General features: G+C 47.7%; 6 protein-coding genes, 2 long non-coding RNA genes, 2 other non-coding genes and 1 pseudogene across 65 annotated transcripts; 5 read left to right on the plus strand and 6 right to left on the minus strand.

The window, feature by feature from the left end:
- The first annotated feature begins 14,611 nt into the window (after positions 1 to 14,611).
- CXXC1 (CXXC finger protein 1) lies at positions 14,612 to 19,885 on the plus strand. 2 transcript variants are annotated; one of them, XM_025429619.3, is made up of 15 exons: positions 14,612 to 14,746; positions 15,321 to 15,439; positions 15,539 to 15,639; positions 15,900 to 16,135; positions 16,227 to 16,427; positions 16,853 to 16,879; positions 16,957 to 17,202; positions 17,370 to 17,477; positions 17,656 to 17,840; positions 18,112 to 18,319; positions 18,399 to 18,509; positions 18,637 to 18,686; positions 18,830 to 18,926; positions 19,206 to 19,358; positions 19,443 to 19,885. In XM_025429619.3, the coding sequence occupies exons 1-15, from the start codon at positions 14,744 to 14,746 to the stop codon at positions 19,587 to 19,589; spliced, it is 1,992 nt and encodes a 663-aa protein (XP_025285404.2). In that variant the 5' UTR covers positions 14,612 to 14,743; the 3' UTR covers positions 19,590 to 19,885. The 2 variants fall into 2 exon arrangements, with proteins under 2 accessions (XP_025285404.2, XP_035575142.1); XM_035719249.2 differs by lacking the exon at positions 16,853 to 16,879.
- Positions 19,886 to 20,930: 1,045 nt separating this feature from the next.
- On the plus strand, positions 20,931 to 37,672 carry MBD1 (methyl-CpG binding domain protein 1). 50 transcript variants are annotated; one of them, XR_003128765.3, is made up of 18 exons: positions 20,957 to 21,109; positions 22,455 to 22,589; positions 25,228 to 25,342; positions 25,433 to 25,599; positions 25,687 to 25,769; positions 25,934 to 25,974; positions 26,353 to 26,499; positions 26,596 to 26,724; positions 26,908 to 26,982; positions 27,112 to 27,228; positions 27,310 to 27,378; positions 27,937 to 28,104; positions 28,445 to 28,744; positions 28,838 to 28,975; positions 29,329 to 29,463; positions 29,550 to 29,611; positions 32,483 to 32,777; positions 34,261 to 34,387. XR_003128765.3 is itself a non-coding variant. In XM_025429609.3 (18 exons), exons 2-17 carry the CDS (start codon positions 22,471 to 22,473, stop codon positions 30,799 to 30,801), a joined length of 1,905 nt encoding a protein of 634 aa, XP_025285394.1. In that variant the 5' UTR covers positions 20,957 to 21,109; positions 22,455 to 22,470; the 3' UTR covers positions 30,802 to 30,833; positions 34,261 to 34,387. The 50 variants fall into 50 exon arrangements, 49 of the variants coding, with proteins under 49 accessions (XP_048967891.1, XP_048967884.1, XP_048967888.1 ...); XM_025429609.3 differs by lacking the exon at positions 32,483 to 32,777 and adding an exon at positions 30,762 to 30,833; XM_025429611.3 differs by lacking the exon at positions 34,261 to 34,387 and adding an exon at positions 30,762 to 30,833 and having other exon boundaries at positions 32,490 to 32,619.
- Positions 35,499 to 71,848, plus strand: CFAP53 (cilia and flagella associated protein 53). Its single transcript, XM_025429623.3, has 8 exons — positions 35,499 to 35,720; positions 39,490 to 39,719; positions 40,193 to 40,366; positions 53,374 to 53,677; positions 58,405 to 58,623; positions 65,250 to 65,466; positions 68,484 to 68,586; positions 71,387 to 71,848. Exons 1-8 carry the CDS (start codon positions 35,499 to 35,501, stop codon positions 71,613 to 71,615), a joined length of 1,698 nt encoding a protein of 565 aa, XP_025285408.1. The 3' UTR covers positions 71,616 to 71,848.
- Positions 71,849 to 89,911: 18,063 nt separating this feature from the next.
- LOC112648121 (uncharacterized) lies at positions 89,912 to 94,904 on the minus strand. Its single transcript, XR_003128784.3, has 3 exons — positions 94,697 to 94,904; positions 92,409 to 92,619; positions 89,912 to 90,167 (listed from the first exon to the last, which is right to left on the minus strand). It is a non-coding gene; the product is annotated as an uncharacterized LOC112648121 (long non-coding RNA).
- On the plus strand, positions 93,255 to 427,915 carry MYO5B (myosin VB). Of its 2 annotated transcripts, none has more exons than XM_025429624.3 (39): positions 93,255 to 93,672; positions 243,832 to 243,942; positions 255,864 to 256,035; positions 259,820 to 259,964; positions 293,317 to 293,473; positions 299,107 to 299,250; positions 300,527 to 300,608; positions 305,717 to 305,824; positions 309,667 to 309,776; positions 315,799 to 316,064; positions 325,581 to 325,662; positions 326,181 to 326,321; positions 334,151 to 334,273; positions 335,202 to 335,285; positions 343,283 to 343,438; positions 344,316 to 344,413; positions 349,927 to 350,013; positions 361,405 to 361,516; positions 364,425 to 364,636; positions 366,307 to 366,463; positions 368,113 to 368,352; positions 375,005 to 375,235; positions 385,931 to 386,015; positions 387,206 to 387,354; positions 388,402 to 388,521; positions 390,583 to 390,723; positions 393,998 to 394,063; positions 398,046 to 398,285; positions 399,280 to 399,380; positions 409,075 to 409,273; positions 409,492 to 409,585; positions 411,643 to 411,786; positions 413,582 to 413,733; positions 415,275 to 415,364; positions 417,312 to 417,462; positions 418,786 to 419,071; positions 419,906 to 420,080; positions 421,676 to 421,756; positions 427,559 to 427,915. In XM_025429624.3, the coding sequence occupies exons 1-39, from the start codon at positions 93,646 to 93,648 to the stop codon at positions 427,709 to 427,711; spliced, it is 5,472 nt and encodes a 1,823-aa protein (XP_025285409.1). In that variant the 5' UTR covers positions 93,255 to 93,645; the 3' UTR covers positions 427,712 to 427,915. The 2 variants fall into 2 exon arrangements, with proteins under 2 accessions (XP_025285409.1, XP_048967893.1); XM_049111936.1 differs by lacking the exon at positions 93,255 to 93,672 and adding an exon at positions 209,159 to 209,529.
- A 12,920-nt stretch (positions 427,916 to 440,835) lies between these two features.
- LOC118355293 (uncharacterized) lies at positions 440,836 to 445,145 on the minus strand. Of its 2 annotated transcripts, none has more exons than XR_004817494.2 (2): positions 444,938 to 445,145; positions 440,836 to 442,552 (listed from the first exon to the last, which is right to left on the minus strand). It is a non-coding gene; the product is annotated as an uncharacterized LOC118355293 (long non-coding RNA). The 2 variants fall into 2 exon arrangements; XR_004817495.2 differs by lacking the exon at positions 444,938 to 445,145 and adding an exon at positions 443,400 to 444,511.
- LOC112648979 (small Cajal body-specific RNA 18) lies at positions 444,782 to 444,864 on the minus strand. The gene has a single exon (XR_003129414.1). It is a non-coding gene; the product is annotated as a small Cajal body-specific RNA 18 (non-coding RNA).
- LOC112648988 (small Cajal body-specific RNA 17) lies at positions 444,914 to 445,050 on the minus strand. Its single transcript, XR_003129423.1, has one exon. It is a non-coding gene; the product is annotated as a small Cajal body-specific RNA 17 (non-coding RNA).
- A 138-nt stretch (positions 445,146 to 445,283) lies between the features above and the next one.
- On the plus strand, positions 445,284 to 484,520 carry ACAA2 (acetyl-CoA acyltransferase 2). 4 transcript variants are annotated; one of them, XM_049112961.1, is made up of 10 exons: positions 445,284 to 445,436; positions 449,573 to 449,743; positions 462,381 to 462,509; positions 470,286 to 470,402; positions 471,942 to 472,089; positions 474,246 to 474,421; positions 475,503 to 475,632; positions 480,504 to 480,574; positions 482,767 to 482,921; positions 484,122 to 484,520. In XM_049112961.1, the coding sequence occupies exons 2-10, from the start codon at positions 449,729 to 449,731 to the stop codon at positions 484,204 to 484,206; spliced, it is 1,026 nt and encodes a 341-aa protein (XP_048968918.1). In that variant the 5' UTR covers positions 445,284 to 445,436; positions 449,573 to 449,728; the 3' UTR covers positions 484,207 to 484,520. The 4 variants fall into 4 exon arrangements, with proteins under 4 accessions (XP_048968918.1, XP_035575145.1, XP_025285410.1 ...); XM_035719252.2 differs by having other exon boundaries at positions 449,573 to 449,739; XM_025429625.3 differs by lacking the exon at positions 445,284 to 445,436 and adding an exon at positions 445,474 to 445,640 and having other exon boundaries at positions 449,573 to 449,739.
- On the minus strand, positions 450,803 to 453,118 carry LOC112648668 (AP-2 complex subunit beta-like; annotated as a pseudogene).
- On the minus strand, positions 477,454 to 479,444 carry LOC112648123 (60S ribosomal protein L27a-like). The gene has a single exon (XM_035719253.2). The coding sequence runs from the start codon at positions 477,989 to 477,991 to the stop codon at positions 477,494 to 477,496; it is 498 nt and encodes a 165-aa protein (XP_035575146.2). The 5' UTR covers positions 477,992 to 479,444; the 3' UTR covers positions 477,454 to 477,493.
- Positions 484,521 to 547,394: the final 62,874 nt, after the last annotated feature.

A 547,394-nucleotide genomic window follows, 5' to 3' on the forward strand; every position in this document is an offset into this window, starting at 1 on the left:
TGGGGACAGTGCCCTGGAGGCAGGCAGGACGGGGGCGTACTCTGCATGGGGCCCAAGTACAGCAGCAGGGAGCCTGCCGGAGTTCTCCTCTTTACTTGTAGAGGCCCTGGAGCCACACAGTCCAGTAATAGCCCCAAGGACGCACCCAGGGACCCGGAGAGAGCAGCGGGGAATAACGTCTTCCAGGTGATGGCCCTACTGTGCTCCTGGGAGGGAGCCAGCAGGGCAGCCACTGCTGTGAGCCACCCTGCACAATCCCAGGCACCCAGAGGCATGTCAGCACAACGTGCGGGCTCTGGCTCGGGTTATCGGCCGGAAGGCGCTTTGGGGTGGTCTCTAGCCACTGATCCTGGGGATTCCCTCCAGTGGCCTGGAGGCTGATGATGCTTGGGAAACCCAGAAGCCGCTAAGGATGCTTGCTTCCAGCTGTCGACCCGGTCCACCAGCAGGGAGACCCCGAGGCCACCTTCCACAGCTCCTGAAACGCATCTGACCCCGACGGAGTCCTCTGCAGCTTCAGAGCTGAGCCATGAGCAGCTGACTGTCCCAAGGATGGACCAAGAGCCGGCCCCCAGGAGGAACAGAAGGACGGCTACGTGTGTGACATTAACTACGTGGAGATGGCCCCCTAGATGGCCCGAGGGACCTACAGCGGCCCTACAGCCAGGAGCAAAAGCTGCCGAGTGGTGGCTAGCAACCAGAGGACATTTGTGAAGATGAAAATGATGAGAACGGAGAGAACGGCTGGCACAAGGAGTGCCCGGAGGAGGTGAGCGGCACCGAAAATGAGGATTCCAGAGGCTCTGATGAGGACAGAGGCAGCGGCAGAGTAGAGGTGTGGAGCAGATCCCCTCCGGGACAGCCCCCTGGCCTGGCCTGGCCTCTGCCCTGCGATCCTCTGCTTCCGCGAGGTCTTGTCACAATCCTTGAGGGCGCTGTGACTGCAGTGCCAGCTGCCCTGGTAACATGTTCTTGGGCTTCCTCGCTGAACACATGGGAGGAAAATGCGTGTGCGCTCTCACCATCCTACGAGTGAAAACTCTTCTGAAGAAGTATGTCCTTGCCCAAACAGTGGGGTTCCTCTGCCTCGATCAAAAGTGATTCTAGAGTTCATAATTTAAAGAAGAAAAAAAAAAAAAAAACCCGAGAAGATGAAGCCCATTGGCCCAGGCATCTTCCCATTCTCCCCCTGCGCTGAGGCCAGGAAGTGGAGGAGAAGCTCCTGTGCACTAACATGTCCCATCTTGGAGGTGCCTGCGTGGTCCAGCTGGTTAAGTGTCTGCCTTGGGGGCAGGTCATGACCTCGGGGCTCCTGCTCCAGTAAGAGCCCATGTCTTCTATCAGAGGCAACCTAGAAGGGCTATGGCGGGTCCCTGAGGGCAGCGCAGCCTGGATGGTAACAGCCCCCTGGAGAGGAAATAGGATCCTCGAGCTCAGGGATCTCAATCCACAGCTGTCTGAACCTCTCTGCTTCCCGACTTCGGTAGCGGCTGTAGATACTGCTGTCTTCTGTGGACGGTGGTGCCGAGATACAGGGAATGCGTGAATGTGATATACTCTGTGTTTAGTAAAAGCGAACTTTAAATATGAATAAGAAATGCCAGAGCACTAGGAGAAAAATCAGTGACTTCCTACTTTTCCCAGTTTTATTTAAAGGAAAAAAAATATTCAAGTGCAAAAAAATAGGCTTCATATTTATCACACTTCTCTGTAGTAGTTTTTGTAAAGATTTGTTTATTCATTTATTTATTTGACAGAGGGAGAGAGAGCACAAGCAGGGGGAGCGACCCGAAGAGGGAGGGGGAGACGCAGGCTCCCACGGAGCAGGGCCCCAGGACCCTGGGATCATGACCTGAGCCAAAGGCAGACATTCCACTGACTGAGCCACCCCGGTGCCCCCGCCACGCTTCTCTGTAGTATTATAAAGATTTCTCAACATCTTTTATATAATGAGCAAGTAGAAGCAAATATATTGTGAATTCAGACAGGATCACATCCAACAGTAGGTTTAAGAACAAACAACACATTTTATAGCTATGTTTGTGTTTTGAAATGCAGACGAAAACACCGTCCGTATTAGGATAAAGCACTGAGAACTATTCCAAAGTATTTCAAAGAAATCACACAAGAATGGAATTCTGTTGTTGTTGTTCTTCATTTTCTTTTCACAGAATCCCCTGCTGTGCTTGGGATCAAAAGAATATCAGGACAATTACAACTTTTAAACCAGCACCAAAGGGAGAACAGCGCGGCAGCTCACCATTAACATACGGACAACTGCGAACATCTGTTTTATGTTCCTCTGTTAGCATGTGTCCTGCCAAAGTGGGCGCTGGATTTATGTTCCTAAGTCATCAAGGGAAGAAAGAGTAAGTGGGGACACGCGGCAGGGGGACAGAGTCATGTCAGGGTGCTGGGAAAACAAACAAGTGGGCAAGGGGTGATGATTGCAGCCGGGGGGGGGGGGGGGGGGGGGTGCGAGGTGTGGGCGGGAGACGCAGGTGCACACAGCCTTGGCCGCCTCCCTCCTGTAGGGGGATGGCCCCAGAGGGAACAGCGGCAAGTTCCCTGCCCCAAAGGGCCAGGTGACACTGATCCATGGCGGGCTGCAGAAGCCAGCCTAGGATGGGACAGGCGTTTTCAGCCATTTGCTCCCCGCTACCTCATGATCCCCTGAGGCCCGCAATCCGCCTCCTGGTTTCCGAGGAGTCAGCCCTGTTCCCAGCCAGAGGTCTCCTTGTGCCTCCTGTCCCCGACCTGAGCTGGCCGGGCCGGGTCTCTGTGGTCTTCACACCACACTGGGGCAGATGGCTGAGTCCTTGAGGGGGTGAAAAGTGGCTTGGCCATGGTTCCCATCCTCTGCGGCTATCCTGTGACTTTGCTCGGTTAGCACTTGATAAGCGGGACACAGGATGCTGGGGGTGAGCCCTATGCTCCCGCGACAACCCCATTTCAACAGCAGACCTCAAGAGAAATTGAAGTGGAGAACTTTGTTACTCACAGGTCCTGAGGGGAGGAGCCCGCATTCCTCCAGGGGCGGGGAGATGGAGGCAGAGGACAGACAGGGGGTCAGGACATGGGGCACATGCCTTTAGTGAGGCTCCCTGGGCGGAAGGCTTTGGGGTTCCCAGGCTGAATTGAGCAATTCAAACCGAAGACTGGGATTCTGGAAGTTCCACAAGGTCTTAGCTTAGTACGTAAGGCGTCTAGGCTTGGGGAGGCAGAGGAGATTGCTGCTCACAGGGCTGTTGGGGAAGTCGTATCAGGAAGCTACGTTTGCCTGTGACTCTGTGGCCACTGTGCGGGGTGTGCACTTGCACACAAAGGGGCTAGTGTCAATGTGAGGCCCTCGTAAGCCACTTGGCCAAAGAATGGATGTGGGGACGGCAACACCGTGGAGTAGCTTTGGTAAACCTCCATGGGTCACCTGGGGGGCTCAGTTGGTGAACCGTCTGCCATCAACTCAGGTCGTGATCCCAGGGTCCTGGGATCAAGCCCGTGTGGGGCTCCCTGCTCAGCAGGGAGCCTGCTTCATCCTCTCCCTCTGCCTGCAGCTCCCCCTGCTTCTTGTGCTTTCTCTCTAACAAATAAAATCTTAAAAAATAAAAAGCCTCTCCACATATTGACATCATTTTCGCGGGGAGGGTGAAAGCCCATAGGTAGCCTGCTGCAGACAGGGCCTGGGAAGGTGTGCGCTTCCTGTAGGAGTCTCCCTGTGGCAGTGCCAGCCTCGGGGGCAGCCTGGGTTTCCTGTTGCTGAACTGAGGCCTCTCCTGCTTGGGTGCACCTGACTGGCTGGAGATGTGAGATTTTTAATGTGGAAACCAAACCCCACAGAAGCAAGTTCAGAGGTTGGACAGACCCCACACAGGACTCAAATTCTGGTGGGCTCCTTTGTGGGATGCCTGGCTTTTGGAGTGCCTAGCTAGGGACTCGGGCCAGGCCCCCTCCTGCTGATGCCACGTGGAAGCTGGAGGTAGAGGGAATCAGCCAAGGGCAGGGTAGTAGAGGGAGCAGTGTGTATGCATGGAGGCCACCACTGTCACCTCCACTCCCTCTGCCTGCCCCCATAGGGCACTCTTGCTGGTTCACCCCCCTTTTCAGCCAGTATCGTAAGTAGCAAGATAACAAAACTCTTCCCAAGCTGCTAAAAAAGCCTGAATTGTGGGAACCAGATGGGAGCTAACCACACCTTCATACCTATTCTAAGATACAGTTTGCTGTGTAAATCAGAGTTGTATTTAGACCTTCAGCCTCTCCAAAGGAAAGATGTCTTAGGATTAGTTTGCCTTCCAGGCAGAAGCATATACCACTCAGTGAGGCCCGCCTGATGGAGGAGCCAATCGCAGGGACTCAGCTTCTCAGAGCAAAGAAGAGATAGCCAGTGTGGAGTGTGGCCCCCGTTGGCAGGAGCAAGCACACCCCAGCCACCCTCCTTAGGGAGTGGGTTGCCCTGGGCAACCCAAAAGCCACACATTAAAGCAGATCTTACTGGTTACCATGATTTGTGGGACCCTCCCTACACCAGGCAGCTGCCGGTTTTAGAGGCTTTGAAAACCTAAAGACAACTGTCTGGTTTTGTAGGGCAGGATGAGGTTGAAAGGCCTCACACTCCTTGCTTGATCGTGGTGGTAACGTTGGCAACTGAGGGGTTGGAGTGGAGGGGACCTGGAGACGGTAGGAGGAAGGGAAGAAAGGGTGTAAATGACTTGTAGGAGACCCCAGGTACCCCCAGTCCCCAGGCCCGGCCTAGCCCAACTGGACCTGCAGTCAGGGCTAGTGTTAAGAGGAGAAGGTGGCAGCTCACATTGGTGCACTGGAAGGCTTAATATTGCTCCCACGGCAGTATAAGCCCCAAAGGATCCATGGATTCAAACAACCCAGATCAAAATCCCAGCCAACTTCTTTGAAAAATTAGACAAGCTGATCATAAAATTTTAGGAAAATATAAGAAACTCAGAACAGCTAAAACAATATTTTAAGAGACGCTTCCTGAATTTAAAACTTACTATGGAGCCACAGTAATCAAGACATATAGATATACATGGTTCTGGCATAAGATATAGATAGATAGATAGATAGATAGATAGATAGATAGATAGATAGATAATAGAATAGAACTGAGAGTCCAGAAATGACTCCTCTTATTTATTGTCAATTGATTTTTGACAAGGATGCCATAACTATTCATTGAGGAAAGAACAGTCCACAAATAGTGCTGGGACAACTGTATACCCACATGCATAAGAATGAAGTTGGACTCCTACTTCACACCATATAGAAGACTCAAATCTTTTTTTTTTTTTAATTTTTATTTATTTATGATAGTCACAGAGAGAGAGAGAGAGAGAGGCAGAGACACAGGCAGAGGGAGAAGCAGGCTCCATGCCCCGGGAGCCCGACGTGGGATTCGATCCCGGGTCTCCAGGATCGCGCCCTGGGCCAAAGGCAGGCGCCAAACCGCTGCGCCACCCAGGGATCCCAAATCTTTTAACTCAGGACTCACTCACCACTAAAACCTAATGTAAGAGCTTAAACTATAAAACTTTTTGAAGACAATAAGGTGTAAATCTCTGTAACCTTGGATCAGGCAATAGTTTCTTAGATATGATACCAAAAACACAAGTGACAAAAGAAAAGTATATAAACTGGACATCATCAATATTAAAGACTATTTTTTTCCTTTCCCATCCCTCCACCCACTTTCCCTCTGGTGAGCATCTGTTCTCTACAATTAAGAGTTTGGTTTATAGTTTGTCTCTTTTTTCTTTTCCTTTGCTCCTTTGTTTTCTCTCTCTCTCTCTCTTCTATTTTATTGATTGATTGATTGATTGATTTTTAAAGATTTTATTTATTTATTCGTGAGAGACGCAGAGAGAGAGAGAGGCAGAGACACAGGCAGAGGGAGAAGCAGGCTCCATGCAGGGAGCCCGATGTGGGACTTGATCCTGGGTCTCCAGGATCACGCCCTGGGCCAAAGGCAGACGCTCAACCGCTGAGCCACCCAGGCATCCCTCTATCTCTTTTTTAAAGATTTTATTTATTTATTCATGAGAGACACAGAGACAGGCAGAGGCACAGGCAGAGGGAGAAGCCGGCTCCCTGCAGGGAGTCCGATGTGGGACTAGATTCCGGGACTCCAGTTTCATGCCCTGAGCCGAAGGCATATGCTCAAAACCAACCACTGAGTCACCCAGGAATCCCAGATTTTAGCCATTCTGACAGGTGTGAGGTGCTATCCATCCTATTGTGGCTTTTATTGTATTTTTCTGATGATGAGTGATGTTGAGCATCTTTTCATGTGTCTGTTGGCCACATGTATGTCTTATTTGGAGAAATGTCTGTTCATGCCTTCTGCCCTTTTAAAAATTGGATTATTTGTTATTTTGGTGTTCAGTTGTACAACTTTATATATTTTGTATATGAACCCTTTATAGAATATATGAACCCTTTATAGAATATACCATTTATAAATATCTTCTCCTATTCAGTAGGTTGTCCTTTAGTTTTGTTGGTTGAAAATTAAAAACTTCTGTTCTTCAAAAAACACCATGAAGAAAGTGGAGAGACAATTGACAGAATGGAAGTAAATGTTTGCAAATCCCATATCTAGCAAGGAATATATCTAGAATATTCATAAATATGGTAACAACACAATGAAAAATAGGCAAAGGATCTGATTAGATATTTCTCCAAAGAAAATATAAAAATGGCCAGTAAGCACATGAAAATATCCTCAACATCATTAGCCATTAGGGAATGCAAATCAAATCCACAGTGTGACACCACTTCACACCTACTAGCATGGCTATCATCGAAAAGACAGATAACAAATGTTACTGAGGAGTTGGAGAAATTAGAACCTGCTGGTGGGAATAGAAAATGGCGAAGCTACTTTGGAAAACAGTCCAGCAATTTCTTCAAATACTCAAGCGTAGAATTACTGTATGACCAGTGATCCTATTCCTAGGTATACACTCACTAAACCTGCATGTTTATCCTTAGCAGGGTGATGGTGTACAAACACCCATCTTGTGCAGCAGGTTAAAGCTCCTATTTCTGGTGGGATATAGTAGTGGAGTGAGCCAGGTGCTGTATGATGCACAACAAAGGAGGGCTCACTGAATGGGAAATGAAGATATTCACACCCAATGTGATAAAATCTCCACTGGTTGTGGGAAACCAGTGCCTGCCAGTGAAGCTGATCTCATCTGTCCCTTCTCCATGTGAGAAAAGCATAATTTTAACCAGTGCGTCTGTTAGTCGTGTCTTTCTTGGTGATCCTGACACCAACAGACCATGAAGCGTGCTGCCATCCAGAGACGGCTGCTCTTCATTCCATGTTGTTTGTTTCCTGACTGAGCTCCTGATCCCTGGAGTCTGGTTACCTGGACTACTGATCCATTTCCTGACGTAGGTCCACTGTGATCCTCACCTTTCAGAACCTGCTTCATTCTGTGGCTACCCCCTCACCTTTTCATTTAGCTGCTCCCATGCCTGGGTTCCCTCAGTCCATGCCCTGATTCCAGCCCAGTGAGCAGTACTCAAAGCATGAAAATTGTTACTAATAATATCAGATTTGTCATTGCTGGCTGTGTGGCTTGGCAAGAGACTTGTGCTCCCTAAGTCTCAATTGCTTTCACTGTTAAGTGGGGATAACAATCCTAACTTTCAGGGATTTAAAAAACATTTTGAAATTAAGAATTATTTTAAAAAATAATTACACATATGGGAAAGTATTCCTCAAAAAATGTTATATCAAAAGATTAAAACATTGGCTTAGAAATACCCATATAACCCCAAATCTGTTTTTTTTTAATGTTTACATTCCTATGTGTACATATGTAACTATGTTAGCAAGTTAACAACACTTCTCTTCAATGGTAGGATTCTTGGTGGGTTTTGTTACACATATTTCTAGATTTTCTAGTTTTTCTGCAGGGTGTTAGTATTAGAAGGAAGGTAAAGGAAAAATACCACAAATCATACTTTCTTTTCCTTACAAGTTTTAGGACTTTACTAAATTACAATGTTTTGCTATAATAAATATCTACATTAGAAAGACCTTGGAGTGGGGCCTGGGTGGCTCAGTTTGTTGAGCATCTGCCTTCAGCTCAGGTCATGATCTCGGGGTCCTGGTATCGAGTCCCGCATCGGGCTCCCAGCTTAGTGGGGAGTCTGCTTCTCCCTCCGTGTGCTTGCTCTCTCTCTCTCTTTCTCTCTGTCTTTCTTAAATAAATAAATAAAGTCTAAAAAAAGAAAAAAGAAAGACTTCGGAAAGTTACTCTGCCTCTTTGGTCAGGATTTCACTGGTGTATTTCTTTTATCTCCCACCCCACCAACTGGTGTATTTCAAACAATGTCTCTTCCACTTCAAAACTTTTTTTATTATCTAGCAACTTTCCATGTTCTCTTCTTGAGTCATTTACAGAAAGACAGGTAACTGCTGATTATTTTTAAGATCTTAATAAGCATGATTATGTATCAACTAACCGATATTTATCTATGAGGCACCAGGTTGATAGTGCACAGCCTACTAAAAAAGTAAAAAGCCTGTGTCCCTGACTTCAAAGAGGTTCCAGTTTAGTTAGTGCAATGAGAGTAATCCATGTCAGTCAATCAACAACACTCAATAGTATTTGATTAATACTAATCTTTATGGTATAGAAAATTGGTTCTCAAAGTGTTGTCTATGGACCTCTGGGGATTCCTGAGGTGATTTCAGGTAGTGCAAGATCAAATCTTTTCACAATATTAAGGCTTTTCCCCTCCTCCCTCACTGCATTAATAGTTGCACCAATGGGGTAAAAGCAATGATTGGTAAAACTGGAGACACTTTAGCACAAATCTAGGTAATTTCTCTAAACTTTACAGCTGACACTTGAACAACACATTTTTAAACTTATATGCAAACTTTTTGATAAATATAGTACAGTACTGAAAACGTTTTTATCTCCTTAGGATTTCCTTAATAACATTTTCTCTTCTCCAGCTTTGTAGGAATACACTGTATGATACATATACAACATGTGTTAATAGGCTGTGTTGTTGGCAAGGCTTCTAGTCAACAGTAGGTTATTAGTAGTTAGGTTTTGGGACAGTCAAGAGTTACATCAATTTGCAACTGGACAGGGCTTGGTGCCCCTAACCCCCACGTTGTTCAAAGGTCAACTGTAGTTAGTATATTTAAGATTGGAGTCTTTAACCTTTTGGTCTCAGGACTCTGTTATACTCTGAAAGTGGTAGACCAAGCAGTGCAAGAATCAGTAAATACAAACGAACAAAAAACAGGTCCATGCAGGGGGGTATTGGCTGGGGCCATGAAATGGCTTCTTCCCACACAGCACAGCGATCACACATGCTTTTGATCTGTAGCTGACAGTGAGGTTTCACGGGAGGTACTAGAGGAACTTCTACCTTTCGTGCACAACAGGACGGCCCCAGGGCCAGGTCAACTGCCCCCAGCAAGACCTGCCCAGCATGGCACATTCTGTCTGGGGAAGAAAGGACATCTTTTTCTTGACTGCCAGAGTGATTCTGCAGCATGAGCACATAAACCCCCAAAACCTAGCAAATAGGTCCCTAAACTCGGGAAGTGGCTTATCAGTCAGTCCTGTGGGCAGAGTGTGATAATAATGCTTTAGGTCATGGACACCGAGGCTTGGACTTATCATTCACTAAAAGGTTGGACAATGTGGGACCCTCACTCCCCCATCACCTGCCACCTAGGCAAGAGCACTTGCTACTGGATCCCAGGGAGTTTTAATGTTTCCTGCCTCAAACTGTCATGTGGGCAAGCAGTCCCTAAGCGGTAGTGTGGTAGCTAACAGATGATATGTGTCACCGCTACAGCTGTTCAGCACGGCTTGCCATGCTTCCACAGACTCCGCTGGTTAGGGGACAACAAGCTCAAATGCATCCAGTTTGTTAGGTTTAGCAAGATCATCATGGTATTAGTTTCCTGCATTCCTAGTTCCATAAAAATAACACTAAACTAGAGAAGCCATCTGGGGTGATCACTTTTCTGCTGAATAATCAACTCTAAACTTCAGTCAAGTGCTTCTATAACCAGCGGCCACTTCCAAAGGAGGTGTAGGGTGGTAAGTCTCAGGCTCAACCACAGCCAGGGAGATGGACGAGACATAGCCTTTTGGCTATTGCTCATAAGGCTGCTTCTCTTCCTTGATTTGGAAAGGTGGAAATCCAGGGCATTTTACCAAGACTCCCAGACTGCATTAAGTTTTGCCTACTTGGCCTGTATGGAGATGTATGAGGTAAACCGAGTGCCAACGTGTAACTAATCCCTGCAATATTTCAAACACCAAACCAATCTTGTATTTTGAGGATCATTCCTGGCATAAATAGACTTCTTCATGGTGTTATCATTTTTTACAAATTGCTAGATGCAATTTGCTTATATTTTGTTAATGACTTTGCATCTGTGTAGTAAACAATTTAATGTTGCCCAGAGAGGTCTGGCTCTTGCTCGCCTTGACTTCTAAGACGTAATCTCTAAGCCCTTTAATGTCATTCCTGACAGAATTGTCTTCGCCTAGGGGTCTTTAGTCACTGGATAGTCCAACAACGTGACTTGAGGTGATGACTTAAGAGTCATATTCTATCAGCGCTACCTCTTGATCAGACACATGGGCAGTCAACAGTACTGAGGTAATGGAACTCCAGTAAAGACTCTGGACACCAAGTCTCAAGTGAGCTTCCCTCGTTGACAATTCTCCATGCCTGTTGTCACATATTGTTCCTAAAAGCAACTAGCTCTATGATTCCTGAGGGACAGGGTAACAAGCAGCTCTGTATTTGGAACCTTTCCAGACTCTATCCTATAACAGATTTTAATTCTCTCCCTGTGATAACTGTGAGTACAACTTTCAGGGAGTTCTGTGAGTTCTTCTAGCCAATTAGTTGGGGACCTCCAAACCTGCAATTAGTGCCAGAAGTAAGCATGGTCTTGAGGAACCTTAAATTCTACAGTGATACCAAAGGGAAAAGCAGGGGGCACCTGGCTGGCTCAGTTGGTAGAGCAGGTGACTCTTGGTCTCAAGGTGATGAGTTTAAGGCCCATGTTGGGAGTAGAGGTTACTTATAAATAAATAAATACATACATACATACATACATAAATAGGAAAAGCAGTCTTTTGGGGACCATTCCTCATAATTTGTAGCATTTGTGCTCATGGGATATGTTGGCCTGTCATTTTCTTTTCTTGTAATATCTTTGTCTAGTTTAGTATCAGGTAAATGATTATGAAAATGAACTGGAAAGTATTTCTTCCTCATCTATATTACCTCAAACACTTTGTACAGGACTCATCTTTTTCTTCCTTAATATTTGAATTTACCAGTGAAGCTATTTGGGCTTGGAGTTTTCTTTGTGGGAAAGCTTTTAATTAGAAATTCAAGTAATTTTATCACTGCTTGGCTACTCAAAATCTCTATTTCTTCATGTGTTACTTTTTGGTAAGTTGTCTTTTTCAATGAATTTGTCCATTTTATCTAAGTAGTCAAATATATTGGGCAGCCCCTGTGGCGCAGCGGTTTGGCGCCGCCTGCAGCCTGGGGTGTGATCCTGGAGACCCGGGATTGAGTCCCACATTGGGCTCCCTGCATGGAGCCTGCTTCTCCCTCTGCCTGTGTCTCTGCCTCTCTCTCTGTGTCTATGAATAAATAAATAAAATCTTTAAAAATATATATATATTGCATTAGTTGGTATAAATGTGTGAATAATCCATTTTTAGTATCTATAAGATTCATACTGATGGCTCTTTTTGCATTTGCATTCATGAGGTAATTTGTGTCTTCTTACTGTTTTTTCTTAATTGAATAAATATTTGATAAATCATATTTTAAAATTACAGTAATTGAATATATGCTTAATTCAGTTTAGTTACATAACATTAGAAAGTAATGAATTGAGGTGTCTGGGTGCCTCAATGGTTGAGTGTCCTGCCTTCTGCTCAGGGCATTATCCTGGAGTTCCAGGATTGAGTCCCACATTCGGCTCCCCGTGAGGAGCCTGCTTCTCCCTCTGCCTATATCTCTGCCTCTCTCTGTGTCTCTCATGAATAAATACATCTTTTTTTTTTTAGGATTTTTTTATTTATTCAAGACAGAGAGAGAGAGAGAGAGAGAGAGGCAGAGACACAGGCAGAGGGAGAAGCAGGCTCCATGCAGGGAGCCTGATGTGGGACTTGATCCCCAGTCTCCAGGATCATACCCCAGGCTGAAGGCAGTGCCATACCCCAGGCTGGGCCATCCGGCTGCCCTAAATAAATAAATCTTAAAAAAAAAAATTAATGAATTAGATGAATTTAAATTAATATTTAAATATGTTAATTCAAATGGGATTAATCAAATCATATTAAAGTATAACAAAGTAAACAATATTAAATTGAAATTAAATGATACACAATACTGAACTGAATAAATTGAATTGAATGAATTGAATCAATATTTTATTTTTTATTTTTATTTTTAAAAAATATTTATTTAGTTATTTATTTATGATAGAGAGAGAGAGAGAGAGAGAGGCAGAGACACAGGAAGAGGGAGAAGCAGGCTCCACGCTGGGAACCCGACGTGGGACTCGATCCTGGGACTCCAGGATCGTGCCCTGGGCCAAAGGCAGGCGCTAAACTGCTGAGCCACCCAGGGATCCCCCTGAATTAATATTTTAAATAAAATTAAATTTAGTAAGTCAAGTCAGTGATGTTAAATTAAATGAGTAATTAATTTAAGTTAAACTTGAACTATATTCTCTTAAATTTACTTTCATACATCAAATTGTAATTAAATTAAAATTGAATTATTTGAAATTTATTGGTTAAATTTATCTGAGTATCTTACCAACACATGCATATTCATTTATACTAACTAAAGTTAATTTAATACATTAAATGAACTAAATTCGAAGAATTATGTTAATTAAAATAAGTTACAATCAAATTAAGATTAATTCAGTATTAACTAGAAAAAGGAGGCAAGTCTGGATCTGAAGGTCCACTTTGTGGATTAAAGACGGGCTTTAGGGGATCCCTGGGTGGCGCAGCGGTTTGGCACCTGCCTTTGGCCCAGGGCGCGATCCTGGAGACCCGGGATCGCATCCCACGTCGGGCTCCCTGCATGGATCCTGCTTCTCCCTCTGCCTGTGTCTCTGCCTCTCTCTCTCTCTCTCTCTCTCTCTCTCTCTCTCTCTCTCACTCTGTGTCTATCATAAATAAATAAATAATTCTAAAAAAAAAAAAAAGAAGAAGAAGAAGACGCGTTTTAAGGAGAGAGGGTCACACAGTCCATGATGCAGCTCCTGTGACTTCGGTTGTCTGTGACGGTGTGGAGGGGCCACGAGTAAAAATGTCTAGGAAAGGTGAAAACAAAAACAAAAATCAGACCCGACACCGCCCTCAGGAGAATCATCAGGAGCAAGTACGTTACTATGATGTCCAGAGCCAAGAAATCCAGAACGACTGTCAGCACCCGGTGACAAGTTTCATTTTCCCCAGGCTCCCCGCCCCCCCAACCTGAATAGAGTCGTGACCCTGAACGCGGACATTCCCTGTGACCGGGGCTCGCGCATCTGCTGGGGGTTGGGGCGGGGGCGCTGACCCGTTAAAACCCGCCCGACCGCTCAGGTTGCCTGAGTTACAGCCTGGCCTTAAGGACGTGTCCAGAGCTCCGACCTGTCCGGTTTTTTTTTTTTTTTTTAAATGTACGGAGTCTAATTAAAAAATTGTAAGAACTAACTTCATAGGAGAGAATTGAGTATGTCTGATGGAAGAGAGCCAGAGTGGACGTCACGGGGATCCCGGCGAATCCACATCCCGGCGGTGGCGGGGTCAGGGGAAGACGCGGTGTAGCCGGTGTCTCGGGTTCCGGGGTCTGCTGTGGCTCGGCCCCTTGTCACCAGGGTCGGGCCCTTCACCTGCATCCTTCCGTTCGGAGGGTGACCGCGCTCCCGCAAGGGCCGAGGCTGCAGGGCGCCGGGCTGGGCTGAGGACCTTCGAGGAGGACCCGGGGCGCGAAAGGGTGGTGAGGATGACGTCAGACACAGAACGGGGGAACATGGGCACAGTCCGCTGGCGCCCCATTAACACACGTGGGAGGGAAACGTGAGTGAATGGAAGACGGAGTGTAACTCGAGGCACGTGGTGTTTCGGGAGCAGCCGCTTTTCCTTTGAACTTCTCTGCAGGGCAAGCCGCCATCGTACGGAGTCGATGCCAAAATGGCGGCGCCCTCCTGGAGACCGCGGGTAGGACGCTGCCATGCATTGCCCGTGAACGTACGGACTCGGCCATCTTACGGAATCAGTTTCCAAGATGACGGCATCTGCGTGGAAGCCGCACACAGGCGCCGCCATATTTCCTGTAACGTTGAGTCCGTACGAGCGGCCACCGTACGGAGTCGGCCGACAAGGTGGCGGTGCCCTCGCGAAAGCGGCCACATAGGTGCGGCCATGTTTCCTACTAGTTTACGGCCCTGACCGCCGTACGGTCTTGGTCGTCAAGATGGTGGCGCCTGAGAGACCGTGGCGGCTCTAGGCGGCGGATCGACTTGTTTGGTGCGGAGCCGACGCATTAGTCCTGCGCAATAAGAGTACGGTGCCCGGGAGGCGCGACCAAAGCGGAAGTAGTTGTGGGCGCCTTTACAACGGCCGCGGACGCCGCCGAGAGGTCTGTGCGGGTTCGCGGGTCGCTGGCGGGGGTCGCAGAGGGGTGCGCCGAGAGCGGAGAGATGGTAAGTACGGGGCCGGGGAGGGTCGGCGGTAGGGGTCGGCGGGTCGGCGGCGGGGGGTCCGTGGGCAGACTCGGGGGGTCTGTGGTGAACCGTCAGGGGCGTCCGCGGGCGCTCGGGCGGGGGCCTGTGGGGAGCCTCAGAGGGGGCTGCGGGTGGAATGTCGGGGTCCGGGGTTCCGAGTTTGTTCCGACGTGTGAGCCACCTGGGAGTTTTGTGACGGGCCCCTGCGCGGCTCCGTGATGGAAGTTAGTGGGGACGCCTTTCGGCAGCTCGTCGGGGGCCCGCTCGGGGACTGCGGGGCGGCGGGACCCGGCGTCTGGGCTGAGCCTGCCCGGCGGCCCGTAGCGAGCGGGGCAGTCGGCGTCGGGCCGGCGGGGAGGCGCGAGGGGGCGGGGCTGCCCGGGCGCTAGTGACCGTGACCGCGACCGTGACCGTGAGCGGGGCGGGGCGGGAGGTCGGGGTGCCGGCGTGGGCCGGGCCGGGAGGGTCGCGAGGAGCCGCGGTGGGAAGCGTGGGCAGACGGTCGCGGTCTGTGGAGGCCGTGGTGGGGCTGCTCTAAGGCACCGTCCCGCAGGAGGGGGACGGCTCCGACCCAGAGCCTCCAGACGCTGGGGAGGACAGCAAGTCGGAGAACGGCGAGAACGCGCCCATCTACTGCATCTGCCGCAAACCAGACATCAACTGCTTCATGATGTGAGCCGGGGAGAGGCGGGCGGGCTGACGCCGGCGAGGTTGGGTGAGGCTGATGGGTGCGGCCCCTCACATCTGCACCACTCACCCCATCCTCTGCAGCGGGTGTGACAACTGCAATGAGTGGTTCCATGGGGACTGCATCCGGATCACTGAGAAGATGGCCAAGGCCATCCGGGAGTGGTACTGTCGGGAGTGCCGAGGTGAGGGGGCGGCCTGGACGGGGGGCACACCCACCTGCCTCCAGGGAGAAGCCTTCAAGGAGGGTGGGTCCCGGGCCGAGGGACTCGGTTTGTGGTGAGCTGCAGCGGAGACTCCAACGGGCGCTTGGCTAGAGCGTCCCCCAGCGGGGTAGCCCTGCCCCGGAGGAGTGACGGGGAGAAGGTGGGGGGGACCAAGATGAAGAGGAATCCTCCGAATCCCTCAGGGTCCACCCACCCTGGCCCCACTGTCTTCCCCACAGAGAAAGACCCCAAGCTGGAAATCCGTTATCGGCACAAGAAGTCACGGGAGCGGGACAGCAATGAGCGAGACGGCAGTGAGCCCCGGGATGAGGGTGGAGGGCGCAAGAGGCCTGCCCCGGATCCAGACCTGCAGCGTCGGGCGGGGTCAGGGACAGGGGTTGGGGCGATGCTTGCTCGGGGCTCTGCTTCGCCCCACAAATCCTCTCCACAGCCCTTGGTGGCCACACCCAGCCAGGTGAGTGGCTGCTGGGGCTGGGATAGGTAAGCTGAGCCTCCCGCAGGCCCCGTACACGTTCCTGATTTTTGTCCTGGGCCTCTCCCCTCAGCATCACCAGCAGCAGCAGCAGCAGCAGCAGCAGCAGCAGCAGCAGATCAAACGGTCAGCCCGCATGTGTGGCGAGTGTGAGGCCTGCCGGCGCACCGAAGACTGTGGCCACTGTGACTTTTGTCGGGACATGAAGAAGTTTGGGGGCCCCAACAAGATCCGGCAGAAGTGCCGGCTGCGTCAGTGCCAGCTGCGGGCCCGGGTGAGCATGGGTAGAGCTGGGCAGGGCTGGGGGTGTCAGTGTGTCCAGGAAAGGCTCGTGGAGGCCAGGAGGGGGCAGGCTGGGCGGGTGAGCTGGGGCCTTGCTACACACAGACAGGTGGGAAGGAGCCTGGCCTGTGTAGGTGAACAGGGCGTGACCAGGTGTGTGGGGCTAGCAGGGGCATCCCCGACCCCAGGTGGGCAGGGCAGACCCCCCCCCCCCCCCCCGGCCATTTTCAGCGGTCAGGCACGTCAGGGCAGGTGGAGCAGGGTTGAGCATGTCCTGGTGATGTGAAGCGGGGGTACTAGGTGTGTCTGGGAGGCAACACAGGGCAGTTGGTGGGCTAGGCTCTTGTGGGTGGGGCTAGGGCAGGGCCACCCTCCATCCACCTGGGGCTGACCTGGGCCTTCCTCCTGCCGGCACAGGAATCGTACAAGTACTTCCCTTCCTCGGTGAGTCCAGCCCCCCAGGGCGGGGCGGGGCATGCGGGCAGGGCGGTCAGGGCCAGTCCTGAGATTCTGCCCTGCAGCTCTCGCCAGTGACGCCCTCAGAGTCCCTGCCACGGCCTCGCAGGCCACTGCCCACCCAGCAGCAGCCACAGCCATCACAGAAGCTGGGGCGCATCCGTGAGGACGAGGGGGCAGTGGCATCATCAGCAGTCAAGGAGCCACCTGAGGCTACGGCTACACCTGAGCCACTCTCAGATGAGGACCTACCACTGGATCCTGACCTGTACCAGGACTTCTGTGCAGGGGCCTTTGATGACCATGGCCTGGTGAGCAGCCAGAGCGTTCCATGGTGGAAGGGTGGAGGTCACAGAAGCAGAGTTTCCGTGGTGAGGAGAGCTGGAAGATAAGGCGGAGTATGGAAGGCTGATCTGGGAACTGAGTGGGTGGGGTGGTCATGGGCGGGCAGGTGGGTCAGCATGTGCCTCACTTGCAGCCCTGGATGAGCGACACAGAGGAGTCTCCATTCCTGGACCCTGCCCTACGGAAGAGAGCAGTGAAAGTGAAGCACGTAAAGCGTCGGGAGAAGAAATCCGAGAAGAAGGTGATGGAGAGGGTGAAATGGGTGTGAGAAGGCAGAGGGCAGGGAAGGTAGGGAGAGGCAAAGATCAGGAGCTGGGTGGGGCAAGAGCCAGAAGTGGCGGGGGGGGGGCAGCGGGACACAGGGAACTGGGGCTGACTTTAACTCCACCCTAACCTGACCTGACTGCTTCGTCCCTTAGAAGGAAGAGAGATATAAGCGGCATCGGCAGAAACAGAAGCACAAGGACAAATGGAAACACCCAGAGCGCGCCGACGCTAAGGATCCTGCATCACTACCGCAGTGCCTGGGACCTGGCTGTGTGCGCCCTGCCCAGCCCGGCTCCAAGTATTGCTCAGATGACTGTGGCATGAAGCTGGCAGCCAAGTGAGTCATTCCTGGAGAGCGCAAGGGAGTCAGGGAGTACAGGGCAGGGCATGGCTAGAGCCTTCTGTGTGTCTTCTCATCAGCTACCTGCCTGCTGCTCAGTCCGTGGTGCACCCGTCTATCTGTCCCTCATCTGCTTGTCTACCATCCAGTCACTTACTTATTCTTTGGCCGTTTGGTCACCCATCTCTTCTGCCGTTCTTGGATCACCCCACTTGTCTTGTTCCTTGCCACTTTCCCTGCCTGCACCTAACCCCCTGCCTCCCTGCAGCCGCATCTACGAGATCCTCCCCCAGCGCATCCAGCAGTGGCAGCAGAGTCCCTGCATTGCTGAGGAGCACGGGAAGAAGCTGCTCGAACGTATTCGCCGTGAGCAGCAGAGTGCCCGTACCCGCCTTCAGGAGATGGAGCGCCGATTCCATGAACTTGAGGCCATCATTCTTCGTGCCAAGCAGCAGGCTGTCCGTGAGGATGAGGAGGTGAGTGAGCACAGGCCCAGCGGCCCTGGACCCAGTACCCGGTCCTGCCTGGCTTCATTGTTCCTTCCACTCCACACAGAGCAATGAGGGTGACAGTGATGACACGGACCTGCAGATCTTCTGCGTCTCCTGCGGGCACCCTATCAACCCACGTGTTGCCTTGCGCCACATGGAGCGCTGCTATGCCAAGGTCAGGGTGTCACCCTGAGGGGGACTGTCATTGGGTCGTGGGGGAACAGATGGGTTGTCTGGGGGTTGTCTCGGGAGGGCATGCAGCACACATCCACAGTGCCCTCCGTTTGTGCTCATCCCTCTAGTATGAGAGCCAGACGTCCTTTGGGTCCATGTACCCCACACGCATTGAGGGGTGAGTGTGGGCGCTACGTGGAGTTAGAGCAGGGAGGTTAAGGCTGGGGTCAGAAGTGGCATGTTGGGGCAGAATGGGCCTGGGCAAGAACAGATGGGTCCCCCGCCTTTCTCCCCACTACCTTCTATCTTCTAAACCTCCAGAGCTACACGACTCTTCTGTGATGTCTACAACCCTCAGAGCAAGACATACTGTAAACGGCTCCAGGTGCTGTGCCCCGAGCACTCCCGGGACCCCAAAGTAAGGTTTGCTCTCAGTTCCTCCCATTCTGTCCTTTCTTCCTCCTCCCTGCCTCCCTTCCTCCTCCCTTGTGTCCTCCCCTCTCCTCCTTCCTTCCTTTTCCCTACTTGACCCCTTCCGTAACTCTCACTTTGCTTGCCTTATCACTGCTCGTTCCTCTCCTTTTTCCTCTCATCATCTCGTTTCTCCTTTTCCATTCCTCTGTACTCCCTGAACTCTCTTCGTTCCTTCCTACCTTCCTCCACCCCCATTCATCCCTGACCCCCGATTTCCTTGCAGGTGCCAGCTGATGAGGTATGTGGGTGCCCTCTTGTACGTGATGTCTTTGAGCTCACGGGTGACTTCTGCCGCCTGCCCAAACGCCAGTGTAACCGCCATTACTGCTGGGAGAAGTTGCGGCGTGCTGAAGTGGACCTGGAGCGTGTGCGCGTGGTAGGTGTCCATGCTGAATGAGGCTGGAGTTCAGGTGGAGCTTCCGGAGCTCCTTCTCATGGCTCTTTTCTACTCCCCTCTCAGTGGTACAAGCTGGATGAGCTGTTTGAGCAGGAACGCAACGTTCGCACAGCCATGACTAACCGGGCAGGATTACTGGCCCTGATGCTGCACCAAACGATCCAGCATGACCCGCTCACTACCGACCTGCGCTCCAGTGCTGACCGCTGAGCCTCACTGGCCCAGAAGTCCTCACGCCCTGCATTCCAGGCCCGGGAGCTGCCCCGAATTCCCTGTTTGTCTGTTCTGCCATTCATCTGTTTCTCCAATGGTCCCTGAGTTTCTCCCTGTGCCCATCCACCATTTGACTACCCAGATGCCGTTATCAGAGGGTCTCAGGATTTTCTTCTGTCCTTGTCTGTCCCTCTGTCTCTCCATTCTCTGTGCCTGGGTGGGACTGTGGAGTTTGCTCACTGTTGCCTCACCTCTCCCTGGTTTTGTTAATAAAATTTTGAAGAACCAACAGAGATTACTACTGGTTTCCACTTTATCCAGCTGCATCTGCACTCCCAAACCCCCTGGGTGAAAGGGCTGAGGCACACCTGTATTCAGGAGGAGTTGCAGTATAGAGCTTCGAGTATGCAGTTGGCAACCACCCTCTGCTCTGCAGGAGCTCCCTTGGGCAGCGGACTATGACTTATTAAGGGAGAGCCCAATGACGTACATCCTCAGCATTTCATCTTGAAACAACGGGTATACAGTTGGCGCTATTTCATTATGTGGCTGATTTCCCCCGTGACACCCCCGTGTCAGCATCGACATCCTCCAGATTAGACACGTATTCGCTGACGGCCACAAGGTCTCTCGTTGCCCCACAAACCCCTTTCCGGGCACGTGTGTAACAGAAGTCCGAGAGCCCCCTCCGCCCGGTCGCGGGGCCCAGCGGGGCCCACAGCGCAGCCTCTCTAGGGCGCGCACGCCCTTCTCGGTGGCACGGCCCTTCTGTTTACCTGCAGCGCGGCACCGCCCCCTTCGCCCGTTCTCGCGGAGGGAGGGAGCTGGGGTCGGCTTGCGGTGCGCTCCTCCCCGCGCGCTCCTGCAACTGCTCGCGGGGCGGAGAGGACGGGACACACGAGTCCTGGGGGAGATGTTTCAGGGGCCCGCACAGCACAGCGAGATGGGAGCGAGATGGGGGCGAGAGATGAGAGGAGACCTCCGGCGCCCCCCCTCCAACTACCCCGGGTGGAGACGGCCAAAGAGCGTAGCGCCCCCTCCTCCTCCACGCCCCCTTCGGTTGGGAGAGCGCAGGCGCAAGCCAAGTGGGCGGAGTGGGGAGAAAGTGCCGGTTGGCGGAGCGAGGCGCCGGGGGCTGAACGACTCCGGGTGGGGAGGGGAGAAGAGGGGGCGGTGCAGCTGAGGCCGGCTGTCAGGGCGCAGGCGCAGTAGGGCCCGGGCCAGAGGCGCGCGCCGCCGTGAGACTAAGCGCGCAGGCGTGGGGCCCTCCCCACTAAGGGCAAGCGCGGGAGGGGCATTAGCGCGCAGGCGTCGTCTGGGGGGCGGGGCCCTAGAGGCGGGCAGCGGGTTTCCGGTTCCGGGAGCAACGAACGGCCGCGGCAGCGACAGCTACCGCTTCAGAGGAAGCGTCTGCGGAGGAGGAAGACGAGCAGGGCAAGGCGGGAGTCACAGGCGGGACCCTCGGCATGGGTCAAAGGACCTAGAGCGGCGGAAGCTACCGGCCCGGTGCCAAGCTGGTGAGACAGTTGTGGGGGTGGAAGTGGAGAGCGCTCAGGCGTCGGGGAGGGAAGCATTGAGGCTCCGAACGCTGACGGAGAGGAATGAAGGGCCCTCAGGCCGATGAGTGGGAGGAATGGCGGCGTGGGAATACTGACGGGGAGGAACGGGGAGGTTTTGGCTGAGGACGAGGAGGAATGGGGCTCAGTGTGCCGGTAGGTGGACGTGTCGGGAGTCTGGACGAGGACGGAGAGGAGCGGAGAAGGATCCGAACGCCGAGGGGCGATCTCGGTGCCTTCGGGGTTAAGGAGTGAGAAGTGGGGGTTTAGAACGCTGAGAGGGAGACAGAGGGGCCCTCAGGTTGGTGACGGGAAAAAACAGGGGCACTCGGATGCCGAAGAGGAGCGACGGGGGCTCAGATGGAGGAGGAGAAGGAATAGGGGTTCTGAAGGCCGAGGTGGGGATGGCACGATCCTGGGACACGAACAGGGAGGATTGGGGGGTGGCTTCAGAGGGCTGGGGGGGGGAATCAGGGTCTCTGAGAGTGTCAGCGGACGGGAGAGCAAGGGACACCGACGGGGAGGAGTGAAGAAACTGCTGAAGACGAGATGAATAAGGTCTGGGGATGGAGGTCGGTGAAGACTTGTGGCTCAAGACGCTTACAGGCAAAAGGAGGAGGCGGCGTTCAGGCTGAGGAACAGGAGGAATGGGCCTGTCCTCTCGGGCAGAGGACACAGGAACCTGAGGCAGTGGCATGACAAGAGGACATCAGAAAGGGAAGGAGGGAAGGAATGGGAGAGCTACAGGACTGAGAGGAGTTGGGCACTCCTGGGCCAACCAGGGGAGTGAATGCGAGGTTAGGGCACCGAGGGACAGTCCTGGGACCTTGGCTGAGGATGAGCGGGATGGGGCCTCTCGGACTGATAATGGGGAGTATGGATGGTTCAGGGTGAACCCTCAGGGGAGGTGTCAACACCAGTAGGTCAAAGACCATGTCTCTTGAGACGAATGACAGGTTCCTAGGTTGGCAGAGGGGAGAAGGGATGGGGTCTCAGGCTGAAGATGAGGAAGAGGTGGGGATCAGGACATGGAGTAAGGAATGAGGAGCTTTGGGTTGAGGATACGGCCTGTTAAGTTAAAAGTGGGGCTGCCAGGTCCGGAAGGGGAGGAACGACTAGCCTCTGGGCCCAGCACACGGAAGAATGAGGTGGGACGGGGGATTTTCTCTACTGTATTGACGGGTTGCCTGTGGTAGGGACCCGGCGTGGGATGGGCATTAGTAAATAGCAGCTGTTGGTGTGGCTAGAGCACAGCATGTTCTCTCCTAGAGCCTCAGTTTTCTCCACCGTGCCCTCCCTGTTGCAGGCCGCTGCTCCTTCCCATGGCCCCCATGGCTGAGGACTGGCTGGATTGCCCAGCCTTGGGCCCTGGCTGGAAGCGCCGTGAGGTCTTTCGAAAATCAGGTGCCACCTGTGGACGCTCAGACACCTATTACCAGAGGTACTGGGTGGGTTGTGGACGGTCATAGGTAGGGCTGAACCCGCTTAGGCAGGGTGAAATAGGGTGAAATTAGGTGTGGTTAATTTTGTGGGTGGGTTAAAATTACACATGTATAGTCAATTCTTATTTGTAGATTCCATGTTTGCAAATTTGCCTACTCACTAAAATTTGTGCCCTTAAAGCCCATATTTCCTGTACTTCACAGTCTTTCACAGACCTGCACAGAACAGCAAAAAATCTAAGTAGCCTAAAACACGCATTCGCAGCTGAGGTGCTGCAGTGCTGTCTAGTGTTCTTAGTGCAAGAAGTCTGTGATGGACTTTAAGGAGAAAAATGTGATGTGCTACGAGGAGAAAGTACACATTAAATAAATTTCAGGCGTGAATTGTAGTACTATTAGGTGTGACTACAATGTTAATGAATCAAAGATGTGGTACATCTAGAAAAAGAAAGGGAAATTTTCTAATTTGTCCGATTTCCAGTTTCTGGAAAGTGCTAAAGTAACTTGTATAATACATAATGGAGCTAAGGAAAAGGTGGGCTAAACTTGAAGATCCATAAGGCAATGACCAGTAACAGTGTAGTGGACAGTGTGAGAGGCTTAAGGCCAATGACGTTGACGATTGTGTTACCCCTGGTTAGGAAAATGTTAAATTTATCTCAGCTAGTGCTGACTGGCTCACACATTTCAACAGGTGAGATTGTGAAAAAACTTTAAATTGGCTTACAAGGTAGGTTCTGGAGATTGAGAATTTGCAGACGAATTTTAAAAATAATAAGTGTTATATGGGAAAAGTGTCACATAGAAGAATAGGTTTTCAATAACTGATGAGACTGTACCTTATTTTACAAGTACCTTGGTAAAAGTACCTATATAACAGTACTCCAAAGCTGGCTTTAAATCATTCGAAGGCCATACATAAGACAAGGTTACACAGAATCAGTTGACAGAAAATCAGTTGAAAGAAATGTCACCTGAGGCTCTCAGGAATCTAAACTGTAGTTTCACTAGGAGCCAAGATTCTATATTCACTAATTCACGTGTGCAACGTGACTTTATAAAACATTTCATGAATGAGAATCGGCTATAAATATGTGAACATACGTATTTATAAGAGATTTATATATAAGGATCTAAGTGTTTTGGGATCCCTGGGTGGCGCAGTGGTTTGGTGCCTGCCTTTGGCCCAGGGCGCGATCCTGGAGACCCGGGATCGAATCCCACGTCGGGCTCCTGGTGCATGGAGCCTGCTTCTCCCTCTGCCTGTGTCTCTGCCTCTCTCTCTCTCTCTGTGTGACTATCATTAAAAAAAAAAAAAAAAAAAAAGGATCTAAGTGTTTTACGAAATGCTAATGATACAGTTACTGAATTTTTTGTACTCTTCCTGAACTTTTTTTGTATCTGAGGTGCTGTTTTCCTGGAGAAATATAGTAAAATCATAAATATAATTGTTTGTTCATACTTAATTGTGTGTTTATTCACATATTCACAACTTGTATGAAACTGTCAAAATTTGGGATGCCTGGGTGGCTCATGGTTGAGCATCGGTCTTCGGCTCAGAGCATCATCTCGGGGTCCCAAGGTCCTGCATTGGCCTCCCCACAGGGAGCCTGCTTCTCCCTCGGCCCGTGTCCCTGCCTCTCTCTCTGTGTTTCTCATGAATAAATAAATAAAATCTTAAAATAAAAAAGAAACTTGTCAAAAATTTATACAGGCATCAAAACCCATAAAAGATTGGAGGTTTTATCCTAATTAGGGCAAGATAACAAGTATGTCACAGTTTTGTGGATGCTGGTAGGATATATGAGACTCTTGGGTCAGAGATGAAAGATAGTCTATTACTCACAGGACAGCAGTACCCAGAATGTCATTTTTTTGTGTCAGTTTCCCAAACTCCAGTTCCCATAGCGTGATGTGAAGAGGGCTAAGTAGCATCTGCCCATGCATTGGACTGTAGGACAGGAACCCTGAGTTTAAGGAAATCAGTCTTTTAGAATGTTGGGATAGTAAAGATGCCTTCCCTTTGCTCTGGAAGGAGAACGTATCTTTTATCTTCCAAGGCTGTTTGCTGTACAAACATCCTTGAGAAGATAGTTCATAACAAAGGACTATTAGTGTTTCTCTTGCAAGATATGCAAAAATGCTAGAGACCTGTGGAGTATTCTCTCTCAATACTGGTTGTCCCTACTTTGTTTTTATGTAGTTGGCATTTGTTGCTCAAGCATGTATTTGTTTGTATATTTACATGCTCATTTATTTGTGTATATACTTTTAAACAGTGGTTTCTTTTTTGCTTTTATAACACTAACACTTTTATACATAACTTAGCAGGTTGGTATTTTTATCTGTAGTTACTCTTGTTCGTGTAGAATATAATTAGCATACTTTATAAGCATCTGTTGGCGTTTGCATTGTTTATTTATGTTTGCATACGTGCTGCTATTTATACACATTTTATATTTCTGCTGTGCAGGTGTAGTGGGGGTAAGACCTGGTCAGGGCTTACAGGCTAATCCCAAGCTGCCTCCTGTATCCCTTGCCAGCCTTGCAGGCCTTTTACCAGCCCAGTGGGAGGGTTGTGTGGGTGGAGTGGCCATGGCTCCACCTGGGTACCAATCCATCCTGGCCCATCCCCAGCCCCACAGGAGACAGGATCCGAAGCAAAGTTGAGCTGACCCGATACCTGGGCCCTGCGTGTGACCTCACCCTCTTCGACTTCAAACAAGGCATTCTGTGCTATCCAGCCCCTAAGGTACTACACAATGTGGGGTACCCAGATAGAGGTGACTGAGCACCCAACACCCACCCACTGATGTCTTCCTTCTTTCCGTCTCATCTGCAGGCCCCGTCCTTAGATGTCCCTGGCAGGAAGCGGAAGAAGCCTTCACGGCCAGCCAAGACTCAGAAACGTCAGGTTGGACCCCAGAAGGGTGAAGTCAGGAAGGAGGCCCCAGGAGATGAGACCAAGGCTGTTGCTGACACAGCTCTAGCTTCACTCCCTGCACCTGGGTGAGTGTTGGCCCAAAGTGAGCCAAGAGGGTGAGGATTGTGTTTGGGGGTGCACTTAGAGCCCCACACCCATGTTTCCCATTCCAGGTGCTGTGAAAACTGTGGAATCAGCTTCTCAGGAGATGGTACCCGAAGACAGCGGCTCAAGACGTTATGCAAGGACTGCCGAGGTGAGTGGCCCCCTGGGCCCTGGGAGACAGGAGTGGAGCAGGCCTGATGTCAGGCTAGGACACCACGGTCAGGCTGGAGGTTGAATGGTGGGTGTCAGAGCAGCAGCACTTGGGGAAGTTAGATATCTGATACTCCTTGTCTACTTTTCTTCTTTCCTTTCCAGCGCAGAGAATTGCTTTCAATAGGGAGCAAAGGATGTTTAAGGTAAGCACAACCTGCCTCCTCTTCACAAGTGTGTGTTGGAGCAGGATGTGACGAGGGCTTGTGGAGGATCTGAAGGAATGGCTATGAGGCCTCAGGGTGTCAGAGTCATTTTGTAGGAAGCTAGTTATGGTCAGCAGATAGTAGTGGTTAGTGAAGTGTCAGTAGATTCAGTGATGAAGTTAATAGGGCACAGGTAGACATTGGAGTTGGCCTCTGATGGCAGCTAATCAGTTGCCAGATACAGTGGTGAGGCAAGCGTTGGACTACTAGATGTGGCAGTGGGAGTTAATAACAGACATGTAAGGGACAGGACACCTAGAGCTACTCTGTCTGGGCCTGTGACCTCGCCCCCCCCCCCCCCCCCCCCATTCCTGGCAGCGTGTGGGCTGCGGGGAGTGTGCGGCCTGCCAGGTAACCGAGGACTGTGGGGCCTGCTCCACCTGCCTTCTGCAGCTGCCCCATGAGGTGGCCTCGGGGCTGTTCTGCAAATGTGAGCGGAGACGGTGCCTCAGGATTGTGGAAAGGGTGAGTTGGGCAGGTGGGGTGAGCCCGAGGCTCAGCCTGTCCCCTGGGTCTCATGGCTCTGGCCCCACACATCATGCCTCTGCCACCCACCAACAGAGCCGAGGGTGTGGAGTGTGCCGGGGCTGTCAGACACGAGAGGACTGTGGCCATTGTCGAGTCTGCCTTCGCCCTCCCCGCCCTGGTCTCAGGCGCCAGTGGAGGTGCGTCCAGCGGCGCTGCTTACGGGTGAGTTAGGCTGGAGGGGCCAGTGCTGGTACGGCAGGGCTGAGGCAGGACTCATTTTGCTATTAAAGTTGCTGCTGCTGCTGCTGCTGCTGCTTCCTCCCAACCTTGCCCACCTCATGTCTTCTTTTTTCCCCCACCCCATGCTCACTTTCCTGGCCCCACCTACCTGCCCCTGTCTGCCAGCACCTTGCCCACCGTCTCCGTCGCCACCATCAGCGATGTCAACGACGTCCTCCCCTAGCCGTGGCTCCCCCTGCTGTGAGTGCTGCACCCCACATTCTGCCTTCCTGTCCCATGCATGCTTTCTGCACTCCTCTTAGGGGTGGTGGTGGGGTTTTGTGTCTGCTGATACCACCAAGCCTAAACTATGTTCTTACTTTCTCCCAGGGTAAACGTAGCCGCCGTAGAGGAGGCTGTGACTCCAAGATGGCTGCCCGGCGGCGCTCCCGAACCCAGCCACTGCCTCCAGTTCACCCATCACAGCCTCCAGAGTCCCCAGAGCTGGTGAGGCCCTGGTGGGCAGGGGGAAGGCACAACCTTATCCTTACCAAGTACTTGCCCTGACCCCCCCATTTGCCTCTGCAGCACCCCAGAGCCCTGGCCCCCTCGCCACCTGCCGAGTTCATCTATTACTGTGTAGACGAGGACGAGCTAGTGAGTGGCCCCACCCTACCTGGACAAGCCTAGACTCTCCCAGGGCACTTGGTTAAGCCCAAAGAAGCAGCTGCTGCAATGGGCCTAATAGGGGAACAGCAAGGCACAGTAACGGGTACTAGTATGGGGTGAGCAGACAGTGGGGGAGGGACTAACATGGGATCGACAGGTGCAGCAACAGTACTTAGTGGTCAGATAAATCAACTCTGGTGGGGCTGATAGCATAGTGAATGGATTTCACATAGGCTGAGCAAGTACAGCAGGCACAATGGAAGCAGCTACAGAGGGTCAGCAAAATTCTGCTGGAAATGGGGGTCAGAGACATTGTCTTAATAGCCACTGGTCTAGCAGATGACGTGACAGATACGGTGTTGGAGCAGCCACCATCCTGACAGTACTGGGCACTATCCAGTATAGTGATAGTGCCTGGTGTTGGACTCACAGATGCTGAGGTGTGACTAAGACCAACGCACAGCCTGTTTCCTCCGATGGGGCTAGTGAAGGAGCAACAGGAACAGCACTGTCAGTAATAGCACCCTCCTTTTGCCTGTCCCCCAGCAGCCTTACACGAACCGCCGGCAGAACCGCAAGTGTGGGGCCTGTGCCGCCTGCCTACGCCGGATGGACTGTGGTCACTGCGACTTCTGCTGTGACAAGCCCAAATTTGGGGGCAACAACCAGAAGCGCCAGAAGTGTCGTTGGCGCCAATGCCTACAGTTTGCCATGGTGGGTGGGGCAGGATAGGTTGGTGGGTGGGCCAAGTTGATCCAGGGCCTCCAGTGCCTGGGAGTGGTGGGTAGGTCCAGCAGCTGAGTGGGGCAGTCCAGTTGGGTTCTGTGTCTTCAGAGGAGTAGGCGGGGCAATAGGTTCAGCCAAAGATTGGCAAATGAAGGATCTGGGTGTCAGTGGCATTGCTAACAGGAGACCAGCAGGCTCGATGATGAGGGCCTCATGGGTAAGCAGATTCTGTGCCAGCACTAATGAGCACCTGCAGGCACATTTGTCAGGACAGGGTGGTATAGTTGGTCATCGCACCAGGTGGCCATAACATCCTGTCTTTCTTCAGAAGCGGCTGCTGCCTAGCGTCTGGGCAGGATCTGAGGATGGGGCAGGGCCACCACCATCTTACTCTCGTCGAAAGAGACCTGGTTCTACTCGACGGCCTCGTCTGGGCCAGATACTGAAGACCTCCTTGACTACACCCACAGCCCTATCAGGCTGTGCCCAGACTCCAGTGAAACAGGAAACGGACAGTGGCTTTGTGCTCCCCCCACCTGGCACCGACCTTGTGTTCTTACGGGAAGGTGCAGGCAGTCCTGTGCAGGTGCCTGGCCCTGCTGCAACTTCCACAGAAGCCCTGTTGCAGGTGAGGGTCTCATCTTATCCTGCCCTTCCCAGCCCTACCCAGCCTTGTGCCAGAAAGCTGGGACCAAGTCTGCTGCAATCCTCCTTCACACAGGAGGCCCAGTGCCCTGGCCTGAGTTGGGTTGTGGCCTTACCCCAGGTGAAGCAAGAGAAGGCGGATGCCCAGGAAGACTGGACACCGGGCACAGCCATCCTGACTTCTCCTGTATTGCTGTCTGGCTGCCCCAGCAAGGTGGGGGTCAGTGATGGGTGGTCTGTGAGCCGAGTGATGGTGAGCCGTGATGCTGGTTCTTGGAGCAGAGCAGTAGATGTGCTGATTGCAGCCTCACCATAAAATTACCCCACCTGTCTGACAGATGTCCCACCCTCCCCAGGCAACTAACTTTGCCTGCTTTGCTGTCCAGCTAACAGAAAAATGGAATTCTCTGAGGAATGGGAAAGGTTTATAGGCTGAGAGATGGATTTTCTGGTCTGAAGTGTGACAGAGTGGGATTTGTCAGTACACTGACAGGTTGGCTGATGAGAGACTCTTTCCTTAGGCCCACCCTGCCCTTCTGATTCCTGCCTGTTTCCCACCTCCCCCAGGCAGTAGACCCAGGCCTGCCACCTGTGAAGCAAGAGCCACTGGACCCTGAGGAGGACAAGGAGGAAGAGAACAAGGATGATTCCGCCTCCGACTCGGCCCCAGAGGAGGAGGCAGGAGGAGCTGGCACACCCGTGGTCAGTGCTGGGGGACACTTCACCCTGCCCTGACCCTGCTTTAGCCTCATTGGCCATGATGACCCATGATGTTAATTCTTTCCCAGATCACGGAGATTTTCAGCCTGGGTGGAACCCGCCTCCGGGACACAGCAGTCTGGTTGCCAAGGTGTGCCCCGCACAATGAGGGGTGGTATGTGGTTGGTGCTGGTCACACATGGGCCCTGAGTTTTAAAAGTAGAATCAGTAATTTGGTGTGATGCTCATATCACTGTGATGATCATGAGCAGTGAGGGGTTGTGTGCAGAACCCTAGAGATTTTTCCTGAGGTTCATGTCAGGGCTTTCCTTGGGTATGTGGGGAGGTAGGGGTGGGGGTGGCAGGGGAACAGGGGTCAGTGGAGGGTGAGGACTTGATGCCCTGCGATGAGATTTGAAAGAAAGAGATAAAAGCCTGGTCCACAGCTTCCTAAGAAAATCCAGAAGGGGTCAGTTTTAATATGTAAATTTTTATTCAGAAAATCATCATTTGGGGTCTTGAAGGTCTCTGGAGTCTCCAAGAGATGACAGATGGGCTGGACAGTGGTGGATAGGCAGTAGATCTGGGTCCTGTGGCTGCCTCTGATCTGGGTCCACATGCAACTGTGAAATCTCAGGCTAGTCCTCCACCTTCTAGAACAGCCTTTGTGGACAGGATTGGGCTATGTTTTGTGAGCCTTTCCTGAGCCTACTGAGGTTATTAACAGTTTTAGGTGCTGCATAGAACTGTCGCTGCAGACCTGGCAATAGGATGAAGGATAGCTGCCCCTAAGGGCAGGGCTGGTGGGAGGAGGACAGGGGAATGCTACTTCTTGCAGATTGATCACAGGCTGTGCACATAGGCTGAGACACAGGCAACATAAGCTGTTGGCCTAGGCACTTGGATTCCTTTGTTCCCACAAACTAGTCATGCAGGCCAGAAACTCCATCTGCCTTGGGCAATACCAGAGGTATTAATGGAGTACCTGCTAGGTACACTGCAGTGTGAGAGATACAGTGGTGAATACAGTGACCCTTCAGGAGACATGGATCCCTGCTTTCAGGGAGCTTATTATCTAAGGAAATAATTTCCCTATGTGTGAAATTGTTACACGTTAATGGAGAAGATAACGATGTCTTAGGTTGTTTATAGTGTAATATTTTGGAAGCGAGAAGATAGATGAAGGATAATTATGGGGAAATCAGTGGTGGGCACAGAATACTAAGGAAATGGTTTTGTGATGCTCCATTTTGCAAAGAGCAAACTTCATTCAACATATGGACCTGCTCCCTCTTCTCTAGGTCCAAGGACCTTAAAAAACCTGGAGCTAGAAAGCAGTAGACTGGAGGCTTCTGCAGACTTTAGGATTCAAGGTGATATTTATAGACTGGCTTTATGAGAGAACACTGATCTACTCAGGCTGGACCGTAGACCAAGGGGTCTTATGTAGGATTCAATAGGAACTTGAAAAACCTACACCAAACCAGAGAAGCTGGCCTATTCAGTACTACGAGCTAATAGAGGAAAGTAAGCAGGAAAGGAAGAGAAAGAATAGAAAGTTGTTGCATCTGCTCCAACTGGTGCAAATCCCAGGAGCTTGACTGTGATAAGTGTGGATATTACAGGTGGGGGATCTGTGGAGTGAAGAGGGGATGTAAAAGTCACCAGAAAAGAGCCTGTACAAGCCACCTTCGTAAATAATTTTTCAGTGGCTTCTGAATGAGACCTGGCAGTGTTTTTGAACATTTCCATTTCCTCAGAGAGACAGCACTGGAAAATGTAATGTGAATAAATCGAAAGGAACTGCTATTTGGTTAGTTCCTTCTACTGATCTAATTTATTTAAAACTCAAATCCTTTTAGTAAGACCATGATTTTTGCCCATTTTTGCATATGGGAAAACACTCAAAGAAATTAAATAATTTATCCAGTGTCAGACAGCTAGTATCAGTAAGCCTAGACAATAAAACCCAAGTTTTACAACTTTGTTCTTTAAGCCACCAAACTAAGCTGTAATCCAAATACGATAATGTGTAATATTATAGTCACAGAAGTTTCCAGTGACCTTGAATGCAAGGTGGGTCACTAAACAGAACAAATCTCTTACATTGCTGCCTTTAGCATGGTTTTAGGGTATGCCAAGGCTGTGTGGTTGGGGTCACTTTGTCACAGCACCCATGCATTCAAGAGACTGGTGGGTTCTTGTGAGGCCTTGGATGTTGCATAAGAGTTCTCAAAACACTAAAGGATGTCCTTCCCCAGGGTTCACTGTCCATTTTGCTTGTTGCCCTCATTCTCAGCCAAAGCAGTCTTCGGAAGTAAAGCTGCCAGCCTGGCTCATCTTTGCTGACAACTTGCCTTCCCTACCCCTTGATGACTTTTGCATTTGGTTTCTGCCCTCAGTCCCTCTTCTACTAGGAGTCCTGCATAAGGGCATCTTGACTCAGCCCTGCCTCACTTCCCAGTTCTTTATAAAGTGCCAAAAAGTCTAGACCTGGGGTTCATTATATAGTCAGCTTTACAGGACTATGACTGAGTGCATGCTGCTTAGATTTTGTAGCCTTTGTATCTCCCCTGCCCTACTCTAGTCCCAGCCTTGTAGCTTTAGAGAATTCAGATGTAGACTAGACATTTCCTCACCGTTAACCCTTTTTGCTACCCTCTTCTGCCCCTTCCTTTGTCTTACGTTTTTGAGCCAGAGTCGAGACTGGGTAATTTTCTGATCATTGTTTTTGCTCTCCTCAGAACCCAGCCATCCAACACTAGTATTCTATGATGTCCTAAATGAAATTTATTTGATTGGCATTCAGACTCCTCTAAGAGCCTGGTTACAGTGTGTATCACAGTACAATCGGGAAAAACAGCACCACTGATATAAAGATTATATATATATGTATATATGTATATGTATATATATGTATATTTTAAGGGAATTACAGGGATTTGAGCTTATGCAGTAGTGGGAGCTGATTAAACAGTCTCTGTAAGGCTGTTGTCTTTGCATCTAATGCTGGAGCTTGAAGTCTGCAGGGCAGGCAATCAGGAAGGGAAGATGGATATAAAGTGTGGGAGACGGAGGACACTTTGGCGTGCACGAGAACGAGCTGGAACCAGCGAGGATGGCCTAGAACCCATGTCAGTGTCTCACCACCTCCAACTTCGATGATGTGGGTGTCCTGCAGAAGAAGCTGGTGCCCTTCATCACAGAGTTAAATACTCATCTGGTCCAGGAATTAGAGAAGCTGGAGGAAGATCCCAGGGAAAGTGGAGCAGCTGCAGGCCTGGCTGCAGGCCTCACTGCTGCCCACACCCAACGAGGTGAGCCAGCAGATAAGTGACAACATGTGTGAACTGCAACAGTGCCTGGTGCGCCTGCACCAACCTTCCGAGTGTAAAAACAGTATGCTGCTGCTTCACTTCTGTCCTCCAATTACCATGCAAAATGTCTCTTGTGGCCCATCCTAACCGGAAGCATACTGGGAAGGGAGTTCTGGGAAATGTAGCCTAGTCAAGGTGACACATTACAAAGCCACCCTGCCATGAATCAGCTCCCAAGGGTCTCACTGCTCACCTGAGGATAACTTGATAAAGCTACGTTGCTGAAAATGCAAAGCTGAAGACCATGGATTTCATGGTGACCCCAGCAAGTACAGAGATACTGTCAAGCCCACCCAGAAAAAACTGGCTGGTCTCGGCTATTTTTGTGTCATTCATTCAAGTATTGAGAACCTGGCCTATGGTAGGCACTGTACTTGATACTGGGATACAGGAATGAAAAAGAATAGTCCATGCAATTTTATTAAATACATCAGTATGTATTACAAGTGGTGAATGGATATCCAACTTTATCATGGAATTTAATGGTGAAACTATAGAATTCAGGAAACTGTTGGAGGACAGCCCTTGCGTGAACCTTGTTGGGGCACAATAGGAATTGGAAATAATATAAATAGTTTCTATCTCTGAGCTGTTCTATTTTAAAATTATTTTAAAATAATTTTTACTGTCCCGTTTACTGTTTCATATATTTAGTGTTTTTGGGGGGAGTGTCTTGATGGTGGTAACCATGTTGACGCTGAGAAAGCGGGATGGTGGGTGGCCAGTCAAGGTCAGGTTCTGTCCAAGGACTTTGGGCCAATCCCTGGTCTAGGCCTTGGGGCTTGGCTGAGGGCGGAGGTTCACGGTGCTGGCCCTTGGTCCCGGCTCCGCCCCTCCACCCTCCGAGTAGGCCCGCCAGGGGGCGCCGGGGCCACCGTCATCCCACCCCGGCTCGGGAGTCGCGCAGCCCCTCAACCCTGGCCAGGGCGGCCCCGGGGCGTGGCCTCCACCCGACCGAGACACCAATCTTTGGCGGGGCTGGGAGGAAAGCCGACTCTTCTCCACGTAGAGGTAAAACAGGCAAAACCGAACCGGAGTTAAATTATGGGGCGCGCCAGGGGTGAGGGTGCGACAGGACGAGCTCAGGACCGACGCTGGGACGTTCAAGTCAGCAAAGTGTCGCCAAGGGTCAGCTTCCCCTGTTGCAGGAATCCTTTCAACGGTATCCTCCGGGCTGTACGACCTCTGGGGTGCCCGACGGGCTTTTCTGTATCTCTGCTGCTTTTCCCATACCCCGCGCCTGACCGAGGGCCTTTGCATTGTCTCCCTTCCTTCCCAAGGGTGTGGTGTGAGGGGTAGTTCCACCCAGACCACCTGGTGGGCCAGTCGCCCCGTGGGACTCGAAGATCAAGGAACTGACCCTCAGGACTCTGTCCAGGGAACCAAGACGACCTCTAATTTCTTTCTTTTTTGTTTGTTTCAGGCTACGTAAACTCTTAGCAGTAAATGAAAATGAGTATTTTACCGAACTGCAATTGAAAGAAGAAGCATTATAGGAGAAAAAAAAGACAAAATGAGAATTATTAAAAGAGATTATTAAAAAGAAAAAAGAGACATTATTTTGTGGCTGAAAAGCTGAACCAGCAATTCAGGAAACGGAATCCAAATGTAGAAGCGTACCGCATACAAAATCCGAAGTGGGTGGATTACAAATGATTGAGGAATGCTAATTTACAGTAAATTACGGCCCTGCGACGGTATACACAGTAGATGTACTTCGGTTATTGTTAGATGTCAGTGACTGACTAGGTTCCGAATTTTTTCTATGCGCTAGTGTGTGCTCGCCCCCACTTTAGAAGGAGAGTACCAAAGCGTCATTCTTTATTGGTTTTTAGTTACTGGTCTTGGTCTTGACCTTGGTCTTGGTCTTGACCAGAAAGTACCGCTGTGGACTCCACCTGTGCCAAGGGCCCCTTCTAGGTTCCCTGAGCTGTGTTGCCTGGTCCTTTCCTCGGATACGGATTCTCAGGGCCTCATTACCTGCGCTTCTCATCCGTGTCCTGACCCTGGTTTACTGTGAACGGTAACTCAGACTCTTGATCTTTATTTTGCCCAGCCAGGTCATGTCATTGCCCTCTTAGCCCATCTGACTTGTCCCCCATTCTAGGGTATCTGGAGTCAGCTCTGGTTTCTGCCCAATGCAGTAGGAAGATTTTATTTGTAATAGATTTATCATTACTGATTTGGGTGGGCTGATAAGACAGGCTCTCCAGGCCTTGTTTTAGCTGGAAAATGAGGATAATAATGCCTGCTGCATCAACCAACCCTCTAAGATATTTGTGAGGTCCAAAGGTTTTATGTGTGGAAATACCTTGCAAGTTACTGTAAAGAACACAAGTATAAGGTGGTTTGTCCTGTGATGATTATTACCATCATCAAGATTCACCTAGAAATGGCCGCAAAATGTAACCTTCCCGCAGAAGATCCACTAACTTTTCTCATACTTTTAGGCCGATTTCAGGATATAATAGCAGTCAGTTGGAATGTAATTAGATCTTCGCCTTCACTTCGGGTTAAGGAGGCTTATTTCTGCTATTCTGATGAACTCTAGAGGAAGGGAGCAAGGTCGCCGGAGGCCTGGCCAAGGGCGGGGTGAGGACCGCGCAGACTCAGCTCCTCCGCTCTGGGAGGAAGTTACGAGCACCAGCGTCTGTGGTCACCATGGTGACGGGACCGACTTCGGCCCCTCCCACCTGCCCCTCACCCTGCAGGGTGCACCATGGCAACCAGACGTCTGCATTGCGGAAGCTGGCCCCCGCAGGTCTCCACGGTTGGGAAACTGGCGGACGCCGCCCCCATCCCGAGGGACTCAAAATGTACAGCCAGCGATTTGGCATCGTACAGCGGGAGGTTAAGGGCCCCACTCCCAAAGTGGTGATCGTGGTAAGCGCGGGCTGTGTGTGCGGGACCCTACCGCTTTCTGCCTCTCCCTGCACTCCAGGCCCAGCCCAGCCCAAACTGGCCCCAGCGCGGGGCGCTCTCTAGGGGAGCGGGTGCCTGATGCCCGGGGTTTAATTTTGAAAGGGAAAGCTAAGACCACTCATCTGGCTCCTGTACTTTGTTCCTCAACCCCCTAACCTCTACTCTCCCACCCCCACCTTGCATCAGTTATATTTAGATGCTGCATTTGTAGAATCACCACTTGGGATACTGAGACTTTTCAGTCTCCAAGATACCCGAAGGAGGTCTCTCCCCTTGTGATGTGGTGTGGCTGTCACAGAAAGGGCGCTTGGCTGGGGTGGCGCAGGAAATCAGGTCTGGGCTGGTGGTGATTCAGCTGTATGATCTTGCGCTGGTCCTGCATTCCCAGGGAAATCATAGGAGGAAGGGGAATTGGACTGTGAGGGGTTGTGAGCAGTTGTAGTGTCCTTCCTGTGCCAACTCAGCTGTAACAGAGGTATCCCTGCAGGCCTGCAAGAGGACAACTGGTTACCTCTAATGCTGGGGTGGGTGGTAGGAGGCCAGGAGAATGCTTTGTGCTTCACAATCTGATGGGTCTTGCTCAGAACCCCAGACACTTGGCCTATGCACCTAGATTCCTTTGCTCCTGCAAACTAGTTTCTACAGGCTAGAAAATCTTCACGTGTAACGAGGCAATTATAGAGGTATTGCTTGAGCCCCTGCTGTGTCCTCAGCACTGTGGGAGATACAGGGGTAAATACACTGACCCTGGGAAGTTTATTTTTCATTAAAAGTCTGATCCCTGCCTTACTGTTCTTATTATCTTATCGCAGAAACAGTTTGTTCATGCGTAAAAACATTAAAGGCTAACGTGGTAGATAATAATGTGCTATACTGTCTGTGATGGTACTTTGTGGAAGAAATACTAGGAATAATGAAGGATCCAGTTTTATTACGTACCACAGTGCAAATAGCAATTCTCAGTCTACTTAGAGACCTGCTCCCTCTTCTCTGGGTCCAAGGACTGTAGGTTCTGGTTCTGGAAACGAGTAGATTATTGGAGGCTTCTGCAGACTGTAGGGTTCAAGGTGGTAATTATAGATAGATTTCCTAAGGGACAGAAACTGATCTACTTTGGGTTCTGTATCCCAACACAGAATCCAGGGGCTGGGCTATTTATTGTTCGAGTGCCATTACTCATTTTGGGAACCAGTAAGGAACAGGGGGAAAAATTACCACCAAGCCAGAGAGAGAAGCAGGCTAATTGAATACTTTGAGCTTACAGAAGAATAAAGAGGAAAAGGGAAAAGTCAGGGTTGCGCATCTCTGATGTCAGAGTGTGGTAAGAAGCATGGATGTTAGTGATTGCAGGGTTGTGGTGGGGAAAGAATTAAAGCCACCAGAGATGAGACTTGATGCTGAACAATTCCTATGGGAGAAAGCAATAAATGATGTAATGTCTGAAGTAACAGAGAAGTAAAGAAGCAGTTATGTGGTGAGTGCTGCTTAGGGACCCAATTATTTAATTCTCAAAATAGTTTTTTAGGAGCACATTTATTTTACTCATTTTGACAGGTGAGAAAACAGATTCAAAGAGATCAAGTACCCTGTTCAAAATCACACAGATGTAATGGATAGAGGCCAGAATCAAACCTAGACTGTAAAACATTGTTCTTTAAGATAAACTATAAACTCTCTTTAGAAACTGTAATTTAACATGTTACAGTGACAGAGCCTTCAGTGACCTTGTAAACACAAGGTAATGATTAAATTCTATGTTCTCCTGCCTTTAGCATGGTTTAGAGTTGCAGTGTCCAATATGGTAGCCACTAGCCATACATGGCTTTTGAGCACTTGAAATGTGCCTAGAGTCACATGTTGAAATGACAATATTTTGAATATATTGGTTAAATAAAATATATTATTAAAATTAACTTCCTGTTTCTTTTTGCTTTCTAAAATGCAGCTACTAGAAAATGTTAAACTATAGATCTGTTTTACATTTTATTTCTGTTAAGCTGTGGATTTTGAGTAATGCTAAGACTATCTATGCATGGATTGGTATCACCTTGTTGTTAGGGAACTCTAGATCCTATCTTACTCCTCCAGACACTGGGCCCTTCCTGACCACAGAGTCCTATACAGGATACCCCAAGCCTTGAAGGGCTTCCTGATCCCTGACTACTGCTCAGGGTTTCTCACCATCCTTCACCTCCATTCATTCATCTTTTCAGTCAAAATGTACCTCAGAACCAGGTTTCTGCTCTGACAGCTCAATACAATTGATTCTTGATGACCTTGGTGCTTGGTTCTCAGCCCATATGTCTACTGGAAGCCTGAATCCTGAACAAGGTGTAGTTGTGACCTTTTTCTACTTTATTATTACTGAATCTGCATTCATAAAATGCCATACCTATTAGAGAAGAATAGTTTGTTAATTGAGTGGCTCTAGGCTCTAAATAATTCTGATAATGGATCAACTCCCAACCATAATATAATCCCCGACATCATCTCTCTCCAACCCAGCTCAGCCATGTGTTATTTTGTTCAACTAAATCTAGGTACCTGTATGTGTGTACCTTGAACCCTGAATCTTTTCATCAAGTTATCTGCAAATGTTTGTTTTCTTTTCCCAGAAGACTCCTTTACCAAGACTTTAACACTAGTATTTTGGTAATCCTGACAGTAGTGTTCTGTGACTATTGACTTTCTGCCATATGAGTTAAGAATTTTGTTACTTGCAATTCAGCATCCTGGAGTCTCACTATTCACCTGAGGTTGACTTGATAAAACTGGCTGAAAATACAAAGCTCAAGACATTGGATTTCATGATGGCGCCAGGAGGAGCAGAAATTGCATCAAGCCTGCCCCAAAATGTTTCCTCCTTTCCTCCCTCCCTCCCATCTTTTCTCCTATTCTTTACATTGAGAAGCAACAGTGGTGAGGCATTATGCTCAATGCTAGGAATACAGAAATGAGAAAGAGATTGTCTACATGACTTTATGAAATGTATCAATATGTATTTAAAATAGTGTGTTTCCAACTTTTTAGTGGAATTTTGTGTAAAGAGAAATGTAGAAATTCAAGTTACCCCAAAATGTCAGGAGCACTATTCTTGCATTAAACTGAGCACAAGAGAAATAAGAAAGCTTTACTATCAGTTTTTCCCCCATTTTCCTTTTCCTTTTTTCCCCTTCCCTCCCTCCCTTCCTTCTTAGTAGAAGGTCTTTTTATTGTCACAACTCATTATATGAGTTGTGATATATATCCTACATAGTTAGAGATAGTAGCCTCCTCTAGTTGAAAAGTATTTTGACGCTATGTTGTCTATCCCTGAGAAACAATGTGGGATAGTGGGGGGGGGGGGGGGCGAGATGAAGGTCAGGAATTAGAAGACCTCTAATTCTTGCTCTATCCAGGTTCACCCTATTTGAAGCACCTTGGACAAATCACTTCATGTTTGAGTTTGTCTAGATAATCTAGAGCCCTGTTCAAAATTTTAACTTTATAACTCCGTGAACTTTTATTCAAATGGCACTTAAGAAATATTTGAGATTGATTTGATGACATCTTATGTATAGGCTCAAAGACTCAAACATGTTAAACCTTAGTCACTTAAGCTCTTTGCAGTTGTAGCAGAATGTATTACTTTCATACATCCAATTTGATTTAGTGTTGGTGGAGGTAATGATTAATTGAAAGTATGCTATCGATTTTGGATCAATTTTAAGTGATAAGTATTTGTTTTCAGAGAGCCAAGCCTCCCAAAGTTCAAGGGGCTGAGCAACATCTGGGAAGAATCCAACACAGCCATCAGAAACATCATGCTATTTTGGCTTCCATTAAGTCAAAGGAGCGAGATCGCTTGAAAGTTGACTGGGACCAGCACAATGATCGCAAGTTTGTGGACAGTCTTGTGAAAGCAAGAATCAAGGATGCCATGCAAGGTTTTATTATCAACACTGAAGAAAGACGAAATAAGTAAGATTCACAAACCTAGTGCTTTGGACTATAAAACATTCCCAAAACCCAAATGGGAGATTGACCAAAAATCAAGTGAATTTTTATAGTAATTTTATAGATCATGGCTGAGATATTCATAGCTTTACCAAATTAATAGCTACTGCTTGTTGGATTTTCACTTGTGATAACCCACATTTGATAGGAAGCAAAAGAATGTATTTAGTACTGTTACTTTAATGAAAATTTGTTTGTGTTCTTTTGTTGAAGATGTATGTTATAGATCTAATTTGTACAAGATCAAATAAAATATGGCACATGTCATTCTCTATTGCTTTAAATGAGGACTAGTCTTGTTTTATAGAAGACTGCAATGAGATTTTCCTTACAAAATTTATGATTAAGCATGTGCTTTGGTAATCAAATAAATAAAAACCAATTAGAAAAATGGTCTAGGTGGCATGACAGTTTTAATTTTTTTGTAATTCTTTCAGGCTACGTGAACTTTTAGCATCAGAAGAAAGTGGGTATTTTACTGAGATGCAGTTGAAAGAAGAAACAATTGAAGAGAAAAAAGATAAAATGAGAGATAAAACAAGATTATTGAAAGAGAAGAAAGAAAAGGAGAGACAGGATCTTGTGGCTGAAAAACTAGACCAGCAATTCAGGTAATTATATCAGAAAAACACAGAAACTGAAGTTGGTGCAAAAAAAAAAAATGATTTAGGAATTCTAATTTATGGAAAAGTATGGCCTTAAAGTGGTATTCATGGTAGTTGTGCCTCTGAGTCTTGTAATTATACACATCATTGGATAATGCAGGCACTGAGGGTTTGCTGTTGTAGTATAGTGAGAATGCTTAGGACTTACTGTATTAGCACATTTTAAATATGTAATAGTCTTATTGTCTATAGTCACCATACTGTACATTAGATTCCCAGAACTTACTTATTTGTCTTATAACTGAAAGTTTGTGTCCTTTAGCCAACATCTCATTTTTCCCATCCCCAGTCCCTGGGAACCACCATTCTACTCTGTTTCTACACATTTAACTTTTTTTTCTTTAAATTAAATGAGAATACAGTATTTGTCTTTTGTCTGTCTGGCTTAACCCACTTAGTATAGTGTCCTCCAGGTTTATCCATGTTGTCTTAAGTGGCGGGATTTCTTTCATTTTTATATCGAGTAATATTCCATTTCACACACCAACACGTGCACACACACATATGTGTATATATTCACTTACACATGCATGTATGTGTATATAGATGCATATGTACATACATATATTGTGTATATATATATCATATATATATCACATGTTTTTTTTTATCCTATCACATATCACTAGATGTTTAGAATGTTTCTGTATCTTGACTATTTTGAATAATGCTGCAATGAATATTATATTGCAGATATCGAGATACTGATTTCATTTCCTTTGAATGTATGCCCAGAAGTGGGATTGTAGGATCATATGGTAGTTCTATTTTTGTTTTTTTAGGAATCTTCATACTGTTTTTCATAATAGTTATACCAACTTACAATCTCATGAACAGTGTACAAAGGTTTCCTTTTCTCTACATCTTTCCTAATGATTGTCATCTCCTGTCATTTTGATAATAGCTATCCTAGCAAGTATGAGGTAGTACCTCATTGTGATACTGATTTGCATTTCCCTGATGATTAGTGACCAAGTATGTTTTCATGTACTTGTTGGCCATTTGTCTCTCTTCTCTGGAAAAATGTCTATTCAGGTACTTTGCTCATTTTAAAATCAGATTTTTGGGGGCAACTGGGCTGTATGAGTTACTTAAATATTTTAGGTATTAACTGCTTAACAGATACATAGTTTGAAAATATCCCATTATTACCTTTTCACTTTGTTGTTTTCTTTACTGTGCAGAACTTTTTGTGTGTGTGCAGAACTTTTATTTTTATTTTTATTTTTTAAAGATTTAGAAGCCTGCCAAGGGATCACTTATCTCTTTTTAAATTTTTTTTAAATTTTTATTTATTATGATAGTCACACACAGAGAGAGAGAGAGGCAGAGACATAGGCAGAGGGAGAAGCAGGCTCCATGCACCGGGAGCCCAACGGGTCTCCAGGATCGTGCCCTGGGCCAAAGGCAGGTGCTAAACCGCTGTGCCACCCAGGGATCCCTGTGCAGAACTTTTTAGTTTGATGTAGTCCTACTTGTTTATTTTGGTATCATATCCAAAAAATCATGTCAAAACCAATGTCAGAGATTTTTACCTGTTTTTGCTTATGTGTTTTATATTTTCTGGTTTTATGTTTAAGTCTTTAATCCATTTTGAATTAGCTTTTATGAATAGTATATATAATAGTCCAATTTCATTTTTTTTCATGGGGATTATGTTTTCCCAAGATTACTTATTGAAGAGACTATTTTTCTTCACTTCGTGTTCTTTGCCTTACTGTAAAAGATTAGTTGATTACATAAGTATGAATTTATTTCTGGGCCCTCTATTCTGTTTCTTTGATCTATGTATCTATTTTTATGCCAGTACTATACTGTTTTAATTAACTTTGTAATGTAGTTTGAAATCAAGTGTGTGATGCTTCACGCTTTGTTGTTGTTGTTGTTGTTGTTTTTAAGATTTTATCTATTTATTCATGAGAGACACACACACAGACAGACAGAGAGAGAGAGAGAGAGAGAGAGAGAGGCAGAGGCACAGGCAAAGGGAGAAGCAGGCTCCATGCAGGGAGCCTGACGTGGGTCTTGATCCCGGGTCTCCAGGATCACGTCCTGGGCTGAAGGCGCTGCTAAACCGCTGAGCCACCCTGGCTGCCCACTTTGTTGTTTTTTTTAATCAAGATTGCTTTGGCTCTTTTGTGGTTCCATCTGAGTTTTAGGATTTTTTTTTTCTATTTCTGTGAAAAATTCCATTGGAACTTTGGTGGAGATTGCATTGACTGTGTAGATCACTGCGTGGTATGGACATTTTAACAATATTGATTCTTTCAATCCAAAGACAAATGCTATCTTTCCATTTATTGATTCTGTCTTCAGTTTCATTCATCAGTGTCCTGTAGTTTTCAGTGTATTAATCTTTAACCTCCTTGGTTAAATTTTTTCCTAAATATTTCATTGTTCCTAATGCTTTTTACAAATGGGGTTGCTATCTTAATTTCTCTTTCAGATAGTTCATTTTTAGTGTATAGAAATGCAACTGATTTCTATATGTTGCTTTCATATCCTGCAATTTTACTGAACTTATTGATTAGTTCTAACAGTTTTTTTGGTGGAGTTTTTAGGGTTTTCTATATACAAGATCATGTCATGTGCAGATAGTTTTACTTCTTTTCCATTTTGGCTGCTTTCTATCTCTTTTTCTTGCTTAATTGCTCTAGCTGAGACCTCCAGTACTATGTTGAATAAAAGTGACAAGAATGGGCATCCTTATCTTGTTCCTGATTTCAGAGGAAGAGCCTTCAACTTCCTACCTTTGAGCATATGTGTCTTTATTGTGTTGAGCTACATTCCTTCTGTACCTAGTTTGTTGAGAGTTTTTATCATGAAAGTATGTTGAATTTTGTGAGATTCTTTTTTTCTGTATCTATTGCCATGATCCTATAATTTTATTCTTCATTTAGTTAATGTGGTGCATCACGTTTATTGATTTGTGTATATTGAACCATCTCTGCCTCCCAGGGATAAATTCCACTTGATCATGGTATATGATCCTTTTAAAATGCTGTTAAATTTGGTTTACTAGTATTTTGTTAAGAATTTTTACAGGTATATTCATCAGGGATATTGGCCTGTTATTTCCTTTTCTCATAGCGTCCTTGCCTGGCTCTGGTGGGAGGATAATGTTGGCCTCATAAAATGCATTTGGAAGTATTTTCTCATCTTCAATTTTTTGGAAGCTTTTGAGAGGGATTAGTATTAATTATTCCTTAAATGTTTGGTAGAATTCACCAATGAAGCCATCTAGTCCTGGGATTTTCTTTATTGGGAAATTTTTTTATTAGTGATTCAATCTCCTGATTCATTATTAGTCTTTTCAGATTTTGTATTTCTTCATAATTCAGTCTTGATAGGTTAATATGTGTCTAGGAATCTATCCATTTCTCCCAGGCTAATTTGTTGGCTTATAATTGTTCATAGTAGCCCTTTATGATCCTTTGTGGTTTTGAAGTATCAGTTGTAATGTCTCCTCTTTCATTTCTGATTTTATTTATTTGAGTCATCTCTCCTCTTTCTTAGTCCAGCTACAGGTTTGTCAATTTTGTTAATTTTTTCAAAAAACCAGTTAGTTTCGTTGATCTTTCCTCTCATATTACTAGTCTCTATTTTATTTATTTCTGCTTTGATCTTTGTTCTTTCCTTCTGCTAACTTTAGGCATAGTTTGTTCTTTTTCTAGTTCCTTGAACTGAAGTTAGGTCATTTTTTCGAGTTTTTTCTTTTTTCTTAATATAGGTGTTTATTGCTATAAAAATCCCTCTTTAAAAAAAAAAGATTTTTTTTTATTTATTCATGAGAGACACAGAGAGAGAGGGGCAAAGACACAGGCAGAGGGAGAAGCAGGCTCCATGCAGGGAGCCCGATGCGGGACTCAGTCCCGGGACTCCAGGATTACGCCATGGGCCGAAGGCAGGCGCTAAACCACTGAGCCACCCAGGGATCCCCCTGTAAAAGTCCCTCTTAAAACTGCTTTTGCCACATCCCATAAGTCTGGTATGTTCTGTTTCCATTTTCATTTGTTTCAAGATATTTTCAATTTCCCTTTTGATTTCTTCTTTGACCCATTGGTAGTTCAGAAGTATGTTTTTTAGTTTCCACATTATTTGTTAGTTTTCCAGCTTTTTTCCTGCTATTAATTTCCAGTTCTATACCATTGTGGTCAGAAAAGATAATAAGATTTCAATCTTTTTAAATTTGTTAAGACATTTTTTGTGACCTAGCATATGATATATCCTGGAGAATGCTTTTCTCTGCTCATCTACTCTGGATACTTTCAAATTTCATATTTTTGAGTTCTTAGATTTTTTTATTCTACTTGATCAAATCTGGTGTTGATGTCCTCTCTGCATTTTTCATTTCACATATTGTGTTTTTTCTTTATTCATGAGATACACAGAGAGAGAGAGGCAGAGACATAGGCAGAGAGAGAGGGAGAAGCAGGCTCCCTATGGGGAGCCTGATGCTGGACTCAATCCCAGGACCCCAGGATCACAACCTGAGCCAAAGGCAGATGCTCAACGACTGAGCCACCCAGGCATCCCCCAACATGATCTTTAGCTCCAGAATTTCTGTTTGGTTATTTTTTTATGATTTCTATCTCTCTGTTGAAACTCTCATTTTGTTCATGAATTTTCCTGATTTTGTTGAATTGTCTGTCTCTGTTCTCTTGAAACTCACTGAGCTTCTTTAGAACAATTATTTTGAATTCTTTGTCTTTAGGATTGATAACTAGAAAATTATTGACTTGCTTCGATGACATCATGTTTTCTTGATTTTGTGTTCCTTGAAGTCTTATGTTGCTCTCTTCACATTTGAAGGAGTTACTGCCTCCAGTCTTTATTGGATTGCTTCTGGAGATAAATACCTTCATCAGGCAGCTCAGCTAGGGATTCTGAGGCTTTCTCAGACCTTTTAACATATGTGCCTGTGCTTCACTTCTTGTTTGTTTGTTTGCTTGTTTGGTTTTTTCAGGGAGAGGATTCTTAAGATTGAATACCTTCTCTCAATCCTGAAAAGCCAGGCCAGATACTAAGAGACTCTCATTTGTTTTCCCTAGTATGTTACCCTGAAATGCTCAAATTTGTGTACCTTCTCCCAGTCTCACAGAGTTGGGCTGGCTTTCTATGTATGCTAGCTACCCATCTGCAAAGGCTCACACTCACTATCCAGTGGAGCACATGAAAGGACCTGGCCACAGAGGGTGAGCCATGGAGTAATGGGGTGTTCGTGGGTCTGTAGGCAAGATGTCTGTAGTGTTCGTGGGTCTGTAGGCAAGTAGTTCATGGGTGGGCTTTCTGGCGGAGTCCATGTGGCAGTTAGGAGGCTCCACATCTCTTGATGCTTTCTGGGCCCTGGTTGCTGTGCTCCCCACCTCTTCTAACCCCTCAGCCATGCACCTCAGTATTTTGGGGCAAGAAAGAAGAGGGCTACTTGGGGGAAGTCTAAATGCTTACTTACATGCTTTCACTTTCTCTAGTGAGAGAAATCATGGCCTGAGGGGCATCTCTCTTGGTACTGAGTTCTGCCACCTTGGCAGAGGGATGACATGGATAAAATGAAGCTGTTTTTACTCTCTTTGATGTGTCTATTATTGAACTTTTGGCTCTAGTAGTGTGCCGTAACTTCTCTACTGGACTTCTGGACTCCCACAAAGGTACTCTCATCCATGGCCAATCATCAAAATTGGTGGTCTATAGGGGAGAAATGGTAGGAAACTTCTAGTCCACCACATTGCTCATGTCCACTCATGCAGGTACTGAGTTTGTGTAAGTACCATACTCTAATGGTCTGTGCTTGTCTCCCAGTTAGGATAGAAGTACCAAGTGAGATTCTGTTATTGAATTTTAGACATTAACCTCAGACTTGCTATTGGCAGGAAGTTCCTGTCCCAGGACATCTTTGGTAGAGTTGAGTTTTCCGCCTAGTGCTGTCATCTCTACCTGTGCAGAATGTGTGCTTGGTTCCTCGTTATTTGTTGTTTCCCCGCCTGGTCTCTTGGTCCTTGGAGTCTGATCACCTTAACTTTTGATCTACTTCCTGACCCAGACCTACAGTGACTCTCAGTTTTCAGATCCTCAGTCTTTACTACCCTCAGTCCAATTCTGTGGTTGTCTCCATCAGCCCTTTTTGTCTTGCCTTTTCCATCTTGGGATACTCTGAGCCTATACCCTCAGTTAAGTCCAATACCCTGTCCTTACAGAGGGAAGATTTGCATGGAAGTACCTAAGGGTGATCTGACATGATTTATTTTATATCATGAAGAGCTTGGCAAAGGCTTTTAATTTCATAAACTGTGAGTGATTTCTTACCTCTAAAGCAAAGGTATACTTAAAAAGTCTCAGTTTATTATATTCCTTCTTAGAGCAAGGCTACATTTCCATATTTATGATTTCATTATATATGTAATTCCTCAGTTATATTTTCATTGCCTCTAATAATGCCTTCTAAGAGTGTGTGAGCGTCCAGAATTACTATTATAGATTTCAGGTTTGCGTGTTCATTTTGCTCCCTCTTTTCATTCATGTCTCTTAATGTAGTGATGATCACATGATATGACCCATCAAATGCTCCAGATTATCCATTTTATCAGTCTCTTAATTTTAGAGTAACTGATTAAGATTTTTATCTTCAGAAGGGATTTTTAGAGTTTAAGTGTTACTTGGAAATGCTCAAATCATAGCCATTATCATTCAATAGTTAAATAAATATTTCTGAGCTCCTACTTTGTGCCAGATTCTATGATTAAATAATAGATTGATTGGCTTAACAGAAAAAAATGAATGTCACTTAGGCTATCAGGTCACCAAATGTGAGCACAGCAGGTTGTGTATCATGTTACTCTGGATTCTGGAAGAAAGTGGTATAACAAAGTAACAAAGTAAATATAAACCCCAAGTTAAAGTCTAGCACAATTCAGAAAGAATGCAGGAGTTCATTTTTTACAGCATGCAAAATCTGAGTAGATAAGAAATACAAAGGTGAATAGATGTGAGAAAGCAGCAAAACCAGGCATGCAGAGGGTCAAAATATGGTTTCAGAGGCAAAAGTTTTGCCACCTCCTCTCTCTGTACCAGGAAGTTGCTATTAATCATATAGACTGCCTTAAATCCTCCTAGTAGAGGCCCAGAGGACAAGAATCTATTTCAGTGAATAGTGCATACAAATTGCAGATACAGCTGAGCTAACAAAGTAAATTAAACTGCTTACACTGGAGGGAATGGCAAGTCCCAGAACTTGGGGAACTGCTGAAGGAGGGCGGTGAAGCAAACCATAGTAGTAATGCATATGGCCAGAAGGGACTCGTCAGTGTCCTCATCTAGCAAATGGGTAACTTGAGTTCCACAGATAATAATTTTCCCGAGCCTTAAAGTTTGTAGTAATGAAGACAGAAATAGACTTAGATTTTCTAGCTTATGTAAAATAGAGCCTCACCCCTGACCTTGGTAGGACTTGGACACTTCCTACTGGCTACTGGAGGAGAAGATGCAGGGAAGGACAAAGGGGACACCAGCAAGTGAATTTCAATGATCATTCACATATTTTCCACTCCCTGGTAAATGTTGCTCAACACAGTAAGAAAAATGAGGTTTAAAAGTGGTTTGTATTCTTTAAATACCTATTAATTTGGTAACATTTTCCAGATTTTATAGACAAATCTTGTATAACTGAGTATACAGCTTTATAGAGAAGTTGTATAACTTGCTAGTTAGGTAACTTGTTAGCCTTTTATAAAAACAGTTATATCCTACAGCATTATAATTCATCTGAAAACAAATTGTTTTTAGTGTTTTTAATGTAATACTGCCAACTCTTCAATACAGAGCATCATACATAGTTTTAATTCTTTATGAGAATGAAGGGTAAGGGTTAAATTTTGATCAAAGATGCTAAATCAGGCCCCACAGGGGAATCTGGGTGGCTCAGTCGGTCAAGTGTCCAACTCTTGGTTTCAGTTTAGGTTATGATCTCAGGGTCCTGGGATTGAGTCCTGTGTTGGGCTCTGTGCTCAGCACAGAGTCTGCTTGAGGATTCTCCCTCTCTCTCCCTTTGCCACTCCCCCCACTTGCAGGCTCTCTCTCTCAAATAAACAAACAAACAAACAAATAAATAAATAATCTTTTAAAAAATGGTACTAGTTTAGCATTAAATAAAGAAATAATCAGGGGATCCCTGGGTGGCTCAGCGGTTTAGCGCCTGCCTTCGGCCCAGGGCGTGGTCCTTGAGTCCCGGGATTGAGTCCCACATCGGGCTTCTGCATGGAGCCTGCTTCTCCCTCTGCCTGTGTCTCTGCCTCTTTCTCTGTGTGTCTCTCATGCATACATAAATAAAATCTTTAAAAATGAATGAATGAATGAATGAGTGAATGAATGAATGAATAAATAATCAGGTCCCATTATAAAAAATATAACTGGAGTTTTAATATATAGAGCAAGACGAAATCACTGCTCCTTCTTCTCTTCTACTGTCTCCTCCTCCTTTTTGTATTCCGCTCTATGAATATGCTACAGTTTATTCATTTCCCAGATGATAAGCATTTCACTTATTTCTGGTTTGAGACTCTTATGAATATAGCTGCTATGAACATGCTTGTACATATCCTTTGGTGGACATGTGCATTCATTTCTGTTAGGTGCCTAAAATATTTGATGTCTGGAATGGGTCATTTCTAGTGTTCCTATTCCTCTAAACAAGAAAATTATTTTCATTAGTAACTAAATGAAATGAATAATAATGACAAGATAGCCAATGATTTCTCTCTTTTTTTGTAATTTTAAAGTAATCATATATTCACAGAAATTGTCAAGATAGTACAGAGGTGCTATATACCCTTATCTCAGTATCACGCCATGGTTATATCTAACAGTACAATATGAAGAAAATGGACAGTGGTACAATGTGTGTGCACAGTTCTGCCATTTTATCATATATGTAGATCCATGTAACTTACCACCACAATTTCATTGCCACAAAGATCTCCCTCATGCCATCCCTTTATAGTCACACCCACCCCTCTCATGCCCATCACTCCCAACCTCTGGCAACCATTACTCTCTTCCCCATCATTTTGCCATTTTCAAGAATATTACATACATGGAATCACACAATATGTGAGCTTTTGAGATTAGCCTTTTTCACTCAACATTGTGTTTTTGAGGTCCATCCAAATTGCTGCGTGTATCAATAGTTTGTCCTTTGTATGAATGTACTTAGGTTTTTGTGCAAATTATTCACTATTGAAGGACATTTTGGTTGTTTCTAGTTTTTAGCTATTATAAATAAATCTAATATGAACATTTGTATATAGCTTATGTGGCCATAAATTTTCATTTCTCTAGGATTATTGTCCTATGCTATTGCTGGGTCTTTCTATGTATGTTTAATTTTTAAAGAAACTGCCAAAGTGTTTTCCAGTGTGGCTGTACCATTTTACAGTTGTACCAGCAATGTATAGAAGACTGAATTTTTCCATATTCTTGCCAGATTTTTATATTGTCACTGTTAGAACAGAGGTATGTAGTGGTATCTCATTATGGTCTTAACTGGCATTTCCCTAAAGGCTGGTGATGTTGAATAACGTTTTATGTGCTTATTTGCTATCTGCGTATCCTCTTTGGTGAAATGTCTCTTACTTTTCCCTATTTTCTAATTGGATTAGCTATTGTTTTTAGAGTTCTTTATATATTTTAGATGTGAGTTCTTTGTGTAGGATATGTGGTTTGAAAATATTTTTTCTTTTTAGTCTGTAGTTTTGTTTTGTTTTGTTTTTTGTTTTAAATCCTATTAACGGTCTTTCACAGAGAAAGTTTTTAGGTTTGAGGAAATTCAGTTTATCAATATTTCTTTTATGGATCATACTTTTGATACATCATGGAATTTGTTTTTAAGTGTCCTATATTTATATACAGTTAGTGATTAGATTCCAGATTAATGTAGGCATTTTTTGGCATTGTTTTGTTTTGGGGTGTTTTTATTAAATGAATATCCTAGGATGTGTTGTCAGAACACTTGAGGGTTGTCTTGCCTCTGTTAATTACTAAAAGGTGATATAATGAAGTACCAAAGAACCCAAATTCCAGGGCCGGACTGCCAGGTCTTCAGTCCCAGCTCTAGCACATAGGAAATGTATGAACTTACCCAAGATGCTTAACTGCTCTGTGATTCTGTTTTATCTGTAAACTGGGGATAATAATAATAAGAATGAATTTGCTGTGATGTTGAAACATTGGTTGTTATGAAGATTACAAGAGTTCATGCCTGTCAAGTGCTTGGAATAGTGCCTGGCAAATAATAAGCATTCAGTAACTGTTGCTAATAATATTACAGCTACTGGCTGTGTGGTTTGGGAAGATGCTAAGGTTCCCTGGGTTTCAATTGCTATAACTCTAAAATGGGGTTAATGCTGCTCTAGTTATAAGACGCACATGTGAGGATAAAATAAGATTTTACTGTGAAAGTATTTTGTAAAATATTCACAAACAAAAAGCTTTCCTCTTATCAATGATTATTATCATCAAAATAGATAAATACACTATCTATCTGTAGATGAAAGTGAACTCCCTGAATCAGGTGTTCTCAAGGTTAAGTGAATAGGTGAATCATTACGATGCAGGGAGGTAATACTTGATATTTTTTATTTAAATCTCACCTGTCTTTGGTTTTTATTTTTGCATATATTTAATAAGTTATGTGACATAGTAATATAGTAATAATTACATACAATTTATAAATAATAATCCTACTTGTTTGTGAGTGCTTAGAGTTTTTTTACTGAAAAGGATACATAAAGAAGTTTGAAGATCTACTGATCTAAAGAAATGCTTGATATGGGTACCTTCATATAATGTTAATTCAGGCTTTCTCGGCAACAGCCATCATCAAGTGCCTTACAGCAGTTTTGTACACATTTTATATTAAAGAAGGGAATTAAATTACCTTGAGGAAATCATCAGAGATAAGCAGAAGGAGCTACATTTAGATGTATTCATTGCAACGTTATAGTAAAAATCAGAAGTAACCTATATGTTCATCAAATAAGGAAATATTTCAATAAATTGGTATATTTATAGGTTCCAGCCTCTATTCCATAGCTTACTAAATTATAGCAAAGTTTTGAGGTTATTTTAAGAAGACTCCATGAAGAAACATTCCCCAAATAGTGTAAGGTGGAAAAATTAAGATATAAGGAGATACCAGTATAGGTATATAGATATACAGAAAGACCCCAATTCTAGTAAAAATGCACATACACAAGACTGGAAAGAAATACACTAACATGCTACAAGCTGTTATGTCTGGGTAGAGGGATTAAGCATATCTTTAGTGTCCTCATACTTTTCTATATTTTCCAGTTTTTCTGCATGTATTAGTTTTGTAATTAGAATGGTTTTTTTTTTTAAAGCAAAAATATCATAAGACATACTTGTTATTCTTAGGCTTCAGAGTTTCATTAATTGAGTAACTTTTCTGGAGTATAAGTCATAGGATTGGGAAGGACTTTAATTAGTTGTCATGGCCAATTCTCTGATAGACTGTCACTGATGAATTTTATATAGATGAATTCATTTTTCAATGTTAAAGTGTTTTGTTTTTTTGATAACATAGCAATTTCAGCTTCTGTAATCTTTTTGAGCTTTCCACAGAATCTAGATAACTGCCAGTTATCATTATTTTGCTAATAAGCATGATTATGTATCAATTTAACCAACAATTATTTAACGGACATTGGGTAGGTACTGTGGGGAATATATTTATTGAAATATGTTCCTGAGTCCCAGCCCTCACAGAGAGTCCCCTTTTAGTTAGGAAAACAAGACTAGTCCTCATCAAACATTGAACAATACTCAACAGTATTTGATAAATGTCAATTTCTGTGGTTTTGACCACTCTTGCAATTTTAGACATCAACCTTTTTATTAAGCCTTAGAAGCTAAAATTCTTTGAAGTTCTTTACTAAGACCATTCTCAAATTTCAGCTTCTTGGTGCCGAATTTGATGAAACCAAGAAGACTTAATGTTGCTTTGAATCCGAGGTTCTCAAACTTCTGGCTCTTTATCTAAAAGAGCCAGAAGTTTCTGAGGCACTCCAAAAAAAAAAAAAAAAAAAAAAAAAATACAGATGCCTGGATCCTGCCTCCAGATATTCTGATTGAACAAGTTTGGTCTGGGAGTAGTGGAGGGAAGAAGTGAGGAGTAGGATTATAAAGATACCCCTAAGTAATTCTAAAGTATAAACAGTATTGAATATCACAGCCCTTAAATTAAAAACAAGGAAGAACATTTGAGGAAATTTGAATCACTAAGACTGAAAAAAAGGATGAGGTCTAAAGACTTACTGAAAGAGCATCTCTTCTGGAATGGTGGCATAAGCCTAGGTGTGAAAAGGCAGCATTTGAGCTATTTTCTCAGCTCTGGCAGGGATTCCACCAGAAATCCAGGGGCATTGGGGCAGCTTCACCATGATATGCTGACCCTTAGCTTTTTCCTTGGCATGTGGGGCCTTTTCCTACCAAAGCCTCAATTTACTTGTCTGTTACAGGGACCCATGCCTCTTCTAGTTCCTCTACAGTATTAATAATAGTTACCATTTATTTAGCTTCTATTATTTACCAGATATTTTCATCCATTTTCTCTGATCCTTACCAGAACCTTGAAGGAGAGACTTGTTTTGCAGATAAAGAAACTGGCTCAGATAGGTCGAGCTTTTGATCTCAGGGTCACACAGAAATGTCAGATCTCAGTTTCAAAGCCTTTTGGGCCTGACTTCCAGTGCCTGTGTTTTGTCTGTGATGTCATGATGCCTGCCTTCCCGCTGGCCCTCACATGTTCTCTCAGCTCTGGTGTCCTACATCCAGTCCTTTTACTTCTCTGCCTTCAGTGTCTGACTGTGCAGGTGTGTGCCTAGAAGAGAGCAATGTCTCACAAAAGGCTGGATTTTGCCTTTTAAAAATTCTCCTTTCAGGGAACGCTGTGAGGAGCTCCGAACCAAATTGTTTTGTATCCATCAGAAGAAGGTGTGCGAGGAGCGGAAAGCACAGATAGCTTTTAATGAAGAGCTGAAAAGGCAGAAACTGGTGGAAGAGGAGATGTTCTCAAAGCTCTGGGAGGAAGACCGATTAGCCAAGGAAAAGCGAGAAGTGGAAGAAGCGAGGAGGCAGAAAGAGCTAGTGGAGAATACACGCCTGGGGCTGAATGCCCAGATCACCAACATTAGAGCACAAAGGCAGGCCGAACAGCAGCTGAAGGAGGAGGAGGCGCGCTTTGTGGTGGGTCTTTTATAATGCTTGTCACGGGATGATCCACTTATTGGTTATAGTACACAGTTTGCAGGCCTGCTAGCATGCGCTTTGCCTCATGGCCTGGCTCGTTCACAGGGCAACAGACCTTGGTCAGAGTCTTAGATTCCAAGGCCAAGTCCAGCCAACAGTGCCATCCTATTGCAGGGGGCAAATTACTTCACTACTGTGACCTGGTGTCTTTATCTAAAAAATAAGGCAAACGCCACTTGTCTTTGTTGTGAGTATGAAATGTGATAATCATAGGCAGTACCATGGAGAGCTAGTGGTAATTTGGCAACATCCCCTCATTCTCTGATATGGATTAAATCCTATGTCAAGTGCTTTACACCAGCTAGAGTTGGCCCTTCCACTGCAGCCACCAAAATGAAGCATTTTGTTCCAGCAAGGTTGTTGCCCCTACTATAGAGAAATTAGAACTGTCACTGAAAATGTATGAAAGCACTAAAAAAAAGTAGCAATTTTAATATAAAGCTTCCAGCAACTGATAACGTTAATACCACCAAATTTAGGAAAAATGTATATTTCCCTGGGAAATCCCAAGTATTGAAATTTAGAACCATAAGAAGTGCTAAAGGTAAGATATTTCAGAACCCTAAAAACCTTCCTGGGTTTGAGACTGTTCTCTTTTGGAGAGTTTAAGTGGAACATGTCTTAAATATTTTAGTTTCTCTAAGAAAATTGAAATGGTGGCCCCAGATTCCTTCTGTTGTAAGATACGTAGTGAGCCGTTTTTACCCACAGCACATCTGACACCAAATGTGTGGTGTTTTTTTGTTTTTTTTTTTCTCACACCAACCAATTCTCTAATTCTCCATGGACACCAACAAGGTGACCTACAATTTGAATTCTGACGCTCAGTATCAGTGCTAGCATTAAACTCCAGAGGTTTAAAGGCTCCATCCCACAAGACTGCCTATACTCCAGAGGCCCCTCACAAGTGGTGGGTCCTCAGGTTACCCACAGTTCTGTCCAAATTGGTTCCCACACTTCATTGGCTACAAAGTCAATAAAAGTTATGAGAAGTTCATAACTCCTCCTAAGTTTGATAATTCACTAAAATAACGCATACAACTCAAGAAAGTGCTTTACTTACTATAACCTGTTTATTGTAAAAGAGGCAAAGAGAAGAGATGCATAGGGCAAGGTATGGGGGGGCATTACAGTAAACACAGCTTGCACATCCTCTCTGGGCATACCATGTGCCCAATACCTCCATGTGTTTATTTTATTTTTTAAAGATTTTGTTTATTTATTCATGAGAGACACACAGAGAGACAGAGACACAGGCAGAGGGAGAAGCAGGCTCCCTGAGGGGAGCCCAATGTGGGACTCGATCCCAGGATCCCGGGAGCCGAAGGCAGACGCTCAACCACCGAGCCACCCTGCTGCCTCCATTTGGCATTTTAATGGAGGTTTTATTATATAAGCATGATTAATTAAATCATTGCCCATTGGTGATTCAACTCAATTTCTGGCCCCTCTCTCTTCTCTGGAGGTAGAGGGATCCCTCCGGAACTGAAAGTTTCAACCCTCTAATCATATGGTCCAGTCTTTCTGGTCACCAGCCCTGCCCTGAAGTTATGTAGAGCCTACAGCCATCAGTCATCACATGAGGATACAAGATAGTCTTACCACTTGAGAGAGCTCAAGGGTTTTTAGAAGCTGTGTACCAGGACACAGGGATAAAGACCAAGTGTTTACTTTTCATTATACCATGCCTGGCTCTCTTTCTACCTTCCTTTCAAAACATTTTTTGAAAATTTTTTGGAAACAAGTTTAGACTCACAAGTTGCAAAAATAGTAGAGTTCCTGTATACCCTTATGTAACCAAATATATCTATACATATATATAACATATACATACATATAACAAATATGTATATATATACACACATATATAATACATATAACAAATATGTATATATACACACACATATATATGTAACATTTTGTATTTATTATATTTATAGATTTATAAACTATAAATACCAAGAAATTAACAAAAATTGTATGATTATCTCAATAGATGCAGAAAAACATTTGAAAAAATTCAGAAGCCAATCATGTTAAAAATTATCAATAAATTCGGTATAGAAGGAGGTATCTCAACATAGTTACAACACATGAATGACAAACCCATAGCTAACATCATGCTCAGTGGGAAAGGTTTTAAGCTTTTTGTCTAAAATCAGGAAAAGGGACACCTGGGTGGCTCAGCAGTTAAGCACATCTGCCTTCAACTCAGGGCATGGTCCTGGAGTACCAGGATCGAGTCCCACATCAGGCTTCCCGCATGGAGCCTGTTTCTCCCTCTGCCTATGTCTCTGCCTCTCTCTTTCTGTGTCTCTCATGAATAAATAAATAAAATCTTAAAAAAATAATAAAATCAGGAAAAAAACAAGGGTACTCACTGTCACCACTCTGGAAGTCCTAACCAGAGCACTTAGGTAAGAGACAGAATAAAAGTCATCTGAATTAGAAAGGAATAAGTAAAATTTTATTTGCAGATGATAAGATTTTATACAGAAAAAATTCTACAGACCGCACTCCAAAACTGTTCAATCTAATTAACACATTCAGGAAAATTGCAGAATACAAAATAAACATGCAAAAATAAGTTCATTTGAAAACAAAACAAAACAAACTAGGAAATTAACATTGGTATAATACCTTCAATTAAAGTTATTCTTTATTTAAATATAGTAAAATCTTTGGATGTCACCAGTTTTTACATGTGGTCCTTGGGGGAAGATGTACAGTTCTGTGAAATTTTATCACATGTATAGATTTTATTTATTTATTTATTTTTAAATTTTTATTTATTTATGATAGTTACAGAGAGAGAGAGAGGCAGAGACACAGGCAGAGGGAGAAGCAGGCTCCATGCACCGGGAGCCCGATGTGGGATTCGACCCCGGGTCTCCAGGATCGCGCCCTGGGCCAAAGGCAGGCGCCAAACCGCTGCGCCACCCAGGGATCCCTACATGTATAGATTTTAATAACCACTACCAAAATCAGGATGCAGAACTGTTCCATTATCCAAAGAAACTCCTTTGAAGCTTCTCCTTTGTAATTAATAACTTCCCTCTACCCTAACTCCTGGCAGCCACTGATATATTCTTTATCGTTATTATTTTGTGATTTTGACGTCATATAAATGCCAGCCTTTTTAATGTTTTATTATGAACATTTTCAAATGCACAGAGTTGAGAGTACAACAAACCCATCTACCCACCCCCCCCACCTCCTGACATGATTAAGGATATTTTCTTACACATGCCAATGTCAGACCTAAAAAAATTAACTGTGATTCCGTTTCATCATCTAAAATCAGCATCATATTTCTATCATTATCTGAATTATTTGATATTTATATCAGAATCCAAACATGGTTCTTATAGTCTCTTTAGAAAGGGTGACTGTTTCTTATTCAAATCAGGGCACAACTGAGGTGGAAAGGGATACGTTAGGTTCATTATATCAGCACAGCAGGTGCACAGTCAGAACTAACCTGGAGAAACCAAGATGCGGCAAACTGCTCCTAGGTCTGTTAATCTTGAACACTTCTCCCTTGTCCCATTCCATCTCTCCCATGTCTCATAGTCAGGGGATTTAGCTGGTTGCTTCCTCCTAGTGTAGTCAGCCTTACTTTTTTTTTTTTTTTTTTTTTTTAAGATTCTATTCATTTATTCATGAGAGGCAGAGACACAGGCTGAGGGAGAAGCAGTCTCCATGCAAGGAGCTGGACATGGGACTTGATCCTGGGACTCCAGGATCACGCCCTGGGCCAAAGGCAGGCACCAAACCACTGAACCACCCAGGGATCCTAGTCAGCCTTACTTTTAAAAAAATGTGCTCTTCCACTGGCTTTCATTTTTGATAGCCATTGTTTTTCCTTAGAGATGGCAGAGGAATTTCACATTTTCATTTAACTCTCACAATTCAGGATTTACTGTTCGTGGCATTAATAGGAAAGTCTAGCCTATAACTGTCCTTTCACAAACCAGTGATCATGGTGATCGTGGCTATTGTGAGTCTTGGATAAATCACATTGGGAATTGTATACCATCCTCACTATTGCCACATCCTTTCTTGTCCCACCTGGACAAGTACTTATCCCTCCAGGACTGACTGTTCAGCTGCCTCTGGCAGAAGGATTAATGCTTTAGTTTATACCATACCCAGATTTTCTAACCAACTCACAATGCCCGACAGCATTGGTGCCCCAGTGAAAGCTGCCTGTTGGCCAGGCAATTAAGTCAGCGCAGAGGGTCAAAAAGATAAAAAAAAAAAAAAAAAATGAGAGGAATGAGGGAGTACTTTTAAAGAAAAAAAATGTGTATGATTTCATTTAGTATATGTAGCTAATGGCACATTTCCAGTTTGGGGCTTCTCTTGCTGCTTAGTAATGGGTGGTAGTGGGTGATGGGTACTAGGATTGAAAGTCATTTCTCTCTATACTTTTCTGCATTTTCAACTCCACAACCGTTTATTTCAGAATCATACACAGAGCAAAGGGTTGTTGCTAACTCAGCAATGAAAAGGCAAGTTTTCTATCTCATAGTCCCTCTAAATTCAGATGCGTATATCTCCAAGAAACCCTCAATTCTCAATCTCTTAAGTGAAATGCATTAACTTATTTGTTTTGTCCAACTGTACTGATACATCATCTTCATTATTGTGTTTTACCTTAGGAAAATGACAAAGCACAGGTGAAACTTGAGAATGAACAGGCTAAGCTAAAGAAACAGAAGACAAAACAGGAAATTAGGGCTGCTTTGCAAAAAGCCCTCCTGGAGAAGATAGAGTATATTCAGCAGGAATACAGAGAAGAGCAGGACTTGAACATGAAGCTTGTGCAAAAGGCCCTTCAAGACTTACAGGAAGAGGCTGATAAAAAGAAGCAAAAAAGAGTAAGATGTTTATTCAGTACCTACCATGTGCTGGATGAGATAGACTGCTCATCTTTCAGTGTTAACAGGAGCTAGCCACATGTAGAACCTACTGTGCTGCTCTCAAGCGTCGTCCGCAGACCATCAGCATCATCTGAGAGGATGTTAGAAATAGAAATTTATCACCTCTGGAATCAGTCTCCAAATCAAATCTTGGCAGGGGCAAGAAATCTGTTTTAACAAGCTCCCCCAGGGGATCCTGACACCCTCTGAATTTGGAGAACTCTCATATATCGTGAGGTTGGCCCTGTGATGGCAGTGAGTGAGTGACTAAGTGTGCTGGGAACCTGGGGAAGACATCATTTCAGAAAGTAGTATTTGACTTGGAGCTTGAAAGATATGTAAAGTTTTGCCAAGCAGAGAGTAGAGAAAAACATTCCAGTTTGTATTCGACAGGCTGTTTCCTTGAAATTTGTATTGAACTCTTCAGGGTGTTGTGCTTTTCCTATACAGGTTCTATTTTTTGGCTTCTTTTTAAAAGTAAACTTTATTTTTTAGAGCAGTTTTAAGTTTGGAGCAAAACTGAGCAGAAGATACAGAGATTTCCCGTGTGCTCCCTGCCCCCTACATGTGACTGAGCCTCCCCCACTACCAACATCCTCCAACCAGAGGGGGACGTTTGTTACCCTTTTGTTTGTTACCATTGATGAACCTACATCAACACGTCATTATCACCCAAAGTCCATTAAGGTTTCCTCTTGATGATGTACATTCTGCAGGTTTGAACAAATGTCAAATGACATGTAGCCACCATGAAAATATCATACAGAGTAATTTCACTAGCCTAAAAATCCTCTGTGCTGCCTTTACTCATTTCTCTTCCTTGACTCCAAACCCTTAGAAACCACTCACCTTCTTACTGTGACCAGTTTTACCGTTTCCAGGACATCATAAATTTGGAATCATGTAGTATGATGTCTTTTTAGAGTCGCTTGTTTACCAAGTGCTGTGAATTTAAATATTCTCCATTTCTTTTCATGGCTCTACAGCTCATTTCTTTTTAGCTCTGAATAACATTCCATTGTATGGATGGAGCATGGTCTGTCCAGTCACCTACTGAAGGATATCCTGGGTTGCTTCCAGTTCTAGTGGTTATGACTAAAGCTGCGTTCACATCTGTGTGCAGGCTTTTGGGTGGCTGTACATTTTCAACTCATTTGGGTAAATACCAAGGGGTATAGTTGCTGAATCATATGGTAAGAATATGTTTAGTTTTCTAAGAAACTGCCAAATTGTCTTCCAAAGTGGCTGTACCAGTTTTGCATTTCTGTGTTGTTCAGGTCAACTGTAGATACTAGAGACCTGGCTCAGAGCAGAACTACAAGGATGGACTCCACTGCTAGTTGAGCAGATCTCAGTGAGCTCCACTGGGTTGGCAGAGGTGCACCTTGCAAAGGAATGCATGATATCCACGCCTGAGTTTAGAATCACTGCGACTTGGGCTCCTGTGTCTAATAGAGCCAAGAATGTCTGGTTATCTGACTTTGTCCCTGTGGGCCACTGGAGTTGAGATGGCCAATTGTGTAGGCGTGACAAGCTTAAAGGAACTGCCAGGTCCTTGGGGTAATTCCCTGGGAGACTGCCAAGCCTATAGGTCAGGGAAGTTGTTTGGGAAAGACAGAGTCTTGGGACTCCTTAAAGGTGTCTGGAACATTAGGTTTGGGCTCGATAGTGAGGTAATCACTTGTTTTAATGAGAGGAGCTTACTTCAGGGTTGTCCCATTATAAAATCGTTGGGCACCCCCACTGGTGGAGCTGCCAGTGCAAGACCCCCTGCTATTTGAAATGTCCTAGACATTGCTTTCCTGACAGATTTGGCATGGGAGCTCCAGAACCAGGAGGTGGGAAAGTCGCTCTGCAAGGTGGTTACAGGGCTTGGCACCTGAAGGCTGGCCTTGGTTGGTGTTGTGAGCCGCCTTGGTACTATAAAATCTGGGGGTCTGGTTACATGTCTCTTTTGCGGGGTAACATCAAGTTTACTCCTGCCAGGGCTTCCTGAATAGTATGGGAGGTCCCCACAAAGTGGAAGAGTATGCCCTGTTAATTTAGGAGAGGGTCTTCCAGTAAGAAGAATCATCTGGATTTAGGGACAGTTGGGGCCTTTTCAAGATTGGAAATGAAATCTAGGTCCTCTGGGTTGCTATGCTCGGAGAAGTATTAGGCCCATTGGACCATACCAGTCTTAGAGAGAAAGAGTCAGGCAGGCCTCATCTAGTGTGTTCCGCTGGCTTTGAGCCTTTGTGGTAATAACTGCAATAGAAGTATGAGGTCAGCTCCCAGCGATAAAAATCCATGCAAGCAAAGGAAGGAATTCCACCTCTGGAGAGCCTGGTGCTTTTGGATCTGGACGCTCCTCTTATCATTGGAATCCTTGATTATGGTGTTTCCCTTCCCCCACATGGTAGGGTGCAGGGGTCCTGGAGTTGAGTATTGCCCTTCTCCCAGGTTAGGCTTAGATAAAACTCCAGCAGGTTAGGCTTTGATTAAATGGTTTCTCCTGAGAGCAAACCTAAGAATAGGATGCTCTGGTGTATTTCAAAATGATTCCTTTTCTTCTCCTGCTGCAGGAAACATTAAAGATTTTTTTCTCTGATACTCACTAAGAGAACCTGGTGGAGCTTCAAGAGGTCAAACTCACAAAAGTGTGGTCTCCCCCACCCTTCAATGACTGAGTCCCCTAAGAGTTTTTAACTCTTGGTGTCTACACTAAGCCTCTAGTGTAGACAATTACAGGTTTTCATACCCCAGCACTGGTTCCCATAGAAGTTTCTGCTCATAGGTTTCTGTTATGGTAAGCTGTGACTCTGTATTTACCTGTCAGTCTCTCCAATTTGAGGGCAGGGGTTTGCCCACTTCTCTAAGATGGTTGATTTCTTTTTAAGATTTATTTCTGAGAGAAAGAATGCATGTGCTGAATAGTGAGCCTAATCGAGGCTTGATCTCAAGACCCTGACATTACGATTTGAACCGAAACCAAGAGTTGGAATCTGAACTGACTGTGCCACCCAGGCACCCTTAAGATTGTTGATTTATTAAGTTTGTTAGCTTTTTGCTTGTTGTTAGAATGCCAGTGGCAACTTCTAAGCTCTTTCTGTGCCAGATTGGAAACCAGAGGCTGTTACTGTTTTTTAAATTAAGCTTTTTAGTTGGGGATAATTGTAGATTCACATGCAGTTCAGTTTCTCTCTATGATGTCTTACAAGACTATAGTATAGTATCACAGCCAGGATATTGACATTGAACTGTCAAGATACAGAACATTCCCGTCACCAAGATTCATGTTTCCCTCTTAATGGTCACATCCACTTCCCTCTTGTCCTCATCCCCTTCTTAACCCTTGGCAACTACTTATCTGTTTTCCATTTCCATTATTTTGTCATTTCAATAGTGTTATATAAATGAAATCCTATAGCATGTAACCTTTTGGGATTGACATTTTCGTTCAGCATCACTCTGGAGATTTATCCAGGTTGTTGCATGTATCAGTAGTGTATTTTTCTTGTGAGTGGTTGAGTGGTATTCATGGTATGAGTACACCACAGTCTGTTTTTACCATTTACTTGTTAAAGGTCACCTGGATGATTCTAATTTATGGCTATTATCAGTAAAGCTGCTATAATCATTCATGTACAGGTTTTTCTGTGAACACAGATTTTTGTTTCTCTGGGAAAAATGCCCTGAAGGGCAATTATAATTGCATGTTTAGTTTTTTAAGAAACTGCCAACCTGTTTTTTCAGAGTAGTTTTACCATGCCACCAAAAATGAACATTCCCACCAACAATGAATGAATGATTCAGCGTTTCCTTATCCTCACCAACATTTGGTGATGGTACTGTTCTTTACTTTAGCTCTACTAATAGATGTGTAGTGCTATCTCATTGTTTTATTATTTTATATTTCCATAATATCTAATGATGTTGATCAACTTTTCATGTGCTTATTGCCATCTGTGTATCTTCCTTCAGTGAAATGTTTTCTCGTACTTCTGGCCCATTTTCTAATTGGATTATTTGATTTCTTTTCTTTTCTTTTCTTTTCTTTTCTTTTCTTTTCTTTTCTTTTCTTTCTTTCTTTTTTTTTTTTCTTGGCATTGAGTTTTTTGTTCTCCATTAGATCATTTTATTTTTTTAACAGCTTCATTAAGGTATAATTCTTATAACTTACCACTTACCCATTTCAAATACACATTTCAGTGGTTTTTGGTATATTCACAGAACTGCACAACCATCACCACAGTAAATTTTAGAACTTTTTTATTCTCTCTCTATTCCCTCTTCCCCATCCCTTACCCCCATTCCTAAGCAACTGCTAATATATTTTCTGTTTCTACAGATTTACTAGTCTGGACTTTATTATGAATAGAATTATATACTATGTAACCTTTTGACTGGATCTTTTACTTAGCATAATGTTTCAAGGTTTATCCATGTTGTAACATGTATGAGTACTTCTTCTATATGGCTGAATAATACTCCATTGGATGGACGTACCACATTTCATTTATCCATTTGTCAGTCTAGGGACATTTGATTTGTTTGCATTTTTGGCTATTATGAGTAATACTACTGTGAATATTCTTGTGTAGATTTTTGTTTGGACATAGGTTTTTGTTTCTCTTGGGCAGATACCTAGGAGTAGAATTAATGAGTCCTAGGGTGACTTTAAGCTTTTAAGTACTTGCCAAATTGTTTGACAAAGTGGCTTCCCCATTTTAGATTCCCACTAGCAGTATATGAGGGTTTTGACTTCACATGCTTGTTAACACTTGTTGTCTGTCTTTTTTTTTTTTTTTTTTTAACCATCCTAGTGTTTCTGAAATGATCTGTTGTTGTGGTTTTGATTTACATTCCCTAGTAACTAATGATTTGAGCTTCTTTTACTGTGCTTATTGACCATTTATATATTTTCCTCAGAGAAATCTATTTGAAATTTCAATAAATATATTCTAGTTGTTTTCCCAGTTTTTAATCGGGTTATATTACTTTTTTTTATTAAATTGTAATAATTCTTTATATGTTCTAGGTACAAGTCCCTTACACATAAATTGCGTGTAAATATTCCTTTTCAACCTGTGGATTGTCTTTCTACTTTCCTAATGGTGTCCTTTGAAGTACCAAAGTCTTAATTTTGATGAAGTCCAATTTATCTATGTTTTGTTGCTTGTGCTTTTAGTATTATATCTAAAAATCTGTTCCTACCCCAAGGTCACGAAGGTCCTGTTTTCTTCTTAGAGTTTTATAGGTTTAGTTCCCCGATTTAGGCCTTTGATCCATTTTGAGTTAGATTTCGTGTATGGTGTGAGGTAGAGATCCAACTTCATTCTTTTGCATGTAGTTATCCAGTTGTCCAAGCACCATTTATTAAAGAGACTGTCCTTACCCTATATAATTGTCTTGGTACTCTTGTCAAAATCAATTGATGGTGAATGTGAGGGTTTATCTCTGGACTCTGGGTTCTGTTCCATTAGTCTATGTGTTCACCCTTATGCCAGTAGCACATATCTATATATCTTTGCAGTAAATTTGAAATCAGGAAATGTGAATCCTCCAACTCTGTTCTCTTTCAAATTGTTTTGGCTTTACTGGCCCTTTTTTATTTCCATATGAGTTTAGAATCAGCTTGTTGATTTCTGCATAGAAACCATTTGGGATTTTGATAGGGATTGTTTTGAGTCTGTAGACCAAATGTAGACAATTGCCATTTTAACAATACTGGCTTCTGATCCATGAATGTAGGATGTCTTTCCATTTGTTATTTCAGTTTCTTAGTTTTCAGAGTATAAGTTTTACACTCCTTTTGTTAAATTTATTCCCAAGTATGAGACTATAAATGCAAGACCTTCTAAGTGTACAATTCAGACCTTGCCGGTCCTCCCCCACATTTATGATATTTTCTGAAGATGTTAGAGATTGGATGGAACAGCACAGGTATAATGCCATGAACAACAGAGAAGCCAACTGAAAATGCCAGCATTACAAAGTCCAGTTCACAGCCTTAGCTGCACATTAAAATCACTTGGGAACTTAAAAGTTATTCATTTGCTCAGAGTCTCTTGGTGAGATTCAGCCCTTGGTATTTTTTAAAGCTCCTGGATGATTCCAAAATATAGCTAAGACTGAGAATGTTTATAGTAGCAAGTGACCATCTTCTAGTCAGAAACAGGGCTATTATAGTAGTACTGATTTATCAGTACTGATTTTTATCAGGTTACAATTTCATAACCTTCTTAAATGAAAATAAAGCTGTTATAATTGAAAATTATCTGGGAACTGCTTTAAAAACACTTTGGGAAAGTGTTTGAAATAACTTATTCAAGCGTCTATTATAAAGCACACATACAAAGAATAACACAACAAACCCCCATATGTCCTTCCCTTAGCTTCAACAACCAACTAATGGCCATTCTGCCACCACTCTTGAATATTTTGAGCTAAACCTTAGGTGGAATATTTCATTTATAAATGCGTCAGTATGTAGTTCTAAAAAATTAGAATTGGAGCTTTAAAAGATTGCTTTAAAACTTGTCCTCCATACTGTTATCACACCTACAAGTTTAACAACGTGAAGTAATTCTTCTGTTGTGTAGGAAGAGATGGCAAGAGAACAGGAGATATATCGTCAGTATGTGGTGCAGTGGCGTGAAGAGGAGCGAGCTCAGGAGAAAGAACGGGACAGAATATTAGAGACAGAGAAGGAAAAGAAGTTGGCTGAGAAGGACAAGGAGCTGAGACTTGAAAAGGAGGCAAGGAGACAACTTGTGAATGAGGTCATGTGCACAAGAAAACTTCAAATTCAGGAAAAATGTAAGAAAATGAATTATAATAATAATATAGTTGGGCCTGAATTCAACTTAAGTAGCAACCAAAATAAGTAGGTATTATATGTAAAATGATATGAAGGATGTAAAAAGGCTTAAGGCAAGACCCCTGCCTTGCAGAACTTATCTAATTTAATACTTGGAGGATAAACGTGTGAAGGGTTTTATATCCTCGCAGATTCTGAGCAATCACGTGGGAGATGTTCTCAAGGTTCAAGGAATGGTATGTCCGTTGAGTGGTCTGTGCCCCTAGGTGACTATAAAGGAGAGTGAGAAAGTAGGGCACAGCACACACACCCCTCCTCCCTTTTATCTGTCTCTCTTTGCTTTCCATAGGTGTCTCCATACCTGCATACCTTCACTTGGGCAGTTTTCTCTGCTTACGATGCTTTTGATCTTGAGCAATCCTGGTGATTCTTCAGGGCCAGCTCACATATCTCATTCCTCAAATATGTCCCCGTATTCATAATAAATCCTCTTTCTGGGGCTCTCACTGTGGTTTGCTCACATCCCTGTCTGTTTTTTTTTTTTTTTTAAGATTTTATTTATTTATTCATGAGAAACAGAAAGAGAGGCAGAGACACAGGCAGAGGGAGAAACAGGCTCCCTGTGGGGAGCCTAACGCAGGACTCGATCCTGGGACTCTAGGATCACACCCTAGGCTGAATGTGGCGCTAAACCACCGAGCCACCCAGGCTGCTCCGCTCACATCCCTGTCTTAGCACACCTTTGTATGCCCTCAGTTCCAAAAAGTGCTTGGTCACAAAAAGAAATATTTGTTGAGAGGGGTGAACTGTCACCTTCAGATTTCCACCACTCCACGTCCAACTCAGTGAACTGAAGAGTAAATGGATACATTTACCATTCGTGCACCATTAGATTTCATGCTAGTTGTCTCTGCAAAAGAGAGCTCATCTTGGTTCCGCTCGTTGATTTTTCACTCCAGGAATGATAATAGCTGTTGAAAATTGGTAAGCCTGTATTAGGTGGAGTTGTAAGAAAATGAGCAGAAAAGCTTTTATAAGCTTAAAAAATTTCTATTTACCCATGATGCATGTTTTAGAATATATTGAGACAATGTGGAAAATTTAGGTATTTGGGGTCATTTTTAAAAATATTTTATTTATTTATTCATGAGAGACAGAGAGAGATAGAGAGAGAGGCAGAGACACAGGCAGAGGGAGAAGCAGGCTCCACGCAGGGAGCCCGACGTGGGACTCGATCCCGGGACTCGATCCTGGCACTCGATCCTGGCACTCGATCCTGGCACTCCAGGATCACGCCCTAGGCCAAAGGCAGGTGCCCAGCCGCTGAGCCACCCAGGGATCCCCTGGGGCCATTTTTAAGCAAAGAAACAAAATCATCCATAATTCTACCACCCAGGAATAGCTACTATTGACAACATCCTGTATTTTTGCTATGTATATAGGAAATTAGGATTTATGTTGAATATATTGTTTTACAGTCTGCCTTTTCCACTTACCATAAACATTTTTCAAGGTCATTTTTCTCCAATTATAAAATTTGTAATGCTGCCTAGATATCCATTATAAAAATGGACCATGATTTATTTTACCTAAGTACAACTAATGGACCTTAAGATTGTCTTGAATCTTTTTGCTACAATTTTAGCATCGCAGGTTACTATCTCTGTACATAGTTCTTTTTGGCTCATACATGATTATTTAAGATAAGTTCCTATAAATGAATTTGGGGACCAAAGATATGTACATTTCAGATGTATATTTCCCAATTGTATTTATTCTTTTGTGAACTCTGTTTTCTTTGTCATGCCCCCGCCTTACTGGATGCTTATGTTTTTAAAATTTAATTTACAGGGATCCCTGGGTGGCTCAGCAGTTTGGCGCCTGCCTTTGGCCCAGGGCGCGATCCTGGAGTCCCGGGATCAAGTCCCACGTCGGGCTCCCGGCATGGAGCCTGCTTCTCCCTCCTCCTGTGTCTCTGCCTCTCTCTCTCTCTCTCTCTCTATGTCTATCATAAATAAATAAATCTTTAAAAAATTAATTTACAGAAATCTTATATGTTATTAGCTAAGGTCTTTTTTTTTTTTTAAAGGTTTTATTTATTTATTCATAGAGATGCGGAGAGAGAGAGAGAGGCAGAGACACAGTTAGAGGGAGAAGCAGGGTCCATGCAGAGAGCCTGACGTGGGACTCGATCCAGGGTCTCCAGATCACGCCCTGGGCTGCAGGCAGCGCTAAACTGCTGCGTCACCGGGGCTGCCCTTCCAATATTTATTTTGTCATAAATAAATTCTCTTGTTAGCATAAATGACAACACAACTTTTTGTCCTCAAGAAGAGAAAGGTGAGAAATGTTCTAATGGTGGTAACCTGGTTTGAAAAAGGCTGATCAAAAGGGAGACAGAACATGACAGACTCCTAACTCTGAGAAACGAACAAGGGGTGGTAGAAAAGGAGGTGGGTGGGGGTGGGGCTGACTGGATGACGGGCACTGAGGGGGGCACTTGATGGGATGAGCACTGGGTGTTATGCTATATGTTGGCAAATTGAACACCAATAAAAAATAAATTTAAAAAAAAGAAAGAAAAAGTCTGATCACAGGTTTTCAATGAAAAATGGTTAAGAAAAAAAATCTGTGTAGGGACGCCTGGGTGGCTCGGTGGTTGGGCACCTGCCTTCGGCCTGGGGCGTGGTCCTGGAGTCCCAGGATCGAGTCCCGCATTGGGCTCCCTGCATGGAGCCTGCTTCTCTCTCTCTGCCTGTGTTTCTGCCTCTCTCTCTTTCTGTGTCTCTCATGAATAAATAAATAATCTTAAAAAAAAATCTGTGTAGATCATACATGTTTGGACCTAAAACCCTTTTCTTGCCTTGATGAAGATGACTACTTCCACCTTATTGACCTAAGATACAGTCCAGTTATTGTAGGTTCTGCCTACAGGATGGCATTGATGTCCAGATGGATACCAGCATGTCTTATTTGAAGAAAATCATTTACCAAAAATTACTTTTGTCTTTCTTAGTGCAACGAAAGGCAAAAGAACAGGAGGAGCGTGCTATGGAACAGGAACGCATAAATGAAGGTTTTAAAGAGCTTAATTGTGTAGAGAAGGAGAATTTTGCAAGGTATGATTTTGTTTTCTTTACCTAAAAAAGGGGGGGGGCAATTTTTGACGTAGAGAGAGGACAATGTGCCATCACTCATGTATTATTGACATTTTTTTACATCAGTATTACCTTTGTCTTAAAAGCTCAAGTCAGTGTACAAAATTTCATATAAAAATAAGCATCAACTATCTTGGTAAAATTATATTTTGTTGCTATTGTGTACGTTGTGATGATAGACATTAAACAAATGTCTTTAAAGATAAAATAAATTAAAAACAATTAAAAAAATAGTCCTTCACATTAAATCTTAGTTAAATACCAAGAAGACTATTTTTCCCCATGAAATAGACTGAAACAAAGCAGCATAAATGGCTTATGAGGATAGGAGTCTGTGCAAAATGTCTTCAGGAGAATTTTTGTAGCTTCACTGAGGTGGAAAAACTGAAATGTTCTAGGCGCTTTGGAAATAGCCCTGCCCTCCTCTAACAGGGGTCCCTCTGATCACCAGAGTCAGGCTCTGGGGAGGAAATGGGCAGATGCAACATTTCTTGGACCATAGCACTCCTTTCCGCCAATGACTAAGATACCCAATTCAGATGACCAGTGTGGTAGAGGAAGACTGGGCTCCTCTGGTCACCCTTCCCGTTTATACCTACGTGGTACATAGAAATAAGCCCTTTTCATTCTAGAAAGAGTATGGTTTATATAACTGAGCCTATTGTTAGTTTGGGGGCACTAACAATAATTTCTGGACCACCCTACTGACTTTCTGCTACTGTCTCTGCTCTGGAGGTCTTTCTCATTTTTAAAAAGTTTATTGTTGGAGATGTGGTGGAGGTGGGGGGATGATTTGATGAATAGCAACATGCTTCCCTGCCCAACTTCTGAATCAACTGAGAGAGAAGAAAAACAAGTACATGTGGAAGGTATCATAGCTACTTAAAGGTGCATAACAGAATAGCTTAAAAGTTGTGCCTTAAAGTGAGTTATGGGGTCCCTCGTGTGGTTCAAGTCTGATGTTGACCAGGGCTACATTCTTCTGACTGCTCAACTGCCCTCAACACCTAAGATAACTACTTAGCTGGCAGTATGTGCAGACCATAGCCAGGGAACTCACGTGGTGTTCTCACCCAGAACACCTTCCTAGAGCCTCTCCATGTGCTGGGGCTTCTCACAGTCTGGTGGCTGGTTCTGACAGGGAGAGTTCCAATAGACAGGAAGCCAGGCCAGGTAAGGGCCACCCCTAGGACAGGATAGCATCACTTTTGTCATATTCTATTGGTCATAAAAATAGTCATTGGGCCTATCCAGATTCAAGGAGATGGAGACAGAAGGGGAATAGAGGGTCACATGGCAGAAGAACATATGGGAAGGGAGACCTTACTGACCATCTTTACAAAATGGAATCTGCCGCAGAGGCATAGGCATGCTTTTTTTTTTTTCTGATGAGAGCTGATAATAGAAAATGTGGCTTCTAGATTGTAAAATGACCACTATGGAACAGTATGAAGTTTCCTCAAAATGTTAAAAATAGGGCAGCCCCGGTGGCGCAGCGGTTTGGCGCCTCCTGCAGCCTGGGGTATGATCTGGAGACCCGTGATCGAGTTCCACATCGGGCTTCCTGCATGGAGCCTGCTTCTCTCTCTGCCTGTGTCTCTGCCTTTCTCTCTCTCTCTCTCTGAGTAAATAAATAAATCTTTAAAACAACAACAACAACAAAAACCCACTAGCTTTTTAAAAAAAAATGTTAAAAATATAACTACCATGTGATCTAGCAATCCAATATCTGGGTATATATATACAAAATAATTGAAAGCTGGACCTTAAAGAAGATATTTGCATAGTAGCCATGTTTATAGCAGCATTATTCACAATGGCCAGGAGATGGAAATAACCCAAATGTCCATTAACACATGAATGGATAAACCAAGTGTGATATATACATGCAGCAGGATATTATTCAGCCGTAAAAGGAAGGAAGTCCTGTCAGATGCCACCTCATGCATGAACCTTGAGGACGTAGTGTGAGGTGAAATAAACCAGTCACAAAAAGACAAGGGCTATGTGATTTAGCTTATATGAGATCCCTAAAGTAGTCAAATTTATAACACAGCAAATTGAATGGTGGAAAAGGAGGCTGCTGTTTAATGGGTATAATGTTTCAGATTTGCAAGAGGACAATCCCGGAGATCTGATTCACGACAATGTGAATGTCCTGAACGCTACTGAACTATGCACTTACAGATCCTTAAGTTGTCAGTTTTACATTATGTGTCTTTTACCACAGTAAAAAAAAAAAAATAAAAAATAAAAAAAAATCACGCTATAAAATTTAAAATGTGGTTTCTATGTTTAAAATATGGCTTCTGTAGGGAGGAAATTGTGTAGTTCATACTGAACAGAATGAGGCACACTCACCCACCCAGTCCCCACAGCGCCCACCTGCTCCAGTTCTCTCCCACTGTGGCCCTTTGATAAACAGACTAGCCAGTTCCTGGTTTTACCAGCAGGAAAGTCACTTCTTCCTTGGAGAAGAGTGGGAGAGGAGATGGAGAGAAGCCAAGGACTCATTCCAGACAGCAGGAAGTATTCTGAGTGGGCCAGAAGCACCCTCCCTAAAATCAATATTTGTTCTCTTTATCTTAATTACATTGTATAATAAATACATTATTGAGTTTTCCATCTATTTTTCCCCCTTACCCTGATTTTAATGGGAATTTTAATTTGGCTTCAAAAGTTACATTGTAATTGTAATGCCCTACTTGAATACAAACGCTTGTTTTGACAATTTTGCACTTGGACATTTCTAATACCACAGGCGCTCCAGTTTGGCCCAGGAGTATAGGAAGCAACTTCAGATGCAAATGTCCTACCAGCAGCAGGCCCGGGAGGCACAGAAGGAAGAGGAACGCAGAGAGTTTGAAGCAGGGGTAGCAGCAAACAAGATTTGCCAGGACAAGATCCGGGAGATCCTGTCCTTCCATCATGTGCTGCCCCGAAACATTCATCCCATGCGGAGGGCATGCCCCGAAAAGCTTCCACCGTAGTTTCATCAATGTTAATGTATTTTTTCTCAGTCTTTTAATGTTTTTAACTACAGTATGCTGGTCTGTCCCTCCCTTCCTTCCTTCCTTCCTTCCTTCCTTCCTTCCTTCCTTCCTTCCTTCCTTCCTTCCTTCTCCTTTCAACTCATGGATCAACCTCCTTTATTTCTGAGTTTGTATAATTCTATGTAATGTTATTCCTTCAAATTAAACTTCGTGCCTTTTTTTAGACTTGATAGACTTACAAATCTGAATGATTTATTTCATGTCACACAGTTATTTTCCTGACTTACCCCACATGGCCCTTTCTTGTTCATCTATTAATAGTTTCTTCCCTCCCACCTGCCCCCCATCCATTCAGATGTCCATTGTGGCTTGCCTTTCTCTCATGTACATAATTCACCATATCAACAGGGCAGAGCTGGGCCTAACAGCCATTTTCATTAGCCCACTTATTTAGACATTAACAAATATTTACCTTGCATGTAACTTGAGCAAGAACAGAACGAACGCCCTGCTTTTGTGGGGCTTATGTACTGGTAGAGGAAACAAGGTGATTTGTCGAGTGCTGCTATAAAGCAGGAGATGGTGGGAGTGCTCCGAGATCAGTTTGAGCAGCTGATACTTGAATGAACCAGCCATATGGTTCTCTGGGCGGAAACATCCTGGATGGAGGTAAGAGCCTGTGCAAGGGCCCTGGGACAGGAATCTGATTAGTGCCCCTGAGGCATGGCATTCGTCCTGGGGCCGAGTGAGTGAGGAGAGGTGCTGGAAAACTCATCAGAAAGGCAGTGAGTGTCAGATGAGCCATGGGGAACACTGGCTTTTACTCGGCCATGAAAACCTGTTACAGGGTTTTGAGCAGAAGAGCGACATAAGATGCAAGAGGGTTGCTGGCTGCTGTGTTGAGAACAGACTCAGTTAAGGAGTGATCATAGTGACCTGGATGAGAGGTGAGGACAGGGTAGTAGCCAGCCCCCAAGATGGCACTTGGGACCCTCTGCCCTGTATCTCCGTCCTGACTAGTGGGGACTTGCTCCCCTTGCAGATAGCCAAGTGTTAGAGGGTCTCCTAGAGAGCCTCCTTAAAGGGAGGGGAGGCAGCTTATAGGATGGCTCTGGAAACCCTCTCCCTAAAGGGCAACGATGCAATGGGAAACACTGTGGAAACAGCCATCTCAGCGCTGGAAATTGACCAAAGGCATGCAACAGATTGAAATGCATTTATTCAAGAAAACCTACTAAGTCTTGGTGAAAATGGTAGAATCCATGGCATACTGGCCTGGAGCAGCTGCCATAGCCCCCTGAGCTCCAGGGAGCAATAGCTCCAGCAGTGCAAGGCAGATAGGTGGTGAGGACCTGCAACCTCACTGCCAGAGGAGCAGAACTTGGAAAAATCCATGCGTGGGGTATTGTCAAAAAACAGTGATCTCTGTGGCTTCAGGGAAGGCCAACATCACAGCTTGGCTGAGGTGGGGATTCTGATCAGGACAAGCAACAGAACAGCCAGAGATTTACAGGAAGATCTGGGGAGCATGGCAGCCATAATGGGCTTGGGTATTTGAATGGACTTCCACATTATTTTTGGTAGTCTGGAGGGCTGTGTAGATGTAAAGCGACATGCTTGCTCATGAAAGCCTTGGGCGGGTTCCTAGCAGTCTACCTACCCCTGGTTGAACATGAGGCCTTCCTTTTGCACATGCAGAAGGGAAACACTGGGGCAGCTTTGGCCTAAACTTTGAGTTCCCCAACTTTCACACAGATCCATCAGCAAAAGGATGAAGCCTTACTAGTTTAGTCATTCAGCGAGCACAGAGCCATAGGGACCAAGGGCCATGCCTAGGAGGCCAGCTGGCCTTAAAAATACAACAGGAATTTTAAAAATGAGCAGATATCAGTATTATCTAGCCAGGTTGTACAAAGGTTCAAAGGAAGTCTAGGATATGGACATGGTTGGATTAACCACAGAATGTTACCCAGTGTGTGGATGTTAGTATCTGGGCCGTCCTCCCAGTGCAGGGCGGCTCGGTATCTCTAATTTGTGGCCACCTGTGTTCTCTTTGGATTCTTCCATTAATATATCAGACTGAGGTCTACCTCCCTGAGGTGTTTGCAGAACATATATCCAACAAAGGACTCACTTCCAGAATATATAAACAGCTGCTACAATAAACAAGAAAAAGGTAACTCAGTAGAAAAATGGACAAAAGACTTATCCTGACACTTCACAAAAGAGAATAAGAAAATGGGCAATAAACAGAATGATGCTCAGTATTACTCTCCACAGAAGTGAAATTAAAACGACCACGAGTAGCTCTGCACACTTAGTGAAATAGGTACAATGAGGAAGACAGGCAAACAAGGATTGGTAAGAATATGAGCACCTGGAACTTCTATACACTGATGCTAAGAATAGAAATTTTAGGTGCACCTGGGGGGCTCAGTCAGTGAAGCAGCTGCCTTGGGCTGAGGTCATGATCCTGGGGTCCTGGGGTCGAGCCCCACGACAGGCTCCCTGCTCAGCGGGGAGCCTGCTTGTCCCTCTGCCTGCTGCTCTCCCTGCCTGTGCCCTTTCGTTTTTTTCTCTCTCACTTTCTGTCTTTCTCTGTGTCAAATAAATAATAAAACCTCAAAAAAGGAATATAAATTTCAAAAATCACTTTGTGATACCACTAGGCAGTATCGCAGAGAGGGGTGGGAGGTTTCTGGGTATTAACGCGGCGTTTCTTGGTTTGGGTGGTGCTTAGCATGTCACCTGGAGACAATTCTTCAAGCTGGACTTCTAAAAGGTGAGTAGTTTCCTCTGTGTGTGCTGGGCTTCCACTAAGGGCTAAGAAATCAGCCTTCCTGGGCAGCCCTGGTGGCTCAGCAGTTTAGCGCCACCTTTGGCCCAGGTCATGGTCCTGGAGACCCAGATGGAGTCCCATGACGGGCTCCCTGCATGGAGCCTGCTTCTCCCTCTGCCTGTGTCTCTACCTCTTTCTGTGTCTCTCATGAATAAATAAATGAAATTAAAAAAAAAGAAAAAGAAATCAACCTTCCTGAAATAGCTACCACTGGTCAGGGGGCTGCTGTCTGGATCTTTACAAACTGAATGTAATATTTGGGGGCTTTTATCATGTGTCTTGCTGCCCATTCTCCAGGTAAACATGTTTTGGGGTCCGGACCTGCAGACCTTTTATCATCAGCTTGCCCTCTAGCGGTCACTGGTCATTTTTCCACATTCCTATGAAATCAGGTTGCTCAGAACTCCATAAAAGCAGCCCAGAAGAGGTCTGTAGAGCCCAACACAGTGGGACCATCACCTCCTTTAATCGGTGCATATTTCATTTAATGCAGTCCACAGTTGAGCGCCCACTGTCCAATCATGGTTGAAAAACTGTAGGCACAACTGTCTTGTCCTCAGTCGGCCCTACGTGCTTGTTATAAACATTAAGAAGCTGGAAAGGGCAGAGGCCAGTGAGTGAACTGTGTGTAAACCCGTGCGTAGCAAGGTTGGGTGTTTGGGGAGCTCTGGCTGGTGAACGCAGGGAGGGTGGGGAGGGTGGCACACCCAGAGGGGGCACGGATGCCTTCCCTCCCAGATACTCTGCTTGGCTTTCCGGAGTCACATCCCTTATAATGAGGCAGGAAATGGGGATATGGAGTGTTCCTGACTTCTGCGAGCTGTTCCAGTTCGATGGAGCCTGGGGACAGGGGATCAGGGGACTGTCCAGTTTATGGCCCATAGTCAGAAGTGCAGGTGGCCCAGCACTTGTGACTGACCTCAAAATGGGCCAGGTGTGGGGGTCTGAGCTGGTAACCTGTGGGGTCTGCAATAACTGCACATAGTGTCAGAGTGGAACTGAGTGTTTGGACACTCAGTGAGTTTGGACACTGAGTGAGCCTCAGTGTTTGGAGAACCACAGACGTGGGTGTGGGCGCCCGAAACACCCGGTTGGGCAGTGGTGCTGGCCTTTGGGCCCTGACTGGACACTCAGTCTGTGCTTTCGGTTTCTTTGCTTTGCTGCCTCCCCCACAGCAAGTGCTACAGTAAAAAATCAATGAACCACAGATTTTAGCATCTGAAAATCCATCACAAACACTGTAGTTAGTTTCATTTTGGAAATGATAAAACAGACCCCCCCCCCCCGCCCCCCCGCCCCAGAAATCTGTCTCTTGGTTCAGCACTGTCTTCATGACATCATGATTTGTTACCAGGATCTACTCCGTCAGTGCTCTCTGAATCAACCCGCACGCCCTGTAAACTGCTGTCCGGCTGAGAAAGAGCACCAGGCCCTTTCCACTGGTCAGTGGCCTACCTCCACGCGCGTGTGTGCTCACAGCATCTTGGTGCGAATCTGCCAAGTGCACGCATGCATGCACACTCCATGAATTACACGCAAGCACATGCATTTTCCTTTTTCTATAAAGTATCCTTCTGATATTTTGATGATCTTTTATTAATTGGGCAAACAGCCCCTCAGAATAGAGATGAGAACTTCATTACATAAGGAGCATAGCTTCCTAAGTTGGGAGGGCCCTGAGGTAGCAGGAAACCCGCCCTGTAAGGAGCCCTGGTTGCCCCCCCCCCCCAGGAGCCTTGGGCTCTCCGGAGCCCTGCGCCCGGCTATGGGCCTCTCCTGTCAAGGTCTAACACGGGTACTGCGGACCGAGGCTGCGCGTTTGCGGCGCTTCCACGCGCTGCGATGTGAAATTCCTTTTTAAAAAATTTATTTATTTATTTATTTATTTATTTATGATAGTCACACACAGAGAGAGAGAGGCAGAGCCACAGGCAGAGGGAGAAGCAGGCTCCATGCACCGGGAGCCCAACGTGGGATTCGATCGCGGGTCTCCAGGATCGCGCCCTGGGCCAAAGGCAGGCGCCAAACCCCTGCGCCACCCAGGGATCCCTGAAATTCCTTTTTAGAGAAGGTTCTGGCAAAGTGGCCTAAGGAGTCCGGGTGCCGGCGGCCTGCCCCGGGCGCCGCTAGCGGCTGTGCGGCTCCTGGGGGCGGCCTGCGAGGCCCGGTCCGAAGCCTCCGCTCGCAGGTCTCGGGCTCAGCGCGCTCGGCGCGGCGCGGGCGTCGGGGGCGGGCCCGGAAGGAGCGGGGGCCGCGCAGACGGGGAGGCGGGCCCGGGTGCTGGGTCTCTCTCCAGCCGGGCCTCGGAGCCACCGCGTGGGAAGCCCCGCGGGCGGGCCCTGCAGGGTGGGGGCGAGCGTCCGCGCGGGGCCCGGGGGCTGAGGGGAGGCCCTGGGCGCAAGGCCGGCCTGGGGGGCGTGTGCCCCGGGGGCGGGGTTCCTGGGGGCGGCTCGCAGCCCAGGCGGAGGAGCTGGGCCGTGCCCCGGGCACAGGGCGGGACGCGCCCTCTGCCGGGTCCGCAGTGCCGTGCACGCGCCGGTGCCCCCGCGCCCCGCGCCCCGCGCCCTCCCTGGCCGGGGGCCACCCCTAGACCACGAGCTCCTAGCAGCTGGGCTGTGCACCTCCAGCCCACCCGCTGAGCCCCCCCCACCCCGCTCCTACGTGTTGAGGAGGAGGTTAGCGGGGCCTCATCAGGCAGGCCGTTGGGGTGCGAGAGGGGGAGGTGGCGCAGGGAAGCAGGCAGCGGGGTGCGCGGAGAGGGGCCGTCCTCAAGCGGTGCTGAAACCAGCAGCCTGGGGCACCTGATCCGTGACCGTGATCTCGGGACCTCCAGTTCCAGGTCCGGAAGAACATGAATGTGGGGGTTCAAGCCCTAGAGCCCGAGCCTCTTCCTCCAGCCTCGCAGCCTGCCCGGGGCGTCTCACTCCCCTGGGCTCTCCGGGCTCCGCCTGCTGCCCGCACCTCGGGCCCCCACCTCTGTCTGCTGAAGGTAGTTGTGATGCCTGAGAATGAGTGATGCATGGGTGGGGGGGGGCGCGGGGGTAAGGAGAGGAGAGGGCTGGGGCTCCGGGACTGGTCTGGACTCTGGCACCCCAGTCCCAGCCCCACGAACGTGGCGGGAGGTGGAGCAACCCCCCCCCCCCCAAGCCCATCTTCAGAGGGCACCCTCGGAAAAGCTTGGAAACCAGGAAGTCTGATGCCAACCCTCGTTTAGCAGCAGACCTGACTCAAACAAGGGTGACACCCCCTAAGCTGCTCTCACTAGGTCTTCCCACGGAAGTCCTCATGTTTTGGTCACTGGACAAGGCCCGGCTATCACTGAGAGTATCATAAAAATCTGTGGCTCGGGAATGTACGACCTTTCAAAAGTCCAAAAAGCATCAAATTCCAAAACATGTTTGGCCCCAAGGACTCTGGATAGAGGACTGTGGCCCTGTGCTGCCTCTGGGGTTAACACCAGCCCCACAGCTGTCACCCCAGGAAGACCATGGCAAACACTGATTATCCGGTATATAAATAAACTGCAATTGCCATTTGAAGGGGATGAGAAATAATCCTACACTGAGGAGACGTGTGATTGGAATTAAAACATGTTTATTGATAGACATGCTACAGATGAGAAGTTTATTTCCTCGGCCTACAGAATGTGCTGAGTACAGCTTTTAAAGGAGTGATGAGAAAGTACAGTATTACCATGGAAAATGGCAGTGGTGGGATTTAAAGTCCAATTGGCTTGTTATAAATGGCCTTAAACAACTGGAGAAATCAACAAAAAATGCAATTATGAGAGCAGCAACGATTATTCATTATGACTATCAGCATCACTCCTATAAATACCACGCTAAGGTCGGCTTGCTGACGTGCAGAGGCTAGTCTGTATTGAGCACACCAGCCACGGTCTTCAGTGACTGGTACCTTCTTGGCTACACGAAGGCCCCTGCAAGACCCTTTGGAGCAAGCGGTGTAGGGCGGATACAGTTCCTTCTCCTGGAACAAGACCAAGACCTGGGAGGAGAAACGCACACGAACAGTACGAGGCGCCTGCAGTAGTGCCATGCTAAACACAATCAAGTGTGTAGAACAGGGGATGCCTGGGGGGCTCAGCGGTGGAGCCTCTGCCTCGGGCCCAGGATGTGATCCTGAGATCCCAGGATGGAGTCCCGCATCACGCTCCCTGCATGGAGCCTGCTTCTCCCTCTGCCTGTGTCTCTGCCTCTCTCTGTGTCTCTCATGAATAAATAAGTAAAATCTTAAACAAACAAACAAACAAACAAACTGTGGAACAGACTTATTGCTCCTGCTTCTAAAGGCTCCAGAATTTCCCTGTCGCTTGGCAGAAGGGAGGCACCAGGAAGACAGGTGTAGAGAACACGTCTTGGAGGAGCATCGAGTAGCGGCACGCAGGTTTAGTTTAGGCTTTGTGTTTACCTGGGTACTTGCAGGAGGGGCTCTCTGTGATCGGGAGGAAGGTGGGACCATCCAAGTCACATTGAAACCACAGCACTGCTGCCCCGAGTTCCTGGGAAGGGAAGACATCCACACAGGTGAGGCTACCCAGGAAGACCTGGGTGCAAAGCGGGCCCTGGAGCTGGACCTGCAGGTCGTGTGGGCTGTAGGTGGCCTCGTGCAGGAAGATACTGTTTGGAGGTGAGGCATGTGGAGGCAGGTCATAGTCAGAAGCAGACCTAATTCGGTCAGGGAATCTGCCCCATGTTCTGAATAAGAGAAAAGGAGACTCTCCTAACCCGCACCAGGTTTCAACAGAAGTTGTCTGCAGAACTTCAGCGACTGCATAGCCCACGCAGGCTGGACCACGCCACTGCCCTTCTCAGTAAGGGTGCTGTCGTGACTGGATGGCTAACACTACTGGACATGGTCATCTGGGCCACAAACGGGAGGAAGGAGGAGGTGCACCATTGGGTGATGGGCAGCAGGGTGCCCACCAGGCCCCAGCACCTTGGTGACAGGCTGCAGGACGCCCACGGAGCTCCAAGACCTGGGTGATGGGCCGCAGGGTGCCCACGCAGCCCCAGGAGCTTGGGTGATGGGCCCAAGGCCAGGGGAGAGGTAGAGAGCTGAGTGTGTCTACGACAAGCCCACCCCACCCTGATCGTTAGAGAATGAAATGAGATGATACACAGGCTCAGCAATGGACACCTGCCAAGTGCAACAGCTCGATGTCAGAAACCTTGTAGACCATAGTATGTATCATACCCTTGTGGTGACATTCATGTAACATCCCAGAAAGGCTTAGATTGGGGCAGCCCGGGTGGCTCAGTGGTTTAGAGCCGCCTTCCGCCCAGGCCTGATCCTGGAGACCCGGGATCGAGTCCCACGTCGGGCTCCCCGCGGGGAGCCTGCTTCTCCCTCTGCCTGTGTCTCTGCCTCTCTCTCTGTGTCTCTCATGAATAAATAAATAAAATCTTTTAAAAAAAGTCTTAGTTTGTACCCTTCCTCACACTCATGCGGGGCTGGAACAGCAGGGCTCTTTCTCGGGGCTCTAACGTTCCTTCACCTGCAGGATTGCTCACCCCTGACGATTCCTACCCATGGGTGTTTTACAAGCGCGTCTTGGGGGCCTTGCCGGGGCCACGGGCACTCGGCTGGGAACGTTTGCCTGTTTGCGACTGAGCTACAGCATTCGCTCCGCAGGACGCGGGAGGCGCGCGTATTGGATGTGGGACTGTGCGGCCCACTGGGCGGCGACCTCGGGTCCGCGCCGCTCCACGGGAGGGCTGGTGCGGGGTGGCGCGTCAGTGCTGCGGGTGGCCAGGCCCCTGTGGTGTTTCCTCGAGCTCCTTGTGTGTGTTTCAAGCCGCACCTCAAATATCAGAGAGTTTGTCGGCAGGTCCGAAGGATTAAATGCAGGAAGCGGGACGAGTAGGGCGGCCCCAGGGCGCCGCCGCAGCAGCTGGGTGGCCCGGCTGTTCTGGAAAGGCCCCGGCCCCCGACGCTGAGCCCTGGGTGCGGCCGGCACCGGGGCCCCACTCCTTACCCAGACCAAAGCAACGGGCATCCTGCTCGTCAAAGTGCGTCTGCGCTCAGGACGACCGCGGGCCTCCCTCGTCTGCGGAGCTGGGGCCTGTGCCCGTCCGGGGCCTCGGGTGCCGCGGGGGCCAGTGAGAGCCCGAAGAGCTCGGAGCCGTGGGTCGATCCCGACAGGTGCGAACACGAGAGCCCTGGGACCCGAAGCCAGATGCGGGCAGGTGCAGGCACCAGGAACAAGCGCAGAAGTCGGGGTGAAGGCAGGAAAGCTGGGTGCATAGACCGGACCACAGGCGGGGGGCGGGGGAGCTGGCCAGGTCCTTCCCCACACACACCTGGCTGTGACCCGGGGCTTAGGACCCAGAGAAGGGCGGGGGGGGCCGCGTGGGGGTGGGGGCCGCGTAGGGGGAGGGCTGCGTGACGGGGAGGGCCGTGTAGGGGGGAGGGCAGTGTAGGGGGGAGGGCCGTGTGAGGGGGAGGGCCGTGTAGGGGGGAGGGCCGTGTAGGGGGGAGGGCCGTGTAGGGGGAGGGCCGTGTAGGGGGGAGGGCCGCGTAGGGGGAGGGCTGTGTGAGGGGGGAGGGCCGTGTAGGGGGAGGGCCGTGTAGGGGGAGGGCTCAGGCCCCCAGCAGCCTGACCGAGGCGTGGTCATGAGGAGTCCGCAGGGTCCCAGGCCGAGGGAGCCTACCTGTGGGCGGAGCTGCAGGTGCGCGCACATGGAGGGATGAGCCCCGCAGCGGGGAGGGCAAGGGCTGGAGGCAAAAGCCGACTTTACTTGTGAGACCTTACAGCCCCACGTATAGAGTCGCGCGCGTGGAAGAGGAAGCTGAGCTGGACCCTTCAGCTAGAGCGGGGAAGGCAATGCTGAGTGATGTGCCCCCACACCCAACGGCTGCCCAGGCCGGGGCGCAGCTGTTCGGGGCCGCAGTGCTCCTGGAGGCCCCCGAGGGGAGGAGCGCCGCTCTGCCGGCAGCTAGGCGGGTCGTCAGCGGCACCGTCGCCGGTGTTCCAGGGCAGCCTGGGCGCTCCCCGGACAATGGAGGTCAGGGCTGGCCTGTCACGTTGTCTGGTGCCTCGTGGACGCCTGGCTCTGGGGGGCGCGTTGACTCACCGGGTGAAGGTATGAAGGCAGACTTTGTTTTGCATCAACGATGCTCCTGCCCCGGTTTTCCCTCTGATGGGACAGACGTGCCACTGGGCAGTGACATCCTTCGAGGCTGCTGGTGCTGGGCTGCACTGTGTCTCCCCAGAAAGATATGTGGGAGGCCAACCCCCAGGGCTTCAGGTGGGACCTTATCTGGAAATAGGTTCATTGCAAACACAATCAGATGAGACAGGTCATACTGGATGGGCTGACGGGCCCATAATCCAATATGACCTGTGTCCTTATCAAAGGAGGGGAGGACACAGACACAGACGTGCAAGGGGAGTGCTGTGTGACGACAGATGCAGAGATTGGAGTGATGCAACTTTAAGCCAAGGGACCCCACGCACTGCTGGCTACCACTGGAAGCTGGAAGAAGCAGGGAAGCGGTCCCCCTGCAGATCCAGGGAGGACAGCGGCCCATCTGACACCTTGATTTGGGGCTTCCAGTCTCCAGAACCATGACCTATACATTTCTATGGTCTTGAGCCACCCAATTTGTGGTTCTTTACTATGGCAGCCACAGGGAACTAATGTATCACCCAAACCGCCACTTCCTGCTGGAAGGAATAGTGCTGAAGATGAGGACGTCCCTAAGAATCAGGGAACCAACAGCTTCCATTCTCATGAGGGGAATGCACAGCAGGTAAGGAGCAAGTAACAAATAAGTAAGAAAAGATAGAATATGCTAGACCGTGATAATGGAGGAAATAGGGCTGGGAGCCTGGCATGGCAAGAGGACTCTGACTATGTGAGTGTTTTCTGTACTCTGCCCGTAGCTCTAGGGAGACCGGAAAAATATCAGGGACAGCTAGGGGCTGCCTTCAACCCTAGTATTCCATCTGGATGTGACTATGGGTCCTTTCGGCCTTTGGAGCCCCCAGCCCCAGGGTGCAGCTGGTTGATTAACCCAGGAGCAGCCTCACCATGCGCCGGCTCTGGGCATCTATACCCGCACAGGTGCTCCGTGCAGCCCACGCTCACGGAGCGTCTCCTGTGGAGGGACCCTCTCCTGGGATCTGGGAATTCAGTGAACAAGACAGACAAGGACTCTGCTTCTCTGCAGCTTATTGTGGTTGCAGGAAGATCTACAGGGGAAGTAACGGGAATCAGAGTAACTGAACTTCGGAGTTGAGGTGATAGAATGAGGAGAGGAGTGATAGAGTGCCGCGTGGGCGATGAGGGAGGGCTCTCCAAGGGGGGGGGGTTGGAGCTGAGGAAAAGGAAAAGGAGAAGCCACAGGTCTAGGGGGAGGAGAGTGAGGCACTTGGCTTGAGTTTAAAACCTTGGGGGGCACCAAAAACTCAGTAATCAAGATAAACAACATGGGTGAAAATCAAAATTCATGGCCCAAATCCATGAGGAATGAAATACCAGGAATTTAAATAAAGGCAGGATCTGGCAGGTCCTGTGCTGGGTCATATTAGAGCCTGAGGCCAAAGGAAACCATGTGCGTTCCTATTTTAATAGGTTTCTTTAATAATTAACTTTGTCCAGAAAAAGATTTTGAAAATATCATTGACGCCAGTATTTGCTTCATTAAAGCAAATGCGTAAAATGCGGATAGGTTCCATTTGGAGGATTGTAAGGGTTAACTCAGCAGCTCGGTGTTCACACCCTTGGCCTTTGAAAGAAAGAATTGGTTCTGGATTACCCCCGAGAGTTACTGGCCTGTAAGGCTTTGTGATCCTGTCTAGGAGCGTCTTTGTGCAGCGGGGCCACCACACAGAGTTCACACTACCACGGTGATGCACAGTGCTTGACGTTTCCGTTCACCTGGGGCCTGCTGTGCTGTGCACCCGGGCCTGCCATGCTGTGTGTACCTGCTGTGAGCACCCCGGGCCTGCAGTGCTGTGGCAGGTTCAATTTGGGGGTGGTGCGGAGGAAGAGGACTCTGGGAAATTAAGGTTAGTGGGGACTCTGCCTGCATGACTGACCCCTGACCCCCAATAAAGTCCCTGGAGGCTTGGGTGAGCTTCCCTATGGCCAAAGGGATAGGGTCACGAGTCGTCACCCATCATGGCTGTGCTGTGAGCCCCCCGGGAAGGACAACCGGAGGCTCTCTCCTGGACATCACCCAATGCACTTCTTTCCTTCGCTGCTTTCGTTTTATTAATCTATTTATTTAAAATATTTTATTTATTTATTTGACAGAGCATAAGCAGGGGGATGTGCAGAGGGAGAAGCAGGCTCCTCACTGAGCAGAAAGCCCGATGCTGGGGGGGCTCCGTCCCAGAACTCGGGGGGCTCCATCTCAGAACCCCGAGGGCTCCATACCAGACCCTGGGGGCTCCATCCCAGACTCTGGGGCTCCATCCCAGAACTCGGGGGGCTCCATCCCAGAGCCCTCGGGGCTCAGTCCCAGGACCCTGGGATAATGACCCAAGCCAAAAGCAGGTGCTTAACCAACTGAGCCCCCCAGGCACCCCTCCTTTGCTGATTTTAGTTTATATCCTTAGATTGTAAGAAACCCAAACCATGAACATAACAGCTTTGCGGTGTCCTGCGAGTCCTTCTAGGGAATCATTAAACTTGAAGGTTCTCATGTGGAACTCCTAATCCAAACATACATAAAATATTTAAACTTAAAAATAATGTTATGAGTTTTAACGTACTTACTTAATGATTTTTTTCAATCCTTTTCTACTCCTTTAATGTCCTGGGGAAGAAAATACCCTTTAAAAAATATATGAAAGCTCCCGTATAGGGGTGTGCATTTGTGCTTTGGTCTCAAGCTCCTCTATGGGTCAGCGTGGCACTTTGCATCTTGTCTCTATTTAATCTTTCGACGTTTTGTTCCTCACGGACTTTTTTGCATTAATTTTTTTAGAATATTGCATTAAAGCATTGCCAGAATTTCTGAGATATTTGGTACACCCTTAAATTTGGGGCTTGAAGCGAATACCTTACATGTCAGCACGTTCAAGTGCCCTGAGCTGAGAACAGATTCAGTGTTTTGGGAGCAGAAAACAGGTTGGTGGCTGGAAGACCAGAGTAAGAAAGGAGAAGAACAAAAAGGGGCGTAAGGGAGTCAATTATGCGGTGATAAATGGCAACCAGATGCATTGAGGTGATTGGTTTGTAATTTATGCATATTTGGGATGATTACGGCGTACACTGGAAACTAATATGATGTCGTCTGCCAGTGTTATCTCAACAAAAATATAGAGGGAAAAGGTCCAGATAAAGGCCTGAGATGGTCTCCTTTAAATAGGGTGAGTTGATTGCAATATTTATCTCACCTTTCATGAAATAAATTTTACATTTTTTGTCTCAAAAAAAGAAAGGAAGGACGGAAGGAAGGAGGGTGGCAGGAAGAGATGAGGCCAGAGAAGCATATGTGAAAATGAAGGGACCGATCGGGTGGCTTTGGCAGCGTCCAGAAGGAAGTGGCCAGCACCTGGTTGGAGTGGTGTCAGCCAACGAGTGAGGTGGAGGTTTGGGGCATGCTTTGGAGCTTGAGCTGTGAGGTTATGCTGAACAAGCAACAGAAGACACAAACTGAGAGCAGAGGGAAACGGAAGATCTGAGATGACTTCTGGGTTTTGTCTTGATTGTAGATGGTGAAATCCTACATCCATATGGCTAAGATTTGGGGAAGTACATATGATGGCAGGTGAAAATCAAGACGTCTGTTTTAGGTAGATTAACTCAGAAATACGCTGAGATGTGTATGCGAAAAAGTCAAGAAGGGAGCTAGTGTTTGAGCTCAGCCCCCTAAACACATTTTATTTATCTCTGAACATCCAGTCTCTTATAGGGTGCCTGAAACACAATGGGTGTTTCATAAATAATGTTTACACTAATATTTTTCTTTTTTAAAAAAGATATTTATTTATTTATTTATTTATTTATTTATTTATTTATTTATGACACAAGCGAGGAGGAAGATCAGAGGGAGAGGGAGAAGCAGACTTCCCGCTGAGCAGGGAGCCCGATGTGGGGCTGGATCCCACCAGCCTGGGATCATGACCTGAGCCGAAGCTAGACACTTCACCAACGGAGCCCCCCCAGGTGCCCCTATGCTAATATTTTTCAAGAATCAGAAATATATATAAAGATTCAATGTTAGAAAATGATCTAGGTTCATCTGGTTGTTCATTGCCATTGAGTTGTTTTGGGTAGATAAGGGTAGTTGTCCAATCTTGAGGTGGGGGCTGCAGGTTATAAAGATGGCTGTTTCCGTCCAAAACCTGCCATATATATGGACTCACTAAACAAGCCTTCATTGGCAAAGTAGGTAGAGAAGTCACAGAACTGGCTTTGTGAGCTTAATGACATCCCAGGGCTCTGACCACACCTATAGGGGAGGGTCCCTGGAGGTTTCCCTGAATTAATTGCAACATCTCCGAGGCAGGATTTTATGCCTTCTAGTCAGTAACTAGTCACTTCTAGTGAGTAACTTTAATTTCACCAAGGAGAGCCTACTCCTAACATCCATTTTTCTATTTAAGAAGGTCATCAGTTTCGGGACAGCTGGAGCCTGGGATTGAGCCCCACATCGGGCTCCCTGCAGAGAGGCTGCTTCTCCTTCTTCCTATGTCTCTGCCTCTTTCTGTGTCTGTCATGAATAAATAAAATCTTTAAAAAGTCACCAGTTTTGCCACTAAAAACTCATCTGGACTATGCTAACTAGCCAAGCCTTGGTTGTTGATTGGGCTGTGACCAGCAGAAAGACTTGTCGTGAGCTATGTGGAATGTGGCCTTTTCTGATAAGCCAGCTAGCCACCCTGGGAGGTAAATTCCTGCTAGTAAGTTACCTGGCTACCCCTAAAATTAAAGCTCAAACTAGCCGTGTACAGTTAAGTATTTCAAAGTATATGACAGCATCAATCTCGGGTACCAAGTGGAATAGAAACACATGCATGTAGTGCCAGAAGGCTTCCTGGAGAAGGTGGGACCTTGGGGTTGTTCCGGCGCAGAGGTTCTTGATCTTGGCTCCACTCTGGAGTTCCCTGGGGGACTGTTTAAAGACCACACCCCAAAATAAATACCTTGGAGCTTCTGAGCAGAGACGCAGGGCTCAGGCTTCATGAAGCAATTCCCAGGTTATTTGGGTGTGTCATCAACATGAAGATCTCGGCCTTAAAGGGTGGGTAGGATTCAGAAACAGCATTTGCGGGATCCCTGGGTGGCGCAGTGGTTTGGCGCCTGCCTTTGGCCCAGGGGGCGATCCTGGAGACCCGGGATCGAATCCCACGTCAGGCTCCCGGTGCATGGAGCCTGCTTCTCCCTCTGCCTGTGTCTCTGCCTCATTCTCTCTCTCTCTCTGTGACTATCACAAATAAATTAAAAAAAAATTAAAAAAAAAAAACAGCATTTGCTAGGCAGGTTCTCTTCATCTACTAGATTGTGTAATTAACAGAAGCCCCGAGGCCCATCGTCATGCAGCCTCGGGCTCTGATTCCACCTTACTTCACCTCAGGATGTGAGAAAAGTCTCTTCTGGAATCATGTAGAAGCCTGGGTCCCATAGCCAGATGTCTGTTCGATGGTTCAAGTTTGATTTATTCATGGGCGACACGACCTGCAAGGTATGCTTTCTGGGGGTCAAGCAAGTGGGGAGAGGCTGTGAGTTAAACTCTTTCAGGCAGGGCTCTTGAGTTTCACTCCCTAATTCTTCCCAGAAGTGTCCAGTCCGGGAGCCGCTTGGCCACCAACCCGCTGTGTTTCTTGGGGCAGGTCCCAGCTCCTGTCCGAGGGTCAGTTTTCTCACTTGTCAAATGAGAAGGTTGGACACTCGCGTCTTTGAGGCCCTTCCAGTCATGACTCCCAAAGGTCAGGGAATTAGGGAGCCACAGAAAAAGAGAGGAAAAGCAAAAAAAAAAAATAAATAAATAAAAAATAAATAAATAAATAAACCTGGCAGTTGGGAAAAGTGTCCAGAAGAGGGCGCGAGATGCTGGGGAGAAAGCGTCCCGGCCGGCGACCCTGGGTCGGTCCCCGGGAGGGGCGGCGGCGGCCCGTGCAGCCCGGCTCGCAGGCCCCTCCCGGCGCCCCGCCCTTGCTCGGCCGCTCAGGTGCTCGGGGCGCCCTCGACGGGAACGCCGGGGCCCTGGGAACGCCGAACGCCACGCGGCTCTTCCTGTGCCCCGCGAGGAGCATCGGGCCCTCTGGCCGCCGTCGGGTGCTTTCGCCCCGCGTGGGGTGAAAGTCCAGCTTTTTCTTTTTCTTTTTTTTTTTTTTTTTAAGATGTTTATTCATGAGAGACGCAGAGGCAGAGACACAGGCAGAGGGAGAAGCAGGCTCCATGCAGGGAGCCCGGCGCGGGACTCGATCCCAGGACCCCAGGATCACGCCCTGGGTCGAAGGCAGGCGCCAAACCGTGGAGCCACCCAGGGATCCCCGAAAGTCCAGCTTTAAGTGAAACCCCCGCCGACGGGAACAAAGGAGGTCCGGCCTCGTGGGGGCGACAGCAAAGCGCCGGTGCCGAACCTCGAACCTCGAACCTCGCGGCGAGCAGCCCTGAGACGGCCTCCCGCGGGGCCGCACACCCGAACCCGGTGTCGGGACGGCGAAGGAGCACCGGCCCGCGGCGCCGCCTCCCAGCCACCGCGGCATCTGCAGAAAGACTTGCCTGGGCTCTAATTGACTTATTCCGGGAACAGCGAACTCCCTCCCTCCCGAGAGGCGAGTTTCTCTTATTAGAATGTTGTACTTAACCTTTGGGGTTGTCCCCTGTCTAACCCCCTCCCTGTGCTCTGAGCCCGGCCTCCACGCAGGCAGGACCAGCCTAATCTCTCTTTCGAGGGACAGATTTTCAAGTATTTGGAAACAGTTACAACGTCCCCATGTCTCCGATGAGGGTTCTCAGCACGCCTCAGTACCCCAGGCCTTTCTCCTCACCTCCCCCTGCCAGCCTCTTCACCCCTTCCCACATGGTAGGGCTCCCCCACCCCTCACCCCTCACGGCTGGCCTCCACCCCACCTGCGAGTGCCGGAATCCAGCTGGGGCTCTGGGTCAGGGTCTCCCGGAGCGGGAGCAGAGGAGCCATTGGTAGACCCTCATGGGCTGAGTGCTGACATAGGACAGGTGAGAAATCAACCTGTGTGGCCCTTAGGAAAACTCCAAGATGACACTAAGGAAACGTCAAGCTGCAAGTGTTCCTTCCACAGCCTCAAGGCCGTTAATGCCCTATTAATCTCGGGACTCCAGGATCACTTCCTGGGCGGAAGGCAGGTGCTAAAACCGCTGAGCCACCCAGGGATCCCAATAACTAAAATTTTAACAAGTTTAGATATTTGTAACAGATGCAATTTTCGGCCTATCGTACACATTGTTGGCTTAAAAGTCATAAACTCTTTTAAATGGATTCAGTGGGTTCTCACTGCCAGAGGATTCGATACCCTCTGTGGTTAATTAAAAAGAACCCACAAACAAGTTCCTTAAACATTCATTTTTTTTATTTCTTGAGCTTGAAATTCCCTTCCTCTTTCTCTACAGAATTTCAGTCCACATTTTTATGCTAAAAACTCTTCTAACAGGGGATCCCTGGGTCGCTCAGTGGTTTGGCGCCTGCCTTCAGCCCAGGGCATGATCCTGGAGTCCTGGGATCGAGTCCTGCATCGGGCTCCCCGCATGGAGCCTGCTTCTCCCTCAGCCTGTGTCTCTGCCTCTCTCTCGTTTTCTCTCTGTGTGTGTCTCTCATGAATAAATAAATAAAATCTTAAAAAAAACCCCGAACTCTTCTAACAACCACCCTATGATACTTACCTATAACAAAAATACATGTATATTTTAAACATTTCCCGTGCTCTAGTATTAACATTATCCTGAACTATCACAAATGGCATTTTTATACAACTTCAAAACTCGATTGTTTTCTGATAGGCAGAGGTGCTATATATTTGTTTACATGTTAATAGATGGGAAAGGATTTTTTAAAAATTTTACTTATTCATGAGAGACAGGCAGAGACACAGAGAAGCAGAGGGAGAAGCAGGTTCCTTGCAGGGAGCCCGATGGGGGATTCGATCCCAGGACCCTAGGGTCATGCCCTGGGCCAAAGGCAGGCCTCCACCGCTGAGTCCCTCAGGTGCCCCTGCACCTTTCTTATGTGAGGAGGGAGATCTGATCATGAGACCCGCTTGTTGGCAAATGAGTATTTAGATTTGCCGGTGCTTATAGAGATTGAGGATCTGGACCTTGACTCCCTCAAAACAGGTCATGGCACAGAACTCCTTGAAGAGTCTTGGCGAACACCAGGGACCACACCCCCATAAGAGGATGGCTGCCTTGCAGGTAGGAACATTTGGGAAAGCAACTTGCCACGTGGGGGAGGAGAGAAAATTGCTGGGACGAAGTTCTTACCAATAAGAGTCATCATAGGACGCTTTCCGTATGTGATTTTATTAGTCATCTGTTGGTGTATCACAAAGCACCCCAAAACTCAGTGGCTTCAAACAACACACACTATTGCACAGTTTCTGCAGATTCAAGACTTTATTGTCTCAGTTTCTTTAATTAGGTCACAGCTTTTCTGAATCCTCTGCTTGAGGTTGTTTCACAAGGCTGCAATCCAAGTGCCAGCTGGGACCATGATCTTCAAGTCCAAGCAAGGAATCCACTTCCACACTCCTTTACCTGCGGGGGAGAGTTCCATGTGAACAAACCTTGCTGCACGAACTGGTACGTATTAAACATGAAGACTCATGGTCCGCACGTAGACCAGCTGAATTAGCTCTGCCTGGGACCCCAGAATCTTGATATACATTAACATTAAAGAACCACTGGCATAAAAGCAAGTGCTTAGGCTTGAGAATGAGAGTGTAGTTGAAGGCCTGCTTGCTGATCTAGAATGTTCCCTCCACCAGCCTCACCTTCCTCATCTGTGAAATAGATTTATGATTCCAACCTTCTCTATAGGGTTCTCTAGGGCTCAGACAAGATCACAGAAGGAAAGCAGTTGGCAAGTTTCCAGGGACAAAGTAAGTTTTAAGAGGTCTTTATTACTATTCAAAGGAGGGAAAGACCATATCTGATTGTGAGATTAGAAATTCACAAAGCCCTGGCCAGGAGTAGGATTCTCCTCAGGGAGGTGATTCAATTCAGTCAGCATGAATTGAGCTTTTAATCTGTGCCAGGGAGGATGGAAGCTAGAAAGTTGGAGGCAGTTGGGGGTGGGGAGGAAGGATGCAAACAAATTAGTTTCAGGTTAATGCTAGGTCCTAATGGGATGGCCAGTGTTGTCATTCTGGCAGGTGGAAAGATGCGTCTGTAGTAAGGTTAGAACTAGATTTGGGGCACCTGGGTGGCTCAGCAGTTGAGCGTCTGCCTTTGGCCCAAGGCATGACCTTGGGGTCCTGGGATCGAGTCCCTCATTGGGCTCCCTGCAAGGAGCCTGCTTCTGTCCTCTGCCTGTATCTCTCATGAATAGAAATAAAAAAATTAGATTTGAGAGTTACCAGTGTGGTGAGAGGTATAATGGGGGGGGGGGAGGGTGGCGTGAAGAGAAGAGATTTGGGAAATTAGCCCAAATTTTGGACCATAGTTTGGAGAACTAGCAAGCAGGGTTAGAAAAGGATGTCATGAAGGTGTGGTTAGAAAGGCTGGGAAAACAAGAGGAGAAAAAATGAGAGATTTTAAGAAGGAGATGGTTTAACCTGAGAGAGTCATGTACTGCCCCATGTTTTTTTTTTTATTACAATGAGACTATTTTAGTAATATTTAATAAATATAATGTATTTTAAAGCAAAATAAACAGAAACCATCCAAGTATAATGTCAAGTGTTGCACAACATTATTTAGAAGGAGCCATCAGACAGATAATAATTACGCTATCCTATGTCTCTTGATATTTCCCTGAGAGCCCACGGTCGTCAGGAACCATGATGCTCAAATCGTACAGTCTCCAGGCTTTTTTTTTTAATTTATTTTTTATTGGTGTTCAATTTACCAACATACAGAATAACATGCCCCATGCTTTAGAGGGAGAAGGCAATCTCAATAGGATAGGAGTGAGTGGAACCATTTAGGAAGGAACTAATGCAGCAATTCTTAACCTTGGCTGTCATTAGAACTACCTGGGAGCTCTTAAAAATCCTTTTACCCAGGCAGGAACCCCAGAAAGTTAAATCAGAATTTCTGGGAGTGGGTGCCAGGCATCATTTGTTTTTGCAAAGGTGTAGAAAGTGTTGAGAACCCGTAATTATGTTGGACTGGGTTTAAGCAGAGCCAGCTGGGACAAGCGCCTACCTTAAGAAATGTAGCAGGAAAGGAGAACAAAGCTGCTAGTAGAGACCAGCCCACTGATGGAGCATGATGGTGAGGCATAAAAGGTCCAGAGCAGAGGTGGGGAAGGAGCTTTATTTAGCAAAGGGGTTTCTTAACCCCAAAGGGGGAGAATCCCTTAGAAAGGTGTGAAAACTGAGTGCTGGCTCCACCCCCAGGCTTTCAGATTCAGTAAGTCTGACCCCTGACAATTTATAGCTCTGACCCAGCTAATGCCAATAGCCTGGGGGGGGGGGGGTGGTGTCACACTTGGAGATCTTCTTGAACACAGGGAAGGAAACTATGCTGACAGATTTCTGAGTGAGAGATAAGTGGTGGAGCCATTTCTTCCCTGCTTCTGTCAGGGATGTGAAGAAATCCAAGGAGGGTTCTCCAAGCTTTGATCACCGCACTTGTCAACCTTGGAAGTACAATCTTCTAGGATTATGGGGGAGCTTGAAAACTCCCTCTGTTCGCCAGACATACGTCCTGAAGGTGGGGTTCTTTGGCGGGATCTGGTAAAGTTCCCTAGGAGAGTCTCCTTGAGGAGGCACAGCTGTGAGGGCCTGACAGGCCAATTAAGCAGGGGTCCTGATTCCAGCTGGAAGGGCTTACCTGGGAAGAGTTTCAGAAGCATGTGGCTCCAGAACAATTTCTGCATCGACCGGATGCGCGCTCCAGCTGAGAAGCACCCGCAGGCTGTTCCTCATTCAGGTACAGACGCCTCCTTCAGACCCACCCAGGGCCGTTCTGCCCCGGCGCTACCTGCGTTTCCTCCGTCAACTCCCGCCGGCTACTTTCGTTTTTGGGTCAGGTTTCTTTTTTGCTGTAGGTAGAAGAGGGACTGAAGCTGCTGCAGGCAGCCAAAGGCCATTGGGAAGGGGACCGAAAGGAGGTAGAAAATGGCAGGGGGATGGAGAGCGTGCACACGAGAGAGAAGGAGACGCGAATGACCATCTTCTGATGGGGGGGGGGGCGGGTAGGAGTCTAGTTGGACGTCGAGGGTCAAACAGGCAAAAATAGGGAGGGAAGCTACGAATCCCACTTGCCCAGTCAGGACGTCCGCCAGGGAGTCGGTGTGGCGGAGACCCCGTGGGCATAGCCAGGTCACCTGTTACAACATCCCGTGACAGCGGAGTGTTAACCCTGAGACTGTTGAGCGCAGCCACGTGAAGTCCAGAGAATAACGTGCGGAGGCTTTCGGCCGGACTTCTATCCCCTACTTCCCCTCCTCCTCCCCTCGCCCTGCTGCTACCTGGGCTCTTTCTCGTCTCCACTGCCCACCTCCGCCCCTCCGGCCCCAGCCCGCGATCGCCCGGCGGAGCCTGCGGAGCGCGGCAGGTGCCTCCCCGGCGCGCACCTGTACCCGGCGGCCAGCAGGGGGCGGTCTGCCCCGGCTCCTCGCCCGGCCCCGCCCCCGGCCCCAAGGACCCCGCTGCAGCGGGGGCGCGGGAGGGCGCGTCCGGCCCGGCCCCGCAGGGCTCAAAGGCGGCGGCCGCAGCGCACCGGCTGCCCGCTCCGCGCGCGGTGCTCGGCCCTCCCTCCCGGCGCCCGCACCTCCTCCCCCACCTCCTCCCCCACCTGAGCGGGGAGCGCCCCCGCCCGCCAGTCCTGCCCGGCCGCCGCCGCGGGAGTAAAGGTCGCGCCGGCCGGGAGCGAGCCGGCGGGGCAGGGCGTGGGGGAGGCGGCCACACGCCGGGAAAGTGTCGGCCGCCCGGGAAGATGGCGCCAGGCGGGCTGGCCGCGGACTGAGCCTGCGGGCGGAGAGGAGTCGGGACCCGCAGCCCGGCAGGGGCGCGAGCGAGGGCCGCACGCAGACTCGCTGCCCGGGCTCGGGCCGGCGCGCGGGGCCATGGCGGTGGGCGAGCTGTACAGCCAGGTGAGTGCGCGCCGCGCGCCAGGTGAGGGCGGGGACCAGGGCGGCGCGCCCCGGCCCCCGGCCCCCCCCGCGGCCCTCGGGGCGCCCCCTCCTGCGGTTCCGGGAGGCGGGGGGCGCGGGGGGCGCCTGGCAGCCTCCCGCTCGCTCCCCCCCGGCGCCCAGAACTTCGGGAGGAGGAGGAAGTTTGGCCGCTCCGGGAGCGTCCTGCGCCGGCCGACCGGCCGCGGCTCCCCGCGGCGCTGCCCCCCGCCTGGCTCTGCTGAGTTCCCCGGTCCCGGACGGGGGTCCCCGGCGGCGCGGAGCCGGGCCGCGGACACAGCCCCACTGCCGCCCCCCGCCCCCCGCCCCCCGCCCCGGACCCTGCTCTGCGGCGGCCGCTCGCGAGGGCGCGCCCCCAGGCTCCCTTTGCTCCCGCGCGCCGGCGGGGGCAGCACGAACTTCGGGGACGCTCGCACACTTGGGGGCGGGGGAGAAGGGGACCGACCGGCTGTTAGGGACTTGGTGGGGCGGGGGGGGGGGGAGATGAGCAACAGGTGAGGTGGGAAGTGCTCCGAGGACCTGCGGAGACCCCGGGGAAGCGCATTCTTAGTTGGCTGGGGGTGGGCGGCTGAAGGCGGCCCCTCGGCGTGGGTGCCAGGAAGGGCAGGGGCGGAGTGCGGACTTCTGGGTGCCAGGGTCAGCCGGGCTCTGCAGGGCTCGGCCCCACGGTCGGGAACAGGTGCGCCTGGCTGGAGACGTCCTGCTTCCGCGGCGGTTGTTTCAAGTTAGGGGCCAGCCGCCGCCTCCCGGAGCGCCCACGGCTGAGCCGCGGGGGGCCGCGCCTTTAAGCACGCGCCCTTCCCCCGTCAGGAAGTTCGGGAGACCTGCCCGCCTGGTCTGTTTCCGGACCGCGCCCCGAGGGACCGTGCCCCGAGCGTCGGTGCGCGTGCGGGGCGGGTGCGGGGCGGGTGCGGGGCGCGGGGTCCTTGCGGTCCTCGCGCGGCCCGCGGGTCTGGGCGGGGGCGGGGCTGGCTCCGCCTCTCACCTGGCGGCTGCGCGCGTGGGGAGCTCCGCAGCGGGGTGGGCCTTCTCCCGGCTCCTGCGGAAGAGCGAGCTGAGCCGGGATGACGCGGAGGCTGTGGCCTGGCTGGGGATGGGGTAGCTACAGCCTCGGCGCCCGCGTCCTGGCCCCGGTTGCGGAGGGGCCGCAGCTTCTGGAAAGGAGGGAGGAGGGAGCCAGGAGCGGGGAAGGGGGCGGGGTGGGCGGGGTTGGCGAGCGGCTCCGGGAGTCGGGCTTTGAAAAGCGCCCCGCCCGCTTCAGCCTGTGGGTCTTGGCAGCGGCCCCCAGGACTCGGGCTCTTCACCGGCGGTAGCAGGTTGTCAGGCCCTCGGACCGGAGCCTGGTTCCGGCGAGGCCGGGGGTGGGGCGGGGGGTGGGGCAGGGGGCTCGGGGGACCTGCCCTGGGCTTGGATGGTAGAGCCTCGCAGTTCTGTTCAACCCCGGGCTGCACCGGGCCCCGGCGACCGTGCCTGCGATGCGGCGAGGCCTTTCATCAGATAACTGCTGTACTACGGGAAGCTGATAGTCAATCGGATAAATCTGCAACTCTTGATGCCTTGATCTTGAAAAACATTGGATTGCTTTTAAAGACCATACTTTCGGGCAGCCCGGGTGGCTTAGCGCCGCCTTCCGCCCGGGGCGTGACCCTGGAGACCCGGGATGAGTCCCACGTCGGGCTCCCTGCATGGGGCCTGCTTCTCCCTCTGCCTGTGTCTCTGGCGTGCGCTCTCGCTCTCCCTTTCTCTCTCTCTCTCTTTCTTATGAATAAAAAAATCTTTAAAGACCACGCTTTCAGGAGAAAACACTTGATGTTCTTGTTGGAAACGAGTATGTTGCCAGTTATAAATGAGCGTATGGTATGTTAACTGTTAGAAATGAATCCTAGTGGGGATCCCTGGGTGGCGCAGCGGCTTGGCGCCTGCCTTTGGCCCAGGGCGCTATCCTGGAGACCCGGGATTGAATCCCACGTCGGGCTCCCGGTGCATGGAGCCTGCTTCTCCCTCTGCCCACCCCCCACCTCTCTCTGTGTGACTATCATAAACAAAAACAAACAAAAAAGGAATCCTACTGGAAGTCTGCGCCCAAGTTCGGGGGTAACTTTCTGGGCTTTTACTAAGGATATAGCTACCCTAAGAAAAATGTTTCAAGGACACATGAGTCACCTAACGTGGTTTCGTGGGTGTGAGGGTTTGACACCACTCAAAGTATTAGAACGTGTTCCTAGGGCTGGGGGACTTCACCTGTCCATGTTGGTGGGTTTCTAGTCCTTAATCACTGTATGTTTATGAATCTGAAATTGAGACTTTTTGTGACCCAGCCAGTAGCTTCCAGATTGAATTTTGAGCAATTGTTCTTGTCAGAGTTAAACATGCTTTGCTATGAGAAGCAGTTGTATTGTTTTCCAACCATTATCACCCTACTTGCTAGGCTGGATTCTCTGTATGCATATGAATAATAAAGTACATAGAGAAATTGTGCCTGCTGCTCAGATTCATTTTCTTAGGGGGATGATTTGTTCATCTTGGCATATTAAAGCAACCAATGTTCCCCCTTTTAACCTGCTAGGCCGGTCTATCATGGTGACTGCTGGACCCAGGCACGCACTGTCATGTATTATGCATGATAGAAATAATTATCCATTATGTCAACAGCATTTATAAGTGGGGTGGAACTATTAAAGCCTTTTAGAACTATACCTGTTGCTTTAGTGATCTAGTAGGGAGGTATGATTGGAAGGAGACCTTCAAGTGCATAAATTAACCTGAAGGTACAGTTTCAGGTAAGAGCTTAGTATATTAGCCTATTCCTATTTATCCAAGACAAGACTCCCTTTCTTTCCCTCCCAGGTTACTGTTTTCTTGTTTGCCTATCTGCACACTCCAACTGGAGGCTCCATGCTATGTGAATTATTATTTTTGGAGTCCTTAGTCCTTGACAAAAGTCACATCCCATTACCTAAGAACACACCTGTGTTCAGAAGACCCAACCCATCACCTTTGAGAAGTGGCTTTCTCTGTAGCGAGTCTTTTCTGGATGGGGGAAAAAAAAAAAAAGTCCATGCCAAGACACTTTGAGGGTGATGTCAAGGTGAGTCAGCTTCAACTCCTAAAGAAAGCTGGAGCTGATGATGGGGGATCATGTCACAAGTGGCATGTATGTAGCAAGTATTCATACTGTCTTTTCCTGTGGGTTGGAAACATGGGCTCATTGGATTTGTCCAGGTCCCAGGCGTGTACAAGCATGGGAAGTACAATTGGATCTTGATATTGCAGGAAATAGTCTATTTTTCATCCAGAATAACCCTTCTATGAACCTTGTTGTTTTGGACCAGTCTTTCAGGATGCTGTCTTGACTTTTAGTCAGGTTGACTGGGAAATCACCAGATAAACCAGTACCTTCCAATAACCCCTTCTCTGGTTGGCCTTTCATAAGTGGTGTCTGAGCAGTTTGAGTGCTGCTAGTTCACTGGTTGATCCAGCCTATGCGTGTAAATGGTGGCTTTGTCTTGGTCTTTCCCTGTGCAGCTGGTAGTGCGGGTTTGTGCCAGGTGTCAGCCTGTAGGCAGCAGGAGCCTCCTGCCTCTACCCACCCTGCTTCACTGGAGGCACTAATGATTCAGACTCCTGTTGGTGCCCCAGTGATATTTCAAAAAAAAGTGACGGTCGAGACCTGAGTGGTAGCAGATGCTGGTAGTGCTCCTCTGCAGGCCCTTGACTCTTCTCCTGAACTCGTGCTGGTGCTTGCTCACTCTGGATGGCACGTGTTTCTCAGGTTCCTGGAGCCTGGGAATGCACCCCCCCTCCCTGCCCCAGGATGGACCTGTAATCCATGGGAGTAGAACAGCTGTAGTTTCCAGACCCTGACCTTGGGAACAGGACTGCCCACAGAGCTGTGCAGGAGGAGCTGAAGTTCCTCTGCTTGAATTTTGCTGAATATCACAACCCAGCTTGCCTCCTTTCACCTCCCCGCCTCCTTTCACCTCCCCACCTCCCCACCTTGGGAGCAATGCCTAATGGAATACCTGGACAGGAATCTTCATCTTTTGGATCTGAGGACCATGGTGGTTTGGCTGGGTGGATGTTGAGAAACTCAAGGGCTCTGGTTTCCTTTGGTTCTCTGAAGCTTTGTGCCAATGCACAGAGGCCATTGGCCTGCTCCTCCCCTCCCCCCTTCCTCCTTGCTGCTTTCTCTGCCTTGCCCACTCTTTCCTGCCTGCTTCCCTTCCTCAGATGGGCCTATAAAGCCAATGGGCTCTTCTTGGCTCTGCTGGTGAGCATTAGAATTCCAGTGTTCAGATGCAAGTTGTACGGGTTCACGGGGCACATTCTCTGCCTATTACCTGTATGCCCTGCCCCAATGCCTTGTTTGTAGAGTTCTTGTCCTGCCTCTTTTTTCCCAGGTAGGTTGAGCCCATCTGGAGAGCGGAGGCCATCACAAACATTTTTTTGGAGCTGCCAGTGTGTTTAGCATGGTGCCTTATACTTAGAGATACTTGAGAGCTTGTCCCCTGGATCTTAAATCCCCCTGTGCCAAGTCCTGCTGGAACTTCCTCATAGCCCATTTCCCCACTGTGAACACCTCACTTAAGCCCAGCCTGGTTGTTGAAACTGGGAAATTCCTACAGCACTAACTTGTCTGTGAACCTCCCTGGAAGTTCCCCAGTTTTTCCACTGATGGCCTTTCTCTGGGCCTGGGTCCCTTCAAGAATTCATGGTTAGCATCCTAGCTCCCTTGATCTCCAATTAGGGACCATTTCTTCTCTTTTACATGTTGGCAGTTTGAATATTGGCCAGTTATCTTGTAGAATGGCCTCGATCTGATGGAGTCTCCTGCTTACGTGGAGTTTACAAATTTTTGTTAAGAAAACTTCGGAAGTGATGGGCATGTACCTCCTGAGGTGCTTCACTGTCAGCGTGTCCCACTTCTGATGGTATCCCTTCCATCCTTTGGTGAAAGTGATATCCATCGGTTTCCTTTTATTGAGGAGTGTTTACATACCAATATTTGGGTGCTGGGTATGCTTCCTGTTTTTTATAGCCACTTAGGGATTATTGAGCCTAGAATTCAACAGATGTTTGATTATGTGGGCAAGAGCAGGAAGAGTCAGTGATGACCTTGAAGTTTCCATCTTGAGGGTGGACAGAAAAGTCAGGATGGGGCAAGGAATCCTGTGATGGTGTGTTGTCTTGTTTTTGGTTTTGTGTGTGTGTATGTGTTTCTTTTGGTACCTGTTTGGAGTGATACTTTCTGCTTAGATGAACTTTGAGGTTCTGTGAACTTAAAGGAGAAATGGGGGTTCTTGCAAATAAGAAGGATGGGTGAGATATTTTCTCTAAAATGCGAGTCTTACAACAGGATCTTCATAAAGTTCAGATCATGACCTTGGTGTGGGCCGTCCTAGCCTCTGGTCATGATTTTGGTATGGACTATTCTGGGTATGAGGTTAAATGCTCAGCTCTGATGCTAGAATAGATGCATTCTGAGCCTTTTTTTTTTTTTTTTTTCTTAATCTGGGATGGGACCTGTGTCATAAGATTCCTGGAGGATCACATGCTCTAACATGTGAAGGTACTGCCTAGTGCAGCTTCTGGCAGGCTGTCCAGGCTTAAATGTTGATCAACTTGTTTACCCTTGAGTCGTAGTGTTGTGTGGTGGCATTTTTGCCTGAGCCTAAAAGGTTCCACTCTCCCCCTGGCCCCTGGGGAAGGAGCAAGAGTAGTTTGAAAGAATTTTTCTTTTTTCTTTTAAGATTTTATTCATGAGAGGCACAGAGAGAGAGAGGCAGAGACCCAGGCAGAGGGAGAAGCAGGCTCCTCGCAGGGAGCCCCGGGACTCCAAGATCACGCTTTGGGCTGAAGGCAGGCACTAAACTGCCGAGCCACCCAGAGATCCTCTTATAAGAAGTTTTCAATGTAAGCTGTGTTTTCTGGTCTTTTATTAGTTTTTAAGGGAAGTTTAAAAAAGCATTTTCACCATACCTTTTTTGTTGGTACAAATGATTATTGAAACAATTCCTACAATGTGGGAAAGGCAAAGGCCCTGTTAATCCCTTTTCCAGAAACTGCTATTGTTGATTACTTATGATTTCCAGACCTGCGTTGTTCAATAGGGTGCTCCTGAGCACTTGAAGTGAGGCTGGCCCAAATGGAGATGAACTGAAAGTGTAAAAACAAAACACACCAGACTTTAAAGACTTAGGGCCACTGGGTGGCTCAGTGGTTGAGCATCTGCCTCTGGCTCAGGGCATGATCCTGGGGTCTTGGGATTGAGTCCTGCATCGGGCCTCCTGCACGGAGCCTGTTTCTCCCTCTGCTGGTGTCTCTGCCTCTCTGTGTGTCATGAATAAAATATTATTTTAAAAGACTTGATACAAAAGATGAATGTAAAATATCTCCTTTATATTACCGTTGATTAAATGTTGAGATACTTTGGATGCATTGGGCTAAAGTATTTGGTTCATCTTTTTTTTTTTTTAATTTTTTTGGTTCACCTATTTTTAACATGGCTACTAGACAATTTCAGATTCCACATGTAGTTTGCTTTGTTTTTATTTGGCATCACTGCTATATTGGGATCATGCCACAGATTGTACTCTAGATCTTAATCTATGCTTTCATCTTCTGTAGCATATAAAGGTAATTTTAGCATTTAATGGCTATTTAATAGCATATTATGGATTTACCATAATGTTAACTGTTCAGTTTTTTTAAAAGATTTTATTTATTTATTCAGAGAGAGAGAGAGAGAAGCAGGCTCCATGCAGGGAGCCCGATGCGGGAGGGACTCCAGGATCACGCCCTGGGCTGCAGGTGGCACTAAACCGCTGAGCCACCGGGGCTGCCCTTAACTGTTCAGTTTTGGTGAACATTGAATTGTTAAAAATTTTTTGAGGGACGTCTAGGTGGGTCACCAGTTGAGCACCTGCCTTCAGCCCATGGCGTGATTCTGGGTCCTGGAATCGAGTCTCACCTGGGGCTTCCTGCATGGAGCCTGCTTCTCCCTCTGCCTTTGTCTCTGCCTCTCTGTCTCTCATGAACAAATAAATCTTACCAAAAATTTTTTTAAATCATGAAACCTGTTGCAGTACATTCTTGGAACCCCTTTTTTTTTTTTTTTTGCTTTTAAATATTAGAATTGCCATATGATCCAGTAATCCCACTACTGGGTATTTACCCAAAGAAAACAAAAATTCAGGGGCAGGATAACTAATACCAATGGAGTCCTTTTTGAGCCAGGTTATTTCTAAGTGCTGTGTATTAATAACTCCTCCCCATCACAAATGGGGGAGCTCAGCCTACGTGATTTGCTGGAAGCAGTACTCCTCTTCCAGAGGGAAGTATGACCCCCGTGCCTGACCCTGACACCCTCCCCCCGCAGCAGGTACCACGCTCAGTGTCTAAGGAGCGGGCATGTTCTGAGACGCCCACAGGGAGCCAGGCTCAGCGCTCGAGGAGGCCCTCCCCTGTTGCTCCTCTATCCGAACCTGCTGGCCAGGCAGGGACCTGGAAGCCGAGCTGCCGTCCTGCCCCAGGCTCTCTGTTCAGCCATCTCGGCCAAGGCCTCTCCTCAAGCGTCTGTGGACCCAAATCGTGTTCCATTGTAGTGGGGGTGCTTACCAGGGGCTTTGACAAAGGGCCTCAGGAGCCACCTGCAAGCAGGGGTGTTTCCGGTAGGCCGCAGGAGGTGAGGCTTCGTGTTGTCCACCCCGGTGGGGAGGGGTGCTGGTAAGACCTTACTAATTTGTAAGTAAGGAACCCTCAAGCTTCTAGATCTGATCTCCAGCTTAATAGCTCATTATGCTCCTCCTAACATTTATTCACTGGGTCACAAACTACCGTCCTAGCACAAAGGATTCTGATGCTGACTGGGCCCTACAGGCTTTCTCTCCCTCACTGAAGTTTGAGGAGGGAACGAAGGGGCCCATCATGCAAAGCTAACGATTTTTTCCAGATATTGCCATTATAAAATTCAAATGTGTTGTGACGTGAAACCCTAAAAGTGAACAAAAGCATCCAGATGCTTTCTACATGGAATCCAAAGACTTCCCTTATAATCTCTGCACCAAATTCAGGTCCCCTGGCTTAGAGACCAGCCTCTGCAAGTAAACCTACTGGAGAGAATTCCAGTTCCATCTGTATTCTGACCCAGGTACTGGTCATTTTTGGAGAAGGTGAAAAGGTAAAATCCCTGAACTGGTGAACTGTACTGTATTCAGCTATTTGTGTGCCCTGGCACCTCACTCGAGACCCGTTTCTCTCTTGGTAACTGGCCACCAGACCCCAGTACGGTCTTGCCGATGATAGGACGCATGCTTAGAATGTATTACCTCAATTTACGTGCTGCTAGTGGCACTGAGTGCTTTAGAGGCGAGTACAACAGAATGCCACCACTTCTGTGAATTGCTGACATTGGCAAAATGCACAGTGGTGGTGCAGAGTGTACACATGATGGAAGGTGAGGGTGGGGGAGCCTGAGTGGCAGAAACCTGGGAGACGGTGGGGAAGTGGGAGTGGGCCGTTTGCAGTCCGTTGGATTGCCTGCTGAGGTCAGAGCTGTTCATTACTATTTCACCACTTGACATGTCCAACTGATTCTGCTGAAAATAGGAGTTATAAAGCCAAATCTTATAAACCTTTGAAGTAGCTGATTCTGGATTCCTTTTCTCCTGCATGTGCGGTTGATGGTTGTATGTGTATTTTCCCTCCCTCAGAATGAATCTTCTGGGGTGCCTGGGGGGCTCCAGAGCATCTGCCTTCAGCTCGGGGCGTAACCCTGGGGTCCTGGGATTGAGTCCCGCTTTGAGCTCCCTGCGGAAAACCTGTTCTCTTTCTGCCTGTGTCTCTGCCTCTCTCTGTCTCATGAAGAAATAAATAAAATCTTAAAAAAAAAAAAATGAATCTTGTGCTCCCATCCCTCCATTCCCATGATCCAGTGTTTGCTTACTGTAGGGACTCGGTGCCGTGCTGTGGAATTGCTTTGAAGCCCACTGGTCCTCTCCTCCTGTTTCTGGCTGTGGCACTTGGAGAAAAGGCCTTTTTTTTTTCCACTAAGGGGCCAGCTTTTTATTTTTTATTTTTTTATTTTTTATTGGTGTTCAATTTACCAACATACAGAATAACCCCCAGTGCCCGTCACCCATTCACTCCCACCCCCCGCCCTCCTCCCCTTCTACCACCCCTAGTTCGTTTCCCAGAGTTAGGAGTCTTTATGTTCTGTCTCCCTTTCTGATATTTCCCACACATTTCTTCTCCCTTCCCTTATATTCCCTTTCACTATTATTTATATTCCCCACATGAATGAGAACATATAATGTTTGTCCTTCTCCGACTGACTTCACTCAGCATAATACCCTCCAGTTCCATCCACGTTGAAGCAAATGGTGGGTATTTGTCATTTCTAATGGCTGAGGAATATTCCATTGTGTACATAGACCACATCTTCTTTATCCATTCATCTTTCGATGGACACCGAGGCTCCTTCCACAGTTTGGCTATTGTGGACATTGCTGCTAGAAACATCGGGGTGCAGGTGTCCTGGCGTTTCATTGCATCTGTATCTTTGGGGTAAATCCCCAACAGTGCATTGCTGGGTCATAGGGCAGGTCTATTTTTAACTCTTTGAGGAACCTCCACACAGTTTTCCAGAGTGGCTGCACCAGTTCACATTCCCACCAACAGTGCAGGAGGGTTCCCATTTCTCCGCATCCTCTCCAACATTTGTGGTTTCCTGCCTTGTTAATTTTCCCCATTCTCACTGGTGTGAGGTGGGATCTCATTGTGGTTTTGATTTGTATTTCCCTGATGGCAAGTGATGCAGAGCATTTTCTCATGTGTGTGTTGGCCATGTCTATGTCTTCCTCTGTGAGATTTCTCTTCATGTCTTTTGCCCATTTCATGATTGGATTGTTTGTTTCTTTGCTGTTGAGTTTAATAAGTTCTTTATAGATCTCGGATACTAGCCCTTTATCTGATCTGTCATTTGCAAATATCTTCTCCCATTCTGTAGGTTGTCTTTTAGTTTTGTTGACTGTATCCTTTGCTGTGCAAAAGCTTCTTATCTTGATGAAGTCCCAATAGTTCATTTTCGCTTTTGTTTCTCTTGCCTTAGTGGATGTATCTTGCAAGAAGTTACTGTGGCCAAGTTCAAAAAGGGCGTTGCCTGTGTTCTCCTCTAGGATTTTGACGGAATCTTGTCTCACATTTAGATCTTTCATCCATTTTGAGTTTCTCTTTGTGTATGGTGCAAGAGAGTGGTCTAGTTTCATTCTTCTGCATGTGGATGTCCAATTTTCCCAGCACCATTTACTGAAGAGACTGTCTTTCTTCCAATGGATAGTCTTTCCTCCTTTATCGAATATTAGTTGACCATAAAGTTCAGGGTCCACTTCTGGGTTCTCTATTCTGTTCCATTGATCTATGTGTCTGTTTTTGTGCCAGTACCACACTGTCTTGATGACCACAGCTTTGTAGTACAACCTGAAATCTGGCTTTGTGATGCCCCCAGCTATGGTTTTCTTTTTTAAAATTCCCCTGGCTATTCGGGGTCTTTTCTGATTCCACACAAATCTTAAAATAATTTGTTCTAACTCTCTGAAGAAAGTCCATGGTATTTTGATAGGGATTGCATTAAGCGTGTATATTGCCCTGGGTAACATTGACATTTTCACAATATTAATTCTGCCAATCCATGAGCGTGGAAGATTTTTCCATCTCTTTGTGTCTTCCTCAATTTCTTTCAGAAGTGTTCTATAGTTTTTAGGGTATAGATCCTTTATCTCTTTGGTTAGGTTTATTCCTAGGTATCTTATGCTTTTGGGTGCAATTGTAAATGGGATTGACTCCTTAATTTCTCTTTCTTCAGTCTCATTGTTAGTGATAGAAATGCCACTGATTTCTGGGCATTGATTTTGTATCCTGCCACGCTACCAAATTGCTGTATGACTTCTAGCAATCTTGGGGTGGAGGCTTTTGGGTTTTCTATGTAGAGTATCATGTCATCGGCGAAGAGGGAGAGTTTGACTTCTTCTTTGCCAATTTGAATGCCTTTAATGTCTTTTTGTTGTCTGATTGCTGAGGCTAGGACTTCCAGTACTATGTTGAACAGCAGTGGTGAGAGTGGACATCCCTGTCTTGTTCCTGATCTTAGGGGAAAGGCTCCCAGTGCTTCCCCATTGAGAATGATATTTGCTGTGGGCTTTTCATAGATGGCTTTTAAGATGTTGAGGAATGTTCCCTCTATCCCTACACTCTGAAGAGTTTTGATCAGAAATGGATGCTGTATTTTGTCAAATGCTTTCTCTGCATCTCATGAGAGGATCATATGGTTCTTGGTTTTTCTCTTGCTGATATGTTGAATCACATTGATTGTTTGACGGGTGTTGAACCAGCCTTGTGTCCCGGGGATAAATCCTACTTGGTCATGGTGAATAATTTTCTTAATGTACTGTTGGATCCTATTGGCCAGTATCTTGTTGAGAATTTTTGCATCCATGTTCATCAGGGATATTGGTCTGTAATTCTCCTTTTTGGTGGGGTCTTTGGTTTCGGAATTAAGGTGATGCCTCATAGAACGAATTTGGAAGTACTCCATCTCTTTCTATCTTTCCAAACAGCTTTAGGAGAATAGGTATGGTTTCTTCTTTAAACGTTTGATAGAATTCCCCAGGGAAGCCATCTGGCCCTGGACTCTTGTGTCTTGGGAGGTTTTTGATGACTGCTTCAATTTCCTCCCTGGTTATTGGCCTGTTCAGGTTTTCTATTTCTTCCTGTTCAGTTTTGGTAGTTTGGCTTTCCAGGAATGCGTCCATTTCTTCTAGATTGCCTAATTTATTGGCGTATAGCTGTTCATAATATGTTTTTATTTTTTTATTTTTTATTTTTTTTTATTTATGATAGTCACACACACAGAGAGAGAGGCAGAGACACAGGCAGAGGGAGAAGCAGGCTCCATGCACTGGGAGCCCGACGTGGGATTCAATCCCGGGTCTCCAGGATCGCGCCCTGGGTCAAAGGCAGGCACCAAACCGCTGCGCCACCCAGGGATCCCCATAATATGTTTTTAAAATCGTTTGTATTTCCTTGGTGTTGGTAGTGATCTCTCCTTTCTCATTCATGATTTTATTAATTTGAGTCTTCTCTCTCTTCTTTTTAATAAGGCTGGCTAATGGTTTATCTATCTTATTAATTCTTTCAAAGAACCAACTCCTGGTTCTGTTGATCTGTTCCACAGTTCTTCTGGTCTCGATTTCGTTGAGTTCTGCTTGAATCTTTATTAACTCTTCTTCTTCTCCTGGGTGTAGGATCTATTTGCTGTTTTTTTTTCTAGCTCCTTTATGTGTAAGGTTAGCTTTTGTATTTGAGTTCTTTCCAGTTTTTGAATGGATGCTTGTATTGCGATGTATTTCCCCCTCAGGACTGCTTTTGCTGCATCCCAAAGATTTTGAACGGTTGTATCTTCATTCTCATTAGTTTCCATGAATCTTTTTAATTCTTCCTTAATTTCCTGGTTGACCCTTTCATCTTTTAGCAGGATGGTCCTTAACCTCCCCGTGTTTGAGGTCCTTCCAAACTTCTTGTTGTGATTTAGTTCTAATTTCAAGGCATTATGAGAATAATCTGAGAATATGCAGGGGACGATCCCAATCTTTTGGTATTGGTTCAGACCCGATTTGTGACCCAGTATTTGGTCTATTCTGGAGAAAGTTCCATGTGCACTTGAGAAGAATGTGTATTCAGTTGAGTTTGGATGTAAAGTTCTGTAGATATCTGTGAAATCCATCTGGTCCAGTGTATCATTTAAAGCTCTCGTTTCTTTGGAGATGTTGTGCTTAGAAGACCTATCGAGTATAGAAAGAGCTAGATTGAAGTCACCAAGTATAAGTGTATTATTATCTAAGTATTTCTTCACTTTGGTTAATAATTGATTTATATATTTGGCAGCTCCCACATTCGGAGCATATATATTGAGGATTGTTAAGTCCTCTTGTTGGACAGATCCTTTAAGTATGATATAGTGTCCCTCTTCATCTGTCACTACAGTCTTCGGGGTAAATTTTAGTTTATCTGATATAAGGATGGCTAACCCTGCTTTCTTTTGAGGACCATTTGAATGATAAATGGTTCTCCAACCTTTTATTTTTAGGTTGTAGGTGTCCTTCTGTCTGAAATGAGTCTCTTGTAGACAGCAAATAGATGGGTCCTGCTTTTTTATCCAGTCTGAAACCCTGTGCCTTTTGATGGGGTCATTAAGCCCGTTCACATTCAGAGTTACTATTGACAGATATGAGTTTAGTGTCATCATAATATCTATTCAGTCCTTGTTTTTGTGGATTGTTCCACTGAACTTCTTCTTAAAGGGGAATTTTAAGAGTCCCCCTTAAAATTTCTTGCAGAGCTGGTTTGGAGGTCACATATTCTTTTAGTTGCTGCCTGTCTTGGAAGCTCTTTATCTCTCCTTCCATTCTGAATGAGAGCCTTGCTGGATAAAGTATTCTTGGTTGCATGTTTTTCTCATTTAGGACCCTGAATATATCCTGCCAGCCCTTTCTGGCCTGCCAGGTCTCTGTGGAGAGGTCTGCTGTTACCCTAATACTCCTCCCCATAAAAGTCGGGGATTTCTTGTCTCTTGCTGCTTTAAGGATCTTCTCTTTATCTTTGGAATTTGCAAGCTTCACTATTAAATGTCGAGGTGTTGAACGGTTTTTATTGATTTTAGGGGGGGAATCTCTCTATTTCCTGGATCTGAATGCCTGTTTCCCTTCCCAGATTAGGAAAGTTTTCAGCTAGAATTTGTTCAAATACATATTCTGGCCCTCTGTCCCTTTCGGCACCCTTGGGAACACCAATTAAACGTAGGTTTTTCTTTCTCAGGCTGTCGTTTATTTCCCTTAATCTATCCTCATGGTCTTTTAATTGTTTGTCTCTTTTTTCCTCAGTTTCCCTCTTTGCCATCAACTTGTCTTCTAGGTCACTCACTCGTTCTTCCACCTCGTTAACCCTCGTCGTTAGGACTTCTAGTTTGGATTGCATCTCATTCAATTGATTTTTAATTTCTGCCTGATTAGCTCTAAATTCTGCAGTCATGAAGTCTCTTGAGTCCTTTATACTTTTTTCTAGAGCCACCAGTAGCTGTATAATAGTGCTTCTGAATTGGCTTTCTGACATTGAATTGTAATCCAGATTTTGTAACTCTGTGGGAGAGAGGACTGTTTCTGATTCTTTCTTTTGAGGTGAGGTTTTCCTTCTAGTCATTTTGCTCAGTGCAGAGGGGCCAAAAGCGAGTTGTATTGGGAAAAGGAGAAAAAGAGAGAAAGAAGGAAAGAAAAGAGAGAAAAAAGAAAAAAGGAAGAAAAAAAGAAGAAAAAGAAAGAAAGGAAAAAAAAGGGTGGGGGAAGGAAACAAATCAAAAAAGCAAAACAAACCGAAACAAAACAAAACAACAACAACAAAAAAAACCACGGGGTATCTTCTGATTCTGTGTACTTTAAGTCCCTTGACTTCCCCGGAACTTGTCCGTCTAGCTGGTCTTCTGGGGGAGGGGCCTGTCGTGCTGATTCTCAGGTGTTAGCACTTGGGGGAGCTGCTCAGCCCCTGCCTGGTGCAGGGCTCAATGGTGCTTGTTTGGAACAATCGCAGTGGCGGGGCCAGCTCTGGAGCCCTGGAGTCAGCCTCCGCAGTAGCTCCAGAGCTCTCGGTCAGCAGGGCCTGGAGGCTCCGGGGCGGGGCCGCTGATCTGCTCAGCTCGGGGCAGGAGCGTCCTCGCTGTCCTGGGCCCTTCTGGCCTTTGCCTGTCCCGGGGGAGGCCGGATCCTGGGCTGTGTCCCGGCGCCCTGTGCTCCGGGGCCTGCGCTGTTGGATTCTCGCTCCCGCCCTGCAGCCCCCTCCGCGGAGCCGCCCCCGAGCCCCCCTCGAGCTGCTCCGGGTCCCGCCGTGCGCGCTGCAGCCCTTAGGGAGCTCGGCGCACTCTCCCGGGGCACAGGTGTCTGTTACTGTCCCGGGGAGCCCGAGGGCATCCCCGCCCTCCTGGGTCCTGCTCCAACCCCCTGCGAGCCCCTTTCTGCCCGGGAAGGTTGGTGCAGCTCCTGCTCCTCCGGGACGGGGCTCTCCTGTCCTGGGGACACTCGCCCCGGCCTCAGCCCGGCTCCTCGCAGGGCCCCTCCCCCTTGGAGGCCTTTGTTTCTTTATTTCTTTTTCCCCGTCTTCCTACCTTGATAGAAGCGCGAACTCTTCTCACTGTAGCATTCCAGCTGTTCTCTCTTTAAATCTCAGGCCGAATTCATAGATTTTCAGGAAAATTTGAAGGTTTTGTAGGTAATTTGGTGGGGACAGGTGATCTGGGGACCCTACTCTTCCACCATCTTGCCCCTCCCCCGGGGCCAGCTTTTTACTATAACCCTTTCTCCTGTCCGTTTTGGCTTTTGGCTTCAGGTACCCAGTGGAAAGGCCCATCTGTTTCCTCTGGCACTAGCTGGAACTCACGAATGTGGAGCCCCTGTCAGGAGATAATTAAAAAAAAATTTTTTTTTTTAAATTACTGTGCCTAAAGGCTTAGCAAAAGGTGTGAATGTGGACTAACAGTGAAGTCACATTTGTGGACATGAAACCTAATCTGACTGCCTTGTTTTTTTTTTTATTTAATTTTATTTAATTTTATTTATTTATTATTTATTTATTTATTTATTTATTTATTTTATTTATTTATTTTTTTGACTGCCTTGTTTTGAGCATCCTAATCTATACACAATTAGGATCACACTTTTTTTTTTTTTTTGCCTTTCCTAAGATTGTCATTTATATTAAAAGCATGATCTCCTTTTATTCCCAATTAACTCCACTTGATTATTAGTCTCAGGCAGATGTCCATGAGTCCTGATGGAGGCTGGGGGCACATACTGATCTTCATCCTTCCTGTGAGCTCAAACAAAGCAAGTGGCTTTCGCGAGAGACATGATGCACCAGGAAAGAAAAATTAGTCTTTGTCTTCCCTCACACAGGTGATCTCCAGTCTTTCTCTGAACATTGATCCTTTAGATTCATCACTAAGCCAGCAAGTGCTCAGGGTACCTGCTACCTGCTGGGATATAGGTCACAGCCCATCCCTGCAAAGGAGTCTTTTGACCTTGCGTTCTTCTAATCGGGGGTTCGTTTGTTGGATGAATAAGCTTGAAGAAGGTATTCGTACCCAAGGAGATAAATTGCTTTATCTCATCAGATTTAATAATTTTCAATTTGCCTATACTCGCTAATGAGGGCTAATGTTTGTTTACAAAATGAGGACAGTGAATGTTTCCTCATTTCTGAGGAAACTAGTTTCTTTGCTGTCAAACTGCTTGATCTTTTGTCACTTTGTGTGTATATATGCGTGTAACTATAACAAGCCGTGCATACCAAGACGATGAGAATGCCCTTAAAACATGATAGGACCTGACATGTTGGTCATAATCTATTTGAATGGGTTCTGCTACAGGGTGGTCTTTGCAGAGGTGCCAGGAAGCGGGAGCTCATCAATACCTCTCCTGAAATTGGCTTCATGTGTTCTTCTTTCCTAGTGGGGTGGTGATCTCCCTACGCCTGGTAGGGAGGCCTTCCTGGAGATATTCAGGAGTTACTCTAAGGAGTAGGCTGGTTGAGTAACATAGGTGTTCACTGACCTGTGTTTCTCTTATAGACTAACTTGAAGGTATTGATGCCAGCTTTTTTGTGGCCGTCTACGAGCTGTCATCCTTAAGAGAGTTGGACTTCGAATGATCTCAGTGGATCAGTGTAGAGCCTCTGTGGCTGTCAGGAAGACACTTGTTAGAATGTGGCCTCTGTTGGATTAAAAATCTTAAGGCTCGGGGGTGCCTGTGTGGCTCAGTCTGTTGAGCATCTGACTCTTGATCTCACAAGTGTGTTTGAGCCTGCGTTGGGCTCCATGCTGGGCATGGAGTCTACTTAAAATTTAAAGGCTCGAAGAATTTTACGGTCTTACTGACTTACAGTCCCTCTTATATGTATGCCAACATAATACATGGACATATAATTGCCTCAATGGTATGATCAGTATAATAGCATTACCTACTGATTGAAAAATCAAGGGGCACCTTGGTGGCTCAGTTGGTTGAGCTCAGGTCATGGCCTCTGGTTCCTGGGATAGAGCCCCACATTGGGCTCCCTCCTCAGCGGGGAGCCTACTTCTCCCTCTGTTTCCCTTGTTTGTGCGAGTTCTTTGTCAAAAAAATCTTAAAATCAAGTGGAAAGCCCATGCCACCTAATTCCCTACAATGCTCTTAGTAGGCAGGATGTTAGCCACTCAGTATAACAAAGGAGGGTGGAAATAGCATTATTCGCAATAGTCCAAAATAAAAGCAAGCCAGTGTCCATCATGGATGAGCAAAATGTGGCATGTCCACATGGTGAAGTAATATTCAGCCTTAAGGAAATTCTGATGCATGTTGGTCATGGATGAACTTTGAGGACATTACCAGTGACAAATACCTTAAGACTCCACCTGCATGAGAGGTACCTACAAGAGTCTGATTTAGAGACAAAGTAGAATGGTGGTTGCAAGGAGGAGAGGATGGTCAAGTGTGGTGGTTTTACTGGTACAGAACTTGAGTTTTGCAAGCTGGGAAGTTCTGGAGCTGCATGGTGGTTGTGGTTAGATGATAATGTGATGGTACTTCATGTTACCAAACTGTACACTTACAGGGTGAAGATGGTAAATCTTTGGTGTATCACTACCACGGTCAGGCTGAGGGCAAGAAGAGGACCAGGGAAAATAGAAGAGCATCACTGTTAGACTGGTTAGAGCTGGATTTGAGCACTGATTCCTCATTTAGCAGCTGTGTGCCTTTAGGGAACGACTCAACCTCTAGGCTGTTACATGTGAAATGGGTAAAAAGCTAGAACAACCCTCAAAGGCTTGCTGATGCGACACGATGGGAATGTGTCTTTTGGGAAGCTATAGTTCAGTGCAGAGCAATGTAAGGGTGATAGCGTGAGGGCTTGCAAGGGTGTTTGGGGTGCTGATTCACTGGTTCTAGTTCCTCTGTGTGAGGCAGCCAGCCTTACATTGGGCTCTAAACTAGCAAAGCACCAGCATTGGAGATGCTCTAGGGCTGTGTTTGTGCCTCTCCTTTTTCAGGTGTGGGGAGGGAACAAAAGGAGTCTGAAGGTCTTAAGCGGAAGGCTACTTATCCTCTCAACCTAAAGCACCAGACCTAACTGTTCTGTAGCTTACAATTGTGGGGCTTGCCCCAGATTGTACTAAGAGCATTCCACCATGACCTCCTCACAGGATGCCTATATCTGTCTTTAGCCCTTCCTGGTACTTAGCATATTTGGCTATTATGGTTGCTAGGGGGCTTCAAGATGTTATGTTGAAAGGATGCTCTCTTAGGAGCTAGGCTTAGCTGAGTATCCCAGCCCAACATGCCAGTGCAGTATCTGGCAGCAAGAGAAAGGATCGTGAGCTTTGAGGCTTTAGGAACCAGGTTATCCTGTCAGCAGTGGCAGCACTGCATTTCCTTCTACACTGATTCCATCAACAGGACTCAGTTACTCTTGGCTTGTTTTTTTTTTTTTTCCCCCCTGTCTTCTCTTGGCCTGGGGTCAAGTACCCCTTGACGAATCTCCAGGACTGGATTAGATTGGCTGTACGATCTGTAGCAGGTTGGCTCTTTGTCCCGGCAATAATAACAAAAGCTCTGAAGCACTCATGGAGAGTGGCTGGCCCCCTGATTGGTTGTTCCCAGGCAGGTTTGGCCTCCTAGGCCCATAGACCTTTCAAAGATGGCGGTTCCTGGGAACACTGTGCTTCCCTCTGAAGAGGCTGCGGGTATTGCAGGTACTAGAGCGATAGTTTTCTCGGTGTGTAACAGAAAGAGCCGGAGAGCTAGTGTAAGTAGAGATGCTGCCTATCACTCCCATAGAATAGCATTTCAGAGATTGGTCCTGTGCTTGGTTTCCTTTCTTGCTAAATCATGGCTACTATGGTACTTGCATCTTTTGAGTTTTTAATTGGGTTTTTTTGACTAGCAATCCCCTGCCTTGGATCCTGATGGCAGCTTCCACATCTACTCTAATCTGAAACCCTGTAAGTAGTGCTGGGGATATATGGGCCTCAACACCTATTATAAATAGTCCCATAATACATGGTGTTCTTGGATTGCCTCCCTCTCCTCTACTAAGTGTTCGAAGGCCCCCCTCCTCCTCCAGCTCTCTCCATTCCTTCCTAGCCTCCCATTCCTTAACCTTAATCCATTCTTAATAAGGGCTCCAGGGATCACCTACCACATGCATCCCTGACGTCTGACTGGCTGCATGAACCAGAACTCCACCCAGCAGGCTGTTGGGTGTTTTTCATGATGCTCAGCCAGGCAGAGCCTCCTCACTGAATGGGGCAGATGCTCGGGGTGTCCCTCTGACCGTACTCAGGTTGCAGTGTGAACCCTCTCAGAAATCAAACTGCCTAAATGCTGGCCAAAGACTAGTGTGTCCATGGTGGTAAATAACACCAGTAGCCCCAGAACTGTAGCCTATATCTAGTGATGTAGCTGAGCGCCAGCCCAGCAGCTAGTTAGGCCATAACTGTTTTCTACTCGATCTCACTCGGTAAGTCAGCTCTTGATGCTAGAGGTTGAAATCTTGCCTTCTGCTTCTTTGCTTTGCCAGGGGTTCAGTGGTAGCAGGTCCTTGCTGAGCTAGGTTTATACTTCTCCGGTTTGTTTCTGTTTAATCACTAGGCAAGGTGGACACCTTAAGTAGTTGTAACTCTTCACCTACGACTAGTTCGCTGTGGCAGACAGTGGTCAGTATTTGGTTCATGGTACCAACCCGGGGAAGCTGACAGCTTTGCATCCTACTCGAGCAGAGCTATGCAGGTGGAAGGTGAAATCGATTCCACTTCGTGCCTGGTTGGGCTGTGAACTCCATGTGTGTGTGGAGCTCGACTGGAATTGCCCAGGCCCTGCGCCTGAGAGGTCTTCCATTCTTACTGGGTCGGGCAGTGTGGTGCAGCAGATGCAAATATTTAAGAGTCTTAGACACAGTGCTGAGCATGCAAGGTGCATAAGAGCTGGCCTCCCTTACTAAGGAACAAACAGTTCGGTGGAGTAAGTGATGTCAGAAGATGGTGGATTAAGAGGGCATCTTACCAAGACCACAGGGGTGGTGGGTGGTGGTTCCCGCTCAGCCAGTGGCAGCTCCTGGTGCTTGCGACTGCACGAGAGCAAGTCTCACCTCTCACTCCTTGTGAGTGCCTCGGTGTGCCTATCTGTCTCCTGCCTCTGAGGGTTGAGGAAGGCTGGTATCCAGTCTAGAGTCAAACTTTCATGGGGAGGGGGGGTGAAGATCAGAATCCCCTCACTTGGGAGTGTTACCCACCAGAGCTGTTTCCTCCTTTGAGCTGTTCAGAAGTGCTCACTAGAAAGGGAGCCTTTTTTTCTTTTTCCTCACCAAAAACTGCTCCAGTCTCGGGCTCCCAGACTGGGGGTGGAATGTAGGGTTGGCAGCTTGAGTGGACAAGGCTGACATGTTGTTTGCATAGTCCTTGAGGACAGACCTCCTCAAATAAGGACCTAAAAATGATTCCTATGAGTTACCATGCCACTTGAGGAGGAAGGCAAAGATGGGAGTATGTAAAAATCTAAATGGTGGCTATAAGAGTTGGCTTATACTGAATTATACTGTATCCTTTTAAGAAGTTCCTCCAGAAAAATAAATTCCTCTGCAGCATAAACACAGTAATGCCCAAAGCATGGAAAAACATTTGCATGAGTCTTTGTGGGGTGCTCTCCATGACAGTGAGCTAGCGGTGCCCCTGATCTTACTGTGTCATCCTTTGTTGGCACTTATTCTTTTCTTTTATTTATTTATTTTTTAAGATTTTATTTATTCAGAGACAGAGAGGTAGAGACACAGGCACAGGGAGAAGCAGGCTCCATGCATGGAGCCCGACGTGGGACTCGATCCTGGGTCTCCAGGATCATGCCCTGGGCTGAAGGTGGCACTAAACCACTGAGCCACTGGGGCTGCTGTGTTGGCGCTTATTCTTATGGACAAAGTTAATTCTGTTCCAACTTTCCTTTTTTGTAAGATGGCCTTATTTCCATAAAACTAGGATTATCTTGATTTATATAATCATTTTAGTTTTACTCTTTCAACTTTGTTTTAAACGGCGGGGGCGAGGGAGGGGGATTAGGTTTTCAAAGCTCAGTGCTTGTAATCTCCTTTAGAGTAACACTTCTTATCCTAAATAAGCATTAACCATGGTTAGTCTGGTGCTGTACTGACCTGGCTTAGAGACTTAGCCACAGCCAGGAACACACAGGCAAGCAACGTGAGCCAGAACTTCCACTTGGGATGATAAATGACAATAAGTATACGATTGTCCAGCAGGTATAAAAATCACTGCAGCTTCTAGAAAAGGATCATGTTACTGAGTTTATGAACTATGGTGAGATTGCTATTGCATCAGCCTCTTTATGACCTCTCTTGGATCAAGCCAACTATTTGCAAAAGTGAGACTTCAAAATGGAAGTCTTGCGAAGTTCCTCAGGTGACTTCTCACCAGTGGCCGGTAACAGGCCATGCTGAAGTGTTGGCCGGGCCTTAGGCATGGCTGTGGGAGGGGGAGGTTGAACTTTGGGGAAGACCTAAAGAAAACAGATGCTCTTAGAAGAGAACGCACAGTGGCTCTGTGCTGCTTGGGTAACTCTAGCTCCTAGATGTTCTTTGAATGCCAGAAGTGCAGCCGGGTGTGCTGTTTAAAGCAAGCGATCTCCAAGGAAGCAACCAACCAAAAACTCCACAAAACATCTTAGTTGTGATAGAGATCACCCTGCCCAGCGAGGATACACTCCATGGTGAGGGTACGACAGAGGGAGTCTGTTTAAGGCAGTTCGGAGCCTCTTGGATTGAGACTGTCTGTCTGATGTGCAGCATAAGGGACTTTCATGGGTAATCCTGGTGCTGCATGACTTCTGCTGTATTGATTTCAGAATTGACCCTTCCCTCCTGCCCCACCCCTACACGGTTCCACTGAACTATATTCTGATATGGATGGCCTGCTTAAGGGGATCTCTGTAAATGGAGCTCATCCAGAGGTAGGGGCTTGAAAACTGTAGCATCTGAGGAACAGCCGGGGGACACAGAGTGGACAAGTTAGAAAAGGAACTACAGTCCCAAAGTACTACTAGAGGGCTGTAGGTCTCCTCGGAGTTCTTCCAAAGGTCAGAATGGTCAGCAGTGGGTACATGTTCAGGGAGAAATATTTAGCTGGTGTACAGGAGCACAGGGCTGGTGAGGACCCTCCCCTCCCTGCCCCCAAGTGGGGGTACAGGCTGCCTTGTGCAGGAATACAGCCTTCCTCTCTGTAGGTGCCAGAACAGGCTGGGCACTATCCAGAAGGGGTGTCCTAGAATGGGAGATTGACCCTTCTGACCTAAACCACTTGCCCACTATAGCCACTCCAATAGTGGCTAGAAAGGACTATTGGAAAGAAGAAAAAGTGAAGAGGAGTAACTGCAAGTGGTAAGAGAAGTAAGGAAATCTTTAAGAGCTTCTACTTATTTATAAAAATATGATCAAAGAAATTGATTTATGGTTTCTCTTGGAGAGCTAGATTTCCACTTCAGTTGAGTTTATTCTAAAAATTTCTAGGATGAAGGCATGTGTAGGTTGCAAGTTTGGATGCAGACTGGAATTGAGGGGAGGAGATGAGGAAGGGCTGTTCAGGTAGAAGAAGAGAGGGGAAAGTGCAGGGGTAGGCAGGCATGATGTGGGTTTTGCTGCCAGGCTGGACACTCTTCCATGGCACAGAATGTTGCTCGGTTCAGCCCTAGAAGAAAGGCTTCTGCAGTGAAGTGGGATCAAGTCCTCTAAATGCTGGTTGGGACCTGGTTTGGTCTTTTTTTTTTTTTTTTTTTGCTAAAAATGTCTGCTCCCCATAACACCCTGGAAGCTGAACTTAGCTCTAGATCAAGCACCTAACTGGTGATAGCTCCAAGATGGGCTGACCTCTTGGTGTAGCTGGCTGCCTTCTGGTTCCCCTGTCACTCTGCTTGTTGCTTGACAGGAGCCCTGGCATGGGCAGTGTTCTTCTAGGGAATAGGGCCTGACGTCTGAGGTCCAATGCCTTCTGAAGTTGTACTGAGCCTACTTGGTGATTCCCTAGTTCCCTGTGTGAGGCGTTTGTGTAACCAAATGAAAGAAAAATAAGACCCTTTCTACCTCACATGTATGCATCGATGTCTAGGGGTGTATTACTGTCCTACCCCAACCCCCTGCTTCTAGCCGTGTAGAAGGGAGAGGTGGCCTTGAAGGAATCCACAGTGTGGCTGGCTTCTGCTTTTCTCCTTCAGAGAACATCAGTTCTTCATTGCTAATAACTATCTTTCCCAAACGTGGTCTCTTTGTAAGTTGTATGCACACCTAGTTGTCTTTTTGTTGCTCACAAGTGTCCTCTGGGGTGGGGAGAAGATAAAGCTGAAACTGAATTGTCAAATGATGGATGCAGAGTGTAAGTGGGCAGGTGCAGGGCTGCAGACAGTGAAGTCGGGGTCCCAGCGCATTGCATTCCGTCTGGGACCTGTGGGCTGGGGAAGTGGGGGGAGCACTGGCTGCTGTGGGAAGAGGTTTGCCTGGATACTCTGTCGCTTGTTTGTATCTGAAGGACTTAAGTTACATGTCACTAGTTCTGTTACTGTTTATTTTTCCAGTTTCCTATCCGTGTAGTTCTGCAATCGCATGTTGACATGCTCTACCTAGAAGTAAGAGAACAAGGGTGGGATAATGGAAAGAGCATGGAGTTCTTTGCTCGGAGACTTCGACTATAATATACAGATCGAGCTTGATATTAACTTAGAGATGCTAACTACTAGGGCTCGGCCCTTGGATCTCTCTGGGCCTCTGTTTCTTCACTAACTGAATGGGGTGTGGCCAGGTCTCTTGAGTCCTTCTTGTTTCTGATTCTGTAAAAGCGTCACTTAATCTGAGTCACAATGTATACATTGAAAAAATAAGAGCAGTGCTTCCTTTTTCACATCTTGTCTCCCTGAGTAGAGTGGAATGGTTCAGTGTGGAAGTGTGTGTATGGCTAGAAGTTGCTACCTCACCGGGAGAGGTTTAGATGAGGCAAAGATGCTCTCCCTATTTCTCCCCACTTTCTCCCCACTCCTCATTTACTAAGGGCAAGAGCTGGGATTTCATCTTTTGTCCTCCACTCAGGGCATCCTCCTCTCCACGCCCAGACAATCTGCAAGGCCTGTTGACTCAACTTCCTATTTGGATCCTCACTTCTTGCCGGGTGCTCTACTCCAACCCATCCAACTAGGTCTCTGGCTGGATAATGGCAGTAGTCTCCTGACTGGCTTTCCTTCTTCCCCGTCTCCTTCCAGCTTCTCACTGTAGCCAGATCAGTGATTTGAAGTGCTCACTGGATTTTTGTCCTTCCTCAGCTGGAAACCATCCAGCTGCTTCTGAAGAAGACCCAAGGCCTATAGGACCCTACATGACCCGGGCCCTGCCTACCCTGATCCATGAGTGGTCCTGTTTTCCTCACTTGCTGGTTCCTTCCATGCTGGTTGCCTCTTTGCTTGTTCAGGGGGCTCTGCAGGCTTCTTGCCCCCTCGGTGTATTTGCCGTAGTCTTTCTGGGTCTTTGCACTGGTGGCTTCTCACCACCCAAGTCTGGGGATCGCCTTCTTGGGCACCTTCTCTGCCACCTATGTAAGCCATTACCTTGTGATTGGTCTCCCCTGCCCCAGCCTCCTTGCATTTATCAATACCTGGCACTTTAGTTGTCTGTCCAGGCTAGGTCCTGGGGTCCATGAGGGCAGCAGTTAGTATAGTCCTTATTCAAATCTCCAGTCCCTAGAGCATGTGTAGCATGTAGATAATGCTTGAGAAGCATTTTTACAAGTGAAATATAAGATTCACCTTAATGTTGCAGTGGGCTGTCTCCCATATCTTAGGATGTGTCTCCCTCATTCTAATACTAAAAATCTGTCACTGAGAGTTTTGCTTGAGCCAGGCTAGAATTGACCATGATAGGAGTCACTGGATTAGGGACCTATTGGGAATTCCAGTTCCCTAGGCTTCAACGTTGGTGTGCTTTCTCTTCTGAGTCCTCCTATGAGAAAAAATGGCCTGTGTCTCCCCGTTCACTCTGACTCACACGTTGTAAGAACAAAGGTCTCTGCTGATTTTACAGATGGTGAGCAGCCCCTCTGGTTAGATCCCCGTCTTTACAGGTGGGGTGAGGGGTAGACACAAGTATTTTTTGGTAGATAAGCGCAAGGAGGAAAACCTAATTGCTGCATTTCCAAAGTTGGTTTTAGAATTGGTTCTGAAAGAGGGGGTGGCTCTACTGGCGCTTTACCTGAAATCTCTCAGGTTTGTTTCCAGGGTGAGCTAGATGGGACGGTGGGACAGTGCTTGGCTCTACTTTCACTAGGTGGTGACCATTTACGGTGGTTGGTTCCCTGTTCCAGACCGTCTGCACCCCACTTCTGACTTCTTGACAAAAATCTCTTCTGTGCAGCCTTCTGTCTGAGGCTGAAACTCTAGAATTCACAAGCATTCTAGGCTGCTTGTTACATGAGCTAGAAGTATCCCTGTTTCTACCAGATTGAAGCCTGTCTTCTCCCCAGAGCATCAGGACTGCTATGTGTGGTATGTTAGCAGTTGGTTACTGCCCCGTGTGACTGCTCCTTCCCCTGCTGATGGGAGGTCTGCTCAACTCCTTTTTGTGCCTTGAGCTTTTCTGCACTGGTGCTGCTTCTAGAATATTCTTCTCTAAGTTCATTCAAGTTAAGTTTTATCTTTCTCCATAAACCCTACGTGATGACCTCAGGAAATCCATTCTCTGTACTCCAAGGCTGTTACTGTCAGTAGTGTTCGCACGTCACTCGATCTTGGCATCTGCTCATATCCTCTTAGGCCTGAGTCTGTCATGGGTCTGTGGTGTTATTAATGTCTTATTTTTATTTTTAAATTTCTTAGATGATTGCTTATCTTCTTACATACTTGCCTTATCAGCTCCTTGAGGACAGAGACCATGCCAGGGCCCAGCATAGTCTTATGTAATAGGTATCTGGTACTTGGTGGTGTGAACAGGGGGATGGACATCCAGGCATTTGAGATTGTGGTAGCTCAGAAGTTCTGAAGGGCTTGGAAAACACTGCAGGGGATGTTAAGTTGCAAGGGGAGTCTCGGGAGGGCAGGATGGGCTTACCACAGGGAGCCATGTTTTACACCCTTCACTTTAGGAACAAAACAAGTGTGATCAAGTAGAGAGATGGAGTCCTGCACGTACTAAGGTTAGCTAAAACACACGCACATTTCTCCCTGTTCACAGCTGTCTGACCTTGTGTCCTAGCCATTTATAATACTCTAATCCTAAAGCAGGGATGTAAAAGTTAAAAATTGAAAATGCTATTTAATGATCTTCCAGGTGGTTTCAGCAAAAGAATGCAGAATTGGGAGCCATGGCTCCAAATTCTTGTCCCATTAATGCAGTTTCTTTGCTGTGAGGACTTGGCCAAGTGGCTTAATGTCTTCAGCTGTTTCCTTACGTGTTAAATAGAAATCCGTGGATTTACCTCACAGTGTGAGAGTGAAAATAATGGTGTGAAGGAAACTGGAAAGAGTAGGGAAGGGAGTACTGGCCCAGAATGAGGGGTTATATTACAAATACAGTATGATTAGGAAAAATTGCCTAAGGAATGAAGGAGCTGTTTATAGAAGTCCCCAAGTTCTTGATTGGCGGGTTGTATTCTAGAAGTTCAATGACAACATCTTCCTCTGTTTGGGCTGCTGTAATGAGGTACCATGGACTAGGTGGCTTATGCACAACAAATTCCTTTCTCCTGGTTCTGGAGGCTGAAGTCCAAGGTCAGGGTCCCAGCATGGTTGTGTTCCAGGTTGGTGAGACCTGCTTCCAGGTCATAGATGGTGGTCTTCTCTTTGTATACAAAACTCTCCAGGGCCTTTTTTCTTTTCCCTTTTCTTTAAGAGTGGGGGGTGGGGTGGGGAGGGTGCATGGCAGTAAGAGCAGAGGGAGAGGGGAGAGAGAATCTTAAGCAGACTCCCTGCTGAGTACAAGGCTTGATCCTACGATCCTATAATCACGACCTGAGCCAAAATTCAGAGTCAGACACTCAACCCACTGAGCCATCCAGGTGTCCCACCAGGGTCCTTTAAGAGCATGGATCCCATCCACGAGGGCTTCACCCTCACGACTTCCTCACTTCCCTAAGGCCCAAATTGCTGATGCCATCACTTTGGGGGTTAGGCTTTCAACCTGGGTTGGGAGGGAGCACAAACCTTGAATCCATATCTTCCAGCATTGAGAATCTTTCTCGGAGAGGCCGTGGCCTAAGCGGTGATCCAGTTGAAAAACATGTGAAAGCATATCTAATGCCTCTGTCCAAAGCAGGTGCTGCTGTGAGACAGATTGTACACAGAGCTGCTTCTCTGGGGAAAGTGCCTCTCAAGACCTCTCCTGTCCCTAGTATTAGCGGCCTACAGAGACCTAGTTCCACCACTGTTCCTCTTCTCCCCCGCAGCATGGCACCCCACTGGGTTTTCAGCAGAGATGGACCTGCTCCTATTTCTGGCTAGACTTTCTTTTTTTAAACTGCCATTGCTTTATAAGACATACTGCTTTTTTGCCACCTTGTCCCTGATGCAAGTCGTAGCTCTTCTATTTTGGTGAGTTTTTCAGCTAGTGGCTAGCAGGAATGTAGTATTCTACTGTAATAAATGATCATTATGATTGCTTTGGTTGCGAGTGACTGGGACTTGATGCCATCAAGGGGTTTCTCGCCCACCATGGAAGGAGGTTGGCAGGGATGGGGGGGGTGCGGCGGGGCGGGCAGTCTGGGATGATGTGATCGTGCTCAGCTTCTATTTTGCTGTCCTGCCATCCTTACCTTGGGACTTCATCCACATGCCAGCACACCTGCGTCCTAGGCACAAAGGAGGTATAAGGGTGAACGGCAAAAGCTGTCTATTTTAAATATGTTGATAGTTTTTGTTTTTGAAGATTGATTTATTCATGAGAGACCCAGACTGAGAGAGGGGCAGAGACACAGGCAGAGGGAGAAGCAAGCTCCTCCCAGGGAGCCTGATGTGGGACTCAATCATGGGTCTTGGGATCACGCCCTGAGCCAAAGGCAGGCACCTAACCACTGAGCACCCAGGTGTCCCTATTTTAAATATTTTGAAACCATTTCAAACTTAAGAGAAAGTTGCCAGAATAATGGAAGGAACTTGTATTTCCTTGAATTGGGTTTTCATGTTTCAGCAGCTGTCTCTGACAGGAAGGGCTCCAGTCCAGGGTCATACCTGCCACCCGCTGGTCCTGGCTCTAGTTTCTTTGTCTGCAGCATTGCCTTGGTCTTTCCTTGAGTTTTCCGATTGGGACTTTTTAAAGATTCCATCATATTCTGGTTAGAACGGCTCTCCATTTGGGTTATGTTTTTGGCCAGATGCTGTGATGATTGTTGCAACCTATGGGATGACTCATGATATGCCTGATTTGTCCTGATACTGGTGCTGGTGTTGTGGGTCCTTTCAAATTCTCTTAACACCCAGAAATTGGTTTTCTCTAAAGTTAGTGGTTACCTTGGAGCATTGCTGCCCCCAGGTCCATCGAGTGGACAGAGTTAGGAAATGATTGTGTATAAACATGTACTCATACACACGAATATATGCTTGTTTTTTTATTTTTATTCTTTATTTTTTAAAAATATTTTATTTATTCATTCATGAAAGAGAGGCAGAGAAACAGGCAGAGGGAGAAGCAGGCTCCATGCAGAGAGTCTGACATGGGACTCGATCCCAGGACTCCAGGTTCACACCCTGGGCCGAAGGCAGGCGCTAAACCACTGAGCCACCCAGGGATCCCGATGCTCGTGTTTTTTTTAATATGGCTGGAGAAACACAAGTTCATGCCAATACCTTCTAATTCAGGCCAGCATCATTCCTCTCCATTTGTACTTGGCTTCCACGGTCTCAATGCTGTATACCCGATCTCCTACCTGAGCTGGTGGACTCCATCCCACTTGTGTTGGGATCTCACTACCTCTTCCTCCAGGCCACCTACTTTAAAGGAAGACCATGCTCTTTGAGAGAATTGTAGATGAACATGCAGTTATGACAAACAATATGGAACAATCTCAGGGGCCCTTTACTCAGTTTTTCCCAGTTGCAATATCTTACCAAACTATAGTAGGATGTCACTGATATGTAAGAGATCCTGCAGATGGAAATGTTCCATACCTTAACCCTCTTCTGTAGTGTACCCATGTCCACCTGTTCTTTAGCCTCTGACATCTGCTAATTGGCTCTCCGTTTTGGAGCTTCAGCAGTGTGTTACACGTGTGTCTCCTACAGTATGTAACCTTGAATTGGTTTTTTTATTCAATATAATTCTTTGGAAACTGGCTTAGGTTGTTGCATGATAATGCATGCCTTATTGCTGAGTATGATTTCATGGCGTGGATATACCACAGTTTGACTGCTTGTCTGCTGAAGGACATGTGGGCTGTTTCCAGTTCATGGCTATTACAAATAAAGATGCTGTAAACACCAGTGTGCAAGTTTTTGTGAGTGTAAGTTTTCATTTCTCAGAGATAAATGCCCAGAAGTGCAGAAGCTGGGTTTTATGGTTCATCTTTAGTTATCAGGAAACTGCCTAAAGTATGAATAATCTAGTTTTTCCACACTCATCAGCATTTTGTTGTCATTATTTTTAAAAATAAACTTCTAAAATTAAAACCGTTTCAGATGTACAGAGAAACTGATGGTACCGAGTTCCCACATCCCTGTTCCTGGTTTCTCCTACTAACGTATTAGCATGCTACATGTGTTTCAGTTAAACCAGTGTTAACACGTTCTTAAGTCCATCCTCTGTTCATGTCTCCTTAGTTTTGTGCCCTGGATGGCACTTCTAGAGGTGAGGAGGGGTGAGGGGGAGCCCCGGGGTTGTCTCGGGTACTGTGGGGGGAGGAGAATTGGGACATGGGCCTTCCAGGACCCAACACAAAGGGATTCAGGCATATTCAAGGAAGAGGCAGCCCATTTTCTAAAATGCCAGTTGTCAGAACTGTCCAGAGGCTTCTGGAACTGCAGGCCTCTGAAAGGACCCTCAATAAATTGCCCTGTCATTAGATTTTCCACGTTACTTTCTTAGCTGTTTAACATGTTTGACTTGTGAGGATAAAGGCCCTGTGGTGTGCTTCGGCAGTTTGAGGGGAGGGAGGCTAAGAGAGATGTCTGCCTCTGATGCAGTGAGAGGAGGTTAGTGAAGCCCAGAGGATTGTCCCTGGGCCCTTGCCTTAGGGGTTAGCATTTTAATTAGCAATCTATCACTGTGGTGCTGAATAATTTAGAATTAACAAAAAGCTAACTGAGGCCCCATGTGGTACTTCATATACGTAGAATGTAAATAGCCTGGAACCTTGCCCTATGTGAGATTTTACAACTTTCTCTAATGGTGTGTTTTATTTCTGAGTAGTTGGGTAACCTAGACTGTAAGCCCCCAGGGCAGCAGTGGCCTTTATGCTGAATACACAGGTTTCTACACAGGATGATAAAGTGGTTTTTTTTGCCTCACACATGAGGCCAGATGGCAGATGGGCTTGGGCTTATTTATTTTGGAGATTTGAACATTCAAGTTACATATAGAGCTTTAAAAAAATGGCAAAAAGAGCCCTAGGCATAGGAGATAATCACTTAACTACGGATCATTGCCTGTCTCAGTTGGGAAGAAGGAAGTGAGGGGGCTTCATGGAGGGTGATGGGCCTTAAACCAGATCTTTGAGCTAATGGGGTGTGGGCCAGAGGACAGCAAGGAGGGACTCTTCATGGGGTAATCCAATTCTGATTACTGCAGTTATTTCTTCCTGTGACTAGCTCTCCCCATTGAGGCTGGGACAGTTGGTAAATCTCGAGACTAAAGGGGGAGGCGGAATGGTGTGGCTCTGGAAGGATGGAAGAAACCAATGCCAGGAGTTCCTTAACCCCATCACCTGTGTAACTTTGGTTTTGTCTTTTTTTTTTTTTTTTTTTTTTTTAATGCACCCAGGCCTGCTGGGAGCGGGGGGTGGGGTGGGGTGGGGAAGCAGGTTTTGTCATTTCAGGGGTCAGTAATCTCCTAGGTTTAAAAACAAAACTGTCTTCAGTACCTGGACACCCGTGGTGATGCCAGCAAAGATATCCACTATGTTGCCTCAAACAGGAGGGTGCTCAGTGAGGTCTTTGAACTTCCAAATCAGGAACACATACAAGGGGGCAAAAGCAGGGGGAACCCTCTGTGATACAGTGAGGATTTTCCTTAGAAACAGTCCTGGCTGGGTTGTGCTTGCCAGGGTTGGTAGTTGATAAAAGTACTCTTGGGGGATTTATTTAACTCGTGCTGATTTTCGCTATCCTTTCCAGGGAATTTTTCCTCTTAAACTTTGTCATCTTTTGGTCACTTGCAGGATTGAAACCATGGATTTAGTAGATGCGTTCATGATTGTCAGCTCTTTCCAAACGAAACAAAGACTGATATCCAAGACTGATGTTCGTGAAAGATGTACTTGCACTTGGTTTTGCTAAAGATGGAAACGCAGTAGGTCATACCTAGGGTAGGGGGTGGGGAACTCTAGGGTTTCTCCCCCCCCCCACCTTCCAGTCATGCTTTGAGGAAGCAAGGGTGATCTGGTTGTGACAGTTGTCACCCCATTGATCTCCAGTGTTGACTGAGCTGATTTGGCCAGCTGGGGGTGGCATGATGTCCCTTTCCTCTTCACTCCAGGTACAGTCCTCTCAGAGCTGTGCACTCGATGGGAGAGGAGCACCATCTCTGATAGAGGACTGTTCTTTGGTCAACGGTGTGTGAGTAGCTGCCCTTCCCTGCTCGAACCTCCAAACAAGCTCTCAAGGTCCATTGATAGTCAAGCTTCTAAGACTTCCCTGCAGACTTGATTTAGAGTCCTGTATTGAGTCTCTATCCATGGCGTCTTCATGGGATACCCTTCCCTCAATTTAGTATCCTGATATGGAATCTTAAGAAATCAAAACTCTGAACCTATTGTGATTTTTTTTTTTTTCTTTCTTGGTAAGTGGGGATGGTAAGTAGGAGTTAGAGGGGACATCTTCTATTTGTGTACAAAGCAGTTCAATTTTTTTTTTTTTATGCAATGAACTTGTAACTCTTAAAGTACTAACAAATTGGAATAAAATGCTTGAAGCACTATAGGACCAGTAATTGAGATGTACCAGGTTGCGGTGGGTTTGTTTTTAACCTGATGTTTAAGCAGTAAGACTTCATGTGCTCATGCTTGTCATTTCTGTGGCTTAACTAAAAAGTAAGCATGACCATCTGAGAAAATAATTTGGGCTTCTTTTACCAGTATTTCTTGTCAGGTGAACTCACCAGGTGGATCACTCAATACCTATGGCAGTAAGTCCTAAGGCTGGTATGCATTCTCAGGAAGACAGGAATGGCAGGCTGGTAATTGGCATAGGGTAATGACTTCTCTAGTAACTGAGGACAGGGACAAGCCCGAGTTTCTCCATTTTAGGAGACAGAGAATGATTGACGATTGACGGAGTCTAGACCTCGGGGTGGAGGAGAGCCATCCACCAGCCTTGTGTCTTGCAGAAACTGTGATGAGGGACCTGGCCCTGGTTTCCAACCAGGCAATTTTATTTACTTTTTAAAAAGATTTTATTTATTTATTCATGAGAGAGACACAGAGAAAGAGGCAGAGCCACAGGCAGAGGGAGAAGCAGGCTCCATGCAGGGAGCCCGACTTGGGACTCGATCCTGGGTCTCTAGGATCACACCCTGGGCCGAAGGTGGTGCTAAACCACTGAACCACCTGGGCTGCCTCAACCAGGCAATTTTAAATGTTAATCAGTGGTATTCTGGTAGATGCCTGTCAGTCTCCTGATTGGGTCACCCATTACCTTTCCAGGTCTGCAGACCTGCAGACAACTGCTGCAAGATGGGATCCTGCCCAGCACACTGGAGACCCTTCAAAGCCCTGCCAAATAACTGGACCAGACCCTGGTGATAGAAGGAAGGTGGGAGGACCCCTATGAAGCAATATTCAGTTCATGATCCATCAATGCCAAGTTGACTCCCACATTTTTTTTTAAAGATCTTAATTTGTTCATGAGAGACACAGGTAGAGGGAGAAGCAGGCTCTATGCAGGGAGCCCAACGTGGGACTCGATCCCAGGACTCCGGGGTCATGTCCTGAGCCGGAGGCAGACACTCAACCACTGAGCCTCCCAGGCACCCCTGACTCCCACTTTTAACACTGCTTTACTCGGTTGTAGCTTCAATAGGAAGGAGTGTATTTCGGGATAGAAACTCCATTAAAAATCTGAATACTTTGAGTTCAATAAAGACTTAATTCTGTAGGAAGCATTAAGTCACAGATTCAGTATATGATTGTGAAAACCTTGTCAAGGAGACCTTTCCCATAAATGAAAGCACCGCCAAATGGGGGGAGGGGGGCCCTTACAGTTGCCTGTGAAGCTGCCTGCTTTCCTCAGACCCTCACTGATAACAGGGGTGAGGTGTTAGCCATGACCAGTGGTGTCCTTGGTTGGGCTGGGATGTTAGGCTGTAGTTGAAGAGTGTACTACCCGTAATGTGTAGACTTAAGGGGCATAGTTGAAGTCCTTTTCGCCCTCATTGGGGGCCTGAGTAATTCTGTAAAGATTACAGAAATGCAAGTGTGTTGTAAAAGATGCCCTGGGTTAGAGGTGATGAGCTCCCTGATGCCCTAAATTGCAAGTTGGGTGTGCGCCAGCTTCTGTGGTCTTGGGGTGCCTCGTCTAAAACTATCACGTGCAATTATCTTGTGGTTTTAGGCAAAAGAGAGACTTTGTTTCCTCGAATTTTTCTTTGCCTGGAATGTTGCACCTTCATGAACTTGAATTATTTTGTGATGCTACTTGTGGTAAACATCAGATTCTGCTCCTGCCTATATGGCTAACAAGAATTTTGGGAAATTCAGACACGGAAGAAGGGATGTTAGAGGTCCTCGAATCCATCTTTTGTGATCTCAGAGGAGAGATTGTCACGATCATGCTACCCACCTCTGTTACATGTGTAAGCAAGTAATTGTCTGGAGTCCGGGCTGGCTTAGAAGCGCCAGCTCCGTGGGTTCCTTGTTCCTTCCACTGCAGCTTGCTGAAACAACCTGGTGCGAGGGCTGCCCGGTCCCTGAGGACGGAAACCACCCTTCTCAGCTTGCTTTTAGGAAATGCTGACTGGACCTGAGGCTGTTTTTTGGGAAGGGTGCTCACAGTTCTACCAGAAACGCGGCGCAGAGCGGTTCCCACAGTGTCAGGCGCCTGTGTTGCTGGTGATGTCTGAAGCTAACAAGATCTGACAGGAGGGTAAACGGAGATTCTGTGTCTCCGGAGAGTTTGCCTTTTCGGCCTTGAGCCGCTGTGGGAGGGAGGGGGTTCCCCTTGTTCCTTAAGTTGACAGGTCAACAAAGTAAAATGGCCTTGCAAACAAAGTGTTGCTGGGCTAGTGTGGTGGTGGTGGGGAAACCCGAGCCCGGACAGGCCTCCTTTACCAGTCTTCTGGGGGAGTGGAGGGCACCCAGAGAACACGCCAGCCCGGAAGGAGCCGGATGGCCTCTGCCCACCGCATGCTTGACCTCAGGAGGGATTTATTCCTCTATGTGACTTCTCCCCCTTGCAGAGGCCTGAGGGTGGTGTGGGGAGAGGAGCGGGTACAGGTGGGCCTGGAGGGGTCTCTTCCCACCAGGTCTAGAATCCTGTTGTCATCTTGGAAAGTACACAGCCTGGGCTGTGATTCGTTTCAGAAGATCTGCTGATTGCACTGTGTTCCATGAAGGCACTTTTTGTTATTCACTACAGTTGCACGAACACCAAACAAAACCCACTGAAATGTAAAACGTGGCGGCTGCTCCCCGTTTGTGAAAGGGTCTGCACCAAGGGCGCTCTGCTTTGCCGTGGATGTTGCGATTAGTGCTGCAAAGTGTGAGCAGGAGAGGCTGCCCCAGCAGGACTAGGATGTAGGGTGGGGTCTGTGGTGAGCTGCTGAAAGCTACATCTTCCGGTAGCAGCGCTCCTCTGACGCTTCGGGACGTGGATGCTGCTGCCCGAGGAGGGCTGGCACGTACAGGACTCGGGGGGTGGGCCCTCCAGAACCTGATCATCTGTCCTTCAATATCATCCTGTGGAGGGAGGTTTGTAAGGCACCATGTGACGTACAGAGCTCAGGGCTTGTCCCAAGTTGGCTTCTGGGATATGCCACAGATTTCCTGGCCATCTAACATTCCAGCGTTCACCTCCTTGTTGGTCCCACAAAGCTGTGTCTGAGCATTGTCAATCATCTAGAAGATAGACTCTTAACAGGCAAGTGCCCTTTATGGAAGGGCTGATGTCACTAGTAGAGCAGCACGGTCGTTCCAGGTTGTTTGACAACATATTAGATGTTCTTCTCGCCTTGTGTTAGAAACGGGGTGCAGGGATTCCTATTTTGAGTGGTAACAACATTTTAACTGTATGCTAGTATTTGGCAGGAACTTGCTTGGGGGGTAGGGAGGAGAGGGGAATGTTCTGAAGGTTATTTTTCTCCTGCCGTTGCTGTTGAAGAATGCTAACATGCAGAAATTTTAGAACTTGATTCAGAGAATTTGGGCCAAACAGAACAGTTTTAGAAATAGCCCCTTTTGGGGGCACCTGAGTGGCTCAGTCGGTGAAGTGTCTGCCTTTGGCTCAGGTCGTGATCCCAGGGTCTTAGGATTGAGCCCCCGAATCTGGCCCTCTCCTCTCCCTCTGCCCCTCCTCCAGTTTGTGCTCTTACTTGCTCTCAAAGTCTTAAAGGCCTTTCCCTTCAAGATCAAAGCCCAGAGGAATTTGAGAATGTAGCAAAGCCTCCTTTGCAAGAAGGGCAACTTGTCTGCCCTTTACTGGGAGATACTACCATTGAAGGAGTGGCCTGTTGGCCACCTGCATAGCATCCAGGTGACCTAGCATGTAATGATTTCCATAAACCAAAAAGCAAACAAAACCAAACCCCTAAACTGGTTTGGACAAAAGCTGGTGGCTCTGCCCTGGGTTAGGTTTCTCAGCCTCCCAGCTTCCGGAATTGGGGCATAATTGAAGTCATGGAAACACAACCCTCTCAAAACCCACCTCATCCTGTTTTTCCTCTAGAGAGTCTCTCCCTTTGCCATTGGCTTAGCAGTGGGTGTGGCTTCTGCATCTGGACCTGGATGTGGGCGCTCAGGACTCTGAGGACACGTGGCCTCAGCACCCTGGTTGACTCACAGGGAAGATGGTTCAGAACTTGGTTGTCTGTAAGGATGCTTTCTGAGGATCACCCAGGTCTCTGCCTCAGGGGCTGAGGGAAGCTGGCACCGGGGCTGTTTGTTCTACAAGCTGTTCTACAAGCTGTTTGGTGGGGGGGAGGGTAGGATATGATGGGAGGGACTCTGATGCTCCTGGAAACCCAGGCCTTCCTAACAGCCCCTCTTTCCAAATGCCTTCACTATCTATGGTCTAGTCCCATAATTCGGTGTTGAGCGGAGAGGGTTTTTTTCTGGGTTTAATCCGCCCTAGATCATGAGCTCCACAAGGGGGCAACCATGACTTTCATTCCCCTGTGCTCAACCCCCAACAGTGAGTCCTCACTGAGTGCTCTAGGAAGGACACAAACCCAGGAATGTCTTGAGGGAGAAAGGACGGGATGGTGAGGGAGGGAGGAAACCAGAGCATGAGAGAAATGGTTCAGAGGCTTTTCCTAGGGAAGTGTTGAGACCCGGCTTGGTGGTATTTGGGGGTGGGTGTTGGATATGGACACCCTCTCCACACAGTTATGGGCTCAGTGTTACTGAATCGAGGGCAGAGCGGGAAGTTAATGGCACTAAGGATTTACTTTGTCCCCGTCCTTAAGCTCGGTTTCCTCTCTCTGAGGTCACAGCTGTGACTGGTGGTGAAAATCTAGGGGAGAGATTCCAGCGTGATCTAAGGACCCAACATTCAGATGCTTGGACTGGGCTGCTGAGCTGCCCCCATAAGCTCCCACGGCTGTGCCTTCCCTGTACCAGCTCCATGCTTGTCCACAGGAATGTATTGAGTGACAGGACTGTCCTTTTCTGAGGTGGTCTTTGAGGGAGATGAAAATGTCTGTTTTTTGGAGAATGCTGGTCATGGACTCTGAGATGAAGTAAATATTAACCAGTCTGTGGATTCTTTAAGAGAAAAACATTGCCTAAGACCTACCTGTAAGGCCCCTATCCATGCTGGGGACCTACAGCTGTGGCCTCTGAACGGGTGACTTCAACAGAGCCTGCTGTGTAGCCTTGCCCTCCGTAGGTAACTGCTAATCATGAAAAACAAAAAAACCAACTTATATTAAGCAGGATTCAGCAGAGCAATTATCCCTGGTTGATCCTAACTTAGGGATGCAGGTAATCCCCCACCCCCACCCCCCGCCATGGATCCCATTGTTGCTTCTACTTCCATGCCTAAGTGGGATATTCTTGCTTGATGTCTCCTTAATTAGGAATTGTTGATCTTAGCATGTCGTGCCTGTCAACACCTGTGCTGTGACTTGCTCCTGTCCACATGGTCTGTGGCTGTGTGAATCTTGTTTCCTTTGTGGTGCTCCAAAATCTGGCTTTGTTTCATTCATTCATTCACTCACCTGCTGGCTTGTCCTAGTATTTACAAGGGTGCGCGAGGCCTGAGCAGAAGCGTTCCTGTTGTCTGAGGCTCAGCCTTGAATTAGGGCAGCAGTGTAAACAGAAGCAGGTGGAATATGAAGTGGAAGGTGAGTGAGGGCTCACCGGAAGCCTGGGCTCTGTGGCTGTCTGCTGGGTAATGGGGTGGGTCACATGGCTCTGAGCTGGAGATTCCTGGGCTTGTGAGTTTGGGCCCAGCCACAGAAGGTGGTTTGATCATCAAATGATGATAAACTAGGACGCCTGTGTGGGTCAGCAGGTGGAGCCTCTGCCTTGGGCTCAGGGTGTGACCCTGGGGTCCCGGGATTGAGTCCCGCATCGGGCTCCCTGCATGGAGCCTGCTTCTCCCTCTGCCTGCATCTCTGTCTCTGTGTCTCTCAGGAATAAATAAAATCTTAATGATAAACCTGGGAGAGCAGCTTGGAAATGCTAGGGGATTGGTACATATGGCAGGTTTTCTGTCGGGGTTGACGTCCTTGAACGTCAGTCAGAAGGTGAAGGAAAGCCTCTCTCCTGACAGCGTGGAGGAGGTGGGAGAGCAGGTATGGCCCAGGCCCGATCCCGGTCTTGGGGAGCCTCTGCCGGCAGTTAGCTGTGGACTTCCTCAGCTGGGGACTGTTGATTCCCCCAAGTGACCGGCAGCTGTGAGTAAATCTGTCCATCTGTGCGACGGCGGCGGCCTTCAGGTGCGAGGGCAGCAGGGGAGCAACGACTGGGCCGTGCAGAAGTGCATAAGGAGCTGAGCCCAGCCGCCAGCGCTTCGGCGGTGCTACATCTGGGGTTCATCTGGTGACTTCACGGCAGCTCCTCGGTGCGGCCGTTCTGAGTCCTCGAATGCCCAGGCCCGGCGGTGCCTAGAGCATCCCAGAGGCACAACGGGTGGGCGGCCCCCCGATGCTCTTGGCAGGGTGTTGCGGCTGGCAGGGTGCAGGGGACCCTAGAGAACCAGGCTCTTGGGCCAGGTGGCGGGGAGGGCCCTGTCCATGCATGGAGGCCCCAGAACCTGCACGGGAACAGCTGGGGCCCACATGAGGAGAATGCAGTTGTGGTCCTAATGGTCAGATGGCTTTGTGAGAAGGTGGAAAGGGAGGTGAGGGGCTATCTGCAAAGGTAGGGAGCAGGGCCTCACCTGCCTGTTGAGGTGCTGGGTATAGAAAAGGACAAATGTGGCTGAAGGTGCTGAGGCGCTCAGTAATGCCTGTGATGCACTAACTGGGTGGCTGGGAGTCTTTCCTCCTCTCCTCCTTGTGTTCTAGGTATTTGAGTATCTGTGCTCTGCTGGGTACGTGGCCCCAAGAAAATATTATATAAAACTAATGCAGCTTGCATATAGATGTCTTTGCCCTCATTACTTGGTGATCCCTATCGCCACCTCACATTCTCAGAGAAAGGGCATTTGGTGCCCCTTTGCACATTAGCTGTCCTCCTCAATCCTGCTCCCACCTAGGGAAATAGCAGCATTGTATTTGTTCAGCCCAGGGTCCTGTAATTCCACTGTTAGTGGAGGGCTTACTCTATACTGGGCACTAGGTATGCGTTTGTAAACAAAACACATGATTTCTGCTATCAGAGCTTCACTCTAGTGGGAGAGACCAACCCTAGATTACTATGCAGGTAAACGTAAGATCAGTTGGAAGGGTGCTACACTGAGATCTAATAGGTGGTACAAAAATTACAGGAGTGCCTATTCTAGATTGGGGTGACCTCTTGGAGAAAGGGAAAGATGAGAAGAAATTAGAGGAAAGGATTTGGTTGGAGTTGGGGAGATAAGTCCATTTCAAGCAGAGGGAGAAGCCAGTGCAAAGGCCCAGAGGCAAGGAAAGAAATCGTAAGGTTAGAAGAACTATAATACAGGTCAGAAGTCTAAATAATAGAGCAGGGTCTTGAGAGGAGGGTAGAGAGGTAGGCCAGAGTCACACAGGGCCTTTTGGTGAGGTGTAAGAATTCTGGATTTCATCCTAAATTTAAGGAACTCAATGGTTGGAATTTTATTTTATTTTATTTTATTTTTTTATTTTTTTTTAATAAATTTTTATTTATTATTTATGATCGTCACAGAGAGAGAGAGGCAGAGACATAGGCAGAGGGAGAAGCAGGCTCCATGCACCGGGAGCCCGACGTGGGATTCGATCCCGGGTCTCCAGGATCATGCCCTGGGCCAAAGGCAGGCGCCAAACCGCTGCGCCACCCAGGGATCCCTCAATGGTTGGAATTTTAAAGAGAGGAGTCACACGCCTGAATTTAGGCCTAATGATTTCAGGTACAACATGGAGAACAAATGGTTTTGGGTGGGGGGACAGGACTTGAGGTGGAGAGATCAGTTAAAAGAGACTGTTGTGGCTTAGTTGGAAGACGACACTGGACCTGGGTACAAGTGCTAGAACTTGGTGATGTGCTGGGGAGATGATGGGAGACGGGTCATGGTGGGCTCCTAGCTTTTGGCTCCATATCAAATTGGGAGCACTGTATACTGAGATACCATGTTGAGATTCTTTCCTAGAATCATATGTAAAGCTAAAGATGGGACTTTGTGCCTGTGGATCTTTGCATCATGAAATAATGAATTTTACTAGTTCTATAGATGACAGGTGTTTAGCAGTGTGGGAGTTTATTTTATTTTTTACAAAGTGCAACATACTCTTGCCATCAGTTGTGCTCCTTGGTATTTATCCAAAGGCAGCGAGAACTTAGCTCACGTAAACCCGCTTGCTAGTGTGGATATCCTCAGCTTTATTTGGAACGGCCCAAACTTGGGAGCAGCCAAGATGTCCTTGAGCGGGTGAATGGATGCATGTGGGAGAATGGTACATTCTCCTATCCCATGGGATGGATAGTCTGTGCTTGGATGGAAACAAGCTACCAATCTACCACCTGGGAGACCTTTGAATGTGTATTTATAAGTGAAAGAAGCTAATCTGAAAAGCCTATGAATTACAGGGTTTCAACTTCATGATAATCTGGAAAAGGCAGAACTACAGAGTAAAAGGATCAGGGGCTGCCAGGGGTTGGAGGGAGGATGTTAAGGCAGTGATTCTGTTCCATATGTGAATACCATAGTGGGTGCCAGTCCTTTCCTACTTGTCAAAATCTGAACAGCAGGACACTGAGAATGAACCCTAACATAAACCACAGACTTGGAGTTCTGTGTCAGGGGAGGGGGATTGTAACAAAGGTACCACTCTTGAGGGGGATGTTAATAGTGGGGAATGCTAGGCCTGGGGTGGGGGCAGGGGTGTATGGGAACTCTGTACTTTGTGTTCAGTTTTTGCTATAAACCTAAAAACTTGAAGTCTACTGAAAGTGGGGCGCGGGGGGTGTGGATAGGAGATTGTTGAGTGAGTACTGATACTGGATGGTTACCTAGGAGTCCATTTTAAACAGGAGTATGTTTTGATACATATTTCTTGAAGGCTACTACCTTGGTTAGTTGGGTTCTGGTTGAGATTTGACTTTTTGAGATTTGAATTTTTAAATTGGAACAATCAGAAGGCTTTTAGAGGCTGTGGTCCTAGAAAAGGCATGGGATCTCACTGGAACCAGAGTAAGTGCCATTTTCTCCTTGTGATCCTAAAACTGGAACAAGAGCTTCTGGCTCCTGTGTTTGACTACTAGCATTTGTAAAGGATGTTAACTTTTAGAAACATTAAACTTATGTTGAAGGCCTCTTTGACACCGTGATCTTCTGTATCTTATAAAGCTTTTTAAAGATTTTGTTTGTTTGGGAGTGAGCTAGTGTACAATAGTGTGTGAGGGGCAAAGGGGAAAAGCAGACTCCCCACTGAGCAGAGAGTTCCACGTGGGGCTCAATCCCAGGACCCTGCAACCATGCCCTGAGCCAGAGTCAAACATGTAACTAAGTTATCCAGTTGTCCCTTTATATAAAGCATTTTTACATTTTAGTTTATAGTGTTTATTGAGCTCTTCAGTGTTCAGAAATTCCTAGTTCTCAAAAGCTAATCAAAGAAAATGACTTTTTTTTGATAAAAAGATGGTTGGCAAGTCTTATGTGAGCACACTTTGCTTTTTCCTCTTTATATCTGTTTTGATGAAAAGTCCTGTGCTATCAGGGGGTACTGGGCAAAGCATCCTAATGACTTCTCTGAAGGACTTGGGAGGTGGGAGTCTCTTTCATTAGCATGTATTTTAACTGCCTGGAGGTAGTAGTTCACAGGGATGGGTGTACCAACGTGAGGATTTGTTTTAACTCAAAATATCAAGGATAAGATGAGATCTTCCATTCAGGGATCAAGATATGTAGCTGGTTGACTATAAGCACTGTAGTTCTTTGAAATCTTGCCCTAATATGGGTCTTATTTTTTTCTTTAAAGATAAGAATACTGGTTAAATTAAGCTTCATTAAAAACTATTTTTAAGACCAAGTATAATGGAAAACATTAGTCATAGTTCACTGTACCTACCTGGAATGAGGTGTGGTCTTACATGCTGTGCCACATGATTGCTTCCTTCCTGGGCTGATGGTAGCTACTGTTTATGGAATGTATTCGGTGCCGGAAACCTTATATATGTGGATCTGGAAGTTTGGAAAACAAGTTTCACTTTTGATTTTGGGGGTGGTCTGAGAGTTAAAACCACTAGAAGAGTTGCAATTGGAATTAAAGTCTGTACTCTACAGTGGACCTTCTCACTCAGTTCTACCTTTTCATCTTGTTACAAGCAAAGTATCTAGAAGGCAGATGTTAGTGCTGCAAGGCCTGTGAGCCTCAGTCTGTGGTGTTACAGCCAATGTCAAGTAGGGGTGCCATAGAACTGCCTTGGACAGGTGAGCATCCTTTGGATTTTAAGGGGATTTAGGAGAAGGAAGCTTTAGCACCCTCCCTTGGCCACTCCAGGGCCTTAACCAGACTCTACCATTGTGGAAAGTCTTCCTTATGACTGATCAATTCTGCTTCTGTTTGGCCTGTCTCAATTATAGGTGCTTGTCGAACATGTCAGTGGGTTATTAATCTGTATTTTTGCTTGCTAATCCTATTGTAAGAAGCTTCCTCATGGTACTTCCAGATAATGGATAAGAAAGGTAAACTCTGGTGGTTGCTGTAAACGGAAACTTCAGGTACTGAGGTGATTGAGAACTCTGCCCAAGCTCTTTGGGCTCCACCTTGACATCACCACTGGAGCCATGCCTGCTCCTCCCCAGCATGCTGGTGGGCTTAGAACTACCTTCACCAATGCCCCCCCCCCCCAAAACAAAACAAAACAAAACCAAACAAAACCAAACAAACCAAACTACCTTCACCAATCAAAGGCAGCATGGTGTAGGGGCATCAAGTGTTGGGATTTTTAAGATTAAAGGAGCCATGCTTCTTTTTTTTTTTTTAATTTTTTATTTATTTATGATAGTCACAGAGAGAGAGAGAGAGAGAGAGAGAGAGAGGGCAGAGACAAAGGCAGAGGGAGAAGCAGGCTCCATGCCCCGGGAGCCCGACGTGGGATTCGATCCCGGGTCTCCAGGATCGCGCCCTGGGCCAAAGGCAGGCGCCAAACCGCTGCGCCACCCAGGGATCCCAGGAGCCATGCTTCTTGTACAAAGAGGAGACTCTTGACCTCTGTATTGTATGGACAGGATTGTCAGGTTTCTTCCAGTTGACTACTCTGGTAAGCTTCAAATTCACAGAATTGATAGGATCATCTTAAAAAAAATGGAAACAATACAGGGATCTCTAGAATAAGTGAAAGTCCCCATTCCCTTATCCCTCCTTTCTCAGTCCCTCTTAATTTCTCATACTGGCTAGCCACTCTTCCTTTTTAGGCACATAGGATCTACATACAAGCATGGATTCTGTTTTTACATAAATGGGGAAGGCCCTTTGTGAGACGGCAGCATGCCTGGAGGGCCCTAGCCTCGGCTGAGAAGGGTTCTTGTGCTCACGGAACGCAGGGGGGCCACGTGCTCTTGTGTGGGTTCTCATGGGGTCCTGGGCCTCACTAACATCTTGCTGTACTCGCTGATCACATGCGATCTGACAATGGGAGATTACAAATGGAGCTGCAGATGTGCTCTGAAGCTCCAGAGGGCAAGGACATTACAGCTTCGGATACTGGTTTTACTCAAGTCCCACTCATGAGCTAACCTCATTTTATTTTTACAAGGAGAATGGAATCTTTCTCCCTGTTCTCAGGCTGCTTTGCTCATAAGTTGCCAGAATATACTCCATCTACTAGGTGTGTCTTAAATCCTGGGTCCTGTGTTACTGTTAGGATGACCTTTGTCATCATTTACAGGATCCCTCCTAGCTTGGGAGTCACTATTTTGAATTGAGTGCTTAAGCACAACATCACGCCTTAAACGAGACCTCCTTTTAGTCTTCTAGACATTGACTGTGACCATAACTCTTACTGAAACTACAGTGTATAAAGTGCAAATGTGCTGTGCTGTCCTGTTGGGTAAGCTGTAATTTAACTTGGGTGATGAGTTTATGTCCTTGGATGTGCATATTCTTGTGAAAGACCTGAGAACACAAATTACTTTATAGCTATGACAATGAGACAACCGCTTTAAACCTGCATGAATATGCCACTGGTAGTGACTGTAGTTTGGTTTCCTACATTTTTCATAAGGAAAATCTTAGCTGCTTGTCCAAGTGTAAAATCCAGAATACACAAAGGCATGAACAATGGGTATGAGTCATTTTTTGGTATAATAGCTTTTTAGAATATGGATTTTTTGATCACTAATAGACAGTGGTCTTGTCCCACCACTGTCTGTAGGTTTTAAGAACCCTAGTGTCACAAATAAGGAAATTATTATTCTAGCATTCCTGACTTTCAGCATCTAAATCCTGAAACATCATAGGTTTCTTCAGTCATTTGGTCCTGTGGGTGGTTTTGTAAACAGACCACCTGCTCAAATTCCACTCCTTTCCTGGAGAAACTTGTGATGTCAATACTTGTGATTGATGTTGTATGTGATCAGGGTAATGGAGTATGTTTAAAGCTCCCTCCTGGCCCCACTGTTTAAGGCTTTAGTAAGTTCTAAAACAAAAATCACCAGGAAGTTGCCCTTGGAGTCATGTTGAGAGCAGTGGTACCTCCCTCACTAACATACACTGGTCCTCTTCCCCTGTCTTACTGTAGGAGTGTGAGGCCTTCAGTTTCTCAACCCAAACTCCTCATCCCTGAATACTCTGCTCAGACTCCACCCAGTGAGTGCCCGGTTGGTGGGTTAAGCCCTTAAACATCCAAGGAAGAAGGCTCTGGAACCCTGAAACGGCTTAGACTGTAGGATTAGTCTGGTGTCTTAAGTGCCTGCCACCTCAGCAGGAAACATGAGGGCTCAGCTGGGACACGGGGTGGGCAGACTGCCTTCCACGCAGGCCTAGAAATCGAACTGCTGTATAATGTATTGGTCTTCAGATGAGAAATTGTGGTCTGGAGAGGATTTCCTCTTTGTGATGACTCGGCACTCTTGTTTACATAATTCTTTGTTCCAATTACTGCTCTTGCTGTGCCCCCAGCTAGTTTAGACCAGCGAGCACCAAGGGAGGCTGGGAGCTGAGTGCGTGTTCCCCTGGGACATGAGAGCTCTGGGTTGCTGACTTTGTGCATCCCTGGAGCTGAAAGGCAGAGTGAGAAAGCTAGACCCCAGGAGGCGGGATACAGGGTGGACCTTTCCCTCAGAGAATCGGGGTAGATCACCGTGCTGCCGAGTGATGAAGTCAGAGGGCTGATCTCTTTTATGTCCCTTAAAAGTGTATATATACTCCAGTGGCTCAAGAGGGTTTCCTGGTACAATCCGATCCTAGCTATGTGCAGACTTCTTAACAAAGGTTTTAGAAGAAGAGAAGCTAGTGTGTATTGGAATTTTCCCAGAACCAAGTGTCTTTCCTGTCTAGTCTTACTTAATTCACATGACAGCGTCTTGGAGTTTGTCCCAGTTTTGCAAATGGTGGAGCCTGTATTCATTTACTTATTTCTGATAGTGAAAGGCGTCCCCTGTGCTTCGCATACAGTTGCAACACTGAAAAATAACTAGATAAGCAAATATGTTGTACAAAAAAAGGAAAACTAATATTCAAGTGACATTCATGTCCTTTTTGCAAAAAGGAAAAGCCACACAGTAAGAAACACTTAGAGTGGACCCATGAGGTATTCAGAATGTGTGATATGCACGTGAAACAACTGAACTGGGGTCCCTCAAGCATGCAGTCTCTATTTAAAACTAGATCTGACCTCCAAGTGCCCAGATTCCAAGAAGCTTGATAATAGAATTTGAAGATCCTATTCTTAAAGTTATGATCCTTAGAGTTTTTGACCCTTCCTGAGGGGGGTGGAGATCGTCAAGGTGTGGTACTTTCTCCTGGAGGTGATGAAGTTGAGGAAGGAACCCAGTGGTGCCCAGCCCACTGTTCCCAGGAAGAATTCATGGTGGGTCACAGCATGAGAGAAGCCTTGTGTTGCTGGGGTGGCAGACTGGCCTGCCACTCTGAACTAGGACACCTTGGCATGTTTATTTTTCAGAGTGGTTTTCATGGTGAGTTAGGGGTATGGTGAGCATCAGCTATCAGTCCTTTGAGGCTACAGGCAACAAGATGGCGACCCCCAATGGGACCCTCTGAAGTGGTGATACTTGAGGCACTGGGAGCTGGGAAGCTGTGCCGGGGGACAGAGGTGGTGAAATGTACTCTTGTCTAAGTTCAGAGGTGCAGAATGATGTGAAGTCTGGCCTCCTGCTTCTGCGTACTCTCCCCAGGAGTAGCTGCAGAGAACATTTTGTCCTACATCCCCCCAGTGGTGTGGGTCTAAACAAGTCCCAACACATATGCGCTTCACTTCCGCCAGAGGCCTTCGGCTTCTCTAACATCTCCTTCATTGACAAGCGTCTGTGATTCAGGTAGAAGAAATCCTGGAGAGATCCCCCGCCCCCCCCAAAATCCAGATGAGTAGTGTTGGGACTGAATTCAGATTTAATGGCTCTTGATGAAACTAGAGTTTTAAAATGACTTTATTCAAAAACCGTAAGGGTTAGGTTATTTGGTGTTGGTGCATCTTACTGAGCATGTGTGGACACAGGGTGGGGAGCATAGCCTGCCTTCCCCCTGGTTCCTTCCCACCTGCTGCTGACATGGTGGTGTCTATGTCCTCACTGAGGCTGCCCCGAACTCCACAAGCAGCAAGGTCCTGGGAGAACAGGCCCCAGATTCACTTGCCTTGAGCCCCAGGTATCGGGCGAGGGGATTCCAGAGTTGTCCTTCCTGGCTGGAGAGGACTGTGCTGTTCATGGGCCGTGTGGCCTCCTATAGGTGACTCCACCTCCTTGGGCTCTGGTTCCCATATGTAAAATGAGGAATCTAGACTGGTCATGTCCAGCATGACTATCTTGGGATACCTGGCCCCATGTGCCTGCTGGGGGGCTAGGTTGGGGAAGGTAGGACACGGATGTCTATTAGAAAGAGACCTCATGCTGTATGACTGGCCCTCAATGGATGGTACTTACACCGAGCTGCCGAGCTGCCGTTGTGGCCACCTTCTCTTCCTCCCAGAGAGGGGATGTGGAAATCTGCATACTGGCAAAGCTGCTCCTTTAACTTACAAAGCAAGAAGTGTAAAAACAAAAACAAAAACAACAAAAAACCTAAAACAACAGAAAGTGCTTTGAAGTGTAGCACGTTTGGTAAACAGTTTCTTCCATCAATGTCACAGGCACCAGGGAAGGCCCCCTAAGTAACAAGCTTGGGAATTGAATTAGAGGTCCTGCGCTAGTTTCCACAACACCTCAGTGGGCAGTGGCACTGTTCCCCTGACGGGCTCTTTCCCTCATTTGTCGGAATCTTCTCTGGGGCTACCAGTGGTCAATTGAATTCTAACCTCGTACGACTTGGGTTAAGCAGCTTGGAAAGTCTTCTCAGAGATTTTGTAGTTAGATGTACGTTTCTTTTTTTTTTTTTTTTCTTAGATGTACGTTTCTATAAATGAAGAAAACTCTTGAGGATGAATGAAATACATTTTTAAAGCCTGTTCCATCAGCATTTTATTTTAATTTAACCTTACTTTTGGGGGTGATCCTGAGGGGATTGTCGCTCTTAAAACTTTAGAGACCCCAGAAGCAGGTCCCTCTGGTCGTTCTACAATCTGCACCCCTGGTGGGAACCTCTACTTCTTCTGAGAAAGACCTGGGAATTCCAGGCAGAAGCTGTGGCCTGACAGGAGTGTTGAGCTGCTGTCCTGCTGGGATTGTGGAGCTCCCTGGTCCAGGGTACCTGGCGGATGGATGGAGGGCTGTGTGTTGAATGGATGTGTCCCTGAGACACGTAGGCTCCCCCCATTCCTGGGGTGCCAGCTCAGTCTGTGCAGGTGCAGTAGGAGGGAGGGTGGTGTCTGAAGCCCGGGGGGAGGGGTAGAGGAACTGTGTGCCTGTGCTCTGTGCTGCCCACGGCTCCCGGCCCTGCAGCCCAGCGGCTCTTCTGCGGAGCCCTGCTGGCGCCCTGGTCCCGTTGGAATGCCGCCGGGGCTCCTGGGAGCGCTGCCTACCACTGACGGGGACCTTTCTCTCTCTCGGGTCCCGTGAGGGCCGTGTCCGGGTTCATTTGCTGCTGTCCCAGCTGCATGTAGTTCATGGAGAGCATCTTCTGGAAGCCATTTCTATTTTCCCCGAGTCTAGTTTCTGGATAAGGGAGTGAAAAACGTGTTTCCCCAGGCCTGAGTTCTCGGGACAGCCACGCCTCTGTCTGCTTCCTCACTGTAAACCCTACCGACTCTGGACAAGAAGGTCCTATCACCCCGCTGGAAGGCTGAGTGCCTACCGTTGTGCTCCGCTCGACGCAAGACCTTTGTGGGAGCAGTGAAAGTGCAGGGTGTACCGTGCAGGCGAGAGGGCTGAAGTTGGCTGCGTGGGAAGCGGGTTCTCCTCCTTGCACACCAAGCTCTGACTTGTGTCCTTCCCTCCCGCAGTGCCTGTCTGACAAGGATCCCCCTGTGTATGCTTGTAGATAGCCTCTAAGACAGCTTCCAGGGGTTTTCTGGATGTGGTGCTAATGTTCTAGAACTTCTAAACTCTTATTCCCAGCCTTCATGTATCCAAGATAAATATTTGTGTAATTAGTCACGTGGAATCTTTGGAGCCATAGAGGTCAACTTGTCAGTACCCCAGGTGTTGGGTACAGATCGACACCTCCCAGTGGCGGAAGGCCATGGCTTTAGCCCGTGGAATACTCACGTTGCTATGGGGTGGTTCTGTCAGTGATGGAGGATTTTCTCACCCACGGACTCTGCCTCTGCCCCCCCAGAGTTAAGGAGAGAAAGCCTCTTGTCTATGTGACAGCCCTTCGGATGTTGCTAACCCATCTTCCAAGGCCTCTGTAAGCTGAATAACTATGTGCCCACCCCCTGGGCTATTGCTCATTTAACAGGCTCTTTACTATCCTCTCCCTCCCCTGAGTACTTGCTAGTTTGACCTGAATGCGTAGGGCTAGATGCTGTTACCTTGACAGATTGGAACAAGCAAGACACAACTCAGTATAAATGTTGCGTGCCTCATTGAAGTTAAAACAGAATGCAAGTACCAAATTCCCGTGAGCTGAACAGAAGTCTGAGGAACTGATGAGGTTTTACTTTAGCTCCTGCTGGACTGAGTTGGTGATTTAGCAGAAGTTTCTGTGGCTCGTTTCTATTCTTGAAAATCCTTCCCCTGTCCTGTTGTACGGCGCTTCTCTTCACTGCTCTCTCCCAGCTAGAATGGTTGCTGTGACTCAATGTGGGCAGTCAGTGTGATTTTGCAGGGGAAGGTGAAGTCATGTGTCCCTCGTCGCTGCCTGTTAAACCCGTGTGACCCCATAAGCTCCTGGCACAGCTCTGGCTGTTGGGTTGGGAGGGTCTTCTGGGGGCGTGGGCTGTGGTGCCCCAGCATTTACTGCCAAGCATGGCAGATACGTGACACCCAAATGCTTGTTCTGTAGCTCTCTCACTCATCCCTTGGTTTCATAGGCCAAGCACAAGCCCCAAATCCCTCATCAGAACCTTTTCATCCCCCCACCTGGCACACAGAGGGACTGCCTCAGTGTTGGGGAGGTGCGTGTGCCAGTGGTCTGACTACTCCCCATGGCTGGGGTCCTCCTCCTCGGCTATCTGGCGGGGTTGTGTTTCCTCACCCTGTTGAACCTGGGTGTGACCCCCAGGTTGGCTTTGGTCAAGGACATATGAGCGGAAGTGATCTGTGACATTTCAGATGGCGCCTACTTGGCCTGGCTGTGGTAGCCGGACTGTGCCAGGCGCCTGGAACTGCTCCATCAGCCTGAACCCAGATGGCCTGAGGCAGAGCAGCATCCCCAGCCAAGGTGCGATGAACTCAGAACCAGGAGCAAGAAGCCAATGCTTCTGGTATGCCAGTGAGAATCTGGGTGGCTTTGGGCCATGGCAGGTTGTAGTCTCTCCTGATTGATGGATGCATTTGATTATCAGGCTTCTGAGGTTAGCTTCCTCACAGGTAGCAGGGGAATTACGTGGTGGAACTGGAGCAAATCAAATGAAGTCCCCTGGGTCTTGGAACATAGATTTCCTATGGAGAAATTATCTTCATGGAAGAAATTATATGTGGGCTTTATCTTTTATTTTCTGTAGGCTTCCAACCCATTTTTCCTGCCTCTTTATCATCTTTAAAGGGGTGTGGTAGAGGAGAATGGGTTGGCTCCAGCTCTAGGAGGCTGACCGACCCTCTTTCTTGGCTCTGTGTTAATGGGTCAGCACATCCTATCTGACTATGCTTGGCATAACTGCTTACTTTCCGTGTGTTTAAAAAAAAAAAAAATTTACACTTGCCCATAAAAAGGTCTAGTCTCCTCACAAGCTAAAAGTGTGATTTAGGGTGGGAGCTGGCCACACCTCAGAGTGTGGCCCTGCTAGAAAGATAATAGCATCCTATGGGGAGGGGGCCATGCCCAGGAGGGCTGGAGATGGGGATCAGCCTGGTAGGCAATTGTCTTGGAAGTTTATTCTCATGCTAGCACAGTCAACACTTCTGACCACAGACAGGTAGGTTGTTTCCCCACAGATACCAGCAAGGCATTGTATGATCAAGTCTGATGCCATCCACCTGGAGTTAGCCTCCCTTGCCACAAGTAAGGGCTCAGCCCCCCCCCACCCCCCAAAGAATGCCCCCGTGTCAGACCCTGATCACAGGCCTCAGGTTGTCCCCTGTACTTCTGACTGGTTATGAGTTGGTTCCCATGAACCCCTCTCTTTGGGTTTGAAAGTTTGCTAGAAGAATTTAGGGAAACAAATGTACTTGTACTGGTTTGTTATAAAGGCTGTAAAGGATCCAGAGAAGCAGCTAGATACATGGAGTGGAATCTGGAGGGGCCCTGAGCCCAGGAGACTCTGTCCTCTTGGTTGGGCTGCATCACCTTTTGCACATGGTTCATTACCCTGGGTGCTCTTCGAACTCTGTGCTTTATGGATGTTTATGGAGGCTTCATGATGTGGTTGTAATTCCATTTCCAGCCCCCTCCCTTCGCTCTCTGGAGAATGGAAAATGGGGCAGAAGTTCCAAGGTTCTAATCATGGCTTTTTTTTTTTCTTTTAAATTTTGCTCATTAGAGCACAAGCAGGGGGAGCAGCAGGCAGAGGGAGAAGCAGGCTTTCCACTGAACAGGGAGTCCCATGCAGGGCTCGATCTCAGGACCCTGGAATCATGACCTGAGCTGGAGGCAGATGCTCAACTACTGAGCCATCCAGGTGTCCCATGGCTTGGTCTTTTTATACACCAGTCTCCATCAAGGATCCTACCGAGAATCCCCTCATTAGTTAAAAAAATTGCTGTCACCCAAGAAATTCAAGAGATTTAGGAACTGTGTCAGACACTGCTGTGGAATCTGAGTTTAGGAGCTTTGTGTCAGGAATCAGGGTCAAAGACCAAGTATCAGGTCCTAGGGGCAGAAACCAATATATATCTTTATTACTTCCCAGAAGTCCATCATATTTAATGAGCCTCAATAAAATCTCTGAAAGCTGAGGCTCGGGTGAACTTCCCTGGGTGACTGTGCTTGGTATGTATCATCACACACTGGTGCCAGGAATATGGTGCCCTCGGTATTGCTCTGACCTCTGCCCGTGGCTCTTCCTTTGGCTGATTCTACTACGTGTCCTTCTCTTCATAAGAAACTAGTGAGGGTGACTGCTTTATGTGAGTGCTGGTGATGAACTGGCCCCGGGGAGCCCTGAGTTGGGGACAGCTGTTGGAAGTCTGGTATGGGTGGTCATGTGGACTGTGTGCCCTCCAGTTGGACAGTTGGCTCTAACTCGTAGCATCACCCCTGCCCCTCCATGACTTCTGAGTTCATTAGATCATCTTCCTACGTCTCAGCTGAATGGAAAGAAATGGTTTCCATTCCTCTGAAAACTGTTTGCCACTTGGATTATACATATAGGACAGGAAGACCTGAAGAACTCTTCTGTGGGCTTGGAGGATTTCCATCCTGTAGAGTGTGAGTGTGTGTGTGTGTGTGTGTGTGTGTGTGTGTGTAGAGGCACACCCACAGCTCCAGGTCTTCTGTGCAACCATCAGCCCCATATGGAAAAATGTAACTCCATGTTGCTCAACAGCCCCAATAGCTGGAAACTTCTATCTCTGGTCAATCAGAAATTCCTGTGCACGGGGGCCTCCCTTCAGTTTTCTCCTCTATTCACCCGCTTAGCCCCTGTTTTAAAAGAGTTGCTATCATTTAGTTTTAAAGAGATCACGTGGTGTTTTTCTTGGGTATCTTGTAATAGCAAGCAAACACTCACTGATTTTTCCCAAAATGGTAACTAACAAAGATAGCCTAGAACAAGTGGCAGAGTCATTTTAAATCTGTTTAGACCCAAACGTGAAATTTTGGGGTCTCTTCCAATTATAGTGAGTTTCAAAGAACGACCTAAATATCACACATAGCAAGTGAAAGAAGTGTGGAGCTATACATCCAATTTATGTTGATGTCTCTTTGTTAATAGTTGTGCTGATTAGTTTTTTAGATTATTTTTCCTCCTGTAGAGTGGTTATACTTAAAAAAAAAAAAAAAGGAAGTTGCTGAATTATGCCTTTCTAGCTGAGAAGCTGAAGAATTCATGCTTTTATCAACTAAGGTGTTTAATAAATTTCTTAGACTTGTTTTAGAGTACATTTATGTAAATGGTTGAGGGAGTTGTGAAGAGAAGGGGTCAGGTCATGGTGGGGGCGAGTGGTGGATGTGAGCAGCACTATGCCCTGAGCTGGGTGCTCTACCTGCCCTGGAGCTGCTGTGGCTGTGTCTTAAGAAACGGAGGAGGACACTTGCAGAGATGGGACTGGCATGGTTCCCTGCTTAACTCCAAGGCCTTTGTTACTGATTCTACCTGTAGAGCAACATACCAGGCAGTGTGGTTTCAGAAAATGCTGGCACCATTCTTCTCAAGGGGGCTGCCTTCACTCACCTTTTGTACTGACAGCCTGTGACTTGGTTATCCCCAGATCAGGACCATGAAGGAAACCAAGGCGAAAGAGGTCAGTAACTTGAGAGCTAGGAGTCTTGCTTAAGGGTTTACTTAGAATCTCTGTCATTAGAACGAAAGTCTAGTTGGAAATCCTGCATTTTGATGTTCACAGATCACTTTGGGGGACGTAGGGAAAGGGTCTGTAATCTGCTAGCACTCAAAACAGATTTTTTTTTTTCTGGCTCCAATGAGCCTCCTTTTCTAGTACAATGGTTTCCCCTTAACGGTACCATGTGAAAGTAGGAAAGAGTCCTAGCTAGAACTGATTCCCCTGCGATATGCTGCGTACCCTGGGAACTAGCACTGTGTCCAAGAAGAGTGATGAGACGACAGGAGCACAGGGATGCTGAGAATGGGTTTCCTAACGGCCCAGGGACCTACAGATTTCCTGTACTGCCCAAAGTGCTGCTAAAAAATTCTTCAAACTAGCTAAACATGTTTACATTATTCTAGATCAGTTGCTTGGGCAGAGTAACTAGGAATTGATTAGCATGCATTAACTAGGCTATTGGTTGAGAACAGGGTACTGGGAAAATGGAAACAGGCGGGACCTGCTGAGAGTGAGAGTTGTGGGTCCAGTGGCCTTTGTCATGGGGATGGTGGCACAAGGCCCCCTGCCCAGGGGACCCTGGGCCTTACTGCTTGGAGTGGACCTTTCAGGCCTATGGATATTCATCTCCAAGGGAGAGTGGCTGGGCTCTGCTACCTAATAAATTCAACACATCAAAACAAATGCAGGGAAATCTTACCGTATTTCCTCGTGGTTCAGAAGAATAGGTTCTTTTTGTAGATAGCTAAGGGTTTAACTATGTAAGCACCAAAGTGATTCATAAATGATATTTGGAGGATCTATCAAATAGAGGCTGCTGAACATAATTCTACCTTATTTTCTTAGACTCTGGAGTTCCCAAAAGACCCATATTTCAATGCAGTCTAGCATGGGATTCCATTATGGTCTGATGATGTGGGCTGGGCCTTGTTTCCCCTCCTCTAAATGGAACCAGAGCATATAGCCCTCTGTTCTTGGACTGTTCAATTTTGCCTTTCTTGAATGCTCACTGCTGTGGGCTGTGTTTCTGCGTGAGGCAGCATGGCTTGTGTTGGGTGCCTCCCCACATCCTTTTTTTTGAACACATTTCACATGTTCCCTTTTCCCTCACAGCTCCTTGCCATAATTACTTTGTCTCCTGGGTGGGAAAGATGGCAGGAGTGCCGAATACTCAGATCTCTTTGCGGGATTTGAAAGGACCATCCTTCAGCTTCATTATGGAAAACCTTGCTTCTAACAGTTACCTGTCACTAAGTTGTGTTTAGGAACATGCATTTGTTTCAGTGTCTCCAGTAGCTGACAAACTAATGGACAGAGCTGGTATAGACCTTGGACAATAATCTATTCAACTTCCTCATTTCCAGCTGAGAATAAGGGGCCTGGATGGAGATTGACATAACAGGACCTTGTCTGTGCTCCTTTCGTGTCCTTACTAATCAAGGTCATTCTGTTATGCCTGGGCTGCTCTCAGGGTGGGTCTAGGTCTGTCGTCCACCTCGGGGTCTGGGGGCCTTGCACAGTACTGGCATATAGGCAGGTGGTGAAATAATGTCAACGATGTTGATTTTCCCTTTTGGTAGGTGGGACTGAGACTCCTCCCAGAGGACCTGGAGGAACCATATCTGTGGTGTTGTATACCTGCAAGAGCTTTTGACTGATGAACTGGCCTAGTGGCCGTTGTGCTTTATACAAGTCACTTGAAACCTGTTTTTCCTGAATTAGCTCATTCAAAAATATCAGAGTCCCTATTTTTTTTAATATTTTATTTATTCATGAGAGACAGGCAGAGACATAGCAGGCTCTCTGCAGGGAGCCAATGCAGGACTCGATCCCAGGACCCTGGATCATGCCCTGAGCCTAAGACAGCTGGTCAACCACTGAACCACCCAGGCGTCCCTATCTGAGCCCCTGTTATGGTCAACAGTACTTGTGAGAGGCTATGAGAGACATAGATAGAGGTAAGAATTAACCTTCCTCCCCAAGGGTTTTATGTCCTTGGGCAAGTAAGCTATTGATACCAATCACTATAATAACACCAGTGCTTCTGATAGAGCCTATGAGTATTTTGGCAATTGAAGATGGAGATGATGATGTGGAGTTGGCTGGTTAGATATTTTGCGGAATGAACAGTAAAATACTAAATACCTACTATGCCCCAGGACACTATACTTGGGCCTTATGTTATATCCCTTGATCTTTGCTATGATTCAAGTTAGGAGGTTGTCTCCTTATTTACATTAGGATTGAAATGAGGATACTCTTCCCAAAGAGCCACTAAGTGCCAAGGTTGGTATTTGAACTGCGCTGCACTCATGCGTACACTCTGGCCTTCTGAAACTCCGTTTTGAGCTTAGCCTTGGAGTATAATTTAGATTTGAACACCTGGAAAATGGGCCAAACCCCTTCTAGGTGGGGATGGGAGGAATGTCAGCACAAAAGCCTAGCTGGTATTTGTGTCTCCCTTGCTAGTAATCTAGTCCCAACCTCATCTGATTCTTTCTCACTGATTTGCATAGATAAAAACACCAGAAATCTAGTTGTCCTTTCAGAATCTGAAGGCAGGTAGACAGTAATGTCCGTACCAGGCTTCCTCAGCCCCTGAATTGGATATTCCAGTCAAAATGGTTATTCTGGCTATAGGGCAAGAGCACAGGAAGGCTTTTCCATGGACGTGCTCTGTGACCTTAGCAACCTCATCTGAGTTAAAATATTGTCCTCTGTGAAGTTTCTGAATTAGTGGGTCTTGTAAGCTCATGGGGCTCTGGGGCTCTATCCCTGAGAGACTGTGTGTGGTGCTGTGGAAAATTCTTAGTGTGGACTCAGAGGACCTACTGCTTGTAAGCTGAGTGACTTTGGACAAGTAACTGCACCCCTGGAATTCTCACCCATCAAATGGGATAACGAGCATTATCTGTCTCAGGGATTTTGTGGGGATGTTAAGACCTGAAAGATGTGTGAATTCTGACCTGTGGTGCTATAAAACTCTGCTCACAGCCTGTGTGTGGATGGTGCACCTAGCACCATGTAGCATTTCCTCCTCGGACAAGGTGTCCAAGTGATTAAGTAGCAGTTTCTATCACTCTAACAGGATCAAGATATTCAGGAGCTTGCTTTGATGGTAGTGAGATTGAGAGCGTGAGGAATCTCTGCTGTCTTTAACATTCCTACTTTGGTTTAAAGAATAGAAAATTCCCCAGTCAGCAATTCAAATACATATATTCTCTACTAGGTGAGGATGGTTGATCCCAATGTCATGGTTAAAACTGTCAAGCACAGGGAGGTGGCTTGGGGGCACCCTGGTATTCCTCTACCTGGTAGTTCCAGGCTGTTTGAAAGGTGTGTGTGTTGTGTAAATGGAGTAAAGTCAGCTTTAAAGTGGATTTTTGACTCTGGCAAAGACAGTTGAGATCAGCTCTTGGTTTATTAGATTATCTGTTCTCCTTTCATCATTACACGACTGATCTTTGAGTTTCTCCTGTACGTAGGTGGGTCCAGAAGACCATGTACAATCAACTAGTGTCCCTTGAAGAATCCTAACAGGCTTCCTTGAAAGAAAAGTGAAAGTGGGAGGAAACGTGGCCATTTTGATCTCCCCATGGAGTAGAAGAATGAGACTTGGCAGGTGGTTTCAGGAATACAAGGCAGGATTTTGCTGGAAACTTGGTTGTGAGGAGTAAAGACTGTTTTCTTTTTGTCCAGCATGGTATGCAGATGGAGAGGAGGGGGAGGGTGCTGTCCTCTTGGAGAAATGTGTATCTTACAATTAGGCGAGCAATTCAAAGCAGCCCTTAGAACGATGACAACAACTTAATTCCCAAGCTCCAGGTCGTACCTTCTGCAAGGAGGTCTGGGAGTGAGCTGCCGTAGGCACGGATGAGTTGACTCAAGCCTTCTAGGGAGACACTAGGGTGGTTGAGGAATATGGTTTTTCTTTTCCTATAGTTTTCAATTTCCTTGCAGGGTTTCCTGTTGAAGTGGGAGACCTAACCTCAAGAAGATGCTTCCCCTTGAGCAGCTGCCAGGGGGCTGTTCCCTTACCAGGTGGTGGGATTGTCTCCACCTTGACTTGTGGAGCCTAGACCGCAGCCCGGGGCATGGGGAGAGGAGGACCACGGGCCAAAGCTGTAATGGAGCTTGTGCACAGGAAGGTCTGAAAACCCTGGAAACTGCTGCATTTAGTTATCCCTAAATCAGTTTAAGTTTTTGTTTAAATTCCAGTTAACATGCAGGGCGCTATTAGTTGCAGATGTACGATACAATGTGAAGTACTGGTCTTACGTACGCTTTTTGTCTCTCCAGCTCACAAGCTTTTTAAAATAACAAAAATTTCAAGGGCGCCTAGGTGGCTCAGTCGGTTAGGTGTCTGCCTTCAGCTCAGGTCAGGATCCCAGGGTCGTGGGATGGAGCCCCAGGTCAGGTGCCTTGTTCAGTGGAGAGTCTGCTTCTCCCTTTGCCTCTGTCCCTCGACCCCACTCATGCGCATGCTCTCTGTCAAATCTTTAAAAACAAAACAAAACAAATTTCTTAGGTAATGAATTGGTTTATCTCAAAATCCAAGAGATTAAAATAATTGTGGTGATGTTTCCTTTCTTCCTTTATCTCCAGGCATTTACTTTCTCTGGAAGCAACTGGTGTTACCCACTTCTTGTGGATTTTGAGAGCTGTCTTGTGCATAAATACATATGCTTCATACAGGTCTATTTTCTATACTAGACATAATCTAGATTATATAGGTTTATGTGTATGTGGATATTTATATGCATACAATTGCACATGTATATCTCCCTTACCCCATCCTTGAAAAAATTTTCCCTTTTTTCCCCCACCCAGTTTTGAGATAAAATTGACATATAACATATACCATGACACAACAGTTGAAGGTATGTAAAATGATTTGATGGACTTAGATGTTGTCAAAGACTACATCACTTCACATAATTTTTTGTGGTGAGGCTATGTAGGAGGTATTCTCTTAGCAGCTTTCAAGCATGTAGTACAGTATTATTGACTATCATCGCCATGTCATATGCTGGGTCCCCAGCACAGATGTATTACTGGAAGCTGGTACACTTTGACCAGCATCTCCGTTTCTTCCAACCACCACTGTTTCTATGAGTTTGGCATTGGTAGGTTCCACATATAAATGATACAGTATGCATCTTCCTGTTTGACTTAAGATTGAGCCACCAAGGTCCATCCATGTGATCGCAAATGACAGAATTTCTTCCTTATGGCTGAATATCATTCCATTGGGTGTCTATACCCTGTGGCCTTGACCAGTCCTTCCTTGAGGGACACTCTGGTTGTGTCCATATCTTGGCCGTAGTGAAGGATGCTGCAGTGAACATGGGGAGTAGAGATAGCTTTTTGAGATCCCAATTTCATATCTTTTGAATATATACTCAGAAGTGGGAATGCTGGATCCTATGGTAGTCCTATTTTTAACTTTTTGAGGAACCTAAATACTATTGGCCCTGATGGCTGTACCTTGTTTACCTTGCCCCTGCCAGTGCTCAGAAAATTCCTTTTCTCCACATCTTTTTGATAATAGCCCTTCATTCTAATGGATCGCTCTGTGGTTTTGATTTGCATTTCCCTGATGGTTAATTTAAGTACTTTTTCACATACCTTTGGTAGAATTTACCAGTCTGTTGGCCATCTGGATGTTGTCTTTGGAAAAATATCTATTCCCTTCTCTGTCCAGTATTAAGTTGGATTATGGGTGGGTTTTTTTTTTCTATTTTTTTCTTTTGAGCTGTATGGATTCCTTCTATTTTGGTTATTGACTCTTTAACTGACAGGTGTTTTACAAATATTTTGTCCCATTTCATAGGTTACCTTTTCATTTTGTTGCTTCTTTGTTAAGCTGTACACTTTTTAGTTCAAGGTAACCGTACTTTCATATTTGCTTTCGTTGCTTGTGTTTTCAGTGTGTCCCATCCAAAAATTGCTGCCAAGACTTCCCTCTTAGGTTCTCTACTAGGTGTTTTATAGTTATAGGTCTTTAAGTCTTTTATTTTTTATTATTATTATTTTTTAGGTCTTTAAGTCTTGACTGAATCCATTGCAAGTTACATTTTGTGAGGGATGGAGTTAGGGGTCCATTTCATTCTTTATTTTATGGTTAGCCAGTTTTCCCATTAGAATCGAACAGCCTGTCCTTTCCCTCCTAAGTATTTGCTCCTTGATCAAGTATCCATTGACTGTACCTGCAAAGGTTTATTTCGGGATGCTCAGTTCTGTTCTGTGGGTTTGTTTTATGCTGGTACTGTAGTGTTTTGATGCCTATAACACTGTGATATGGTTTGAAATCAAGTGTGCGATGCCTCTCGCTTATGTTCTATAAGATTGCTTTGGCATTTCATAGTTTCATCTGAATTTTAGGATTGTTTTCTATCTCTGGAAAAATGCCATTGGGAATTTGACAGGGATTGCATTGAATCTGTAGCTTGCCTTGGGTAGTATGGGAATTTAACAATATTTTTTCCAATTCTAGGACCCAGGATATCTGCATTTATTTTTCCTCCGTTTCTTTCATCAGTCTCATGGTTTTTAGGGTATAGAACTCTTACTGTTTTGGTTAAATCTATTTCTAACTATTTTGCTTTTGGTGCTACTACAATCAGGATTAAAAAGAATTTCTTTCACACTAGAAACACAAGTGATTTCTCTGTGTTGATTTTTGTATCCTGCAACTTTATTGAAACTGTTGACTAGTTCTAATGGCTATCTTGGTGGAGTTCTTAGGATTTTTCTCTATATAAAATCATTTCATCTGAAAACATATTTACTTCTCTGTGACCTGTGTGCCTTTTCTTCTTGCTTCATTATCCTGGCTAGGACTTCCAATGTTACATTGAACAGCGGTGGTGAGGGGGGCACTCTTGTTTCCTGATCTTGGAGGAAGAGCTTCTAGATTCTCACCATGGATTGTTAGTGGTGGGCCTCTGGTATATGGCCTTTATGATGTTGAGGTATGTTGCCTTTGTAGCCAGTTTGAGAGTTTCTATCATGAAAGGTTGTTGTAGAGGCCCCCAGGTGGCTCGGTTGGTTAGGCATCTGCTTTCGGCTCAGGTCATGATCTCAGGGTCCTGGGATTAAGCCTCTGTTGTGCTCCCCACTCAGCAGGGAGTGTGCTTCTCCCTTTGCCCCTCCCCCAGCTCATGCTTTTTGTCTCTTCTCAAATAAAATCTTTTATTTTTTTAATTTTTTAAATTATTTTTTATTTTTTTATTTATTTATGATAGAGAGAGAGAGAGAGAGAGAGAGGCAGAGATATAGGCAGAGGGAGAAGCAGGCTCCATGCACCGGGAGCCCGACGTGGGATTCGATCCTGGGTCTCCAGGATCGCGCCCTGGGCCAAAGGCAGGCGCTAAACCGCTGCGCCAGCCAGGGATCCCCTCAAATAAAATCTTAAAGGTTGTGTTTTGATAAATGCTTTTCTGCATCTGTTGATAATTTGTATCTTTATTAATAAGCTGTATCACACATACTGATTCATGTATGCTAAACCATCCTTGCATCCCAGGGGTACAGTTCACTCAATCATAGTGATCCTTTCAGTGTGCTGTTGAGTTTGGTTTGCTTTTATTTTGAGATACACCTCTATCTTCAGCAGAGACCTATCGGCCTATAGTTCTTTCCTAGTCATCTGGGTGGCACTGGCCTGCCAAAATTTGCCAAAATTGCTTAAAGTTTCCTTCACTTTCACAGAAGAGTTTGAGAGAACTGGCTTTAATTTGTCCTTGAATATTTGGTAGAATTCACCAGTGAAACCATCTGGTCCTGAGATTTGGGGAGGGGAGGGGAGGGGAGGCAGGATTTTGATTATTACATTCATTCTTCTTCATTTTCATTGGTCTGTTTTTTATGATTCAGTCTTGGTAGTTGGTATGTTCTTAGGAATTTAACCACTTTTATTTTTACCTTTTTTTAAAAAAAGATTTTATTCATGAGAGAGAGAGGCAGAGACACAGGCAGAGAGAGAAGCAGGCTCCCTGCCAGGGGAGCCTGATGTGGGATTTGATCCCAGGACCCTGGGATCATGCCTTGAGCCAAAGGCAGATACTCAACCACTGAGCGTCCCAGGTGTCCTTTTTTTTTTTTTTTTAATTAATTTTTTTTAAAATTTATTTATGATAGTCACAGAGAGAGAGAGAGAGAGAGGCAGAGACACAGGCAGAGGGAGAAGCAGGCTCCATGCACCGGGAGCCCGATGTGGGATTCGATCCTGGGTCTCCAGGATCACACCCTAGGCCAAAGGCAGGCGCCAAACCGCTGCGCCACCCAGGGATCCCTTTTTTTTTTAATTAATTTTTTTTTTATTTATTTACCAGGTGTCCTTTTAGTTATTTTTCTTTTTGATTCTCATTTCTGCTCTCACCTTTATCTTTATTCTAACTTTAGCTTCTTTTGTTTTTGTTTTTTCTAGTTCCTTGAGGTGGAAAGTTTGAGATCTTTGTCTTCTAGAGTAGAGGTTTATTGCTATGAATTTCCTTTGTAGAACTGCTTTTGCTGGGGTGCTTTCGTGGCTCAGTCACTTGAGCGCCCAAATCTTGACTTCAGCTCAGGTCGTGACCTGAGCCGTGTGTCGGGCCCCATGCTCAGCAGGGAATCTAAGATTCTCTCCCTCTCCACATCCTTGCTCTTGCATGTGTGCTTGCTCTTACTCTGTTAAAGTTTTTTTTAATGAAAAATTGCTTTTGCTGCATCTCATTCCTTTTGATATGTTCCCATTTTCATTTGAAGACCTTGATTTTTCCTTTTTGTTCTTTGATCAATGATAGTTGAGGAACATGTTAATTGCCACCTTTGTTAATTTTCTGGTTTTCCTCCTCTCTGATTTCTAGTTTCATACTATTGTGTTTGGAAAAGAGATTTGACATGATTGCAGACATCTTACATTTCCTAAGACTTGTTTTATGACCTAATGTATGATCTGTTCTAGAGAATGTTCTGTGTGCAGTTAAGGAGAATGTGTATTCTGTATATGTTAGGCTGCTGGTGTAAAGCATAGTTTCAGTCCAGAATTCTTTTTTTTTTTCCTTCCCTGTGTGAATGATCTCTCCCTTGTTGGAAGTAGGTATTAAAGTTCCCTGATATGGTGTTGCCTTTTTCTCTCTTAAGACCTGTTAGTATTTGCTTAATGTATTTAGGTGCTTAGGTATTCGTTATAATTATATCATCTTAATAAATTGAGCTTTGTCATTATATAATGCCCATCTCGATCTTATTACAGCTTTAGAATTAGTCTGTTTTGTCCGATAGACATGTGGCTGCCCTCGATTTCTTTTGGGTTCCATTTGCATGGAGTATCTTTTTCCACCTCATCACTTTGAGAGTGTGTGTGTCCTTTGAGCTGACGAGACTTTCTCACAGGAACATATTTAAGTCTTGGGCTCTCTTAAAAAAAAAAAAAATTATGCCTTTATGTTAGAGAATTCAACTCACTCAGAGTAATCATTGACAGAGGTAAGTACCTACATTATCTCCCTAGTACTATCTTACTGTTTTGGGGGTGTGTAGTTTTTTTCTCTTCCTGACATTGTTTTGAATTGATGATTTTCCATGGGGGTATGCTTGGATTCCCTTCACCTTATCTTCTGAGTACCTCCTGTAGGATTTTGCTTTATGGTTACCATAAGCCTTACATACATGTTAATTATTTTGTAAAATTAAAATTCAATTAGTTAACATAGTGTATTATTAGTTTCAGAGGTAGAGATCATTGACTCATTAGTTTTATATAATCCCAGTGTTCATTACATCACATGCCCTCCTTAATGTTCATCACCTGCTTACCCCCACCCCCCACCCCACCCGGTGTCCCTCTCCCCCAGCCTCCCTCCCCGGGCCTCCCTCCCTTTTCCCCTCCAGCAACCCTCAGTTTATTTCCTATGATTAAGAGTCTGTTATGATTTGTCTCCCTCTGATTTCGTCTTATTTTTCCCTCTGTTCCCCTATGATCCTCAGTTGTTTATCAAATTTCACGTACCAGTGAGATCATAGGATTGTCTTTCTGGTTAACTTATTTTGCTTCACGTAGTATGCTACAGTTCCATCCATATCATAAAATACGTTATTGATGCAAACACCAGCTTCAATTACATAGAAAAACTCTACATGTTGACTCCTCCCTATTTTGTTGCCAAAATATCTTTTGATATTGTATATTAACTATTATAGCTAGAGGTAACACACAACCTACTGACTGTATTAGAGCATTCTGGATTTGTCTACTTTACCAGAGTGTCCTAGATTTTCATGTTTTAGTGTTACTAATTAGTAACCTTTCCTCTCAGCTTGAATAACTCTTTTCAGCATTTCTTGTAAGGCAGGTCTAGTTGTGATGAACTCTGTGTCTCTTTGTCAGGGAACATCTTTCTTCATTTCTGAAGGATAACTGCAGAATAAAGTATTTTTAGTTGATAATTTTTTTTTTGAGCACTTTGAAATATATCTTTCCTGGCTTGTATGATTTCTACTGAGAAATCCTCTGATAAGATGGGAATTCCCTTGTAAAGGGATGAACTGCTTTTAATATTATTAATAATATTCTTTGTCATTAATTTGACAGCTTTATTACAAGGTGTATTGGAGAAGATCTCTTTGGGTTGAATTTGGGAAACTAAGAGCTTCATGAAGTTGGGTGTCCAGATCACTTTTTGCATTTGGAAATTTTCAATCATTATTTCTTTAAATGAACTTTTTGCCCACTTCATCTTCTCTCTCCTAGGACTTCAGTATTCCAGACTACTTCTGTTGGTCCAGCGATTCACACATAGGCTTTCTTCACTCCTTTTTATTCTTTTTTGTTCTCCTCTGACTGGACAACAATTCTTTTGAATTGATTCTTTTACTTCTGGTCATTTTTTTTCTGCTTAATCTACTCTGTTGTTCATGCTCTCTGTTGCATTTGTCATTTCTTTCATTTTCTTCAGCTCCAGAGTTTTTTTGGTTCTTTATGATTTCTGTCAAACTTTTCATTTTCCTGTATTGATTTCCTGATGTCACTCCCTTGTCTATTTTGGAGCCCTCTGAGCATTCTTGAAACTGTTATTTTGAATTCTTTATCAGCCAAACTATAGATTCATGGCTTTGGGGTTGGTTACTAGAAGATTATTATCTTTTGCTGGTGTCCTGTTCGATTTTGTTTTTTTAACTTGAAGTTTAAGTTGTTGTCTTTGCATTTGAAGTAGCACCACCTCCTCTCTTTACTGACTTCCAGAGACCAGTACCTTATGTCAGCCCTGCCAGGGATTGAGGCTTTTTCAGACCTATGGATACAGATGATTTACATTGTTTTCTCTTCCTGGCAGAATTCTTAAGTTTATGGACCTTCTCTCTGACCTGTAGTGGGGTAGATCGCTTCCTTTTTGCTTTCTCAGGAGTGCTGCTAGTGCTCAAGCTTGTGGTCTGTCTCTGGGTTGTGGTTTCTGGCAGGTTCATGGAGTGTGTTCACTAGCTGTCTGCTGAAGCTTGCTCTTGCTGCTGTTGGGAGTGCACGTGGAACTAGCTGTGGGGGTGGGGATGTTGAATATGGGCTGGGGTAGTGGAGTGCTGAGGGTGCCTATGGGCCGGGTAGGATCCACAGGTGGTGGCCCCAGCAGCTTGTGGTGGGGCTTCTTGGAATCTGTGATATGTTGTGTTCCTTTAATGCACTCTGAGTGATCCTATGTGCAGCTCTCCCAGCCTTTTTTTTTTTTTTTTTTGGCCCGCAGTTATGTAGCTCGTGACACAGAACCCTGGGTGTGGCAGGAGAAAAATGAGTCTCATTGGCATTGTCCTGCACAGCTTGGGGAGCCAGGCATTCCCTCCCAGGCTCTCAATCTCCACTTTGTCCCCACAAAAGAAATCCATGAACTGAGAAGATCTCTTGAGCTGCGCCCCCTTAGGGAAGGGTGATGCTGGTAAAGTCAAACTGGTCCTCTTACCCTCTCCAATGTGTCCAAATTACCTTTTTTTTTCTTTTTCCTTTCTCCAATGGTGTGTTGGAACTTCTCCACTAGACTCCTGGACTCCACAAAAGCACTCATCTGTGGGTATGTCTAACTCTGTTCTCCAGGGACTTCTGGACTGTAGCTATGAGGATCTGGAGGTAGTTCACAGGCTAGGGTCCACAGCCAGGATCAGGGTCTATGGGCCTACTCCTCGATGTGTGGGTGGGGGAGACTGCCCCCAAGGTTCCTTAGCATATGCTGCTGGATCCCACAGCTCCCTAAAAGGCCCTTTTGTCCATGGATGGATGCTACACTGGAGGGGGGGGTATGGTGATATGACACATGACTTATTTGCTTGTCTTAGTGACATCACTCTTTCTTAATCCTCCCTCTCCTGTCTTCTGTGCTTGGCAGCATGCTAAAAACATTCCTGTGTACTTTTGTAGCAACATATCTCAAAGATAATTCCTTTTTGTTGTTTAAAGAATTTGTTTTTATGGCTGTGTGGCAGTGGTTCTTAAAGGCTGTGTGCAGAATCACCTGGAGAACTAGAAGGACAGACTCTGGTTTTTGAAGTCCTGACAGAGCCTGGGCCTTTTGACCATTTTGCCTGGTGATTCTGATAAGGCCCAGAGTGGAGAGCCACTGCTCTGTGGTAGAAAATAAAAGAAGGAAGAAACAATGATTTAAGAAGTATGTGAGGGCAGGGTGGCTTAGCGGTTTAGCGCCACCTTCAGCCTGGGGCGTGATCCTGTAGACCCAGGATCGAGTCCCATGTCCGGCTCCCTGCATGGAGCTTGCTTCTCCCTCTGCCTCTCTCTCTCTCTCTCTCTCTCTCTCTCTCTCTCTCTCTCTGTGTGTGTGTGTGTGTGTGTGTGTGTGTGTGTGTGTCTCATGAATAAATAAAATATTTAAAAAAAAGTATGTGAAACTTGGGAAATGTGCCTAAATGCAGAAGTATCAAGGGACCTAACTGAAGCAGAGCTCTTTGTCTTTTTGAGTGACTTGTGCAGGTTGATGGTTGGGCATGCCTGTGGCAGGTTAGTGTTCCTCACGCCGTCCCTGCAGCTCTGAGAGGCTCCTGGCATTGAGCAGACACTGGAGATACCTCTGTGGGGAGTGTGGGGCAGGCCTGGCAAGGGGTATAAAGGGTACACACACGGTGCTTTCTAGTCATCAGTGGGTTTTAGACTTAACATCTCAGAAGTCCTCTGGGTCTTTGAAGTTTCATTTTTTTTTAATTAAAGGGATCTCTTTTATATCTGATAGGCAATAAGATATTAAAGTGTGCTTATAGACTTGACTTGCCTTTCAGGTTTTGGCCGAGGTACTTAAGGTTCCTGAATTTCATGCCCCCTCCACCCAACTTAAAATATTGGAGCTTGAACTAGTGCCTATTTGCTCTTGCCATTTGCTTGGTGACAACCACCTTAATTGGTTACTAGACAGACTCCAGGCAGGCAGCCTTAGTCCCATAAGCCAAGAGGTGGGGAGAGCTTGGCATAGAGAAGCATCTTACTGGGTACAGTAACATGACCATGAATACTGATTTTTCTGCCCCCAGCTTCTGGCAGACTGCTGTTGACCTGGCTCGTTGGGCTCCCAAAGAGTTCGTTACCTTTACCAACATTGAACCTTTATGCCGTGAATCCTATGGTGGTGCCTGCCCTATCTGTTAATCTCATGTTCTGCCCTTGACTCTATGGGAGAAGGGAGGTTTCTCTCCTACCCAGTGGGAGACTCAGGCCAGAGGTTTAGTAACTTGGAAGCAGCAGAACCCAGACTTGAGCCTCAGGATGTACCACCACCCTTCTCCCACAAACATGTTCTGATGTTCACTGTCCTTAAATTTCTGGAAGATCCTTAAAGGACCACAGCAGACACTGCAGAGAAGGGATGGTGGTTTGGGGGATATAATATTCAGTCCTTGATCTTGTTCTTGAAGTGGAGAGAGGACCTACTGGGGTGCTTGGGAAGGGGAGAAAATAGGAATATGGTGTGTCTTCTCAGCACCCACTGTGGAAGCCCGAGCTCCTTTCTGTAAGGAATTCTGCAAAGTTTGTGTGTGTGTGTGTGTACGCACGCGAGCGCGTGTGCATATGTGGGGGGGTTGGTTAGGGATAATGGTGATGATGGGGAAAATTGCAGGTACAAAAGCTAGGAATGCTCTTTTCACAGACAGTTCACGGATCTGATTGTGGATCGTGGCTGGTTTGGTATTCAGCCTCTGGATGATTAGAGCAATTTATAGTTCACGCAGAGAGTATGTTTGGAAGTCCAGCATTGCTGCAAATAATAGAAGGGAAGGCTTTCCCCTGCTGTCTTGAAACTTGTGAAATGTTGCATTATCACCTCCTGTCATGGTGACAAATAGGCTTTTGCACTGATCTCTGTATCCAGCTAAATGCTTTCAAACTGCCTATCGCTCTGTAGGTTTTCAAGCTACAAATGCTTTTAAGGCACTGCTTGGCCTACCTTGTATCAAAGAATAATAATTATGATGATGATTTAGCTCCAGGGAGTGCAAAGCACTGTGCTAAGTGCCACATCTGTATTTAAATGCTTGCAGCCAGTGTCAGAAAGGCTTGGTTAGTGGGTGTTTGTAGGAGGCAGCAGGTGGGCAAGGGGCTCAGCACCTAATTACTGTTCCATTGACTCTCACCTTAGATGCTGTAAGATCACTTCCTGTAGTGCTTTGGCTGCCTATCCTACAGTCCTACTGACATGTTCAAGGATTCCTGGTACAAATTGTTTGAATAGAGTAAAATAAAGCTAAGGGCTGGAAAGGCTAGGTGGGGAGTTAATCCATGGAGGGTTGGAATGTGAAGAGGCTATTTTTTTTTTTTTTTACACTACCGTATTTTAATTCTGTTTTCCTGTTTTTAATTTAAATTCAGTTTCCCAACATATAACATCCAGTGCCCCTCACATCATGTGCCCTCCTTAATGCCTGTCACCCAGCTGCTCATCCCCATGTCCCTTCTGCAACTTTGTTTCCCAGAGTCAGGAGTGTCTCATGGTTTGTCTACCTCTTTAATTAAAAGACAGATTTTAATTTTTAAAATATTTATTTAAATTTAGTTAACTTGTAGTATATTATTAGTTTCAGGGGTAGAATTTAGTGATCAGTTGCGTTTAACACCCAGTGCTCATCTTTTTTTTTTTTTGCACACTTATTCATGAGAGAGAGAGAGAGAGGGGCAGAGACACAGGCAGAGGGAGAAGCAGGCTCCTTGGGGAGCTCAATGCAGGACTTGAGTCCAGGACCGCAGGGTCATGCCCTGAGCCGAAGGCAGAGGCTCAACCACTGAGCCACTCAGGTGCCCCCAACACCCAGTGCTCGTTATATCACATGCCCTCTTTCATGCCCATAACCTAACTACCCCATCTCCCCACCCACCACCCCCCAGCAGCCCTCAGTTTGTTTCCTAGAGTTCAGTGTCTCTTATGGTTTGCCTCCCTCTGTTTTTCTTACTTCATTTTTCCTTCCCTTCCCCTATGTTCATCTGTTCTGTTTCTTAAATTCCATGTATGAGTGAAATCATATTTGTCTGACTTATTTTGCTTAACATAATAGACCTTTTAGTTCCATCCACACCATTGCAAATGGCAAGATTTCTTTCTTTTTGATGGCTGAGTAGTATTCCTGTGTGTGTGTGTGTGTGTGTGTGTGTATACACACACACACACACACACACACACACACACACACATAGATATCGTATCTGTTCATCTGTTGATGGACATCTGGGCTCTTTCCATGTTTTGGCTACTGTGGACATTGCTGCTATGAACATCAGGATACATGTGCCCCTTCATATCACTGTATCCTTTGGGTAAATTCCCAGCAGTGCAATTGCTGGGTCGGTCATAGGGTAGCTCTATTTTTAACTTCTTGAGGAACCTCCACACTGTTTTCCATAGTGGCTGCACCAACTTGCATTGTCACCAACAGTGCAAGAGGGTTCCCATTTTTCCATTCTTGCCAACATTTGTTTCTTGAATTTCTGATTTTAGCCATTTCAGATCAGGGTGAGGTGGTATCTCCTTGTGGTATTGATTTGTGTTTCCCTGATGATGAGTGATGTTGAGCATCTTTTCATGTGACTGTTGGCCATCTGGATGTCATCTTCAGAGAAATGTCTACTCATGTCTTCTCATTTCTTGACTGGCTCTTTTGGCTTTTTTGGGTTTTTGTAGAAGTATAAATTCTTTATAGATGTTGGATACTAGCCCTTTATCAGATCTGTCATTTGCAAGTATCTCCTCCCATTCTACAGGCTACCTTATAGTTTTGCTGATTGTTCCCTTTGCTGTGTGAAAACTTTTTATCCTGATGAAGTCCCAAATAGTTCAGTTTTGCTTTTGTTTCCCTTGCTTTTGGAGATGTGTCTTGCAAGAAGTTGCTGCAAGAAGTTGTTGCCTGTGTTCTCTAGGATTTCGATGGATTTCTGTCTCACATTTAGATTTTTCATCCATTTTGAATTTATTTTTGTCAATAAGAAAGTAGTCCAGTTTCATTCCTCTTCATGTGGCTGTCCAATTTTCCCAGCACTATTTGTTGAAGAGACCGTCCTTTTCCTAGTGAATAGTCTTTCCTGCTTTGTTGAATATTAGTTGACCGTAGAGTTGAGGGCCCATTTCTGGGTTCTCTATTCTGTTCCATTGATCTATGTGTGTGTTTTGTGCCAGGACCACACTGTCTTGATCACAGCTTTGTAATATAGCTTGAAGTCCAGAATTGTGATGCCCCCAGCTTTGGTTTTCTTCAACATTACTTTGGCTGTTCAAGGTCTTCTCTGGGTCTATACACATTTTAGGACTTATAGTTCTGTGAAAAATGCTGTTGGTATTTTGATACAGATTGCATAAAATGTGTAAATTGATCTGGGCAGCATAGACATTTTTAACAATAGTTCTTCCAATTTATGAGCATAGAATATTTTTCCATTTCTCTGTTCCTCAATTTTTTTCATAAGTGCTGTATAGTTTTCACAATACAGATCTTTTACCTCTTGGGTTTATTCCTAGGTATCTTATGGTGTTTGATGTAATTGCAAATGGAATTGATTCCTTGATTTCTCTTCTGCTTCATTGTTAGCGTATAGAAATGCAGCTGAGTTCTGTGCATTGATTTTTATATCCTGTGACTTTGCTGAGCTCTATTCTAGCAGTTTGTTTTTTGGTGGAGTATTTTAGGTTCTCTTTGTAGAGTATCATATTGGAAAAGATGGATTTTTAACATTAATTGTGATCAGTTAGGAATGGCTCAGATAATTGCTTTCTACTACTAATACAGTGAAACTTATTTTCTGTTGTAGATTCATTGTCATCCCTTTAAGATATTGACGTGCATTTAGCATGCTCTTATGAGACATCATGGGTGGGGTAGTGTTGAAGCAGTAGCTGATATTTGCTCAGTTGCTCACACTCCCTTGTACTCTCGCTCTGGCTCACTCTGCAGTGCCTGCGAGAGCATAGTAGACGTCAGGCTGTGACCCTCACTGGCGTTGACCTGTCTGTGGAGGGAAAGAGTTGGGGCACTGCTGCACAGAAGTTGTGTTCGGTCTTGTCTTTCACTCTGGGATTCAGTAATCAGTTGTAAATAGTCACATGTGGAACTTCTAATTTTAGTCAGTAGAAAATGGTGGGAAGCAGGATATGAGAGTAGAAGGGTGCTGGGGATCTACCTGACCTTGACACCAAGGAGGAAAGTGGGCATATTTTGCCTTCTCCCTTAGGGTCCGCTAGGAAGCTACAGGGTAGGAAGTGTGTAGGGGCTGAAGGAGCAGGGGGAGTCACTGGACGTGCCTGAGCTGAGACTCAGGCCTCTAGAGTGAGTGCTGCAGGACAGGTCTAAGGAGAGAGGGCAGCTTGGAGCTTACAGTTCAGATGGGCAAGGAGATGAACATGGTGGTTAGTGCTAAGTTACTGAGCCAGTGAGTCAAAGTCGACGCTGAAGCACATGGTCGAGTCTCATTACTCCATCAGCAGGCTGGGCTCAGCTCAGGGCAGGGTTGGGACTCGGCTCAGGGCACGGGGTTGATGGTGGATTTGCCTACCATGAAGGGCCTCCTGACAGGGTCTAGTGTTTGCCCTGCTGTGTAGCAGAGGAGTAACTGTTATTTGGGATCCTATTGAAGTTTTCAGAACAGGTAACTTCAGCTCAACTCACTCTTCTTGGCTGGCCAAGAGGAAATAGGAATTCATGGTGAAAACAGGATGGAAAACAGCTAGAAATATGATTTTTTTTTTTGGGGGGGGGTGTGGGCTCACCTGGAGCTATGTATCTATGGTCTTTGTGCCTGATGAGCTTTACCCTAGGAGCCTCTTACAGATGAAGACATGTCTGACAGGGGTTCCCTCAGACTTCTTGAGCTGCAGCAACCCTCATGAGGGCTGACCTGCTACTGATGGTTGGAAGCACTTTCCTCTTAAGGGACTTTGTTTTTAAATATGGAATAATGGTGTTGACTCTGCAACCACGCATGTTAAGAATCTAGAAGGAAAGTGAAAATTTCAAATTATGACTAAGAATTCTGTAATGTTGGAGCGAGAAAGAACTTTAAGAGTTGCCTTACCCAGGCCCCTCCATTATAAATGAGGGCACTGTAGCTGGAGAAGTCAATTGCCCAACATCACAGCTGGTAAGTGTCAGTGCTGAGATGGGAATCCAGGCCGGCCTGTGAACCAGTGCTGTCTCCTTTGGTCCTGCTCCTGTGACTTGGAGTCAGGGAGCAATGAGGTGGAAATCCTCTAGCAGTTCCGGGAGACACTGGAGGGAGGAGGAGGCCATTGGTATATCACAGGCTGGAGGAACAGAGAAACCAGCATGAGTGGAGGTAGGCTGGGGCCAGTGGGAGGCTGGAAGAGGATGAAGCCAGGAGTAATCCTGTGCATTTCAAGTGCTTTTTATTTTTTATCTTTATTATTTTTTGAAGATTTTACTTGAGAGAGAGGGAGCAAGAATAAGAGCACAAGGGGGAGGAGGGACAGGGAGAAGCAGACTCCCTGCTGAGCAGGGAGACCAATGCAGGGCTCGATCCCAGGACCCTGGGATCATGACCTGAGTCGAAGGGAGATGCTTAACCAACTCAGCCACCCAGGTACCCCTCCAGTTGCTTTTTAAAAATAGTGGTCTGGACTATTTTTATTTTTCTATAGCACTCCCCTGCGCAGTGCTATAGAAAGGACACCATTGCCCAGGCTGAGCACCGGATGTCCTTTAGAGAAGGATCTAATCAGTTAATATCAGCATATCAGTTAGTTGACCATATCCTCATGGACTTGGAACTTATTAGGGATCATGGAAGAGTAATACCTTTTAAATTTTAAGGTAGAAAGGCAACATTGCATGCCTTTCCAACTTCTTAGGGTTTGTCACAGGCAGTGTAGAAGACCTGATTTTCATCTCTAGTCCTTGGCACTGAGGAAACTCTTGGCATGCCTGTTACCCAGACAGGCGTGGGGTCACTTTACCTGGAATATTAGGTGTTGCCAATGGTGTTCCAGACACGGACCCAGTCTGCTGGTGAGGGGTGTGAGTCATCACAGAGGGATAGTGCCTGAAACCCCTTTAAAGGTTGGCCCTAGATGGGTTCATCTGACTTTAACACTATGCAAGAAGAAAACTGCATTTTGTTCAGTGAGACAGTCTGTTTCCTGCAGCTGGAGTTGTATTAAATGGCTTTAGCATCAGGACTTCCTTTCAGATCTAAGTTTCAGTGAACTCTATTCTATGATTCAATGCAATTAATGATGAATACTGGCTCACGTAGGGCTTTGATGTTTTTTTTAAAGCACCTTGATGTTCGTCATATACCATTGGATTCTCACAAAGAGCCTTGTGATCAGTGCAGAACGTGATTCTTGGCCAACAGAGCAAAGATTGAGGGTTGTTAGAGGAAGAGGTTTGCCCCACACTGTACAGATGGGACATGATAAGCCTGAGGCCAGAGGCCAGAGCCCAGTGCTTTTTTTTTTTTTTTGTTATTGTTTAAGTAATCTCTACACCTAAATATGGGGCTGGAAGTCACTACTCTGAGAGTGCGAGTTGCGTGCTCTTCCCTCTGAGCCAACCAGGTGCCCCTGAGAGCTCAGAGCTGCTGATGGTTGGACCAGAGCTCTCCTGCTATGGAGCTGCTCTGCATGGGAGAAATGAAGTTGGGAGTTCGAGTGCAGCAGGGAACAAGTGCTGTGGGGCCACCAGAACCAGGTGGATTGGACGGAGGGACATGGGCAGAGGAGCTGCTCAGGGCTTGGAAGCCCTAGGGAAGCTACATTCGACCATCCTACAGATGAACTCATTCAGAATTCCTGGAACATGTTGGTGGCAAAGCACATCACGTAACCTCACCAAGCTGGTGGTTGGCTTTCCCATATGGACAATGTTCAGGGAAGGGATGGTGGCATCCCGTAGAGATGATGATCATCTATACCCCTTTTCTAACTGGCTTAGCATATTTCCACAAGTGGGGAAGGAAGAGTAACACCCTAGGACAGATGAGCCCTCCTAGGTGTTGAGGATCAAAAATAATCCAGAGGGTGCTTATTTCATAATTTCTATACCCATGCCCACCAGTTAGGTGGACACTGCTGGTTTCCATTCCTGTGTCCTTCTAAAGGAGCCTTGGCCAATGGCCAGTAAAACCGTCTGGACTGGGGATGTACTTACCAGGGTAACTTCCTGAGAGGTGGTCATCCCCCTTCAGAAAATGCCAAGGATGTTTTCAGGCATAAGCCATCTGGCTGTAATCCAGTAAATTCTGTAGGGCAGCCAGGGAGTTTTCTCCAATTCCAAAAAGAATTAATTACCAGTCCAAGTGCCTTCTGCTGGCTAATCATTAACCAGCAGAACTTTTTACTTTGTTGAATAAGTCCTTAGAAAAAGTCACAAGAAGGTTGGGTTTTTGTTTGTTTGTTTGTTGTTTTTTCCTTTTGCTTTAGATGGGGGCTGATGTATTTTTAATTGTACTCCCAGTGTTAACTAACACCACTTAATCGGATCACCAGGTAGCTGACAGCTGATGGCAGCTGGCCTGGCCCTCGGCCTTGCTGTGCTTGCATGGGCATATTTTAATTTTTTTTCCCCAAGAGTGCCATGGAGGCTGTGTAGACATGCTGAGTTTTCAGGTGGGCTGGGGAACTCTGCTGCCCATTCCTGGGGGCTGCCCCGGGGAGGGGGGGTGTAAATGGGGGGTGTAATGGGGAAGATCATCAGAAAAACTGGTTTGGGTTTTGTTTCTGCTGAAAGAAGCACATCCTGTTCATTTTAGAAAACTCTGAAGTTAGGAGACAAAACAAAGACACTCTTGGGACCTTTTTTGTAGGGTAGAGTCTCTTATACCGGTAGTGTGTGTGCATGTGTGTGTTTACAACGAGCTCATGGGACTCTGGGGGCCGAGCAGGGCCATGATCTGTACTTAAGCACCATCAAAGGGCACAGATTTAGGAACCAGACTCCTGCCCCAGTTCGGATCTGAGCTCTGTTATTACCAGTGACTGGGGCACCTCCCATCACCTCCCCATGCTTTGGGCTGTGAGGCTGGGGAGGTGACTACATGGGGGGTACCAGAAGTGGGCCTGCACATGCAGTGAGCTCTCTGAGGGTAGCCCTCACTGCCTCCCCAGTAGTAACCTGCTCCCCTTTGTCTGCTTTCCTTTATATCAGACGGAGGATGATGGCTCCAGTTACTGGATGTTTCTGCTTTATTGGAGTTTATTTCTCATCTCTGTTCGTGCTCCAGCATGGGTCACTTCTCGGGCCTGTGTTGCAGTGGGGGGTGCATGTTGGCATTGATGGGAGCTGCCCCCTGCCCATGAGAGTTCCTGGGAAAGGATGGGGTGCCCTGGGCATGCAGTGTGGGAGCCTAGGTGGGGGTCTGTAATCAAGGGGTCCTGAGCACCAGTTGTGCAGGAGTTTCCTGGGTGTGGAGGTCCCGGGTGTCTCTAGAGTCCTGCATCTGCCAGGCCTGCCCCTCCGCTCTCCTCAGCCTGCACCCCCACCCCAGGGCGACACCTGGTGTCAGGCTCGGCTTTGCTAGGTGTTCCCTGCTGCAGCATCATGCCTCAGCTGGCTCCACCTCTCGGGCTCCGTCCTTAGTGTGAAAGGTAAGGGCGATTGGTTTGGTAATGACTCACCACTGCTTCTGGCAGATTATTTTGTTAATGAGACTCTGGGAGTGTTCCGTGCAAGCCATCCTCTGCAACTTTTGTCAGCGAAAAAGCCTGCTATTCCCGTGGACAGCAGCCTGGTGGGGTACGTCCAGGCTTCACAGCAAGACCCTTTCCACTGTGGCCCACCTTGTCACCTGGCTGCTCCTGCTTTGCTTGGACATTTTACCCTCACGGTCCTGCTGAGGTATACATCATGGTCTGCCATTCCATGGATAAGAAAACTGGGGGTTAAGGGACAGACTGGAGAGGTGTTGTGGATCTCAGCCCCTCAGGTGCTGGGACATGGTCTTCTTGGGCTGTTTGCCTTGGCATCAGCAGGGTGCTGAGATGCTCCCCGAGATGTTTGAGTCCTCTGCTGTCACTGAGGTGCTGTGGTAACGTGCCCCCCCTACACTGCTGTCTCCAACACAGACACGGCAGTCTCCTTCCTGGATGAGGAGCTCCAGCCTTTCTGCTCCTATCTATGTAGGATGCCTTTTCCTAAAATTGTGTTATTGGCAGAACAGGCGCTCAGCCTCCATGCACGAAGGGTCACATTCAGAATCCACCAACTGAGAGAAAGAAAGAAAAGCTCATGGGACTATGGAGGCCGAGCCAGGGCCTTGATTTGCTATCTGTAAGCTGGAGACCCAGGAAAGCTCCTGAGGAGTTCAATCACGGTACAAAGTGGAGCCTCAAGAAGCACTGTTTGGGGATCCCTGGGTGGCGCAGCGGTTTAGCGCCTGCCTTTGGCCCAGGGCGCGATCCTGGAGACCCGGGATCGAGTCCCACGTCGGGCTCCCGGTGCATGGAGCCTGCTTCTCCCTCTGCCTGTGTCTCTGCGCCTCTCTCTCTCTCTCTCTCTCTCTGTGACTATCATAAATAAGTAAAAAATAAAAATAAAAAATAAAAAAAAAATACTAAAAAAAAAAATCCTTTAAAAAAAAAAAAAGAAGCACTGTTTGAATTTGAATCCAAGGGCAGGGAAGAATGGATGTGCCAGCCTGAAGAAAGAGAAAACACTCTTATTGAGCCTCTTTCTATTCAGGCCTCAGTTGATTGAACAAGGCCTATCCACAATAGGAGGAGCCACATACCTTCCTCTGTCTGCCATTTAAATGTTGCTCTCCTCCAGAAGCATCCTCAGGACACGGTGCAATGTGTGACCCAACACTTAGGCCCTTGGTAAAGTTGGCCCACAACGTTAACTATCATAGAGAGCCTTAAAGCCCCATTTAAATCACTGGGGACTCAGCCTGGCTGCATTCTTCTTAAATTTGAAGGCTCTGCCATTCTTCTTAATTTGAAAGCTCAGCATTTAGTGGTACTGACCCTCCGTTGTTCGCCAGTTATTTTCGCTAAGTACTTCTTGCTGCCTCTGCCAGGTTTGAAAGGCAAATACCATAATTTCTACCATTTCTCCTTCTGCCATGGAATAGAGAGCTGGATCAAGAAAAGCTTTTTTTTTTTTTTTTTGCTTGCTTTCTCAGTGGATTAAATGAGAGATACTGAATTTGGCTCCTGGGATTATAAATGGGGAGGGGGGATGGGTTTGGAGAAGCTAGGGTCTTGCTTCCTACAGGCTGCCAGAGAGAGGGTGTAGCCAGTGTATAGTAGGTACCAAAGTGATGTTGAGATGCTTGAAGCTTTCACCAAATACATTTGGATTGTGTTAGATTCCATGGCTCGGTGGGGAGAGCAGTGGACTCCTAGCTAGCTAGGCAATCTCAAGCAACTTGTGCTCTTGCTTTGTCACACATCTGTTTAATGGAGATAGTTGGCCCTGCCCTACCTGCCTCTTGGGCCTTGTGAAGGTGGAATTAAGGTGGTAATAGCTAACTATATTTTTGCATATGGCAGATACTGTTCTTAAGACACTTTTTACATGTCAATTCATTTAGTACTAGCCCTTTGAAGTGTATGTTTTCTCATTTGGCAGCTGAGGTTCAGAGAGCCTTAATAACTCAGTTACAAAGCCAGAGAGTAGCAGGGCTGGCTAGGAGTCCAACCCAGGAAGGCAGGCTGGCTCCCAGTGCACACTCTTACCCACCAAGGATGTTGTAAGATCGTGTGGAAGTGTGTTAGAAGCTTGGAGAACTCTGGCTAAGACCCACTGGAGCACGTCCTGGAGATGATCATGTGTGACTACGGTTCACTGGGGCATCTGCCAGGCCTGGACCACATATGAGTTGAGAGCAGGAATGTGTACAGCAGCTCTTGTGGATGCCTTTGCTGACCAGGGTGACATGATACATTCACTGCCGACGTTTCAGACAACTGGGGAATCTGTTTCCCAGACAAGCCCTCCTCCAGCTCCCCTGTGATTTGCTCTCTGAGCTCTGGTGTCTTCACCTTTGTGGACTGTACTTTGGTTGTAACTAAGTAATCATTGTGTTAGAATCCCCTGTGCAGTATAGATCCTGTCAGGGTAGGGGCAGAGGCTGTTCTGATGGTTTTGTCCCTCGTGCCTGGGGTGGCATCTGGCAGGGGAGTCTACAGCTGAAAAATGAGAGGATGGGGTTGGACCTACCTAATAGTTGTGACTGTGGTACAATACACAAAGGACGCTCACCATTTTGACCATATTTAACCATTTTTCATTGTGTACTTCTGTGGCATTAACTGTACTCACATTGTTGTGTGAACATCACCACCATCTATCTACAGGACTTCCTCATCTTCCCAGGGTGAAACTTCCAACCCAGGAAGGCAGGATGGCCACTCTGCCACCCCAGCCACCTGCCTCCCCCTGCTCCCCCCGCCCCCCCGCCCCGGCCCATGGCAGCCACTGTTCTGTTTCCCTCTGGATTTGCCTGTTACCTCCCTCACGTAAATGGAATATCCGTTCGTCCTTTCAAGTCTGGCTGGCTTCTCTTAGCATAATGTCTCCAGGTTTTATCCAGTGTAGAGCCTGTGTCAGCATTTCCTTCGTTTTTTAAGTTAGGATGATTTTCCATTGTATGTATAGAACACTTGCTGTTTACCATTTGTTAATGAACCTTTGGATTGTTTCCACCTTTTGGCTTTTGTGACTGATGTTGTTTGTATTTTGGGTGCAAGTATCTTTGAAATCCTGCTTTTAATTCTCTCGAGTATATACTCGGATGCAGAAGCATCCGAGATTAAGTAGCCTGGTACGTACAAAACTCTTACAGCAGTTTCTGGCACCTCGCAAACACTAGAGGTTTGGTAAATAAAACTCTAGGTGTCTGTGTGCTAATGGCTTCCTTAATTCAGACCATTTCTCTTTAGTTTAATGCTGAAGTGTGTATGGCCTGATACTGCTTGGGAAAGGGGAGCTCTGGAGGTAGTTTTGTGCTCCCTCTGACCCCACCCAACTGGCCGGGCATGTCTGGTCCCTGTTCCTACAGGGAGGAGTTCATAAGGGACACATCTCTGGGAGACACCTTGACCTCAGAGCTGTGGTTGGAGAGCAGCTAACCTGAGGGTGGGGGGCGCGGTTGCAGAAGACTTCTGTCCCAGCTGCTCATATCTGGTCCTTAATTTGAGCCTGGTTTCTAGCGCTGAGGTCTCTTTATTCTTTGGAGTGAAGCCTCTGTCCCCTCTGGGCAAGATAGAGTAGGGCTTTGTATTTGCTTTCTGTGTTGTCTGCACTTTATGGGGCTGGGGATAGTAGAACATTTTTGTGATACTTAACAATTGAAGTTTACCTTAAAAAATGGCAGGTACCACTCAGAATCATCAAGCAGCAGGAGTGATATGCCACGGAGTCAATAATGGGAAGGAGGCTATGGAGGTAAAGGTTGGAAACTGGGGTCATGGGTTTATAAGCATTTCCTAGATTGGAAATTTGTACAAGGGATTTAGTGCAGTTCCTGCATCTATATCTTATTCCGTGTTATTCCTGTTCTGGGAAAGAATTTTTTGTTTAATGTTGACTTGAAAGGTGAGGTGAGGTAGAAAAATTTGCTCTTCCCTGAAAGTTTTTTGTTTTTTGTTTTTTGTTTTTTTTTTTTCCCTTTTCCCTGAAGGTTTTTAATAAAACAGGAGAGTGAGCGTGGTGATGACTTGTGTACGGTAATGCCGCTGCCTGTGACTTGAGGGCATGTGATGGGATCTCAGGGCCTGGGACAAGATAAACCAGTCTCCACTGTGGGAATGTGTCTATTCAACTAAAGGAACCACATCTTGATGAAAATGTTTTTACCAGCATCGGAAAACTCTTAACCCCGTGGCTCTAGGGTGAAGTCTGTGAAGCTTGGATGATTATAATGTAGCTATCCAGGCAGATCGCTAAACTCTAAGGCCAGTTCAAGCAGTGTTACCGGAGGGCGTGTCTGGTGTTTGCACATACAATAGGAGGATGTTGCATGTTCATCATAGGTCAGAGTGTGGCTTTGCTGAGTTTTTTTTTTTTTTAAAGATTTATTTGTTTATTCACAGAGACACACACACACACACACACACACACACACACACACACACACAGGCAGAAACACAGGCAGAGGGAGAAGCAGGCTCCGTGCAGGGATCTGGACGGTGGGACTCGATCCTAGGACCCTGATATCACGCTCTGGACTGAAGGCGGCGCTAAACCGCTGAACCACCAGGGCTGCCCATCTTTGCTGAGTTTTTAGGTGACAGTTCAATCAAATCTAAGTGGAGAAAGAGCACAAGCTCCACACTGTGGCAGAAGCGGATATGTAGGTAGTTCATGGGGCTGCTTGTGATCCACATGACTGTGGTGAGAGAGAAAACCACAACCTGGAATGTGTATGTTTGCACAAATGAACCTGTTTGAGGATACACCTGTCCTTTCGATAAGACACCTGAGGGCAGGGGTCAATGTGAAGTCTGGCACTTGGCACAGAGCAGGTGTCCAGTAGGTATTTGAGAAGTGACAGGACAATGACACATTTGCACCTACTCTTTGAAAATGGCAATCTTAAAATCTCTTGTAGACCATGTTAAAAACAATTTGAGGTGAAAGTTTATATAAGAATTGGCCTTTTTGAAATATGCACCTTAGTTAAGGCAGTCAGTGCATTGACCATGTTGTACGGTTGACGTAGTGAGGAGTACAGGTGAGGTTTGGTGGGGGAAGTCCAGAGCCAACGACCAGGAAAGAATTCTTGAGATGTTTTTTAAGATGTTTGGGGATAGTAGAACATTTTTGAGGAAAGAATTCTTGAGATGTTTTTGGTGCAAAATGATGGTTTCATTAAAGCACAGAGGCAGAATGAGCTGCTGCCCTGGGTTGTGAGGGGTAGCTGATTATACACCTGGGAGCTGGGGGAAGTCAGGAAAAGGGAGGTTTCAAAAGGATTACCATCTGCTAAAGAAGACTCTTAGGATACCAGAAGCCTCGCTGTTGTCAAGGTGGTTTTTCCTTCTAGCAAGGCATTAATGTTAAGACAGTTGGGAGTGGAGGAACATGATGACCCTCTGACCGCTTCAAGTATCTGTCAATGGGCTGCAGGTTATAAGGGCATTTAATTGTATCTACCTTTCCTTCTGGAAGCTAGGTATTGATGAACATGCTGAGGGCAGCCAAGAGTGCCTGAGGAGTGTCACACACATCCCACCTGGGGGTGGGGTCGTTTGCAGGGTATCAGCTTCTGCTTTGCCCTCAGCTGGCCTTCTGTTCCCTTATCACCTTTAGTTCCAGAATGTTCCTACCGCCTATAAAGGAGGCCCTGTACCCATTTCTCCCTCTAGCTAGCCCTGGTAACCACCACACTTTATGGATTGGCCTTTTCTGGATGTTTCACATAAGTAGAATCCTAGAAGATGTGACCTTTCCTGTCTAGCTGCTTTAATAAAGCACAATGTTTTTTTTTTTTTAATTTGTATTTATTTATGATAGTCAGAGAGAGAGAGAGAGAGAGGCAGAGAGAGAGAGAGGCAGAGACACAGGCAGAGGGAGAAGCAGGCTCCATGCACCGGGAGCCCGATGTGGGACTCGATCCTGGGTCTCCAGGATCGCGCCTTGGGCCAAAGGCAGGCGCCAAACCGCTGCGCCACCCAGGGATCCAAAGCAAAATGTTTTATAGGTTCACGTCTGCATTATAGTACATGCCAGAATTTCATTTATTCTTACGGCTGAATACAAGTCCAGTGTATGGATCTACCACACTTTGTGTGTCTGTTCCTCAGCTGAGAGACACTTAGGTGGTTTCCGACTTTTTAGGCACTGTGAATAGTTGCTGCTGTGAACATCTGTGGGAAAGTATTTGGGAACCTGTTCTCAGTTCTTTCTAGCTTATGTCTGGAAGTAGAATTGCTGAATCGTGGTAGTTCTGTGTTCAACTTTGTTAGACCACACCAGACTATTTCCCACAGCGGCGCCTCATTGTATGTACAAATCTGCAACATGCGAGGGGTAGTCATTTCTTCATCTCCTTGCCAACTCTTGTTCTGATTCTAACCATCTGAGTGGGTGCAAAGTGGTATCTTATTGGGGATTTGATTGGTAGTTGAGGGCTACCTTTAAGTAGCACCAAGGACAACATTGTTTTTACTGCTGGCAGACTTCCTGGAAGGAGTGGCTTTAAAGTGAGTTGTGTATAAGCAGGGGACAGGTGGTATGGTGATAAATTGTCATTGAATGAATGCCTCCTTTGTACTAGTTTAGTCCAGAGTTTTCTGTGCATTAGGTTTAGTTCTCAAACCACTCTGCGTTTTATGTGTGAGGAAGCAGAACCTGGAGTGGCTAAACGATGTGTCTATGGTTGCATGGCCGCCAACCAGTAGCCCTGTGGTTCAGTCTGGGGCTGCTCATCTGCCTCTAAAAGCCCCCAAAGAGCTCATGCTCTTTCCATGGGAAGTTTGAATCTTGGCAGGAGGGAAGAAGAATCATGTCCATTTAGAATTTAGTAAAAAGCAAAGACTTCACAGGTTGTGATGGAAAAGGCAGTGTTGACACTTGTCTGAGGTCCTGGGGCGGTGGGGGTTGGTCTTGAGTCTTCTGGTAAATCTGTGAAAGGGGGACCTCAGCGGGTGATGCGCATCCCCAGGCTGGTGGCTCCTGAAGAAAGTGCCTGGTTCCGTTCATGGGATTACACTCGTGGGACTACACCATCTTGGTGGGTGGGACTAACTACTTCTCAATTGCCTTGAATGGTGAGGTTAAGGAAGTGCACAGGATGAGCCCAACTACAGTGGATTTTCAAGGACACCTTCTGTTAGGTGATAGTTGGTTCTTTTTTTTTAATTTTTATTTATTATTTATGATAGTCACACACACAGAGAGAGAGAGAGAGAGAGAGGCAGAGACACAGGCAGAGGGAGAAGCAGGCTCCATGCACCGGGAGCCCGACGTGGGATTCGATCCCAGGTCTCCAGGATCGTGCCCTGGGCCAAAGGCAGGCGCCAAACCGCTGCGCCACCCAGGGATCCCCCCTCTTTTTTTTAAACAGTTTATTTATTCATGAGAGACACACAGAGAGGCAGAGACACAGGCAGAGGGAGAAGCAGGCTCCATGCACCGGGAGCCCGACGTGGGATTCGATCCCGGGTCTCCAGGATCACGCCCTGGGCCAAAGGCAGGCGCCAAACCGCTGCGCCACCCAGGGATCCCCCCCCCCTTTTTTTTAAACAGTTTATTCATGAGAGACACACAGAGAGGCAGAGACATAGGCAGAGAGAGAAGCAGGCTCCATGCTGGGAGCCCGTTGTGGGACTTGATCCCAGTACTCCAGGATCACGCCCTGGGCCAAAGGCAGGTGCTCAACCACTAAGCCACCCAGGCATCCCTGATAGTTGGTTCTTAATAAATATTGGAGGAACTAAATTGAGTGGAAGTTTCTGGGGACAAAAAAGCATCAGACTCAATCCTATTTTAAATGCTTAGTAACCTGATGTTTAAAAGTCCTTTGGTGAATCCTCTTCTGCATAACCCTCTAGATGGATCTTTTTTGGCAAACCTGACTTTCACTTATTAGGTTTGTTTAGTCTGAAATATACCAGCATTGGAAATTTACTTAAAAAAATCATTGCTACTAAGGCTCTTACCATATAGAGACCAGTTCATGTAGTCTCAGCGTGTATTAGGCCGCTTTGGAAATTGACAGGATGATGAAGTAACTGAGGCTCAGGAAACTTATAAATCTGGAAGGAGGGACAGATGGGCAGAGTGTAAAAGACCATGTAGGTATGGTAGGGGGTGCACATGGGGGCTTACAGTGCACCTGGAGGAGTTGAGAGACACCTGCATGAAGCCGCTTGGAGGGAAGGAATACAGGACAAAGACTTGTCGGAGGATGGACCCAAACAAGGCCTGGAGGGATTTGAAAAGCCAGAAGGGAAAATATTTCAGGTATGGGGAATAGTATGGGCAGAGGCCCAGAGGAGAGAAAGTGCAGCTGAATTGCCAGTAAGCTGCTGGAAGTGGCTGGCTTTTTGGCTGGAGGGCAGGTTGGGGTGGACAGGAGGGACCCCTCCCTAGTGAAGTCTGGCCTAGCTCCTGGAATGTGAGGGCTTCCAAGCAGGGTTATGGGTATGTTTTCACCATTTACCAGCCACCCAGGAAGTAACAGTGCTCATCAGCTACTGCTGAAGGTGACGGTAGACCAATGCTGAGGGGTGAACTGGCGGGAGGATTCCCCGCAGAAAGAGGGCAGCCCTGGACCCTGGTGCAAAGCGTCCTCCAGCACCACACCTGGCAGGGTTACCTCCTTGCACATGAAGGAGTGAAGGCTCAAGGACGGAGTGGCCTGCTGGCGGTGAGGCAGCCTCCCTGGAGGAGGGCTATGGCTCGACCCAGGAGTGCCAGCAGATCCCACGCATGGAGGAGCAGTGCTCTGGGCAGCTGGGACTTCCTCGAGTCTTTTCTACCTTTTAGACCCTAAGGGCTTCCTCAAGAAGAAATACACATACCGTGAGCATGGGGAAGCTGACTGGTGTCAGACGGAGTACTCTACCCTAAAAGAAACAACAATAAAAAGTACTGCTATTCTAAAAACTGAAGTGGATTGCCTAAATTCTTGAGATTTAGCAAATACACACACACACACACACACACACACACACACACACACGGTATTTGTGGAGTATGCAATAATGTTTCTTGTTTAATATCCTCAATGCCCCATGAGCTTGGAAGGTGGATATTTCAAGAATTCTGATCTTGGCAAACTCAATGCTCAACTTCACAGTTATGAGAAGGCTGTTATGCTCCCTCCTCCCTGCAAGCCCTCCTCCTCCTTAGGTTCCCATGGGGGCACAGTCTAGTTAATCAGCTCATTTTAAGATATTTGTACTAGAGGGTATACAAAGCAAATGAAAAAAATTGTTCTTGTTGGCAGGATCCCTTCTAGCTAACTGTAGTTTCTTCTACAATTTTCTATGAAACTCTGGAAGGAAGGAGTACTTGAAAAAAGGTCAGGAGTAGAGCTGTGCCCACCTTGAACAACTTGGCTTCGTTTATATTGGGGAGTTTTCTTCGTTGAGTGCATCCTCCCTTGAATGGGGGTGGGGGAGAGACATTATACTTTTTACTGGAGATGAAGAACATGAATTCTTTCTGCTCGCTGACTCTGGGACTTGATGCAAACCACCACGTCTCTGAGTCTTCTCCTTAGAGAGCAGACTGTCCTTTCTGCCTGAGTTTTCTCTCTGGCCCTGCCATGGGAACTGGGCAGATTGCTAAAGCAGGGAACCTGCCTCTGCCCAGCCTGGGAGATTACTCGATCTGCAGCGACAGCAATCTGTGAGTCCACACACAAAAAGTTGGGGGAGATGGAATGCAGCTGTTGGTGTAATGAGTGAGGAGAGAAAATAGAATTTGAGGGTTAAAGAAATATTAAGCTGAAAGATGTGAAGAGCCTATAGCATGATTGCTACTTTGGCTCTGTGTTCACAGTCAATATAAATATTGTCCAAGGACCCCTGTGTGTTGGAGAGCAGTGCTACTCAGAATCGGTGTCCATTGGGAGCTTGCTAGAATCCAGCTTCCTGGGCCCACTGCACACCTGAATCCCGGTAAGGGAAAGAGCCCAAGAATCTGTTCTAACAAGTCTTCCAGGTGATTATTCCCATTGAAATGGAGAGAATCACTGTTCTGGAAACCTAGCATTTGAGGAGGGCTTAGGGACCATGTACAGTTACAGATGAAGAAACAAGTTCAGGGAGCTCAGGGGCTTTCCAGGGGCATCCATAGTTGACTGAAGCCTTCTTGGCGAGTTAGTAGATGAGCAGTAGCTAGGCCCGGACTGTTTCTAGTGTGATCTGTGACCAGCATCAAGGGCACGGGAGCTCATCAGAGATGCAAATACATGTGTGCCAGGCCTATGGGTCAGAATTTTTTGGGGGGCGGGGGTTAGGAGTGGTTAGCCAGCCCTCCAGGGGATTCTCAGATCTGACCACTAGACTAGACTCCCGGCTCTTAGTTGCGTTCTCCTGACACCCAGAGACACTTATTTAAGTTACTAAAGGCCATGACCCTTCTGAGACTGTTTTATTGGGATTCAGGTTGAAAAAGGTGGTGTTACTTACAGATTTTCTCTATAGCAGCAGACTAGGATCTGGTCTAAGGGTAAGCAATGGTCCAGAGTTCCCTAGGACCCTGGTTTCTCTAGACGCGAGGGGCTTTCAGTGTTGAATTAGGAAAGTCTTGGACAAATTCAGACAGTTGGTCCTCCTGACTAGTGCTGTTTTTTTTTTTTTTTTTTTTTTTTTAAGGGTGATTGTATTCTATTGAGTTAGAACCATTTGACAAACATTTTCTTGATTGTATTGAGTGTAGGAGGCTGGGCAGTAATGAAAAGGCCATTTTCATTAAGCACGGGGTAATGTATGGCTGTCATCCACTTGAATCCATTACCCTTTTCTTCTCCATGTAAAACCTGGCAGTGGTAGAGGAGATGGGATGGGCTCTCTATTTTTGTTCCTTTGTACAGTAAGCGGATACAGTACTGGATCGTGAGCCCCTTGGATGCAAGGCATGTTGTGCCATGTGATGAGGATGTTACATAAGCTGGAGACCTGTTCTGTGGGTTCAGGCCCCAGGCAGGGAGGCGGTCTGAAAGAGGAGGGGTGTTTTTAGTAACACAATGGTCTCTGAAGGAGCTGAAGCTGGGAAGCTCTTCCAGGGTTGCCAAGTGTAGCTTTTCCTTCTGCTCTGCTGGGCGGTGCTGGGGCCTGCAGACAGGAAATAATGGCCTTGTTTCTTTATGCACTACTTTTGTCTGGGCTTCTCGGAGCTTTAAGGAGCACTTAGGTGTTCTCATGTGTTCTGGAATATAGGTTTCAGTTCTAGAAAGGAAGAAAACCAGATTCCCAAGGAGAGAGGGGGCACTGTATGGTGTGTTGAATTAATTACATAATGCAAAGTTGTTCTTCAAAGTGGTTAACTGATGTCTTTGGGAGTTGCTTCATGTGCTGTGCTTAGAGCTCATGGAAACCTATTCCTGACTGGGGAGTGGGGCTTGAAGTGCTCTCCCAGGCGTTTGGAGACTGGCTTTATGTGGAAGTGTAGGAGGTTGGTCCTTCCTGGAAGGGGAAAAGTGCAGTTTGATTCTTTTTTTTTTTTTTTTTTATTATTTTATTTTATTATTTTATTTTTTTATTGGTGTTCAATTTACTAACATACAGAATAACACCCAGTGCCCGTCACCCATTCACTCCCACCCCCCGCCCTCCTCCCCTTCTACCACCCCTAGTTCGTTTCCCAGAGTTAGCAGTCTTTACGTTCTGTCTCCCTTTCTGATATTTCCCACACATTTCTTCCCCCTTCCCTTCTTTCCCTTTCACTATTATTTATATTCCCCAAATGAATGAGAACATATAATGTTTGTCCTTCTCCGACTGACTTACTTCACTCAGCATAATACCCTCCAGTTCCATCCACGTTGAAGCAAATGGTGGGTATTTGTCATTTCTAATAGCTGAGTAATATTCCATTGTATACATAAACCACATCTTCTTTATCCATTCATCTTTCGTTGGACACCGAGGCTCCTTCCACAGTTTGGCTATCGTGGCCATTGCTGCTAGAAACATCGGGGTGCAGGTGTCCCGGCGTTTCATTGCATTTGTATCTTTGGGGTAAATCCCCAACAGTGCAATTGCTGGGTCGTAGGGCAGGTATATTTTTAACTGTTTGAGGAACCTCCACACAGTTTTCCAGAGTGGCTGCACCAGTTCACATTCCCACCAACAGTGTAAGAGGGTTCCCTTTTCTCCGCATCCTCTCCAACATTTGTTGTTTCCTGCCTTGTTAATTTTCCCCATTCTCACTGGTGTGAGGTGGTATCTCATTGTAGTTTTGATTTGTATTTCCCTGATGGCAAGTGATGCAGAGCATTTTCTCATATGCATGTTGGCCATGTCTATGTCTTCCTCTGTGAGATTTCTGTTCATGTCTTTTGCCCATTTCATGATTGGATTGTTTGTTTCTTTGGTGTTGAGTTTAATAAGTTCTTTATAGATCTTGGAAACTAGCCCTTTATCTGATCTGTCATTTGCAAATATCTTCTCCCATTCTGTAGGTTGTCTTTGAGTTTTGTTGACTGTATCCTTTGCTGTGCAAAAGCTTCTTATCTTGATGAAGTCCCAATAGTTCATTTTTGCTTTTGTTTCTTTTGCCTTCGTGGATGTATCTTGCAAGAAGTTACTATGGCCGAGTTCAAAAAGGGTGTTGCCTGTGTTCTTCTCTAGGATTTTGATGGAATCTTGTCTCACATTTAGATCTTTCATCCATTTTGAGTTTATCTTTGTGTATGGTGCAAGAGAGTGGTCTAGTTTCATTCTTCTGCATGTGGATGTCCAATTTTCCCAGCACCATTTATTGAAGAGACTGTCTTTCTTCCAATGGATAGTCTTTCCTCCTTTATCGAATATTAGTTGCCCATAAAGTTCAGGGTCCACTTCTGGATTCTCTATTCTGTTCCACTGATCTATGTGTCTGTTTTTGTGCCAGTACCACACTGTCTTGATGACCACAGCTTTGTAATACAACCTGAAATCTGGCATTGTGATGCCCCCAGATATGGTTTTCTTTTTTAAAATTCCCCTGGCTTTTCGGGGTCTTTTCTGATTCCACACAAATCTTAAAATAATTTGTTCTAACTCTCTGAAGAAAGTCCATGGTATTTTGATAGGGATTGCATTAAACGTGTATATTGCCCTGGGTAACATTCACATTTTCACAATATTAATTCTGCCAATCCATGAGCATGGAATATTTTTCCATCTCTTTGTGTCTTCCTCAATTTCTTTCAGAAGTGTTCTATAGTTTTGAGGGTATAGATCCTTTACATCTTTGGTTAGGTTTATTCCTAGGTATCTTATGCTTTTGGGTGCAATTGTAAATGGGATTGACTCCTTAATTTCTCTTTCTTCAGTCTCATTGTTAGTGTATAGAAATGCCACTGACTTCTGGGCATTGATTTTGTATGCAGTTTGATTCTTGAGCAGGCTTGGGGAGCATGAGGTTTTCCCTTGACTTAGTTGTAGAAATTGACTGCTGTCTTTCTAAAATTTTTTTGTTACTTTTTTTTTCTTGACTGCTGTTTTTTTTTACAGGAACTTGTTCAAAGGCATCCTCACTTAAGGGCTTTTTTTTTTTTTTCTTCCCCTCCCAAATTGGGACCAAAGAATATATTCAATTGTGCCTTAACAAAAGGCATTTTAGGGCAGCCCAGGTGGCTCAGCAGTTTAGCATCACCTTCAGCCCAGGGCATGATCCTGGAGCCCTGAGGTCGAGTCCCACGTTGGGCTCCCTGCATGGAGCCTGCTTCTCCCTCTGCCTGTGTCTCTGCCTCTCTCTCTCTGTGACTCTCATGAATAAATAAATAAAATCTTTAAAAAAATAGCATTTTAAAAAAGTTTTAAATTCTAGTTCTTTAAAACCTGCAGTATAATACTAGTTTCAGGTGTACAGTAGTGATTCAATATTTCATACAACCCCATGTTCATCACAAATGCCCTCCTTAATCTCCATCTATTTAACCCATCCCCCCCCACCCCTTTCCTCCTGGTAACCATAAGTTCTCTATAGTTAAGTCTGTTTCTTGGTTCTCTTTCCCCCTTTGTTCATTTCATTCATATATGGAATTGAAGAACAAATCACATGGTATTTTTCTCATATATTTCACTTAGCATAATACTCTTTAGATCCATGTCATTGCAAATGGCCAGATTTTATTCTTCATGGCTGAATAATATTCCTGTGTGTGTATATCCATCTTTATCCATTCATCAGTTGGATGGTCACTTACGCTGTTTCCATAATTTGGCTGTTGTAAATAGTGCTGCTGTAAACCTAGGAATATATGTGTCCCTTTGAGTTACTGTTTTTGTATTCTTTAGGTAAATACCCGGTAATGTGATGCTGGATTATAAATTCTATATCTGACTTTTTGAGGAACCTCCCTACCATTTTCCAGAGTGGCTGAACCAGTTTGCATTCCCACAACAGTGCAGGAGAGTTCCCCTTTGACTACATCCTTGCCAGCATCTGTTGTTGATTGTAACCATTCTGAGAGGTATGAGGTGATACTTCAGTATAGTTTTGATTTATATTTCCCTGATGATTAGTGTTGAGCATCTTTTCATGTGTCTGTTGGCCATCTGTCTCTTCTTTAGAAGAATATCTATGTATTCTGTCCTTTTTTTTAATATTTTTTTAATTTATTTATGACAGTCACACAGAGAGAGGAGAGAGAGGCAGAGACACAGGCAGAGGGAGAAGCAGGCTCCATGCACCGGGAGCCTGACGTGGGATTCGATCCCGGGTCTCCAGGATCGCGGCCTGGGCCAAAGGCAGGCGCCAAACCGCTGCGCCACCCAGGGATCCCTCTGTCCTTTTTTTAATTGAGTTATTCACTTGTTGGGTGTTGAGTTCTGTAAGTCCTTTATATATTTTGGGTATTAATTTATTAATTGATTTTTATTAATAACTATGTCATTCTGTAGGTTGCCCTAGTTTTGTTTGTTCCTTCATTGTGCAGAAGCTTTTTATTTTGACATAGGCCCAATAGTTTTTGTATTTCCCTTGCCTCAGGAGACCTATCTAGAAGTTACTATGGCTGATGTTGGAGAAATTGCCTGTGCTTTCATCAAAGACTTACGATTTCAGATCTCACATTTAGGTCTTTAATCCATTTTGAACTTATTTTTGTACAGGATGAAAGAGTGGTCCAGGTTCATTCTGCATGATGCTGTCCTATTTTCTCAATACAATTTGTTAGAGATTGTCTTTTTTCCTTGGATCTTGCTTTGTTGAAAATTAACTGACCATACAATTGCTGGTTCATTCCTGAGTTTTCTGTTCTGTTGATCTATTTTTGCGTCAGTACCATGCAGTTTTGATGACTACAGCTTTGTAACAAACCTTGAGGTCTGGAATTGTGATGCCCCCAGCAATGCTTTTTTTTTGGGGGTGGTTTCTTTGGCTTTCTGGTGTCTTTTGTGGTTCCATACAGATTTTAGGATTGTTCTAGTTCTGTGAAAAATGCTGGTAGTATTTTGATAGGGATTACATTGAATGTGTAGATTGCTTTGGGTAGAGAAGACATTTTGACGTTTGTTCTTTCAATCCATGAGCTTGGAATGTCTTTACATTTCTTTGTGCCATCTTCAGTTTCTTTCATCAGTGTTTTATAGTTCTCACAGTACATGTCTTTTGGTCTTTGGTCAGGTTTATTCCCGGGCATCTTATGTTTTGGGTGCAATTGTGAATGGGGTTAATTCGTTAATTTTTCTTTCTGCTGCTTTATTATTGGTATATAGAAATGCAACAGATTCCTGTACATTGATTTTTGTATCCTATGACTTTATAGAATTCATGTATTCTAGCAGGTTTCTTGATGGAGTCCTTCAGGTTTTCTTTTTCTTTTCTTTTCTTTCTTTTTTTTAAAGATTTTATTCATGAGACAGACACACACAGGCAGAGACACAGGGAGAAGCAGGCTCCATGCAGGGAACCCGATGTCGATGTCGGGGCTCCAGGATTATGCCCTGGGCTTAAGGCAGTGCTAAACTGCTGAGTCATCTGGGCTGCCCCCTTCAGGTTTTCTCTTTAGTATCATGTCTTGTGCAAATAGTGAAAGTTTGGCTTCTTCCTTGCTGATTTGGATGGCTTTAATTCTTGATTGATTGCTGTGGTTAGGACTTGAATAAGAGTGTTGAGAGGATATCCCTGTGTTGTTCCTGGTCATAGAAGAAAAGCTATTTTTTAGCGTTTAGGATGATGATAGCTGTGGGTTTTTCATATATGGCCTTTATTAGGTTGAGGTATTTTCCCTCTAAACCTACTTTGTTGAGGTATGTTTTTTGTTGTTGTTGTTGTTGTTGTTGTTGGTTGTTTTATCATGAATGGATGTTGTACTCCGTCAAATGTTTTTTTTTTTTTTTTCTGCATCTATTGAAATGATCATATGGTTCTTTTCCTTGTTAATGTGATGTATCATGTTGGTTGATTTGTGAACATTGAACTGCCCTTGCAATCCAGGAACAAATCCCACTTGATTGTGGTGAATGATTCTTTTAATGTATTGTTGGATTTGATTTGCTAGGATTTTGTTGAGGATTCTTGCATCTAGGTTCATCAAATATCAGCCTGTAGGTTTGGAATCAGGATAATGCTGGCCTCATAAAATGAATTTGAAAGTTTTCCGTCCTTTTCTCTTTTTTAGAAAAGTTTGAGAAGAAGAGGTATTCACTCTACTGTAAATGGTATAATTCTCCTGTGAAGCCATCTGGTCTTGGTCTTTTCTTGGGAGTTTTTTTTTTTTAAGAATCTATTTATTTATTCATAGAGACACAGCTAGAGAGAGAGAGGCAGAGACACAGGCAGAGGGAGAAGCAGGCACCATGCAGGGAGCCTGATGTGGGACTCGATTCCGGGTCTCCAGGATCACACCCTGGGCTGCAGGCGGCGCTAAACCGCTGCACCACTGGGGCTGCCCTCTTGGGAGTTTTTTAATGACTGATTCAACTTATTTGCTGTTTAGTGGTCTGTTCAAGTTTTCTATTTCTTCCTATTTCAGTTATATTTCTAGGAATTTATCCATTTCATTTAGGTTGTCCAATTTGTTGGCATATATTTTTCCATAATCTCTTATAATTTGTATTTCTGTGGTAGTGGTACTTTTATTTGTGATTTCATTTATTTGGGTCCTTTCTGCTTTTGATAAATCTGGTTAAATGTTGGTCACTTTTATTTTTTCAAAGAACTAGCTCCTTGTTTTATTTTTTTAGTTTCTGTATCATTTCTACTCCAATCTTTAATTATTTCCTTCTGCTGGCCTTAGGCTTTGTTCTTTTACTAGCTTCTTTAGGTGTGAAGTTAGGTTGATATTTTTCTTCAGATAGGCTTGTATTGCTGTGAATTTCCCTCCTAGAACTCTTTTTGCTGTATCCTAAAGAATTTGGACTGTTTTCATTTTCATTTGTTCCCATATATTTTTTTGTGTCCTGGTCAACCCATTCACTGTTTAATGGCATGTTATTTAACCTCCATATATTTGTGGTCTTTCCAGATTTTCTCTTGTGGTTGACTTAGAGTTTCATTGCATAGTGATCAGGAAAGGTGCACAGTAGGACTTTGACTTTCTTGAATTTGTTGAGGCCTGTTTTGTGGGCTAACATGTGGTTTATTCTGGACAGTGTTCTATGTGCACTTGAAAAGAATGTGTATTCTCCTGTTGTAGGATGAAGAGTTCTGAATATATCTGTTAAATCCATCTGGTCCAGTGTGTCATTAAAGCCGTTGTTTCCTTGTTGATTTTTCTGTTTCGTTCTGTCCATCAATGTAAGGGGAGTGTTAAAATCCCCTACTACTGGTGTATTATCAATTGGTTCACTTTGTTTGATGTATCTGGGTGCTCCCTTGTTGGGTGCATAAATATTTACAACTATTCTATCTTCGTGTTGGATCATTGCCTTTCTTAATATATAGTGCTCTTCTTTGTCTCTTGTTACAGACTAACAAGGGGCATTTTGAAATGAGTTTCCAAATACAGAGATAGCTTGTTATCAGAGGACAGAGAGATTGCTTGTTATCAAAGAGGACAGGACTAACATTAGCTTACCTCCTAGCAAAATGTCAATTGCTGGACAATACTTAATAGCACTAAAGTGCTTATAGCAGTCAGGTGTGTTCCTGGCAGAAAGGTTGGGTTTTGTGTGTGGCTTTTGTATGAAATGTGTTTATATCTAAACAATCACAGATACTGATGCTATCTATCATTGACTTTGTGTGCTCTATTTTTGTACCTGCATTCTCACACTTTGGTATGTCCTAAAATCACCCAGAGAGCTTGTTAAGCAGATTCCTAAGTCCTGCCTCCTGGAACTTCTGATCAGGCTGATTTCAGGATGGGATCTGAGGATGTGCACTTGTCAGAAGCTCCTGAGTGAATAGGCTGCAGATCCAGGGCCCACACTTTGAGAACCACTGTTGTAAGTGGAGTAATTAAGTTCCCTGAGGTCAAAGACTGTCTCATTTGCCTTTGTCTCCCACTGTACTAATCAAGCACTTGACACATTAATGAACTCAATAGATGCTGCAAATCTTTTTTGGGAGTTGGAGCTAAAGCTGCCTCTTGCTACAAAAGTGATCAATTCCAGCATGGGTCAGTGATACCAAGCCTTTGTCCTTTACTGGCAAAGGACTTAGTTCCTTGTCTTAGTTCCTTGTCTGTGTTCTCTTGGATCTGAGAAACCAGCATCTTGTTTCACATTTATTCATTTGGTAGCAGTGAACTTCTGAAGACTCTGTGAGCACTTAGATTGTTCTTGACTAGAAAATTATAAAGGCCACTCTGTGCCTGAAGTTCTCCATCTATGTGATAGGAAGGCGAGCTGTTAAGGGAATAAATCTCTCCACATGTTACTTTGGGGGGATTGAGAGTGAAAGAAAAGCAGCCATATCTTTCACGGAGTGAGGGCGATTGCTTGTATGTCCAATAGCTAAGAACTTTGGTCATCTAGGAACACAGGGATGTATGGCATGATTATTCTTGGGAGTCTATCCTGGACTTTTCAATATTTGTTTAAACCATTTTGAATCTTCCTTTAGGAAAACAGCCACTTATTAGGAAAATCCCTGTATTTTAATTCAGTGTCTAAGTTTTGGAGAGATGGGGAAGCTGGGTAGGGACTTGGTAGATGGAGGAAGAGTAATAATGTCACTTGTTTCTTTGTCTTGCCATCTAGGATTTGTTATAGCTGGAAACATTCTAAGCCTCTTTTTTTTCAAAAGTGACAGGGAAACAGCTATATGCTACCTTTAAAAAGAAGTACCCCCCCCCCAAAAAAAAACCTTACATAGTTATACCTCTCACCATAAAAATACTCACCGCTCCTAAAAGTCCCCTAACATGTTACAAGTACAGATATTTGATAATGGAGCTTTAAAAAATGTGCTAGAATGTTCTGTAAGATTTTGAAGCCATGCTAATAATTAGACTTCTTATACTGAGTGGACTTAATAGGCTTAAGGTAGTAAACCATCAGCTGAGGATAGGGACAATTTTTTGAGGATGCTTTCTAGGGCCTTGGTCATGATAGTTGCCCAATACATGTATATTGGATAAACTGGGAGTGGAAGTTCTCTTCAAATGGAAGAAGTTACATAATTGTAGACTTCTTACATAAGGCCAATTGAGTCTAGCCTTTTTTTTTTTTTTGTGGAAGATAAGCCCAGGGTCTGCTCCTGTCTGAGTACTGTGAGGCGTGGGGCGGGCGGAGAGCATCTTGCAGTGTGAATGAGATGCTGAGGTGCAATGAGAGCAAGCCGTCATCAGGCCATCAGCCCACATTGAGGAGTGGGATCAGCAGTGAGCCATGGCCACCATTCAGGTGGGTATGACTGAGCACAAGACAAAGGTAGAGGTGGGGATGGAGTCAGGTGTAAATGATGGCCAAGGGCAAATAAAGATGGACTTCAGGGGCCAGCAAATCCTGGAGCTGGAACAGGATGGGTATTTTTCAGCTTGTTACCCCTCTGTACTGTGAGGAATCAGACTCAGAGCAGGAATGGGACCAAACTGCCTGTAACCGGTAGAACCCAGAGAAGAACCCAGACTGATCCTCGTGGCTTTCCAGTTCTTCCTCTGCTCTATCTGTGATCACCGTACTGGGGGAGTCCCTGGGAGCTTCCTGTGTGTGAGGAAAGGAGTGAGCCGGTCACTGTCTAGATCTTTTGCAAAGCCCAGTTTTCTGCTTAAATCAGATCTTCGAAAGCCCTGCACGGGCTTCACTGGAGAGGCGACTACCCAAGCACACCCTCTGCTTGTCGAGGTCATGCCAGCATTGGTCTCCCTGGCACCTCCCAACCTTAAGTGACCATTGGGTTTTTGTTCCCAGATGTGGTGGCACCAGCCTCCAAGCAGAAGGACGAGCTCCTTGTTCTGTTCCAGTCCTGCAAGTCTTTGCCAAGTTCCCTCTAGGGCAGTGGGGGTTGAGGCTTCTGAAGGAGTCAGCAGACACTTGAACATGCCTGCCCTGCTCAGATAAACGTCTTAATTGGGAACGGGGTTCTATGATTTTATAACAAACTCGATCCTCCCTGAGGCCTTGGAGTCCCCTTACTTAGAAGCCAGCTGCCCCTCTGGGCTCTGAGGATTATTTGGGTACCGTTCACATGGTGAGCCTTCCGAGTGATAGCTTGGTGACCTAGAGGAACTATGGTGCATCTTTGGAAGTTGTCTGAGAAATAAATTTGCTGTTGCTTTGACGGTCAAGCACGTGATTTTTTTCTTTACTGTATTTTCCAAAGGCTTTGATTTTTGATAGTTTGGAGATTTAGTTTCCTTTACCATGGATAATTGGAGAAGGTCTAAGTCCTCCAAAGCCTTACTGTTTAGTAATAATAGTTAACACAAAAAGCCCATGTTCCATGTTAGGTGTTATGCTAATTGCTTTACACCTTTAGCTACTTAAAATCACCCCATGAGGGCGATACTTGAGTGTCCGAATCCCTGTTGTGCAGATGTGGGATCTGGGATGCAGGTCTGCTACCTCACCCAGAGTCAGGTGGACAGAAAGTAGAGTAGGAGCTGAGCCTCAGGTGTGCAGCCTTCAGACCCTGGCCCGCTTGAACCCTTGTGCTCAGCCTCCAGAGCTGCTGGGAGGAGAGCAGACTGGCGAGCAGGTGTGTTCCTGGTGTTGGGTTGTGGCCACGCACCCTGAGCGGGACTTCATGGGTACAGGAGTATCTGTCTGATGCTCTTTTGTCTTCCTGCTACTTCTCTGCTTTCTGGTCTCCTGCCCATGGGATGTGCTGCAATCAGAAGGCTATTTTTTGGTCTAAATGATAGCAGTTGGCATTTGTTCTCACTGAACCCATTTTTTCTTGGTTACAAGATAATCTCTTGTGCCAAGCACTAAGGCTTTGGGGAAAATAATCCCCTATGGAAATGAATTCTGTAGTTGCAAGTGCCCATCTAGAAAAGAGAGCGGTTGGCACACTCTTCCCTTCCTTCTGGTGCCTAGACGGCTTCCTTGCTGCTGTCAGGATGTGGCACTGCAGGCTCGGCCTGCTGAGGCTGATGGCGGGATGGGCAAAGGCCACCTAAGACTCCCTTAGCTGAAGCCTTGGGCCGTAGTTGACACATGGCTTTCCTTTCTCTTTGGGCAGCTGCGACTGGACTTTTGGACTTTTCTGTGCATTGTCCAAATTTTAACACAAATTCAGTATTAACATAGTATTTTTTAAAAGAAAAACCAAACTCTTGCCCTCTTATCCCTTTCCTGCCTGTGCCTTAGTTTGTTCATCTGTAAAGTGGTGGTAACACCTGCCTCTTGCCCTGCTGTAAGGCTGACATCAAGCCAAATGAAGTAAACCTGGCATGCTGGGTCCTTAAAGAGGAGGCAGGAAGACGGTGAGCTCAAGCTCAGGTGGTAGAGAGATTTTAATGATATAAATGGAGCTGTGAGGTGGAAGTTTAATCTTCTGCGATCTGATCCCATTTGTTCAGTCTCAGGACTTAACTGGGGAAAATCGATAAAATGAGTTAATTGTGTGTTCTCTTTTTCATTGGTGTTAGCAGCTCTTTAAGCTTTGGACAAAAGCTAAACTCTCATGTACTTGAAGCTAAAATAGCATTTGAGATGCCTGGGAGATAAGGACAGCCATTTCAGCTGCTCTTGGGGAGGATAACAATGAAAGCCTGGAAGGGAAGCCGGGGCAGGAGGGCCTTGAGGAAGGTGCTCCCAGATGGAATCAGCCTTGATAAAACCCCTGCACAGACTCGGTCTGCTTGGGCCCTACAGTACCTATCTCTGGGGACTTGATGCTCCTTTGGACACTCTTTAAATCTTAATTTTTTTTTTTTTTTTTGTAATCTCTAACTTCAGCGTGGGGCTCGAACTCATCACCCTGAGATCAAGAGTTGCATGAACCAACCAGGCCCTCTCTCTTTCGGACACTCTTGAATGTACAGAAATAAATTACAATTCCCTGTCTGAGCCTGATAATTCTAATGCCACACTTGATGTCCAGACATAAATGGAAATAGCAGCTCTCTGACTTGAATAATTAAACCATATCAGAGCACCATTCCATAGCCCCGTGATGAGCTTTTTTCTGTTCACTTTTCCCTAATCTTCAGCACAAATGTGAAATGGAGTTATCTGCCTCCAAATCATGGTGAGTCCAAAGTTGGTAAAATTTGTCATTGCAAGGAGGTATCCAGTGGCTCTTGGGAGAGCCAGGCTTCTGGTTTTATGTCAAGTACCTCTTGACATTGCTCTAGGATGGTAAACATTCTGAGGACAGGAGTTTTTGTCTGCCCTGTTCATGGTTCTGTGCCCAGTATTTATAATCAGGCTGGCCAGAGGTGAGGAGCAGATTTTTTTTTTTTTTTTTTTTAGACGGTGGCTAGGAACTTAAGAAAGCTCCTACTTAAATTCAGGGGTGGGGGCAGGGATGAGGAGCACAATTAAAACACTTTGCCCTGTCTTTTTGGGAAGCAACTATTGAATCCTGGTGATGGGAAAAGGCTCCAGTGGTACATTATTCATAAGCAGTCACTGAGCTGCCATATACCTTAATTAAACGAAATAATTTGAAAGTTTAATGTTGGTGATAGGGTTGGGTATTTGAGATTTGACGATCATATTGCATTAATAAGTCTCGTTGAAATAAATGATGCAGTTTTATTTTTATTTTCCTTCCCCCCCCCCCAGTTTGTTTTAATATAACTTTATTGTAGCGAAAGTAGAAAGCTGCTACACCGGGGGGTGTTGGAAATGGGTTCATTTTCATAAGTGTCTTTAGAGTAGGGATTTTATGGTCACTGGTCATTGTTACCTACTACAAGAAGTTATTGAGCTCCTACTTTATGCCAGTTGAGAAACCTTCAGTGTGCAGAGGTGTATGTGTGCAGAGGTGTTAATTGCTACAGTGGAAGTATATACACAGGGTATATTGGGACCGAGAGGGCTGGAGGCTATGTGGGGCAGACAGAAAGGATTTTTCACAAGGGGGAACCATGTCAGGTGCCGCACAGTTGGGTGCTCAAAGGAAGACCTGGCTGGTGGTGGTGGGCTGGTTAAGGCAGCATGGAGTTTCCAAGCCTCAGGGCTCTGGTGCCCCTGCCCACCTGTCTGCCTGCGGAACCCGGTTGGTGGGTGTTGGGTGGATGGCTGGCTTCATAGGAGTCCTGTCTTTACCTCTTGATGCGATGTCTCTGTGTTGATGTTGTGATTTGGGTCAATATTAGCATCATTGTGTACAGAAGACTCAATGTTTATTCTGTAGCAGAGTTTCTCAAACTGAGTCTCTGAACACCAGTGATACAGTTGCTTTGGTGGCTTATTATAAGTGGATTCCTAGACCCATCCGAGTTCCCCCAGAGAGGGGCTTCAGATATCTTTATTTTGCTTTCCCCCACTTAGTATTTACAGACCTTCCTCACTTCTATCGTTTCTCAGTGGTCGCTCCTTGGAGAGGCCTCCTTTGACTATCTCTGGGTTCCCCTGCTTGGATTTCTTCCAAGACCCATACCACACTTTTCTTTGCAGCAGTCATCTGTGTCTGATTCTGTCCCCTTTACCATTTATGAGTCCCATTAGCACAGTGACCTGGACTCTTCCTCCATTTGGACCCCAGTTCCTAGAGCCTCACTTGCATATAGAAGGTGCTGCATACACACATCTCCAGGTGACTCTTAGTGTGCCCTCTAGGGAGGGGGGAAGAGTTGGTAAGAGGCAATCTTTGAGAAGATTAAAGGGATGACCAGGAAGGCTGAGACTTAGACACCACTGTCCTAATACTTAGTCTGTAAACTTCCTTTGGCCTTCGTGAACTGACTTGATGAGCACAGACTGCAGAACCTCAGTAATTACTGGTGGTAGTGGCAAAATAGTGTGCAGATATGAGGTAATAGAAGTAATGTAATAATGGCAACTTTCTAGATCTTAGCACTGACCCCTGAAGGCAGGTCAGGTTCTTAGCAGATCTCTGGTCCTCTGGGGTTCTGTCTTAACTGGGTTCACCCAGAGTTACATGTATTTGAATGAAAGCAGAAATCGGGAGCACACAAAGAGGATGAGACCCAGAAGGGTTTGGTCTTCTGTCTACTAATTTGGACCATGATCTTGAAGTTGGGTGCACACCTGTTTCAGGTCTGTGACTAAAAATTACTGCACGGTGCCTTTGGCAGAACAGGGACTTGGCAGTTCTGTGGATAGGATTTGCTTCTATAAGAGAATTGGTTGAATTTATTTGGCTTCTCTAGTGACAGTGCTAGTGAAGACCCTTAGTGGTAGCCTCACTACATACCCTTGAATTGGTAGCAGTTATACCCAGAGACTGACAATGTCGAGATTAGAAGGCACAGCCTCGGCTTCTACTCTAAAATCTTGGAGCTATTCACATTTGGGTAATATTTCTTTTCTATGCTGTATTTCCCCACCATTTCCTTAGTGATCACCACCAAAGAAGGAAAACATTAACAGAACTTTCCAGAGGGGATATGTGACGTAATCCTGAAAAGAAATCTTGATATCGTAGAAATGTCATTACTGTAACCATTTTAAAGTGTCTCTCCTATCTGCTGTGATTCTGTTTACAGCACACTATGATGTAGGATCTTTTTTTGATATTTGTGTTTAGTAAGACATTTTCTAATCTGAAATAGTGTGTGGTTTTGTTTTTACCATTTGCCCATTAACTGTATTTGTTTATATTTTTGGGTTCATATTCTACATTGATATATCATTTCTTAGTGGTTAATAGTCCTAAAGCAAACTTACTCTTATCAGTCTGTGTTACCGATATCTTCGGAAATTCTTGACTAATGGAGTAAAAGCTTGGTTCCTTCCATCTTCAGTGGGTTCTATTCTTGAGGGTTCTGCGTTTATAGTGTGTGATGGGCTGGCTTGAGTGACACATGTTTAGAGAGAAGAAAAATTTCTCCTGGCAAGTACCGGGAGGAAAAACTGAAGCAGAGAAAAAAATAGGCAATAGGGAAGGGAGTGGTGGTAGTATTTGAGGCTATATGGAGAAGTTCACATCTGGGCAAAGCCTTGAAGCAAGTGAGGGAGCAAGCAACAGGGCTGTTTGGCAGAAGAACAGACCAAGGGAGCAAATGCCCAGGCCTAAGGTGCAATTGGCCTGGCAGTTCTGAGGAACAGCGAGGAAGTCTGTGGCTGGAGTGGAGTTAAGGGAGTAGGATGTCAGAGGGTTGATGGAGGAAGCCAGATTGTGTAGGGCCATGGAGGCTACTGTAGGGCTTTAGCTTTTTACTGTGGTAGAAGGAACCAGTGGAGAATAGTGAGCAGGGCAGTAACACTACCTGTTCAAATTTTTAGGTGGCTTTAAGGTTCTTTTGGGGATTTGTGTGTGCAAGACTCCTGGCATGAAGCAGGTCCTCTAATACAGTTCTCTAGAATATTAGTACTGGGAATAAGAGGACGAGACCCATGCTATTGTCCACTGAGCACTGCCGCCTTTGACAAAGTGTCCCTGTCGGTAGAGAGGTGTGGGTAAGATTGGTGAGCTAGTGATCTGGAGTGCATGTTGTCCAGGACCTCTTAACTCTTGGGACAGTTTTCAAAACTTATTGCTATTTCTCTCCCTATTTGACTGCCCAGCATAGCATTCGTGGTTTTTCTCTCTCATTCCTGTAACAAGTTCTCCTTCTGTGGAAAAGGTATGTGGCCTGTCATTTAAACTCTAGTCTCATTTGTGATTGAGTTGTCAATAACCCTCTCTTAGGGTATTGGTCTTAGAAACTTTCTCAGTGTTCTTTATAGTATAGAAGAAGCTGTGGATTGGGAGGGGGAGGGGTGAGCAAGATTTCTAGGGCCTTACTAGTGCTAGTGACCTCTTAGTCTTGGTTCATGTGGCAAGACTGAGGCTTATCAGCCCATTGACTTTATTCTTCATAGAGCCTTGGTCAGAAAGGACAAAGTCCTAGCATATGGGACCATTCAAAGTCAGGTGAACTGTATTGTGTGAGAGGACAGTGTTTTACCACATAGCTCAACTCTGTATTGGAAGCAACATATGTAGCCTCATGTTAGACTTGAATAATCCGGAGCTAGTTAGGCAAAAGGCATTCACAATTTGTTGATATACTAGTATCATTAGCAGTACTGACTTAGATTTATTAGCAAAGAGTGAGACTTTATTTTTAGGACCTAAGACGATTACTGTACACCCACTAATGAAGCACTGGATTGTTGAAGATTCATGTTAGTAGGAGGCCCATCTGCACAATTCCCTATTTCTGGGTTTTATAGAAACCTCAAGCTGGTGAAGGCAGCTGAGAGAAGTTGTCATGTTTCTGCCTTTGGTGTAGATATTTTCATTAGAATCATAATGATGAAGTCACGAGAACTTGGTTGATTCAATGTTGATGTTAAAACATGGGTGAGATAGCCTTCAATATTTAAAATAGATCAAAACACTGTAGTATATTTATAAAACGAAATAGCACACAACAGCTAAAATGAACAAACTCGACCTACACACAGTAACATGAACATATCTCAATTTATGCACAGGAAAAGTAGCAAGATGCAAAACAGTGCAAACCTCATGAAGTTCAGTTCTAGGCGAAGCTCAGCTTGTTCATTCAGATATTCGTTATGTAAGTGGTCAGATGATAAAGAGAAGGGAATATTTTGAGAAGATGGGATAGTGGCTTACCTCTGCAATTGGTTCTATTAAAAAAAAAAAAAAGTTGGAGAGGGTGACTAGGGTGAGTTATGTGACAATGAGGTCAGTTAATGAGTCAGCTGAGAGCTCTGTTCTCCCAGAATCTCTAAGATGAGCTGACGTGGGAGGCCTGAGATGATGCTCTTTGGAAGTGATTCTGGTGGTTTTGCCCTTAACTGATGTGCCCAACTAGGCTCTATCAGTATGGCCTGTGTGAGGCCTCATGCCTTTTTTGTTATAAAGCAGTGGATTTTTCTTAACCGTTGGTGGGTGGGGAGAGGTTACATATCCCTTTGAAATTGAAGAAGGGTCACTGCAAACACAGTAGCTTGTAAAAATCTTACTTAACCTGGCAGCCTCTTACCAAAACTCCATCACTGGAATTTTGTCTTTTCAAGAATGTTGTAAAAATGGAACCATGCAGTTTAAAACTTGCTGAGGTGGTCTCAGATGTAGGTTTCCCACATTTCATGGATTCTGTAGAACTGGTCCAGAGTGTGTGCACGTTAAGGAGACTCTGGTTCGTGGGCACACTGTTTTGGTGGAAAATAATTGCTCAAGGCACTGTTTTGGTGGAAAATAATTGCTTAAGATTCAAGACTGCAATGACATTCTGGCTTCAACATCTGTCTGATCTTGGCTACTGAGAGTCCCTCCAAATTCTGTCTTCCTGGCTCTGATGTACCCTGGGAGCTGCTGGTCCATGCTAATGCCCAATGGCTGGTGACTGGTCATCGTCTTGTTTGTTCTAACAGTCTCATCCTGGTCTGAATTCTTCACATGATTGCCTTTTTAAAAATCCTTCAGTCTGTAGTGGAACAGTTCTTCTAAATCCCAGAAACCAAGTCTTTACTTCCTGCTACCAGGTATCCTTGAGTCCTGTTTCTTGAGTCCTCCTGATGTGCATAGCAGTGGTCCCCAGAGGGCTCTGTTCTGGCTCTTCAGCTGAGCCCAGCCAGCCCACAGGTATTGCTGCTCTGGCTTTTGTGATTGCTGGGGATTACTGTGCATTCTGGCAGGGCCCTTGTCCATCTGCTTTTGAAGGTTAGCAAGGCTAAATGTTACTTGTAGAGTCCACATCTGTGCATTCTCTGGAGAAGAATTGAACCCAAGGACCCTGCAGAGGCCTGGTATTCTGATGACATGGCAGCCTGTCACCTTATTGACTTGATTGTCAGATCCCACCTCTGACACCAAAAAGCACCATCTCCACGTAAGGCATAGGATTCAAACCACTGGATGTCATGTGGGTTGCCTTCTTGCCTTTTCTTTTTTTTAAGCATACTTGTCCAGAAAAGGCTAGTACCTTCATTCTGTTCCTACTTCTGCAAGTACTAGGTGCTACCTGGTGCTACAATATATACTCCCAAGGGATATGCCATTATTATGGAGAGTTGAGAATGGATTTCACAGATGCAGTCTCTTGGAGGTGCTGCTGCTCATGCTGGTTACTCCAGAATAAAAGCCTGATGTGGGAAATCCTATTGGCTTTCCTGGCGGGAGTGTGGTGACCTGCTACTCTCCACCTATCTTCTTACTCTCAGTTTGCCTGAGTGTGGCCCTCTGAGGAGTATGGAGAGTAAACTGCAGCCTCTACTCAGAAGTTCCAAACTAGTTTTGAATCCCTAACATTTTCTCTGGTCGCATAAGCTGGTTTCCAGGGAAACTAGGAATCAAAGTTCTTAAAGAATTTGTGTGCAAAAGCAAATCTAGCAGATTGAAATCGAGAAGAGATGCAAAGAATGAAGATGAATCTCTCCATGGCTCCTCTGCCTCCCCAGAAGTCCTAGACTGGTGCTTATGATGGTTCCACACACCTGGAGATCTGGGGAGGTCTTATCAGTTGAAGGGTGTCTGTATGTACTCAGATCCACATTCATTTGATAGGATCTTTGGAATATGTGCATGTGATGCCAGGTAAAAATGCCAAAACTCTGTTATACAAATAAGTTGAGTATCAAAGGATGTGAAGTGTTTGTCATTTTCAAACTTAGGGAAAGGCTTTGAAAGACTTATATTGACTTAGCTGTAGCCTACAAGAACGTGGCCTGAAATTCATGGTTGGTAGTACTAATGATATTGGGGAGGAACTGGTTCCATTGTTGTAGGACACCCCAAAATGTCTCTTTACCTGATGCCTACACTACTTGAGCATTGTTCTTAATCCCAAAGAAAACTAAAAATCACCATGAAGATATGAACAACTTAAGTATGTTATCTTTCAAAGTGGTCTAAATGTAGTCAAAGCATTGTTTTCAAAATACTTTTAAGAAGATTGTCATTTATATTTAGTGTAACATGTAGCCAGGCTCTAGTATGATACTTCCTGGTTGTTCTACCATTTGGAACTCCATGCTCTTCATGGCAATTTATTAGGATCCATTAAATCTCAAAAAGATCTGGTTTAATGTTAGAAAAAGTCATTAGGCTTTTGACGGGAATCTTTATAAAGAAAAAAGGATTGTAGTGCCTGGGTGGCTTAGTCAAGTGTCTGCCTTTGGCTCAGGTCATGATCCCAGGGTTCTGGTGTCAAGCCCTGCCTCAGGCTTCCTGCTCAGCTGGGGGTCTGTTTCTCACTCTGCCTCTCCCCCTGCTTGTGCTCACTCTTTCTCTCTCTCTCAAATAAATAAAATCTTAATAAAAGGATTGAGCTTTAACTCACACTAAGGAATTTGAACAGGATAAGATTATAAGATGCTGATATAACTTCGAGGCAGGGTTGGACTGTGGAGGGTCTTTGGCCCTTCCCAGCCTTCATGGTTTGGGTTGATAGAGAATCCATACAAACGAGTTAGAAATCGAAGACCAAGGTATAGTGGCTTAAGGAATGGCCAGGCTGCACACTTCTACCATGAAATTCAGGTCTGTTGGGTAAATTGAGATCATGGCTTTGCCAAGATGCCAAGATGGCTATGTATACAAAGTGGGCTGCAAGGTCTGCAAACCAAAGGAGGCTGGAAGCCCAGGGTAACCCTGCGTCCCTGAGCCCAAGCAGAGCAAGGAGGGGGAGGGGTGGGAGTGGGGGACAGGTAGGAGAGGACAGAAGCTGAGCTGCTTTTGAGTGCACAATAACTCCACCTGCTGATAACAGCCAATCTAGTGGATTAGCTGCTACTCTTTTGGGGGTGGGGGAATGAGTTTCGGGGCACATAAAGACCAAAAACTACCTTTACATTGCTCTCTGGAGAGGACAGAGAAGTCTCTTAGGAGAAGCAGAAAATGGGGAGAGAAAAGAAAGGACTTTGAGAAACTCTGGTTGCCATAGGTTGATGTAATTCCTTTCGCCTGGTGGTTTGGAAGATGCTCAGACCTTAATGTGCATGCAGAACAGCTGGGGACATTTGTATTGGGAGAGTCTCCTACATTGGGGTTGGGTGGCAGACTGCATTTCAAACCAGCTCCTAGATGTTGCTGCTCCTGGTCTTTGGACCCTACTCAGAACAGTTGGGTTCAGAGCCTTTGTTCCGGCCACAGGGTTGGAGCAGCCTCTGCCCCATATCAGGGATATTTATTAATGGAGACTTTTCCTCTGGTTTACTATTCGTAATGTGCCACCACCCTACTTCTCTAGCTTTTGCATGGCTCTGTACAATGCTGGGCCACCGGAGAGGGTTGCTACCTGGCATTTCTCCAGCTGAGCTACATTCTGCTGTGAGTTTTCTCCTTTCTCCAGGGTTAACACTCAACAAGGGTGTTTTTCGTTGCTTTTTTTTTTTTTTTTTTTACACCTTCGTGTATATGACTAGATTGCCTGAGGACTTTAAGGTGGGGATTACATGGTACAGACATGAGAGATAAGGGACTCCAGGGTACCTGACCACTGCCTCACTAAGTCTTTGTCTTCTCTGGGACCTTCTTAAGGGACAATTGCCAGGTAGTAAACAAAATTCCACTAGATCTTGATGGGCCCAAGGGCAGTGCCTTCCAAAGCAGAGTTCTGTGTTTGGAGCAACCATTTCGTGTGGCAGAACTGGCTCCAGCTCACTCCCAGCCATGTCCATATTTAGGAATCTTCCCATTTCTGGCTGTCCTTGCAAAGCACAGGTAGGAGGGAGAGATGAGAGAGGGGCCGATACTGAGGAGCTCTGGGTCAGTTGGCTGATCCCTAGACCTGGAAGATAGAGTGGAGAGCAGGGAAGAGCACTGTGTGTGAGCTTTGGACCCCAGTGACCATGCCTTAGTAAGAGCTGACATCCTGGAGCATAAACAGTCAGTGGTACTTGCTTTGGGGAAAGAATAAGAAATAGGCTGGAGAGGCACCCTTCATACCCTGTAGGCCCTTTTCAACTAGAATGTAATGGAAGGATAGCTCAGTTGCATGGTAACTGAGGTTCTCTTGTTAGTGGATCTGTTTCAACAGAGTAATAGATGCTTCATATGTGCTCAGGGAAGCCGGGATTCCCAGGCCTGAAAAGGTACTCTCTCCAGTCTTCGTCGCTTGAGTAACAGAACCAGCATGATGCACCAGTGTCTTTATTGTGACAACTCAGGGGGAAACAAGATCCTGATTTAGTGGAAGCAGATGTCACAAAATAGTTTGCTTTAACCACGACAGAGTGAAACTGTGAATTAGTCATTTAAGAATTTACTCTAGTGAATATCCAAACAGATGTGCTAAAATAGAAAATAAGCTCTCTACTCTCATTAGACCAGTCCTGCATGTGGTATTTATACTCTTCCTGCAGTTCCCAAAGAGCTCTGCTCAAACACCTGGGCTGTAAATCTTGGCTCTAAGCTTGGAAGATGACCGCCGGGTTATGGGAGGTAAATCCGTGAAGGTGGTTTTAGGACACCTGTGTGGACTAGGGAGGCTTGGCCCTGTGTCTGGTGTTTTTAGCCAGCCTACTAAGCTCATGGCAGGCACATGTGACCCTGTGCAATATTGGTCTGTATTTAGTTAGCTCGTTAGGTAGAGGATAGGTTAATAGGTCTAAGGTTGGGTGTCCATTACTTTCCATGAAGCCAGCTGGATTTGCAGGAGAAAAGTAACTGCAAGATACCCTGTATTCCTCAGCTAAGCATTCTGCAAATGCACCGGGGGACAGTTGCTGAAAAGAGGTACAGCTCCATCCCTATCCCTTAAAAGAGGCCCACAGATCAACTGAAAATGTCTTAACTTTTCCAAAAGTCTCCTGGTCAAGATTGACCAGGCTGATCTTGGTTGAGAAGGTCTCACTTATAATACAGTCGTTGTGTTCCAGCGTGTGAGCCCTTGGAGGGGAGAGTCCCCAGAGCCAGCTACATTTCACTTCACCAAGAGGCAAGGCTGCTGGCTCTGCCCCTATGCCAGGCCTTTTGAAGTGGTGGGAACCATGGCACCATGTCCAGCTTCTGTTCTCTCGGGGCCTCTGCTGTGTGTGCTGCTATTGCTGGATAGACTGTCCTGAGCACAGTGTTCACATGTCCCTGACCTGCTCTGGAACTGCTAATGGCCTCCTGTGTTGAGAAGCCTCCATGTTCTCAGTCCAAATGCATTCCCCACGACTGTTTGTGTACTTTTGGAGGTGGGCTTTTCTCCCCTTCACATTGGAGTTTTTGTTCTGAGCGGTAGGTACAAAAGATAAAGACATAAATGGGTCTTGCACTGGAAACAGGTGGCTTGAGCTCTTATCAGGGAACTCCGAACTGAGATGTGATGGGACGCGGCTCATCTCTGCTGGTTTCAGAGAGAATGGCTTAAGTGGACATGAAATGGCGAACCTGTCATTGAAGTTGAACAGCAGGAGCTGGGGGTCACTCTGCTTTTCAAGTGGTGCTGGGGTTGCATCTGTGGAGGCCCCCACTATACTCTTTCAGAGGAGGATCATGAGCTGGGTGCTGAGGGTGGAAGATAGGGAGCAGATGGCCTTGGCATTTGGGGGGTTTCCTTGAATGGCTGGAGTTGGGCTGGGTCTTAGAGGCACAGTGGTCTGACCTGCTCTCCTTTGGTGAGGGTCTCTTCCCTGAGCCAGTTGTCCATGGGCTTCTGTTGGTACCTGGGTTACCTGTGGCCCAGGAGCCAGGGAGTTGACTCTCACTGCTTTGATTATATGGGAGAGCTGACTGTGTAGTTGTCTACGGTAGTGCCTGCCTGTTTCTAAGCCTTTTGCCTACCTTTTCCTCCTGTCTAAATCCCTGGCAGCCCTCCCCAGCTCATCCTCCCGTGCTCCTTTACTTAAATCTTGGCCGAACAGTTGAATACACAGATGTTTTCAAACTAAGTTGTGGTTTCCAAGCTACTTGAAGTGAGGCTTGTATCTTTATTTCCTCCGTATTCGTGACAGGTAATTTGGTACTTGATGGTTATTTCAGCACTGATTTTTGAGGCCACTCTTTAGGGACATCTAATATAAATATGGTACTTTGGTTGGGATCTGCAGATCTAGCAACTGAATTTGGAGCCTGTAAGTCCAAAGCAATAACTACCGGTGGACACCTTGGTCCTGAAACAATTTGAACGAAGTACCTATGAGATAGTTCACTGCTTAAAGTCAGTTTCTCTCCCTGAATAGGAGTATTAACTCTTAAAACATACTCCTGAGTAAACAAACAAATCATCTTGCTTGATGAGGAATGTTAGATATAAGCAAACTACATTGTGGAGGAAGTGTTAAATATTTTATTGATGGGGAATCATTTACTTTGATCTGGAGAGGCAGTCTCTTCCTCAGGCTTTATGCAAGTCGGTCAATCTGGTCTTTTCCTGGCTCACACCACTAAGCTTTTTGACAAAAATGGCCCGCCATTTCCCTTTTGTCTAAGGTTGAGTATCTATTTCTTGGCTCATGATGTCCCTTTGCTGGTCCCAAGTCCTGATGTTTCCAGTTCCTTGTTGCTGTCCATTTTTGGAACACCGTTGTTGGTTCCATTTTTGTGTACCTTGAATGTTGGTTTCACCAGGGTCCGTGGTCGTCTGCCCTCACTGCTTTGTTGGCATCTGGTCCTTTGACACCTGTACCTGCTTCCTGAGCTGTCTAGGGTTTGCCTTGAGACCTTGCAAAGGTTTGTGACCTGTATTAGAGTTGATTCTCCTTCTATGATCCCTGCTTGTGTCATTTGAGGATACGTTGTTTGGAACCAAAACTTTTTGCCTGTTCCATCTACCATGCATCCATCATGCTTATTGCCTGGGAAATAAGCCCCACATTCTGCTGCTGTATAGTGATGGAGATTTTAGCAAACCTACCAGAACTTACGTGTCTAGATACATTTTATTGTTGAGTGAAGTAATGTTAGGACTATTCTGATCACATTACTATTGCTCAAGTTTTGAAAATTCTTCTGATTGGGTTCCAACCATTTTATAAGCTGCACATGGACCAAACAGGTTTCCTCTGATTCAGTCAGTCTTTTTTGAGCCCTTCTATTGGGCTAGGTAGTGTCCTAGATCTAGGAATCAAAAAATGATTGTTACTTTCATGGGGCCTTCAGCTGGGGTGAGATAAGTGTATTAGCAGCTTTGGGTCCAGCCAGATGTATCAGCATGTCCCAAGAGAGGCAGGATGGGTTTGAGAGGGTCATCTGTGGGGCATGGGTATGGGAGGGAAGTCAGAAGGCTAAGTCAAGAAGGATGGGGAGGATTTCAAGAGGATGAAATAGGGGAGGGATGGGATATTCCAGGAAGTGGGAACCGTATCAGCAGCAGTATTCTGAAACTCCAGGACTTGCTTAAAAAAAAAAAAAAAAAAAAAAAAAAAATAATCAAGTAATTTGATTTGACTGGCCTAACTACTTGGGGAAGTGACACTGCCAGGTCACACTGGCCCCATGGATGGGTGCCAGGTGAGGCCACAGGGTCTACTGGCTCAGTTGGGCCTCCCAGAGGAGCAGAGAGCAGATATGTCTGTGGGTGGTGGTATGTCAGGGGTGCTGAGGCCCCAGCACAGAATCCAGTATTAGGACCTGGGCAGAAACAGGAATGAATGCAGGGCAGGGTGGAGGGGATTGGAGTTTTTGTCTTTCTGTTTTTGTTTTTAAAGGCTATTCAGTGTGCCTGGGCCAGTGACAAAGGATTTAAAAGGTCAGGCTGAGAGAGTTTAGCTGTGGCCAGTGGAGAGTCCAAGCCCAGGGGGCCTGGAACAACAGCTTAGGATGTTTGGTCTCAAAGGGGCTCTGGGAAACACTGATCCTTCCTGAGCCAAGAGTGAGAAGACCAGGTGGGTGTTTGAGGAAGGTGGATCTACCTTCCTGGTAGGACTGGTTGGACTGGTTAGAGAGAGGTTATGTTGAAAGGCAGAGAACAAATGCCTGGGCCAAGAGGATTGCCATTGGAAAGGGGAGAATTTGGTGGAGGAGGCAGATAGGAAAGGATTTGGTGATGGTTTACAGGCTGGGTGGCCACAGGTCGTTTTTGGTTCCAGAAATGCCTAGTTTATGCTTGTTGACCTGGCATAGGTGAATCACAGAAAGCTGCCCCTCTGTAGGTCAAAGTGATCAAGCAGGGCAATTCATATAGTTCAACCTAATGCTTCCCTTCATTCTCAGATGTCCCTGTTTGGACAGTAAAGGACTTGGTCATCCTAATTGTTGAGTGTTGAAGCACAGGAAAAAGTCTTTTCCGAGATTCTGAACTTGGTGACCAGGGGAGTGGCCGGGTGCTAGAAGTAATTAGGATTTGGGTGTGGGTGATACTGATCTGCCTTGTTCACCCGGTGTGGGACCTACTCACCCCTCCACATGATCCCATTCTCTCACTAAAGGTAGAATGTTTTTTACCTCTGAGGGATCGATTTAAGCATAATGCTTCTGAAGGTGGTTTTTGGGCCATCATTTGGGCTTTTGGAAGATTGCTCTGAATGGCACGACTCACTTCGGGGGGGCGTGAGTTCTGGTGGCTCTGTTGATGCGAGGCCCCCTGTACCATGGAACATTCTTCAGAGGTAGTTACAACAAGTGGCTGGATAGCCATAGCCACTGGGTTCATTCTCTTAACTGTATCTCTTAGATGATTGTAGACCCTTTCCAAAAAGGTGGCTTTGGAGCCCTGTGCGCGTGCCTGCTTCATTGTGTGTCCAGTGGAGAAGCAGAAATGCCCCTGTAATGGAGCTGTTCTTACTGTTATACTAGCAAGATCTTGCTCAGTTCCCTGACTTAATGGGTTCAGTGTGGGCCGTAGCATGCTGAGGAGGGAAATGCGGGTAATTCCTTTTGCTTCTGTTTCATGGGCCGAATCGTTGGCTATGCTAAGGCATCAGTCCTCAGAGGATAAATGGCTTTGACAGGCCAACCGTGACGATAGAAGGTAGTTTAGCAAGAGTGCATTTTTATTTTCATTTTTGAAATGGGTAGTGCTCAAGAGGGTCCCACTGTGGGAGATAGTGTAGAAATGTTTAAAACCTATAGGTGTGTGTTGCTGGGTAGGTCCTCCACAGGATGAGAGCCCTGACTTCAGTTTTTGGTGATCTAATAGTTACAGGAAGAGTTAGTATTGCATCAAGTGGCTTTGTGTGTTACATACGAGGTACGTGGATAAAGCAGTCTTTTTTTTTTTTCTTCAAAGATTTTATTTATTTATTCATGGGAATACACAGAGGAGAGAGAGGCAGAGACACAGGCAGAGGGAGAAGCAGGCTCCATGCAGGGAGCCTGACGTGGGGACTCGATCCTGGGTCTCCAGGATCATGCCCTGGGTTGAAGGCGGTGCTAAACTGCTGAGCCACCCACCTGGGCTGCCCCCCCCCTTTTTTTTTAAGATTTTATTTACTCGTGAGAATACACAGAGAGTGGATAAAGCATTCTAAGGACACTGGAGTACTTGGTCTCTCCTCTTCCTCTGCATCCCCTATACCACACGCTTGCTTGCTCACTCTCTCTGTGTCAAATCTTTTAAAAAAAACCTGTCAAATATGTCAGTCCTTTTCCTTTGTGGGTTTTGAATTTTATGTCATATGTAGGCTTTCAGATTCTTGAAAATTATTTTTGGAGCCCAACAGTCCTGACATTTATTCAGTGACTCAGTAAGTCAATTAATACTAGAGTATTGACTTAATGTGTTCTGCTTCTACTGACGACTGTATCCTTTCCACTGCCACCCTCCCCGCTTAATTTCATGTTGAGCTCCAGTACATCACTGGCATTCATTCACGGTGGTAGCTTTTTACAAAATTGAATCTTACCTTGGTGGAAAGTGAAAACTTACAGTCCAGCTAAGCATTTGACCAACCTCTTCCTGGAGCACCTTGGTTTCCATGGCACCCTTATAACCCTTTGAGAGAGCTCTTTGAGCACTCCAGGTGTTGTGGTGGTGGTGGTGGTGGTGGTGGTGGTGGTGGTGGTGAAGGTGAATGTGAACTCTGGGCCAAACCTGTGGGCTTCAGACACCTCTGCTGAACTGAGGCACATGAGAGCAATGACCAGAAGCAGGAACTCTTCTAATCTCCCTTCCCCATTAAATTGCATGAACTGCGGATGTGTCACTTAATTTTTTCCATTTAAGTGACATGCTCTGTTGAGCTTATTTCTCAAATGCAAGCCCCAGTGATGCTTTCTCCTGCCTCACCCATCACAGTGGGTTGGCCATGATTCTTCAGGATTTTGGTTTAGGGCTGTGTCTGCTCCTCTGAGTTTCTTGCCTCCTACCATTTCCTCTGCTAATCTTCTCTTCTTTTGAGCCTCTTATTTGAAATCCCTTTAAGGCAGGCAGTTATTCATTTGGATTCTTCTCTTTGTTTCTGCAGGCCCTTAGATGTGTCTGTCTCATTTCCTGGACTCTGTCTTTGCAGCTGAAATTAGAAACCTGCAGAGGCATCACAGATGCTAGAGTCTCATGAAGTAACTGGCTCAAAATAGCTCACGTCCCTCGGCAGAGGATTTGGCCATCCTTCAGTGAGCAAGTGCCCGAGGTGGGGTGGCCTGACTAGGTCTCTTTGTTTCTCAAGCTTTTGAGAATGGCTTGAGCACATCATCCTCTTGGCCGAACCTTTGCTTTTTCTTGTCTAATTTCCCCCTTTTTTCCTTTTAGCATGTTTGAAGTTTTGGGTGATTTTTAGTACGAAACTATATGTGAGCGGAGTTTGAATTGGCAGAGGCTGCAAGCAGGCACTCAACACTAGGCTGCGGATACTGTACCACCTATCCGGGTGTGGCAGTAAGTCGGGGGCGTGGGGCCTGTGGGTCATTTGAGAAACAAATGGCTGCCTGAGGATCCCAAGAGCCTCCTGCACCAGGAGAGCAGCATCCTGGATCAATGGAAAGAAGGCAGAAAGGGTAGCTAGATTGGGGTTGAGGATGGGGGCTTTCAGTTACTTCGTTGCAGGTACAGCCCTTCAAGTCTCCCTGCCTCGTGGGATGGTTGTGGGCTTTAAGGGATGAGGTGAGTGTATGTTGAACAGTATTACAGCACCAGCTGTGAATAATCGTGATAGCTTGAGTATTCGTGGATGTGGAATTTGAGAATACAGGACAGGTATGTAAATATGTTGGAGTGCATTCGTCAGGGCCCCAGAGACTCTGCAGACCCAGTGCCACAGAACTGCAGCCTGGTGTGGGCGCCTGGGTGGCTGAGCTGGTGAAGCCTCTGACCTTGGCTGAGGTCCTGGGATTCAGCCCCTTGTCAGGCTCCCTGCTCAGCGGGATAAGCAGGATTGCTCTCACTACCCTGTGTGTGTGTGCATGCTCTGTCAAATAAAATATTTAAAAACCATGAACCCGGTGTAGGAGGGGAATGCACATATATATATCACCAAATACTCACTGATTAATCAAAGATGAATCAAAGACACTTAGCAACGCCTTTTTAAATGTCCAGTACATTTGAATGCATCTAAAGGACTCGGTTGAGTTTCCTTTAACCAGTGACAAGTAGCTGAAGTGCATCCATAGGCACAGGTAGACACAGGCCCTGTTTTCAGGTAGGGCCCCCTCTTAAGAGAACTCTAAGCCAGTGGCACAAGGACACCCAGGCTCATTGTCTGCAGAGGGGCGGTTTGACATGCACTTCTTTGTAGAAATAGGTTTACTGTATTTGGCGTATGTAGGTTGTGTGGGCTGTCTTGGGAACACATCTCTTCTAGGATTGTTTCTATGGAAAAAGTGAATTCTGAGTTCCACATTTAGAACTTAGAACACAGCTTGTTTGAATGTTGATAAAGAAAACCCCCACTTAGAGCAGTAGAAGGATGTGGGACCATGTTGTAGAAGCAGTGATACAACACTGAATGGACCCAAGAGGTAGTAAGTCTCCTGTGTTGAATTGTAATGCATGCTAGGTCAGTTGTAGGGAGACTTTGGTACATAGAATGCTAGGACCCTTCTCTGCTTTGATTTTATTTTATTTTTTTAAAGATACATTTTGAAATTGTGGGTTAAAATAGGATTTTAAAAAAGTGCAGCAGGAAACCCACCAGTGGTAGGATGGTGGTGATGGCTCAGTCATTGTAAATGCCAATTGTAGGACTTAACGGATGTTGGTTGGTCCAGACAGATGTGGAAACAAACCCAGTGAGGGATATTAGTTCACATCCTATAGCTATTTCCTGGAATCCCTGTGTTTCTGTCCCTTTGGGCTATAATAGAATACCATGAACCAAGCGGGAGAAATAAATTTATTTCTCCCAAATTCTGGAGGTTAAGTTTAAGATTGAGGTGAGGACTGTCTTCTCACTGTGATCTCATGTGGCAGGAGGGGGTGATTCTGGTCTTTTTAGTCCTGCGTAGGGGCACCTACCCACAAGAGCTTCATGTCATGACCTGATGATCTTCTAAGTGTCCCACCCCTGAACACCAGCACATTGGGGATTAAGCTTCAATGTGATTTTGGAGGGACAAATAAGTTTTCCTCAGAGGAAACGTTGGTTTGCTTTTCATATTTCCAGCTCCTAAAGAGGTGCGTGCGGGTAGGGGGGGTGTCCTACAATGTGAGCTTGAAATGAGCTTGAACATATTATACTTAAAAAGGACACTAACTTGCCTTCTGGAAAGTTACTTTTGTCAGGTGACTGGCCAGGAATAATGGACATATTAGAGACTTTGGGAAAACCCAAAAAGGATGTATAATACACAATCTTCCAAAGTAGTTTATAATGTAGCTGAGAAGATAAGATAGATCTGCAAAACAATGATTGGAAAAGACAGCATGAAATGAATTGCTTTGCTACAAGTCATTTTTGGAAGATGGGGGATATAAATTATCCATGAATGCATACATTTTCAATGACTGCTCAAATGCATTATCCAGGTAATTAGAAAAACTGGGTAATTTCTGAAATGTAGGCTTGAGCTTGAAGGAGGGCAAGACTATGGCTTGTGCAAGAGGATGTGTCAAAATGTAGATTTTTTTTCTTTTTTAAAGATTTATTTATTTATGATAGAGAGAGAGGCAGAGACACAGGAGGAGGGAGAAGCAGGCTCCATGCCGGGAGCCCGACGCGGGACTGGATCCCGGGACTCCAGGATCACGCCCTGGGCCAAAGGCAGGTGCCAAACCGCTGAGCCACCCAGGGATCCCCAAAATGTAAATTTTTTTAAAGGAATTTCATTGCCATCTGTTGTAATCCTAATGAGCTACCCTTGGAGTTAAAAAGAGGAGCAGTGTTTTTCATTAGAAAAATGTTAAGTCCCCTGAAATCCTTTGCCTCTGGTTCCCCCAGTGTTGCCGCCTGTCTCCGAACTGCCTGGGGTGGTGACCAAAGGAATGCATGTCACTTATTTTTCTTATTTATGTGGCAGTTCTTCTCACAGAGTCGTGCCAAGTGAAGGCTGTTTTAAGATTTTATTTGAGAGAGAGAGAGAGAGAGCCTGAGGAGGGGCAGAAGGAGAGGGAGGAGCAGGCTCGCCCCTGAGCCTGAGGTGGGGCTCGATCCCAGGCTCCGGACCACGACCCCAGCAGAAGGCTGCACCCACAAGCCCCAGGCACCTCTGATGCCCAGTTGTGGTCTCACCTCCGTGTGATGCAGAAGTCCTCAGCAGCTGCGTGGAGCGTGACGTCCTCTGTCCTCATGGTGCCCTAACCCTGACCTCCTCGCACCTCTGTACCCTGAACCTGCAACTGGCCCCTGCTCTGGCTGCCATGTGTCCTAGGGGGCGGTCCCTTTCTGGGACACCTGTCTCCTGTGCTCGCGAGTCCCCCAAAGCTGTGCTGTGGCTTTCCCACGTCCATGCAGTCTCCCTGACTGTACAGCTGGGAAAAGCTGGGCAGCCTCTGAGCTCCTGGCACCCACCCTCCCTACTTTATTGGGGCCTTTGTGCCTTTCTCCTTGGCGACTGTGTGGGGTACTACTTTGTCCTCTCCACTGGTTTTCCTGCACCTGACATTGCCTGTGCTTCCCCTACCAGAGGCCTTCCTTGACCTTGCTGGTCAGAACTGGCTGCCTCAGCTGGGTGCCCTGCTTCATTCCCCACTCCTCCAGCCCTCCCCAGGACACGCCTGTTCTCACATGTCCATGGGGTGGTTTTCTGCTGAGTTCTGCATAGCTGGTGGACACATGCAGAGAAGCACGACCTAATTCCATTACTATCCGGCTCTATAACCACCTCCAAAACGTTTGCTCCAAGATCATTTCCCAGAGCAGCTGAGGGTGTAAATGGGCAGTTGTTGGCATATGTCAAAATTCAACCTGGCTGTTGCTTAAGAAAGACACCCTTTGGATGTTGGGAGAAAGGCAAGAATACTGGGCTATATCTCTGGTGACATGCTGTTAAAATGTTAGATGATGATGATGTGTGGTTATATCCACAGCTGTCAGACACATGGACATGCCATTGTTGTGGGTCTCTTGCAGGATTTGCTGGAGAGGGCTGCCATGCCCAGTCAGTCTGCCTTGGGGATGTTATAGAGTGACCTCCTGTTTTGATTATCTGTTGCTGTATACGAACCACTACATCATTTAGTGGTAATTAAAGGTCTGTTCTCATGTTTTGTGTTTCTGTAAATCGACTAGTCACACGTTCCCTTGACCAGCTTGTCTATGCTTGTGGCTTTGGCCTCTACCTGTCAGCATAAGACCTCTAGGCTCATTTCCTAAGTCTTTGTCCATCCCTGAGCTCTACACATAAATCTGTGGCCAGCAAGATTCCTCCAACAGAGGCATTTCCATGAGGGAGCTCTTTATTTCTGGCTTACGTGCAAGAATTACATAATTTCTCCCTAGGCCTTCAGCGCCTACATAGTGTGTGGCATATGTGCTAGATTCTGAGTAATGTTTCAATACCTGTTGAGGCCCACAAGTTGGAGAGTTGGATAAATAATAGTGCACGCACACATGTACAATGGAACACTGAAACAAATGCATCAGATTTATGTGTGTAACAAGATAAATATCAGTGCTGAGTGGACAAAAACGTGGAATATGTAGTCTATGCTATCATTTGCCTCAAGTATACAGGCAAACTACTGATATTTATGGGCACATATTCATGAAGTCATAATACACCAACATGGACAGTGAAGCACTCCACTGTTGAGGTGGTAGTGATCTTTGCATGGAGGGGTAGAGAGTGAGCAACAGAACGAGGAAAGAATCCTCCACTGTAACTCCATGTTTGTTTTAAAAAACCTAATGAAGGCATCTGGGTAGCTCAGTCAGGTTAAATCTGACTCGATCTTGTCTCAGATCATGATCTCAGGGCTGTGAGATTGAACCCCCATCAGGCTCTGCAGTGGATGTGGAGGCTGTTTAAGATTCTCTTCCTCCCTCCCCTCCCCCCTCCTACCCCCTGTTTGCTTACTCTCTCTCTAAAAAATAAAAATAAAATAAAAATATAGTAGGAGTAGGCTATAAACTCCTGTATAGGAGTTTATGTACAGGCTCTAACTCCTGTACATAAAATTTATGGTATTTTATATTTAAATTTTGTAAAAAGAAAAGACTGATACACCAGAGATTAACAGGAATAGACCTAGTGAGGCTCAATGAGAAGTTAATTAAGGATTTATGTGTTACATTTCTGTCCCAGAGATTAGAAACCCCCCCTGCCCCCCCCCCCCCCGCCCGTCACCTGGCTTGCACCTGACCCATTTTTCCATTCCCCTACATCATCCCATTATTACCTAGAACATTTTGTAAAATTTATAACTTTCCAGCCACATTGGTCGTGGCTGCCTATAGCCTGTGTTCATTAGGCTCTGTTTTGGGCACACAACAAATTAATACCTAGGGCCTGGCTTGCTAGGGCAGTGCTCTGACGTTTCTCTAAGGGGAATCTCTCTGTTGGCCTCCCAGTAAGACTGGGGGCTTCTCACAAGATTGTTGAATAGACATCCTAGGTGAGGGTACTACGTGTGACCCCAGAGGGCTGAGGAGACGTGGCCAAGCACTGAGAAGGGCTGGCCCACTGGCCTGGTACCTAGACTGGGGACAGTCTTCATCGTCCATGCATCTGTCCTGGCACCTGCCACATTAATGCTTAAAAATTTATTTGAGCTAATGGATCCAAGAATGTTTTATTAACATGGCATTGTTAATCAGGATGGGGATGAGACTTTATCCCTGTATGCAGAGAGCAAAAAGTGATTTATTAAATTTTAGGAAGTAATAACAAAGGGCCTGGAAAGAAACCTTCCACCTGAAAGGAGTTTCCTGGAAGCAGCTGTGGAGCAGCTGCTGAGCAGCAGCAAAGGTTCCTTTGCAGGAGCCCTTGAAGTTGTGACAACGTGCTGGTGGCAACGCCAGGCTGCTTTCCTTGGCTTCTCGAGGGCAGGTGGCCCATGAGGCCTTGGCCCATGGGGCTCCCCTCTGCACACCTCCACTGTGCTGGGAAGCACTTCAGTGTCCACTCATACTGCAGTGGCCCAAAGACTTGTGGCAACTAAAAAAAGACTTCATGCCCACTGAAAGGGAACAGAAGTGTTTCTGGAGACAGTGCAATAACTTATGGGATGAGGAGGTGAATGGATAAGATAATTGGTCCTCTCCCGACTTGCCATGCCTGCCCTAACTGCTACAGTGCTCAGAGCTGAAATGGGAAGTCCAGCTTCTCAGCAAGGAGCTCAAAGTGAGGCACCTCCTTCTCTGAGTGCTTGCCCTTGCCTGTGGGGCGAAGCTTGGTCATAAGCAGCCTATGCATATTAAATGATCTTTGCCCTTTTGTGGGCGATTACATCACCATGTAACTTAAAGTTTGAGCCAGTTTGGTTATCTCAATTTCACAGTATGTATGATTTTTAAGAAGGAGGTGGTAGGTGAATGGCTGGCTGATGCCTTTTGGAAAAGTAACTGGATAAAATAGTCTTTATGGATCTTGGAAATAGAGTGGTGATAAATGGGGATGGGGTGGTTATTAGCCAATGACGACTCCAGGTGTTACGATTGGAGCTTTATGAAGTTAAAAAAAAAAAAATCGAATGCTCATCCTATTACACTTTGTTTCTAATTAGGCTCTTATGCCACGTTGTTGGTATGTTAGAAGGACGACCTCTGACCACTCATGACAGATGATGTAGACAGAAACAGCAGGAAGGGCTTGGGAGCACTGGGGATGTTCCTTGGAACATGTGAGGGTCACGTAGGCATGTTGTAGCCCTGAACTGGTGGGTGGGGTGGGGTGGAAAGGACTGGAAAGCCCTTGCCTGGAGTAGTTTGAAAATACAGGTTCTAGTCCTGATTCTGTAACTGCACAGGATAAGTAAGCAATGTCCCTTAAACTTGAGAAGTTGTTTCCTTTGCGTCTTTCTTTTGCTAGAGATGACATATTTAGCCTACTGCGCCATGGAGGAATTGTGAGGCTCAAGCCAGGTGAAGAGTTAAGGTCCTCCTAGCAACAAGCCGGCTCTGTTGTCACTTCCATCATAGCAGGCATCAGATCCTTTGGTGGTATAGACTGGGCCACAAGTTACCAGCAGCTCGGCATAGAGAACTCTGGAAGTCTCCAGCAAGGCCAGTGCTGCTGTCAGTGATGTGTTCCCCAGCTCTGAGGTAGGTAAGCCCAAACTGGATAATCCTCTTTCTGCCAGAGGTTGCGAGGAAGGGACTTGGAAACAGAGCTGGCAGTTCTTTTCAGGGTCCTCTCCTAATTGTCAGACGGTGGGTTTAGATTCCCTATGAACACGTTCTTGTATTTACCAATCTGTGGTCCAGAGAGAGCAACAAAAATGATTAAAGTGGGTTAATCACTTTTAATAAAGTGGGTAAAGGGTTCCCAAAAAAACTGAGTATAACCCAGAAAGAGAAAGCTGAGGACCAACGCTCTGCTCTGTTGGAAGTGACATTTAACTCATCTTGGGTAAAAGGCTAAGAGGGAACAAAGATATTCTGATTTTTTCCCTCCTTGCTTTACAAAGGAGGAAATTGAGGCTCAAATGGGTGATCTTGGCCACTGCGTGTTAGCTCGCAGAAGCCAGGCATTGTCCTAAAAGCTCTACGCAATATGTCATGGACTCCTCCCGTCTGTCCCAGTGGAGGCACCTGACGATGAACTTGGGCCCAAGGAGGTTATGGAGCCAGCCTGAGCCACACAGCAGACAGGCAGATGGTCTGGCTCTGGAGCCTTCTAGGACACTTCTGTGACAGGTATTCAGGGAAATGACAAAATCCTACTCAGTCATTCACTTTTTTTTTTTTTAAAGAATTTATTTATTCGAGAGGGTGAGGGGGAGGCAGAGACACATGCAGAGGGAAAAGCAGGCTCCATGCAGGGAGCCTGATGTGGGACTCGATCCCGGGACTCCAGGATCATGCCCTGGACTGAAGGTGGTGTTAAACCACTGAGCCACCCAGGCTGCCCTCAGTTATTAGCTTTTAAAAGGCAAAGTTCCCTTGTAGGGGCTGGAATGTGGTACCTGAGGGTGATGATGAGCAGGACTGGTGATCTGGTGGGTCATGGTGGGGCCCCCCTCCATACCTGCCCCCAGGGGTGTGTGGCCTTAAACTGAGTCCGCACATTTTTCACAACAGTTGGCCAGATATAGGAAAGCCTTCCCCGTTCCTGTGATTTAAAGTGAAGTTAATGTCTCCAAGCAGGGAGTGAATTCTTGGCTTCATCTTTGTACCCCCGGGGCTCTGACCCTCTGCAACCTGCTGGCTAAACTGCCACCTTTCCCCTCAAATCTGACAGCCTTTATTGTATGATGGGAGGAGGTGGCTTTGGGTTCTGGGTTCTGTAGCTAAAGTGGAAAGAGTGTCAGCAAGTGAGTCTGGGCTCCTAGGTGGCAAAGCAGTTGGGGAAGGGGTCTGAGTGAAATGTAGGTTCCATGCCTGCAGTTCCTGGGGCCAGACAGCCCCTCCTGAGGTAGAAGGGACCCGTGCTCTGGAGGAGGTTGTGTGCTGCCGATGAATTTCACGGGTCTGATGGTTGGACAGTGAGCTGAGTAGGGACTGAGACTCTTGATTTGAATTGCCTTGGGATGTCAAGAGTGCACTCTAAAGGTAGATGGCCCCTAATGATATTAACAGCCAGTTGCAAAATTTTTTTGACTCCATATTTGGGATTTTCTGCTAGTATACTTCAGGTCACTGTTTCTTGGCTAGTGTATTTGGTCCACAATACACCTAAGCTAGGGTATTTTCCCACCTGAGGCTGAGTGACGCCTGGGTCTTGGAGTCCAACCACAGGGCAATAGGATGTGTATCATGGGTTAAAGGTGATGTTGATAGCTGGCTTTGCCTGCTTCCTGTTAGCCCTTATCCTCTCCTCAAACCTCCTCCAGCCATTGGTGTCTTTATGGGTCCTGGGGGTGGTCTTGACCATGCTGAAAAGACCTTTTCTCTGAGCAGCTGCCTTTTACCTGTTTGTCCTCCAAATGGCAATAAATGGATTTGTGGTAAGGGTGTGAATCACCCATATACCATGTTCCTCTTAGAGGTGTCTGCATTCTTAGGGAAGGATATTGCTAAAGTAAATGAATCACCTTCTGGTAAAAGTTCAAGCTCTCTAACCAAGAATTTGGGCAACATGAAGTAGATGTCGATGGGGCAAAACAGGCCACTAGACCAGATGTAGGTGCTGCTTCCTTCTGTGGTTGCTTTGGTAGACAACTAAGAATTTCAGGAATCCAGGTTTTATTTTCCGACAGAGCTTAAACAGGAAGGTTGGAGAAGGCTGCGTGCATGTGTCACAGTAATTAGATGTGAATTGCACTGAAAAAATTGCCTGGAAATAAGATACTTTTCCCCCCTATGTAAGTCTTTTTATCTCAGGGTACCTGATTTGTGTCCTTGATCGAAAAACCTCCCAGAACTCCCAAACCAGCCTCTGAGTATGGTAACTTGTTTTGGAGAGAGCTTTTCTATTTTATCACAGTGCAGGATTGTACCCCTTCACAATGAGGACACTTTTCCCATGGTTTTTTTTTTTTGCCCCTTTCCCACCACTTTTCACAGTAACTTGTGGATGAATCACCTGTGTGTAGAGAAGGTGAATAGCCGGCAGGTCCCGGAGCCATCAGTTAGCTTTTGTTGGCTGTTAGCAAGTTATTTAAAAATAGATCTGTTTTCCCGAGAGTTTAGGATCCTCCGGTGTGGGAGAATGGGCTGGGGTAAGTCATCTTCACCCCGCACTGCCAGCCAATCCCCTGGTGACCATAGGTTAGGATAATTTATCCCAAGGGCTGCTGACCTGACCTCATTCGAAGGAGGGAAGCACTAGAGGCTGATGTAAATGCAGGCCTTGTCAGCCTGTTTAAAGGTGGAGGATGGCAAAGGCTCTTTTTTTTTTTTTTTTTTGGCAAAGCCTCTTGAGGACACCAGAGATACTTACTTGAAAGACATGTTTGAGTCTCAGATGACTCATAACTTTCTTCTGAGTCCAGCTTGCCTCGTAGTTGCCTATGAAAATGATTTTCCTCACCCTCATCTCTTGGTCAATTTAGGTTTAATGAACTTCAGTGTTTTAAAGAAACCCCCAACTCAAAATGTAGGCCCTTGGACAGAATAGGGTGGGTAGATGATGGATGAAGTGACCCAGGTACCTGTCATATGACCCTGCCCTGGCTGGGACATACCCCTTCACATGGGTCAGGAGGACTTTGCCCCTGCACCTGTTCAGTCCCCTTAGTGTGGGAATGTGGCTCATCCTCGTACCTTGTGCAGCGCTTTGTATGTGGTGAATGTCCCAGAAGCCATTACTATTTAGCACAACTCCACAATGAGGCTTCTGGTGTATTTTTTTCAACTTTTCTTTCTTCCCATTGTCTAACACCTATTTAGGTTAGGAGGCTTCCTTTGAATGTGGCTGGCCTATACATGGCACATGGAGGTCTGCTGGCTTCTTGTAAACCATGACTCTTAGGGGCAGCTGTGGGGTGGGTTTCCCTGGGTTTTCTCCCATACTTCTCCCATAAAAATGTCTCCTTGGGAGTAACCTGTGGATCCAGGGCACTGAATGGACAGGTGGAGAAATGGGTATAGCATTTAGGAGGAGCTCTGTGTTAGGTTTGCTTGGATGAAGGCGAAGGCCTGGAGGGGGCTGCCATGGAGGTGACACCATGTTCTCCTCTCCCCCCTCCTTCATGTTTTCTCCTTTGCCTAGATGCAGAGCCTTTAACAATATCCTAGACTGGGTGACTTAAACAGCATTTATTCTTTACAGGTCTGGAGACTGGTAAGTCCTAGAATTAAGGGGCTGGGATTTGAGGTCTGGTGAGGGCTTGTTTCTGGTTGGCACTCTTCTTGCTGGAATGTCCCTATGGCAGAAGGGCCAAGGAAGCTCTCTTGGGGTCTTTCATGAGGATGCTCCTTCCATTCATGGGATCTCATGAACTAATCACTTCCCAAAGGCCCCACCTCCAGATACAATCCTATTGGGTATTAGGACTTAACATGAATTTTGGAAGGTCCAAGCCTTGGGTCTATTGTAGGCAGTTCCTTGTGGGTAGTTAACCCAGTCACTAATATCAAACCACTGGTGTCTAGCTACTTCAAGGGCTTGCTGGGACACTGCCTGCTTCTCTCTCCCCAGAATTGTCTGCCCCGACACAGACTGACACAGAATGGAAAGCAGGCAAGCCTTTGGAAAACATCCACCTGGGGCATTTCCCAAGGTGAAAGATCAGGTGCTTGGCTGCACTCTGAGTCTCATACTCCTACAGAGGCTCATGCCCATCCCATGCCTCCTCTAAGTGCCATCTCCCTCGAGGCTGGGCTTCTCTAGAGACCTGGAAGAGAGTAGATGTCTGTACCGAGGAGCTGGCCATCATTTAAGCGGTTATCCATTTGTGGGCTCCGGAGGGAAGACTGGTAGGCATCTAAAAGTGAAGGAAATTTCTTTATCCTCAGGGCTGGAGAAAGGGCTCTGTGCAGAGAGAAGGAGAGCAAGAGGGTTTTCATCAGGCAGAGCTAACTTTTTTTTTTTTTTTTTAAGATTTTATTTATTCATGAGAGACACAGAGGCAGAGACATAGGCAGAGGGAGAAGCAGGCTCATGCAGGGAGCCCGATGCGGAACTCGATCCCGGGACCCCAGGATCATGACCTGAGCGAAAGGCAGATGCTCAACCACTGAGCCCTCCCAGGTGCCCCAGGCAGAGCTAACTCTTAAGTGAAGGTGGGAAGATTGGGGTTGGTCGGGGGGCAGGGCATAGGTGGGTTCTGGTACCACCTCTCATATCTGGGGGGATATGTGGCAGCAACCTATGGGGGAAGAGCAGCTGTAGGCTAAGTGTGACAGATTTTCCTGGAGCATGAATCTTAAATATTTGGGGGGAAAACTGAAATAGAGACATAGATGTTGAAGAGGTTTTTAAAACCAGATAAAAAATTCACTAGCTACTTTTATGAAACTTTTTATGGAAACCCCTATTTAGAAAGAGTTCAGCTTGATGAACCCACCCGGGGGAGCAGCCCCTGACTGAGAGAGACCTTTGGCAGCACACTGCCAGTTCCCTCTGTTCCTGCTGCTGCAGTGCCCTTTTCTACGGGGCATGTATCTTGACTTCCGACCCTACTACTTGCCTCTGTTCCTGAAGTTCATAGAAATGGAGTAATTCAGTGTGTGTTTGTATATCTGCATTTGTTACTCAGTGTTCTATTTGGGATTTATTTTTGTTACATTTAGTTGTAGTGTGTTCATTACTGTTACCATATGGCTTAACTGTAGGGTAGATGCACTGGAATTTGCCCATTCCAATGATATTTGGGTTATTTCCAATTCTTGGCAATTAAAACAATGCCACAGGGAATAGTCTTGTACTTGTCCTTCAGTAGTCCTTTGTGTGCCATTTCTGTTGGGTACGTGTCCAGGAGTGGAATTGCTAGTCCGAGGGGATGTCATGTTTGGCCATAGATAAGACAGTTTTTCCAAAATAGTGGCTCCTATTTGCACTGCCGTGGTCAGTGTACGACAATGCGGATTGCTTCGAATCCTTGGCAATGCTTGTTTCTGTCTTTTGTTTTAGCTATTCTACTCTGTATATCCTGGCCACATAGAGTAGTATCTTTTTTTTTTTAAAGGTTTTATTTATTTATTCATGAGAGGCATACAGAGAGAGGCAGAGACATAGGCAGAGGGTGAGGCAGGCTCCATGCAAGGAGCCCCATGTGGGACTCAAACCAGGAATCCGGGATCATGAGCCAAAGGCAGGCACTCAACCGCTGAGCCACCCAGGTGTCCCTAGTATCTTGTTTTTAATTTGCATTTCTCTAGTTACCACAGTTGGGCCAAAGGCAGGCACTCAACCGCTGAGCCACCCAGGTGTCCCTAGTATCTTGTTTTTAATTTGCATTTCTCTAGTTACCACAGTTGGGCCCTCTTTCAGTGTGCATCTACACTCTTTTGCCTTTCTGGGTTAACTTAAGTAGAAATGGTCACTTTTTCATACCCACCAACACATGCTATCACACTTTTGTCAGTACATTCGAGGGGACCGAATGGCATGGATAGACCTGTGTAGCATGATGCAGAGGGCCCTAGAGGGAAACTTGCTTCCCAGGATGCTCAGGGATCTGTGAGTTACTTATCAGGAGGTATCAAGCCTCCATCAGTGCCTTCCACCTGTAGGACCTCCTCCAGTGGGATTTGCAGTTTCACAGGAACCAAGTGCTTGAGCTTCAGAAACTCTGGCATAGCCTCCCTTCTCCATGAAGAGATGGATTGACATAGGATGAAGGGAATGCTCCCACTTGGCCTGAAACTCCATTACTGGCCAAACTCCCATATTGTAAGCTTGGTTCGCAGACTTGTCTTCTCGCCGTAAGTCCAGGCCATGCTGCCTTATGTGCTAATGTGAGTGTATCTTTTCCTATCTAGTTCTGGTTACCTGGTTCTCCTAGGAATCTTTCAGTGAGTGGTGTTTGGAGAACAACAGGTATGTTACTGTAACATGTAGAGACAGCAAAGTAGTCCTAAGAGGAGACTTAAAGGCAGAGAAGTGGAGACTTAAGGTGAAGGAGGGGGTCACAGAGCAAGTAGGTAACAGAGAGGGCACTTGGCTTCTCCTGAATTTCCCTTCCCTGTCTTTGTTCCCAAAGTGTATTTTGTGGAACAAGCATCTTTCTCCAGAAGTAGTGCACCTTTAAAATAAATCCATCTCTTTAGGTATAATTGAGAAAATCTGAATAAAAAGATTTTTTAAAATTGTAGAACCTTTAATGTGCAGATGAACAGATTATGAATCTATTGGAAATGGGGCATACAGCCTTCCTGATGTGTTTGACCATTGAACCTTTTAATTTTCTTGATCACCTGTTAGCCCCTCATGGTTTGCATGAGATAGGTGGCTGGATCCAGGTACCACTCTGAGTTTACAGGTTCATTTCTTTTGGAATCTAGTTTCCTAGTTGTAGTCAGGCATGAGATAAAGTGGCAAACATCTGTTTTCTAGAACCCTGCTTATGCTTCAAGCTCTTCTGCATTATATAAACCTTAGCCGTAGAAGAATGGTTACGAGTAAACACAACAAAAAAATCCAGAACCAACTGATGACCAGAATGTCAGTCACTAGTGTAGGATGGTTGGTTGGTTTTGTGTTTTAGCTTTGCCAAGATAAATTAACAAAAAGAATCCTACTGCCATTGACTTCCCCATTTTTTTCTTTAAAAGACATTTCGTTAAAGACATAATCTCAGCATAGGGAATAGCCCCTCAGATGTGAAGACAGTTGGCATCCTGATAGCTATGGGAAGGGAATATTTTAAAAAATACTTCTGAGGAAGAATAATGACCAAAATGTTACTTTATGGTATTATCTTGGGCTCTTTTAATGCAAGTTTCTCCGTTTGGGCTGCTTATTTTGCAGTAGAATACAAAGCGAAACATTAATGTCCAGATTGGTTTTATCACAATTGCTGTCAAGCTACTTAAGTGATTTAATTTGGAGTATTCTGGGTGAACTTTGAGAACAAATGTGAGTAGCTTCTGACTGTTTCTGAGTCTTCCTGGAGGGTTGATGGGGCAATGGCTCTGCTGAGGGGCTGTCAAGTGCTCTGTCTGAAGCTAGCCGGATGCTCCTGCTCAAGGCCCATGGGTGGGAGAAGGATGCCACACTGACTGAGCATAGCTTCCAGGTCAGCTTCTGGAAGTGCTTTGCCTGGCCCACCCCTGGAATCCTACTTTGCTTGCTTTGGGGAACATGACCAGCTCGTGGCTGTGTGGGAACAGGGGCAGGAGGGGCATGTTGGACGTCCGGTGTGTCCAGAGGAGGTCGGAGTTCGGAGAAGCTTGGGAGGCTTGACCGCACATATGCATGTGCCTGACGCTTGCTTTTTCCCCTGGGATGGTGCATGAAGTGGGCCCCGCAGATGCCGTTAGAGCCCAAGTGTATGCTGGGCTGGGGCACGGCCTACCCTTTCTCTCTTGATTTCCTTAGTGCTTGTTTCCTTACAGCAGAAGCGAGTAAAGCGATCCCTTAAGTAGCTCATTGTAACCTAGACTCATGGTGTTGACAAAGGAGGAGGTGATGGCCTCTGATGAGGCCACCATAGCTTGGAGTTAATGGACTTTTCCCAACTTAGATTCCTTTTCTGTTTCTCCCCTCCTCTTGCCACCACCTTCCCTCCTTCCTCTTTTTGCCTCCATTGTCCTGAGGCAAGTTCTACCTCTCAGGTATCCAGAGCCCCTTACAGGGTTTTGGAAGGGAACAAGGCTTGATGCCCATTGCTGCTGTTGTAGGTAAGTAAGCTCATCCTGGTCTCACTTTGCATTCATGTCCCACAGCCTCGGGAGGAGGACCATGTCAGTGAGCCTCAGGATCTTAATAGTTTTCTCTTAGCAGTGAATGAGCTCTGCCACTGGCTAAGGACTGCTCTTTGGCACGTCTTTTGCAATTAAAGAAAAAGAACCATCCCTGCCAAACCAACCTCCTTGTTGCCCTTATAGCTGAGGAGGCTGCATTGGAGGCTGTCTTTCAAAAGAGATCATTCAAGAGATGTCAGTGGCTAATTATCAGGGATTGAGAGATTCTTGGATGTAGATTGCAGTTTGCCTTCAGACTTGCTGAACCAAAGTCCAGTCCTTATCATTCTGCAGTGTGGCATGCTCTGGCTGATGCACGTTTACTGGTAGAGCACTGGCACAGATATTTATCTTTGAGAACAGGTGCTGGTGGCAGGAAGGAGTGCAGAGAGCTGGAAGTCTCTGGCCTGGGTTTCTGGCCCCATGCTCATGCAATAGACAAGAGCTTGTCATTCGTTCCTACATCCAAATTGAGTGTCACAGGTTGTTTGTAGGGGATTTAGTCTTCCTGTCCTACAGTCATCCCCTTCTTGCTGCTGCTTTCCTGAATCCAAAACCCTAGAGCTCTTGGTATTTCTTGGGGAGGAATGCGACAGTGTGCAGTTGGAAAGGAGAAGACCTCACACATGCGAGGATCTAGGCTCACTCTGCTGTTGCTGCGTGAGCCTTGGACAGAGAGAGACATGCTGCAGGCTTCCATGGGCTGCAGGCTCCCACATTTACAGATATGGGGAACATAGTGCTTCCTGGGAAGGGTTGAGGGTTAGTTATAACAGTATAGAAAATGCCTGGTGTGGTTATGGGCCTGGTGGTGCTCAGAAAAATCCCCTTTGAAAAATCTGTGAAGAGGAAAATGGTGTAGACTACATCCATGCTATGGAATTAGTGATGCTACTCCTGTGTATCAGCCTCCCGCCCCACCCCCATGCGGCACTATCCATTTGATGCTTAAACCTTGGGTTCCTGAGTATCTGTGCACCTGAGATCTCTTCATCCTCTGTCCTGCCTCCCCAGACCCATGGGATCCAGAGACTCCCAGCCCTTCTGAACTCTAGCGCTGAGCAAGAATGGCTGGAATGTTGCTGCTCCCTCCAGAGGAGAAGTACTTTCTCAGATTTGGTTCCTCTGCACATATTTGACCACCTGTCCTTTACCAGGCACTGTCCTTAGCCCTGGGGATGTGACTGTGAACCAAACAGGTCTCTGACATCTATTTGGGAGCTGGAAACAGGCAAGAGGTGAACACGGTCATTTCTGTACACACAAAGAAGAAAATAGGGTCAGTGGTGTGGTAGAAAGTGATGGAAAGGGGCCCTACTGGCTGAGTTGGTTGGGGAAGGTTCTTCAGGTAAGGTGATACTGAAGCTGGAATGGGTGACCGGGTAGTGATGTGCAGGAATGGAGAAGGACTGCAAACTCAGAGGTCCCAAGAAAAGAACAGGGGGCATATGTGGCTGGAGTGTGATGTGCTGGGGGGATGGGGGTGTGTGCACAGAAGGGTTTGACAACCTCTATGAGGAGATCAGGTTTTATTCTTGATGCAGTATAAGTGTCTCAGCAAGGGAGTGGTGTGATCCATACTTTGCTGTTGAATGATTTGTAGAGAGGTTGGGAGTAGAAGCAGAGACCAGATCGGGGCACAGGAACAGCCCCGGAGAGAAGAGAAGGGGCACGGTGCGTGGGGCTGCCTTCTTAGGGCTGTGGCACTTGCTGCTGGGTGAGTGGATCTGATGGAAAGGAAGGGAAGCCAGGACAGCCTGAGGCTTTTGGCTTGAGCAACCTGGTGGGCTTTGAGGTATTTTCCAACATGGAAAGGACCTGGAAAGAAGCAGGTGAGGGGTAGGACAGGATTCCAGAGGTCTGTTTGGCCTTTTAAACTTTTAATAAACATATTAGATGTCAACATAAGGACCTGAAGTTGGGTACGTGGGTCTAGATCTCAGTGGAAAGGCCAGAGCTGTCCTGTATGGGGGTTCGCCCCAAGGTCACATTGGGCTGTATGTGTGTGTCACACCTGGTGGGAGGGAGCTAGGTGAGGAGCTGGGGCCCCTCCTTCACTTCCAGGGGGCTCCACAGGGAGAGGCAGCTAGGAGTGGAGTCAAGGAAGCCAAGAGGTCTTGGAAAGCTGGCTTATGATAGCACATTTGCGGGGAGGAGGAGTTTTTGTTCTAAACACGTGTTGGTTTGCTTTCAGTTGCTTCACCTGCAGAGGTCCTGGGTTTTTCTCGCCAGTTCTGTCTAGCCATAGAGTATGGTTAAGTGACTAAATTGATATAAATCCTTCACTGGCCTATCTTATCTTCTGATGTTTTTATTCTGCCATCTGGGCACATTTGTGCAGTGCTGGCCTTGGCGGGAGGGGCCAGGAACGACGAGGAGGACAGTTGGTGTCTGTGTCGTGTGTGGCGGCTGTCCTCGCAGTGTCCCTTACACTCCCCACCAGGCTACTCCTCACCTCTGTGGCCTTTCCTGGGTAAGGCTCAGGTGATGCCCCTTCACCAGAAGTGATGTCCTGCTTTGTGATGGGCCCCCAGTCCCCATGCTGCCGGCCTCGGTCCAGAGGATGGCCCTGTGCTCTCCTGCCCGGAGTGGACACCTATGTCTGCTCATACAGGCCACGTCCTGGACTGCAAGCCAGACAGCGCAGCGGGGAGGCCCAACGCCTGGGGTCTGTGCTCAGTTCTGCTAACTCCACCTCCTGTCTCTTGCCTCTCACTGGGGACTACGGTTCACTTTTTTTTTTTTTAAGATTTTATTTATTTATTCATGAGAGAGAGAGAGAGAGAGGGGCAGAGACACAGGTAGAGGGAGAAGCAGGCTCCATGCAGGAGCCTGATGTGAGACTCGATCTCAGGACTCCAAGATCAGGCCCTGGGCTGAACACATATGCTAAACCTCTGAGCCACCCAGGAATCCCAGTTCACTTTTTTAATTCTTTGCATAATTCATTACCTTCCTGAGGGCAAGCGTATCTCAGAAGCCTTGCTTCCCACCACTGTGCCAGGCAGTGGCCTGTGGGCCCGTACTGTCCCATTGGAGCTGCTCTCTCTCTGATGGCCTCGTGAGGTGAGACAGGCAGTCCTCACAGATGAGGAAGCAGAGGAAGGAGGTGAGATGTGGTTTGTCCCAAGTCGCACAGCCTCAGGGACAAGGCTGGGACCAGCATTCAGATGACCAGCTCCTGTTTCCAACTTTTCCTCAGACCAGAGTTCCACCCATTGTTGGTTTTCATCTTGTACGTAAATTGGGGGGCTTTGCTATCCGCAGAGATGCATGGCAGACTTTGCATGGAAGCTCCTCAGCTGGACCAGCCTTTCCTCTGTCCCCCCAGGTTGCAGGCAAACGGTATAAATACTCCTTGACCTGTTTGTTCTAATGATTTCTGGTTACCTAAGCTGCAGATGCATTCTGGCTGCTTCATGCCTAGGCACTTGGAGTACCCTCACCCCTCCATGGCGTGGCTTCCCACATGCCTTCAGTGTGTTTGGAAGCCACAGAGAGGCCTAAAAGGATTGTCTGCAGAATCACTGTGGCCTGGAAGTCCCAAGGAGCCCTTAGTAACCTCTAGTTCCTTCTATTTGCCTTTAGCTTAAGCATTGTGGAAGTTGCTTCTTTGTACTGATGGAAAATGGACAGCACGATCCGGAAGTCAGCTATTGGTCCCCCCCCGACCCCTTGTTGCCAGGACAGGAGCATGGCACTTCGTGGACAATCTTAGGCACCCCCCCGCCTTGTAACTGTTACACCTGTGTTGGGATCTTGCTCTCAGCCTTCTTCCTTTTGGCTGTAGAGAAACCTAATACCCCATACTGAACACACTCATGCCATCAAAGCTTTATGAATTTTAGGACCCAGAAGTCCCACAGAACCAGTTCTGACAGATGAGACCTCAGAAGTACAGGAGCTCGGGTTGTGCTAACCCCACAGAGAGCAATGTGGTGTCATCAGCCCTCGTGAGGGAGTTCAAAGACACAGCTGCTCATCCTTGTGCCCAGGTGTTCCCAGGCTGATGACAGCCCTGTGCCGAGGGGTTAGATGGTACTGTATGTAGTGTTCCTGGCGGGAGGGCAGCTGCTGTGTCTTGCTATGAGAAGCAGGACTCTGTGCTAGAGTAGTCTGCATCCATTCACCCATTGAACCAATACACATCCAGGTTTTTTGCAGGCCCTATTCTACATGCATGGACGGACATAAAGATACTCTATTCCCACCCTCGGGGTTTATCTCCTTACAAGGGCATGTAGTACAATTGAAAGGTGTTAGAGTGAAAACGGGAGGGGTGGCTCACGCCAGTAGGAATAGGAAAGCTCAACCAAGGAAGCGGTGTTTCAGCTGGACCTTGGAAGATGACTAGCAGTGGGCTGGGTGGAGGAAGGGAGAAGGAGGTTAGGAGGCAGCAGAAGAAGCACGAGCACAGGCACCAGACAGGAAAGCTCCTGAGGTATTTGGAAGAATAAGAGGATGGAGTGTAGGAATGGTGGGGAGTTGGGGATGTGGCCAGAATTTTGTTTGGGCTAAACTGTGAGCAGTCTTGGGTGAACTGTATCCTATAAACAACATGGGCATTTTTAAGTAGAAAATTGACTTCACAAAGGAGGGCTTTCTGTTTCTGGTTGTCATTATTTTGGATGATCACTCTAGAATCGTGTTCTTTAACCTTGGCAGTATTGATGTTTGGAGCTAGGTGATTTCTTGTCGGGGGCACTGTCCTGTGCATGGAAGAATGTCGAGCACATCCTGCCCTCTACCTACCAGAAGCCTGTAGCACCCTCTCCCACCCCCCCTGCCCAGATGTAACACCAAATATGTATCAAGATGTTGCCCCTATGTCCTGGGGGATTATGCTGTCCATCCTCTCTACTCTGCTACTGCCCTCTCTTCACAGTTGAGAACTGTTCCAGAAGCAATCAGTCTAGAAAATCAGGTGGAGTATGAAGAAACTGGAGACAGGAGGTTCAATTCAGAATAGGTGTAATATTTCACATAAAGGAGGTCTTGAACTAAGGCAGCAGAGCAGGCAGTGAGGGCAGATTTTATTTGTATTGTTTTCTAAAGATGTATTTATTCATGAGACAGAGGCAGAGACACAGGCAAAGGGAGAAATAGGCTCCCTGAGGGGAGCTCGATGTGGGACTTGATCCCGGGACCCCAGGATCACACCATGAGCCGAAGGCAGCCACTCAACGGCTGAGCCCCCCAGACGTCCCCTGAGGAGGGATTTTTTTTTTTTTTTTTTTTGAGGAGGGATTTTAATTTCAAGGGAAGTGTCAGCAGTCGCTGGCATGTTTAGGTACCTGAATAAATGTGGTTGGGTCTATCTTGGGACTGATGAGAATCCCTCAGTTAAGTTTTGAATATTGGGATAGGGCTTCGAGGGACAGAAGGAGCGCAGGAGAGAGGGAGTGAGCTTTCTGGACCCAGCCCTTTTTAGAGGTGTGAATTGGTCAAGTCCCTTAAGCTGCCTGGATCTCAGAGTCCTTCATGTGTCAAGTGTGTCTCTAAGAACATCTGTCTTTAAAAAGCTGTCATTTAGTGTTCTCGGCCCCAATTCCAACCTTCCACACGAAGCATTCCTCAGATACCATTGGGGTATCCAAGAATTCAGAGTCAGCAACAAATCTCACAGATTAAGGGCTCAGTAGTACAAGACTTCAGATGCCAGTTGCAAGCCCCAGGCTGTTGACTGTGCTTCCGAGGGCTTGACTACAGGTGGAGTCCTCCACTGCTGCCTCAGGTTCGATTAACTGGCAGGAGTGGCTCACAGAACTGGAAGAAACTTTTAGGTACAGTTATCAGCTTATTAAAGGTTATGGTGAAATGCATGAATCAACAGTCAGATAAAGAGAAATAGGGGGCAAGATCCCAAACAAAGGAGCCTCTGTCCTCGTGGAGCCTGGGACCTGGCGTGGTGGCATGTGGGAGCCTACGGTTCTCTAAGCACAGAAGCTCGCCCACAGCAAAAAGCCAGGAAGCTGTCCTCTGAGATTTTTATGGAGGCTTCAGTATGTAATCATGATTACTGAGTCAGCGGCCATTGACTGACTCAACCTCCAGCCCCTCTTTTCTCCCTGATGTTAGTGGAACTGAAGATTTTAACCTCCAATTACAGGGCTGGTCTTCTGGCAACCAGCCCTCATCCATAAGTGGTGTCCACAGGTCACCTCAGTAACAAAGGAGACCCCTTTATCCTCTCACTACTTAGGAAATTCCTAGAGTTTTGGGAGCTGTAAATCGAACTGTGGACAAAGACCAAATACAGGAGAAACCTCTCTTGTTCATGTCAGTGATCAAATATGTCCTCCTTAATGTTGCACCTGTGCAACATCCCATGAAATTCTGAGATTGCAGGTTGGTGGAAGCCCTTTTAAAATGGTCCTATACCTTCTAGATGAACAGGATTTTCTAGCTGTGCGACACTTAGTGAGGGCAGTGGGGATGAGCATAAGTAAGACCTGAATGGAGAGGGAAGACTCTGGACAGTGTACCTCCCCCATCCAGCTGTGGGCTTGTGGATGGGGAGTCTGGACAATGCTCAGTGCATGAAGCCCTTGAACATGGGAATGGGACACTGGATTTGGCAGGGAGAAATCTGCTGGTGTTGTGGTGACCATCTCAGCTGTGTGGGGTGGAACTGTCAGAACATGATGCTGTTCTCCTTTCTTCTGCCAGCAATAGAAACAGACTCTAGAGCTAAGCATTAACCAAAATATGAAGGTGCTGTGTTAAACACAAGCAGATGGTGGATACTGCAGGGAAGGGGATGGCCAAAAAATGGTCTATTTTAAACACCTGAATATTTTTCACCAGAGAACTTTCTTCTTTTTATCCATTTCCCAGGATACTTTTTTGACTCTACAGAGCAGAGTACTTGGGTGAGGCACTGATTTTTTGGGGAGCTGTGTTTCCTTCACCTAAAGAAAAAGCCTGGGGTCAGAGGCAGGCCTTTCTGATGAACTGCCAACCAGGGTCTTTAGGTGTATGTATTATGGGTCAACATGAAGAGGCTTGTGCTTTAGGCAGCTCTCCTGGGAAACAAGGAGGTGATTGAAGGATGAATACAGATGTAGTGTTAGAACTTCCTCTAGTTCAGCCTATTCTTTGGGAAAACCAAAGCCGGGAGAATTGGAATGGTTTGTCTGGGGAAGTTCTTTTTGGATGCGGAGGGAGGTCTGCGCCCTTTGATAAACCTGCTTGCCAGACCAGCATGCCTTCCACGCCAAATGTGGTTGTCTTTAGCCCAATATTTCCAGCTGCACGTTTCTCAGTCCCCTTGAAAAGAACGAATATAACTCAGCCTGTGTCCAGAACTGGGAAGGTCTACTCTCTTTCCTTCTGTACAGTTTATCGAGGGTGGTAACTGCTTGGATCATTTACCTTTGTTGGAGGAGGTGTGGTCCTTCTGTTGTGCTGTTTCCTCAGGCTCTCCTCTATGCTGTGCTGGGTCTCAAGGAAGGTCCTGGCCCCAGTGAAGTGATAAGGAACCCTGGGGAAGGCTGGGACTGTAGGCCTGGGGTGCTTCCCTATTATAACACCCAAGTGGACCTGGAAAGAATAAATGTGACTCAGGCTTTGTCCAGAACCTGGATGATGGAACATTTATATGGGTATATGGGATATGCATCTGTTGAAATACGGATGCATCACCTACCATTCATCCACCAATGCATTTGCTAAAAGCTTACCAGTTATCTTGTGTGTAAGGCATTTGACTCAAAGTGGGAATTTTGTGGAAGAATAGCGTAATTGCAATTACATTGTCCCAGTTTCTGAGCAACTCTGGATTTAAAATGTTTCCAGTTTAAAAGCCTTGTGTACATAACCCTTGTAGAACATGCTTGGACACTTGGTGAGGAAAAGCCCAAGACTGGAGGGTGGGTGACAACTCAGACCCTGAAAATAGCCTTCCAGAGCAGCACCAATCACCTGATGGAGTGTCAACACTGCCCAAGTGGGTAGAAGAGGCAGCAGGCCAAGACTTCCATTTTCATGTGTAAAGTGAGGTCCAGCATTGCATTACCTGGGTACAGTTAGAACAGGAAGTACTGTTGATCCCCTCATTTCACACCTTCTCCTCAAATGGTCTTCTGTGATGTCTGTTTGGGAGTGGTGGAGGGAAGTTTTAGGTGAAGAAGATGAGCCTATGTTCTCTCATTTTAGCTCTTCTCAGAAGATGAGCCACCCCCTCCCCTATCCGATAATCCTTCAGAGGATTTCTCACCATTCACGTCTGTCCTTTGTTTTCCTAAACCTCTAAATCTTTGCTGGGGCGGGGGGTGGGGGGAGTCACATAGAGGTTTGGTTAGTTCTTCTTTCAAGCTGCACCCTCCACTTTTCACCTGGACCCAAACTGACATTTTAGTGTGAAACCACATCTAAATTGGTCTCTCAAACACAATCAGTTGGCATAGAAGACATGAGCCAACCGTGATCATCCTAGACCATCTGTGGCCATCTGACAGCAGGTTTGTTTGTGGAGTTCTATCCAGCATCACTATTGAAAGAATGATTCGGTTCCAGCTAGGCAGGATGTATAATTGCTAACGGCTGCCCTGATTCCTCTCAGCACAGGATGGAAATTAGGGGCGTCTCTGTGAGGTCTTTGGTTAATGGTGATTTTAGGCAGCAGACACCCATTTACCTTCCTAACTCTGAAGTCAGAGTCCATTTCATGGTTTCTACTCAGTAAGTGTGTGTGTTGGTTCTGGAACGTTTTATCCCTTTGCCCCGAGGTCCCAGCAGTTTAGATACTGTTGTGCCCATTTGTTGATGTACTCAAGATTGAACATTCCCCCTTGATTCTCAGACTTAAACTTCTCTGCTCTCTAAAACCATAAATAAGCTCCACATTGCAAAAAATGACAGGAAAAAAGTTGGGATAACTGGATAAGGATGAAATACTATATGAGTAGAGAGGATTCAAAGGCTACGTGAGTAGCACCAAAGTGTGATGGAAATGGGATATCCACAACCTGAAATAGTAAAGTTCCAAGTAAATAAAATAAGAGGACTATTCAGGAGAAGATCAAAGACCATCTCTTCATGTGTCGGGGCAGGATAAAAGACGTCCCTGATTGTATACGCATTGTAACTGCTCAAGTGAGGACAGGGGATGGGTGCATGAGAGAAGATCTAACCACACTTTCTCAAAGGTGGTGGTTTTTTTTTTTTTTTTTTAATAAGTCAATTTGTAAGTATAGGTTGTGTTTTTTGAATAGAGTTGACACAGTCACATCATTTTCAGGTGTGCCACACAGTGATAGGACCTGTTCACGCATCATGCTGTGCTCACCACAAGGATAGCTAGCATCTGTCCCCTATATTACTGTTTACAGCATTGTTGGCTCTATTCCTTCTGCTGGACCTTTGATTCCATGACTTACTCATTTCATAATGGGGAGCATGTGCCTCCTATTCCCTTTCACCCATTTTGCTGAACCCCCCCCCCCATTCCCCTCCTCTGTGGTAATCACCAGTTTGTTGTCTGTATTGATGAGTCTGATTCTGCTTTCTTTTCATTTTTAAAAAATACTTATGAGTGGAATCATATGGTATTTGTCTTTCTCTGACTTACTTTGCTATGCTTAATACCCTCTGGGCCCATCCCTGTTGGCACAAATGGCAAGAGCGCGTTTTTTTTTTTTTTTTTTCCTAGGGCTGTGAGATACTCCAGTGTGTATACACCACATCTTTATCCGTTCATTTATTGGTGGACACTTAAGTTGCTTCCATATCTTGGGAATTGCAAATGATGTTGCAGTAAACATAGGGATGCATTTATCCTTCTGAATTAGTGTTATCATTTTGGATAAATGCCCGATAGTGGAATTATTAGAATATGTGGTATTTTTATCTTTACTCTTTTGAGGAACCCCTATATTACTTTCCACAGTGGCTGCACCAGTTTGCATTCCCACCAATAGTGCATGAGGGTTCCTTTTTCTTCACATCCTCGCTAACACTTGTTTTTTTCATTCTAGTCATTCTGAGAAGTTTAGAGTGATCTCTCATCATGGTTTTGATTTGCATTCCCCTGATGATTAGTGTTGAGCATCTTTTCATGTGTCTGCTGGCCATCTGGATGTGCAAGTAGTGATCTTTTAATCATACAGTTAGATCACATCCCTCTTCATATTTAAAATCCATCTACATTTTTCCATTGGCCATGGAACAATATGAACAACCTGTGAGGTAGCTCCCAAGAACTTCCTGCAGGCCTCCCAGAGTTCCCTGAGCCCTTTCCCTCTGTGTTCTACATCTCACCTATCCTGGCTGGCTTTCAGCTGTTCAGCAAGTACTACTCCTTCCTGCCCCAGGCTTGTGTATAGCGAATCTCTCAGATTAGAACGTTCCTCCCTCCCCGCTGTGCCTAGCTGACTCCTTGTCCTTCTAGGTTTTTCAGCAAAGCCTTTTCTGATGACCTGGACTAGGTGAGGTCCTCTGTTGTATGCTGTGAACGTCTGTGCTGCTAAAGCGGTTATGATCGTCGAAGTAGGATTGATTGTATAATGTGGCTGGACATCCTTGAAGATAGGGACAGGTCTTTTTTTTTTTTTTTTTCCTCCATTGTGTGTCCCACCACTTTGCATAGTGTGTTCAGTAAATACTCATGGATGGATGAATGAACTCTAGAGACCATTCTGTCGGGAGGTGTTTTAGCTTACGGGAATATGCAACAGTCCAAGAATATTGAATAGTCCCAAGATGTGTTTGGATACTGGGGAGGGTGGCATGCTTTTTCCTACAAAAGGAGAGTTGAGAGCTGGCTTTAGTCCCAAATGCAAGTGTGTGAGGCATTTAAGTTCTGCATTAGATGATCCCTTTAGGCAAAGCAAGAACAGATCAACATACTTATGTGTTAGGGGCAGTTCCCAAAATTTTCCCCAGAAAAGAATGGTTATTCCTGTGCATTTTTTTAGTTAATGTAAATCAACAAAGTTCTTTTTTTTTTTAAGATTTTATTTATTTATCCATGAGAAAGACACAGAGGCAGAGACACAGAGGGAGAAGCAGGGTCCCTGTGGGGAGCCCGATGTGGGACTTGATCCCAGGAGCCCGTGATCATGCCCTGGGACGCCAACTGCTGAGCCACCCAGATGTCCCAATCAGCAAGGTTCTGTTTGCAGAAGAGAGCTTAGCTTGAAATGACTTCAGTGCTGGCTTTAGTTGCTTACAGAGGTCATAGAGTGGAACAGGTTTTAAATTTAAAAAAGAGAAGCAAACAGATTTAACCCTGATTTAGTCGAGGGCTGTGACTTTCTAATAACTGTTATAGTGATTATAAATTATGACTGGTTTTCTGGGGAGAGCAGCATACTAGCCTTTGATGGTAGAGATCAGGAGTATATATTTATACAAGAAAAGAAGAAAGCAGATACCCAGTGATGGCATCACATACAGAATTAAAAAGGAGTGTTTCAGAGGGCTTAGGTGGAAATGAAGATGTGCTCTGGAAAATGGTCTCAATGACTTAAATGTGTATGGTTTGACTGTGGGTTGCTTCATTCCCATGCTGGGTCCTCTGTACAGGGAGAGTTGCCACTCAAGACCTAAAGTCACGTTGCTGGAAGTAGGATTTTAACAAAGCATTAGCTGCTTAGTAGGACTTAGGCATACATTTAGCTGTATGAAATGTAGTAGTTTTGAACAAACCATTTTTTTTTTTTTTAAGTATCCTTACCAAGATGGTTAAGTGGGTTTAATCTTGCAACCTTACAAAACCAACCTGCCATTGACATTCAGGATTTGGTGGTCTTTCCAAAACTTCAACAAGAACCCATGGCTTTAGAACAGTTTCTGAGCCTCTGGTGTAACTGCCGTTCCTATCAACAAGTGTCCTGGATTAGATGACTCAGCAATGGCTCCCTCCCCGAACACTGCACACTTCCCACCTCAGTGTCATTTGTCACCTGAGGACACATTGCTATTATTAGTATCTGTTAGTATCTGTAGGATGGGAGGCAGGTAAAGTTTGCCTTCACCAGTCACATGGAGACTTGGTTCTTCATTAGCTTCAAACCCAGATAGTGAGTGTAGATTAAGATGGGATTATGACTGATGATGTAATCTGGTGTCACGAAGAGCTGAGTCTGCTCAAAAGGCTGGGTTTTGATGACGATATGTTGTAAGCACATGAGAAAATAAATATCAAAGATTGTGATGGCCGTGCTGGGAACAGACAGATGGCTCTTCCTTTTATATATTTGACTTTTGTTTCATTAAATAACAGGAAATACTGGATTTTATGGTAACTTTGCTATTTAACTGTGCACTTGATCCGTTACAGAATGAAACTCCCTTCTATGCTTCCCCCCCCATCCTCCTTTACTTCAAAGATGCCAAGTGGTTTTTTTTAATGCCAATCTCTGTGTGAGAAATTAAAGTCCTTCCTGGCGTTTGGATGAATGCGGGAAGAGCACGGAACAAGTTCAGTAGAGATCTGGACTGGGGCCCAGGAATCTACCTTGTTGGCCCAGTATACATGTGGACTTTAAGATGCTTGTCAGCTCTGGACTCACCAGAGTATTTACATATGGTTCCCTCTGGCTGGAGGTTACAGACAGCTTCCCAGTGAAGAAAATTTAGGGGGAAAGGGAAGGTTATTACTGGTCTGGGAAGTCTTTCACAAGATGAATAAACAGGGAAACCAGGAAGCAGAACTTGCTGCAGGAGGAGGCATTAGGTATGTGTTCCTGAGGTGCTTTGGGTGCGCATGGTGCTGCTGGGATCGCCTGGTTGGACCTGTGCTCCCCTAGAGAGGGTGTCTCTGTGTCTCCTTCACAGCTGTGGCCCTGATCCCTGGCCACACTGTACTTGACAGTAGCTTCTGAATGCCTACTGTGTGCCGGGTGCTGTGCCAAACGTGTTACATACATCTGTTCACTTAATCTTAATAGCTTCATAGGGAAGCTATTTCCTTACTTGACAGATGGGGAAACTGAGCTTGTAATAGAAGTTAAGGCTAGTACCTGGTACCGAAGTCTTTTTGGAAAAAAAAAAAAATTAAGGAAGTATAGTGGCTACAGTGTTACACTGGTTTGGGGTGTATGACATAGTGGCTCGAGAGATCTCAGCACTGCAGTTATCACAGGAGGAGCTGCGTGTCACCATCGGGTGCTGTTATCATACCGTTGACTATAGTCCCTGTGCTGCCCCTTTTATCTTCGTGACTTACCCTTCCTGTGACTGGGAGCCTCTGCCCCCTGCTTGCCCCATTCCTCCCACCCTTCGCCCTCTGGCAGCCAACACTTGTGTTCTGTTTATGGGTCTATTTCTCCTTTAAGCCTTTGTTTTTTAGATTCTACCTATAACTGAAATCACATGATATTTGTCTGACTTAATCACTTAGCATACTATTTGCTAGGTCCATTCATGTTGTCGCCAACGGCAAGATCTCACCCTTTCCGACTGTATGATATTCCATTGTGTGTGTGAACCATGTCTTCCTTATCTGTCTAGTGATGGACACAGGGCTGCTTCCACATCTTGGCTGTTGTAAATCAAGCTGCAGTAAACATATAGGGGTGCATATATCTTTTTTGAATTAGCGTTTTTGTTTTCTTTGAGTAAAAACCCAATAGTGGAATTACTGGATCATATGGTGTTTCTATTTTTAATTTTTTTGAGGAACCTCCATACTGTTTTTCACAGTGGCTGCACCAGTTTACAGTCCCACAAAGAGTGCATAAGGGGTCCTTTTTCTCCACATGCTCTCTGACACTTGTTACTCCTTGTCTTTCTGGTTATGGTCATGCTGACAGATGTCGGGTGATATCTCGCTGTGGTTTTGATTTGCATTTCCCTGATGAGAGCTGTTAAGCATCTTTTCATGGGTCTTTTGGCCATCTGTATTTCTTCTTGGAAAATGATATAATTTTTTATGATATAAATAATTTTTTGTTATAGAAGTTCTTCATGGGCAGCCCCGGTGGATCAGCTGTTTAGCACCGCCTTCAGCCCAGGGAGTGATCCTGGAGTCCCGGGATCGAGCCCCACATCGGGCTCCCTGCATGGAGCCTGCTTCTCCCTCTGCCTGTGTCTCTGCCTGCCTCTCTCTCTCTCTCTCTCTCTCTCTCTTTCTTTGTGTGTGTGTCTCATGAATAAATAAATGGAATCTTTTTTAAAAAAAATTCTTTATACAATTTGGGTATTAAGCCCTCCACCTGAATCTTAACCACCTTGCTCTATAGTGGGAGCTGAGTACAAAGAAAGGAAAGCTACCTGGCAGGTACTAGTGGGGATATGCAGCTTTAATTAGCTGCTCCCTTAGGTTGGGAGACTAATCACTGGCACAGGCCTCAGGATACAGAACATGTTCTTCAGTCCTCAAAAGTGGAGAGAATAGTGGGTGGCTCTTGCTTAGATGGGCAAAAATACCTAGTCTTTGTCTTCCAGACTCTATTGTACAGAAAAATGCAGTTTGACCCACTCCCTATCTATGAGACCAATTAGCAAAGGTGTTCTCGTGGTTTCTCTGACACAGCAGCACTAGGGAAGCAGCTAGTGGATGCTGCTAAAGAGAAACCGTCAGCTTAGTTGGGAAGTGTTCTTTTCCTCATCCGTAAAGGTCTTGCTTCAAAATGGACACCTTTACACCAGACAGAGGACATTATTTATGACATCTTTGCAAAGTGTCTATCTTTTGAGCCTCATTTAAATAAGCTGAGCTAGGAATATCTCAACGAGGCGTACATGCTTTCCTGGCCTAGGAGGGATTCCGAGTCTCCTGGCACTAGTTCTTTGCTCCCTTCCTTGCTCATTCTTCCTGGGCTCCAGGCAAGGCTGGGGAGCAGCTCGCTGTCCTTGGCTGCTGCGATCCCTCCTGCTTTGGATGGCATCTGCACCCCTTATCTCCCCTCCCTGCCTTTTAACAATTGTTTTTCTTTGGAACTCACATCCTGTCCACTTACTTCAATGCTGGTGACCTTATGTTTGTTGATGCTACTCACTGTGACCGATCATAGACTGGTCTTGGGGCAAGAAATTCAGTGGCTTCTCTGTTGCTTGAAGGGTAGCAACTGAGCAATGTGATGCTGCATCTTTGAGTTCTAGCACAAGATTCATGTCCTGAGAAATGCTGTTTGCCTCCTTTGTCAGTTTTAGCAAAAGGGACTCCCCCTGCACCCCTCAACTGGAGCCCTGGCTTTTCAATGATAGAGCAGAGGTTTCAGCACCTGCTGTGAAGGGGCACAGCTGTGAACAAGGCAGACAGTGTGCCTGCTGGTTGTGCCCTAACGCGGGCAAGAATGGGTGGGGTTCATCTAGTCGGCCCGCAGGCCAGGCTGGGATCTCCCCTCTTGTCTGTCCCCTGGGGATGGTGCCGAGACAGTGCTTCAGGTCAAGGTGACATTGCCACCCAGTTTCCAGTCGGCCTGCTGCTTGAAGCATCCAGTGGCCTGATGTGGCACGTCCTTGTAGTTCCTTTTATGTGTGCACATGGGATGCTTTGCCTGTGCAATGTACCTGTGGTGGCCAGCTGCAGCAGTCGGTAAGCGTTTCCTGCCGGGGATGCAGCAAGGGCTGCAGGTTGCAGCTCCTGTGTCTGGTCCTGGTCTGACTCTAGCTTCTCACTGTGAACATGAGCAGATTTTTCTGTGCCTCTCTACCCTCCGTGATCTTCTTTGGGACGGCGTAGTGAAGACCCTGTGCATCTTACTTGAGTTTTAAACCAAGATGAAATGGTTAAAGGACTTAGTTACTTTAGTGTAAGGTTGTGTCACTCTAGATTCTAGGAAGTGAATGTTTTCAGTGTCCCTGTTCTCTTTTCCCCTAAAGTCCATTTTGATTTTGATTCTCTTCCTTGAAACTGTGATTTTTTTAATGTTCACTTGAAGCTTAAGAAAAATACAGTGTTTGGGGCCTGCTCTGAGATTTCATCCTCATCACTCAGGTGTGGGACACACATTGATGTTTTTGTTTTAAGATCTGCAGATAATTCTTAAATGCCAGCCAGCATTGACCATCCCTTCTCTCAGGGTTTTGAAGTTAAAGTAGTCTAGACCTAAGTATTGATCTTTAGGCAAGGCACAGCTGTCTATAGACGATGATTTGTAGGATAGCAAAAGGATCCCAGTGACCTGGAAACATGTTAGGCTTGGTGTTTTCCCATTCTCTAATTCTCTACAAGATCCCATCTGGTTCCTGCCTTTTAGACGACCCCATGTGCACTATTATCATCAGCTCTGTTGTCTAATGCTTATGGTTTTCTGGTAATTTGGGATTGTGTTTCATTCTTGGGACTACTTGATGAGGTATATCTAACTTTTACCCACATTGTACAGCTGAGAAAACAGGGCTCAGAGCCACTCAGCAGCTTATTACTTCTTAGGCTAACTAATAAGTGCTGGTTGGAATTCTTACTGGGCTGCCCGGCTCTGGAGCCCACATGCCCAGCCATGGTGCTGTACTGTCTGGTGCTGAGCACACGCAGATGAATGTGGCATCCTTCTTGATCTGGAATCCACATGGTAGCACGGGGCTTCCTGGAGGTAATGCTTTTACCTCGGGCTCAAGAATATGGGGGCTGGAATTCCATGCTCCATCACAGGGTACTGAGGGGAGGCCTTGATGCAGTGTCTGGTGCCTGCAGATCAGTTAAGTGAACCCTCAAGCCTGCTAGCTTACACGCGTGCTTGCACATTGGTGCATCTGCAGGGCTTTCAGAACTGCTGCTGGTCTCCCCCCCAGGATTGGTGTACTTGGTCTGAGGGTCATGTTTCTTGGGAAGCTTTGAAAGCTCCCCAGGTGGCTCTCATGTGCAGCCAGGGTTGAGCATTCCTGCCATGGGCAGCCGCTCCCTATAGCAGAGACCTGTCCTGGGAGGCCCTGCAGATGGGAGGGAAACCCAGGAAGCAGCTCTGGGTGCTGATGTATCTCTGTTCACAGACCTCTGCCTTCTCCAGGGCTCTTTCCAAAAAGAAAAATCACAAGTCCTTCTTTGATAGTGAGGTCAGACTTCTGTCTCCTTAGACATGACAGACTTAACCTTTGTCAAAGGGGATGGTGAGGAGTTGAGTGGTGCCATGGTTGGATTATGTCGGCCAGCTTCTCTTCTTACAACCTCCCTCCAGGAAAGCTGGTCTAGAGGTCATATTTGTTGGAAGGAATTCTTGAAGAAACCAAGAGGCAACACAGAATCTTGGTTCTAGAAAGTTCATATCTGGTCTGTGAAATTGATGGCTTTTTTCTTTTTAAGATTTATTCATGAGAGACACAGAGACAGAGGTGGAGACATAGGCAAAGGGAGAAGCAGGCTTCCTGCGGGGAGCCCAAGGTGGGACTCCATCCCAGGACTCCGGGATCATGCCCTGAGCCGAAGGCAGATGCTCACCCCCTGAGCCACCCAGAAGTCCCTGATGACTTTGTTAAAGGAATACATGTTCCTGTTTTCTCAGACTTGAGAAGAACCCGTGCCATTAGAGAGTGCACACAATGCTGTTTGCATCTTCTGCAACCAAAACAGTCTCCTGTTCAATTGAGGTGAAATTTGCATAACAGAACTTCTTAAAGTGAATGGCTCAGTGGTATGTGACACATTCACAGGGCTCTGCAACCATCACCTCTGTCTGCTTACAGAACATTTTCCTTGCACCAAAGACCTCCCTCCACATCCTGCCTCTGTCCACAGCTCAGATCTGTTTCTTCCATGTTTGCTGGCTCTTGGGGCGCTCCTCCCTCCCTTCCTAGCCTGTCGTCTTTGCTGTTTACTCTGCATTGCTCATGTCCTGCCTTGTTTGGGGTCACAGAGGCAATGGATCTTCCTGGGCAGGGGGTAGGTTTGGGGAGGGAAGGGGTGGTGAGTTGTTTGCTAAGTCAGCGTGCAAAGTAAACTTTGATTATGGTTACACTTGCCCTTGGCAATCCCATCAGTTGCTCGAGTGTGGCTCACATGATGTTGGGTAACCAGCTCTGATCTGTACACACTTTAAGCTGCGAATCCACAAGGTAGGATGAAGGCAGGGGGTCCTTCCTGCACATGTCACCATCGCGATGCAGGGTTGACTTACCTTTTTTTTTTTAATTTTTATTTATTTATGATAGTCACACACACACAGAGAGAGAGAGAAGCAGAGACACAGGCAGAGGGAGAAGCAGGCTCCATGCACCGGGAGCCCGACGTGGGATTCGATCCCGGGTCTCCAGGATCGCACCCTGGGCCAAAGGCAGGCGCTAAACTGCTGCACCACCCAGGGAATCCCAGGGTTGACTTACTTAATGCTGTTCTCAACCTCGAACGGCTGTGACCTCCACACGCATCCACGTGTCTGTGTTGTGGGGATGGAGGAGAGAGGACAGCGTCTAGCACAGTGGGCACTTGTCAGGTACTCAGATGTTGACGTGAGTCTACGGCTGGCTTGCTCAGGTCTGTGATACATGATGTCCTTTAGAAGGCACAGGAGCACTTGGTCCTCTGCTTCCTCAGTTGGCATCAGTTATGACTGCCTTCCCTTTTCTTGAGAGGCCTGTTCCCTGCTGAACTGGCCACGTCGCCCTCGAGGGGCTGTGCTCAAGTGAAGCACCTGCTGGATGAGGGTGTATGTTCCTTAGAGTCAGGGTCTAGATCTCCATGTTTCTACTTGGTTACGTGGCAGCTATCACCATGTGTTTTACGTGTAAACTAGGGGCCTCATGAATGCATAGTTGACTAATTCCTGTCTCAGCAAACATTTAATGGGCACCTACTGTATGCCAGGGATATGAAGATGCCCAAAAGCATATCTGTAAGATCTTGCCACGGAAGAAACAGACATGACAGGCCTGCAACACGACGTCATAGAAGGGCAGCTGTGCACTGCTAAGAGCTAACCTGGAGGGCGCAGGGATGGTCAGGGTCAGTGAGGGTGGGGACCTGAACCTTGGGCTCTGCCCGTGTGTTTGAGTCAGCGAGGGCATTCTGGGCTGCAGCAACAGTGCGTACGGAGGGTGAGGGCAGCAAGCCTGCCCTGTAATGGCCTTTCAGACATGAAACCTTTCAGGCTTCTGGGCCACAGGGTCTGTCCTGACCAGACACCAGCCTCCAAAGCGCCGGAGCAGCCATGGGCAGTGCATAAGTGGGACGTGTACATGTGTCGCAGTGAAACTTTATGGATGCAAAAAATTCAACTTTCACATAATCAACAGGTTCCAACTGGACATTGTTCTTTCCTCTCAGCCATTTACACTTTTGAAGACCATCCTTAACTCATGGGCTCTGAGTGACAAACACAAGTGACACATTGGCTTTGGGCCAGGGCTCTGGTTGGTGACCCATCCTGAAGGCAGGGAAGAATGAGCACATCCTGAAGAAGCAGAACAGCATGTACTTGGGGTACACGGTGCGTCAGTGAGTGTGGCTGGGGCTGTGCTCCTGCATTTTCGACAGGCTCGCAGTTGGTGGGGAGGCTGAGGTCCTCACCTGGAGCAGCTGAAGCACCCTTAGGGCCCTCCAATGCCTCCAATGCTGTGCTGAGTTCTGTGGAATGGGGAGACAGAGACCGTTTTCTTGCCATTATCTATTTGCAGTCTATTGAGAGAGAAGAGATTCACAGAAGTAGATGAATGGAGCTTCCCAGGGTAAGAATTAAGCAGCTAGTGCCAGGCAGGGAGGTGTGCTGGTGCAATTAACAGGTCAGTGAGTGGCACATGGGTAGCGGGAGTCAGGCCAGAGGGCCCCTGAGTGACCATGACTGGGCCCCTGGGCTTCGGGGACGTCCAGCCTCTCCACGATATCCACATACCATCATTCCCTCCATTGAGTTCCTGTTAGGATTGTTCTCATTCTCCTTATCACCCTTCCCTTGAGCCTTTCCCGACATCGTTTACATGGAGTGTAGACTGAACACAATTCCTTGGTGTCTGTACTCCCTCTGCCTGGACAGGGGTCCCAGAGGCGGGCCTGGAGGGATGGCAGCAGTACTGAGGCCAAGCAAAGATCCCTCGTCTGGGGCTTGGGGACAGGATCTGAAGTGTCACTGCAGCTCATGGGAGGTGGGCCTACTGCACGGTGGGGGAAGGAAGCAGGTTAAGAATACCTAAGGGGAGAAGAACCGTGGAGAGCTAGGGTTGATGTGTACTCAGAGTTTTCTCTGCAGGTGGCTCAGAGCAGTCCTGCTGCCTTACCGTGGAGTGCTGAGGTGCTGTAAGGCTCTAGGACGTTTCTGTAAAGACACGCTCTTCGTGGCAGGCTTGGAGGCAGAGAGGAGGCCCCAGGGAACGTCATTGCTCATGACACTAAAGACAGCTTTGGCCTCTTATCCTGTGTGGGATATTGGGGGTGCTCCGCTTTCCCGTCAATGAGTGTTGTGAGCCTCTCATGACCTATTCTCAATAGGATATCTGCATTAAGTGCAGTAAGGGCCCGGGCTCTGCAGATAAAAAGGGCAGTGACCGTGTGGAGGGGAACACCATCAGAAGCAGGGCTGACGTGAGGCCCGTGGGCTGCCTGTGCCCTGGCGGCTGACTGGCCCTGAGGTCTGCACTTGGAGCCGCACTGTGTGCAGAAGGCAGGCCACACTGACCCAGGTCGTGTTCTGGCTGAACTTGGGGTCATGAGAGCCCTTAGTTTCAGGTTTGCCGAGAATGTCCTGTGGCCATGAAACCATCTGTGTGTGCGTGGATGCATGTAGCCGAGGTCTAAAGCAAATAGGCCTGTGGCGATCACCTACCTATAAAATTCAGAAATCGGGGACACTTGGGTGGCTCAGTGGTTGAGCATCTGCCTTTGGCTCAAGGTGTGACCCCGGGTTCCTGGGATGGAGTCCCACATCGGGCTCCCTGCAGGGAGCCTGCTTCTCCCTCTGCTTGTGTCTCTGCCTCTCTGTGTGTCTCATGAATGAATAAACAAAATCTTAAAAAAAAAACAACTAGAAATTGGTCTGACAGCTATATGGAGAGCTGGCAGGAGGGGCCACCGGCAGGTTCAGGTGCCTCTGGTCCACCAGACCTGGGGTTTCCACGGCTGCGTATGCTGTTCTCTCCTTGGAAGCTCTATGTCCACCAGGTTCTGCATTGGTCTGAGGTAGAACCCTGGTTCACATGCTCAGGTGACTCTGGCGTGCATCCCGGCTGGCCACTCCGAGGCAGAGGCCAGGGCTCCTTCACTTGCCAAGGCTGCATCATTCCTGCTAGGAGCTGGCTGGCCTGATGACCAGCAGCCGCAGGAGCTTGAGCAGGACTTTTGGGTGTGTTTGTGACCTAGAGCACGCACACATAAACTGAGGTTGCTGATGATGTGGGGATATATAAACATGCTTTTGATCGGCTTACATGTTCTTTCAGTCCTTCAGGAAAACAGCTTTGTCCCCGAATGCAGCCTATCAGAGCAGAGGTGGCCATGATTTGAAGATTAGCCTGCCTTTCTGGGTCTTGGCCTGCGGTGCTGGTTTATCCCTCCTCGTAGCACACCAGATGCCCCGGTCTGTCTGACGCAGTCGTCTCATCTCATCCTTGAGATGATGGTGTGGGGCTCTGGTGGGTGTGACCAGATGCAGGCTTGGTAGTCTTGCCAGTGGAATGATAATCACATTGATCTGTGGTGTTTTCTTAAGATCTAGAAGGTGCCCTCTGTCCCCAGGCCTGTGAGTTACCGACTTGCCCCATGGGATTAGATCACCTTGCATTCTGAAACGATTAGGAAGATGTGTCAAGATGGCCCTACCTGAGGGCCCCTCACAGATAGCAACACATAGGAAAACACCAGAAAGCTTGTTTCCTTACCTGACTTTCTTGTGTTAATCTTCCAGTACACGAGGGTCTGGATCCCTGACCCTGATGAAGTGTGGTGCTCGGCTGAATTAACCAAGGACTACAAGGAGGGAGAGAAGAGCCTCCAACTCAGACTGGAAGATGAATCGGTATGTGCGGGTCGTGGGAGGGGGGAGCATGGGCTCTGCTGCCAGGGCTGGTGGTGCATGGTGACTGCAGTTTCTCCTATGCCCAGCCACTTGGTGCTGTCGATAACACACATGAAAGTGGTAAACCACGGGACTGCTCCCCGAATGCCACATAAGGAATAAATGCCCCCTGGCATTTGTAGCCAAGGGGTCTCCAGTGGCTGGAGCAGGAACCTTCTCATTGGAGTAGAAGGAAGGGTCCCCTTCATAGGGCTGAGGCTTCGTGGGAGGTGAGGAAGGAGGAACCTAAGAGACTGTGCATGGTAGGGCGCTTGGAGCACTGGCTCTGGACCCAGCTGTTGGGGTTGGGACCCTGGCTCAGCCGTTGCTCGCTGTGTGCCCTTGGGTAGGTTAACGAGGTTTCTAGATGCATCACTTCATCTGTTATGTGGAAGTGATAGTCTAGGGGACTTTTGAGAACAAAAGGAGTTGTTAATGTCTGTTTAGTGTCCAGCACTGGAGCACCCATATGTATCCCTGCTGTGGGGAGACTCCTCTATTAGTTGCCTTTCAGGTGGCTTCAGGGTAGTTACCTATAACACCTTCCTCCTATATGATCTGATTTTTCCCTTTTTGTGGGCCTTTTGTGACCACCCTTCATTATAATGTGTGCATTTTACAGATGTTTGCGTGCCTGTGCTGTAATTGCATCGGTGCAGATGCAGGTGGGTGAGGTATGGGACCAAATATAGAGGGAGCCTGATGAGGTGAAGGGGTCGAGAGACCTGAAGGGGTCATGGGAAGGAGATGGCCATTGAAGACTCGGGACTAAGGAGACTCCGAGTTTCCCAGGTGGGAGTGGTGCATGCGCTGAAGTCCTGGGGCTGTGATGTGTTCCCTTGGGCTGCAGACGGGAAGGCCCGTGTGCCTGGGCACCAGTGGAAGCAGGCAGGGGTCAGAGGGATGGCCTGTGACACAGGCAGAGGTCAACTGGGCAGCGTTTACAGTGGGGGAGACTGGGAAGGAAGTTTTCGCAAGAAGTCTTGGGTATGGTTGATGCACAACATCATGTGAGTTTTCAGGGGTCTGGCACAGGGATTTGGCAAGTTTACACCTGGAGCTGTGTGGGTATTAGGCTGCGTGAAGCGAGTCCTACTGAGAGGTGAATGCCATGTGACATCACTCGCTTGTTCTCTCAGATTCCATGGGAAAAGCAGGCTTTGAAGGAAGTGGCAGGAAGAAACCAAGAACAGACTTTGGGAGGGGTTAAGTCGGAGGGCTGAAGAGTGGACCTTGCTTGGAAGGAAGGCTGGAGCGCGGCTGGCCTCCCTGATGCCGTAGCCCTTGATCATTTGCTACCTTGATAGGTTTTTCCTTCTCCTGAGCATCTTGGTCTTGTCTTCCTAGTTAGCAGTGACCTACTTGAGAAATGGACCTTGTTTTGTGCTTTGCTCATGCAGTACCTGCTACAGTTGATTAACTCATTGATTAGTAGGAAGATGGAACATCTCCCCCTCCTAACTTCCCTCAAGCCTAGCACGTGGTAAACCTGGGACACTGCCTTGGTTAGATTTTTACGCCAAGGTGTGCATGCTTCACCTTCCCCTTCCTGGCAGTCAGACTTGGCCAGCCTCCTCTTGGTTTTGAGGTGAGGAAGAAAATTCCCAGCAGATGGGATCATGTTTACTCTGTTCGAATAACTTCCCGCGCCACGCCCAAAACAAAATAAAATGAGTTCACCCAGTTGAGTGCTGTAACTTCTATTCCAACATAGTTCATTTTAGTTGACCTTTTAAGTGGGTGGTCTTTTTAAAGGGTTGAACGGAGGTAGTGAGGAATGGCCTGCTGGTGTTGCTAAAACAGAGCAGATGCTTGCGTCCCCAGCTGAAAATCTGCCCAGCGTGACTAATCCTGGTGGCTTCCCAAGTCACCCCCCCCCCACACCTGCTACGTGGCCAGTCAGCATGTAATCAGAAGGGGTGCCTGCGGCTGTGAATTAGCAGCTCTTGAGAAATAATGGGCCCTGAACATCCAGCTCTGGCCGGCCTCCTGGCAGACCACGATTTGCCCACTGCTGGCTCACAGTGGTCATTGGGAGCCACCCTAATCCGAGCTGCGGGCCAGAGGCAGGAGGGCAGAAATTAAAGGACTGGCCTCTGCAAGTCTGAAGAGCACCTGCTGTGTAGCTGAGACCATCCTTGATGCACCGGGCTGGCGAGGTCCCCCTGGCAGTGCCCACCCCCCACTCTCACCTTCTCAGGGTCCAGGACTATGGGTTTAACTATTGTGGCAAAGGATGAAAATCAGTTCATTCTCTTCTGGAAGAGCAGTGTTTCTAACACCAAGCTTCTACCTTAGTGCTGGCTCATGTGCTTAGCTCAGGGTGACCAGGCTCCCTGGTGTTCCCCCTGAGGGATGTTGTCTTCAGTGTTGCTTATTCGTGTTGTGGTCAAATACACGAAGCTGAACACGTGAGCCATTTTTCAACGCCCAGGCCAGTGGCATTAGTACTTCCAAGTGGTTGTATCACTGTCCACGTGTAGAGCTCTTGACCTTGCAAAACTGACATTCTGTCCTTGTCCGGCTCTGGTGACTCTGACTTTGTGTCTCCAAGCTCACTGCTCTGAGCACCTTGTAGAAGTGGAGTCCTGCAGGATTTGTCCCCCTTGTCTGGCTTGTTTCCCTGAGCACAACATGTAAGATACTCTGTATTTAAGCCAATGGGAAACTTCTTGGAAAAACATAGTGTCGTCTCTGTCCCCACAGCTGTGATGGGTGCAGAGTGTCTCGGTGTGCCAGCCCTTGGCGCAGTGCTGCCTTAACCTGGGTTGAGCATCCCTATGAGTGTTGGCTAACCCTGGCTGATGGACAGAGCTCCCAGAGCTCCCGGAGTTGGTGCCTCACAGGCCTTCGGGCTCTTGCCTCCACCTCCCTTGCCACTCCTGCCCCCTAGTGGCAGGGAGAACTCCCTGTTTCCACGGTTTTGCATTTAAATTGGTTTTTAAAAACTTTTATTTGAATTCTAGTTAGTTAACATTGCAATATTGGTTTCGGGAGTAGAATTCAGTGATACATCAACACCCTGTGCTCATCACAACCAGCGCCCTCCTTTAGTGCCCATTGCTTATCTCGCCCATCCCCCACCCACCTCTCTCCATCAACCCTGTTTGTTCCGTTGTTAGGAGCCTCTCAAGGTTTGTTTCCCTCCCTTTTCCACCCCCTCTCATGTATTCATCTGTTTTGTTTTTTAAATTCCAGGTATGGTAGGGCACCTGAGTGGCTCAGACGGTTAAGTGGCCAACTCTTGATCTCAGGTCTTGGTCTTAGGGTTGTAAAGTTAAGCCCCACATGGTGCTCCGTGTTGGGTGTGGAGCCTATTTAAAAAAAAAAAAAATTCTGCATATGAGTGATATCATGGAATTTTGTCTTTTTTTTTTTTTTTTTTAAGATTTTGAGAGCACAAGTGGTGGGAGGGGGAGAAGGAGGAGGAGAGTCTTTGCTGAGCAGGGAGTCCAATGCGGGGCTGAATCCTATGACCCTGGGATCTGAGCCAAAGGCAGATGCTTAACCTACTCAGCCCTGGAATTTGTGTTTCTCTGAGTGACTTATTTCAGTGAGCATAGTACACTCTAGCTCTATTGTTGTTGCAAATGGTAAGCTTTCGTTCTTTCTGATGGCTCAGTAATATTGAGTTGTGTATTTAGACAATTTTTTTTAAGATTTTGTTTATTCACGAGAGACATAGAGAGATAGAGGCAGACTCACAGGCAGAGGGAGAAGCAGGCTCCATGCAGGGAGCCTGACTTGGGACTTGATCCCAGGTCTCCAGGATCCTGCCCTGGGCTGAAGGCAGGTGCTAAACCGCTGAGCCACCAGGGCTGCCCTAGACCATATCTTCTTAATCCATTTGTCAGTTGATGGACACTTGGATCCTTTCCATAGTTTGATGATTGTTGATAATGCAGCTATAGATATTGGGATACATGTGTGCCTTCGGAACTGTATTTTTGTATCCTTTAGGTAAATACCCAGTAGTGCAATTGCTGGATCATAGGTAGCTCCATTTTTAGCTTTTTAAGGACCTCCACACTTTTTCCAGAGTAGCTGCACCAGCTTGCATTCCCACCTACTGTGCAGGAGGGTTCCCTGTTCTCTGCATCCTCGCCAACACCTGCTGTGTCCTGTGGTGTTCATCTTAGCCATTCTGACAGGTGTAAGGTGGTATCTCATTGTGGTTTTGATTTGTATTTCCCTGATGGTGAGTGGTGTTGAGCATCTTTTCATGTGTCTGTTGGCCATCTGGATGTCATCTTTGGAAAAGTATCTATTTGTACCTTCTATTTCTTGATTGTGTTTTGGGTGTTGAACTTGAAAAGTTCTTTATAGATCTTGGATACTAGCCCTTTATCAGATCTGTCTTTTGTCAATATCTCCTCCCATTCTATAGGCTGCTTTTGAATTTTGTTGACTGTTTCCCTTGCTGTGCAGAAGCTTTTTATCTCAACGAGGTCCCAGTAGTTCATGTTTCTGTTTGTTTCCCTTGCCCCTGGTGATGTGTCGCAGGGGCAAGAAGCTGCGATGGTCGAGGTCAAAGAGGTTGCTGCGTATGTTCTCTAGATTTCGATGGTTTCTTGTCGCACATTTAGGTCTTTTATCTATTTTGAATTTTTGTGTGTGGTGTAAGAAAGTTTCACTCCAATTTCATTCTTGTGCACGTGGCTGTTCAATTTTCCCAACACCATTTGTTGAAGAGACTTTTTTCCATTGGGTGTTCTTTCCTGCTTTGTCAAAGATTGGTTGACCATAGAGTTGTGGGTTCTCTATTCTGTTCCGTTGATCGATGTGTCTGTTTCTGTGCCAGGACCACACTGTCTTAATGCCTCCAGCTTTGCTTTTATTTTTCAGGATTTTGGGCTATTTGGGTTCTTTTGTGGTTTCATATGGATTTTAGAAATGTTGGTTCCAGCTCTGTGAAAAATGCTGATAGCGTTAAATATGTAGATTGCTTGGGTTAGTATATATGTTTTAACAACGTATGTTCTTATCCACCAGCATGGACTGTTTTTCCATTTCCCTGTGTCCTCTTCAATTTCTTTTATAAGCATTCTATAGTGTTCAGAGTTCAGATCTTTTATTTCTTCAGTTAGGTGTTTATTCTTAGATATCTTATGGTTTCTGGTGCAGTCATAAATGGGATTGAGCCCTTGATTTCTCTTTCTGCTGCTTCATTATTACCATATAGAAATGCAACAGATTTCTGTACATTGGTTTTTATATCCTGCAACTTTGCTGAATTTGTGTATTCTAGTAATTTTTGTTGGGGTCTTTTGGATTTTCCATGTAGAGTATCATGTTGTCTGTAAAGAATAAAAGTTTGACTTCTTCCTTGCCAATTTGGATGGCTTCTATGTCTTTTTGTTGTCTGATTATGGAGGCTAGGACTTCCAATACTATGTTAAATAGTAATGGTGAGAGTGCACATCCCTGGTCTGTTCCTGGTTATAGGCGAAAAGTTCTGTTTCCCCATTGAGGATATTGAGTGTGGGTCTCTTGCATATGGCTTTTATGACATCTATTCCTGCTTGTCTTCTGCCTGGAGTTCCTATCTAGTGCCCCACAGCCACCTTGGTGGTGAGTACTCCTTGTGTACAGGGTCCTCCCTGGGTCTGTGTGAGAGGAAGATGGGCATATGTGAGCTTGAAGGCGGGGAATGTGCTCCATCAGTATCTCTGCATACTCACGCCCTTGAAAATCGGTGGGGTCAGGGCAAGCGGGTAGCTGTAAGCCTACATCTATTAATATAGGCAAACTTCATCAGAATTTAAGTAAAATGGACATTTCTAAGTTTTGAAAACCAAAACATCTAATATATTAAAAATATATTTGCATCTCTGTTCAGTCTCCATCTGGCTGCCAGTGTAAAGAACCATGATCTTTAAGCATGTTGTGCGCCTCTACCTATATATAAACAAACTTAAGGGAACACGAATTATTGAGTATTGCACAATGTTCCTCGTGTTGCATTGCTGTGGTTGGAAACACTGTACTGATCTGTGAGTGCCTCTGGAGCCTCATAGCCTATGGAGAAGCTCGGAATTGGGCATTAGGCCCTACTGGGAAATGGTGTTTCTATGTGTGAATTGTCTTGGCAGTCGTGCCCTCTGAAAGGAAGGGTTACCATGCTCATTTGCCTTTCCTGGGCTCTCAGCCTTTTTACTGCCCAGTGCCTCCCCGCACCGCAAAGCAGTGTCTGGTGTTGGCGGTGTTACACAGTCCACAGATGTCCCAGGCACCTGGAGGCCATTGTGTGTCTTCAAGGACATGGGGCAAAGGGGGGGGAGGGTGCACAGGAGCATTTTCCTGGGGCCTGAGGTGCTTGTCATGGGAGTGGATGTTGAGGGCTGCAGATCTCACTGTGTCAGTGCTCAAGCCTGATGCCAAGTGCAGAGCAATCATGTGCTCTTTAATGAGCTGCTATTTTGTGTTGAAGATGATGGAGCACTTGAAGGTGCAAGACCCAGGGACAGGCCCCTCTTACTCAGGTCTCCAGATGGTGCCAAACATATCAAGCTGTTCCAGCCAGGAGATTGCAAACTTGGATCGTTATGTCAGGAAGCAAGTGCTGCAGAAGAACTAGGACTGCTCTACTTGATCATTAGTGCACTCAGACCTGCGCACCTGGAGAATGCCCCTGGGTCTTGTCCTTCTGGGTTCAGGTGAAGTGCCAGCTGTGTGCGCATCTGCCAAACCAGAGCTAAGAGTGGTAGCTACTCCCAGTAAAACTTCAAGTGATTTTGATTACTAGGTTTCTCTTTGTTTTACTGGTTATTTCTGTTCTTATTTTAATATTTGTTTGGTCACTAAAGTTTTTGCCTTCAGTTGCTCAATAATCCACAGTTGAGATGGTCTTTGTTGAATTGGCAAGAATGACATGAAGCAGATAGTATCATGTTGGATGAGCACTGGGTGTTATGCTATATGTTGGCAAATCGAACTCCAAGAAAAACATATACAAAAAAAGTACCATGTTTATATTGCACATGTACAAAAAACATTTACAGTTATAAAAATGGCATATAAATATTTATCGGTAATACTGTTGCCAATGCAATTAGTTATCTTGTCTCTAAAGTAGGCTATAATTTTCTAATGAATATTTTTATCATAAAATACATGCAACCTAAAACTGACCATCTTCACCATTTTTCTACAAGTGCAGTCAGAGGCATTAAGTGTATTCACACTATTAGGTGATCATCATTAGCATCCATCTCCTTGCAGATCTGCCTCCATATGACCGTTGCCCTTTTTGTCCACTGTACTCGTGATCTTTTCCATCATTTAGGATATTTTGCCTGGCTGCTTCTGCTCAGAGATGAGTGAAGCAGCGATTTCTACCCTCCTGTTTTCTCCCTGCTACTCCCACCCCCAGTACAGGGACATTTGGCAGTGTCTGGATTTGTTTTGGGTTGTCCTGACTGAGGAGGGAGGTCTGCTACTGGCCTCGGGCAGGTAGAGAGCAGGGATACTGCTAAGCATCTTGGAATGCCCAGGGCGGCCGTCGCCCATCCCACCTCCTGTCCTAAATGAAAGCAGTGTGGACATTGAGTAAACCCTGGATTAAGCTGGTAGAGGAAATGGTCTGGACTGCTCATTGCTGAGATGCCAGGTCAGAAGCCAAACTAGGAACCCATGATTCTAACAATGTCCAAGCTGTGTTTCTTGCAATAAAATAGACTCAAAAGATTAACTTTGATTCTGTTTTTTTTTTGCTCTGGGAATTTTGTTTAAACTCAGTTTCTTCCCTTAATTATTTGCATCACCATTCATTCATTATTGATTAAAAACAGTTGAGCAATGGTACTGCCAGGATCTGGCTGTACAGCAGTGAAAACATGTCTGCACCTTTGTGGGGCTTTCCGTATAATGTGTAATGAACATAATACATATGAGTTTAGGAGATGAGAAAGTCAAGGCCAGGGATCTTCAGAAATCTATTAGAAACTTGATGAGATACTTGGCCCAACCACCTCTGTACCCTTTTACACTCAACCCACACTCTTTTTGCAACCCCCTTGGGCAGCTACTTCTGAGTTTCTTGGTGGCTTCTCAAATCAGGAACCATGCACCATGGTAAAGACAACACTTAGATCTGCACCATGATTCTCAGCCCAGTTTGACTCCTAGTTGGGTGTCAGAGTTAGGGTATGTGTAGTCCTTCAGGTCAACGCTAACCCCTTGCCACTTGGTAACCCTATTATAGCTTATGTCTTCTTGAGATCTTAGTTCTATGGGTAGAGTAGGACAAAAAAGTTGGCTTCCACTTGGTAACCCTATTATAGCTTAAGTTTTCTCTAGATCTTAGTTCTATGGGTAGAGTAGGACAAAAAAGTTGGCTTTATCTACTATATAGGCTTCTTATTAGCTCCAAATCTTTGTGTTGGGAGTTGTCATTCAAAGATGCTTCTAGGATTATATTCTCTTTATGTAGTTCCATGTAACATGGATACGAATTGATATGAGAGGGGTCATTTAAAAAACCCGACATTCCTTCCAGCTAATATTTTTTTGAGCACCTATTAAGTATTCTAAAACCATAGACCCACAGAGTATAAAGCAATCTAGACCAGGTTTCTCTAAAAGAGCAGTTGGTACAATGGGATGTGGTGTATCTGTATTGTCCAGTATGGTAGTCCCTGGCTACATGCCTGTTGGGGTCTTGAAATATGAGTGTGGCCGAGAAAATGAAGTTCTGATTATATTTAATTTCAATGAATTTAATCACAATAACCATATGTGCTGCCCTACCGGAAAGTGCAAGTTTGGACCAATCCCCTAACCACCTCCTCCTCTGTATTCTCAAGTTTTGCCTAGTCCCAATATGCCAGGTGAGGACCAGTTGGAGATGCCCATCTGTTCCTCTTTTCAGGGGGAGTGGGGTGGGGGTGGAGGTTCATTACAGGTGGGTGACTGAGAATTAAATTTTGCGATGAGTGTTAACCATTTAGCCGCCTCTTCACCTCCAGAGGCTCAGTTACTACGTTGTGAAGTGTTTGGTGCCAGGAAGTTTTTATGGTCCCTGATCCCATCCTAAATGCTTAGATTTCAAATAAAATCATGTTAGCTGTGAATGTTCAATACTAACAGCAGTGTTTAAATCAAAATCCTATTTAAAAAAAACCTTCAGTCTCTCATTCCCTGCTTCCCTCTGGATGTACACACACCACAAAATCTGTACTAATGCTGAGCTTGCACCTCCTACATCTTTGCTGCTGCTCTGGGCATTTTGACTTAGCGATTATACTGTAACCAGTACCACTGGCGTATTTGTGGATCATATTTTCACAAAATCACAGATGAGTTTTCCTCTGTGCGCTTTGGGGGGAGAGTTCTTGAGGGGGTGTTTCATCTGAGGAAAGATGGGGAATGATAGCATTTCCATCTTGGGGACTAAAGACACAGAGCTGAGGTCCCCACTTTCTAATATGGGAAATGAGGGGCTGAGCCTGGTGAGGCTGCACTTGGTTGGGTCCTGTGCTGTGTGGCGGGGTGGGCGGGGGTGGAGAGACACACAGGATGTGCAGAGCCAACATGCTCTTCCAGAGGCGAGGGACACCTCCATGGGGAGGTCTTGAGAAAGCCTCTCGGGCCGAGGGGGTTGTGTTAGAGTTTCAGTGACACTCAGAGATGAAGGGTGGTCAGAGCCATCAGCTCTAGAACTTAAAATCTCAACATACTCCACTTTCCCTTGTTGCCCACCTTCTGGGAATTTGGTATCATGTCTGTGATAGCCAGTTTACTAGTCTCCTATATGGAGGAAATTTGATAAGACCTTCACACAAAAAGAAGAGCCTTGAGACACACACACACACACACACACACACACACCATGACATGAACCTATACAAAGAAAACCTAACATGGGTGACTTGATAATTTGTGGAGATGTCATTTCAGACAGACTTTAACATAGTTTTCAAAACAAGGAATCCCATATTTCATTCTGTAACATGCCTCTTTGTCAATTCATCACAGATACAGGTGTACGTTGGGTTTTATTTTCATGGTTTAGATTGTTGATATCTTTGCCCATTTGTAAGATTGTCTCCTGAAGCCAAGGAAGAGTCTGTTCATGAAGGGTTGTGACCGGTGTTTCCAGCTGCCTTCTGAAAGGTCAAACCTGCACAAAGTAGGTCTATTTGACCACATCCTTTGTTTTGGAGGTCTTGGGAGTTTCTACACCTTTGCTTATATGGTGGATAATGATGGTAATCTACTATTTGCATCTATTTGGTTAATGACCACTGATTAGTTTTTCGTGTTGTCCATCTGTAGTGGTATTTTTTTTTTTTTTTTTGTGACTTGCATCTCCTACGTAATTTTCTGTTGGGATATTGGTTTTTTGACTTGTTAAAACTGTGGATACTAAGATTAATTCTGTTATGAATTAATACAATGTAAAAATCATTGTCCCCTTCTCTCGTTTTACTGTGTGGTGTGCTTGATGATGGCTTAAAAATTCTATTTATAGTCAAAATACAAAAATTTGGGACATACTTCTGACTCTTCTGTCATTCTTTAGAAACCTTCCAAAGCTTTTCAAACTACCTATGTTTCTTTTTGCACTTTGGTTTTTGTTCTACCTTATATGAGAGAATGAGAGTAGAATACTGGCACAATTTTTTTTTTCCCCTAAATGCCTTCCAGTTTACCTACCACTGTTCTAGGGAAATTCCTTTTGATGATTTGCTTCATTGTTATGAACAAATTTTCCTTCTGTGCCTGCATTTATTTCTGGATCTGCGAGTAGGTTTCATTTATCTGCAGATTTTAGCACCATTATTGTACTTGCTGGCTATCATATACCTTAAGATCTGATTGTGTAAGACCATTTAAAAGTAGGAGAGAAAGTTGATATTCATGTTTTTTTTTTTCTTAAACTGTTATTCCAGTAAATTGATGCTATGCCCATAGAATTTCCTGAAAGGCGTGCCTAGAATGGTGGTTCTTAAAATATCTAGAGACCACCTGTTGCATAACTACTTGTGGGTATTTAAAAATTTCAGACTCTTGGGCCTCACCCCAGACTCCCACACATAAGTAGTGGCACACTACTGCCAGGAGTAGTGTTTGGGAAACTGTTTTTGCAAGCTCCTGGATTTTAAAGAACACTGTAAAACTTAGATAAAACACAGGAAAATTTGGGCTATGGTTTACAATTTATATACAAAATAGCATCATCTTTTTTTATACATTGATATGTATATACATGAGTCAGTTATGAACATACCCTGTCTATAAACATCTTTTGAGTACTCATGTCCAAGTGTCATGCTAAGGATACGAGGATCACACCTTGCAGCCAACTCTTCCTGATTACACACACACATACACACACATAACACCACCTTCTGTTACATGTTAGATCAAAGTAAAATAATTTCCCTCCAGTAGCATGTAGTCCACTTGTTGAAGAATCTGTACAGCTTAGGGCATTTATGTGAAGCAGTCAGTTGCAAGGCGATTCCAATAAAAAGTGAATGGATGGGTTGATGAGGGCAGAGGAAGAAAGCAACAGCTTTAAATGGGGGCAAAGGAGGTTTGCTGCATGGGAGAAGGCGCAGTACTCCCACTGCCACCGGATTCAAAGACCCACCAGCAGAACACGTTGTTAAACCTTGTTGTGCTTCCTGAATCTCTCGGCCCCTCACTCATGTGATGGCGATACACTGGGATGATGTCACAGGCAAGTTTTCCACCTGGGCTGGTCACTTGGGGCAACACAAGTGTTTTTGTTTGGCCCTTCTTTAAAACAGTTTATTGGTCTTCATCACTCACAATCTTGTGAGGGCGGTGATTCTTGCCAACACGACAGGACGTTGAATACAGGTGAAATGGTTCATAATTCTGCCTTTTTGTGTCTATTACTTGCCTTTCTTTAGATTCGGGAATACCCCATCGATGTCCAAAGCAACCAGCTGCCTTTTTTGCGGAATCCAGATATTTTGGTGGGAGAAAATGACCTAACTGCCCTTAGTTACCTACATGAGCCTGCAGTTTTGCATAATTTAAAGGTCCGTTTCTTGGAGTCGAATCATATCTACACTTACTGTGGTAAGTGGTGTGTGTCTATGGGCTGCATGTGTTTGAAAGTACTTAAAATCTTCAGACTTGACACGCTGAACTCTAATGGTTAGGAATCCTACTAGCATTCTTCTGAGTACCTCTCATCTGAGACCCTTGAAAGGTTTGCAATTAGAGAATGTGGCTTAATTAGGCTGCCCTCCATCTCTGTGGGCTGATGGGTGTTAATCTCAGCTCAACCAGGACAGAAGTGGAGCATGCCATGTGCCCTGGCTGGTTTGGGCACAGTCCTGGGGTCTGTAGGAGAGCAGTTAATGCAGCCCAGGGTCCTAGCTTGGGCATCTGCCCCTCTCACAGAGCACGCTTCTGGAAATGGATGCCTGGCTGGCTTCTGTTGTGAACCCAAGAAAGTGCTGTCTTTGGTGCTCTCCTTTGCCTGCACAAACATGGGGCATGATGAATATTTGTCCAATACATGAGCAGAAAACATATTTTAAACTAAAAAGTCCTGGGGATCCCTGGGTGGCTCAGTGGTTTACTGCCTGCCTTCAGCCCAGGGCATGGTCTTGAAGTCCCAGGATCGAGTCCCGCATTGGGCTGCATGGATCCTGCTTCTCCCTCTGCCGGTGTCTCTGTGCGTCTGTCTCTCTCTGTCTCTTTCTGTCTCTCATGAATAAATAAATAGAATCCTTTTTAAAAATTAATTAAAAAGTCCTGAAATTGTTTTTGTTTTTGTTTTTCTTGAAACTTCTCAATTTCCCTCATTCTGTTTTTGAGTATGAAATGCTACAGTGAAAACCAGAACCCTGTAAATCATTGTCTGAGGAGCAAACCATTTCAGAATCTGGCTGAGCAGTCAGGCCGTGGGCTGCTTTGTGGGAATTGTCCCTGCCTTGCTTCAGAGCCTTGGTCTTATCTGTTATCACAAGAGAGGCCTCAGGACCAGAGTTCTTTTCACTGTGATATTCTATTTTGGTTTGGAGTTGGTTGGCTGGCTGCTAAGTTCCAGTGAGCTTTTCTACTAGACTTCAGTGCTTGAGAAGTCCTTTCCTAAAAACTCCTTCAACTCAATTACTAGTGGGAATTTTATTTGATAAAGACCATCAGTTATCAGAGGCTTGAATAAGTTGGGCTTTTTCAAAACTTTTTTTTTTTTTTTGAAAAATCTCCCTTTTTGGGAGAAAGGAATAAACCACCATGAGCTTCACTTTTTGAAGTCACCCCTTTGGAAAGAGGTCCTGCTGTCTGTACATATTTCTCTAAATGCACCTTGGCTCTTCTGGCTTCAGCTGTTCAGAGTGACCAACATAGCACAGAGTACGGAGTCCTCAGGAAGCATTCCTTTCTGCTCTGGAAGTCGCTGAGACATTTCAGGAAAACGTGTGACCTTAGAATATCTAAAATTGAATGCTACAGGAATTAGGCTTTTATGCAACTCTCTCAGCCAGCACAGCATGTGAGGCTGTTTTTAACAGACTTCTCCCCAGTCATTAACCTTAGGTGGGATTTTTTTTTTTTAATTTTTTTTTTAATTTTTATTTATTTATGATAGTCACAGAGAGACAGAGAGAGAGAGGCAGAGACATAGGCAGAGGGAGAAGCAGGCTCCATGCACCGGGAGCCTGATGTGGGATTCGATCCCGGGTCTCCAGGATCGCGCCCTGGGCCAAAGGCAGGCGCCAAACCGCTGCGCCACCCAGGGATCCCAACCTTAGGTGGGATTAATCAGAGTTTGGAGACTTCTCTTTTGGGCCAGGTTGTCTTTTCAGGCGAGCTTCCATTTGAAGACTTGGTAGGTGTCCTTTCCCTCCCTTAGCCTGAAATGTAATAAACCAGATTATTCCAAGTATTCCAGACTATTTTTTCCCCCTTTTAAATAGACTTTTTAAAAACAACTTAGGTTCACAACAAAATTGAATGGAAGATAGAGCTCTCCCATATGACACCCACTTTGCCCACACATGCTCAGCCTTACCTGTTAACATTCTGTTCAAGAGTGGTACGTTTGTTAAAATTGGCAAACCTATAGTAACACACCACCAGAATCTCTAGTTTCCATTAGGGCTCAGTCTTGGTGCTGCACGTTCCATGGGTTTGAACAAATGTGTAATGACATGTATCTGCTCTTGTGGTACCCTAACAGTGGTTTCATGGCCTTCACGTCCCCTTGGCTCTTTGTAGGCATTCCTCCCTCCCCCTGGGCCCTGGCAACCACTGATTTTTTTCTACTGTCTTTGTCATTTTACCTTTTGTGGACTATCGTAGAGTTTGGGATCACACAGCCTTTCCAGATTGGCTTCTCCCATGTAGTCATATACATTTAAGTTTCCGCCATGTCTTTTCATACCTTGATAAGCCACTTTTTATAACACTGACATTCCATTATCTGCATGTATCACAGTTTGATTCACATATTAAGGGACCTTTTAGTTGCTCCTAAGTTTTGGCAGTTGTCAAAACTGCTGTGAACATCCATGTGCAGGTGTTAGTGTGGATATAAGGTTTCAGCCCCTCTGGATAAATACTAAGGAGTGTGAAACCGAATCCTATGGGAAGTGTATGTTTTGTAAGAAACTGCCCAAGTGGCTATACCATTTTGCATTCCACCAGCGATGGAAACTTTCCATTGTTACACATCCTCACCATCATTTGGTGTTGTCTGTGTCCTGGGTTTTGGCCATTTTTAATAGGTGTTTGGTGGTATCTCCTTACGGTGTTAATTTGTACTTCCCTGATATATGATGTACTTGGTACCCATCTGTTGATCTTAGGGGAGGTCTCTGTCTAGATCTTTTGCCCGTTTTTCAATTAGGTGGTTCATTTTCTTAGTGTTGAGTTTTAAGAGTTCTTTTCATGTATTTTGCAAATTAGTCCTTTATCTGTATCAGATATGTTTTTTGCAAATATTTTTCCCATTTTGTGGTTTCTCTTATTTTCCTGACTTGTGTACCTTTTCAAACACCGAGGGAAACACTGTTTAAGAGATCTTCCATCTTGGCAATGACCTTTGCATTCCTGTTTCCTCATCCCCATGTGACTGGCAAAACGCACACCTCTTTTTTTTTCTTTCTTTCTTTCTTTTCTTTCTGTCTTTCTTTCTTTCTTTTCTTTCCCCTTATCAGTGGTTCTCTTGAGATCCAGAATGTGCTCTTAGGGGAAACAAAAAGGCATGAATTTATTGGAAGATTGAAATTCATTTTTCTCTTTACATTCTCAAATATTAACCTTGCCCTCCATAACAGTTCTGAAAGGGCAGATGATTTGCTGACTCTTCAACATGTATTTTTTGAGCCCATCGTTGTGATGTATACTTTTGAGGATACAAAATTTTCTTTAAAAAAGTAAAAGAGAATACATGGTATAAAGTGATGTGAGCTAATAAAAACCTAACACTCAGTGCTTACTATGTAAAATGATGGTCTAAGAGTTCTTCATTAATCATTATCTTCAAGACAAGCAGGTAAAGGTAATTACTATTCCTGATTTTATAGTCCAGGAAACTGTGGCACTTAGAGGTTAAGTAATTTGCCAGAGTCCCACAGTTAATAACTGGCTGAGACAAGATTGGATTGTGCAATGTTTTACATGTATTTTGAGTGTAATCTGTTGAGCATTTGGGTACATGTACCTATTCCACGCTCTAGGGTATTTAGAGGCCTGTCTTTCTTTTTTCTACCGGAGCCTAGCACTATCAAGTCAAGTCTTGATTTAGTTTCACTTTGTTTAGTTTTGATTTATATAAACAAGGGCCTTGAAAAGGTGATGCCAGGTGGCCATCTTGCAGTCGGAATCTGACTATGTTATCTGTTTGCAGGTATCGTGCTCGTTGCCATTAATCCATATGAACAGTTGCCAATCTATGGTCAAGATGTCATCTATGCCTACAGTGGCCAAAACATGGGGGACATGGACCCCCACATCTTTGCTGTGGCAGAAGAAGCCTACAAACAGATGGCCAGGTAAGAGTAACCTCAGCCTGGAAGTCTTTTTGTGTAGTCAGAGGGCAGAAAGGGAAGTTTCAACCTTCCTTGGCTGCTTTTGCCCAGTGGTTGAGTAAAGGTAATGGGAATAGAACTAGCCCAGGTTCTATTTCTTCTGCATTTCCTCTCACATTCATCTTGTTCTTGTGAACCTGAACCTATGTTTGAAGAACAGTGGCTACTGCTTTTTTTTTTTTTTTTTAATTCATGAGAGATGCAGAGAGGGGCAAGACACAGGCAGAAGGAGAAGCAGGCTCCATGCAAGGAGGCTGATGTGGGACTCCATCCCAGGTCTCCAGGATCAGGCCCTGGGCTGAAGGCGGTGCTAAACCGCTGAGTCACCTGGGCTGCCCCAAACAGTGGCTTCTAAGACCGTTTGTTTTCTGAGCAATAAAATAAATGAATGCCTTTGATTTCCTCTCTCCTTGACTGCCTTTTGGATTTCTTTCCTCCCTTCCTGATGTAAAAAATTGATTTTCTAGTATCACCGTTCATTTCATAGATCCCAAGGCTTGCTCCCTTTGAAAGAACCAGGATTCTGAGATAGATGAGGCATTTGAAATAGGAATTTCAAAATAGTAGTTATGCATAGTGGCTTTGGGTTTTTTGTTTGGTTTAAGAGTTCTTTAGGGACTTAAATAAATCCCCTCAGTTTTGCAGGGTGGTTTTGTTTTTGCTAGCTCTGACAGATGGGTGTACAGGTCTGTTTCATTGGAAAATGGGCTAGGCGATTATATTAGGGTTCTGCAGGGAAATAGAACCAGTAGCAGGGGGAGGGAGGAATTGTGTATGTGTTTGGGGAGCCCAGGTGGGGTTCTTTTAAGGAACGGTCTCATATAGTTGTGGAGGCTTGGCAAGTCCAAAATCAGGGTAGGCTGGCAGACTGGAGACCCACAGAAGAGTTGATGTTGTGTTTCAAGTCTGAGGCTAGTCTGTTGTCATGCTTCTCTCTTGGGGGAAGGTCATTTTTTTCCCCTTCTTGGGACATTCATCTGATTGGTTGAGGCCCACCCATATTATGAAGGGTAATGAGGTTTTTTTTTTTTTTTTTTAAAGTCTACTGATTGAAATGCTTATCTCATCTAAAATACATCTTTACCAGTACTATCATGACTAGTGCATGATCAAATGTCTGGTACTTTGGCCTCGCTAAGTTGGCACATAAAACTAATCACCACACTGATGATGGTCTTGAACTATTCAGATATAAGGTGGGGAAAGATAGTTTCACCAAAAATTTGGCAGAAATGCATATTCCCGTTAACACCAACATGCTGGATCTTTTCAACTAAATCTAATCTTGCCATTTTCAAAGAACAGCTTATGGAGTGAGCAGCACACTTAGGAAAGTCCTTTGCAGGGAGGAGGGCTGCTTGGCTAACTTAATGAGAGGAGAATCCCATTTAAGACAGTCTGTGTTTCAGTGGATTTCAGAGTCTAATTTTCAGCCCAATGAAAGTTTCCACCAAGGGAGGCTGCACTATAGACTTGTTTACTGATTTGTTTGCTGGTTGTAAAACTCAGTATATAGAAAGTTCTGCTTCCTTATGGACATATATGGACCACTTTCAAAATGAGCCATGATTGGAGAACGAGCAATTCAACAAATAGAAATGATCTGTAACCATTTTATTTCTCCAAGGGTGGTAGGAGACTAGGGGCTAACATGGTCCCCAACTTTGACGTCTCTAATACCTTAAGAGCGAGCACATACGGTATTAATCTACTTCAGGGCTTTGAACAGAAGTCACTTAGCTTGATAACTTATTGATATAAACCTCCTGACCGAAATCATGGTTCAAGGTCAGGTCGTGTACACAGAAGCATGGGTTGTAGTGTGCTTCAGGTTTTAGTACATAGCTTCACTAATGTATTACTGTGGGAGGGCAAGTATATGGCACAGTGGAGAGAGACCTGGGGTCTGAACAGGCTCTCAGGCTTTGGGGAGAATCATTTAAGCTGAGTCTTCAACTACCTTCCTTCCTCTGGAGGATAGTTTCTTTATGATTTTGAAACAGAAGGGAAGGGGCACCTGGGTCGCTCAGTCATTTGAGTGCTCGGCTCTTGATTTTGGCTCAGGTCATGATCTCATGAGTTGTGAAGTCAGGCTCTGCTCACTGCTGTGTCTGCTAGAGATTATCTCCCTCTGCCCTTCTCCTCACTCAAGCACATGCATGTGCTCTCTTTCTCTCTCTAAAATAAATCTTTAAAACACACACACACACACACACACACACACACACACACAAAAACAGGTGAGTGTGGGTTGGTTCTCATGACTTCCTACCGTGCTAAAAGTTCTAGCAGCTCTTTGATTTGTCTTTTGATGAATGTCATTGATCATTGTTTTTCATCCCATTCATCTCTCCTACCCAGCAGCACTTAGAAGTATTAGAAGTTGCTGGGTTGTTTTTGTTTTTACTGAAGACTTGTTATGGTCCCTGTGGTTTTGAAAATCTCCCAGTCTCCAGCTTTATCTGCACCTTAGATTCTCTCACCTAAAGGCCTCCATTCTTCCCTTCCATGCCTGAAACTGGATTTATGGTTATTCTACCCTTGGGTTATTTCACTTGCTTGGGTCCTTGTTCACACCCATTAGAAGGAAGGGGATATGGTGGTACACAGTGGTGGTGATACAGTCTTACCCTAGGGTTATGAATTTTTTTTGAGATTTTATTATTCATCCATGAGAAAGACAGAGAGCCAGAGACATAGGCAGAGGGAGAAGCAGGCTCCATGCAGGGAGCCCGATGCAGGACTCAATCCCAGGACCCCGGGGTCACGCCCTGAGCCAAAGGCAGACTCTCAACTGCTGAGCCACCCAGGTGTCCCAAAAGCTATGAATTTGACAATTAAAGGGCTTGGATGTTAAAATTGGACCAGGAATTGCTTCCTTTAGGTTTTGTTTTACGGTTTATACTCATTTTACTCAGCGAGTCTTAAGGTGTAGCCAAATAATTTTGCTGAAATTCGTAGGCAGTTTTTGCTCATGAATGTTCATTAGAAGTGTAAGACCAGCACAAGTGGCCATAGGAGAGAGCTATTTTTGAATGTCCAGGTGTCAGCAGCTCAGGGTTTCTGTTACTGATCTGAGAGACGCATTGGAAGCCCCTGCAGAATCTTTGTTGTACAGGGAAGAAGACCCATTGGTCAGATGCAAGGAAAGTTTTTGCTGTATTTTGAGTATGGAGCTTCTCTGTCAATTCAGACGTTGGAACAAATTCATTTAACAATACTTGAAGAGTGTGTTGTGCTTTTCCATGACTCATCAGTAGTTGTTGAAATAATTGTGTGATTCACATAGCCATGGCCTAGCACAGTGTGTTTGCATCTGAATCTCTGTAACAGCTGGTGAAATAAAGGGTGTAGGAAACCAAAGTTAACGACTTCTAGTCTTGGGAGACTGGGGCTCACTTGGCTGTGGATTCAGCAGTTCTTCCTCTCGATTCACTGGGGATTTGATTTTCTTTTTTTTCTTTCAAGTTTTTATTTAAATTCTAGTAAGTTACTATTTAGCGTAATATTGGTTTTAAGAGTGGAATTTAGTGATTCTTCAGTTCCATATAACACCCTGTGCTCATCACAACAAGCATCCTCCTTAGTGCCCATTGCTCATCTAGCCCATCCTGCACCCACCTCCTTCCATCAACCCTGTTTGTTCTTTATTGTTAGGAGTCTCTTAAGGTTTGTTTCCCTCTTTTTTTTTTTTTTTTTTGTTCCACTTCACATATGTTCAGCTGTTTTGTTTCTTAAATTCCACATAAATAAAATCACATAATCACATGGTATTTGTCTTTCTGACTTATTTTGTTTAGCTCCATCCATGTCATTGCAAATAATAAAATTTTATTCTTTTTGATGGCTGAGTAATTTTCCTTTGGATGTGTGTGTGTGTGTGTGTGTGTGTGTGTATGCATATGCATTTATACCACATTTTCTTTATCCATTCATCAGTCATTGGACACTTGGGCCCTTTCCGTGGTTGGTGATTGTTGATAATGCTGCTATAAATGTCATGGTGCATGTGCACCATCCAAAAGGTTGGATCTATATTTTTGTATTCTTTGGGTAAATACCTAGTAGTGCAGTTGCTGGGTCATAGGGTAGCTCTATTTTTTTTTTTTTTTTGAGACTCACTTGAGTGTTTAATTCAAACCTATATTTGTAGTTTCTAAAATGTTGATCCACAGACCACTTTCTTGTTACATGTGTGGGGTAGCTCTATTTTTAACTTCTTGAGGAACCCCTCCACACTGTTTTCCAGAGTGGCTGTACCAGCTTGCATTTTCACCAGCGGTGCAAGAGGGTTCTCCTTTCTCCATATCTTCACCAACATCTGTTGTGTCCTGTGGTGTCATTTTAGCCATTCTGACAGGTGTGAGGTCATATCTCATTGTGGCTTTGATATATATTTCCCTGATAGTGATGTTAAGCATCTTCTCATGTGTCTGTTCGCCATCTGGATGTCATCTTTGGAAAAATATCTATTCATGTCTTCTGCCCATTTCTTAACTGGATTGTGTTTTGGGTATTGAGCTTGATAAGTTTGTTATAGATTTTTGGATACTAGCCCTTTATCAGATGTGTCCTTTGTAAATATCTCCTCCCATTCTATAGGCTGCTTTTTAGTTTTGTTGACTGTTTCCTTCACTGTGCAGAAGCTTTTTAGCTCGAAGGGGTCCCAATAGTTCATGTTTGCTTTTGTTTCCCTTGCCTTCATAGATGTGTCCTGTAAGAAGTTACTGTGCCCGAGATCAAAGAGGTTGCTGCCTGTGTTTTCTAGGATTCTGATGGTTTCCTGTCTCACATTTAGGTCTTTTGGCCATTTTGAGTGTATCTTTGTGTCTGGTGTAAGAGAATGGTCCAGTTTCATTCTTGTGCACATGGCTGCCCAATTTTCCCAACACCATTTGTTGAAGAAACTCTTTTCCATTGGATATTCTTTCCTGCTTTGTTGACAATTAGTTGACCATATAGGTGTTCTTGTTTTCTTTTTTCTTTTTTTTCTTTTCTTCTTAAAGATTTTTTTGTTCATGAGAGAGACAGAGAGGCAGAGACACAGGCTAGAGGGAGGAGCAGGCTCCATTCAGGGAGCCTGATGTGGGACTCGATCCTGGGACTCTAGGATTGTGCCCTGAGCCAAAGGCAGACACTCAACCTCTGAGCCACCCAGGCGTCCCTAGGTTTTCTTTCTTGATGTGGCTTGCATCAGGGACCCTCCAACTTGATGGTCTGAGTGGGTGGGAGGAATCCTGTCAAAGTTCAAAGTGTTAGGTGCAGACCATCATCCTTATCCTGAGAGCTGCTGCAGAGTCTTGCCACACTGGAGGAGAGAAGGAGGAAACACAAGGACAGCCAATGATGGGTCACTGTCCCAACCCCTTTTGAATTCACCAAAGCTAGATTTGACCATAAATGGAGATTCACAGTGAAGAAAAAGGTTAGGGGTGCCTGGGTGGCTCAGTTAAGTGTCTGACTCTTGGTTTCAGCTCAGGCCATGATCTCAGGGTCATGAAATTGGGCCCTGAATCAGGTTCCATCCACTCTCAGCACGGAGCCTGCTTAGGATTCTCTATCCCTGTCCTTCTGCCCCTTGTGCATGCTCTCGCTCTCTCCCACTCACTCTCTTGCTCTCTATCTCTCAAATAAGTAAAATCTTAAAAAAAAAAAAATTAAATCCTATGAAGCCTCACATTCATGAGTTCCAGCCTCTGCACAAGAACCCATATTTCCCTATAAGAGAGGAGACTAATCTCCACTGCTTCTTTATTTCTAGATCCTCCCAGCCCAACATCCAGAATGCCCACTCTTTCCGTTTTACCTGCCTCAGCCTCAGCTCCTGCATTAAAATTGCATCTGCAGACATTTGTATGGTATCAGTTATTCAATAGGTTCCTTGCTGAAGGAACACTGAGAAATGTGAGAACATTCCCTGACTCTGACAGAACACACAATGTGATGGGAGAGAGGAGACCTAGTAGGCCAAAACACCTGTAACTACAGGAAGTGTGACTAAAAATCATGCCATGGGGTCATTAGAATTGAGTTTGGAGCCTTGACAGTCACAGGTGGTCCAAGAAAACTGTAGAATTTAAGCTGGATGTTGATAAATTTGTAGGCTACATAGTGAGCAGAAGGCATCTGGGTGGCTGGAATGAGAGGGATCGTTACCTCAGAAGTGGGTGTCAAGGACAGGATCACAGAACCACAGTGACTTACTGCTTCACTCCCGTTGGGAGGTCTAATCACAAGGACATAATGACAAGTGTTGGTGAGGATGTAGAGAAATTAGAAATCTTCATAGGCTGCCCAGTGGGAATGTGAAATGTGTGGCTGTTTTAGAAAATGCTTTGGCAGTTTCTCGGTGGGTTGAGCACAGTTAATGCATGACTCAGCACTTCCACTCTTAGACACATACCCGAGAGAAATGACGAGCTATTCATGGAGAAGCTTAAATACAGACATCATAATAGCATCACTTCTCATGGCCAAAAGGTGAAACTAACTATCCATCAGCTGATGAATGGATGAATGAAATGTGGTATATCTGTAGAGTGTTATTTGGCCTTGATAGGAACAGAGTCCTGACACCGGCTTACCACATGAATGAACCTTGCAAATCCACTGAGTGAAAGAAGCCAGACACAAGACCACAGATGTGTGTCTGTTTACATGAATGTCCAAAACAAGCAAACCTAGAAAGGGCAGGTTATTATTTGTCTAGGCCTTGAGGTTAGAGGTGAAATGGGTAGTGATTGCTTATGGGTTTTTTGGGCGAGGGAAGAGAAGAGATGAAAATGTTCTAAAATTGATTGTGGTGATGGATGTACAAGAAAACAAATTTACTTAAAACACTTTGCATTGTATACTTCAAAATAGTGAATTGTGTGTTCTGGGAATTAGATCTCAAAGGATTAAAGACAGGAGGTCAGCACCCAGAGGAGTTTAACCTACATAGTGAGTGGGTCTAGAGGAGGCAATGGACTGGACAGTTTGGGGCCAGACTGGAGGCCTGTGAAGGCTGGGGTCAACTTTGGGAAAACAGCATGCATGGTATTAACAGAGCGATAAAAATGATCAAACAGGTTTGGGAAATGCTGCATTAATCCAGTGCAAGATGACTTTACATGGAACTGCTCAGAGCAGTGAGGTTGACATGTATTCTGAGTCTCCAGGGTGGGGATGCATTAGGCTGGGTTCACAAATCCTACGTAGAGTAGAACAACACTGTTTGCAGGAATTATCTCAAGGGACTGATGACACTCTTTGGGAAATGCTCTCCTGGAGCACGGAGACATTTCAGAGCTTACTAGAAAAGAAAGTAGAATGTGAAGAATGTTGAACATTTTCCCCTACTGGGTCCTGTTTCATAATCTCTTCTTTATCCATGTTTCTGAGGCTGGGAATATCTCCTGAGTGCTTAGGTTCTTGTGGATGTAACTTGTCTGTTGTAAGTGACCTCTATAAAATGAGTGACAGGGAATTACTTACTGAGAGCGAGACGCTGTGGCACAGTGTGATGATGTATTCTTGCATCACCAGCATTTGCTGGTGATACAATTGGTGTTGAAGGAAGAATAGAAAGAATCAACATATTAATGCATTTTTCCAAGTGAGATCAGTAAATCCCCACCATGTGGGTGAGGATGGAGACTTGAGGATGTTGACTAACCCTCCAAGGTCATGGAAATGGTAAACAGATGAAGCCAGAAGCCAGGCTTGGTCAGTTTGCCCTGAAGCCCCCTGCCGTAGCTGAGAAGCCTGCCTTCCTCCTCTGACAGTGCCTCCTGACTAGTGCAGATGGTTTTCCAGAACAGAGCAGACTCTGGTCCTCAGGACACCGTGAAAGCCACAGGGTAGACCTTTCCCTTCATGGCTCAAAAATGTTTAAGGTCCCAAGTGAGACTGGACGTGCAGTCTCCTTGCTTTGGTGGTGGAGTTGGGACATCTTACTGGGTTAGCCAGGTCCGATCCCTTTATTTTGAGTTGTTCATGTCATTTTTCTGAAAGAGTGGAAACACTGCACATTAAATTTTATTTGCTCAGGTAGCCAAGGTAATTGAGCACATGCATTTCCATCTGGCTCTGCTGTGTTGCAAAACTGTGACTAATAGTGAAAGATAGGACGACTGTTACCTGGGATCAGGATGGGGGGAGCACAGGCGGGCCCACCCATGGCAGGGGGAGAGTGAAACACTCTCGTGGGTGGGAGCCTTCCCTGAGATGGGGAGGAACTCCTTGGGAGCAGCAAGCCTGTGTTCAGGGGGGATAAGGAATCTAATTTATAAATCTTGCTCGGGTCCAAAGAGGGTATCTTGGTAGATTTGTGTTCCTAGAAGTATGAAGTGTTTGTAGAGAATTTGAAGGCGTTTTAGGGCATCAGTGTGGAAATGAGAATCCATAATTAAAAAGCCCCTCCCCCGCCTCTCGAGGACACTTAGTAGCCTTTCAGGTAAGGAGGAGGAAGAGAGTTAAAGGGATAATGATAGGATTACCCTAGCGTCCAGACAAGAACAGAGCCACAGGAGAATTCAAAGCTGAGTGTGAGTCCCTTCACAGAGTACCTGCAGGCAACCGTATGGTACCTTCAGGGCCGAGCAAATGATGGCCTTTCCATGTGGTAGCAAGAGTCCTTTCGGCCTCTTCTTGCAGAGTCATGTTTGAAATGAGGATTGCAGAAGTTTATGGGTGGTTGCCAGTCTTTCTAGAGGAAGTAGACCTTTTCAGTGGCATTGTTTCAACTTCTTGATTCTCATGCACAGGGAACCGAAGACTTTCAGTGTTGCCTTGAGACTGAAATTGGGCTCTGGGTGCTAAGAGCAGCCCTTTGTGTTAGAAGGTGGACACTGATGCCCTTTGGCGATGCCATTTGGAAGCTGAAGCATCGGGAAGTACACAATCCTGCAGGAAGCAAACAATTATGTGATGGTTTAATAGGCCGTTGAGTGCCAGCCTGCCAGGTACCGCTGCCTGTGTGGTGCAGGCCGACAACAGAAACAGATCATAACCGCATATGGTCATGGTTTTCCTTACTGACCAGAGTGCATGTTCAGAGAAGATGGAGGAGTCTAGTGTCTGGGGCAGCATCTGAAGTCAGTATCTGTAAACTAGTTCTGGATCCATGGAGGAAGAGTGGTCCCCTTGCCACTGGCTGTGTGTCATGAAGGAAAGAAGACACGAGAAAGTGGCTGGCTCACTGCTGCCCATTCCCATCCTGGACACATGATTGAGAGTGCATGACTGCTGTCCTGCATCAGTGTCCTTTTTCTTTTCTTTTTAAAAAATATTTATTTATTCATGAGAGACAGAGGCAGAGATAGAGAGGGAGGAGAAGTAGGCTCCATGTAAGGAGCCCGATGTGGGATTCGATTCTGGGACTCCAGGATCACACCCTGGGCTGAAGGCAGGCGCTAAACTGCTGAGCCACCCAAGCATCCCCAGTGTCCTTTTCCTACACTGAGTTAGAGTACTGGGGTTTTTGTTCTTTGTTTTTTTCTAGATTTTTCTTTGATTACATCAGCAATAAGTATATAGCAATGGACGTTGCTTTGGCTTAAAACCTCAGGAAGAAAAAAAAAAAAAAAACCTCAGGGAGACCCTTTACCATGGAAAGAGGTAGAACGGAGTCCTAGTATCTGACTGGGTGGAGTCCTGTCCCATGTGGTGGAATAAGCACAGGTTCCTATAAGCAGCTCTGTATCAGGATCCTGCAGGGAACCACTGCCCCCCCACCCCCCTGCCTCCCCTTACCCTGAGTCAGAATCTCAAAGGTAGAACAAAATTATCCTTTTAGAAAAAAAAATTTTTTCAAAGCCTTTTTTTTTTTAAAGTTATTCAGAAAGGAACAAAATCTTTGCACTGGTGTTTAGGAAACTTGTGAAATAGAGGAATATCCAGTCTATGGGATTCAAACTGGTGCTCACAAGGGTCTGTCATAAGGGTTTACAATCTCTCCACTTGTTAAGTCCCGCTTGGTTGCTCTTGACATCTCAGCATGAATTAAGGATCTGAAAGTGGGTTTCGATCAAGGAAAGAAGATACAGAATTTGAAAGCCTGTTAGAGGACAGAGGACCAGAGGACCCTCCAGCTGCAGTGAATATCGGGCCTCTTCTGCGTGGCTGCTTGTGAGAACCCTGCGGGAAGGCCCAGGACTCGCCCGCAGAGCCTGAGTTATCAGTAACGCTCAGATGCTAATATTCATGAAACACTTCCAGGTGCTTGTCCATGTGGAGCAGCATCAAGAATGGCACTGAAACCCCCTACCTGGTGTGTCAGCAGCAGAGTCACAGGAGGACTGCTGTGGAAAGCCTGCAGGCGAGGTGGCAGGCCCAAGGGCAAGCTCTGTGGGCACATCCTTTAGAGCTGCAGTGGACAGGCTTAAAGCAGATGCTTCCTGAGCCTGCCTGGCCCCAGCCCTCATTCACAGATCAATGAGATTGGAAGTCAGGGGAGTGGCTCTGATAGCCAAAAAATGACAAATTATTCAGGTTCTCTGTATTCCCAAAAATAGAGAATAAAACGCTTCATGATCCATGACCTTTTAAAAAGATGTCCTTTTGTTTGTTAGGGAATTAACTTTCATACTTAGAATTATGAGATGTCCTTTCAGAAAGTGTCTTGCACCAAGAGAGAGTAGGGGTGGGACCCTTGGGATGACTCTGATAAGCCACCTCTACCAGCCGGGAGTAGTTGCTCCTCTAACTTCCTCGCTGACATGATGGAGGACATATTCCTATAGATGCATGAACATTTAGAATCTAGCTGCGTTGGTTTGAACATATAGAACCAACCTCCAGTCCAGATGTTAGGGGTCAGTATGTCCCCACTCCAGGTGTCCTTCCCTACTGGGTCACAGGGCTCTAGGAGCTTTGTTCATTTGTCACTGTACATATTGATCGGTTGTAATTACCTGATGTATCGGAGCTCTAGCGCAGCAATCCAAAGTAGAGATTTTTCTTCTTTTTGTGTGAGGTTGTCATTGCCACAACTTGATTCGTTTTATTTCCCAATTTGTAGAGCCCCTTAAATTTTATTTTGCAGAGTATGTGTTTATTAAATGCACAGGATGACTAAGGCTTTCCTTTTTTGACATTGGAGGTCAAATCTATCGGGGGTTCTTTTTTCAGCATCTCTAGAGTTGTGACACCCAGTCTGAGCCAGAAACTTCTTGTCCCTTCGGGAGGCAGCCATTCTGCAGTTGGAAACTTGTAGAGGTGGGTGGGCGTCTGTCTGCCATCAGGCCCACCTTGGAGCTCCTCTCCTGGAGCAGCTGCCAGAGCAGCCTGCTTGGGGAATGCCCACTTAGTCCTCCCAGCTAACTCTCCTGGTCTGGCCAGCGTTCCCCATGCAGCAGTTCCTCATTCTGATGGCCTTCTGAATATGTTCTAGGCTTAGAATGTAGCCCCATGAACTGTGGCATCTGTTAGGGAGTTAGCTGGGAGTGTAGACCTTGACCAACCAGGGGAGGAGGCCATGGCTGTCTCCTGAGACATAAATCTTTGGGTACTGCATTGATAGATGTTTGCTAATAGATTCTTTTTTTTTTAAAATTTTTATTTATTTATGATAGTCACAGAGAGAGAGAGAGAGAGAGAGAGAGAGAGAGAGGGGCAGAGACACAGGCAGAGGGAGAAGCAGGCTCCATGCACCGGGAGCCCGATGTGGGATTCGATCCTGGGTCTCCAGGATTGCGCCCTGGGCCAAAGGCAGGCGCCAAACCGCTGCGCCACCCAGGGATCCTAGATTCTTGTGGTAATGGTGGATGATGTGTCAACCAAAATACTGAAGTGTTTCTCCCCTGTGCTAGGGTCACAGATGATCACGGTTTGGTGTGATGCCACTGGAGGTGTGTTTTAGGCCCCATCCAGGTCACAGAGCTAAGTGGTAGTGTCTGTGCCTGGCTTCCAGCTTTTCCTTCTTTGTAAGTTGGGCTGCTGACGCAGTTGTTAGTTCTTCGGACTAATCAAAGATGTTTTTATTGCTATGGAAGTCAGTTACCAAAATGACTTTTCACAAGGCATCATGGGGTTTCTCATTTGAGGATCTTTGAGCATAGCTGGTTTACCCCCAAAGTCCTCTAGGAGACGTTTTGAAACACTGAGAAGCAGCAAGTGAATTCTGCTTCCCGTTGGCCCTCAGCCTCATCCTGTGGGTGAGCAGCGTCGGTGGTTGCTTGCTCCAGTGATATTAGTGGTGCTGTCGGTGTTGAACCAAGGATGCTGGAGCTGAATTTGGACTTCCCCCTTGAGGCTTGGCCTCCTCTTCAGGTTGGTCCATTGGGTCCCCTAAGCCGGGAGGTGGGGGGGTGTATAAAAGGCCCAAATTGGGAATAAGACCACATGGTTCCCTTGCTTCCTTTGTGCCCTTTCCCCAGTCTGCCTCTCCTGCTTCCCCTCAACAGGTGGGACTTCCTTCACCTCATATCCTGACTTCTTTCTGTCCGTGGTTTATGGTGAAGCTCGTGTCCACACTCCTCAGACCTGGCTCTTGATTTCTGTTGGAAACTTAACCATAAAAAATCTCTTTCCCCAAACTAGCAGGCAGGATTTGAAGACCGATGCCATGCTAGGAACTCAGAAATCTTATTTTGACGGTCAAAACTTGGACTTCAGCCCTTTGTCTTTACCTTTACTATAAAAATCCTAATCCTCCTGAGACAAATTAATGCTTTGAGTTGGAGAATACTGTTTAAGAGAAATGTAAAAAGGCACATTTTCTGTATCTCAAAAATATGTCCCTACTTTGATATGCATGATGGGAACAAGGAGTATTTCTTGAGATCATCAGGGATGTGCAGGTATTACTCATCACTGTAGTACTGACTAAACAGGTTTGGCAGTGAAACCACAGGGAGCTGTCAGCCTGGACCCCTGATTCCAAACGTTGTGCTTTTGATGACTTCGGCTTACTGTCTCCCTAGAATAGATGACCCCTATGGTTCTGGCTTCAGAAACCATGTGGGAGGAGGTTGTATGCTGAGACCAGGGAAGGTAGAAGGGAGAAGAAAATGAGCTTATTTGCGAACTGTTTCACAATCCCCACCCCAGCCTCCCCTGACATCTAAGTCGAGCTGTCAGGCTGAGTGGATGGAGTAGAGAAGGGGTTGACCTATAGATGGGAATGGCTGATGTCCTCTTGGGAGAGACAGCTGGGGAGGAGGAAAGTTTGCAGATCAAACCCTGTGTAAATTTAGCATTTAAGATCCGGTAGAAGAAGAAGAACCGGGAAGGTGGTGGGGGTCATGCATCCTTTCTGAGGCAGGTGGAATGTGAGATCCGTGTTGGACCAGGGGTCCTAAGCAGGGGGGGTGAGGGGAGAATGTAGCAGCATGGAGCAGCCTGCAGTGCTCAAGGCAGGCCTGGGCATCTAAGGACGGCCTCCCAGTGCTCCACCTCAGAGCCCAGAATGATCTTTCATCTTTGTAACTCTCACATTTATGCCATTCTTCAGTTTCTAGGCTTTTTTTTTTTTTTTTTGGTCCCCCTTACGTCGTGGCTCCCCGCTAGGAAAATATGTATGAAGGGCAGGCTTGCTTGTTTCCCCTGCTGAGCCCTGAGGCCTCGAGCAGCGTGGCCACCACCCTTACATGTCCCAGGTGGTGCTGGAACCAGTCCTGCTTGCCCATTGCAGGGCCTTGCAGCTCTTCTGTGCCTTTGTCCCCCAGCCTGATGCAGAGCCGGGCCTCCAGCTGCCCTCCCACTGGGCTGTGAGCTCGAGTGCATTAATGTGCTCCATCCAATGGGAAGTGGTCATGGCTGCTGCATAGCTGGAGGTCTGCGGAGAGGCCGTCTGAGCTGCCGCACTGGATGTCGGGGTGCAGCTTGGATGGTCATGGAACAGGTGAGCATCTGACCATGCTCCATCCCCATGTGCATCTGTGACGTGCAGAGCCAGGGCGGTGTTGGCAGAAACAGCCTTTGCCTTTCCCTCTTCTTAGCACGTCTCTCGTGCCTGGTGTACCCCATCTGTATGTAGCTTGGAGCTTCTGGGTGGGCATAAGAGGGGAGCTACGGGAATGCCCCGGGGGTCAGTTTCTGCCCTTGAGATGACGACAATCCTTTAAATTCTCCAAGTTAGACAGGTGTTTGTGCAATATTAACTAGATGCTGCCTAAAGAATCTTCTGCCTAAAATACTCATCTCCCTGGCCTATCCATTTATTTAAAGTATTCTCTTTCAGGGTGCCTGGGAAGCTCCGTGGGTTAAGCGTCTGCCTTCAGCTCAGGCCATGTTCCCAGGGTCCTTGGATCAAGCCCTGTGTTGGGCACTCTGCTCCCTGGGGAGCCTGCTTCTCCCTCTCCCTGATGCTCCCCCTGCTTGTGCGCATGCCTGTTTTCTCTCTCTGTCAACACTTTTAAAAAAGATTTTATTTATCTTCTCAGCTGAGTCAGAATAAGAGCACATCCTATAGGTCACAACTTGCAGATGCGTTGCGGAGCTCCGATTCCCATCCCGCTGCCTGAGTTCAGGGTCATGGTGTTCATGTGGCTCCCAGCTGTGGCCTCTGAATTGATCTTGGTTCTTGACCACATTTCTTCCACTCCCCAGTCCATCCTCTGTGTGGCCAGGGAGGAGGTGGTGTCTGTATTTGCTTTAGGGTAAAGGGTCTCCAGATGTTAAAATGCGGGCTGGAGGAGGCAGTTTGGAGGTGGCAGGGGGCACAGTACGGGAAGGAGCAAGGTGATAATAGGCGGAGGTGAGTCTGGCTGTGCAGCTGGGGGCTGGAGCCCGCCCCCTAGGTGTCTAAGTTTCCCTCCCAGAGAAGGCAGATATTCCTGTTAGAGAAGGGGAGGAAGGGAGCTGGGTTGCTGGTGAAGCCGGAAGGTAGGCAGGGTACAGTGGTAGGAGGTTGAACTGTTCCAGGCCTTTCCCTCAATGGCAAAGATTTCTATCTTGGCACATGGCAGGTGGTGATATGTTGGGTGAACAGCATGGATTCCCCAAGTGTCTCTCATAATGAAGGTGTGCCCCAGAGAATTGCTGGGATGGGAATAAGTCACACAAGTTTAGGTGAAGACCACATGAATGCAAGGTGTGCTGGGAGCGACTGCAGTGTTGCTGCGGAGGCAGATGGCTGGCCGGATGATGGACCTTGTCTCTCATGGGACAGTGATGGAGACCATGGCCAGGGTGCTGTGGCTTTTTCCTCAGGAGCCTGTGGCAGGTGAACTTGGGAGCTGGAGTGGTGAAGACAGTCTATCGTCAGTGTGAGATCGTTGTGGACCTCGCTCCTCTGCCCTGGTCGGTGGCCAGAACCTGTGTCTCCCCCAGATTCCCTGGTACCTGTCACAGGTGTGGTGAGGATAGAAGACAGTCTAACATTGACAGCTGCAAGGATCCCGAGATGGCTTTGGTCCAACACCTTTATTTTGGAGTGCCGAGGGGAAGCAGGGACTGGCTGGGCCCTGCCCTGAATGTGTCCAGTGCCCGTCCTAACCATCAGCAGAAAGCCAGCCCCCTAAGCCCCATTCAGACCCCCTAGTTCTACTCAGAGATTATCTTGATGCAAACTGACAAAGACCTCAGGCCCTAACATCCTTGTCCCTTAGCCAACATGGACATCACATGGGGTGAAGTAGCTTGTGAGACATTCTTCAAAGGAATGGCCGGGCGCTTGGGTTGTTCAGTCATTTTAGCATCTGCCTTTGACTCAAGTCATGATCTCAGGTTCCTGGGATCGAGTCCCACATCGGGCTCCCTGCTCAAGGGGGAGCCTGCTTCTCCTCCTGTCTCTGCTCTTCCTGCTTGTGCTCTCTCTCTGTCAAATAAAATCTGTTTAAAAAAATAATTTTTTAGAGCAGTTTTGGATTCACAGCAAAACCAAGAAGATGGTGCAGAGATTTCCTGTATGCCCCTTCCCCACCTGCCTGCATCTCTTTCCTCATTATCTACATTCCCCACCAGAGTGGTCTGTTACAATGGATGAACCTACAGACACATAATAATCACCCCAAATGCATAGTTCATGTTAGGGTTCATGCTTGATCCTGTACATCCTGTGGACAGATGTAGATAATGAATGGCCTATACCCCTCATTATGGTCCCTAACAGTAGTTTCACTGCCTGAAAGCCCTCTGTGCCCTGCCTGTTTACACTTCCCCGCTCCCAGCCCCTCACAACCACTGATCATCTTGATGGTTTCCAAAGCTTTGACTCCTCCAAGATGTCACATATTTGAAATTATACAGGACTGTAGCCTTTTGCACATTGGCTCCTCTGATTTAGTAGTAGGCATTTAAATTTCCTCTGTGTCTTTTCATGGCTTGCTGGCTCACTTGCTTTTAGAGCTGACTAGTATTGTGTGGAGGTGCCACAGTCTGTCCGTCCCTGTGCCAAAGGACATCTTGTTCACTCCCAGGTTTGGCAGCTATGAATAAAGCTGCTAATAAACACCTATCTGCATGTTTGTGTGTGACTTTGTTTTCAGCACCTTTTAAAAGAAGCAGGTCTTTACAGCTTAAGGAAAGAGTAGGGGGATGCCTGGGTAGCTCAGTGGTTGAGCATCTGCCTTTGGCCCAGAGTATGATCCTGAAGTCCCAGGATCAAGTCCCATATCAGGCTTACTGCATGGAGTCTGCTTCTTCCTCTGCCTATATCTCTGCCTCTCGTTCTTTCTCTCTGGGTCTCTCATGAATAAAATAAAATCTTAAAAAAGTAGGAAGGATGTCATCATGCAAAAGGATGTGAGTGGTTAGGGAAAGCACACTCTTCACACAGCCCATTTGAACTCTGATTTGAGATCAGATGCAAGAACCACAAACCAAAGAATTGCCTGAATAGTCCTGTTGAAATCCCCAAATTGCATTCTCTGTTTTTTTTATTTTATTTTATTTTTTTTTATTTTTTTTTGTTTTTTTGCATTCTCTGTTAAGGTGTGGTTGGATTTTTCAAAATCTCTCTAAGCAAGTAAAATGTAATGTTTAGTATTTCTAGGAATTGGGAAAGTCAAATGCGTTTGTTTACTGGGAAGGAGTATGACAAGTTAAACATTTGATAAACGTGAAATAAAAGGAGGGGTATTTAGTTTGTCTGATAAAACACCTTAGAGTTAGGGGATTTCTATTCTAGCCTGGCTGCTTTAAAAAGTCACCAAATATAGCTTGATGGGAATTTTTCCTGAACCAGTAGGCCAGGTCTCATCTTTTGACGGAACAGATTTTGATAGGCTCTGATAGTCCCTTTTACTTCAAGCTTCACAAAGCTGTTTATAACCCAAGAGACATTAAAACATGTCCACACAAAGCCCCACATGTGAATATTGGTATTTACTCATAATGGCCAAAAAGTGGCAACAAACACCAATGTCTATCAACTGAAAAATGGATAAACAAAAGTGGTGTGTCCCACAAAGGAAATCCTCTGCTGTTCAGCCACAGAATGGAAACGAGTATGTGAGTGTACCACAGTGTGGGTAAATCTCGGAAATGTTACGCTGAAAGCAGAGTGAGGAGAGCCTGGGATTGCATCTGGACGAAAGGCCAGAATTAGGGCATATAGAGAGAGCCAGAGTAGACTAGCAAGTGTGTGAGGTGCAAGGGGTAGAGAGTGGGCCCGGGGCTGCTTCCTGAGGTTTTGACAGTGTTCTGACATTGATTTGGGTGATGGTTGCACAACTCTGCACATACTGAACACCACTGTACATGCTAAGTGGGTGAATGGTATTTACCTCTCTTCCCTAGCATATTTAGAGGAGCTATTTTAGAGAAGGTGGACAGGAACTACATTTCCTGGATGGAATCCTTTGATCCTAGACTTGATAAAATAAGGTTGAGACAGGTGAGATGTGGGTAGGCAGGCAGGTGTGAACAATTTGCTGTAAAGAATCACATTCCTCAAGATTTGTTTCAGTAGGTATGTGTTACCTTGAGAATTCAGTACCTCACAAGCCAGCCAGTTTGTCTGTTTTATTATTTAAAAGGTTTTTCCAAATCCTAAGCTAATCTTTAAGCTTTATTAAATCACAAGTGAGGATTTGAAAAGATCCATATCTTGGTGGCATGGACAGTCCAAGACAGCAAGGAAATGAAGCGAAAAGAGAATGGGATTAAAGAAAGAACATCTGGGGTGCCTGGGTAGCTTAGTTGGTTAAGCATCCAACTCTTGGATTTGGCTCCGGGCATGGCCTCGAGGTCTGGGATCGAACCTTGAGTTGGGCTCTGCACGTGCAGGGGTGGCTTGTGAGCTGCCACCAGAGGTCTCTGAGAGATGAACTAAGACAGTGTGATTTCTGTATCCTTGAGGAAGAGAACTGGCAACTCCCAGGAAGTCTGTCTTCCCTTGCCCTGGGCACAGAGAATACTTTTTGCGTTTATTTTTTTTATTGGAGTTCAATTTGCCAACATACAGTATAACACCCAGTGTTCATCCTGTCAAGTGCCCCCCTCAGTGCCCATCACCCAGTCACCCCATCTCCCCACCCACCTCTCCTTCCATTACCCCTTGTTCACTTCCCAGAGTTAGGAGTTTCTCATGTTCTGTCTCCCTCTCTGATATTTCCCACTCATTTTTTCTCCTTTCCCCTTTATTCCCTTTCACTATTTTTTATATTCCCCATATGGGTGAATATAAGCTATAGTGAATATAATACTTAAGTAAGTCCGATTGACTTACTTCACTCAGCATAATACCCTCCAGTTCCACATCAAAGCAAATGGTAGGTATGCATCCTTTCTGATGGCTGATGACTATTCCATTGTACATATAGACCACATCTTCTTGATCCATTTATCTGTCGATGGACACCGAAGCTCCTTCAACAGTTTGGCTATTGTGGACATTGCTGCTTATAAATATTGGGATGAATATTTTTACCTTAAGATCTAAAACTGGATTTTGGTAGGTGACTGTACTAAAAAACTACTTAACCCTTTGAGGTTTGACAACTGAGGAAGGACTTTAAGGGAAGGTCAAAAATGGTCCTAAAGATAAACAACAGGGACAAATTCTGGCCCAGAGAATATTTGAGGATTGCTTTCATTACATTGCCCAGCCGCCCCGCCCCCCGAGCTTCAGAACCCAAAATCTTCACAAAGGAGTGGTCAGCCATCTGCATTAAAACAGTCCCTGTGCTCATAAGGAGTAGTGGTTGGATTTTCTAGAAAAGGGGGGTTTTGTTACGACGGGAATTCTTTTTCTGCTCGAAGAAAATGTAGTTACAGAATTATATTTATATCTCCCAAATTGCTGTGCAAGGAAAGGCCAGGAAAAACTTCTCTAAGGCTTCTCTTTGGCTTTCTGGTCCCTGTTCCCAGAACCTGTTGCACAGCTAGTTCCCACCTCTGAACTGTTAGGGCCTAGTGTGGATGTGGAATACCGCCCTTGGGGTCTTTCCCCAGCTGTCTCCACCACCCCCTGGGTCTCCTTCCCCAGCCTGAGGCTGTCAGTCTTTTATAGATATTTTAGCACAAAGGCTGCCTTTTGTTTTTGGTGTTCTGGATGTCCCTCTCCTGGGTGTCAGCCTCTCACAGGAGCAACTTCATGTACATACTTAGCGACAAGCTCAAGATTTTTCCCGTGTAGGTGCAACCAAGAGTTGCCATGGGACTGGTGGGCAGCTGCGTGCCCTTTCTGTCCTTTCTCCTCCCCTCCTCAGTGCTGAGCAGTTTGTAGGCACTCAAGTAGGACTTCATACTGCTTCTGGGGCCCTTGTCCGTGTTGACCTCCCACCCACACCCAAAGGCACTGGGGCTGTGACCTGTGGGAGGTACTCAGTGCCACATTCTCTGCTGGGCTTGGCAGTGGAGGGGGAAGCAGCAGCACTGGGCTCTGTGAAGGGAACCCTGGCTTCAGATAAATCACCACACTTTGTACTGGTGGTTGTGGTGCAAAGTAAAGGGAGGAGTGTTCTCTGACTCCCCTCACATGGCCAGCAGAATGCTAAACACAACCTCCGGACGCAACCATGTAGTAGGCTAGAAACAGTATTGATCACTGTGAATTCTGATGATGCATGTTACTTAGGTCTTCTATTTTATTGCTAATCCTGGCTGCTTTTATCCGTGCTATATCAAAAGGTACTTGATGGGGGCAGGAAGGTTTCTGTTGATGAGTAGGAACTGTTAGAACCAGTTCCTTGCCCAGCCTGAGTGATAATAGGCCCTGTGGTCACTCAAGAAGCCAGTCTGTTTTTTCCTAAGGTTGCTTTTCCATGAGTTTAAGGCTTGGCATGAGTATGGTCTTGTCTAATGAAATAGTTCATCCATTTGCAAGTTTAAAATCTCAGGGCATGGGTGCAGGCAGGGAGGAGATCTTGGCCAATCTGAGAACCTCAAATACTGTGAAGAGGAGATAACACACACAGGTAGGATTTCACAGATGGTGCAAATCCAAGCCTATACCAGAGCCCTGTGTGTTGAGAGAAGGGAAGAGGAGCCCTGCAACTTAGTTTTGCTGGAGATGTTTCTGCCAGTCAGCAAGTTTTCCTGACAGCCTCATGAATGATTGATTGGCTTCCTATTAAGGTTTTTGTTTTTCCAGGCCATTAAAGGGAGTCCTTGTTTTAAGGACTCAGATGTGTTTAGAGACCCGATGGGTATAATTCATTTCAATCTCAGAATCCACAGACTTGGGACATTGTGCCAAAGAGATCCCTGAATGTAAGGGTGCCATTGATAAGTAGCCAGGGCTGCTGCTTAGCATGCATTTGCTCTGAGAGCAACAGTTAGATGAGTTATCCACCAAGCCACATGGCTGGTTGTGTTTTGACTTGGACATCTTCAGTGTGAAGCAGGTGTTCTCACAAGGCAGCCCCTTCTGTGGTTGGACACGTGGTGTGTTTGAGGGCCCTGCTCAGGAGCTCTGGGGGTGCGGACAGGGCTCTGCAACGTGGAGTGGCTTTCAGCAAATCACGTGATGTCTTTGCCCTGTTTCCTCCTTGGGAAAAGGAAAAGGGAGGGAGCACCTACTTCCAGCTGGCTTGGAGAGCAAGAATCCGAATGAGAGGCTGAGGGAAAGAAAGAATGAATTCTACTTGAAGGAAAGGCAACAGAAAGAGGCGCAAGGAGTGTGTGGCTCAGTGTGAGAGCGCCTGGGTGGCTCCAGCGGCCTTGAGGGGCTGAGATGTTGTTCTGTGGCATGAGAACAGCTTCCTGATGGCTTAGAGTCCTCACTATTTGCTCTGCCTTGGTGGTGGTTGAAGTTCAGGGGGCTGAGCTGATCTCCCCCACCCCAGGATATCTCAGAGTTTTTGCAGCTTGAACCCATTTCCTAATCCCCCACTTCGCACAACCCTGTGCATCCATGTCCATTGAAGGGGGTGTCCTGGGTGGGGGGCGGGGCTCGAGAGTACAGAGCATGGTGAGAATTCTACCTCAGACCCAGCTGCGTGGCTGTTCCCTGCAGCACCTGGAATCACGAGGAAAACCTTGGTCAAGTTGAGGCCCTTCCCTGTGCCACATTCTCTCTCCTGTTTCTTCTTGGGCCGCCTGAGTGAAGTAATGAAGCTGGGAAGCAGGAAGATGCGGGGTGGGAGGGTAGTGAGTGGTAGGGGCTGGAGAAAAGGATGGTGAATTGGAATGGACAGAGAAGGGGACACGTGAAGAGTCTGCTCTTCTGTAACCTGGGGTCCATTATGGAAATGGCTCAAGTGTTCCTGTTTGGGGTCCTGGGTACTTTGGAGACTCTGCTCTTTAGCCATACTGTATGACATCCCCAAACCCCTTAATGTTGAGAGCAGAACGCTGCCCTTTATTTTCCGAATCTGTGTTAAGAGCCCTGAATAGACACTTGCCGACCTAGCAACCCGTGCTGAAGGGGAAAAATCAGAAAGCTCTTACCCTTCCATCTATGACCAGAACATGGACGTTGACCTTCAGACTTCCTCGTGCTAACTTCACAGTTTAGCTACTGATTTCTCAATGGACTTTTGCCCTCAAGAGAGGCATCAATCCTCTACCCCATGTCAAATCCCCTACCTAGGATCCCTTGGAGCCTTCATCCTACTGGGGAAGCCTCTGATTTGGTCAGGTTTGTTATTTTTATGGAAAGATGGAGAAATCAAGTTGCAAATATTTTCATTGACTTGAGCTTCCCCTGTTCCCTCATCACATCATTTTCTTAGGAGCTTTGCACTTAAATTCCATTGTTGCTTAGGGTCTGGTGCATATGCAGATTCATACCTGCCCACTTCCCCTTCCTGTACTGGCCTCTGGGACTCACGAGCTTACTGGCCAGGATATGGAATCCTCTGAGATTCCTAGGACAGTTAGCTGCCTTGTGTTTTGGGTCTGTGGATTTGTGCCCGAGAGTGGTAGTTTCATTTTTTTAAAGCTATATAAGCAAAACTCTATGTAGGTTGGATGTTTATTTTATTTTATTTTTTTGGATGTTTATTTTTGTAATTAAATAACGCCTGTAGCAAAATGAGTCTAAGATGTCCATTGATAATCATAACCCTCAAGGTACATACATAATTTAAGTATAAATATGACCTCACTGACATGAGTGACCACAATTGGCAGTACCTTCCCATAGCCAGACTGAGTTCTCATTTCACCTATAGTGTCTGTTCATTCATCAGGAAATATTTATTGAATGACTGGGCACCAGATTCCAGTTTGTCCACAGTATGTCCTGGGGCCTTCAGTTCTCACCATCACCCAGTGCTGAGCACCTGTCCTGTCTCCCTGTCCCTACCCAGTCCTGCATGTCTCATACTTGAAGGGTAAAGAGACCATTTCTAGGCCAGGAGGCTGAGGTAGCTAGTGTTTTAGGCTGGAAAGGAGGGTGCACATAACCTAGGAGAGTGTCTGAATAGAGGCATGTTGGGCCCAGAGCGGTGGTGGAGGCCGGGTCAACATATGTGGTCTCTCTTGAGCCAACCCCTTATTCTATAGAGTAGACACCCCAAAATAACCAAGGCAGGTTCTGCTTTAGGTCCAGATGTTAGGGTTTCATGGCCAAGGAAGAGAATCCTGAAATGTCAAAGCAGCAGAGGGATGGAGAAGTCTCATCGAGTGACTCTCAGGGAGTGCAGACAAAGCATGGCCCAGGCCCTTGTGGTGAAGCACGTCTGAGAATTATTGCATTCCCAAGGGACACTATCGACCTACTGAGGGTGAGTGGATGCAAACTGTATGAGAGTGTCATTTAACTTCTGATAGGTTTCCATTGTGAGTCCTGGAAGTTTATGTATCAGCTTTATGGCTGAAGCTCTTTTCCAGTGGAGAAAATCTTGGCCCATCTCCTAGGGTCTCTGAAGTCTGCCCCCTAGACCACCTTCACCAATATGGATAATGGTCTTTCTGATTGGCCTTTGGGAAATAGAGGCTCTAATGAACCGTAAATATGGACTCCTTAAAAGTTGGTGTCATTAATGCTGTTTGCAGAGGCGTGGCTTTGCAACTAGGCTCAGGAAAAAACTTGGAAAAGAGGATTAGGTGTTCTTAACCTTTTTTGTACCACTTAATGCATGTAAATGTATCTAATACATATAATTATAGAGGAAACAGATCATCTTGATAGTTTCAGAATATTTTGGGGAGTTGTGATACAGTAGGTATGAAGGATTGTTTCCTAATGTTAGTGGCACATCTAATTACCATTTTCCAGTGATGCACGTAGAAACTTAGTACTGCAACACCGTAACTAAAGCTGCTGTTCTGCTCGTATCCCAAGGAAATGTCTAAGTTATTACAACTTAGTAAAACTGAAGGTATGGTTTTTGTTTCATCGAAGTTTATGGGTCTCTGAACCCTATGCAGGGGGCACCAGGTCAAGAAGCCCTGACGTAGGAGGAAGTATGAGACTGTTGATTTTTTTCTCCCACCACAGGTATTAGCAGGCACCAGCATGATCCTCATGTTTTTCTGACATCTGAGGCTGACAGGTCCACACCGTTACCTTAATTAACCGTGTGGGTGTCAACAGTGTGAATCCAGATAACAAAGAGCCTCTGCTTTGGTTTCCGGGTGACTTACCATAAGCCATTTGCCAAAGTCCTGGAATTAACTGTGAAGGGTGGTTAAGGACTCTGGTAAGCCTCTGAAAGCTAATCTCTGTTTTGAGTTCAGTGTTTCACTGAATCAGGCTAATATTGATGGCCGTAAGTCTCCAGGGTGTTTGACTTGCTGCTGGTACCCGAACATACTTGTATCGTGACCCATTTAATTGAGCCATTGGGTCCATAGCAGCGATTCCTAGCCTCAGCAGGACTGATGTAGCACAAAGGAGAATCACATGTGGAATTAAAAAAACACCCAGGCCCCACTGCCGTAGACCGTGATGTGGTTGGTTTGGCGCAGGATCTAGCCAAGGTGGCTTCCTAAGTTCTGCAGGTGTTCCTGACATATGGCCAGGGTGAGTGAGCCCTTGCAGGTCCTTTGTGAAGTGTGGCCGAGGACTAGGACTTGCCTGTGGGGATCTGACTGTCCTCGACTTTGCCTCCTTTCTGGACACAGCCTGTGCCTTCCCACGCACTGCACGGCCCTGATGCCTCTGCCTAGAATGGTCCCTGGGAACAGATCAGGTGGGTCTGGAGCACTGAAGATGTTGACTGCACCCTTCAGGACACCATGTCTCATGCAAGGGTGCTAGCAGGGCCTAGACATTTGAACAGGTTTCTTAGAAATAGCATTCCAGGGGCACCCAGAGGCTCAGTGGATAAAACATCTGCCTTGGGCTCAGGTCATTGTCTCACAGTCCTGGAAAGGAGCCCTGTGTCAGGCTCCCTGCTCAGCAAGGATCTGTTGCTCCTGCTCCTCCCCCTGCTGGTCCTCTCTGTCTCCCTCAAATAAATGTTTAAGAAAAAATAGCATTCCAGCAGCAGTGAGGTCGGGAATGGATGGACTAGGCTGTACGATTAGCAGAACTGGCTGCGGTGCTTCGGAGGGATCCAGGAGAGAAGAACGTGAGGGGTGGCTCTGGGTCTCAGCTGAAGTGGAGGCGGTACAGCCACCTTGGCCTGATGGGGCAGAGGGGAGGGTGAGTCAGGGGCCACCCCTGGTCCTTGCTTGTTGCTGCATGGAATGCCCAGTGTCCCCTCCAGGAGCAGAGTGGGGAGCTGCGGAGCTCTGTTTGGATGTGCAGCCTCCACGTGTCCTTGTTCGGTGCATGTTTGTCTCGCAGGAGCAGAGTGCATGGGGAGCTGTGAGGGCACCTGGGGTCACACAGGAAGATGAGCTCCCCCCCGCAGGAGTAATGGGGGTGCGGAGACTGGCCTTCACTGTGCCCCACATCTGAAGATGATGGATAAAGCAACATCTATCAAGGAGACTGTCGAAGACTGCATACGCTGCTGGTAGCGTGGTGGAGAGCACGTGCCCCAAGGAGAAGGGGCTTGAGCCCGGGGTCCTGGCACGCCTGGCTTCAGGGACCAGCAGCTGGCAGAGGGCCTTGTCACTGAACTTACTAGGATGTGTTCCTTTACTGAGAAACCGTTTCCAGACTCAAATAAAATAGTTTGAAGAGAGATACTTACCTGGATTACAGGGTACGGCCTGTGCATATCCTCGTTCACTCCAGGCAAGGACCACATTTAACCCAAAGAGGCTTATGATGTAGAAAATCTCAGAAAACAGAAAATGCCTGCTTCTGGTGCACATGTGCCCCCAGAGCCCCAGGTTTCTAATGTTCGACATTAGTAGGTACTAGTTGTGGTTCACAGGGAGCATCTCACACAGCTCAGCCTTCCCTGCATCTGGGGTCCCAGCTCACAGGGGTGGCAGGAGGGCTCGGGATCATCTTCCAGCCCCTTGTTTTAAGAGCAAAGAAATAGGCACATTCCCACTTGCGTGGAGGAGCCCGCCATGTCCGCCGCCTCCCACACCTGCACATCCGCCAGCGAGGCCTGTGCGTGGCTAGGCTCCCTAGGCCCCTTCTGGGAGACTCCCGCTGGGCGGCCGCCCCTCTCAGGAGCGGCCAGCGGGTGGAAGGAAGGGATTGGTTTCGCTACTACCTGTATCAGGCTACGCCTCAGAGGTTTATAAATAGAACCTGGGACTGCTGTGAGCCGAGTGCAGGGAGGTGATATGCTGCCGCTGCCAGAAGGGTCGATTTCATCTTCTCAAGGAGGCACTTGGAACTCTAGCTGCTAACTACAAGCCAAGCAGTTTCCCTGAGCACTTCTGATGGCTTTCCTGGTGAGAGCTGGGCTGCCCCTGCACGCACCCTGACCTGGCAATGGGGGAGGAGGCCTGCTGCAGATGTGCCCAGCAGTGTGTGTCTGCCCCCTCCTTGTAGAAACCACGGGGACCTCTGGCCTATAGGACTCCTCCCACGTGCGTGTTCCTGCCAGGTGCCCGGGATGCGTGCCTCCCCCCCATTGAGTTACAGCTCTTGCTATAAGGGGTCATAGAATGTCTTGCTTGGACCTTTTTGGGCCAGACCCTTGTCACAGCACCATGTTCTCTCCATATTGACCCCACCTTGGGAGGAAGCCTCTAACCATGGACTCAGAATAATTGTGTGGCTCTGTTTTTGTTTTTGTTTTAATATTTTATTTATTCATGAGAGAGGCAGAGACACAGGCAAAGGGAGAAGCAGACTCCCTGTGGGGCGTCTGATGTGGGACTTGATCCCAGGACCCTGGGGTCACGCCCTGAGCCAAAGGGAGATGCTCAACCACTGAGCCACCAGGTGCCCCTGTGTGGCTCTGTTTTGAGTCCAAATCTTTTTTTTTTTTTTTTTTTAATTTTTTATTCATAGAGACACAGAGAGAGAGAGAGGCAGAGACACAGGCAGAGGGAGAAGCAGGCTCCATGCAGAGAGCCTGACATGGGACTCGATCCTGAGTCTCCAGGATCACGCCCTGGGCCACAGGCAGTGCTAAACTGCTGCACCACCAGGGCTGCCCAAGTCCAAATCTTCTTCATTGTAATTTTCTGTATCCTTCTTGCCTCATTGAACCTCCATTCAAGCCTCTCTGACCCCCGGCCTTACTCTCAGCTCCACACAGAACCCAGTTTTGCTGCCTCAGCCTGATTGTCATTGCCCTGACTTCTTCACTCTCGGGCTTTGATATCCTTTTGTTTCAATAGAGTTGTGTGTTTGTAGCACTGAATGCTCTAGTGTTTGTGTTAAGCTTCTAAAGACAGAAAACCGTGTTACTATTGGTACTCCTTCATCAGCATTGCTTTTAAGATTAACTTGAATTTTCTTAGGGTGTTTCTCAATGATCAACTCTGCATAGAACTGACATAAATATCTTTGTTGAACAAAAAATTTTTTAAGATTATCATTTATTTTAGAGTATCTGCATGTGAGCAGAGCATTGGGGAGGAACAGGAGGAGAGAATCTCAAGCAGACTCTGTTGGGTGTGAGCCCAATGTGGGGCTCAATCCCACAACCCCGAGATCATGACCTGGGCTGAAACCAAGAGTCAGATGTTTAACTGAGCCACCCAGGCACCCCAAACAAAAATCCTTAAGATTTTTTTTTGGGGTCCCCATCATCTAGCATAGTTTTTTTTGTAAACTGTCATAGATGATCTGTGTGGTGATGCAGGTGTTGAAGATAGAGACCCAACAGACAGGCGGGACGCCATAGATTGATTACCCCATTAGTGAGTAGATTGCATTCTACTGACACCCGCATATGTGGGTGATTTGTCACTAGAGAAGGAAACGATGGGGGACTTAATGATGTGTTCAGAAATGCGGTGTCCTTCCCACGGTGCCTTAGCCAGATGTCCCCTCCCTCCTGCCAGCCTGTGTTGGGGGCCTTAGCATGTGCTGTTCCCACCTCTTCTCTCTCCAGGAGAGCCTGCTGCGGGCCAACAGTCGACCCTGTCCGAGACTGTGTTCTACGGCCCCTTTCCTGTGGACGAGCAGGGGAGGACCGTACAGGGCAGAGACTGCCAAATCCGGTTTCACAGGCAGTAGATCGCAGAGCCCCAGGGGGCTCCCTTGCTGGGTGCAGCATTTTTGGATCAGTGTCTATGGTGGTCCTTGCTGGGGTCTGGTCTGCACACGGTCGGGTGCTGGCTGCCCAGCCAGGCCCTGCATGCGACAGCAACCGTTTCAAGTCTTAGGTTCTGGTTGGGGGGACAAGGGTGTGCAGAATGCTGGGGAGGCATGTAAACTGCTTGTGAATCTGTGGTGAATGCTGGGCCAGCAAGGTGGTCAGGGAATAGCTGCCAAAGAACCATGTTCCAGTGGAGGCTGTCCTGAGCCAACTAGTGCTCAGAGCACCTGCTTTGCATCCAGTCCTCCCCACGTTATAGCTGGGTTTGGTCACTGGGAGTGCAGTGTGGTGGCTGTGCTGTCCCAGCATGGCCCATCGGGAATCCAGGCATGCAGCTAGGAGCCTGTGTTTGAGGATGGGCTGGGCATCTCGTTAGCTCACTCTGGGCATTGATCTTGCCTTCTCTAAACTTTAGTTTTATTCTCTTTCAGGTGGGTGACTGGCACCCTATAGTCTTATGAGTCCTAAGCATAGCAGGCATTGCTGAACTTGCTGCACACTGTCCGAATGTGACGGACAGAGGCAGTGATTAGTTGCACCAAGGAGCAGCAGTCCAAGAGCTGCCAGAGGCAAGTGTGGTTGGAGTTGAGAGCAAATAAAAGAGAAAAAGTTTGAGGTGGAAAAGCTTTAGGTGACTACGAAGTAGGAGGGGATGGAGAAGCCCCGTGTGGATGGATATGAGGAGCAGAGGGAACAGTGAGCATGGTGAGGCTGGGGCCTTGGGCTGGAGGCCCCCCCAGAAGCCGGGAGAGCAGGGGTCCAGTGCGGGCATTCGGTCATGCGAGGGGGACATGCTGAGGCAGGTAGGGGCGGATGTCTGTGGGTTGCCCTCACCTGTGTCAGTGGCGGAGCTGGCCGGACAAAGCAACAGAGAGGGAGGCAGATGGTGGGAGGTGAGGCGATAGAATGAGCTGACATGCAGCTGCAGGGTGGGCGAGCGGCATGCTTCCTGGGTTTGTGGCTGTGGGCAGTGGGGACGGTGGAGCTACCTGTGCCTGGAGCCCCGGGGGCCAGGGTGGAGGGGTGCTGGCCCTGTGTGAGCTCTCAGCTCAGGGGCTGAATGGGTGGCTATGGCTGCCAAAGCACAGGTGCCACCCAGGCCACAATGGGCCACCCCAGAGCTGCGCTGGGGCTGCTGGGTCAGCTGGGACAGTGGCCCGGGGAGCCTTCCATGTGCTTGTCGCTGACTGGGAGACCATGGGTGACAGGTCGCTCTCCACAGGAAACCCAGACAACATTTCAGTGGGTTTCTTCCAGTTTCCATGACATCTCTCCGGCCGATCAGTGGGGCTCTCCTTTAGTGGAACCACCCCAGGTGCCTAAATAGCCGCCTGCTGCCTCTGCCCTCCTGAGGGGGGGCGTCCGGGAGGGGGGTATGGATGGACCCAGCTCTGAGCCCGAGGCCTGCAGTGGTTTGGTGGGAAATATTCACAGGAGGTGCCTTAGCAATACTTGTGCCTCCATGATATCCAAGACGGATATCTGGTATGAAATAGGGGAGCAGCTGTGTGTGAGCATATGTGTGTGTGCGCATGTCTGTGTGTGTAGTGTCCCTATTCAGCCTGGGTGCGGTAGGATGGCTTGGTGCCTGAGGATCCTGTGCTCTTGCCTGAGGCACAGCCCTGCAGGGATTTTTCCTGTTGGGGGTGACGCATACGCCCCTGAAGACAGCCTCGACCTTAACAGCTGGGTAGGAAAGCCCTTGGCCATTGTTTTCTTTTTCTTTTTTTTCTTTTATTTATTTTTTAAAAGATTTTATTTATCCACGAGAGACACACATAGAGAGGCAGAGGGAAAAGCAGGCTCCACGCAGGGAGCCCAACGTGGGACTTGATCCCAGGTCTCCAGGATCACACCCTTGGCCGAAGGTGGCACTAAACCACCGAGCCACCCAGGCTGTCCTGTTTTCTTTTTCTAAGGGGAATTACACTGGGCTTAGGAGAAAAATTCATTAAAAGGCGAATTGACCCAAGTTGCAAACTGAGTCCGATCTATAATCGGGCTGATTGGATGGAGCTGTATTTGGATTGTGTTTCTAAAGGATACTGGGTAGAATTGCATGCTAATGAATAACCCCAAGCAACCCAAATTTGAAAGGGAGAGCTTTGCCCTACCCATACTTCCCATTAGTGCTTCCGCAGTAAACGCCTCCAATGTCCGGGGCGGAGGAGACCGGCGGGGATCCCAAGTCATAGCCTGTCCTCTTGAGGTGGAGAGAGGCCCAGAGAAAAGAAGTGACCAGAAGTCACTGGGGTAAATGACCAGGGCTGATAGCATAAGCGCCGGGGTGGGGGTGGGAGGGTGCTGCCTTTGGACCAGCTCGTTTGGGCTTGGTGTTTGGGCTGCAATGAGCAGTTTGCTGTTTTGAGTGGGGAGAAACCTGGTGAGAGCTGTGCTTTCGGCGGTCGGGCAGGCACGTTGGGGCAGGTCAGAGAGCTGGGCACCTACCTTAAGGTGGCCATGAAGATGAGTGGGAGTGTAGTTGGGCATCACAGTCCTGCGGCACCCGGCTGGGATAACTGAGGGTCAAAGAAGTGGGCGACCTTGCCCAAGGTCAGCTAGCTAATCGCTGCAACTGAGGTTCAAGTGTGTTTTTAATGCCCATATTTTGAGTTTTGGTGGTTTGAATTGGAAGCAGAGCTACTGTCCATAGAAGGAGTCTGTGCTGTTCTATGTCATCCCTAAGGCCAGTTTCTGGGCCATTACCACATGGAGTGTGTGCGCGCAGCATGGGCCTGGCCCGGGAGTGAGTTGTGTATGCAGAAATGCAGGGTGCTACAGAATAATCTGCGATCAGACCTATTTTAGAAAGGTCTAAGTTAGGGAGGGGGTCAAAAGGTGCTTGTTGGTCTGAGGAGAGGCTATTTTACCTGACTGTGGCCTACACGTCAGTGTCACATCTGATATCCACTAGGTTTGGCAGCAGTTAGCTCTGACGGCCATTGCCTGACCTTCCCGTGCTCAAGAGCCCTGACTGTAAAGATCAGTCACACCTTGGGTGTATCTATAACTGCCCTTACGGTCTTGGCCACCGAACCGCATTTCCATCAGCACATCAGAGCTGGCCTCCACGTCCTGCCGCCTCGTTACCGCTCCTTCGTTCCTTCTCCGTCATGGAAGCCAACCACTCTTCTGGAGTTCCTGCCCCCTCACCCTTACAACAGCCTGCTTGCTCTGCAGACTCAGGAGCTGCTTTGTTTCTGAAGCCCGGTGCTGGACTTTGCAGTCATTTCCCAGTGATGCATGGGACAGTCCCCATCTCAACGCTGTGGGTGAAACGTGACATGTGTCATGGGTCTGTGCTGTATGTATAGCAACTGTACCCCACTCCCGTGTCCTCAGGGTCTATCTCGCCATGTGTGTTCTACTGCAGGGAGCCAGATGACACTGACCCCCCCCACCCCCCACCGCACTGATTCATTCTCTCCTGCCCCTGACCCCTGGTGTTGCTCCCAGAGAGCCCTACCCAGTTCTTTGGACCGTCTGTGCCTCTCCTTCCCCTGTGACCCTCTGCTGAGGAGTCAGGCTCAGATGCATCCTGTGCTCATCCATTGATTTTAGGCTAAACATATAGACTTGAAGCAGAACTTCAAGCCTGAGGCTGTGGCCAGCTCCTGAAATTCCGTTCCCTACTGAGGTAATGGGGCATGTTCTGAAGCTGGCATCAGGCTCGGGTCTGTTTCCCAGGTCCACGGGCCAGGTCTAGAAGTGCAGCTGGTTATTCTCTTGGTCACCCAGGAGGGTTGTGCTTCTGAAATGTTTTCTAGGGAGCTGATTATGAAGTATTAAGAGATGGCAACCGTCATCATCCCCACGGTCTGCTGGGTGACCTACAACTCTAATAAGCAAACCTGGGAAGACAAGCATCACCCACAGACTTCTGATGACCACTGTTATCCTAGAACCACAAGGGCTCTCAGCTACTTCTTATCCCTACACATACGCAGTAGGATTTACATAAGTATTCAGGTAACTGGTGCAGAGCCAGTTTGGAAGATCCACTGGTTTTCCCCCATCTTCTCAATGGCGTGCAGTAGCCACCTCTGTTTAATCAGATCCGTCCCCCGTGTGATGATGACAGTCTGTGTGAGCCAAGACAACCTTGAACAGGGACTCTGGGTTAGGGCTGCTTTAGCCCAGCTCCCACAGCCGAGTCTACCTGGTGCTCCCAGCCCAGACCCTTCCTGTCTTTCTAGTCCTTCCCTAGTTGACATCAGTGTGATCTCGTTGCTTTCCCACTTCTCGGCTGTCAGCCCAGATCGAAAGCAGAGCCAGCCTCATTCCCCTGTGCTGATAAGCTACAGTCTACCTATATTGATGATTAGCGGCGGGTGGGGTGGAGTGGCAGGGGTGGGGTGGGGGCAGCCTGTGGTGGCTTCATCCAGCTGTGGTCTGTCTGCCCAGGAAGCTGCAGGAGCTGGTGTTAAACACAGCAGGCTGGTGCCGGGGGGCCTTTGCTTTAAATCTCTTTCCATGCTCCTGGGCTTTCTCATCAGGAAGTGGGGGGCTTGTTAGTCCCTAGGAGCATATACTTCGTGCCATGTACTATTAGGGAGACTGGAGACAGAGCAGAGAGCCTGCCTTCCAGGCAGTGGATCTGTGGGCTGGACGTAGGTGGCTAGCTGCAGCCCTTACCAGCAATTAATTCATCAGCCAAACCTGTGGCCCACACATGTGTTCTTGCTCTGTGCTCGACCCTCTGTGTTCCTTAGTGGCTGGGCTGTGCATTACTTGTCTGTAATTCTGCTATTGTAAAGGGATAAATATAGATGCGTTTTTATCTGGTGTAGAGTATCTTCTTTCTGCCTTCCATTTAGTCTCACTGAAATCCTCTTACTGCAATTGATAGTTGTTTTATCTAATTTCTGATAAACTTGAAGCAAGATCAGTCTGGTGGTTAGTAGCTTGCCTTTCAGGATACATATATGTGAGCAAGAAATTCAAAACGCTGTCTACTGGCATGGCAGGGCTCAAACATAAGGTCTTCATTTTAAAAAAAATTAGAACCCATGCAGGGGCCCAGTGGCACATCACAGAATCAAAGGTGAGAGAATATGTGCCTGAAAGGCTATGCGTGTAAATTCTCAGGATGTGTATGTCTGTGAACCTATGCGTATGTAGAGGAATGGATCAGCGGGTGCTGCTTCCAGAAAAGTGGAATCATGACTAGTGACTGGCTACCTCTCCCTTTCTGAGGGTGCCTAGGAAGGCTGTGTGCCATTTATAAGCCCTTCTCTGAACTCTTTCTCCTGCTTGTGCATCTTTTGCAAGCATGTGAGGGAAGGCAGGCTGGTTTAATGCTGTTCCTCATATTTGTCCTACAAAGAAGGTGAGATGATCTTGATCAGGCTCAGGGCCTTGTCCTTGGAGTCCTTGAAAGGCAACAGAGCCTTTCTACAGCCAACAACTGACCAGTGCTTTTTCCTTTCCAGAGATGAGAAGAACCAGTCCATCATAGTCAGCGGGGAGTCTGGAGCTGGCAAAACTGTGTCAGCCAAGTACGCCATGCGCTATTTTGCCACGGTTGGTGGCTCAGCCAGTGACACCAACATCGAAGAGAAGGTCCTGGCGTCCAGTCCCATCATGGAGGTATAGCCTTCCAAACATACTTGGCCGTTTTTGTTGGAGTCCCTTCCTCTGGCAGCAAGACTGCTGGGTGTCCAGCCCTGTGAGGTTGTCCACAAGGATCCCTAGAAGCAGCTCAGGGGTCATACATGACTGTTTCTGAGAACCTGTTGTCTCCTATTAAGGAAAAAATTCCAAAGGTGCCCCAGAAACCATGGATTTGGGAGTGATCTCACCTGGTAGCACCCTTCGGGTCCCCAGTATCAAGTGGAGTGTCTTTTCCATGTCCCTGGACTCTGCTGAGTGCTCTCCTGAGGGGTGTCCATTCTACCTCCACTGCTCTTCCCCTCCTGCTTCCGTTGGGCATCAGCAGATCCGTGCTTCACCCAAACCATGCAGTGCTCTCAAGTCCTGCAGGATCAGGAGGGTGATTGGTATGGGGATGGGAAGCCTTGATAGATTCTTTTCTCTCCTCAGAATATTTGACCATGGGGGGGTGGGGGAGGTAGAGTCAAAAGCTATGTGATGACACAGTCTGTTGATCATCAGAAAGCAGTTCCCTGTGGTGGTAGGCACTGGCCTGGATATTGTTTCTGTATCCTGACTCCCCAGCCTCAGAGCAGTAAGCTCAGGCACAGGGCCAGAGAAGTTCCTCAAAACTTAGATATTGCTGTAACTCAACATGTTTTAAGGTCAGAACTCCATTTCTCTTTGTCTCTCTTTCCTCCTTAAAAACTTAATTCCCATAGAGTGTAGATATCAATGGGTGTGTGGTCCCTGGGCAGCTTTGATTTCTGCCTCTGAAGTGGAGGCCCTTGATGGTTGTCTCGGTTACAGGCTGGTGGGAACTGGACCCCTTCCAGCCCACGGCAGCTCCTTTGTTTTAGGAAGAAGAAATTGAGTTGAGGCCCAAAGGTGCAAGTTAGCATCAGATTTCCCTGCAGTGCCTTGAGCCCTGTTGATTAAGACCTGAGTCCTACGGTGGTTAGTCTAGAGCTGGGGAGAACGAGAACCTGCCTGGGTCCTTCCCGGATGTCCTCTCCCCCTCCTTCCTTTACCAAGTACACAACCGAATACGAGTCTCCATTCATGGGAATTCGTTGTTTCTGGGGGAATAATGTCCTGCCTACACAGTTGGATTATCTGGAGAACTTTGATTCTCTGTTGACTAACAGGACACAATATTTTCATTAACAATTCAACAAAAGCAAGTTTCCATATTTGTCACGTGGGTTGGAAAATGGTTGGTATGGTTGGAGGCATTTTTTAAAAATTTTTATTTATTTATGATAGAGAGAGAGAGAGAGAGGCAGAGAGGCAGAGGGAGAAGCAGGCTCCATGCACCGGGAGCCCGATGTGGGATTTGATCCCGGGTCTCCAGGATCGCGCCCTGGGCCAAAGGCAGGCGCCAAACCGCTGTGCCACCCAGGGATCCGCTGGTTGGAGGCATTTTTATCCAGCAGATACAAATAAGACTTTTACTCCCTTACAAAGGTTCCTACCCCTGAGCGCATCAGCATCACCTGGAGGGCTTGCTATACCAGATGGCTGGGCCCCATTCCCCCGGGTTTCTGATTCAGAAGGTCTGGGTGGGGGCCCCAAAATCTGCCTTTCTAATAAGTTCCTGGGTGATGATGATCCTGGTGATCTGGGTACCATAGTTTGATAACCATTGACCTACAAAAAAGGTAAGAAGGGCTCCCTGGAAACTATGGAAGGGTAAAAGGGAATAATCCCCCCAGATCCTGCAACTTGCTGATAATTGCTCAACATTTGGGTCTGTTCCTTACAGTTTTTTCACTGAATGTTATAGTAATAAGCCTCATGACCATATCATTGCTGCTTTATTGGCTGCAAACACATTAATATTGTGAGACCTGCAACTAACGGGTAGCCTTTTTGCTCATAGCATTTATTCTCAGCCCAAGCTGGGGACCTGGCCTGGCCTCATTCAGAATGTGATGGTGGACCATGGCCTTGGCCTACCCGGGACCATCTATGCACCCGCATTGAGGCAGCTAAGATTGTACCCTACAAGTGGCATCATGTTTCATTTCAAATGGGAATGAAACCAGGCTTTCAGCCTCTCCTTTGCCCCAGAATTTCAAAACCTAGTTCATTTCTAGGGTAGTAACATTTCAAAGACACAGAGTGCTGCCTCTTTCAGAAATAGAGGAAGTCGTTTTTCTGGGCAAAACAGAAGGGAAGAAACTTGTTACATCACTAGTGCCTGGGCAATGTAATTTTAGTCAAGATGAGAATTTAATGAAGGTAGATCACCACATTATTAAACATGTACAAGACACAGGAAGATTTCTTAATTGTTGTATTGTGGTTAGACACAAAACTGACATTTTCAACTATTTTAAATGAACAGCTGAGTGGCATTAAGTACATTCATAGTGTCATGCAACCATCAGCGCCATCCATTTCTAGAACCCTTTCATCATCCCAAACTGTACCTATTAACGAATAACTCTCTAACCTTCCCTGCCAGATGCTGGGAACCTCTATTCTACTTTCCATCTCCATGAATTTTCCTGTTCTAGGGACCCCACATAAGTGGGATCCTACAATATTTGTTCTTTTGTGCCTGGCTTGCTTAATGTTCTCCAAGTTCATCCGCGTTGTAGAATGTAGAAGTACCCTGTTCCTTTTTATGCTTGGATGATACTTTATTGTGTGGATAATACCAGATTTTGGTCATGCGTTCCTCAGTAGCTGACCCACATGGGTTTCCACCTGTGGGCTAGTATGAAAAATGCCACCGGACAGTGGTGTGCAGGCATCTGAGTCTCTGCTTTAGGGATGCTTTTTAAAATGAAAGTGGTCAGGCAGCCCTGGTGGCGCAGTGGTTTAGCGCTGCCTGCAGCTCAGGGCGTGATCCTGGAGACCCTGGATCGAGTCCCATGTCAGGCTCTCTGTATGATGCCTGCTTCTCCCTCTGCCTGTGTCTCTGCCTCTCTCTCTGTCTCTATGAATAAATAAATAAAATCTTAAAAAAAAAATGACAGTGGTCTAAAATGACCTAACATTTTTCAGTTATCTCTTATGTCCCAGATGGGCTGGTGCACTGCTGGGGACTCAGGGTACTTTGGCAGGGTGAAAGGGGAGAGCAACACTACACGGGATGTGGTTCCATTGCTAAGGCCTAAATGATGAGTGTATGCATGAAGCAGCCTCCTCAAGCATGATGCCACATAAATAAGCGGTGCAGTAGTTTGGGCTCGCAACTTTACAATTCTGCCTTGTGCAAATTGCTGCTTTGGAAAATGTATGGGTAATTCCTTAGGGCTCGTCCTATCCAGTTACCTAATGTAGCCATCATAGAGACTGTCCCTTGAGTTTTTAAAGTGTTCTGTTTGAGAGAAGTCTTGGGTAGAAACATGAAAAGGAAGAATTGTAGCCAGGAAGAACTCTGGGCAGGTTAGGAAGTGTGGCTGGGCTGAGAAAGAGCAGCTTCTCCAGTGCCAGGACCTGACTCTTCACAAGTTTGGGGTCTATGTGGGCTCTCGTATCAGGAAGCCCAGACAGCGGTGTGGCCCCCCCGAGGGTTACAGGCAACCCAAGCCTTCATCAGGGGCCAGCCAGCTCCTGAGGACTCTGCCCCTGTCCAGGGCACAGGATGGCGCCTCCTGACAAAGCAGGCTGCTCTGCTCCTGTGCCTTCTTGTTATTCCTGCAGCCTGGCAACTGTGGCGGCCTCCTGGAGAGGCAGAGCCGAGGACTGTCCAAAGCAGTGGAATCCCCAGCGAGGTGCACTAAGTGGCAGTTGTTTGAATTAAAGGCAACTTGAGGGTGCATCAGGGTGATTTATTCTCAGTGCAGGGCTCTCTGGCCCCACTGTGGGAAGAGCTTGCTAGCAGCCCGGGAGATAGTTGTTCACAAGTCTGCACTGATTAAGAGGATATTGGTAATGAGACTGTCAGAGCAGGGACAGAACCAAGTCTGGACCACACGGGTCATGTGGCTTCTTGAATGAGTGGAGTCTGCACCGCACAGGTTCAGGAGTCAGAGGCTGCCCACCCCCCTGCTCCTGTCCCAGGACAAAGAGGAGACTGGGGGTACAGTGAGCAAAAGCGATGTGAACCAGGACTGGTAACTATGTAGTTCAGGGGAATTTAACTTTTTTCCCTTTAAGCTAAAGAAACAAGGCTGACAACTGTTACCCTCTTCATACAAGAGTCTGTGCCCAGAGTGACTTACTGGGCACGCCTCTTGTCCTGTGTGCCAGCACACACGGGCCAGTCCACATGCCCACCGGCCCTGCCCCTTGGCCCACATCACGTCCCTCCCCACAAGCAGAATTCTACTCACCCTTTGAGACCCTTGTCAATTTACCCTCCTTAAAGCTGTACCCACTGCGCTGGGCACCACTACTCACTCCCTCCTCTGTACTCCCACATGTTGGTAGGTTCCCTGTTGTTGAATAATCCTGATTATACTGAAGTCATTCCAGTCCATTTGCCCTTGCTATGTGTCTACATATGCACAAACAACAAAGAAGGTGGTTCTCTTATGTCCCATAGGAACAGTACATTCTGTCATCTTGCAACTTTTCAGCAGATTTTAAACGTATCCATGAATTGTGCTCTAGTTTACTTCTACCATTTTTTTTTAGTATCCTGTTGTGTGAATGCTACACTTTCCGTTTTCCCCTACTGGTGGGCATTGACATAGATTTCTTCTTTTCATTGCTAAATGCAAGCTGCATCGAGTGTTCGTGTGCTTACCCCACGTGTATGCTTCTGTATCTTCCCAGGTAACATCTAGAAGGGGAGCTGCTGCCCTGATAGGGGTGTGTGTATTTGGTTTTACTAGATGGGCCTAGTGACTTTGCAGAACAGCCATTCCAGTCTCTGTCCTCACATCTTCCTCATTTTGTAGAGTCAGAGCTCTGAGCACAGCCCCTGCAGACTGCCATTTTAATCTGTGGTCCTCTGATGCCCAGTGATGTTATGTTTTCTTAATGTTTATTGGTCATGAGTTTCTGCTGTGAAAGTCCTGCTTGTAGTGTCTACTCATTTTCCAGGTTGTACCCACTTGCATCATTTTTGCTTTTTGTTTCTTGGTCTGTGGGCCTCAGTAAAGTTTAAAACCTGTTTTTGTTATCTTTCCTTATGGATCAAAATGCAAGGGTTTAAAAGATGAAGAGCTGCGTGTGGATCCTTAACACACAGAAGTTGGAGGTCCTAGAGCAGAGCTGATGGGCTGGGTAGTAACAGCCTCTTGTCTTTGTCAATGCCATCACATACTTTTAAAGCTCTTGTGGATCTGTCCTTTCACTTCTCAAAGCAGCCTAATGAGGTAAAGAGGACAGATCCTTCAACTGTGGTCTTTAGTAGCTCTAGTGTGTCAGAGTGGTGACCTCTGTGTTCTAACCTTCCCTTCACATTTCCAAGATGACCACGGCCGCTGCAGCCATTGATGGCTGGAAAGAGTCCACTGATCAAGTCCTTACTCTCACTGGCCGTTCTTAAGAGCAAAGGAGGCAGGAAATGAAACTTTGTTTTGTTCTCAGCTCTGCTCATTGTCACCCCAACAGCAGGGAGGTTCTGTGAGCGAGAGGAGAGGAGGAGTGGTGATGCTGCCCACACCTGCCACCGAGAAACCCAGAGGGCCTTCCAGGTTTGCCTACCTCCTGTGTGTTCTTTGCAGGCCATCGGAAATGCCAAAACCACGCGCAATGACAACAGCAGCCGATTTGGAAAGTACATTCAGATTGGCTTTGATAAGAGGTACCACATCATCGGGGCCAACATGAGGACCTACCTGCTGGAAAAATCCAGGGTGGTCTTTCAGGTGAGTGGTCTGAGCTGGGCCTTTTTGTTCTTTGTCCCCCACAAGAGGTGCTTACTTGCTCCCTGACCCATTTCCTGTGCCTGGAGGGTTGTCTCCTCGTTTGGATCTGGAATTGGATACACTTTGTTCTTTTGGATTCCTTTCCTTACATCAAAGTATTCATGTGAATGCTGTGGACATCAGAGCTGAGAAATCTGCCCAGTAATGTTTTGAAGAGGGTAATGATTTTAGATTCAATCAACATCCTTAATGAGCATGCCTGATAAGTACCAGCCTATGGCCGATACGACAGGTACAGCGAAGAAGATTGTCCTGTTCCTTGTGGATCTGAAGGTCTTTTGATTAGGGGAATGTGGGCTTCAGCTTTTCCCAGGAACCTTCTTGTTTTGTAGGTTATATTTAAAAACAAAACAAAACAAAAACATGCTACTTGGACATCTACTTAGCCTGAAAACAGTCCACCTCCTGAGCCCTCTTCTGAGATCCCGTCCTTGAACGGAGAGGGCATGTGTCCCGGCCTGTGCCAGCCCCTCTCCCCACCGCGGCATTTGGAGGGTGTGTCCAGAATAGCCCCAGCTGCTTCTTGGAGATGCCTGCCTGCATGCTGATGTGTCACCAACACCTAATGAATGTTTTGACCAGTTTTATTAGTTTTCCCCTTTCCCTGTTCCGTCTTCATCTCCACCTCCCACATTTGGCTTGACAGCCCCCACCTTCATCTCACTGCACCCAAGGAAAACAGCCTGCTGGGCTGTGCCTGTGGCCAAGTCCTCTGGGAGCACCCCTCCAGCCTTCGTCTCCCCCTGCCCAGGTCTCCTGGAGCCCCCAGCCCCACCCCTGCTCTGTCAGTTGAAGGCAGCAGAGCCCGAATGTCCGCTGTAAACCTGCCCCTTTTGGCTCATTGGCAACTGTGTCAGTCTGGCTTGACAGGTGGGCACATGGCCCTGACTTACTAGCTCCGGGCCTCCTGAGGGAGGCAAAGCCTACCCCGAGCCTGCCCACGGCCCCTGAACGAGCGTGTGCTGGCTGGCCAGCCTCCTTCTGTGGCAGAGCAGGGCTCTTCCGTGTGGGAAGAAGGAAATCACACGAGACATCGCACTCCTCAGGCACGGAGGGAACGGAAAGGCGATGGGGGGTGGGGGCGGTAGGCAGCAGACTCGAGGGAAAACGTGAGCTCTTGACCTCTGTGACCAAGGGGACTCTGGGACTAGCACAAGTGGCAGGATCGTGGGGGAGATCACTGCCCTAAAACTGTTGAACTTCTTTCCTCCTCCAGGCAGAAGATGAGCGCAATTACCACATCTTTTACCAGCTCTGTGCTGCAGCCAGTCTGCCGGAATTCAAAGAGCTTATGCTAAGTACGCAGACGGGGTGCCTGCCCTTGGGTTGAGGCTGCGGTGGGTGCTGCCTGGGGGCCCCGGGGGGGGGGGGGGGAGAGGAAGGCCTGCTCAGCCCACATCCCTCCTCTGTGGGTTCTTGTCCCGGCCCTGCCTCCTATGTGGACATGACCCCCACACACCTCCTTGGGCATTAGCGTCTGATCCGTACGCTCGGCCAGTTGTAGCCAGGCTGCCGGCCACAGAGAACCGTTAGGGCACCTGGAGGCAGGGGCTAGGGCAGGATTTTGTAGAACACAGAATTTCCATGCGGTATTTTTGGAAAATGGTTCCACTGTAGACAAACAGTATGTCCCTCTCTGGAGGGTCTAGAGACATAGCTGATGCTCATAATGGAATTGGGCCTGTGGGTTTAATCCAAATGAAGGATGGAGGCCGAGGGAAGGCAAGAGGTGGGGTGGGGAGCAGGAGGCCACAGTGGAGCCCTAGGGTGGTGCCGCTTGGGAGGTACATAGCCTTCGGGTGGGTCCGGATTCCCCTGTGTGTGTCTGTGATGCCAGGACTGAGGGCTGAGTGTGCGTGGAGACAGGGCCGCAAGGCTGGGGCTGAGCCAGAGGGGTGAGCAGCCTGCTTCAGAGATGTGCAGAGGGCTCTCCTCGGGCCAGCCTGCCCTTCCGTGCTCTCGGAGGCCCTGAGTCTCAGAGCCATCAGACCCTGATGGATGTGTGTCATGTCACAAGCATGCGGGCTGCCCGCGTAGCCTCGTGCGTTTGCCAAGCACCGTCTCTGGCCTTTTGTCTGTCTCGTGGGGGGCTCAGCAGTCACTGATGTGTGGACAGCTGGGTGTCTACACGGAGGCTGCTTAGTCCTTGTGCATCTGTGTGGGACACTGACTCCTGGTGCCATCCATGACACTGGTCCTGGCAGTCTGCAGGGCCTGGCCCAGCCTGCGACCCTGGGAGCTGACACACACCCGGTAGCCACAGGCTCAGGCTGCCCTCCTACTTCTTGGCTTTGCTTATGAGTTCCTGTGGCATTCGGTATCCAGGTCCTGTGGCTTAGCCCTCGTTCCTCTATTGACCCCGCACTGGCCATGTTAGGCCTGGGGGTGGAGTGTGGAACGTAACAGCCATGAGCTTAGCTACAGTCACTCACAGCACCAGGTGGTAAGGGAACGCTGAGGGAGGCACGCTGGGGCAGGTCCCGAGGCTCCCAGGAAAAGGAATCTGAGAACCAGGGGAGGAAGCCCTGGAGGGCATCTCCTGGCAGTGAGCCTGCAGACTCCTTGCACATGACAGATATGAGCCTTGTTGGATGCAGGCCTCCCTGAGCTAGTACCTGGGGCTCGGACGTTGGTTTATGGCCACAAGTGACCAGGAAGACAGGCCACACTAAAGGCCTTTGCTGTCTTCCTTCCCAGAGGAGACAGTGCGCCCAGCTAGATGCTTCAGGGCCAGCCTGCAGTGATGAACTTTTTCTAAAGTCGTTTTTATAGAAAAATGAACAAGTGCCAGAAAGATCCTTTGCATTTGGACCATTTATCCCAAATGTAACTTTAAGAATATGGGCATGGGGTGAATCCTTTTAATTTTTTTTTTTTTTTTTTTTTTGCAATTACATAAATGCATTGAATTTTTTTTTCAGTGGCTTTTCCTTATCCTGTGTTTCAGCAAGATGCCAGACTCCTTGGGCCCCAGCTGGAACAGTTAGTTGAAAGCTACCCAGTGTGATCAGTGTCTTGCACTGTCCTACATGCGCGTGCCCTCCAAGAACATCTTAGAGCAGAGCTGAGAGGTGCTGGTGAGCGCTTGTGCGCAGGGCGAGGCCACGTGTGGCCTGGTGGGCTGTGAGCTCTGGAGCCTGGCAGTTCCACCACTAGCCCTGCCGGGGTGACTGCAGACGAAGTGTAAGTGGAGGACTAGCCAACAGCTCCAAGCGGATCTACTGGGTGGCCTCCTTTCTCCTTTTTGCCTAAAACGTACTCAAGCGCATGGAAGTCTTGGCCACACCCTGTGGCTCGGTGAGGGTTTTGTGCATTTCAGAACAGAGGAGCACATGGGCATCCGGGCCGCCTATATTTTCAATACCCTGTCAGTGGTTTGTTGCATTACAGTGACCTCAGGATGATTGGCCAAAGTGTGAATAAAGGTAAAAACAGGTGGAAAGGACATTTATTTCCTTAAATACAACCTTCAGGTGATAAGGAATAAGTTATTTTTTTTACTTCCGTTGCTGCACTGACAGTCACAGCAACAGCCTCTCTTGCTTTGGACAGTTTGAGCATTGCCTACCAGGTGAAGCGCTGGCCCCCAGCCAGCCCTGCAGGTCCTCTGCTCTAATTGCTGGGCTCGGGCCTCCCCTGCGCCTGCACACTGTCTAGTCTGTACACTGTACAGTGTCCGTCTGTTGAGCCAGTTCTAGGGGATTTTGTGGTGTCTTTCTCCTGGGAAACACTAAGTAATGAGAGACCCAAACTGGAGGCAAGAACTGTTGTTCCGGGATGGGACAGTCCTGAATGGCTCCATGGGCTGGAAGGGAGGGTAGCACCCAGAGCTGCTGAACCGTTGGCCGGAAACGGTCTCCTGCTGGAAGGTTTCCTACGAGGGTCTGGGTGTGATGGTGACAGAGATGATTGCAAACCTGAAAAATGATCTCAGTGGGATTCAGATGAATCAGGAGAGAGCTGTGCTGAGCCCCAGCCAGAGTGCCTGAGTTTGGGAACGGGAGCAGGGAAGGTGGGTGCTCAGAACATCAGCCAGGACGGATGTTGACAATGGAGGGTCTCAGACACTGAAAATGCCTCCTTTCTTCTGACAGAGGGGTCTGGTGCCTTTGTCTGTTTTTCCAGTGTGTCAGCTGATAACTTTTGATAACGACTTCGGTTGTGTTGGTGGCAAAACCAGGTCCTAAACGACCATTTACACAATGGGGTAATGGGCTCGCGGGCCTGGCTAAAGTCTGCAGGAGCCTGGAAAACCCCCTCAAGGCCTGTGATCTTCAGTTTGCCTATATGAGAAAGGGGAATAAGTATATTCAGTTATCTTCACATAGGCTTTGGAAAAACCATGAAAGGAAGTACTTTAAAGGGTGAATGAGAAGAAAAAAATGACGCTTTTTCTTAAGCTTTTGAAACTTGGATTCCGTGCCCAACCTTGCAGGGGGATTCGATATGAAGGAATGAATCTACTGTCTTGCACAGAGACCTGCTGTGACCCCTTTGTGACCTTTTGCCTTCCCTGTGGCCGTCAGGGTGCCTGGGGTGGAAGCCCTTGTTCTCCCAACTCAGGTGCTCTGGTCAGCAGCATTCACTCCCTCCTCCAGGAAGTCTTCCCTCCCAAGCTGCGACAGGCACTCTGCTCTCCACTCCCGTGGGGAGTGTTACCTGATGGTCCTCGCTTGGCTTGTGTGAGGCAGGGTCTGGGTCTGAGTCCTGCCACTTCCCAGCCGGGCCTAGCAGGGAGCCTTTACTGGAATGTGGCCAGGAGCAGAGGATGTGTGGTGGGAAATGGAAGAGACAGGAAAGGAGAGGTGAGTGGGGTGGGTGTGGTGGTGGTGGGGTACTGAGGAATGACAGGAACCAGTGGATCTGGGGCAAGAGGTGTGGAAGGGTGGGCTGGCCCTGAGTTGGGAGAGGCAAGAGGAGGTTGAGGCTGCTTCACGAAAGGTCTGGAAGATTCTTCTGGGTGCTTGACCTTTGTCTTGAGGGCAGTGGGGCAGGCGGGGCCTGTAAAAGGCTTTAGATGGGGGGGGGGGAGTGCAGTGTGACCAGAATCCCCAGCAGTTTGAAGGTGGATCTGGAGGGACTGTTGCAGAAGCAGGGAGACCAGGTTAGCATTGGGCAGTGGTCCCCGGACCGTGATGCCTCCTGAAGTCAGATGGCGGGCAGTGGCGGGCAGGATGGAGCGAGGTCCTAAGGGGTGAGGTTGGCAGATCACATGTTCAGGGAGGACTGGATGTTGCCATGAAAGCATGACAAAGTGTCCTGGGTGATGAGTATCCCAGCCAACGCACTCTGGGGAGCTGTTGCTACTGTCTTGACAGAAATAGCACAGCAGCTGCCAGCGTCCGGCTTTGGTATCTGGTCGAAATCAGACGTGGTCCAGTTAGAGATTCCAAACACTGGGCCAGGTTGTGTTACACAGAGGTCCCGTGCCTCATGGAAAATGTGATTTTTTGGGGGTAGTTCTGGTTGGGTGTATCGTTGCCCTAAATGCCGGCATCCACAGCTGTCCTGTGATGCCACCCTGGGCTCGTTGTGTTGTTTGGCCCTCTGCTGAGGTTGGCCCTAGACTCGCGGGCAGAGCCTGGGCCCCTCGCTGCCTGCTGCCCCTCAGGCCGTTAGCGGAGCCTGAGAGGAATCAAGCTGGAGGTGAGAGCCAACATGTGAGGGTCTCAACTTGGGTCTGTTCACGTGCCGAAGAACTGGGGGGGGTACCCCAACTTGGTAAAACAAATGAGCAAAAAAACCCCATCCCCTTGGGCGTGTCCATGCCTCTGCTCTGTCAGGTGAGGTGGTCAGACTCAGGTTGTTGACAACAGGTGTGGAAGTCTGCAGTTCTAGGCTGGGCATGTCCCTCACTGTATATCAGATCCTTAAAAAAAAAAAAAAAAAAGATTTAGGGATAGACCAAGCACAGGGAACAGTGGGGCAGAGAGAGAGCATGCGAGTCAAGCTCTCCACCCTGAGCACAGAGCCCGACACAGAGCTCAATCTCACGACCCCGAGATCACAACCTGAGCCAAAACCTAGCATCAGGTGCTTAACCCACCACACCAGCCAGGTGCTCCTCAGATCCTTCTTAAAAAGCAGGTCTTTGGTGAGTCCTGTAAATGGAGCTGACTGTGATGTTTCCCCCTTCACGTGTTCTTCACATACTGGTTTTATACCAACACAACAGCGCCTTCTCTCTGCTCAGTGTAGGGTTCAGGGTTTCCTGAGCCAGTTTGCTTTCCATCTGCCACGGTCGATGAACATGATGGTTTGTAAGGGTTGCACATCCAGTTGGGAATAAGATCTTGGCCTGGGAGTCGAGATCCTCATGGGATGTGGTCTGCGGGGACACATGGGGTATAAAGCAGGACGGGACCTCTGTCCCATGCCTGATGCCTTTCCTCCGTGTCTCCTGCAGCATGTGCCGAGGACTTCTTCTACACCTCACAGGGAGGAGACATACGCATCGAGGGCATAGACGATGCTGAGGACTTTGAGAAGACACGACAAGCCTTCACGTTGCTGGGTAAGCAGCTTCCTGCTGGGGAAAGGCCTGGACGTTGACTTTACGGAGAGTAGAGGAGCACGACGATGTCCCACTTTGCCAGCCTGTGGAAGCTCATGGAATCCCGGTTGCCCTTGGTGAATGTCATCCAGTTGTCACTCCATCGCAGCTCTCGGGTGCTGCAAAGTGACGCTTTCTACTTCCTCAGGCCCTTGAAGTAAAATGAGAAAGAGCCCTATCTCCTCATGCTGTGGTCTGGGTCTAGAGGTCACGTGTTCCAACAGAAAGATCGTGTCTTTAGAACCAAACCCACCCACGTACCACAGTCCTGGGATCCAAATGGAAGCCGGCCGTAAAGGTCTGGTAGTGCGCTCACGTATACGGTGGCCTCTCCCTTATGGCTCTTTCTGTATAGAGCATAATGTGGAGTTCTCGGACATCTCTCTGCCCTTCTGGACCTAAAGGATAATAGGGGGAGAGAAAAGACCTTTCTTCTGCTATTTTTTAAAAAAGATTTTGAGACAGCAGGTGCACACGAGCAGGGGGGAAGGCAGAGTAAGGGGGAAGAGGAGCAAGCTCCCCACTGAGCAGGGAGCCCAATTCAGGACTCGATCCCAGGACCTGGGGTCATGACCTGAGCTGAAGGCAGACGCTTAACGGCCTGAGACACCCAGTCGCCCTCTCTTGCCATTTTTGAGGAAGAGGAGCCATAAGTGGTGAAGGGAAAGGCAAGCCTGCCATAACTGAGAAGTTGAATGAGTGAGTCTCTGGGATCTGCAGCCAGAAAAACAAAGCTTGGGGGGGTCAGCGTGAGACTCACAAAGTGGCTCAGGGTGGCCCCTGTGTTTCCCCACAGCCTCTTCTCTGACAGAGGTAGATGGTTGGCTTCTGAGTCACCTGACTACTCCAGAGCCACATTTCTCAGGTTCTTTGGTGGGAATCTGGGCATTCTTAGCTAATGTCCAAGTAACACCTGGCCCAGCAGGACATGCCCTGATCTCTCTGTGGGTAGGACCCAAACTTTCACGTGCTGAAGTCTGAGTGCTTTTCACTCCTCTGGTTAATCGGTAGGTAGACTGACTTTATCTTTTGTGCTCATGAAATAATGACAAACCTCACTGGTTGTTCCAACAAAAGATGTAACTTAACTAGAGCAGTGGTTGATGATGATTAAAAGGGGTGTAAGAACTTGAGGGCCAAGAAGTAGCAGGTGCAAAGGCACAAGGAAGAGCTGCTGATAAAGTAATTGTTGACTCACTGAGATTCCAGCCACTTCTGGGAGCAGGCGGTTACCTCAAGGTGAAGAAGCCCACTGGTGAAAACTCCTGCCAGAGGGTGTGTGCCGTTGCTGGTCTGCACAGGCAGTAGTTGTCCCAGGGTGTGATGGGACCAGGAGGTTCCAGAAGCAACTGCTCATGGAGAGGGTGTGGTCCGAGGGTGTTCCTGGGCCACCAAGATGACACAAACTACGGACTTCGGAGGATGAGAACCAGAGACACGCTTGATCCCTTCCTGCTGTTGGGTTGTGGAGTCGCGACGGTCCTCTTTGACCGAGCTGGACATTCCACCAGGAGGCAAAGGGGAAACGGTCATTTTACCCTTCAGCTGGGGAGTGGGTATGGAGGGGACTTTCTGAGCAGGGGATCAGTCTGCCTGGTTTGACGGGGGGCAGCCTGGAGGCTGCTGATCCAAGAAGAAGTGGTTCTTCTGAGGCTCCGTGGAGGCTGGATAATTTCATTCACCGAGCAAGTGGCATTTGAAAATCTGTTGTGAGAAGTCTTTCTTTCTTACTCTTGAATGAACACATCCACGTTTTTACTTTAACTCTTTTTTTTTTTTTTAACATTTTATCCATTTATTCATAGAGACACACAGAGAGAGAGAGAGATGCAGAGACACAGGCAGAGGGAGAAGCAGGCTCCACGCAGGGAGCCCGATGTGGGACTCAATCCTGGGTCCCTGGGATCATGCCCTGGACTGAAGATGGCGTTAAACCCGCTGAAATACAAGGGCTGCCCTTTAACTCTTTCTTAAAGGACAAGATTTTAAATATTTGGGGCTTCCTGCGCCCTGCAGTTTTTGAAGCAGCCACTCAGCCACTAGAGTGTGAAGGTGGCCACAGACAAAATGAATGGGCATGACCTTTCTAATAAAACTTTATTGATAAAAACACACCATGGTCATCGGTTGCCAACCCCTGTTTTATACCTTCAGTTTTATTGTTTGCTCTTTGGTGTTTTGCTTGTTAGAGTGAGGTACTGCCTGTTATAATAGTATATCAAGAAGGGACTTTCTGGTCCGTAGAATGCACAAAGCCTAACTATCGTTAGGACTCAATAGTTATTCAGTATCTCCTATCTACTAGTTATATTCTTACCATGACACTGTGGTGTAGGCTTTGGAAACTGACAGAGCATTTGTTCCCAAGAATAAGCGAAGGGGAGAGAAAAGTGATCTGTCCCTCCTGTGAAGGTCCCAAACCAGCTTCCTGGCCAGTACTTTAAATAGGATCTATTTGGGTGCAGGACATTCTGAGCACTGATTGAAAGCCTTGTACTTTACTCCCCAGTGGGTCTCTGGGTATGCAAGCATCAAGTCCCCTATCTCATCTGGGGTATCAACCTCTTGCTTTAACCTGTCTTCCTTTTTTGAGTCTTATCAGTCATGCTAAATTTTTTGGCTTCCAGCTGGTTTTTTATTTATTTATTTTTTTCAATTGACCCAAACCAGTTATTTGAATGGCTCATGCATTTCTGCAGACATTTGTGAATACTTGGAGTTTGTAACCATTATTCATGTTTCTGAGTACCTAAGTGCCAGGGCAAGAACAGGGGTTCATTATCTCATGGCTATTTTTTTTGTATATTTTAAAATTTTATATTGAAAACTTTAAAAGTAACTTCCTGCCCCTATGGAGCTTACACAGTAATAATAGTCGTCTATCATTAGGTCTAGAGCTAGTCCAGTTCATGGTTGTGTAGTCCACATGATCGGTAGTTTTCAGTCCTAGTATATTCCATCTTCACCTCCCATTTTTTATGGGTGTCGCTGACTTTTTTTTTTTTTTGTTTGTTTTTTTTGCCTGTATAAAGCATTGCCTTTAAAATAATTGCAGCCAGAGAGAAATACGGGAGACAACTGCATTATTTCTCAAGCTGAGTGGTAGGTTGACGTGTGTTCTGTTATTCTGTAACCTTTTTCTGTAGGTCTGATCTTCTGTTATGCAGAAAGAAATGATAATGCCTTAAAGCTACATGTAAACTTTAAGAAATCATCCATGTCTTTGATAACCAGTCGATGCGGCAGCAGGCATTTGCTGCCACGATGGTTCTAGGTTGTGTGTGTCTGTACCTGACAAAGAGCATGGAGTGCGGGCCTGCCTGGCAATGGCGGGGAGCTGGCTTGTCCAGAAGTCCTCCCCTTCCTCCCCCATTGGTACTCTGGACGTGGGACACAGATGTTTGCTGGATATTAGGTTCAGAGAGAAATGACCATTCTTGTTAAACTCATGAAAACATCCATAAAGTATTTGGTTGAAATGAAGTTGAAAATGAGTCCGCATGATTGTTATCACTCCTTTGCTCTTGGAGAAGTTAAAATAGTAGCATAACCCACCTGGCTTGATCAGGACAATCAGAGTGAGGATATTTACCTTCTAGTCCAGGGAGCCCCTTCACCCTCTGAGCTGTTACTGTGAGTGGTGGTAATTACTGGTGAGGAGCCTGGATCACTTTAGGTCCAGAAAGGAAAATCAAACCTTTTTTTTTTTTTTTTTTAAGTCCTTTAAAAAAGGGTAAAATGTCCTTTCTATCCTACCGTGGATGCTGAGTGTCACTCATTCTTTTTTTTTTTTTTCTTTGCAGGAGTGAGAGAGTCCCATCAGATAAGCATTTTTAAGATAATTGCTTCTATCCTGCACCTTGGAAATGTGGAGATTCAGGCTGAGCGTGATGGTGATTCCTGTAGTGTATCAGTAAGTCGCACACGAGCACCCAAGATAAAACACACAATTGACTCTGCTCTTAGAGTCTTATACAACTGAAATGTGTCCTCGTGCTCAGAGGACGCTCCTAGGTTATTTATTCTTAACAGTAATGGTTTCTGTTCCCTTGCTGATAATTTTTTAAAAGAATACATCCTTTTCAAATCAGCTGCCATCAAATTTCTATCGGTGAGGGCAGGGAGTTTAGTGGCTGTTAAATAAGTTCTTTTTCTCGTGGATTACTTTTCCAAGTACTCTGATGTCCATGGAATTCTACAAAGTGTTACCACTCCATGAGTACTTTCTGAGTCCCCAACTGAGGTCCATGCAGCAAGGAGATGAAGGCGTGTTGGACGCCATATTTGGTGACTGTCTTCAAGGGGCTTACAGGATAATCCGGTAGACAAAAGATGACCTCACTTGGCAAGATTATGACAGTACGATGCGGAATATGGAGACATCTGTGTGTGACAGCATTGCAGATTGTGAATTACCCTATAAATGCTCAGAGTGACTGTTATCTTCCTGGTGCCCGGTGTAGCACCAGTCATGTGCTAGATAGGAAACCTCTAGGTGGTTGGATGCAGGAGGTGTTGGAGACATGTAGGCCTATACATAGCAGCTGGGTGTGCTCCTGGATATTTGTGTCAGGCTAGGTCCAACCTTGGTATGCTCACCTTAAAAAGGTAAATCTTCAGTTGTTGATTAAATACCTTTCTTGTGCCCCTGAGTGGCTAAGTCCTGGGGAGGTACGATGTTCAATTCTTACTCCCGATGACTTAGAATTTAGAAACTAAGATTCTTTAAAAAAAAAAAAAAAAAAAAAAAAGAAAGAAAGAAAAAAAACAAACCAAGATTCTGGGAAAAGATAGAAGACAATCCTATAGACTACAAATGTGGGCCTATGTGTCCACCCCACTCACAACTGATGCCTTTTCAATTGACAAATGTTTGTTAATCTCCTGCTGTTTGCCTGGAGTTCAGGCTCATCAGAAGGTGAAACTGGTCCTGCCATTAGAGAGAGGAAGACCTGAATGGTAGTGGGCATCTGGCCACCCCCCTTGACCCATACATTTTCCCTGAAAGAGAAATGGTCTTGGGGGTGGTGGGGGGTCTGGGCCTGTCAAGGTTGCCGCCACCTTTGGCGTGGAACCTGCCACCTCAGGAGAGCTTTGGGGCTCATGTGCTTGGGCCCAGTGCAAAAGGGGGGAATGTTGGAGTCAAGCAGTGTCAGGTGGCCATGGATGATGCCGGGGTGTATTGGGTGGGCGGGCAATGAGGTTGGCAGCAACGGTGCTGTGAGAGAGCCTATGCTGTGCAAGCAGGCCCTGGACCCTGGCAGTGTGAGGACTCGGTGCCCCTCCAGTGGAGGCCGCATACTCCCTGACCCTGAGGCCTTTGGGCCAGTGACAAGTTGCCCTCATATCTTTCTCCTTGTGAGGAAGGCATAAAGGGTCTGTACCTAACCCCCAGCCATACCCCAGTAAATGCCCCTTGGTTCCTTAGGGCAGCCATAGGTGTCCTGGTGTAGGGACAAGTGACATTAGGAATATTTTCTTTGAGAAACTCCTGGTTTGGGTCTTTGAGGTACAGGAAAGGTGGCCCATATTCTTTGGTTTCCAACCCACCCCACACCCCGCCCCTCCCCCAGTCCCACCTCCCCCATCATGGATTCTTACCACATCTGTACCTGTTCTCTGAGGTGCTTAGCATGGTTGTAATTTTATGTTTCCTGTGGGGTGGTTGGCTGCATGTCTCTCCCCTGGTGAGACTCCACAGTCTCTGAAGGCAGCTGCTAGATGGTGCCCAGCATGTTAGGTGGGTGCCTGATGAGTCGATGCTTGATCAGTGCTGGCTTCCCCCACTCAACTCTGGGGCTGGGGCTGGTGTGCTCTCTTCCAACCCTGACACACGTTGGCACCACCGAGTGTTTCTGTAAGGACTACACAAAGGTGGGAATACCAAGGCACGTACTTGGGGAAGAGAGGACAGAGATCACAGGTGGTGGTTTGGGGAGAAGAGGGAGAAAGCCATATGGTTTTGGACACCAATTGGGCAGCGGGGACTCTCTCTCTGAGATAACAGGAAGTCAGATTGTTTTTTATGTTTTTTTTTTAAGATTTTTATTTATTTTAAAGATTTTATTTATTCATGAGAGAAACAGAGAGAGAGAGAGAGCGAGAGAGAGAGAGGTAAAGACACAGGCAGAGAGAGAAGCATGCTCCATGCAGGGAGTCCAACATGAGACTCGATCCCAGGACTCCAGGATCACACCTTGGGCCAAAGGTGGTACTAAACCGCTGAGCCACCCAGGGATCCCAAGTTTATTTTTTTTAAGATTTTATTTATTCATGAGAGACACACAGAGCAAGGCAGAGACCCAGGCAGAGGGAGAAGCAGGCTCCATGCAGGGAGCCCGATGTGGGACTCGATCCCGGGACTCCAGGATCACGCCTTGGGTTGAAGGCAGCACTAAACCGCTGGGCCACCAGGGCTGCCCTGTTTAAAATTTTATTTGAAAGAGAGCACCCAAGCAGGGAGGAAGGGCAGAGGGAGAAGGAAAAGCAGACTCACTGCTGAGCAGGGAGCCTGATGCGGGGCTCGACATCTAGGACCCCGAGGTCATGACCTGAGCCAAAGGCAGACACTTCACCTGGCTGAGCCCTCCAAGTGCCCCAGGAAGTTGGGCTTTTGACCACAGGAACTTGGTCTAGGCTGATCTCGCCTTGCTTTCTATTTAGAGACTGTGCAGAGAACTCCTTGTGTGTAAGAGCTGAGTCAGGACGGCCGGGGTTAGATCCTGGTTCTGCTGCTTACTGATAGTTAACCTTTCCAAGTCTGCTCCCTAACCTGTGGGGTGGGGGTGCTATGACCTACCTGAGCCCCGGGCTCATGTGATTGAGCCCTGGCCTGGTACCCTGGTTGGAGCCAGAGTGGACCTTCTGGGCAGCCCTGTTACTGCACAGGGTTAGAGAAACTAAGGCCCACAGAGACTGTGATGACCGTTCATGGCAGAGCCACCTCGGACGCCAGCCCTGTGGTTTTCCTGTGTCACTGCCAGCCTGGAGCAGGGTGTCATCCCCGGGCTGATGCCCCCGGCAGTGCCGTGCATGGGCTGGGTACACGGTGTGTGCGCAAGAAGTGCTCACTAAATGGTTACTAGTGAAAGTCTTTCTCCAGTGGATTTTGGTTTATTCCTCCAGTGCAGACAGTGGGCCTCCTGCTGGAAAGGCTGTCTGTCCATGCACGGTATGCCTTCTGCTCGGTAGTCTGGATTTTTAATTAAAGCATGAAAATGTGTTCCATGACTCTGCCAGTTACCTTGGAGAGGCAACAGTGTGCAATTACTTGGACACCAGAGGCCAATTTGTTTCTAGAATTTGGCAGTACAGGCCCACAAAACCTAATCTACCTACCATTCTGGCTATTCTTAATGGATTTAGCATCATTTAATTAAGCTTAAATGTAATTGTATGGTGTTAAATCAGTCTCAGCACCTTCTTCAATCAACAGTCGGGAGGAGGAAAGGGGGGTGGGGGCAAGCCGCAGCCCTCGCAGCAGGTGGGATCCTGTCCTGAGGTGATCACCAATTCCAGGACTTGGGGTCCTGTCTCCACCATGTTCACCTGGGAGGTGCCAGGGAGCAGAGGGTACTGGGAGCAGGCCTTGAGCGGTCATGTTTGTGGCCAGCAGGCCCCCTACGTGTCAGGAATCCAGCTGCAACTAAGAATTTCTTAGAAGTGGGTCAGACTAAGAGGTTGGACTCTTGTCATCTCTGCAGCTGTTGCCTGCTGAGCAGTCCCCAGATGTCTAACGGTACTACACGTGACTTCTCTTTGGGGGAAGAGCAGGCAGGTGCTGGCTGCTGCCCAGAGACCGAAATGCCATGGGTCTGAGGAAGTGGCTATGGTGGCCCCACCTGCTGAGCCCAAGTTGAATGTCTTCCCCCAGCTAAATTAGGAGCTCTGGGCCTCTGTCAGAGCTGCCTCGCTCTTTCTCATTTTCTTCCTCTGAAAAATAAGTGGGGTTGGGTTAGAATGATGATTCCCACAAATTTTCCTGGGAACCACAGCCCTAGGCAATTTCTTAAGAAGGTAAGGGTTCTTTGGTCAGTGAAGTTCAGGAAATGCTGCATACAATATGCCTCTTGGTGCTTTCAGGGCCCGTGAACAAACCAGCTCAGTCAGGTCTAACCTGGGTCGTCAAGTGCCCCTTTTGTTAGGTAAGGCCAATTAACGTGCTTCCTAACTATGGCTCCACAGACCACACTGTGGAAGAACCCTGGCCTTGCTGGGAGGTTCTTTCCTACTCTGACATTCTGTTATGTTGTAATTATATTTGTTTCGGGTAGATGGATTTTAAATATCTATAAAAAAGCCTGGGGAGTGGCGTTAAAGGGGAAATGGTAGTTATGTGCGTTAATTTTCCTAGAACGTTTATGCTCTCATTTAAACCCTACAAGACGGCCTCATCAGAAAATGAGTCCCACAAGCAATTTAGGGCCAGGCATTTAAGGCACATCATGTTCTAAATAGTCCCCTGTTGCCTGAGAGTTAATAAGCAGTGTGACAGGCTGGTGGTGGGGTTCCCTGCTTTCGAGGGGGGGGTAGGTGAGGGAGTGAAGGACGGAGTTTTGGTGGGGTGCCCTGAACAACTAACAAGGAGTATCTGGCTTACATGTGTGGGTTAAATGGAGACAAGACTTGTGGGTGATGTGCTTACCAGGGACCCAAGAAGCAGATGGCAGGAGCTGAGGGTGGAGCTCAGATCCACTGAGCAGAAGGTGCCCAGGGACCTCCCTGGGACAGTGCTGCTTACCTCCCAGAGAAGGGGCTTCGCTGGAAGGATTCCTAGCTGTCCCTCCAGCTCTGGAGGGTGGGTGGTGGTGCCAGCTAGAATGTTCCAAGTGGCTTTTCTCAAGTCCAGGTCTGTTCTGTATCCTTGCTGTTGGTCCTAGCTTTTCATATCGATTGGCTGCTTTCCCCAAGCAGCAGGGGCTTCAAGAATGTGACACTAACTATATGCTCCTTAATGTCACCGAGGCCGAGGAGCAAGAAAGTCAAAGCTTCCAACACTGCGGCATCAGCATGGGAAGGATGTTTGCTTGGCTCGGTTCTGAGCTCATTTCACAGCCTACAGCTGGGGGCTCCTGGGTGGCTCAGTTGGTTGGGCATCTGCCCTTGGCTCAGGTCATGATCCTGGGATTCATGTCTTGGGATCGAGCCCTGTGTGGAGAGCCTGCTTCTCTCTCTCTCTGCCCTCCCAGCTGCTGGCACTCTTGCACTCTTGCTCTTGTTGAAATCTTTTTTTAAAAAAACCAAACATACAGGGGATCCCTGGGTGGCGCAGCAGTTTAGCGCCTGCCTTTGGCCCAGGGCGCGATCCTGGAGACCCGGGATCAAGTCCCACGTCGGGCTCCCGGTGCATTGAGCCTGCTTCTCCCTCTGCCTGTGTCTCTGCCTCTCTCTCTCTGTGTGTGTGACTATCTTAAATAAATAAAAATTTTAAAAAAAGCAAACAAACATACAGCTGTTAGACTGATTGCTGGTCAAGGGTAACGCTCGTGTGGAAGGACTTCCTGGGCTGTGGGCTAAGCCCTGCATGTGGGACCCTGCAGGTGGGAACTGTACACGGATTGATTCTGCATGTGTGATTTGTACGATTATTGCTGCCTTCTGGCCCCTTACTCTTCATGGATTTATCCATCTCTAAGTTGTCCATTCTCACCCTGCTCCCTTCACTCAGGGAAACCTCTCCAGCCTGTGCCTTAGCCACCAGCTGGCAGTGGAGGCGGCATAGGAAAAGTTGGGAAGCATTTGTTTTTTAAAGCCCCGATAATGTGGTATGATAAGTTTACCCCTCCATGTGGTGCGTGAGTGTGAGAACCTTCCAGAGCTGCCCTGGGGATGTTGCGATTCCGGGGTGCTGGGTGGGCTCCTGCCCCTAGGGGAGGGTACGGTGGTGGGCTTGCCCTCTGCTCCCTGCCTCAGACCATCTCCCGTGTCTCTTCCAGCCCCAGGATGAACACTTGAACAGCTTCTGCCGCCTGCTGGGGGTGGAGCACAGTCAGATGGAGCACTGGCTCTGCCATCGCAAGCTGGTCACCACCTCAGAGACCTATGTCAAGACTATGTCCCTGCAGCAGGTGGTCAATGCACGCAACGCCCTGGCCAAGCACATCTATGCCCAGCTGTTCAGCTGGATTGTAGAGCACATCAACAAGGCCCTGTACACCCCTCTCAAGCAACACTCCTTCATCGGTGTCCTGGACATATACGGGTAGGCCTGCGCTCAGCCTCCTTTCATGCCACCTGATAGTTGTGTCTCCCTGCTAGCATTTCAGAGCTGGCAGGTGCCTTGGCGAGCTTCCCAAGCTCCCCTCCTCTCAACCAGAGTGTGAACTGTGGGACCGTTATATGGTTGTCACAGGGATTGGGGTCTCTACGGGAATCTAGTGGCCTGAGGTAAGGGACACAAGGTGTCATACAATATGGAAGTTCCAGAGGAGAATGGCTCCCATCAGAACCCCAGTAGCTCCTCCATTGAGGAGCCCTCTATGCACCCTTCTTTCCACCTGGGAAGCAAGCCTGGAGAAGGAAGGGTCTTGCCTAGCATTGGCCCGGAGCTGCTCTGAACTCAATTTCAGGCTTTGTGTCTCAGCTGTTTTGTTCAAATCTACCATTTGACTCCACTCACCATATTACCCATCAAGATGGTTATTGTAATACCATGATTTTGTCCAGTGCTGTAAGACATGTGTGGCCATGTTTGAGGCTTCTCTTCTTTTCAGAATAATAGCCTAATGGCAAGAACTGTTATTTATAACAGCATATTTTACGGAGAGAGGCAGCATGGCACAACAGTAAGTCGACCTGACTAGGTGTCAAGAGACAGGGGTTCTAACTCACTGCTGTCACCAGCTCGGTGGATGACTCTCCACAGATCGTAGTCGCTTTCTGGTCTTTTGTTTCTGTAGCCTAAAATGAAGTGTTGAGCCACCGTCTCTCTGAGGTTCTTTCTAGATCCTTCTAGAGTTTTTTTGAAATAGGTCTCCTGGTTTGCAACCTCCCTTACAATCCTTTACGATCAATGTCTTGCCCTCTTTAAGCTAATAATAGATTGAATCATCCTGGGCCTTTATATCATAGAAGTCATGGCTTCTGTCTTAAAATAGAAACTCAGAGCCATGGAAGTGCAGAGTCATAAGAATAGGGTGCTCTAGTGGAAACTACTGCTAGTGGGATGGTGAGCTGGGACCTACCTTATGCTGAGACTCTAGTGGAGAGGATCTCCTAGAAGGCGCCACCTCCCTGTGCAAAGATAAGGCATCCTAGTTACGTCTCTGCTCTCACTCACTCTTGGGTTTCAGATCAAACCCATGGTGCATGGTGTGGAGGACACAGAAGAAGGAAACTTGATTTCTGGCATTGCAAAGGCCTCCTGCTGAAGAATTAAGTCACACACGCGAGCTCTGTAATACAAAAGGCAACAGAAGAAATTATAGCAGAGTCTGTTTGAGGACTTGGGCACTTAGTGTCAGATGAGTCTCGAGGCCAGAGAGGGCAAGCTTGTTGGCACCGTCAGGGAAAGCTTGCTGTGGAAGGTAGGGTTCGAACTGGAGCTTTCAAAGGGAAGGAGTAAAAAAGGGGAGGTGGAGGAGGCACCTTTGGGAACCAGGAGTATTGTCGAGACAGTAGGAGAAAGCGAGTGTGAAGGAGGAACCTCCTAGCAGGTGAGCACACAGTGGAGCATCACCCAAGGGCCAGAAGTGGGAGGCTGCATCTTCTCCGGGAAGCTTCAGGGCTGTACCGGGGTAACCGTGCTCAGGCCAGTTGATGGCCTCCTTTGTGCTGAGCCCCCTGGTGGTTCTGCAGGGAGCGGAAAACAGCATGTGTACCCTGGGACATGCTCCTGGTGGGCCGTAATTCTGTTGTTCTGTTGCAAGTATTTTCAGGGTTTTGGGTTCCCCTCAAAACTGACCTGTAGTGTTCCCTTCTGCAGTAAGACCCAGAGAAACTCAAGCTGCAGCCTTTGACCCGATTCCCTTAATGTACCCGGGCAAGAAGCTAATTGAGTTTCTGATCAGGGAAACCTAACAGGTAGGCTCACTGCTGTGAGTAGCACGGAAGGTTCCATGACTTCCGAGCTGCTAATTGGTCCTCACCTCTGCCGATCACCAACACCTCCCTTCCCCACTCAGGGCACCGTGGCTTCTTGGGGTGCCTCTTCCTGGGCATCCGCGCTGAAAGGCTCTGCTCATGGGTGGGGGGATCGTGCTGTGGGGTCTGGAGATGTCATGCAAGCTGGCATTTTGTGTTTATATTTGCCATTTGCTTTTCCTGGTTGAGTCTGTTCCCTCTCAGGTCCTGTTGCTGCCCAGAGGGAAGAGAGGGATCTCAGTGAGGGCTGGCCTGTGGTTTGGGTAGACTTGGCTGTGGTGAGGTAGGGATCCTGAGAGCCCTGCCCTGTGTGTGGCCTCTCCTCGTGGAGCGGCCCTGGCTTCCTCTGAGGCCAGCCGACAGCTCTCTAGTGAGGGCAGTGTCCCACTGTGGGGCCACGGATGAGCAGACTTGAGGAGTCTCCCACCATCTGTGCTTCCTTCATACACACAATGTGGTCTCCTCTTTTTTTAAATCCTTGTTCTTTCTTAGGATCTAATTTCCCTTTTCAGACTTTACCACAAAGTGGTCCTATTTGCAGAGCACTGCATAGTTCTCTGGCAGAGGTCGAATGGCACATTCTCCATGTGCTCAATGCAGTGACTCATTCAGGCCTTATAGGCAGAAGTCAGGATGGACAGTGAGATATGGGGTAGGTTCTGGGTTAACAGGTGGGCTTGGGCCATCTGCTGCCAAGAAAGCACTTAGAGACTTGCCCTGATTGTGCATGAGCATGCTCCTCAACAGTTGGAGTCGAGAAATTGCTGTATACATTTGCACTGGCCTAGGCTCTGTTTTCTGGCCAGTGGGTAAGTAATGAGCTCTTAGGAGGTTAAGACCAAAATCCTCACCACGGAAAGCAAGTCACTTGGACCTAGAGGTACCGTTTCTGATCTGTTGGGTCAGTGACGACATTTCTTCATCTGGAAGAAAATGACAATGTTTGGTGGAAGTCTGTGCTGACCTTGCGTTGAGCTATTTGTTGTCCTGCCCCTTTTGTGATCCTGGTATCTTTGTCTCCTTTCTTTTGGACTTGAGGCACCTTCCAGAAAACCACCAGATCTTTTTCTTATTGTGGCTGTCGCTCCTTTATCTGGGACAGACGTCACACTTGATATTCTTCCACTTGTCTTATCCAACCCCCCCGCAACCCCCGTTCCCAACTGATTCCTACGTTGACGCTATGTAACTCTGGGAAGGGATTCGAGGGAGTGGTTCATCCTCCATGGTGTCAGAAAACTCCAGCACTATTTTTTTTTATTATTTTTATTTTTTTTTATTTTTCTACCCAAAATCCCTGACCACCAAACACTGGAGGGAGACCATCTCTCCATGGTCTCCCTGTTTCTCAGCCCTCGGACGGGGATATTTGGTACATCAGATGATGCCCTTGGGATGACCCTGAAGTTTTTGATTGTTGTATTTCTTGTCATCTGTGAGCAAAAAGGGTGGCATGTGGAAGCGAGAAAGAATGGGAAGGATGGTGGGGATGTGCTTCTGAATACATTAAACCCCATTCATTAAGAAGAAAGGAATAAGGAATTACCTCCCTCTTTTAAAAAAAAAATTTTTTTTTTTTCTGAGTTTATTCATGAGAGACACGGAGAGAGAGAGGTAGAGACACAGGCAGAGGGAGAAGCAGGCTCCATGCAGGGAGCCGGATGTGGGACTTAATCCTGGGTCTCCAGGATCTTGCCCTGAGCTGAAGGCAGACGCTCAACCACTGAGCCACCCGGCAGGGGGGGGGGGGTCCCACCTCGCTCTTAATCAGGTTGCAAATGCTCTGAGCCAGCAAATGAGGGTGGAATTGCCAGCCTGTCCCTGACAATCAGACAATAATTAGTAATTGGTGGGTTAACTGTCCCAAGATGAACTCCAGCCCCTATTCAGGGAGTTTGTCTCACCAGTCAAGCCAGCTCCTTCTAGAAACAACTGAAAAGAGTTCTGCAGGGTGGGTGAGCCACCCCAGAATTTTCTGTGATTGTTTGAAATGTTGCTGCAGAATCAGCAGCCAGGGCGGATACTCACTTCCTTGTACGTAAGCAAACAGCGCGTGGACCAGCAGTCTGCGTCCGTGTCTCCCCTTAGGATGATGTTCTGACGGGCAGTCGGCGGTCGAGAATGCTGCGAACCCCTAAATAACACGTGACATGGGGCATGGCTGCTTCCACTGCAACTACAGTGAGCCCTGCTGAGAGGCCAGTGCCCCAGGCTGTCCTGTGTCCCGACACCGTGTCCTGGCAGGAGGATGGATCCCCTACAACGTGCTCCCCAACCTCAGACCCCCGAAAAGTGCAAAGCGAGCCACACCCGTCGAGTAACTTGGCCAGCCTGGGACCAGCTCTCCTCCTCGACCAAGGATCTATGATGCTGCCTGCGGGCGTTTCTCACCGGGCAGGGATGGAAGTTAATAGGACAGAGGCCGGCTCCTCGAGGCCGGGTTTCCTTTTCATGTTATATTAACCAACATTTGCCTGCCAGGCTTGATGAATGGTAATCATCATCCTTCATTCCTCTGGCTCCTCGAGGCAAGAGATAGATGGCTTCAATTTGGGGAAAAGGTGTTCATTTGTCTGTGACTTGAGCCTTGGACCTGCCACGGTGGCAGGGGCTTTGGCTGTGGCCAGTTGGCTCATGGGACACAGGGCGCATGATGGGGTGCAGGTTGGCGCCTGATGTGGAGAAGCAGGGGGGAGGGAGGCACGGGCAGGCCCCAGGAGGCAGGGAGCGAGGTTTGCTGGGATTCTCTGTCCTCAGCCCTCACGTTATTTCCTGTGTCTTGTAGTGGTTCCTGGCCTTAAACTGCATCCAACTCTAGTCAGGGCTTTTTAACGATAGGTTTCCTTTTTCATAATCTTTTTTTAAACTGTAGCTAGACAAGCTCCTAACACAGAACTTAGCACCCCAGCAGTAGGAAGTATACCGTGGTGACCGTGGTGTTGTGTGGCAGGACCCAGAACTCATCGTGTTGGAGAACTGAGACTCTCTACCTGCAGAGCACCCCCACTCCCCTCCCACCGGCCCCTGGCAGCCACCATCCTCCACCGTGGAAGTGCCTGGATACCTACATGGTGAAATCCTATCACATTTGTCTTTCTGTGACCGGCTTGTGTCACTTAGCACCACATCCTCAAGGCTCATCCACGCTGTATCCTGTGACTGAATTTCTTTCCATTTTGAATGCTGAGTAATGCTCCAACGTCTTACCCACTCCTCTGCTCACGGGTGTTTGTGTTTCTTTGACCTCTGGGCTGCGATGAACAATGCAACAATCAACAAGACTGTGCAAATACTTCTTCTTTTAATCCTTTTCAACATACACCCCGAAATGGGATTGTGGGATTCTTCTTAAGTTTTTGAGGAACCTGCAGACTGGTGTCCATAGTGACTGCACCGTTTCGCATTCCTAGCAACAGGGCACGGGGGTGCACATCCTTGACAACACCTCTTGTGGGGATTTTGTTTTTTTCTGGTCGTAGCTATCCTAATAGGAATGAGGTAATCTCTCATTGTGGTTTGGATTTGTGTTCCTCTAATGATCAGGGTTGATCATTTTTCACATGCTTCTTGACCATGCATCCTCTTTAGAGAAATGTTGAAGTCCTTGACACATTTTTTGGACTTATTTGCTTTTTGTTGAATTTTAAGAGTTCTTTGTATATTAACTCCTGAACAGAATATTAACTCCTTAACAGAAACAGGATTTGCAGCTATTTCCTACTATTACATAGGTTGCCTTTAATGATACGTTTTAAGTAAACTTCTCAGGCCCACTATTTGCCTTCATTTTAGTGGAAATTATTTGGTTTTCTTGGTCTCACACTCCAAAATAGATTTATTTTTACAGCTCCAATTTAGTTATTCAGAGAAGACTACCCAGCTCTCCTCTTTGACCAGTATGAAAAGGTTTTTGTGGTGAACGGAGAGGAGGGAAGTCAGTGACATTTACCTTCCAGCCTGTGAACAGTGTGCCTGTGAACTTGGGTAGCCCGGATGATCCCTGCTCATGTCTTCTTCAGGGCAAACATGCATGGCTGGCCTCTGTATTCTCAGATCCAGCAGATCTCTGAACCTATTGGGTTCGCCCTGGGATTTCTGAGCGATTCTGGGAGAGCCAGGGAACTCACTCCTGGGAAAGCCGTGGAACTCAGATTGCCCTGAAGTCCATCTCAACCTTCCAGAATTTTTCTGACATAGCTCCTGGGAGAGTGGTGGGAGCCAGATACCCACATATACTCTTAAAGTTCAGATAAAGTCCCAGTTCTTTCTGTCCATCACACCTGTGAGCTCACCTGCTGTTAAAGTCCTATAACACATCAAATCTCTGTTCCGTGGGAGGTTTTGTGTACCGGGTTTCCGTGATCCTCCTGATAGCTCTTTGGCAGCCCTTGCAGTTCTTGAAACAGATGCCTGATGGGCTGGGGGAGGATTTCTGGATGGTGGGTATTTTTCTGTCTCATGCCAGGGTTCCCAGGACAAAGAGGAGCCAGGAACTGGAGCACACCATTAAGGAAATGGACTTAGGCCCTCTGGAAGAGGACTGTGCTCTCTCTGAAGGCCAGGTCCTGCATGAGGGCATCCAGGCCCAGAGAAGCACAGGAGCAGGGTTCAAGTCCTGCCATTCTAGGGTGCCTCCAGCATCCCAGGATTATTTAGTAAGGAGATTGGAAGGGTTTGCCTCGTGAACAGACCACACAAGATGCCCTCGTGAGGTTTCGTGGACTTCAGGAGGAAAAGGGACTTTGACGAGACTTGTCTGACTTTAACCATCATTCGCTGGGAGCCTACCCTCTCTATCCAACCTGCCACCCATATCTTGTCATTTGACCTTTGGTGGAAAGGTAGAGTGTAGTCTTGGTAAAAGAGGCGAGACTGAGCTAAGAAGTTGGGTTCCTCTGAGCCATGCTCCAGGGGAAGATCTGTTTCCCCGCCTTCAAAGCCTTGCTTGGCCTCTGCTCTGGTGAGACTGGTGAGAGGTTTGTGGAGGTTAATAATTAACTCAGAGGCCTGGTTGACCTCTTTTCATTGCAGTTTCACTTTCTAACAGACACTACCTTATTTTTTAGAGACACTTGTGCTCCTTAACATACCCTGAGATTGGAGTGGAAGGATAAAGAAGGAAATTCTGTGCTTTTCTACGTTTGGGGGGATAGGAGGAAAGTGAATATACCACGAATACAGGTCTTGGGTCTCAGCATCAAGTTTTACTCTGTGTTTTGACCTTCCTCCCACCCAAGGATTTTGGTCTAAACATTCTCAGCGTTGATTTGACAAGAAAAACCCAATTCCCTCCAGTACATAAATTTCTTTGTGACAGTTTAAAATTGTGAACTATAAATTGATCCATTGTGTTTGTTTTAAAATATCATCTCTGTTGATGGGGAGAATTACTAGAGATAGGGCCACTTCTCTATAATAGAATTCTATCTCCCTGGCTGTGCCTTTTGAGGTCTGTTATCTTCTCTATGTTTTCCAGGCCACCCAAACCCCTCCTTCATCCCTGGCCCTTCAGTGGGCATTGTAGTAATTACACTAGATGGCAGAGGAATTGTCACCAGATCATATCTTAGAAATAGGGATATTATGAGCTAATTTTAGGCCATCTCAAATTAATGAGAATGTTCTTGGTGGAGTGCTACCAACATAAACCTTTAAAAAATGACAAGCGAGAGAGATACTTAAATCCTCTATCTGGGAAGCTCAGCCCAGCCTTGAAAGTATACCCACTCGCTATTAAGTTTCTTCTGGGGGTTTGCTGGTGTCAGCATCGTATTTTGGGGTAAGGTGGAGATGGGGGAGGAAATGAGTATCTAAAGGACATAACTCCATGTATAGGACCATCACCGGGACTGGGGACCCAATGTAGGATGATAACTGGCAGGCACTATTCCCCCCTCCTGCATGGCCTAGAGTGCAGCTCCTGCCTGGACTTTGCATCTTTTATCTTTTTTTATTAACTTACAATTTTTTCTCCTATGTGGGCATGACCAAAGGCTGTTTTTTAGTATGGTGTCTCCAGTCGACTCCTTTGATCTCAAAATGACTCTCCACATCCCCAGGTCGTCTACCTTGATGGGGGTGGGGGGTGGGGGAAGGTGGGCATGAGAGGTAGGGGAGGCCTGATGTCTTCTGGGCACTGACATAGTCCTTTTGGTTGTCTGATGCATTTGTTCTGTATTGAGGGCTACCTGTCCAACACCATCAGCCTGCAGCTCCAACATCTTTACTTGGGACTGGTAATTAGGGAGGACCTATTGGGGAAGATGAGCATAATTTTATCTAAGATTGAGAAAATTTAGTTGTCTGTACTGAAGAATGACAGGATAAAAATTTAGGGTTAGGGGGAGATTGAAGCCTATGCACCCCCCAGCCCCGGGTCCTTTGTTGATATTCCTGCTGCTGTATGGGGAAGTAGCCTTGTCTGCTGCTCTTTCCCAGTCTTTTCCTCCTTTTCTTAATGACACTTTTCTTAAATTAAGAATGTGGCCCCAGAAATTACTGTCTGGGTTCACAGACTGGCTCTTCCACATACTGACTCTGATTTGGAACAGATTGTGTAGTCTCCCCGAACCTTAGCTTCTTGCACTTATAGAAGAGAATTGCTGTGGGCACAAGTGAGAGCTCATGAAGCTGTTGGGGCTGAGCGCTGGGTCAGGTGCTCATTCAGCCAGTGGCGTGAGGGAAAAAAAGACTCCCCTTCCTCCTGCGTTTCTGCCCCTCCACTGCCTCAACATGATGACATTGCCCAGTGTACAAGGTGGCCCCACTCACTTGTAAATCATCTGACCTGGTGAACTTTACCACGTCCATCCAGCTGTGTGGGTGAATCTTGCCTTCATGCTCCCGTGACTCCTTGACGCCGTCTCATCTTCCCCTCCCCTAGTGTGTTTTGGTCCTCTCCATGACTCGGTCACCACCAACTTACATCCTGCCTTGCTTGGTCTTCCTGGGATTCTTACTGCAGTAATAACTGCCTTACTGTCTTCCTGCCTGTGGTCTTGCACACTTTCCCCCAAATCAGTTGTTCTCTACCCTCTTGCTGATTTCTGAGCTGCACATCTGGTTGTCATTTAATTGTGTGTGAATTAAAAAAAAATTGTGAACGTGAACTTCATGAAAAAGATTTAGAAAAACAAAACACCTTACCCAGTATTAGGACAAACAGATCTGTGGAGGCTGGGATGGGTGTGGGGTGATAACAGAAAACGGTTCCACCTCTCTGGAAGTTAATTTTCTTCTACCTTTAAGAGGCTATATTCTGATAGAGTGATTCTGCTAGGGTGATAGCGTCCTACAGAGAATCGTGAATTCAGAGCTGTATGTTTGTTTGCTATAGCATTCGGAGCAGCTAAACGTCAGGGAAAGAGCTAAAATGGCCTATAATAGGAGATTGGTTGGATTGTGATTCATTTATGTTGTGGGGAGGCATATTGCCAGCCTGCACGGGCCCTGTGCATGACTAGGAAAAGGTACCCTCTCTGCGCAGAGTGTACCCCTCCCTGGCTCATGAGGGACATCTGTGCTGGGGTTGAGGATGGAGCTGGTTGGGGGGGAGAGGAGATGAGAGTGACCTTGTTGAAAGTCTCAGAGGTTCATTTGGTAAGAGGAATACCCTTGTCCTCTCTCCCTTCTGCAGGTTTGAGACATTTGAGGTCAACAGCTTTGAGCAGTTCTGTATCAACTATGCGAACGAGAAGCTGCAGCAGCAGTTCAACTCGGTAGGACCTGGCTCCCGGAACGTGTGAGGGGGGTGGGGGGGGAACTCCTCCCTCCCTGGAAGCAGCAGCTGAGGGACCTCTCTTCCATCCGGGGTCAGCAGGCTCTAGCTCAGCCCTAACCTTCTCGGAGTTTATAGAGGGTGCCCTGGCTTTAGGAAGGCATTACCTGCTGCTGGGGAGGATGTCTGAGTGGGGTGGCTGGGCTGAGAGGGTCAGTGAACCTCCCCTTGGCTATGACTCCCACACCTTTTCATCCTGGGCTTCTGGGGTATTTGCCCGATTGCAAGCCAGTTGATTACTAGAATATTCTAGAGACGTGTCCACACGGGGATGGGGATCACCTAACTGAGCTCTCTTTTTCTGCAGTTCTGCCTGTGACTTAGTGCCCATACCCACCCTTTCTCATGGGTGGACACCCTTCTCTAGGACTCCAGGCTCATGTGGTTGAACCTCAGGAGTGATGAACATCAGGATGTGCCTGCAGTTCACTAACTTTGACCTTTCACCTCTTATCCTAGCATGTATTCAAACTAGAGCAAGAGGAATATATGAAGGAGGAGATCCCTTGGACCTTGATTGACTTTTATGATAACCAGCCCTGTATTGACCTCATAGAAGCAAAGCTAGGCATCTTGGACCTGCTGGATGAAGAGTGTAAGGTAAAGCATTGTATCAGTCATGCCCCAGGGTTGGGGGGGGGGCAGGGGCAACCATGTTGCAAAGGAACGTGTGAGGTCTCAAATCTGGAATTTCATTTACAATTAATTAGCCTACCTTTTGTTGGCTGAGAGACACTATGGCATCCTTTCCACATGCTAGAAGGTAACTGTTGGTGAATGTGTACCTCTCTAGGCAGAGACTGGATGGTGTGGATTGGCACAACATGGTTGTGTGGATGGGGCAAGCTGGATATCCTAGGTGCTAAGACAGAGACCCCAACATCTAGACGGGCTCCCCAGAGGGTGTGGGTCAACAGCCCAGGGGCGTGTTTGTCATGCCACATGCATTATGTGGGATTGAGCTGCACGGCTTGGGGGCAGATGATGTCCGTAGATTCCCCCATCTAGGTGTTTATGGATTCTATTTTGTAGGACAGGACTGTCCTGGATTGCCAGTGTGGGGAGAGCCAGGCAGCCTTGGAAATGTGGGGCAGGAGAATCTGGGATTTATTTCTATTTATTTTTAAAAGATTTTATTTATTTTTTCATGAGAGATGCAGAGAGAGGCAGAGACACAGGCAGAGGGAGAAGCAGTCTCCTTGCAGGGAGCCCGATGTGGGACTCGATCCTGGTACTCCAGGATCACAACCTGAACCAAAGGCAGACACTCAGTCACTGAGCCCCCCAGGGGCCCCATCAGATCTGTGTTTCATTGATCACCTAACTTCTTGGGCCTTTGGTTTCCTACTCTGGGAACTAGTAGGGATTGGATCTAATGACCTTCAGAATTTTGCCCAGTTTGGTGGTTGCTGATGAGATAAGAGGGCAGTTGTATTCCTCCAACAGTGGAAGCCCTTGTCAGAAAGGTGTAGAAATCACAGGACTGTTGCTATTGAAAGGAAAAGACTCAGTTGCCTGTCTCTGTGGCCTCTCACATCCTGCCTGTAAAGGGGTGAGTGTGGCTTGGTGGTTAGAGGAGGTGGTTTTCTCCTCCAGGAGGGTGCTCCTACATCCATTGTCTTTGATCAGGAAAAGAAGTGGAAATCGAACTGTAGAAAGAAGGTAAAGGGAAATGTGCTGAAATCCACAGCGTGTGCGCCTTCATTCTTGATGAGTTTAGCATTTCTTCAATGCTGTGGGCTTTGCCTGAGTCCCTCCAGGTCGGGCCTGTTCCTCAGTGTGGCAGGTGTGCAGAGGCTTGTTCAGCCTCTGCGGTAGCAGTACAGGTGGTAGGACCCTGTCCCTGCCTGGAGTGCCACTGGCTAAATGACCAAAGTCATGGCCCTAACTCTTGAGTGTCCTCCCTGCCCCCCAGGCACCCCTACCCTGTGTTCACCACTCACTCACTCCCTGGATTCAGCATACCCTGCCAGCTGCTCCTGTTGATGGCTCAGAGGGACCCTGTTCCTGTCTCCCACTGTTGTATGTGCTCCTGTCAGTAACCACCTCCTCCCATCCCACATCCCAAGCCTGAAGGCGACCCCATGTCCTGTGTCCACCCCAGGCCTCTGAGCTAGCCTTGCGCCCCAGGATCCAGCTCTCCTGTCCCCTCCCCAGTGATGAAGGTGAAGAGGCTCTGAGGTGCACGTGAAGCAGGTGGTTCCTCTTGGACTGCTCCACATCACTCTTCGTTGAAACACCGTGATGTTGAGCCCCGGAGTGTAGGATCTCCTCCTTGTGTACACACACTTTCTAGAAACCACCTGATGCTTCAGGATGAAGGTTCTCCCCACCCCACCCCAATGCAGGCAGCTGCCTAATTGATGTTTAATGATTTATTCTGCCTTAGATGATCCAGGATTGCTTGGGGTGGGTTTACTTGGGCTTATGGTTTGAGAGGCTGAGAGGTGCCACTCCCCAAGGGAACGTGTCCCGAGAAGTCAAGTCAGATGGGTAGGAATGCAGGTGCAGGGACCTCAGTCTGCTGTGTGGAGGCTGGAGGGCCAGGCAGCGAGGGGAGACTGCATGGTGGGGCTGGGAGTAGGCAGGGGCAGGTGGGGCCTCGGCAGAGAAGCACAGTGGTCATGGGGAGGCCCAAGCTGCAAACCATTTCCAACAGTTGGGTGGGTGACGTTGCCGGAGCCCCATGCTTTGCAGCCTTGGGTGTTCCCAGTGCTGCCTTCTGCTGGGGGCAAGCCTCCTGGGGCATCCCCATTGGAGTTGGCTTCACTTTAGAAAAGCTAACTGCATGCAGATGAGCCTCATCTTCATGTCCATGGAGGCTTCTGTCTGCATTAGGCTCATGAAAGAGGTGATTTCAGCCCAAGACGGCATCTGCTGCAAACTCCCGCCCCCTGTGGGCCCTGAGACCCCAGGAAGTACCCATGGGCTGTGAGGATGAACAGGGACGGGATTGCTGAGTAGCTGGGCCCGGATGGTGGGTTGCGGCTGGAGGGGCTGTGGGCAGGCCTGGTGCTCTGGGTCCTGGGGAGGCTGGTGGAGGGTCCAAGGGCCACAGAGTGACTGCTGAACAGAACCGGGGGATGGGGTGGCCACTGTGTGGAGGCTCTGGGAAGGGGCATGTGTGGGCAGAGCTTGGATTCCCTGCTGGTCAGGCTGGTGCCGCAGGGGCTGTGCTACTCCAGGTGGATGTGTTGAAACTCAGGGTGGCTGTAGGTGAAGGTGGAGCAGGGCGGGCAAGGTGAGCACCTGCTTGAGGAGCACTTGAAACCCCAGGTCTAAGTGCTCCAGGCGATAGAGAGAGTTGGTGCAGCCTGGTGCAGCTGCTACCAGCCGGCAGCTGGTGGAGCTGCAGGTGTCCCCTGCGTCAGGACTCAGGGCCTCACACACCGTCCGGTTGCTGCCCTGGGGGACTCGCACTGCAGGGAGCCTGGCTACATGCGCAGGGGGCCTTGCCGCACATGTAGGAAGTGAGCCTGGGCAGGGGAGCATGTTCCCCGAGCTGGCCACAGCCAGGCGACACAGTGCCCCTTGGGACTGCCTTGGGGCCATCGAGCTGCCTCAGACCACGGCCGTGCCTCTGCTGTCCTCACACACTGCAGGGTGAGAATATTGCACCGTGAGGACTTAGATCTTATGACCGTGTGTGACAGGATGAAGGGTTAGACTCATGGTGTCACAGAGGAACTGGGAACTTGTCCTGGGAAGATAGAGCGACAGGCAGAGCCGGGGCTGGGACGTCATGAGGACTGTAGGGACAGGGTGGCCGGGGTGGAAGGCTCAACATCACCAGGTGGCTCCCCAGGGCCCGAGATGGGGACTCATGGAACAGCCATCTGGGTCTCAGAGCTGCAGTTGGGGCTGTGCAGTCCACCCCTGAGCACCCCATGACCCCTTGGTGGGGCCCTGGGGCAGGACAGGCGTGTGCTGCAGGGGCTCGCTGGGGGCTGTGCGACACAGGCCAGGGTCAGGCCGGGCATCCTGCCCTCCCTGCATTAGCTGAGTGCTGCCTCCTGGGGAACCAGCTAGTGGGGGCAGATGAGACAGCAGAGGTCGCCACGTGCTTGCTCTCCAGCGACATGTTGGCATCAGCACGAGTTTGCTGAAAGTGACGCCTTGACCCCTGGGAACCATGCTTGTGAGTAAAGATGCTGTCAGACGGGGGTGTTGGGGAACCCCAGGGTGGTCCTGAGGCAGGGGCCAGGGGGCAGGCTCTGCCCTGGGTGAGCAGGGCCTGGGGCCTGAGTAGAGGGGAGGAGGGGAGGACAGCCCTCCGTAAGCCACCCCCCTGTGGAGGGAAAGCATCCCACTGCCCTGCTGCCCGCTCACCTGCCCTACGCCCCCGGGGCCCTGCGTACCTGAGACCCTGCCATTCAGCAGCACCTCTGTGGCCTCAGGCAGGTGGGAAGGCCCAGGAGGATGTGACTGAGGAGATCCTGCTGTGAGGAGAAGCATCCCTCAAATGGCATTTCCAGCACAAAAGTGGGAAGAAGGGCACTCCTGGGGGCGAGGGGACTGTCACGTTGGAAGAACGTGAAAGGTCCAACTTGTCCAGACCCACGTGGTGGCTGGTGAAGTGGGAAAGCAGGAGCCATTGGATGGGAGCCCTGTCCACAGGGGGTGTGGGGACTGACCCTGAAGCCTCAGAGGAGGGTGGGGCCTGGGGACAGGAGGGCTGTGACAGGGCATGAGCGATCTCTTGGGGTTTCCCAGCTGTGTGTGGAGGCTGAGGGGAGAGACTGAGCAAAGAGAGGGATACATCCTCCTGCCTTCCAGGGGGGGATGCAGAGGAGCTCTGGGACCAGTGTTGGGAGCAGGCCTTGGGTGAGAGGAGTGGTCAGGCAGCTGTCCAGGCAGCAGCCTAGCTTTTAGGACTTGGTGGGGAGATGGAGGGGGGGCAAAAAGGGGACAAATGAGACCCTCAACCCCATAGCAGACCCAGCTGTGAGGGAGCAGGAGGCCTGGCAGTTGAGTGCATAGGCCCTGGGGGACGTGACCCCAGGAGGGAGGCAGTGAGTGCACAGGCCGTGGGTGAAGAGCATCGCTCCTTCCCAGAGCAGGTTCTAGGGCCAGGGAGGCTTCTGGAGGTGAAGCAGGAGTGAGGTTTCCTGCTGATTGGCAAGTCTGCTTCCCTGTGAAGGAGGGTTCACGTCCCGTGCCAGAAGGAACAGCTTAGATGCTGGAGAAGGTTGCAAGACAGGGGCGGGGGGGGGTGGGGGGTGGCTGCCCTGCCAACAGGGAAGGGAAGTAGCAGAGTGGACGGATTCACCGGCCAAGGTCAGAGGCCGTCCGAGGGAGGAGGGGAGGCTTGGAGGGCAGCCCCCTGCTTGGCCCAGGCACAGTGTCCGCATCCACCAGGTGCCCTCTCCTAGTGAATCATGATGGCCCTTCTCTGGCCGTAATACTGGGTGATGCTGAATGACCAGTGGACCTGATGGGGCAGCAGGGGTGCCACATGGTCTCTCCTCCAGGTGTGGGGAAGGGCCCCACAGACAGGCTGTTGTGCTGAGCACACAGGTCAGGGGTGTTTGTGCAGGTGGAAGCCTCCTGGAGCAGGCATTAGGGTTGCAGCCAGGAGGGCAGGGAGTGCACAACTGTGCCCCTGGTGCCCCTGGGCTTGTCCACAGGCTGTTGGGAGGAGGAGTTGCAAGGACTCACTCTTTTCTCTCCATTTTTTAAAAAAAATTTTATAAGCGAGTAAAATTAGGCATGGACATATTTTTAGCAGCTTTATGGAACATACCATTAAATGCCCTCATTTAAAGTGTAGGACCCCTGGTTGGCAGTCTGTTGAGTGTGGAGCCAAGGTCACGGGTCAGGGGTCGCAGGGCCCATTAGTGGTCACTCCCCCTCCCCCACAGTCTTGGGCAGCCTCTCATCTATTTACTGTATTTAAACATGGGCCTATTCGGCATGTTTCATATGGACCCAAACCTACGCTTTTTGAGGTGACCTTGGCCCGAAGTGCAGCCAGAGGGACCAGGGTCTTGAGGGACGGTTCCCGTGTAGCTGAGGACAGAGCTAGGACCAGGCTCCTCTGGACGTTGAGAAGGAGAGCAAGACCACTTGCATGAAGCCATGTGCAGTATTTGTTTTTAAGGACCTGACTCAGCATATCCCAGAGTCACGGCTACCACAGCCCAGATCTTATCAAGATGCAGGACTGGCCCTCCTTCCCCTGGGCTTGCATGGAAGCTCTTTTGGGGATACGTGCATTCCATCCAAGCCTGTCCTGCTGGCTGCTTCTAAATCTCTGTTGTCAGGCCAGCAAGCCCGGAAGCAGGGAGTGTACGCCCTGGTGCCAGCCTGTCCCGGTGTGAACCCCAGCTCTGCTACGGCTCAGTGGTGTGACCTTGGGCAGGTTACCCAACCTCTGTCTCCGTTTCCTCATCTGTAGAGTTGTACAGACATTGTGCCCGGCTAATAGGATTATTGTGAAAATTAAATGAGTTGATAAATAAACAGATAAAGACCTGGGTGCCTGGGGGGGGGCTCAGGGTCACAGCTCTGGTCACAATCCCAAGGTCCTAGGTTTGAGTCCCCCATTGGGCTCTGTGGGTCGCCTGCTTCTCCATCTCCTGCTGCTCTCCCTGCTTGTGCTCACTCTTTCACTCAAATAAAATCAATTAAAAAAATTATAGAAAACTGACGATAGGTGTTATGGGCATTAGCTGTGAGTATTATCTGGGAATCTTGACTGTTAATTCCCGCTGGGCCTTACTGTCCATGGGGCGGGGGGTGGTTAGGAAAAGATGCCCTTGGGGTGCTGGGTGGCTCAGTGGGTCAGTGTCTGCCTTCAGCTCAGGGTGTGATCCTGGGGTCCTGGGGTTGAGCCCTGTGTCGGGCTCCCTGCCCGCACAGGGTCTGCTGCTCCTCCCCGCCCTCCCCCTGCTTGTGCTCTGTCTGTGTCTCATGAATGAATGACGCCGTCGTCAGGAAATACACATAATACCGTTGTCCGGCTTTGCTCACGGTGCCCGCCAGCCTGAATGCTAGACACAAGGCTGCGGGGGCTACTGGCAGAAGTCCAATCTCTCATCGTCCCAACGAGATGATTTGGCTGCTGGCACCTGTGTTGACCCGGGTGCCTCTGGTCCTCACGGTCCCACCTTTCCTCCTCCAGCAGCCCTGCCTGGCGCAGACCCCACGGTCCTGTACCTGTTGTTTCTAAACACAGAATGCTCAAAGACAAATATAAAACAGCATATGTAAAAGTGCTGAACCCGGTGTATTTTGTCCGCTGCACACAATTAATAGCCTCTGTCAAGAAGGAGTCTTCCTACATCAACGGTGCTCAGCACTGGATATTCAGCAACACTCATGCTAAGTTGACAACTGAGAGAAGTCTTGTTGGCTCATTTACTATCCAGGAAATTTGTTTTCGAGAGTGTAGGCACTTTTTTTTATGCCCCAGATTTCATTAGTTTACCAAACAAAACCCTTTCTAAGTGGCTGGGGGGAGGGTCACCTTCAATCCTTGCCTCGTCCAAATGTGCAGTGATGCAGGGTGGTGGGCCAGGTTGTGACCTGTCAATGAGGAACGGGTGTGTGTTGTGGTCGTCGCAGGTGACAGGAGGGGGCACCCCCATGGAGGACTTACCATCATCCTGGACAGCTTGGATGGGGGTGACGGTGACTCTGTGTTCTGTGTGCAACAAGGCGACATGCTTACTCACTTCTGGAGCCAGCTCTAAAGATACTGGAAAGGGCCACCTTTTGGGTTCTTGGTGTCATGAAGCTTCTAGATTTAGGTTCGGGGAGGGTGGACACGTGCACGGTGCAGCTCATTGGCTAGTTCAGTCATGGCCAGAATGTGCCCAGAACCCAACCCCAAGTGAAATAACGAGGCGTCCTGTTTGAGCCCAACGTGTTATGCTCTGTTGTGAAAAGAGGACACACAGAAGCCGACGGTGAGCTGCCTTGGTGCGTGTGTGAGAGCTTCACAGTGAGGAGCTCCCAGGTGACATCAAGAGTAGGGGCTTCGGAGCAGAGAGCAGGCTTGCACTGCACCTGACGGTGGTGGTGGAAGAGCAGAGGGTGGGCCTGCCCACAGCAGGCTTTGGGCTGAGTGAGTGGGGCCAGGCACCAGAGCTGGATGTGGTGGGTCGTGACCCTCAGGTCCCTGGCCCAACTGGAGGGCAGGCACATCCTCAGGCTCCACCCTGGGCCCTCCAACCCCCTGCATCTGTCAGCCAGCAGTCTCAGAGGCTCTTTGCCTCTACGGACACCCTGTTGCCAGCCCCTACGGCGTGGGTCCACGGCGGCCATGGCCAAGTCCTGCTTTCTTCAGCTCGGTCCCACTTGGAGAACTGATCCCGGCCCCTGTGGGGTCCACATGCTGGCAGAGCCCGTCTTCCCCCCACAGTGCTCTGCCTGCCTCTCCTCAAGGAGAAGATGAGAGAAGATCTGTCCTCTCATGTGTCCTACAGGTCCCCAAGGGAACCGACCAAAACTGGGCCCAGAAGCTGTATGACCGGCACTCTGGCAGCCAGCACTTCCAGAAACCCCGCATGTCCAACACGGCCTTCATTGTCATCCACTTTGCCGATAAGGTGAGTGTGTGCGTGGCCCGGAGCCCTGTGAGCCCCCTGCAGAGGTTCAAGGCTGGAGGGGTTCTGTTACGTTCAGGCACCTAGAAGCTCTTGGTTAGGGCGTCCGCCCTGTGACATGGGGGCTGTCCCTATGCGGACAGAGCCCTGGGCAGTGGGAGGGTGCCGCAGCCACCCGGGCCTGTGCTAGACACACAGTTACCGCCCCTCTCCTGGGGCTTCAGGCAGGAGCACGTAGGACAGTCGTGAGTGTGCCCTGAGGGAGGAGGGAGGCGTGAGAACACAGTGGTGCTCTCTGGGTGGTGCCTCCCCGGGACCTGGCATACACGGAACTTTCCCACATGGATTTCTGTTTGGTTTAGGAAGCCCTGACCCACGGGTCCCAATTTTCAATCTGCATGTAAATCACCTGGGGTCTCATTACTCAGACTTGAAGGCAGATTCCAGGGGCGCCTGCGTGGCTCCATCTGTTAAGCGTCCAACTCTTGGTGTCAGTTCAGGCCTGATGTCAGGGCTGTGAGAGAGCCCTGTGCTGGGCTCTGCGGAGTCGGAGATGCTCTCTCTCCCTCTGCTTCACGCACAGGCACACACGCACAGGCTCTTCTCTCTCAAATAAATAATCTTTTTAAAAATGCAAATGCCCATTTGGTGGACTTTTCAGCACCCAGGGAGGCCTTACACTATCTTTTGGGAACTCCTTTTTAAAAACAATGTTTTCTCACAAAATAAATACTCGATTTCCTCTGTGTGAATCCTGATCACATCTTGGGTTTACATGATAAATGGAAACATCTGTGGGTTTCCCAGCTACTCACCAGTCCTCAGAAAACACTGTGGATGAGAGGACAGGACTTGGTGCTGAGTTGCTGAGCAGGTGCCAGGTTGTGCTGAAGCCCTTGACCCTTGTTTCTGTTTCCCTCTGGGGCCCCAGGTGGAGTATCTTTCAGATGGTTTTCTGGAGAAAAACAGAGACACAGTATATGAAGAGCAGATCAACATCCTAAAGGCCAGCAAGGTAAAGGGCACCAGAGGTGGGGACCTAGGGCAGGATCACCCACAGCAGGATGTGGCGGGACCGGGTTGGGTGGTGGTGGCCTGGGGCTGGGAGGGCAGGCAGGGGGAAGGTGAAGGGGCTTGTCAGTCATGCATGTCAAGAGTGCACAGCTTCCTAAACTGGAGTGTGAGACTTAAAAGACAATGGTCCTCCTCCTCCCCACCCACCTGCAGGCTCTAGCTTTCCCTGTCATCAGCTAACCTTTCTGAAGACCCAATGACCGTGTTGCCGACCCCCAGCCCCGTCCCAGCACATGTCACGGGTGCCGTGATGGTGGCAGGTGGCATTCAGAGATTACCCAGGAGGGGCTCCCAGGTGTACCAGACCCCAGCAGCAGGGGCTACAAGCTTTCCACCCTGAGCCCGTTCCAGAAATCCCAGAAGGTAGAAAGCAGAGGTCGAACCTGGGTCGCTGTAGACCTACGAACAGGCCTGGCACAGACTGCAGCTACAGATCAAAGAGCAGCTCTCACTGCACTTTAGATCCTTTGGGCAGATGGGCCTGTCAGGTAGCGTTTTTAAAGCTCATTGTTCACTGGGCCTCTGTCATCTGTAAGACTTTGTTTTCACAGCAGTCCTGTGAGGTTTAAGTTTCTAGCTCTGTGTTAGAGCATTAAATACCTACAACAGTACAAGGCCCTGTGACATGGAGTCAGTGCCCAATTGTTGGTGTCGGTTTTCATCTCCCTGAATATAGATCAATCTCAAATCCCATCTGTAAATTCATGATTTTACTTAAAGCATTTTTATTTTATGGGAGGCCTATCCGCTTCTTTCATGCGGCACCCCTGATAAGACATTAAGAGACCATTGTGAATAATCACCGCAGTACGGGGTGGAAGACTCCCGTGTACCCTACCAGCCGAGGGGTGTTTAAAGAACTCCCACCAAGAGCAGTGAAACAAAACCATGTTAATGAGAATGTAATTAGTAAAGCCAGTTTTCCTGCCTAAGAGCTCATAGTGCAGCTAATTGCTTTCTCAGTTATTGGAGAACTATAAATAGAGACTTAGGAAATGCCTCTTTAAAACATGGCTTTGTCATTAACAGCCTGCTTTAAGTACCAAAAATGGAGCTTTCTCCCTCCCGGTATTTATTATAAAAAAAGCAATATTTTATCCAAAACCAGAAAATTCCAAAAGGAGCATATAGTTAAGATCTCCGATGCCAGGGCAGCACTCAAGTGCAGGTCGGAGTTTGTCAGTAAGTGTTGGCTGCCCAGCACCATCCCGAGTGGTGTCCCAGCAGGCAGGCCTGGAGCCGTCTCTCCACTCACCCCAGCAGAAGGGACTTGGAGACCAGCATGTCCAGAGGTCAGGGAGACCACATCAGCCCAAGGCCACCTTCTCTGGGCCACGGCAACTCCTGAGGTCCAAGAGTCCCAACGCTGTGCCTCAGACAAGCCCATGGGCGTGAGCTCTGGGTCTCCTCTCTGCTCTTGGCTTGACTTCCAACTCCTCCAGGAACGACCGTGTATATATGTCTGTTGTTTCCATGCCGGTATGTTCCTGATAGGTTACAGACATGTTCCATTTTGGGCAAATACATTTACTTTTCAAAAAAGTACTTTTTTAATTCGTGTTTTTGTTTTCTATAGGTAAATAGTAGTAGAATTACTACATTGTGTGCTCATTTTATTTTTTAATTTTTTGAGGAACCTTCATACTGTTTTCCACAGTGGCTTCACCCATTTGCATCTCTACTAACAGTAGGTGAAGGTTCCCTTTTGTTTTCATCCTTGCCAATACTTGCTATTTCTTGGGTTTTTTTACTTTAGCCATTCTCGAAGGTGTGAGGTGATGTCTCATTGTTGTTTTGATTTGTGTTTCCCTGATGATAGGTGATGTTGAGCATCTTTTTGTGTATCCATTTACCATTTGTGCTGCTGCTTTGGAAAATTGTTTTGGGCTCTCTGAATCTTTAAATTTTTAAAGTCCAATTATTTTTTATGTTGAGTTACCATATCACTTGCAAATATCTTCTCTCTTTGGTAGATGGGTGAGGAGAGGGGTGAAATAAAGGATCAATAAGGATGATACACTTACCATGATGGGCACCGAGTATTGTATAGAATTGTCAAGTCCTTTTATTGTACAACTGAAACTAATATGCTGCTATTAATTATACTTCATTTAAAAAGTATTTTTAAACATACCTTTTGTATAATAGCTTTACTGAGATATAATTGACATACAACATAATATTTTTAAGGACATTTGGAGTGCTTCCTATTTAAGATCAGTTGATGTGGGTAGTTAAAAAGCTTTCATCAATATTTAGAATGAATAGGTCTCTATGTGAGAGAGAACTTTTTAATTGATAAAATGGTATCATCCCATTCCCAATACATGAAAGTCTATCTTTTTTCTTTAACAACAAAAAAGGGCTGAACCTTTTCCTCCAAAGGGCAGCACTGGCCACGTAAAAGAACTGCCCGAAAAGAAAATGTATTTTTTTTTTTATTAGGTCTGCAGCCAGGTTTTATAGATAAGGTTCTGGGCAAGAGATCCCAATCAGATGGTTATTTGAGCATGTCTTTATTTTGGTTTCATGCGTCTGTCTGTTTTAAAGGAAAGGTATTTTATGTTCTTACAGAAGTTAGCAGGCACGATTTCCGAGGTAACAGCTACAGATATAGCTGTAATGGATGTTCTTCTTAAACTATCGATGGTCTTGAAAAAGACTATTTTTTAATACTTTTTAAAATCCCTCTTCAAATAGATTTGCCTCAGGCTTTTAAAATCTATCTATAGCCCTGAATAGCAGAGAGGACCAAAGCCAGTATCTACGGACACTTGGAAATAAGTGACAAATGACATTAGGAGGAGTTCTTGGTTTGTTCAAAGGTATCATCTGCGTGTTTTCATGATTGGAGGGAGCATGAAATTTATAACCCCAGTGGATGTTGCTTCCCAGGGCTGCCCCTAGACACATGAGTTATGATAGTTGCACTACTACTGGTCACTCAGCTCATAAATAGACTTTCCTCTAAAGCATCACTGGAGTCAAAGAAAAAACTTCCTCAGAAGTTCATTCTTCTGCATGAATTGCTAGTCATGCAAGAGCTTGCCGTACCTGCTTTTCATGGAGTCTTCAGGCTGCTTGCTATTGGGAGGTTGCTTGAGATTAGGTCATCCCCGTGAGTTGGTGGGGCTGGGGTGGCACGGTCCTCAATATTTCTCATCTGTTCTGCTTTTTCCTAAAGTTGATGTCCTGACAAACTCCCCCTCTCTGCATCCCAGAAATCCACCCATTTCCACACACAGTTTAAATAGCTGAGATCTATGATTAAAGCGTAGCTTTTAAGATAAAACACAAATTCTCCAGACTGAACCGTGTGTTCTTTCCCAAATTATAGCACAAGGGCTCCTGTTGTAGGAGCTTTTGACAGAAGCAAGAGAAAGAGGCTTTAATTTTAAGGTCTTCTTACTTTTGAATCTGATTTCAAAGCCCCTTGTATGGTTTTCATACATTCTCTTGACCTTAGAAGTTAATAGATATTTCAGAGAAAAGCCATTACTAATGATTTCTATAACTTAGATTCCTGAAACAATATCATCCTGCACATGGTGACTCCTGCCCTGGACTTGAACATCTTGGAAATCCATTTTAGAAAGTATGTGAATTATAATCTAGTCAGTAGTATTTAGACATGACAGATGACGAATGAATCACTGGTGTCTTTAAAATGCCAACCTGTCTTCAGCCTGCGGTTACTTCCCTGTGGAAATCTCTCCTCCCTGTTGCGAGTGGCTGCTTGACCCTCACATGTGCCTTGGCTCTGCGGTGTCCACCCCTCCCCACTATGCCTGGGCTCTCTCCCTCCACCTCCACCCTGTGTCCTCCCTTACCATGTGTGATGGTGGCTTTCTGCCATAGATAGTGGGGACCCAGGAGTCTCTACATGAGGAGTTGCTGGATAATGTTTGTGTTTAGAGAAGACACTGGCTGGTGGGTAGAATGTGTTGGGACACAGGTGTGTCTGGAGCTGAGCACTCAAGTTCGAAGCACTTGTGGTGATGACCTGGGGCAACTTGAGCCAGATGGCAGCATTCAGGATAGCTGAAACGGGACCGTAGGCAGAACCTGGTGACCATTGGAGTAAGGAGTGGGGTGTTGGCAGGCGCCCTAATGCACCCTGGGGCACTGGGTGGGCGAGGGCCATGCAGGCTGTGTCCTTGTTGGAGTTTCCAGTAGAACACGCTCACGGGAGGAAGCTACAGAGCAGACAGTGGGAGCTGCGGGTCGTGGTTGCAGGAGAACCTCAAGACTGGAGAAACATCTTGAAGGGGGGTAGTTGAAACCTCGGGCATGAAGGAGACTATGCAGGGAATGAGGCTTAGGAAGATGAATGGGTGAGGGTGCTGTCCTGGAAAACAGCAGCACGCCGGGGAGGCCCATGGGGAGGACGGCCTCGGACAGTGATGAGAAGGACTCCACGAAGCTGCACCACTTCCAGCTGCTGGATTTGGTAGGGAGGGTTCTTGGAAGGCGCCATCAGGCTCTGCTTTGGAAGCACGAGGAGACTGTGGGGGACGCGGCACAGGGATGGCCACATGCACGGGGAGGTCAGCCTGGACAGAACGTGAACATAGCTCCGTGTTCACGGGCAGAACCTGGGAACTGGGGAAGATTGCAGATGGGAGACAACGCAGGAGACTGAGTCAGACGTAAAGGAATCCTCTGAGTCCATTCTCTCATTTTTATAGATAGGAAATTTTAAATCTAGTGAAAGGTTAGGTTTGCCTGGGTCACACAGCTAATTAAGGGGCAGAGTCAGGTCTGAAACATCCCCTGACCCTGGCCCGGTGTCTGTCCTGGGGCCCCTTCCATCCCCGAGACCTGCTAGGGTGTAGGCTCTTGGGTCCCTAAACTGCTCGGCTGTGGTGCTTTGTGTACAGTGGAGTCCAGACTCCTTGTCACACTGCAGCCACAGGGATCTTTCCCAAAAGATCACTGGTCACTGCTCCCCTCTGTGACCTATTGTTGCCTGGGCTCTGGCCAGGCTGTCGGGGTGCAAGTCCTAGCACTGCCATGGGCCAGCTCTGTGGTCTTGGACCCTTACCTCTGTTTCCCCGTCTATAAAGTGGGATGTAATATCTAGCGGTCATTGGAAGAACTAAATCTTCATATATGCTTGGTGCATTCTAAGTGCTCAATAGAGCACTCTTATTTAAAAAACCAAAAACAAACCCTTAATGGCTTCACATTGCTTTTAGGATAAGACCCAATCTTCAGTGAGGACTTTGCATGAGCTGGTCCTTCTTATTTCCCCCTCAGGCTTGTTCTAAAGCTGTCTTGGCTTTATATTGGTTCCCTGAACACGCAGATACTCCCTGACAGGCTTCTCTGCCTACTGCCCGCCCCCAGTGACCCACCAGCTCAAACATCCCTTCCTGGGAGAAGCCTTTCCTCATTTCTACCCTGGGGCTGTGATTCAGTCGTGTGTATCTGTTATTTCCTTGAGGAAATCATCTTTTTGTCATCAGGCTTTTAATTATGGGGCTGATTGATGAGAGTTCACCTTCCGTGCTAGATCATAAACTCCACGATATGTAAGAGGCTCCATTTGTCTTTATTTGTTTTCGTGTTCCCAGCTCTGAGCTCAGAATTTATTTTTTTACACATGTGGCAGCCAGTTAAGTATCGGTGAGTGAGTGAACGAGCCAGCCAGTTTGGTTTCCTGACCATTCAGGGACCTAGTCTTTAGTTCCTGTTCTTTGAAAGCACATGGAAATGAGGATTTAATAAATGTTTCATTTTTATGATGTTGGCACGTGCACATTTTAGCCACAGATTCTGAAAATCCTATTTGAGTTGTCTTTATCCCATCAGACAGCCCAGTTACTTTTCCTTCTAGAAAGGCAATGTTCGTGATTTTGAAATACCACATGTGGGCAGAAGAGCAAGTTGATCTATTTTGAAAATACTGAAATAGGAACTGAATTGTCACCTGTTGGCACCTGAGACTGAGAGACCTCCTTCATGTCATCAGGGTGACCTCCCAAGCTGCCTGGCTGACAGCAAGGCCTGTGCAGGGATCTGGGGGTGTGTTACTCAGGAACACCGTAGCTTCCCCTAGTGCAGCCACGCCATCACTAGCCTGTGTTGGCCACGGAGGAGCCAGCAGTGACAATGGACCTGAGCGGCTTATCCCACATGCTTTGTGGCCTTAAGGTCCTTGGTTGGTGCTTTTAGACTGAACTTCCAACCCAGACCATGGAGTTAAAGAACCACAATCCTTATCTGCATATAGATCGCTACAGAAGAAAACAGAAGTCAGGAGCTTCCAATGTGACAAGTGAAAAGTATAAAATGAGACTAGGACTTCACAGAACACGGTCGACCCCAACATGTATGCCTGCATGTGTGTATGCACAGTTGTTTAATGGCTTTGCACCCCGTATGACTCACTAGTGTGTGGTGTGAATTCACTGAGCTGTGGTATACAATTACCATTGAATCTAAGGTTGAGTGCGTAAAAACTGTTAACTGATGCTACTTAAGAGTGGGGTTAGGAGGAAGTAATTTGTTTCCTCTGTTTTAGTTTGAAATCTTGATAGGAGGATATAATAATCAAATGTTGGTTTTCAGCATTAAGCATCATGACCTTATGTGTGTGGGCAAGGACAGCTGCTGTGATGGTGAAGAGTTTCTGCACAGGATCAGGCTTTGCCAGCTTTTTTTTTTTTTTTTTTTTTTTTAAAGATTGATTTATTTATTCATGATAGAGAGAGGCAGAGACACACACAGGCAGAGGGAGAAGCAGGCTCCGTGCTGGGAGCCCAACGCAGGACTCGATCCTGGGACTCCAGGATCCAGGACGCCCTGGGCCAAAGGCAGGTGCTGAACTACTGAGCCACCCAGGGATTCCCCCCGACCTCTTTTTTAAGATTTATTTGTTTATTCATGATCGACATAGAAAGGCTTTGCCAGCTTCTTGATGCTGCTGGCATGAATGACTAGGAGACGATTGTGTATTGAAACAAGTTTTGGCCGAGGCATCCGGAGGCCGGGATTCTGGGCCTGGCTTGGTCGGTAACCAGCAGCCCCAGGTGAGTGAATACCAGCCACCATCCTTGGTGCTGGGACAAATGGAGATGGAAGCAGGATTCCGGGGAGCTCTTCTTTCTTCACCCGCCACTCAAAGAGGTTATCTTTATGCTCTAGCTCTAAAATTCGTCTGCAGCTCAAAACTTTTACCGTGTAGACAGATTTTTCACATATATATCCTCTAATGAAAATAATAAAACAGGGCAATGTTGGAAGGCTTATTATATGCTGGGCACTTTACTGTTGCTCACATGGACTATCTCCCTTAATCCTTTCTCAGGCCCACTCCCCCATGGAGGGGGAGGCTAGGAGGCTATAGACTCAGTGAGCAGGGGACTCAGGGCCCTGTGCAGACCTCAACTGGTACCTGGGTGCATGGTGATGACGTGAAGAGAGGGGTGAGCTGGGAAGGTCCATGGAGGATGCGCCTCTCAGGATGAGCAGAGAGGAGAGATTATAAATACTAGAAAATTTGCATTATTCCAGAAAGAGACTCTGCTCTTGTTTTCAGTCATTCTACTTTGTTCTTCTCTGGCCCCCGGCCTCCACTAAACTGCTTGGTGTTCCCTGGACATTTCATGTAAATGGAATCGTGTGCTCCGTGGTCTTGTGTGTCTCACTTCTTTCACTTGGCCAGGGTTCATCTGTGTTGTGGCACATGTGGGGACTTTACTCCCTTAGGTCGTCGAAGAGTATTCGCTGTATGGATCTGCCACATTCTGTTTATCAGCTGTTTGATATTCATATTGTTCCCACTATGTGGCTCCTCTGAATAGTGTGGTTATGGGCTTCGGTGTGCAAGTTTGGGTCTAGATGTGTCTTCAGGTCTCTTGGGTAGGTACCAGAAAACTGCTTTGAAAGTCCAAGAGATCTCGAGTTCAGTGATCTTCCTGTGTTTGTTTCTAGTTCCCACTGGTGGCTGATCTGTTTCATGATGACAAGGACTCCGTTTCTGCCACCACTACATCTGGGAAGGGCTCGTCTTCCAAGATCAACATCCGCTCTGCCAGACCTCCCCTGAAAGCTTCCAACAAGGAGCACAAGAGAACTGTGGGCCACCAGGTAAGCCTCTGGCAGGAAGCTGTGGGGCAGGGCCAACCTCTCTGCAGGTGAAGGACTGTTGCAGACTCAGAGGGAGGCCAAAGCAGCCTTGACATCTGCACCTTCAGCCACCAGTGCTCTTTGTAGGAGGAAACTGGGAAGCCCTCTCTAGAGGGAACTGAGAGGAAAGAGAAAGGGGATGAATATAGGCTCAAGCAGTGCACTTAGCCCCTGGTAGGACCACACATGCCTGGTCGAAGAAGCAAGAGGGTCCTGGAATCTGCAGGTTGGGTTAAATAAGCCCGTGGACCACAAACCTGAAGCCCCTTCTGTGTGGTCTTTGTGGGATTTTGTGTCCAGTGTGTCTCCCAAGATGGGGGTTGGGGGGAGGGTACCTGTCACGCCCTGAAAGCCGCTAACCTTTCTACTATAGAGGATTTGCCTCTTCTGGATGTTTCACATTACTTTACAAACCTCCAGGCTGCCCAGGCACTGGAGGTGGGGGCTCCAGGCCTCAGGCTTAGGAATAATCAGTCTCCAGTCACTGTGAGGACTTCTGTCCCATTTCCCAGTACTGACTGACCCCCCCACTCCCCCGCCTCCATCTCATTTAATCTACCACACTGAGTTAGACGTGTCAGCAGCTGGGCTTTCCCTGTTTGGTTCAAAGAGTCCTGAAGCCAGAATGTGGGAGTGCCTTGATTTTGGACCTACAGCAAGGCCGGAATGTCAAATAGGATCTGACCCTAGGTCTCTGAATTTCTTCCTATCCTTCTGGATTCATAATGACCATGATAGAATCAACAACTACTGCCACCAGTCTGCGGGCATTTCTTTATTATACATCAGCAAAATGTTAGGGAAAAATAACTGGTGTTATTTCGTCTTGTTCCTCCAGTTCCGTACCTCCCTACACCTGCTCATGGAGACCCTAAATGCCACGACGCCGCACTACGTGCGCTGCATCAAGCCAAATGACGAGAAGCTCCCCTTCCAGTAAGTGCCTGCATGGGGATTATTCAGCAGCCCCTCCGATGGAGTCAGGCTGATCAAGCCTGGCTTCCTTACAAGTTCAGGTGGAAGAGACCAGGCACAGCCTTGAAGGGGGGTCTGGGGCAGGATGAATAGTGACGGTTCACATGCTGAATACTGGCCCACAGACATTTACCAAGTTCCACCTATCTGCTGTCTAAAAGGATTCAAGAGAATGAGAGGATACAGGTCGCTAATTCCACAGAGTCTACAGTGGTGTTGAGGAGTGTGCACACCTGAATCAAACAGAGAACTACATAAGAGTCTGTCAGTAAATGTAGATGTACCTGTGTCTCACAACAGATGTTCAATTCAGAGGTGGGAAGATAGTGGGAGGGGTCGGGGAGGCCTCTTCCATTGGGGAAACTTGATCTCAAGTGACGTGTTGAGTGATGACACATAAAGCTGGTCCTCTATCTCACATCCCCTCTACCACTGAGTTGCTGCAGTTAGCCATACCCACTCACCTTCCCCCACCCCACTCCTCAGCCTTTGCTGGTCTAAATTCTACTTCTACTCCTATCTTGTTCTGTCCATGCCCGCATGGTTGACCCCACCCAAATCTGTATAATGGCAACTCTGTACGTCTCTGTCAAATTCCAGACCAGACTTTCTGAATGCCTGCTGCAGCTTTGTTGGCTGATTCACATTCAGCGTGTCTGAAATCAGACTCCTTGTTTTCCCCCAAGAAACGGTTCCTGTTTGGTCTGTTATATGGTAAATGGGGTAACCATTTCCTGACAGCTCGTTTACCCCCCAGACCTGAGAGTCACTCTGGACCAGTGCTGACCAGGAGAACTTTCTGTGATAGGTGGAGCTGCTCTATAATGTGCATTGTCCAAGATGGTAGCCACCAGTCATGTATGGTTATTGTGTGCTTTGGGATGTGGCTGGTGTGACTGAGGAACTGAATCTTGTCACTTTAGTTGTATTCAGATAGCTGTAGCTGGCTAATGACTACCATGTTGGACAGTATAAGCCCTGATTCTTCCCTCTGACTCCTACATGTCCAGTCATGGTCAAAGTCTCATGGAATCTCCTTGAAAATGTATTCTGGTTTCCCTTTTCTCTTCCTTCTGTGAAATTGTTTTAGACTCTGTATCTTGCCTATAATGTTCCTCAAAGCCTTTAGGACAGTCCCTTATCTACTTCCATAACCCATTAGTCCATGGCCCTCAGCCACCACCCAGGCTCTGTCTTCTGGCCCAAGGAGGTATATTTCTAAATTTTTAGAGCACTTTATTCCCAGCTTTCTGACTTCCTTTTTTAGTCCTAGCATAATTTCCTTCTGGCAATTTATCCTGGCAACTCTGTAAGAGTATCTGAACTCTCCTCTACTCTTCCTAGTATCTCATGAAGCTTGACCTGTGCTCCAGTGGGCCTTGTGCTGTAAAAGGTCAGGAAGACCACACTGAGTCAGCCTGCCTTGAAGCGTGCTGATTGTTGACTCTCTTCTCTTCCTCCAAATTTCTGAGAAGTAGTTAGGAATTCTCTCCATGTGACATGTTTACCAGCTGACTCCAGAAGAAGAGAGGCTGTTTAGTGGGGCGGCGTGAGTGAGAGGCTTCCATCATGTGTGAAGGGCAGGAGTGCCGTGCAGGGGCCCCAGGGAGGAGAGTCGAGGGCTGGGTACCAGCTCTGTCCTCAACCAGCGGCAACCTTGGGCAGTTCATTCCTCAGGACCTGGTGTCTGCCACCTGCTTGATTCCCCTGCTGGGTCTCCCCTCCCGGATGAAGGGAGATGCTGGGGGCTTTCAGGATGACTATCTGGTCCTAATGGCCCACATTTCTAAGATCTTCTTTTGCCTTCAGGCCCAAAATTGCCGTAATAAAGTGGGGAGAATACTGAGCCAGGTCAGAGCACTTGGATTCTGGTTGGGGCTCTGCAAGCAAGTGTTTGATCCACGAGCTAGCCCTGTACTGTTGGCCTCATTTCTCTATATGCTAAATGGAGCTAAAACTGAGCATCCTGATTAAAGGAATCCAGGAGATGGCGTAGATGATCTGTGAGAAGCATAAAATTTTTGATGAGTAAGATATATAACATTTTATAATATATGTATCTTATTAAAAATACAGATGCATCCTTCTAGAAGGAAAGTTCTGTATGCCTCCCGTCATTCCCTACAACTGCTCTCTCAACCTTAGCATCCTTTGGGCCAGGTATATGCTATTATGGGGGGCTGTCCTGTTGGATGCTGGCAGCATCCCCATCACCGTGACAACCAGAAATACTTTATGATTGCCAGCTGTCCCTCGGAGGACAGAACTGTGCCCCTAGCGGAGGATGCCGTCCTCCACGAAGTGCTTTGATAGCATCTCTTACAGAAATGTCTTTTTTCCTCTCCTTCCTTCAAAAAACATCTATCATACCCCTTGCTCACTGGATGCTGGGCGAGGACAAGTGGGAATGTCCTTCATCCTTAAGGAGTTACCAGCACTGACCACGGACAGCAGTGTAGATGTGACCGTCTGTGGGTACATGGGGGTGCTGCAGGAACAGAGAAGCAGGGGGTGTGGGGAAGTGTCCAGGGTGGAGGTGGCCTGGGCAAGTGTGATAAATCTGGGGTCGCTAGTTAGAGGACCTGGCCAGTGTGCTGAGGGTCGGTCCCCCCTGCTCCCTGGCCTCAGGAACAGACAGCCCTGGGAGTCCTGAGGTCCTGAAGCATGACTGCAACACGCCACAGAGACTGAGTCCCAGCTGGAGCTGGCAGCGTGTGCAAAATCAGTGAGGTCGCACGTGACTGCTGTGGGGAGCTGGGTTCCAAGCTGCTGGCTTTGCTGACCCTGCAGGTTCATTGGGAGGAAGAGGTATAACCCTGCATTTCAGCAGATGGACTCGTCTATCGGTGGTGACTGTGCGGTCCCAAATGAAGTGTTGTGTGTCCCCACCACAGTTCTCCCAACTCCACTAGGTGGGATGGCTGGTGTTCTGCCCTTGGTCACCTGGTAGCAGGCAGTGAGATGGTGAGAGATGCGGGTGACCCTGGGCTTTCTTTCCTATTGAAGACATGAGATTAAAATGCAGAAGGTTGGCTGGCTGTCCACGTCCCCAGGGCGTGAGCAGTTAAGGAGGGTGGCAGTGTCGTCTTGGCGTCTACTTTTTTTCTCCCCATGGTGTCGTTCTTCTCTATCACTTAGTCCTTACAACAAACTGGTGAATTAGAGTTGGGCAGAGAGCCTCAGCCTCTGTTGGACCAGGGAGGAAAAGGAGCTTCAGGGAGATGATGCGTTGCCTGGAGTGGCACAGGCTGTCCGTGGCCGTACCAAGTTTTCCACTTCACCCTTGCCCTGTTCCCCCACATCCCATGGGGAAAAGAATGCCGCCAACTTGGGAGGAGAGTGTGTGTGTGCGCAGAAAGTCGGTGGGACCGCAGGTGGACCCACAAGGGACAAGAGATCACAGATGCTTGCCAAGCATGCTGCCCACCCCTAGTACGCAGAGTGGCCTGGATTGGCCTGGCCTGGGGAATGCTGGTGCAGAGAACCTTGGGGGAGAAGCCCACAGGAAGCTGTTCCCAAGCTCCAGCACATCCTGACTCCAGGCCCAGCTGGCCACCTCCAGGCTGAGGGAAGCAGAGCCTGCATCCCAAAGGCTGTCTCAGGTCACTCAAGGTCACAGCAGCCTTGATGTTCCATGTTCTCAATGTCTCGCTACCCCTGCACATCGGTGAGGGGTCTGCGGGGATCCCAGTACTGCACTGCATCCTGGTGACGCATCAGAATACAGCAAAGGGGGTGCCCAGGTGGGCTCCAGGTGTAGCGAAGGCTCCACACACGTATAGGCTCCTTTGGTTTTATTTCAGCCCATAGGACCTTCCATGAGGAGCTCTTGGCCTGCTTAGGAAAGTCAAACTCATTCCCCTGAAGTAGCCCCCTTGTTGGGGACTGTGTAGACTTCAGTGCTTGATTGTCCCTCACCTATGTGCCATGGGCACCTTGGGGCTGGAGTAATCGGGAGGACTTCCTGGAGGAGCTGGGTGTCAAAAGTAGCCAGACTTGCTCAGGTTCAGAGGTGGCTGGGGAGGCCCAAGGGGCATGGGCCTGGAGGACCATGTGGATGACCCTGGGGACCCTGAGTCCCAGGGTTGGCCTGGAAGGCAAGGAGTCCCTGGACTCAGGTCAGCTCATGGCCATCAGGTGTGTGGGAGGTGCCTGCTGATCCAGTCCATGTGCTTCGATGGACGACTGGGTTGTTGGCGCAAGAGAGGCTAGCACTGGGACCTGAGTGGTGGTATGTGGAAGCGGGAAGTCAGGGGACATCTCCAGGGCAGAGCTCTGATCCATACTCCCAAGCTGTGAGAAGACCCTGGGCCGTTGGGGAGGCAGCAGGCAAGGGTGGCCAGAGGCCACCCCAGGTCCTGGAGATGAAGCCACACATGTCTCTGCTGGGCAGATGGGCTACCTGCTGACTTGGAAGGTGTGCTAGGCCTGTGTGGCCCTGGGCTCGGGCTGAGCTGAGAAACAGAAAGGGAGGGTGCGTGTACTTCCCATCCCCTCACAGGTGGACAGTGGTCTTCGCCAACTGTGAGCAGGAATGGGTTCTGGTCCAGCTCGTGCTTCCCTGTGAGGACTCCCTGCTGCCCGAGCTGGCCCTGGTACTCTCCCGTCTCTGGCAGTGCTTGTACCGGGTTATCATGTACCACTTGGGGCACTGCTTCTGTCCGCTTCTGTCCCTCTGTGGACGCTCTCAGGCCACGCCTGGTTGCTGACCTTACAGTGTCCTACTCAATGTACATGTTGGAGTAAATGCTGGGGTTTCATGCGAAACAGCAGTTTGGGGCAGGTGAGCTATTGCAGACATGCCTCATGTCTCTGCGGACGAGCAGCTGGGTTTCCTTATCCTACCTGGGCAGCCACCACAACTGCAGCTGACCATGCATGCATCCCAGTGTTGGTCTAACATGCATGCATGGTGGTCTAACTGCTCTCCCTGGCCATTGGGTTCAATCTTTGCACCAACACTAAGAAAAGGGATCCTACTATTAGACCCTGTTACATAGGTGAGGGTACGAAGGCCTGAGGAGGCCATGATGCTCTTTCCCTAAATAATCCATGCAGCTGGAAAGTGACCAAGTCACAGTTCAGACCACAGGTCCTCCTGGCCGGGAACTCACCCTCTAATTCCTGAACCAAGCGCTGCTGTGGTGGCACGTGCAGAGGAGTTGGCCTTTGAATGAATGCAGATGCCCATGCAGGTGGAAACAACAAGGGAAGGGTTGGGGAGGAAGCAGGAGTGGGTCCTGGAGGGCACACAGAATTCACGTCTGCCAAGAGAAAGACCACGTACCCCAGGTGAGAGCAGGGACACACACAGTGCTGCTCTAACTCCCGCGCCTGCCAAGTCAGGTCAGTCTGTCTCCACGTGGCGGCTGAGCTCAAGGTGCATGGCAGTCTGTGGCTCCGTGCAGGAAGAAGTCCTCTGTCCCTTGCTCCTGTTTCTTTGCCACTTACAACCTGTCTTGCTGTCTCCGCAGCTTTGACCCCAAGAGAGCAGTGCAGCAGCTCCGGGCATGTGGGGTGTTGGAGACAATCCGGATCAGTGCAGCCGGCTACCCATCCAGGTAATGCACCCACCAGCTGTGTGCTTGATGGGTGGCCACGGCCAGGCTCCCCGGGGATCTCGTTTACACAACAACATTGACGCTCCAAAGTCCCCAAATGCTGAGGGCCCGAGCAGGGTGCCCACAGGGAGGAGGACGGCACGTTGGCCTGAGAGGTGATGGGAGTTCACGGGGTGGGGGGGGGCATCATCTGGGACAGCTTTTCATGTTTCGGGTTGGCATTGGTCTGGGCGATGAGCCAGCTGGGACCGCAGAGGAGAGTTCTCCTTTGTTTCCACCTTGTTCCCTTTTTAAAAATATATTGTAAAATACACATATTTACAGTCGGAGTTGTTTTGAGGTATACAGGTCAGTGGTGGTAAGTGCACTTCTTATCAGGGCACCGTCTCCAGGGCTCTTTTATTCTGTACCCATTAACCACCAAATCCCCATGTCCTCCACCCTCCAATGGCGGGCAGCCACCATTCCACTTTGTCGCTGTTTCTGAGGACTCTGTGTCCTTTGTGTAAGTGGATCCTGCGGTGGTGGTGTGGCAACTGGCTTCTTCCACTTGGTCTGGGACCTTTAAGGCTCACCCATGGGGCACATGTCAGGATCTCCTTCCTTTTTGTGGCTGAACACTATTGTAGGTACAGATAGCTTTTTGTTCATCCATTTATCAATGGGCCCCTTTAACTTGAAACAGAATCCAATCCATGGTGGGAAATATAATCTTGAATTTAAAAACCACTGTCAAGATCTAGTTTGTACTGTGGATAAGCCCTTGAGCCACCTGGTATCTGTCAAAGCTATGGCAAGACTGGATCCTTTCTGGATACTTCCCTGAAGTAGGATGGAGACCTTAAGTCTCTTGAGGTCATACTGAGGAGACCAGCATCTCCTAGGCTAGATGTCCTTTGCCATGAATTGGGGCTGAGCTGAGCAGAGCCTCCTAGCAGCCCAGAGCTTGTGTTAGGTTCCTCAGGGACCCCTGTCCTTGGAAGGGCCGTATGTGTCAGGAGGTGAAGTGAACCAGGAATGGGGAGGAGGACATGCAGGCCAGGCCTCCCTTCCCCCTCCCTGCTGTCTCCGGCTGGCACTTGGCTGCTGCCGTGGAGGAATTGGTGTCATAGCAGCAGCCGTTGACCACGGAATAACTCAAATGTTGAGTTATTGATGATTCCCAAATGTTAGGCCCTGGAAGGAAGTTAGTGCTGGAATTAGGGGTTTGCATTTGCCCGGGAAAGCACAAGAACTGCCAGTGATCTGGACACCCAGGCAGCTTGGGGCATTGGTGGGGACAGTCTGCCCTGGCCAGCGTGGAAGACTGGAGTGCTCTCCCTGCAACCCTGTCTCTCCGTGCCTAGAGCCCCGGGACAGCCTCTGTCTGTCTTCCACCTCCTGTTCTGACCCTGAGATCTGAATACAAATTGCTGACAACTGCTTGATGAACAAGGTGAGCCACGCTTGCCCCCTCAGGGCAGGGCTCCGCTGCTGTACCCTGTCTGCCCTGCAGTGCCCGCCACTAGCCCCTTGACTGAGGGGCCACGGGCGCGGTGGCTCCACAGAACTGCAGTCCAGCCAATTGGATTAACTTTCAGTGGCTACTCCAAGCACAGCATTTGGATCAGTTGGGGTTCGTGCAACTCACACAACCCACAGGGGCCTTGTGGAGCCACCTGGCCACTGCTTTTGCACATGTGCTCCCCAGGCAGCTGGGCTCTGCTCCTGCCTCCCAAAGAAGTCTGTAGTCGATCTTCAGCCCTCTGTTTCCAGAATGGCTTTGCAAGCCATTGGTGGGCCAGGAAATCAATGTAAAGGGCCATGATGGGCGTCTTGTTGATTTAGTGGAGTGACAAGGGATAGAGAGTAGAAGGTGGCAGTTTGTGGTAGAGAGGATCTCACAGCGTGTCCTCCTGTGAGCTTCATATATAGACGTGGTACGTTGTGACATAAAACACACTGTGGCTGATGAGGCCATGGAGGAAAGTAACTGCTCAGGGTCACTGTGGCCATGGTTGAGAGGACTTAGGAGCCCCCTTCCCCCACCTGGCATCTTACTGCTCATGGCCATCAAATGGCACCATCCCAACGGGTATATCAGGGGCAAGGAGCAAGGCTAGGGTTTTATGTCTGCTCCCCAGGGGCTGGGCCCCAACTGGAGGCTTGGTGTAGATGGTGCTCTGCCTGTCCCAGCTTGGGAGTAGAAGCCTAGACTGCAGACTGTGCACGAGCCTGAGGAGCCCAGTGGTCGGAGTCAGGTCTGGCTTGCACCATCCATTCCCATCCTCCTTGGCTTGGTAACCTCAAGCAAGTCGACTAATCTCAGCCTGGGCTGCCCTATCACCAAGTAGTCCTGCCATAAGTGGTCATCATGACTGACATAATGCACCTCAAGGCCTCCACATAGAGCTAGTACATGTTTATCACTTGCTTAGGTGTGAGCAAGAAACCACATCCTTACGGATGCGATTGTCAAGGCAGAACGAGCCTATGCCAGGAATGTTTAGCTTTATTTTTGTGAAACCCCGATGTGTCTGGTCCCCTCAAAAGAGCATCTAGAGTTCCCTAAGGAATTGAAAAGGTCAGTCTTAGAATTACCTACAGTCTGTCAGAACCGGAGCCAAGACATCCCATGTTCAACCATGGAGGATCCTTGTGGGAGAACCTTTGAAACTGCGGGTCCTCATGGTCTCACCTGTGCTGTGCAGCCTGGAGGCCCCCAGGTAAGCGGAGGAGCCCAGGTGCACATCTCCATCTCTAATGTATACTTGGTGCTGCTGGGGGTTTTGTCAAGCGGGAGGCATGACCACTGGGACGGTGCCACTCCAGGGGAAAGGAAATAAGCATGCAAAGACAAGATGTTCTGAGGCTGTCTTAGGATATAAAGAGCCACCTGTTTCACCAGGACTTTGTGAAACATCGAGGTGTTTGGTGGTAGGATGACACGTGCTCTGTAGAGGGTGTGAACTTCTTAGAAAATGTCAGGGAAAGCCAGGAGTCTGGGTCTGACCGTGCTTTAGGTGGAGGACCCATGCGCCTCTGCCACCTGGGGTTCACCCCTGGACTCACTGGCAGCCCTGCGGGGAAGTCAGAGTGACCATGTGCCACCCACGGTCCCACCAGAGTTGCTGCTGCAGCAGAGGATCCTCTGTTCTGGAAGTGGACGGGGGTTTACTCCTGTTGGTCTTACATGAGCTGCTACGATGAGCGTATTTTCTTGCCTTCATGTCTCCTCTCCTGTTAATCTGGCCACCTGCTTCAGGTCTCACCCCCTTCGAGCTTCTAGCTGTGTGCCGAGGGCTGGAAGGGGATTCACGATCCACGTCGTGGCCTCGGCACATCCGGAGCTCAGAGCCGAGGAGAAGGGATGAGAACCTAAAACAGAGAGCAATGTGTAACTAGGCCAAGTTTGGGAGGAAATGTGGCTTCCTGGAGGAGGGGAGATTTGGGGTGGGCCTTGAAGGGGTGAAGGGGCTTCAGGTTGGTGGGGAGACAGCAGGAGGAGTCCACCAGGCCGGAAGCCACGGGTGTCCAGGTGCAGAAGGGGCAACCATTCGCTCCTACTGGTCAGTCTTCCAGTCTCAGCCTCCACAGTGAGGCTTCTCTCCTCACAAGACAGCCTCTCCCTTGGCAGCTCGGAGGCTGCATTGCCTCCAAGTCTTGAGATTCCTATGGAAAGCTGCTGCTCCTGCTGCCCACGCCACCCAGCTGAGAGCAGAACTAACCTCAGTGTTGACAAACCTGCCCCCCTGCCTCTCATCCAGTCACACATCCTTCCTTCTAGCAGATGATCACAGGGGTTTGCATAGTTGCAAGCATTGCGGAGAGTGTACGGAGGGAAGGAAAATCTGGTATATTCTGCTTCACAGAAAATGTGACCTCATGCTGTGATTTACACTTTGGGGCTCAGGTCTAGCATGGCCGTACCTGTGCTGTCTCAGCAGAGTTTGCTGAAGGCTCAGGGAGGATTCCCTCCCCAAACTGCTGTCTGAAGGATCATCTTTTGGGAAGAGGCGCCACAGTTCTATAGCACACCTGATAGTGTCGCGGTAGAGCTGAGTCACCTGTGTTATTTCAGGGCTAATCTGCCCTCCCCAGGCCACGGCACCCAGGTTGGCACTTCTTTGAAAGGTGAGTAGTGGGGAGAGGCCTGGGTGGGCAAAGTACCACAGCAGTGGTCTTCTGGCTCCATGCATTGCCTGTCTGCCCCTGCCCATTGTGGTGGGCATTTGGGGTGACCTCACTGCTTGAAAATCTCCCTTACACTTCATCCAGGAGGTTGGCGTGTCTGCTGTGTCTGGGGATTAAGGAGGCAAGCTGCTGTAGCTCCTGCGTTCCTGTCGAAGTGCTAGTGCTCGAAGGAATGAAGGGTCACGCGTGTGACCCTGTAACGTAGAGCCGGGCAGTCATTGTTACCCTGACTTTGGGGCAAGATGAGCCCTCCTGAGCGGATTGAGGGTCATCTCAAAAAGAATTTGCCTCCATGGCACTAAGACTTGAGAGAGCAGAGTGATTCCACTTGCATCAGCTTGTCAGACAACTTTGCAGGGCTGCTGCCAGAGGAAACCTCAGTGGCTTCTTTGATGAGGGGATTACAACGCAGGCCATTTTCCTGCGTTTCTCCAATTGAAGTGACCAGAGGGTTCCTGCCACTTTCCAGGGAAGAAGATACCAAAGAGAAAGAGATATGTGGTCCAGGGTGAGGGACCTGTGAGGAAGTATCCAGAGGGCACTTCCCTGGGAGCCCTTGCGGAGGGCAGTCCTTCACAGCTGAGACCTCAGCTCAGGTTCCTGGGTCCAGCCCACGGATGCCCTGGGCACGGGATGCTTGGCTGGTCCTGCCGTGAACACAGGCCCAACAAGCCCACAGCACCAGCCCTCTGCAGCTCCCTCGCCCTACCCTCCAGCCCCAGGATACTTGCCTATTTTTATCTCCCTAAGAATCATGGCTCCTCTGTGCATCTGAATTAGAATGAAGATGTATCATTCAGTCTGAAATGTACCGCAGTGGCTAAGAAATACTCATGTCACCGTGTACACAAAACACCGTGATGACTGCAGTGTGTGGCCACTGTCCCCTGGGCCTGGCGCCCCCTGGGTGTGTCTTGGTGTGCAGGTGTGTGCCCCTCTGGGGGCGGGGGGTGGGGGTCAGCGCAGCTCTGGTCCCAGAGGGTTGGTGAGGCTGACTCCCTGACTCCCTGAAGCACAGCATGCATGTTGTGGGAGAACGACTTGGATGTGCAGTGTGTATATTTAAAAACAAAACTGCTGAGTCTTCCATGCTTCTCCTATACACCTCAGAAAAACTCAGCAGTGGTCTCTGAAAGGACTTGCACCCCTAACCAGGCCCCATCCCTTCTGCCCCCACAGGGACCAAACCCCAGACCATGGCAGGAGGTGGAGCCTTGAGAGGTTGCTCCTCACCTGCCCATTTCATCACAGATGCACAGTTACTTGCTGAGCACAGTGACTTAGAACATGACAATTCTTTGGACCCCCGCCCCCCACCCTCTCACGGCCCCTCATTCTGGCCCCTCCCCCTGCTCTCACTTCCCTGACCTGAGTCTGTCACAGGTTCCTCAGCAGGGCTGCACATCACAACTGCTTGGCCAATGGGCTCAGCCTTGAAACCACCCCTTGGGGGAAAGTGTCGGTCACAGGTCAGCGGCAGCCCCTTGGCTAGACTGGGGCTGTGCCAGGACTGCTTCCATTTCCACTCCTCACATTGTAGCTCAGCTCCAGCTTGGAGCCAGTGGGGAAGCACTAGGTTTCTTTCCCTCGGCAGCAAAGCTGAGCAACCTTCCACCTCGGCGCCCCCTGAGGCTGAGCCTGTGTTTCCCTGGACGTGGCTGGGGGCAGAGGAAGGCAAGGAGAGGCTGTTGGCGGCGGCCTGAAGGGTGAGCACCCTGCTGCCCGACACTAGGAGCCCCTCCCTGAGTATCAGGACTGAAGTAAGGGCAAGGGCACGTCCTGTGCCTCATGTGTTGCCTTGCAGAAGTCCTCCACGAGTTCATCACGGTGACTTATACAACTTGGGACATGATTTAGGTGCAGTTAAAGTATCCTTCTAAGGTGTGCGGTTCTCAGGTGATTCTCATTATATTCCCAGACTCGTACAGCCCTCACTACTAGTCACAGAATTTTCTATCACCGCACAGAGAACCTGGTTCCCATTAGTGATCACCACCTCTTTCCCCTCCTCCCCCTCCTCCCCCTCCTCCCAGCCTTACGACCACTAACTCACTTTCTCTTTCTGTGAATATGTCTACTCTGGGCCTCATACCACAGGAAGCGTATAATGAGTGGCCTTTTGTGTCATCTGGGTTCTAACGTGAACCAGAATGTTGTTCTTTCATATTGCCTAAGACCATCGTGTTTGTAAGGATACACTGCATTTTATCCACCATCAGTCAACAGACATTTGGGTTATTTCCACCTTTTGTAGGTGCGAGTAATACTGCCTTGATTTTCCATGTACATATTTTTGTGTAAACATGTGTTTTTCTCTTGCTTATATACCCAGGAGTGGGATTACTGGCTTGTATGTAACTCTGTTTACCCCTTGGAGGGCCTGCCAGACTGTTTCCCACAGTGGTCACACCATTTTATGTTTCCACCAGCAGTGGATGTGGCTTCCTACTTCTGTACGTTCTTACCAACAGTTGTTACCGTCTGTTACCACAGCCATCCTGGGGGGTGTCCAGTGGGATTCCCTTGTGATTTTGGTAGTACTTCTCTGATGATTAATGATATTAGCATCTTTTCATGTGCTTATTGGCTATTTGTATATCCTCTTTGGGGAAATATATTCAGATCTTTTGCCCATTTTTTAATTGGGTTTTGTCTCTTTGGTGCTCTGGTAGTTCCTTATATTTTCTAGATACTAGATGCTTGTCAGATAAGACCTGTAAACACGCTCGCTATTTTCATCCTCATGATAACCTGACATGCCGTCTTCAGGGATTCTTCTTCATGGCCTGATTCGTAGAGACTGTGACTTATGCCCTGGTCTCATTGGAGGGACTCTTAGCATTTGTCTTATCCAGCCAAAGCCCCTTGAGGGCCTCTATCCAGGAGAAGGGAGGGCACAGTGCTACCACTTCGACAGAACTGCCCCGTCTGTTCACATTCATCCACTGAGGACCACTCAGGGAGGTGTGTTCTCTAGAATGTTCCCACATGTAGATGGTTTAGTCCATTACCAAGCTCTAGATGGGAACTTGGTCAACCAAACATCACCCTATGTGTTTGCCACATGCCGTCTTGAGCCTGAGGAGCTTGTTACAAAGGAGCATCTTTCCAGCCTTGCATCTGATCTCCCTGTTCTTACCAGGAGGAATCATAGGTCCTGGGCTTTCTCTACCCAAGTCTGCCCATCTGGTAGAGAACTGTGACTTTTCTACCAGATGGGCAAGCCTCCCTAGCAGGTCAGGGGCATGTGAGGTCTGAGATATTGAGCCAAGCCCCTGGCCTGTGAGTCCAAATCCAGGGAGAGCAGCAGGGCTGGGTGTGCATTCTGTCCTTGAGGCCCCCAGAACTCCATAGAGCCCAGGGCTGAAGCCACAGTGGGGGCCTAGTAGTAGACCATGAATGGGCACTCTTCTCCCACCATCAAGGTGAGATGGAAGAGCTGCCAGGCCTAGGATTGGCTTAAGACAGATCCAGGCCAGTGAACCACACTCATCCTGCAAGAGGGCGTGGACCTGTCCAGGGCTGCCTGAGGAGGGTGGAAAGGGCAGGAAGGGAAGCAGCAGACTCACACTGTGGAGGCAGATGGTAGGCATGCTTGGTGGTTCTCAGGAAGGTGGCTTTGGGCTAGAACTGTCTTCTATAGTGAACACTTTGGAAATATTCATGGACATTTTTGCCTATCTCCAGGAATGAAGTGGTAGGGAACAGTCTGAAGATATTCTGTGTGCATCTGAGCACAAAGGGTTGTCCTGCTCCAAGGCCAGCAGTGCCATTTTTGAGAAGCACCCATAGAATGAGAAGATTTAACATTGCGATTCCAACCATTTTATTGGTCAGGAAAATACCCATTCTTTTAAAATGTGATTGTGTGTAGTGATAGCATGATAGGTGCTGAGAAGTTGAAAAGTGTATCCTAGCCCAGCCAGCAGAGGCTGGAGTCCAGTGAAGAAGCTAACACCTGTACAAAAACTGTCTTTTATGGGAGGTTACAAGGCTCTGTATCCCACATGGAGACAGGAACAGTTAAAGATGCTGTGAGAGGAAGGGATTCTGTGGTGGTGGGGTGCTTTTGGGGGGAATCCTGGACACCTGTGGTCCTGTGGAGGGGTCTTCCCCAATTTTCATGTGACCTCAAAAAACCTCCAGGTGTCGCCACCAAATCAAGAAGTTCTGTGAAGAAATTCTATTTTTTTGAAAAATCATCGCCTATTCTGTTTAGCTTCACTTGGAAGATGGTTCTTGTACAAGTGAGGGAGCCTTTCCTGCAAGGACTTTATCTCTAAAAGCACAGAGGCTGGCAGAAAAGAGGATCCACATTTGATTCTGGGTCCTTGACTGAAGGACACTCATACTGCGCATGTCACATGGTGGCCGCATGCTCCCTTGGTAGCCCCGGAGGGAGGACCTGCCCTGGGCCCCTCGGTGGGTGGCTTGTTGTCTTGGGCCTCCCCCTGGAGCAGGTGCTCAACGAAGCCTTCGTGAGGAAAAGGGCATGAGGATCAGGCCGGAGGGAAGAATAACTTAGATTTGTGGAAAGCTTTGGGTGAACACTCCACATCCATGACCTCCTGGGCCAAAGTGTCGGAGGTACTTCACGAGGTGGGTGACGCATGCTCCATTCTGGAGACTTCCATGTGGGCAAGTGTAGGACGTGCCTGAGGTCTCCCCGCTGGTCCGCATCAGCATGGGCCTCTGTACTCCGACGTACTGTCCTGGCCTGGGCATGTGTGCAGTCGCATCTCCCTACTGTCTCGTTTCCTTGGACCTGTCACTTCTCTCTGTGATGGAACTGTCAGCAGTAAGAGTTCTTCCAATTAGAGCCATTTAGGGTTTTTAGCCCAGCGAAATGGTGCTCTGATTATATCCCCCAGAGAAATTGCAAACTCACGGGGAGAAATAAGACAAGAACACAAGTAACTGTTGTGGGGGGAGGGAGGTGCCACCAGGAAGTGACACGGGACATGCTGAGCAGCCTTCAGGGGGAGCCCACACCTCCCAATGGGCAGGCACAAGCAATGGGATGGCTCGGGCCCCACAAAGCCTTTTGTATGTGCACGTAGTGCCATCTGCATCTTCCCCCACGTGGAGGTACTGGTAGAGAGAACGGCCTGTGTTTAAATCTTGGGGATCGGGACAGACAGAGCCTGGGAGAAATCCAGGAGCCCGTGTGTGTGTTAGAAACACAACACACATCCAGTCTGTGGCTTTTCGTCACTCTGCCCCAAGGCTCCAGAATCAGGACTGCTCAGACCTCAGGACTTCTGACGTCTGTCATACAGACTGCTATCCTTGAGACAGCCTCCCGCGGGGCAGACCCCCTGCAGCACTGGAAATGGCCTGCCTCTGGTGGGTTTGGTTCATAGACCCCCTTGCCACTTGAGGGGAACCTGACAAGTGAAGCAGGCCTCAGGGGCCCCCACCTTCATCCATCCCCCTGAAGGAACCTGCACGTGCTGCCGGGAACCCGTGAACAGGGCCACCTACCACCTGGCCAGCTGGAGCTGAGCACTGGCTGCCATTACATCTGTGACAGTTCGAAAGTGAGCAGCATGCACATAGTGTGCCTGGGCAGGTGGTAGGTGCGTCGGTCACGTCATGGTCTCGGGGTCCAGGAATCGAGCTCCCTCAGCCTCCACCCCTCCCCTGATCATATTCTCATGCACTCTGCGGTCTCAATTAAAAAAAAACAAAAAAACAAAAAACATGGAAACAAAGCCTGCTAGCTGTCACAGGGGTCCGGAAGGGAGGAAAGAATAGGGAGGGACTAATCCTGGGCACAGGAGCTTGGGATTATGAATATGTTCTGGAATGCAGCACTGGGCACGGTTGCATGACTTTGCAAACGTACTGAGATCTGCCGTCAATACTAAGAGTACCTGTATTGGAGTCTGTGTTTGAGTCCTCTCAGGAAAGCGGTCTTTAAAAAAAGGTATAACCTGTAACCAGCCATCTCACACAGTGAGGACATAAAGTTCCTTTTGTCACTTGCTCTCATACTTGCCCCTCTGACACCCAGAGTTGGGTTACAAATCGTTCCTGCAGCCAGGTAGGTGGTGACAGAGGCGCCAAGAGGCCCAGAGCTGTGTCCCTTGCGTCCCATGGGGGTGTGGAGAACAGCCTGGGAAGGAAGTGGGATGGGGGGCTGTGCTGGGGGCTGGCTCGGCGTAAGAGGGGTACTCTAGGAGAGCCAGCCCCCCAGGAGTACGTGCCACCCCACAGGGCTCCGCCTTTGGGAACAACTTCTGAAGGGCCTGTGTAAAGGTGCACGTGCTCCAGGAGAGACGCGGATGACTAAGTTTACTACCCCATTAGCACTGTGGGAGGGGGTGCTCGAGCACCTGGGCCAGGGGGAATGGGAGGCGGTGGGTGCTCAGCCTCCGGGTAGCACCTAACAGATGTGCAGGCGGGGTGAGACCCCTGGGTGTGCCTGGGGCCAGGGCCTGTGCAGTGCCCCCGGCACCGCTGGGTGGTGAGCAGGGCTGACCACGCACCGCTGCCGGCGACACAGGACCCGGGGACGGATGGCCAGGCTCGCCTTCGGAGGGATGTGGATGGGAAAAAGGCCGCTTAAGAGCAGACCCATGCTGACACAGAACGTGTGACAACACAGGTCCAGAGTTGGGAGTGTCCGCGTGAGCATCCGTGTGAATGGGTGTAGCTTCGGAGAGGAGAGGAGCGGAGCCCACCTAACAAATAGCCCCACTCAGCGAAAACCTTAGGACATTTAAGTGGAGCTCTGGGCAGAGGCCAGGACACGGACTTGGCCCTCAACACAATTCCCTTCCAAAACCTCCCAGAGCGCACTTACCAAAAAGGCACTGGGATTATTATGCTCTTCCCCCCCCCCTTTTTTTAAATGCAAGTTGCTGAACATTTCTGTCGCAGTGAGCTTGCATTCCTCTAAGGAATGTGGACTATCCTGAGTGAAACCTACTGTGGTAGACTCAAGTGTGTGAGTGGTGGGACACGACTTTGTGCCTCAGTCGTCCCGGAGGGCTCTGCCAAACTCTCCTGTTCCCCTGCCCCCCACAATGACATAATTCAGTCACATGCTAAAGTTCTCCGAGGGGTTGGAGGAAGACCAGCCCCTGGGATGTTTTTTCCTGCTCTGAGCACAGCTTGCAGCCGTGACCCAGTGGGGCACTGTCTGCGATGCCCATGGGCCTCAGGCAGCTGGAGGGCAGGACAGGTCTCATGATGCACCTGCTCTCCCTCCAGGTGGACTTACCACGACTTCTTCAACCGGTATCGGGTGCTGGTCAAGAAGAGAGAGCTTACCAGCACGGATAAAAAGGCCATCTGCAGGTCTGTCCTAGAAAGCCTCATCAAGGTGAGCTGGGCATGCCCTGGAGGCTGCGTTACCTGGGTGTGTGCTGTGTCCTTGGCTTGGAAGGCACTTGTCAGCCTCTGCTTGTCAGCCTGGGCTCCCCCATCCTCCTAGGATGCTTTCTGGCCCATGAGCCCGTCCTGACTTCCCAGACATCAAGTCAGCTACCCCGGCCTGAATCGGCCAACTGTGCTCCCTGTCGCTTCCGTTACCACATTTGTCCCCGTGTCTTGTGATTGAGGGGTTGTCACTTCACCAAACAATTGTGAGCCCTGGGATCACAGGGATCCTGGTGTCATTCTGCTGTTGGCACTGTTACTGGCTCTCACAGGAGCTCCTGGCTCGTGCTGGTGGCTGCACAAGCGACAGGCTGGGGTGGGGGAGGGGGCTCCTGGTTATGAAGCACCTGGGAGTCACCTTCCTGTTTCTTCTACCTCTACCTGGTCTGATCCTCCTAGTGCTTCATGAGGAACATGTGAGCATCATTCCTCAGTTTACAGATGAGAGAACTGAGGTGTAGAAAGCTGATAGGAATTGCCCAAGGTGGCCCGCGGACCAGTGGCCCGCCCCAACAACTCCCTCCCCCATCCCCAAGCATTCTGGATCACAGCGCCCCCTTGAGCCCATCTCCTTGATTAGTGTCACCGCGTGTGATTATCCCTTCTGGGCAAGGGCTGGGAATCAGTGCCTCAAGACTTCTCTAGAGACCTTGTATTTCCTGTTTCTCCACCCACCCCCCTTTTTGGGGCCACATGTGCTGGTCACCAGTGATATTAGGGAGAAGCCAAATGTCGGCCTAGAGGGGCACCTGCCAGCACCAAGCAAGTGCTAGTGCCCTTTAGAATATGGTGATTGGGAAAGAAGTGGGTGACTCGTGGGCCAGGCAACAGGTGCTTAACAGCCTCATTCATGAGAGGGCTGGGGGCCACTCCATGAGGGAACATGTCCTGCAGGATCGTGGGAATGCCCTTTATCCTCCCCCTGAATTTCATTCCACCAGTACGTATGGCATCCTCTATGTGCTCCAACCTGGAGCGGTCCCCGTGAGGCTTGGAGAAGCGCATGACACCCGCTGCCTGCCTCCAGGGTGGCTGACCTCTGATGAGATGGTGACCTCGCCGGAGGGAGTCAGGTCATGGGCACCTGCACCTTGATCATGACAGGAGAGCAGAGCATTAGCAAGTGTCTCCCGGGAGCCCCAGCTGCACTGGGACCTCTGGACCTGAGTGGGGTGATGAGATGCTGTTACCCAAGGGGCCTGGTGCTGGCCCAGAGGGTCCTGGGTCATGATGTCCCCAGTGAGACTGTGAGCATGTGTGAGCTTCACCATTCCAGACATTGGTTTTACCATCCATGAGGAAGAAGAAAAAATGGCTCGGGGTAGATTGCTGAGGTTCCTTCCTGTGTCTGTAGTCTGTGATTCTTGGAGGGTGTTCTCCAGGAGATGACGCTGATGGGTCGGCATGGGACTAGTCTGCTAGTTCTGGGAGGAGAACTGGACCTGTGGTGGGAGATGTGCTCAAGGACACTGATAGGCTAGGTGACTTGGCTGCAGTAGCTGGAAGCCCCAGATGGATCCTCGCTTGTGAAAACAGGGGTCTTGGAATAGGAAATGAGCATGTGTGCTCTGTTCCCAGGCCACCGGGACACCCCCAGACCCTGGCTGTGCGGAGGCCAGAGCAGCCAGGCTTCACTGCTGATGACAAGGGCCGAGCCACTTTTGCCTTGTGGCCCCCATGCCCTGAGCAGGAGCCTCTCCTGTGGGCAGTGACTGAGGGCAGGGCCGAGGCTGCCGGGAAGCTCCCCACCCGATCCAGGCCTGCTAGTTCCAGTGTACGCTGGGGGCCTGTTGGCTCCACGGCTGGACAGGCCAGGATGGGGGCCAGGCCCACAGCTCACCCCGCTGCACCTGCGGCCTGGCGGTGTCCTGTGTGACGCATCCATAGTGCAGCCTTACCTCAGAGCCACTTGTCGACCTGAAACATGTCCTTGTGCATTGTCCTGAGGCCTTGGCTCGTGGCTTCTGCCTGTGGCCTTTGTGTCGGTGAATAAAATCAGAAGTTAATTTACAAGGAGGAGGACTCGGTTACGGGGCATGAGCGGTCAGGTGTTCTGTCCCGGGCTTGTGCGTGGCACTTTGCCAGGTCACCGTTCCTAATCTGGGGCAAGCACAGGGAAAGGCAATTAATTTTAACCCAAGTAGTTGTAATTAAGGCAGAAATCAGGTATCAAAAATATCGAAACCAAATAAAAGTTATTTGGAGCATTACAATCTGGAGTCACGCAGGCACCAGCGTGGTGATTTGAGGGTAAATCTTTTTGAGAGGACCCGAGGAGGTCATTTCTATGCTCAGAGCGTGACCAGGGGCCTCCTGTCCCGTTGTGTGCTGCAGGACCCCTGCTGAGTCCCCCTGCCGACCCCGCCCCTGCCCTGAACCAGGCTCTCCTGCTCTGCAAACATATGTAGCTCTCGGCTGGCACAGGACACCTGCCCCTTCCCTGCTCTTCTGGAACTTTCTTCCTCTGTGTTTTCCTAGGACTGCCTGCCTTCAGTTTATTCAGATTTCTGTTCACATGTCATGTCCACAGAAATGCCTTCCTGGATGATTATCCTGTTTAAACATCCCATCCCACCCTTACATCCCCAGTTTTACTGTCTTCGTGATCTTCACCGCTACCTGAAAACTTTGCCTTTTGTGCTCTCACCGTGATGTCAGCTCTTGAGGGCAGGTGTCCCGTTCACAGCTGTGCCCCAGACATCTTAGCCGTGAATCTAGTGGAGGGAACTTGGTGTGCTCGGTGGGTGCTAGAGGGACTGAGCATCCAAGGGGCTCTAGCAAGGGAACCATGCACAGGAGGACAGGGGCAGCACAGGTGACCTCACTGGTGCTCCCCTCCCTGCCTGCTAAAGGATCCTGACAAGTTCCAGTTTGGCCGCACCAAGATTTTCTTCCGGGCCGGCCAGGTGGCCTACCTAGAGAAGCTTCGGGCTGACAGGTTCCGGGCCGCTACCATCATGATCCAGAAGACGGTCCGGGGCTGGCTTCAGAGGGTGAAGTACCGCCGGCTGAAGATAGCGGCCTTAACGCTGCAGAGGTACTGCCGAGGACACCTGGCCCGCAGGTGAGCCACGCTGGGGCCCATCTGGGTGGCAGGTTGGGGTGTGGGGTGGGGATGTGCAGACTGGGCACCTGTCACCTGTGCCCTTCTCACCTGGGGGACTGAGTCTAGTTCCAAACCTCTTCATCCCTGTAGTCTGTCCCCATCCCACCAGCACTAACCTGGGATGGGCTGGGTTTGCCCCTAAAGCACCGTGTTTCCTTTGCCCAAATCCCAGGGTAGCCTTTCAGATAGACAGACAAACCCCGCCTTTCACAGCTTCCACTGAGCATTGTGGTTTAAGCCCCGACCCCCCCACAGTCCCTCAGGAACTTGGTAATTAGAGCCGGGAAGGTCCCAGGGATCCCCAGGTCCCCATTGTGCGTCCTTGCACAGAGCTAGGGACTGACCTGTGTAAACATGGTGGGTGGGGGCCGGGTGCCCACCCGGCTCCATGTGGCAGACCTTTCCCCTCCTCCCCGATCTCCTGGGCCCATGAGGCACCAGAGCAGAGTGAGCCTCTCCCCTGGGAGGGCACGTGGTGCATGGTGCCCGTCAGACTACCCACAGCGCACAACCTTCTCTCCCCGTAAGGGGGTTACCTTGGAGGAGTGGCCATCGAGTCATATCTGCTGCAATATTGAAGGAAAAAGAAAGCCTGTGAGTGACATGTCAGAGCAGGCATCCTCTGTACTGTAAACGCGAAGCTGGCCCCTGCCTGCCCTCCCATCCCTGCTCTGAGCTGCTTGTCCGAATGGAACCAGAGGTGACCTCGGAGCCACCCAGGTGCTCCCCCTGGAACAGAAGCTATAGAGGTGAAAAGCTGTCAGCAGCATCCGCACTAGGTGGCTGTGGACAGTCAAGCCACCCAGCAGGTCCCGGCAGAGCAGCCTGCACCTGCAAGCTCACCCTAGCTGGCAGCCGGCGACAATCTGAAACCAAGTTGGTCCATGTTCTCCCTGAGGGAGTTTGTGTCTCCGGTGGCTGCATGGGGAGAAAGTGCTCGACTGCACAGGTTCACTCCAGCAGGTGGGGCCGCAGGCCCCTCCCCACTTCCCCCACAGGCTCTCCTGGATGGTTTCCCAGGGCCTTTTCGCTTTGAGCCTGGTGCCACCCAAAGCCCTGAAGTGGGTGAGAAGTGTCAGGCTGAGCCATCCCACCTGGGGGCACGGAGGGGAACATTGGCACGAAGCAGGCAGGTTGGGTGTCCATGTGTCACAGCAGAAAGGGCAGGGAGACGAGGAAGCAGGGGGAGGCGGGTGTGGGCCTGGCAAGGGTTTATGCCATCAGCACACATACAAGCACCTGTTGGCTCGACCCTCTTGAGGTGTCGCAGGCAAGCATGTTGGAGACCTGGCTCCCGGGTTTGCACATCCGGAGACAGGGCACAGGGCAGGAGCGTAAACTCGTGGTGTCCCCAGGGACTGCCCAGATTGGAGTTGGGGCTCCCAGTGGGGACTGAGCCCAGGGGCATTGTGGAGCTGCTCAGACCCAGACTGAGTTTAGGTTTGTGGGAAGACAGACCACATGGAGGGAGCTTTTGGAGCCGTTCAGGGCTGGCACGCGGGTCCTCATGGCATGGCTGTGTGGAGGGCTGATGCCAGCTGGGCCCTGAGAGTCCCAGCAGGGCTGCAGGGAGAGGCCAGCCTCGCAGGGGCCTCGAGGCCACATCAGCAGGGCCCCTCCCTTTCCAGGCTGGCTGAGCACCTGCGGAGGACACGGGCCGCCATCGTGCTCCAGAAGCAGTGCCGTATGTGGAGGGCCCGCCAGGCCTACCAGAGGGTTCGTGGGGCCGCCGTTGTCATCCAGGCCTTCGCAAGGGGCATGTTCGTGCGGAGGATCTACCAGCAGGTGTGTGGCCTCCCCAGGGGCCTCCCATGTGGATAGAGGACTAAAGCAGCGGCGGGTAGACGGTCCCCACCGTGAACGTCACGGGGTGCCCCTCTCTTCTATGGGGTTCCACATCGTTGCTCCCACTGAATCTTTTCACGGTCCCATGAGCTGTAGTGCGTTAGTATCTCCAGAGACACGGAACCCACAGGAGAAGTGCAGGTGTGAATGCACATACACAGAGACCCTCAGGAAGTGGCCCACCCATGACAGAGGCTGGGAAGTCCCACTGTCTGCTGTCCACAGGCTGAAGGCCCGAGAACCAGGGGAGTGGGCAGTGTGCATGCTGGACCCGGGGCAGGACCGGGGGAGAGATGAGGTAGGGAAGGGGTGCATAACCTTCCTCAGGCGCTCGGGGGTTATGTCCTCCTGCCCTGGGGATGGCAGCCCAGGGATTCAGCGCTCATCTCCTCTACAGACACCTGCAGGCAGGGTGACTGTGACCTTCACGGGCAGGATGGGCATGTTTCGCTGTGCCCCTGGGGTGGCTGAGGGGCCAGGGAAGCTGTCACCCGCACGGGCGCTTGTCCAGTTGGGGCAGCACCTGCTGACCTGTCCAGGGCTCAGTGAGGCATGAGAGCAAGGGAGATGTTGGCATCGGGGTCTCACCTCACCCACTCGAAGGGTGAACAGCTGACTTCAGAAGGGGGGCACCTGGCCTCCCTGCCGGGCCACTATTCCCAGGACGCTGAAGTATGCATGGAGCCCTGGTCAGGGCACCCCCGTTCCACCACAGCACCCCTGAACCACCAAAGCTCAAAGCTATGGTGCGGGACAGGTTGGAAGGAAACGTCCAGAACACTTTTTTTCCTAAAAAGAACATTTTTCTGTGATCAGAGAAGGTAAGATTTTCTTTAAAAAAAAAAACAAAACAAAACAATGCTGAAGGGAGCATGAAAAACAAAACCTAGTCCCACACGAGATGGGGGGAGTACTCAGGTATAATGGGGGGATGCCCGGGTCACTGGGGCCAAGTGTGTGAACCTGCCTGGGAGGTAGGTGACCTCTGCTCACCGTCCTCAGGAGGGGCAGGTGACTCGTGGGGGGCACACACTGCGAACCCAGGCTGCACCTCAGAGCTACAGCACTGGGCTCGTTGCTCGTTCACTCATTTACACACACACACACACACACACCAGACACGAGGGTGGTGTTAGAGTATTTCTTATTCTGCATGATTTTTAACTTGATAGAGAAGAGAGAGTAAATTCCCAGCCAAGTGTGCAGCTCTAAGTCTGTGGCTCATTACAGACTCTTGACTAGAGAATCCCGCCGCCCACCCAGGCTCAGCGTTCTCGGGGGCTCAGAGCCTATAGAATTGGAAGGTGGCAGCAGGTTCATCTCCAGGCCCCTCCACCTGGCTGTTTCACCCTGTGGCTCCCTAACCGAGGACAAGTAGAGCAAACTAAAAATGGGAGTTCAGTGGCTGATTCTCTGCAGGTTCACAGGCTGCTGTGGAGCCTCTTAGAACACATAGCCTGGAAGCCCCATGCCCTGGGGAGGCACAGTCTCTGCGTGCCTTCACTGTCCACCCTCCAGGCAGCACGCGAGCCTCCCCTCGTCCCGTTCCACTGTGTGAACCCAGCCAGCATGTGCTTGTCTCCTGCCAGATCCTCTTGGAGCACAAGGCCACCATCCTGCAGAAGCACCTGAGGGGCTGGATGGCACGCAGGCGCTTCCAGCGGCTCCGGGGTGCAGCCATCATCATCCAGTGTGCCTTCCGGATGCTCAAGGCCAAGCAGGAGCTGAAGGCCCTCAAGATTGAGGCCCGCTCAGCGGAGCACCTGAAGCGCCTCAATGTGGGCATGGAGAACAAGGTGGTCCAGCTGCAGCGGAAGATCGATGACCAGGTCAGCATTGGGAGCTCCCAGCAGGGGCCCAGGGGTGGGTGCGCTTGAGGGAAGTCCTCTGGGAACAGTGTGTGCCAGAGGCCGAGGAGGTGCAGGCATCCTGAGGGTGCCACCCCACGCAGCAGACAAGGTACCACGGCCGCCACCCCCAGGGTTGCTCGCTTCCTGCTCCCCAGGGCCTGTGAATAGTCACCTCTTGTGGCATAGGGAACTTTGCAGATGTGGTGAAGGATCCTGTGATGGGGAGACGAGCCTGGGTTACCTGGGTGGGCCTGGTGTGCTCACCAGGGTCCTTGTGAGAGGGTGGCAAGAGGAGCCGAGTCGGAAGAGTGCCCAGTGATGGGTCGATGTGAGGCAGGCTGGGAGCTGGAGACTTATATGGCCTCCGGGGGCTAGGAAGGCAAGACCGTGGGGCCCCACGGAGCAGGAGCACAGCTCCCTCTATCCCTTGACACATCTGGCCTCCGGGACTGTAAGGTAGCAGGTTGTGTGGTTGGGTAGGTTGGTGGTGCTGACTTGACGGCAGTTGGTGACAGCGCTCAGAGGAAGCAGCTCCCCTAGCTCGGCATCGTGGCCGCCTGGAGACGTGACTGTAGTGTAGCTGTGCAAGGCTTCTGCTGCTCCATCTGTTGGCGTGTTTCGTCCTTACAGAGGCCCCGTAAGGGGAACATGTCCTTCTCTTTACAGGTGAGGGTCACACAGGCAACCCTGGCAAGGCCACGATGTGAACCCCACCTGTCGGCTCTAGAGTGTTCATTCTGCTGTCCTGCCTCTGCTGTGCTGGGAAGGGTGCTTGCTTCGGAATCAGAAAGACTCTAATTCAAATATATTTTTTTAAGATTTTATTTATTCATGAGAGAGTCAGAGACACAGGCAGAGGAAGAAGCAGGGTCCCTGCGGGGAGCCCAATACAGGACTTGATCCCAGGACCCCGGGATCACACCCTGAGCCGAAGGCAGACGCTCAACCATTGAGCCCCCCAGGCATCCCTCCAATTCAAATTCAGCTCTGCTGCTTGAAAGTTGAGTGACCTGATCCCTCTGAGCCTCAGTTTTCTTACCCATGAAATAGGGCCACTGGGTCTGTAAGGAGTGTAAGTGGTTGAACACGCAGTGAGGACTCTGGCATGCACTGAGGAGCCCGGGAGGCAGTCAGCACTATTAGGGTTAGGCTCTTTCCTTTTCCCACCTGGCCACCTTCTCAGCCACTCACACAAGTGACAGGTCCTTGGTCAGGTCCCTAGGAGTGTGAGGTGTTCAGGGCGCTGCAGGAACTCGACACAAGCACAAGATGCTCCGCATCCTCCACCAGGCAGCCTCATTTGTTTGGGCCTTAGCAGAGAGCAAGATGGGAGCCACAGGCGCAGGAGGCATGGGGTACCTGCCCCCGGTCAGCCTGCAGTGACAGCGCCTGGTCAGGGAGGGGGGAGGTATGTCTTCCTTGAGAGGCTGGAGTGGTAAAGGATTGGCCATTGAAAAACCCAACTACCATGGAGTATTACCATCAACATCATCGTTATTGTGGCCATGAATGACTGACCACAGAAGGTGTTTGCATCGTCGAAATTTTCCAGTTGACCTTCTGAGTAAAGTCTAGTGGATTAGATGAACAGGCTTTGTCGGTGACACTGCACCCTGCCTCCTAGGAGCCCCAGTCACTGCCAGCCACCACGGCCCTTGGTTTCCAGCAATCACACCCTTCATCGGCTTTGCTGATTCCTGAAGTTAACTCGAGAGGTTAAAAATAAATCTGATATTTTACGGCCCATGTGCTGGAACATCAAAGAGAAGCAGATTTTAAAAGCCTATTTTTAAAAAGGTTTTTGCCTTAAGCTTCCTGCTTGGCAAACATCTGTGGGTGGTGGCAGGTGTTGCCCACCCTGGGCCTGGTGCCCTGTGTGCAGAGGCTGGACTAGATGGCGCCTCCTTGGGCCCCTCCCTGCACTGCCTGACTGTGTGCCAGGCACTGCTTCTGTATATTCAATTTAATCCTCACCATGACCCTAGGAGATAATACTATTCCCATTTTAAACTGAAGAACAGGGATCCCTGGGTGGCTCAGCGGTTTAACACCTGCCTTTGGCCCAGGGCACGATCCTGGAGTCCCGGGATCGAATCCCACGTCGGGCTCCTGGTGCATGGAGCCTGCTTCTCCCTCTGCCTGTGTCTCTGCCTCTCTCTCTCTCTCTCTATGTCTATCATGAATGAATGAATTTAAAAAATAATAATAATTAATTAATTAATTAATAAACTGAGGAACAGGATGCCTGGGTGCTTCCATTGGTGAAGCATCTGCCTTTGGCTCAGGTCGTGATCCCAGGGTTGAGCCCCATGTCAGGCACCTGCTCCACGGGGAGCCTCCCTCTCCTTCTGCCCCTTCCCTGCTCACTCTCTTTCTCTCTTTCAAATGATAAATAAAATCTTTTATAAATAGGCACAGAGGTTAAGTAACCTGCCCAAGGTCACCCACTCATAAGTAGTGTGCCTGGGATGGACCGTCGGCAGTGATTGCAGGGAGAACCCTGCCATCTCCCCCCAGAGTACAGGGTTCCTGCACGTTCAGAGACTGTCTGGATGTGAGGGTTCCTCCATCCAGGGAAGGACCCCACTCTTGTTTGACTTCCTTTGCATTATAGGTGGCATTGTCCTTGGACAAGTTGGCCTATTATAGTGGGGGGGGGGGGACAGGTCACAGAACATGCATGGCCCCTCCTGAGAGGAGGCGGCAGCAGCAGAGCCCTGGGTATTTGCCAGAGCAGTGTGGGGTAGTGGGCAGAGCCCCGGCTGGATGGAGTCCCGAGTTCTGTCTCAGGTGTACTTGCAATCAGGCTGACAGCCTGGGCTGATGGCTGGACCTCCAAGTGGGCCTTGAGCTGCTTTGAGGAGATTGGCCTAAGATGTCTAAGGTAACTTCCAGCTCAAAACTTCACCGATACGATGATTTGGCTCAAGTAGCGGTTCCAGCTCCAGGCTCTGCTACAGGATTACATGGTTATCCCCATGGCGAGAAGTCCTCAGAGGAGGAAACTGAGGGATAAAAACAGGGTGAGTTTAGCACCAAAATCCCTGCCTAAGGTTTCGTGCACCAGCTAAAGTGACAAGATGCAAAATTGGCACCCAGTTCCTGAGGCAACTGGAAGACGGAGATGGGGTCTCAGACAGCAGTTTAGGGGGTTGGAGCTGCCACTGGTGCCAACTCTCCCGCGGGTTTTCCAGCTTGGGGTTACCCTAAGCCACATCCTTCCTAGTGTTTTCCAGCAGTGAACACAATGACCATTTCGGGGCCATTGCTTGGTGTCTGTGATGTTGCCCCTGGGCTGTGACCTCTCTCAGCCCAAATGAAGTAGCCTGTGAACTCGGCTCCCTCCCATCCTGCCTTTATCCAAGCTCAACACATAGAGGGCTGGTTAAACCTATGATTTCTTTTATAATGAAGGTCCAGTTTCATAGACCTTTATGAGGACAACACTGTGTTTGAATGTTTGATCTGAAAAAATAGGAGAGAACCACACAGACTCAGCCTGGTTCCATACGCGGAGTATAACACTCAGTAGATGTGTTCAATTAGTTGAGACTTTGATTCCTGAGAGCATCCAAGTCCATTTGAGAAATAGTATCATTCAGTTTTAGGGCTTCCAGTGCCTCAGTTTTCTTAACTGAAATGGGGTTTGTTTAAGATTTTATATGAGAGAGCGAGCACATGAGAAGGGTGAGGAGTAGAGGGAGGAGCAGGCTTCCTGGCCAAGCAGGGAGCCCAGGGTGGGCGGTCGATCCTGGGACTCTGGAATCATGACTTGAGCCAACAGCAGACACTTACCAACAGAGCCCCCCAGGTGCCCCTGAAATGGGGATGTTAATCAGCCGTACTACATAGGATTTTGAGGAGTGAATGAGCTAATATATAATATACATCTCCTGGGTAGTACAGTGCCTGCCCATAGTGAGCCCCAGCGCGTGCTAGGAGCACATGGGGAGCATGTTATTTTTCATGATGTGCACAGTCTTGCAAGGATTTGGTCACCCTGTCTCCCAGGGGTCTGTAGACCATTGATTGGGAACTACTTGAAGCCTCTTCCATACAGTTCTGCAGGTCGTACACTGCACACGAATAGTTGCCTATGGGGACAGGTGGGGCTGAAGACTGTCCTGTGCTCTGCTCCTCTGTAAGCCCTGGAGCATCACCGCTGGAGGAAGAGGTGTCCTCTGTTCCACATGCACTCCTGGACCTGTGTCCACCTCGCGGGGGGGGGGCACTCTGTGGAGCTTGTGCTCCTGGAGGGGATGCTTTTTCTGGTTCACACAGGAGTGCCACAGAGGCCAGCAGAGGGCTGGGGGCCCTGGGCCCGAGGGACAGGTGAATGCCACATCTTTCAGGTAGGGGAGACATGTCAGGCATAAGAACATCTCACCAAGCAAACTTTTGAGAAGTTCTCAAACTTCTGAGAAAGTAACAACAGGGAGTCTCGACTTCCTTCCCACACGGGTTCCTTGTTGGCAGCTGAGGGCAGATGTGCCCTACAGTGGTGGGTGCAGTGTGAGCATCCCCGTGGAGAATGGGAGGGGTGCAAGGAGAATAGGGGTCTGTCCTCAAATCCCCTGGCACTGGTATTAGGAAGAGGCTCACGGGAGCAGGACCGGTCACACCAACAGAGGTGACTCTGAGGAGCTCAGCCACATCGCAGGGGGGATTCTGGGGTCTGAGAGAGGACAGGTATCCCACAAGACCCCCGTATCAGGCTCAGCTGCATACCTGGTGCAGACTTCGTGGCATGAGGGTGAAACAGGAGACTGCCAGGCTCCTCCGGGGTCTTCCTTTCTGGGATCATACCTTTGGAGCCTGAGGACTGCAGCTGCCACGAGGCCTGGCGGTCACTTCTAGAGGCTGTGGATAAAACGAACTGCCCAGGTGTTGCTGTGAGGAGTCTCCCTGCCGTGTCCACAACCAGCGGAGAGTTCAGAGCCTGTCTCCCCGGACTCCTGGCAGAGCTGAGCAGCCGGGTTGGTTGGGTGCTTGCTGGGTGCCAGGTGCTGACAAAGCACCAGATCTTCCTGAGCATTGATAAAACTCCGAGGAAGGATTGATGTGGCCCCCCCTTTCACACAGGAAAACGGGGGCTCAGGGAGGCGGAACAGCTGAGGGGGATAGAGCTGGCCTATCAACAGGTCTGCCCGCATCCAGCCCCCAGATCCCCGACTTCCTGGGCCCCACGTCCACTGGATGTCAGGACCTGTAAGGCGCTGGCCTCCTGGGACATGTTACCAGGCCTGAGGGGCCCAGGGTGTCCTCTGTCCATGGTGTAGTGCTGTTGGACTCAGCCTACCAGCAAGACATGGATCTCCCTGAGATCCTTCCAGGGGGACAGGAGGGGCCCGTGCCCCTTGCTGCCACCATGTTTTGTGCCTTCCTCCATATCCCACACCCGCTTCAATTCCCCCCCTGCCCAGTGGTCTGCCCTGCTCTCACAGTGATCTGACCCAGCTCTGCTGCCTGCAGTGACGGTTGACGTGACCCATCACACCTTCCCTCCCTAAACCCACTCCCCTGTGCAGAGACCCTTCGACCTGTGGAGCGGGCGTGGGTGGGGGCAGACAGGATGGAGCGTCCTGAGCAGAGGACCCCTGACTGGGTCCCTTGTGGTGACATCAGGCGAGGCTGGCGGCCAGACCAGACACGAGGTGGGCCAGGGCATAAGTGGAAGATTCCCCGCATGGCAGGGGGAGCCACCCCGTGATGTGGAAGCAGGCCGGGTTCCCCTTGGGCCCAGCAGCAGGTCTCTCTGGAGGTCCCACATGCAGATGGCATCACACCAGGTCCCATGGCTGCTCTCCACTACTCTCCGCAGCTCCCCATGGAAGTGTGGTTTCTGGTGCAAGTTAGGATGGAATCCTGATGCTCTGGCCTTGCTGGCGTCTGAGCCAACAGCCCTGGTCCCCGAGCTCCCTCGCGGGTGGCTGTGAAGAATGAGTGACTGTGTGCTGGTTACTTCGAGAACCCCCTCTTCACTGTGCCTGCTGGTCCCCCTTGGCTGATCGTCTTGCCTCCTGCGGCGCCAGCTTGTGGCCCCAGGTCCTCATGCTTCCTCCGCGTGAGCACCGCCCGATCCCCTAGCCAACCTGCGCCGGCCGGCCAGGGTGCCGCTCGCGGACGTATTCGTGGGGTGCCGGCTGTGGAGTCAGAGGGTCACAGGGTGAGCCGGTGGGCACCCGGGGGTCCCTGGAGGCCTCCTTGGAAGAAGAGCCGCTGAGAGGGGTCCTCCGTGTCAGAGCTGGCAATGGGGTTGCAGCCTTTGTGCCGGTAGGTCCGGAGACGGGGAGGCCCAACCCAGGAAGGCCCTGGTCCTTCCCACGACTTGCAAGGTGGCTGTGAGGGCCAGCCGGCTGGGCGTCGGAGACCAACTGCAGTCGGCTGCCCTCGCTAAGGCCTCTCGCCTCGGCGCTGGCATTTTCCCCTTGAGGTGTTGCTCCTCGGCTCACAGGAGGGTCCAGGGGTGGGGAGCAGGGGCCCCAGGAGGGTGCTCAGCATGCAGCGACTATGAGATGTCCTCCACTGCAGAGTTCCTCTTCTAATCGCCTTCGTGTTTTCTCCCTGCCCCTGTCTCCTTGTCCTCCCCTCTTCCTACCCCCGCCCCCACTCTTTGCTGGTGCTCCCGCAGAACAAAGAGTTCAAGTCGCTGTCAGAGCAGTTGGCGGTGGCCACATCCACACACGCCACGGAGGTGGAGAAGCTAAAGAAGGAGCTGGCCCAGTACCATCAGAGCCAGGGAGGCGGTGGCCTGAGGCTGCAGGAGGAGGTCGAGAACCTGCGGGCTGAGCTCCAGAGGGCCCACTGTGAGCGCAAGGTCCTGGAGGACACACACACCAGGGAGAAGGACGAGCTCAGAAAGGTACGTGAAGGCCCGTGGGAGTGCGTGGCAGTGGGCCGGCTCAAAGGGCAGCATCCTCCTCGGCTGTAAGTCGCTATGGGCTCTGCTGGGGCCTGTGCCCACCCACTGGCTGTCTCTCTGCACCCGGACACAGTGCCTATGCTATGGGGACCACGTGAACAGGTGGCCGTTCACCAAACAAGCGTTGATGACATGTTGGTGTTCACTGAACAGGGCAGCCTCCCTTGGAAGGAGTGTGTGTGAGAGCCTCTAGGCCTGTGTCCAATAGCCTAGGGCAGCCACAGAGTCGGCCCAGTGGCCTGGTCCTTTATAGCAAGCAGCGTGGTACATGGGGCAGAGGCTTTTCTCCTTCATGTTGCAGGGATGGAGGCACCCACAGCCCCACTCACAGCAACTGGGCTCTGGTGAAGTCACCTCTGCCTTCGATGTTGACGGCTCCAGCCCAACTCAGCCATGCCGGCTGGCACGCTCCGCAGGTTTTCTCTCTGCCTCGTAAGATAGATCTTCCCAGGTCACCCTCACGCCCCACCTCAAAAGTCAGGGTGTAGGGATTTCCTTCTCTTCCCTCAAGGTAACTAACTGTTCAAACCAGGGACATGCCACGTCCAGGGAGAGCCTTCCATGGACACAGGACTCGGTCGTTTGCCCTGCGTCTCTGCAGCAGCCCACACATCCCGGGGCCAGTGGCGCCTGGCCCGCTCCTTTAGTGCCTCCGTTCCTGGACAGTCACAAAGGCTTGAGCATCTAGTTAGGGAAGGAGTCACTGTTCCTGACATAGGAGTGACTTTCAGCATTTAAAGATTAGAGCAGAGGTCACTGGGGCAGCTCAGTTGGTTAAGCATCAGGTCATGATCTCATGGGTTGTGGGATCGAGCTCCATGCTGGAGTCTGCTGGGAGATTCTCTCCTCCCGCCCCTCCCCCAATTCACAGGATGCTCACTTGCTCTCTCTCTAAAATAAATCTTAAAAAAAATAGAACAGGCTGGGGCACCTGGGTGGCTCAGTGGGTTGAGCGTCTGACTCTTGCTTTCAGCTCAGGTCATGATCTCAGGGTCAAGAGTGAGCCACCTGTCGGGCTCTGTACTCGACATGACATCTGCTTGAGATTCTCTTCCTTTCCCTCTGCCCTCCTCCATGCACGCGTGTGTGCACACTTGCTTGCATGATCTCAAATTAAAAAACTAGAGCAGGCTACATGACACCTCAGAAAGCTTTGTAGGGTCAGCATTGGAAGGTAGGTCTTCTCCCTGTCTGCCGTTACCCAGTGCCTGTGGGAAAGCTTTCTGGCCTTTGTGCCCTTGTCCGTTTGCCTTAGTGTAAATGACCTCTCATGCCTCTGGACGTCAAAACTGGCCAATGCTGTGCAGTGTGAGGTGGTACTTGGTGGTTCTAGGGAGGAGAGGCCCCAGCCCTGCTCTGCAGTGCTCCCCTCTCCCTTGGCCCCACCCCTTCTCCAGCCTGAGCCCCAGCACAGCTGAGCAGCATGCAGACTGGGTCTGAGATGTTGCCCACGGAGCCCACTCACCTGGAGCTTGCCTACATGCTTTCTGTGTCCTGGCAGGGCCTCTGTGCCACCGGCTACTGCCTTCTCCATCCCAGGGACTTCCCAACGTGGGGATTAGGTGGTGAATACAGTGGGCCTTCCAGTGCAGGCGGCCCCTGGCCCAGAAGAGGAGCAACTTCCGCCCCGAGATGTCACCTAGGCAAACCCGTCCATGAGGCCTGACGTGGCTTCCTTCTCTGGGAGGAAGCAAGTGGGACTGGGAGGCTCCTGTAAAATATAGCTGTAAGCCGGTAACCAGCAGACAGTGGAACTACACCGTTGGGGTCTCCTGGCCGTGGGAACAGCTGGACAGTCACTCCTCTGTGTGCACGAGAAACAAGGTGCTGGGATCCAAAGGCAGAGAAGATGCCGGGATGAGAACTGCAGACCTTGAGGTTGGTGACCCCGGGAGAAAAAGGGAGGCAGGTTCCCTGCACGTGCTCACAGGTCAGATGACGCATGTGGGATGTCTGTTCACCCAGCAGATTCACAGAACCTGGGTGTCTCCTATGTCTGCCCCACGGAGACTCCTCAGCCCCCCGTCTCTTTACCAGCTTCTCCGTGGGCATGGTGGTCTGAGGACACAGGGCTCCAAAAACGTCTCCGTCTCGATCCAAGGGACCCTGAGGGTTTATAGCAGGAAACTCTCCATAGGCAGGAAAAACAGACAGGAGGGCTCTGTTCTCTGCTCCTTAAAAAAAAAAAAAAAAAAAATCCTGGGAGCGTGTTGAGCTAGTGTGTTAAATACTATGAGAGCTTGGAACTGCCAAGGAAAAAAGATTCACAGACGCTGCAAGAGAGAGAACAACAGGCACAGAAGCAGGAGAGAAATGCACCTTCTTTGACTCCATGATATAAGCAGATTCCCAAGCCAGTAGCAGGAGAAGACGGTGGCCTAAGGCAGCATGTGAGGTGCATTGCCCGCCTGTGTGCAAGAAACAACGGGAAGCTGATGACTGCCGCCAGGGTCCTCACGGCCCTCAGGTTCCAGCGGCCGTGAGCAGGCAGACGCTGGCCTCCGCTCTCCATCTTTGGTGCCTGGCCAGGGTTCAATGCTCCTCAGAGGCGCCGTGTCCAACGTTGACAACTGCGTAACCAGACAGCTGGTCTCAGGCTGGTCCAGGGGCTGCGGTGCCCCAAGCAGGATGGAGGAGCCGGTGGCAGTGCTGTGAGGGTACGCTGATCACCGCTTCGCTGTCCGTCAGCAGGTGCAGTACTGGAACTGGCATCCTGGGGGCTCTGGGCTCCCTGCTGCTGATGGCCTGGCTGGGGCCACGTGGCTTGGGGCCCCCAGGGGCAGGAGCTGGCTGCTGTGGCCACAGCCCCAGGGGCTCACCCCCTACTCACCCCCATGCAGGGGCTCCTCCCACTCGCCCCCTAGGGCAGCTGCCCCAGGCCTTCAGCCTTACCACCTGTATCCTGTGTGGTGGGGTCTCTTCTAGCTGTGACCCCGTACCAGCTGTCGTGCAGCGCCGTTGGCTTGTCGGAGGAGCCGTCCTGTGTCCTGCTGAGAGTGGGGGTGCCCAGGGCCGCCCTTGATGCGCAGCCATGGCTCGTCATCCACAGTCAGCGCCTGTGAGGCCTGGCCTGCTGCAGTGCTGCAGGTGGCTGGGGAAGAGCCACCTCCAGCCAGTGGCCTGGCTCTGAGCCTGGGTCCCTGACACCTGAGAGACGAAGAGCCGCCCCTGGCGCCTGAGCGCTCAGTGGTGGGGCTGAGTCGTACCATGTCCTCTGTCGCCCGCCCACCACCGTGGGATGGTTACCTCAGGTAGGCCCAGTGTGAAGGTCTTAGGTTTTTCCAAGTAGAAGTGGAGAGATGGGACCTGGGGAATAGTGGGGTTCTCACAATGGGGTGTCCGAGTCTTTCCCCAAAGGTGCAGAGAGGTCTTCTCTGGTCGACCAGGACATAGCTGCATTCCCACAGCTCCAGGCTGGTGGTTGCTGGAATGAGGACCCCACACCAATGGTGGAGGACACAGTGGTGTTGAAGACATCCTGAAGTGCAGGCCTTGGTTTGTTGACTAGACGCTCATGGGGTGCCTGCCTGTCAGCTACCAGGCTCTCCCCGGGGCAAAAGGAAACAATTTTTTAAAGTCCTTCATATTCTGATGGAGCTCAAATATTTGGGGTCATTACACAGATGGGGATCAAATACGAATTATCCATCATGCATGTGAAGAATAAAGCAGAGTGAAAGGGGATAGAGAGGAGCCTCCGGGTACAGGGAGAGGCTTGGCTTGTGGTGGCTGGAGACTTCTCCCTGGAAGACGCCTGAGTGGGGTGAGGATGAGCCATAAGCAGGTGATGAGGGCAACAGCACGTGCACAGGCCCTGAGGTGGGAGTAGGCTGGGCAGGCACGAGCAGCAGGAAGCAGAGTGACTGAGCAACAGGGAAGGCAGGGGGTGCTGAGGTCAGCGAGGTATAGTGGGGTCAGATCGGGAAGAGCCCCCTGACCCTGACAGTGACGTTAGCCATGAAGCATCTGGGGAGAGGAACAACTCTACCCTAGGCACCTAGGCACACCGTGCTCTCCTACCCTGAGCATCTTCCTATCACTCTTGCCGTGGGGACCAGTCATGTGTCGCCTGCTACGGACCTTCGACATCGCCATCCTTCATGTGTCGGCCTCCTGGACTGTCGGGACACATGGTAGCATAGTACTTAACGGCTGAGCCTGCACCTGGACTGCACAGGGCAAGGGCCAGCTATACCCCTGCCTGGCTGTGTGGCCTGTGGCAAGGTCTCTAACTTTTCTGTGCCTTGGTTTCCCTAAAAGCAAATACTGAGGGTACCTACATGTATCCCATGTGAGTTCCAATTTTATTTCTGCACATTACTCGGTGCACAGTACCCTCTGCATGGTCTGTTCTTCCCTTCTCTCTCTCCTCTGCTTAGACCCCTTTCCCTCTGACTAGATAACTTCCCCTGTAAAATAGTCTTCCTACTAACCTTACTCTCAGAACAGACAAGAAGCTGTGTCGAGACTTTGCAGAACTAGCATTGTCACTGCCCAGGGCCGAGCGTGGAACTGTCTCCCAGACAGTTTGTGCGCAGCATTGAGGACAGAGGCCCCAGGACAGAGCGGCAGTCATGTGAGACTCTTCTGATAGGCATTGTCCAATAAGTTCGTCCAGCAGTTTTCTTCTAGAAACCTTGCTCTTGGCTCTTTCTACAATATAAATACCCAGCTTGAAAGGAGACAAAGCCAAAAGCTCAGAGCTGCGCTCGTATTATAAAGATTAACTAGTAAGGGCAGTGGGTGGTTTTTTTTTTTTTTTTTTTTCCTTAACGACTGTCTTTGAGGGGCACCCGATGGCTCAGCAAAGGCAGCTATTGAGCATGAGACTGGGTATTTGTTTCATTTAACTTAAGGGTCTCAGTTAGCTGGATGGTGCTGGGATTCAGCCTCAGTGTCGGTTATGATGACCTGCCCTAAGTCCCATGTAGGAGACCCTCCGGGTCATACTGCCCTCGCCCCCACCCCACCTCAGCCCAAGAGAGAACTGGAGCTACTGAAAGATGTTGAGTCCCCAGCCCTAGCACAGGTGGTGGTTATCACATGCAAGAGGGACGCAGTGGCCAGCGTCGGGGTTGGGCGTCCCTCCCTGTAGCCTGCATCCCTGACGCTTCCCAGAAGGGAGGCCACATAGCTGCAGAGGCTCATACCTGCCAGCAAAGTCCCATTGTGCTAACGAGCGGGAGGCCTGGAGGGCCGGCCGTGCCTGGAGACACGTGAGGGTCAGTGTCCTCAGGACTGAAGGGCTGGAGTGCGGGCAGGGAGGCAAGCGCATCTCCCCGGGGCACTTGGACATAAGGCTCACAGCCACAATGCAGCTTCCTCAGAGGCCCACCCCTGTGATCAGAGCCAGAGGGAAGCAGTGCAGCTCTGGCACTCAGGCTATGTGGGCGGCTTGTGTCCCCGATCACGGTGACCTCCGTGGAGCTACGTGATCACAGAGCACACTCCAGGGATAGACGTGGCAGGTCCAGCCTCAGTGGCAGCGGCAGGCCCATCCTGCTGGCTGGGCATGTTGTGTCCCATCGCACAACGGTGGCCACCAACTGTCAGTGCTGTTGGGGGGGGTGGAGCAGCAAGGGAGCCTGGACACCAAGAGGAGAAACCCCGGTGAAGGGAGCGGAGAGCTCAGCAGGGGGAACAGGGCAATGCTTAGGTGGAAAGCCGAGGGCGGGAAGAAGCTGGGCCCCCCGCAGCCCATATTCAGGGAGGTGTGTGCAGTGGAGTTCACCCAAGGACAGAGGGGGTAAAGCCATTTCTCCAATTCTCCATGTCCCCAGCCTTGTCCTTTCTGGGTCCTGTTTCCGCACCCCACGTACCACCGCACAGCTGTCCTGCTCCCCCTCTGCACCGGGTCCTCCTCCACCCAGAGCTCCCAGGCTGCCGACGAATCCACACATCTGCTTGATGCAGCCCACTGCCCTGGGACCTCACAGAGCCCCCATCCGTCCCTCGTTAGCTCTGTTCATGCTCCATGTCCTCCCAGCAGCCATTCTCAACAACAGGCAGTTTTGCCTACAAGGAACTTTTGGGCACGTCCGGAGACCCTTTGGGGGTCACAGCTGTGTGGTGGGAGCAGTGTGACTGGCATCTCGTGAGAAGGGGCCAGCAGTCCCTGCTGATGATGAGGAATTACCCGGCCGAGTGCAGCAGTAGTGCCAAGGCCTGGAGCCCAGCCTGGAGGAATTGGTGTGGGCCTCACGGGTTTGCTGCTGCTGCGTACCTGTCTCTTGCGCCCGTGAGGGGATGCACTCAGAGCCAGCTGCCTGGAATGCAGGGTGTTTTGCGTCCCCAGCTCCTGGCAGAGTCGTGTTGGGAAGTATCTGGTAGGTGGGCAATGGCTTTGTCTGGTGTCAGCCCTGGGGCAAGCACGAGTGTGAGCGTGGTAGGTGCAGCTGTCACAGCACTGCTGCTGCGCTCTCTACCTGGCCCTGCCCACTGCACTGGGCCACAGTCTCCGCGGTCATTCATTAGTTGCGTCCAGTGTCATACGCACTAACTTGTTGGTGTCAGCAGCTCAGTGCTACCAGTGCCTGGCACATACCATTTTACCAGCCTTTTCTCATCTGAGGCCCGCAGGGAGGCAGAGGGTGCCCCTCGGCCTGAGTGTCCACCATGGGGTTTATCACCTGCACGGCAGGCAAGGGCCCTGCAGGGTAGCCAGGTTGCTGCCAGGGTGACCCCACACTGCTCATGAGCTTGTCCCAGGAACTCTGAGTGTGACACCCCCGGGGAGCTTGGGTGATTGAGGCCACTAGAGATTGAGGCCACCGAACGCAGAGAATGAGAAGCAGCAACACCGTGTGGTGGAGAAGGGATGGTTTCCCAGAAGGTTGTGATTTGGAGCCGCATCTTGAAGGCTGTTGAAAAGTCTGAGCCAGGACATGACGTGGGACTGTGTCAGGGCTGCTGGGGAGAGAGTCAGAGCGGGCTGGAGCCTGGGTGGTACCGTGTATCTGCAACTCTCCCTGTAGAGCCTTGGAGTGCAAGCCCCGTGTGGGTCCGTCAGTCCCTGAGCAGCGAGGTGCCTGGGGGTGGAGGGGTCACTGCCTCCCTGGGGAGCAGGGGGCAGGTGGACCTCAGTCCTGGACCCGTCTTGTTGGAATTCTCTCCCAAGCCTTCTCACACGATGCTGAGCACTGGGGAGCTGCACTTGGACCCCAGCTCCGGAGGCTGACCTTGACCAGACTCAAGAATCCTGGGAACTTAGCCGTGGGGAAGGTGTCTGCCCCAGATCCGGCGTCCCCGGGGCTGCTTTCTGCCCTTCACAGTCTCGGGGCTCTGGCAGAGATCAAAGGTGCTTCCCTGACAGGAGTGCAGGTGGGTCCACAAGGGATCTCCCAGGAGGTGGTCCCAGGAAGTCGTCTTCTCGCCTCAGCCCCCGGGCCTGTCCCCTCCGGGACTCGGGACTCGGGACTCGTTGGATGCAGGCTGGCAGTGGTGCCCCCCCCCCTTCCAGGGGGATTAGGAAATGACCCAAATAGCCAGAAGTGAGGCCTTGAACTGGGAGCCACCTGCTGGTCTCGGAGGTGAACCTATGGGGAAGACTCACACCCAAACCTGGGAGCCTGCCTTAGGCCCCTCTTTTTATCCTTTAACACATTGAACACAGGGTATTGTGCTCAGCAGGTTGGTGTATTTGTGGAATGGTTATTTAGGAGCTTTATTGAATATAATTCACATACTAGAGTTTACCTGTTTAAAACATACAATTCAGTGACTTAGAAAAAAAAGTTTTGCAACTACCACATTGTGTAATTTCTAAATATTTTTGTCACCCCCCCCCCCAAAAAAGCAGCCTCTGTATCTGTTAACAGTCACACCACGTTCCCCCTGCCCCATTCCCATCCCAGTCCCAGCCTTAGGCAAAACCACTAACCTGCTCTCTGCCTCTAGATGTGCCTATTCTGGACATTTACTACGAATGGAACTGTACTGCGTGTGACTTTTGTGACTGGCCTTTTTCACATATCGTGTCTTCCAGATTCATCCATGTTGTAACGTAGATTAGTACTTTATTGCTTCTTATTGCTAAACAGTATTTCGTCATGTGAACATAACCATATTTTATCAGTCCTCTTGCAAACCTAGGAATTTGTTGATCTTGGGTTAAAATGTAACGTTCAAGGGACTTGCAAAGCTGCTGCATTGGTTTGTTTCATCAGCATATGAGAAATCTGATTTCTCCACGTCCTCACTAACATTTGTAATTGTCTTTTTAAAAAAAAAAATTTATTTATTTATTTATGATAGAGATAGAGAGAGAGAGAGGCAGAGACACAGGAGGAGGGAGAAGCAGGCTCCATGCAGGGAGCCCGATGTGGGAATCGATCCTGGGACTCCAGGATCATGCCCTGGGCCAAAGGCAAGCGCTAAACCACTGAGCCACCCAGGGATCCCTGTAATTGTCTTTTTTAAATTATAACTATCATAGTACACATGAGGTGATAAATCATTGTGGTCTTGGTTTACATTTCCCTAATGATGTTGAACATCTTGTGAGCTTGTTGGCCATATAAAGAAGCATCTGTTCAATTTTTTTTTCTATTTATTGATTGGATTTTTTTTTGAGTTGTAAATACTCTATATATTCAGCATCCAAGTCCCCTATCAGATAAGTAATTTATGAACATTTACTCTCATACTGTGGGTTGCGCTTTCCTTTTGAGAGTATCCTTTGAAGCACAAAAATGTTTAGTTTGGATGATGTACAACTTAAAACTATTTTTTTCTTTGGTTGCATATACTTTTGATGTATTAAAAACCTTTGACTAACCCAACATCACAGAAATTTGCTTCTATGTTCTCTTCCAAGAGTTTTATAATTTTAACTCTTATGTTTAGGTCTTTGATACGTTTTTAGCTTATTTTTCTATATGGTGTGAGGTAGGAGTCCAATTTTATTTTGTATGTGGAAACCCAGTTGTCTCAGCCATGTATTAGACTCTTCTTTCCTCTGAATTGTTTTTCTTCTCTAATTGCCCTGGCTGGAATCTCAACAGCACAACGTTGAATGGTTTTGGTGTGAGAAGAGACAGCCTTGTTTGTCCTATGGGTGCAATTGGTATTCGGTGTTTGGCCACAGAGCCTGATGTTGTGGGTGTTCACAGATGCCCTTTATCAGGTCGAGGAAGGCCCCACCTATTATTCCTTGTTCATTGAGTGTTTTTATCATGAACATTTGGTAGCATGTCATTAAGGGGTTTTGCATCTGTGTACACAGAGGATAGCAGTCTTTGGCTTTCTTGTGATGCCTTTATCTGCCTTTATCTGCTTCTGGAATCAGGACATTCCTAGCCTCATAGAGGGAACTGAGCCAGCATTCCCTTCTCTCCTGTCTTGTGAAATAACCTATGCAGAATAGATGTTTTCAAGTTTTTGCTAAGTGGTGGAATGATTTTAAAAGTCTGTTTCTACTTAGTGCCCAGTGAAGGTAATGTTGTAGAACCACCTATAAATATTGGTCAGCAGGTCTAGGCTGTGCCTGCTGCTCTTACTCCACATACATCATCTCATTTAATCCTGAAAGCAGCCCTGTGAGGTAAGTGTCAAGTTTCCCAAGAGCCAGAGAACCGTGGCTGTGAAGCTTAGTGTCTTTGCCTTGGGCCAGAGGTGCTGTGCTTCATGATGTAATTGCAGGGCCATCCTGTGCTGACTTAGTGGTGGCTCAGAGAGCCTCAGAGAAGTGGGACTCAAGTCTGGATGCCTGAATTAAGGGCCCGGGGCACATGTTCCTCTCCTCTTCCCGTCTGGTTTCTGCAATGCTCACCTCCTTACCTTTGTCACAAAGGCAGGGACACAATGTTGGTGGGGAAATGGCCTCGGTGGCCTCCTGCAAAACGAGTGTCCAGGGGGTCCAGAGAGTGCAGAGGCAAACTCCCATGTTACAAAAGATATAGACCCCTTTCTCATTCTCCTTTATGACAACTAATAATTTCTAATTCTCTTAGAACACATCTGAATTGTCACATTTTTAAATTGGCACAGATATGTACTCTAATATGGAATAGCCAAAGATTTTCATTTTTTAGAAAGCTTGCCACACACTGTTCTAATTCTTCTTCCTCTGGGCAGACCAGAATTGTTTCTTTGATTGTTGTTTTCTTTTTGTGCCATTTTCAGTAACACTCACTTCATGCTTCCTTTGGGGGCCTTGTCAGAAGCTGAACAAGCAGAAGTGGCCCTCGTTCTGTGGCACCTGAACTGTGCTGGGTCCAGGGAGACAGGCGAGGGCAAGTGAGATGAAGGCTGGAGATAATCCTTCATTGTGAGCCTTGGTGACACTCAGATTTGAGGGCTCAAAGTTTACCAAGACAAGCAGCCACATACAGTCAGTGAAAGCCTGTTGATGTCGTTCCCTGCACATGGCATGTGAGCGTGGTGCAGACTTTGCATGAGGTTTTTGTGGCCACTGGAAGACCATGAAGAGGGATGAGCTCTTCTGTCTTCTTTTAATGGGATTTTTCTTTCAGTGTAGCAGTTCTTACCTTGAAATGACAGCAGTTTGGGCTGACTTGATTTTCTTTAAAAAGAGCATTTAAACACCACCAGCTGAACTTCAGACCCCAGAAATGGAGCCTTTCCTTTGCCTACCTTCACGGTGCAAACATTTTCTCCCGTTGCTCTCCCTTTCAGCAAGTTGCAGTCCTGGAGCAAGAAAATGCTCTCTTAAAAGATGAGAAAGAGCAGCTTAACAACCAAATCCTGTGCCAAGCGAAAGGTGAGTACCAAAGTGCTTGGTTTTTTCATTTTGGAGTTCAGTTTCCTTTCTGTGCCGATCGCCCCCTCAAACACTCCTAGTGAGAACGTCGTCAAGATGGTACATTGGAGAAAGGCCTTAATAGATGGTCTTTACGACACTACTATGACTCTTGGTTTTAAGAGTTGAATGCGGTGAGACACATAATGGACAACGTTCATGAGATTTGGAGTCCAGGGACCTGCACTTGAAGAATGACAACCAAATGCTACTGCCTGGCTTTGCCCTCAATGACTATAGTCCTCAGTTTCTTCATCTGTAGAATGGACATAAAAGTCCAGACGTCAGCTGCGTGAAGGGCTTAGCGTGGTGCTCGACACGTGAGCACCTAGGGGCTGTCATAACTGCCGTCTGTAGACTCTCGCATCCGTAGTATGTCTTGTGGTTTCTTCTACTGGCCCACTGGCCATCCATTAATGTTTACCAAAGAGAACATCATGGGTCAGATCCCAGCAGACCTGCACCACTGTCAACCTCCATGTGCCATGTGGCCAAGGAGGAGCTGTGGCTGTCCACAGACCCCAGTCCTTGCCTGGCTCTGTGTGTTCCTTAAACAAATCACTCCCCTCCTCCCATCCCTAGGTCTTTCCCGCATTCCATGGGAGGATGGAACCACCCGAGTGCATGGTCCTGCCCAGCGTAAAATCTTGACAAAAACTGACACTTTTTAATTTCCCCGTAATAATTATTTCCTTCTACTGGTATAAATAATTCTGTTCTGGTGGGGGGAAGCCCATCCCGTGTGATGCTTGCCTTCTCTCCTTCAATCTCCTTACACTTCAGAACGTGGAAGATCGGGAAATCAGAACAAATCTGGGAAACAAAACCTGGCTTCTTCCCCGGGGCATTGCCAGTGGTTCCCATGACAGGTGCCGCAGGAGAGAAGTTGGTGGGTTAGGTGAGGGACTGTCATGTAGCCTGTCTTACCCAGAAGCAGGGTGGGCTTTCCTCCTCAAGATTTAAGCCACCATAACTAGCTTCCCTTTGCTCTGCGGTGGGTGAGGTTGCTGGATAAGCTCATCAGGTGTCCACGGGAGGAGCTAGTCATGGGAAACCCTTTAAAAAGATGAATCAGAAAGCGTGAGTCAATACCCGGGAAGAGAATCCACTCAGAAAGCAAAACTACAGCTTATAGTGTGCTTGCTTTGCAGATGAATTTGCCCAAAACTCTGTCAAGGAGAATCTCCTGATGAAGAAAGAGCTGGAGGAGGAACGCTCCCGGTACCAGAACCTTGTGAAGGAATATTCGCGCTTGGAGCAGAGATACGACAACCTTCGGGATGAGATGACCATCATCAAGGCAAGGAGGGCAGTGCCCGACACGGTGATGTGCTATGGATCTGTGGGGGGAAGTGGTCTTTCCAGTACCTCCTCTTGCCATAGCTTTCACCTAGGAAGTAATGGGGCTGGATGAGCCTTCCCAGGGGTGACTCCTTTTACAATTTCAGGGGCTTATAAAGATCTCAGGAGCTTAAGGAGAATTCCACCCAGGTGTAACTGTCTTGTTACCTGTTCTGGGAAAACTTTTGAAACCGTGATGGGGGTGGGAAGTATTCTGAGCTCTGCGTCCCCAGTGTGTACTGCAGAAAGACCCACAGGGTCAATCATTTCTCCCAGGCTTTGATGAAACACAATATACATAAAAACGTCCTATTTCTGCATTTGTCATTCTTTATTATCCCACATAAATGTGCCCTCCAGAAATGCATCTTCAAACAAGATTGATAAGTTAATTGCATAGAAACCAGGAAGAGATACTAAATAGGAACATATATAAATACAGCATTTTCTGACCAAGATGAGTTTTTACTCTCAAAGCCAAATCATATGCAAGGGGGAATAAAAGTATTTTTAAATGAATGGTATAAATGGTAACCTCTATTTCTAATATGCTTCCTATTCCATGAAATTGGTGGAGCACACGTTGAAGTATGGGGCCATTAGTGGCGGGTTTGCAACATTCTTCTCAAGGGCGGGGGAAGACCAATGACAGGACGGGCTCTGGGTACTTTCAGGGAGGTACGTGCTGTTTCCCTAGGACCTTTCAGAGACATTGGCCAAAGTGTTAGGAATTTGGGTCTCATTAGGAAACTCATTAGGGAACTCAGTCCTGCTGTGGAGTTCCCTTCTCATTGTCCTTCTGTTGGACAGATGACAGTAAGAACTGTGTCAGTGAAGTTTTTGTGAGAATAACTCCATTTATCCCTTGTTCCCAGAAACAATGACACCTGTTCTTGTTGACAAATGAGGCAGACGGCCCAATTCTAGGATCTACTGACCTTTGGAAGGGAGTATTTCCCATTAACCTTAGTTCATGATGAGGACTCACATTTTTCTCCTTCAACAGCAAACCCCAGGCCACAGGCGGAACCCATCAAACCAAAGTAGCTTGGAATCTGACTCCAACTACCCCTCCATCTCCACATCCGAGGTGGGAGACACGGAGGATGCCCTCCAACAGGTAGAGGTGAGTAAGGCAGGCTCCCGGCTGCTGCCTGTGCTCCCAAGAGGGAGTGGAGCTACTTGAGGTTTACCAGCCGTGTAGAGACATCCTCTACTGGTTGGCAGTGATCAGTGTGCCCAGGGGCTGCTTCCTCACAAAGGGGTCACGTGGACTGCAGTGGACTCACAATAGCTGGGAGTCAACAGTTATTGTGCAAAGTATATATTACTGTTCACCTTGCCTCCTATCCAGAAAGAGAAGAAGAAGATAGATCACTGGTGCTCACTCTTATAAAATTGAGAACCTATTGTAGAGAGGTAAAACGAGTGGCTTGAGAAGGAACAGCTTCGGGGAGCCTGGGGGGCTCAGTCAATCGGTCCTACTTGTGATTTTGGCTCAGGTCATGATCTCAGGGCATTGAGATGGAGCGCTGACTCCAGCTCCACTCTGGGCATGGGGTCTACTTAGATTCTCTCTCTCTCGCTCACTCTCTCTCTCTCCTCGCCTCTCCCTCTGCTCCTCCCTCTCTCTCTCATTAAAAAAAAAGGAACGGCAGTCACTAAAATAGAAATTATCATTCCCATTTAGTATCACAGCACATATAGAGTATCCATAAATATGCAAGAAGATTTTTTTTTCCCTGAGAAGCTGGATTAAACTCAGCAATTATTTGGAATATATGGAACCACAAATGTCTGCTGCATGACTATATCTTTGTCTCTAAATACTGTACTACACAGTGGACTTTGTAACCTGTGTGTGGTTTTGCCAAAGGTCCACGGACATAATCTTTCCTCTGGCATTTGAGAAGAGGAAAATCACAAGCAGATAAAACCTCATGAAGCACAGGAGAGACACAGAGGAGAGACAGTCATAAAAACAAATGTGCTTTGACACGTCTTTGTGGCAGACACTGTGGAGTGAGTCCTGGAGAAGTGGTCACCAAGCCAGAGGCTGCCCCTGCCCTCATGGGGCTTGCCTGGTACAGGGCTGGGCAATGATCAGGTGATGAGAAGAGTTTGTGATACAACCACAAACATTATTAAGTGTGAGAAGTATGATGGGAGGGCCACAGTAAAGATGGGGAAGGACAGAAAAGGAGGTGTTTGGGATCAGAAGGCGGTCTGCCATACAGGTCCGTGTGGCCTGCTGCTGGCCTCGAGCACCCAGGAAGTGCCTCACACCTGCTGGCTTAAGGCCTTTGGTTTTATCATTGTAACCCCTTCCATCTGGGTCCCGGAGGTTCAAGGCTGAAGCCACTTCAGCCCCAGACATGCCACCGACACGTATCTGTGGCCCTTTCTGCACAGATCTAAGCACTTCCATCTGTGGACCTCATTCTCCAAGGAGGCCAAGGCTGGTTCTTGAGATTAGGGCAGCCAGCATGGTGCTGGCTACGAGGAACACTCGTGAAGTGCTAACCGAACCAAGTTATGTTGCCACCCATGTCTATGCACATACTTTAAAAGTCCACATAGATATGCTTGTGTAGATACACACATTCACACATGCACACCTACACACAACGGGACTCAGGGCAAACCCAGGCACGAGTCCGGAGGGAGAGGTCTGGGAAACTGATGCTCTAAGATCTGTGGAATACACGGGTTCTGTGGCAGGCAAGTGCTCGTTCTGTTTCAACGTGCAATGGAGTGATGTTTAATAGCAGTTTGTGGGGATTGTAACCATGTGGAGTCTTCGTCGCGAAGCGTCAAAGCCCGAGGTGTACAATTGCTCTGGTAGAAGACCACTTCCATAAGCGAGCTCTTTTAAATTCCAAATAAAATGGCTGAGTCTTTATCTATTCTTGGAATGTAGGAGTGGTTGTCTTAAGTGGCTCTCACAGGAATATAAATGGCCAAGACTCAGATGTTATCTAGACAGAAAATGAGCCTGGAGTGCCAACTTCACAATGAGAACAGAGGGTTGGTTGGCACTGGCTTTGCCTCTGGGGCGTAGACCAATGTCTGGGCGGAGAGAGAAGACAGGCAGCTGATAGCAAGGCAGGCTGTGAGCTGCTGCATGTCCCTTAAGGCACGGATGCTTCTGAAAACCCCTTCCTGGCTTTCTGTGTTCCCCCTGAAGGACGTTGGCCTGGAAAAGGCGGCCATGGACATGATGGTCTTCCTGAAGCTGCAGAAGAGGGTGCGGGAGCTTGAGCAGGAGAGGAAGAAACTGCAGGTGCAGCTGGAGAAGAGGGAGCAGCAGGACAGCAGGAGAGTCCAGGTGCGTGCCGGGGCTGCGAGCCTGCAGAGCAGCCCCAGGGTGCTGGTAGTGGACACCTCGGCACATTCCTCCCGGGGCTCCCACGACAGGCTGTGACCCCTGGGGTTAGGCGGGGGCTGGGTTTCAGAGAAAAGCTGCTCTTCATGTTGGTGTCCTGTCGAGTCTTCTCAGCCTACAGAAGCCCCCACACCACCCCAGGTGGCCGGTGGGGAGGCTATCCCAAGCACCCCCAGGGCAAGGGATTTCCAGATAGTAAGCCAGGGACAAGCCTATGGCACTGCCACCTGTCGCAAAGAGGATGGGATATGCGATTCAAGTATAAATCTAAGTCAAATATCAGTGAAGAAGGGCGCTTGCCCCTTCCTTGGAAGCTGGCACGGGCTTGAGTTTAGCTCCACCAGGTAGGGTGGACCGGGCATGCGGTCGCTCACCCTTCCATCCCATGATTTCTACCTGGCCTCAGCCCTGATGGCTACCAGAATCTTGGGTCTCCTTAGCATCTCTGGACAATCTCTGTCTCTGTAAGGGACCTGCTCAGCACTCTGCTAGGGCCAGGCCCAGAGTCCGTATTCAGCATGTTTATGAAATGAGAGGAAATAAAAATGTCAGAAAACTCCCTAGTTTTCATTGAGAAATGACCCAGGCTGGGAAGACCAGGAGCAATACAGGTTAAAAATAGAGGCATGTGCCGCATCGGGTACCAACTGGTGCTGTTGGAATGGACAGTGCCCACGGCCGTTGGCAGAGATAAGGACGTCAGAGCCACGTGCTGTATTTGGGAGGTACAAGGACCACGTCTAACGGGGCAGGAAGCCAATTCTCACGTGGGTCATGACATCGGCTGACCTCATGGTGGGTTTGTCAAGGCCTTCGCTCTGTGACCAGGCCTGGTTTGCCTGTCATGGGTTCCACCCCCTTCCCACTGCCTCTGCCTCTACTCACCGATTCCTGTCAGTAACACCTGGCTTCCCTCTGCCTTCAACTGTGGTGTAGACTGTGGTCTGTGTTGCTAGAATATTCTTGGTGGTTCTCCTGAACACTAGGTGGGGAGGTAAGTCTCGTTGGTGGACTTAAGTCTTGCAGGTGGATTAGATTCAGAGCAGAGAGTGAAAGGTTTAGGTTTACAAAAGGCTTGGCCCGTTAGAAGAAAAGCTGCCCTGCCAGGCGAGCACAGAACAAATGTACCAAATGCCACGTCGAAGACACCAAACAGCACCTGACAGAGAAGTCCCCAGCCCACCCAGCTACCACTGCATGTTCACTCTTTAGGGTTCCCACCAGAGAATTGCTGAATGATCTTGAAATCTTGGCTCTGTTCTTTGTTTAATATTAAAGGGAAAAAAAACTATCCCTTTCTTTAAAAATAATCGCTGATCAAGAGTTATAACTATGGGCTTGCCCCCAGGCCTCAATGTATATTTAAGAAAAATCTTGTTTTTGACAGAGTTTCATAAGAAAGGCAAGAGTGGGGCAGGATATGGAAGGTGTGGAAACCCTCTAGCAGCGTCCTGAAACTAAGCTTGCAGAGATCCCATTGTTGGATCTGCCCTTGGTCCCAAGAGACATCCTGAGCCACCTGGGTCTTTGCTCTGGAGAGACGAGACCTGGGGTCTCAGTGATACGGAGAAGCCATCATGGGAGGAGGAGGGCAGAGAAGTCTGTAGGATGTGCCATCAGCATGAGAGGGATAGCCAGGCTGTCCCTGTATTTAACTTCCTGTCCATCTAGCTCCCTTTCCCTGGGCCTGGCAAAGTCACCTTTGCCGCCAGGGTGGTTCCAGCTGGCTGCCCACTTGGCAATGTAACTGCCAGTCCACCTTAGGGTGGCCCCCAGCCTGTAGGTGATCTCTGCCCAGAACAAATGTACTGCACAGTTGTCTGTGGCCACGTGGCACGTCCACGCTCCTGGCTGGCCTCCCCCTGTGGCAGCAAGTAAAGAGCTGACTGGGACTGCTGCTGGTGCCAGAGGGAGGGCAGAGACAGGGACCTGGGCGGCAGCTTATAGGGCAGCAAGCCGTGTGGTCAGTGCAGCTGCCCTGAATCTGGGAGTGTCTGCGGGAGGCATCCCCTGACGCCCCCGTCTCTACCTGGATACACTGGACCCACGCATAGCAAAGTGGCTTTGCCTTGGATGGAAGATTGTAGACGCTGTAGATGATCTAATGAAGCGCAGTCAGGTTTTAGCTCCAAAACCCATGTTCTTCAAGGACCGTCACCCACAGATTGAAATCACCCCAAGCACCCCATCTATGAAGGTTTTCCTGCCCCTTCTTACTGACATTTGAAGTCCAGTAGCTGCCACATAGTTACAGGAGTCCTTGGTTCCCTGAATCCTGATGGGCTAGTGTGACAGCTGTTGCCGTCCACATCCCTCGGTGCTTACTGTCAGACAGTGGTCGCCGAGCACCATGGGCCAGCTGCCGGACTCTCCTCTGTAGGGTGACACTGAGGGAGCAGCTGGGAAAACACAATATACGTGTGCACACACATCCCCAAAAACCTAAAAATAACTAATGTCCTCAATAACGTGATTAGAGATTGACCTTCTTAATAAGTACACAGTGTTAGGAGCTAGTTTCCTCAGCTGCTGAAACAAAGTCCCACAAACGGGATGACTCAGACAACAAATTTATCCTCTCATTGGGGAGAGAATGAGAAACTTAAATTTTGGTTTAAGGTTTCAGCAGAACCGTGCTCCCTTAAAGCTTTTGGGGAATCTATTCCATGCGTCTCTCTGAGTGTCTGGTGTTGCTGGAAGACCCCTGACGTGGCTCCACATGACTCCAGTCTCAGCCTCCATTTTCACGTGGCATTCCTCTGTGTGTGTGCCTGTGTGTGTGTGCAAGAGAACTCTCTTCTTGCAAGGGTACCATTAGGGCCTGTCCTAATGACTCCTCGTGATTGGGTTTGATCTGCCAAGACCCCATTTTAAATTTGGTTACGTTCACAGGTACCGAGGAGTTAGGATTCCAACATCTCTTTTGTGGGGACATAATTCAACCCCCAACACAGTGTGTACATATTCGTATGCACAAGATCATATGGATAAAGTTAGGGAGTGAGGGCAGGCAGGCAGGAGGGGTTATTCATGGAGAGCTTCCTGGTGGCCAGAGCAGTGAGCTGTGTTTTGGGGGTGGGAGGGAAGTGGACACAGGAAGTGGGGAGTGCAGGCACTTGCACAAGAGCGAAACAAGCATGTGGCCTGTGGTTGGAAATACTCCCGTGGAGCAGCTGCCTCTAGTCCGGGCTCATCCTCTGACCCTCTGTCTATGCAGGTGGAACAAGCAAAGAATGACCTAGATGTGGACCAGGATGCAGATCTGGCCTACAATAGTCTGAAGGTAAGACGGTTGGTGGGCAAGTTCCTTGAACTCCCCGCATTCCCACCGTGGAGGATGGATGACGGAGTCTGTTCACAAGTGGAGCTGTCAACACATGATACCCCCTTAGTTTCTTCATCTTTGGGATGAGGACACAGCATGTGCTCACTCCAGGGCACTGGAATCTATCCACTAAGAGACACAGCTAGGTGTCCCACGATTTGGTTCAACTTTGGTACCAAGTACCTAGAGAGCACACAGACACCCTGCTAGGGTCTCGGGCCCACAAGACTGTCACCACTTCAGATGCCAGTCATATTGGTGGGTCCCAGGTCACCCACACTTCTGTCCAACTTGGCTACAAGTTGGGAATTCCCATAACCCCCTCCTCCAGTCTAATGTTAGAACCCAGCAGAGCATTTTTATTGACTGTTATTGATTTATTATAAAGGTTGCAACTGAGCAATAGCCAGAGGGAAGAAAGGGGAAGGGGGCCCTGAGACTGCACACCTCTCCAGGAACGCACTCTCCCTGCACCTCCACGTGTTCATCAACCTCAAGTCCTTTGAAGCCCCTGCTTAGGGTTTTATGGAGATTCCATTACACAGGCACCAGCGATACAATCGTTGGCCATTGATGTTTAGCTAAACCTCCAGCCCTCCTCTTCCCCTTTCGGGGAGTTGGTGAAAGGGGCTGTAAGCTCCAGTGCTCTGATCTCAGGTAGCTGGCCCCCATTCTCTTCCCCATAAACCAGGTGGGGCTGAAGGGGCTTGTGAAGACTTAAGATCCCTATTGGGAGGAAATGCCAAGGGTTTAGAACTCCTGAGGTGTGAATCCAGCCCTGGGCCCAAATATAACAAAAGACATTCCTCTGACTTCTATCACTAAGAGTTAGAGGAGTTTGTGAAGCTCTACACCGGGAACTGGGGCCAGAACCAAATATGTATTTGTTCTGATGTCACCTGCATCTTAACCTATGTGATACGGTTTCACTTCCGGTAACATGTGGCCAGTGGGGGACGAATCCACTTTCAACAATGATCTAGATCTGCACGGAGAGATGTAAGGCAGAGGGATGTCCCCACGTGCCCAGTGCTGGCTCAGTGAGAGCTGGCGAGGTCACAGGGTGGAAGGCCTCAGGCTCCAGGGCAAGCAGGCCCACATTGACTGCAGTGAGGAGCACCAGGCCCGGGGCCAGGAAGGGTGCACGGAAAAGGGGCATCGGGGCACTCCTACTGCCTGCTCCCATTCCCGGGCACCTGTGCATCCAGCCTGCCGGGCCCGTGTGGTTCCACTTGTGGGACCACAGATAATTCTGGGAGCAGCTGCATTGCCCCAGGAGAACAGCCCTGAATCCTGCCTGCGGCTTTTTGAACCACTAGAGCCACAGAAGTGGGTGCCTCATGAGGGTTCTCCTTTCTGAATTATTGACTAGACTTATTTTTTTCATGTGATACTTAAAAGCTTCAAAACTCCATGGGAGAGGGGGGTGGGTGGGTGGGTGGTAGGGACCTTCCTCATAGCATTCTTCAGCTGCCGACCCTGAGCAAGTCATTAGGCTGATGGTCTAGCCCAGCAGGTCTCCAAGAGGGGTCTAAGGCCGGCATTGCTGCAGATGCACTGGAAATGCAAATTCTCAGCCTTGGCCCAGACCTGCCGTGTCACAGTCTGTTTTTAGTTGCCTTCTCGAGGTTTCTGTTACCCCTTCAACCTTGAGAACCACTGCTCTGGTCTGGGGGCAAAGTGCCGCCTCCAGGTCTCCCACCATTAAATCCAGTCAAAAGCTCCCCCTGCATCCAGCTGCCTCCTGGGAGGATGCTGCATGCTGTCCCGCAGGCCATTCCCACAGGCTACGTCGTCTCCTCCAGTGCCAGCATGGGGCTGGCACACACTTGTCCCAAGGTCCTGAAGCTCCGTAATGGCTCTGCGCCCTTGGGCCAGGGCTCTCAGGTTTCAAGACCCGGTTTCCCCCATTGTCTCCGGTGAAGCCTGACTTCACTTGTGCTCCTTGTCACAGAAGCTGGCCTGGGAGACCCCGCTGTGGAGGCTGGTGCCGTGCTTCTAACTTAGACCCTGACCATGAGGGAGGTGATGAAAACGGGGCATTTGGACCAGAAGCCTGGGCAACCTGTATAGTCAGTGGGCCTTTGCTTTCTGGGCAGGGAGAGCGGGAACTTGCTGTGCCCACCCAAAGCGTGGACCCTGCCTGCGCAGGAAAGATCTAAGCAGGTGACGAGTCTACACACGGGGCTGCTAGGCTGTCTTCTCTAACCCGACCCTTCCCAAACTGCATTTGACAAACCTGCCCCCAAGTACAGGGTGAGATGAGGCTCCCCCGGGAGGACCCCTCAATGTGTAGTGATTTTTGCTGAAACTGAATTCCCTGACTGGAATTTTATCAATGGGTGGGATCCTTCTCTAGTGCACGGAGGTGCAGAGGCACAGCGTTGGGGTATTGGGCTGCAGGCTCAGGCGTGTGCCCTGGAGGTAGGCGGCGGGGGCGGGGGTGGTGCTCAGGGCCCTCACACCTGCACAGGCTGCACAGGATGCTCAAATGCTTGAGGAGGGCCAGACTTATGCAGTGGGGTCAGAAGGTGGGACTCCTGGACCGGGCGTGGGGAGCCCGGGGCACTCGTCCCAATAGAACCTCTGAATTCATGTGTGCCTTCTCTGCTCCATCCTCAGTGTCCTCGCTCAGAAAACAAAGACGGTGTTTATTTTTTATTTATTTTTTCCTACTTTTATTTAAATTCAGTTTGCCAATATACAACCCCCAGTGCTCATCTCATCGTGTGAGATTATTTACATGGTCTCCCAGTTTTGTGGTCCTGTGGCTTCTGTGATAAATGTGCAACCAGTCCCCACTTATCCACCTTGTAGGGTGGTTTTTTTGGGGGGGGGGGGGCGGTGGGTGGAGGGTGGATTTTGAATCCCGTATATTGCAAGGCCCTAAGAGCATTATATATAAGATTATCAAACTTTACATGGTCTCCCTTTGTCAAACACAAAGTTAGATATCATACCCAGATAACTTAAAATACATTCTAAAGTTGAATCTCAGGGCTCCTGGGGAGCCCAGTTGGTTGAGCATCTGCTTTTCACTCAGGTCATGATCTCAGGGTCCAGGGAATTGTTGACTAGACTTATTTTTCTCATGTGATACTTAAAAGCTTTCAAAACTCCACGGGAGAGGGGGGTGGGTGGGTGGGTGGTAGGGACCTTCCTCATAGCATTCTTCAGCTGCCGACCCTGAGCAAGTCATTAGGCTGATGGTCTAGCCCAGCTAATTACCCAGGGGGTAATAAATTTATATAAACTTATCAACTAGTCTGCTGCTTTCTCTCCCTCAACCTCTCCACTCATAAATAAATATAAAAAAAAAGTTGGACTTTAATGGTATTTTTGAGTCTGTACGCAGGCAGTTTTTCTCCTGCTGGCACTTGCAGCTGGTGTCTTTCTATGTGACCAGAACAACAAGAGCGTGTTCCTGGCATCCCCCAAAATCTTGGTCCACACAGTGCTCCTTAGAATAGGGGTGGGAGGGGTGCTCTCTAGAGAAGTAAGTTCAGGACATCCTGCAGTCCTTGTGCTCTCTTGGAAAGTCACAAAGTACATTCATGTATTAAGGTTTTAGAAAGTCTGGAGTTAAAATGTGTTGTTTAAAATTAACCTGGCGTTTGCACAGGATGGGTTTCATGGCTGGATACACTCGAAATACGCACACTATTGATCGCCTCAGGACTTCGGGGCCTGCTCTCATAGAGGCCTCAAGTGAAGTGCTTCACACCAACAATAGGGCTGTGGGTTCAAGTCCAGTTTTAACTATGGGCTTCTTGCCAGCCAGAACTTTTGCTGTTGCTGTTACTCTTACAATGAGAAGGTTGCTCTTAGCTTAATGGGAGGGCAGGGTGGGTTGATTCAGGAGGGTGCGGGGGGAAGGCTCCTGGGGCGAGAACCCCAGGTCCAAGGAGCCATGGAGTGTGCGGCTTGGGCTGTCTTCCAGAGGCAGGAGCTAGAGTCAGAGAACAAGAAGCTGAAGAACGACCTGAACGAGTTGAGGAAAGCCGTGGCTGACCAAGCCACACAGGACAACTCCTCCCACTGCTCCCCAGACGGCTATAGCCTGCTGCTGAACCAGCTCAAGCTGGCCAACGAGGAGCTTGAGGTTCGCAAGGAGGAGGTGCTCATCCTGAGGACACAGATTGTCAGTGCTGACCAGCGCCGACTCACTGGCAGGAGCACGGTAACCACACGGAACGGAGCGCTGGGCTGTGAGGGGGTGACACCGGGCGGTAGATGTGCTATTTTGTTGATGTATCTTCTTTACCCCTGAGAACCTTAAACCTAAAAGGGTAGCCACTCTTGCTCTAGGGCCTCCCATTAAGACAAGGCAAGATATTTGCCAGCCTCTCACCATGACCCTTCATGGCAGACTTTACTGCCAAGTTTCTGGAATCTTCTGAAGTTACTCAATATGAATGTGTTCAAAGAGAACAAAGGACAGAATTAGAAACAAGGGCCATGGCCTGAGCAGTCCCTTTGGCCTGGTTTTTCACCCCATGTTTTGTGCCTTGCTGTTTACTTCTATTCTCAGGTAGAGAGTCTTTCCTCTCAGCCCTCCCAGGGTGGCAAGGCCGGCTTAGCATTTGTTCCTAGTATTTTCACCTTCTGGGACAGATTGGGGAGTGGGAGGGAGGGCACAGAGGCCACCCGGGTCACTCTGGTAATGGCCAGGAATGGTGTGGGGGGATAAGACAGTCATGGGTGTGGGGGATCCATGCTGGGACAGATTATCACCCTGTCCTTCAGATTTGGGGCACTGCCACCTCCAGAGACACTGTCACTGTCCTCTTCCCTCTCACTACCCCACACTTGGGGCCTTTTGCAGCCAAGCCTTGTCATTCTGTGCCTGTGAAAGTCCCCTTCCTGCTTGGGTTTAATTGTTACTATTTGAGGTCATCCTAGGCCTTTGTTTTTCCCTAAAACCTTGGCAGAAGGTTGTTTGTTTTTAAGTAGTCTTGTCCAGCATGGAGCCCAAGGTGGGACTTCAACTCGCCACCCTGAGATCAAGACCTGAGCTGCCATCAAGAGTCAAACCCTGAACTGACTGGGCCGCCCTGGGCCCACCCCCACTCCCTCACCTCCTGCAAAAGCTTGTTTCCATATAAAGTCTATCAAGTCCTTTCATGACAGTTGTTGATGTTGCAAGAGTTTAATTTTAATCTGGGACCTTCTAGGAGCCAAGCATTAATGCGAGAACAAGCTGGCCTAACAGTGAAAAGCACGTGGACCAGGAAGATGCCATTGAGGCTTATCATGGGGTCTGCCAGACAAACAGGTAAGCACCACCTGCCAGTAAGTGTGCCTGGAGGAGGTGACGGGAAGGGGTCTGGCCCAGGCTCACGTGTGACGTTTGCTGTCTGACCAGGCCCCTTGCTCAGCATCAGGGGCTCCTTGTGACAGGAGGTAAATGAAAAGAGGCAGGCTCAGTGAATCCACATCCCTAGGAAACCCCTTGTTAGCTTCAGCAACACTCCAGTAACACAGCTGGAGCCTCCAGAATGCAGATCTCCCCGGGAGCGTTGATGGGCAGCAGGAAGGACAGGTGAGAGTGGCTGGTGTCACTGAAAGGGAAGCCAGACCTGATGAGCCCCATGACCCGGGGCAGGGGTCTACTGCTGCTCTTTGCTTTACTACCTCCTGTACTCCACACAGCTGGTGGGCCTGGAGCCTAGCATTTCAGAGATGGAAGCCAAGCGAGGCGCCCCAGAGGTCGGATGGGAGAATGCAACTACTGCTATATTGGCTACAATGAGGTTTCCCTGGATTTTAGTGAACTGACCACCTCTAGACCCTCAAGGATGAGCTCCCCAGGTTAAGGTGGGAGCGCTTGACTGAGGCAGGTGGCAGGGCCTGGGTAAGACCCCTGGCTAGTATGGCAGAGTGCCTGCAGATGTGCACTCTGAAGTCCACACTCTGACCAGCTTATTAGTGGCTCCTTCATAACTGCTCAGTGCCTCAGTTTCCTCCTCTGAACTGGGGACTGTCCCAGAAGTGCACCTCCCAGGTGGTGAGGGAGAAGTCCAGGTGGGTTAGTCCATGTGATGCACTTAGAATGCTGACTGCTGTTACTGATATTGTTGCCTCTCTGGCCCCGTGGGTCCTCGTAAGAGCAGCACCTCCCCTGAACGTGATCCTCAGTCACTAAGCATTTGTGCAGCATTGCCACAAACCACAAGCACATCCAGAAGATGTCAGGAGGTGGCGCTGGGAAGGCAGCGTGACATTGGCAAGAACAGCACAGAGTGACGTTGCAAACTTAGTGCTGTGGTTTCTAGGTCTCCCAAGCTGGCCCCTGCTTCTGCAGATAGGGAAACTGAGGCCCAGAAGGGGTGAGCTGCTCTGGCACGTAGCCCACCCAAAACTGAGTGGAAGTAGAATCCAGAAAGCCTGGCTCCCAGGCAGGGCTGCTTCCAGCGCGCTGTGTAGGTAATCAGAAGATGACGGCATCTACTCACCAGGAGGAGAGTTTCTGTCCCCGAAATGAAGGCGAGCCTCTCAGGGCTGACACTGGAATCGAGGTTTAGTCATTTAAGATGATCCTGGGTAAAGAAATGTGTCGAATAAGAAAAACAAAACACGGGTAATACTGGAAATTAAGAAATAAAAAGGGACAGAAACAAGCTGGACCCTGATGAGGGACAGTGGGTGTGAAGATCTTTTTGGTTTTTTAAACCGTGACTGTTCTCAGCATTCAGCTCCTTTTTTATTCCCCCAAATGGTTGTGAGGGGTCCAGTCCCAGGGGCTGCTTACTCTTACCCTGGATTTGTCTTCCTTTGCAGCAGTAATCATAATGCTGATAAAATAAAAATCACTTTTTTTTTTTTTTTTGGCTGGGCACAGTATACTTTATTGATGGTACATGACAAGGTAGGGCTCCCCAAGCCCCTCCCCTTCCTCGGGGTCTAGGATGTAAATTGGAGGTCAGGATATTCTCAGTGTGTTGGGAGATTAAGTTGGGGCAGGGACTCCCCAGCAGCTGAGGGCTTCTCTCTTCCTCTTGTTCTTGCTGGGGCTGGTGGTCCAGGAAGCTCTTACTCCTTGGAGGCCATGTGGACCATGAGGTCCACCACCCGGTTGCTGTAGCCGAATTCATTGTCATACCAGGAAATGAGCTTGACGAAAAGGTCATTGAGGGCAATGCCAGCCCCGGCGTCGAAGGTGGAAGAGTGGGTGTCAGTCTTGAAGTCACAGGAGACAACCTGGTCCTCAGTGTAGCCCAGGATGCCCTTGAGGGGGCCCTCCGATGCCTGCTTCACTACTTTCTTGATGTCATCATATTTGGCAGCTTTCTCCAGGTGGCAGGTCAGATCCACAACTGACACATTGGGGGTGGGGACACGGAAGGCCATGCCAGTGAGCTTCCCGTTCAGCTCAGGGATGACCTTGCCCACAGCCTTGGCGGCGCCAGTGGAAGCAAGGGATGATGTTCTGGGCAGCCCCTCGGCCGTCACGCCAGTTTCCCAGAGGGGCCGTCCACGGTCTTCTGGGTGGCAGTGATGGCATGGACAGTGGTCATGAGGCCCTCCACGATGCCAAAGTGGTCATGGATGACTTTGGCTAGAGGAGCCAAGCAGTTGGTGGTGCAGGAGGCATTGCTGACAATCTTGAGGGAGTTCTCATACTTCTTGTGGTTCATGCCCATCACAAACATGGGGGCATCAGCAGAAGGAGCAGAGATGATGACCCTCTTGGCCCCGCCCTTCAAATGAGCTCCAGCCATCTCCATGGTGGTGAAGACCCCAGTGGACTCCACAACATACTCAGCACCAGCATCACCCCATTTGATGTTGGCGGGATCTCGCTCCTGGAAGATGGAGATGGACTTCCCATTGATGACAAGTTTCCCGTTCTCAGCCTTGACTGTGCCGTGGAATTTGCCATGGGTAGAATCATACTGGAACATGCACACATGTAGTTGAGATCAATGAAGGGATCATTGATGGCGACAATATCCACTTGGCCAGAGTTAAAAGCAGCCCTGGTGACCAGGCGCCCAATATGGCCAAATCCGTTCACTCCGAACTTCACCATCGTGTCTCGGGGACGCGGCTGGCACTGCACCAGAAGATGCGGCTGTCTGTCGAATGGGGAGGAGCAGAGAGCCAAAAATCACTTTTCTTACATCTTAATATAATTGCATTCCCAGCAAGCCTGGGGCACAACAGGGGACTCCTAGCCCAAGACACCCAGTTAAGTACATAAGGAGCTTCGGGCAGAAGCCTGAAGAACGGGTTTGTAGCACCTATCACACCTGGAGAGCAACCTGAGCCAACCCCACCCGACCCTTGTGGGTTTGTGCGTCTCCTATCTGGGTAGTCCCAGAAGTGAGGGAGGACAGTGGGGGCCAGGCAGGCCAGGAGAACAGGCGATGATTCCTGGTGCCCCTCATGGCACCCGGCAGCGAGGCCATCTGTGACCCGGGCAGCCTCTGTGCTAAAGCACCCTGAACGCCGAGCTATCTCCCCTTTCCTGTGATTTCCCTATAATAGTGAATGTTCTGGTGAGAACAGAAGGTGTAGGATGCAGACATGATTTGGGGTCGGAGGGGTTGCAAAAAAATCTATCCTCTCCCTAGGAGAAGCTTACACTCATGCACTGGGTTTTGCTTACATTTCTGGAGGCTTCTCCCCACACCCAGTCACAGCCCCTCTGAGAGTCCTTGGTTTCCCAGTTTGGAATTTCTTTTGCTGACTAACTTCCAGAGTTTATAGAGTTCTGTTCAATCTTTATAAGGGCATCTCTTCTTTTGTTGTCAAGTTTGGGAAGAGAAGCCAGTGTTGAGGGTCTGTTCTGGCAGCAACCACAGGAATGTGGATGGCTCTCCTGCTTCCAGAAAGTGTTCACACTTGGGAACTAAGGGAATTGAGCAACATTATTACCATTTTACTTATGGCCCAAATCAAGGGAGGGCTGGTCCTTGCCTCAGAGATAGGCTGCTGTATACAGAGCGGAGTGTCCGGAGGGTTTGTTGGGGTTGAGGGGTGGGGAAGTGGGCTAGCAGGAGGGGCCAACCTCACTTCCAGGTGTGTACTCATCACAGAGCTAGGTAGGAGCAGGATGTGGTGAGGGCTCGGGTCTAGCTCTGGGAACAGTGCTCTTGTGGCCACTGGCCATTTCCACTCAAGTCTGTTGAGCTCCAAACTCAGAGTGCATTATTGGACCTTTGCTTGGGTCCCAGGAAAACTTGCAGTCCCTCCTACCCAGAAGGTTCCAGGAAACAACAGGCCTTTGGCATAGACAGGTTGCCTTGCCTGTCGCCTCCTGGGCGTAGACAGGTACACCTGGGGTCATTCCAGTGGGCCTGCGTGGGACTGTGCAGATCCTGCATAACCAGAAAGGGGGGTGTGTGTGGATTTCTTAGGTTTGGAGGTTGTGGCCTATTTGGCTCTGAGGGCCCACTGCTGTGGGATGGCCTGCTCAGAACCACAGAGGATGGGGGGCGAGCCTCATTCTCCCCAGCTCCCTTCTCTTGAGCCCTCACTGTTCCTGTTCCCAGCTGGAAACTCTTGGCTTATTTCTATGAGGCAATCATTCCCTCGTAACATTCCCAAAATGCAGCAGGGCCCAAGCCATCGGCACAATTCTGCCTGCTGTAAACCGTGGCTTAGCCTGGTGTATCCACAGACCATTCACCATCTTGTGGCCAAGCCAGTAATTTCAGACATTCCTCTTGCTCGCGGCCTCCTGTCTTTTTAAAGACTGGGAGCTGACCATGTTCTCGCTCCAAGGAATCTTGCCTGTTTCTGTCCACAGAGCGGCAGGTCCTTGAGGCAGGACAGAGGCATGGTAGTTGGGTCACAGCTGCCATCCTAATGTTACCTGCGGAAGGAAAGCAGGTGGTACCGGAGGCCCTTCCTGCTGCACAATTTCTACACTGAATCAGGTTACGTGATTACTGATCTAGAGGGAACCCCAGGCAAGTCAGCTGAGTACTTTCATTTTCACACACGAAGAAACAGGTCCAGGATGTATAGATGCTGGCCACGACCTACGCATCCTGGACCTGTTTTGGGGTGCCTGGTGTCACTGCCTTCTGCAGTCAGAGACTTTACCTGCTGCTAACTCGGTGCTGATTCGGGTGTATCTGTGTGTCTTTGGGGATGTGGCTCTGCGCGGTGATGTGTACACAGGAGATTCTCCAGGAGGGTTTGTGGATTTGCTCATTGACCTCGTGGGCTTTATTTTTTTTAAACTTCCCATAAGCTGTCATTTGGGGTTTTCCTTCTCCTGCCACTATGTGGGGCTCCCTTCTGGGCCTTCGCCCCTAATGGCACAAGCCACTGTGGTAGGATCGGTCCCCTTTCATCCAGGAACGAAGGCTGGACCTGGAGCCTGATGGCTGACACACACACACACACCAGCACTGTGGGGTGGCTGGGCTGCATGGTCTTGGGTGCTTCATGCAGAATGCCTGGCGGGTTATAGGATTAGGAATTCCGAGGGTACATCCCTATGAACAGGGATCAAAGCTGACCACCTGGCGGTGAGTCAGCCAAACACCTGCCCCCAAGAGGCTGAGGGATGGGCCTCAGACTGCCATCCAGAGGACTGTGGGAATGTGGTGACCCTCCAAGAGGGCCGGCAGCCAGCCCTCCTTGGTCTGGAGGGCCAGCTGATATGGGCAGGGGAGAGGCCAGGTACAGGGGCCCCATGGGTTCCAGTCCCGGGGCCATGTCAGGCAGGCCCTCCCATCCTGGGGTCTCCTTACATGTGGCAAACAAGGTGAGCGGATGATCCTGCATGACTGTTCAGCAATGGTATCCCCCTCCCACCCAGAAGGAATCCCTCCCAATGGTGCCCGTTTGTGCTAAAGGACTAGCTCCCAAAAGGCCCCTAGTTAAATGTGTTAATGGCCGAGGAGGGAAAGGTGCTAGGCCACCAGCACCCCCTAGACCCTGCCCAGGTCACCTTTGGGTTTGTTGGGACCCAGGGAGCACACAGTGGGGGTAGGTGCTGTGCGCGGGAGGCCATCTCCGGGAAGGCCCAGCCTTGGCAAGGGCCCCAGACATTTGGGGGCCAGAGTTCTACGTAGGAGAGGTCCCCAGGACACACTTAATGGCAGTGGAACCCCTTGCAGCCCAGCTGGACGGAGGGGAAGACAGGTACAGACACCAGAGTAGCCCCAGGAGCATTCCCTCCCTTGGGCTTTCCAGGGCGTGACCCCATAGCCAAGTGCCCGGCTTTGTACAAGCAGCAGCTATGTGAGCCCTGCAAGACGTAGGCCCCCCCTTCCTTGGCTGAGCTCCAGGAAGGTAAAATGGGGAACTCTACCCCCGGGCCTCACAAAATCCATAGGGAGCAGTACAGGGGCTTCTGGGGGGGCCTGGGAGTTGGGGGAGAGGGGTTGCTGGTCTGTGACATCACCGGCCACTCTCCCATGGTTCCTGCCAGGACAGCTGGGATCCAGCCTGTAGGAAGAGGATACCCGGGGTAGAGAGGGGGAGCGGGCACCTTGGCAAGTCTGAGGAGGCTGCCTAGCACCCCATCCTGCTGGCCTCTGAGGATCTTCTGTGGGCCCAGGGCCATGGAGGGGGGCACATGTGGATGGGGGAGCATAGGACGGGCCACTCCTCTCCTGGAGCTGCTCTCCTGGCTTTGAGCAGACCCTGGGCCCCTGGGGAGGCCAAAGAATCTGCAAGAAGGCACCTGGCCATCTGCTGCCCAGGTTGGGTAGATAGGAGGGGTACAGCCCGGTCCTGGCAGGCCAGAGAGTTCAGCGGGCTTCCTGCGTGGCAGTTCCAGTTAACGTCTCTTCATGGACGACCGTAGTGAAGGCTGCAGGTGAGGTTAGCTAACGCCTTCATCGTGGTGTTAGAGGGAACAGCATCGGCATCGAGGAGCAGACGGTGCGCGGCTGCCTCCCACCCCCACCCCCACCCCCAACCTTGCCCCGCGGCTGCTCCCCAGGAGGCTCTGCAGCCTGCACCGGGCACCGCCTCCCTCCCCACCCTGAGCGCACCTCTGATTCTCCCTTTCCATTTCTGAGTCCTCCTGCGGGGGGGGGGGGCGGGCAGGGGAGAGAGCCCTTGTGAGAGCACACAAGCCCCCTTCTGGGACCCGAGCTGGGGGAGGGACATCCTTAGGTGCTCTGGTGCTGGTGACAGTGAAGAACAAAGGGAAGCCAGGGGGAGTTCCTGAGCTTTTCCTTCTGTCTGTTTCCAAACCTCAGCCAGAACAGCCTCAGTTTCTTGGACGTTGAGCCTCCCTGTCTCCCCTCTATACCATGTGCCCTGTTTATTTCTAGCAAGACTGAGGATTGGGGATATTTGAATGAAGACTGAGAGCTTGACTTGGCCTACCAAGGCCTAAAACAAGTCGCCAGGTCAAATCTGTGCCTCTTGCCTGTGCCTTATGCGTCCGCTCTGCATGCTCATGTCTGTGCTTGACTGTCCACAGGCGTGCAGGCCAGGGCACAACTCGTAGGGGTGCTGCTGCACTGCCCTCAGGGCACCCGGCCAGCGCCATGCGTCCATGCTGTGGGGACAAGGTTGGGAGGCTGCTTGTTGGGGTCCAGGCAGTAGCCCTCGATGGGCCAGGATACAGATGCTCACAGGATTTGAAGAGTATGCTGCTTCGGGGGAGGATCCACAACTTGAATCTGGTTCTATTCGATTCCAGCATCTGCATCCGTGTACCACTGGCCTGCAGCCGTGGGTGAGACGTGTAGAGGGGAGGCTGGACATGGGTGACGTACGCCGGGGCCCACAGTGACTGCTGGCTTGTAGCTCTTGGGGTTGTGTTTGAGCCTCCCAGCAGCAGGGGGTATGGTGGCCCCCAGGCTCATTTCCCAGAAGAGGAAGGGGGGTGGAGTTGCTGGCCCAGCTCCCTCAGCCTGGTGGGTGGGAACCCGATGCCCTCAAGCTCTGCCTCTGAAGCTTTGCCTGCTGATGACCTACCGGAGGTCCCTTTGTAGCAACAAGAATCGGTTGTTGAGAAAAGTCCAGATCGGCTGGTGCTTGAGGCCATGTGTCTCCTGGCCCTGGGTGCAGCGTGACCCCACTGCCTGTGAGCAGGGCAACCTCTGGTCTAACAGGGATCAGAGTGGGACCTGCCTCAGGGGTCATCACAAGGAGTAGGGTTAATGCAGGTATGTTGTCTGGCTGGCACATGGTAAGCAGAGTCATTGTCAGCTCACGGTGGTCATGGCAGCTGTTATTCAGTGAGCTCTGTCCCACCAAGAAGTCTGTTTTATTGGGGTGAGGGGGATATACATGTCAAGCCAGGTGCTTCCTTATGGCTCCCTAGCAGCAGAATCGATTTTTTTTTTTAAATAAGCAAATATGCAACATGAACAGAACTGAAAGTGCAGACCTAGGCATCGGGAGACCCAGCTTCTAGAACCAGCTCTGTCGCTGCTGTGGCCTTAGAGCTCTAGCCCTCAGTTAGGGGGTGTCTCAGCTTGTGCTGGGGCAGGTATCTTGTACCTTGTCCAGGGCCCTGGGCTAATCCCCCTAATGACACTCTGTGTGCAGAGCAAGACAAGACAGCGCCAGGCATGAACTCGCATGGCACGAATCAGGAGCTGCATCTTCGGGGCGAATCCCTAGAGCCCCGGCTGTCTGCTCTCTGGGTAGGTTCGTGACTCAGTGGTGATGCCCTTGGTGTGTTGTCGCCAGGGTTGGATGCTCCCGAAGTATTGCGAGTCCTCTAGGATGCTGATTTAGTTACAGAACCCTTGGCCACGATCCTCACGTTATTAGTGCTTTCACCCGATGCTGCTGCCTGTGGCGAGCAGGTCAGTCAGTCACGTCTCCATTTCCCCATGTGTGTGAACCTGCTGAGAAGCCCCTGAGAGCCAGGCATTGCATTCAGTGCCCCTGGGAGCTGACGGAGCTCTGGGAGGCCTGGGCGTGTCCGTGGGGGACCAGATGGCAGATGCTCCCCATCTCTTGCTCCCTCAAGACTTGCTCCTTCCTCTCTTTTGGCCCAACTAGTGGAACTGTAAAATTAAAAAATAAAAAATAAACAAAAAGGCCTCTTTGTCTCCCTGCCTCCCGGGCAGCTGGGAGCTCTTAGAGGCGCTTCTGAGGCGCTTCCAGGTTTCTACCTCTGCTAGACTCTGGTCAGCATCCTTGCATCCCTGAAAGAAACCGCAGGGAATGTTCCACCGCGGGGATCGTGTCCACGGTGTCCGACCTCCCTTTTGTCCAGAACCCCCTACCTACCCTTCATGTGACCGTGTATTGCCTGGAATCAGAGAGTCTACCCCAGAACCCGAGAAGCCAGCACCTCGTTCACATTAGAACTTCCTGAGGACGAGGCGGTGGCTGCTTAGGAAGCTTCCCCCATCCCTGGCCTCCTCATAGGGCAGATGGAGCAGGTGTCCCCCAGAGCTGCCTGGGGGCTTGACCCAGAATCCTCCGGGACTTCTCTCTGACCTTCCCCAGGTCTCCTCAAAGTCTTTTCGCTTCTGGCCCCGACACCAGCTGATTGCAAACCTTCTCCCCAGATCATTTGCAAAGAGGCTGAGTGTCTGTTTTGACTTGAAAAAAAAAATCGTCTATTTATGGCCACAGATAAAGTGGAGGTGGTGGTGAAGATGAGGAGGAAGGGGCTAAAGCTTGCAGATGCTCTACTACAGGGACGCCGGCGGTGCAGGAGTGCAGTGCGCTAGGGTTCTGTCCTAACGAGGACATTCCTGTGAGGTTTGGGCAGATGTGGGTACTTGTATGTAAGTGATGCCGTGAGACATTTCTGTGGCTGGCATGTTGGCACAGAGACTGTCTCCCAATCCCAGGCCAATCGCCTGCAGCTGGCGAGGAATGGGGAGCACGAGGAGGGGGTGTCAAGGACGGGGCCTCAGCCCCGGGTGTGCAAGTTCCCATTCCCGGAGAGGTCAGGCTGGCCTGCTGGCCAATCCACCCCTCGCGTCCTTCCCCTGTTGGTCTGTGTGGTCCGTGCTGCCGCCATGTGCTTGGCATTGCCTGCTGCGTGCCCGTGTGCCTCACCCGCCCTGCAACTTGCACAGGTTGCTGGAGGCGCAGCTGCAGGCACAGGGCCGCGAGCACGAGGCAGAGGTGGAGGCACTTCGGGCCCAGGTGGAAGCCCTGAAGGAGGACCTGGACAGGCAGCAGCAGACCTTCTGCCAGACCCTGCTGCTGTCCCCGGAGGCCCAGCTGGAGTTCGGGGTCCGCCAGGAGCTGACCCGGCTCACCAACGACAACCTGGTGAGCGCCCTGCCCGAGGGCCACACCCTGAGAGCTGTGGGGCCGCCCTGGCCTTTCGCTTAGGGGGGTGAGGTTGGGGTCCTTGGCCATGCAGCGGAACAGAGATTCCAGAACCTCCCTTCCCCCACCATCAGCAAGGGTCTGTGGCTCCCAGGAACCTGCCCCGCCCTCCAGGGCATGGTTGGGCCTGTCCTAACGCTGCTGCCTTTGGATTTTAGGACCTCAAAGAACTGGTCGAAAAGCTGGAAAAGAATGAGAGGAAGCTTAAAAAACAGCTGAAGATTTACATGAAGAAAGTCCAGGACCTGGAAGGTGGGGCGTACGTGTGTGTGTGTGTGTGTGTGTGTGTGTGTGTGTGAGAGAGAGAGAGAGAGAGAGAGAGAGAGAGAGAGAGAGAGATGAAGCATGCATGTGGCTCAGTCCCAAGCAAGACGAGGGAAGGGACCACCTGCCTCCCTCTGCACACCCTTCCTGCCTCACCCATTGTCTGGGCTGGGCCTGTCCAGCTGTGGGATAGACCAAACTGGACCCACCAGCTCACATATTCTCAGTTGGCCAGAATCGGGACACAGACCCAGCAGGGGCTTGGATGCTTCCTCTGAGACGTGGCCTTGTGGCCCTGTGGCCCTGCAGCCCAGTGACCCTGTGGCCCTGTCCTAAAGGGCTGGGAGGCAAACATGCTGTAGAAACCATGCTTCATGACCCGCAGACCCTGAGCACAGGGGCCTCGCTGCCTGTGATGGCCAGGCAGGAAGGACAGGGGTCAGTCCTGTAACTAATCTTCACACAGGAACCTGGCCCAGAGAGCTCAGGCAGGTTCAAGTGGCTCTTTCAGAAACATCTGGAATGTTCTTTTCCTCTGAGTCCTTGCTATAGATCTGTTGCTCCCACCCCTCTTGGCACGTGCCACCTGGCATGGGATCCCCTCTTGGTCCCCTCGCTGCCCGGATCCCCCACCATCACCACCTGGATCCCCTTCATCTCAAGAGCCTGGTCCCCAGGGCTTGAGTCCGTCTCATGCTGTCCTAATACCAAGGACCCCTGGGCACCACACCCCCCACAGGTGTCATTTGTTTGATTGCCAGCTCACATCCACCCTGAGCACAGTGACAGCCCTGGAGGCCCCCATGCACCCTCGAGTTTCTCTGTTCTCTCCAGGTCTCATTCTCCTGGTCGCTCAGGCTTCAGGTCCCTCTCTTGTTCAGGCCCAAGCACCTTGTGTGTGCTCTCCTTGAATACTCTGTGCCACCCTCTCCCCTAGCCCCCCAGGACAGTGGGGCCTCCACATTGCCCACTTGTGCCCCTGTTGCTGTGTCCACTCATTACCTCCTTCCCCATGGACTGCAGTGCTCCCCCCTCCAGCAGCACCTGCCTGCCTCCGTGAGCTCCTCTCCTGTGCTGTCCGGGCCGGGTGGGTATATCAGCTCCTTCCCACCTGGCTGTTGAGGTCCTGCCCATCCTTTAGCCCCTCTCCCCCGAGGGAGCTCCACCAGCGAGTCTGTCCAGCCTCATCACCACACTTGGGGCTTGGCGCTAGGGCCAAGTTACAGGCAGTATGCATGTCCAGTGAAATGCACCGATGCAGTCCCTTAGCTGAGTGGTCCACCATCGAATACCCCACCAGCTCTGCTCCCCTGCTGAGAGCACACTACCCTGCACACAGCAGCCCATGGACACGATGGGGGCAGCCCTGCGGACGCCCACCACCCTGTCCCCTTGTGTCAGTCTAACAGAAGTCCCAAGCAAGGTTTGACGCGGCCTTTGTTCCCCACCCCCCGGCCCACCACCAGAATGCCTCCTAAGTAATCTCCTTATGTCCTTGCACAGATGGCATGTGGCAGCCCTGCTCCTTGATCTCCTTGATGTGCCCCCGGGGTCTATGCCACTGGCACCAGCCTGCTCCATGATGGTGCCCAGGCCTCGCATACCTGTCCTGTGGCCACACACAGGGAACCGGGTTGGGCAGGCCTAGCCAGGGCCCATGACAGCCTTGCACACAGTAGCCCTGTTTTATAATAGCTGCATGGGGATAAACAGCTGCCTGGCAGGACAGGCTGTGCACCCTGCATTCTGTGTCCTTCCCAGGTCTTCTCTGGTCTCCCTGCCTGGGGTGGCATCTCCCCTACCCTTATCCCCTCCCAGACTCCAGTGCCTGGTGCTAAGATCCTCGGGTCACCCTTGGCATGTGGCCTGGGCTGCGGGGACCGACCACATCAGCAGTGTGGGAGCTCAGAGAACCCAGAATGCTGGGTCCCCGGGTCCAGACCCAAACACACGCCCTTGACCTAAGGCCCCCCTGCCCCTTGGGCCTACAGCCTGGAGGTCTCTGTTCACGCCCTTCCTTCCCCCACCGTCTCTTTCCTGCCCAGCTGCCCAGGCACTGGCCCAGAGTGAGAGGAGGCGCCATGAGCTCAACAGACAGGTCACTGTCCAGCGGAAGGAGAAGGACTTCCAGGGCATGCTAGACTACCACAGGGAAGATGAGGCCCTTCTCATTCGGAACCTGGTGACAGGTCAGGACGCTCTGTCTCACCACCCCCGCGTGCTCCATCATTGCCAACCCCCCATTCCCCATGCTGCATTCCCCCGCCCCCATCCTCAGCCCTCATCCCCTGTCCCCCCTTGTTGCGGCACTGCTAACAAGCTTCCAGGTGGTATTCATGCGAGACCTCTTCCCTGGCCTCCCACCCCTGGCCTCATAGCCGGTTGTACCCATTCCCTCACCCTAGTTTTGCTGCACCCGGTTTCCACTTGCCTGCCTTGAGCTGTGTACGCAGCCCAGGGCAGCAGCTGCCTGCAGAGCAGGGAAGGAGGCTTGGAGGAGACAGGCTGGAGGGGAAAAGGGAGGATGGTTGGCAGCCTGGTCCTCTGGACCCTGAGCCACGAGCCTCATTACTTGGAGCCTTAGGTTTTCTGTAAAGTGGAGAATGTGGGTGGTACAGTGGATGGGAGATGCAGCAGGGGGGATGTGCCAGACGCCTCTGTGTGGGGATCTGAGGAAGCAGGCGCTTTTGCAGGGGCATCGGGGGATCACCTAAGAGGGGAACGTTATTTCAGGGAAACGTCCTTTTGCCAAGGCCCCACCCTGCTGAGCCCCTCCCGGGGCCTGAGCGCTGCAGAGCAGGGTGTCTCCAACCTCGCGCAGAGTTTACTTCAGTTCTTTGCTTTGGGTATCTTCAGTAACTAAATATCTTGGCACCTTTTCTAAAGGCTGATTCCCCCCAAAGTTGCCCAGCACTTTGGCAGGAGTCCTCTCGCTTCCTTAAATAGGCTTGCATCTTATTCTAAGGCAGTGAGGAATGAGCCCTTAACCTCTGGTGCAGGAAACTCCCAAGTTCACAGCATTACAGTGAAAAACAATGAGAGTGCTTGTGCCAGCAGACAGATAGCTCCTTCCCACTGTCCCTGCTCAGGTGGCCCCAGACGGGCCGTCTCCCGGGAAGCCGCCCCGGCACAGGATGCCCGGTCCCCTTCCCTTGCATCATCCAAACAAATGCTAGGACTCTGACTCCTGCTAGGTGCCCCGCACCGGCTAGTTGCTGCGGAGCGCAGAGAAGTGTAGAGCCATGGTCCCTGCCCCCAACATGTCAACACCCAGCCGGGCGGACCTAGCAAGTGTGTGGGAAACAGGACTCAGAGAGCAGTAGGACAGCCCAGGACAGGATACACTGCTGGCAGGCTGGACGGGGCTCAGGCGTCATGCCCTGGCACTAGAGGCCACAGAGAGGGGCTCTGGACACTCCTCAGCCATCCTGGCTTGCCGCTGGCTCCAACCATGTCTGGGCTGCAGCTGCCAGGTAAATAGCCTCCAAGCGGATTGCTAAGTGGCCCCTGCCCGGGCCCTGGCACATGGGGTCTGTGTGGGAGTACGCGGTTTGCCAAGCTCTCCAGGGGCCTGCCCTTGTGGCTGCGGCAGGAAGTGGTGTCCGCTCGGAGCCCCCTCTGGCTGGTGGGTGAGCTGGCCTCTCGGCGCCCAGGGCAATGTCCCCTGAGTGGAGACCTGAGTGGTGAGCCACCTGTGGGCTCGTTTCCTTCATATCATCAGGACCAGGCATGAGGAGCAAGTTTCTCTAGTCCAGGCAGCCAGGAATGTGCTTTGGTTAGTTTGGAGTATTTAATTAGTTTGTGAAACAGGGTCAGAAGGTGTCCCACTTGGGCCTGACTCCTCCCACCCCAGCCCTCCCCCAGCCCCCATGGGAGGTTATTCTTAGGTGAGCTTCAGGGAAATATGGAAAATCTCTGTACTTCAGTCTCCTCAGAGCCCCAAGCACCTGCTATCATCTAATTCTCACTGCTTGTTGCTGTTAGACCTGAAGCCGCAGATGCTGACGGGCTCAGTGCCCTGCCTCCCTGCTTACATCCTCTATATGTGCATCCGGCACGCCGACTACATCAACGACGACCTCAAGGTGCACTCCTTGCTGACCTCCACCATCAATGGCATTAAGAGAGTCCTGAAGGTAGGGGTCCCAGGCCCGGGGGTGGTGCTTGGCAGCCGGTGTAGGGAAGCCTGCAGCTTCCCCAGCCTTGCCCTGCCCAGGCCACCCTCAGCCCTGAAGGTGACGGACAGGAACGCAGAAGCAGCTTGCCGATGGAAGTGGGCAGTTTCCAGAGAAAGGATGCTCAATCTTAGAAAGGACCCCCAAATCCACTATTGCCATCCCACCGCCTGCAGGGGCCCTGCGACTTTAAAAAGCCATGACCAGAGGTGGAGGAGGATGGTCCGCCTGATTCAGGGGCAGGCTGACCCCACAAGCTGAATACAGGCCTTGTCCCAGACCTTCCCAAGGAATTGGGTGCCTGCTCCCCAGGCAGGTGGTGGCACAGGAAGGGTGCATATGCTTATCAGTCTCCAGAGTGAGGGGGCCCAGGCCAGGACAAGGCTGCTTCCAGGGCACAGAGGGATCCCAGGTGGTGGCAGCCGCTGCAGTAAGAGGCTGGTCAGGGTGCCGAGGCTCAACTGTGCAGGAGCTATGCTGAGCGGTGAGGCCTCAGTAAGAGCGATGGTCCTTCCCCACAGGCCCAAGCCCCAGGCAGCCCTGCCCTGGTTCTCACACACACACTGCCACTCTGGGATGCATGTCATCTTCAAAAGTGCGGAGTCCAGATGCTGAGACCCACTGAGCCTCTGTCACCTGCATCCCCTTTCCCTTCTGGGAGTGAGCGAGCTCCAGCTCATAGCTTTGAGCTTCATGCCAGCCTGGTGTTAGTAACTGTACCTCTGGCTCGGCTTGGCCCGGCTGGGCCTTGCCCTGCACCCCAGAGGCAATCTTATCCACACTTGGCACTAAACAAACATGCTGGCGACACTCAGATCTGGGTCCCCTGCCTTGACCCCTAGCACGGGCTCTGCCCGGGAGCTTGTACCAGTCTGAGTGAGTTGAGGGCTGGCTTCAGGCCATTGCCTCAGGGGAAGCTTTCCTAACCACTGGGCTCCGCTAGCTGTGCCCAGCCCTAACAGTCGCTTCCTGTCCGACTCCCTTGTTTTATTGTCCTCAAAGCTCCCACCTCTGACATTAGGCAGGGATGGTTTTAGCTGACAAGGTGAGCTCGGTTCAGTCATTGACCCTAGGATAGGAAACTATCCTGGCTCTTGGGTTTTCATCCAGGTATGGTTTATAGTCCTTTTCCAGAGGGTTGAAACCATTGGGTATCTGATCGCTCAATAAATATTTCACTGGCATGCTCCGTCCATCCCTTAGGTTGGATCACGAATAGTTCGGAGCAGGGCCAGCGGCCTCGTGGTCAACACACAGCCCAGGCTGCACAGCTGCGTCCCGGTGATGAGGGGACCCAGGGAGGGGTCTCTGCGCCATGCTTGGTAGTGAAGGGATGGGACTGCCACCCCTTGACCAGGATCTCCTCTTGGGGACCGGCCATTGTCGTGTCTGCTGGGAGCATGCTCAGTAACTTTGGAAACCTGGAAAGAGAAGCCCCAGGTGAGCATTTTACCAGACAGCGGAGCCCTGCTGCTAATGGGGGTTGTCCTTTTCTTTCACAGAAGCACAATGAGGACTTTGAGATGACCTCATTCTGGTTATCCAACACCTGCCGCCTCCTTCATTGCTTGAAGCAGTATAGTGGGGATGAGGTGAGTGCTAAGACAAGCCCAGCCCCTAAAGGGCACCTGAGAACCACCAAAGTACCCCCAAAGCCTCACTTCCTGGGCCATAGCGATGTGCGTCCTGCTTCAGGGCACCTCAAATCTCAGCTCAGAAGGGGGCTGGGGGTATCGTGGGAGGCAGTCCTCTATCCAAATATGCCCCCACCCTGAGAGGATGTACGGTCTTTGGGGTGCCCTCTGGGACCTCGGGCTCTGAGCATACCTTCCTCTGTCTACCTGGTAGCTCAAAGCAGGAGCAGAGAGGGCACAGGATACCTGTCTGCTAGGTGGCCTCAAGGACCCTGCAGCCCCAGAAAGCACCCTGAATCAAATGAGGTGGGGAAATGAGCTTATATGACCCATCCATTATCCAAGAGCCACTGGGACTCTCCAGGGAGACCCTTGTGACCTGACCTCTCTGGAGCAGCCCCCTTTCAGCAAGCACTGGAAGGAAGCTCAGTGAGTTGTCAGATGTGTGACATGATCTCCTCAGCCAACCAAGTAGTTAATCCATCTGAAGGCGGACACGGAGAAGAGGCACAACACAATCAAACTACATCTGTGCACCTTGACCTTAAGGCCCAGCTTCCCGCTTCTAACCAAACTTGATTCCTTGACCTGCTGCCCTCCTGGGTACATTATGTCATCCTCTACTCTGGACTCCGAGGGCCCAGCTTCGTCTGGAGCCCACATTCCCCCACTCTGGCCCCTGAAGGAACGGTGCCCATGCTCTGCATTCAGCCCAGCAGCTTGGTAACACAGGGCATGTCTTCACTCTGGTCTTTCTATTAAGAATCCCAGTTCATCCCAGACACCACTCCCAGGCCCCTGGGGGTTGCCTCAACCTCCCTTTCCCCCCTTACACTTTCACTTATATTAAGAATAATGTATCAAGAGACCTGAGACCCAGAGCACACTATAGCCAGATCCATGTAGTCTAAACAAAGAGGGAAAATATATATATATCTTGTCTGTCACAGTGATTTTTTTTCTTTTACCTGCCTTTTGGTTTTTATTTAAAAAACTGCTGTGTAATATGAGTTGGCAGGAGAGGCTTTGCTGGGGATGGTCACCCTTTTGAAGACGCTGAGCTTCTTGGCTGCTTTTGGTTTACCTTGGCCTGACTACAAAGGGATGTTGGTCACATGAGTTGTTTCGATATTAGTAATTCTCTTCATGTGATTTCATCTTGTTAGCATAGGAAGCTAGGAGGACACAGTGCTGTAGCCGTGACATTGTTTCAGTCTGTTAATCCTGATACCCAATGATAGAATCCATGTAAAATTTCTCATTCTAAAAACATAATCTGACACAGGGACGTACCCTTCAGTGGCTGTGTATTTCACATTTTAAAGTAACCTGGCCTGTTAGGAGGAGAGTCAGACAGAGAATCAGGGAGCATGATCCTTCTTTCCCTGGACCTGCTACCAATTTGGGTTTGATGCTGTAGAGAACTCACTTCCTCAGGATGTGGACTGATTTAGGCTTTTTATTTTTCTATTTTTTGAAAATATTTTACGTATTTATTTGACACAGAGAATAAGAGAGAAGGAGCCCAAGCTGGGGGAGTGGCAGGAGGAGGAGAAGCGGGCCTTCCACTGAGTATGGAGCTCCAAGTGGGGCTTGATCCCAGGACCCTGAGATCAGGACCTGAGCTGAAGGCAGGGGCCGAACCGACTGAGCCACCCAGCCGTCCCTGGGTTTTTTAAATCCAGCAGTTCCAACCTTTCTATCATGCTGAGGTTTTGCTCTGCCTTCAAATTCAAGGGCCATTATTGAGGCCTCAAAAACTGACAGGCTCCTCTAGAACATCCTAGCGATAGAGACTGATGAAGTCCCACCAATAGGGTATCCATGAACGTGACCAAGACCCAGAAGTCCTGTGAAGCCCAGCAGACTGCCGAGCCTCTTGTAAAGCTTGCTCTCTCTCTGCAGGGCTTCATGACTCAGAATACTGCCAAGCAGAATGAGCACTGTCTTAAGAACTTTGACCTCACTGAATATCGTCAGGTGCTGAGTGACCTTTCCATTCAGATTTACCAGCAACTCATTAAGATCGCCGAGGGTGTTTTGCAACCTATGATAGGTAAGCTGGCAGTGGGAGATCTCCAGCACTCATGTAGGGTCAGGAATGACGGCGAATGCTGCCGACTTTCAGGGAAGCCAAGATCCTAGGTGTGGCCTCTAGAAAACCAGAACCTTCCCAATTAAGGCAGCGAGGAGGTATGTGCTATGTGCTCAGAAAGAGCTATGAAATCTTCCATAGGTAATGAATATAAATTCAAAAGGTACAAATGCATACACAATGAAAAAAGTATAATCCTCATGCCCATATGTATCCTTTAATCATGAAAAAAGAAAATTAAGCAAACACGCTAGGAAGTACTCATGTGATAAATATTTACTGAACACCCCATCTATAGCAGTACACTTGGGCACCAAACATGAAACTGGAGTCGAAACATAAGAGCTGGGTTTTTTTAGTTAAAAGAAAAACACAGTCATCATTGCTCATCACTCAATGTTCTGCATGAAGGCTAGGGAAGAAATCCTCCCCTGGCCTGGGTTGTAGCTTCCCCCTGGTTCTTACAACACAAACAGATTACAGGAGAATTCCAGGTGGGCCAGAGTGCTCCATGCCATCTGGAAATTTATCTTTCTAGGATAAAGTTCATTCCATATTCTTATTCCCATCTGAGAACCTTTTAGTGAGGCCCTAGGCATAGGGAGCCTTGGGGGGTGCTCACAACTCCAAATAATGCGACGGCTAATAGCATCAGTTCTGCAGTTGGACATACCTGGCTTGAATCCTGGCCCTGCCAACCCCTAGTGTTGTGACCTTGGGCAAGTAATGTGACTTCTGTATGCCTCGATGTCCTCATCAGAAAATGGGTTGTTGGAAGATGTAAAGCAATACTGAGCATCAAGCCCCTGGCACATAGGTAAATGCTGTGTAATAAGTATGACACATCAGCAAGCGTAAGATTTATATGGTCAGTGGCTCATGTCAAAGAGCTGTTTGAACATCAGTGCGATGATCTCAAGGTCCAGGGCCAACTCAATGAGCAGGCCAGGACTACATCCAAGTTGCGCAAACTTTCTACTTTGCACCGAAGCCAATACAGGATCAACTTGGTACATGCCCTTATCTTTGTCCCACCGCTAATAAAGTCAAGTGAAAATTTGGTCTACAGATTCAGTTCAAGGTTTCTATGTGGCAATCTTATTCCATTCAGACAGCAGCACATTAGAAATGTGATGCCGAATGCTGTGAGTTTCTGAGCACATCAACATTGTGTATCAGTGGATGGTGCCATTGTGAAAGCCTAAAGTGCAGAATGATCTGAGCGGCCCAGAAACAGATCTCTGGGGAACATGGCAAGTTTCTCTGATCATGCTTTTCTTTCAGTTTCCGCCATGCTGGAAAATGAGAGCATTCAGGGTCTATCTGGTGTGAAGCCAACAGGATACCGGAAGCGCTCCTCCAGCATGGTAGATGGGGACAACTCGTACTGCCTGGAAGCCATCATCCGCCAGATGAATTCCTTCCACACGGTCATGTGTGACCAGGGCCTGGACCCTGAGATCATCCTGCAGGTGTTCAAGCAGCTCTTCTATATGATCAACGCCGTGACTCTCAACAACCTGCTCCTGCGGAAGGACGTCTGCTCTTGGAGCACAGGCATGCAGCTCAGGTAGGAGACAGGTGCCCTGCCCTAGCCACAGGGTGGAGGGGCCTGCACCCACCAGCTCGACATATCTCTGGAAATGAGACCCATATCTAACCGCTGGTCCTTGTCACAGCATGCAACACAATTCTATCACCTTTGCGTTGTTGGTGGCATTCAACACAGAGATGGTGACCTGGTAAACAAGTTCAGAGCTTGAAAGATATTTACATACTCTAAAAATTGTAAAGACCACATGGATAGATCAGAGGGAAAAATCAATGAATTCAGCCTGGCGAAGGCTCACATAGAAGCTTAAATATTCGTCAAAGTCAAGTATCAGAAAAAAAAAAAAAAAAACAAAGTCAAGTATCAGTTGCTTCAATTCAATAGATTAAATACCTTGTTTTCCCATTAACTTACACAGACTTTTCACATGCCTCGTCTTTGCTTGATTTTTTTTTTTAAGATTTTGTTTATTTAACAGAGAGCACTAGTGGGGGTTGGAGGGGAGCTGCAAGGAGTGGTAGAGGGAGAAGCAGGCTCCCCACAGAGCAAGGAGCTCAACATGGGCTCAATCCCAGGACTCCGGGGTCGTGACTTGAGCCAAAGGCAGATGCTTCACTGACTGAGCCCCCCAGGCGCCCCTTTTTGCTGGATTTTAAACACCCATTCATTCATTTATTCATTCAGCAAGACATGACAGCACCAGGCGCTTCTGGAGCTTTGGCCCAAGTGAGCTAGTGGGGGTGAAGAGCACGCCCACCTTGTGTGTAGGTGGCACCATAAACACAGCAGGCACACTCATCCCAGCATGTTGGGAGCACAGGTCTAACGCCGCTCACTTTGGCCTGTATCAAGGTACAATATAAGCCAACTGGAGGAGTGGCTTCGGGGAAGGAACCTTCAGCAGAGCGGAGCTGTCCAGACTCTGGAGCCTCTGATCCAAGCAGCTCAACTCCTGCAGTTAAAGAAGAAAACCCCAGAGGATGCGGAGGCCATCTGCTCCCTGTGCACCTCGCTCAGCACCCAGCAGGTATGTGGCCCTGGCACCCCACGGCCCGCCTTCCTTTCCTAGGCTGTTCCCCCTGGCAGCTTGTGTGTGTGTCCATGGTGCTCCTGCGGCCTTTCTGTGCCCCTAATGACACAACAGAAGCTGTCGCAGATGGGATGTTCTCTGCGAACCAAAGACTGCCTTGGTCTGGGGAACGAGATGCCACCGTCCCCCCCATAACTAACTTTCCAGGCCCTCTTGCTCTCATAGAGAGATAAAGTAGCAAACCCACAAAACATTAAGCTTGGATAAAAATGTATTTTTGTTTTTGTTTTTAGAAAGAGCACATGTGCAAATGGTTAGGGGGGAGTGGGGGAGGCAGAGAGTCTGAAACAGGCCCCGTCCCCAGTGCAAAGCCAATACGGGGCTCCATCTCATGACCTAAGCCAAAAGCAAGAGTCAGGCGCTTCGCCCACTGAGCCATGGATCTCCAGGCACCCCTGGTTGGTTAGTTAGGGTAAAAGCATTTTTTTAAACACAATGAATTTTGGAATGTGTCTCACTAGAAATTTTAGATTTTGTTCAGAAATGGGCAGCATCATGCTTTTGGAGTTAAATAAATCACTTTCTTTACCACTATATACTCATTATGGCCCTGTTTTCACTTAGAATCCATTAACATAATTTTAAACAGTCATTAAGAACCTAGAAGCGTTTAAATGTGCCTTTCCTCCCTGCCGTCCCCTGGCCAAATTGTATTTAGACTAGGACTCAGTTGCAGAGATGTTACCAGTCTATCAAAAGATAAATCTTATCCCCTCGCAGAGAGACCTGCCCTCCATCAGGAGTGTGTGTATTTAGAAATGAGCCACTGTGGAGTGACCTCACAAAATGCAACTAGCATAAGGAAAGGAGAGTTTCTACATTAACTCATGCACCTTCTTCTCCCTGTCCAGCCTTACAGCATGAAATCCAGTCTCAGTCTCGCAAACATACCCCTTTCCTTACCTCCCCGCTCACCACTAAAAGATGAAATGCCAGACTCTTAAGAAACCTGCTTCCTATAAATGTGCTGAAAGTTTTCAATTTGTATCCCCCTTATTTTGCTTTCAGTTTACTTCCAGAGTTCAACTGGCATTGTTTTGCATTGGGACAGGCTACTCCCACCAAACGATTGTAGGCAGATAGGAGATGATTCTCTTGTTCAATTAGGAAAAATTGTTCCTTTTATAAGTGATTTTGGGGTCATGGGAGGTGGGGTCATGGTCAAACAACCTCTTGTTATCTAAGGTAAGATCTCCAGTGCTCTTTAAGAGATCTTTGAATTACTGGTAGATAAGAGGCTGAGGGTTTCAGGCAACAGTTTCCTAGAATCATTATATTATAAGCCAGGAGCCATTAGGGCAGGTAGGGATGTAGGAGACAGGAATGCAACAGGAGGGCTCAGATCTACCAAAGCCCCTGGTCTGTAGCTTACGGACTGTAGACTCCTCTTCTCAGTATCATTCCAGCTTCAGGGTGTGGGTCCTGCCTAAAGAAGATTGAGTTCTTCTGCCAATGTCCTATATTCTTTGAAATCCAAACATTGTCTTATGTTCGTTTAGCTCTCTGCTAAGCTTTTGTTTGTATTCCAACAGATTGTCAAAATTTTAAACCTTTATACTCCAGTGAATGAATTTGAAGAACGGGTAACTGTGGCCTTTATACGAACAATCCAGGTGAGTTTTAGAATATTAATGAATTCTATAAAATCCTGGTCCAAAACTAGTATCAATTTTATAAACTTTGCTTCTCTTTGTAAATAAAGCTGGTTATGGGGCAGCCCTAGTGGCGCAGCGGTTTGGCACCGCCTGCAGCCTGGGGTGTGATCCTGGAGACCCGGGATTGAGTCCCACATCCGGCTCCCTGCATGGAGCCTGCTTCTCCCTCTCCCTGTGTCTCTGCCTCTCTCCCTCTGTGTCTATGAATAAATAAATAAAATCTTAAAAAAAAATAAAATAAATAAAGCTGGTTATGTTATATGCCAGAAGACCTCAGGTTCTCAGGCTTTCCCTTAGTAAATACTACCCATAAATCACTTACATATGTACACAAAAGACTGAACTTTATCACTCTGCTCAGATTTTAGACATAGTCTAAGTATTATCTGCCACTAGCATGTTATTGAATTATAGCACCAAGTGGAATTAACAAAGTAAGCAGAGTATCAACCCCACCCAGGAACTAAAGAAATATTATTTTAAGAAAACAGTTTGAGCTCTTCAATCTTGTCTCTAAGATGTATAGTTTTGCCCTTAGGAATATGCTTGAAAGAAAATATATTAGGGAAATGATTATTTAAATCTGTCTTGAGATGATAGGATTTTTTTTTTTTTTTTAAAGATGAGCTTCCTAAAGCCCAGCCTTAGGTGATTAGGCCTGAATACCTGACTTTGTGTGTGACTGAAGCTGACAGCACCTGCATAATGAATCACCTCAAGCTGACTCATAAAATGGTCCAATGGTGATCATCCCTCCTGTTGCTAGATGTAGGGAACATCTTGAGGAGATATGACACTTTCTCAAACATCTAAGCCTCTTTAGCCAGCAAAGTGTGTGGTAGCAACATATGAAAACAGGCGAAAGCAATCAGAGGAGTCAGGAAAAGGGGAATTAAAATGAAGGTTTATCAAAAAAAAAAAAAAACACTCAAGATTCTTGAGAACATATGGGGTATGAGAAGCTAGTCCCCTCCTGATGTGTGCTTGGGATTTTGTTCAGGGTGCCTTACCGCATTTCAGTGTAGCGATCCAGAGATTGAGAAAGTCGGCTACGTCAAAGAATACATGAACTTTTTAGCATTGTGTATACGTAGAGAACAGAGGCTGAAGGCCAAGGGAAGGATGGTGGTCAGTGGGAAGGTGGTTTGTCTAAAGGCAGGGGAGGAAGAGCAGTGACACACAGACCACAGAAGAAAGCAGGCAGAGATTGAGCAGCACGGGGATCAAGAGCGTGGTGGGGCGCTGACTGGACAGATCCAGTTAGGACTCAGCCACAGTCAGCTACTGGAAGTGGAGGAAGAGTCTGCTGACAGAAGAGAAGCCACTGCGCTCTCTCTCTCACCATGGATTTTACATGAACCGGCGTACAAGTTCAGAAAGTCTTACTTGGTGTTGAATCTCTGAGACACACATGCAGAGGGAGAATTGGAACTGCTCACATGCTGGCGATGGCACTGTTTAGGAGGAGAGTCAAAAGTCACGCCAAAGGTTGAAGAAGTTTTGCCATATAAGATGTTGGCCTTGAATTAAGAGCAGAAGGAAAAGGTAGCAGAGGTCGGTCACGAAGCCTCTGAAGATCTGTGTGGTCAGATTTGGAGTCGCCTTCAGCTGCCCATTTCAGTGGCTGGCGACACTACCAAAAATTTCGTTTTTTTTGTTTTTGTTTTTTTTTGCCAGCTGTAGTTTGATGCCCTGTTTCTCCCTAGACAGAGGATACGCAGAGGAAATGGTGAACCAGTCCGTGCTTGCTTCCTATACTTGAACACGTCTTTATGTGGAATAGATACTATGTGTTTGGAGGGCATGGGCAAAACATGCTGACCTTTGAAACTGTAAATCTGAGGAGTTGATTAAACTCCCCAAAGGATTCACAGGACAATTCCTATGAAACGACTCCCTTGTGGATTTTTTAAAGATTTTATTTACTTATTCATGAAAGAGAGAGAGAGAGAGAGACACAGGCAGAGGGAGAAGCAGGCTCCATGCTGGAAGGAAGCCCAATGTGGGACTCCATCCCGAGACTCCAGGAGTATGCCCTGAGCCAAAGGCAGGTGTTAAACCACTGAGCCACCCAGGGATTCCCCCACTGTGGATGTTAAATAAGTATACATGCCTGTTACTGTTGAATTATACACAATATGGGTGTTTTCTTTTTAACTTTTATCCATTTTTATACCCTCCTCTCAATTCAAACTCCTTAAAGAGTAGAGCCTACTGGAGCTACCTAAGGGCAAGAAATAAAAGGTCCTTAAGTGCTAGGAAACCATTTCCAGGGCCTTTTGGCCTGTCCCATTCGATGTACACGTTCATACACTGTCGGACCAGGTTTTTGGTTTTTTTTTTTTTTTTTTTTTTTTATTGTTGGACCAGGTTTGTAGTAATCAATGCAGCCAAGCCGAGAGCGAGCTGAGTGCCAAACTGTCAGCCATCCTGGAAAGACCACTCCTCCAGGATTGCATCAAAGCCACCATTTGGTGTTGTAAATTAGAGAAAGTGGTTGCTTATCTCTCTCTAAATGCCATTGCTTCTGCTAAACTTTTCCTATTTCAAGCTGCTTTTTCAAACTGTTAAAAGTACTTTAACATGGTGGCCTGGTTGGTTGGGTATCCAATTCTTGATTTCCACTGAGGTCATGACCTGGGGGTTGTGAGATTGAGCCCCAGTTTGGACTCCATGCTCAGCAGGGAGTCTGCTTGAGACTCTCCCTGCCCCTCCCCCACTCACACGTTCCTTCCTTCTCTCTCTCAATAAATTATTAAAATAAAATATATTTGGCCCACCTTTCATATGATACCATGCACATGGAGGCTTTTAAGTTGACAACTGGAAATTTCAAGTGTTTTCCATTCATTCTCCACATTCACCTTTACACAGCCACTATAGAATCAACTCCCAGTCCTAGGCTCACACTGATTTTGTCCCAAAACCTGTTCCCCAGCACTTTTGAAATGATGCTGCATTATTTACTGACCTTGCTAGAAGGCTTTAGAAATATGAAGGTGCTGTGAGTGATGGTCACATGTAACATGCAGATGCTGGATGAATTCAACAGATAAACATCTCTAGGGACGCCTGGGTGGCTCAGCGGTTGAGCATCTGCCTTTGGCTCAGGGCATAATCCTGGGATCCTAGGATTGAGTCCCACATCAGGCTCCCTGCATGGAGCCTGCTTTTCTATCTGCCTGTATTTCTGCCTCTGTGTGTGTGTGTGTGTGTGTGTGTGTGTGTGTCTGTCATGATTAAATCTAAAAAAAAAAAAATCCCTCGATCTTCTCTAAAACAGGGAATTGATGAAACTTCTAGAAAGTTACAACATATTCAAAATGTTGTCACTATCTGAAGCAATGGTGGTAAGTTCCTAACGAGGAAATGAGTTTTGATAGTTTAAGCTACTAGGAGACGACCCGTGCTTTCGGGAAATCTGGGTGTACTGATTTTCCCCTGGGCAGCATTCCTCGTTAACCAGGCTCAGTGGCCTTGGTAAATGTGCTCCACCTGGGCTCATGGTCCAGAGGCTGGTGGGACATGAATGGGCAAAAAGAACAAAGGAGCAAATGGTAAAGACAACAGCATTTAACACAGGACCCATCAAGTGCCAGACGCTATTCTTGTGTTTTACGCAGCGTTCACTCTTTTTCAGCAATCACTTCTGACACATAGCTACTAGTTTTCCGTGTGCCCTATATGCTTCACTGCCTCTGTGTGTGGTTCGGTTCTGTGGTATGCCATTTTGAGTCCCCACTTTCCTTGTCTGTATGCTTTGTAGGCATCAGTGTTTACCCTGATGACGGCAACTAACGTCCTAAACTAGCAACTACCTACCGTAAATAATACCAACTTAGTGACACGCGATTTTGCTGCTCCTATGTCCATCCCTCCCTTTATACTGTTACAGTCACATCTGTTACACATTCTGTTCCCATTAACAGAAACATGTAATTGTTTTCTGCATCTGTATAAACAGCATAGGAAAAAGGAGTTACAAACCAGAAGTGAGGTGTCAACTGCCCCACTCACGTGTGTTCTTCATTTCTTAAATGGCTTCTGGTTACTGTCCGATGGCCTTTTATTTCAGCCCAGAGAACTTTCTTTTGTCTCCTCTGCTTTTGTTTACCTGGAAGTGACTTAATTTCTCCTTCATTCTTGAAGGATGATTTTGCTGGATACAGAGTTTTTGGTTAAGTGTTTCCTTCAGGGATTCAATATGGTACCCCACTGCCTCTGGCCTCCATGGTTCCTGATGAGACATCTGCGTGGAATCTTAAGGTTACCTGTATGTGATGAGTCATTTCTCTCTCACTGTTTTCAAGAGTCCCTCTCTGTTGTTGGACTTTGATAATTTGTCCTATATCTCAATGTAAATGTTTTTTATCTTTTTTTTTTTTTTAATACTGTGGACAGTCTTGGGGGGGGTGTATCTTTCATCAAATTTGGTACATTTTCGGCCATTACTTCTTCAGGTGTTTTACTGCCCGCCCCTTTCTCTCTCCTCCTTCCAGGACTACTGTGAGGTATACATGGGTACACTTTATGGTCCTACAGGTCGCTCAGGTTCTGTTCACTTTTATTCGTGGTTTTTCCTATATCTGCTCCTCAAACTAAGTAATTTCAATTGCCTTAATCTTCAAGTTCACTGATTATTTCTTCCGCCTACTCAAGTCTGCTGTTCAGCCCTTCTAGTGAACTGAAAAGTTTCATTTCAGTTATTATACTTTTCCTAAAATGGCTCCAAAGTGAGGGGGAAAGGGGAGGGGCTGTGTCCCTTTGAACCTTCCAGTTGCTGCCATTCAGGGAAGCCACTGTATCCCAAGAGAAGCCAAAAATCAGACAAGCATCTGTGCCATCCCTCAGGGAATACCAGACCAACAAGCACATGACCCTAGATTTTTGGAAGACAAAGGCCCACTGCCTGCCCTACTGAGCTGGCAGCTTCTCCAGGAGTGTGAGCCTCTGCCTGCAGCTGCACAGGGGCTGGAGGCTGGGGCATAGTGACAGGTTCACATGTGCTGCTCTTTTAGCAAACAAAGATAAGCAGCCTCCCCCTTCATACTGGATCACAATTGCTTTTTCCAACTCAGTGGCTGCTTCAGTAGAGGGACTGAGGCCCAGTGCTTCCCACTCTGCCATTTTGTGTGATGTCACTCTCCCCATTCCAGTTTACAGATGAGGAAACTGAAGCATAGATAGGTTCAGGAATTTGCCCAGGATGGTGCCAGATGAGAGCTCAGCCCTGTCTACCTCCAGAGCCCATGATCTGTCTTTTTTTTTTTTTTTTTAAGGTTTTATTTATTTGTGAGAGACAAACAGAGAGAAGCAGAGACACAGGCAGAGGGAGAAGCAGGCTCCATGCAGGGAGCCCGATGTGGGACTCGATCCCAGGACCACACCTTGAGCTGAAGGCAGACGCTTAACCACTGAGCCGCCCAGGTGTCCCGAGAGCCTATGGTCTTAACCCCTTCACTATAGGACTGCTCTACATGATTTGCACCTGAGATGTATTTTTCTATTGTCCCTTAGATGGAAAACTTTTTTTTTTTTTAAAGACTGCTAGAATGAGGGGCGAGCTTAAAGTCGTCTATGATCCAACAAGCCAGAACCAGGGCTCCTGTCCCTGCCGAACACCACAGAGGCCCATGTTCTCCCAAAGCCCAATCTGTCTTAAATATTTCTGTGATACCTGCTAATTCACTTTTATGAGTTCACCAAAACTGATTATTTTTAGGTGGTATGTATTTCACACGGTCTTACTCTCGTCCACAGGCACAGCTCCAAGAGCGGAACGACCCTCAGCAGCTGCTGTTAGATTCCAAACACATGTTTCCTGTTTTGTTTCCATTTAACCCGTCCTTGCTGACCATGGACTCAATCCACATCCCAGCCTATCTCAATCTGGAGTTCCTCAATGAGGTCTGACAAGGTGCAGTCCCACCTGTGGCTCCATTTCCAGTGAGAGCAAGAAGGAAGCGTACTATAAAGTGAATGTAAGAGTCTGTTAAATCTGTAAAAGTGGATCAGATCCGAGACAGCCTGTGCAGAGTACTGAACTCTTCGGAGTAAGACATATCTGTCATTATTTTTTGTACCTACTGCTCAGAATAAAACACTTGAAATATGGAAGATTTTAAGCATATGATTTCAGTCTAAACAATACACATTATAATAACCTATGACCACCAAGCAGTCCCCGTGGCCATATAAAGGGTGCCAATCTCTAAAGTGGAAACTGCCTAGATTTGCTCTTTGCATATACCTGGAGGATGCTCAAAGTAAAATATTAAAAATATGTTACATAAATTGCCTTCAGAGGATTTTTAACAAATAATGGTACTAATCACCATGATACTGTCGCAGAGTGGGTAACGTTTCCCCAGGTCAGTGAACCACAGGTGCAAATGAGTGTGGGGGCAGATGTTCTGAGAACAAACATACAGGGCTGTTGGGCCTTCTAGAAAAGTTTTTCAAAAGTATTTTGAATGCCTGGTGATGTAACTGACCTCCAGATGTTTTGAGCACTGGCTTCTAAAACGACATTAGAAGACTCCATTCCTCATATGCTTAAACCCTTTTTGCACAGACCTGGGTTTACGGAAGAGTTGTGCTAAAAATGCTGCAGTCCCAAAATTAAAATGTGAACAACATGGAAGGATAGGCTTTGTTTCCAATGCTAGTCCGTGTGCTTCCTGAGCCCACAAAACCTTTCACGAAAATCAACATAGTCTAAATATTAGAAAAGAATGCCAACTTTTGTCTTATTTACAGATTAAAAACCAAGTCCATATGAAAGTCTATAATCCCCTCACGCCATAAAACCTCCAGTAAGAGCATCACATAATGCACTGTAATTCCAGGTAACCAGAACAGTGAAGAAAAACAAAGTTGTCTTGAGAACCAGAGGTTGAAAAACCTTAAAAGAAAAAATTCAGGGATTATCATCCTCCAAGTGTTTTTTGGGGTGTGTGTATGTATGTGTGTGTGTGCTTTTTAAGGAATGAGAATAGCTTATGTCAACCCTCCCTTTTCAGATTATTTTCAACATCTTTTAAGTTGACCACATAAACATGGTAAATATCTCCACTTTGAAAAAAGATTTAAAACAGAATATTCACTGGAATATAATGAGATTTTATGTTCATTGCTTTTATAGGGTTTTTTTTTTCTTGCCTCTTCAACAATAGCCATTCAGCTAGAAAACCCTGCCTATTCTCTACACCCATTTCTGCATGGATTTTTTCCGTATTTCTAGTAGATAACAGTATGTTGTTCCCATGACCAGAACAGATGGTGTTTGCAAATCTGAGAAGAGCTGCTATATCACATCAAGAAGATGAGATTTCTCCATGAATGGCAGGTACAACATCCCCCTGCACACACACGCGCACATGCGCACATGCACACACATGCACCACCTGTTACTCAGCCAGTCAAAAGGCTCCCAGAAACACATGACGCCCCAAGCCCTGACGGTCCTGGGTACTGCGTCCTTACAATTCCACCCCTGCCCTTCCTGTGGCTCCCGGGGCAGAAGAGGCCTAGCTCCTGGGCAGACCCTGGACCATCACATCCAAATCTGGGACCCCAGCAGGACCCCTCCAACAGCAAACATGCTGGCTCCTCTGGGGCATCTGCAGAGCTATGCCTATCCTCTCCCACCCCCATCACCAGCTACGGCTATGTCATCTGGAACCTACAGCACACCCTCTTCCATCCCAACACTGACTTCGTTGGGAAGGCCAATCTACACCTACTGGGTCTGTGGCTACCTCTTTAGAAAAGTTGTACTTTAGCTTAAAACTGAATTTCTCACAGAAGGACTGACCTTAATCTTCAAGATAACCCCAATGGCCTTGTCTAGAGTGTTTTTAAAGAGTTTGAAAAGTGGTGATTCCATAAATGCCATGGCTTGCTGTCCTTCCATTCTTATACCCTCATTCTCTCCATCTCTGTGGGTCACTAGTGCTGTCACTGGTTAATCATTAGGTTCCAAGGACTCAATAAAAGCTTGGCAGTTAGAATAAATGGGGTGGGGGTGGGGGTGGGGGGTAGTCCTCTACCTAGCCCAAGAAATGGCACATTTAGATCTTTTCCAGGAGAGGCTTTTCACTGGAGCTGTACCTAATTTATATATGCTTTAAAAACAAGCAGTCTTTCATAGAGTACTAACAACAAAGAAATATAGTGATTGGTTAATGTTCAATCGGCCCAGTTAATTAACACTTGGAGGCTGGAAGAAACATCTTTAGAGAAACTTGAATCCCTTGTTAGCATTTTTATTCCTTGCCTTTTTAAAAAGATTTTATTTATTTGAATGCCTGTGCATAAGAGAGCATAAGGGCGGGGAGAGGGCAGAGGGAGAAGCGGGCTCCCTGTTCAGCAGGGTCAGTCCCAGGACCTGGGATCAAAAGCAGCTGCTTAACTGACTCAGCCACCCAGGCGCCCCTATTCTTTGCCTTTTTAAAGTAAACGTTTTCCAACTTCATGGAATCAACAACTTAATGTACCCTAATTCGACATCAAGATTTGAACTCTGCACTAGATACCTGTATTTATTTTTTATTTAGAATTTAGCTGACATCCTTCTCACCACGTGCCTTGGGCAGTTACTAAGAAAACTGACTTGTCGATTATGTTGACAAGTTGCCGTGGGAAGAATTTTAACGTTCATCATCATGGTGGAGTTTTGACTTGTCTCTTGAAACATTAGAAGCATGTTAAAGATTACTTAAGCACCAAATATTTATAAACAGTCTGTGTTGTCTGTCTCTGGGCAGTAATGTATATGATGTATACATATTAGTAACTGTTGTTGGAGCTGACAAGCATGTTCCTCTAGTGTCTTTTCCCTGGGTCACCCTGACTGCAGTTAGTGTATGGCCCCTGGACAGCAGATGAGACCCGAAGATAATTTCTCCCCTTTCCATGGAGTGTGTCCTTGGGGACACTAGAGTCCTTGATTCTCTTATACTACGGAATGTTCAGGCTTCTGTAAAAACAAGACAAAAGACAAAACTCAGAACTTGGATCACTTAGAAAAAAATTAATACTGCTACCATCAATTTACCACCCTTTACTTAGAGCCATAATGCACTAAGATTGTAGTAAATAAATTAGAATTTTTTTTTTTTTTTTTTTTGCATAGAATATATGTAGTTGTCACATGTTTGACCTCCTCCTAGGCAGCCAGGGGTATCCTGAATTGAAGCACTTGTCTCTTGCCTAGGGGACTGATGATTACTACAGCATGACAGCATGGGGTGGGACCCTGTTGTACATCCTCATAGAATATTCCTTTGCGGTCAGTTTCTCAAATTAATTTGCTGCATGAGCTCTATAGCCAAAATTCATTTTTTGGTACACATTGGTGCCCTAACTAGAGAATTAGGGAGTATAGAAACATTAGAGGTTAATGGCAATGACACATATAGGACTGTTTTCTCTTATTAGGCTGATACTAAAGATTGGTTTTCCTAAAGAAATTTCTAATTCTAATAAAGGCGATCAATCAGAAATGATGTTAAGCTACTTTCTAAAATGATATTATATCAGAATAACCCAGGTTTGGATATAACATTTTGCCAGCAACTGTTGTTTAGATGAAAGGCTACTTCTCTGAAGAGGATTCACATCATATTCTGGGGTGAATCTAACATTGTAAGAAGAAATGCTACTGATAAAAATATTTTTTTCATTTTGAGCAAATCTGTAAACTACACCTTTGTTTATTAAAAAATGCTTATATTACTATAATAATTCAGCTGTGGATAAAAATTTGTGGAAAAATAAATACTTTTGAATAAGGTGGTATGCCAAATCGAAATTTAAAACTCTGCAGCTATACATTGGCTGAAAAGCTTATTTTTTTTTAATTTATTTTTTATTGGTGTTCAATTTACTAACATACAGAATAACCCCCAGTGCCCGTCACCCATTCACTCCCACCCCCTGCCCTCCTCCCCTTCTACCACCCCTAGTTCGTTTCCCAGATTTAGCAGTCTTTACGTTCTGTCTCCCTTTCTGATATTTCCCACACATTTCTTCTCCCTTCCCTTATATTCCCTTTCACTATTATTTATATTCCCCAAATGAATGAGAACATATAATGTTTGTCCTTCTCCGACTGACTTCACTCAGCATAATACCCTCCAGTTCCATCCACGTTGAAGCAAATGGTGGGTATTTGTCATTTCTAATAGCTGAGGAATATTCCATTGTATACATAAACCACATCTTCTTTATCCATTCATCTTTCGTTGGACACCGAGGCTCCTTCCACAGTTTGGCTATCGTGGCCATTGCTGCTATAAACATCGGGGTGCAGGTGTCCCGGCGTTTCATTGCATTTGTATCTTTGGGGTAAATCCCCAACAGTGCAATTGCTGGGTCGTAGGGCAGGTCTATTTTTAACTGTTTGAGGAACCTCCACACAGTTTTCCAGAGTGGCTGCACCAGTTCACATCCCACCAACAGTGTAAGAGGGTTCCCTTTTCTCCTGCATCCTCTCCAACATTTGTTGTTTCCTGCCTTGTTAATTTTCCCCATTCTCACTGGTGTGAGGTGGTATCTCATTGTGGTTTTGATTTGTATTTCCCTGATGGCAAGTGATGCAGAGCATTTTCTCATATGCATGTTGGCCATGTCTATGTCTTCCTCTGTGAGATTTCTGTTCATGTCTTTTGCCCATTTCATGATTGGATTGTTTGTTTCTTTGGTGTTGAGTTTAATAAGTTCTTTATAGATCTTGGAAACTAGCCCTTTATCTGATATGTCATTTGCAAATATTTTCTCCCATTCTGTAGGTTGTCTTTGAGTTTTGTTGACTGTATCCTTTGCTGTGCAAAAGCTTCTTATCTTGATGAAGTCCCAATAGTTCATTTTTGCTTTTGTTTCTTTTGCCTTCGTGGATGTATCTTGCAAGAAGTTGCTGTGGCTGAGTTCAAAAAGGGTGTTGCCTGTGTTCTCCTCTAGGATTTTGATGGAATCTTGTCTCACATTTAGATCTTTCATCCATTTTGAGTGTATCTTTGTGTCTGGTGCAAGAGAGTGGTCTAGTTTCATTCTTCTGCATGTGGATGTCCAATTTTCCCAGCACCATTTATTGAAGAGACTGTCTTTCTTCCAATGGATAGTCTTTCCTCCTTTATCAAATATTAGTTGCCCATAAAGTTCAGGGTCCACTTCTGGATTCTCTATTCTGTTCCACTGATCTATGTGTCTGTTTTTGTGCCAGTACCACACTGTCTTGATGACCACAGCTTTGTAGTACAACCTGAAATCTGGCATTGTGATGCCCCCAGATATGGTTTTCTTTTTTAAAATTCCCCTGGCTATTCGGGGTCTTTTCTGATTCCACACAAATCTTAAAATAATTTGTTCTAACTCTCTGAAGAAAGTCCATGGTATTTTGATAGGGATTGCATTAAACGTGTATATTGCCCTCGGTAACATTGACATTTTCACAATATTAATTCTTGCAATCCATGAGCATGGAATATTTTTCCATCTCTTTGTGTCTTCCTCAATTTCTTTCAGAAGTGTTCTATAGTTTTGAGGGTATAGATCCTTTACATCTTTGGTTAGGTTATTCCTAGGTATCTTATGCTTTTGGGTGCCATTGTAAATGGGATTGACTCCTTAATTTCTCTTTCTTCAGTCTCATTGTTAGTGTATAGAAATGCCACTGACTTCTGGGCATTGATTTTGTATCCTGCCACGCTACCGAATTGCTGTATGAGCTCTAGCAATCATGGGGTGGAGACTTTTGGGTTTTCTATGTAGAGTATCATGTCATCGGCGAAGAGGGAGAGTTTGACTTCTTCTTTGCCAATTTGAATGCCTTTAATGTCTTTTTGTTGTCTGATTGCTGAGGCTAGGACTTCCAGTACTATGTTGAACAGCAGTGGTGAGAGTGGACATCCCTGTCTTGTTCCTGATCTTAGGGGAAAGGCTCCCAGTGCTTCCCCATTGAGAATGATATTTGCTGTGGGCTTTTCATAGATGGCTTTTAAGATGTTGAGGAATGTTCCCTCTATCTCTACACTCTGAAGAGTTTTGATCAGGAATGGATGCTGTATTTTGTCAAATGCTTTCTCTGCATCCAATGAGAGGATCATATGGTTCTTGGTTTTTCTCTTGCTGATATGATGAATCACATTGATTGTTTTACGGGTGTTGAACCAGCCTTGTGTCCCAGGGATAAATCCTACTTGGTCATGGTGAATAATTTTCTTAATGTACTGTTGGATCCTATTGGCCAGTATCTTGTTGAGAATTTTTGCATCCATGTTCATCAGGGATATTGGTCTATAATTCTCCTTTTTGGTGGGGTCTTTGTCTGGTTTTGGAATTAAGGTGATGCTGGCCTCATAGAATGAGTTTGGAAGTACTCCATCTCTTTCTATCTTTCCAAACAGCTTTAGGAGAATAGGTATGGTTTCTTCTTTAAACGTTTGATAGAATTCCCCAGGGAAGCCATCTGGCCCTGGACTCTTGTGTCTTGGGAGGTTTTTGATGACTGCTTCAATTTCCTCCCTGGTTATTGGCCTGTTCAGGTTTTCTATTTCTTCCTGTTCCAGTTTTGGTAGTTTGTGGCTTTCCAGGAATGTGTCCATTTCTTCTAGATTGCCTAATTTATTGGCGTATAGCTGTTCATAATATGTTTTTAAAATCGTTTGTATTTCCTTGGTGTTGGTAGTGATCTCTCCTTTCTCATTCATGATTTTATTAATTTGAGTCTTCTCTCTCTTCTTTTAATAAGGCTGGCTAATGGTTTATCTATCTTATTAATTCTTTCAAAGAACCAACTCCTGGTTCTGTTGATCTGTTCCACAGTTTCTTCTGGTCTCGATTTCGTTGAGTTCTGCTCGAATCTTATTAACTCCCTTCTTCTCTTGGGGGTAGGATCTATTTGCTGAGCTCCTTTTGTGTAAGGTTTGCTTTTGTATTTGAGTTTCCAGTTTTTGAATGGATGCTTGCTGACATTTTGTTTTTGCTCTTTTATTATTTTGAATTTTGAATTCTTCCATTTCTTTGACCCTTTTATTTTAGCAACGTCCTTAACCTCCACGTGTTTGAGGTCCTTCCAAACTCCTTAACCTTCTAATGATGGCATTATCTGAGAATAGTAGGGGATCCATATGGGTCTGAGAACCCGATTTGTGACCCAATCTGGGTCGGTTCAGAAAGATGTGCTTGAGTGGCATGTAAAAGTAGATATCTGTGAAAGTGGTCCAGTGTATCATTTAAATGTAGGTTTGGAAATAATTTGAGTTCTTCCAGAATGGATGCCTAAGGAGCATCCCAGAATGAGTCTTTTTGGAGAAAAGATTTAGTCATTATGGTCTGAGAATATGTTGGTATCGGTTCTTGTATATCTATTCTCCAGCTTAGAATATTCTTGGATGTTTCTGTAGATATCTGTGAAATCCATCTGGTAGAAGATTAAGTCAAAAAAAAGAGCTAGATTGAAGTCACCAAGTATAAGTGTATTATTATCTAAGTATTTCTTCACTTTGGTTAATAATTGATTTATATATTTGGCAGCTCCCACATTCGGGGCATATATATTGAGGATTGTTAAGTCCTCTTGTTGAATAGATCCTTTAAGTATGATATAGTGTCCCTCTTCATCTCTCACTACAGTCTTTGGGGTAAATTTTAGTTTATCTGATATAAGGATGGCTACCCCTGCTTTCTTTTGAGGACCATTCGAATGGTAAATGGTTCTCCAACCTTTTATTTTCAGGCTGTAGGTGTCCTTCTGTCTAAAATGAGTCTCTTGTAGACAGCAAATAGATGGGTCCTGCTTTTTTATCCAGTCTGAAACCCTGCGCCTTTTGATGGGGTCATTAAGCCCGTTCACATTCAGAGTTACTATTGAGAGATATGAGTTTAGTGTCATCATGATATCTATTCAGTCCTTGTTTTTGTGGACTGTTCCACTGAACTTCTTCTTAAAGGGGAATTTTAAGAGTCCCCCTTAAAATTTCTTGCAGAGCTGGTTTGGAGGTCACATATTCTTTTAGTTGCTGCCTGTCTTGGAAGCTCTTTATCTCTCCTTCCATTTTGAATGAGAGCCTTGCTGGATAAAGTATTCTTGGTTGCATGTTCTTCTCATTTAGGACCCTGAATATATCCTGCCAGCCCTTTCTGGCCTGCCAGGTCTCTGTGGAGAGGTCTGCTGTTACCCTAATGCTCCTCCCCATAAAAGTCAGGGATTTCTTGTCTCTTGCTGCTTTAAGGATCTTCTCTTTATCTTTGGAATTTGCAAGCTTCACTATTAAATGTCGAGGTGTTTATTGATTTTAGGGGGGGATCTCTCTATTTCCTGGATCTGAATGCCTGTTTCCCTTCCCAGATTAGGAAAGTTTTCAGCTAGAATTTGTTCAAATACATATTCTGGCCCTCTGTCCCTTTCGGCGCCCTCGGGAACCCCAATTAAACGTAGGTTTTTCTTTCTCAGGCTGTCGTTTATTTCCTTTAATCTATCTTCATGGTCTTTTAATTGTTTGTCTCTTTTTTCCTCAGTTTCCCTCTTTGCTATCAACTTGTCTTCTATGTCACTCACTCGTTCTTCCACCTCGTTAACCCTCGTCGTTAGGACTTCTAGTTTGGATTGCATCTCATTCAATTGATTTTTAATTTCTGCCTGATTAGCTCTAAATTCTGCAGTCATGAAGTCTCTTGAGTCCTTTATACTTTTTTCTAGAGCCTGAAAAGTTTATTTTTAATGCCTGCTTGAGCAACTTCATCCTAGCGCCTACAGTCAAACATACAGCATGATCATTTAAACCAGGGGCTGGTGAACTTCTGCCTATAGTTGGAGTTGGGGAAAAACTCTCCCTGTAAAATAAGACTTATTGAGCAATCACTTCAAAGCTGCAGAATTCAAACACAGTAGTTTGGTTATTGGTTATCTTTTTTGATGATTAGGTCAATGGCATAGTACACAGAGCCCAGAGATAGACTCATGCTCACATAAAACTTTGCATATGGTGTTGAAAAATATTTACAGGATCTGTATTATGAGTTTGTAACATGAGTGAAACAATGACAACCTGGAGAAATTATATCACATTTACAGTTAAGAATCAAATACCACCAAGCTGTTATGGGTTGTCTCCAAGTCGATCTCCATAAAGAATCAAATCTCAACAGGTTGCGTGGGAAATGGACAAGCTAATTCGAAAACTGATATGGAAGTGCAAAGACCCAAGGATAAGGAAGACCTTCCTTAAAGAACTTTCCTAACAAGTATCAAGACTTAATAAAAGACTTTAGTAATTAAGATGTGAGGTGTGTGGAAAAGGCAAAGGGAGACCAACTGGTCAATGAAACAGGAGATCCCGGAAACAGAACATACATAAATATGGGTAGTCTATTTCTTACCTAGAGGAGCAATACACCACAATCACTTGGAAACCTTTAAAAACAGTGTTACCAGCCCCACCTGTAGGTATATAGAATAAGGCATCTCCGGGGATGGTGCCCTCAAACACCCGTCACTAGGAACCACCATGAAATATTTCATGATACAGAAATACTGGTCAGTGAGCAGTTACCTCTAAAACCCAACCTGAGGATGGACTCGTGTGTCTAGGTCTCTTCTGGGAGAATAACCTCCCTCTTCAGGAAAGCCTTCACCTCATACCCAGGGAGGTCTAGCCTTACCATCAAGGCCTTAACAGGGAAACTGTGAAGAACCAAATTTCCCACAAGACACACTTGACTAGAGTTTGAGAAAGCAAAGCAGCCCAACATCCAGAACCTGGTCTGGCACTTTGAGCGAGGCCTGGGTAGTGTGAGATGCTGAACTGGCCAGGGTGTCCTCCTTTGGCACCCCATCTCACAAAACACCAGCAGCAGGGAAGGTTGCTCTGGGCCTGTGATGAAATGAGACGACACAAGACCGCTTGAACCACCTGCAAACCCTGCAATCTGCACCCTGCCCTTCCAGCTAGTCAAAATGCAGCCTCCCCAGCAGCCGGCCATCTAGCTTGGACCTGCCTCCTCCTACATAGGATTATATTGTCCTTTCTTCCAGACAGCACCCAGTCTAGGGCGGGGCCTGGCTTCTCTGGACCCCCCCCTCCCCCGCAAGCCACCTAGGCAGCTCCTAACATGCTCTCACGGAGCTGCCTCTGTTCCCTGAGCTGTGCCCCCAGGAGTGGTCTCCGTGTTGCAACCTGTATCAAACCCCACACAGAACTACTCAAACACAGGTGTGTTCCAGGACGAATCCGGCTAAAGCGCATTAACACAGCGTCCAACACCACCAGCATTTTTCAGAGTAAACTTAGAACCAAGGAAGTACAGAGATTTGCCTAAAGGCTATGTTACTTATGAAATTCTAAACCTTGATGAGGATATGAATGCTGCAAAGTAACTTTCAAACAGTGGAGGAGAAAGACACACATACACCCTTCAGCTAAGTCGTGACTAGGTGGGAAGGCTGCTGCATGCAGCACATGAGATTTAGGTAGGTGCAGAATGCTGACGGTCTGCAAATCGGTGCCTGTTTCGCCCTACGTTTCATTTCTTTTGTGCTTGTTCGGTAACCGGGACTCTGGAGAACAGGTGTTTGTTGTTAAGGGTAATAATCGCCTTTTTAATGATCAGAAATTGAAGTTGTCATCAAAGCAGATTGACAGCACATATGTAACTCTCCAAACTACTCATGATTAGTAAATCTGCATGTTTCATTCATTCAAATTCATGTACTCACTTTTAAAATTGTCCTAGCCCCTACCACCTTCACCAGCTTTCCCCCATTTCCATTTCCATGACAGGAGCCACCAGCCGCCTGTGCTTCCACGGGCTTAAGCTGCCATCCGTTTTGAGAGCTATCGGAAGTTTAAGCATAGGAAGAGTATCCAGAAAAAGTGAGAGGATGAGGCCAAGGCTGGATAGTTCTGAAATTCTATTGAAATCCTAACGCTAGAATTTACAGATTTACAACAGTCACTGACTTCAGTTTTATGCTAATGCTACTTCTTTTTCCCAAAAGCTAAGTACAGAAAGAAATAATACATTTTTTTTAAAGTACCAAGGGGGGCTGGGGGATCCCTGGGTGGCTCAGCGGTTCAGCGCCTGCCTTTGGCCCAGGGCGTGATCCTGGAGCCCCGGGATCGAGTCCCACATCGGCTCCCTGCATGGAGCCTGCTTCTCCCTCTGCCTGTGTCTCTGCCTCTCTCTCTCTCTCTCATGAATAAATAAAATCTTAAAAAAAAAAAAAAAAGTACCAAGGGGGACCTAAGGGGGGTGCTCAATCGGTGGAGCGACTGCCCATCAGGTCAGGTCATGATCCCTGGATCCTGGAGTTGAGCCCCGCGTAAGGCTCCCCACTCCCCGCTCAGTGGAGACTGTTTCTTCTCTGCTTGTGTGTCTACGCTCGTGTGCACACTCGCTCGCTCTCTCTCAAATAAATAAAATCTTAAAAAATTGAAAGCTAAAAGCCTAAAAATAATGACTTCACATCTCATGAGAGGTATCACATCTAGACACAAAAAGTATAACTTTGATATACGTAGTGTAGTGCAATATGATTGTTATATGGTTAAACATGAAAAGGACTATATATTTTAGAAAATAATTTGTTTCAGATAATTTTGAGGCTTACTTGATTTTTTCTCTCATTCTTATATTGAGAAAGTTAAAAACCTACAGAAAAGTTATAAAAAATAGAAATGATAAGCACCATATACTCTTCATTTAGATTCCCTAACTGGTAATAATTTGTCATATTTGCTTTCTCTCTCTTTCTCTCTCTCTCTCTCTGCCAGGGCATTTATATGCATTTTTTTTTCTGAGTCGTTTGAAAGTGAATTGCAGACATCAAGACTTTTCACCATGGTCACTTCTAAGAACAAAGGACAATCTTCCACATTAGGACAATGTAATTAACATAATCAGGAAAAGTAATAAGACTATCTCATATATTTCATATAACTTATATTGAAGTTCCCCCAAATGTCTCCCAATTCTATTCTTTAGAGTTGCTGGTTTGGGGTTATTTCTGTTTTTAAGAGTTGTTTTTAATTCAGGTTCCAATGAAAGATCCCACATTAAATATAACCGTCATCCTCCAGCTTCTTTCATCTGCTACCATTCCCAGCCTCTTTTTTTCACAACACTGACATTTTTGAAGAGTTGAGGTCAGTTGTTTTTTAGAGCATTCCCTCCATTTGGATTTGTCTGATTATTTCCTTAGGATGAGATTCAAGTCAGACATTTTTGGAGAGATCCTACATAGGTAGAGTTGTGTCCCCAAAGCCTCAAGGGAGCGCGTGGTGGCAGTTTGTCCCATTATCAGTGACGTTAAGCTTGATCATCTGGTTAAGGTGGAAATATTCCCGACATTTCTCTATTGTAAAGGTACATTTTCCTCTTCGTGATACTCTGAGATGATGTAAAATGTCCTTATGTATATTTACACTTTTTGATAGAAGTAAACCTTTTACCAAATAGTTTTAGGATATGTCCATTTTGATGAATTTCTAATTCGAGAAAACTTAGTAAATCTGGGGTGACTCCCTGCCAGTGATTTGCAGGGTACTGAGTGGAAAACTGTGACACTTAGTCATGATATCTTAATAAATATGTGGAAAATATTTCCAAATTGAAAATGAATAGCAATAGAACCTTACTTCTCTTATGAAAGGACATTATATCCCTAAACAGAATTTCCCCTGCATTTGAACTGTTAGAAAGTTTTAATGAAAAAACCCCATCATAACTTTATTTTTTGGCATGTTTAGAGGGTGATATATGTTATATATATGTGTGTGTGAATATATATATATATGTATATATATATATATATATATATAAATTTTTTTGGCTTCAACCGTAAGATTTTATTTTTTTTTTAGTTTCAGAGGTAGAGTTTAGTGATTCATCAGTTGCATATAACACCCAGTGCTCATGACATCAAGTGCCCTGCTTAGTGCCCACCACCCAGTGACCCCGTCCTCCCACCCTCTCACCCACCTCCCCTCCAACAATCCTCAGTTTGTTTCCTGGAGTTAAGAGTCTGAAAACCACCATAACTTTTAAAGATCTGTTTATTTCCTTCACCCCTGTATCTCACATTTAGGTATAATTCACTTTACATTCTCTTCTCAGGTTTTTCTTTTCTTCATTACAAAACACAGTTGACTGGCTTAAGTTCATTGAGTGCCAACCTGAGATAAAATGCATATTTTGAACCTAAACAATTCTATTTTGGCTTTAATTTTATGAGTAGCATTGCTTAATGCCACAAATAATTATTGAGTACCTCCTGTGTGCCAGGCACTACACCCAAAGGGCAGCATTTTTTTCTATTTGCTACTCATTTTCAATTAGTATCAACATGGAATTTGGTAACAAACCTGACAACTCCACAGTGCCATTCATCTGATGAGAGGACACTGCTAAAGCAGAACTCTTGATCAGACAGGTAGTGCAAAATACCAGAGCTCCGATCTCTCAATCATGAGCTAAGATAGACAAGCCCAAGCTCATCAAAGCAATGTGGAGATGTCAGTATGCAATATGAGAGGGTGTAGGCTGTAGGACGGTCTGTAATTGCTAATAAAAGTCACCGCGGCTGGCACTGATGGCCACCTATGCAGCAGCCTTTTATCCCGCTTTCATCCCAACTGGCAGAGCCTGTTTTCCAAGACAGAAGCTGAAAAAGAACATTTTTCCCAGCCACTTTTTCAGCTAGGTCCTGGGCATACATCTCAATTCTGGCCAATGAGACAGAAGAGAAAGATGTTCCTTCTCAATAAAGAAATGTAACAAATGATGAAGGAGTAGAAGGCAAGCTGAGCTCCAAGCACAAGCTGATGGCCCTCAACAATCCCCCACGCAGGTGGGACGTGTGGGATTTCCCCAGGCCCTCCTGGCTGCCCTTGAACAAAGGAAAGGGAGAAACAAATGGTTAAATGATAGAAAGCATAGTCATGCAGGACTGGAGTCTCCAACAATTGGCAACTGTCTTAATGATTTACAAGAAAAAAAGCAATCTCCAAAAACCTATAGACTCAATTTCCCAGAGCCCCCACATTGCCCTCCCCTCCACAGGACAGAACATCTTATATAATCAGTCATCCCTCCCAACCCCGGTGCAGTTTGTCCTGCCCACAGGTCCTGCCCCAGACTCTAATAAAAGCACCTTTTTGCACCAAAGACATCTCAAGAATTCTTTCTTGGCTATGGACTCCGAACTCTATCGCCCCATCACCCTAAACCACATCAATAATCTTTACCTTCCTCAATCTGCACATGGTTTTGTGCAGACATGATGCCTATGGCCATAGCAACCAGAAGCCTGGGGACTTCATGACATGGTAACACTCTTCTTGTTATGTGAAACAATAAAAAACCTTACTGTTTAAGCCATTTTAAGTCAAGTCTTCTGTAATTTGTAGCCAAAAGCAGCCCAACTGATAAATAGCTCTAAAGGAAAAATAAGCCTTTAAAGCAGGAACTATCATGGCAAAAAAAAACCCAAACAAAAAAAAACTAAAGCTGAGTTACTAGCTGTCAGACCCAAATCAAGTTCAAATGCCCCAAGATTTCCATTATATGTAATGAAATAACTTAACTCCTATACCTAGAATGGTACTAGCTCTGTTGCACCCTCAGAACTGATAAAAATACTCACTCAAATTGTTTCCTGTGGGAACCCTGGTTGAGAAAAGATGAACATTCAGTACTGACACATTGCCTCACCTCTCCACCTGAAACTACTTTATCTCACCCACACACCCTCGCCTGCGGAAAAAAGCAAATAAACCTTCAGAACCTGAGCCACCATATGCTGGAAAATATAGAAAATCATCCTTAACAGGATTTCTTCCCAAGTACTTTTATTTCTTCCTCCAAGGAAGATTCACTTAACATTTACTTCATTTTACATAACATGTACCTTAGCTAATGATCCCTGTAGGCTTTTCTACTCCCATTCCTATATTCCCCATCCTGTAAGTCCTGAAGACAACAGGCCTTGGGCTTTTAGGAATCAAGGGCTCAAAATTCTAATTTAGCAATTTTCTAGATTAGAGAAACTTGGCAAGTTCTTTGGTTTCTCTGGGCCTAAGCTCTGTCATTTATAAAATGGGAGAGCGGGGGAAGAAAACCCATCCATCTCATGGGGTTGTAGACTGTCCCTCAGTTAGGATTTGTCCCATGTATATGAATTGTATATTATTCCATCTTATATATCACCTGGGTATAAGAATTATAAACCGTGTATGTAAGTGCCTGGCACCATGCTGGGCACACAGTATCCAAAAAATGGTAGCTTTTATTATCTGTTCATCATCCAGAAAATATAGGTGAAAAAAATCATCTGGTAGGTGGGAAGCTTTGATTTCAATCAGAATTCTATTGACTATACACACTTGTGGGAAAGTAGTTCACTTAAAAAAAAAAAAAAGATTTGGTTTATTTATTTGACAAGAGCACACGCAGAGCTGCAGGCAGGAGAGGGAGAAGCAGGCTCCCTGCTGAGCAAGGACCCTGGGATCATGACCTCAGCCAAAGGCAGATGCTTAATTAACTGAGCCACCCAGGCGCCCCAGTTTACATTTTTTTAAAGTTAATAACCCTCAGAACTTACCTACGTATTAAATCAACTATCAGTTTCCTGCATTCACTCAAAGTCACAGAAAGGAGAAAAGGAATAAATGTGAGGGTCAAATTGCAGTAGATGGTGAGAAAAACAATGGGTGATGGGGAGGTGGAGGGCGGGGAATAAAGTGATTTTTAGTGATGATGGACATGTATTAATTACGATTTTATAGCTGCTGATAAAATAAGCTACAAGAGTGTAAGAGTATACACTTATGAAACTCAACGAATTTAAGATTTACAAGTTACCACATGGAAATCTTGCCTTAAGAAAATCCATAAATGAATATTGACATCCAACACAGCCCCAGCCAAGCATGCCCAGAGTTAAGTGTGTAACTTAATCCTTTCATCTACCATTTCACTTTCCTCCATTTCAGTGACCTGGGGTCACCTGTGGCCAAGCGGGGTCCCAGAAACAAGGGATCCTTCTGCGGTGTCAGGACAATAGTAGCCCTAAGGCTGTGTCACATTGCCCAGGCATTCACCTCATCAGGTACGCATTTTATCACCTTACACCCTCATAAAAATGTTGGGTATATTTTGAAAGATAAAGGCCACATTCACAGATTTTTTTCCGCCCACAGGTTTTTTTTTAAGTGAGCAAGTGAAGGAGGGGTTTAGGGGCAGAGCGGGAGAATTTAAGCAGGTTCCACTCCCAGGTGGGCCTGATCAGGGGTCCCCATCTGACAACCTGAGCAGAATCGAGAGTAGCAGGCTGACTGACTGAGCCACCCAGGCGCCCCTTATACAACTTTTATTACAGTATATTATTGTCTTATTATCCTGTTAATCTTACTGTGTCCTTATCATAAACTTTATCATAGGTGTGGACATACAAGAAAAACACCCCAGGGCTTGCCCCTAAGGGTCTGGGACCACGTGTCTGTCTCCCGTCCCCCATAAGGGGGGGGGCTACGGTCTTAAGATCTGCATTAGAAAAAGATAAGGTGGTTTGATGTTAGAAGGGCAGTGCTCAATTGGGCAGCACAAACACTAAAATTGACGTTAGGACAGGTGTAACTTAGAAAATACGGCAAAATGCTAACGAATGTAGAATACGGTGGTGTACGTGTTGGTGTTCATGGCCCAGGACCCCGGCCCCCCCGGAGCGACCCCCCCCCGCTCTCCCCACCCCCGCCCCCAGGATCCCGACCCTCCCGGAGCGACCCCCCCCCGCTCTCCCCACCCCCGCGCCCAGGACCCCGACCCTCCCGGAGCGGCCCCCCCCCCGCTCTCCCCACCCCCAGGACCCCGGCCCCCCCGGAGCGACCCACCCCGCTCTCCCCACCCCCGCGCCCAGGACCCCGGCCCTCCCGGAGCCCGGGCCCTGCGGACCCCCGCTCCCCGCCCCGCCCCGCGCTCGCCCGGAGGTCTCAGTCCGCTCTCAGCATCCACTCCATCACCTGGTTCCTAGAACTCAGATTGCGCAGTGGTCACGTCATCATCGACCCGGGCTCGCCGCTGCAGGGCAGGGGCCTCCCCGACCGCCCGGTCTCCCCGCCCCGGTCCCCAGCCCCACCTCACCCCACACGTTTTCATAATCCTCTCGGGCTCCGGCCCAGCGGCGCCGAGCGGAGCTCGATCATATAAGGAAAATACCGCGAGCTCACGAGGGGGCTACACTGGGGACTCGGGGGCTTCCCGCGCTTCCAACCCCGACCACCGCCCCCCACCCGGTCCTCCCGGCCCCTCTCCCGCCGCGCAGCCTAGGCCTCCGCCCCTCCGCGCAGCCGCGCCCGCCCCGCCCCGCCCCCGCACGGGCGCCCAGCCAATCCCGCGGCGCCGCCCTCTGCGCCCCGCCCCCCGACTTCCGGCCGCTCCCCGCGCTCCCCCCGACTTCCGGCCGCGCTCCCCGCGCCCCCCCGCCCCGGCCTCTCCCGGCTCCGGCCTCTCCCGGCTCCGGCCCCCAGCGGGCGTGTGGGTGCGGGGGTGCCCGGGGCGGGGACGGCGAGCTGTGCTGGGCCCACGGGGTGACCGAGGCCAGGGACGCGGCCAACGGGCGACGGGGGCGGGGGGCAGAGAGGTGGGTTCGAGGGCAGAGTGGGGGCGGGCGCCGAGGGCGGAGGGCGGCGAACCCCAGCGGCCGGGGCGGGGGGGGCGGGGGCGGGTGGCCGACAAGTGGGTGAAAGGGCAGGGGCGGAGCGAGGCGCCTCTCTAAGGCGGCGGCGGGGGCGCGGCCGGCGGGAGCTGGAGGGAAGCGGGGGCATCGCCATGGCCCTGCTCCGAGGTGAGCGGCGCGGGGCGCGGGGGGCGCGGGGGCAGCCCCGAGGGCTCGCGCGGGTCGGGCCGCGTACTTGCGGGGCACTGGCCGCGGCGGCTTGGGTGCAGTTGGCCGCGGAGGGTCGAGCCCGAGGCCCGCTTGCTTCCGACCTTGAAGGCCGTCGGACCCTCCTGCGCGCCGCCGCCCGCGCCCCGCGCCCCGGTTTTTCCCAGCTGTTGGGCGAAGTGGGGCGGCGCCCGGGGCGGAGGGCTGCGTGGCCGAGGGCCCCCCCCAGCCTCCGAAAGGGTCCGGGGCGCCGAGGGCCGGTGGGGAGGAAGGGGAGCCCGCCGCCCCCGCCCCCGCCCCCGGATTCGGCCGCCTAGTGACCCCCCCGCCCCCCGCCCCATGATCTTTCCCTTCCTGGAAGCTGCAGTCACTAAGTCCGTGAATTCTCGGGTTAGCTTAAAACAAGAAACTTGGGTAAACCGCCTTCTCCTAACAGGTGCTCACAGTCCATGGAATTTCGACTTTGAGGAACCAGAAGGACCCATCCCAGTTTTTTATTACCGTGCATTAGGTGGTTGCCCTACCTGGAGGAACAGTTCTTTTTCTCCTATTTGACTTTTGGGGGAGTGTCTGTCAAATTAATCCGGAAACTGAAATGAATGCGGAGACAGCAGTTTTCCTTAATTTGTCCCGGTTGCTGTCTGCAGTTCCTCTAATTAAAGGAGTTAATATTCACCTAATAGTGTGATAGGATAGCAGTTGTTTTATGCCTCTCGCTTTAGTGGGATTTTTTTTTTCCCACGCGGTCACATCCTGCCTTGCAAGTCCTTTGGCTGCCCCCGACCTTGGTTCTGTCTCCATAGTCTGGCCTTTTCCAAAGCCTGTAGCTGGACTCACAGTCTCTAGCCCTTCTGGATTGGCTTCCTTCGCCTACCCGTGTGCGGTTAAGCTGCCTCCCTGTGTTTTCATCATTTGACAGCTCATTTATTTTTATTGCTGAAAATGTTCTGTTGTAGGGATGTGCTACATCCACTCACCTACCAAACAACATCTTGGCTTGTAAGTTTTGGCAGTCATGAATAAAGCTGCTATAAACGTTCACGTGCAGGTTTTTGCTCCGACATAAGTCTTCAACTCCTTTCTGTCAACACAGGAACGGTGATTGCTGTATGGTGTGGGTAGAGTAGGTTTTGTTTTAGGTTTTTTTGTTTTTGTTTATTTAATTTTTATTCATTTATTCATGAGACACAGAGAGAGGTGGAGGCACAGGCAGAGGGAGAAGCAGGTTCCCTGCGGGGAGCCCCATGCGGGGACCCAGGATCAGCCCTGAGCAAAAGGCAGCTGCTCAACGCTGAGCCCCCCAGAGGAGCCCCTGTTTATAAAGACTTTGTTTATGTATTTGACCCCACAAGCAGGGGGAGTGGCAGAGGGAGAGGGTGAAGCAGGCTTCCCCAGGATCGGGAGCCTGATGCAGGAGTCAGTCCCAGGACCCCCGGATCGGATCATGACCTGGGCTGCAGGCAGGCACTTAACCAACTGAGCCACCCAGGTGTCCCGGTTTTTACTTTCTTAAGAAACTGCCAAACTGTCTTTCGGAGTGCTCATATTTCACATTCCTGGCAGCAACGGAAGCGGTTTTTATTTGGCATCCTCACCAGCATCTGGCAGTGTTGGTGTTTTGGATCTTAGCCATCCTAATAGCTCTGTGGTGGCCTCTCATTGTTATTTTAATGTTAGGTCCCTAGTGACCTAAGATGTTGAATATATTTTTATATCGCTGTTGACCTAAGATGTTGAATATATTTTTATATCGCTATTCCCATCGTTGTATCATCTAACAGTGAAATGTCTGTTAAGGTTTTTTTGTTTTTGTTTTTTTGTTTCTTTTTTGTTTTTTTGTTTTTCTGTTAAGGTTTTTAACCGACATTTTAACTGGGTTTTTGGCTTTCTTAATGTTGAATTTTAAGATTGTGTATTTTGAAAAAAAAAAGATTTGTGTATTTTGGACACCAGGCTTTTATCAAATTAAGTGTTTTGTAAATACTCTTATTTTGTAGCTTGTTCTTTTCATTTCCTTTAATGTGTCTTGCAGAGCAGAAGTTTTTCCTTCTAATGATGTTCACATTATCACATTTTTATTTCATGGATGGATCAGACTATTGATGTTGAATCTAAAAAGTTATCACCAAGCCCAAGGTCACCTAAATTTTATCCTGTATTATCTTGTAGGAGTTTTATAGTTTTGCATTTGACATTTAAAACTATCGTCCATTTTGAGTTAATTGTGAAAGGTTTAAGGTCTGTAACCTAGATTTCATTTTTTTATTAATGTGTTTATTTTTGCATTTGGATGTCATTTGCTGAAAAGACTACCCTCTCTCTATTGAGTCACCGTTGTTCCTTTGTCAGACTTCGATGTTTTGCCCATGTTTTTTGTTTTCTTTTTTTACTCTTTTCGGATTGTAAAATTTCTGTTGACTTATGTTCAAAGTCACTGACTCTCCTTTCATTTCCATTCTTCTGTTAAGCCCAGTCAGTGGGTTTTTTCCATCAGATATCTTTCAGTTTTAGAATTGCCATTTAAAATTTTTTTTCGGGATCCCTGGGTGGCGCAGCGGTTTGGCGCCTGCCTTTGGCCCAGGGCGCGATCCTGGAGACCCGGGATCGAATCCCACATCGGGCTCCCGGTGCATGGAGCCTGCTTCTCTCTGTGACTATCATAAATAAATAAAAATTAAAAAAAAAAATAAATAAAAAATAAATAAATTTTTTTTCCATTTTGATTTTTTTTTATAGTTTGTTTCTTTGCTGAAATGGCTTATCCTTTATTATAAGCATGTTTCCTTTACATCCTTGAACATAGTTACCATAGGTAGGTGCTTTAAAATCCTTGCCTGCTAATTCTAACATTTGAGTCGTCTTGCGCTTGGTCTCTGTTGAATGTCTTTACTCTTAAGAATGAATCATATTTTCTTGTTTCTTCAATATGCATTCATTTTGGATTGTAGCATGGACATTGCATATGAAACATTGTAGGGGGGACGCGTGGGTGGCTCAGCGGTTTGACACCTGCCTTTGGCCCAGGAAGTGATCTTGGAGTCCCAAGATCAAGTCCCACATCAGGTTCCCTGCATGGAGTCTGCTTCTCCTTCTGCCTGTGCCTCTGCCTCTCTCCTACTCTCTGTCTCTCATGAGTGAATGAATAAATGAATGAATGAATGAATGAATAAATAAAATCTTTAAAAAAAAAAACCTTGTAGGGACCAAATTCTGTTATGTTCTTCTGAAACATGTTAATTTATTGTTTGGTTGTCTATTTATTTTTGCAGGTGGTTAATTTGGCTGAATTCAAGTGGTAAACTCTGTCTCCCCTGTAGAGGGCAAGAGCTCAAATCTAAGTTCGGTTCTGTTAGCCTTAGCCAAGATATTTGTAGGTGCATGGGTAAGGGGTCAGCCAGATATTTAGGCAGATTTCATATATAGGATTTGGCCTCCAGCCTGTGGTCCTTTCCCAGATTCGTTCTCATTTACCAGTGGGTCATGAGCTCAGTTCTCTGATCCTTCAAGCCAGTAAGACTATGATGAGTTCCTGAGTTCTACCCATTCCCGTGGTGCAGATTGCCTGCCTTCAAGTCAGAATCTATAAATAAATTGGATGCTTACCCTGTACAGTTTTCTTCTTGTATATCTCCTCCATGTCTGCCTAGTTTTGTTCGTTCCCTAAGGCCTTCAGGTAAGTCATTCTTCTAAATTGTCATGGCTGTTTGCAGAAGAGTTGGTTGGATAGGAGCATATTAAGCCATGAGCACACTCAGGCTATAATGAAATTAGGAAGAAAACATGGGAAAGGGAAAGAAAAATGAAATAAAATACTGACATAAAAATAAGTGACAGAGGCGTGGGGACGCCGAGGGACCCGCTTGGCCTCACATGTCTCTCCCGGGTGACAACAGGTGTGTTCATCGTTGCCGCCAAGCGGACGCCCTTCGGAGCCTACGGCGGGCTCCTGAAGGACTTCACGGCTACTGACCTGACGGAACTGGCCGCCAGGGCTGCCCTGTCTGCGGGTGGCGTGTCACCCGAGGCCATCGACAGCATCATCGTAGGCAATGTCATGCAGGTTAGTAGGGGGGTGTGGGGGGGGTGTTCATTCCGTTGCTCCATAGTTACTCAACAAATCACTTCCTGAATGGGTCGTAATGGCAAGCTAGTTAATCATAGTTAAAGGCATTTATGAATTGAACACTCCTGTGGCCCAGAAGCAGTGGTGAGTAGGATTCAAAGCCACGCGGACTCTGGAAGCCATAGACCCGTCCCGTTGGGGTTTCAGCCCATCACTTCCTAGGATCAGATTCGTTTCCTTGACGTACCTCCACCTCGCTGGTTTGTCTATGCCACTGAGGAGGGCAGAAGACCCTGGCAGGCCTCAGCAGGAGCGCGGCCAGTCCCTGCCGGGGCTTGTGCCTTCGCCAGCCGGCGAGCTCCACCACGCTGCACGCAGCTCATCATTTGCGGATAATGAAAGCTGTACGTGCCTTCGGAGCATGGCCTCTTCCTCCCTCCTCCTCCCAGCCTTGCTATGACGGCCCGCGTGGCGCAAGCCCTAGGCCCCGGCGCCATTGTGCTGGCTCAGAGGGCGAAGACGAGGCTGCTGCTGCCCCTCCGGGGCTCAGCTCCGAGGGCAGCCAGAAAGCTCGAAGGGATGTGCCGCTGTTCCCACCCTGGTCCCGGGCCCTGACTCAGAGCTGGCTTCCACTAAGAACGCGTTTTGTTGGCGGTGGAGTCTAGGCGACTTCGTCTTTTTTTCTTTCAGTGACACTTCTCCTTGCTTTGACATTCTTTTCTGCTTTTGAAATGAACTCTCAGTTACAGAATACCAGACTACGCTCAGTGGCAGCCATTGGCACCCACTGGAGAAGCTTGCAAGTAAGGACAGGTAGCAGCAGTGGGACGTGGGGGCGGGAGGTGATTGAAGCAGTGGTTACACATGTTCACAGGAAGCTAAAACTATCCCAACAGGTTTTGCTGTGATGGTAGCACAGGTTAGACTGACTAGTCCCTACCCTGCTGTGTGGCCTCAGTGTGTTCCAGCTCAGAGTCTGTGCAGCAATATGATTTCTTCTGGTTAAGAGTTCCTGGCTTGCACCTTTCACAGGGTGGCTGGAGGCCACCGGACCCATCTGTTAGCTTTTCAAAGTGCTGTCCTAGACCCGACAGATGTACAGAGAGACTTCAGGAGCTCTACACTGGAGCAACAGCATATAATTTGGGTTTCCTGGCTGGATGTGTAGCCCAGCCAACATCCAAATGCCGTTGCTGAGCTTCAGGGATTGGTAGAGCATGTCCTCCCCTTCCATATTCCTCTTGGCAAGAGAATAGACATTGTTTTGCGGTTTGCTGGAAACGGTGTCAGCCTTTAAATTGACATTCCTTAATCTGAAACCAAAGTTCATTTTCGTTGGGAATATCTTTCCACGTAGCAAGGAAGACCTGGTGCTCCATTCTGGAGTCTTTGACAAAAAACACACTTACTGGAGTGAGGCAGTTGAGGTAGAAGACGTCAGTATTGTTTTTCACAGCCACCCGCAGGTTATTCGGGGGACCATCTGAATGGTCCTAAGGTGTTCAGAGGCAGGGAGACATCAGGGCACTGGTTTGGCATCAATGGGGTATGGTTGGCCAGAGGAATGCTCCGGTGATGAAACCGGAGCCACTGTTGTTTGACTAGAGTACAAAGTCTGTCATGTCTGCTGAGCTTTGTTGGTGAAGTTCATTTCCATACATGTGTGCCCTTGGTGGTGAATACATGTTCCAGAAATCTCCAAGCCTGCTCCTTCCTGCAGGCAGCCAGACAGCCTTAAGAACCACACATCCAGTAGATCCCCTGCCTGTTCTGTGGAGAATGCTGGCAGGTCATTCAGACCATTGCTGACCACAGCAGGAGTAGGTGAAGGAGGCCCTGATGATGGGATGACTGCCCCACCAGACCATCTAGTCCTCCTCCCAAGAGATCCACCCTCCTATCTGTATGGAGGACACCTGAAGCACATTGGGGGACCAGGGTCAATGCTAAAAGGTCTAGAAGGTCACCTTGAAGGGGGATAACCTGAGGCTGTTCCAGGTTGGTGGCACTGGTGGTACCAATAGGGCTCTCATCTGCATCAGTACTCCCGTGATGTATTGACAAGTGTTTGCGATGGATTCCATGACTTCCTTCCACAGGAGCATTGGGAGGCTATGGTACACCAAGGCACAAGATCCAGTGTGGCAAATTAGCTCATCCAGCAGCGCTGGCATAATAAAATCTGTTTCCTCAGACATCAGTGGCTTCTCAAACAAGACTACTTGTTTGCCCATGACAGGGTCTTTTTGAGAGAAGATGCCAATAAATACAGCCCTGGTCTCAAAGGTCAGGATTAGTATAATCCTGTGTTGCCAAACTCAAGACTTGCTGTGCCATCTTCTGTGTTTCTGGTGGTTTGTTGGGAAACAGCCTTCCAGTGGCAGAAAGTGGAGTGAGCTGCACCTGGGTGCTTTCATCATGCAGACCCTGCGGGAGGCTTTCCAATAACACATCTGCATTGTCTGTTCTCCAGCATATTCTCCCGCAGTCCAAATCCTAGCTGCTTGAGCATCTGGTTCATCTAGGGAGTCTACGTCCTCACTCAGAGTGGCAATGATACTTTCATACTTGGAGTGTTGGCAAAAGATGTGCCTGATGACAATAGTTGCCTTTTGGACCATGTCATTGACTTTGGTCTGGATGAGATCAAGCAGTGTGCTGACCCCGTGCTCTGCAGATTGCTCCCCTTTGATGGCACACTGTCCAGTGGCCCACGCACTTTGTTGATTTGCAAACAAAGTCAACATCCACCTCTGGCATATTCCTTTAATTCTGCCAGAACCTGAGTAGTGTTGTTTTTGGATGCCAGACAGATCATGATGTTCAGTTCCTCTAATTTATCATAGATGGGATCCTTCAGATAATGCTGCCACAGCAATTTGCCACCATTGGATTTGAATCTGCCATAAGATCCTGTAGAGAATCCACCGGTCCCTGCTCTCCCACCATTTGGGCATTGATACGGAGTTTTGTTTGTTTTTTAAATATATTCCTTTTTTTAAAGATTATTGATTTATTTATTCATGAGAGACACAGAGAGAGAGGCAGAGACACAGGCAGAGGGAGAAGCAGGCTCCATGCAGGGAGTCCAATGCGGAACTCCAGCCTAGGACCCCGGGGTCGCGCCTTGAGCTGAAGGCAGATGCTCAATCACTGAGCCACCTGGGTGCCCCAATACGGAATTTTGTCACACATACTGCTGCTGTTTTCTGAACATAGAGATCTTCATCCTTTAAGCACATGCAGAGGGGCGCACAGGGATATTCTGTAATCTTGTCCCCCTGGATGCACCCCACAGTCCTGACAGCCAAGGCCTGAATTAGAGGATTGGGTCTCCGCAGTCCTTCACAAAGCTGTTGACAGCCGTGACGGCCATGTCTGGCTGACTCGGGGTGAAGTTCATCACATAAGATGCATGAGCTTCTTTACTTCCAGATTGTCGGCTTGCATACAATTCAGTACACGTGGAGAGAGCTGACATCCTTGTCCACAGTTGTGGCAGCAACACTTTCTTCACAGCCTCCTTCCTTCCTCTTCTTTCTTTTCCTTGTTGAGTTCAGCCTTCAGTTCAAAGATTGCTCCTTTTTCATTGGTTGTGAAATTCTTGGACTCAGTCATGGTTTTGGATCTTTAATGTGCACCAGGGCAGGGGAAGGGGTGGCAGAGACAGCCAGAGAGCACCGCCCGAGTGGTGGTGTAACGTTTTCCTCAGACTTCATTCATTTCTATGCCAGAATCCTATCCCATCAGATGGAATACCACATTTTGCTTTTCCATTATGCAGTTGATAAACAGCTGGGTTATTTCCACATTTTGGCTATCATGCCTAGTGTTGCTTTGAGCATCATATACAAGTTTTTATGTAGACAGAGGTTTTCATTTTTCTTAATTATATACTTAGGAGTAGGATTTCTGGGTTATATGGTATCTCCATGCTTAATTGTTTCAGGAACTTTCAGACTTCTCCAAAGCACCTAGAACATTTGACAATCCTACCTACAATGTGTGAAGGTTCCATTTTCTCCACATCCTTTTCAACACTTGTTAACCATGTTTTTGATTATCGCCATCCTAGTGGATGTGAAATAATATCTTATTTTGGTTTTGGTTTGCCTTTCCCTGATGACTAATGATGATGAACATCATTTCATTTGCTTATTGGCTATTTCTGTATCCTCCTTGGAGAAATGTCTATTCAAATCCTTTTCCCATTTTTAATTGTGTTGTTTATTATTGAGTTGTAAGAGTTCTTTACATACTCAGGATACAAGTCCTTTATCAGATATGTAAGTTGTCTTTTATTCCATTCTGAGTTGTCTTTTCACGTCTTGGTGGTATCCTTTGAAATACGAAAGTTTTTAATTTTGGTGAAGCCCAACTTATTTTTTGTTGCTTGTGTTTTGGTTGGTGTCATATCTAAGAATCATTTCCAAATGCATGGTGCATGAATATTTATCCCTGTTGTTTCCCCTGAGAGTTTTATAGTATTAGCTCTTATATTTGGGTTGACTAATTTTTATTAATTTGTTGTTTGTTTTGGGATACAGGATCAACTTAATTCTTTTGCATTTGTTGAAAATGCACCATTTGTTGAAAAGACCATTCTTTGCTTCATTGAGTGGTCTTTGCACTTTTATTAAAAATCAACCATATGAATTAATCTGTGACAAAGGAGGCAAAGATATACAGTGGGGAAAAAGATAATCTCTTCAGTAAATGGTGCTGGGAAAACTAGACAGCTACATGTAAAAAAATGAAACAACCATTTTCTCACACCATACACAAAATAAACTGAGAATGGATGAAAGACCTAAATGTGAGACCTAAAACCATAAAGGTCCTAAAAGAGAACATAGGCAGTGAATCTCTGACATTGGCCATAGCAACATTTTTCTAGATACATCTTTGAAGGCAAGGGAAACAAAAGCAAAAATAAACTATTAGGACTACATCAAAATAAAAAGCTTTTTCACAGGGACGTCTGGGTGGCTCAGCAGTTGAGCATCTGCCTTCGGCTCAAGGCATGATCCTGGGGTCCTGGGATCGAGTCCCACATTGGGCTCCCCGCAGGGAGCCTGCTTCTCCCTCTGCCTGTGTCTCTGCTTCTCTCTCTCTGTCTCTCAGGAATAACTAAAAACTTTTTAAAAAAATAGCTTTTTCACGGTGAAGGAAACCATCAATAAAACAAAAAGGCAACCTCCCGAATGGGAGAAGATCTATGCAAATGATACATCTGATAAGGGGTTAATATCCAAAATTACAAAAAAAATACAACTTAACATCAAAAAAACAAACCATCCAATTGAAAAATGGGCAGAGGACCTGAGTAGACATTTTTCCAAGGAAGACATCCAGATGGCCAACAGATGCACGAAAAGATGCTCCACATCACTAGTCATCAAGCAAATATAAATGAAAACCACAGTGAGATATCACTTCATACCTGTCAGTACAGCTAAAATAAAAAAATACAAGAAATAAGTGTTGACAAGGATGTGGAGAAAAAGGAACCTTCCTGCACTGTTGGTGGGACTGTAAGCTGGTGCAGACACTGTGAAAAACACCATGGAGGTTAAACCTTTTAAATAGAACTGTCATATGATCCAAGAATTCCACTAGTGGGTAATACAGCCAAAGAAAATGAAAACACTAATTCGAAAAGATACACTCACCTTTATGTTTATTGCAGCATTATTTACAACAGCCAAGAAATGGAAGCAGCCTAAGTGTCCATCGACAGATGAGTGGCTAAGGAAGATGTGGGATGTGTCTGTGTGAGAGTCGTATATAATAGAATATTATGCAGACATAAAAAAGGATGAGATTGTACCATTTGAGACAACATGGATGGGCCTAGAGGGTAATATGCGAAGTGAAATAAATCAGACTGAGCAAGACAAATACATGATTTCACTCATATGGAGTCTAAAAATACAAACGAAGCGGAATACACAAAACAGAATCAGACCTGTAAATACAGACAACGAACTGATGGTTACTACAGGGGAATGGGCAAAATTGGGTGAAGGGAGGTAGGAGTTACAAACTTCTGGTTATGGAATGAATAAGTCATGGGAATAAAAGGAACAGCATAAGGAGTATAGTCAGTGGTATTATAATAGCATCGTATTGTGACAGGTGCTTACCACTTGTGAGCACAACATCACGTAGAAATAACTCTTGTGCACCTGAAAGTAATATAACCTTGGTGTCAACTATATTCAAATATACATTTTTTAAAATAAAAGTAATTTTAGGTTTTTTTTAAAAATATTTTATTTATTTATTCATGAGAGACACCGAGAGAGAGAGAGGGGCACAGACACAGGCAGAGGGAGAAGCAGGCTCCATGCAGGGAGCCCGATGTGGGACTCGATCCAGGGTCTCCAGGATCACGCCCTGGGCTGAAGATGGCACTAAACCACTGAGCCACCAGGCTGCCCAATTTTAGGTTTAGATTGAAAAAAATAACATGCCTACATTGGCCTCCTTCATTTAGGAAATGCATATGAAATGTCCCTTACGACACATAAAAAGTTATGTAATAAAAACATCTTGTTTACAAAATAAAAAAATCCGTTGACCACAGATGCATGATTTTATTTTTGGACTTTCAATTCTGTTCCTTTGATCTGCATGCCTGTCCTTTTTATATCCATTCCATACTGTCTTGATTACCATTTCTTTGTAGTAAGTTTTAGAATTAGGAAATATGAGTCCTCATCCTTTATTCTTCTTCCAGAGCTTTGGCTCTTCTGGGTCTCTCACAATTTGATAGGGATTTTCGAATCTGTCACTTTCTATAAAGAACTCAGCTGGGATTCTGTTAGGGATTCTGTTGAATCTGTAGGTCACTTGGACGAGTGTCACCATCTCAACAATGTTAACATTCATGGGATGTTTTTTCATTTGTATAAATCCTCTAATTTTTTCAATATTTTATAGTTTTTAGAATATACGTTTTACACTTCTTTTGTTCAGTCGATACCGAAGTACTTTACTATTTTTGATGCTATTTTGAATGGAACTGTTTTCTTATTTAATTTCAGATTGTTCAAGTGTATAGGAATATATAATTGATTTTTAAAATAAATTTTATTCATTTATTAATGAGAGACACAGAGACACAGGCAGAGGGAGAAGTAGGCTCCATGCAAGGAGCCCAACGTGGGACTCAATCCCCAGACTCCAGGATCACGCCCTGGGCTGAAGGCAGGCACCAAACCACTGAGCCACCCAGGGATCCCCTATAATTGATTTTTGTATATTGATCTTGTACCATGATTGCTGAACCCATTTATTCTAATAATTTTTTAGTTAGTTCCTTAGGGTTTTTATATGTGACATTGTGTCATCTGGGAGTAGAGATAGTTTTACTTCTTTCTCTCCAATCTGGATTTCTTTTACTTCTTAATTCTTGCTTCATTGCCCCATCTAGAACCTGCAGGGTTGAAGAGAAGTGACAAGAAGTGGATATCCTTGTTTTCTTCCTGATATTATGGGGAAAGCAGCCATGTTTCACCATTAAATATGATGTTAGATGTGGACTTTTTTATCAGGTTGGGGAAGTTCCCTTTTATTTTTAGTTTATTAAGTGTTTTCATATGAAAGGGCATTGGCTATTGTCATGCTTTTTCTGTTTCAGTTGAGATGATCATATGATTTTTGTTTTTTATTCTATGATATGATCACATCTTAATATTATGTTATCAATTTATCAACATTAAACTCTTGGCCAACAGCGCTGTAACTAGCACCTGATGAAAGTTTCTCTAACAGACATCTCCATGGGGCACATCATGCCTTCCTCCACTTAGATGCACCAGGCAGCATGTCAGCACTATGCCTGGGGCTATTTTGAACATCAAACTTACCAACAAAAGCACAAAAATGACAAAAAGCACACACAAAAAAGACTAAGTAGACTGCAGGAAGGACTTTTTTTTTTTAAGATTTTATTTATTTGAGAGAGAGAGAGAACAGTAGCAGGAGGGAGAAGCAGTCCCCCTGCTGAGCAGGGAGCCAATGCGACCGTAGGCTCCATCCCAGGATCCTGAGATCATGACCTGAGCCAAAGGCAGACACTCAGCTGACAGCCACCCAGGCACCCAGAAAGGACATTTGTTTATAGCACGAGAGCTAAAACAGGAAGGCTATGTCCCCTTGCTCATCCTCAGCTAGAAAAGTGTGCATTATATCAGGCAGCTAAAATTTCTCAATTTCCCTCCACCCCAATGTCTGGAAATAACTACAGAAGTGCTGCAGGTATTGATGTTGGGGCTACAAATAAATTTTAACAAGTAGTTGAATTTGCAAGTATGGAATCTATGAATAATGAAAATCGACTGTATTTTGAACTTACATATTTATGTTCTGAGAAGTGTTTAAGGTACTAATGTATTCTGTCCTAAGCAGTTCTAATATATGAAAATAGCTTTATTATAAGGAATGATTAAATGAATGATAGAAGTCAAAAGGTATAAACTTCCATTACAAATAAAGAAGTCTTGGGGATGTAATGAAAGCATGATGATTATATTATAGTTAATGACACTCCATTGCATATCTGAAAGTTCCTAAATGATATGAAAAGTCCTTGAGGGAAGAAAAAGGAACAAAGGCCGGGTTTTGCTGCTGCTCTCGCCTCCACGCAGATTGAAACAGTCCTCCAGCCCCTGCAACGACTTCCTTTAATACTCTACCTGGTAGCTTGGCCCTTGTGGTGTTTCTTTGCTCTGATAACCAGACACCTCCACCCAAGAGGCATGTTCGCAGTCATCTCGCAAACATGGGGCCCACTGATACATCTGAAGGGGTTCACGACTAACGTTCGCTTAGACAGTAGTGAAGACCTTGAACAGTGGCTAATCCCACAAGGTTTTGGAAGCTCTGCTTCCAAATGCCTTAGAGACACGGTCCCTAACCCCCACTAACTAAGATGTATGTATCAGTCATACCTCAGCTCCAGTGCAGCTCTTTCTGCCTCAGGGCCCTGTTGAGGTACTTTAATTAAAAGCACCTTTTCTCACTGAAAACATCTCAAGAATTCTTTCTTGACCATTCACTCCCAGCCCCACACCAGTCCTCCTCATGAGAACAAAATGTAGGGTAACTATATATGGTGACAGATGTTAACGAGACTTCTTATGGTGATAATTTGCAGTGTATACAAATATTGAATCATGATGTCGTATGCTTGAAACTAATATATGTCAGTTATACCTCAATTGAAAAATAAAACAAGAATAATTAGGAACTTTTAAAGGGAAGTTCTGGGTAAGATTTATGGAATGTTAGAGAGCCAGAAGAAACCCTAGAGATTTTCTAGAACCCCAGGCCTCTCTTAACACATGTGGAGGCCTCCAGAGAAGTTTCAGAGTTAAACCAGGTAGGCAGTAACAGTCCTGGGCTAGAATGCAGATCCCCTGACTGCTTTCTAGTTCAGTGTTCCTCCTGCTGTATTCAGCTCTTCCATAGATCTTGGGGCTAAAAGGGACTTAAGTCATTCCATGGGAGCACTTAGAGAATATGTAACCAAAAAAAAAAAAAAAGAAAGAAAAAATTATCACTTTCTTTCTGGAAGTGGCCAAAGTGGAAGACCTCTGGTTTATATGCACCAGGTCGGACCACATCCAAGACTTACAAACAAGTAAGTATGTGCTCTGTTGGTAACATGTCCAGAAACTATATATCTTTTTAAGATTTTGTTTATTTATTCATGATGGTGGCAGAGACACAGGCAGAGGGAGAAGCAGGCTCCATGGCAGGAACCCCATGCTGGACTTGATCCCAGGACCTGAGCCTCACAACCTGAGCTGCAGGTATATGCGCCACCTGGAGGTCCAGAAACTATATTTAAACAGTTGGTCTGGGATTCAACAACTCATTCAAAACTACTCTACTGTTTTTATTCACAAATGAGGCACTTGTGAATCCTTTTGCAGATAACTTCCCACAGGAGGAACTTCAGAGTTAGATGAACCAGGCTTCACACTACTAGTGAATGACTGAGTCTAGATGAGACTCCAACCCCGATCTCCTGACTCTCGGCCTCATATTCTCTGTTACCTCAGGCTACTGCATGATTTTATTACAACACCTATTCAACAGTCTGGACATGAGAAAAGTGACTCCGAAACACAGAACCCTGGCAACAGAATATCCACTGACCAACAATATTTTTTTTTTTTTTTAAAGATTCTGTTAATTTTGAGAGAGAGCGCCAATGAGTGTGAGCAGGGTGGGGGCAGTCCCCGAGGGGGAGAGATCATCCCAGCACACTCCCCGCTGGGTGCCAGCCAGTCTCACCCACCCCAAGATTAGGACCTGAGCTGAAATCAAAAGGATGTTTAACTCACTGAGCCACCCAGTGCCACCCTCTTCATGCTGCTTGGGAGTCATCTAGTCCCACCCATGGACTGTTCTTTTTTCATTGTTTTATTTGGGAAAAATGCTTCTTACAAAAGGGCAACTACAGAATAGAGTCCTCTGCAACATTCACTTGTTTTTTCTTAAAGTGAAAGAATGGGTGGGATCCAAGGAATCAAAGCAGCAGATGTGGTGTAGGAAAGATGTTAGGGCTTGAAGCTGGCAGCCGAGAAAGAATTCTTTTTTTTTTTTTTTATGTTTTTTTTTTAATTTATTTTTTTATTGGTGTTCAATTTACTAACATACAGAATAACCCCCAGTGCCCGTCACCCATTCACTCCCACCCCCCGCCCTCCTCCCCTTCTACCACCCCTAGTTCGTTTCCCAGAGTTAGCAGTCTTTACATTCTGTCTCCCTTTCTGATATTTCCCACACATTTCTTCTCCCTTCCCTTATATTCCCTTTCACTATTATTTATATTCCCCACATGAATGAGAACATATAATGTTTGTCCTTCTCCGACTGACTTCACTCAGCATAATACCCTCCAGTTCCATCCACGTTGAAGCAAATGGTGGGTATTTGTCATTTCTAATAGCTGAGTAATATTCCATTGTATACATAAACCACATCTTTATCCATTCATCTTTCGTTGGACACCGAGGCTCCTTCCACAGTTTGGCTATCGTGGCCATTGCTGCTATAAACATCGGGGTGCAGGTGTCCCGGTGTTTCATTGCGTTTGTATCTTTGGGGTAAATCCCCAACAGTGCAATTGCTGGGTCGTAGGGCAGGTCTATTTTTAACTGTTTGAGGAACCTCCACACAGTTTTCCAGAGTGGCTGCACCAGTTCACATTCCCACCAACAGTGTATGAGGGTTCCCTTTTCTCCGCATCCTCTCCAACATTTGTTGTTTCCTGCCTTGTTAATTTGCCCCATTCTCACCGGTGTGAGGTGGTATCTCATTGTGGTTTTGATTTGTCCGAGAAAGAATTCTTGAGATGTCTTTGGTGCAAAATGGTGGTTTTATAAAATAATGCAAGGAGACAGGACCTGTGGGCAGGAAGCTGCCCTGGGGTCACTAGGAGGGGCCCAGTACATACTTCAAGTCTGGAGGGGCTTAGGGAGAGCAGGAGTCTCTAAGGAATTTGGAAGCAAGGTCTTCAGGACCCGAGGGGGCTGGCTCTTGTTGGGGGAGGTCCTTGATTTCTGTTCAGTAAAACGTGAGTCGTGAGGCCCTTCACATGTATACGGGTGGGTCATATGCTTGGGGGGGTGACTGCCAGCATGTGTCTTGGGAGGTAGAGATAAAAGTTTCCAAAGGAATTTTTATGTGTTAAAGTAGATTTACAAGATTCTAGAGGTTGGGCTAAGACTGCCTTGTGCCCTTGGAAAACAGTTCCTAGGGGAAGGTCCCTCTGCCTGTTTCAAGGACAAATCAATGGGCTGTAAGTAGTAAGGGAATTTAATAGTTTTTTCTTATGCGTTTTGTTTCCCACATCAGATGGACCAAGGAGAAAGGTCTCCAAGTTATTTTAGGAACTAGAATAACAAAACTCAAAGCTAAAATCTCCAATCAAGAAATTCCTTTTTTTTTTTTTTTAATTTTATTTATTTGAGAGAAAGGATGGGAGAGAGAACGGGAGAGCACAAGTGTTAGAGAGGAAGAAGCAGGTTGCCCATCCAGCAGGGAGCCCAATGCGGGCTCGATCCCAGGACTCTGGGATCATGACCCAAGCCAACGGCAGCCACTTTAACCTGATGAGCCACCCAGGTGCCCCTCCAGAAAGTCTTCTAACCGCTTTGGCTTATCTTGTGGATTACCAGCTCTGCTCCCCCTTTAGTGGAAAAGCGTGATTTACTCCTGCAAACCAAATACTCCACTACAAGAAATACCTTAGAATTTTTTTTAAAGATTTATTTATTTATTCATGAGAGACACAGAGAGAGAGGCAGAGACACAGGCAGAGGGAGAAGCAGGCTCCACACAGGGAGCCCGATGTGGGACTCGATCCCGGGACTCCAAGATCATGCCTAGACAAAAGGCAGGTGCTAAACCGCTGAGTCACCCAGGAATCCCCCATAGTTTTTATTTAAACAATAAACACGTATCACATAAAATATGCCCTACCTATGTGCATTGTGTCCTACCTTAGAGTCAAATAGTTTATGATGTTTGATAGATTGCCAATATTTCCGTGTACTCTGTCCTCCTCCTTACTGCTAAGATGTGTAGAGGAAATTCTTTCTCTTTTCCGTCCATTCCAGAGTTCTTCGGATGCTCCATATTTGGCCAGGCATGTCGGTTTGCGTGTGGGAGTCCCAAAAGAGGTCCCAGCTTTCGTTGTTAATAGACTCTGTGGCTCTGGTTTCCAGTCCATCGTGAGTGGATGTCAGGTATGGACAACATTTTATTACTTCTCTGAGAATATGTTAGAAGTTATTGGAGGAAATGCCCCACTTCAGTATAATACTGTAGGTTTTTATTTTATAGTGCATTACTGGGAAAGGTCAATATTTGATTTTTCTTGGAAAAGTATTCACAGGAAGAAAATCGTTTCTTAAAAGCTTTAACAGATCTTTGAAGCACGCTAAATGGAATACATGAGTCACGAAAGGACCAATACTGTATGATTTTGCTTATATGGGCAGTCAAATTCATAGAGACACAGTAGGACAGTGGGGGGGGAGGGGGAGGAGAGCATGAAGAGTTCGTGTTTAATGGGTACTGAGTTTCAGCTGGCAAAGCCAGAAAGATATCTGGAAGATGCGTAGAGGTTGGTCACACAACAACGTGAATGCACCTAATGAACTGTACACTTAAAATTGGTTACAATGGTAAATTTTAAGTTTTGTGTATTTTATCACAATTTTTTTAAAAAGCTAATTATGACTGTCATTTTTAGCAAGTGCTTCCTGTGTGCTTGACTTATGCTAGATTTACATTCAGCATCTCACTTCATCTTCACAACCATCTGATGAGGCAAGAACTACCACTTTTCCCATTGGACAGGCAAGGAAGCTGATCAGTAAGGTTACTAAGTCATAGAGGCAGAACTTGAACCCAGGTCTGTGAGAGTTGGAGGATTTAGGGGATGATAAGAAATGTATTCCTTTTTTAACAGTTACTTAGGCAAATACATGTGTTCCCTTGAGCACAGGGGTAAGGGATACAGTGAAATCCAATTTTATTTGTCCAGGTCTTCGCTTTTTTACAGAATGAAAGACACAGATGTGTTATAATGAATAAATTATTTTCATGTGAATTTATTTTTATAATGATATATCTGAAACAGTGACCCTGGTTTTCCTAGCAGTCACTGCAAACACTGGGCTCAGAAGGCTTGTTACTGGGGGAGGAGCAAGATGGTGGAAGAGTAGGGTCTCCAAATCACCTGTCTCCACCAAACTACCTAGAAAACCTTCAAATTATCCTGAAAATCTATGAATTCGGCCTGAGATTTAAAGAGAGACCAGCTGGAATGCAACAGTGAGAAGAGTTCGCGCTTCTATCCAGGTAGGAAGACGGGGAAAAAGAAGTAAAGAAACAAAGGCCTCCAAGGGGGAGGGGCCGCGAGGAGCCGGGCTGAGGCCGGGGCGAGTGTCCCCAGGACAGGAGAGCCCCGTCCCGGAGGAGCAGGAGCTGCACCGACCTTCCCGGGCGGAAAGGGGCTCGCGGGGAGTTGGAGCAGGACCCAGGAGGGCGGGGATGCCCTCGGGCTCCCCGGGACAGTAACAGAGCAACTGCGCGCCCAGGAGAGTGCGCCGAGCTCCCTAAGGGCTGCAGCGCGCACGGCGGGACCCGGAGCCTCTCGGAGGGCTCGGGCGGCGGCTCCGCGGAGGGGGCTGCGCGGCCCCGGGAGCAGCTCGGAGGGGCTCGGGCAGAGGAAAAGGCTCCGTGCAGAGGGGGCTGCGCGGTTCCAGGAGCAGCTCGGAGGGGCTCGGGCGGCAGCTCCGCGGAGGGGGCTGCGCGGCCCGGGAGCGCGAATCCACCAGCGCAGGCTCCGGAGCACAGGGCGCCGGGACACAGCCCAGGATCCGGCCTCCCCCGGGACAGGCAGAGGCCGGGAGGGCCCAGGACAGCGAGGACGCTCCTGCCCCAGCTGAGCAGATCAGCGGCCCCGCCCCGGAGCCTCCAGGCCCTGCAGACGGAGAGCTCCGGAGCTGAATCCAGGTTTCCAGAGCTGCCCCGCCACTGGGGCTGTTCCTCCTGCGGCCTCACGGGGTAAACAACCCCCACTGAGCCCTGCACCAGGCAGGGGCACAGCAGCTCCCCCAACTGCTAACACCTGAAAATCAGCACAACAGGCCCCTCCCCCAGAAGACCAGCTAGACGGACAACTTCCAGGAGAAGCCAAGGGACTTAAAGTACACAGAATCAGAAGATACTCCCCGGTGGTTCTTTTTTTTGTTTTTTGTTTTTTTTTTGTTTTGTTTTGTTTTTGTTTTTTTGTTTTTTTGTTTTGTTTTGCTTTTTGATTTGTTTCCTTCCCCCACCCCCCTTTTTTTTCTCCTTTCTTTTTCTCTTTTTCTTCTTTTTTTCTTTCGTTTTTTTTTTTCTCTTCCCTTTTTTTTCTCTTTCTCTTTTCTTTCCTTCTTTCTCTCCTCTCTTTTTCTCTTTTTCCCAATACAACTTGCTTTTGGCCACTCTGCACTGAGCAAAATGACTAGAAGGAAAACCTCACCTCAAAAGAAAGAATCAGAAACAGTCCTCTCTCCCACAGAGTTACAAAATCTGGATTACAATTCAATGTCAGAAAGCCAATTCAGAAGCACTATTATACAGCTACTGGTGGCTCTAGAAAAAAGTATAAAGGACTCAAGAGACTTCATGACTGCAGAATTTAGAGCTAATCAGGCAGAAATTAAAAATCAATTGAATGAGATGCAATCCAAACTAGAAGTCCTAACGATGAGGGTTAACGAGGTGGAAGAACGAGTGAGTGACATAGAAGACAAGTTGATAGCAAAGAGGGAAACTGAGGAAAAAAGAGACAAACAATTAAAAGACCATGAAGATAGATTAAGGGAAATAAACGACAGCCTGAGGAAGAAAAACCTACGTTTAATTGGGGTTCCCGAGGGCGCCGAAAGGGACAGAGGGCCAGAATATGTATTTGAACAAATTCTAGCTGAAAACTTTCCTAATCTGGGAAGGGAAACAGGCATTCAGATCCAGGAAATAGAGAGATTCCCCCCTAAAATCAATAAAAACCGTTCAACACCTCGACATTTAATTGTGAAGCTTGCAAATTCCAAAGATAAGGAGAAGATCCTTAAAGCAGCAAGAGACAAGAAATCCCTGACTTTTATGGGGAGGAGCATTAGGGTAACAGCAGACCTCTCCACAGAGACCTGGCAGGCCAGAAAGGGCTGGCAGGATATATTCAGGGTCCTAAATGAGAAGAACATGCAACCAAGAATACTTTATCCAGCAAGGCTCTCATTCAAAATGGAAGGAGAGATAAAGAGCTTCCAAGACAGGCAGCAACTAAAAGAATATGTGACCTCCAAACCAGCTCTGCAAGAAATTTTAAGGGGGACTCTTAAAATTCCCCTTTAAGAAGAAGTTCAGTGGAACAGTCCACAAAAACAAAGACTGAATAGATATCATGATGACACTAAACTCATATCTCTCAATAGTAACTCTGAATGTGAACGGGCTTAATGACCCCATCAAAAGGCGCAGGGTTTCAGACTGGATAAAAAAGCAGGACCCATCTATTTGCTGTCTACAAGAGACTCATTTTAGACAGAAGGACACCTACAGCCTGAAAATAAAAGGTTGGAGAACCATTTACCATTCGAATGGTCCTCAAAAGAAAGCAGGGGTAGCCATCCTTATATCAGATAAACTAAAATTTACCCCAAAGACTGTAGTGAGAGATGAAGAGGGACACTATATCATACTTAAAGGATCTATTCAACAAGAGGACTTAACAATCCTCAATATATATGCTCCGAATATGGGAGCTGCCAAATATATCAATCAATTATTAACCAAAGTGAAGAAATACTTAGATAATAATACACTTATACTTGGTGACTTCAATCTAGCTCTTTCTATACTCGATAGGTCTTCTAAGCACAACATCTCCAAAGAAACGAGAGCTTTAAATGATACACTGGACCAGATGGATTTCACAGATATCTACAGAACTTTACATCCAAACTCATCTGAATACACATTCTTCTCAAGCGCACATGGAACTTTCTCCAGAATAGACCACATATTGGGACACAAATCGGGTCTGAACCGATACCAAAAGATTGGGATTGTTCCCTGCATATTCTCGGACCATAATGCCTTGAAATTAGAACTAAATCACAACAAGAAGTTTGGAAGGACCTCAAACACGTGGAGGTTAAGGACCATCCTGCTAAAAGATAAAAGGGTCAACCAGGAAATTAAGGAAGAATTAAAAAGATTCATGGAAACTAATGAGAATGAAGATACAACCATTCAAAATCTTTGGGATGCAGCAAAAGCAGTCCTAAGGGGGAAATACATCGCAATACAAGCATCCATTCAAAAACTGGAAAGAACTCAAATACAAAAGCTAACCTTACACATAAAGGAGCTAGAGAAAAAACAGCAAATAGATCCTACACCCAAGAGAAGAAGGGAGTTAATAAAGATTCGAGCAGAACTCAACGAAATCGAGACCAGAAGAACTGTGGAACAGATCAACAGAACCAGGAGTTGGTTCTTTGAAAGAATTAATAAGATAGATAAACCATTAGCCAGCCTTATTAAAAAGAAGAGAGAGAAGACTCAAATTAATAAAATCATGAATGAGAAAGGAGAGATCACTACCAACACCAAGGAAATACAAACGATTTTAAAAACATATTATGAACAGCTATACGCCAATAAATTAGGCAATCTAGAAGAAATGGACGCATTCCTGGAAAGCCACAAACTACCAAAACTGGAACAGGAAGAAATAGAAAACCTGAACAGGCCAATAACCAGGGAGGAAATTGAAGCAGTCATCAAAAACCTCCCAAGACACAAGAGTCCAGGGCCAGATGGCTTCCCAGGGGAATTTTATCAAACGTTTAAAGAAGAAATCATACCTATTCTCCTAAAGCTGTTTGGAAAGATAGAAAGAGATGGAGTACTTCCAAATTCGTTCTATGAAGCCAGCATCACCTTAATTCCAAAGCCAGACAAAGACCCCACCAAAAAGGAGAATTACAGACCAATATCCCTGATGAACATGGATGCAAAAATTCTCAACCAGATACTGGCCAATAGGATCCAACAGTACATTAAGAAAATTATTCACCATGACCAAGTAGGATTTATCCCTGGGACACAAGGCTGGTTCAACACCCGTAAAACAATCAATGTGATTCATCATATCAGCAAGAGAAAAACCAAGAACCATATGATCCTCTCATTGGATGCAGAGAAAGCATTTGACAAAATACAGCATCCATTCCTGATCAAAACTCTTCAGAGTGTAGGGATAGAGGGAACATTCCTCGACATCTTAAAAGCCATCTATGAAAAGCCCACAGCAAATATCATTCTCAATGGGGAAGCACTAGGAGCCTTTCCCCTAAGATCAGGAACAAGACAGGGATGTCCACTCTCACCACTGCTGTTCAACATAGTACTGGAAGTCCTAGCCTCAGCAATCAGACAACAAAAAGACATTAAAGGCATTCAAATTGGCAAAGAAGAAGTCAAACTCTCCCTCTTCGCCGATGACATGATACTCTACATAGAAAACCCAAAAGTCTCCACCCCAAGATTGCTAGAACTCATACAGCAATTCGGTAGCGTGGCAGGATACAAAATCAATGCCCAGAAGTCAGTGGCATTTCTATACACTAACAAGGAGACTGAAGAAAGAGAAATTAAGGAGTCAATCCCATTTACAATTGCACCCAAAAGCATAAGATACCTAGGAATAAGCCTAACCAAAGATGTAAAGGATCTATACCCTCAAAACTATAGAACACTTCTGAAAGAAATTGAGGAAGACACAAAGAGATGGAAAAATATTCCATGCTCATGGATTGGCAGAATTAATATTGTGAAAATGTCAATGTTACCGAGGGCAATATACACGTTTAATGCAATCCCTATCAAAATACCATGGACTTTCTTCAGAGAGTTAGAACAAATTATTTTAAGATTTGTGTGGAATCAGAAAAGACCCCGAATAGCCAGGGGAATTTTAAAAAAGAAAACCATATCTGGGGGCATCACAATGCCAGATTTCAGGTTGTACTACAAAGCTGTGGTCATCAAGACAGTGTGGTACTGGCACAAAAACAGACACATAGATCAGTGGAACAGAATAGAGAATCCAGAAGTGGACCCTGAACTTTATGGGCAACTAATATTCGATAAAGGAGGAAAGACTATCCATTGGAAGAAAGACAGTCTCTTCAATAAATGGCGCTGGGAAAATTGGACATCCACATGCAGAAGAATGAAACTAGACCACTCTCTTTCACCATACACAAAGATAAACTCAAAATGGATGAAAGATCTAAATGTGAGACAAGATTCCATCAAAATCCTAGAGAAGAACACAGGCAACACCCTTTTTGAACTCGGCCATAGTAACTTCTTGCAAGATACATCCACGAAGGCAAAAGAAACAAAAGCAAAAATGAACTATTGGGACTTCATCAAGATAAGAAGCTTTTGCACAGCAAAGGATACAGTCAACAAAACTCAAAGACAACCTACAGAATGGGAGAAGATATTTGCAAATGACATATCAGATAAAGGGCTAGTTTCCAAGATCTATAAAGAACTTCTTAAACTCCACACCAAAGAAACAAACAATCCAATCATGAAATGGGCAAAAGACATGAACAGAAATCTCACAGAGGAAGACATAGACATGGCCAACATGCATATGAGAAAATGTTCTGCATCACTTGCCATCAGGGAAATACAAATCAAAACTACAATGAGATACCACCTCACACCAGTGAGAATGGGGAAAATTAACAAGGCAGGAAACAACAAATGTTGGAGAGGATGCGGAGAAAAGGGAACCCTCTTACACTGTTGGTGGGAATGTGAACTGGTGCAGCCACTCTGGAAAACTGTGTGGAGGTTCCTCAAACAGTTGAAAATATACCTGCCCTATGACCCAGCAATTGCACTGTTGGGGATTTACCCCAAAGATACAAATGCAATGAAACGCCGGGACACCTGCACCCCGATGTTTATAGCAGCAATGGCCACGATAGCCAAACTGTGGAAGGAGCCTCGGTGTCCAACGAAAGATGAATGGATAAAGAAGATGTGGTTTATGTATGCAATGGAATATTCCTCAGCTATCAGAAATGACAAATACCCACCATTTGCTTCAACGTGGATGGAACTGGAGGGTATTATGCTGAGTGAAGTAAGTCAGTCGGAGAAGGACAAACATTATATGTTCTCATTCATTTGGGGAATATAAATAATAGTGAAAGGGAATATAAGGGAATGGAGAAGAAATGTGTGGGAAATATCAGAAAGGGAGACAGAACGTAAAGACTGCTAACTCTGGGAAACGAACTAGGGGTGGTAGAAGGGGAGGAGGGCGGGGGGTGGGAGTGAATGGGTGACGGGCACTGGGTGTTATTCTGTATGTTAGTAAATTGAACACCAATAAAAAATAAATTAAAAAAAAAAAAAAAGAAGGCTTGTTACTTGCTTCTTATCCAAGAAATATAAATAGTAGAAAACGTTAAGAAGGATGAAATGGCTTTCTTTTTATGAGCCCCCTCAGTTAACCCAGTTCTTGTAAGTCCGTGGTCTGCTTCAGTTTCATCCATTAATGGGATAAAATCTGTTTCTGTCCTTTTAAAGGATTTGTTCTTTATCATCAGCTCACAATCTGTATATTATGCCAGGCATTAATATCTCCGCTGATTTTCAAGACTTATATTGAGTTAAGAATTCTCATTCCTTGCCAAAATGTAGGTACGATTTGTCACTAGTGCACAAATGATTGAAATCTGTTAGTTTTTTCTCCTCTTGCATCTTGGGAGTGGATGTTGAACATTTGCTTTACCTGACAAGTGTTTCCTTTTGAGACTGTAAACTAGGATATGTAACTCATTAAATTTACTGTGAGTTTACTGCTTCATACACAACTTCTGTCACAATAAAAGGTTTTTTGTTATTGTTGCTCATTTGTTTTCAAATAGGAAATTTGTGTTAAAGATGCTGAAGTTGTCTTGTGTGGAGGAACCGAAAGCATGAGCCAATCTCCCTACAGTGTCAGAAATGTGCGCTTTGGAATCAAGTTTGGATCAGATCTCAAGGTTGGAACCATTAAAATGTTTGAAGATTATGTGCCATGCTGTTATGCTAGTAATTTTAATAATGCCATTTTGGGAGAGAGAAAACAGATTTTGAAACCAGTTTTGCTAATAGGGGATTGACAAGTTACAAATGACTTGAAATATGTAAACTATTTCAAAACCCCAGTTTGGTTTTTATTTTGGCATTTTAGCCCACCTTTAAAAAAAAAACAAAACACATAGACGTTATCTCAACACACTTCTGGTCATGGAGAGATGGAAGAAGGGAGATGGAGGAGGGGAAGAGAGATCAGAAGGATAGGCAGAAGTTGAAGTAATTAGTTTCTCTACTGAATAATTGGTAAACCCAGTAATTAAATCTTTACCATGATTTATGGAAGTTTATTTTTGGAGCAATCTCCATTGAATAGATAGCTTCTTCTTCACAGAAAACTTATCTTTGTTTTTTGGGGTGGTTTTTTTTTAAGATTTTATTTATTAATTCATGGGAGACACAGAGAGAAAGAGGCAGAGACACAGGCAGAGGGAGAAGCAGGCTCCATGCAGGGAGCCTGATGTGGGACTCGATCCCAGGACCCCGGGATCACGCCCTGAACCAAAGGCAGACACTCTACCACTGAACCTCCCAGGCTCCCTGTTTAATTTTTTTTAAATATTCTCTTTAAATATAGATGATATTGTCCTAAACCAGTCAGACAAAAACTGGTCTTCATATCTTTGAGAGCTACAGCGAGGGAATGACAGTAACCGATAAAGAATGCCTGTGTGCTGTCCCTCCCATGTCAGAGGGCTAATGACATCTTCTGTTAGCATTTTCTGACAGTAATGACTGGTTTATACTGTTCACCCAGTTCCTCCTTGGTCTTTTTGAAAGTGGAAGGAATAAGACTTAGAAAATACAAAATAGTATTTTAGACACCAAGTGTATTTGAGAAAACCTTTGGAAAGATAGGTCAGTGATGAGTTGGTCTAGAAGAAACAGAAGGGGCACATGCCTCAGAGACTAACCAATTGGATAATAAGTAATAACTTTTTCTGTTCCGCAAGGAACCTGTCCAGGTTCTCATCCACCTCACAGTAAGTAACAGAACGAGCAATTCCTGTCACTGAAGGAGCACAGACACGCTCTTCTGCAGAGCTCAGAGCTGTGGTTCACTTTAAATGAGCAGGGAAACACGGCATGAGGACTGGGTGTTGGATTTCTTACGAAACATAGCCTTTGGGGTTTAGTTTTTGATTGTAGGATGACTTGCTTTGTTTTCTCCCTGCACAGTTAGCACTGTTGCCTCTCTTGAGTGCCTCCCTGTTTAGAGAAAGAGGAGAATGTGTCCATTTTATTATGGCATTGGGTGTTTTGTAAAATGTCCCAGAACCAAAGATGAATAGTAGTAATAGTAAATGTTAAAAAAAAATTAGAAAAATCTAATTTTACTTTCATTTATTGGAACTATGAAGTATTTAAACATAAAGATATTACAGCATATTACTTTCAAAAGATACACTTTAACCAATCACTTTATTATTCATGTCTTTTCATAGCTGGAAGATACTTTGTGGGCAGGATTAACAGATCAGCATATCCAACTGCCCATGGGAGTTACTGCAGAGAATCTTGCTGCAAAACATAATATAAGCAGAGAAGACTGTGACAAGTATGCCCTGCAGTCACAGCAGAGGTGGAAAGCTGGTCAGTGAAATGGGACATTCTTAATATCTATAGAAGAAAACTAGGAGGGGTGGGCAAAATGGGCGGAGGGAGTCAAAAGTCCTAAAATAAAGTAAGTCCTAAAATAAAGGTTTAAATTAAGTCCCAGGGATGTAATGTTCAGCATGGTGATCATAGTTAATAATACTGTAGCCCATATTTGAAGTCACTAATAGAGTAGATCTTAAAAGTTCTTATCACAAGAAAAAATGTGTGCAGCTATGTAAGGGGACAGATGTTAACTAGACATAGAGCAGCGAGCTCTTTGCAATGCTGTATACACAAATATCCAGTCATTATGTTGTATACCTGAAACTGATATCATGTTTCATGTCGGTTATACCTCAGTTTAAAAAAATAGAAAAGATTTCTGTTGTTTTCAGATTATAATGATCCTGTAATAACATTTGTTTAAAATTATACCTTTTGAAAATCACATTTTTTTGGTCATTCCTTTGTTTTTAGATGAGCAGATATTCTATTAGTGATTGCGAAATTAACCAGAAATCTCTCTTTTGAAATACAATAATACTACTCAAAAAGTGGCATTGTTAATTGACCTTATCGGGCCCCTTGAATTTTGTCCTGAACTGGTTCTGTTATCAGTAGAACATTCTGCTCTGAGGGCTCTGATACTGTGAGAGACAATGGCCCACGGGGGCTGCTGGAACCGAGCTGGTGTTCTCCTCTGTGAGGCGTACATACTCACAGGGAGGGGAGGACGTGTCTGGAAAGGACCCACTGGGTATTCTTCTGTGCCTTACTCCTCCCATCCCTAATCGAGAATCATTGCACCCTGACTCAAAGACTCAGAACTGCCCAAGGCCGGGGCTGCAATGCCCTTGATATAAGCCTCCACATGACTGTCAGACCAGTCCAGAGTGGGCACCATGACAGTATGGTGAGTCGAAGAAATTTGTTAGTCTCCTGAAGAAGATTTCTTAAATTAAGCTATTTCAAATGAGCAGCAACTTCTAATTTAGGGCTGTCAGATACCTGGAATAGTGAGAGTAAAGCCCATTTCAGAGGGATAAGTGGAACGGAGCCAATGCCAACCAGCTCATTCTCTGTTTGAGTTACACGTTTAAAGCGGGAGGGTGTTGGCCCAGAGGTCAGGAGGCATCAGTTCTGTTTGTATTTTTGCCACATACGAATTCTTTGACCTGAGTCAAGTCATTTATTCACTGAGCATCTGTACAAAGAGATAAAAATTATTTGCCTCCCTTTTTCCCTAATAGTTGTTGTGAAAGCCAAATAAGGGAAGTGTGTAGGCTGCTATAAAAGAATATGAAAAGTAAGGTGGTTTCACTCCTGGCGTATCCTGTTTGTGAAGCCATAGGTTACCATAGTCCATTCTAGTCTGCAAGGTGCAAGGAGGTAAGCTGTTTCCCTTAGAACTGTGTCAGTAATCGCTCAGAGAATTTCTTCCGGTTGCTTGTCATTAAATTTCACTCATGGATCCATTGGACCCAGATCAGTAACTTCTAGAGACGACCTTTTTTCTTACTGTGGTCAAGACACTGAGCATAAGTTGTACCTGCTTGACACATTTTTTTTTTTATTTTATTTTATTTTATTTTTTTTATGATAGTCACAGAGAGAGAGAGGCGCAGAGACACAGGCAGAGGGAGAAGCAGGCTCCATGCACCAGGAGCCCGATGTGGGATTCGATCCCGGGTCTCCAGGATCGCGCCCTGGGCCAAAGGCAGGCGCCAAACTGCTGCGCCACCCAGGGATCCCCGCTTGACACATTTTTAAGTGTGTGTCACTATTGTACAACTTGGTAACTTTTAAATGACTTCTTATCTTACCCAGAGAAGTTTAAATGAGACATTAAGTTTACTTAGTGCTGCTGTAGCTGTAACTTACATACCAGGACTGCTAATAATCTAGTGATACCTTGTAAAAAAAATTGTAGTAAAAAGGATAAAAATTATAATTTTAAAAAGATGCAGAATGCATTACTATAGATTCATGGCAGTACAAGCAACTCTCCAACAGGCAACAAAGTTGTACGTGAAATAGAAGTAGGTGGTGAGGAAAGGGTGGGGCAGAAATTAGATTGAAGATCGTGTTTGATTTCGTTTCTTAGATCTTCTCTTTTTCCCATTCTTACGATGGTCTTCCTTGTGTTTCAGCTAATGATGCTGGCTATTTTAATAACGAGATGGTACCAATTGAAGTGAAGACTAAAAAGGGGAAACAGACAATGCAGGTAGATGAGCATGCCCGGCCCCAGACAACCCTGGAGCAGTTAAATAAACTTCCACCCGTGTTCAAGAAAGAGGGAACTGTAACTGCGGGGAACGCATCGGTAGGTGGCGCCACAGATCATCCTGGGCTCTTGCTGACGTGTTCAGTGCAAAGCAGTTGCGTGGTATCTTTGGGTTACTCCCCGCGCTAGTCGTTAGCTATTTTGCTTAACCTGGCAGTGTTCCTATTCTGTGAATGGAGGTTTTCACAGTCCCAGACAATATTTTACCCCAAAGATACAGATGCAGTGAAACGCCGGGACACCTGCACCCCGATGTTTCTAGCAGCAATGTCCACAATAGCCAAACTGTGGAAGGAGCCTCGGTGTCCATCGAAAGATGATGGATAAAGAAGATGTGGTATATGTACACAATGGAATATTCCTCAGCCATTAGAAACGACAAATACCCACCATTTGCTTCGACGTGGATGGAACTGGAGGGTATTATGCTGAGTGAAATAAGTCAATCGGAGAAGGACAAACATATGGTCTCATTCATTTGGGGAATATGAAAAATAGTGAAAGGGAATAAAGGGAAAGGAGAGAAAATGAGTGAAAATATCAGTAAGGGTGACAAAACATGAGAGACACCTAACTCTGGAAAACGAACAAGGGGTAGTGGAAAGGGAGGTGGGCAGGGGGTTGGGGTGACTGGGTGATGGGCACTGAGGGGGGCACTTGGCGGGATGAGCACTGGGTGTTAATGCTAAATGTTGGCAAATTGAACACCAAAAAAAATTAAAATGCATATGTATTTTTAACTCTCATATAATGCTTCCAGTTTCTTAGTCTCTTCAGAATATTATGAGGAACCTAGAAGGAAATCTACTTGGTTATTGTTTCAGTTTTCATGGGTTTGTCAGTTTTGTTTGTTTCTCTGATGTATACAGCTCATTAGGTTTCTTACATCTCCCCACATCCGGACATCAGCTTTTCGGGAACATTGTTTCCTGCATTGCTAAGGTTGTTTTCTGTGCCTAATACAGTTTCTGATCCACCAGACCACTTTGAGCACTAGCTGTGTCCCACACTGTGGCACTGCTTCCTATGTGATTCTGTAATCCTAACACTACTCCCTTATTCAAACCTCGATGCACTGGGCCCTTTGCCCTCTAGCTAACCCTCTGTTTTTGTTTCCAAGGGGGTATCTGATGGTGCTGGAGCCGTTATCATAGCTAGTGAAGATGCTGTTAAAAAACATAACTTCACACCACTGGCAAGAATTGTGGGCTATTTTGTGTCTGGATGTGACCCCTCCATCATGGGTATTGGTAAGTTCATTGTGAAGCAAACCGATTCTGTTACATTTCTGGAGAGAAGTCTTCCCTGGCATTTAGATACCTGAGACAGTGGCCAAATCAGGGTCACTTGTGAAGGAAAGGAGGTTGGTAATCAGTGGTTTCAACAACTCCTCTTTCAGAAAACCTGTGCCAGGGATAAGAGGAAAACCTCGACTGTGTAAACTGCTCCTGGGCATTAATCACACCTCACTGTCCATTTGGGATATTTAAAACTTGCCCCCAGCGAATCACAGAGGAGAGTTACAAGGTGCTGACCAGATGAGAGAACGGGCAAGGAGCGGGCCTGGGGACAAACAGAGATGGCTCAGTGCTAGGTGTTCTGCACACAGCCGCTGGTGTCTCATCTCCTCTTCCCACAACTCCTCTGTAAAGGAGAAAACTGAGGCTTAGGGCGGTTGTCTTGTCAAGTCCAGACCAGGAAGTGATGGAGCCAGGATGGGAACTGGGCCTCTCTAATTCAGGTGCGCTTCTCACTGTGTTGTCTCAGGAAGTCGAGGTCATGCCCACCTGGCTCGGCTGCAGCTGAATAGGAAAAGGGAGAAGTACAGTGAATCTCGGTTGATAAAGATTAGCAGGAGGACTCCCTACAAGTGGGTGTAGGTGACTCATGAACAGGGTGGGGGGCAGAAGTGCCAACCATCATGCAGTCGAAATCCAACTATAACTGTTACTTCCCCCCAAACCAAACTACTAATAGCCTACGTGGCCCAGAAGCCTTACTGATAACATAAACTTTTAACACATATTTTGTATGTTACATGTAATATCTACTGTGTTCTTACGGTAAACGAGTCAAAAGGAAATGTGATTAAGAAAACACATTTATAGTATTGTCCTGTCTTTATGCAGAAAGTCTGCATGTAAGTGGATCTTCTCAGTTCAAACTTGTGTTGTTCAAGGGCTAACTGTATGGTCTTTCTTGGCTTGAAAAATATGAATTAGAAGGAGAACAAAGAGCGTTCTGCTGGATGCACTCCTAGGAACCGCAGATGATACTGAATTTTAATAATGTCTGTCGTCATTGTCCAGGAAACAGAACTGATGAGGAACCTCACTTACAAAAAAATTAGTGCCTGGAAGCTTTGTCATCTCCCACCTGTGTCCTCATACCCCAAAGAAAAGTCTACCCTAGGGCTAGATTCAGATTCTTGAGAAGTCCAGAGATTTTCTTATGAGCTTAGTTAGGCCTTTTCCAACTAACTGTTTATGAAGTAGGTCTCAGGGTAGAAGGGAGCTGGTCTGTGGCTGACCTGTGTTCTCAGAGGTCTTCAGGGTATGCCTCAAGGCTCTATGCGAGTGATGACCACTTGTGCTCGTTTGGCACTGAGTTAATACCCAACCATGTTTGCTGCCTTGTCCTTCAGAGATTTATCTCTATAGAATTCCTAAGAAAGAAAGCTGGCCTGTCCACATTTTGTCACTTTCACTGTGTGTCAAATTACTTTAACCAGAACTGCAAGTTATGTAAATATCTGTTAAAAGTCAATTTTTTCTATGTCTCAGGTTTAAAGCTTATTAGCTTTTAGCTACTCACTGTCAGCAAAACATAGCTTTTGTTTGAGAGACGGAAGGTAGCTTTAAAAAGTAAACGTTTGTGTGTTAGTGTTGCATTTACCACCACAGTGGACAGCCCCCATGGGGGTTGGTTTCCCAGCCCCCATGTGATCATCAAAATCTACCCATAACCCCACCCCGAAAGATTTTGTTTCATAGTTCCAGGGTGGAGCCTGGGAGAATGGCTTTGTTTTTTGTTTTTGGGGTTTTTTTTTTTTTTTTTTTTTTTTTTTGAAAAGCACTTGTTAGCATTTAATGAACCTCCCCCTATGTGGCTTCAAGCTACTAGAACGCAGGCGCCCCCCACACCCTTTATCTTCTCCTCAGCTCTTCTACTGAAGAATTTGGCCTTCACGATGACAGGCTGTTTTGGGAGCTTTCCCTTTCCCAGAACTTTGTAGTAGCCTGATCGCACCACATCGATAATAGGAGCAGCTCCAGTCTTGTTTTTGGCAGCATTTACCTGTGTCTGCTCACTGACTAAGGTCCACAGTTTATCAAGGTTGACAGTTGGGCAGAAGCTCTGGTTCCTCTTTAAGCGGTAATGTCTCATACCGACTTTTCCAAAGTAACCTGGGTGATATTTGTCGAAGTTGATCCTGTGATGATGCATGCCACCAGCATTACCACGGCCTCCTGGGTGCTTCCGCTGTTTGCCGATGCGGCCGTGGCCATGGCTCAAGTGGCCCCGAAGTTTCCGGGTCTCCCTCAGTCTGGATGGCATGTTGGCGGCCCAGAGGAAAAAGCTACCTGAATGGTTTTGATGATCAATCATATTTATCTGATATAGAAAAGTAGTTATTTTATAGTTCTTTTTCAGTTTAACCTCATTGAATAAGTTCTGATATATTCACATGGCCAGTGAGCGAAGAAAATATAGTTTTCCTTCCTTTTCTTCCAGGGTCTGGATGTTGGCCCTGTAGTCCAATGAACACCATTGTGTGTTCACACTGTGTGAACACCATTGGACTTGTTTTTTCCCTTAGGGCTTGAATAGAGCCATAAATACCACATGTCCCAGTGTCAGATGTCCCTCCTCCTAGACAGCTGTCTGTCCGTGGTTGTATGGGACTCAACGAGGTAACTACACGAAGTACTTGGTGAAGTTTGGTAACTACACCAAAGGAACAAACAGAGATAGTGGGTCATTGACTGGTGGGATTGAGTCATCATTCCAGTTTCTAAGAATAGTTTCCTCAGTTATGCAGTTAGCCAGCATCTAGCAGCCCTTAGCCTAGAAAAAGGGCAAGAGCTGCCGACCCAGAAAAAGGAGGAAAGCCAAGACCTGAGAGTAGTAGTGGCTCCCAGGAAGGATACATATGGAAAGACAGCGCTCCCTGGAACTCCCCACGGGTGGCCGTGGTGAGTGAAGCTTTGAACCTCTGTCGCTTGTAGCAGCTCTGGCTTTATCTTCTCTTGGGCTTTATTTGTAGAAAGAATTCCAATAGTTAAAAAGAAGAAGGTCAACAACCAGTTCAAAGCCTTCTGATGAGACGTTTACACCCCACAAAGATGCCAAGATCACATAGCTTTAGTGGTAGGACTAGGAATGAGGTCTCCTTTTCCTACGAGAATGCTCTAACTTCCTGAGTCCCAGTAAATAACATGGCTGTGGCCCAGTGTTTGGAATAACTGACTGTAACGATTCTAAGTTGACAGTGCCCTGAGTCATGCTTTCTATGGATATGAAGACAAGGTGGTATGTAGAGTGGAGCTACACCCTCTGCTCTTCGTTCTGTGTGTCTTTGACCCTGTAGGATACTCATCCCCGACCATGCTGGATAACCGGTGCTCTACTACTATCTATCCTATTTTTGTGCCTTAGACATACAAAGAGAATCTGGAACTAGGTTCTATGTTAAATCAGTAGTTAGAATGAAGAGCTCTCATTGGATGCCCCTCACCTATAAGCAGACTGTTGTCCAAAGAACATTTTAATTAGGTGACAAAACAAATTACATTGTGCTTAAATTGTACCATGCTTTTCTTTTAGACTGATTCCCTAAAGGGGAAAGGAGAAAAAATGAGTGGGAAATATCAGAAAGGGAGACAGAACATGAGAGACTCCTAACTCTGGGAAACGAACTAGGGGTGGTGGAAGGGGAGGTGGGCGGGGGGTGGGGGTGACTGGGTGACCGGCACTGAGGGGGGCACTTGACGGGATGAGCACTGGTTGTTATTCTATATGTTGCCAAATTGAACACCAATAAAAAATAAATTTATAAAAATAAAGACTGATTCCTTATCTTACTTAGGCGTATTTATGGAACTGTTGCAGAATATTTGACTACTTAAAATTCAACAGAACATACCATATTTTTTTTAAGACATTTGTGGCAATTTTATTCTCCAAGAATAGATAGCAAATTAGACAATCTCCTCCAGCCAGCTTTTTTACCATTTGGGGAAAAAATATAAATATACTTAAAAATTATGAGCAGCATTAAATGGTTATTGGTGATTATCAGTAATCTGGGAGCTAAAGTTTCAGAAGTCTTATTTGGCAGATTTGCATTTCTGCAGTGGGGGTTTTGTTTCATTTAAATTCTCTCGTGGGGATCCCTGGGTGGCTCAGTGGGTTAGCACTGCCTTCAGCACAGGGCGTGATCCTGGAGTCCCAGGATCGAGTCCCACGTCAGGCTCCCTTCATGGAGCCTGCTTCTCCCTCTGCCTGTGTGTCTGCCTCTCTCTCTCTCTCTCTCTCTCTCTCTCTCTCTCTCTCTCTCTGTGTTTCTCATGAATAAATAAATAAAATCTTAATTAATTCTCTGCCTGTGTTTGGCATTATTCGTGCTTCTTTGCTTTGAATATCTTTTCCCTAAAGTGCCTATGGCTTCCTGCCTTGTACCCACGTGGAGATGCTACTACTGTTTCTTGCCTTTTGTCTAGATAGGCCTGAAAATTCAGAGGGTGCCACAGTCACTTCTCTGCTAGGAATGTGTGTGATTTGGGTCCCAGGCACTTAGACTGCCTTGACGCTGGGTATGAAGCGTGATCTGTAAGTGACTGTGAAACCCCATAGAGCACTCCTTTGGCTCTCTGAACTCTTCCAGCCATTTGCAGTAGAACCTTCATGTGAGCCTCTCATTTACGATTTTGCATAACCAGCTTTTCACTTTAGTTCTATTTTTTTTTAATTGTCACATCATTGACTAATGTGTCATCAAGGTAGCAAGATTTGTGACTACTAATAATGTCACATTATTTCTTCCTTACTTACCTGGTTAGTGAAGAAGGAGAAATTTGACAAATAAATATGAGATGAAACTGATTTTGTTCTTCTATAGGGCCTGTCCCTGCAATCAATGGAGCACTGAAAAAAATAGGACGGAGTCTCAAGGACATGGATTTGGTAGAGGTAAGTGTTATACTTTTTTACATGAATAAACCACCAGTGTCTGTAGCATAAATGGTTTTAATATGGCATTTTACAGCTTTTTTGTTGTTGTTTCTGTGCTATTAGCCTTTCCAAATGATGTCCATCTAAGTAAATATTACTTTTGTTACATGCTTTGAGTCAGTACTTTACCTGACTAGAATGCTTTATGTATATTCAAATAATTAAAACAGCCTGATTTCTCCTTAAAACATGAATTCCTGGAAACTTCTTAACACCTTATAAGACTATTGCATTTTAGACTACCAGTGTGCCTGTTGAACTAAATTGAATATTATATAAGGTAGATGAGAAATGAGTAACTTCAACCTTTTATGGATTGAAATGAAAAAATATAAGCAAAAGAATTGACATAGTAGAAAACAATATCTGGTGCCAAATCTAGAATTTTCTTATTCTCTCCCTAACTTAAAACTCTCCCTCCCCCAAACTTACCTTTGGCTGTTACACCATAGTTGTGGCTAGATTTGTGATGTCATAATTTTTGGCATAGAAAACTTAAGTTTATTAGTATGGTGATTTTTTTTTTAATGTTAGTTTAGATAGAGCAATGGCGTCTTAAGTATTTAGACAATTAAACGGAAGAGTGGAAAAGAAAATAAAGTTGGATTATATACATTTTACATTTGGGGACTATTTGAAAGTTTTAGGTAATTAAACATGTATGCTGCTTGACACTGGGAAATAACTAATATAACAAAAGAAATCTATTTAAGTTGGTAGAGAAAGGGCCTTCTCAGCACAAGTGTGCTCTCCTCTGATGAGCTCTCATCTAGGAAACTACGGTTTTAGACAAACGGCTTATCCTTAAATCTCTCTTCCATTCTTAGAGCCTCAGGAGGCTGCTTACTTATCATATTTATATTAGCAAATAATGTCCCTAAATTCCTGACTCTAGATTTCACACTTAAAACTCTTTAAATATGTCAGCTCTGCAAAGTTACTCATAATCATTTATAGATGTATGTGTCCGCAAGAACATAGCTCTCAACACCATGATATGATTGTCTTTGGGATGTTTGATGATCCACATGGTGGTTCATCCTGAGTTCAAAAACCTAGTTTCACTAGCTCATATTCCAGATCTCTTAGTACCCCTTTAAGCATGACCATGTAAAATGGAAAAATAATGTAGGACCTAAGGATAAACAAAACAACATCTTGGAAATACATGAAATATAATAGGAAAGAACACAGGACAGAATTTTGATCTCAACTCTATAACAAAGTTACCTTTCTTAAAATCAGTTTTCTTAGCTATAAAATTTTCTAGCTAAAATCATATGAAACTATAGTGCTATGAACTTGAAGGTAATTCTCATAGCCAACCTTGCTAAGCGGATACAATATGATACTTTTCAGAGCTGCCAGATTTCAGCACAGTAACCATCCTTGTATGTAGGTGGCTCTGGCTTGGTTGTGTCAGTTTCTTTTTGGAAGAATGGCTAGTAGTACTGGGCAGTAATAGCAATAGCAGGAGCAACCATCTCCTGGAGGTTGGTATGTGTCAGGTAATACACTTAATACCCATGATTCCATTTAACCTTGACAGTAACTCCTAGGATGTACTGCAGGCACATTTTACTGTTGAGGGAACCTTGAGTGTCAAGAGTTTAAAGAGCATGCATACAGCCAAGACTTGAGCCATCCCTCTGGCTTCAGAACCTCTGGGCCATCTCCCACAGCCTCTAGTAGGCCTCCACTCATGACATTGCTGAAGATTTCTTTTCTCCAAGGGATGCAGTTGACTTAAAGTATCAGTTGGTAAATATACCCGTTTTCAAACTTGGTATCTTTATAAAGAGCAGTTGAGGATAAAATGACATTGCAAGGTAGTTTTTTTTTTTTTCTGTGTGTTTTGTTTTGTTTTTATTTATTCATGAGAGACACACAGAGGCAGAGACACAGGCAGAGGGAGAAGCAGGCTCCCTGCGGGGGCGGCTGATGTGGAACTCGATCCCAGGACCCCGGGGTCACACCCTGAGCCAAAGGCAGATGCTCCACCACTGAGCCACCCAGGTGTTCCCGTAAGGTAGTTTAAATAGGGGGAAAAAAAAAAAAAAGCAAAAGTAGCCATCACTAGGATGAGACAAGTCTCAGTTAAAAATCAACTTATGAACAAAGATTTTTATCCATGTTTTGATTATTTTTAGGTGAATGAAGCTTTTGCTCCTCAGTACTTAGCAGTTGAAAAGAGTTTGGATCTTGACCCAAGTAAAACCAATGTGAATGGCGGAGCCATTGCTTTAGGTCATCCCCTGGGAGGATCTGGAACAAGAATTATGGCACACTTGGTTCACGAATTAAGGTATGTGCTAGAAACTGTTACATTTCATATTTGCCATCTTTGGTAAAAATGCATGGATTTGGGTTTCCTCAGAGCAGTCCAATATTTTTCATTCTTCTTCAAATCCCCCTCTGCTGATTCTCACCAGGTCTCTCTCTCTCAGACCCATTTTACAGTCTCACCAGGAACAAGTTATTTGGGGACACCCCTTTTTGACTGATATTATAGATGATTGGTTGACCTGATAGTGGCTCCGCACTTGGGATGTGCACGCTTCCTTGTGTTTGCCTCATGCTCACCCGGCTCCTCCCCAGTACTGCCCTCCACCCCCCCAACTCCCCCACCCCAGGGCTGGTGCATAGCAGTCAGCACTACCAAGGCTCTGGCCGTCGTGCTGTGCTTGCACTCTAGTGCCAGTTACAAGAAAGATAAAATTATTTAGGAAAATAAAGTATTGGGAGGATTCTGGTCTAGATGCTGTCCTTTAAGGAACCTAAGCAAAATACTCCTGTGGGTCTGAACTAAGTGTTTCCTTTTCCTTAACTGGTGCTAGGGTCCCAGCAGGAACTTCCTGTGTGCCTGATGCTTTTCAGTTTTAATACAAGAGCTCCTCCTTCTGGGACTGTGTATTTTGGACCATTTTGCTCTCTTAGGAAAATGCAAACAAAACCAAATATGTCAGGCCAAAAAATTCACTCTGGCTCCTGTTAGGTTAAAGTAAATCACTTAATAATTCACTAAGTTAGTGAGGGATGTGCACCAAAAAGTTCTTAGGTGCTTTTCTCTCAGATCGAGGAACAGGAGCAGATGGTCTAAAGGAATCTAATTTGTATGAAAGGGACATGAAATGCTTCTAAATCATCTGCTCTTTCACATGGGCCGTCTTCACGGATTGCACTTACTCTCAGGTGCCTTGAAAATCTGAAACTATCTAAAATCAAAGGGGCTGACCTCTCTCCTTTCTCACAGCACACCTCTGCTTCTAGATCTGTTCTAGCCTCTCTTGTTACCATTTCTTTTAATCAAAATATTCAGGTTCTGATTTCATTCTGTTGTGATGTATACACCCATATTGCTGATTGGAGAAAAGATTGAGACGAGGAGCTGAATGAGCATGAATGATGCAGATGTGTCCATGATTAATTCTATTTCATTAACTTTCTAATTAGCTCTGTAAGTTTTCTATTTGAGTAGATTTCAGCCACTGAAATTCTCTTTTAGGCGTCGGGGTGGGAAGTATGCCATGGGCTCAGCTTGCATCGGAGGCGGCCAAGGCATTGCTGTTGTCATTGAAAGCACGGCCTGAGGGATGGGGAGCCCAGCGAAGCCCCCTCACACTGGGGGCCAGGCCACAGCAAAGCAAGTGACCTCCAGAAACCAGACCTGATTCTGCTGCACGTGGCTGAGTGTGATTAAGGGATAATGAGGCAGAGATGTATTTCTCATGAATGAATAAATAAATAAGTTCTCTAAAATGTGTACAAGTATGATGTATTTCTGCACAAAAATCAGACTACAGAGGCCTTAAAAGAAATTGTATTCTTCTGCTATATAATCATCACTTATGCCTTAAATAATATATGATTGCAAGAAAGTGGAATAAATACTGCTTTAACTTCATCTAATCCTTTCGTGTCATTTCTTGGATTTTTAAAAGCTTTAATTGAGGTAAAATACACATAACATAAAATGTACCATTGTAACCATTTTTAAGTGGCATTAAATACCTTCACACTGTTGTGCAACTGCCAGCGGCCTCCACGTCCAACACTTCTGTCTTGCAGAGCTGACACCTGGCACCCATTCGATGCGGACACCTAGGCTCCCACCCCTGCCCCGGCAGGCACCATCTCTTCCAGGCCCCTCACAGGAAGCCAGTCATTCAGGATCTGTCCTTTGGCACCTGGGTTATCTCATCCAACAGGTGTCCTCGAGGTTTGCCCTTGCCCTTGCCCCTGTCGGCACTACCTTCTTTTCTAAGACAGAACATTCCACTGTATAGACCATGTTGGTTGGTCCTCCCATCCCTCTGTGGACAGTTGGGTTACGGCCACCTCTTGTTTTGTGACGAATGCTGCTCTGAACCACGGTGGACTGATACCAGTTCATGGCCCGGTTTTGGCTCTCGGGTGTGTATCCCCAGGTGGACTTGCTGGGTCGTGCCATAGCTCCCGTTCGCACACTTCTGGGAATTGCCCGACAGTTTTCCACAGTAGCCGCACCATTTTACACTCTTGCCAACCTTATACAAGGGTTCTGATTTTCCCATATCCTGCACAGATACTTGCCGTTTGCTGTTTGTCTTTTACAGAGGCCACGTCCTAATGGGGTGGGGTGGTACCTCACTGTGGTGGTGAGGGACATTTCCTTAGTGATTGGTGATGTTGAGCGTCTTGTCTTGTGCATATTGACCATTCCATCTTTTTTGAAGAACTGTCTAAGTCCTTTTCTCATATTTTAAGTTGAACTGTATTTTTTGTTGTCATTGAATTGTCTTGTATTATTTTTTTAAGTTGAAAAACCAGTTTAACTTCGGTAAGTGATGTTCATAAATCATTATGAGATAAACGTCCAAGGAGCAAATTACTGAACTTAGTCTCGATACTAATAAATGATGTATTTATTACTGGAAAGTTAAAGGGATGCTGTTATCATAATCCTGGGGCAACACATGGAAACGGGACTGTCCTTGGTAGCAGGGGCATATAAGCACCCCACTTTTAATTAAACCAAAGCACACGTCAGTGACTCCACCTCAAGTTCAAGAAAGCTGAGCAAACACTGTTTCAGGATGGATTATTGGATTTGAAGATTATCAAGGAATTGGTCAGGATGGACCTCCCTGTCATGACTGTTGAGCGAACACTTCACAGAGGTGACAGTTGGCCCTGCAGATATCTGGGAAAAGAGCAGGTCCTAAAGCAAGAGCGCACTAGGTGTGCAAGGAGCCCGTGTGCCTGGAACAGAGTGAGTAAGATGGAGAGGGGCTGGCGATGAGTCACAGAAGCTTCCAGGAGCCTGTCATGTGGGGCCTGAGAAGCCACTGTAGGGACTTTGGCTTTTATTCTGAGTTAAAACGGACCTTTTGAGTCAAGGAGAGACCTCATCTGACTTCTAGGAAGGATGCTTCCGTCTGCCCTACTGAGCTGCCAAGGGACAGCGTCGGAAGCAGGGAGGCCGGTCAGGAGGCTGCTCCACAGCCTTCCCGGCCAACAGACAGCACTGTCACCCCCTACGGGTCGCAGCGGGGCAGTGAGATGCCGTCAGACTCTGCTTATATTCTGAAGATGGAAATTTGAGATTTCCTCATGGCTTGACCGTTGGTTGAGAGAGAAGGGGGTCAAGGCTCGGCCCGGGGCTTCTCAGCCCTGGGGAGGGCGACGCTGCTGGTGGAGCAGGCCAGGGGGGCCCCGTGGGCCAGGCGTCCCGCACAGGCGCCGAGCGGGTCCTGGGGGCAGGAGGGGTGTGGATGAGCCAGGTCTGAAGTCGCTGGCATTTACATGGGACTTGCTCAAGAATTAGTGGCCTCCTTGGCAGGATGAGCACTGGGTGTTATGCTATATTTGGCAAATTGAACTCCAATTAAAAAAAATTAATTAGGGCAGCCCCGGTGGCTCAGCGGTTTAGCGCCGCCTGCAGCCCAGGGTGTGATCCTGGAGACCCGGGATCGAGTCCCACATCGGGCTCCCTGCATGGAGCCTGCTTCTCCCTCTGCCTCTCTTTCTCATTCTCTCTCTGTGTGTATGTGTTTCTCATGAATAAATAAAATTTTAAAAAAAATTAATTAAAAAATCCTAAAAAAAAAAAAAAGAAAAAGAATTAGTAGCCTCTACCCTACATGGATCCAAAGAGGAAAGAACAATTTTTCCTTCTATTAACACCTTTGGTGTGCATTTTTGTGACTTAAAGAAAAATTTAAATAGGAAAGAGAATAAAAAATAAAACCAAGTATGTCTGCATTGCCTTTCTGAAGACTGATCCGATTCTTTTAGGTAGTTCTTCCTCACTCTACATAATAAATGCCAGCTCTTCTACTTTCATGGAAAAAATATGTAAACTTTTTACTAAATCAAATCACTTACAATGTAGGATGGGAGTATACATTTTTAACGGTAATCTAAAAGGAATGCCTTTGTTAAGGAGAAATAACAAATAATGTTTATGAAGTGAACAAAGACTCCCCTTTCCCTTTCTCTTCATCTCGTTTTTTTATTCTTAAAGTGAACCCGGGGTATTATAGATTGGGTTGACTTGCATGAGGAGCTGCACCTGCCGCCAGCCCAGGGCACTCGTCCCTAGGTGGCACCACAGGCCTGTGCTGTCCCAGTCCCTTTTTTCCGCAGCGTCACAGATGCTTTCCTCCGCCAAGTTGGCCACTCTGGGTCCTTGTCACCTCCTGGGAATGGAGAGAGCCAAGGGGCCGGCAGTAAAGAAACTTAGGGCTGTAGGTGGGAGACAGAGTTCTCTTCCAGCTGCTGGCCAGTGCCAGTCCCGGTGCAGGAACCTGGAAGTCCCTCTGGCCAAACAAACTTTTATCTGGCTGCAGGGACAAAGCCGCAGACTAGGTTCTCTGGCCTCTGAGCGGCTACTGTGGAGCCCTGAGGCTCCGGGCAGCCCCTGCCAGCCGGGGGGCCCAGGGGGAACCTGCGGAGGGCAGAGTATGAGCAGCAGAGAGGAGGCAACAGCAGGGTGCTGCCCACCCCAGCCCTAGGGGCACTCGGAGCCTGCAGGGCTGCTCTCTTCCACTCCGGACCCTATTCATTCCTGAGGCCCCGGCTGCCCGCAGAGCCAGGACTGCAGGGAGCTGCTTGCATCCTCCTGGCACACTTGGGGACCTCTGCTAATGGGGCCAGAGGCAGGGCGGCCCGAGGGCTGTGAGGGCAGCGGGGACGTGGAGACGCGCAGAGACAACGGGCCGATCCGCGTCCTGGGACAGGAGTGCTGCCTCGGACTCCTCGTATAACCAGTGCCTCTGGCGTGAGGGCGAGGGCATCAGGAAAGAAACAGCTTCTGGGGCGCCGGGGACCCAGCCGGTGCAGCGTCTGCCTTCCGTTTGTGACCCCGGGGTCCTGGGATCGAGCCCCGCTGGGCTCCTCGCAGGGAGCCTGCTTCTCCCTCTGCCTGGGCCCCTCTACCCCGCTTGTGTTCTCGCTCTCAAATAAATAAATAAAATCCTAAAAAAAATTTAAAAAATAAAAATAAAATAAAATAAAAAGAGGAAAGGAAAAGAAACCAGCATCTGACAGATGCAAAACTGGTCAGGAACGTGGCCGGTGTGGAAGAGCAGGCCCCGTGTGCCCAGGCGCCAGGGCGCCTGCCCCCCACTGCTGCCCTGCGCCACGAGGTGGAGGTAGAGCAACGGGACCGGGGCACGGGCCCTTCCTGGCTCGGTGCACACGGGCACACTCGAGAGGCCCAAGCTGTTGCGGACAGAAGTAAAATCCCGGCGTGCGCTCTGCACGTGTAGCTCCTCAGAGCCTTTAACTAGCGGACAAGGTAAAATCAGAAACTGCAGAATGAGGGGAGGTGCTGATACTGAGACGAGGGGCAAGCTCTGCCGGTTGTGCACACTCACGCACACACGCACACATGCTGCACTTCCATGCTCCCAGGCTTTTCCTCCTTTCCTTTCTTTGCTTGCCCAGAGTTTTGCAGAGAGGAGTGGCTCTGAGACGGACCACATGCCTGGGGTCATGAAACCCTTCCCCCCTGCTCGGTTGCTGTGCCCCACGCAGCAGCTGTGGGCTTCTCAGCAGGCCGTCCATTGCACCCCGGCTTCTGGAGCAAAGTCAGCATGAGCTGAGGCCACAGTGCAGATGAAGTCCCAGCCGCGCCGGTGTTAGACCCCTGCGGCCCGACCAGGGGCCTGGGGCTGGGAGACAGTGGGATGCGGGAGCCCGTCAGAGCGTCTCCCCGGCTCCGGGTCTGCATCGCCTGCGGCCAGCGGCGCCCTGGCCGAGGTGGGGTGTGGCGCCCCCGGCTCTGGTCCCCGCCCGCGGCTCGGAGCCTGACTAGGTGCACGTGTGCCGGGCCCCGAGGACAGGCCACCTGCCAGCTGGAGGACTCTGTCTCCGTGCTGGGCCCGGCATGCCGTCCCGGCTCTCACGGTAAGGGGACAGGCCTGCAGGCCCAGAGGTGACGGCCACACGACCACAGGCCAAGTCATGGACGATACGGTCATCTTTAGCCCCTTGGAGCTTTTTCCCAATGACCGTTGTAGGACACTCAGGAGGAAGTCCTCTCAACGTGGGCACGAAGCAAGTCCAGCAAGTTTCCTCCAGGACATAGGAGAGGGCGAGAAGAGAGAGAGCTGCCCGGCCGGAACGTCGGCCAGAAAGAGACCGAACCGCTCTAAGCACTGCCGCCCCCGCCAGGTTCACGGGTGACGTGTGAGGGCCCCGGTGGTGCGGTCGTTCACCCTCCGAGGCTGCTTCGGGCCCAGGCCCTGCTCCAGGCCCCCGGGACGAGGCCTGTGGGGCAGGCTTGAAGCCCCCCTCCCTCTGCCCCTGCTCCTCTGTGGGCCCCTTCCTCTCAAATAAATAGGTAAATCTTAAAAAAAAAAAAATACGTGTGCAGAAGACGTGTAATGGGCATGTCATTCCATCCGAACCCTGGTGGTGGTCATGCCCAGATGGTGCCCCAGAGGGGGTGTCGGACGGGCAACAGCGCACCCGGGGGCCAACACATGAGCCGCAGAGACCAGATGAATCTCACAGGCTAGGACACACCGGGGCTCAGTGTGGTTGGTGGTGCCAAGTCATGAACCCGCCTCGCAGTGACCAGCAGCAAGGAGACTTCCTGTTCAACCCTGTCACTGGCTGGAGGGAGGGGAAAGAAATCTCTGGAAATGTGAACCGTGTGCTCCTCCTCACACAGGTCTGCAGTCTGAATGCACACGGCCCAACTGGTCTGAAAAACAAAAAGCCCCGAAGCCAAGAATTTTCCGTGGTTCCCAAGTACCCAACAAAAGTAACTGCAATGTTAACGAACTTGAATTTATTTATTTATTTTAAATTATTTTTATTTTTTATTTTTTTACGAACTTGAATTTAAATAAAATCTTGAAAGGATAGGACACTTGTGTGGCTCAGTGGCGGAGCCTCTGCCTTTGGCTCAGGGTGTGACCCCGGAGTCCCACGTCGGGCTCCCCACAGGGAGCCTGCTTCTCCCTCTGCCTGTGTCTGTGTGTGTGTGTGTGTGTGTGTGTGTGTGTCTCATGAATAAATAAATACAATCTTAAAAATAAAATCTTTACGGGAAAAAAAAAAGTGGTGACAGCCCTCTCTGGAAGAGCTTGCCTTCAATTAAAGAAGCTGCAGCCCAACTCCAGAGATACTCACAGAATGACCACTGGCAAAGGGATGGACTCGGGGGGGCTCTGGTTTTATGATCCTGGTGCTGGGGTGTCCCTGGCTGCGTCTGACCGCTGAGAGGGCCCTCGGGTCTTCCCGGGCTCTCTGTGTCCTTACAAGGAGCGGCCGGCCGCCAGCCAGGGCAGGAGAGCAGCCTTCTCTGTGAGTAGATGCAGGACAGGAAATCTCCCTGTGTGCGAAATTTCCATGGAGAAGCCAGCAGAGAAGCAAGGAAAAGCTGAGCACGTGGCACAAGGGAAATGCATGAACGGGGAACAAGTGGGGTGGGGGGGGAGAAGACCAAGCGGGGGGTGGGAGGGTGGGACACGAGAGTCAGGGCTCCCAGGGCTCGGGGGCACGAACCTGGGTAACCACCAAATCCACGGATACTTTCCCCTCATTCTTCTGAAAGGGGTTCCTACGGGCAGGAGACACCAAGTCCCGGAGGGATCAAATCCTCCGGGAACCCATGAACAAGACCTGTGATTATTAAACGTGAGACAGTAGAGAGTGACAGGCTAGCAGGTGTGGCCTGTGAGCCCGAGATGGGCTCTGGTGGAGCTGAGAACTAAGGAAGGGTTGCTTTTCCTCCTTTCCTTTCTTTGCTTGCCCAGAGTTTTGCAGAGAGGAGTGGCTCTGAGACGGACCACATGCCTGGGGTCATGAAACCCTCCCCCCCTGCTCAGTTGCTGTGCCCCACGCAGCAGCTGTGGGCTTCTCAGCAGGCCGTCCATTGCACCCCGGCTTCTGGAGCCTGCCCTCATGGCCTCAGGCAGCTTCAGGCTGGTGCCATCTGCTGGGGGGGTGATCAGGGCGGGTGTCTGCAGCCCCTCCGCCCAGCAGCAGGCCTGGGGAAACGGCCCGGTGTGAGTGCCTTCCAGAGGAAGAACCAGGGGAGGCAAAGTGCTCCGTAATACAGGCCCACTGGTGGGAAGCTCAGTGCCCATAGCAGGCACCCTCGTCCCGTGGGAAACCAGCTCTGGGCTCCACGCAGGGCTCTTTCTCCAACACTGAATCTGACCTGCCAAAACTCAAACCTCTGCCAGGCCTCATTCTCCAAATACTGAGTGAATATCTTCAAGCAACAATAAAAAACAGAGAGAAGGGTAATTATCAGTAACATTCCTAAGAGTCTAGTTAATTCTAAAGGAAGACAAACAGTTCACCCAGATGTAGGGCTGGGCTTGGCCAGGAGAGGTACCATAGAGACCCCCTCCCTTGCTGTCCACGTGGAATCCCATCACTTAGGGCCTAGGAGGCATAACCCCCACCTTATCTAGGGACCCTGAGACCAGGAAGAGAGATGGTTTGCCTGAGGTCACAGCTCCCGTCAACAGCTGAGCTGGCGGAGAGCAGGTGCCCTGACTTGTCCGAGGTGGCAGGTTGGTCTCCCTGGCTCTGGATGCCCTGGCAAAGGTCAAACCCCACACAGCTTGGTGTTTTATCTTTCTCTTTTGTAAATTCTCAAAGCTCATCCGCTGACCTCCCAGGATGTCTTTTACAGCCAAGCAAAACAAGCTGAAATATAGCCCTGGAGGTTCCTCAAAGGAATCTACGGAGCCCTCACTCTAGAAACTTCCCATGTCTGTCCTCCCAGAACATTCCAACCCTGGACACCCTTCTCCCAAAACATGTGAACTCTGGATTTATGGCATTAAGATCTTAAAAAGGTCTGTCTATGTCCAGATGAGCCCCATCCTGCTCTGCCCAGAAAAGTCAGCCCGATTTCTGTCAAGCCATGGATGGGCTGGGTGGCCCAGTGGTTGAGCATCTGCCCTAGGCTCAGGGTGTGACCCCCGGGTCCTGGATCAGGGAGCCTGCTTCTCCCTCTGCCTGTGTCTCTGCCTCTCTCTGTGTCTCTCATGAATAAATAAGTAAAATCTTAAAAAAAAAAAAAAAGAAAGAAAGAAAGAAAGAAAGAAGAAGAAAGAAAAGAAGAAAGAAAGAAAGAAGAAAGAAAGAAAGAAAGAAAGAAAGAAAGAAAGAAAGAAAGAAAGAAAGAAAGAAAGAAAGAAAACCATCGACCCAAATTATGTCATTTAGGTTAAGGCCCCGTCAGAAAACCAAGATTTAACACGTGGTAAGTGCAGTTACAACCCCCAGGAATATAATCTTTAACCGGTCAACATGGAAATGTCCCTGTTGGCAGCAGCGTATTTGCCCATAGCTCACCTGAGGAGGGTGATCTTGCCTAAAATAATGGATTCTTTACTAATAATTCCTTTTTCCTGCTCCCTCTCCACCTCTGCCAGTCTCCCCCAACTTTCTAGATAAGATGCTGTGCGATTCGTGAATTAGATTTTTCACGTTGATTCGGTTGATTTTTTGTTATTTAACAGATTGGCTGGCAGTGACGAGACCCGGAGTGAACTTCCTGGGGGCATCTGGGGACAACGAGAACGCAGGCTCGGTGCCCTGAACCCTCTTGGGTGCTCGGTCCTGCTGGCCATGTCCAGGGGCCGGGGGAGCCCCTCGGGGCTCGGGGTCCGTCTTTTCTGCTCCTGGCTCCCCATAAACCAGCCTTCCTCTCCAGGACGGGCCGGAGCCCAGGCCCAGACCACAGCCCCCGGGGCAGGAAACCCCAGCCCTCAGCTCCAGCCCGGGTTCCACGCTGGGAACTGGACTTGTCCGGGTTGTTTGAACTCAGGCCATGGTCCCTGTTCCTTGGGGTTTGCTGTCCACGTCCACCCCCCACACCCCGGTCCAAGGTTCAGGGAGGATCAATGCCGTTGCACACAGGACCTTCTGGTGGCCAGGACTCGGCAACAGTGCTTGGTTGCTGCCCATATGTTCAAGTATACTTGTATTTGTCTTGTTTTGTGCAGATAAAGGCTATTTGCTAATAGGAATCTCGGAGACCAGAAAGCTGAGAAAGTCCCAGACACGGGTCAAGCATTTAAAGGCTGTAAGAGGGGTGTCTGAGGGGCTCAGCCCGTGAAGCATCTGCCTTGGCCTCAGGTCATGGTCCCAGGGTCCTGGGATCAAGATCGCATTGGGCTCCCTGCTCAACGGAGAGTCTGCTTCTCCCTCTGCTGCTCCCCCTGCTTATGCTCTCTCACTCTCTCTGTCAAATAAATCAAAATAAAATCTTCTAAAAATAAAAATTAAAAAAAAATATATAAAGGCTGTTAGAACTCACCACCTGGAGAGGACTCTCGATGGGTGGCTGGTCATGGAACAGGTCAGATTGAGCCCAGGTGCCCAGCCAGCCTCAAGCAAACCTCCAAGCAACACGGGACACTCCAAACCACACATAATCCCCACCCCAGTGGCAATCCCTTGTAGGGATTAGTCTGGCTCCAAGAAACCCCAAGTCTCTGCTCATGGGATCTTTAAATTCTAAGGAATTTACAATTTCGAAGACTATCTTCTGTTTATTTTATGTCTAAGAACAAGGGTCCTGGAAGTATCTTGTAAAAAATGGCAAAATCTTACTAAGTGAGTTTGGTGTCCCGAAGAACTTGGCTTGGTCCCCAGAGTAAGGCTAGGGCACCCAGAGTAAGACTGGACGGAAATGCAGAAATGCAGGTTAACTCGATTTGCGGCTAGGGTCCCCCCAACCCCTGCGGGCCCCCGGAGGAATGAGAGCCTAACAATAGTTAAGGGGAAGGTTCCCTTTAGATAAGATCGTTTCAGAACACACTTGAGGCAAGGCTTCCCAAGCGACACAGAACAGGGTAAGTGTTTTCATTGGCAAGCAGAAGCCTCCAAGAGCCTCAAAATTCCAAAGCAATTTCCAAAGAATTGAAAGAGTCGTTGCAAAATGAAAGATGCAAGACGTAGTTGAAGCCGAGGACTCCAAGACATGACTCTTACTGGTCCTTCCTCCTTTGAGCCGTCATTTTACTAACCCTCTCTCTGAACCCACTCTGAACTGGCCTTACAGTTCACCCGAATCTACCTTCGAAGGAGGGCCTCCACAAAGGACCCCCCCCTCCCAGAACTGACAAAACTAAGGAATTTTCTGGTAAACTGCTAGGTTATTCCCTTAAACAGCCAAGGGGTGGATTGCAGAACCAGCAAAGGGTGACAATTCTTACCAGAATCAGCTCTTCCAAGTCTCGGCAGTACCCAGTGAGACAGGAAAATAAAACTGCACATCGTCCTTTGCTTTCCAAATCCACACCTATTGGTTCTTGATCTTTTCTGTCCCAGAGATAGCTAGTGACCTCTTGACTGTACCATTTACGAAAACTAAATAACTGAGCTTGGCTTTCTGTCCACCTGGGACCTACAGGTTGTTGGTTCCTTCCTTGGCCCTCATTGGGAGAGACTCTAAATCTGGGAAGGTAAGTATCATTTGCACCCTCTTGGGAGATCCCACTTAGGCCAAAAGGGGGGCTCTTTGATACTGCCAGAAATATTTAAAAGTAGAACTATGTAGCCAGAGGGAAAGAGGCAAATTAAAAATAAAGTCATTTGGGGCACCCAGGGGGCTCAGTGGTTGAGCGTTGTGATCCCAGGGTCACAGGATCGAGTCCCAAATCAAGCTCCCCTCATGGAGCCTGCTTTTCCCTCTGCCTATGTCTCTGCCCCCCTCTCTCTCTGTGTCTCTCATGAATAAATAAATAAAATCTTTTAAAAAAGAAAGAAAACAATGTAATTTAAATTACAACTCAATTCTTTGAGGAATTGAAGGCAACTGCCCTTATATCACAAATTTTTGCAAAGTGAGAAAGGCAATTCAAAGTTCACCTCTTCCTTTACCAATCCCCAAATTTCCCTGGTTTAGCTCCAAAGGCTTATTATGAATTCTTGGCCTTAAGGAAACCAAGTCCTTCTTGAAAGAATGTTCATTTCTCCCTCTGTCCCTTGAAGTTACAAATCTTATCATGTCATTGAAGGTAAACACAGGCTTCAATCACCTGATCCTGAAGGAATCAGAAAGGGAAAGTGGCCTTTGCACCCAGACTCTAGGACAACTTCCTTAAGATTAGTTCCTGGAGCAAACACAAATCTGAAAAATCTGCACAAATATTAGTAACTATGAGGTCTTTGCAAGCCTGTGTGTTTACATGTATATTCACATACTTATTACACACATATATACACACAGTATGTTGTAATACAGTATATATTGTAATATGTAAAGATATGTATTGCATGTTGTATACATATGTTGTATAGGTGTAAAGGTGAGTGATTTTTCTACCTTTGGATGATATTGCTGAATTCATTTGTGAAAGAGCTCCATTTAGTTGGTTTGAAGGCAAACGGTTGTAAGGATTGGGCGTTCTAAAACTCTCAGAAAGATAGAAACTAACTCAAATGTTTCTTCAAGGTAATGCGATCTGGAAAAATAGTTGGTTGTTGGTTCAATTAAAATAGATATGTCTTTAAAGTTACTTAAAGTTACCAGCATTAAAAGTTAAGCTTTTATTCCTCCTGGGTTTACTTAAAGTCAAATAACTTGATGTTATCTGTTACAAAAGGTTTAAAAAAAAAAAAATCCCTGGGAAGAATGACTGACTTTGATAGCTTATGAGGTTTTTATGGGTAATCTGAGCATAATTTTTACAAACAACTAGTTTGAATAGATATAAATAAAAGTAAGATTTTAGACAGATCTTATTTTTTTTCCTCAAGAAAGATCTACACCCAATGTGGAGCTCAAACTCAGGACCCCAAGGTCAAGAGTCACACGCTCTAACTGACTGAGTCCGCAAGGCCGCCACGGGCAAACTTTAAATTGTCTCCCAAACATTTCTGGTAACCTAACACCTTAAAGTTTTGCTGAGTTAGGTTAAAGGATGAATTAAGTTAAAGTCATTAAATATCTAGATCACTTCCAAATCAGACAAAATACCAAAGCATTAATTACTGAGCATAGGTTTATCTACTTTTGGCTTCCTTGTTACGGAGAAACTAAAGATAAATTTGGGTCTGTTGGCAAATGTGTTTTGTGTTTTGTCGAAAGACTGTACCATGAAGAAGCTGATATTTCTAGAAATGATGAAATGTATTCCTCAATTTGCCAATCTAAAGAACACTGGTGTAACAGTTCACAATTGCTTACTTACTCACTTTCACAAGAAGTTAAGGTTTCTAAGAGTTAAAAATTCTAATAAATACAGTTAAGACTACTGGAAGTCGTAAAGGAAACAATTCTGTTTACAAGAAAAGCAGGGTGTGTGTTTGCTGTAAGAAAAAGCATGAGGGAGGCGTCTGGGAGGCTCAGTTGGTTAAGTGTCTGCCTTTAGCTCAAATCATGATCCCAGAGTCCTGGGATCGAGCCCCACATTGGGCTCCCTGCTCAGTGCGGAGCCTGCTTCTCCCTCTCCCTGTGCCTGCCTGCTGCTCCCCATGCTTGTGCTCTTTCTGTCAAATAAATGAATAAAATCTCTAAAAAAAAAAAAAGAAGAAGAAGAAAAAGAAGAAAGAAAGAAGAAAATGAAAAAGCATGAGGAATATGGACATATATTTTTGTTGAGGGAAAAGCAAGTAATTTGTCCTAAGGTGAGGTTGGTTATTTAAAAAGGAAAAATCTAGGACAAAATCTGAATATAAGAAAGAAAGTTGTAGAAGGCTTGTTGAAAGGGAATCTTTGGGAAGAAATTGTAATATGTGATCAAGCTGACCTTCATCAAGACAGCAGCAACTGAATCCATGAGATTGTGGCACAAGTGGACCAAAGCCATCCTGCTCCTGCACAAACGGCCCCTGATTGGCAGACTTTTGCCCTCCTCCTGAATCAGGGAAATGGAGGGGGGTAAATCATGGCTGTAGATGAAATGAACAGGTCTGGGCTGTGGGAAAACCACAACGGCTGCTTGGTCCTTCGGGACTCCCTGGCAAACTCCATTTTTTGGTTTTAACAATTCCTTCACCCACTGTAGGGCCTGTAAGACAATTCCAATTATAACGGACATCAGTGGGGAGACTTCTTGCAAAAACAGTCTACCAACAATGTCTGACTTATCAGGTCCACAATCCTGGAAAAACTGTTTTTGTCCCCAGAGGCTTCTGACTTCCCCCTTATGGACCTTTGTACACCTGCAGCCGGACTGTATTCAACCGTCACTTGGGGTGGGTTACCAATGTGTCCCATTGCATGTTATTGCATGTTTTCTGATGTGTTGAAACTTCTCCCTGGTTGATGCCCTCACAGTGGAAAAATATATATATACACATCTTTTTAAAATGTGTTTTCCACTTGATGTTGACCGTCCTTAGTCTCCAGCGATCAAGGCATCCACATCTCTGGGCAAACCATACCAACCTTAATGAAAACCTTGCAAACTTGTTGGCGCTCTTGTCTCACGCTGGTGTGACCAGTCGCTATCTCTAATGTCTCACGCTCAAGCCTATCATATCAGGTTAGAGAAGCCTTCCTGATCTCAGTTCAAAGGATCCTGTTGGTCACAGTTTAGAGTCTTGTAATTGGGGTTCTGGAAATGTCACCAGAGGAAGACAGCCCTCGAGCCCCACTGGAAGGGACCTTACCCAGGGCGACTGACCGCTGACATTGCTGCAAGTTTGCCAGGGTTGGGCTTTGGGGCCACATCACACAGCTGAAGGAGGCTTCCCCTGACATCTGATCCTCCCAGATGCCGGAGGCCCCCAAAGCAAAACTGGCCCAGAAGAGAAGCAGCTGACCTTGAATTAGACTGCTCCTGCCTAAGGCAACTCATCAAGACTTCACAGTTTAATGGGACATGAAACTCTTTCTCCTGCTTTTCCTTTCCTTTCCTCTGGCATGGGCCAGCAGAGATAACACCCTCGACTCTGTCTCCCAGACCCTGGCTAAAGGGGAGTAATTCCTGGAATTTAGAACAGGGTTTTTTATGTCAGCCTGGGAGAAAAGCAAAACAAATTTCTCATTGGTCAACGCTTCTGCTCGGACCTGGTTGAGTGAGAAAGGACCCACCAGGGGCTTTCAGGATTCGGGGTTCACTCCTTTTGGCAGATCCCTACTTCCCTCATCAGGGATGAATAGATATGAAGCTATGATCAGGAATTTCTCTTTAATTCTTGAGATCATAGCTGAATCCACTACTAAAGCCGTAACCATCCGGCCAAGACCCCTTAGACTCTCTGGCCAAAGTTGTTGGGGATACTAGGATAGCCCGGGGTTATCTCAGAGCTGGACCAGGAGGTACGGGCTGTACCAGCACCATCTGCTCTCCCTAGATTGACAATTCTGGGGAGGTTGAAGCCCAGTTACAGAAGATCACTGAGCAGCCCCCTTGGCCTCAAAGAGCGACTCCTTCCACAGGCTCTTTCTTTGACTTACTTGATTTTGACGGGTTTGGGTCCTGGGGGCCGGGGCTCTGAAGGGCACTCGGAACATCGGGGAATTATCCTGCTTAGAGTAATCGTAATAATCCCCCTCGTGCATTCTATGCTCCCAGAAGCTTAAGTCACAATCACAGCTGCTAACCGTGAAGCAAATTCTCTCTATAAGACTGGAATGTCAGCCAAGGAACAAAGTGGACAACCGGCTTAAAATTATGAACCTGAGGTTGTAATTTGTGAATATCACAGATTAAGCAAAAATGCCGTGACCCGTCAAGGCCACGGCGAGGCTGACCGCGGAGCTAGAAAGCCGGGCTGAGAGCCGCACCGCTGCCGAGGTTGCGATCCGAGGTCTCAGTTAAGCCGAGAATCTGATGGAAATGGGGGAACTGCTAAACAGCAAACCCCGAGCCCGGAGGGGCGCCCGGAGGTGGAGGCCCAGGCAGCAAAGCACCACTCCGCCCCAGCCCAGCAGGGTTCGACCCCCGAAATCCGAAATCCGCCGGCGGAGCAGTGAGCGGGAGACCCTCCTGGGCCCGCTCGGCGCGTACACATAGATCCTGCCTAAAATAATGGTTTCTTGGCTAAGAATTTCCTGCTTTCCCTCCTCCCTCTCTACGTTTAAGAACCTTCCCTTTCCGTAGCCCTTGGGAGCTCCCTCCCCCACCCCTTCAGGTGGGATCCTGCCCCATTCCTAAACCCGTTAGATCTTTCACTGAATTTATGTTCTTTAACACCAGGAAGACCTAAACTTACATGGACTTCTCCCTGTGGCCCCCAACTCAGGGCAGGTCATCCTGAGCTGGGTAGGAGCCTCTCAAAGCAGGCCCCCAGCCCACCCTGTGGAGGGCCCCCAGACAGGAGAGGGGGTTTGCTGCCCCTGGGGGGCTGGGGGAGAGGGAGAGGGGGCCTGGGAAGCCCGCCCACGCACAGGTCCAGTAAGGGCCACCCTGGGCCTTGGCCTTCCAGACTCAGAGTAGGGGGAGGAGGAGAGTTGAGCAAAGGGGACCACGGTAGAGGAGGGCGGGTGGGTGCGGAAGGGAGGGCGCAGTGCGTGGGCCGAGGTGGAGGTGAGGGACTCCCTGCGGGCACCCTGGGCACAGAGGAGGCAGAGCGGCTGACGTGAGAGGCCCTCTGGGCTCCCTCAGAGGCTGGACAGGAAGGCACGTGTCCCCCGCTGGCAGGTGTCCCTCTACCGTTCCTGGGGCAGCGACTGGGAGTTCACAGGCCCCTGGGGGGCAGCGGGTCCCCTCAGTGGTGGCCGAGGGGCTGTTAGACGACGGCCATGCGTCCTGCCTGGGCTCCTCATCTTCCTCAGCCCTGACCAGGCCCCAGTGGGGCAAGCAAGGGAGGGACGGAGCCATGGGGAGTGTGGGAGCAGGAAGGGTAGGGGGCGGGGGGGGGGCAGGGAGCCGAGCAGAGACGGCCGGGCCTTGGGCCATCGCTCACCCACTTGGGAAACCTGAGTCGCTGCTGCCACCACTGGGGAGGGGCAGCCTCGGAGAGGCACAGGGTGAGGGGTGACACCCGGGACTGCAGGGCCCAGAGCCTTCTCTCCCTCCTCGTCCTCATCAGCACTGCGGTGCTTCAATGATCCCGGGTGACCCTGGGTGCTTCCGGGAGCAAAGAACCTGAAAACCTGGAAGTTAACCGCCAGAGTCCTTCCTGAGGCCTAATCACCGGTGGATCCTGACGACAGTCTGAACTGCTGCCTCAGTCTACCCAGGAGGGGGTCCCACTGTACCCACAGGGTTGCACTCTTAGCCTCTGGAGAATGGCCCCATGGGGACGGCAGGCTGGCCTCAAAGTCTCTCCTTGGCCTCAGGCCATTCCAGCAGCTCAGTCCTCCTGGGCCGCCAACACCTCTCACTCTGGGGCAGGAACTGTGGGTCCTGCCTGACCTGCGGGCTGATAACCTCCCCGGCTGACGAGCTCCAGGCTGAGATACTCCCTATCTGACGTGCTCCCTGGCTGATGTGCTCCGAGGCTGACGTGCTCCCTGGCTGACATGCTCCCAGGTTGAGATGCTCCCTGGCTGATGTGCTCCCTGCTGCTCTGCCTTGGGCACCAATGTGCCCACTCACGGCCTGTTTCAGATGCCAGTGGCCTTAATCCAGAGGCTTTCAGCAGAAGAGTTCTGGGCCTCCTGAAAATCCGGGGGTGCCTACGGGGCTCAGTCAGCCAAGCCTCTGCCTTTGGCTCAGGCCATGATCCCGGGGTTCCGGGGTGGAGACTTTGGGCTCCCTGCTCAGGGGGGAGCCTGCGTGTCCCTCTCCCTGTCGCCCTCCTCCTACTCGTGCTCTCTCTCTTTGCGTGTGCTCCTTATGTGTGTGCACTGTCTGCCAAGTAAATGAATAAGGAAAGAAAGAAAAGAAAGAAAGAAAGAAAGAAAAGAAAGAAAGAAAGAAAGAAAGAAAGAAAGAAAGAAAGAAAGAAAGAAAGAAAAAGAAGAAAGAAAGAAAGAAGAAAGAAAGAAAGAAGAAAGAAAGAAAGAAAGAAAGAAAGAAGAAAGAAAGAAAGAAAGAAAGAAAGAAAAAGAAGAAAGAAAGAAAAAGAAGAAAGAAAGAAAGAAGAAAGAAAGAAAGAAAGAAAGAAAGAAGAAAGAAAGAAAGAAAGAAAGAAAGAAAGAAAGAAAGAAAGAAGAAAGAAAGAGAGTTGAATGTCTGCCTCTGGCCCAGGGCATGATCCTGGAGACCTGGGATCAAGTCCCACATCGAGCTCCCGCAGGGAGGCTGCTTCTCCCTCTGCCTGTGTCTCTGGCTCTCTCTCTCTGTATCTCTCATGAATAAATACATAAAATCTAAAAAGAAAGGAAAGAAGAAAGAAAGGAAAGAAAGAAAGAAAGAAAGAAAGAAAGAAAGAAAGAAAGAAAGAAAGAAAGAAAGAAAATCTAAAAAGAAAGGAAAGAAAGAAAGAGAAGAAAGAAAGAAAGAAAGAAAGAAAGAAAGAAAGAAAGAAAGAAAGAAGAAAGAACTTAAAAAAGAGCGTGCTTTGGTCAACAGAGCCTTTGGGCCCCTCTGGGTCCTCCTACCTCAGCCCAGGGCCGCCCCAGCATCCAGAGGCACAGGAGGAGCCTTCCAGCCATTCACCTGACCTCCCCAGGTCACTGGCCACCCAGGCAGTGAAGGACACCCCAGAGTGGGGGAGAGAGAGTGTGACATAAGGGAGTGGAAGGCAAGCTGAGGACAGAGCACAGGCTGGCGCCCCACGACCCCCTCACTCCCTGATGGGATGGGTGTGACATTCCTTACTGGCCACTTCGGGCTACCCGTAAGCTAAGGGAAGGAAAAACAAACATAACCTGCAGATGCTGACAAATATTGGAGGCAGGCAGTGTAATGTTCCCCCAAGCTCCCACTGCCTTGATGTCCAGGCCTGAGGTGACGACAGCAAGGCCTCCAGTATCTGCGGGCCCTCTTCAGCACAGGAAAGTTCTTTTGAAAATCAAAACCTTTCCTTTGACCTCCCTCAACTCCAGAAATATAATCAGTTGCTCCTCACAACCCCAGTGTGGCCCTTCCTGCCCACAGGTCCTGTCCCCCCTGCTTTTAGAAAACCACCTTTTTGCACCAAAGATGCCTCAAGAATTCCTTCTTGGCCGTCGGCTCTGGACATCACCTACATTCCAAAACTACACCCTGTGTGTGGAGAGAACCCACCGGGCTCGGCCTGTGGGTTCCAGCAGCCTGTCCAGGCGACACTGCTCCATCTTCCCCAACCCCACCTCTGACCATAAAGCTTCTTCAACCACAAAACTCCAGGCACCACAAGTGACCTAAACCAGACCAACTGGACATCCCTGAGAGGCAGCTGGAGCAGTTTGGGAAGAGGCCAAGTAGACCTTTGCCTCACATTGCCCCTTGACCCCGTCGTGAACTAACTTCTAACGTGGCACCTCCTCAGCCTCCCTGCATGGGCTGACCTGAGACTGAGGCAGCTGAGGAGGCAGCTTTAGAGCCAAAGAGAGGGACGCCTGCGTGGCTCAGCGGTTGGGCATCTCCCTTTGACCCAGGGCGTGATCCCGGAGTCCTGGGATCGAGTCCCTGCATTGGGTTCCCCGCAGGGAGCCTGCTTCTCCCTCTGCCTGTGTCTCTGCCTCTCTCTGTGTCTTTCATGAATAAATAAATAAAATCTTAAAAAACAAAAAAAGGCAAGAGAGAAAGAGTAAAGGGACTGACAAATCGTTGCTAACGCTGAGGTCTCCGGGGGGCTCCGGCTCTGGTAGGCCCTAGAAGCTCCAGCCACCTTGGGGGGCAGGGACCTTTATTATTATCCTTCCTGGTTTTCCACATTAGGAACAACATCGGCTCACGGTGTGGCGGCGGGGCCGGAAGACGCGGCCCGACTGGTTACCTAGACCATTGACACCTGCCAGAGGGACACCCGCCCGCCTCCATTTCCTGCCCAAACTGCCTCCCGGGGGCACCCCACACCCTCCCTCCTCCGGGGAGGCCCCTGCCCCCCGCCCCCCACAACTGACCTGGAGGTCAGAGGTCTCTGGCCCTACGGCGAGCTCCTTAGAGCCGGAGGCCGACCTGTGCCTGCTGAGCCCCGCCCCGCCCCGGCCCCGATTGCCCCAAGTCCGCGCTCACCACGCGAGCGGTGGAGTCCTGTACCCCTGCAGCGCTGGAGGTAGGACAAGGGCTGGGGCTCCCAGCAAAGGGAGCTGGGGAGATGCTCAGCTAACGTCGGACATGGCATCTCACCTCTGGGCCCCTGGAGCCTCTACGGGCTGAACTCGCCCTCCCAGCGCCCGTGCTGCGCGAGGTGGAAGGGAGCAGGTGCCGCGTTCCCCGGAGGCTGTGGCCGGAGCCCCGGTTCCGCCCGGCACCCCAGCCGCTTCCCGCCCCACTGCTCATCCCGCCCAACAGCCAGGCGTTTGATCCCCTCTGTCCACAGTAGCGAGGGAAGCTTTGCAAGGATGGCATCGGCCTCCTGAGGTCTTGTCCCCTGCGATCCCGGCAAGTCCGATTCGGTCCCCCCCCCCCCCCGCCCCCCGGTTTTGATCACCGTGACCTTGTTTTCAGCTCGTGCGCAGCTTACATTCTGGAAAAACACCCCAGATCAGCCAGTGCAAGAAAAGATCCAGTCAGGCTTCTGGATGGTGAGAAGCAAGATCATCCCGTGGGAAGTCCCGAGTTGACTTTAATGGGACCAGGGGGCAGGGGCGGGGCGGGGGTGGCGGAAACCGTGAAAACACTGTCCCGAAGCCCGCAGGTCCCCGCACAAGGAAAAGCGCCTTACCTCGGGCCGGTGGTCGTGTGCACGTCTCTATTTGATCCTCGCGGGAGCTGTGCGTGGTCATCAGGACAAACACTGTTGCCTTTGCTGGTTCTCGAAATGGCCCAGAGAAGGTAAGTGCCTCTGCAAGTCGCGGGGCGATCTGTGGGGACCCCCTGAGCTCACTGCCCGGCTCCATGTCAAGGGCTATGTGGGGGGGGGGGTTCCTTCGAGGGAATCTCAGCACATGCGCTCTTGGGGAGGATGGGATGTGGGTGATGCACGCTGGGGCCCAAGGGTGCCGCCCTGCACCCACCAGGCCGTGCGAGGTCGAGGAGGGCCCCCTGGAAGCCAGGGCCAGGCCAGCTTGGAGCCTCCTCCCCTAGGAGCTGCCTGCTTGACACGGTGAGTTCGCGAAGCCCAAAGCCACACCATATCCATATCCCCATGTCTGACCTGTGGGGCCCGGGCCACACTCGGAGGACCAGGAAGGCCCAGATGTGCTCCCTGCTTCATCACTCCCCGCGCCTCCACCCCCTGCACTGGAAAGTGGGGGAGCACCCGAGGCCCGCCTCCTGGCCCAACGGCATGAGCCGCCGCAGCACATGGACAGGCCCTGTGTGGCTACCTTTTGGCCACTGTGGCTCATGGCCCGGGTCGCCTGCCCAAACCTCTGACGCTGCCTTCTCTGTCCAGCTGGCTTCTCCTTATTGGAGTCTCAGCCAGGACTTGGAGACGACCCATGTCCCACCCGCCTGCCCCCAACCTCTGCGCCATCACACAGCAGATGAACGGTCTCTGTGGCGTGTATCCCCCATGGCAGCTTTCTTCCTAACTGGCCTGCAGTGGCTCTCACCTGTCCCCTCACCGGAAATTCAGGCCCACTGGGACAAAGGCTCCCACCGTCGTCACCACTAGATGCACCTGCTGAGAACAGCAGCCAGCACATGGTGGACACTTGACCAAAGAACATTGAACGATTAGTGACCCCCTCACTGAACGTCAGCTCCGTATCTGAACATGAGTACCAAGAGGACCTCCCTGTCAGCCTCCAGCTCTCACAATCGTTTATTCTCACTTCCCTTCATCTGGCTCATCTAGAGCCACACATCAGTCCGCTGCTGGCTGGATTTGGTTTTCAAAGTCTTTATTTTATCTTTGAAGCAATTCAGAGCAGAGGGAGGCAAGATGGAAAAGACAAGGACCCCAGGGAAGGCCAAAGAGAAAGTCTCATAAAGGAGGACTGGCTGTTCCCAGGAGCCGTGTGCTGTTTCCAGCTGCATTCGAAGCAAAGTAAGAACCCCTGGGGTGGAGCCAGCCTCAGCGGCTGGTGAGCAGGCAGGCAGGCCGCAGGCACTCAGGGAGGTAGCCGGGCGGGGTCCACCTGGCTCTTTCCACGAGGGAGGGACGGGAGCTCTGACCCCCATCCACCTGCCAGCCCAAGGCCAACCCTCCTAGGCTGCCCTTGGCTGACCTCTTCCCTCTCCCAGGCAGCCTTTGGTCATTCTTTTAGCCAAGGTGACCATATGCTTTGTTATTCAAATGAGAACACTTTTGAGAGTAAGAGGGAAGCCAGGACAACGGGCACAAATTAAGCTAGTCACAGCAAACCAGAGCACAGTATTTTAAACCCCATTTCTCGGATCCCTGGGTGGCTCAGCAGTTGAGCGTCCGCCTTCAGCTCAGGGCGTGACCCCGGAGTCCTGGGATGGAGTCCCACGTTGGGCTCCCTGCAGGGAGCCTGCTTCTCCCTCTGCCTGTGTCTCTGCCTCTCTCTGTGTGTCTCTCATGAATAAATAAATAAAAATGTAAAAAAAAAAAAAGGATGGGCATGGGGCAGGCCTGCATGGCGGAGGCCCTCAGGCCCGAGAGCAGTGACAGAGCAGAGGGAGAAAGCCCGGGATCCCCGCGGCAGTGGCCAACGACCAGGTTAGAAGCAGGCCTCTGCAGGGGCCTTCGGTCTCCCAGGTCCCGGGGTCAGGAGAGACAGCCAGCGTCACAGCCGCGGAGATGCCAGGCGCGTGGTTCGTAGCCAGCGTTTCCTCTCCCCTTGGTTACAGGACAGGCAGGGCTGGGACCAGTCACCATGCACCTGTGCCTTCAATGGTTGTGCGAACTCCACCTTGATCCAAGGGCACTTTCCATCCTGGATCTGCCCCGGCAGTTGAGAGCGACCCTGTGGGGTTAGCAGACTGCGTCTCACCAGGTCACCTGTCTCTGGCTGCTAAGCCTCCGGGAGCCCCGCTCCATTGGCTATGACGTTGGGAGAATATGCACCCCCCGGGGAAGCACTGGCGGCCCACAGAGGTGAAGAGGGAAAGGAAGGTCCAGGCGAACACTAACGAAATCTGAATAGAAATGATCTTTGACTTTTTTTTTTTTTTTTTTTTTTTTTTTAAGATTTCATTTGTTGGGATCCCTGGGTGGCGCAGCGTTTTGGCGCCTGCCTTTGGCCCAGGGCGCGATCCTGGAGACCCGGGATCGAATCCCACGTCGGGCTCCCGGTGCATGGAGCCTGCTTCTCCCTCTGCCTGCGTCTCTGCCTCTCTCTCTCTCTCTCTCTGTGACTATCATAAATAAATAAAAATGTTAAAAAAAAAGATTTCATTTGTTTATTCACGAGAGACACACAGAGCGAGAGGCAGAGACACAGGCAGAGGGAGAAGCAGGCTCCATACAGGGAGCCCGATGTGGGACTCAATCCCGGGACCCCAGGGTCACACTCTGACCCAGAGCAGACTCTCAACCGCTGAGCCCCCCAGGTGCCCCCGAAATGATCTCCATCTTACAGAGAGTGGCGCTGAGGCTGGAGCTCCTGTGCCCACCGCCTCCCAACCCCAGCTCAGCCCAGGTGATCTCTCTCCTCCCTTATCATTCAAGACAAACCTGCCCTTCACTGTCACTCAGTGTTACTTGCTTACACACACTTGTGCATTTGTCACATCAAGTGTTGGATTGTGCCGTAATCAAATCATGAGATTTTTCCACTTTTCCTTTCGTCTTAACCTATGTGTGCATGTGGGCATGTCCCACAGAGAAGACCATTCCCCTTCCCTGAGATGGTCAATAGAGTTTATATTTTCTTTTCATGTAATTATAGTGTTTTAAAATGATCTTCATCTTTAATTAGCTCCCATTTATTTCTGTGACTGGTATAAGGTATGGTTACAATTGTTCCCCCTAACAGATAACCAACGAACATACCATCAAATCATATTTCCTTACCTACTGACTTGAAGTGGTATTTTTTTAGCAAATGTTAAATTCCCGGATACACATGAACTTGTGTCTGTACTTCCTATTTTGTGCCACTGATTCAAGTGTTTATTCCTGGAGTAATTAGAGGAATTCTTTCTGATATATACAAATGTTCTTTCTTTAAATTAACTTGGCTGTTATGATGTGATTATCCTTTCACAAGACTCAGAATAAATTTATTATGATATTAAATTTTGAGGCGAGTATCCCAAAATTTATTAACCCAAGTGTTTCCCCCATTATAGATTACACTATTTTTTCTTGTCAGTTTTGGCTTTCACAGCCTCTGAAAATCTTCCTCTTGTTACTGTTCATTTTTACAAACAAAACAAAACAGAAACATGTTGTGACCCAGCTCAAGAACCAGGGCAAGAGTGCCTGGAGCCTGGTGGCCTACATGGGAGGATAAAAATTCAGGTCCTGCAGATGTAAGCCCAGACTGGGGTGGGGTAGAGGTGTGGAAAAGGGGAAAATCCAAAAGCATTTCTTAAACACATTTTATTTTATTTTTGAGAGCTTGTTTGGAGGTTCTAGCAGGGGAGCGCAGCTACTCGTATACCCTTGACCGAAGAACGGTCCTCCTCTATCGGGGATGGTCGTCCTCTTCGACCGAGCGCGCAGCTTCGGGAGGGACGCACATGGAGCGGTGAGGGAGGAAGGGGACACCCGCCTAGCCAGCCAGATCAGCCGAATCAACCCTGGCGATCAATGGGGTGACAGATGTCGCAGCCAGATCGCCCTCACATCCGTCATTTTATTTTATTTTTAAGAAGATTTTATTTATTTGAGAGAGAGTACAAGCGGGCAGAGGGAGAGGGACAAGCAGATGACACACTGAGTGTGGAGCCCATCAAGTGGCTCCAACTCTAGATCATGACCTGAGCCAAAATCAAGTCAGTTGCTTAACCAACTGAGCCACCAGGTGCCCCTCAAAAAGATGTTTTGAAAGATGAACTCAGGGGAGGATTGACTGGATGTCAGAACTGTGCTCTCTGGTCCATATCCTCCCCTTCCCAACCACCTTGGATCCACTCCCCATCTTTCTACAGCATAAGTATAACCATATCCCATGCCTACCTCCTGGGACTCAGGCCCTGTAGTGTTTGGCCCCCACTCACAGGCCCGGCACCCGAGTCTCACTGCCAAATCCCCAAATAGACCATCGGGTCTCTGCTCTCTGGAGCTGTGTTTCAGCTGAGCCTGCTGAAGGGTACATCTTCCCCCACGTCTTGACATGGCCTCCTGGTTTGCCTGGGCCACCATCATAAAGTGCTGCAGTCCGGGTGGCTTTTAAACAACAGATGTTTATTTCTCATCATTGTGATCTTGGATCACAATCAGGAGGGTCGGTTCCCCTGAGCTCCTTGGTTTGTAGATGGCAGCCCTGTGTCTTCACAGGGCCTTCCTGCCCTGTGCACCTGTGTTCTAATCTCTTCGTCTTGTCAAGACATCCCTTATATTCAGTTGGGGCCAACTCTAATACCTCATTTTAACTTAATTACCTCTTTAAAGATTTGATATCCAAAGAGTCATATTCAGAGGTCCTGGGTGTTAGGATTTCTTTTTTTTTTTTTTTTTAATTTATTTATGATAGTCATATAGAGGGAGAGAGAGAGGCAGAGACATAGGCAGAGGGAGAAGCAGGCTCCATGCACCGGGAGCCTGACGTGGGATTCGATCCCGGGTCTCCAGGATCGCGCCCTGGGCCAAAGGCAGGCGCCAAACCGCTGCGCCACCCAGGGATCCCTGGGTGTTAGGATTTCAACATAGGAATTTGCAGTTCAGCTCATAGCATGTGGCAAAATCCTACTCAAACTGAAAGGCCCTCACTAGCATGACTACACTTCCCACCTATCCCCTTGTCCCAACGGGTCTTTCCCTGGGACAAAGTAAATGCCTCCCTCTTCTGTTCAGCGGAGGGTTGCCTCCTATTCTTCCCCTATCCTCCCTGATGGCATTTCTCAAGGCCCTTTGATTAACCGTTTGGGGCCTACCTCCCTCCTACCTTGTGACTAGTTCCAGAATAAGAAAAGGAAAAGAATAAGACAAAACCTAAATGGATATAGGAAGTTGTAGTTTTGCAGAAAGGAAATTTTATACTGTAAAGATAAAGCTGGCTAAAATAAGATAAATTTATGTATTAGGGTTTTTTAAACGAGCCGATAATATATTGATACAAACTAGTATCAAACTAGAGTTTAATTTTCTCTATGTTAAAAATCACAAAATTTCTTAGATTATTAGTCTTAGCAAAAGATTACAAAAAGTTTTCTTTGCAGGGGAAGGCTTTAATGTAATCTGCCTAGGAAATACAAATTCTGTGTCCTATGAAAATAGGTCCTGTGTTTCCCATTGTCTTTTTTTTTTAAGATTATTTATTTATTTATTCATGAGAGACACAGAGAGAGGGAAAGGCAGAGACACGGGCAGAGGGAGAAGCAGGCTCCATGCAGGGAGCTCGAAGTGGGACGATTCCAAGACTCCAGGATCACGCCCTGGGCCAAAGGCAGGCTCTAAACCTCTAAGCCACCCAGGGATCCCTCCCATTATCTCTTTCAGGTTGTTGATTACTTAGAAAAACAGAGGCTTTTCAATATGAAAAGAGTGAAGGCTTTTTGTTTTTTTTTTTCTCACATGTATGTAACTTTCTGTATTTGCCTTTAAAATCTTTAAATTGGGGGATCCCTGGGTGGCTCAGCGGTTTAGCACCGCCTTCGCCCAGGGTGTGATCCTGAAGTCCCGGGATCGGGATCGAGTCCCAAGTCCCGGGATCGGGATCGAGTCCCACATCCGGCTCCCCGCTTGGAGCCTGCTTCTCCCTCTGCCTGTGTCTCTGCCTCTCTCTCTCTCTCTCTCTCTCTCTCTCTGTCTCCCATGAATAAATAAATAAATAAAATCTTAAAAAAAATAAAATAAAATCTTTAAATTGTAGTTTGGTAGAATGGATAACTAAGTATTATTTCACAGCGACTTCTGCTCTTATTTGACCAAGTGTTTTAAATATTTTGATCTTTGTGACAGACTTTCCAAAATCAAATTCCGACTGAAGTCTTTTTGACCTTGAACTGATTTGGGGATTTTTCCAGAGGGTCTCTGGACAACCTCAAAGAGGAGCTCCCTCTCCTTATAACAGGAAAAATATTAATTTATTTAGGCTTTTGCTCCAACTATTAACCTTTGTTTTCCTTCTGTTTCCATAGAAATGGCTCTTATTAAATTGCCTGATTGCTCACGTCATGTAGAGGCCTGAGGTAGGTGGCAATTCACCTGCAACACTGCCTCCTGATACAAAACACCCAGTGTCCACTCTGGCCCTAGTGACACTGTGACTGCTCAGACATCATGCTGCGCCTGTGCCATTGACTCAGAAAAATCAAAACACAACTGCACACACTATCCTCCCAAAATGTAAACTTAGAAAGGTAAAACTTGAATCTGATTTATAACTTATTTGATCGATTTAACTGCTTAAATCCTGACTCCTGGTATCCCTGCTCTGGGGAATTGTTTTTTATAAAGATTTTATTTTATTTATTTGAGAGAGGGGCAGGGAGAGAGAGACAGCGTGGTAAGGAGGGGCAGAGGGAGGAGGAGAGAGAAACCCAAGCAGAATCCGCCCTAAGCAGACAGCCCCACATGGGCCAAGATTGGGGCCTGACCCAAAACCAAGAATTGGTCGCCCCACCGACTGTACTACCCAGGAGCCCCAGAGTCTGGGGAATTTTTGTTTTTTTTAAGATTTTATTTATTTGAGAGAGAGAGAGAGAGAACGAGCACACAGGAGGAGGCCTGGGGGAGAAGGCAGAGGGAGAGGGAGGAGCAGGCCCTTGAGGGAACCCTAGGATCCTGCTGACCTGAGCCGAAGGCAGACGCTTGTGACTGAGCCACCCAGGTGCCCCTTCGTTTTACTGTCCTTATAGTGGTCATTATTAACCTGTCTCTGTGCTAAATTCTCTCAGGTTTTAAGTGCCTTTTAGCAGCCACTGGCACATCCACTGTACCCTTCCATCGGGGGGGACACCGGGGATCTCAGTGGCCTGGCTGCTGGGAGCCTGCCCACTCACCTGGCAGAAGCAGTGGGCAGGAGACGCTCCTGCTCGCCTTGGATACAGGGGAACGAGGGCAAGGCTGCACTTCGTTGGTTCTATCCCCAGCCTACCGTCTGGGGATGTCACAGCTGAATACAAAATGGGCAGCGGACTCAAAAATCCCCGGAGCAGAGGAAACCAGTTAAGCTACATAAGTGAAACTATATTTAGCTTCTTTCACAAAACAAGCAAAAATGAACTTGGGCAACTTCTGGTAATTGCCAGATAATCATTAAAAAAACGAAACCAAAAACCAACAAATGTATTTCCTCTCTCTAAAATGATGAGAGGTCACGGCTAATGACCAATCCCTTGTCGTCTGGAAACCCTCACGGTGATAACCAGTCACTGGAAAGGTTAAACAGCTTTGTTGCTTCCACCAAATTAGCCACCCTGGACCTCGTGCCCCTGAGAGCCCTGTGGTCTTTGAAATGGAAAGTTCCCATTGGCAAACTGTTGCACAATGAGCACTCACCTGAATAGTGGTCATTGATTTTATTTAGCTACCCCTGGATTTCTGACATTGTCCCATTCCTCTTCTCCTTTGGACATCACTGTGATGTCTCTCAAATGCGGATCTCTGTCCAGACCCCCTCCAGCCTGATTCCATGGTGGCCCTGTGGGCAGCTCACCTGTATGTTCCATCCACGCTTCAAATTCAAAAGGCTCAAACAACACCAGGATAGTTGTTAGGAAAAAGATAACACCGGGCCCACCCCCCATTCTGTACACCAGAATATGTTCCAAATGGGTGAGAGATCTGTATTTATTTATTTTTTTTGAGAGAGATCTGTATTTTAAAAGTGAGCTCATATGAGCACAAGAATAAATATTGAATCGACAAGATTGGAAATACATGCCATTTCATAGGAAAAAGCTATAACAGTAAAACTTCAGACACATTCTGGTTAAGCTATTACACCTAGAATAGAAAAAGCATATAAATTTTTCACATTCAGGACAAAAAGAAATTCCCATACGAGGAGAAAATAAGACAGGTTTCAGGTGTCTTTCTAGCAGCAACCGGTGCCAGAACAAAGGAGAAACGTCTACAAGGAAAAGAGAGCATGATCCAAGGTTCCACCTGGCCATGCTGGCGCTTAAGTATAAAGGCACGGTCTCGTGTTTCAGACATGAAAGGACTTAGAAAATACGGCCTCTATGAGCCCTTTTGAAAGATCTACTTGATGGTGAAATCTTGCTCATTGAATGTCGAGTCGAAATAAAGAGGCCTGTTATTCTGAAACCACAGAGCTGTGCAGATGGGCAGGGTAGGGAAGCAGAGTCCGCTTACATATACAAATGCTATTAAACATCCGAGATAATTATGGCTGCAGAGTACAAATGTTGTCAAGTCCGACAAAATTAAAGACACTTAAGCATCACAACAGGGAAGAAGAAGCAGCATGGAGGGTATGGAGGATATATCTTCATCTCTTCTAAGGAGTAATCAACCAATCCTGTCTACACAGAAGCTCACATTTTATTTTATTTATTTTTTAAAGATTATTTTTAGTTTATTCATGAGAGACACAGAGAGAAAGGCAGAGACACAAGCAGGCTCCATGCAGGAAGCCCGACATGGGACTCGATCCTGGGCCTCTAGGATCTCGCCTGGGCTAAAGGTGGCGCTAAACCACTAAGCCACTGGGGCTTCTCAGAAGCTCACATTTTAAAAAAAAACCCGCAGTGACTCCAAATTCTTAAATTTCCTTGCATTTAGTGGCTTCTTCTAGGAACTTACTTCCTTTATCTAAAAAAGTTTGATTTACACATGCATTTATATTAATTTAAAATTAAATGCAGTATTTATCTTTTTAGATGGGTTACATATAGAATACCATCTTTTACAATGGTCTTCATTTCTTGGTCTCTGGCTCTCTCTTCCTCTTGATCTTTTTTTTTTTTTTTTAATTTATTCATGAGAGATACACAGAGAGGCAGAGACATAGGCAGAGGGAGAAGCAGGCTCCCTGCAGGCAGGCACCCAGGATCATGTCATGCCCTGAGTGGAAGGCAGATGCTCAAGCACTGAGCTGCCCCTAGATTTTTCTAGGGAGCTGTCTGGAATAAAGTCAGCCAAATCTTATCATCAGTTATTCTTAGTTAGTAGAATTTGTGGTAATTTATTGCTTTCTTCTTCATACTTTTCTGTGCTTAAATTTTTTTTATTATTTTTATTTTTATTTATTTTTTAAAATTTTTTAATAATAAGGGGTAGTTTATATTAAAATGATGGTGTTCTTAAGGAAAATAAAGTGATGAAGAGATGGACAAAGAGATATCAAACATATAACACTCAAAAAGAAAGCAGGTAGATAGAGATACTGACATCAGACAAAGTGGAATTTGAAGTCAGAAACATCCATCAAAATTTTGAGACACACTACAGTATGGTAAAAGGTACAGTCTGTTGAAAATATACCAGTTATAAATTTTTATATTCCCAGCAGTATAATTACAAGGTACATAAAACAAAAATTACTAAAAATATGAGAAAGACTCAATTTAGAGCATGTGCACACACACTTATATAGTGAAATACTCTAATATGTCTTCTAAATCTGACAGATCAAGTAAAACAGAAATAAATGACATAGAGAATATGAGTATTATAGTCCACAAATCTGATTTAGTACACACATAGAATTCCGTGTACTAATGAAAAATAAACATTATTTTATTTTGCACTTGGAATCTTTATAAAAATTGATCATGTATATTTGGCTCCAAAGAAAACCTCCACAAAATATAAACAGTGGAGATTTACAAGACAAATTTCCTGAGACTCAAGCAATAAATTAAAAATACATGAAAAAGCATACCCTCAAAAGTCTTAAGTACTAGAATTAAAAACACTCTCCTGAATGTCTCCTGCATCAGAGGAATTCAAATTTAAAACTGTCCAGAAAATAATGGAAAGTCAATCTGGCGAATGGATGGATGAATAATTGAGAGAAAGGAGGGAGGAGAAGAGGGAGGGAGAAAAGGTATGGGCGTGAGAGAGAAGAACTAACTCAACTAGATGGGTTTTTGTTATTTGAAAGAGCCATCAGTTGAATGCCAATTCATAAAAGCACACCAGAATCCAGTCAGTAGGTCTATAGACTCTTGGAATCATCCTGGCAATCATTGCTTCCCCTGACCTCAGATTCCTATCTCCGAAATGACCGATTAGATGATCTCTAGGGTTTCTCCTGCACCATTTCATTTGGTTCACACAATAGCTTTTAAGTATACTAATCAACTACCCATGTTTACCTGTCGGGAGATTTGCCATGAAAATCCAATCTCTGACTTGTTTTAAAAGCTGGAGGATTAGGCGTTACCCCTGGCTCCTCCCCTTTAAAAGGTCTAGTTCAGCAGAGTCCCCATCCACAAACCTCTACATCCATAGGGGTTTCCAGCCCCTGCGCAGAGGGAAGGGCTGTAGAATGTCAGTCTTTTCTGCTTCTTGGGAAAAAACCCAAGACCCACATGTCTTTGGTTTTTTTTTCTAAAGATTTTTTATTTATTTATTAGAGAGAGAGAGAAACTGGCAGAGGGAGAAGCAGGCTCCATGCAGGGAGCCCAATGTGGGTCTCGATCCCAGGTCTCCAGGATAAAGCCCTGGGCCGAAGGTGGCGCTAAACTGCTGGGCCACCTGGGCTGCCCTGATTTTTTTTTTTTTTTTAAGTCTTCCCCTTAGAGTGAATATTGGGCCCAGGGAAAAGAAAATCCAAAAATCTAAAACTGATTCTGAGGTAAAGCTCATTTTTGTTTTGTGTGAAACTTCCTATCTAGATGCAGTTTAAATAAGCACTGTTTCCAAGAAAACAGAAATGAGAAGTTGAAGAAAAGCTCCAAGTTCCCAGATATGCAAATACACCAAGCCTCTCCCTGTTGGAGCAGTGGTTTAGGGTGGCTGAGCTAAGGAAATACCAGAATGCATATTTGGTAGAGAATTTGTTACATTTGGTTAGGTTGTGCAGGTCAAATTTTCATCCAAAAAAAAAAAAAAGGATTGAAAGCACAATGTAAGGGAATAGGAGATATGGATAAATGCTCCAGAAAGAAAATATATATATATATAGGTATTGGAAATCCACATAAATGACTCTCTTTGGTCTTAGGGTAGCCTAGTTCAGACAATTTCTCATAGTTTCTAAAGGGGTGGTTCTTTGGTAGTAAAATGAATGACTTTTCTTTTTGCCTCCTCCCCAAAGGCAAAAATTTTCTTTGCGCTCCTTCAAATGGCCTTTTTTTCTCACTGAGGCTGTGCCCCCAAGGACGGAAGGGGAGCCCAGGGCAGGGACTATAGTCGGGGAACTGTGTGAGGATAGGATGAGGACAGGATGGTCTCTCAGACTTGGTAAGTGAGCACAAGGTAACCCCAAATCCCACCAGGAAGAGCTTTCTGCACCCTTCCCTCTGGCGATGAGTTGTGGTCTCAATATGACAAAATCTGCATAAATCGTGGCCCTGAACACAGGTACAATTTAAATCTTCCTGCCCATGACAAGAGAAAAACTCTCTAAAGGCCTGATTTCCAAGGGAAGCCATGGTAGGTCTCTAAGTCAACATGATCATATATGAACTTTGTTCAGAGCCCAGGCCTGATCCCCAGCCCACCACCCATGTGTGTACGTACGGATGCTCTTAGCGTGTAGCCCAAGGGAAAACCATCTTGTCCTTGAGATATGGATCAATGCTCCCAATCCCTGCATTCCTTTACGATATGCTAATCTACAATCTTTTTGAGTTTTTACAAGATGTAAGAGGTATTTAACTCTGTACAAACTGTTCCTTCCCCGGAGCCCTTGCTTCCCTGCGAAGAGCATGTTTCCACCAGGCAGCTGTCCTAACATGGGCCCAATTAAAACTTTCTTTCAGAGATTCTAAAAGGTTTGTTCATTTTGCGTTGATGATTAGCTGTATGCGTTTATAATCCTAACGACAGACTGGGAAATTGCCTGAATTTTCTAGACCTTAACTATGAGAGGCTTTATCATTCTGTTTAATCTTTGCCAACTTAGGGATCCCTGGGTGGTACAGTGGTTTGGCGCCTGCCTTTGGCCCAGGGCGTGATCCTGGAGACCCGGGATCAAATCCCACGTCAGGCTCCTGGTGCATGGAGCCTGCTTCTCCCTCTGCCTGTGTCTCTGCCTCTCTCTCTGTGTGACTACCATAAATAAAATTAAAAAAAAAATCCTTGCCAGCTTAAAATTGACAATAAAAAGATATTGAAAGATCTGCCTTTCTTTGATGAACATTAATAGATGACCATCATTATCTTTTCACATTTGTTGGTCATTTGTGCCTCTTCTTCCGTGATTTACATGATCCTGTCCTCTGTCAATTTTTCTAATGGGTCCCTGTGACATTATGATTTATAATGAGAAATGCATATTTGGTCTTGCTCCCCCCAATTTCCAGCACAAAGCTTTTAAACACTTGGAATTTCTAGGTGGTGTGAGAGATCAGGGTGTCTTTTGTTATGTTGATGAAAAACTTTTACCGCCAGGTCACCAAAGGGTGGGGGTGATTTCCAGGGGAACACCCACTCTGTGATTGGAGGGTTGGAACCTTCTGCCCCACTCTGATTCCTGGGGAGGGGAGAGGGACTGGAGGTTAAATCAGTCACAGACGGCCAATGATTTAATCAATCGTGCCTAGTAATGAAGTGGACAGGAGAGCTTGAAGAAGTGAAGAAAGGAAGCTCCAGAGAGCTTCCGGGTTGTTGAATACCTGAAAGTTCCAAGAGCGGCTGAGAGAGCATGGAAGCTTTGCACCCCCTTTTCCCATACCTTGTCCTATGTGTCTCTTCTATCTGGCTGTTCCTGAGCTACATCCTTTCATATAAATCAGTCAGTTAGTAAGTAAAATGTTGCTGAGTTCTGTGAGTCACTCTGGGAAATTACTTGAACCCAAGGTGGAGGTTGTTGGAACTTCTGATCTATAGCCAGTCCATCAGAACCACAGATAACAGCCTGTTCTTGGACTGGCATTGGAAGGATGGGGGGGGGGGGGCAGTCTAGTAGGACTGAGCCCTTAACTTGTGGGATCTGATAGGATCTCCTGGTAGATCATGTCAACATTCAGTAAATTGTAAAACGCTGATTTTGTTATCAGGGCACTGGGGTGCAAGGGCATCTGGCTCCAGGGTTCCCAACCAGACCAGGTTTGACCACTCCCAACTGACAAAATCCAAGGGCAGAGAAACCAGGGTTGGTGAAACAAAAAAAGAATTTATTTTGGTGAGACCAACACTGGGAAGACAGCAGACTAATGAGATCTAAGGCTGTCTCCCAAGTGCTCAAAATACTTCCGGGTTTATCTAAAGAGAACGTGGGACAAAGACCAGTGGGTACATGAGAATGGGCAGTAAAGTCAGGCCATCGCTGTCTGCAGTCAATGGCGCCGGGTCTTGCTGGCATCAGGGCAGCCCTTCTTGCCGGAAGAGGTAGTTTCAGTTCCCATCACGAGACGCTTTGCCCACTAGCTTTGGGGCCTGAGTAAAGAAATAAGCTGGAAAGAAGAACCTCATCAATTAGAAAGTATAGACTGAGGTCAGAATGAAGGTAGTTGACATTTTCCTTGGATCTGATGTCAAAGAATTGGTGTTGGTGTGGAGAACCCCCAGTCCCGGGACACCCACCCCCTACACATTGGAATTGGTGACCAAAGCCTTCCTTTGGGTCAGAGAAGTGGGATGCTAGAATGACCCTGGCTCATACAAACATGTGGTTTGGGGAGAGAAAGGATGAAAGGATGAGGGATGAAGGACCTTTGATTCTCAGCAGCAGGTGGTCGCTCGAGGTGCAGAGTGGCTGCTGGGCTGCAACCCCTTACTCTGTGATAGCTCAAGTGTGCTGGGTCAGACCTTCATGGTAGACCAGGCTTAGATTTTGGTCCATCTGAGCTTTGGCAACAAGCCTCACAGCCATCTGCCAATGTTAAAATTGTGAGGAGACACCCAGAAGGTAGTTGGTGGTGAGGAGGGCAGCAGCAAGAATCTACTGAAACCTGGGCATAAGGTGTGAAGAGATTGGTGCTTTTTGTGGATCCGTATCAGCTTCCCAAAGACCTTTACTAAAACGGGTTATGAGGTAATGAATTTGGGTTCTGTGGCCTGGTTCCGAATGCTGCAGAGCGGAAGAGTGTGTTCAATTTGACTCAGGTCCCACACATCACTGGCGAACAATCACAGATGATTGTGTATGATCCAGACACACGGTAGGTGACCGCCAAGGGGACAACCAGCCAGATGGACAGGATAAAAGCCACTGTAAGGTCTGTTTACTCTGAAAGGAGGGTCTGGCCACCCCCCCACCCCCCCCACCCCCCACCCCCCGCCAAATGCCAAGCGGAGTATCTCAGATAAAGCAGCTGATATGCTTTGTGTGCAAGGCATGTGGGACTGTTTTATGATGACTGGAATATCTGCCCACTGAAGTGTCTGGGACCCATGTCATGGTCATACTGTGTTAAGGGGGCCCCTTTCACGTGGGGCCTGTGTAACCTTATTGTTGTAAAACCAAATTACAGACCAGTCTCATTTCCCTTCATGGGTCTTCTAAATGGTAATAAACACATTAGGTTTATTAACAAGAGAACTGGAAGAGGCTGAGGGAACAGTCAAGAGACTCTTTCCCATAAGGTGGAAATTCTTAAACTGTTATTAAGAAATAAGGCAAACAGGGGCACCTGGGTGGCTCAGTAGGTTGGGAATCTGCCCTCAGCTCAGGTCAGGGTCCCAGGGCTGACATATCAGGGCTCCCTGGTTCCTGCTCACATGGGGGAGTCTGCTTTTCCCTCTGCCTCCTCCCCCTGCTCACACTCTGTCTCTCTCTCAAATAAATAAATAAAATCTTAAAAAAAATAGAAAGAAGAAGAAGGTAAATAAAGCAAAATTTGATAGGAATGAAACAGAGAGGAAACAGAAAGAGAAGAGGGTTGTCCCAGCGGGGTGAAAAATCTTTAGATGGTTGTTAACAACAGGCAAAATGGATATTGATGAGGTTATAACAAAAGTTTAACACAGTACTACCAAAAGTTAGGTGGAACAAAAACCCCACAGATGGTCCCCCCCCAAACATTAAAGGGCCCCAAACAAGTCTTCTCTACCCCAGCTAGGAGAATTTTGAAGCGCTAGAAGGCAGAGATTACAATAAGAAATCTGATCGGCAATTTCTAGCAGTTAGGCTGATTAATCAGGATGAAGATTGGCAAAAGGGTAAGGGTCCCATGATTCAAACAACCCCTCACTGGAGACCTAAAACCTTTTGCATGAAAGTGACTAAAATGGCCTGGACTCCTTGCTACAGGACTCCACACATGGTGGTACCAAAACCAACGGGTACAACCCTGACTCAGGCTGCAACTACACCGAGAAAATGTGAAATGTTACCAGTCCATAGGCCCAGGAAAGATGGGGTGTTTAGTAGGTATTATGTAAAGAAGTCTGTCTCCTTTACCTGAATGTTTTAAGGAAATGGATATTCCCTCTGGCCAGGGAACACTTCCCTTGCTTAGCTTTGAAAACCCAACCTGGTGATGAAGTTCTAATACAGGCTACAGGTGGAAACATGGGAAATTATGAGAAAGTCTGGATAAGAACGGGTGTGTTTGAACAGGTTTCATGTCTGGCACCTGGTGGTACTTGGGAGTGTCCGCATCTGGCTGGGGGATGGCTCCCCTACCCACTGTTATAGGACAGGAGGCCTGTAGGTCTGCCCTCGGAGCAGTATTAATTAGACATGTTACACGGGGACCTGCAGGACTGCCTGCCCGGACGTGGTGTAGGGTGGAAGCCGAGCGTGGGGAGGGACAATTCTTCATGCCGTGGCCTTACCTACATGGAGTGTAGACGGGGGCTTATGGTAAGGACGACTGAAACTTTGGACTAGGGGATTTCAATCTGAGAGATATTTACTACCTTCCGATTGGACATTTTTAACTGAAGCTACTCCTATGATTGAAGGATGTAAAATGACCTTGAAACTTAAAAATACCTGCAATGTCTCAGATGATGTCAGAGAAATGCCCAGATGGTGATGGCAGTGCCCAGAAATTTCTGTAATAGTACAGAAGTGGTTTATATGGTATCCCGCTGTCCGAGGAAGGCAAGGAGTTGATACTCAAGAGCAGGAAGGCCTGTTCCTCTAGGACTAAGCATAGAGCCACCTGGAGAGCTGCCAGGATGAATTCCTGCCGTGGGGACACTGCCTCGTGGACGGCTCTTGTCTGAATCACAAGGAGCACATCGATTCTTCTGCTGATTTTTTTTTTTAAGATTTTATTTATTTATTCATGAGAGACACAGAGACACAGGCAGAGGGAGAAGCAGGCTCTTCACAAGGAGCCGGAGGCGATCCACGATCCCTGGACTCCCGGATCACATCCTGAGCCGAAGGCAGAAGCTCAACCGCTGAGCCCCCAGGCATCCCTCTTCTGTTGATTTTGAAGAAGGAGGCTGTCACTCTGTGAAGGGCCTCGGAGAGGGTCACATGGCCCCGACTATGGGCGGTTCCTAGGAGGGAGGCCCCGCAGGTTCTCAATCCCACAAGCACCAGGAATTCGGCCAACAGCCACATGGGCTTGGAAGAGGCCTCCAGGCCTCCGTTGAAGCACGGCTGTTGCCCCTGATGTTATTGCCACCTCCAAAGGCCACTCGAGCAGGACAGCTGAGCTGTGAGATAATAAATGTGCCCATCACCTTAAATGCTGCATTTGTGATGCCCCTGGGTGGCTCAGTTGGTCAAGTGTCTGACTCTTGATTTCAGCTCAGGACGTGATCTCAGGGTCCCAGGGTCGAGCCCCACATTGAGTTCCCTGCTCAGGGCGGAGTCTCCTTGTCCCTCTAACTCTGCTCCTCCTCGTCTCTCTCTCTTTCTCTCTCTCTCTCAAATAAATAAATAAAATCTTTTTAAAAAATAAGTAAATGCTGCATCTGTGCTAATTGTTACCCAGAACGAGAAAACAAACACACCCGGGAGAGTGCCGACTCCCAGCACCCGGCTCCAGCTTGCAGGCTGGTTCTGGTGTAGAGGGTCCAGGACCATGAACGTAAGGCTTTCCCCTGGGACCCACTTACTTTTCTGCTAGGACATTTTCTTCCCATAAAGATGTTCTAATCTAGCAAGCTCTTTATATAGAAAACTCTCCAAAAATGGAACAGCTCGCTCCAAGCACATGCTGTTCTGTTGTCCGTTTCATCACCTTTGAGTCATTAGAAATGCACGTTGCCTCAGATGGACAGTTTGGTCCGTGTTTCATCTAGCTGGAGGGACCCCGGCTGTCCGCACTGGGGTACAGACGTTGCTCTCCGAGGTGGCCTTGCCCTGCACAGCGGAGAAGCTGGGTTTGGGCTCTTCTGGTTACCTATCATCCTCAGTCCTCACTTGATGCTCAAAGTCTATGCTTTCCTATGAAATCGCCCGAAGAACAGACAGGAGACAGACAGCAATTAGACCTCCCTCTCTATGTGAACGTTAACATCATAGTGGAAGTGACATCCCCTCGCTTTCACCAGAGTCACCTGGTGAGAGGCAAGTGCCAGCTGGTGCCCATTCCCAGGGCAGGGGATTGCAGCAGGGCGCCAACGTGGCAGGCATCCTAGGCTCTGTCTGTCACAGGGGGTCCCTGATCCCCTATCCCAGAGTTTCCCAAAGAGTGAATCTGAAACAGTAGTCCTACAAAAATTATTTTTAAAAAATAGTACTTCAGTTAAACAAGTTCAGAACTGCTGCCTTTTCTCTTCCCCTCTTGGGAACGTGCAATCCTCACTGGCCCAGGAAATGTACTGAGATGTCCGGGGAGCCGTTACGAGGACGTACAGCGGCAAAAAGCAGAAAATTCAAATACAGCGCTTTGCTTCTTCTTTTTTTTTTTTCCTTCTAAATAAGAAGCCTGGAGAGAGCTAGTTGCAACCTTGGTTCAGTGGCCTGGTCACGCCAGAGCCAATGTCACTGCGATCTTCTTGATCTTCCCTCACAGTGACCCACTGGCTGCTACATCTCTGTCCTCACGTCTGTATTTATAGCTGGGAGAAGAAGAAGGAAAAACCCCAGGTAGACTGTTTTGTTTCCATGAGAGCATAAGCTTCCTCTGAATCCCTCAGCTGTGATCTTCGTAGGCTTCCGTTTGTGTCTCATGGGCCAGGACAGACTCATACGCTCACCCCCACCCACCTGCAGGAAAGACTGCGAGCGGATGTCTAACAAGTGAAGCACGGATGGGATTGTGAGGAATGGCAAGGTAGAAGGGGGTCGGAGGGCCTTTGGGGTCACCAATGAACAACGTCTGTCACATGCAGCATCACGGAAATGTGCTTCACCTCCGCATTGAACCTTGGAAATACGCCTTCAAGAATTCTGAGGCAGCCAAAATCTCTTGGGGTATCAGATCCAGGAAAACTAAACTCGCAATTTCTCGGTGTGAACATTGGACACCAGATTCTTCTCTGGTGGTTCTCTCCATTCTCAAGAACAGCGCCTGATCCTGACCATGAGATAAAGAGTGCACCTCTTGGATGCTGAAACTAGCCCTGCATCAGCTGCCTGCTGCCATATTCTAGAATCTTCCCAGGCAGCCAGCCCTCCTCCACCAGTCCTTCAACAGAGTCTCATGGAATCAGGCATTCACAATCGTAAGAGGCATAGCCTCCTGGCCTCCTAACTTCGAAACACAATGACCTCAAACCCTACACACCAGAGTCACTTTGTGCCATTGCTGCTGGCAGGAAATTGAGCGGAAAACTGACCCAGAGTCCAACTGGCCAGTTTCTAATAGTAACCTCTTTTCAAACCCCACTTTTCTTTCATTTCCACTTTCCACGTTCTCTCACTTCTTCTCACCCGAAACGTGTTCCAAGAAGTCCCAACGGTCTCTTTCTTGGTTTTATATCTCCAGTGAGCTCGACCCACTTCCCTTTATCTCATCTAGTTACGGTCTCAGGTCTCATCTATTGGTTGGCAATGGCACCGGTTTCTTGAGAGCATACCTGGCGTACTTTAAATGCCTGACTTCCTCCAGAAATCGTCCGTGTGTTGGGGCCTGTAGGTTGGGGTCCAACTCTGCCCTAAGCAGTTTGAGACCGTCAGCGCAAGGAGCCTTTGCATTGAGATCTTGGGGTTGGCACCTGATCCTCCAGCCTATGCACGATTCTGATGGGAACCCTCAGACTAAAAGACCATCTCAAGGGACAGCAGATTTCCTTGGGGGAAACCTGACATCATAAGAAAGCCCGGTGCTCTTAGAATCGACTGCTTTCGAGCATGGATATGAGTGTGCACTATCTTTGTTTTTTCAGGTCAGGAAGACAAGGTTTCTAAAGCCCATTGTTAGGGTGATTGGAATCTATTGTTTTTCTTTTTATCACCAGTCCCTATCCATGGGGGGATTCATTCATTCATTCCTACATTTATTCACTCCCTGACTCATTCCATATACATTCATTGAATGCTGCTATAAGCTAAGTACTACGCTCTGCGTTGAGTGCAGAAAGATGAAAATACACAGTGCCCGTCCTCAGGAATTTATAATCCAGAGGGAGGACATCCCGGACACCACTAACAACACAATCTAATGATGCCGGGGCAGCAGGTGGCTTATGGGTGGCTTCAGAGTTAGGAAGGGGTTGTCCAACTAGGCTAAGTCCTCCAGAAGGGCCTTGACAGCATCTCAGGACACAGATGATGTCACGCTAAGCAGAGCCCTAGATGAGTCACAGAGTGGGCCCTCAATGGTGGAGGAGGAAAGAACAGGTCTGTCTGGCTGAGTGCCCCTGGCTCTGTAGTACCTCCCAATTTCATACCTTCCTGATCCCGGGTCTCACTCCCTCTATCCTTCTCCCCACAGAGGTTGGTTGTGTAATGGATTATGGGAACAGAAGAGAAGGAATCCCTCAGTGTCCCAGGAAGGGGTGGGAAGGTTCTAGGTGGGGAGTGCAGGGTGAGAAGTTGCCACTTTGGTGAACAAGACAGAGGCTTGTCTGGACGAGGGGAACGTGGAGGTGAGGGTGTCAGGGTGCTCTGAAAACAGGAAGCGCTCAAGCTTCACAGTGGCTGGGGTGGGGGGGAGCAGGTGTGGCAGGAGAGAAGGTGAGGCAGCTCCCCAGGGTCTTAGAAAGAAAGGAGCTGGTAAAGTCTACCTATATTTGGTCCTGTCCCCGTTTCTGAGACCTCCCAAATAAATGCGCTGTCTTCTATTTTCCGTGGATGAATCCTTGAGTATATGAATATAAATATCTTGGGCCATCTGGGTGGCTCAGTTGGTTAAGCATCTACCTTCGGCTCAAGTCGTGGTCCCAAGGTCCTGGGATGGAGTTCTGCATCGGGCTCCCCGCAGGGAGACTGCTTCTCCCTCTGCCTGTGTCTCTGCCTCTCTGTGTGTGTCTCTCATGAATAAATAAGTAAAATCTTAAAAAAAAAAAAAAAAAAAAGCTCCTGAAATCTACATTTTAAAGAATTCATCGCCTCTCCCATGTGAAACCCCCAAGTGACCCTTAGCTCAGCCCCAAGGAACTCGGTCCAAACCTTTCTACAGAAGGCATCGTGTGTTAGAAAGAACCAGCTCACAGTGTGTGGGGGGTTGCGCTAATGACCACCGTCCCTCATAGCAGGGCCAACTGGTCTTGGGGAAAAGCCAGCCGTCCTCACCCAGAGGACCCGGCCCCTTTCTGAGTCCTATTCTGACAGCCCTGCTCTGCCTCCCACACGGAGTTCCTTCTCTCTAAGTACTATTGCTGGGCCTTGCGCGGACTTGTCGAAGTGCACACATTACTGTGTTTAGTGGTTCACTTAATAACAGGTTCTGCGTCTATAAATTTCTTGAAAGCAGTGACTACATCCGAATCTCTGTTTCTCTCCCAAGGTATAACAAAGCAGGGCCTGGCACACAGCAAAATTCCAATAGATGTTTGTCAAATTAAGAGCTTTGGGAGCAGCCCAGGAGGGCCCTGGTGGGAGATGATGCGCCGTATGAGCACCATGCTCAGAAGGACCACAGCCAAAGAATGACAGCAGGAAATGACAGCAGGGAGATGGCCCACTTGGCACGAGTGTGGGCTCCAAGGGAAAGAAAAGCTGACTCAGGTCAAGTTTGTTACATAGAAAAGGGATATCCCGGGTCCTTCATGATGGAAAAGAACATCAGCAAAGCTTGGTCCAGGAGCACACACAATTACCAGGATCGGCCTCTACCTCTTGTCCTCTGGGCTAAATCCATTCACCTGTGGTACTTGCGGGAAGGGAGGACGGACAGCGGCCTGGGCCCACACCAGGCCCTGGGCTGTGGCAGGTGAGGAAGCCTGTTCCTGCTCTTTCCACCATTTGGGCAAAAGCGGCTGATGGTCATCGGCCCGCCCAGGCATATCTGGACCCGAGCCAGTGGCCTGGGCCGGGGATGACACGCTCAGGTTTCACTGCTGCAGGTGAAGGTGCCGGGTGTCCGCGGCCCAGCTGCGGTGGCAGGTGGTGGGGAGCTCCCGGGGCCAGGCAGCCTGCCCGAGCCAGCACCTGAGCGGTGCAGCCATCAGGCAGCTTCCCAAGCCTCAGGCTCCTGTAAAAGGAAGACATTCTTGATCCCTCGGGGCCGCTCCAGGAGCAGGCCCCCCTTGGGGCCTGTCTCTCGGGGACGGCACCTGCCGAGCCTCAGCCCCGGGGTGACAGCATCCTGGGGACTGCCCCATCCCTCCCCGGGCACAGCCAGGCCCGCCTCTGGGCACATGGGTCCCATCACAGGCATGGTGACAAACTTGAAGCCCGGACCCTGGGTTGGATTTGAGGTTTTGCCCCCTGGTTTCCCGGGAGCTGCTGCCTGCTCTGAAGGCGCTGAGCTCAGAGGAGCTTGGCTCCAAGCAGAGAATTTCCAGAGCAAGGAGGTTTGCTGATGTCTGCATAAACCCTGAGCCACTGGAAAAATAGCTGAGGTTTTCTGAGTCAGGAGCAGGCCGAGTGAGTGGTAAGCTTGAGGATTTCAGGGCTGATGGAGGAAGAATGGGACTGCAGGAGGCGGTGACACAGGACGGGCATTACCCGACTGCCCTTGGAGAATGCAGAATAAAAAAGATAGGTGGTCCCGGCAAGAGACCTTCTGGGGACAGAGGCAGGAAGCCAACCTGCACCAAGGGGAGCAGACATGCAGACTCCCAGGGACACAGATGGGGGTGGTCTCGGGGTCAGGGGAGTCCAGAAGGCAGCAGCAATGTGCTCATCTTTTGTAGGCTTTGTCTTCTCCATGGTGAGCGGAGGTTGGGTGGTTTCATGGGGTATGCAAAGTAGGTAGGGCCTAACCAGCTAAAAATATATTTATTTGGGTTATATTTTAAGCTATTGAGTGTGTAAAAATTTGAGTTTGATTTTGGCGACTTTGGGCTAGCAGCCTTAGCCCGCTGTAAATAAAAAAAATCAACCTGGAAACCTTTTAGGCCAACACACAAAGGCTATATTTGGGCCCGTTTACCGAACAGTGAGATCCAGCTGACAATGCTTCTGGATTGGGGTTTACTGAGCAGCTGGGCCAGGTGTCCCCCTGAATGATGTCGAAATTATCCCCGGAAAACTCAGTCCTCCCAGGATGGAGGAGGTTCTCACCATGATTTTCTTTCAAGGAATTAAGTAAATAATAATCCTTTATGTAGGAAAGGAACTTTATCCTTTTTAAGGTGCTTTCATACTTGAGTCTTAACAACCCCCTCAGCACGCATTAGGATAAGGAATGCTCCCTTCCACTTCCCCTGACCCTCCACCCCCCATCCCGGCGTCCCAGGTGAGGATCTGGGCTTGGTCAGGCTTGGAGACCAAGCAGTAGGGCCGGGGCTGAACTCTGAACCCCTAACTCCCACCCTGAACGTGAGGTTGGCAGTTGGAAGACTGCTCGTCAAGGCTGAGCGAGGGGGGCTCAGGACAGCTCCTCTCTGCCCAGGTTCCTGCCTGGAGCAGAACCACAGAGACAGGCGCGGCAGGTGGGGGGCGCGGGGGGCGGCGAGCGAGTGAGCCTCTGCCTTCAGCCCAGGGCATGACCCCGGGGTCCCGGGATCGAGTCCCACTTCAGGCTCCCTGCAGGGAGCCTGCTTCTCCCTCTGCCTGTGTCTCTGCCTCTCTGTGTCTCTCATGAATTTAAAAAAAAAAAAAAAAAAAGCCCAACAACGAAGATTCATCTCAGGCCCGTGGGCTATTTCGTGTGAGAGAACGGGCGGCAGTTCTTGCAGAGGTTGGAGGGAGGCGCTGACAATGTGTTTGCTTTGTCTCCCCAAAGCTCTCTTCACAGTCACTGAGGCATCGTACAGACGAGGACACTGGGGACCAACAGGGGAAGTGTCCTGCCCAAGGCCACGTGGCTCAGCCCCCCCCCGCCCCCCCCCCCCCCCCCCCCCCCCCCCCCCGGGCTTTTCCACAACCGGCCTCATCCCCGCCTTTGAGCCGCCCTCCCTGAGCCAGGCCCAAGTGCTGAGGTCCAAACCGGGAAGGGGCTGCTACCTTGGAAGGTGAGGCTTTCACTGGGGGTAAGGAGGCCATCACACTTTCTGAAATCACATCAGGACTGACAACCCCGGGAAGCGGAGCTCATTCCAGCTTGGGGCCGGCCCTGTGGCCCGTTTTGAGGGAGCAGACGCAGCCCGCAGATTGTAGCCCGCCTGGGCCCGCGGCCTTCTGCAACCCGCGGTTGCGGCCCGAGGACGCGGAGAGGCGCGGGGGGCACCTGGCCCGCAGCCCTGCCGCCTCCCTGCCAGTGGGAGAAGGACCAGTTTTTCTCCGGCATCAGGAGATTCTCTCGGCCAATGCGAGGCCCGACCCCAGTGACTCACTCCACAATGTGTAGTTTCTCAAGCAGATGTTCCCGGACCACATGAAAGCTGGCAGAGCGTCACTATCTGGTTTAATGTTCCTTCTTTTGTCACGATCCCGAATCTAAGGAAGGACGGGGGCTGGGGCTGGAGGACGCTCGGGGGTTCAGTGTCGGGGGGCTCTCCCAGGCAGCTCGCCCTTCCCTGGCCCCCCTCAGGCGGCAGGAGACAGACCCGCTTCCCAGGAGCAGAGCTGGGAGCTCCCCTCCTCCTCTTGCTTCTCCATCCAGGAGGCTGATTTCACTGGAATTCATCGCAGTTCAGGGGATGGGGCCAGCATACGGGGGAATAACTCCATGGCAACTCGCTTACAAACCTCCAGGCCCCTGGGAGGCCTCTCGGGGCACCGGCTCCGTGGGACCGGTGGACGCGAACCAAGTCTCGCACTTCCAACCCCAGGGAGGGGACTCAGCCAGGAAAGGTGGGTTCAGTCAGGAACTGGGATGGACTCTTCCCTCCACTTCAAGATACGTTTTTAAAATTTTTCAAATCCTTTTTTAGAATTTCCTTGTTAAAAATCTCAGACGTTAAGACAAAGGGACAGTGCAGGGAATCTCCCCACACGCATCACCCAGCTTGAATAATTATCCACATTAAGCATTTCTGAACTTGGGATAGATTTATAGTCAGTAGATGTATTTAAGGTTTCCTTCCCCGTACCAAACCTATTATTTAACCAACAAGGGGTCTGACAACTGGTGCAGGACAAACAGGTTGACGCAAATGAACGAGGAGGAAAGTCAACCAGGTGACAACCTTGCCCTTAAGCAAGTTTCCGTACATTTTAACCCAACCCAAGATCCTCTTTGCTATTTTCTTCCCATTGACTTTGTATTTTGAAGGTCTTTTTTTTTTTTAAGGTTTTATTTATTTATTTGAAAGCAAGAGAGAGCAGGAGTAGAGGGAGGGAGAAGCTGACTCCTCACGGAGCCGGGAGCCCGACTCGAGGCTCCATCCCACGACCCCCGGATCCTGACCTGAGCCCAAGGCACATACTTAACCGACTAAGCCCCCCAGACACCCCCAAGGGTTTTGAAAGTTTCTAATGTACCAAATTCCACTTATTATTGTATCCCCCATTTTTAGAATAATTAAAAATGAATAGCAATGTACATGCTAGTGTTTATAGCAACATTATGCACAAGAGCCAAAAGCAAAATAACAAAGTAACTGTCAGCTGCCCGATGAATGGATAAACGAAATGTGGTCCTGCCACGCGATGGAAGATGACTCAGACTTAGAAAGGAAGGACATTCTGACACCTGCTACAACATGGAGGAAGCTTGAAGAAGTTCTTTGGAGCCAAGTAAGCCAGACACGAAAGGACAAATCCTGAACAATTCCACGTATATGAGATTCCTCATGCCGTTAAGTTTACAGAGACGGAAATGGAACAGGGGAACCTAGGGGCTGGGGGCTGGGGAGGATGGGGGGTTCCTGGGGACAGAGTTTCCAGCTGGGGTGATGAGAACATTCCAGAGGTGCATAATGATGATAGCCATCCAACATTGTGAATGGACTTACTGCCACTAACTGTCCACTTAAAAATGGCAAATTTGGGACGCCCAGGTGGCTCAGCGGTTGAGCATCTGCCTTCAGCTCAGGGTGTGATCCCAGGGTCCTGGGATCGAGTCCTGCATCGGGCTCCCCACAAGGAGCCTGCTTCTCTCTCTGCCTGTGTCTCTGCCTCTCTCTCTGTGTCTCTCATGAATAAATAAACAAAATCTTAAAAAAAAGAGAGAGAGAGAGAGAGAATTACTATGGGTAAGGAAGGGCCTCTCGATTCCTAGACTTTTGTTCTCAGTATGCTTGCGGACAGAGACTTAGTCTGCGACGGCGGCCAGGGATCCTGCAGGTGCTGAGCCTGGGACAGGCCCCTGGGCGTTCCCTCTCAGCAGTGGCAGTGCAGCCCCGCCTCCAAGCTGCAGGGGTGGAAGCCTCTTGGCTTCAAGTTCTTTTACCTCCTTTCATTGTTCCCAGACCTGCCCTGTGTGTAGACATTCCTGGAGAAACTGCCAGGAAAATTCACTACATGAATAAAAACAAGAAGAAACAAAGGTCAAGTGCAAGACGGCTCTTATCTTAAAATAACTAAATGCAGAAATACGAAAGTTCCTACCAGGGCATAGCCTCTGGTTGTGCGTCAGAGGTTGGCAGATTACTTTAATCTGATCAGATGGCCTTTGAGCTCTAGTTTCTTCCTGTGTCAAACGGGGATCATATTTACTACTTCTCACAGGTGTTGTGGAGACCAGATGAAATTTGCTTTAGTCAGTCCAAAATCTCCAGACAGAGGACACCCCCAAGGACAGACCCTCACATCATGGTGGAAACGGACATCTCCTGATTGTGGCTCACACCACCCCAGAGTTGAAGGCCAATGTGGGGTCGTACGCAGCAAGGCCAGAGGGCTCTCAGCAAAGCTACCTTCCACTCCAGACTATGTCTCCGTCTGTTTTCCTTCTAGGTCTTCCGGCAAGATGCTTGTTCTGTGGTTTTGTGTGTCTGGCACCTGGTTTGGGAAGCACTATCTTTAATTTTTTTTTTTAATTTATTTATGATAGTCACACACAGAGAGAGGCAGAGACACAGGCAGAGGGAGAAGCAGGCTCCATGCACCAGGAGCCCGACGTGGGATTCGATCCCAGATCTCCAGGATCGTGCCCTGGGCCAAAGGCAGGCGCTAAACCGCTGTACCACCCAGGGATCCCGGGAAGCACTATCTTAAAGGGGTACCAGGACTGAGGGCCACAGTTATACCACCTGTGTTGAAATTCACTATAAAAGCCCTAAGATGGTATAAGGTATAAGCCCTAAGATGTATGCATATAAAAATTAACTTGTATTTGCCCGGAGTAGGTAATACATTTACATGGTTAAAAATCAAAACAGCATAAAGTACATTACAGTGAAATACATACTTGCTTCCATGCCTACACCCACATTTCCAAACCCGTTTCCCACCCCTACCCCCAGAGATAACTCACTGGTGAATTCCTTCCAGAGACTCTTTTTGCAATTATAGGCAAATATAAGCATTAGCTCGTATTCCTCTCCACCTCCATATACATGAAATGTAGGCTATTATTCACTCGCACATCTGCACTTTGCTCCTTTCACTGAATCCTACATCCTGGGAAATTTGCTTCATCAAGTCCCAGAGAGCTTCTTTTTCTTTTTAATTTCAGTAGCAGAGGGTTGCACTACACCATCGTTCCAAATGTGATGAAGGCAGCCCCGGTTGGTGGATGTTTGGGTGGTTCCCCGGTAAGCTGGTCTTCATCTCATCCTGAAAGTGCTGAGTTCACAATGCAAGTGGTCTAATTAGGAATCCACATTCCAGAGGTGGTGAAAGAAAGATTCACAATTGAATCCGTGGCAATTGAAGAGGTTCAATCACCAACATGGGAGATGTTAGAAATAAGTTTTAACTTTTTCTTGGGTAAATGCATGCAGTGCATGGTGGTTGACTTGAAGGCTGTTACGGTATCCCCACCCTTGCAAGGCTAGGCCGAGCCCCTCTGGAGGACTCCATCTTGCATTCCATGTGGTTCTGGATCTTCCACTTTACGGGGGGCTCTGTTACCAGTCTTGGGGAACTCTGGCCGATTCTACTATCCCTGACTTCTTAAGAACAGGTTCCATAACTCCTTTTATGCAGGCTTGCTGTTGGCAGAATTTGGTGGAAGACTTGCTTTTGTTGTGACATGCCCATCACATGGAGATGTCAGAGGAAGGGGACCAATGACCTCTATCTTTTCCCCATTCCTGGAGGTTCTTGAGAGAACATGACAGATAATAGAAGAGCAACCAAACTAGATTCGACCATTCCCAACAGTCATAGAATCATTTCCGAAAGTCAGAGTGAAGGTAGAAAATCAAATAAAAATTCCCCTTGAAAATCCCTTAAATCTTCCAAAAACCACCTCCCCCACAGTTTTGTGTATGCAGCCCTTTATCAGTTCCTGTATTTGTTGTTAGTCAAGGCTGCTCTAGGACCCCTAATTTATTCCTTCATTTCTTCTTCAAGGGCCTTGGCAAAACCATCATCCACCTGCCTGGCCACGTGTAGACAGGCTCCACTTTCTCTGCCACTGGTCAGGAGCCCTGTAGAATGGCCCACACATTAATTTCATGGGTCTGAGTGCCTGACAGCCTTGGCCACTGCCCACCATGGTGACGCAAGAGCAGGGAAGCCTATAGGCGAGGTTGGAAGTCTGAGTAGTCATGTGTGGTTTGCCTTCCCTGTGGGCTGACTATAGGGAGGAGCCCTGAAGAGGTAGGGACTCTCCAGGGACCTAGATACTAAAACCAAAACAAAGAGAGCTGAATGGGCCATCAGGAGCAGGGCGTGGGAAGAGGATGCTAACACATTTTTTTTTTTACATGTGTTTTATTTATTCTTATTTTTGTGTATTCTTATTTATTTATTCATTATTTTTTTATTTTTAAATTCAAATTAGTTAACCTGTAGTGTAATATTGGTTTCAGGAATAGATTTTAGTGACTCATCACTTGCATACAATATCCAATGCTGTCCCAATAAGTGCCCTCCTTAGTGCCCATCCCCCAACTGACCATCCTCCCACCTCCCTTCCAGAAACCCTCACTTTGTTCTCTATCGTTAAGAGTCTCTTATGGTTTGCTTTCTTCTGTCTTTATCTTTTTTATTTTTCCATCCCTTCCTTTATGCTCATCTTTGTTTTTTAAATTCCACATATGGGTAAGATCACAAAGTATTTGTATTTCTCTGACTGACTTATTTCACTTAGCAAAATACATTCTATCTCCATCCATGTCATTGCTAATGGCAAGATTTCATTCTTTTTGATGGCTAACACTCCATTGTGTGTTTATACCACATCTTCTTTATCCATTCATCAGTCAATGGATATTTGGGCTCCTTCCATAATTTGGCGATTGTTGATAGTGCTATTAAATTTTTTTTAAGATTTATTTATTTATTCAGAGAGAGAGAGAAAGGCAGAGACACAGGCAGAAGGAGAAGCAGGCTCCATGCAGGAAGCCCGACGCGGGACTCGATCCCGGGTCTCCAGGATCACACCCCAGGCTGCAGGAGGCGCTAAACCACTGTGCCACCGAGACTGCCTGATAGTGCTGTTGAAAACATTGGGGTGCGTGTACCCCCTTTGAATCAGCATTTTTGTATCCCTTGGATAAATACCTAGTAGTGCAACTGCTGGGTCATAGGGTAAAGTTCTTTTTTTAACTTTTTGAGGAACTCCATGCTGTTTTCTAGAGCAGCCCCACCAGTTTGCATCCTACTAACAGGTCAACACTTTTTTTTTTTTTTTTTAATAAAGAATATCTCTGCTAGAAGTAAATTTTAAAAAAAATAAGCTACGGACAGTTTTCAAGAAATTCCATCCTTTAATATTCTACAAATGCTAAAATGGTTTATGATAAACAAAGAGTTTCAAGGAAAGCTGCTTATGGCACAATGTGAAAGGGGACAACACCCAGAATGGATCACGGTGTTTCACGTTCACTCCAACTTTGGCTAAGCAGAGACATTCATTCGCCAGGAAAGAATACACCCAAATGGTTGTTACAATGATGGGATTTTGAGTAAATGGGTTTTCCCCCCTCTTTTCTATGCTTTCCAATTTTCTGTGTAGTTCTTTTCTATTTTCTGTTTTGGTAACTTAAAAAAATTATAAACGCATGAAAAGGAAGCAAAGAAGTTAGACAAGAGATGTCGTTTCTATTAAAGCAAATGTGTTGGAAGAAGAGTAAAGGGGCCCAGGGCCGGGATCTTGCACGGAAGCCTTGCCAACCGCTCCTGGTGGCCAACGGCATAGGAAAAGGACAGAGCCGGGGGCAGCCAGCCAGCAGGCATTCCACAAATGGGTGGTTCCTCAACTTATATTCCCCTCCACAATCTGAACAGAAAAGGAACCTACACTTGGGCGGCTCCTCAGCCCTTGGCAGTTTTCTGACTGTGAAGGCCTGATGCTGGTGGCCAGGAGCCATGTTTCGCAGAATCAGGAAGCCCCCAGGAAGTACCAAGACTGGCACTGGCCCAGAATAGTGTGGGTCTACCCTAGGGTCAGGCTCAGGTTTCTGAGAAAGTGCTTAGTACCGTAGGTCTGTGGCTTTTCTCAGTGCCCACGCTTCCTCTCTAAATGTGGGGCTGGCCATGAGAGCAGCATCCTCCAGGGGACTGGGGACTGGAACATCCTGGATCCCACCAGTGGCATTGCTGGTGGCCTCTCTCTCGTTTCCTGTGCTCAGCTGAGACCAGGGTTGAAAACTGTGGAGCCTGGTCCAGCCAGGTCCTGCCTAAATAAAAAAACATGGAACAGCATGAAAACTGCCTTGGTTCTTCATGGATTCCTGAAAGCCTGTTATGTGTTGGACACTTTGCAAAGTCCTAGGTTAATGGAAGAGAGGAAATGTCTAAATGGGGTGCCTCTTGGATGTACTAAGTGCCCTCAAGATGCTGAGTGAGTCCAGAGAAGGCAATTTCTAACTGCCTAGGGGAGCAGAGAAAAGCTTGACTAAGGAGATGATGTGTGGAAAGGCCAGTTTGCCAGGTGGAATGGCAGGGCACAGGCTCTCAAAGGGGTGGGGAGGTATTTTCTCCAGCTTCACTGAATTGCAATTACATCAAGATTGTGAGTAAATCACTCTCTTAGGTCACTTTCTCGAAATGCAAACCTCCCAGTACAGTGACATGCTTTTTGTGGGAACTTCAAAGGGATTTCATTTATTTATTTTTGGTGGGGGAGATTTTGTTTATTTTTAAACTAACAAACACTGCAATATCCCAGGAGGCTGAATGAATAGGCTTGAAAATGGCAAGACAGGAAAGGGTACTGGTGATAAATATCCAGCTTGACTTTTGGTTTGAACAAAATTTGTTAAGAAAATGTTATATCAAGGATAAGTCATATTCTGAAATGCCTTCAGGTTTTGATCTCAGTGGTAGCAAAATCTCAGCCAAGAAGTCTTATTGCTGACTTTGCTTTTGGCTGCGTCTTACACCAGGTTCTCCCTTTTACCCCCTGCCCCAGATCAGAAACCCACATTACCAAAGCTGATCAAAGTTGATCAATGTGGAGAAAAAACCATTGAGCTCACTCTGCAAATGGGAAACTCGATAAAGTGAAGATAGCCAGGCTGCCACACCCTGTCAGTAAGTCTCTTTACACTGTAAGGATTGCAGATTAAAGAAACCAGGAGCTGGTTCTTTGAAAGAATTAATAAGATAAACCCCTAGCCAGACTTATTAAAAAGAAAAAAAGACTCAAATTAATAAAATCACTAAAAAGGGGGAGAGATCACAACTAATACCAAGGAAATACAAACAATTTTTAAAACATATTATAAGGGACAACCCGAGTGGCTCAGCGGCTGAGCATCAGCCTTTGGCTCAGGGCATGACCCCGGGGTCCTGGGATCGAGTCCCACATCGGGCTCCCCACATGGAGCCTGCTTCTCCCTCTGCCTGTGACTCTGCCTCTCTCTCTGTCTCATGAATAAATAAATAAAATATTTTAAAAAAGCCTTTTATGAATAATTATAAGCCAACAAATTAGGCAATCTAGAAGAAATGGATGCATTTCTGGAAACTCACAAATTACCAAAACTGAAACAGGAAGAAATAGAAAACCTGAACAGACCCATAACCAGCAAGGAAATTGAAGCAGTCATCAAAAACCTCCCAAGACACAAAAGTCCAGGGCCAGATGGCTTCCCAGGGGAATTCTACCAAAAGTTTAAAAAAGAAATAACATCTATTCTACTAAAGCCTGTTTCAAAGGATAGAAATGGAAGGAACACTTCCAAACTCATTCTATGAGGCCAGCATCACCTTGATTTCAAAACCAAAGACCCCACCAAAAAGAAGAATTACAGACCAATATCCCTGATTAACATGGATGTAAAAATTCTCACCAAGATACTAGCCAATAGGATCCAACAGTACAGTAAGATTATTCACCATGACCAAGTGGGATTTATCCTTGGGATGCAAGGCTGGTTCAACTCTTGTAAAACAATCAACGTGATAGATCACATCAACAAGAGAAAAAACAAGAACCATATGATCCTCTCAATAGATGCAGAGAAAGCACTTGACAAAATACTGCATCCATTCCTGATCAAAACTCTTCAGAGTGTAGGGACAGAGGGAACATTCCTCAATATCATAAAAGCCATGTATGAAAAGCCCAAGTGAATATCATTCTCAATGGGGAAAACCTAAGAGCCTTTTCCCCCAAGATCAGGAACAAGACAGGGATGCCCACTCTCACCACTGTTAGACAACATAGTACTGGAAGTCCTAGCCTCAGCAATCAGGCAACAAAAAGAAACAAAAGGCATTCAAATTGGCAAAGAAGTCAAACTCTCCCTCTTCGCAGATGATATGATACTGTACATAGAAAACCCAAACGACTCCACCCCAAGATTGTTAGAACTCTACAGCAATCGGCAGTGTGGCAGGATACAAAATCAATGACCAGAAATCAGTGGCATTTCTATACACTAACAATGGGACTGAAGAAAGAGAAATTAAGGAGTCCATCCCATTTACAATTGTACCCAAAAGCATAAGATACCTAGGAATAAACTTAACCAAAGAGGTAAAGGATCTATACCCTAAAAACTATAGAACACTTCTGAAATAAATTGAGGAAGACAATTTGCGGAATTGAGGAAATTGAGGAAGAGATGGAAAAACATTCCATGCTCATGGATTGGAAGAATTAATATTATGAAAATGTCAAAGCTACCCAGGGCAACTTACACATTTAATGCAATCCCTATCAAAATACCAAGGACTTTTTTCACAGAGTTGGAACAAATCATCTTCAGATTTGTGTGGAACCAGAAAAGACCCCGAATAGCCAGGGGAATACTGAAAAAGAAAACCAAAGCCGGGGCCATCACAATGCCTGATTTCAACCTGTACTACAAAGCTGTGATCATCAAGACAGTGTAGTCCTGGCACAAAAACAGACACATAGATCAATGGAACAGAATAGAGAACCCAGAAATGGGCCCTCAACTCTATGGTCAACTAATATTCGACAAAGCAGGAAAGACTATCCACTGGAAAAAGGACAGTCTCTTCAATAAATGGTGCTGGGAAAATTGGACATCCACATGCAGAAGAATGAAACTAGACCACTCTCTTGCACCAGACACAAAGAGAAACTCAAAATGGATGAAAGATCTAAATGTGAGATAAGATTCCGTCAAAATCCTAGAGGAAAACACAGGCAACACCCTTTTTGAACTTGGCCACAGCAACTTCTTGCAAGATACAGCTATGAAGGCAAGGGAAACAAAAGCAAAAATGAACTACTGGGACTTAATCAAGATAAAAGTCTTCTGCACAGCAAAAGAAACAGTTAACAAAACTAAAAGACAACCTACAGAATGGGAGAAGATATTTGCAAGTGACATATCAGATAAAGGGCTAGTATCCAAGTTCTATAAAGAACTTATTAAACTCAACACCCCAGAAACAAACAGTCCAATCATGAAATGGGCAGAAGACATGAACAGAGATACCACCAAAGAAGACATAGACATGGCCAACAAGCACATGAGGAAATGCTCCGCATCACTGGCCATCAGGGAAATACAAATCAAACCACAATGAGATACCACCTCACACCAGTGAGAATGGTGCAAATTAACAAGACAGGAAACAACAAATGCTGGAGAGGATGTGGAGAAAGGGGAACCCTCCTGCACTGTTGGTGGGAATGTGAACTGGTGCAGCCACTCTGGAAAACTGTGTGGAGGTTCCTCAAAGAGTTAAAACTATAGCTACCCTATGACCCAGCAATTGCACGGCTGGGGATTTACCCCAAAGATACAGATGTAGTGAAACGCCGGGACACCTGCACCCCAATGTTCATAGCAGCAATGTCCACAACAGCCAAACTGTGGAAGGAGCCTCTGTGTCCATCGACAGATCGACAGATGAACTGATAAAGAAGATGTGGTCTATATGTACAATGGAATGTTACTCAGCCATGAGAAAGAACGCATACCCACCATTTACTTCAACGTGGATGGAACTGGAGGGTATGATGCTGAGTGAAGTAAGTCAATCAGAGAAAGATAATTAAATGGTTTCACTCATACAGGGAATATAAGAAACAGTGAAAGGGATTATAGGGGAAGTGGGGAGGGACACCTGGAAGGCTCGGCAGTTGAGCATTTGTCTTCAGCTCAGGGCATGATCCTGGAGACCCGGGATTGAGTCCCTCATTGGGCTTCCTACATGGAGCCTGCTTCTCTCTCTGCCTGTGTCTCTGCCTCTCTCTCTCTCTCTCTCTCTCTGTCTCTCATGAATAAATAAATAAAATCTCTGGGGGAAAAAAAAAGAAAGTTATGAGGGAAGGAGGGGGAACTGAGTGGGGAAAAATTAGAGAGGGAGACAAACCATGAGAGACTCCAACCCTGGTACAAAGGGTTGAGGAAGGGGAGGTGGGTGGGAGGATGGGGTGACTGGGTGACGGGCACTGGCGAGGGCACTTGATGGAATGAGCACTGAGTGTTATACTATATGTTGGCAAATTAAATTTAAATAAAATATTATTAAAAAAAAAAAAAAACCTGTGTAGATTAGTTAACAGCTATTCAGGGGCATTTCCAGAAACTGTCCAGAGGTCAAGCAAGTCTGAACCCAGCCCGGTCTGTCTTCACCACTACTTGGGAACGAGCATGTTTCCCACCTGCAAATTGCCCTTAACTTTTGCAGAGACTGCCTTTCAGTCACAAGGCAGCAGGCCAGGCCTATCTAGGGGCTGTTTTCTGCCCATCTAGAAGCAAAATATCTCTGTGTTGCTCAGGGGGGTTGTAACTTCCTTATCTAACATGCTGATTGATAGGACTTTCCTCCCCTCTCTCCTCTACCCTCTCACATCCCAGACCCCTGCACTTCCATCTAACCACCAATGTAGAGGAGGGCAGCCTCCGAGCTGTGCAGACAGGTCACAACTCAGGCTGAAGTCTTCCAAATATTATATTTAAAATTCTCAGATTCATATGGTGGGGCCCCTGGCTGGCTCAATCAGAAGAGCATGCTACTCTTGATCTCAGGGTCATGAGTTTGGGTACCACATTGCATGGAGAGATTACTTAAAAATAAGTAAATAAATAAACTTAAAAAAACAATAATTCACAGATCCACATGAAATGATACTCACCATCACTAATCATTAGGAAAATGCACATGAAAACCATGATGATTACCACTTCATACCCTTTAGGATGGTTATTATCAAAAAAATGAAGAGAAAATAATAAGTGTTGGCAAGGAAATGGAGAAATTGGAACCCCTGTGGATGGCTGGCGGGGAGAGGCTGTAGCTGTTGGGGAAAATAGTACGGTGGTTGCTCGTACAAATAAACACAGATTACCATATGCTCCAGCAACCCCACTTCTGGGTGTGCATACCCAAAGAATTGAAAGCAAATGGATCATCCGGTTGTCTCAGTTGGTTGGGTCCAACTCTTGGTTTCTGTTTCGGTCATGATCTCAGGGTCGTGGGATCGAGCCCCAACTTGGGCTGAGATCAGCAGAGTCTGCTTGAGATTCTTTCCTCCTCCCTCTACTTTGCCCTCTGCCCTTCCCTCCAAATAAATCAAATCTCAAAAAAAGAAAAAAAAAAAAGAATTGAAAGCAAGGTCTCAAAGAGATATTTGAACACTCATGTTCAGAGCAGCATTATTCTTAACAGCCAAAAGGCGGCAAGAACCTCAATGCCCATGGATGGATGAAAGGATAAACAAAATGTGACCTATCCATGCAGTGTAATATTAGTCCATCTTAAAAAGGAATAAAATTCCTACACATGCTACGACATGCACAACCTTTGGAAATATGAAGTGAAATAAGCCAGACCCCAGTGAAATAAGCCAGACCCCAAAGGACAAATATGGTATAATTCCACTTAAATGAGGTATCGGGAACAGTCAAGTTCATATAGACAGGAAATAGAATGGTGGTTACTGGGAGATGTTACTATATAATGGGTCCAGTGTTTCTGTTGGGGGTGAAGAGTAAAAAGTTCTTGAGAAGAATGTGCGCACAGCAATGTGAATGCACTTAAAGCTACTGAACTGTGCACTTACGAATGGTTAAGACGAAAAAAAGAAAAAAATGGTTAAGATGATACATTTTATGTTATATACAATTTACCACAATAAAAAAAGATGAAAAATAGATAATGAAAGAAAAATGCACAGATGTCTTGGGAAGAATTAATTATAAAATATTTAAACAATATAGATAAACAAAAACTCCAACTGGATTGCTCCACACTCTGACCCACGTTACTGCGGCTTATGGTCCAGGTAGTCGTGTGAGTGTTTTCAAGGGTGTACAGAGATGTATGTTTTAAATCTTTTTTTTTTTTTTTAAAGATTTTATTTATTTATTCATGAGAGACAGAGAGAGGCAGAGACACAGGCAGAGGGAGAAGCAGGCTCCATGCAGGGAGCCCGACGTGGGACTCAATCCTGGGGCTCCAGGATCAGGCCCTGGGCCGGAGGCAGGCCGAAAGCGCTGAGCCACCCGTGCTGCCCGAGATGTATGTTTTAACATATTTCTGGGTTTTGTTTAATTTTCACCTAATTATCGTCATACTCAGCACTGCGTCCAATCAAATTAAGACACACTCTCTTCCTTTTACCTTTATTTCTTGCTTCCTCATTGGGCTTTCTTGCCATGTCTTTTCTCCCTCATGGTTTCCTTCCACTCTGTTTCCTAAACCCCATTTCCTCCTGCCTGATGATCCGAGGTCCAAAGGATTTCTCCTTTCTTTAATTCCTCACAGTTCAGAGACATAAAGGAATCTGGAAAACGTCTGGGGCGGCCCAGAAGCAGCACCTGCAGGCTGTCACCCCCTCTGCCTCTGCTCGCGTCTGCCTTGTCCCCGAGGGTCAGGGAAACTGTCACGTCCGGGCCTCCTGGCACCTGCCACACCCCCGGCCCGGGAGGAGCTCGAAGGGGAAGAATAAAACAGTCCCGCTAAGCACCTGTTGCTTGGTCAGTGCTTTTCTGGTCCGGCTGAGGCTGCCTGGACACTCAGAGGCTCTGGGCCCAGAAGGACACGAACAAACGCGGCCTCGCCCTCCCTTGGACCCCTGGTGGCAGCACCGGCCTGGTTTCTCGTGTCCTTGCAGGTCGGCAAACCTGCCAGCCCAACTCACTGCTGACCTGGGGAAGAGGCTCCAGGGCACCCAGGCCTGCCACCTGTCTTCGCAGGAGCCCAGGTGGAGCCAGTCCCTCCAAGACGGCAATTTGAGGCTAATGGAAACTGGAGCGAGGCAGCGAGGGAGGTCGGCGCCGGGAGTTCTAGAAACGCGGGCGATGGGAGGTGACCCGGCCACCCGCGGAGGCTCAAGGCTCTAGAACTCTCACGGGCCGCTGCTCACAAACTCGAAACTGCAGGTTCTGATGTTGTTTGCCAGCAAAAGGACAAGGAGGTCTTCTCATGTATGCTTCTGGAAACTTCTAGACGCAACGATCTGATGGCCTTTTTCTTTTTCTCTTTTATAATTTTATTGAGAGATAATTAACATACAACAAACTATACATATTTGAAGTGTACTACCTGCTATGTCATTTTTAAATATTTTACTTATTCATGAGAGACACGCAGAGAGGCAGAGACACAGGCAAATGCTCAACCCTTGGGCCACCCTGGGGCTCTACCTCTGCTATGTCTTGGTATGTGTAACATATATACCCATCAACCATCCCTTAATCAAGATAGGGAACATTTCCATCACCCCTGAAGACCTCCTAATGCCCTAATGCCCCCATCCCCAGCCTCACCCCCACCCCCAGGCAAGCACCGACCCCCTCCCCATCCCTATAGACGAACCCACGTTTTCTCGAGCTCCTGCACATGCGGTTGTAGGGAATATACTTCTTTTGGTTTGACCTCTTTCACCTCAGCAGCATGAGACTGAGATCCATTCACGCCGCTGCACATAGCGATGGCTCGTTCATTCCTTTGTGTCCCTGGCAGTCTTCCATCGTACAAACACACCATTTGTACCCGTGCCCCTGCTGATGGACACTGAGGTCGCCTCCTCTTTGGAGCTGTTAGCAAAAAGGCTGCAGTGACCATTTGTGCACAAGTTTGGGTGTGCACCTGTTTGCATTTCCCTGAACACCTAGAAGAGGGAGGGCCAAGTCAGAAGAAGGGTTCTTTAAACAGAGCCCAGGGGAGCCCCAGGGTTTCTGCCTTGTGTGGGAAGGGAGTTTGGCAACAGAATCTCGGTTCCCATTTCTAGTGCAGCTGAAGCTCCAAGGATGTCTTTACACTATCGCTTCCTCTGACAGGCTTTCTCTCTCTTCTTTCTTTCTTTCTTTCTTTCTTTCTTTCTTTCTTCTTTCTTTCTTTCTTTCTTCTTTCTTTCTTTCTTTCTTCTTCTTCTTTCTTTCTTTCTTTCTCTCTCTCTTTCTCTCTTTCTTTCTTCTTCTTTCTTTCTTCTTCTTCTTCTTTCTTCTCTCTCTCTTTCTCTCTTCTTCTTCTATCTTTCTTTCTTTGTTCTTTCTCTTTCTTTTCATTATTATTTTTTTAGATTTTATTTATTTATTCCTGGGAGAGACAGAGACACAGGCAGAGGGAGAAGCAGGTTCCTGCCGGGAGCCCGATGTGGGACTCGATCCCAGGACCCCGGGGTCATGCCCTGGGCCCAAGGCAGGCGCTCAACCACTGAGCCACGCAGGTGCCCTGATAGTTTTTCTTTAAAGAGGTTTCCACAGCCATGGGAAAAAAGTTTGAAAATTCGACTCTCCTTCTATTTTTTTTAAGTTGTTATTAGTTACTGCATTATTTTATAGATGAAGAAAACTGAAGTTGCAATGAGCCCGATGGCCTAGGCTGGTGAACTAGATGCTGAGTCTTTCTACTTTCCTAGGCCTGGGATTCCAGACCAGTGACCCATATCCTCTCCTAATTCATAACTTCCACCTCCCTGGGTTGGGGGTGGGGGGTGGACGTGGGGCGGAAGCTGCTAGAAATATCAGGTTAGCATCAGATAGAATTATATCCCAAATATGTGGACATCTCCTTCAGAAGCCTGCAGAGCCAGACATAGCAGACAATTTAGACCAGGGGTCAGGAAGCATTACTAAGGGGACTTTCCACAGCTGCGGAGTGCTCTTCCCGGGGATTAGTCTCCGTGGCCCTAGACTCCATCTGAGCCAGACAAGACTGGAAGGGAAGGGCCTAGTTGGTCTGTGTGTCTGGCCTGCTCCAGGAAGCTGGGAGGGGAGAGGCTTCTCTGGGGGCCCATCATCACCTCATTACACCCCGCAAGGAGAGTAGAAGGCCATTCCTGCCGGCTCCTCTGGCCTAGCAGGCCCCACGGGTACCCTGTGCTAGGCCTGGGGCTGAGCCCTGTCATCTCTGTCTGCCTGGCCGTTGGGGGTCAGTTGCACACATTGTGGTCTCCTCTGGTCCCTGCTCTCGTGGGGTTTATAGAAGAGGCGGCACAGGGAGGCCGGATCCCAGGGAGCCTCACAGGCTTGGACTTGATCTCCAGAACGAAGGGAGGCCATGGAAGGATTTCCACAAGAAAGGCCCGGTCACGTCTCAACACCACTGAGCACACCTGGGATTTGGCGAGAACAGTGATAAGCTGAGAGGGGCCACCTCTCGTGAGAACAGACCAAACCAGGTTAAGTATGGAGCAGAGAGGTACACGCGGGTTGATGGGAGAGCCTAAGGTTACCCTGATGAATTCCGATGACAGGGCTCATAGAGGGCTTACAGGAGGAGATGGCCTTTCGGGTGGACTTTGACGGGCATGCTGGTTTGGATGGGCTCTGGAAGGCAGGAAGGCTTGGAGGCCTGGAAGTGGAAGGCCTGCCTGGGGACAGGTGGTCCAGCAGGGCGGTCCCCCGGGGGGAGGGAGCAGGAGAGACAGGTTAGGACAAAGTCACACAGTGTATTAAATACAGAGCAGCAGTGGCTTCTTGTGTAGAAATGGCCTCAAAGGCGAACCTTGCTCGTGCCCCCAGCAGGGATCTGGTGCCAGGCTAGCCACCCAGGTAACACCGGGGCATTACTTATTGATGGGGGGCCCTGGAAAACTGAGACTAGCATGTGGCCTAGGTTGGCGGTCTTACTTGGGGTCATCTCTGAGGGGGGCAGAGAACCCATAGCCCCTCAGCGGCATGCTTTACCCACTCTTCTCCCCTACATTCAGGAAACTCAGGTTACAGGGTAGGGGGTGGCAATAGGATCTTTTGATAAAGATATGAATATGGAGGGACCCCTGGGGGGGCATATAGCAAATATCATTTTTAAAGGTGAAAAATGAGTATTTTTTTCTCAAGATCAGGAATAAGGTAAGAATGTCTTCTTTCACCATTGCCATTCAACATCATACTGGAAGTTCTGGTCAATGCAGGAAGGAAAGGGGAGGGGAGGGAGAGAGAGAGAAGAAGGAAGGAAGGAAGGAAGATGGAAGGAAGGAAAAGGAAAGGAAAGGAAGGAAAGAAAGGGGAAAGCATATAGTGAAAAGGAATAAATAAACTCAACTCTAAACTCTCACTGAATTACGATGATAATCCAATTTCATTCATTACTGGATCTTTCCGCACACTTCCCTATAGATTTTGCATAGGTTCTGGGGTCTTAGGCAGCACCAAGACATCGGGGAGACCTCTCTCATAAATAATCTGTCTCCACTGATGACTGCCTAGACATTCACTGTCATAGTTCACACATCCCCTTTACGTCCGGCAGTACTTCTTCACTTGAGTGCAGAAAATTTTGGAAAGCATCTCTCAATGCTTGCAGGTCCACTTCCACCATATTGCCACTCAGGTGAGGCCTCATGACCTCCTTGAGCTGAGCCCCTGAGTGGTGTGTGGTGCTGCTTTAGACTCACTTCCCAACTTTGAGCTTATTCTGGGTAAAATCCCTTTCTCTCTTCTGCTTAATCTCAAAGGTACTACCCTCTTCTTTCACTTTGTCTTTCACAACCATTTTCCATGGCTCATTAAATTCTAAGGTGGAATAATTAGCAAAAGAAAAAATATTTCCCTACCTTGAGGGCAAGGAGCTATTAATCTTCCAGTTGTTCAAGCAGATGAGAAAAAATGAATTGTAGTCCTGTCTTCCAATGCTATAGGAAAAATAAAGTTGTGAACTTTCCAACTGATTGTGGATTTGTCTTCTCCTTCTGTTCTATCAATTCTATCATATATTTTGAAGCTCTGTTTTGCTAATAGTACCTCTTCTCCATGTGTCGTCTCTCTTATTGGGTGGATCTAATCCCTTCCCCTGACTACCAGGCTGGTTCATGACCCAAGCATGGCCAAGGAAAGTACCAGATAACCACTACCACCACCACCACTCACATCCCAGTGGCAATGACTGGTTAAAGAGTATACATACACATGGCACTAGCTGGGTTGATCAGAGCCAGTAAGCACATCCCAGGGATTTTCATTAAACTCCTCAACCAAGTCTGAATTCCTTTGAGCATGACGGAATAGAAAGATCTATACAATGGTACCCAACTCAACATGTGTCATAGACAGAGGGAAAAGACAGAAATAAAAGCGGATAGTTAACGGAAAACAAAATAAAATAGTAAACAATAAATGCAATGGATTAATCACCTACTTAAAGGCAGGATTATCAGATTGAATAGCAAATAAAACAAAATCCAGCTTCGTGCTATGGCCAAGATACTTGGCTTAAAAACAAATCCATTCAGAAATAGTTGAAAAAGAAAGGAATGGAAAAAGTATGTCATGAAAATCCTACCCTAAAGACAGTCTCTCAGTGTAACAATATTAACATGAAAACAGAATGAAATTTACCCACAAAAAATAGCAATAAAAACAACTCTTCCATAACAAAGCGGAAACATGCTACTTTTTTCCCATAGTCATTGATATTTTTAGCAAGACAGGTGGTCACCTAAATGAAAGAAAGACTATTTCCCAGCCTCTCACACATCCAGGTGCAGTCTAAGGTTGGGTGAATGGATGTTATCAAAACTAGCATGTGGCAACTATCAGAAGCCTTCTCTGAGGGCGCCTGGGGGGCTCAGGCTGTTAAGTGTCTGCCTTTGGCTCAGGTCATGATCCCAAGGTCCTGGGATGGAGCCCCGCTCAGGCTCCCTGCTTCTCCCTCTCCCTCTGCCTGGTGCTCCCCCTGCTTGTGCTCTTTTTCTGTCAAATAAATAAAATCTTAAAAAAAAGAAGAAGAAAGAAAGAAACCTTCCTTGAGAGACAGGTGTTATATGCCCTTGACCCTTTCCTAGTCCTGTGTGTGTGTGTGTGTGTGTGTGTGTATGTTCTTGGCGTGGGACTGTTCTGGAGGTCACTATTATTAATATCGATAGAGCCACACAACCCCTCTCTCACTTGCTTAGCTGTTATGCACCTGCTTAAAACTGAGCTCATTTACCACCTGAATGTATGTATAGGATGGTATGTATAGGATAATCAGGGCGCTGTGCTCATTTACATATTATGTTTTAGGGGAAACAAAAGACATGTTAATCTGTTATTCATTTTCCAATTAACAGTAAACTGTGCCTCCTTGGATAGCTCCCCCTCAGGCAAATGAGGAAATCTCACCTGTTAACATTAATGAATAAAAAACCTTATGAAAATTCTCCTCCCCAGCACCCTACTTGATGACAATCATGGCAAAATTGCCCTTGAATGCATTTAATTTCCTTCTACAGGTCAGAACCTGTGTGATGGTTTGCTTTCACCCTTCAAATTTCCATCCTCTTTTCTCTTGCTCCCTCTCTCCCGCGTTCTTGTGCCTGTGTGAGCACTTCAGTCACCCTGACCACTTTCACTCCTGCCGGGAAACTGCAACACACTTCTTTAGAAGGCAGAGAAAAGGAGAAAAATCTTGATTTCCTGATACCAAGTCATTGGGCTTTGGAAGGTCAGTCATCTTTCAAGCCTGGCAGGATCCTACACAGTCCGTGTGTCTGATGGAAGCACTTGCACCGGAATGGGGAAGGAAGAAGAAAGTGAGAAAGGAAACAGGAGAAGAAAGAGAAAGAGGTGAAGACAGAGAACCTTGCCTGATGTGCATTTATCTACTCTACAGGGCCTTGTGCATTAGAAAGGGCCCAGTTCGCCCCCCTGCTCCGTGGGGAGTCCCCTTGAGAGTCTCTCCCTCTTCCTCTGCCCCTCCCCCCTGCTATAAATAAATAAATAAATAAATAAATAAACAAACAAATAAATTCCTAAAAAAAAAAATATACAGTCTCTTCATTTTCTACAGATAAATACCCAGAGGTGGCTTCCTAGATCAAGTTCTCTCTCTCTCTCTCTTTTTTTTTTATCACACCCTCGCTAAGGCTTGCTAGTTCTTGTCTTTTTGATGAATTCGCAACACTTACTCCTACTTTCTTCCTCTCTCTCTGCCTGGAAGGCAGCTGTGCCTTGGATGGAGAGGATGGGGGCCAGACCCTAGAGAGCGTGGAGGCCCAAGGGGCCAGGGAGCAGAGCTTGTCTGGAGGTT

This window comes from Canis lupus, chromosome 7, assembly GCF_003254725.2.
Source record: "Canis lupus dingo isolate Sandy chromosome 7, ASM325472v2, whole genome shotgun sequence".
NCBI lineage: Eukaryota > Metazoa > Chordata > Mammalia > Carnivora > Canidae > Canis > Canis lupus.

Bases quoted from the DNA above. Each gene is read 5' to 3' on its own strand.
- CXXC1 (XM_025429619.3), top strand. The intron at 17,841-18,111 runs GTGAGTCATTCC...GCCTCCCTGCAG, and splicing joins GGCATGAAGCTGGCAGCCAA to CCGCATCTACGAGATCCTCC. The intron at 18,510-18,636 runs GTCAGGGTGTCA...TCATCCCTCTAG, and splicing joins TGGAGCGCTGCTATGCCAAG to TATGAGAGCCAGACGTCCTT.
- MBD1 (XM_049111927.1), top strand. From the start codon at position 22,471: ATGGCCCCCATGGCTGAGGACTGGCTGGATTGCCCAGCCTTGGGCCCT. The intron at 26,983-27,111 runs GTGAGTGCTGCA...ACTTTCTCCCAG, and splicing joins TAGCCGTGGCTCCCCCTGCT to GGTAAACGTAGCCGCCGTAG. The intron at 28,105-28,444 runs GTGGGTGGGGCA...GTCTTTCTTCAG, and splicing joins AATGCCTACAGTTTGCCATG to AAGCGGCTGCTGCCTAGCGT.
- CFAP53 (XM_025429623.3), top strand. From the start codon at position 35,499: ATGGTGACGGGACCGACTTCGGCCCCTCCCACCTGCCCCTCACCCTGC. The intron at 35,721-39,489 runs GTAAGCGCGGGC...ATTTGTTTTCAG, and splicing joins CTCCCAAAGTGGTGATCGTG to AGAGCCAAGCCTCCCAAAGT. The intron at 68,587-71,386 runs GTATGATTTTGT...CTAATACCACAG, and splicing joins GAGAAGGAGAATTTTGCAAG to GCGCTCCAGTTTGGCCCAGG.
- MYO5B (XM_049111936.1), top strand. From the start codon at position 209,332: ATGTGTCAAAATGTAGATTTTTTTTCTTTTTTAAAGATTTATTTATTT. The intron at 293,474-299,106 runs GTATAGCCTTCC...TGTTCTTTGCAG, and splicing joins CGTCCAGTCCCATCATGGAG to GCCATCGGAAATGCCAAAAC. The intron at 343,439-344,315 runs GTAAGCCTCTGG...TTGTTCCTCCAG, and splicing joins AGAGAACTGTGGGCCACCAG to TTCCGTACCTCCCTACACCT.
- ACAA2 (XM_025429625.3), top strand. The intron at 470,403-471,941 runs GTTGGAACCATT...GTCTTTTCATAG, and splicing joins AGTTTGGATCAGATCTCAAG to CTGGAAGATACTTTGTGGGC. The intron at 480,575-482,766 runs GTAAGTGTTATA...GATTATTTTTAG, and splicing joins AGGACATGGATTTGGTAGAG to GTGAATGAAGCTTTTGCTCC.
- LOC112648123 (XM_035719253.2), bottom strand. From the start codon at position 477,991: ATGATTGATCATCAAAACCATTCAGGTAGCTTTTTCCTCTGGGCCGCC.